Source organism: Nuphar pumila, chromosome 13 (assembly GCF_984573655.1).
Source record: "Nuphar pumila chromosome 13, dmNupPumi1.hap1.1, whole genome shotgun sequence".
Taxonomy (NCBI): Eukaryota; Viridiplantae; Streptophyta; class Magnoliopsida; order Nymphaeales; family Nymphaeaceae; genus Nuphar; species Nuphar pumila.
In genome coordinates, this window is record NC_143261.1 from 90637365 (window position 1) to 91192711 (window position 555347).

Here is a 555347-nt window from a genome sequence, read left to right on the forward strand (position 1 = left end):
AATATATCAACCAAATTCAAAATGAATTCAGACTACAATACAACTTTGCAAGTCTCAATGTTCTTGACATGCGAACGCATCTTGTTTCATGAGAAGATGCTTCTTTTATGCTCGGTTGATTCTCTTTTGTTCAGAAATGCTTGTAAAGTGCTAGTAATTTACATCGTGGCACCATAATCAATACACCAACTATGCAATAGAACATGGATTAAATTGTATTCATGAGAAATGAATGACATGTTACCTTTATTCTTGAGTCATTTATTATGCTTCATGCACTCTACCTTCTTATGTCTCTTCTTATAAAAGAAACACTTTATAGAAGAATTGTCACCCTTGAATTTGGCTTTAGCCTAAGAGTTGAAACTCTCCCTAGAGGTTTTCTTCTTGCTTTTCTTCTTGAAGGAGCCATTTTTGCCCCTAAGCTATATTTTTCTTGATGAGAAGTCATATGTGCACTCGGTACCTTCTCACCCTTCAATCTTGATTTCTCTTCAATACACTTGATCAAAAGGTCATTGAAGAACCACTCATCATTATGTGTGTTGTAAGAGATCTTTAAGGGTCTATATTCAGTAGGCAACGAGGTCAAAATCAGATGCATCAGAAAAGATTTTGAAATGGAGAACTTCATGCCATTCAACTGAGATCCATTATTTCTCATTTCCAAAATATATTGTCGGATGTAACTATCTTCAGAATATTTTACAGATACTAACTTCATATAAGGGTATTGGCCCTAGCCTTATTAGAACTGACAAATTGAACCTCAAAAACTCCTAGAAATTTCTTTACTATCTTATAGTGAGGAATGATGACTCGAATATTCTTAGTCACTCTAGATTGCAAAAGCAACAAGCTAAGTCTATTCGAGCGCTCTCACTTCTCAAAGGAAGCCTTCTGATCGGTTGTACTTTGTTCTGTGAGAGCAGCAGGTCCGTCAATTCTTAATGCTAAATCTAGGTCCATGTATCTCAGAGTGAATAACACTATTTTTTTCAATCCAAAAAAATAGATCAATCTAAGATGGGTATATTACTAGAGCCGTCAATAAACAATGAACCTATTACTGCAAGAAACAAAAGAAAAAACCCATATAAATGCTTATATAATAGTCATGTTGAAAAGGTAAAATTGAAACCCTTGATTATTCACCTTTTCTGAGATAAGCATAATAGGGTCACTATCGTTCTACCTTAGTGAAAACAATAATACTTAAAGTTGATTTGTCTCCTCAATTCACAAAGAATTGACTTTAATTGGTAAAACTAGTAAATCATGTCACCAGAATTAATTTAACAATGCACTTTTAGGTATAATCATGCCTCATGAGATGGTGAACACACCTACTATTATACCTTTTGTGAATTTAGAACACAATGACCTACCTTTATGTAGAATTATTGTTTCATAAAGTCATACACAACCATAAAACCAAATATCAACATTGTCCAAAGAACCCTCAATCAACACAACTTAGATCACTTTGTATAGCACCCCAAAATTTTAACCCTTAAATTTTAAAGATTTTTTTCTCTCTTTTTAAAATAGCAAAAATAATAATTTTCTTTGGGTTAAACATTTTGGACGGGTTACAATACAATCGATTATCATAACTGAATTAAAATGTGCACATTAATATTGAATTCAATTTCAATAATTTAAAATACATATCAAAGTATTTTGATAATAATAATTATTTTTCCAAAATTATCTCCAACAAAGGAAATGCCATCTAAGCATTCTGCATCGGCTCTACAATTGAACATCATAATTTATCTAAAACCCCATAAAATGGGTCAGACTCGTGAAAGTCTAGTAGAAAATAACATACTTGTAATAAATGCATGATATCAAAATGCATTCAAACACAACCTCATATATCAATCATATAACACATATCTTAGCAAACAATAGACATAAAATCATGCTAACAAGTCAATTTAATGTATATTTATTTATACTAAAATTTACAACAATACAATAAATTATGCACATGCATGAATATATACGAAATGCATGAACTTACCATTTCAGTGTTGTGAATCCTTCATGCATGAATAGCTTCTTATCTTTACTTATTATTTTTTTACTTAAATGATGCATATCATGTTTTATCTATATGCAATTCATAATCTTGTTTCACTTACCAATATTTTTTTGGGGTACAATACAGACTCTCCCAATATAAAGGTATGACTCAGGTTTGTATTTTCAAACAATTGTATCTTATTAACCTGTGTGATGCCCCAACTATGCATACTCTAGAGAGGGGATATAATTTTATAGAGAGAGAGTTCTTAACTCCTGCAATCCTGATATATCAGATTTTTCCCATGAGTCTTACCTACCATACCATGGATAAATCATAGTAGTTTCTCTAGTTATTGGTCCTCTGGATGGGAGACAAAAAAACCTTTCATGCTAAGCCAAATATCTCATAAAATCGTTAATATCGTGTTTACTCTCTCAATAAGCCTTAAGATAATTAATTTTATTTTTATTTCTTAGTTAACTCTCTTGTAATCGTGCCAATGCAAACATGTAACCACATTCAAGGTTCATATACAACAATATTCATGGCACTCTATGCATGCTTTTGATTAGTTTCTACCATAAAACCAATACAATAATGCAATTACTATACATTTACAAAGTCAAGGTAGGCTAACTATTGATATTTATGCATGTCCAATTCAATCAATAATGAAATGTATTCAGTTAATATGCATATCAGTCTAATATCTCATTTAAGCATCAACAATGTGCTGCACAAAATAAAATACAACACAACATCAATACATGTCATATTGTACAGTTCGGATCCCTGCTAACCTGGTTTGAGAAAACCTATCAAAAATCATAGGGGTCGAATTTAACTCTCAAAATTTTATTGGGAATGCTCCATTATCATATAAACATAGTTCAAGTAACTGAATTGCAAAATTTATTGTAATAAAATTAAGAAAATTTCAGGACTGAACTTTGTTTAGAAAAAATATCAGACAAATCCTGTTAATTGCAGAAATTTAACCCATTTTAAGGAATTTATCAAGATTTACAAAAAATTGTTTTGACAAAACCCTTTTTACAGAATCTTGTTATACATGCTACCTTTCACACAAATTTTTTATAATTTATTTTGATCAATTTTGATTAGGGTTTTAGAGCTTTCAAAATTTTTGGTCGGAATAGCCTTGCTGATAGGGCAGAAACCCTATGTACTTTTGCAATGGACGTTTTGACCTCAAAACAGAATCAATCAGGACGAAACAAGATTCTAAATTCAAGCCCTAGATGTGTAGAATACTTTACTTTATTTTCAATTATTGGCCTCTATTTCATAGAGATGTCAATTATTTTTTAAAACTAGTTGAAATAAAAAATGAGTACAAAATAACCAAGATTCAAACTCATGCAAGATCTATTAAACTAGAATAAAAATTATGCTGAAACTCATACAATCACAATTTTTTGATACTCTAAATACATTTATAACATCATACAACACATCTTTGATCATATTTATGCTAATCTTATTAAAACAATAACAAACATAATTCAAAAATTATAAAATTTTTACGAAATATCTCAAATATTATTTCATCTATGCAAGAATCATAAGAGACATAAAAATAACATGGAATCATGGATTATTTATGCAATAACATGCTATTTAATCATGTTATACATGTCATAATCTACCATATATGATCAAATTAACTTTCTTTATCATAAAACATCAAAATCCTAAAATGTTTTTGTCTAAACCATCTTCAAAATAATTTTTGCATATTTTTAACTAAGATCTATGCAAAAGACATATTTATAGCATCAAGATCAATGAGAAAACACTTAAAAACATGATTATACATTCATCATTCATGTTGAACAATCAAATAAAATACAAATTTATCTATTCACAGGATTTTTGCTTTTTAAAGTTTCGAAACTAGTTTTTTCCAAATCATTTTCTCAAAACCGATCTTCCAAAATACAGTTTTATGTTTTTTACTTTTTTCATATAGATCTAATAGCCATAGATGTTCTAAGTATAGATTACATAAAGATCCAAACCTTTAATAAAAAAATAGTATGTTAATACATCCCAAAATTGAACATCATAAAAGTAGAGATTCTCTATCAAAAACACACTTCTCGCAATGACACCGTCGCTTTTTCTTCCACTCGTCCCTCATTTTAGGTTGGATTAGACCTTCACCAAGGTGGTTTCAGGTGTCTAATGGAGGTTTGGACTACCTTAATGGTTTGAAGAAAGGAGATGTAAGGAAGAAGAAGGAAGATATTCACTTTAATAGGAAGAGAGAGAACTAACCTGGTTAATCTTCCTCATGAAGACCTCTATTTATAGATGGACTTAGGCAAAAGTCCCATATCTAATATAAAAAAATAATATCTATTAATTTTTTTATTAATAAAATAAATATAAATGATGGGTCCTAACTTATTAAATTTCAAAATTAACTAAGCTATATAAGAAAGGTAGGGTCTTCTTACCCTGACTTGGGCTCTAGTGACATAGTAACCTTTCAAGAGGCCTATAAACCCAAAGACTCAATAGAATTTAATGTTTCAATAGTCAATTCGATAACCCTCAAAATATAGATTATTGTGGTGGTCTTAGATTTAATCATATGCATACGGATCAGTAAAAAAATTTAGTCAATGTTGAAAAATATTAAATTTTGACCTACAATTAGGCATGAACTTCGGTTGATGATAAAACGCTCAAACCAATACCAATTTGGGTGTGTAGATAGTCAATTTTGATGCCCTCAAAATGAGAAACATCAAAGTCAACTCTAATTTAATAAGTGAGACACCAATCGTCTAAAATTTGTGTTGAAATAATAATGATATTGTTTAGAGTGTCTCACCCTATGTATCCAATCCAATGAGATTAGATACAAAAATCCTGAGTTATATTCCATCCAATTCATCCATAAATTGATCCAAATGTCATGGATTCTATCCAACCTAATTGGGTTAGATCCAAAATACATTCTGCTCAATTTTAAACAACCAAATTTTGAACCTTATCCAAGTTGGAAAACCCAAAATAGAGGCCAATCAATTTTAAAAAATATATTTTTTGAACCAACCTATAATAAAAAATCACCAAATCTGATTTTCTATGAGACCTACGGCTCGTAACAGTCCTAACTAGAGTCCTAGTTCAATTTAGACTCATGAATTTTGCCTGAAATTAACCTGATTTTAACCCAAATTTAACTTGAATTTTGCTTGAATTTAAAAGTTAAAACAAAATCCGCAAATGTTACACTTTGGTGATTGCATGAGTCAGTTAATCGAGATCTTTTACTGCATACATATTCATATTACCAAGCATGCCCTTGCAATCATGATAATGCTGCATATTCATGATAAACTATGTATAATAACATCAAAAACACAAATTCATGCTACATCTCATATGTATAAATAAAATTTTGATGAAACATATCACATATGTCATGAATTCAGTCATAATTCATACTTAAATATCATGGGTAACTAAAAGCAACACAAAATACATGTAATGACATGCAAGAGTCATGTAACCTTGATGAAAATACATATAAATATTGAGAAAAATGACAAAAACCCGGGGTCCTACTATTGGAACCAACCATAAAATATCCTGAATCGATCTAAAATAACCTCAAACCAGTCAAGAAACACCATGAATCGGTCTCAGAACTATCGAATTGGTTTGAAACAAGCACTAAAGCCTATAAACCCCTAAAACTGAATGAGAAAACCCCTGTTCTTTCTCAAATACAAAAAAACTCGGTCTTCTCTTGTAGGAACCAGTGCAAAACCTTTCAAAACTGATAAGAAAAGGCTCTAAATTAGTTCTGGAATCCATCAAATTGATCATTGAGCTGATTCTGCTTCTTAAATGGGTTATACAATGCATGGATCCTGTTTTAGACCAGATCTGAAATGGAACTGTACATGGGACAGATCCCCAAATCTAGACTTGATTTGGATCCAAACCCACTCTTAATGGATCCTGTGTCAGATCCCATGGATCCAAATCTAGTCCAGATCCAAACCTGGTACAACTGAATCCCTGGTCGGATCCTACGATTCAGACCCAGTCTAGATCCAAACCCGGTCCAATCTGATCCCGGGTCAGATCCAGATCCTGGGTTGGATACAACATGTTTGATTTCTAATCCAAACCCGGTCCAAACTTGGTTGCACTTATCAAGCTACCATGAATCTCCTTATATAGTGGGAGATGAGTGGGGTTACATGCATATTTAATATGAACCCTTCACATTCACGTAATAGCCACACACACACACACACACCACCACCACTCTAATGGCATCCCTTAGTATGCCTGTGTCAAACCGGGTCACATTCGGTTGGACCTGATCTAAAAGTTCAACAGGATATAGTTATAGTTATATATTGTTGAAAAGCAAATTGACTTGTCACTTTGTGGTGTAAGCAGGATTTATGAGAAAATTTACTTTTACCACTACTACTACTCCAACTCCACATCGAATAAGCTGGATTAATAGAAATTAAAGAATAATTAATGCATAAAATTCAAGAAAATATTAATAATTCAACCAACCACTCTAACTGATTAACCCTTGTAATAAGTATTGACAGGAAAACAGGAGAAACCATAAGTCTATTTTGGATCCGAGATGGATATATTACATTAAAAGATTCAATTTTAAATAGAACCCAAATAGAAAAACCTAACTAGAACTATGTTCAAATAAATCTTTTGGACTCCCGGTTGCATGCCGCTCCTCTCCTGCGTCACTGTCAAGTAGTGAGATTATTCTTGTTGGAGTTGCTGGAGTAAAACCTTAATTAATATAATTAATATAGAGATGGCAATACTGTTCACGTGTACAACTATGTAAGTAGTCTTAGTAACAGGTTTATCAAAAAGGGAAAAGGGTAGTGATGCCGTTGGTAATCGAGTCAAGTAATGAGCTTGAATATTGAAAAGTTAGTTACACCAACACTTCTGAATGGACTGAGCCTTTTAACGATGCGCTGTTAATGTAATGCCATATTTTGGGATTGGTAGGTCTGTTCCTGTGTCCAATACTCCAATATAGGAATATCCATTGCTAATGTTTCTATCTAGCTAGTTGTCTTTCTAATGATAAATGTTTGTTGTCAGGTACTCGTACATAGATTTCTTCCATTGCTTAATGTACTTCAACAAGAAATATGGCTTTCAATGTTTCTAGTTTGTCTGCTCTTTTGTGTTGTATATTTGCATGAGAATTAATGAGGCTGCATACTTGCTTAGACACCTTCATTATTTTGTCTGTTATTCAGATTTTGTTTTTCAAAATGCATTTGCTTCTTTTGTTCTGATGTATATCAGTTGTCTTCTTCTCATTATTCAGAAGGCTGTTCGCTATCAAACATTTGGCTGCATGTTTGATATGCTAATGTAAAAGCAATTAAGTGGTTAGATTCTTCTTTTGCACCATGTTCCTTTCTTGCTTTTTTATTTTAGATCGTCATCTGGGAGAGCTTAGTTTTGAAGTTCAGGTCAAACTTCATTCATCTTGTTGTTGATTGTGTACCTTGCGATGCCTTGTTGTCTTACCGTGTTTCTTATTTCTCAAAATGAAGCATTGCGTGTAAATAAATGTGAAAATACAGTGTGTTCGTTTGATGGGTTAAGCATATCAGGCCAACTTTCAGCAGGGGTTGGACACAAGGTAATATGCCATCAGACAGGGATGCAGTCTAGGTCCCTATGCATACGTCTGGGATTAATAAGCTTCATTACTTAAACATAATTATTGTGGAAAATTTCATAGGTTACATCCATATGTCCAGGAATAGAAAAAATATCTATGATATTCAGTCATGAATAATGTGCCTTTGCTCTGAAGCAGCACTAATGACATAATATTGCCGCATGGCATATGATAATATATAATGGTTATGATTGAATACAACTTTGACATGGAGCAATTATTTTTGCATGCAAGAGAGAGAGAGAGAACAAAACTAGTCTTGATAGCATGGAACATAACCTTACATAATGCATCTTAGCATCCTAAACTCATCTTCTGCACGCAGTTCCTAAACTGTTCTTAAATATGGTAGCTGGATGAGTATGAACATGTGAGAGTTCCTGCTTTGGAGTAGCAAACAAGAGGACACGACACGGCATCAGGAGTATCCTGCAAAGATTGGTGGGTTTGAATTGATTGATTTGGACCAAGAAACTCGATTTCATAACCAGGCAACCCTTTTTGCAGAAAACCAGGCAAAACTTTTCTGATAGGGTTACCACCAAACCAACAGATTCGTTCATTTTATGACAAGCACCAAAAAACGAAGGGCTAAACTCAAGGAGAAAAACACCCAACTCATTGCCTATTTACGAAAAGCCTTTCCACTTTTCAGTTACTGCATTCAACCACCTGCCTTTTCTTCATAGTTAATCCATATCAAATATATAGTTAAAAGTATAAAAATGGCTTTTTTCTTTATTCATAAAATAACCCATCGTGTTCTTTTTTGTTTTAAATATTATTCATTTTATTTGAGTAGACCATGGTGAACTGATTGATTTTTTTTAATTAACAAGGAACCATCAGATGAGCCAGCCCTCCTGCAAGGTAAACCTTGGGTGGGATCACCCACACCCAAGCCCTTACGGAGCCCACCAGTTAAAAGCACATGCCCATCCGGTGGGAGTTGGACCTGGGATGAAAGGGTCAGCAGCTTCTCCCCAAGCCCGCTGCTACTCAAAAGACCCAGGCGGGTGTGGTGAACTGATTGTTTTTAAGGTGTGGCTTTCCTACAAAGTATGAAAAACTTATATGGTTATTGCCTATGAGTCGTGGAAGGAATATGAACGCAGGTTTTAGAGTACAAGAGGGTGTTGTGTGTTCTCCCCGAAACACAAATTCATGTGTTCCAGTGTGTACGGAGGAATATCTTGGGACCCGCAAGAATTCATATGTCAATGTTGCCCATGATGATTTTATAATAAAATAACATATAAAAAAGGTAGATATGCTTTTGACAGAAATGTCCTCTTGTAAGATAGATATGCATTGGACAAAAATGTCCTCCCGCTCCTCGTTAATAGATTTGCATGTTTCGTCTTTGTTTTTAGCTTGTGTTACAACACATGGCTGCCTTTTCGTTTCTGATTCATAGTTTTTTCTCTTACAAAAGGGGGGGGGGTCCGGGGTTTCCCCTCGGTGCGGGTCCCAACAAATTTTTCTTGGACCCGACTTGTTTAGGTTTAGGGTTGTCGCCCTTGCCTTGTATAAATTCTTTCTTTTCTCTCTCTTGTAACTGTTGAAAAGAGCAATAAGATTTTTCTCTAGGCGGTCGTGATTTTTTTTACTCTCTCTAGTTTGAGGGGAGGTTTTTTCCACGTAAATCTGTGTCCCTCTTCTTTGTGGTTTGATTGTTCTTGTTTTTTCGTTTTCTTGCTTAAGCGTTTCCTAACACTGTCTTGTGTAAAAGTTAGATCAGAGAGTAGTGATTTACAATAGAAATCATATTAGAAAGTAACGATTTATAGTAGAAACCAGATCAGAGAGTAGCAATTTACAGTAGAAATCAAACCAGAGGGTAGCGATTTATAGTAGAAATCAGATAAGAGAATAACAATCTACAATAGAAATTAAATCAGAGAGTTGCGATTTATAGTAGAAATTAGATCAGAGAGTAGCGATTTATAATAGAAATCAAATCAGAAAGTAGCGATTTACAGTAGAAATTTGATTTCTACTGTAAATCGTTACTCTCTGATCTGATTTCTACTGTAAATCGCTACTCTCTGATTTGATTTTTATTGTAAATTGCTACTCTCTTATTTGATTTCTACTATAAATTGTTACTCTCTGATCTGATTTCTACTGTAAATCGCTACTCTCTGATTTGATTTTTATTGTAAATTGCTACTCTCTTATTTGATTTCTACTATAAATTGTTACTCTCTGATCTGATTTCTACTATAAATCGCTACTCTCTGATTTAATTTCTATTGTAAATCGCTACTCTCTTATTTGATTTTTACTATAAATCGCTACTCTCTTATATGATTTCTACTGTAAAACGTTAATCTCTGATTTGATTTATATTGTAAATCGTTTATCTCTTATCTAATTTCTATTGTAAATCGCTACTCTCTGATCTGATTTCTACTATAAATTGTTACTCTCTAATTTGATTTTTACTGTAAATTGCTACTCTCTTATTTGATTTTTACTGTAAATCTCTACTCTCTTATCTGATTTCTATTGTAAATCGCTACTATCTGATCTCATTTCTACTATAAATCGCTACTCTCTCGTCTGATTTCTACTATAAATCGTTACTCTTTGATTTGATTTCTACTGTAAATCGTTACTCTCTTATCTGATTTCTACTATAAATCGCTACTCTCTTATCTGATTTCTATTGTAAATCGCTACTCTCTGATCTGATTTCTACTGTAAATCGCTACTTTCTTATCTGATTTTTATTGTAAATCGACACTCTCTAATCTGATGTCTATTGTAAATCACTATTCTCTTATCTGATTTCTACTGTAAATCACTACTCTACTCAGTTCGACGCTGCCACCATTATCTTTGTTGTAAATTGCTTTTCTTTGTCTACTCAGTTTGACGTTTGCACCCTGGTATCATGATAAACAATAGACAGAATGATGATTCCTCTGATAGTTCAACTATTTCTCACAAACTAACGACGACAAAGGGTGCTCCGATGATAATAGACGACAGTGACGACAAAAGGTACTCCGGCAGCAACAGACAACGTTAAAGGGTACTCTGGCGACAACAAACGATGGCAAAGGGTGTGTCGTCAAAGGGAGCTCCTGTTATAGCAGATGGTGCATCGTCGAAGGGTGATCCAAAAAGTTTAGGGTGACATATTGTGAGGAGTTCCTATTTAAGCAGAGGAGTTTATTTCTTAGGGCGAAAACGATGATGATTTTAACCCTTTCTGGCGGGAGGACATTTTTGTCCTTTACTCGAAACATTGTTTTATGGCGCTAATGACGAAAAAGAATACTTAAGTCTTTGCAAACACACCGGACTCCTGCTAAGTGATGCAGACACACACGGGGAAATGAGCCCCACATGCTTACATACGTGGCGCTCATTTAGACCCGAGAACACGCACCTACGTGTTCCGAGGGGGACATATAACCTGCTTTGTGAGAGGACACATTTTTTTAAACATTTGATATATAATAATGTAGAGTAATGGGTACGTGCTAAATGAAACGTGTTAAATGAGTTTTTTTAAGGGTTTTTTTTGTTTTTTTTTTTAATTGTGACCGTACATATGTGATCTTGTACTTGATTTTATAGAGATCAACTCTTAAAGTGTTCTATTCTAGCATATAGGTGGGTTTTTATAACGTTCAAAAAATCAATGGTTTAAAATCTTTGTAAATTTTTTAGGCTCCAAAAATCTTCTTTTTTAGTCCAAAACACATGATCAAGGTGTGAATTCTTCGTAAATCGACCATGCCCAATACATTTATGGGGTTAAAACTACCCGAAAACATCAAAAGAGCATAAAAACCCATTTAGCACATGTCATTCAGCATATTTCATTTAGCAGATATCCGTTACTCATATATTTGTGATAGTTTAAAATATAAGAATTTATCTATTAATAAAATGGTGTCGTACATGTGTCATAGTGTAACGTGTCTCCCAATACACAGGAGCTCAAATAACTTTTCCCTTTGACAATCTTGGACAAATTTCTGTTTTTGGTAAATGGGTGAAAATTTTGGGCGGATTTTTGGTGATTTGTACTCAACAAAGAAGCAAAAACTTTTCTATGCATGCACTTGCTCATGTTTCACATGATGGTCACATGCCAGAGTACCAAGGGTCTTTTTTATAATAAACCATAGTTGGCAAACCTGGGGAGTCAAGTCGGGAATCAGGCTCCACATGCTTCTTTTGTGTTTTTTGTCATCCATTTTTTGTTTTAATGTGTAATGTTGATAAAGGAATATTTGTTATAAGAAATCATATGTTTTTAAATCATAAATATTAACAATTATGTATAGTTGAATACTCATATAACTTAGTCATTGATGCCATTTGCTAAATTTAGTGATTATACAGGAAGGATTATACAACACTAGAAAATGCATAGTCCTAACCTGTCCGAGTTACCAAGTTAATCGGCTGACTCACGAGTCAAGGTTGGGGCGATCCTAATCCGAGTCACAAGTTTCCTAACTATGTAATAAATCAAGAAACTTTTTTTTAAAAAAATACTAAGAAAACGTGGATGCAATCTCCCCAAACTTTTTATTTATTTAAAGTTTACCTGTTATTCATGGCAATATGCTTGAGCACTCAGTATCCCTTTAACTTTACTTTCTCTAAAGTGCTTCAGATAAAGCCTGAACAGGTGAACTTAGAGAGGAAGAAAGAAATCTAGGAAGCTTGTCACAAAGGCATACCAAGTGTTCTTCTAAACTGCTTTCCAATTTAATGTTGGAAACCAATCTATAACTTAAAAGACAGTAGTTAAATAGTTATGTAATTCATTCTGCTATCTCCCTCTTTGCTCTGCAAGCTCCCTTCCAGACACACAAGCTCATACAAACTCATATTGAACTACAAGCTCCAACAAAGAGATGTCACTAAGCAACAACGTGTTAGGAGCCATCAACTTTATTGCTATGCTGCTCTCGATCCCCATCATCGGCGCAGGAATATGGCTCGCAACGGAGAAGGATAATGCATGTGTGAAGATCCTTCAATGGCCTGTCATCATACTCGGAATACTGATATTGGTGGTAGCACTAGCTGGTTTCATTGGCGGGTTCTGGAGAATTCCTCAGCTTCTCTTGTTCTACCTAATTGCCATGGTTGTTCTTATAGTATTGCTTCTAGCCATGGTCATCTTTGCGTACTTGGTGACAGACAAGGGAATGGGCCACCCGGTTCCAGGTCGCGTTTACCTGGAATATCATCTAGATGACTATTCGGGTTGGCTCCGGCGAAGAGTCGAAGGTTCGTTCAAGTGGGAGCGGATCAAGTCTTGCTTGAGCTCCTCTACAATGTGTGCTGAGTTGAACCAGAGCTACCATTTTGCCCAAGACTTTTTCAATGCATACCTCAGCCCTTTAGAGGTAACAATGAGCATGCTTTCTTTTAGCTTCTGAATTTTGGTGTAGAGTGCTGGAAGGTCGGAAGGAGAAGTGTTATAAGCTTTGAATGGAAGCCCCGGTAAACGGCGGCAGCAACTCTAACTGTCCTAATGTAGCGAAATTCCCACGAATGGTGTGACATGCACATCTGAAAAGCATCACATTAACAACGACCAATCTTATAAATGAATTTAGTTGATCGAAAACAAGGACTCGCTGTCATCTGGCAGGGGCAACTTGTGAATATTAGAAAGTTGATGGGATATCATGAGTTCAAAACCCACTAGGGGCATCCTTTACTGCAAAATAGAAGTTCCATGTTTGGCAAGAACAATCTCAAGGGTTTTACCAACCAGAGGCCTGCCCATGTGTAATCGGTGATGGGAAAGGAGAAGGTGGGTTTTCCCTTGGCCAGTAAAAACGAAAATAAAAAATAAAATAATAATAATAATGGGGTAATTATTTGCTACAGCAAACTGTAATGCACAGAACACCATTTGTTCACATTTACCTTGATTTTTCTTTAATAGTCTAACCATATGGATGTGATTTACATGGTTTATTTAGTGGAAAGCATGTTTCAAATCATGTGATTGTGTCGTATAAGTAGGCTTTTAAAGGGCTTAAAAAATTAAGGGCTCGCAATGCACCAAAATTTCACGACTCAGGAAAAAGCCTGTTTCTACACTGACATGACACAATCTAATATGCAACTCCCTAACCCGGAAAAAAGAAAAAGCCACTCTGAATTCATGGGTTAGGATTGACTAGACAAAGCTTGCATCTATGATTTCTAACTAAATAGTATGGTACAATAGACAGTAGAAAATATATATCTGAACTAATGCTATATATGTTTTCTCTTTGTTTTTATCATGATTGTCCCTGCAGTCTGGATGTTGCAAGCCACCTACAGAGTGCGGCTATACGTTTGTAAACCCAACATATTGGATTAGCCCCATAAATAAAGCTGCAGACAAGGACTGCATGCAGTGGAGCAATGAGCAGACTCATCTCTGCTACAGTTGTGATTCTTGCAAGGCGGGCCTGCTTGCTAACCTGAGGAGAGAATGGAGGAGGGCAGACATCATCCTGGCTTGCACCTTCGTAGCCTTAATTGTTGTCTATTTGATGGGGTGTAATGCATTTCGAAATGCAAAGACAGAGGATCTATTCCGGAGGTATAAGCAAGGTCATGCATGACCATGGGCTAGTTTTTCTATGAATGGATTTTTTTCTTATCAATTCCATTGTGTAAATTGTCTTGCTGTTGCAGTGTTTTCTCATCAGGGAACAAAATTATGGGTGAGAAAAGAATGTGGAATTTTCCCGTGAATTGTGCCTAAATTTCTGTGAATGAAATAGCAGTGTTTCCATATAAAGGTTCTATCTATATACTATTTTATTGCTAATATGTTGCATGATTGCATTATAATACTGTTGATTGATGAATAAATTTAAACGTTTGGAGGATGGAACTTACCATGAATCCTTGAAATCGTCTTTTAAAATTGTAGGGATGTTGTTACAAGCTCTGACTATCCTTCGCCAGACGAGAAGGTAAAGACAAGGCGATTTTTTTCAATCTCCATATCTTGAATTGCACCGCGACAAATTCTAATATGCAAATCAAAAGATATAAATGTGTATAAGTACTTAATCAAAAGGAGAAATAAGATTGAAAGAAATAGATTAGGGATCTGAAAAATATCTTTTTCGGACTCAGAGGGTCCATTCTATTGTTCAAGCTCGCTCTTTTATCTGTTAGCACCTTCATGTAGACGGAAGTGTTCATAAATGGTGTATGGACAGTTTGTTGGTAGGTTTGACTAGACGTGTTCTCACAGGACCAACACGTAGGTATGAGATTTTCATATGCTCAAGGTATAGGGGTGAGTCCTTATTTATAGAATTCAGTACACTCATCCAGAAGAGTTTTTTTTATACAAAACTTATCCAAAAAAGAGTCATTCTTTCCTATGGAACATACCAAGTGTTTGGAATCGGATAGAGATAAGATATGGCTTATCCATTCATGTTCGGTACAATGAATGGCGAACTCTCTGTGTCGTCCCCTAGTAGACTACACTCCTTGTTCTGTCATCCATCAACAGACAGTGTTCTGTCGTCCAGTAATAGATGATGGTCCTATTTTGCCATCCAATGAGAGGGGTCCTGATTCTTGTACCTGCACACTTATCTTGAAGGGCATGTTAGCAATCAGGCATCATAAAATTTTGGTGTCTACTGATGCCCTTCTTTATCATTAATCGATATGATTTGGTTTTTGACAAAGAAATAGATACTCAAGGCTTAAAACAGTAGGTCATCGGAACTGAATTCAGTTTTTTCGAAAGAAGTCGAGTTAGTGTCCGAAGGAAGATTGGATTGTTGAGACCGTGATTGGTCTCATCGAACGAGGTCGGTGCCAGCATTTGAAGAGAGGAGTTGGACTATCAAAATCGTTATTGGTCTCATCGATCTAGGTCGGATCAGTTCAAGAACAACTGAATTGCCAAAACCATTTTGTGGTCTTGCCGAGCGAGGTCGTGTCAGTGAAGGAACAACTGGATTGCCAAGACCATGTGGTGGTTTTGTTGAGCGAGGTCGGTGCTAGTTCAGGGACAATTTTATTTATAGTAGAGAGAGAAAATGTTAAGCTTCAGTTACGGGTAGCACAAGAGGAATATGACTTTCTTTCATGTATTTTAAGCCCATTTTGATTTTTGGTGATTTTCTTTTGAGCGTTTATGGGAGCGAGCGCTAGGAGTCCCACACCTCTTGTAGGTTTATGAATAGAATAGAGTTGCTACAGTAAGGCCTTAGGACGGAGGTACTCTCCCTAAGATTATCAATTTTAGATGTAAAACTTCTTGCCCTAATGAGAGAAGTCATGCATACTCTGGTTAGGTAGCATCAAAGAAAAGACAAATCTTTCTGTGTACTTCTTAGACTCAGGATCTTTATGGATTGACTCTTTGATAAATACAATAAACTTTTATGATATACAGTGAGGCTCATGCATTTGTAATAGAGTGGGTAGCCTATGATAGCAATAAATGAATGAGTGATCATATAAGGTCAAAAGATTTTTGCTCATATTAGAACCTTTCTAACAAGTTGATTCCTATACTTTAGACTTTTTTTCTATTAGGTTAGTCTAAGATAGTGACACTCTGCTTCATTAGTATTTTTTTCTCTAATTCTACCTTGATTTTTAAGTAACTAGTTATAGAGACATGAAGTTATAGAGACATGAGATTAAGTCTCAAGGCATTCTTGTTTGGTCTAATGGTTTTCACTAAAGCTTGAACTCTAAAGGACTAGAGCTTAATAAAAATGTGTTTGAATGCATTTTCTATCCCTAGGTAAGTTCTTTAGAGTCTTTGTTTTTAACTTGAAGGGGCTTTATTCCTCACTTTTCTCATCATTTGATCTGAGGTCTCATAACTATGGGTCTTATAGCTTTCCGGTCTAAGAGGGATGCAACCATTTATCCAACATCTGCCTCAAAAGGTCGTATAACTGGAGTCTACTACATGTCATAGGTCTAGATATAAGTATTGGCTTTCTATTAGCTCTTATTTTTTTTGCATTCCAACCTCTGCCCCTGATGCAATTGTATGACCGAAACCTGCCACCATGCCATAGATCTAGAGGTGAGAATAGGTCTTTTTTTTCTCTCTTTTTTTTCTTTTGATATTTTTTCTTGAGATAAAAGAAAAGGCTCCTTAGGAGACCAACCTATGAAGATTATTAGCATTAAAGGTATTCAACACTCGACCTCTTTCCTTGAAGAGCTGGTTACCTAGGTGGGTTTCCATCGGATTGCATTCATGCATCGATAATAATTTTGTACCCCTATAATTCATCTTTATAGACTTATAAGCTAGAATTATTGGATTAAAGTCCCTTGGTATCATTGTGTTGATGCCTTATCTTTCTCCAAGACTTTGATGTCTTACGTGCTAGACTCTCATGTGTAAGGACCTACTTGAGAAAAGAACTATTTTGAAGAAAGTTGGATATGTTTTGAGAGAAATCCCTAACCTTTAATGATCTATCAATGCTATGCTTTGCATCATGATAAAGCTCTATCATATCTTTATGACTATGAGACTCAAGTTGAACTAAACTGCCAAGACCGTTGTGGGTCTTGCAAACGAGGTCATATCAGTTTAATGTCTTTATCATGACAATCTTCTTTCAAAAAAAAAGAATTCAAAAATCAAGAAAATCTCATCGTAAACAATTAATTAAGAATGAAAGCTTTTCCAAGGATATTGCCACCAAGTTCAATATATCTCCATATATTCACTTGTGACAATAGAATTTCTATACTATGTTGCAACTTTATCGAAGTTCTAGTGATTCTTGTGGTCATGGTAATACGGTTCCACCTTCCATATATTTTTTCCACTGATTTTCAAAGAATCAAAATGGCCATCTTCTGGTTCAATGAAAAAATCAACTAAATGCATGTTTGCAAGCAGTAAAATAGACTACCTCTTATAAAGTAGCTGAGATTTGTTTCCTCAAATTGAATAAATGCAAAAACTTTCACAGGTAAGTTTTCTCACTAGTGAAAATTACATGTCCTTTTGGGTTATTCTGCCAAGAAAAAAAATGACCCAACCCATTGACACCCCTAGTTTTTATGAAAAATAATCGTATTGTACGATAAAAATGACGTGTTTCAAACTATCTTATAATTTTTGAAATCTGTTCGATGTCCAAATTCATAAATTTTTTGTTTTAAAAGGACTTTTTACCCTTCGCACAAGTGAATTTTCTCCAGATATGCGAACTTCCTCCCAAATATCCAAATATGTGATTTTCCTCCCAAATATGTGAATTTTCTTCTAAATATGTGAATTTTCTCACACAATTGTGAATGTCCGCTTGCATGTGTTCTTTATGTGATTTTATTCAAAGAAGGCTTGTACATTTTGGGGACCTTCGCAACCATGAGTTACAAAGGTCTCCAAAATGTGTGCACCTTTTTTAACTAAATACTTTTATATTTGCGAATGTTCTAGCCTTCGCACACAAATGTCCTCACATATTTGCAAATGTCTTCCTACCTCTACTCCTTATGCAATTTTAGTGAAAAGAGTTCTTACATTTTTAGAACCTTTGCAACTCATGGTTGTGAATATCAGGACATGTCAAGCAAAGGGTCTTGTGCCTAGTATTTGGAAAGGTGTCACTAAAGGTAAAAAAAACTTTAGTGGTCGATGCTTTAAAAGCACAAAGTGATTCTCGTTTGGTATTTGCAAAAGTATCGTTAAAGGCTCTTCGCCTTTTAGCACATGTGAGTCCACTAGCATCTCATCATATAAGTATTAGGTAAGAGGGCATTCACAAATCACATACTTTCTAGTTGTGAATGTCCCCAAAATATGTGAACCTCTTTTTACTAAATACTCTCATATTTGTGAATGTCCTCACATGTACAAACCTTCGTAAAAAAAATAGCACAGGAAAGAGGACATTTACAAATACAGTATGTCATTTGCATATTTAAGAGGAAAATCACATATTTGGGAGAAAATTTACATATTTAGAAGAAAATTCACATATTTAGGGGAAAATTATATATTTGAATATTTGAAAGGAAGTTATGTGAAGGGTACAAAGGTCTTTTTATAACTGAAACTTTGTGAAATTGAATATCGTGCAGATTTCAAAACTTATAGCGCATTTCAAAAAATATGTTATTTTTAGCATACAATACGATCAATTTTTGTAGTTTTTATACCAACAAGCTTGTGAATGAGTGAGATGATTTCTCCTAATTATCCAAAAAATAAAAAAAAATGTGATTAATAGGTTTACAAAGGTGTCATAGGTGCTAATCTGTTCTCGTGGCTGCTAATACAACTTCCAAATGGGGCCAAGTCATGAGCTAGTGGAGCCTACTTAGACTATGGCCAATTAATAAACATGATGAACTAAGAAGCCAACATGGCATAAGGAGTTCATCATGATGTATCATATCATTTTGGAAATAAAAACTTATCAATTCCATTTTAAGTTGAAAGCCCATGAAGCACTGCTGGTTATGTTTGGTAATCCAATGTCACCCCCTTTAGCGACATTCTTTCAGGCCTGCCTATTATTGTTCATACACAAACTACTCAACAATTTGGCAATCCATGACTCCAATTCCTAGCAAAAACATGACCATAATGAGCTTATGCAGGGCTATGGATTGGTCATGATCCACCTGGACCCTCCTCTAGATCCAAGTAAGGTCGGGTTCAGGAGGACAAGGATTGTTCACACAAACCAGTTTTTTTTATATTTACATAGAGAAACCACCCCTAAGATCATAGACCTAGTTGTATTGTCCATGTATGTCGTACTTAAGATCGTTGTTTTGGCCGAGTAAAACTTTGTGGGCTTGCACAAGGAGTGATGCCCATGAGATTTGAACCTAGATCTAGCAACAGCCAAACAATGAGTATGATACTCATTATTAGGTCTTATTGAACAAATTTGGATCAAATACCATTTCATGATTTTCAACTCTAGTTTTGCAACATTTGACACCTATTGTTTGAGCTCTAGTACATTGGAGATGTGGAAAGTTTTATGAAGTTGAGCTAGATGCATGTTTTGCTATCAGATTTTCTACACTTGTGAAGCTCCTACCAAAGACATTGCTTAATGGTAATTTATTTCAAAATTAGCCTTCCTTTTAAAATGTTCAAGACTCCAAATTAAGTTAATAGCCATTTCTTCAAGTATTGATAATACCAAGAAGGTTTTTTGCAAAATAAAAATTTCTTTTGAGGTTACCATTTCCTTGCTTAAATGTTGTGTTTTAGTTTTATTTCTTCATGTACCACTATTTTTATATTTTTTATATTTCCACTTTTACTAGCGCACTAAATAAGTGCACCAGTAAAAGTTTTTACTGATGCTAAGACTACACTAGTAAATGTTTTCACTGGAGCAAGTCCAACACTAGTGAAGGACTTACACATGAGAAACAATCTTTTCACTAGCGTCGTATTTGCAGCCGTGAAAAAGTTTCACTAGCACTAAAAATGCGCCAACGAAAAGTTTTCACTAGCTTATATTGCACTAGTAAAAAGGTTTCACTGGATCTCACTTTGAGCAAGTAAAAACTTGTTTCTCTGGTGCAAAAGTTGCACCAGTGAAAGTGTTTTTCACTCATAAATGTAAATTGTGTCAGTAAAAGCTTTATCGGTGAGGCTTTTACAAGTGCAAATGTTTTGCTAGTAAATATGATTTTTTTTGTAGTGAGACAACTTGCCTAGTGGCCTAGCTCTCATCCCACTACACCAAACCCCTTTGGGGCCAAACAAATCAGCTCAAACATGTAAAATTTTCTAGTTTCCTTTCATAGTTGCTTTGAAATCAGGGTGGAGCATGGTTGGGCCCATGTCCTGTGTTGGTACGAGAGTGAGCTTTGGTTTCTGCTTGAGCTATGGGTTGCAAACTGGTCTGCATGCTCAGAGATCAGATGCAATGTGATTGCACAAAATACATGTGTAACACCTTGAGATTTTATCCTTTGAAAACACGTGAAAATTAAAACCTTTCTTTTATTATTACAATCATCAGTGAAAACCTTTTTAAACTTGGGTTCAAAACGTTAGGCATGTTACATTCCACACAATAACGATAAGACTCAATTTAATATATCTAAGGAAAAGAAAATGACTAGCTCTCGACGTTGCCTCATCATCTTACATTTACTCTATAGCTATATATCACACTTCACTTGAAAACCCATAAAAATGGTTACTCATGAAAGCCTGATAGGTTTACACCAGAACATATAGTGAGTGTTCAAAGACAATACATATATTTCATTAATGATAACATAATCTATTTAATCACATATCTAGGATATATATCAATCATGGTACACATAAGTGATATATTTCAATCAGGAATGCATTTATTTGTAAAGTAACTAAGTAGACGTGATGTGTCATACACTCACGTGTTTAACTAGTTTAATCATAATCTCATGCTAGAATCCATAGTTGAGAAGGACATGAAACCTCATGAACATATGGAGTATTTTATTTTGCATATTACATCTTATTAAAAATAGCATGCGTACCCACAAACATACATGCATAGAAAACAAGTATACATAAAACACCATTATTTTCAGTTAAATTAACAGTCTTTTCATGTAAATACGTAATTATCAATATAGATAAACAATAGTTCAATATCCTATGCAATAATATTACTTATGCATGATCATTCAATTCATACATGACTTACCAATGCATTTGAAACATTCGTCTTAGGCATGGGTAACTATACAACTCTTTTTACTTACATTTTATTTCTTATATGATGTATGTCATGCTTCACTATATATACAGTACACTTTTGTTCATTTTTCATAACTTTTCCTTGGGTACAATACAGACATATAGATTAGTGTCCGAACTTAGGGGGTACATTTAATCAATTGATGGCTTATTATCCTGGCTTTGAACATTTTTTTTTATCTCACGATGAGGGATAATCCAATCAAAAGAGACTCAAACACTCGCAACCTGATATACTAGAATTTACTTTCAACTGAAACAATCTCACTACCACCCTGCGGCATTAGTGGCAGCCATCCCCTATCTTCGTGGATGGAAAAACAACCTTTTGTACTTGACAATATCCCATGAAGCCCAGTGCACGACTTACCTTCTCATTATAAGCTACAAAAGAATTAACATACACATTCTTTGTCATTTGATTAACTTTTTTGACATACATACTTTAAACAATACTTAATCTTTTACAGACTCAATAGCCTCTACCGAGCACAAGCACGTATGATTTTCAATTAATTTTATCATAAGGTTCTCGGCTACCCAGTTGACCGTGCACAAGGTCAGGAACCACTCATTTAGGCTTGAACCATAACAATTTTAAAACATTCTTTTCGTCATAAATCTTATGCAGTACATACATACATCATTCAATATGCATTATATCATTCATTACGCATTGCAAAACTGCATCATTAAATATGCATTACATCTTTCATTATGCATCACATGCATGCATTATTCAACATGCAGTGCATCATTCATTATGCATCGCATACATGCATCACTTAATATACCTTATCTTAAGCAAACAACATTCATATGCATGATTTAATATGATGCATTAGCATATCATTAATATAAGCATAAACATCATGATGGCATACTTCGTAAATCTTGATTGTACTCATGCATTAAAAATCTGGTTTTTCATTCATGCACAGGCTTGACATATTTATAATTATGTAAGCATTAAAAAATAATCATATTCAGAAAGCCTGAGTCACATGTATATATTCATTCATAAAATTCTAAAATACATTTGTATTTACATGTTTTTAAAATCTAAAATACGTTCATAAAAACTTGAACATATACATATCTTTATTTGAACCATATTCGAAATACTCACATATAGATAATTTTGAAATTGTTTTAACACATGGACATTTTTGCTCATAAAAATTCAATGGTTGCTAAAATATATATTTTTCTTGTAAATTGTGTAGTACGAATAATTGTTATCACATATGGATAATTTTGAAACTTTTTGAACGCATGCACATTTTTGCTCGTAAAAATATAATGGTTGTGAAAATATACATTTTTCTCGTCAAGCGTGCAATATGAATAATTTTTGAAACCATATATATGTATATATATTCAACTATAAAAATATATAAATTCATGCATGTCAAATAGCCTAAAACTATGCATATACGTAAGTTATCATAAACTTATGTAAAAGCTCATAAAAACTATGTATGCATTAGAATTATATAAATACCAGAGTTAGTGTGGATTTACCTTACCTTATTTGAAGATTATAAAAACCCTAAAAATGATAAACTTTTTCAATAGTAAGCTCTCACACTTAAGATCTACCCCAATTTTGTGAATTTAAATAGAGCTTAATTAGAAGTCACTTTCAAATTTGTAAAAAAATGAGCTTTTTTACTCCAAAAAAATCGACACCAAGGAGGGAAAGGACACTTGAGAAAGTGAGATATGAAAAAAAGAGATAATAAAAGTCATTTTATAGGCAATAGAGGGAGTGGGTAGGTGAGGAAAAAACGGAGTAGGGAGTACGGAAGGGGCACCATTAAGGAAGTAGGGAGTAGGTAAGGGGCTAAGGTATAGGTAGGGCTTTAACGAGTGATATGAAAGGTGATGGAGGTGGGTATTTGAGCCTTGGGTTGGATCCAAATAAGATCTAACCATAATTTGTCCATTAAGGGGATGTGTTTTTGGGTTTAGATTTGGTGAGACCTATTTAAGTATCATTAAATCTAAATCTAATATATATATTAGATTCATTTGGGTACAAGTGGACCCAAACCCTATTCATTTTAAGTAAGATCCATTCAGATCTTTTAATGGATCCGTAAATTCATTTTACTTTAATGAGATCTATTTGGCTCTCAAATGGATCTAAAAACCCTATTTACTTAATAGGATCTAATTAGGTCTCCAAGTAGATCCAACATTCCCATTTTACTTAGTATGATCCATTTGGGTCTCCAAATAGATCCAAATCTGATTTTACTTAGTGAAATTCAATTGGGTATCTAAATAGATCCAAATCTCATTTACCTTGAATGAGATCCAAACAATTTTTACCTCGGTGAGATCCATTTGGGTCTTAAATAGATCCAAACCATTTTCACCTCGGTAAGATTCATTTGGGTCTTCAAATGGACTTGAAATCTTATTTACCTTTAAGAGATTCATTTGGGTTCTCTTATGGATCCAAATCCTTAGTGAGACATGGGTCTCAAACAGATCTGAAACTCTCCCATATCCAGTTCAACTCCCAATATGAGTCTAAACCTTACCCAAACTCATTTGGGTTTATCCAAATCATTCAAAGATCCATATACCATAGATCCAAAGTTATTAAAACCCATCTGAATCTATTTTGAGTTTGGATCTTCTTCTAGAGATCCAAACATAATTAGACCTCATCTAGATTGGGCCCACTAATTAGATCTAATACCAATAGTATGGGTTGATTCAATTTGGATCTCTCCCAAGATTCAAACTAAATAGTTTAGGTCTAGTAGATCTTGTGTGTCTCAATTAGATATTTTAAACCTAAGTCTGTGTCGGTTGTTTCTCTTAGATCTTCACTGAGATCCAAATCAAGATACTTTATTCAAAACTCTTGTAATTTTCCTTTTTATTTTATTCAAAAATCACAAAAAAATTTGTGAGTATCACAACATGTGCTACCCCATTTCATGCAATGATACTTGCCCGATTAACCCCGAGTCCACAAAATCGGGCAGTGTCATTCAGCAAGATGGAGCAGCACATGTTTTTTTGTGCAACCACATAGCACCTGATCCACCATCGTCCAATACCGGCTAGCTAGATCATGTTTGTTCTCTGTCTTATTTTTTATTTTTCGTCGAAAGAAAATTTTAACTAAAAAGTTTAAAAAAATATGGTAAATGCATATCATGAAAAAAGCAGTCCGAAACTTAAAATAGTACAAGTGAGTGGCCAACGTTGCTTCTTCGATGTTTGTCGTGGATCTGAATCCAAATGTTGAGGTTCAATTCAGAAATCTAAATCCAAAATAGATCCAATCAAGTAAATTTGAATCTGAATTCGAATTTCAAAGTGGTACTGTCAGATCTAATGAAATCGGTTGAAAACATGTACTTGCGATTGTACAGAAAGATTGGGATACGGATTTTACACAAAGTATTCATCCAAATCCGAAAAGAACCTGACCATATAAGCCTAAATCTGATCAGAATTTAAGATCCATATCCAAAATTGTAGCATGTTGGAGATCCGACTGAATCGAATCCATGTGCATCCGTAGCTTGAGTCAATGTGATCAGCATGTGGGACTCCTGGATGTTCCCAAGTCTGTTCTTATCACGCAGGGATTGAACCCACAAGGGGGGTGTTGCTGTCTTGAGTCGAACCTGCTAGTATAGAACATGGTCAAAGTCAAACTCGTCATGCTAAAGTAGTTCGCAGAATAATTGAGGAAGATGGTTCAGGTTAAGCTCACAGGTCAATCGGTCAAGATATTTTTTTTTTATGCTTTTTGTTGACTAAGCCAAGTTTGGATTGATGATTACAAGGATGACGGTTGGAATTTTGACAGCCATTGGCTAACCAGGGTTTATTGACGTTTGACTTTTTATTCATAGAATTGAAGTGCCCTCCTCCTCTATGCAATACAGATGTCCTGCAGTTGGGGATTCAATTGGATCTGGGTGGTGTCCGGGTTGACCCACTGTTGGATCTGATTTTTAATATGTGGTTCTTGTTTCAAATCTCAATCAGAGACATATAAATATATAAATATATATACATAGAGAAATGGGCACCATGCTAAATGAAATATGCTATTGGATTTTCGGTGTTTTTTTTTTAATTCTGACCATACAGATGTGATGCATATGCTTGTTTTTATAGGAATCAGTTCTTTAAGCATTTGATTCCGATGCATAGATAAGTTTTTATAAGGTTTTAAAATCAATGGCCTACAATTTTTATAAATTTTCAAGGCTCCAAATATCATTTTCATCCAAAATGCATATATATATTTATGTGTGTGTGTATATATAATATAAAATAGTGGAAATTTTTCAAAAAACGCAGCTAAGTTTTAAAAAGCACCTAAATTTTTGCACTGTTAATCAAAAACAGACTTTCATCTATTTAACTTAGGTTATCAGTAACTCAAGATGAGTTAAGAGAGTTAATTTACTAGCTAACCTTTCAAAGACTTCTTCCTTTTTATTTAGGTGCATTTTTTAAAATATGACATTTAGTGTAAAATGATAATTTCACATCATATTTAACACCAAACTTGATGGTAGTAAACTCGTGCCTTTTTAATTAACCATGATATTTTTTAGGTGTATTTTTAAAAAAATTCAAATTTTAATTATCTTTTTTTATTAATGCCCAAACCTTAAGTGCCTTTTTTAACATTTTCCTATAAAATTAGCTGCCCATTACCCAGCTGGCTAACAGCTAATGGACGTGCGTATGAAATTCAGTAAAATGGGCTTTTAGTAGTGCGCAAGCACTGCTAAAGGTCTCAGAACCTTTAGTGGCACTTTTCTCGTGCTGCCAAAGGAATCGAGCAGAGTTTGTCCCCGCTGCTAAGGACCCTTTTAAGGGTTGCGCACGCGTTGAGCATCCAGCTGCAGTTAGCCAGTTGGATGGTAGGCAGCTATACTCTCTCTCTCTCCAAACTTACGCATGAGGGCCACTGCCTGGTCCAATGGTCAGTGCTTGGGCTGTCAAAAGTGGTAATTGCACTTGTCAAGGCAAATGGTTGAGAGCTTTTTATCTTTCCACATTTAGTGACCCATCATGGACCAATAAGAATTATGAAGGGCCATAGAAATACCTCCAAGGATAGGAACCTCAAAACTCATGACCCAAACATTTTGAGTGTCATTAAAGGTAGATCCTCCTCGTCATAGTGACCAACTTGTGGTTTTACTTTTCAAAAGCTGAAGCATCACTGTGATTATCATCTTTTAGATGCCATTACTTGTTGTCCACTAGCATCTGATTGCTGCTGCTTACCAAACAAGTTTGATTGATCCCCATGCCTTTTTACAAAGAAGAGTGCCAAGAAAGATGATATTGGTCAAGCCTATTTAGTTTATATAAAATGAAAACAAACACAAGAAATAAGTGCATGGAATACTAAATAGTATGATTCATTTTCTATGGGATTCACTTACCCATGTGAAAATGAATCCTTCCTTCCAAACATGGCCTAAGAATGCTGAAAAGGAGGGAAAAAAAAATTGGGTTCATCAATCCGAATGGATCAAGTGCTGCAAGAACTTGTTTGAGCTGCGAGAACGTGACACAGTGCCGTGCACACAAAAAGGTATTGGGATAAAGATAGGAATGCAAAAGAATTAATTTGTTTCGGATCAAGGCTTTACTGAATCCAATTTAATTGGATCTGGCCTGACCACTCCTACCAGATGAGCGGAGCCCTTGTGAGCAGCATGTAACCTTTCTACTTCCTCATACCTGTACAGTTCTTTGTATTCAGTTGCACAAGCTTGGTAGGAAGTTATGAAGTTGATGGAAGAAATTAGGCAAATTGTTGCATGGACTTAATCTTAGTTAGGGCTGGTAAAGAAGCTGAGCAAACCTTGCCCAGCCTGTTCAAGCTCAGCTCGTTTACCACTTAAGTCAGCTCCAGCTCAGCTTGTGTTCCTAGGTAGACTAGCCGAACTCAAGTTAGCTGAGCCGAGCCATGAGATGGTTCGTTTAAAAAAAATTACATAAAATTAATGTTGTGAACAATGGGATTTGAACCTGAGACCTGTCTGTCAGATAAGGTTTCAAACGGGTCGGATTCAGGAAGCCAAATTTGCAAAATTTGGCTGTCCTGAATCCTAATTAACCGATCCGACTTCCCAATGTATTTTGGAATCCGAAATCCAATCTGTTTGCATCCCTACTGTCGCATGCCTTACTAACTAACCAGCTGTACAAAACCATTTTTTATGATAAAAAACTACAGTTAAATTCTATATTTTTTATTCATGCGAGCTTACATAAGCTGAACCAAGCCGAGCACCCATTGCTCAAGCTCGACTCCCTTTGTGTTAGCCAGCTGCTCATGGCTCAGCTCACCAGCTACATGAAGCAAACATGAACGAGTTCATTGTGAGCCCAACCACTAGCTGCTCGGCTTGTTTCCCAGCCCTAATCTTAGCCTACAAAAGTAGTGGATAGGTATTCTAAACATTATCACTTGGATTGGCTGAGTGGACCTTTGAAAAGAATAGGGTGTAGTATGATAAATAAGTATAAATAGTTCATAACCTTTTGTGTGCGTGTGTGTGCGCACACGCACGCTCAATTTTGGTTGATAAGGCGGGTTTGTGTTGAAGAATGGAGAATGGACCACTCAGATCTATTTCGACTAGGGGTGTCAACAGGTCAGGTTTGGTTCGGACTTAGGTAGAACAAGACTTAGAGTACCTGACCCGGGACTAATCGTACCCACCATAAGAGAAACCATACTCGAATCTGATAAGAACTATATGAATCAGACCCAGGCCATACCCAGTAAAACCATATTTTTTTATCATTTTTACATTGAAAAAATCTGGGTCTTAATCCGGGTCGGGTTTGGCTCTGGTATAAAATTTCACAAACTATACTCAGGTCCATGTACTAATTGGACCTTCGGATCTGGATCTGGATCTGGATCTGGATCTGGATCTGGGTCTTAATCAGGTCTTCTTATTTATCACCATACCAGGACCCTATAGGGTTTGGTTTCAGGCCGGGTCTGGGTAAACCCGACCAGTTGATACCCCTAATTTTGACCCAGTGCTTAGTTATCCATTCAAAACTACCAGAAACATATGCACCAGTCCACTAGTACCTATTTTGATCCAATTCCTGCTTACCTTTTCAAAATCAACTGCCAGAAATATATGCACCAATCCTTATCTACTTGATCCAATGCTTATTTATCTAGTCAAAGCTACCAGAAAAAATACCACCCAAAATCCGTTTGCTCTTCTCTCTTCAAAACACAAGCAACACTCTGTATGGTGCCATTTGGCATGTTTTGCATTCTCAAATATTAGGGCGTTATGGGGGTAATGGCAGCCATTAGCCATAGGTATGTACTTATAGACAGCCACTTGCCTCCATGCAAACCACGTAGAAATGAGTGATACGGGCCCAAAGTAGATTGGATTGATATAATGGGACCTCATGTCTCGCATGGCCAGTGGGGTTATTGTGAAGTCGTTGATATATATTAAGGCGCCGGATCAAACCTTGCTGGTGCACGGGTGCCTATGTAGCTTTCGAAAATAGGCTACATAAGGCAGGGTGGTTATAGGCCCCAACTGGGGCTTGCCTTGCTGGGGCGGGTCCATTAAGTGGCCCAGTTCTTAGCAAAGGAGTAGAGCATGCACGCACACATTTCATTCATATGATTGCAGGTGGGACCTCATGTCAATGGTCTACCTATATATAAGTGAATGCAACATGCATTTATTCAATTCTTTGTTAGGAAATATTGGCTACACTCGTGGGTAAGAAACCCCCTAGTTGGAATTCATACTGGAAAGTTGTTTTGACTAAATCTAGCCCGATGGATGTGTTCAGCACGGTCAAAATAGTAGGAATAGACTGTTGGATCATATTTTTTTAGCATAAAAATATAATTTTATGAGAATTAAAATTTTGGGATATTTTAGGCCGTTGATTTTTCAACTCTTCCAAATTCTTACATACCCGACAGAATAACATGATTCAAGCACTAATTCCTACTAACCCAAATTTGCAGATCGCATCTGGAAGGTCAGATGTGCAAAGGACATTAAAAAATAAAAAATATACAGTTTTTTACTAAGGGTTCCTTACCCACGAGTGTAGCCAATATTATCCCTTCGTTTGTGAGCCTTGACCGAGGTGCATTGTGGTTTCCCCAACACCCTCGGTTGCTTGGGAGCAGTGGCATTGTCAAAACACTGTCCGGGAGACAGAATTAGTTGAGTGGCTTGACTTGGCTCGCTATGACCCAGCTAATTGAACAGCCCAAGCAAACGTATTGAGCTCTTTCCTTTTTTTAAGTAAATTTTTTAGAAAAATAAATTTGGATATTTTTTAAATTCTGATTAATGAACTAAAAAACTAAATAAAAATTAAAAACTACTGTTATAATATCACGATATAAAACCTTTAAAAACACACACATACACGCGCATATAGCAAGTAATTATCATGTGTGGTTAGGGATGGCAGTGGAGCGGGGCGGGGCGGGGATATTGCGGGGAAAAGTGGTCGGGCGGAGTTGGGGCGGGGATCGAGGCGGGGCCCCGCTTTCCCCCGGTCCACTGCCATCCCTATGTGTGGTCAATTCAAACCTCAACCAGCCAAGGTTGATTAACCAAGAAGATAAAAATCAACTGGTTGTTTGGATGGACCTAGATGCTTCTATTCTTTCTTCTTTATCTCCCTTTTTATATTTTTCTATTATCTTTTTTTGTGGTTTATAGTGTTAGCAACCAATTGACATCATGGATTAGGCATTGGGGAGCACTAGATAAGGTGGGGCACGATTATTGCCTAATTAAATAAACCTCAGGTTGCATTTAGCTTTTCCTTTTTGCCATTCATTCGTTTGTTTAATATTTTCAAAGAAATTAGTGGCACATCTCAATTAGTTGATTAATGTGGATAGATTAAATAATAAGGATGTTGATGAAGATCGTCTTCCAGCACGATGACAAGTTAAATATATTAGGAGAATACAATTTTAATATGGATGTATAATGTTATGATGTAAAAACTGAAATTAGATTATCTTTTCTTTTTAATATAAACTGATTCAGGGCTGTCAACGGGTTGGGTACCGACCCATCACTGTGTATCTGATCCCACCCAAATAACAATTTGTCAAGTTCTGATTTTGCTGGGTCATGAAAATGAACTGAAATTAGATTATCTTTTCTTTTTAATATAAACTGATTCAGGGCTGTCAACGGGTTGGGTACCGACCCATCACTGTGTATCTGATCCCACCCAAATAACAATTTGTCAAGTTCTGATTTTGCTGGGTCATGAAAATGAACTGAAATTAGATTATCTTTTCTTTTTAATATAAACTGATTCAGGGCTGTCAACGGGTTGGGTACCGACCCATCACTGTGTATCTGATCCCACCCAAATAACAATTTGTCAAGTTCTGCTTTTGCTGGGTCATGAAAATGAAATGTCAAACACAGATCGATCTGTATAATTTCAGAGGTTTACTATTATTAAAATTACATGCAAAACACTTAGGTTGAGATGGTTACCCAGCAAAAAAAACTGGGTCGAGTCAGGTTGGGTGTTGGAAAAAGATGCAACACACTATCGATAGATCGCACTATATATTGATAGATCGAAAAATCAAAAAACAGGAAGAAGAGAAAGAAATCAATCACACAAAGAAAAAAGATTTTACGTGGTTCGGCAATAGTTGCATTCCTACGTCTATAGCCGCACTGAGATACTCTATTAGATTAAGATACGTACATACTCACAATTACAAAAGACTGATTGCCCTCTTTAAATACAATGAGTCTAGGGCAACCTAAAGGTAAATTTACAAAACTACCCTGAAAGAGATCACCGAAAATTACAAGGTAGAAATGAGGCTCCACACTCCTTCAACATTGGGTACCCCATAAAAACCATAACCCAAACCCAGCTCGCATATTGCTCAGGTTGAGTTCAGGCTGACCTGAATATTGTTTGGATTGGCACTTTTTATGCCCATACCTGAAAATTCAGGTTCAGGTCAAGGCGGGTACCCGCTACAAACCCAACCAAACAACCCTAGATCCAGGACCACTGCTACAAATCTTTGATCTTGAAATATCGGTTGCTTCTTGAACCCTATGAGTCACGTGAAACCAAGGACTTAGTCTCGAGATCAATTATCCTCTTGTGATAGTTTCACTTGGAATGACTAAACGTTATGGTGCCATATGAGGTGCATATTGACTTAGAAGAACCTATTCTTCTTTGCATCGTGTACTTTGGGCTGCTTTACAATATGCTTCAAAATATGACAACATTCGTGATGCCATTAATTACTGCCAATAATCAAATGTGATTTAGCACTGGATTATTTTAGCTTTCATAATCTATAAGCTACTATATATATCACATAAAACACTCCATTTTTTAGCAGTTTCTCACTAGGATTAGTATATAAGGGGACACGACACGGGTATAAGTTGAAGTATCATGTGCCCCCTAGACAAGCTGCTATGTAAATGTTAATACTCATTCGCTGATATTTGAAAAATATCTTGATCTCGTCGTGATATTTTTCAAAGTTTTATATTATATAAAAAATGGGGTATTTTTAAAATCTCTCTTATGTTAAAAAATATTGCATTTTTATCATGATATTAATGCAATAAATTTGGTTTTTGAGGGGTTTCTATACCATTCATATTTTTGCATTAGGTGCATATACATTCAGTTTTATATACACAAAGAAAGAGGTAGATTTTACAAAATATTGTCACATTTTCCCGAGTGCTAGATTTGTGATTATGTTAATATTATGAAAGCTCATCTAAACTAGTAGAAGTCCAAATACTATGATTTCATTTCATAATGTGGACGTAAAAGGACAAACCACAAGGTTGGCTCTGGTTGACTTAGATACACCACGTTTGTAACCTTCTACGCTTCAATGTCGATATTTTGACTACTTTAGTAACAAGAAAGCCAAAATAGGCGTCAAAAAAAATTTGAAAATGATAGAACTGTCTTTTGTAAAATAGCGCATTTTTTAAAATGCCTTGCAATTTGGCAAAATCCCTTTCATGTTTAAAATTTTGATTTCCAACTTTTTTTATAACGTTTGCCCTTTCACAAATATAACAACATATTTGCAAATCATTTTTGTGAATATCTCCAAAATGTATGAACCTCTTTTTAGTAAAAAATGTCGGGAATTGCGCTAATTTACAAAGATAGTATGGTCATCAAAACTGGTGTTCTTTAGCTTAAAATATGTAATTACTTAATTATCCAAGAGAAAGAATTAAAATTAACATACATGAATTTGAAACAAGGGTGGGAGCCCCCTACTATTGATACCGTGGTCCCACATCTTATCTGTAACTCTGCCAATGGTATCTCCACACGTAGATTCTAAACACGTCATCAGCAATTCCGATTGGAATATGCAAAGCATAGTGTGCTGAACTGTGCACAATGGTCACTAACGCAAAAGACTTTGCAATTGTACAAAACGGGACACCATATCAAAATCCTTTATTATTGAGCATCTCATACATACAACATATGTAGTAAAGCTTTTGAATGCTACAAACTGCCAAATTCGAAATCTCTAACAATATTTACATAACTAACAAAACCTACCTATATATATATATATATATTTTTTCTACAATCCTAACTTTATTAGTTTACACTTTACCCTTTACTTAGGTTGGGATTTACAAGCAAGACATTGGCCTCTAGCTTCCTTTTGTGAGGCTAAGCTTAGTGTGCTGGTGGGACAAACTATGTGAACATCATGTACCTACGCATAATTAATAATCTTTTCATCTTCGCTTTATTCAAAGAAGATGCTCCCCATTGGTGATCTATGAGGAATCCCCTTCCTCTTCTTGGAGGTCCTGTAGCTGACCATGGTTGGAGGTGAGAAGCTCAGTGAGCTCCTGTCACTACTCCCATTGCTGTTGTTGGTGTAAGACCCCTCCGACTCCGAGACCGTCTCAGCCTCCGATTTCGTGAGCCAGATCTTCGGTGTTCCGGCTATCTGTGGACATGGCCATGAGAAAAAACAAAGAAACAGATCAAAGTTAGAATAAGCCTTTGTTGGTATATGCAATTCACAATCATCAACTTCATTTTAGACACCAAAATCAAGAGGTTTGATTCTAAGCCAAGTTGTTACAGTTAAACAACTTAGTTAAGAAATATTTAAAACAAAAACATTAAAAAAAAAAAGATAATTAAAGTAAAAAGCGTATGTACCTTGCATCCGAGGGAGCAAAACCTGAAGCTGTGGAGGAGGCTCCTCTCGCAAACCTCGCAGGTGTTGGTGACGCCCTTACCGGGCCTCGGCTGGGGGCGCTCGTTCAGGAAGACCACCCGGGCGCTGTTTATGATGTACGTCTGGACCCCGGATATATCCAAAACCTTCTGGATCTCTGAGACCCGAATCACGTCATGGTAGGACGACCTCCTTATCTACATTGGGAAGCGAGTTGTCAGACTAGACGTAGGGTGGGGAGGGCTCGCAGGGGGAAAGGTGAGGTGGTGGATCTGGGCCGTCGGTGATTACCTGGATCGCACGGTGGTCCTTGTGGTAGGATAGGCAGAGGGAGCAGAGGGCGCCGTTCATGCAGTCGAGGCAGTACATGTTGCACTCGCTCCTGTGGGAGTCTGCGTGGAAACTGCACGGGACGAAGAAGTGGGTCTTGAGCAAGGGCTTCAGCCATGGGGGGCAACGCTGCTCGTCGTCCGGACCGCCCGCGCCCTGGGTCCGACCCATTCCCAGAAACAAGAAAGAAGAATCAGTACTCAGTAACAGAATTGCTCATTATAAGTTGCTAGAAGCAATGCACAAAGAATGTAAAAAAAAGTGTGAGCAGCTACTTTCTACCAAGTGACCATATTGTCCTACTACAACTCGATTATTGACACAAACTGCTGAATAAGGGTATCTTCGTCATTTTCATCTACGACTTTCACTCCTTTCCCAACGAGTGGTGGGAATCTCAAATCCCCGCGAGAGGTGCGCGGAGGCTGCTGAGTCTTTGCCTTCGGATGACGATCCTACCCATGGACATTTTCAAATTCTCAACTCAGCCCGTGGCATAGAAAGCAGCTGTTTCAGGGGTACTTTTGGTATTTAAGTGAGTCGAAGAACGCTACTCATCGCCGGAGAGGAAAGCATTCGGTGATCAAACGAGGAGTTAAAGAACACATTGACTGAGGGGTATTTCGGTCTTCTATCAAAATGCCAGGAGTTTCCAAGTAAATGAGAAGACATCACCTGCTTCACCATCGAAGCAGAAAGGTGGGAGGAAGGGAATCGCAGCTGCTAATGACACAAAGCCCCCTGAATACGCTCCAAATTCCCAGAAATAGAATCCTGACGGTATTCGAGGGCACACCCGTCATTTTCGGAATAAAGGGTGCGTTTACCGTCCTCTTGAAAGCATTCCCTGAGAACGCGCGGCACGCTATAAAACGCCCCACAACCACAACAAGAAGAAAGCCGGCCTCACAATGACCAAAAACCCCCCGAGAAAACCGCAATTGCCAACACGTTTTGTCTTGGTCACAACTGTGATTCCTCTGCCTGTGATTTTTGGTCACTGATTAAGAAGATTCAACTTTCACAGTTGAGATTTCAGAATCACAGGCTACACCTTTTCATGTTTGTGTAGCTTGCGATTCTTTTATGATTGTGATCAAGAATCACAGATAGCTGAGAAAGGTCAAGAATCTCGGGGCAAAGAAAACATGCCACGAGAAGAATGAAGAAGGAACCTTTTTGGGTATGGGGCAACTCACCATGATTCTTCTGTTCTTGGGTTTGAGCTCCATGAACGTCGACTCGTGATCGATCGCCATTTTGCGGAGAAGAGTTTTAAGGTAGAGAAAGAGAGGGGGAATTGAAAAGAAAGAGTTGTTTCTAGAATGGATTTATAGAGGTGGGGAGTGCCCAAAGCGACGCCCTCTCTCTCTCTCTCTCTCTCTCTCTCTCTCTCTCTCTCTCTCTCTCTTTAGAGAAGTGGGATGAGTTCGCTCGTTCTTACCCGAACGAGGCTAGCTCCGTGCCGACATCCGAACCCGAAGCTCGCAGATTATGTGGCTATGTAAACTCTTTCTCTAATCATGTGATTAGTTTTTCAATGGTGTCATTAACAAATTTAATCCCTCCTTGTCGTTTCTTATTCGGTGAGCTACCCAACAACTTAAAACCGAAGGGACAAAAAGGTATATATATATATATATATATATATATATATATATATATATATATATATAGAGAGAGAGAGAGAGAGAGAGAGAGAGAGAGAGAGCAACGTTGGGTTAGTGGACCGACATGGCCACGGCTGGGTCGGCCCGTGGGGCCTTGAGAGCAGAGAGGACCCCTTCATCGAGGTTTTCCTGGCTTCGGCAAGGAGGTTTCGTGTCATAAAAAAAAAAAAGAAATCATCAGATTTCTGTACTTAAAAAGCAATATCCGATGCAAAGTCGAGAAGTTCCCAAGAAATTTCTGCAATCTAATCTCTGTTTTAGACTTTGATGCTGAATTTGGATTGAGAAAACCACAGAATCTGAAAAAACTTTCAATAAAAATATAAAAAGACGACTCTAGGTCTTTCCAACTGCAACTTAATTATTAAGAAACGATAAGCATGTGCTACACGTTAAAAAACACACCCAACTGTGTTTCTTAAAAATGTTTAACATGGTTTAGGATATAAACTTTTTGAGAACTCTCTCTCTCTTTATATATATATATATATATAGTCACTAGAATATGAGAACCGGAAATATGAGAACTAATGTGTGAACTGCAATTTTCATGAATTTTTTATTTTCTTCTCTTGAATCTAACCGTAAGGATGTGATATACATGCTTTGTTTTATAAGATTTTTTTAAGGCTTTAAAATCAATGGCTCATATTCTCCATAAATATTCAAGCATTCAAAAATCATATTTTTTCATCAAAAATACACAATCCAATGGTTGGTTCCTAGCAAATTCATCATGCCAAGCACATCCACTTGGTTGGATTTGCCAAAAAAGTGTTGAAAATGCTCGTATTTTCAGTTCTCATATTTTGGTTCTCGTATTTCAGTTCTTATATATATATATATATATATATTGACTTCTCTAAAGATGGTTGATATCTTTCTCTAAGGCTAAAGAGCATGACGATATCTAGATCTTTCTAAGAATATCTTCGTATCTAAAACTGAAACCTTTTGTAATATAAACAAAAATATGAATAATGTAGAAACTCTGTAAAAAGTGTTTTATTGCATTCATAATACGATAAAAACACAATATTTTGGAAAATAAAAGAGATTTGGAAAATATGACATTCTTTCAATATAATATAACTTTGAAAGTATCATGACAAGTTCATAATGTTTTTTCTTTTTTTTTATAATTCTGACCATACAAATGTGTTCTACTGGAACCAATTAGTAAGGATTGTCCAAATCAAACATGTAAGATTTTTTAAGGGTTGAAAATCATCGATCTGCAACATTTAAATTTAAAATATTATAAAATATATTTTTTTTGTTGAAAAACACAACCCAATGGTCGATACATAACACATAGAAGAAGTGGAACACATCCATACATTTGAATCACCAAAAAAAAGTTGTCTAACATTGGTGCAACTGAGGGGTGCACACCTAGCCGTACACACAAACCACATATATATATATATATATATATATATATATATATATATATATATATATATATATATATATATATATATATATATATATATATATATATATTGCTGGTGCTGTTGGTTCTGCCATGTTAGGCCCCTTCAAAAATAGTAGTTTTTTTGCTGTTAGGCCACCTTCAAAAATCTTAGTTTTTGTGTTTTTTCTCATATCTAACACTATAGATGTGATCTATAGGTTTTGTTTAGTGAGAATCAGCTTTTGGATCACCAAAATTTGACTCTTGTCGGTTATCCAAAATCAATGGCAATGAAGGCATCAATTTTGTTTGGCTCATAAAAATATATTTTTTTGTTGAGAAAACATGTTCCAAGAGTTGATTCCTAATAAATCGTGCATGATAAACACATCTAACAGTTCAAATCTATCATAAAACACTTCAACCTCTGGGGCAGAACGGGAAAAACTAGAAAAGTGAGCCTAATATGTTCAGTTCTCATATATAAGTAATGTGTTCCTTAGGCCCTCTTTTTCATTAGATCTAGTTAGGCCCCTTCAAACATCATAGTTTTAAGTATTTTTTCTCGTGTCTAACACCGTACATGTAATCTATGGGTTTTATTTAGTGTGAACCAACTTTTGGATCATCGAAATCTTACTTATATACAAGTTTTTTCGATGATTCAAAATCAATCGCTAGGAAGGTATCAATTCTCTCGGCTCATAAAAACTTGTTTTTTTTATGATTCAAAATCAATGGCTATGAAGGTACCAATTTTTCTTAACTCATAAAAACATATTTTTTTTGTTGAAAAAACATGATCCAAGAGTCGATTCCCACTAAACCGGTCATGCTAAAAACATCTAACGGTTCAGATCTATTATAAAACACTTAAAACCTATAGGGGCAAAACGGGGCAGAACCAGAAATGGGGCCTAATATATATATATATATATATATATATATATATATATATATATATATATATATATATATATATATATATATATATATATATATATACAGTGGTGGAGCCACGTTGTGGGCGGTGGGCACCCAGAAATTTTTCAATAGATGGGCCAGATGTGGGTAATAGTAGGCACTTGTGCCTAAACCAAAGGGGGCAGACAACCCCCAACCTTTCGCCCCTCCTCCCTCCCACTAATACCCTAAACCTAAGCCTTTCTCCCTCTCTGCAGTGCAGGCCCTTGCCACACAACCTCTCTGGCCCTCCCTGTGAACCCACTATCCATCGCCCACACTCAAAGGGGGGCCCTATTGGGTACCCCACTCCCTCTCTTGCCCTCCTCGAGACCCACACCCACAGCTCTCCCCCCCTGGCACCCCACTCTCTCTCACCTTGCACCCATGTTCATGAGTTTACACAACCACATGGCCATAGCCTCTCTCTCTCTTGATTCCCTCCCCCAACCCCACCTCTCTCTCTCTCTCTCTCTCTCTCTCTCTCTCTCTCTATATATATATATATATATATATATATATATATATATATATATATATATATATATATATATATATATATATATATATATATCCTTTCAGTGTGGGCCCCGATCCTTTCGATGGTCTGACCCCACAACCACAAGCCCATACTGTCCTGAGGCACCAAGGCAGCCTCTGGTCATCGCGCACTCCACAGCCCCACACCGCACGCACACGACAATATCCTCTCTCTATTTCCTACTCACTTTAACTAATACTTTTTAATTAGTATTTTTTATTATAGTTTTTCCATTAACATATGAAATTATGGTTGTTGTTTGTTAGGATTAGGATTTAGGTTTTTTATTTACTTTTTTTAAATAGTTGCATTTCAATAACTAGGGTTTAAGGCTTTTTGTAATTTTTTTAATTATCATTTAAGTTTTTAATATGATGGATATTAATTAGTTAGTTCTGTATTTTTTAATCAACATTATATATGATTCACATGGTTGATTTTAGTTAGAAATTTTGGGGTTTTGTTATTTTTTGTTTTAATTAACTCATATGTGAAAATTATGAATGATGTTTTCTTGGATTAAGGTTTTCTTGGATTAAGGTTTTCATTTAGTATTTTTTTAAATAGCATGAATATTAATTAGGTTTTAGAGTTTTTTATTTTTTTGAATAGAATTTAGATTTTAATTTTATTTTTAAATAAGATGAATACTTAATTTAGGTATTTAATATTTTTTTAATTAAGATTCTATATGCTTGATTAACATAAATGCATAATGGATGATATAAGAATTAGGGTTTTGATTTTGTGTTTGTTTAAATGACACGAATTTTGGATTATGCTTTTAGAGTGTTATGCATTTTTTTAATTAGCATTAAAATATAAATAATGAATACTTGACTTTGGTTAGAACTTAGAATTTTAAGTTTTTTCCAATTCACATAGATGAGAACTTTAGTTTTTTTTTGTTTCAATTAGCATGTATTTTTTTTCAATTAAATAGGTTAGTAATTTGATTAGAGAAATAATTAAATAGGTTGGTTAGTGATTTTATTAGAAAAATAATTAAATAGGTTTCATTTAACTATGTTAATATACAAATGCACATTAATGTTTTTTATTAGAAAGTGAGTGTGTAATTAATGATAAAGATAAATTGGTGAAAGACTTAAAATAATTAATGTTTGATGTTCCTCTTCATTTTGAGTGTCTTGTACTTTTTTTAATTATTTATAAAAAATTTATAACATCTTTTATAGTTTTTTTTTTAAATAATTAATTAATTAGCTATTTATTTGTAAGATGTTTGTGTTCTTTTGTCACATCTTGTTGAATGCATTTCAAGGTCGAAACTTGAGCTTATTCACAATGCATTATTCATAAAAGGTACTTAATTTGATCTTTATATCAAACAAAATTAAATTGTGAAAATGTTATTATGATATTTTGTGGTTCTTAAATAATTGTTTTATGATTGAAAACATATTGTTTAGTTTCAAGGTTATAGTTTATTGTCATAGAAAATATTTTTTTTATTGTGCATTTGTGCCCACCTTAACTTAAATTTGTATATATATATATATATATATATATATATATATATATATATATATTTGTGAAAAGTGTTACAATACACAACCATTTGTGCAACATGCACAATTGATTTTAAGACAATATATGCCCTTAAAAATGACTTTTTTATAGTTTTTCCAATGAGGTTTTTTGTCATTTGCATAAATTATATTGTTTAATTTGAATACTCAATGACTAATCTACCCTTCCTTCAAAATCTCCTACTTTTTTTCTCGACCCACACTCCCTTCTCCACATGTTACCATTCTTTACTGGAAACAGGATGGCATGCAACTCTTTTCCGGTATTGACACCATCTATTACTGAAAACCCATCGAAACCCAACTCCTTAAATTGATAGATGTAGGTCGCCATTGAACAAGTTTACTTTTTTTGTGTTTTTTACTATAATAGAAGACCTCATTAAATCTTCCAAAGAAGGGTACAAAAGCATGGTGGCAAGGGCATCGCTAACGCATTGAGTTACCAAGGTAACAACAAATAAACAATATAATATAGAAAAGAAAGACAAGCGAGAAGAGAACAATAGCAAAAAGAACAACATAAAAGACCCCCTTGCATAAATTATAAAGAACATAAAAGACCTCCTTACAGTTGCAAAATAGAACATCAATGGTGTGTACAAGCTGAACTAAGTTGTGAACAACATGGACTGAAAACCAGTGCTAAGCTATAAGTTGAAACCATGTCAGACGACTTCATCTTTGCCATCTGTGCACCCGCACTAGTTGAGGCTTCGGTGACATTGGGATGCATGGACAAGGTGTTGTCAACGATCGTGGTGAGAGAGTCATCTATGATGTCTATGGTAGGTAGGACCGGGGCGTTGACATGCGATGGGCGCTCCTCCTGGAGTTCATCATCAAACAAGGGTGAGTCGTTGTTTTGGTAGTAGGGCTCTTGTTCGAAGAACTTGACATCACGGAAGAAAAAAAGTTGCTTGCTCAGAGGGTTATAGCACTTGTATCCCTTCTTTATGGAAGAGTATCTCAAGAATATGCACATAGTAGCCCTTCTCTTTAGCGTGTCCTTATGCCACTCTTGTAGGTGAATGAAGCACTTACACTTGAAAACTCGTAAGTATGACAATGACAGACTCTTTCCCCTAATCATTTCCATGGGGGTCATGTAGTTGATGGCTTGACTGAGTAGACGATTGGATACATAGCAGCAAAAGCTCTAGGAGACATTCATGTAAAATATGAAGGCCCTGGCTATATTCAAGAGAGTTCTATTTTTACGCTCGGCAATGTCATTTTGTTAGGGTGTGCTGATGCAACTGGTTTGGTGGGTAATGCCACAGCTAGTGAGTTGTTCGGTGAACTTGGTGTTGACGTACTCTGTCCCATTATCAAAACAAAAAAATTTGATTTTGGCATTGAATTAAGTTTCAACCATATTCTCAAATTCTCTATAAGTGTTAAAGACTCCATCATTGTGTTAGAGCAAATATACCTAGGTTGCATGTGAGCGATTATCAGTAAAGGTTATAAAGTATCTAAAATTGGAGTACGATTCAATGGGGGTTGGTCCCCACACATCTGAATAAATAAGAAAAAAGTTTTCATCATTTTTTGTTTTAGACAAAGAAAAGAGAATCCTGGTTTGTTTGGAATATTGACATGCATCACACAACTTTTGAGGTAATGGCATGTCAAGAAATATCCTTTTAAAGATAAGGTAAGAAGGGCGTCCGAGTCTAAAGTGCCACTTCCTATCCATGTTAGTCATCTTGCGAGCAATATGTGCTTGACTTTCCTCATCAAGGAAGTATAGCCCATTAGCTGTGTCCTCTACCAATCACCCTCCTTGTGTTTAGGTCCTGAAAAACCATATGCTTAGCAGAAAAAATTGCAATACAGTTATAACTTTTGGTTATCTTGCTAATGGACATGAAGCTAAAAGGTAAAGAGGGGATATATAGAGCGTTTAAGAGGCCTACGTCGTTAAGGAGAGAGACATCACCAATGTTCTGAGATCCGTTAGCGATCCTAATGGGGCCTTTGTTGGTTGATGGAAGATTTGTCAATAGATTGACCTTGCCCTTCATGTGGTCGATGGTGCCGGTGTCGATGACCTACCTGAAATTGATAAGTTTAGAACTTAGCACGGACATGTTACCTGTAGCATCTTTTTTCTTATCTTTGAGTATTGCCGCTAGGTTGGACTTGTTGATTTGTTGTAGGAATTGTGCGAGGTCATCGATGTGGTTCACACTTTTGAACTCTTGCGATTGGTGTGCAGCTTTTGCTGTCTGGGGCGTCCATGAAGGTCCCAACATTTGTTTTTACGTGACCACATTTTTTGCAGTGGCTGCAACAAGGTCTCACTCGGCCTCGTGGGTTTTTTTCTGTCCGCATTCGAGTATGGAGTTGGTTAAGCTTTCCCTAAAGTTGCTAGAAAAAACAAGTTTCTCATGAGTTTCAACAGGGGACTTGGATTCAACTTTCATGACTTTTTGACGTGTCTCCTCGCATTGGATTATGGAGCAAACTTCATTAAAGCGAGGTAACTCCTTGGACTTGAAGATCTGGCTTCTCATATTGTCGTAGTCTTGTCTGAGGCCGGCAAGGGTCTTGAACACCTTGTCTTTATAGACATACTTCTTGATGGCGTTTATATCATTAGTGATCAGTCGATATAGACTCATTTTATCCAACATAGCACGCAGAGAGCTAAGATATGAGTGGAACGACTTATCAGCTTTGGTTATGTAAGCAATATCTTATTGGAGTTGGTAAACTCTCGCAAGGTTATTCTGCTCGCCGTAGATGACTCTCAAGGAGTCCCGTATGTCTTTAGTGGTGTCAAAGAATAGAAATCCCTTGACTATATTAGGGTCCATGGAATTCAACAACCAGGACATGACGAGGTAGTTTTCTAACTCTCACTCATCGTATGTTGGATCTTTAGGTTTTGAAGGAACGATCTTACCATTGACAAAGCCAAGTTTGGACTTCCCGCTGATAAAAAGAGTGACAGCCTTCAACCATGCCAAGTAGTTGGATCCACGACACGATGGTGATCTTGATCCTGAGGTTTTGCTCTTGCACGACCATCTTCGACGTGATGTGTCTTGGAGAACTGTTGTACTCATCCTCTCTTTCTGCCATCAATAAGAATTAGAGAGAGAAGTCGAATACAAAGATGTGTGATGCGGTCATTCGAGTCTGCTCTGATACCATGATAAAATGAAGGAGAATCAGAAGAAGAGACTGTTCTAATGCGATGATATATTATATTAGTTTTTAAATATATTTTAGTTATTTTAATATGATTTAATTCATCTATTGTTAAATACAATCAATTTAATGTTAGATTAACCTATATATATATATACACACCCAACCAAAGCAAGGTTCAAAATATACAACCAACGGCTATTGGACGGCTTTTCTTTTCTAAATCTTGAGCATCTCATCAATCATAATTTTTTATATTTGCTTTTTATAATTCATTTAAAAAGAAATATGTTTTACGTGTAGACTTTAAGGCATGTTTTTCAAAATATAAAAAATCGATGACTATGCATTTAAAACTTTACAATACAAAAGTAAGGTGAATTGATTTTTAGTGTTTTAAAAAATACATCTAAACATTGAAAATCAATATCTTAAATATCTCTTTCGTTCACTAATCGGTTGTGGTTGTACCTTTTTCTTTTGATTGACAGAGATGGAGGGAGGTCATGTACATTGGCACACTTTGGTATGCAATGTGATTGTACAGCTGATAGAGATGGAGGCTGTCAGGATCTGCCGTTCTGTCAATAACCCTTAAGAAATGACTAAAAAAACAGTAAAAGAAAAAAGGTACCATCATTGAAAATAAGAGTGAATTTTTGCAAGAAAAACAGCTCCCACATCTGCGTGGAACTAAATGCCTATGAAGCATGAAAAAATGGTACGGGCACTCCTGCACTTTCGCAGAAGTTTCTCATTCTCCGTGTAATGCAAGTGCACCCTTTGATTGGTCATTTGCATGAAGGGTGCTAAGTTAAATTACACACCATGATGAGCTCTATGTTATCAACTCTGGTCGGTACCCAACCTATCAAGGTATACTTTAACCCACACAAATAACAAATTGCCGTTTGAGTTTGGATTTTATCGAATCTCAAACCCAGATCCACATTATTTTAATACAAATATTTTTTTATTAAAAGTACATATAAAATACTCGGGTCGAATCTGGTACCCAGCAAAAATTATAACCCAAACCTGACCTGCGTATTTCTCGGGTTAGGGTTCGGTCGGCTCTTTCCAATTACACACTCAAAATTTCGGGGTCGGGTCGGGTCAGGTCAGGTACCCGACCCATTGTCAGCCATTCTCATGTTTACGTCACAATAGAGGTAATCACATTAATGAAAGCAATATAATATAAAACTTAGGTTAAAAAAGTGAGGTTCGGTGTTGACTCCTCCGCCATTATGGATAGTCAATAAAGACGTTGACTGTATTCCCACACAACACGCTGGACCGTCCACAAGGAACCACGCGCGTGCTTTCCAATTTCCACGTCCTCGTCTTGTGAAAACCGCGTCCATGGCGGGGCCCAGCGTGAAAAGGTACAGTCTACGGAGCAGGTGGACTGGGCCCACCTGTTATTTGACCTCCACTTCACTGCTCAAGCTGACCTTATCTTGGTTGCCTTTCTCGCTTGTGGTTGGGACAAGATCCGGATCTTATTAGATCCTAATTCGATCCAGATCTTGGCCAGAAAGCTCGAATCTGAACTATATATCCAGAATAGTTGAGTTGAATGTTGATCCAAATTTTAAATGTTAAGATTCTACAAGAAGAGGTCAGAAATAAGGATTTGCCTGTGAAAAAAAAATGCAAGCCACCCGGATTTGATTTAGGATATGATCCAGAAAGAGTGTAATCATGTAAGTCCGAATGCAATTTGAATCTGTGCGGTTCTTATTTTAATACCCGTATGTTGATAAAAAATGGTAATTCCTTTTCACTAATGTTGATAAAAAATGTAAAATGCTTGTTTATAAGCTATTATTTATTTATTTATTTATTTTGGTTAACAATTCAAATATATTTATCAGCTGCATTTCTATGACTAGGGATGCAAATAGGTCGGATCTGGGATGAAGGTTTTGCAATTTGTGGCTGTTTGGGATTCAACCGGTTCCAGAATCTTCCAGATTTCCCCATGTATTTAACTGTTTGGGTCCGATCTGTTTGCATCCTTTACTATGACCAAAATACCGACTGCCCATCGAACAAAAGGCAAAAGTTTGATCTAAATTCTTGGAATCGAGTTCAGGTGCAATGTAATTGCACACTTAAAGTGTGCAATCACATTGTATCTGATCCTCCCTCAAATTTTTTGGCCATTGAGTGGGCTTGGGTCCCAAAGGATGGTAGGTCTCATCAAGCTCCAATTTGGATAAAGCCCAACATTTTTTTGCATTTAATGGTATCATGAATTTGGTTGGATCCAAGATACGGTCATTGGTTTTGGTTACTGCGTAGTCGGCTCAGGACATGGGGTTAGTTGGGGCAATGAAGTTGCCAACCCTCAACAATGATAGGCAATATTAAGATGTAGAAATCTTGAGGCCATTTTTTATGCAGCGGCTGCGCATGCTTAGCATGCAGCTCCACATCTCAACATTTCTGGAGATGGACGATGCACCCATCTAGAGAAATGCCAAGATGGATGGGTATCCCACGTTGTAAGCGGGGTCCTGTGCCAAGCTTGAAGGCCAGGTTCGAATCCCTCTGCCACATGGGGCTTAAGAGATATCAGGTAGGAATCTGCGTAACCCCAGCTTGCCTTATTAAAAAAAAATAAAAGGACCTACACTGAGGTTATGGCTCCTTTTTGGTTGCTTTGTGAAATTTCCAGTCAGAACGTAACCCCCACGTAACGTTGGCACATAATAATGGAACATGTGCATCCAATAATACAGCCCTACATCATGGTGGATTCGAGCCTGAATCTGGATTTTTTAAGTATCAAGTCTGGATCAAGTTCCAAATCTGAATATATCCGGTGAAGGAAAACTAAATCTCGCATCTGGATTTGGTTTTTCACTTTTGCCACTGATCCATGGAAAGCCGTCACGACCAAACATGTAGAGCAGTGGAGGTTGATTAAACATGTCTGGAAATTATGGCCTTAGCTGATCAATTTCAACAACGTTTCCACGGTTCAGGGCGTTAGGTAAAGGGGTGTGTTTGTTTCATTTTCTTCCTTATGAAAATGATGCCCACTTTCATAAGAAAAAAGTCGAATTTCTTAAGGGGGTGAAACTAGTATGTCCACGAGAAATATGTGATGAGACAAAATAACCAATGAAAAAAAAAAATATCTTCCCTCAAGTGAAGCCATTTCCCTTCTCGTATCCCTTTCAAGAAAAAGTGTGCTTCCCATGCTGTAACAAATGTCCATTATAAGAGTTTGATTAAGGCCCCTTTTTTCCAGGGTGGTGTTTTCGTATGAAAGGTATGTTTTTCAAAACAACAACACACTTCATCGAAATCAATCATTTCTTAAAAAAAAGAAAGTCCATGTTATGGCCACGGTTGTCGTTTATTTAACGAAAAAATACCATATTGTACCACAAAAATGATGTGTTTAATAAAAAAAAACCCACAAATTTGCTAAAATCCGTCTGATGACCAAAACCACAAATGCTGAGTGTTAAAATGACTATTTAATCTTCGCATGTGCAGACCTCTTGAGGATATGATTTTTTTTTCTACGACAAACTTTACTACTAATTTTTTACCCCAAAATTGAAAGGTTTCAGAGAAACATAAAAAAGAATAAAAAAAACTAGACAGAAATACATTTTCAACGACATCTGATTCACTGCAAAAAGATGAACGCACACTGAGATACAACTTCGATAGCATTCTCAAAAACTATGAACAATCATAGTTGCGCCAAGCTCGATTATTCTATGTTATTTTTCGACTATTTGTACTAAAAATCTGGAAAAACAATAAAAAAGACAAACAAATCGGTGCATTAGCTTTCTATCGCTATCGAGATTGCCTTGATCTGATGAACGCTTTGAGAGAAACTTTTTTTTTAAAAGATAGATTTTTTTGTTGTATTGCATCGTCTAACCAGAAGATAGATTCGCACGATATATGTGTCCCATGCTGCAGTGTTGAAGCTGCAGCCTGATCAGTGAGGGCAGCCTTGAGGTTTTCCCCATGTATTAAGCTAAAACAAAATGCATTAAGGTGTGTAACTTTGATTTTTGAAACATCTTGACGTTGGAAGTAGCATCCTTAGCCCCAAAATTCAGCAACATCCTCATGAATTACCCCTGAATCGTCGTTGGAGAAACTCACTTTTTTTGCACTTTTTTTTAGTTGATTTAGTGATGCAATTTCGGAACCGATATCGTGAAGAAAATCTAACAAACTAGGATTAACTAAAGAAAAATGAGAAATTAAAGGAAAATGTGAATAAATAATTATAACTTGCAAGAAAATTAACTGAAACATGGAATGACTTAAAAAAATGGAAATAAGCAGTTCTGAGTCTCAAACTCAACTCCCATAATCCCTAGATCTCATTATTTATAGGAGAACAATCTCAATCCTGATTGTCCTAACCTACTTATTTTAGATAAACTTTAATTAAGAAGATATCAATCTCAATAAGCTAATAAATTAAGATATGATTCAACTATTTAGATTTGTTAATTATCTATCTGAATAAGTTACTAAATTGAGATATGGATCAACTGTTCAGATTTGATATGTTCAAATAAAGAAATATCTAAATATACGTTGCTCATACTCTTGCATCATAATTTCCAGTTGTTGAAGGTTCGCCCTTGAGTCCAACACCGCTTTCACTTTTTTCAATTCTTTTCCAACTGTAGGGAACAATGAGCTATTGCAACTTCTGCCCAGATCCTTTAACACTGATGAGATCTTATCCAAAGAATATCCAAGCAAGTCCAGAATGAGGGTCCGATCGTCTGATAGTTGGTTCAGAATGGAAACAAATGGGTCTTCATGTGGGACATGGGACAAACTAAGAAGATCCAGCTTAAGATGATCTTTGATCCAATTAAAATCAATTGAACTCAATTATATCTTAATTGGATCCAATTAGATTTAGATTGGTCTTGGGTCAATCAGCAAAGATAAGGGTTGAACTTGGGTCATTTTAGTAGGGTTTAAAAAGGTATTTGAACTTAAATGGGTAGGTTTTGGAGTAGGTTGGGGCGGAACAGGATCCATCTAGGGCTCAATCAAGCTAGCAGCAGCAGCCGTCGGAGACAACAGGGAGTGTCATCAGTCGTTGGTGGCAGTTCAGTCACTAGATTCTGGTTGGTGAAAAATCGGCTTCCGGTACGGAAAACAGGAGGAGAAGAGGAAAGTGAAGATGGGAAAGAAAGGATATTGGGTGGAGGTTTTTTTTTTTCCATGTTCTGAATCTCTTCTTTCACATCGTGCAAGTCGCATTTCATGTTGCGCATATCGCTTTTACCAAACTGATTTCAATCTTAGAACCCAAGATTATGAAAAAAATCTAGCAATGTATGAATTAACTAATAAAAATAAAAACTTGAAGGAAAATACAAGAAATAACTATAAATTGCAAGAAAATTAACTGAAACAGGAAATAATTGAAATAAAAACAAAATAAGTAATTCTAAATTTCAAACTCAACTCCCCTAATTCATATAGTTCCCTATTATTTATAGGAAAACAATCTCAATCCAAATTGTTCTAACCTACTTATTTTAGATAAACTTTAATTAAGAAACATATTAATCCTAATAGGCTACTAAATTGAGATATGGATCAACTATTTATATGTGATATCTATTACAAAGGTCCAATTAAAGAAAAATCTAAAACGATTCCAAATGGACCTGGATGTATGGTGCTCATGCCCCTGCACAAGTTATATATATATATATATATACATATATATGTATATATATATATATACATATATATGTATATATATATATATATATATATGGGTGGTTATACCACTTTTTTATTTAGAAAATGAAAAAATTACATGTTTTCCGAAATGTCCCACAATTTCATAAATTCGATGTAAAGTGTAAGTCCAAATTGGCAAATGCCAGACTTTTTTAGAATATTTTTACCCTTCACACTAGTGAACCTCCTTAGGTTCACGTACTATCATGTGAATCTCTTTTAAATAACTGATCATCAAAGAGATCCGCAAATATGTGGTGACATTCGTGAGTTATCATGTGAATCTCTTTTAAGTAATTGATTGTCAATGTAAAGTCCACAATTTTTCTCAATTTTTTCAGAAATAATAAGAGATTATCTTAGTATTTTTATGAGTAATTCATCGACACTTAATTATCGATGAGATTTTTTGGATTTTTAGCGAGTTATTTAACAATTGTAAGTTTTAAAACATCTTTTGGATTTGGATCTCGATAGGGGATCCACAAAGACCGACCCACATGAAACTCAGTTAGAAATGTGTGATTCTGATGCCTAGGATCCACTGGACCTCCTAGTTAAATGAGTTTGGATCTAGAGAGTGATCTGAACTTGTAAAACACTGTAAGTAGAACTTGGATCCATTCACTGGACCCGATTCAAGTTTAGAATAATTTTGAGTTGGATCTCGAAAGAGATCCAAACTTCTCAAAACCTTAAGACTTAGGTTCGGATCCATTAGATGGATCTAATCTCAAAACAAGTTAGCTCCAAGAGTGATCCAAATTGTTAAACTAAATGGATCTAAAATTGGATCCAAATAGAGAAACTAACTTGAGAACAATTAAACAAAGGTATATATGTATACATATATATATATATATATATATAGATAAACATCAATTTGAATCCAAGATCCAAATAAAACCCAAAGTGGGTCTTATTTTAAACGAACATAAGGATTAGATCCATTCAGACCCAACCCAATAAAAAAAACATATTATAGTAATATTTTAAACTCATAGAATTGGAGTTGGATCCAAAATGAACCCAATCCAATCTCGATCCAAGTCCATATACCTTGGATTTGGACTTGAGAAGAAGGTTTGGATTGGATTTGGATTTAAAATCCAAATCTAAATCAAACAATATATATTATATAATGGATTGAGTTGGATCCAAATGGACCCAACCCAATCCAAAACATAATCCACTATATATAATGGGTAATGGATTGAGTTCGGTCTGAATGGACCCAACCCAGTCCAACAGCCCAACTTCCCACACTTTTAAACCACTTTAATACCCCACCACCACGAAGGGGGTTATAAACACCCCCCCCCCCTCCTCTATTCTTTTTAAAAACCGGCAACACTCACCTCTTTCTCTCAACCCTCACTTCTCTCTCTCACTCCCTCCCGCTGTCCCTACCCTCTACATCCGATGTCCCGACGGAGCCCCCAGCCACCACAGGTAACTTCTCTTTCTTTTTCTTCTTCTTTTTCGTTGCTTTCCTCGGCCTCCCTGGGAGGCGACGATAGCAATAGCTACTGTTGCTATCGCGGCTGGCCTCTCCCACCTCTGGTTTTCCATGGAAACCAGCAGCAGCATAGTTGTTGCTGCCATGGTATGGCCGAAAGGGCTGGTCAAAGGCCACCCGAGTCTGGGACTATCCACCGCCCTCCACCACCTCTCCCCCTACTCTCTGAGTCCAGTAGGGTTGTGGTTGTTCCTTGTCGGACACAAGCCGGAAGCTCCCTCCTAAGTCTCAGGTGGAGTGGGTTGGGCTTGACTCGATCTCGAGCACACCAACTCTCTGAGTCGGGGTGCCCCCTGATAATGCATTCATTCTTAATACATAAATCATGCATTTAAGTATCTTTTATTGGTTTACATTTCATGCTTATGATGTTTCAGGATTAAAGAAGCCATGGTTCAAATTTCGTGTGATTCAAAATTAAAACAAGAAAGTTATAACCGTTTTACGATTTTGGAGCAAATCCCAAGATAATACGGACCTTGATCTAGACCAAATCATGATTACTGGATCATGGATCCAATCCAAACATGATCAGCAAACATTCAGATCTCACTTCAATTCACAACTTTTCAAGAAACCCCTTTTCAAAAGGGTGCCACCTTGCTTTTATAAATATTAGTCAACTAGGTAGTCTTTAGAAATAGGATAGAATTAGTGAAGTTAATTTGAAATTATTATTAAAACCTAATTTAACTAGTATAAATATCCTACTTAGGGGGGCGTAAAAGGGGTCTTGAACCCCTTTCACGCCAGCCCCTTCTCTTCCTTCTTTTCCCCTCTTTTGCTTCATGCTCTCTCTCTCTCCTAATCTCTTCTTCTTCTTCTTCTTCTTCTTCTTCTTCTTCTCTTAGCAATGGAGATCTGCATGGAGATTCACTCAGAGGAGGGTTGCACATCTATCAAAGGTTGAAGACCATTCTTCTCTCAACCCAAGCATCAGATTTGCCAGATCTCTAATTTGGTAAGTCTTCTTTTCTCATTCTTCATTTTACGCATGGAAATATGTGTCCTCTTTTTATTTTCTTTTCTTTGCCTCAATTTAATATTCTGTAATTTTTGAATTTCTGTGATTCCTTTAGTTGTTGTAGAATTGAATTTAGAAAAAATTACATTAAAAGAGATCAACCGGCCATGGGATTGCCTCTTACGCAAATCGATGGGTTGATCGATCCTTTTGAATTAGAATAAGTGTTAATTTGTAAATTCCAGCATTATTCATGTTTTTCACTTTTTGTTTAGATCATATCCATTGATGGATCTATGTTTAATCTGAATTTTATTTTAGTTTTTGTTAGAAATACAAAAAGAAGATGTGGATCTATATTTAATTGGCTTAAATCCAATTATAGCATTTGATCAATTCATCTCATAAGCATAGATTTGCTTTTTATATTTTAATTTTTCTTTATTTGATTAGATTCTGTAATTAAATAATCTAGACAGTAGTTTTAGTTGTTGGAGTTTAGATCGATTCATTCTTTGATCTGATCAATTGAATCAAAGAGTAAAAATCGACAACTCTTAAATTTTGTTTCAATTTTAATTTCTATCTGATTTTTGTTTTATGTATAAATAGAGTTTTCGAAATCCAAATTAAGATCCATAAATTGGATTAGATTCTTGCTTGAATCTACTTCTCCTCTGCAAAAATTCAGCAAGATTAGACTATGTTTCATGGCCTGTTCTGGATTTTTCTGGCGACATATTCTGGCAACTTTGTTTTTCTGCTCTATTATTTGTAAATAAATTTATGCAAGCTTAATGAGGTTCACATAAAAAAACATGTGATTGTATATTTAAGTGAGAGTTGCACTAGCAGATGAGCAAAGTGATATATCACAAAACTCTATCTTTTTGCATATGTGAAGGGTAAAAAGGTCCTAACAAAGTTGGGTATTTGTGATTTTGGACATGGGGAGAATAATGAAAATTTTAGGGCATTTCGAGAAATGTGTCATTTTGCCTGTATAGTATAGTCATTTTTTAAAAAATTTAGGCATCTGAATTTTTAGGTGACAACTTACATGGCACCTGATTTTCTAAGCAACAACTTACATGCCGCCTGATTTTTTAGGTGGAAATTGCATGGCACCTGGTTTTTTTAGGCAATAATTACATGACCAACGTGTCAAATTTGTTAGGCGATAGAAGGGTAAAACCATCAAATAAAAAAATCAAGTGGCTTCGCTTCACATATTTCTCTAGTCTTAGTCAAAACAAATAACAAAAAATGTTTGTATTGTATGAGAAAATTACATATTTTTTGAAATGCTCCACAATTACATAAATTCTCCCCATGTTCAAATTCAAAAATGCTTTTTTTAAGACTTTTTATACTTCACACTAACGAACCTCTTGAGGTTTGAGCATTACCATGCGAATCTCCTTTAAGTAACTGATCGTGAAGGATATCCATAAATATGTGGTGACATTCACATATATATAAAAGGACATTCATGAGTTACCATGTGATGTTTAAATAATTGATTGTCAAGGAGGTCTGCAAATGTATGGGGACATTCGCATATATATAGTATGACATTTGCGAGGTACCATGCAAATCTCCTTTAAGTAACTGATCATCAATGAGGTCTGAAAATGTGTGGTGACATTTGCATATATATAGTATGTCATTCGTGAGCTATCATGTGAATCTCCTTTAAGTAACTGATCGTCAAACAGGTCCGTAGATGTGGGGACATTAGCATATATATAGTACGACATTCGCAAGCTATCATGTGAATTTCTTTTAAGTAACTGATTGTCAAGGAGATCTGCAAATATGTAGGGACATTATCATATATATAGTATGACATTCGCCAGCTACCATGCAAATCTCCATTAATTAATCATCAAGGTGGTACGCAAATGTGTGGTGACATTCACATATATATAATATAACATTCACAAGTTACCATGCAAATCTCCTTTAAGCAACTGATCGTCAAATTAACAACTTAAAGGTAATAGTGGGAGGATCCAAAGTTCCAAATAATGGGATAAGAGATTTTTGTGGATCTCCTTGATGATCAGTTACTTAAAGGAGATTCATATAGTAGCTTATGAATGTTGTTCTATATATATATATATATATATGCGAATATATATATATATATATGCGAATATCCCCACACATTTGCAACCTCCTTGACAATCAGTTACTTAAAAGAGATTCACATGATAGCACTTGAATCTATGGAGGTTCGCTAGTGCGAAGGGTAAAATGTCCTTAAAAAGTCAGGTATTTGCGAATTTGGATATAGGGCGAATTTATGAAATTATGGGGCATTTTGGAAAACATGTCATTTTTTTAACAAATAATGTTGCCAAAAGTGAGTACCATTTTCGTCATTGTCAGTTTATATTATAGGTATATGACATTACAACATTTATATTTTCTATTTATGCAAAGCAAGACTTGTGCTTATCTGCCACTAATTTCAGTGTCACAAGTATCACCAACATTTTGAAAATCTGGCGATATTTTTTGCCACATTTCATGCATTCTGAAAGTATTTAATGCTATTATTAAATGGAGATTTTTAAAATCTTGCTTGTTTATAGTGTACAACAAATTATCATGATTTTGATCTTTGTAGTTTGTTTATAATATTTTTAATCATTTTTATTACTTATATATATATATATATATTTATGAATGCTTGAGTTTTTCTCCACATTTTTCTCAAGAAAATTAATTTATTGCAAGATTTTTCCCATCCCAAGAAAATCCCACAATATGATTTTTTTTGTTATGGTTGGTATGGCTGTTAAAATACAAATCAAAACCATTTGACATTGGCAGATCAAAGAAGTATAAGTCTGAATTTAGGTTGGCTAAGCAACAAATTTGGTTGGGTCTAGTTAGATCTGGGTCAATTTTTTTTTAATGGTCAGATCCAGGATTCAATCAAGATAGGGCTGCAAATGGGTGGGATGTAGTCAAATATCCGATCCAATCAACTTTTGAGTTCAGATGCTTATAGATGGATTCAACTGTGGCTTTGGATCAGATTTCTAAATAGATTTTTTCTTTTTGGATTTGGATGGAATTTATATTGGTATTTTAGTTTGGAACTAGTTTGGAATCAGACCAAAGTTTGACCCTATTGCATGAGCTTGTCCTTTATCTTGTTTACCAGATCCAGTATTATCACATATATGTCATGTAAGACCCACGAATTTTCAGTCATTTTTCTTATGTCAATCTTACTTATGGTTCGTATCTCCAAGATCTAGAATAAATTGATAAGACCAATTGAACTTAGAATAACTGGTCAGAAATTAATTTTTAAAAAATATAGCCTTGTAAATAAATTTTGAAAAAATATAACCTTGTAAATAAATTTTTGGAAAAATATAGCCTTGCAAATGAATTTTAAAGAAATATAACCTTGTAAATGAATTTTAAAAAAATATAACCTTGTAAAAGAATTTTGGAAAAGTATAACCTTGTATATGAATTTTGGAAAAAATATAGCCTTGTATATGAATTTTGGAAAAATATAGCTTTGTATATGAATTTCGAAAAATATAACCTTGTAAATGAATTTTTGAAACTATAGTATTATAATTGAATTTTGGATAATACAAGACTCAATATGAAATTATCATAAAGTAAAAATATTCAAAATGAATAAAAAGGTACATAGTTAAAGTAAGTAGAAAAGACAACTAAATAATAATTGTAGTTGGAATCTAGCCAAATGAAATGATGAAAAGTTAAAGTAACTAAGAAATTAATTAGAAAATACAATTAGGTAGAAATTACCAATTTGAATCAAACCAAATGCAAGTATACTAGAGGGGGGGCATTTTTCCTCATGATTAGATTGGATTTTCTAAATCCAATAAAATCTTCAAATATTTCTTAAATCCATGTGAATCTCCAAGATATCTTTTAGAGGATAAAATATCTAGCTTAAATAGGTCTTCATAATAGGGTCAAGGGTTATGCTTAGGTGGAAATTGTTGAAAAAATAAGATGATCTAATTTCAACCCTTTATTCCTTGTAATTAATCTTAGCCATTCATTTAGAAAGTAATCATTACATTCCCCCTTTAAATACCCATCCCTTAGAGAGGTTCAAGCATCAAAGAGTTCTTCTCTTCCTTCTTTTTCTTGTTTTTCTCTCCTTTTTTATTTTTGGGGTTTCTTCTTTCTTTACTTGAGAGTAGTAAAGGGTGCCTCTTTTGGAACTCTTCTCTACTCCCTTAGTGCTTTGAAATATCCAAAGCAAGAAGAAGCTCAAGCCTAAGTCCCAAGTCAAGGTAAGTAAATTTAATATTTATGCATCTTGATAATATTCAATTTTTCTTCTATCTCATAATCTCTGTTCTCAACCATATAAACATGTGATTTCATAACACGTGGATATAGGAATTGAGCATATTGCTACTCTTTCTATCTTTATTCCTTCTCAAGTTACACGGTTTTCTTTATTATGTTCATATGAAAAGAAAATTAATTTTTTTCATAGTTCATTACCATGGAAAGGTTTAGTTGGCAATAAGAGGAATTTTGTTTTAAGATATGTGCATTCATGTATTTTAGAAGTATTCAAATCATACTACATCCAAATTGAAAGACTTTTTGGAAATCCATGTGACAAAGGACAAATTAGAATTTTGCTTTTTGAAAATTCATGTGAAAGGATATGTCTTGATCATACTTGCATTCTTGAATCTTATTCATGTGAATATGGAAAAGTGTATGCTCAAAAGTTTGCATGATGTGATTGGGAAAAAAATCAAATTTTGGAAAAATCGTGCAACTATGATAATTAGAATTATGATCAAAGTAAATTAAAGATAAAGTTAAAGGAATTCGGATAGTTGTGGTTCATCTAACCAAAGAAAATAGATTCTTTTGGAAATTTGTATTTCTCTAAATAAAAATTGAATTTTTGAATAACTATAGGTTTTTGAAGAAAATGGAAAATGAAAAATGAATTTAGATTTATTCAAATGGATTTTTAGATTTGGATTTACCCAAACGAATTTTGGATTTGGATCAACTCAAATGGATTTGGATTCACTCAAATGGATTTTTGGATTTGGATCAACCCAAGTGGATTTAGATCTTCTCAAATGGATTTTTAGATTTGAATTTACCCAAATGAATTTTGGATTTAGATCAACTCAAATGGATTTGATTTCACTCAAATGGATTTTTGAATTTGGATCAACTCAAATGGATTTAGATCTTCTTAAATAGATTTTTAGATTTGGATTTACTCAAGTGGATTTTGGATTTGAATCTACCCAAATAGATTAGGACCTTCTCAAATAGATTTGGATTTGGATTTACCAAAATGAATATTGGATTTGGATCAACTCAAATGGATTTGGATTCACTCAAATGGATTTTTGGATTTGGATCAACCCAAATGAATTTCGATCTTCTCAAATGGATTTTTAGATTTGGATTTACTCAAGTAGATTTTGGATTTTGAATCTACCCAAATAAATTTGGATCTTCTCAAATGGTTTGGATTTACCCAAATAAATTTTGGATTTGGATAAACTCAAATGGATTTGGATTCACTCAAATGGATTTTTGGATTTGGATAAACCCAAATGGATTTGGATATTCTCAAATAGATTTTTAGATTTGGATTTACTCAAGTGGATTTTGGATTTGAATCTACCCAAATATATTTGGATCTTTTCAACTGGATTTAGATCTGGATTTACCCAAACAAATTTGGATCTACCTAAATGAATTGGATCCTCTGAAATGGATTTTTGGATTCATTCAATGGAGTTGTGTAAATTGGATTTACTTAAATGAATTTTTTTTGGAATCCGTATTCACCAACCGGGCCTTGGGAAAATGCCAAAAATATTCTACCAAAGAAATTCTTTTCCAATATGAGTCACATGCAAATCTTTAGAAATGATTCGATACGAAACTCATGCACGTAAGGGTGTTATGCTCAAAGGAATGAGGCTACCAAGAAGTTTACATCCAATATTTGAAATTGACATGATTTTAACCATCATATAAGTCACAAATATTGTTGCCTTATAAAGGGGCTAGATAGGTCTATACTTATACCATAGCCAAACATTGAAAAGAGTTCACGTATGTAAGAAGCAATCAAAACTCTATGAACTCACGTCAAGGGCTAAGTAACAATACAACAAAATTGCATATGAAAAATACATACATGTGCTTGTAAATATGATTTATGTGCATTAACTTAGTCTAACAACTTATGCTTTAAGTACATTACATACTTGTCTATGCATAGGCCAAATATCATATGGATATATACAACACTCATGTGATAGTACGTGTATTGCCTATAAAATGAAAGGTTAGGCAAAAAAGATGCACATGACAAATGAAATGCATAAGTAGCATATGTTGTATATAGGCCAGTGATATTGATGTTCATACTTTCATACATGATGTCTTTATAAAATAAAATATTGTTGCACTCAACTTAGCATGCTAATTATTGATGCATTAAAGCATGATGAACATCTCATATGTGTTGGAATGAATTAAATTGCAAAAAGGCAATAAGTGCTTTATTGAGAGTTGGGTGGCTGCACCCCGTGAGACGAAGTCTCACTTTTTGTACTAACTCCCACATATTTAAATATGATATTTACGTCATCACTGGCAAGGTGCTTTTCGAAGGGGCACATGATTTGGGCTGGGCATAGACCTTGCCATGACATACTACCTTGCGAGGAGTATGGAGCTATTGAGCTTTGAAACATCATATGACGTGAGAGCATGATTACTAACATACCCATAATAAAGATGGAGCCGCCCAAGTCACTCATTCACAATTGGTTCACCAAGAGAGGGTGGATGGTACTACCTCGAGTGACAAATGTCGCATATAGAATTTTATAACTATATGTCATACTGACTTGAAAAACAAGGAGCAAGGCATCCTCAGACCTTCGTCACTCGAAGTTAGGGAGGTCCAAGTCACCAGACATAGGGTAGACCTTAAATGTTGCAGCGGTAGGGATTGCAATCTAAATTTACCCATGCATCAATCATCTCTCGGTCCTAAGAAGACTACAGCTTGGGTTAGGGATTCATGCAGTAGAAACTTGGCAAATTTACCCCTCGCATAATAAACATTATAGATTCTCTTGCTATCGCGATGACTACATTTGCGTACCTAAATGAATAAGACTATCAAAACTTAATACTAACACTGCTAACTTACTGACATAATTAGATGAAATTTATCTGAGATTATGTTGTTCTTATTGACATCTCATTATTGTGATTATGCTATTGATGTTATTCAGCTTACGAACATGTCATTTCATAATTCTAGCACATTAGTCACATTAATAATTGCATATTGGAGAATATGATAGATATTTTGATTTCTTATTATAATGCATGATGCTTAAGTTTGCTTACCTACTCACAAGAGTTTGACCCCGTTGATATAGAGCGCAAGTAATGAAGAATGATGCAGTGCAAGAGCTGGATGCGCGGTGTGACCCTGATCCAAACCTCCCTAAATATGTTTCGATCTTATAACCAACTATGACTTATCTCATTCTTACGTGATATTTTGATTAAACTTTTGATGATGTATAAACTTGAATAACTTGTTCTATTTACAATGTATGGAATGGTTTTAACTTCTTAAGATTATGCAACTCGGTTTCAAACATATTTTTCATTTCTGTAACCCGTCGAAATTGCCCGATTGTTGTGCTATTAAAAAAAAAATGAGAATAAAATTCTAAGTTTTTAAGTTAAAAATTTTGGAGCGTTACATGTCGGATACATATTCAACTATACCATATCAGTTTTGATTGAGATATATATTGATATTCAGATTTGGATCTAACAAGATTCAATTTGTATCCAATCTATTTGCAATCTTAAATCAGGTGTCACCTAGCCCATTTTTTTGTTCCACATGGAAACAGATAGTTTTTACCCATTTTTACTGGATCTAGGACCACATGGACTCATATCATAGCTTGATCAGAGACCCTACTGTGATCTCGAAATTGGATGCAGATCTATAACTGAACCTACTCTTCAAATTGGAGCCAATAACGAGTCAAGCTTGTCCCTAAACATGTCCAACTTGTTTTGATACCTAAATTTGATGCTAGTCTTTGAAAGCAGATATGGAGCAAAAGGGCAACCGTCGAGTCAACCCTTTTCAGCCCCCTGACCTGAGTGTGCAAATGGATCAGATTTATTTGGACCTCTGATCTAAACCACACATTATTCTACAGCATGGATCTTAAAATAAGATCTGAATATATATTCACATTAAATTCTCTATTGGATCTGTATCCAGCTGTGGATCAAATATGTTCATTTGCAATCCTTATATGTAAATACTTTTCTTCAATCTTTTCTTCAGATATAAAAATTAGGTTATTGATCCAACTCTAATACCTCGGATATTGTTTGGATCCAAATTTGTAAATCTGCATTCACCATGATCTATCCAAATCTTACCTGTTTGCAGTTTGCACCTCTACAACTATGTTACATGGGTAGAACACCGATCACATCATTTGAAATAAGATGGGTTCCATCGTGCATTCAATCCTGACCATCCAATCAATGACTAAATGGTTTGCTGGATGGCTATGATTGAATGTATGATGAAACCAATCCTATTTCAAATGATGGGATCCATTTACACATGGGCATGGGATGTGGGTTCAAGAGTCCAACAGGGCAAATTCAAAAAATGCGGATAAGGGGGTATGACTACAAATATAAATATAAATATAAATATAGGTTTAGATTGAATGAAGTTCCAAACCCATCTATTATATAAAATATAAGATATAGACTTGGGTTTAGATTACAACCTAATCCAAATCACTTGTTATATTTAATATAAAATATAGGTTTGGGTTGGGTTACAATCCAAACCCAATTCATATATATATATATATATATATATATAGAAAGAGAGAGTGAAAGAGAATCACTAGAATATGAGAACTGTGAATCATATTTTTTTTGGATTTTTTGTTCTTTTCTCTTGAATCTAACCATACATATGTGATTTGCATGCTTGGTTTTCATAAGAACTTAGAATTGTCCAATTTTGATGCATAAAAGAGATTTTTTAAGGGTTTAAAAACCAATGGCTCATAATCTTAAATATTTAAGCATTCAAAAATCACATTTTTTCATCAAAAATAGACGATCCAATAATTGATTCCCAGCAAATTCACCATGCCAAGCACATTCACATGGTTGGATTTGCACAAAAAATTGTTAGAAATGCCCATATTTCTAGTTCTCATATTTCAGTTCTTATATTCTAGTGATTCTCTATTATATATCACCAAATTCAAGTAAGCAGAATCAAATTCGGTCGGATACCGGATAAAATCCGATTAATTAACATCCCTACGAAGATCTAAGAGAACCGGAACCAATGCTGACGACCCAAACGCGCCCCCCCGTCCACGAAACGAGGCTCCCACGCTCAGGATCTAAGAAAACCCCGAATATTGGTGACAATCCAAACGCAATCTAAAGAAATTATGCGTCAAGGCAAACCCCGCGCCGCGGTTCAAAAGCTCGTCTCCTTCTCTTCTTTGCTCCTCCTGCCGGCGTCTCTCTCTCTCTCTCTCTCTCTCTGAAGGATGGTGAAGGGTAGGGATGTGCCGCCGGCTGCTTCAGCGAGGCTTCCGGAGGAAGCGTCGAAGCTCATCGGCCGCATCGTCGAGAAGGGCTTCTCCACCATCAGCAGCGACGCCGCCCGCTTCTCCCTCCCCGAACCCTCCCTCCTCCCCTTCCCCGTCGCCCGCCACCGATCCCACGGCGGCCCGGTACAATTCCATCTCCTTCTCTTCATTCCCCCATTTCTTCTTCCAATCGATTGTGTTTTCTCTCTCTTTTTGCCCTTTTCTTCCCTATCATGAGAACTAGAATTGCCATCTCGACTGCTTCGACGATCGTCAATGTGTTTATTTGCGGTGGAGTTAAGTTTAACTCCGCGAAATCGTTCTCAGTTTTAGGAATTAATCGTTCTCAGTTCAATGTCGTTTGAGGTGTTTAATTTCTTTCGCTTTTTGCGACGTTCTTTTCCGGGATTGATGTATGAATTCTGCGGAAAGAAATCTTTTGGTGATTCATTTGAGTGAGATTATATTCTTGTATGGTTGTAACTTTGCCTTTTCGATATTAGATGTATGAGTTAATGCCATTGAGTTTTACTTCCACTTGCTGTCATGTCAGTCATCAAACTCTGGTGTTTGTCTTTGCTTTCTCTTTGTACTATTGTGTACTTGGCTGCCTGGCCTCTGCAGTTGATGCCATCGTTCTGAAAACTATAAACCTTTCAAAAATATCTGAAAATCAGTTTTGTTACCTCTAACTGTCCTGATCAAAGACTTTTTGTTGTTTGAGTTCCAGTTGAAAATCTGCGCCTTTTTTAGCTGGTCCGAAATCCCCCCATTGATGAATGTTGGTTTTCTTGTGATTTAGCTTTACTTTGGTATTATCAGTGATTGGGCGAGTTTATTGGTGGTCTGAATCATTTTGGGTAGCATCATTGTTGGATCCACACATTTTAAGACACTAATTGGTTTGTTTGGAACCAGCCACTGAAAAATCCAATATCAACTTAATGGTCAAAAGTTTGCCTGGCTTATAAAATTTTCCATGCTTCAATTCTTTTGATTCATGGTGAAGTAATTTCATACTGGCTAGGAGTACTGCAGTTATATATGTGAAATTGGCAGCAAATAATTTGCATAATAAGACCCGAGAATTTCAAAATATGATTGTGATTGGTGTAGAACTTGGTTATCTAGTGGGCTACCTCAATGTGTGATAGTTTGAAAATAATGCCCATCTGACCAGGTTTGTCGAGCATCATCTGCCTGTAGGACCTCTGGTATGCTGGGGGTTTATGAGTCCTGTGTCATCGGTTTCAACTTTCAACCTTAAGAGTTGGGTGTTGTTGCTAATAGCTCATCCTTGTTTCAACTTTTGGAGATCAATGTTTGCTTTTCCTGTGCTCTTTCATATCTCAATTATTTAACACATATTTTAGGATCTTTAAAGTTCTCTTTTCTTTATGAATGAACCTTTTCCTTAATCTGTTATAGCTGTAACTTTCTTTCTAAAATTCATTATGTTATCAGCATAGGGCACCAGTAACTAGTGGAGAGGATGGTGCAGATAAAGAAGAGGAGGAATTTGATCCTGGAGCTGATTTTGCGCAGCCAATATACAGAAGGCCAAAGAAAGGTTTAGATTTTAGCAAGTGGAAACAACTGGTGCCACAAGAATGCTTGATGACACCAAAAGAAAAGAGCGATACTAGCTCTGTTATGGTGGAGTCTAAAGCATTAGAAGCAAAAGAAACGTCTGAAGTTATCAATGGGTCTAGAAGTTGCATGTCTGAGGCACCTTCTGACAAATTATCTAGTTATGAAAAAGCAACAAAAAAAATCAGCACTATTGATATGTTACTACCTGAAAGTGGAGATTCTCGGTCTTCAAGATTGGCAGCTGTGACATTGACTGATGACATGGCACAAAGCAATGATTCTTCTCTTCTCCAAAAAGCAAAACCAGAATGTTTTGAGGCATGGACACAGACTAATCAATCGGGGGAATTTGGATCTCTGAGTAATAGTCTTATGTCAAATATGAATGATATTGATGCTGAAAATAATGCCCGCCTACATGCAATGTCTTATGAGGAGATTGCTGAAGCACAAGCTGAAATAAAAGGGAGAATAAAACCTGAAATAGTTGAGATGCTGAAAAGGCGTGGAAATAAAAGGTTGGAAACACAAAAAAAGACCACATCAGACACAAGTTGTAGATCTGATCTTCATCAAAATCAGTTGTCTATGAAGTTGAGAAAGTTTTCACAGAACGAAACTGCGCAGGATCATGGATTAATGGATGTTGCATTATCCCCTAAAGCATCTCAATCTTTTGCTGGGGAGAATGGTGAAGGGAGAGCTACGTCTTCAACAAACATTCATAGTCACCCAGATAATGATCCCAGGAAACCGTCACATTCATCTGGTAGCAGTATGTGGGATGTTTGGTCTAGCAGGGTTGAGGCTGCAAGGAAACTTAGATTTACTTTCGATGGATCTGTTGTTATGGAAGGTACATTGAGATTTCTCAGTGTTAAACTGCATAAATACTTTTCGGATTCCTTTAGCAATGGAGCTTTGACAACATGTGCGTCTATGCATTTGTGCTTGTCTTTTATATACACCAGTGTTGTGAAAAGCGTTGAGGCGTAGCGAGGCGCTCCACCAAAATCTGAGGCGAGGCGTTAAGCGTAAGCCTCAATTTTTTTTAAACTTAAAAAAACTATAAAAAATATCTAAAATTATAAATAAATAAAAAAATATTTATTGATGAAGCAACAACCAACATGAAATAAAAAATCTCAAATAAATACTGAAAAAATATGAGATTAACATGTAAAAGTAACATTAATGCAACAACTTGATCTATGTAAGTATCTAAAAAATAAAACATGGGCATTCATTAAATAAAAAATTAACATTAACAACAAAATGCATCTTAGCATTAATAATACAATGTCATAATTAGAAAATGCATGTTAGCATTAACAATCAAATGTTAATATATTTTCAAAAACTATTCAAAATGAGAGTGTTAACATTCACAATTGCAATTAAAAGACCTAAAAAAACATATAAATGGCCGTAGCTCTATGATATGAATTAGGGTCTAAGCTCTTTTTGTGTCTCGTCATCATTAATATCTAAGTCTTCAATGTCATAATCTGAGAAATCCATATAAATAGGTTCTCCTTCATCTTCATTCTCTGACTCTTCATCATCTGCACTTTCTTCCTCCACATCCTCGGTCACTTCTTTTGCTTTTTTTTTTCCTGCAATAAAAAATATATTTATATTCATAGCAAGGTAAAAGGAATTTAGCTTTACCTCGATCTCTTGAAGACCTGTCTTGCCTAGAACCAGTTTGTGAATCATGAGATGAAATGACTTTTTCAATAGGCACATGCTCAATGGCATTTATGTCAAAGTTTGGATTCAACCATGAATCCTCCAACCAATTGGGATCACTAGGCAACACTGGATTTTCCTTCTCCACAATCCACTCATCGTCTGAGTCTATATGATCTAGACATATAGGGTCTTTGGTAGCCCTCTTTCTCATATTTCTCTCTCTTAATTTCATATTATACATTACAAAAACCAATGCATTCATCTTCTCTTGTTCAAGTCTATTCCTCCGTTTTGTATGCAACTATAATTTCAAATCATTGATAATCAATTATAAGATAATTACACTTATAAAAATATATTTCAAAAATAAAATACAAAGTCACAAACTAATGAGAAAGTACCCCAATTCTTCTCACAGCCCGATGCACTGCATGTCAAACTTAGAATTCGAATTGCAAAATTCATCAACTCAGGATTTTCATGCCCAAATGAACTCCACCAATCAGCTGCATTCAAATAAAACAATACAAAATTGATAAAAACATTAAGAATGTCATAATTAACAAAAACATAAAAAAACATTAACAAATAACAACATAATTGCAAACTTACCAGGACTTTTTAATTTTTTGTTGTAACAACTGCCTCTCTACCAAACAACCCCTTTGCCTTTTTAAATGCATCGATTTGTGTTGTAATTTTCAATCAAACATTTGCATCATAAACCAATTTTTCAACACAATCATAAAAGCCACACATAACTTCTCCATCCGGGTTGAAGTTGTCAGCATAATGAAAATGTGGATTTAAATAATAGGCAGTTGCGTGCAAAGGCTTATGGAGTTGCAAGTCCCATCGTCTATCAATGATATCCCAAATAAGTTTATATTTTCTTTCAACCTTATCAAGGTTTGAAGCAATTTCCTCCTTTGCTCTATCCATTGCCTCGTACAAAAATCCCATAGCAAGTTCATCTGCATCAACTAATCGCAACACTTTCATGAGAGACAGTGTAGCTTTAATTACATATGATATGGCAGCCCAAAACTTATGATTATTAAGAATAATATAAGAAATGTTCTTAGCATCAGATTACTTATAGTAATTAGATGATCTAAAATTTGAAGATAAGAACATCGAATACTATGAAGCGTGAGATATGTTGTGGTAAAACGAGTGACATGTTATGACAATAATTGCAAATTACATGTCCTACGAGTTTGGGATCTTTAGTGGGCTTTGGAACTTTAGCTCCATGATCCCATCCTATATTTTTTTCTATTGTTCAACTGCAAAAATGCATATAAAAAATATATATATTAACACAAAAAATTAGATTCATATTTAATAAGAATCAAAATATACAACTTGAAAACTAATTAAATATATTTTGTCATGGCAAAGAAGAAATTAGCCATTTTTGTCATATTTATTTTTCATCCACATTCTCTAGTGTTCGTGCGCAGGCACATGCATTCATATATTAATTCAGAATCACTACAATTATCTGTTGACCATACTGAGCCACCCACAGGGAAAAAAATGCACTTCCATACCAACCTTGGTGTTTAATTAGTTGTCACATGCTAGAAATTGACTGAGCATATACATTGATGACAAGAATCAGTGATGCCCCATATGATCAATAATGGTATATACTATTTTATTAGCATGGATTTGGTCTCTAAAGTTATAGATTGGTTTTGATGTGCTTAACATAGTTTATTTAGTCTTTTAATAGGCTTAATCATCATAGATAGGTTGTAAGACTGTAAGAAGATAAAGATGCAAATTTGACCCTACTCATCATGTCGTAGTCAACTTTACCACATGAAAAATAAGCACAGAATGCACATAATAAACATGATCCAAGGATTGGTTTTGGCCTTTGAGTTTGGATCTATAGAAAACACATAATGTACTGCTAGAATGAGTCAAATAATGTGCCGTTCTACATCTGGTTACATGCGTTCTAAATCAATAGACAGAGAAAAGAAAGCATAGTTCAATGGCACATATATAGAGCAACACATGTAGGTGCAAATGTTGGTTTGTTACCACTAATTAGCTAGCTAGCAACTAACGCTGTTGACCTGAGTCATGATGCAGGTGGGGAACCCAGAAACAGATTCATACTTCGACTCAAAGGGGCTGGTAGAATATGCATGGAGTCATGCCGTCATACCAGATAACATGTATCTCCTCATATCTCACGTCTGTGATTTCAAGTTTCTCAACAGGACAAATGAATGTGAAGCTGCGATCACACCCCTCTTCGAACTCTATAAAGAGATTGACATATACAATGTCTATGTACCAACATGTCTTATTAACCAAACAACATCATTATCATTGGTATGTACAAAGATGGGGAAAAACAAATACAGGGTTGAGAAAAAAACAAAAATGAAAAAAGAGAGAGGGGCGACTGTATCACGCTCGAGAGAGAGAATGTTGTATCACGTGAGAGAGGAGAGAAGAGATAAGAAGAAGAAGAGGAGAACGAGAGAGAAAAAAAACCGTACCTATTTCGGGTCTCCACCACGAGAGAGAATGCTGTGCCATGAGGGAGAGAATGCTGCTGTGAGGGAGAGAAGGCTGTGAGACAAAAAACAGAGATAGAGTGAGAAAAAAAGTAAAAGAAAAACATAAAAGGGTCGGTAGGGCTTTGTTTAAGCCCTAATTTTTGGTCGAATGGGGGTTTTGACCCTCATTTGACCAAATAAATCAAGGCGTGTGCGCCTCATTCTGAGGCGCGCCTAGCCTCGAGGCGTGCGCCTTAAGGCTTATGAGGCGCACGCCTCATAGGTTTTGCGCTTTACACATGCACCTCAAGGCATGAAGCCCCTCGCCTTGAGGCGAGGCACGCTTTTTGCGCCTTGAGCCACATTTTTAATAACACTGACATACACGTATAAATGCATTTATACATAAATACATGCATGCTTACACAAATATGTACATACATACATGCATCTGTGTATGTATGAGATAGGGAGAGTGTGTGTATGTGTGTGTGCACGCATGGTGTGATCCAAAGGTATCCCTTGGAGCCTATGTCACATTGGTATGGGTGCAGGTACAGGTTTGGGTGTGAGTATGTAGGATACAACACATGGTTGCCAGACTAGGAAGCGGATACGGGAAACGATACAGGAAGCGAGAAGCGAGAAGCGAGAAATGAGGAATAAAAAAATATAAGAATTGAATGGGAATAGAAATGGAACACAAATAAAAGCTAAAATAAAAGTGACTATTCTTAAATTTCATGATTTTTTAGTGTAAAAATTATTTTTTTAACAAAATCTAAAAATGATGACTGCCAATTTAGAGAAAGCACACGGAAATGAGTGAGAAGCGTGAGAGGAAACACATAAAAAACATGAAAAGTGATAGACATTGAAGGTTTGGATGTTCAACCACAAGAATAGAGAGAGAATGAGAGAGAGAACGTGTGCTGCTGAAAACCCTTAATAGGGATCTGCGCATTAGGCCTTTCATTAAGTATACCCTAATACAAATATTAGGGTACCAAAATACCCTTTACACAATAGGCTTAAGTACAAATGAACCATTAATAAACATGTGACATAATGAACTTGAGTTGGGTTTGGATCTCGTATCCAAACCCAGATATGAATGACGACTTATTTTCACCCTCCCTCAAGTTGTACATGGTTTTGAACAATGAATAACTTGCCTTTTAACTTCGAAAATTTGTCCTTGATGAGCCCTTTTGTAAACAAGTCAGCAAATTGATCAGTAGTCCAAACAAATTCAGGTTCAATTTCCTTCTCTTCAACCTTATGTCTTACAAAATGCTGATATATTTCAATATGCTTGGCACGATTGTGGTAGATGGGATTAAAGGACATGTTAATGGCACTTTGATTGTCCCATAAGAGAAGGCATTGAGATATCGATTCTCCTACTTCTGTCAACAGGTGTCTAATCCATGTTATTTCGGCTGTGGCAACTGCCATTGATCTATATTCAGCTTCTGTGCTCGACCTGGCAATGACCTTTTGTTTCCTACTATTCCAAGAGACTAGATTTAGACCAATGAAAACACAGTATCCTGAGACTGACCTGCGCTCATCTAGATCTCTTGCCCAGTCTGCATCTGTGAGCAAGAATTTCATACGCATGATGCCCATTCATACTCTTTCTATACAGAAGACCATCTCCGATAGTTCCCTTCAAATACCGAAGAATAAGTTTAACAACTTTCATATGCCCACCATGCGGTTCATGCATGAATTGAGATACCTGATTAACATAGTAGACAATATCAGGCTAAGTGAAAGTCAGATATTGAAGCATCCCTACTATCTTGCGATATCCTGTAGGGTCTTTGTACAATTCTCCATCTTGAGAGTTGAGTTTTTGATTGTAACGACCCCAACTCATACCTTTGAAAAAATACGGAATTTTTTTTTTCTAAGAGTTGCGGAAAACCTCGCAGAGACCTGGGGTCCTTACAGTTCCAATTTCAGTTGGATAACTACACACCACAAATAAACTTACATTTATCATCCATAACCAACCAACTAAACTCTTTTATTAATGAATCAATAAGAGTCTCATACTCAATGTCAAAAGTGAAATAACAACTTGCAGGAAATAAGAAGAACTTAGAAACAAAAGTAGAGCCACTCTGTTCGTAAATGAAGCAGTCTGAAGCAAATATGACCCTCGTATCCCCTCAGAAGCGAGTCGATTTCAATGATCACCTGCGTCTGGGAAAAACCAATAAATGTAGAGGGTCAGAAATCCGAAGAATTCTGCGTACAGGTTTCCCTAATGAATCAAATAAGAAAAAGAACATAAATAAGATCCATCTAATATTTTAGAAGGTTACAATTATAACCAAATCATAAGACAATTAACCATTCAGGCAGAATTAAACATTGAGCATGAGGGAACACGAAGTAAGTAACATGAATTATAATTTAATCAATAAGGCATTTAAAAGCAACAGAACATCATCATGCATCGATCAACATATAACAACCAAGGGAACAAGTAAACATGCATGATCTAATGCATAGCAGGAATGTGCATGATTTATGTGCAATGCATGAACCCCCCCTTTATTATCTTTCATTTAAGCTTCCCTCTTTCCATATGCATGTCCTACTAGATGCACACAACTTTAAGTTCCTCTTTTTAATTTACTATTGCCCGCGGATACACCAAACGGGTACAGTCCCCGAGGTCAAGTAGGGTTCCCGGGGTAGCTTAACACACAATTTGTATTTTATTACCGGGTTCCAAATTTAGCCCTCGATCGATATCAGGAAACAACACCATCCATCGGAACCTTGGAAAACAACATCCAAAGTCGGGGACACTATGGAAAACAGCATCCACTGGCGCCACTTTATTGGTATACCAAAACAACAACAACAGCTGTGTCAAAACACACCACCCTCAGGCAAAGTGGCGGACTCTCCCTAAAACCGTGGCCAGGAGAAGAACCTCAATATCGGGTTCAGGGGCAACAACAATGCACACGAAGTTTTTGTATCCTCACGGTTTCCCCCAAACCGCAACCTCCAAGATTCCCACAATAAAGAAGGAACATCAAGGAGAACATGAATTACACTGTTCTTTACTTTATCTTGTTATTAATTCATCTCTTTTACATTTGCCAATCAACATGCAAAAAATAATAACATAAGCTTGCAAAACAGCATGCTAAGCTCTTCACAGGACCGTAGTCCGTAGCAACAAAGAACAGTGCAGTAGAAGCCATAATATCACTTCTGATTTGTGCAATGCATCAAAATAACTAAAACAGAGAACAACTTGTTCTCGAGGCTCACCCAGCCCCTGATGATCCAATTGACCATCAATACATTCACAAGCAAAAATCATCAATCATATGCCCATATGCATTCATTCCACATGCCTTTTCATGCACGATCATGTATGTCAATATAGAAATGTGCATAAAAAAAACAATATCCTCATGCATGCGTATGAGTTCACATATTCATGTTAAATGTAATTCTTTTGCACAACCCGCACTTTAATCACACCTGTGAGCATTCTCGTAATAGTGCACGTGCCAAAGGCATCATTTAATATAGACATAAACATACAGATAGAAGGTTTACACCCAAAACTCTTCATTCATAACATGTATTGGAATTAACACTTGTGTTCATGACCGCAATCTGAAAGCTATCATGCATACCAAGGTAAAATTTCAGATTTGAACAATGTCACGTATGCATAATCATGTATGCTGTATAATCACAATGGATTGCATGTATATTTCAATGCAAGATCTCTTTACACGTACACATACCTGTCAATGGACTATGTTCTTTTTGGAATAACCCATGCATATTTCTAGCATGTGCATACATACTGTCCATACATACATATATATATATATATGTATATATATATATATATATATATATATATATATATATTTGTTAGAACCAGGATCATACAAGCCAAAAATCTTTAACTGGAAAAGATGCTATACACAAAGCATCAAAATATGCTAGTTGGATCAACAGGTTAACCCAGAGGTTTAGAAATCCAAACCTAAGTTGTCTGGCAATATCTCCAAAAACCAACGATTTCTGACTGATGTATTCCGCTACTAGCTATATGCAGAAGGTGAAGCATCAAGAAGTAATAAAAAAATGAAGAGGAAATCTTGACTACTTAAACTCTGATTTAGACAAATATCACTCTCAGGTTACACTAGTTGAGGACAACTTAGTCTACTTAGCAACACAGATGACACGGCCAATCATTTCCGGGGAGTTAAAAATCAAGAATTATAAATTTTGTTCTGTTGGCTTGGAACCAGATCCAGCAACAGATCATCATGAAGTACAGTAGTGAAGTACATATTTTCTACTGTGAATTAAAATTTTGAAGCCTTTTCACAATTTATATGCCTGTTGGAATATGAAAAAAAACGGTCCTATGCAGCAGAAACAACAAAAGTTAGAACTTGAGTTAGTTATCCATAAGTTAGAACTTGAGTTAGTTATCCATAAATTTTATTGTCTGGAAGGATTCATAGATCTTGGAATAATAAACACCGAAACAAACATTTCTAAAGTCTGAGAATTAAAATCATTAAGTGGGATCACCAGTACACAACCCCATGACTACCCATGGAAAACTGGAAATACTAAAATTGCCAACACTTGATGCATTTCAGATAAAACTTGAGTATTCTGAAACACCTATCCTCAATACACAAGTACACCAGTACTATGTATGGCTGAAACAAACTTGACACCAAAACTTAAAATGATATACAGTTCGTGCACATGATGCCTAGTTAAAACATGAGAAAATCCCATTCTTAACTTGCATTGAAATACACATAGTTAATGAAATCTGGGAATTTAGGAAACACCACATATATTTATATAAATAATAAAAAAAATCTTTATTTTATTTATTTTATTATTATTATTATTATTATTATTATTTTTTGAACAAGTGGCCCAGCCAAACTGGGTCTAGCACACAACCAGACCCACCCAGCCGACTCAGTCGGCTGGGTCAGGTACTTAGCCCAGCCGACTGACTGCCTGGGCCCTAACATGAAAATAAAAATTTATTAACTCTTTTTTTTTTTTTTATTAGAATCCACAACAACCTAAATTCCCCAAATTTGTCGATTTGGAAGTTACGAAAACCCAAAGCAAGCTTGAAAATAATACATATGTAAGAACACCGAAACCCTACCAAACTATTGCATGGGATACAAACCTATGTTCCCATTCTTAATTGAAATCAAAAGAGAACCCGTACCTCTTCCGACGTTCGGGGCTGCTATTGTGAGGAGGCGGTCTGATTGCTCTAGCTGCTCCTACCGCCGTGAAGGCACGATCAGGAATGCACGGAAGTCACCGGTTGTTAACAGGAGGGTTTGAGAGGGTGTCGTCGGCAGCTAGCCGAGAAAACACAGGGAAGAGGGAGAAAGACAGGGTTCCTACCTTTTTCGGTGGGAGGAGGAGGTGACTGCCGCGGGTGGAGGGTCGCCGACTCCGATAATGGTGATGGTGGCTGCCGCCGTAAAGGGTTCGAAAGGGATGGAGAAAAGATGGGAGAGACAGAGAGGAGGAGAACGAGAGGGGGAGAAAGGGGTTCAGGACCCCCTGTTTGTAGGAGGATGCCCGAAAAAAAAGGGAACTCTTCGGCGGCGGCTGCGCTTCGCCCCCCCCCCCCCCCTTTTCCATCGCTAAGGGTGTCTCGGCTGGGTTAGGGTTCATTCAGAACCCTAACACCCGATTTATCGGGCAAGCTACTACCGGCTTTTAAACTTTTTTTTTTTTTTTGTTACTTGCTTGCTACGTGAGGCGCGGCCCGGGTCCGAGATCGAGACCCGGGATCCTATCACTATCAGGGCCAATGGATCCTTTGCCGATTTGGGTCCGTGAATTGGATCCATGACTTACTCGAAATGTGGATCCACAGGTTGGATCTAAATGGATCCAACTGTGGATCCCTGCACTAACTTTTATATTTATAATTTCTTTATATATATATATATGTATATGATATTAACTATATATATGCCCCCTTATGTGTCCCGGATCCGAAATATGGATCCTAGACCCATTTGCACACTTCGCATTATTTTATAAAGGAAAAATACACGAAAAAATTTCGGTTATTACATCCCTACCCCCTTAAAAGAATTTCGTCCGCGAAATTAAAACGGCTACAAAAGTGTGGGTAGTACGGAAATCAAGTATATCACAAACCTAGAGGTCGGTAACCGAGAAGATACCTTCGATCAAAACAGTCCCATCCTTCTGCGTAGAGGTCGTAACAGCATAAACTCTCCCGTTGGTCTTTCGTTGGCCTTGTTGTTGCTGAGGTCTCTGCTGTTGCTGCAGTGGCTGCTGTTGTTGTCCTCCCTGAGCTGCTGGCGGGTTCGGACAGTAGGGAGCGATGTGCCCAGGCTGCTGGCACCGGTAGCAAACTCCCTTCAACATCGGACAAAAACCCTGAGGATGACTTTCATTACATCTGCGACACATTGATTGGGCTTTCCCCTGTTGCTGCCTCTGTTGAGGTTGTCCCTGATGCGCACCCTGCTGACGTCCCTCCTGGGTTCGCTGCCTCTTGCCTTCCTGCCCCTTCCCACTTGCTGGTGGGTTCTTTCTCGCACCACCAGCCGTACTACCCCCATTGCTACCCTTCTTCTGCGAGTCGCCCCTGAACCTCTCCCATTCCTCGTTCAGGATCGTCGCAGTCTCAATCGCATCCGCCAGTGTAGTGGGTCGGCCTCCCAAAACCCGTACCCGGAGTTCGTCCTTCAACCCACGCACATACTTCATCGCCCTCGTCTTCTCACTCTTGAACAGGTTCGGGCAGTACCTCTCGAGACTCCGAAATTTAGTGGTATAGTTCACCAAGCTCAAGTTCCCCTGGGTCAGGTCGAGGAACTTCTGTTGCATCTGCTCCTCAGCGTACGCGGGAAAATACGTGTCCAGGAACTCCTCCCGAAACACCTCCCATGGAATTACGTCCATATCGACGAACTTCACCTTTCGCAGGGTGTCCCACCACTTCTTGGCATCGCCCTTTAGACGGTATGTGCCAAAAGGTGTCTTCCTGTCCTCAGGGACAGGTAGGACATCAAACGCTCTTTCGATCTTCTCGACCCAGCTCTCGGCTGCCTCTGGGTCGGCCTTTCCTGAAAAGGTAGGCGGGTCCAATTTCAGAAACCTTTCGAAGGAAACGCCACCCGCGTTTGAAACAATATCGACAGGAGGGTCACGAGCCGCTGCCTGTGCGGCCGCCTGCGCAGCTGCCTGTGCCGCTTGCGCAGCCTGTGCCGCCTGTATGGTCTGAGCCGCTTGCATCGCCTGTGCTGTCTGTGTCGCCTGAGCCGTCATGGTCTCGGTCAGGGTATGAATGACCTCCATCATGAAATCTCTTTGCTCCTGCCAGATTGCGGGAGCAGCAGTAGAGGACGAAGCACCTCTGCGTGTGTACGACATCTACAACGCACAAATTTTTTTGTAAAATTTTTAGACCCTTATCGATCCTACCCCCTTAGGATTTGTCGCGTATATTTACCATAATTACAATAAATACACTTATACAAGCACATTACAAATTTCTTAATTCATAAAGAAAAAAAAAAAAAACTAAGAAATAAACCATAAACACACAAGAAGTTCACATACTTTTATAAAAGTATATCATAGCCTTACCAGTGAAGAAGACTGCTCTGGAGTACGAGGCACGACTTGCAGACGCTTCCGGATAGGGCTCACAAAAAAAAATTTAATACTCAAAAGATGATGAAATTGCAAGTTTTTGTGGTGACTCTGATACCAAACCTGTAACGACCCCAACTCATACATTTGAAAAAATACGGATTTTTTTTTAAGAGTTGCGGAAAACTTCCCAGAGACCTGGGGTCCTTACAGTTCCAATTTCAGTTGGATAACTACACACCATAAATAAACTTACATTTATCATCCATAACCAACCAACTAAACTCTTTTATTAATGAATCAATAAGAGTCTCATACTCAATGTTAAAAGTGAAATAACAATTTGCAGGAAATAAGAAGAACTTAGAAACAAAAGTAGAGCCACTCTGTTCGTAAATGAAGCAGTCTGAAGCAAATGTGACCCTCGTATCCCCTCAGATGCGAGTCGATTTCACTGATCACCTGCGTCTGGGAAAAACCAATAAAAGTAGAGGGTCAGAAATCTGAAGAATTCTGCGTACAGGTTTCCCTAATGAATCAAATAAGAAAAAGAACATAAATAAGATCCATGTAATATTTTAGAAGGTTTCAATTATAACTAAATCATAAGACAATTAACCATTCAGGCAGAATTAAACATTGAGCATGAGGGAACACGAAGTAAGTAACATGGATTATAATTTAATCAATTAGGCATTTAAAAGCAAGAGAACATCATCATGCATCGATCAACATATAACAACCAAGGGAACAAGTAAACATGCATGATCTAATGCATAGCAGGAATGTGCATGATTTATGTGCAATGCATGAACCCCCCCTTTATTATCTTTCATTTAAGCTTCCCTCTTTCCATATGCATGTCCTACTAGATGCACACAACTTTAAGTTCCTCTTTTTAATTTACTATTGCCCGCGGATACACCAAACGAGTACAGTTCCCGAGGTCAAGTAGGGTTCCCGGGGTAGCTTAACACACAATTTGTATTTTATTACCGGGTTTCAAACTTAGCCCTCGATCGATATTAGGAAACAGCACCATCCATCGGAACCTTGGAAAACAACATCCAAAGTCGGGGACACCATGGAAAACAGCATCCACTGACGCCACTTTATTGGTATACCAAAACGACAACAACAGCTGTGTCAAAACACACCACCCCCAGGCAAAGTGACGGACTCTCCCTAAAACCGTGGCCAGGAGAAGAACCTCAATATCGGGTTCAGGGGCAACAACAATGCACACAGAGTTTTTGTATCCTCACGGTTTCCCCCAAACCGCAACCTCCAAGATTCCCACAATAAAGAAGGGACATCAAGGAGAACATGAATTACACTGTTCTTTACTTTATCTTGTTATTAATTCATCTCTTTTACATTTGCCAATCAACATGCAAAAAATAATAACATAAGCTTGCAAAACAGCATGCCAAGCTCTTCACAGGACCGTAGTCCGTAGCAACAAAGAACAGTGCAGTAGAAGCCATAATATCACTTCTGATTTGTGCAATGCATCAAAATAACTAAAACAGAGAACAACTTGTTCTCGAGGCTCACCCATCTCCTTATGATCCAATTGACCATCAATACACTCACAAGCAAAAATCATCAATCATGTGCCCATATGCATTCATTCCACATGCCTTTTCATGCACGATCATGTATGTCAATATAGAAATGTGCATAAAAAAACAATATCCTTATGCATGCGTATGAGTTCACATATTCATGTTAAATGTAATTCTTTTGCACAACCCGCACTTTAATCACACCTGTGAGCATTCTCGTAATAGTGCACGTGCCAAAGGCATCATTTAATATAGACATAAACATACAGATAGAAGGTTTACACCCAAAACTCTTCATTCATAACATGTATTGGAATTAACACTTGTGTTCATGACCACAATCTGAAAGCTATTATGCATACCAAGGTAAAATTTCAGATTTGAACAATGTCACGTATGCATAATCATGTATGCTGTATAATCACAATGGATTGCATGTATATTTCAATGCAAGGTCTCTTTACACGTACACATACCTGTCAATGGACTATGTTCTTTTTGGAATAACCCATGCATATTTCTAGCATGTGCATACATACTGTCCATACATATATATATATATATATATATATATATATATATATATATATATATATATATATATATATATATATTTGTTAGAACCAGGATCATACAAGTCGAAAATCTTTAACTGGAAAAGATGCTATACACAAAGCATCAAAATATGCTAGTTGGATCAACAGGTTAACCCAGAGGTTTAGAATTCCAAACCTAAGTTGTCTGGCAATATCTCCAAAAACCAACGATTTCTGACTGATGTATTCCGCTACTAGCTATATGCAGAAGGTGAAGCATCAAGAAGTAATAAAAAAATGAAGAGGAAATCTTGACTACTTAAACTCTGATTTAGACAAATATCACTCTCAGGTTACACTAGTTGAGGACAACTTAGTCTACTTAGCAACACAGATGACACGGCCAATCATTTCCGGGGAGTTAAAAATCAAGAATTATAAATTTTGTTCTGTTGGCTTGGAACCAGATCCAGCAACAGATCATCATGAAGTACAGTAGTGAAGTACATATTTTCTACTGTGAATTAAAATTTTGAAGCCTTTTCACAATTTATATGCCTGTTGGAATATGAAAAAAAACGGTCCTAAGCAGCAGAAACAACAAAAGTTAGAACTTGAGTTAGTTATCCATAAATTTTATTGTCTGGAAGGATTCATAGATCTTGGAATAATAAACACCGAAACAAACATTTCTAAAGTTTGAGAATTAAAATCATTAAGTGGGATCACCAGGAACACATGCACAGTACACAACCCCATGACTACCCATGGAAAACTGGAAATACTAAAATTGCCAACACTTGATGCATTTCAGATAAAACTTGAGTATTCTGAAACACCTATCCTCAATACACAAGTACACCAGTACTATGTATGGCTGAAACAAACTTGACACCAAAACTTAAAATGATATACAGTTCGTGCACATGATGCCTAGTTAAAACATGAGAAAATCCCATTCTTAACTTGCATTGAAATACACATAGTTAATGAAATCTGGGAATTTAGGAAACACCACATATATTTATATAAATAATAAAAAAAATCTTTATTTTATTTATTTTATTATTATTATTATTATTATTATTTTTTGAACAAGTGGCCCAGCCAAACTGGGTCTAGCACACAACCAGACCCACCCAGCCGACCCAGTCGGCTGGGTCAGGTACTTAGCCCAGCCGACTGACTGCCTGGGCCCTAACATGAAAATAAAAATTTATTAACTCTTTTTTTTTATTTTATTAGAATCCACAACAACCTAAATTCCCCAAATTTGTCGATTTGGAAGTTACGAAAACCCAAAGCAAGCTTGAAAATAATACATATGTAAGAACACCGAAACCCTACCAAACTATTGCATGGGATACAAACCTATGTTCCCATTCTTAATTGAAATCAAAAGAGAACCCGTACCTCTTCCGACGTTCGGGGCTGCTATTGTGAGGAGGCGGTCTGATTGCTCTAGCTGCTCCTACCGCCGTGAAGGCACGATCAGGAATGCACGGAAGTCACCGGTTGTTAACAGGAGGGTTTGAGAGGGTGTCGTCGGCAGCTAGCCGAGAAAACACAGGGAAGAGGGAGAAAGACAGGGTTCCTACCTTTTTCGGTGGGAGGAGGAGGTGACTGCCGCGGGTGGAGGGTCGCCGACTCCGATAATGGTGATGGTGGCTGCCGCCGTGAAGGGTTCGAAAGGGATGGAGAAAAGATGGGAGAGACAGAGAGGAGGAGAACGAGAGGGGGAGAAAGGGGTTCGGGACCCCCTGTTTGTAGGAGGATGCCCGAAAAAAAGGGAACTCTCCGGTGGCGGCCACGCTTCGCGCCCCCCCCTTTTCCATCGCTAAGGGTGTCTCAGCTGGGTTAGGGTTCATTCAGAACCCTAACACCCGATTTATCGGGCAAGCTACTACCGACTTTTAAACTTTTTTTTTTTTGTTACTTGCTTGCTACGTGAGGCGCGGCCCGGGTCCGGGACCGAGACCTGGGATCCTATCACTATCAGGGCCAATGGATCCTTTGCCGATTTGGGTTCGTGAATTGGATCCATGACTTACTCGAAATGTGGATCCACAGGTTGGATCTAAATGGATCCAACTGTGGATCCCTGCACTAACTTTTATATTTATAATTTCTTTTTATATATATATATATATATATATATGTGATATTAACTATATATATATGCCCCCTTATGTGTCCTGGATCCGAAATACGGATCCTAGACCCATTTGCACACTTCGCATTATTTTATAAAGGAAAAATGCACGAAAAAATTTCGGTTATTACACTGATGGAGTACACTGGGTGTGCTTAGAGGTTTGCAATCTTTCATACCTGCTTTGCTGAGAAGATCAATGGTATACTTATGTTGGGTGAGGGTCATGCCTTCAGTAGTCTTGTCAACTTGAACTCTAAGAAAATACCTCAGTTTACCAAGATCCTTTATCTTAAATCTATGGTTCAGGAGCTCTTTGACCTGCTCAATATGTTTATTAGAATTATCTGTAACGATAATGTCATCTACATATATCAATAACAGGGTAACTATATCTGTGCATTTGAATATGAAAAGAGAATGATCAATAAGAGATCGACTAAAACCATATTTCTCTACTTCAAGAGAAAAACTGTCAAACCAAGATCGAGACGCCTGCTTCAAACCATATATAACTCTCTTTAACCTGCACACGTATTCTTTGGAGTTTTCTTATGCATATCCAGTGGGCTGTTCCATGTACACTTCCTCTTTCAGATTTCCATGCAGAAATACATTTTTGACATCCAGTTGACTAAGGGTCCATTGGTGCTCAATAGTCAATGATAATATAATTCTGATGGTGCCCATTTTCACAACCGGACTGAAGGTCTCATCATAGTCTTGTCCTTGCTCCTGTGTGAAACCCTTTGCAACCAATCTAGCCTTGTATCGTTCAATAGTATCATTCGGCTTGTACTTTATTTTATACACCCACTTTGACCCAACATTTTATTGAGAATGTAGTGTATGTATATACGCGTCTCGATCTGGACCCAAAATGTTTCTTTTGTATTATTTATGTAAAATGTAAAATATATATATATATATATATATATCATGTATAGTATATATGTATGAGGTCCATGACATTTATGCCCAACTTACTTTTTACCATTTTTTTATCTTATATGGTTGTCCCCAAAGATGATTGTGGAGCCTGATTTATTGTTTTTGCCCTTGCAGGAAGGGGGGTCCGGGGGCTCCCCCCGGCGCGGGTCCCGCTACGCGGTCAGCGGGCGGGGGTCCAGGGGGGGCCGCCCCTGGCGGGGGGTTATAGGGGGGAAGCGCCCCCCCCCCCCCCCCGGAAAGAATTTTTTTAAAATTTCGCAGCCCATTTCATAGGGCAATTTTTTTTTTTTAAAAAAAAATCCAAAAAAAAAATGGACAACAATGACCCTGGGTGCGGTCAACGCACCCAGGGTCGGGTTGACCGCACCCGGTGCCGCACCCGCACCCGGTGCCGCACCCGCACCCGCGTCGAGTCGCGTCGACGCAGGTGCGGCACCCTGCTAGCCGAATCCCTGTGACATAGGTTAGGAGCTTACCAACATCACCAATAACATGAGTGGCTGCACCGGAATCAACATACCAAGTGCCCTGATCATTCTGTTTTAAGTTTAATTCAGCTAAAGCAGACAATAACAACTCCTTCTCCACTGTTCTTCAAATTATCTGTCCTCTTTCTTGTCTCTGATTACTTTCCTCTATTTTGGGGTTAAACCAGCAATTAGCTTTGATATGCCCCCTTTTGTTGCATAGAAAACAAGTGGGTATCGTCCTTTGTATTTGCAGATTAGGAGGAATGTTGGGTGTAGGTAGTATGCCACGACTTCTTTGTCTATTTCTTCCTTGACCACCCTTCTCTCGAAAATCATACCTACCACGTCCTCGTCCATTAGCAACCCCTGTGGTGGCAAGCACGTCTTGTGCTCTAATGTGAACACGAGTCTTTTCAAAAAATCCCTTCAAAGTTATCTCATACTGAAAAAGCTTGGCGCGAAGATCTTCAAATATAGGTAAATCTGATAAACACAATAAGGAAGTAACTATCATATGATAATCGGGTCCCAACCCGCTCAAAGTTTGTTGCACCATATCCTTGTCACTAACTGCACAACCCACGATGGTTAATTGATTTATAATAGTCTTCATTTTGTTCAAGTATTCCATGATAGTCATGAAGTCCTTTTTCAACATTTGAAACTCCTTTAAAAACAGTACTCTGCCCTGAGCAACTTGAAAATATGTCTGAACCAGTCGGTATCATAACTGCATAGCCGAGCAGCCATCTGAGATTACCACAAGCACCTCTTGCGACAAAGTAGAAGTAATATAGGCCACTAACGCCTGATCTCGCTTCATCCAGGATACACACTTTGGATTTCTGACATATGTAATAGAAGAGTCTCCCTTACCATTCTTGTCTTCTTGTGATATGAACTCTGGAGAAATTGGGACAGAGCTATCCAGATGTCCAGAAAGATCTTGACTTCTTATGAACGAGATGATTTGTCTCTTCCAGGTTAGGAAATTGGAGTTGTTCAGTTTCTCATACACGAGTTGGCTGAGAAAGCTTGAGTAAATACCAGATTGACGAGGAAATGAATCCATATTCTAGAGAAGAGAAAAATCGAAATCGAAAAAGGATGAGAAACAAAGGAGAAAAATGACTTTAGAACAAAGTGGCAAGTAAAAATCTGTTGGGTTCAGAAGAGATTCAGAACAGAAATTAGATTTCAAAAAATTCTGCTGCCTTTTTTTTTTAATATTCCTGACGGTCTGCAGACCAGAGGCAATAAACCAGATTTTACTGTAAAATCTGTTCCAAACAAGATTCAACCAATATTGAGCACGTCACTTTGAAAATGACGTGTTTTCTGAATTATAATGAAAGAAAAGGTAAATCCAAGAAATTGATCAGCAAAGAGAATATCGATTAATCAAAGAGGAGAGGTGATCATGCCTAGATCAGAGTCTGATTTTGCATCTATTTTCGAGATCTGGAGAAAGGACTTTGACGTGATCCTTTTCAATTTTGGAATCACGCCTAGATCAAAATCTGATCTTACGTGATTATTCAAAATTTTGTTTGTGTGAGATCACGTTCAGATCAGAAAGACAATCAAGAAGAGAACAAAAAATCGAAGGGAAGAAAAAGAAAGCACGTTGATGAGAACAAATCCAAGATTTTGGTTTGAAAACACAGAATTGAAAGAAATGGTTGATAAAATCTATAAGAAGAAAGAACACAGGAAGAAGAGATGAGATTGGATAGGAATCTACCTTAGAAAGAGATAGTAAACTCGATTTGATAATCACAAGGAGATCACGACTTCAAGACTGGATTTCTACCTCTGATACCATGATAGAAATTGAAGGTTCAGATGTTCAACCACAAGAATAGAGAGAGAATGGGAGAGAGAACGTGTGCTGCTGAAAACCCTCAATAGGGATCTGCGCATTAGGCCTTTCATTAAGTATATGCTAATACAAATATTAGGGTACCAAAATACCCTTTACACAATAGGCTTAAATACAAATGAACCATTAATAAACATGTGACATAATGAACTTGAGTTGGGTCTGGATCTCAGATCCAAACCCAGATATGAATGACGACTTCTTTTCAGAAAGTAGAGTGAGAAAACATATAAGAAGAATAGATGAAGCGTGTGAAAAGCATAGGGGAAGTGTGGGAGAATTGAGATTCCCATCAAGTTTCAAAAGCTAGGAGTATTGCGCTTCCGAAGCGAGTTTCCTCCCACCTATCTAAGAAGCTTTCGTTTCTACAACATGCAAATTTCTAAAAGTATGGGTATGGGGGTACATATATGCATGCATGTATAAAGAAAATATTTCATATATGCATATGTATATGCACATATGTATGCATGCTGCGTGTGTGTGTGCTGTTAAAATATGTGTACTCGTACACATATATGTATGTTGAAATATAATCCTTAAATGTACATATATATATATATATATATAAAGATACGTATACATATATATGTATACGTATCTCTATTTATATATATATATAAATATATATATTTTCTCTTCCTAAAATACCCTCAAGGGTATTCTTGTAACTTGTCATTTTACGCATATTCCAATTGGAATATGCATTGTAATATTTCTTTTATTTTTTGTTTTTTTTATTTATGTTTTTCGTACCATATTGGGGGCCTCCCAATAGAGACGTTGGGGGCTCTCCAACGTCTCCTTTGGGAGCCCCCAAGGTGGTCCCTTTGAGAGTGTATAAATAGGGGCTCTCCCCTTTGTATTGCGTACTTGTGGGAGGAGCTCTTGCTCCATGTAATGGGTGTTACACCCTTATTTTCTTCAATGATATTAACTTATGCCTTATAGGCATTTTTGCCCCTTTGTGGGTTTATGTGTTAGCACATTATGTGCTTGTGTTCTTCCTTTAGTGGGTATATTCGCACTTCATGTGCATGTGTATTGGTTCATTATTGAACCTAATATATTCAAAGCCGCTTCTTTACATGGTATCAGAGCAAGGTTGGGATTGAGTTGTTCTTTGTTGCATTGGGAAGCGTGCTATTCAAGAAACTTTAAAGAAGAATGGTGAAGTTCTCGTTTCTCTCTTTTGCTTATTAAAATTATTTGGTATGCATTATATTTTTAAGTATTGTGCATTATGAAGAATTAGATATGTTTTTGCATATGTGTCTCTCTTTTGCTTCTTAAAAATATTTCGTATGCATTATATTTCTTTAAGTATTGTGCATTATAAAGAATTAGATATATTTTTGCATATGTGTTCTCCTTGTCATTATGAGTTTGGATTCTTAACATTCCATTGAACCTTTTATATTATTCTCTTTAGTATGTCTTTTCTTGAAAAATAAGTTTTTTTTTAGAAAGTTATGTTAGAAGTAAAATGTTTGTGAGTTATGTAGCATTACTCACATTCTCTCATCATAATTATTTCATATTAAAAGTATGTGTTTACCCTCTAAAATGTCCTATATGAGGTTTTGTTTTATAATAACATGTGTTTTTTTGAAAAATGATGTTTTATTTTCCTACCTAATGAGTTCTTTTTCATACGAGCAATGTTTGATTAAAAAGGCATTTTTATAATATCGGTTGAATTAAGTTTTAAATGATCTCATGAAATATGGTTATTCTCTTTACATTCTTCAATTCAATTTCAAGAATATGTTTTATTGTAAGATTTATGATCTTCATTAATGTTGCATACATTAGGAGTTGGTTATAATCTATTAAGTCATATAATATTATGAATTTTTGTTTATAGATTTATGCCATAATGCAATCCTAGTATTCTCTTTGGGGATTTTCTCCACTTTAATGAAGTTTTCCCTCTTCCTTTCGTATGTACCCTCATTTGAGAATTTTGTTGGATCTCTCTTTGAGAGGCTTTTTGATCCTTGTAAATCTTCTTATGAGTATGTACTCTTTAAGAAGACTTCATGATTGTTATAAGCTTCTTTTAATATTGGTTTTTTTTAGGAGACTTTTTAAATATTACCATTTTTTTTGAAAGCTTGAGAGTCTCAAGCATTTGCTTCTTTTATGAAATACATGCATTATTGCATGTTTGCTATTATTACGCTTTTTGCGTATTTTGTTCAAAGTGTTGTGAGAGTGTCTTCGTACACTTCTTTTATAAAATATTTATGCTTGTATGCGTATTGTCTATTCATAGACATTTTCACATGGTACTCTCTTTTCAATAAAGAGATATTTTTATTGCCTTCTTTAGGGCTTGTGTTTGTTTTTATCCCTTAGTGGACTTGTAAGATTGTTTCTTTTCTCATTATAAATGCTTCCGCAATATCTTGGTACATGTTGTCCTAAATTTGCACATTTAAGATTATTGTCATTCTACATCTTGGTATGCATATAATTGCAAATTATAAAGGCTTGATTTGTTTCTTGGATTATTCCAAATCCTTTCTCACACATGACATTGCTTAAATATTTCATGTTATGTTTATTAAGTCTTTTGATAATGATCATGATTGAACATAATTTCGTATATATGCAACATTATAAGGCATATTGTTGTGATTAACTATGTTGGACCTTTGAGTCGGCCCTCTTTGTAAAATCACATATTTGGAAAATGTTTTCCCTAAGAGTTCATTACCCTTTTATGGCATTTATCTTCTATCCATCACAAGTTATATGATGCATCAATCCTTTTTTTATGGCCTTATTGTTATATTAGAGATAATTGTTGAGGTGAGTTATGGGCACCTTGTGTTATGTCATTTTAGATTGTCCACTTGCCATATTATAGATGGTGGTTGAGGTGAGTTATGGGCACCTTGGGACTCTAGAATGATTTGGTATATGATCTCTAATTATGAGTGTGTCACTCGTTTGATTTTGGCCATTGATCTTATGGATGCTCTTATTTATATATATATATGTGATGGATATATGGTGTTTGAAACCTTAAATGTTTTAAGGTATATTAAAATCAAGGTTTTAAGGATTATTGCCCAACCTTTTATTGTTTATGAAACTTATGAGTGCATTTGCACATTTGTGATTTCGTGCTTTTGTGCACAAGTGTTCCATGTGTTCTTGGTGTGCGTATGTTCACACATTTATTCTCTAGAATATTGTTCTATCGGTTGTAGTATCTTTTTGAAGATACTTTTACATAGTTTATTCCAAAATGTTATTTTTATGGGTATTCTTTTTGAAGAATATTGTTCTATTGATTCAAGGTTTTATTTATATGTTTGTCATTACAAGTTTTATTGCCTCAAAAGTCTTCTCCTTTTATAACTCTTATCTAAGTGTCATCATATGTAGACAAGAATTTTATTACACCTTTGTGTGTTGGTAGCCCTTTGTTGGCTTTGTTCTCTTGGTCTAGTAGCTGAACACACTTGTCTTGAGTGTTACTATATGTAGACAAGGCACGTTGATTCACACCATGGTGTGTGATTTTAGTCCATGTTGGCATTTGTATCCTTGTTCTAGTCGCTGAGATGTATGCCCATGGTTGGCTTCTTTCACTCATTTCAAGTGCCATTTTATGTAGACAAGAGATGTATTGTGTTTTAGCCCATGGTTGGCTTGATACTCTTGTTCTAGTAGCTGAACATACTTGTTTTTGAGTGTCTTTTTGCGTAGACAAGAGATGCTTTTGGTCCATGTTGGCGTGTATTCTCTTGTTCTTATCGTTGATACACTCATTTCAAGTATTATTACATGTAGACAAGAGGTATTTTTCACACCTTTGTGTGTGTCATTTGGCCTTTAATGGCATTATATTTATATTCTTGATCTAGTAGCTTATACACTTGATTTATGGGTTTTGGAGGACTAATGAGGTAGTTGCTTGTAGTGGATGAACTATTGTTAAAAGTTATGAAATTTCATTCATATTTTGCTTTCTTTTAGATACAAGTGAATCACATCTTTGATATGCATATTGATATTTTGGCACTTAATCTATATATTAAGTGCTTATGGCTTTTTGGCCACTTTTTGATATGCAAAATGAGTTTTTTGTCATTTGAGTGAGATTTTCCTAAAAGTGTGAGGTTCTCTACTTAAATAACACTCATTATTTTGCCTCTTAAATGGATTTAAAATCTTTTTGAAATCTTGTGCTTCATACACTCTTTTTATGCTCTTGAAGCATTTCCCTCTTGAAATCGCTTTCAAAGGAATTGCTAAAATCAATAAACCTTGTCTTTCTATATGTTTGAAGCATGTTTCTTTTAAGTGTTGATTCATTTCATGATAGTATATGCATATGCTCATTATGGCCTTTTTTCAATAAAGTTTATATAACTTATGCCTCTTCGTAGGCTTCTTGTGATGTCCCTTAGTGGACCATTGTGTTATTCCCCATTATGGGGTTGTGTTTGTCCAATGTTGGACCTTATGAATGCATTATGCATTCTTGCAATTCGTTTCCGCTCACTCTTTAACATGATATATGATTTTGAAACTTTGGTTTTCTAAATTTTCTTTTCATGTTAAAGTAATTATCCTATCATGTGCTTCAATTTCTATGCATAAGTTATAATTTTGCACCTTGTTAGGAATGTTCCATTTGAGTAAAGTGCAAAGATATTTTTTACTTGTTCTTTGTTATTATTCCACAGGATCTTGGAGATAGGATAAAAAGTACCCTGGATGGATCGGGAAATGTGTTCACCATTAGAAGGCAATTGGAGGAAGGCATTTACAAGTTTCAATAGCATCCTTACCTAAGCCTCTTGGAGTCTTGCGACTTTTTTCAATCTTTTCGTTTCCCCGCAAAGATTGAGGGGGGGTGTTAAAATATGTGTACTCGTACACATATATGTATGTTAAAATATAATCCTTAAATGTATATATATTTATATATATATATATAAAAAGATACGTATACATATATATGTATACGTATCTCTATTTATATATATATAAATATATATATTTTCTCTTCCTAAAATACCTTCAAGGGTATTCTTGTAACTTGTCATTTTACGCATATTCCAATTGAAATATGCATTGTAATATTTCTTTTATTTTTTGTTTTTTTTTTATTTATGTTTTTCGTACCATATTGGGGACCTCCCAATAGAGACGTTGGGAGCCCCCAACGGTCACAAATGTGACCGTTGGGGGCTCTCCAACGTCTCCTTTGGGAGCCCCCAAGGTGGTCCCTTTGAGAGTGTATAAATAGGGGCTCTCCCCTTTGTATTGCGTACTTGTGGGAGGAGCTCTTGCTCCATGTAATGGGTGTTACACCCTTATTTTCTTCAATGATATTAACTTATGCCTTATAGGCATTTTTGCCCCTTTGTGGGTTTATGTGTTAGCACATTATGTGCTTGTGTTCTTCCTTTAGTGGGTATATTCGCACTTCATGTGCATGTGTATTGGTTCATTATTGAACCTAATATATTCAAAGCCGCTTCTTTACATGTGCGTGCACATGTCTATGTTTATATAAAAATATAAATATATACACACACACACACACACACACATATATATATATATAAACACAATACAAGAATAGTTGAAAACAACCATGATGAATGGATGAAGACAATAGGTAATCGGCCAGGTCTGGACTGGATCAGAACTGAATCTTGTCTGCTATGTACCCATGGAGTACCAGTATGAGTGTTGACACAGGTATGACACTCTTCTTGAAATATCCATGTTACATGCCCTGCAGCTATTTGGAATACTGGGTGTTTTTTGCTGTTTACTAAATGGAAGTTGACATTACTTCCATTGCACCCCCGTGCATGCTTTTGCTTCCATTGACTTTGATTCTTATAATTGCTTTCTTGTGTGTGTGAATGTTGCTCACTGTGTGAATCTGCACCACTTGGACAGTACACAATTTCCTAACATTCATGCAGGCCATTCATCAAAAAACAAATATTTTAAGAACTGTTTTTTGAGATCAAACTTGGAAACTAAATTACAACAAAAATGAATCCTTAATTACAAGGCCCTAGTTTGATCCTTTCCCCCCTTTCCATTTATTTCAAATTTTAGCAAGTAATTATTTCCTCTTATATACAATTGTACTTTGGATGTATTGATGCATATTCTTTTTGTTTTTCCAAAACACTGTGCGTTGAATGCAAGCATTGATTTTGTTCTATTATTTTCATTCCTTGTGATTTTAGAGATTGGGATGAAGTTGTGAAATTCATTAGTGATTTATTATATCAATTCTTAATTTAATGAAGATTATTAATTGTTTGACAGACTCAGGTCAATACAAGTTTGATAATGTAACTGAGCGTGACTTTTTGCGAACTGAGGGTGACCCTGGTGGTGCAGGATATACAATCAAAGAAGCAGTAGCTCTAGTTAGAAGCATGGTGAGTTGAATCACAAATGTTCTTCAATTGCATATCCCGTGGTGCGTTCTTAATGTTATTGATGCTTCTGGTTGTAAATGTACACAAATGACTAGCCCAGAAAAGGTTCCGGGTTCTTTAAAAATGAAGAATGTTATAGCTATCTATTTTTAGGATAAGTTATACGATACTCTTGATTTGGAAAGCTAGTTCTTCCTCTTTGAGCTGAAAATTCAGTTAGGATGGAAATGTCAACCTGCAATTTGTTTAGTGCAACTGCTTAACATTATCTCTTGATACATCTGTGGCATGCTAATAGAAATTTGATGATATTGGTTGCCCAAGTGCTCTATCTGATTGCATGCTTTATGACAAGAGTATTATACTTTCAGCTAAAGCAGCCACTTCTTTACATTATCTCTTTTTATATCTATTGCATGCTAATAGGGATCCGATGACATTGGTTGCCCAAGTGCTCTATCTGATTGCCTGCTTTATGACAAAAGTATTATACTGTTAGCTAAAGCAGCTACTGCTAACATGCATTGTTTCTTATTTTTTCAAGTTAGGGAGTTCACAAAAACAGCCTAGTATCTGCAATTCATGATTGTCAATGATACTTTTGATATAAATATACCACCGCCAAGGGGCTGTCTGGTTGCACCAGAAAATGGAAAAGGTTAAGAGATGCATGGGGCCCATGTTTTTCTCTGGTGCACAAGTATAGAGAACTTTTACCAGGTCAAATTTCTCTGAAATGCATGGACCTCATGCTGTATTTCGAGGTCTGTTGCACCTTAGGAGGTGTGACAGTTTTTCCTGGTAGAAAATTGTCCTAGCAAAAGGTTCCCCTGGACAAAATTTTGCATGGAGAAAATTGTCTGGGGAAATCAGATGACCCTAAATGATAATCGTTTCGGTGAAAGTGCTTTAGCTGCAGCTATGTAATATGGTTCTTTGGTTGAGTATTGAGAAACCTGATACACATGAATACAAGAAAATAAGAAACTTATCTGCCTGCATATTTTTGGCATGTTTTCTACTTAAGATTTTGTATGCTTCTGGCTATACATGCTTGTAATTTTTTTTCCCTTTTATCTTTTGTATAATACATGGAAGACATGTTCATGAAGAAATAAAAAATAATATTTTTTTCTTAGTCAGTCTTTCTTCATTGAAGGCTCTGTGACTTAAGGGATGGATCCAGAATTATACATCTTGTGCTAGATTGAAGATTCTTCCTAAATATCTCATAACCTGCATTTTGCAAAGTGTTACATCTAAATTTTTGAAAACTCCTTTTGAAGTAAGATCATAATTGTATACTTTGTGAAACAGGTGTACTGTGATTCCAGAGTTTGTTGTGTAAACTTCTTTGCTTGATGTAGGACTCTCAAACTTGTTTCTTCCACAACTCTTCTGCGCTGTAGTTGATGGGTTTCTTAGAAAGTGGCTTTCCTCATGTTCTGTTTATTTTCTTTAATTATTCTATTAGGCCCGCTTTACTATATGGTACGGAATGTTGGGCTGCCAAGAGACATCATATTAAAAAAATGAGTGTAGCTGAGATGCATATGCTTAGATGGATGTGTGGAAATACCATAAAAGATAAGATTCGGAACGAGGAGATACGTAAGAAGGTAGGCGTTGCACCCATTGAAAATAAGATGAGAGAGAATCGTTTACGGTGGTTTGGACATATTCGGCGAAGGCCTAATGATGCTCCAGTTAGAAGGATGGAGAAATGGGAAAATATATTATTTAAAAGAGGTCGGGGTAGGCCTAGGAAGACTTGGATGGAGATGATAGGAAAGGATATGCATGCTTTGAACCTCACCGAGGACATGGCATTGGATAGAAATGATTGGAGGAGAAGGATTCATGTGGAAGACCCAGAATGATTTTCTTTGTTGGTTCATATCGCCGACCCCAATTGTTTTGGGATGAAGGCGTAGTTGTTGTTGTATTCTTTTGTCTTGTTTTCTGAGTCTCTGAGCTGTGTTGCAGTTATATTTATTCCATAATTGATAGTCGGCAACTACATATAACGTGCTCAAACATTTAAAATTTAGAACCAAACCTTGGATGTTCCATTCATTTGCCATCCAAAATTGTTTCACTGTGAAGAATACAATTGATTCACATCTTCTTATCATTCTGAAAAGAAAAATGAACAGCTCTCATTGGTTAGTTGCTTGGAGTTTTTACCAAGCACCGAACTCATGCCAGAACTAGAGTTCTTGTTATTTCTAGTTGAAAAATATATCCATCTCTTTTGTGTTGGGTTTATGCCCAAATGTATCACACCTATCAAAGAAAAAAATATTTTGTTTCAGCGCGCTATGTTCAAATCGATCTCAGGATGATGAATATTGCTTCCAGTTGCAGTGCTTAATTGATTGTACAAATGTTACTATAGAAAATAAATGAAACTGGTGAGGAGCTACCATTTTCATGTACCATAGCTAACAGATGATCTGCTGTGTTGCATGAAAATTGAAACATTTTACTTGAACACATTGCCAGACATAGCTCCTATTTTCTGTTTCTGCTTCTAGCTCTTTTAACAGTGATAGTCGTCAATGATATACTAAATTATGTTTTTATTTTTGTACTTGCATTCAACATAGATTCCGGGACAGAGAGCTCTTGCGTTGCAACTTCTGGCTACTGTGTTTGACAAGGCTTTGTGCAACTTGCAACCACAAAAACAAATTGGTTGTGAACTTGGGATTACTCTTCATGGTAATGGCACAGTTGACTGGCAGGCTCTCTGGGCTTATGCCATTGGCCCAGACCCTGGACTCATCTTGACTTTGAGGATGGCTCTAGATGACAATCATGCATCTGTACTTGTGGCATGTGCAAAAGTTATCCACTATGTTCTGTCTTGCAATCTGAATGAGTACTACTTCAGTTTATCAGAGGTATAGCCTTCTAGCACCTTCTGTGGGCTATTCTTGTTAACTTTGGGACTTCTTGTAGTTTGTTACTAGTTTGAGATACATCTTCTTTATTTTATTATATATCAAAAGTTTAACAAGTTAGATGCAGCTTAAATATATTATTTAGACATAAAGTGCATTTCAATGACAGCTAGTGGGTGTTTCAAAGAGGAGCATGTATACTGCCCCTATTTTCAGGACTAAGGCAGAAATAGAATTGGGCTTCCTTAATGGTGGCTTTTGGAAATACAATGCAAAAACATCAAGTATCCTTCCCTTTAGAGATAAGTCTGTGGAAGATGAGAATGCTGAAAAACACACTATAAAGGATGACGTTGTTATAGTGGAGCAGGACATCGCAGCAGGTCTAGTTAGAATGGGAGTACTCCCAAGAATACGCTATATTTTGGAGGTACGCATGATGTTACTAGTTGGCTTCTCTTCTTTAATGTGTCTTGTGCCATATTTCTGTCATTCCTTGTTGATACTTGTTTCTTTGCATCACATCCTTTTTTAAACTACTGTTCAATGTTTTTTGGAAAGGCAAAGGAATTTAATTATTTTGATAATTGTTACATCTACAAACAACAAAAAGAAAAGAAAAGAAAAGAAAAGAAAAGAAAAGAAAAGACAATTTACCCTACTAGATTTTTGTGGCTTCCACCTTTTATACCTTTTTATCTGTAAAACTATTATAATTGAAAATCTCAGGAGCTATATGGTGTTTCATTGTGTTGGAGGTATTAAGACATGATCTATTGGGTCTGGATCCAAATCCAAATTTGTTTGACATCAACAGCATATGATGTCTTTTTGCTGTATTGTGTTCAGCTTGACCAATTGACCCTTTCTTGTATATTAGTCAGGGGTATTTTTGTCTTGTAAAATACCTATTGATTTAAAGGAACCCACGACCCTAACGAGGGTGTGGAAAACTGTTTTGTTGCAGCCCTTCTCTCCTTCTCTTCTCTATATGGTGTTTTCTGGTGCAGATCTTATATGGTATCAGAGCAGGGTTTCGATTCCTCCATCGAGGTGAGTTAAAAAAGTATTGACTTTCACCCATCTTTTTTTCTTCCACTATTTTTCCCTCATTTTCTTTCTTCTTCTAGATCCTTTCCTCACAGTCTTGATCCTACTTCTATTCTCCATCAACATTCTTTTCGAAAATAAGAAAAACATATAGATCGAATATATTGATCAAAGTTTTTCTTTCTTATTTTCATCTTGTTTGCTGATTAATTGTTTTGCCTACAACTGGTGAAAATTTGTGTCCTTTTCAATAAAAAAAACCCTAGATCGAATTTTGGGTTTTCTTTTTTTTCCTTATTCGGAATATTTGGTTTCTTTTCTTGATTGTTCCCTTCAAATATGATTTTATCTGATAGATTTTCTAATCACATATATCTTTTAAAATATCCCAATATTTATTGCAATAATTAATTTCTTATTATCGCATATCTTCAAATAATCATTTATTTATGATTATTAATTATTCTTGTCTTATTGCTCTATCCATCTGATATTTTCGTGAGTTGATCTGCAAAAAAAAAACGTAGACAGATTCTTTTATTGCAACTTTTATTTTCGGATCCCTTTTCATCCTCCTTTTACCTGCCATGGATTCTTCTTCTTCCTCTTCGGTTATTTCAACAAGCTTTCTTAACCAGTTAGTTTTCGAAAAATTAAATACCTCCAATTTTCTTACTTGAAAAGGCCGTATCTTTCCTTTTATTCAGAGCCAAGGCCTTTCTGGTCACTTGGATGGATCGATTTAGACCCCACCATAATTCATATTAAGAGAAAAAAAGGATGAAAAAAGGGCTGTTATTAAATCTTCACAGGTTCGGAACCCAGCATACGTTTCCTGGATGAAACGCGATCAGACGTTGGTGGCATATATCACGTCTACATTGTCAGAGGAAGTTTTGACAAGCATTCCAGATGATTGTTGATTACAAAAAAATTCTGCAATAAGGAAAGGAAGGGACTTACCCGGATTTGCAAAATCCTTTTTAGAAATGTGGGGACGCCGTATATGAGTCTCGACCGTCCTTTGCCCGAAGGAAAGGTAAAGTCCAGACAAGTTCTCCGATCTCCGTAGCCTGAATTGCATCATCAAGAAACTCAGATATGCAATGAAGATCATCAAACGTGTATGAGTATATGTTCTAAAACAATAAAAGATTGAAATGAAAGAACAAATTTAATTAAATGATCTCAAAAATTATCTTTTTCAGACTCGAGGGTCCGTTCATCTTTTAAGTTCTTTTTTGGTCCGGCAACGCCTCTGCGTAGGTTCGAGGATTCTTCAGTGGCTTCGACGACTCCTTCACGTAAGTATGGCAGCTTGAGAGGGTAGGAAAAGGCTTGAGTTCGTTCTCTCTAGGGCAAGTACTTGGACAGGAAAATTCCAGATGACCAGGCTGTAGGGGTAGGCCCCTATTTATAGGATTTCGAGTGGGATACAAATCATTGGATCTTCCGGATTCAGGTCTAATCCAACTAGATCCCAGTTTATCCCTTGGAGGGGATAAGACTTATTCAAAAGAATCCTTCCTTCCTGAAAAACGCACAGGAGGGGACAACCACACAGAGGGGCCATCCCGAAGGTGGGACGACCAGACTAGGGGCTGTCCCCAGACGGCCAGACCAGGGGCCGTCCTGAGATGGGACGGCCAAAGAGACGATCGTCCCCGGGTAGGAAACCAGACAAGGCTGGTGGAGGGCCGTCCCGGATAGGGACGACTAGGCAATGGTGTCGTCCCCAGCGTGGGACAACCATATGAAAAGCATCCCCAAGGAAAGATGACCAAATGCCCCTCTTTGTCATAGGGATGACAACACATGAATTGCTGTCCCAAGGCAGAGGTTCAAGGATTTGAGATTTTGGGAGAAATGAGTGTCTATAGATGCCTCTCTTTGTCATTAATCGATGTGATTCGATTTATGACAAAGAAGTAGACACATGCCCAAGTTTTGAAACAATTGGGTTGCTGGGACCGTGCTTAGTCCCGCCAAATGAGGTCAGTCTAGTTTTGAAAACCAGTGGGTTGTGGGGACCATTTGGGTCCCGCCGAACGAGGTCAGGCCAGTGTTTTGGAAGAAAAACTGGGTTCTGGAGACCGTGATTGGTCTCGCCGAACGAGCTCGGGCCAGTTTTGAAAACCACTGGGTTATGGAGAATGTTTGGGTCCCGCCGAACGAGGTTGAGCCAGTGTTTTGAAAAAAAAACTAGGTTGTGGAGATCGTGATTGGTCTCACCGAATGAGGTTGGGCCAGTTTTGAAAACCACTAGGTTATGGGGACTGCTTGGGTCCTGCCGAACGAGGTCAAGCTAGTGTTTTGGAAGAAAAACTAGGCTATGGAGATCGTGATTGGTCTTGCCTAACGAGGTCAGGACAGTTTTGAAAACCACTGGGCTTATGGGGATCGTTTGGATTCCATCGAACGAGGTCGGGCCAATGTTTTAGAAGAAAACTGGGTTGTAGAGACTGTGATTGGTCTCGCCGAATGACATCAGGCCAATTTTTGAAAACCACTGGGTTATGGGCACCACTTGGGTCCTGCCGAACGAGGTCGGGCCAGTGTTTTGGGGAGAGAGAAAAAACTGGGTTATGGAGACTGTGCTTGATCTCACTGAACGAGGTGGGGCCAATTTTGAAAACATGAAGAAGTGTCGAATAACAATGCTTGTTGGAAAAGATGATCTTTTGTTCCTGCAATGAATGACCAAAGGGTCTTTGCTGTCATTGCGATGGATGGCTCGGAGGGGAATGTCGTCCCCGAGTGGACGACAATATAGGAATGCTATCTCGAGGCTGGACAGCCAAGCGGGGTTGCCATCCTATGTTAGACGACAAAACATGGGATGCCGTCCCATGATGGACGACAAAACCCAGATTGTCGTCCGGTGCACAGTTTCTGACGTAGGATCCGTGCAGGAATTTGACTCCCAACCGAATTGAAACTCTTTCCTTATAAAAATGCTTTGTGCATCCATTTTTGCTCCCAATCTTTGGCTTCTCTACTTCTTGGTGACCTCGATTTGTGCCCTGTTTTTTGTGATAGATTCACATGCAGCGGTAATCACTCTAAAAAAGAACGTCTTCCCTGTCAACCCTCGCCAAGTTCACGCTCATCATTTTATCCGTCATGGGCGATTGGTAAGAGCTTTCTCCCTTTCTACTTACCTCTTGCTATGATTCATCCCATGTGCCTTTTTGTAGACTGACCGCAAATATGAAGAAGAGATTGCTGCCCCTTGTTGGTTCGATGAATGGTATACTGAATTTCGGACTGTTTATCATCAGTTTTGAAGACCTATGGCATCTATATCATGTTTGCCGATTACAGAGGATGTCGAACAATGGTTCTCTTCTCTTTGAAATCCTCGCACAAGTACCTTTTGGCTTCCCTTTGGAGAGATGACCATTACTCTTGATGAGATGATTCGTCTTCTGGGGCTAGTTCACTTTCCTACAATGCACCTTATAGATGGATTCATGATTAGCTAGGGCACTGTGGATACATGTAAGCTTTTATCTTCCCTGTTTGGTTACTCACACTGGGATCTAATTCACCCTTCCTGGGATATACAAAATCACCATCCCCACATTTTGCTTGAAGATCTGAAGTCTTTCGTCTAGCCTCACAGCCTTTCAGTCACCGGCTCTCCATAGCCCGAATTGCACCGTTGAGACACTCGAATATACAACAAAGATCAAAGTGTATAAATATCTATTATAAAATAATAAAAAACTGAAATGAAAGAACAAATTTAATTAAATGATCCGAAGGATTACCTTTTTCGGACTCAAGGGTCAGTTCAACTTTTAGGTTCCTTTTCGGTTTGATAGTGCTTCTGCATAGGTTCAAGGATTCTTCAGTGGCACCTTCACGTAAGTATGGCAACCTATGTCACAGGGATTCGCCTAGACAGGTGCTGCATCCGCGTCGACGCGACGCGGGTGCGGCACCCGGTGCGGTCAACCTGACCTTGGGTGCGGTCAACACACCTAGGGTCATTTTGGTCCATTTTTTGGATTAAAAAAAATCTGCTTTGGAAAATAAAAAAAAGAGACCCTTGCTTTAAATTCATTTAAAATGCATTGAACAACATTATTTTCAAGTGAATAAATTCTCATTAAACTCTCTCTCTCTCTCTCTCATTTAATAGTAATAAAACTTCCTCTCATCCACCAAAAACATAAAACGAGTTTCTCAACAAGGCAGCTTTGGAAAGTGTTGATAATAGAAAACGGTTTCCTAAAATCTATCTTGGAAATTAAAAGCTTTCATTGAGAATAGGAAAGGTCTCTTAAAGTCCAATGTGTAAATTAAACCCATATTTTGAAGTTTTAAATGATTTTATTTAGATTCTTGGAAATTAAAAGCTTTCATCGAGAATAGGAAAGGTCTCCTAAAGTCCAACGTGTAAATTAAACCCATATTTTGAAGTTTTAAATGATTTTATTTAGAAGTTTCAATTTTGGACCCCCCTTCTATATATATATATATATATATATATATTTTTTTCCGCACCCCCGCACCTAAGGTTTTTGAAAGTGCCGCATCCCCGCACCCGCACCCGCACCCATGTGACATAGATGGCAACTTGAGAGGATAGGGAAAGGCTTGGGTTCGTTCTCTCTAGGGCCAGTACTTGGACAGGGAAATTCTCGATCCTTAGACTATAGGGATGAGCCCCTACTTATAGAATTTGGAACGGGACACAGATCACTGAATTTTTTGGATTCAGATCTAACCCAAATGGACCCGAGTCTATCCCAAATGGGGATAGACCTCATCCAAAAGAGTCTTTCCTTCTTGAAAAATGCGCAGGAGGGGAAGAGGATTAGATAGGGATAAACCATTTGGCTTATCCCCGAAATCGGGTCATGGGACGACTAAACGGTTTCGTTGTCCCAAGGCAGGACAGCCAAACCGAGGGACGTCCCTAGCTGGAACAACGACACTACGGGGCCGTCCCATGGTGGCACAGCCAAACTTCTTGGCCGTCCCAAGGTGTCTCAAGGTGGGATAGGGTGAGACAAGGTGGGCAGTTGAGGATAGGTGGGTCGTCCCAAGGTGGGACGGCTTGACCTAGGGCCGTCCCATGGTGGGACGACCAGGATAGGGGGTGTCGTCCTAAAGTGCGACGGCCTGAACCGGGCTGACAAGGCCTGGAGTGGGCAGGATGACAAGTACAAGTGGGCAGTCCCAATGTTGGACGACTCAACCTAAGGCCGTCCAATGGTGGAATGCCCAGGACAGGGGGCTCCAACCATAGAGTCGTTGGAGCCCCCAACGGTCACAAATGTGACCGTTAGGGGCTCCCAACGACTCCATGGGAGCCCCCTTTTGGGCTCTTCTTTTGAGGCCCTTGGCCTTCCTTTTCCTTCCACTCCCTCTTGTATAAATAGGGGTGAACCCCTTGTATGTATGCATTCTTGAGAGCTCTCTCTCTTTTCAATAAGAGGCTTTTTATATTGTTGCCTTCTTAAAGGCTTGTGTTTGTATTGTCCCTTAGTGAACTTGTGATATTGTCTCTTTTATTCATTGTTGTAAGTGCTTATAAGCACTCTTTATATTTCCGCAATATCTCATTACAGATCTTGTTTTCTAGAGAGAGAGGGGGAGAGAGAGAAAAAAAGGGAAAGAAAGATATATAAAGGAAAGGAAGAAAAGAAAAGAAGAAGAAGATCAGGAAGGAGAGGAGGAAAATCTATCATTCTTATCGAACATCCGACGCTTTTTCGATCTTTTTCTACATCCGAACTAAGGTACGGGTTCCTCTCTAGATTCGTGCGGGGAGAAGTAGTTTTAAATTTGGTTCATGCGTAAGTTTAGATGGAAAGAGTTTTATTGAATTCAAAGAATATCTATATATATAAAGTAACAATTTCAAGTATATATATATTATTTTCTAAGATTTTTTATTTTCCTAAAGTACCAAATCCTGAAAATACCTATGTTTATGATAGATGTCGATTTTCTTGAATTGATGAGAGCATGGGTTAACAAGTTTCCTGTTATGCTTATGATTATATATATATATATATATATATATATATATATATATATATATATATATATATATATATATATATATATATATATATATATATATATATGGATCTATGATGGCTGATCACGTTTTACTATGTTAAAATTTGTTTTGTTTGTCATGCTGCCAGAATTATTTCTGGATTTCAGAATCAGCTGACCTTTGAGTGCAAATTTGATCAGATTTGCCAACTATTTTTTAGCACAAATCTGATCAGACTTGCAGTATGATCTTGGTGTGCAGATCTGATCAGATTTGCAGACTCTTTTTTAGCACAATTTAAGTGGAGTTCTTTCGTACTCTTCTTCTTTCTTCTCTTTAAGCCACAATGGAGAAAGAGCAAAAGATTGATCTCTCCTTCAAGTTGAATGATACCAATTACATAATGTGGGCATCCGTTGAGGAAAATAACCTCAAAGGCAATAAGCTTTGGGAATATGTGATGAGCTCTATTCCGGAACCTCAACTCAAACTCACCAAGATGAAGGAGGGCAAGAAAAACTTTAGAAGGAAATGCTCGCATAAAAGCTATTGATGACCATCAATCCAAGATAGAAGATTGGGAAAGTGAACATGCCAAAATTCTTGTATGGTTTATAAACAATGTTGAGCTCAAAATATGTGCCAACATAGCTAAATTTCCCAAAGCAAACGAGTCATGGTTTTTCATGAAAGGTATGTATATACAAAAAGATCTTGCAAGAGTTTTTTTTTCTAAAAAAACATATGTACCATCAAACAAGGGGACATGAGTGTCCGTGATTACTTTAACACTCTTAGTTTCTTATGGGATGAACTATCTGTTCTTGAACCCAAGTGGATTGCTAGTGAAGATGTTGAACTAAGAAGATAGCAAATTAAAAAAGAGTATTTTTTCCAATTCTTACATGGGCTTAGGCCCGAATATGAACAAGTTAGATCTTCTGTTCTTCATAGATTTAAGCCTCTTCCTTTGGAGGATGTTGTTGCCGAAATATGCCAAGAGGAGACTCGTCTTAGCATGATAAAAAGAGGAGATGAAGTGTTAGCCATGTCTAAGCCCGACAATCATGTAAAAACCTACAAGCTTCCACACTTTGGGAGGCAAAATAGCTATAACGGAGGCTACAAGAAGGTTATTTGTCATCATTGCCATGAACCGGGTCATATACGACCTAATTATCCCAAGTTATATGACACTCCTAAGAACAAAGTAGCTTCCGTTGAAGAAACCACACCAACAAAGGAAGAACCAATTAAAGGAAAAGATTCATTTTCTCTTGCTCAATTATTGGAGGTACTTCAAATGTTACTCAAATCTCCATCTACATCGAGTGCCGTAATAGCCTCATCTTCTCTTCCAGGTATGTCTTCTTGGATCCTTGATTCTGGGGCCCCCTTTCATATGACACCTCATGAGAATGGTTTATTCGACTTATGCACTAATTCAAAAACCTCTTATGTTTCAACTGCCGATGAAACATCTTTGCAAATTAAAAGTGTTGGAACTTTAAATTCCGCTAATTTTTTTTTTGCCAAACGTTTGTTCCTCAACTAAGTTTAAATCTTTTTTTTTCACAACTTTTCGATTATGGATATGAAATCTCCTCATTTAAGGGTTGCTCTGTGCAGGATCTATGGTCCGGGAAGCAAATTGGGCAAGACCATAAAAATGAAGATCTCTACTTCATGAACTATCTAAACCTTCATCTAAATTCTTTTTGTAATTATGTCCAAGATAAATATATTGAAACTTGGCATAAACAACTTGGACAACCAAGCTTCTCAAAGATGTATCTTCTTCCTTTTGAACAATGAAAAAAATTTAGTTTGCAAAGATTGTATCTTTGGAAAGATGAAATCCACTCCCTTTCCTAATAGAACCTTTGTCTCTAAAGGACCTTTTGAATTAGTGCATTCGGATGTTTGGGGACCTTCTTCCGTCATATCAAAAAGAAGATATTCATATTATGTTATCTTTATTAATGATTTCACTAGATATGTATGGATATACTTTCTTAATTTCAAATTCGATGTATTCTCTTTCTTTAAAAAATTCCATATGATTGTCAAAAATTAATTTCAAAGCAACATCTCTATTCTTATATCCAATACAGGTGGTGAATACTTATCAAATGAGTTTCAAAATTATCTAGAACTAAACAGGATTTGTCACAAAAAATCATGTCCTAGAACTCCCCAACAAAGTGGATTAACCGAAAGAAAACATAGATATTTTAGAAACCACTAGGACAATACTTATTTCTAAAGACATTCCAAAAAGTTTTTGGGCCGAGGCCGTTCTAACATCAACTTATTTGATAAATAGAATGACCTCATCATCCTTGCAAAACACATTTCCTTATGAAAAATTATTTGAAAGAACACTCGATTTCAAGCGGTTGCGGATCTTTGGTTGTGAGTGTTTTGTGCTTTTCCATGAAAGAGACAAATTGTCTCCAAAAACCATTGAATGTGTATTCATGGGTTATGGAGAGAACAAAAAAGGATATAAATGTTTTGATTCTAAGAGTAACAAATTATATGTTTCTAAAGATGTAATCTTTTTGGAAAATTAAAATGGTTTTGAGAAGACCAAGGAAAACAATGAAGTCAATTATACCTTTCTATTTGATCTCTTGCCACAACTTCAAGAAGGGTTGAATTCTTGTGATGATTCCTTGGATGACATAGGGGATAATCCCTTAAATGACAATGAAAGTGGTGATGATAATGTGCATGAAGAATCATTTATAAATGATGATATTTTTGATAAACCTATTCAAATTTATACTTGGTGTGAACATAGGAATCCTGTAAATGCTTTAGAAAAATATTCCCAAAATTCATTGTTAGAAGAAACCTCACTTAGGTGATCTAATCGTATCTCCAACCCACCAAGTAGGTTTGTATCTTATGACACATTAACACCAAAATATAGGTCATGTCTAATAGCATTACATTCCTATCATGAACCATCACATTATAATGAAGCAAAAAATCTTCCTCAATGGGATGAAGCTATGAATATAGAACTTAAAGCTCTTGAAAAAGCTAAAACATGGGAAATAACTTCATTACCCATAGGAAAGAAATCTACAGGATGTAGATGGGTTTTTAAGGTTAAAACCAAGAGTGATGAGTTTCTAGAACGATGTAAAGTTAGATTAGTGGACAAAGGATATTCTCAAGAATATGGTATTGATTATGAAGAAACATTTACTTTGGTAGCTAGAATGACTAGTGTTAGGACCCTCATAGCCATTGCATCTATTAAAAAATGGTTCATCTAGCAACTAGATATGAAAATTGCTTTTCTAAATGGTGAATTAAATGAAGAAGTTTACATGGATCCTCCACCGGAGTTTTGTATTAAAAAGGGTAAAATTCTTAAACTTAAAAAAACTTTATATGGTCTAAAACAAGCTCCTAAAGCTTGGCATGATAAATTTATTAATGTAATGACTCATTTGGGTTTTCATTCATGCTATATTGACATTGCTCTTTTTGTTAAAGGGGCAGGTTCTATGGTTGTTATTCTTCTACATTATGTAGATGGTATGATTATCACCGGAAGTGACAAATAAGAAATCAATGATATTAAAAATATTTTGAAAGAAAACTTTGATATGTCTGATTTAGGTTTCTTAAGATACTTCTTAGGTATTGAGGTTGCGTACTCTCCCAGAGGGTACATCCTTTCTCAAATGAAACTTGTTGCTGATATTTGTACAAAGTCTTGTATTACAGATGATAAGAAGATAGAAACCCCAGAAATAATTAATGCTAAATTTAGGCTGAAAGATGAGACTCTACTTGAAGATCCTACTCCTTACTGCCAACTTGTTGAGTCACTCACATACTTATCCATCACTCGGCCAGACATAGCTCATGCAATTCACTCTGTCAGTCAGTTTCAGCATGCTCCTACCACTGTGCACATGAGTGTTGTCTTGAGAATTGTCAGATATATCAAGAATACTATAACCAAGGGGGGTTTTCTATCCTCATCTTCTTCATTTGATTTACATGCCTATACTGATGCTGATCGGGGTATAAATCCCAATGATAGTCTCAACTACCGGTTTTTGTGTATTTTTAGGTGACTGTGATTTCATGGAGAAGCAAGCAGCAACATAAAGTATCATTATCCTCAACTAAAGTTGAATATCATGCAATGGCTACTACAACCATGGAGCTTGTGTGGCTTTAAAGTCTTCTTAGTGATATGGGAATAATCATTTCAACTTCTTCGAAGATGTGCTACGACAATAAGAATGCAATTTACATTGCAAGCAACCACACCTTCCATGAGCAAACTAAACATATTGAGATGGATTATCAGTATGTACGTGATGAATATTTGAGCGGAACTATTGCATTGCCGTATGTCACATAAGGGTACCAGTTGGCGGATTTCTTCACAAAAGCTCTTCCTGCTCCTCGATTTATTTTTCTCTTTAGCAAACATTTGGTTATTTCCACGTAAGTTTGAAGGGGAGTGTTAATATATATATATATATATATATACTCATGTATATATATATATATAATTTATTTTGTATTAGTTTGCCCGATAGGGTCATTTTCGACTTTTCACATGTACTTATAGTTGTTTTCTAGAAACAACTATATTTTTAGTTTTGTTTTCTATTTTTTTCTTAATGTATTTTTATTTTTTTTATTTCCTTTTTATTTGCTAATTGGGGCCCCATTCATAGAGTCGTTGGGCGAGGGGAGCTCCCAATGACCTCCCCTCTCTCTTTGTTGTATATAAATAGGGGTGTGTTCCCTTTATTTCTTTGATTGTATTCCAAGCTTTCTTCAATAATATTCTTATTTTTTTACTTGTTGGTATTGTCCTTTTGAGGCTTTTTATATTGTCCCATCGTGAACTTCTTGCTTATGCACTTTTGTGCCTTTTGTAATTGTCTACTATTGGACTTGATTGATGTTTTTGCATCTTATCCTTGTAATTCTGCATACTTCATTACACATATATGTGGATCTTGCATTGGATCCATACAATATATATATATATATATATATATATATATATATATATATATATATATATATATATATATATATATAGCCGTGTCCTCGTACCCTAATTTTTTGAAATTGCCATGTCGTACCTTCCTTAGTTGTCAAAGGCGCTAGGCGGAGCCTAGGCGGTGAGCCCCTAAAAAGACTAGGTGAGGCCTAGGATGTACTCCAAAAAAACAAAACAAAAAAAAAACATATAAAATATGTAAACAAACTACTAAAATTAATAACAAACATGTATACAACATAAAATCAATCAACAATGAGCAATAGACAACTAATAACATATTGTTGAACACTGTAAAGCAATTATATTACATAAAAACAGTAAAATAGATAACTCATACGCTTATAAATTATATATGAATTAAGTACACATATATGTATATATATAATTATATATATAATATAAACACATAATATTGTAAATTTATAATATATGTTTATGATATGTTAATATATATAATTATATACAATTACATGCAAAACATATATATGTGTGTGCAATTGCGCATTTGACCGAGAGACTACCACGGGTAGGCCTTGCCTAGGCGGCGCCTAGGCTCCGCCTTTGACAATTAAGCGAAGGGGTGAAAGGAGGAGGAAGAAAAAAAAAAGGTAAAAAAGAAAAACAAAAGAAAAAAATGAGAGAATAAAAAAAGAAAGCTTTTGGGGCGGGAGGAAGAAGAAAAAGAAAAAAGGAAAGAAAAGAGACAAAAAAAGTTTAAAAAAACATGACAATTATGTCCTTGCGGCTTAGGCATGGACAACCTAGGTAAAGACATGGCCCTACCGCCTAGACCCATAAGCTTAGGCTGTGGCCCTACACCTAGCCAGCCTAGGTGCAACTTTTGACAACTAAGGTACCTTTCGTATCCTTACCCGCACCCGTACCCGTACCCAGGTGACATAGGCTGCAAGGTGTTAAAATACATGTAATCAATATATATATATATATATATATATATATATATATATATATATTCAATACCCGATAGGGGTATTTTAGTCATTTCACATGTACCCATTAGGGGTACTTATTTTTCTCCTTTTTTATTGCTTATATTTATTTTTTTATTTTCCTCTTTTTTACCCACTTAAGGGGGCCCCACCATTGAGTCGTTGGGGCCCCCAACGGTCACATTTGTGACCGTTGGGGGCTCCCAACGACTCCATGGGAGCCCCCTTTGTGGCTCTTCTTTTGAGGCCATTTGGCCTCCCCCTTCTCTCATTTTATTTGTATAAATAGGGGTGAACCCCTTTGTATATTTTCACTCTTGACTCTTGAGAGCTCCCTCTCTTTCAATAAAGAGGCATTTATATTTTGTGTTGTGTTGTCCCTTGTGGACTTGGCTATTATCTCTTTTGTGTGTCCATTGGTGGACATTGTAAGTGCTTATAGCACTCTTTGTATTTCCGCATATCTCATTACATGGTATGAGAGCCTTGTGTATGCTCTTGATTTTTGATATAACTAGTTGACTAGTTATATTTCTTTTATTTTGTATCTCTCTTGGTGTATCTTCTTGAGAGGTTGAAATGGAAGGAGAACAAAAGATTGATCTCTCTTTCAAATTTAATGGTTCCAACTACATGATGTGGGCCGCCGCCATGGAGAACAACCTCAAGGGTAAAAAACTTTGGGGATACGTTATGGGCACCATTCCGGAACCGCAACTCCAACTCACCATGATGGATGGTGATCAAGAAAAAGCCCTTGAAGGAAATGCCCGCATAAAAGCTATTGAAGATCATCAATCTAAAGTGGAAGATTGGGAAAGCATGCATCCCAAGATTATTGCTTGGTTCATGAACAATGTGGAGCTCAAAATTTGCACCAACATTGTTAAATTTCGGATGACTAATGAAGCATGATTCTTTATGAAAGGTATCTATACTCAAAAAGACCTTGCTTGTCAATTTTTCCTCCAAGAAAAAATTCGGACTATTAAGCAAGGGGAAATGAGTGTAAGAGATTACTTTAGTACTCTTGGACCCTTATGGGATGAGCTATCTTTACTAGAACCAAAGTGGCTTTCTAGTATAGACGTGGAACTAAGAAGAGAATAAATGGAGAAAGAACACTTTTTTCAATTTTTGCATGGGCTTAGGCCCGAATATGAACAAGTTAGATCTTCCATTCTTCATAGATTTAAGCCTTTTCCTTTGGAAGATGCCATAGCCGAAATATGCCAAGAAGAAACTCGTCTTGGCATGATTAAGGGAGGAGATGAAGTTTTGGCCGTGTGTAAACCCGGCAATCATGTGAAAGCTTATAAGCCTTCACACTTTGGAAGGCAAAATAACTATAATGACAACTATAGAAAAGCCATTTGCCATCATTGCCAAGAACCGGGTCATATAAAACCTAATTGCCCTAAGCTAAATGAAGCACCAAAGAATAATGTTGCCTCCGTTGAAGAAATTACTCAAAAGGAGGAGGAAACTATCAAAGGGAAGGAGTCCTTCTCTCTTGCTCAACTATCGGAAGCACTTCAAATTTTACTCAAATCGCCATCAACCTCGGGTGCCGCCATAGCTTCTTCTTCTCCTCTAGGTATGTCTTCTTGGATTCTTGATTCTGGAGCTTCCTTTCATATGACCCCTCTTGAAAATGGGCTTTCTGATTTGTGTAATAACTCTAAAAACTCTTATATTTCAACTGTCGATGGTACATCTTTATAAGTAAAAAGTTTTGGAACGTTGAATTTTTTCAAAGATTTCTTTGTGCCAAACATAAGAGTGGTACCTCAACTTAATTTAAATCTTCTCTCTGTTTCTCAAATATGTGATCATGGATGTGAAATCTTCTTCTCAACTAAGTATTGCTTTATACAGGATCTCCGGTCCGGGAAGCAGATTGGGCAAGGCCATAGGAGGGGAGATCTGTGATCATCGCAAAAATTTTTCCTCTCTTGGTGTTTCTCTCTCTTCCTTCTCTTTTTCCTTTCTAACCTCTATTTCTTCTCCTTTTTGAAGGGAGAAAATAAAAGACAGAAAAGAAGAGAGAAGAGAAAAGAAAAGAAAGAAGAGAGAGATGAACTCTTTTGCGGAGGTCTCACTTGACCTTAATTTTGAAAAAGATTTTAAAAGATTACTCGCCTCCGTTTTTGAAATATTTGCGGGAAAATTGGGAGACGGGGCTCGCTCGTCGGTACGAGGTTCGACCGTTCCTGACGCCTTTACCAGGGGTAATCGAACCAATGATCGAATTTATGCCTTTTGCTTTGCTTTGATATTGTCTAATGATTTATTTTAAGTCTAAATGCATAAAGAGTCATGCTTGTGCAATGCAATGATGTATGCTCTTTTTGAAAAGAAAAATTTGGAAATCTGAGACTTTCCAGGTTAAAATGTGATGATGGAAATGAAGAAATGATTTCTGAATAGTTGAATTTAACTTAGAGCTTTGAGATAGATCAGGAAAGAGATTTGAAGTTCTAAGTCTTATGAAATAATCAGAGTTTGGAAAATAAATCTTTGAATTTGAAAAGAATGATTTTGAGCTGAGATAAAAAAAATAAATGAAGTTTCAAAGTCAGAAATGGACTTTGAATTTTGAATTTTGAACCTGGATTTAGAAGTAGATGATGAAATTTGGAATGGAATTGAATTCCTGATTTAAAGTTTGAAATCAGGATGAAATTTGGTTTTGAAAAATCCAAATGGAATTTAAAATATAGAAATGGATTTAAGAAGTCCAGATGAGATCTGAAAATGGAATTGGATTTGAAATCTGGAAATCAAGATAGATTTTGAATCCAAAGTCTGAATCCTAAATGGAATTGGATCCGAAGTCTGAGATCCAAAAATGGAGTTGAATTTTGAATCCTAAATGGAATTGGATCCGAAGTCTGGAAAAAAAAATGAAGGTGAATTCTGGATCTTAAATGGAATTGGATCCGAAGTCTGGGATCCAAAACGGAGATTGGATTTTGGAAATCTAAATCCAAAGGGGGATTTGGTTCTAATTTTGGAATTGGATTTTGAAAGTCCAAAATGGGACTTTTGAAGGTGGATCTGGGTTTTGAAAACCCAGATTGAATTTAAAATTTAGGAGGATTTGAATTTTTGAGATTCAGAATCAATCTCAAAACTTTGATTTTGAATTGAGAATCAAGATTCAATCTTTAGATAGAACTTTTGAAAGATAAAAGGATGAACTTGATTTAAAGCTTGAGTTTTGAAGTCAGAAGATAAATCAGGAATTTCAAAGTTTGAACTTTGAAATTTGATTTGAAATGCTAAATTGATTTTGAAATCTGATCCTGGAAATGAATTTGGAATTTCAAAGTTGATTTGATCTTTGAAATTTGACTAGAATTAGAATTTTGAATTTTGAATTTTGAATATACAAATGAATTTCAAAGTCAAATTGGACTTCGAATTTAGAAGATGAATCAGAAATTTCAAAAGTTAAATTGAACTTTGAATTTGAATTTTGAGATGTTGAATTGAATTTGAATTTGGTTTTGAACTGGAAATTAAAATTTTGAATATAGAAATGAATTTGAAATTCCAAAGTCAAATTGGACTTTGAATTTTAGAATCTGAAGATAGTATTTGAATTTACAAGAGTTGAAAATTGATTTGAGAGGTGAAGAAGATACTTGAAGGAAATCACTTGGATTTTGAAAAAAAGGAATTTTTGAAAACATGATGTAATTCTATCCTAAATGATGAATGAATTTAAAGAATTTAAAATTGGATTTAAAAGGCATATTTCATTCTTTAAATGAATCGAAATAAGATTGAAGATATAATACATTCCTGACTATGGTCATTGAATGTATTATACGGTAATCGTATTTAAATTCAAGTGAAGAATAAAACACATTTTTTTGTGCCTTTATAGAGTTTAAAATGAAATTAACTCTCAATATAACCTTACTATGGCCATTGATATATATCTTGAGTTAATTTTAAGCTAAACTCTAATAAAGGAAGAAAATATTTGAGAATATGATGATTTTTGAAAAGGGGTCCAGTGTGGATCCAATGTTATTCCATAAAAGATGAAAATCCTAAGTTTTGTTCACATCCTGACTATGGCCATTGATGCAAATCATCAACTTAGGATTTAATCACCTCTTATTAGAATGGTGCACGTGCCATTCGTGTCCCCATTCGTGAAATTTTGAAATAAAATAAAAAAATGACATGAAATAAGCAACTCTGAAAAAAAATATGCCTGCTCATTCATTCTATTCTATTGCAGGAAATGAAAATTTTCATTATGATCTAGCTATTACAGTTCTGAAATTGAAATTTATAATTTCTAGGCTAAGAAAAGAATTGATATTTTCTATACTGCAAAACGATAGAGTTAGCACGAAATAAAATACAAGGTGGGGGAAGAAACTATGGAATTGCATTGGATTTTCCAATGCATATGATGATGCATAGGGCCAAATGCATATGAACATGCATATGAGATTGGATCTGTCTAAATGGATATGAGAATGTATTCATGAAAGCCTTCCTATGGCTTGAAGATTTAAATGCATTTGTACATATACAATATATATAATGCTGGTACCTAAGGGTAACTTGAAGTGTAGGGATGAGTATGTATACAAGGAGGTAAAAAGTACGGTTAATGAAAGTGGATGCATTGGGAGTGATTGGAGGTAGTGGGTGTCGGCAAGAGCATATACCATGATTTTGGATAATTCTGTGACTTACCATGACATTGTGAAAATATGAGAAAAATCACAGCATTCTCATGAATGGCTGTGATTTAGCGAATGTGAACACAATGGTTCATAGAGAACCATTGTGAAGAGGTGAGAAAAATCACAGCCTTCTCACGAATGGCTGTGATTTAACATATGTGATCACAGTGGTTCATAGTGAACCACTGTGAAGATGTGAGAAAATAATAAGAAACAATACAGATGAGAAGTATAATGCCAAAAAGAGAGAGAGATTCATCCTCATATCGACTCCCATTGATTGAAAACTAGGGAGGTGGTACAAAGCAGCAATAAATATCCAAGCAACATACCTACAAAATAGTGTGTTCACAATTAAAAATTACTTGTACCTAATGCAAACAAAACCCCAACCTTCAATAAACATTAGGTTCCGTCAGCAAGCAGATGCAGCAATTGACCATGGGACTATGAAAAAAAAAAAAAAAAACAGTGCAGACTTGATACATACCAACGGCTGAAATTGGAATAGCTTGGCTTAACAGTTTTCCTGACAAATGGGGATTAAAAAAAAAAATTAAAAAAAAAAATCCAATTAAACATGCATATATTGACCACCATTTGATGATGTTGTCCAACTTCTGGATAAGCGTATGCATGTTATCTGAGGAGATAAAGAACAGACAGCCCACAAACACAGCAATCACCGCATGCTGTGAATGCTCATGTGGATAAGGATATTTATATCTCAAAATTGTTCGAACACGCTCCATTCTGAGGATATCCAAGAAGGGAGCCATTGGTTGCTTCGTGGAATCCATTTTCAATACTTGAATTAGCTCATATAACTTCAGCCCTGAAAGTATTTGTGAAGACAATATTCTTGAAACTTGAAAGGCAGATCATCCAGCATAAAGTAACTGTTCCAAATAGTGTGCTTGTTTCTGAATAAAGAATCTGATGTTATGCCGCAGACAACCAAGACTTCATGATAACAACAGGTGGATCTGCTGCAAGTTGATTTATTGCTGACTTCTTTCCGACTACCTGCAACAGAAATTTTCCACGTACCTTGCACGATGGGATCAAGTCCTACACCGTGAACTCACTTGATCCCTGAGACTAACACCTTGAAGCTTGGTGTTTTCCCAGATTGCAGCAGAACCTAATGAAGAACTACTTGGGTTTGACCAGAAACCTTTACCAGTAGTCGCCACAACCTGCCCATGAGATATTACAGCAGCCACAGGGGGAAATGAACCCCAAATGTCAACCCAACCCACAAATTTCATACATTTAAGAACACAAACCCCAAAGAAAGAATCATATCCCGTACTATCTTATGCTGGAGAATCTTTAACAGCTCCTAAAAACCATAAGAAAATAAATTCCCTGTAAATGCATATGTGCTTTATCTGGATGAAGAAGACACATATATTGATTTTATAGAAAGAACAGGGAAAACAGGAAAATGCAGGGATCTGGTTTGAGCTCATTGACTACAACAGACGCCATGCCACAAAACCCCAGACCGGATCTGGAGTAATTGGTGAGGTAAACTTGAAAACAGCTCACCTTCATACCAATCTTCTGATGACGATTTTATTAAGAGAGACCACACTCAAATACTAAGAGAAAGAAAGTTGTCAATAATAACAAAAGGAACAAAAGATGAGAGACACAAAGTCCAAACCAACAAATGTAAGATCAACCCTTAAGTAGTCATTTCACATATATCACAGAACTGTAAGAACCAGACTACCTTATTTTACTGTACGCCGAGTCCTTGCTATTCTCATGCCCTCATATCAACAGAGGATCATGAAAATGGAGTTCGAGCACCCTAGATGCTGAAGTCAAGACTGAAAACCTTAGTTAAGCTCCTTATAGACATATGCAGCACAATACAGATAATGAGAAGACAAAATCCAACCTCTCCTTTTATTTTCAGAACACAAACCTCTTAATACCAAAAATCAGTATGAGATGTGGAGAATGAGGCTAAACAGGAAATGATATAGATTAAAGATAAAAGAAAATCAGTGACAACCAATGAAAACAGTAGATCCATTGTTAAAAGAAGGATTGAAATGCAGAAAAAAAAGAGAGCAAACGATAAAGGAAAAGATTGTTCCCAGCAACTTAAATTCATCATTTCTCTTTCACAGTAGTTTGATAAACTATTCTCAGCAGTAGATCAATTTTCAGTGAATCGACCTCTGCATCTTGACTTCTTACCAAGCAAACCGATAAGCTTTACAATCCAGTATTGGCGTGCTGGTTCAGTACCATTGCTGATGGGATTCATGAGAGACACATTGATAACGAAACTGGAGTAAAATTTAAAAATGACGGCAAATCTAAGATATTGAAAATCTATATGTTATGACAAATGATGAACATAAAAACAAGAAAAGGGGACTTTCACAACCCTAACGCAGCGTTAAATCTACCATACCTAGGATCGATGGAGCAGAGAAGTATAGGCATGAATCACAAAATATCTCCAGGAATTACGATCAACATAAAACAGTAAGAAAAGGAAAAGTAAAGATAAAACAATAAAAAGAAAAATGAACAACAGGAAAGCAAACCGCAATGCAGACTAAGAATTGAATATAAAAGAAACGCAAGCTTATTGTTAAAAGGAAAATGTAAATTAGATACAAAAAGGGAAATGGAAATAAGGAAAGGAGATCGAATGTAGGAATTTAGGGGATTCCGTTAATTTTGCATATCTATGAACCAAACTTGCTATATGCAAGTTGATATCATAGAGGATGCGTTAATGGAGCAAAATAAGGAAAACCAAAGAAAATCGATATACAAAAAGAAGCAGAGAGAAGAAAGAGGGAATCTCACCGTGGTTCTGCAGAAATCTTCAATGGCGGAGCAGGGGGTCTTCTTCAACAACTTCTTTGCTGTTGTGGGACTTCAAAATCTGAAGAAGGAGAAGGCACCAGAGGAAGCCAGGAGAGAAGTGGAAACCTTTTACTATTGCAGGAGAAGAAGGGATGCCATGAGAGGGTGAAACGAGGTGAATCGAAGAGGAGGGGGTGAAGACGATGTTGGAGAAGGAAGAGAACGCAATGAGGAGGTGAGGAATGGATCAAGAGGAAGGAAGAAGGTGCGGGGGTGAGGGCGGATCAAAGAAGTTGAAAAAGGGGAAGAAGAAAAACCATCGTGAAAGAGGGGTGCGGGGGTGGAGACGATGGATGAAGGTTTCCCCATCGTGCCCCTTTTAAAGAGGGGGGAAGAAGATTCGGGAAGGGTAGATGCTGTTGGGGATCGACGATGGAAAAAGAAAGAGGTCGATCGGTGGGCGATGGAGGAGAGAGAGAGAGGGAGAGAGCCTCTGTAACCCCAAAATTTTTTTTCGTTAAAAGACTTTTATCAAAGGACGAATTTCCGTTTTTTTAAAGATTTTTCAAAAGGGCGGTCCTTTTTCAAAAGTTTTCTCAAAAAAATGGTTTTAGCTAAAAGATGTTTTAAAAAACTATTATTATTATTATTTTTTTTTTCTTTTCTCTGTATTTTCCATTTCTTTGGTAATTTTGAAATAAAACTATGAAACTAAGGAAAATAAGGGATTTAAAAACCATTTTATAATTTTTGAGAAATATTTATAAAAAAAGGGTTTTCTGAGATTTCAGATTTGGTTTTTAGCAATTTCTTCAGAAAATGGGTTTGGATCCAGGTTTTGAGGAAATATTCGAGTTTTGAACATCGAATTGAGAAATACAGAGCAGTGGATCCAAACGGTCACCAGAGGGACTGTCTGAGCCTTTCAGAAATTATTTTTGATATTTTTGTAAAATTGGTTTAAAAATTAGATAATAAGGCTTAGTTTTGGAATTTGGCAATGGATCCGGATCCAAAATTGAGTCAGATGGGTAAAGATGGAGCTTGTTCCAGAAAGTCCGAACAATAACTGAAATTTATATTTGAAATCGATTCAATTTTCTCAGAAAACGGGGTCAGGGGCAAAAATGGAATATTTACAAAATTTTGAAAAATTTGGGGTGTTCACAAGATCTCTATTACATGAGCTACTTGAAACTTCTCACTAATTCTTTTTGTAATCATGTCCAAGATAAAAATATTGAAACTTGGCATCAAAGACTTGGACATCAAGTTTATCAAAAATGTACTCCTTTCCTTTTGGAAAGAAATTTTGTAATGAGAAACATTTTGTTTGTAAGAATTGTATTTTTGAAAAAATGAAATCCACTCCTTTTCCAAATCGAACTTTTGTGTCCAAAAGACCTTTTGAGTTAGTCCATTCGGACGGTCGGGACCCTTCTTCGGTCATATCGAAAGGAGGATACTCCTATTATGTTACTTTCATTGATGACTACACTAGATATGTGTGGATCTATTTTCTCAATTTAAAATCCGAAGTCTTTGACTTCTTCAAGAAATTTCATATGATAGTCAAAAATCAATTTTCAAGTAATATCTCTATTCTTAGATCCGATTCGGGTGGAGAGTATCTATCAAATGAATTTCAAAATTATTTGGAAACAAATGAAATTTGTCATCAAAGATCATGTCCCAGGACTCCTCAACAAAATGGTCTAGCCGAAAGAAAGCATAGACACATTTTGGAAACCACTAGGACACTTTTTATTTTCAAAGAAATTCCAAAAGGTTTTTGAGCCGAAGTCGCTTTAACTTCAACTTACTTGATAAATATAATGATATCTTCATCCTTACAAAATACATCTCCATATGAAAAACTATTTGAAAGAACACCCGATTTCAATAGATTAAGAATTTTTGGGTGTAAATGTTTTGTCCTTATACATAAAAGAGACAAATTATCTCCTAAAGCTATTGAATGTGTTTTCTTAGGATATTGAGAAAATCAAAAGGGTTTTAGATGTTTCGACCTTAAAAATAACAAGCTCTATGTATCCAAAGATGTAACCTTTTTATAAAATGAAAATGGTTTTGAGAAAACTAAAGATATTGACGAAAGCGAATATGCTTTCTTATTTGATCTTCTCTCTCAAGAAGATGGGACTCCTCAAGAAGAGGAAATCTCTAATGATTTGTTGAATGATCTAGAGGATATTCCTCTTAACAATGTTGAAAATGAAAGTGATAGACCCATCCAAACCTATGTTAGGCGTGGTCAACAAGCTCCCATGAGTGCCTTAGAAAAATACTCTCAAGATTCCAACATAGAAGAAACCTCTTTAAGGAGATCCGGTCGAATCTCCAATCCTCCTAATAGGTTTGTTTCCTATGAGTCTCTAACCCCAAGGTATAGAGCGTGTCTAATTGCGTTACACTCTTTTCATGAACCTTCACATTATAATGAAGCCAAAAACATTCGCCAATGGGTTCAATCCATGAACTTAGAACTTAGTGCCCTTGTAAAGGCAAAAACTTGGGAAATAACTTCATTACCCACTGGAAAGAGATCTATTGGATGTATATGGGTCTTCAAAATTAAAACTAAAAGTGATGGATCATTAGAACGTTATAAAGTCCGGTTGGTAGCAAAATGATACGCTCAAGAATACGGTATAGACTATGAAGAAACCTTCACGCCCGTAGCTAGAATGACTAGTGTTAGGACTCTTATTGCGGTTGCGTGGCCTATTTATCAATTAGATGTTAAGAATGCATTCTTAAATGATGAATTAAATGAAGAAGTTTACATGGATCCTCCACCAGGAGTATGTATTGGTGAAAATAAGATTCTCAAACTTAAAAAGACATTATATGGTTTAAAGCAAGCTCCAAATGCTTGGCATGATAGATTTAGCAATGTAATGACAAGTTTGAATTTTCGTTCATGCTATACTGACACTGCTTTGTTTGTGAAAAGTGCAGGGTCTTCAGTAGTTATTCTACTACTTTATGTTGATGATATGATCATCACTGGAAGTGATGAGCAAAGAATCAATGATATTAAGAAAGTTTTAAAAGAAAATTTTGACGTTTGACCTTGGTTTCTTAAGATATTTTTTAGGAATTGAAGTAGCGTACTCTCCTCGAGGGTACATTCTCTCTTAGATGAAACTTGTTACTGACATTTGTTCCAAGTCTGGTATCTCCGATGATAAGAAGACAAAAACCCTTGAAGTTATTAATGCAAAGTTAAGGTTGGAAGATGGAACACTCCTCGAGGATCCTACTCCCTACCGCCAACTTGTTAGGTCTCCGACCTACTTATCCATCACTCGGCCAGACATAGCTCATGTCGTCCACTTAGTCAGTCAGTTTCAACATGCACCTACAACTGTGCACATGAGTGCAGTCTTAAGGATAGTCAAATACATCAAAAATACCATAACTAAGGGAGTTTTTCTTTCATCTTCTTCATCACTTGATTTAATTGCTTATACTGATGCTGATTGGGGAGGGAATCCCAATGATAGAGTCTCAACTACTGGTTTTTGTGTTTTCTTAGGTGACTATGATTTCTTGGAGATGCAAGAAGCAATACAAAGTATCATTATCCTCAACAGAAGCAGAATATCGTGCTATGGCCACTACAACCATGGTGTTTGTTAGGCTAAGAAGTCTCCTCAGTGATATGGGCATAGTCATCTCTACTCCTTCGAAGATGCGTTGTGACAACAAAAGCGCAATCTACATCGCAAGCAATCACACCTTCCATGAGCATACTAAACACATCGAGATGGATTGCCACTACGTTCGTGATGAATACCTAAGATGAACCATAGCACTGCCTTACGTTACTTCCGAGTACCAGTTGGCGGACTTCTTCACTAAAGCCCTTGCAGCTCCTCGTTTTATGTTCCTTCTCAGCAAGCTCTCGGTTATATCCCCGTAAAGCTTGAGGGAGGGTGTTAAAATATATGTAATCAATATATATATATATATATATATATATATTCAATACCTGATAGGGGTATTTTAGTCATTTCATATATACCCATTAGGGGTACTTGTTTTTCTCTTTTTTATTGCTTATATTTATTTTTTTATTTTCCTCTTTTTTACCCACTTAAGGGGGGCCCACCATTGAGTCGTTGGGGCCCCCAACGGTCACATTTGTGACCGTTGGAGGCTCCCAACGACTCCATGGGAGCCCCCTTTGTGGCTCTTCTTTTGAGGCCATTTGGCCTCCCCCTTCTCTCATTTTATTTGTATAAATAGGGGCGAACCCCTTTGTATATTTTCACTCTTGACTCTTGAGAGCTCCCTCTCTTTCAATAAAGAGGCATTTATATTTTGTGTTGTGTTGTCCCTTGTGGACTTGGCTATTATCTCTTTTGTGTGTCCATTGGTGGGCATTGTAAGTGCTTATAGCACTCTTTGTATTTCCGCATATCTCATTACACAAGGTTCAAAATGTTGAATTTGAAAATGCATCCAAGGGCAGCCCATAACATGAAAATGTTGAATCTGAAAATGATCACACTAACCACGAACAAATAATTAGAAGATCTGGAAGAATGTGACATCCTATTTTTAGATGGGTAAGTTATGAAAATTTCAGGATGGATCACCAAATCTTTTTAACTGCTATATCTCAACATGAAGAGCCTCGATCATACAATCAGGCCTTAAAATCCAACAAATGGATTGAGGCTATGAATGAAGAAATACAAGGTTTATATGAATGTCGAACATAAAATGTTATAAAAAGGCCTGGAGGAAAGAATGTAGTTGGATCAAACTGTGTATTTAAAATAAAATATAAACCAGATGTCAACATAGAGAGATATAAGGCAAGGCTGGTTGCAAAAGGTTTTACTCACGAACATGGGCTGGATTATGAAGAGTCATTCAGTCTAGTAGTGAAGATGAGAACTGTCAGAGTAGTTTTTTCTCTAGCAGTGAATCATGGTTGACATTTAAGTGAATTGAATGTTAAAAATGCATTTTTGCACGGAAACCTATGGAGTAGTTGCAAGGGTATAATGAGAAAGATCTAGCCAGCTATGTGTGTAGATTGAACAAAGCTATATGAGGGCTAAAACAGACTTCTCGATCATGGTTTGAGAGTTTTTCTTTTGAAATTCAATAACATGGTTTTCGCAGATCTCATTTAGATTATTCTTTGTTCATATGCAAAGGTGATAAATGAATTACAATATTACTCATTTATGTTGATATCATAGTAGTAGGAAATTCCAAAGATCATATTGATGCTGTCAAGAGTGTGCTAAATAATAGATCAAAATGAAAGACTTGGGAGATCTCAAATATTTTTTGGGCATTGATTTACTCAACTGGGCTAGAATGAAAGATTGCAAACCGATATTTACTCCAAGTGTCTTGTAGCAAAACTTGATGTGATGAAGGGAACATTTTTGGTGATCCTACAAGTTATAGTAGTATTGTGGGTATGATCCAATATCTCACTTTTACTCGTCCTAATATTGTTTATGCAGTCAATCAAGTTTCTCAGTTTATGCATTGTCCTCGTGTGAATCATGTTGAGGCTGTCAAAAGAATCCTTAGATATCTAAAAGACACTCTTGGTGATGAGCTTTGTTATCGGAAAAATGATAGTGATGAAGGTGTTTTAACAGTTATGGCCTATTAAGATGAAAGAAGGTCTGCTTTCGGGTATTGTGTCTTTATTGGGAAGAACCTGATTTCATGGAGCAGTAAAAAACAAAAGGCGGTGGCTCGGTCAAGTACTAAAGATGAATACAAGTAAATAGCGACAACATCATCTGAAATCTTTTTGATTAGATATCTATTATCTGATTTATATCCAGAGATGTTGAGTTCTATCTTGTTTTGTGATAATTAAAGTGCGATCAAGATATCTCTCAATCCTATTCAGCACGGTAGAATGAAGCATATAGAGATAGATCAACACTTTATTAAATGCAAAATTGAAAGTGAGGAGATTTTAGCTCAATTTATTGGACTCAGGATCAAGTTGCAAATTTGTTTACAAAAGGATTAAGTAAAGAAAGGTTTTGGTACTTGAAGAGCAAGTTGTTTATGGTTTTTACCATGCACAACTTGATGGAGGGTATTGAGACGTGATCTATTGGGTCTTGATCCAGATCCAAATCTGTTTGACGTCAACAACGTGATCTATTAAATCTGTTTGACGTCAACAGCATATGACGTCTTTTCATGTATTGCTGTATTGTGTTCAGCCTGACCATATTACCCCTCTTATTTGTATTGTTTTTTGTATACTAGTCAGCGGTATTTCTGTCTTGTTAACTATTGATTTAAAGGAACCCATGACCCTAATGAGGGTGTGGAAAACTATTTTGCTGCAACCCTTCTCTTCTTCCTCTCTTCTCTATATGCTGTTTTCTGGTGCAGATCTTATAGGAGGACCAGATCTGTGATTAGGGAGGACCTGGTATCATGCCTTCTATTTGCAGTAGGGGGATTTAAATTTATGATTTATTTCTTCTAGCGGTTAGTAATGGTAAGACTAGAATTGACTTGATAATTTAAAGGAAAATGATTGGAGAAAAAGGTCCCAGGATTTTCAGCTTCCATGCTTAAGGTTGTGGCAGATTTCTTTTCTTTAATGTCCATATTTTCTGTTTATTCCTGAGCACACGTGACAGCTCTCACTACATTGATGCGGTAATCTGCTGCAAGTGCTTCAGGTTCTTTGCTCGAGTAGAAAGTGTTATGGTTGTTAATGTCTATGGAATTTAATATTGGATCATGATAGCATGAGCTTCATTCTCTGTATAGCACAATGACTGGAGCCTGTCATATGACTTACAAGAAGTAGTCTGGGGTTTTTACATATATGGATATGGTACAATGTCACAAATCTTATTCTAGGGAAAATCTTGGTGAGGAAAATCCAGTGATAATTGGAAAAATGCCCTTTTTCCCTGGAAGTGGTTAAATATTGGATGTACAAAAATAAAAAGTTTAAAAAAATATATCTCTGAAAAAAACTATAAAAAAACCAATAAAATATAAAAAAGTATTTTTTGTGGCATTCATGTCACAATAAAGATGCAGTATTTCAAAATAGTCAATATTTTTGCCTATTTTGAAATTATTGTGTCTATTCAAGATGTATTGACTTCTGAAAATATCAAGATAAGTCGCAATATTTTTGAAAATATCACTGATATATGTTACATAGATATGCACTTCCAATTCTAAGTAATTGTCAAATTTTGCTAATTGCTGCTTATGTTTTCTCATATGGTTTCTATCATCGTTTTCCAGATGGATCACATTGTTGCTGTTGAAGAATCTCTTCTGTCTGTCCTTATTGCATTTGCACGACATTCCCCGGCATGTGCATGTGCCATCATGGAATGTCCTCGGCTCATGGATACTGTCATTAACCGTTTTGTTAAAAAGGATGCCTTATCGGTTACTTATTCCGAGTTAAAATCAGTACGTCTTCTAATGGTAAGTATGCCATATTAGTTCCACCTCATATATGTTCTTGCCCATTTATGCTGCTTCTGTGATCTTGAAAGTGAAACTTACTTATTTATTGTAATGGTACTTTCTTGTTGACTTTCCTTATGGTGTGACATGGATTACTACTAGGCTTCTGAACAAAACTATCATGCTCAGTAAATATGGTACTGTTAATAGAGCCAGTTAACTGTTTAGTCGCTCCTGAAGTTTTTGTTGGATTTCTTGTAAAGTGTGAAACATACTCATATTTCCATTGGAATAGAACTACAACCATGTACATTTTAAACCAAGCTATAGTATTCATCATACGCTCATGGCAACCTGCCTGCCATGAATATCCATTTAGTATTAAAGATTGAGCACCTTTTTTAATGATGAAGTCCACATTTATCAAAAGACATAAGCAGGGTTGTTGTGTAATCTGTCTTGTGCTGGAAATCAGGACCCTCCAGAAGCACATGTTGCTGATTCACTACATGAGCAATTCAGCCACCTGAACAGCTTAATCATTGAAAGCTTCAAAGGCTGTGCCATGTGCTTAATCTGTGAGGGAGATATTCCAACAGAAGTTTTGCTGCCATATGAACTCATCAATGCACAATAATTGAACCAACTGACCAAGTGCAAACAAAGGCTATTTTTGAACTTGAAATAGTCAAGCACATCAAACTTCTCACCAGCTATCTATGAAAGTAGGATCAATGATGGGCTCTCTTCTGTAGGCAAAAACATTACAGTTAATCACTCTTTCAACTGTCGTAGAATCTTTAACAAGTTATCCTTTTAAATTATTTAGCATACCCATGTTGAGATAACAAATAATTGCATTTTTGTATATGCTGTCTCTAAACCAAGAAAATAATAAAGGATCCCAAGGTTGAGGATCCTCTTTACTAGGATAAAGTTGTGTATATACCTTTTCATCCAAGTTACCATTCAAGAATTCATTCTTAAACCTTAAGGGTTTGTTTCCCTACCATGTAAACACATGAACAGCCATTCATTTTCGTGGGCCCCACTGCAGCAATGCGGACACTGCACTCGCTTTTTGTGACACTAAAATCTGTGAATATTTCGACCAATTTTTTTTGAAATGATATTTTAAATAATATCGAAAATCAATAGAAGAAAACTTGGTTTGTGAAAACCGAATCAAAAGAAAGCATTCGCAACATTGAATTGAACTCACGATTCAAAACCAACTATCTTTTCTTTATCATTCAAAAGAAAGTTCATCCATATAGAGTCCATTTACAAAATTTGATGAACTACAATTATGCATATACAAAATGTCAAAATTCAAAACACGTGGAAGTCCCAAAACACACAACAGTCCCAAGACTAAAAGGGTTCATGATCCAACTCCAAAGATACTCTATCCTCGTATCCATCGCCACCAAGTACACCTATCTGTGGGTACCTGAAAAAGGAGAAGTAAGCAGGGGTGAGACCTATGTCACATGGGTGCGGGTGCGGGGATGCGGCACTTTCAAAAACCTTAGGTGCGGCAAAATATATATATATATATTATAATTTTTAAGTTTTATCAATTAACAATATTAACACTAATGAAAAAAAATTAAGTTTTGCCTGTGTGCCCTCATAAACATCGCAGCACTGGCCCAAAGGCCGCACAACTGCGAAGCGTCATCCGTCGATTCCGACATTGAAAATATCAGTGCAGGAAGGAGAGTTGTTTCGACTCCCCACTTGAGCCAACACATACCGAACATCTGAAAGCCCACATAGCGGCAAGGGAACCAACAACGACAAAACACTGCAGTGTGGCCTGCCAAACCGCATGTCCAAGCCCTTTGGCAAGATGCACAAGGAACATTGCAGTTGAGCCCTTAGCACCGAGTAGGGACACGATTTTGTTGCGGCAATGGGAAATCAAACACAGAGACCCAAAAAAGCACAAGTCGTCCGCACAACCATGTGCACGATAGACATGTTGAGAAGCCGAGCACCCAAGCACCTCGTGGCAAATTAGCACTGCTCGCAACCACGACGACGTCGGGCCCCTCCCCGACATTCTAAGAGGGAGAGAGAGAAGACAGAGCGGAGAGGAGGTCCGACGGAGCGGTCGACGACGACGACGGCGTCGGGGTCGGCGGAGAGCAGAGGGAGTCGGAGAGGAGACGAAGGGAGGATTAGGGCAAATTTTTTTTCCCTAATCCTCCCCTCTGCAGCCCATTTCATCGGGCAGATTTTTTTTTTCTTTTTAAATCTAAAAATTGGACCAAAATGACCCTGGGTGCGTTGACCACACCCAAGGTCAGGTTGATCGCATCGGGTGCCGCACGAGCACCCGCGTCGCATCGCGTCATGTCGTGTCGATGCGGGTGCGACACTTGATCGGCCGAATCCCTATGACATAGGGTGAGACCAACCACTGTCTTAGTAAGTAACTTGACCTCTCGTCTCGCGATAGCGAACACGGCAAGGTCTATAAGTACACAAGACCAACCAAAGGTCGAAGGTACAACTGTAAGTGATACAAACATTCCTCTTTAGGAAAACTCAACACATAAACACATCCTTTAACTCTAGAAGAAAACACCAACAATAGGTCACACAGACCAAGACATGCACAATCCTAAATGCATGCATATATTTTAATTACTTTCTCCATTTAGGTTTTTCTTTTGCTTTCTAGACATTGCAAATGCAATTACTTGTTTCGATATTAATTACTTGCGTCCAAGGGGCACCACTGCCTGAGATGGTATAGGCTCACCGGTCTACATAGCGGTGTATTTTCAAACCTAAGTAATTTCAGTATTTTATTAACCCCAAGAACACACGGTTACACCGACACCAAAAATCCAAAACCCTTTGTTAAGGATTATTTTTCTTGAAAAAGTCGTAGTGCACTACCGCTAGCGTACGTAGCTTAACCTCCTTCATAAGGAGTCCTCGTCCCCTAAGCCACCATGGTTGGGGACTGGTCCACCCTCAGTGACCAAGACGGGGTACAAACTTGCCTTCGCTGAGAGCACTTTATCGACAACTTAGCATCCCACAGGGTTGGTGCTAACTCGCTAAACGAGCAAGTCCATTTATAGGTCACACCATCTTTCAGGGTGTAACCTTTAATCTCTGTGTAGCTTGTTTAAAATTTAATTCATATGTGTAGAAGGAAGATGTGATGCGCAGACACCTGGGTAGAGAGAGAGAGAGAGAGAGAGAGAGAGAGAGAGAGTCGGCTGCACAATAAGAAACTCGTTAATCTGTTATTAGGGCTACTCTCTATGTTAAATAGAGAGAGGCCAAAAAGAATAAATTACATCTAAGTCCATCATTAAATTAAAATTTCAAATAACCTCTAATCTAAGAAGACTTAAACTTAAAACCACCTAATCTCAACACTCCCCCTCAAGCTGGAGCATAGATATCAATCATGCTCAGCTTGTCACAACATTATGAGAAATTTGGTCTAGCAAGAGGCTTTGTAAACATATCTGCAACTTGGTCTTCCGACTTTAGATATTTGGTAGTGATATGACCAGCTTGAACCATATCTCTTACATAGTGGCAATCAACCTCAATGTGCTTTGTTCTCTCATGAAAGACAGGACTGTTCGCTATATATGTTGCAGCCTTGTTATCACACATCATGGTCATAGGAGAGGAAACCTTCACCTGAAGATCATGAAGAACAGTACGAACCCACATCAATTCAGCAGCTGTTTGGGCCATAGCCCGATATTCTGATTCTGCACTCGACCTAGAAACCACATTTTGTTTCTTACTTCTCCAAGAAATCAAGTTGTCTCCTAGAAACACACAGAATCCTGTGGTAGATTTTCTATCCACTACAGATCCTGCATAGTCAGCATCAGAATAGGCCACTATCTCCAGAGTTCCACCTTTCCTGAACAATAACCCCTTTCCAGGAGAAGATTTTAGATATCTGAGAATCATTATAGCTGCATTCCAGTGTACCTCAGTTGGTTTGTTCATAAACTGGCTAACATTGCTTACTGCTAAAGCAATATCCGGCCTGGTCACAGTTACATACAGTAGCTTCCCTACTAGGGAGCGATAGCTTTTGCTATCAACCGGTTTTGACCCTTCTTCAAACAACTGAACTTTATGGTCCATGGGAATATTTGCTGGTTTAGCTTCCAACATTCCCGTTTCCTTTAATAAGTCAAGAACATACTTCCGTTGAGACAAAACCATCCCTTCACGGCTCCGGGCAACTTCTATACCCAGAAAATATCTAAGTGAACCCAAGGTCTTTTGTAACAAAGTGTTTTTAAAGATGAGCCTTTGTGGCTTCAATAGCTTTCACATCATCTCCTGTAAGAATGATGTCATCCACATATACCACCATAACAACTATGCCAGAGTTAGTTTTCTTGATAAATAGTGTATGATCTGCCGCTGACCTATTAACGCCACAGCGTGACATCACTTCAAACAACTTTTGAAACCATGCACGAGGACTTTGTTTCAAGCTATAAATCGCCTTTCTCAATCTACATACCTTCTGACACTCCCCCTCAACCTCGAATCCTGGAGGTTGTTGCATGTAAACGGTCTCAGATAGATCCCCATATAGAAATGCATTTTTCACATCTAATTGATACAAGCTCCAACCATGCTGAACAGCTACTGAGAGAACAAGACGAATGGTACCCATCCGTGCAACAGGAGAAAAGGTTTCAAAGAAATCAATACCATATGTCTGAGTATACCCTTTTGCTACTAATCTGGCCTTGTACCTTTCAATAGAACCATCAGATTTGTACTTGATTGTATATACCCATTTACATCCAACAATGTCAGCATCTGCTGGGGAATCAACTAGATCCCATGTATGCTGAGATACTGAAGCATCCATTTCTTCTTGCATGGCCAGCTTCCAGCGGTTATCAAGCTCTGCCTGTTGATAGTTCAGAGGAATAGTTGTAGCAGATAAGGCTGAAATAAAAGTTTTCATCTGATTTCCAATTCTGGCATCGGAGACAAAATGAGATATGGGATATAAGGTACATTGTAGTGTCCCCTTGCGTAGAGCAATAGGCCTGTTATCATCATCATAAAGATCACTATTGTCAGTAGAACTTACCTCAGGGGAAGAAGAAGATGAAGGCACTTGCGGAGGTGGAGCTCTACGCACATATACCAATGGAGGATTATTAAATCTGGAAGAGGATGAAGTTTGGTTCGGTAATGAGGGCACAGATTCCAAAGGAAAAGGAGGTATAGGTAATGGAAAAGACTCAGCTGGATCAACCTGCAGCGGGGAACCGGTACTAGAATAATATGGAGTGGATTCCAAGAAAGATACATCCGCACTGACATACTCTCGGCGAGAAATAGGATCATAACATCGATATCCCTTTTGATTTTTGGGATAACCTATAAATATGCATTTTGTAGCTTGAGCAGCCAATTTATCACGGTCAGGGCCAAGTTTGTGTACAAAGCAAACACATCCAAATATTTTTGGTGAGAAAGAAAAGAGTGGGGCATTAGGTTTTAGGATATGTAATGGAATTTGATCACCCACAGAAGATGAAGGCATGCGGTTGATCAGATAACAAGCAGTGGTAATCGCATCACCCCAGTATAACGCAGGAACATTAGATTGAATCATAATGGTCCGGGCAACATCAAGCAGGTGCCGATGTTTTCGCTCAGCCACCCCATTTTGTTGAGATGAATAGGCACAGGAAGTTTGGGGTTGAATGCCATAATCTTGGTAAAATTGTAACAGACCTTTTGATTTAAACTCAAGAGCATTATCAGTGCGAACAATCTTGACAATAGATTCAAACTGAGTTTTTATTTCAAGAATTAAGGATTTGATAATACTTGGAACTTCGGATCGTTCTTTTATTAAAAACACCCATGACAACTTAGAGAAATCATCAACAATAACAAGATAGTATCGACACTGAGTCCTAGTAGGAATCTTACTAGGACCCCATACATCTGCATGAAGAAGTTCAAAAACTTTATTACTAGACTGACTCTGACTCGAAGGAAACGAACTTCGATGATGCTTGCCCAGCTGACATGCTTCACACTGAAATGATGTAGTGGAAGGAATTTGAGGAAAGACTGAACGAAGCTTTGACAATGAAGGATGACCAAGACGACGATGCCATTGAACAGGACTGAATGAGTGTTCCACTGCAGCATGAACATTACCCACTGGATGATGTAGGTAGTAGACTCCATTTTCTTCATAGCCTCCACCAATCTTCTTCCCCGTCAGCAAATCCTGAAATGACAATCCATCAAATCAAATATTACTCTACAATTTTGTTCTTTTGTAAGGCAACTAATAGAGAGTAAACTTTGAGGAAAGTTTGGAGCATGAAGAACATTTTTCAACTGTAAGGAGGAGGATATAGAAATATTTCCCTGACCAACAACCGGGGAGGAACTCCCATCGGCTAATGAGACTCCTCGATGAACAGTAATATCCTTTAGATCTGAAAAAACAAGTGAATTTCCACACAAGTGTCTGAATGCACCATAGTCAATAATCCATTTACTGTCAGTCAGATGAAGATGATTTCCTGTTGAGTAGGCAACACCAGCTACAGGAGGAGTGGAACTCAAAGGACGAAGAGCTATCAGCTCATCATATTCAGCACGACTGAGGGTGATACTACGGTCACTTGCAGAGATATTATCCTGTACATTTGTTGCCTCGATAGTAGTAACATTTGCTTTAGGAGCATATGACTTTGATGAAGAAGAGGTTGGCCGACCATGCTTATCCCAGCAACGATCTTCTAAATGTCCAGATTTTTCACAGAATGTATATTGAAGCTTTCCTCTTCCTCCCATACCACGTCCACGACCTCGTCCTCTGATATTCTGAATATTTCCCCACCCATAACCAGATGAGACAACAAGAGCAGATGACTGAGTCACAGGATGAGATTGTGGAAGAGAGATCGCAAGTCTACTCAGACGATTGTATGCATCAGCAAGAGTAGGTACATCTGATCCAATCAACATTTGGACTTTTGCAACAGAAAATTCTGAAGAGAGACCTGTAAGAAAGCGAGCAACCATAGTTTGTTCTTGATGATCCTTTTGCTTCGAGCAACAAAGAGGCCTGTGAGCATTAAGTCTTTCAAACGCAGCTTTGACAGAGGCGTAGTACTGGACCAAGGTCTGATCTCCCTGCTGCAAATTATATATCTCCTGTTCGACTTGCAGGATACGACTCACATTAGTCTCTTGTGAGTACGTATCTCGAAGATTGTCCCACATCAGTTTGGCTGTATTATAGTAAATTAATCCATCTGCAATATGGGGTTCGAAACTATTCATGATCCATGACATAACTATGTCATTATCTTCATCCCAAGTAACATTTTCCCAATTTTTCAGTGGGTTCGTCTTCCAACAAAATATGTTTTCGACGATGTCCAGATACCGACATCATAAAAGTTCTGGACCACCTGGCATAGTTGGTTTCATTCAACCTTACAGAAGAGCCGTACGAGAAGGGATTGGCAAAAGCCTTATACTCCCCAATATGTTCAATATTGGAATCACATTTCGAAGTTTCAGCCATACTGAAGATGTAATTCTATTTCAGCAAACAAAAAAATCAGATTACCTCACTTGAACAGCAAGTGTTATACTCACGCGTCAGGCAATATGACAACCAGTAAAGAACATCAGCCTACAAACAGGAAGAATTTTCCAACACAGCAGGGAATCACACCTGCTGTTTCCACGACAGAAAGAACAACAGCCCACAAACAGGGATATTTTCCAACACAGCAGGGAATCACGCCTGCTGTTTCCACGACAGAAAGATCACGCCTGCTGTTTCCACGACAGAGACACAACTAAAACTAACATGCTTCTTTCACAGCACGCATGTTAAAAAAAAACCACGACACAGCAGGGAATCACGACTGCTGAAATCCATATTCTGAAATAAAACAACCAACCAACACAGCAGGGAATCACGACCAACGATAATATGCAGACGCAGAAAAGAAATCACGACAACTGCTGCTCTCAAACAAATCACGACCAACGATAATATGCAGACGCAGAAAAGGAATCACGACAACTGCTGCTCCCAAACATATAAAGCTCGACAACCAATAAGAATATCAGTTCTTCAGGGCACGGTTAAACAAATCAGTCATATCTCGATCACACGCAACAACACATGAAATGAATCTCGATCACACGCAACAGCACAGGAAATGAGATTGCTGCTGCTCCCAAATAGCAGGAAATCACGGCAGGAAATCACGAAAAAAAAAATCACGGCAGGAGATCACGGCAAAAAAAATACTCCAAACTGAGGAGCTCAAGGGTTACGGCTCCACATCTGCTCCCTTAGATCTGATGACAGATCTGGGTCAAATCCCAGATCTGTTATCAGATCTTACACACAAAAGAACAGCAAACCTGATTTCAATATATTTTTTTTTCGTTGGTGAAGATCAATCCCTATTGATTATGCTCCCGAGATCAAAGGCTTTGATACCATGTAGAAGGAAGATGTGATGCGCAGACACCTGGGTAGAGAGAGAGAGAGAGAGAGAGAGAGAGAGAGAGAGAGAGAGAGAGAGAGAGAGTCGGCTGCACAATAAGAAACTCGTTAATCTGTTATTAGGGCTACTCTCTATGTTAAATAGAGAGAGGCCAAAAAGAATAAATTACATCTAAGTCCATCATTAAATTAAAATTTCAAATAACCTCTAATCTAAGAAGACTTAAACTTAAAACCACCTAATCTCAACAATATGCATTAATGTCAGTTTTCTAGGTACCCACACCAGTATTCTGGGCCTTTGCCCAACCAAACTACACATAATTTTATTATGCAATATGCATTCTTTTTGTGCAAATATCCTTGCACGTATGAGGTCATTCTTGTCCCCCAATACACATCATGTCATGCATACAACTATGTAGTGTCCACATTAGCACCACCACTTCATATTGCAACCCTTGCAAATACGAGCCAAACAAGACTATGCATGCTTAAACTACACAATGTCATGGGATTCCAAACTCATAGGTTTACACCTCAAAACATTGGAAACTCTACACTGCTTCTACAAGCTGCTCTTATTTTTCAAACGCAGTTGTAACCTTCCTTTGGAAAAATCTAGTAGCCTTTACAAAGTTGATAGTGCTGTCTTCTACTGATGAATGCACACTTGAACGGACATCAATTGACCAGGTGTTCTATCTGGTCTAGGATGCTGAAACAGAAAGTAGTAGAACTTTTATGGGGAATATAAGCTAGTTTCTTAGAAGAAATCATGCTATTCTTATTAGCATAATGTTTCATGTATACATCTCATGATATAGTCACCACAATAAGAAAAAATGAAAGTACAGATGAAAGCATAAAGACACAAAACATCAAAAGACAGACAATCCTCAACTTATACACATGGTGACACAAATACTTTCAGAGAAACTAGCTATTTGTATCTTTTCATTCTTTTTTTGCATCATAAGTTGATCCTTGTGAACAATCATTATCTCCCAAATTGTTCTAGTGACAAAAGAACCGGTAAATAAATCTTTGACATTTTTTGCCTTATCAAATTTTAGAGGATAAAATTTCTGATTGACATCTCATGAATAAAATGAAATAGCTTTATTGCCTTTGATTTGGTTTTGCATCAGATGGTTGAAGCACCTCACATAATGTAATATCACGTATTTTGGTACTAAGTCTGGGAGAAAAATCATTTGAGGCTCGATTTTTAGGCCGATGCCTTTGAGTATGAGCTTAACCTAGGTCTCATCGACAAGGTCGAGACGGGCCAATCGAAGCGTGAGAAAGAGTTTTAATTTCGACCTTTAAATTCAAGCAAAATTTGAGCGAAATTTGGGTTATTTTTAGGTGAAATTTGGAATCTTATATGCATGTAATATATCGTTGGATGTATCTCGGAATTCTGAGCGCAACGACATTTTGTTTTCCTGAATTCGAGTTCTGGTTTGTCCGAAAATCACGTTTTTCTGAAAATTGAGCAGTTTGTCAAAATGGATCCGGAGTTGCATCGGATTGGATCCAAGGCCTAGGATCCGAATTTTTATGGATTTAGGTTTTATTTAGGTCTTACTTAAATCTGGATTTGATCCAGGTCTTGCTCCAATTTTTATTTTGGGTATGAGTTTGGATCTTGGATCCGGATCCAAATCCATGCCCCACGTTGTTTCAACTTTAAATTGAATATAAAGCTTTATTTTGGGGTTAAATAAGGTTAGGGGACCTTCTGGGTTAATTTGGTTATTTTTGGGTACCTTTAGATAATTTTTAATTAATAATTAATTAATTAAATAATATTAATTTCGGATTTATATTTTAGGGTTGAGTGAGACTCCTTAAAAGAGGTCTTATACTTACTTAAAGAGAGTTTTAAAAGGGATTGGAAAGTTAAAAAAATAACAAATGTGGAAAAGTCAACATTTGGAAGGGTTTCAAAAAATTAGAAAACAAAGGGAGAGAGAGAGAGTTCCATCTTTTGGGAACTCTCTTAGAGAAGGCTGAAGAAAAAGGGGGGGGGGGTGTCACCCCCTCTCCCATTCATTATACACAAAAGAAAAAAAAAGGAGAGAAAGAAGGAAAAAGAGAAAGAAAGAGGGAAAGAGGAGAGAGAAAGAGAGAGAGAGAAAGGGAAGGAGAGAAAAGAGAGGAAGGAGGAAGAAGTTCTTCTTTGAAACTTTATTTTCTGTGTATAGTTATTTTTAGATTAAATCAGAATTTATTTCATGGTAGGAAAGGGTTCTTTTTGTATTTACATGCTAATGTAGTTGAGGTATGAAAAAGCATATGAAACCCATGGTGTAAGCATGCATAACTGGATTGAAAAAAAAATCTGTACATGCATCTATTTTTCTCTTGAAATCTGTATGGTAGGTACACGCATGTTGAGTCATCAATTTTTTTTTATATATATAAATATATAAATGTTTAGGGAGGGGTCTTGTAGTCGGGCCACTGTGCCAGCCGAGTTGGGACTGGTGACCTGGCAGTGCCTTGACAGGCCTGCCAGGTTCAGCTGAACCGGTTCAGATGGCTTGGCATGGCCTGTCAGGCCTGCTGTGCACGCAGGGGCCCAGCCGAGAGTGCTCGGCTGGGCAAACACCTCAAAAAAAAATTTTGTTAGCCTTTGGGGCTGTCACCCACGTCCTGGCAGCATATACACAGGCCCGGGTTGGGCCTGTGCATGGGCTGTCAGGCCCAGCTGACCTTGTCGGCTGGGCTGGCTCAGCCAACCCGTCTTGGCAGAGGCCTGCCTGGCCCAGTCCGGCCCTTGGGCAGGACTGGGACAGGGTTGGTCAGACCCGACCCAGTTGACTCAGGTCAGCTGTGCTTGCTGGGAACCCCAGCCAGTCGGCTGGGTGTGAACCCTGTAAAAAAAAATATGAAAATTTTTGTATGGTCTGGCCACATTTGGTCAGACCTGGACAGTATCCAAATTGGGTTGACAGGCTTGGTTTCCAGGTTTGTTCGGGCCACATGAGCCCAGCAGAGTGAATTCGGCTCGGTGAGTGTGTTTACAAAAAAAAAAAAAAACAGGGAGAGAACAACACAATATTGAGTACATGCACGTTGACATCCAGAATGTGTTATGAATGAAATTGGATACATGGTAAGGTCAGAAATTTTCATGTGCTTTCACTGATTTTGACGTGCTCATGTAAAGTGTTATTTCAAGCCTGGTTTTAGTGTACCTGTATACATGAAATTTATTTATGTGGGTGTGCGTGTGTGCATTAAGTGGATGTGTGCACTTGTCATAAAAATATGAATTTGCAAACACATGAATTATATAAAAGCATATGCAAAACCATCCACACTAATGTTATTGCACATGTACTTGAATAATGAACCCATGCACATGAACGTTATATTCCCTGCACATTGAACTGGTATATACGAATGTGCATTGAGAATGCATGTGATATAGTGCATGTATGTCTTATTGCTATGGTTGTTGCACGTGATGCATCGATGATCCAAGTGAATCATCGCAGGCTTGGAAAGCCTCGAGCACTAGGTGCTCCTTCTTTACTTACTCTTAAATGCATCGCAAAAATTATATTTATTTCTATTTCATTGTGTTTACACTATTCTATGCTTTTCCGCGGGCGATGGTCTCGTGATGGCTCTCGCAGGGGTAGATGCGAGCTTTTGACTTTGCTTTTGCATGCTGAATTGCAAAATTTAATAAGTGGCTTTTAATAAAAAGATAATGAATAAAAACAGTGTAATATACGTTCTGAGATCTCTCATCGAAAGAATGAGCATCTTAGAGATTCGGTTTTGAGGGACCACGAGGATACAAAAAACTCTGTGTGCTTTAATTATTACTCCTAGACCAGATATTGAGGTTCTTTCTCCTGACCACGGTTTTAGGGAGAGTCTGCCACTTTACCTGGGGGTGGTGTGTTATACACAGCTGTTGTTTTGATATACCAAGAAAGTGACACTATTGGATGTAGAGGTCCTTGGTGTCTCGACATTAGATGTGGAGGCTAATATTCCGAAGGTGATTCGATCGAGGGTTAAGTTTGGAACCCAATAATAAAATACAACTTGTGTGCTAAATTACCCTGAGAACCATACTTAACCTCGAGAAACTTTACCCGTTTGGTGTATCCGCGGGCAACGGTAATTAAAAAAAAGAACTTAAATTATGTGCATTTAATAGGGACATGCATATAAAAAGAGAAGTCTAATGAAAGATAGTAAAGTGTGCATGCATTGCACATAAATCATGCATTTTCCTGTTATGCATTAGATCATATGCATATTCACTTGTTCCCTTAACTAATAAATGTTGGTGGATGCATAATATTGTTCCCTAAAGCATATTAAATGGGTATATTGCTAAATTTGTGATTCCTGTTATTTAACAGTTGTTCCCTACTGTATGAATGCTTAATTAAATTATGAATTTGTCATAAATGCATACCTCCAAGTTATTGCATGGACTCTTATCTGTATTCTTTATGCTCATTTATTTCATTAGAGGGATTCGTACGCAGAATTGTTCGGATTTCTGACACCCTCTTTTTGTGGTTTTTCACAGCCGCAGGAGATCAGTGAAGCGACTAGCTTCTGGAAGAGCTACGGGTGTCACACTTTTACTAGACAGTTCACAAAGGGACAACGTGACTCAGTCTTTTCCTTTATTTACTTTTATGTCATTAAAATAACTCTGATATGTCTTTTGCAATTATTGTTAGATACTCTTTCTTTCATAAGTAATAAATAATGAGTTGTTATGGTATGAATGATAAATGTAGGAGTTTTTGTAGTGTGTTTGGTTATCCGATTGTGAGTGGAACTACGAAGGTCCTTGGATTCTGGGAAGATTTCCGCAATGGTTTTTTTTAAAAAAAAAATTCCACATTTTCAAGGGGTATGAGTTGGAGTCGTTACAGGTTTGGTATCAGAGCCACCACAAAATCTTATATTTTTATCATCTCTTTAACATTAAGTTTTTAAATTCTGGTAAGTGGGGCCTCGTACTTCAGAGCAGTCTCCTTCACTGGTAAGGCTATTTAATACTTTTATTTAAGTATTGAATCTCTTATGCTTATATGCATTCATGGTCAATTCTCTTTCTGTGTGTATTAAGAATTTTGATGTAATTGTATGAAAGACTTTGTTCGGGATCAACCCCAAGGGGGTAGGATCGATAAGGGTCTAAACTTTTGCGAAAAATATGTGCGTTGTAGATGTCATATGCACGCAAAGGTGCTTCATCTTCCACTGGTGCTCCCGCGAACTGGCAGGAGTAGAGGGATTTCATGATGGATGCCATCCACACCCTGACCGAGACCATGACGGCACAGGCGACGCAGACAGCACAGGCCATGCAGGCGGCACATGCTACGCAGGTGGCTACGCGTGACCCTCCTGTTGAGGTTCCGAACGCAGACGACGTTTCCTTCGAGAGGTTTCTGAAGTTGGACTCGTCGACTTTTGCGGGCAAGGCTGACCCAGAAGCAGCAGAGAACTGGGTCGAGGAGATTAAGCGAGCGTTTGACGTCCTACCTGTCCCTGAGGACAAGAAGACACCATTTGGCACATACCGTTTGAAGGACGATGCTAAGAAGTGGTGGGACACCCTGCGAAGGGTGAAGTTCGCCGACATGGACATGATTTCCTGGGAGGTATTCAGAGAGGAGTTTCTAGACGCATACTTTCCTTCTTACGCCGAGGAGCAGATGCAGCAGAGGTTCCTCGACTTAACTCAGGAGAACATGAGTCTGGTGGACTACACCACTAGATTTCGGAGTCTCGAAAGGTACTGCCCGAACCTCTTCAAGAATGAGAAGGCGAGGGCGATGAAGTATATACGCGGGCTGAAGGACGAACTGCGGACTCGTGTGCTGATGAGCCGGCCTACTACCCTGGCCGATGCGATAGAGTCTGCCACAGTCCTGACAGAGGACTGGGAGAGGTCCAAGACTACATTTCAGAAGGGAGGTGGCAATGGAGGAGGTTCTTCGGGCAGGACGAGGAAGAACCCACCTGCAGGCGGAAAGGTGCGGCAAGAAGTAGCAGACCCGTGATGGGCGACAACAGGGCACACAACAACAGCAGAGGCAGTAGGCAAAGGCCCAGCCGGTATGTCGCAAGTGTGGCAAGAACCATCCACTGGGTTTTTGCCCGATGTTCAAGGGGGTCTGCTATCAGTGCCAGCAACCAGGGCATATTGCTCCATTTTGTCCGAACAAGCCAGCGGCTCAGGGAGGACAGCAACAACAACCACCGCAGCAGCAACAACAAAGGCCTCAGCAGCAACAAGGACATCGCAGGACCAATGTGCGAGTCTACGCGGCTACAACAACTACTCAGGGCGATCAGACTGACCTGATCGAAGGTATCTTCTTAGTCGCCGATCACTTTTCACGTGTGAAGTTTGATTCGGGCGCGACCCATAGCTTCATTTCTGCTTCATTCGCAAAATTGCTCGATTTGGTTCCTTCTAGCCTTGAAAAGGCTCTGGATGTGATGTCACCCATGGGTGCATCCTCTTCCTGCGGAAAGTATTTTCCGGTAGTTAGCATTGTTATCTAAGGGCATGAGTTGTCTGCCGATTTGGTCATACTAGATATGACGTTCTACGATGTTATTCTGGGTATGGACTGGTTATCCAAACATAATGCTACCCTCCAGTGTCGGGGCAAGAAAGTTATCCTGGAGCGTCCCGATTTGTCCGTGTTGTCTTTCCATTCGACCGGAACGACAAGCGAGGTGAAGATTGTTTCTGCATTGAAGATCTCCAAGTACCACAAGCAGGGTTGTATGGTATTCTTGGCCAGTGTGTCCGCTCAGGACAGTCAAGCAACACCCTTGGAACAACGAGACGTTCGTGAGTTCTCGGATGTCTTTCTCGAAGACTTGCTTGATTTGCCACCACATAGAGAGATTGAGTTCTCGATCGAGCCAATGCCTGGTACGGTACCAGTTTCTCGAGCTTCGTATCGCATGGCACCTGTTGAGCTCGTGGACCTGAAGAAACAATTGCAGGAGCTTCTTGAAAAAGGTTCTATCAGGCCGAGTGTATCCCCTTGGGGTGCACCGGTACACTTTGTCAAGAAGGACGGTTCAATGCGACTCTGTATCGACTACCGTATGTTAAACCAAGTGACGGTGAAGAACAAGTACCCATTGCCTAGGATCGATGATTTGTTCGATCGGCTGAGGAAGGCAAAGGTGTTCTCGAAGATCGACCTTCGTTCTGGGTACCATCAATTGAGAATCAAGACGGAGGATATTCCGAAAACAACATTCAGGTCCAAATATGGGCATTATGAGTTTCTGGTGATGTCCTTTGTACTCACCAATGCCCCTGCAACGTTTATGGACCTGATGAATCGGGTTTTCAGTTTATGGCTGGATTCGTTTATCATCGTGTTCATCGATGACATTCTTATCTACTCGGAGAGTGTGGAAGAGCTCGAGAGCATCTACAGATCGTATTACAAACACTGAGAGAACATCAGCTCTATGCTAAGTTCTCAAAGTGTGAGTTCTGGATTGATCGGGTGATGTTTCTCGGCCATGTGATATCTGCGAGGGGCGTAGAAGTTGATCCAGCCAAGATAGAGGCCGTTTTGTCATGGGAGCATTCGAAGACGGTGACTGACATCAGGAGTTTCTTGGGATTGGCGGGCTACTTCCGTCGATTCATTCAAGACTTCTCGCGTATAGTTGCCCCCGATGACTCGATTGTTGCAGAAAGGAGTAAAGTTCGAGTGGTCACCTCGATGCGAGGACAATTTCCAGGAGTTGAAAAAAAGGTTGACCACGACACCCGTTTTGATGTTGCCTTCTGAGACGAGTGGTTTCGTTGTGTACAATGATGCTTCGGGGACTGACCTGGGCTATGTCCTTATGCAGCACGGAAAGGTCATAGCGTATGCTTCTCGACAGCTGAAGGTGCACGAGAAGAATTACCCCACGCATGACTTGGAATTGGTGACAGTGGTCTTCGCATTGAAAATTTGGCACCACTACCTTTATGGAGAACAATTTGAGGTCATGACCGATCACAAGAGCCTCAAGTACATATTCACTCAGCGAGATTTGAATCTGAGGCAGCGTAGGTGGTTGGAATTTCTGAATGACTGCGACTTCTCCATCACTTACCATCCTGGTAAGGCGAATGTGGTGGCAGATGCGCTTAGTAAAAATGCGTTGGTCACAATAGCTAGTATGATTGAACGCAATTGGGATCTGGTCGAGGAGTTCGTCAGATGACAACCTTTCGCTGACGACTCCGGACACATCCTTTGTACTAGGATGCAAGCACGACCAAAGATCATAGATCGGATCGAGGAACTTCAGTCAGCCGATCTGGATTTTGAGAAGTTATGCGAGAGTGCCCAAAAGCCAGAAGCACAGTTTCGCCGAGAGGAGGATGAAACCATCATGTTTGGAGACAGATGGTGGGTTTCGAAGGCGTTGCAGGAGGAGCTGATGAGTGAAGCTCACAGGTCTAGATATTTCGTTCACCCTGGTTCCACCAAGATGTTTAAAGATCTTCAGAGGACTTACTGGTGGAATGGGATGAAGCGGGACATCGCGGAGTTCGTGTCCCGGTGTCTCACCTGTCAACAGGTGAAGATTGAATACCAGAGACCTGGTGGACTTCTGCAGCCACTCGAGATTCCAGAGTAGAAGTGGGACGATATCTCGATGGATTTTATCGTAGGGTTGCCTAAGATCCGACGACAGCGAGATGTCATTTGGGTGATAGTGGATCATTTGACGAAGAATGCTTATTTTCTTTCGATCAGAATCAGTCAAAGCTTGGTGAGCTTGGCCGATCTCTATGTGGATGAGATTGTTAGACTTCACGGGGTGCCACGTTCGATAGTGTCAGATCGGGATCCACGTTTCACATCTCGATTCTGGCACCAACTTTAGAAGGCTTTAGGCACTACGTTGAAGTTTAGTACTGCGTTCCATCCACAGACGGACAGACAGTCGGAGCGTACGATCCAGATGCTCGAGGACATGTTGAGAGCATGTGCATTGAATTGGGCAGGTGATTGGGACAAGGCTTGCAGAGTTTTCGTACAACGACAGCTTTCATGCCAACATTGGCATGTCCCCGTATGAAGCTTTGTAAGACCGACCATGTAGATCCCCTGTGTGCTGGGATGAGGTTGGGGTGAAAGCAGTGGAGTCTCCATAAATCATCCAGCATTATGCGGACCAGGTGCGTTTAATCCGACAGAGATTGATTGCAGCGCAGAGCAGGCAAAAGAGTTATGCCGATCAACGGCGCAGGGAGCTCAGTTTTGAGGTTGGCGACCACGTGTTCATTCAGATCTCGCCTACTAAGAGTGTCTTCCGGTTTTGAAAGAAAGGGAAGCTGAGTCCTCGGTACGTCGAACCCTTTGAGATTCTTGGAAGAGTCGGGGAAACCGCCTATCGAGTAGCACTTCTTTAGTTTTCGCAGATCCACGATGTATTCTATGTCTCGATGTTGAGAAAGTATGTGCTTGATTCCTCACATGTGATTCACTATGAGGCGATCGAGGTACAACTTTACTTGACGACGGAGGAGAGACCAATTGAGATTGTGGATCGTCAGGAGAACACACTACGTAGTAGGACGATTCCGTTCGTAAAGGTGCGCTGACAACATCACGGGCTGGATGAGTGCACCTGGGAACCTGAGGCGGATATGCGTCAACACTACCCACACTTATTTGGTATGTTCTAATTTTGAGGACAAAATTCTTTTAAGGAGGTAGGGATGTAATATCGCGTATTTTGGTACTTAATCATTTTGTAATTTTATCGAAAATTTGGCAAAGTCTGCGAGAAAAATCGTTTAAGGCTCGATTTTTAGGCTGATGCCTTTGAGTCTGGGCTTAACTCAGGTCTCATTGACAAGGTCGAGGCGGGGCAATCGAAGCGTGAGAAAGAGTTTTAATTTCGACCTTTAAATTCAAGCAAAATTCGAGCGAAATTCGAGTTATTTTCAGGTAAAATTCAGAATCTTATTTGTGTGTAATATATCGTTGGATGCGTCTTGGAATTTTGAGCGCAACGATATTTTGTTTTCCTGAATTCGAGTTTTGGCTTGTCTGGAAATCGCGTTTTTTCTAAAAATTGAGCAGTTTGTCGAAATGGATCTGGAGTTGGATCGGATTGGATCCAAGGCCTAGGATCCAATTTTTTATGGATTTGGGTTCTATTTAGGTCCTACTTAAATCTGCATTTGATCCAAGTCTTGCTCCAATTTTTGTTTTGGGTATGGGTTTGGATCTTGGACCCGGATCCGGATTCAAATCCATGCCCTACGTTTTTTCAGCTTTAAATTGAATATAAAGCTTTATTTTGGGGTTAAATAAGGTTGGGGAGCCTTCTAGGTTAATTTGGTTATTTTTGGGTATCTTTAGATAATTTTTAATTAATTAATAATTAATAATTAATTTCGGATTTATATTTTAGGGTTGAGTGAGACTCCTTAAAAGAGTTCTTATACTTACTTAAAGAGAGTTTTAAAAGGGATTGGAAAGTTAAAAAAATAACAAATGTGGAAAAGTCAACATTTGGAAGGGTTTCAAAAAATTAGAAAACAAAGGGAGAGAGAGAGAGTTCCATCTTTTGGGAACTCTCTTAGAGAGGGCTGGAGAAAAAGGGGGGGGGGGGGGGGGGGGCGTCACCCCCTCTCCCATTCATTATACACAAAAGAAAAAAAAAGGAGAGAGAGAAGGAAAAAGAGAAAGAAAGAGGGAAAGAGGAGAGAGAAAGAGAGAGAAAGGGAAGGAGAGAAAAAAGAGGAAGAAGAAGAAGATCTTCTCCAGCCATCCAACCCTTGATCCACCATTATTTTTCTCTTTTCCTTTGATTCAAGCAAAGGTACGGGTCCCTTCTTTTGATATGAGTGAGAAATCGATTACCGATTCGATTCTCATGCTATACCTTGGTAGAAGAGTAGATCTATGTGATTACTCTGAAATACACGAAAGAGGATCCATGGATTCCTCTTCCATGGATGCGTTTTGATTCTTTAAACCCTTTTGAAACTTTATTTTCTGTGTATAGTTATTTTTAGATTAAATCAAAATTTATTTCATGGTAGGAAAGGGTTCTTTTTGTGTTTACATGCTAATGTAGTTGAGGCATGAAAAAGCATACGAAACCCATGGTGTGAGCATGCATGGATTGGAAAAAAATCTGTACGTGCATCTATTTTTCTCTTAAAATCTGTATGGTATAGGTACACGCATGTTGAGTCATCATTTTTTTTATATATATAAATATATAAATGTTTAGGGAGGGGTCATGCAGTCGGGCCACTGTGTCAGCCGAGTTGGGCCCGGCTGGCCAGGTCTGGCCTGACTTGGCAGTGCCTTGACAGGCCTGCAGGGTTCAGCTGAACCGGTTCAGCTGGCTTGGCATGGCCTGCCAGGCCTGCTGTGCACGCAGTGGCCCAGCCGAGAGGGCTCGGCTGGGCAAACACCTAAAAAAAAATTTTTGTTAGCCTTTGGGGCTGTCACCCACGTCCTGGCAGCACATACACACAGGCCCGGGCTGGGCCTGTGCATGGGTTGTCAGGCCCAGCCGACCAACCCAGCCGACAAGGTCGGCTGGGCTTGCTCAGCCAACCCGGCTTGGCAGAGGCCTGCCTGGCCCAGTACGGTCCTTGGGCAGGACTGGGACAGGTTTGGTAGAGTCGGTCAGACCCGTCCCAGTTGACTCAGGTCAGCTGGGCTTGCTGAGAACCCCACCCGACTGGGTCGGCTGGGTGTGAACCCTGTAAAAAAAAATATGAAAATTTTTGTATGGTCTGGCCACATTTGGTCAGACCTGAACAGTATCCAGATTGGGTTGACAGGCTTGGTTTCCAGGTTTGTTCGGGCCACATGAGCCCAACCGAGTGAATTCGGCTCGGTGAGTGTGTTTACAAAAAAACAAACAAACAGGGAGAGAACAACATAGTATTGAGTACATGCACGTTAACATCCGGAATGTATTATGAATGAAATTGGATACATGTTAAGGTCAGAATTTTTCATGTGCTTTAACTGATTTTGACGTGCTCATGTAAAGTGTTATTTCAAGCCTGGTTTTAGTGTACCTGTATATATGAAATTTATGTGGGTGTGCGTGTGTGCATTAAGTGGATGTGTGCACTTGTCATAAAAATATGAATTTGCAAACACATGAATTATATAAAAGCATATGCAAAACCGTCCACACTAATGTTACTGCACATGTACTTGAATAATGAACCCATGCACATAAACGTTATATTCCCTGCGCATTGAATATACGAATGTGCATTGAGAATGCGTGTGATATAGTGCATGTATGGCTTATTGCTATGGTCGTTGCACGTGATGCATCCATGATCCAAGTGAATCATCGCAGGCTTGGAAAGCCTCTAGCACTGGGTGCTCCTTCTTTACTTACTCTTAAATGCATCGCAAAAATCATATTTATTTCTATTTCATTGTGTTTACACTGTTCTATGCTTTTCCGCGGACGATGGTCCCGTGATGGCTCTCGCAGGGGTAGATGCGAGCTTTTGACTTTGCTTTTGCACGCTGAATTGCAAAATTTAATAAGTGACTTTTAATAAAAAGATAATGAATACGAACAATGTAATATACGTTCTGAGATCTCTCATTGAAAGAATGGTCATCTTAGAGATTCGATTTTGGGAGACCACGAGGATACAAAAAACTCCGTGTGCTTTAATTATTACCCTTGAACCCGATATTGAGGTTCTTTTTCCTGGCCTCGGTTTTAGGGAGAGTCTGCTACTTTACCTGGGGGTGGTGTGTTCGACACAACTGTTGTTTTGGTATACCAAGAAAGTGATACTATTGGATGTGAAGGTCCTTAGTGTCTCGACATTAGATGTGGAGGTCTAATGTTCCGAAAGTGATTCGGTTGAGGGCTAAGTTTGGAACCCAGTAATAAAATACAACTTGTGTGCTAAATTACTTTGGGAACCCTACTTAACCTCGAGAAACTTTACCCGTTTGGTGTATTCGCGGGCAACGTTAATTAAAAAAAAGAACTTAAATTGTGTGCATTTAATAGGGACATGCATATGAAAAGCGAACTCTAATGAAAGATAGTAAAGTGTTCACGCATTGCACATAAATCATGCATTTCCCTATTATGCATTAGATCATATGCATATTTACTTGTTCTCTTGACTGATAAATGTTGGTGGATGCATAATATTGTTCCCTAAAGCATGTTAAATGGGTATATTGCTAAATTTGTGATTCCTGTTATTTAACAGTTGTTCCCTACTGTATGAATGCTTAATTGAATTACGAATTTGTCATAAATGCATACCTCCAAGTTATTGCATTGACTCTTATCTGTATTATTTATGCTCATTTATTTCATTAGATGGATTCGTACGCAAAATTGTTCGGATTTCTGACACCCTCTTTTTGTGGTTTTTCATAGCCGTAGGAGATCAGTGAAGTGACTAGCTTCTAGAAGAGCTACGGGTGTCACACTTTTGCTAGACAGTTTACGTAGGGACAACGTGACTTAGTGTTTTCCTTTATTTACTTTTATGTTATTAAAATAACTCTGATATGTCTTTTGCAATTATTGTTAGATACTCTTTCTTTCATAAGTAATAAATAATGAGTATCTATGGTATGGATGATAAATGTAAGAGTTTTTGTGGTGTGTTTGGTTATCCGATTGTGAGTGAAACTGTAAACGCCCCGGGACTCTGGGAAGATTTCCGCAATGGTTTAAAAAAAAAAAAATCTGCATTTTCAAGGGGTATGAGTTGGGGTTGTTACACATAACATTATGAACAATATGATTAAGATGTAATTAGCATGTATGTAATCTATGTAGACGTGAATATAACACGGTAGGACATTATTTGATCCTTTGTGCAAATTGAAAATTTAACTAATTTAATTCTATCAAATCTTTTTTTCCCTTTTTGTTTGTTTTAAGAGGGAGAATCTTAAAATAGCATGCACTTTTTAATTCATCAGTATGTACTTCCTTTATGTATCATCTTATGTACATGATATTGGTTCATGAGATAATTTTTTATCGGCAGAACTTTACTGTGTTTCAAATTTTGTGTTGATCCTGGTAATTTCCGTACAAATTTCCTGTTAATCAAGTTGAAGTTTTTTCCCATTTATTGCTGTTGCTGTTTACAGGTACTGGTTGAATCCAGCAAGTCAAATTGTGAGCATTTTATTAGGAATGGTGTTTTTAGTAATGCTATGCGGCATCTGTATGCATCACCCAGTTCTCTAGAGCAGTGGTTGAAATTTGGTCATGAATCTGCTGTACTTATTTCTGCTATGCTGGTTGAACTGCTTCGATTGTGGAAGGTCTGTATTTGTCATGGATACTGCATATCTTATTTTGCAGATTTTTTCCCTGCAATGTGCTTATGGTTGAGCCCACCTGCCATCGACAAACTCATTGGAAGTAAGGTGTTCTGTGAGTTTACTTCTGTTGCAAGGGAGGCCTACATTGTCCTTGAAGCCCTATGTAGACGACTCCCATATCTTCACACAGAGCTGCAAGAAAAGCAAGGAAGAAACTGTAACAGTGAAAATGCGCTGACTTGGTCATGGGGTCATGTAATTCCAATGGTTGACTTTACATTAAAATGGATGTCCTTAAAGGATAATCCTTATTTCTCTTTCATTGTGGGTGTGAGACAATGCCAAGAAAGGATTGACCTTGTCATCCAAGATTCATTCAGAACCAATTTGATCTCAGTTCTTGCATCTATCTTACACATGCTTTGCAGTTTATTTGAGAGGATAAGACCAGAGGACTGCATTGGTCATTCTCATAGATATTCTATTCTCATGTCCAGGTTGTCAAAATTTGCTTCTAAGCTCGTCCACCAGATTGGTGAAAATGGGCTGCTCAATGTTTCCTACTTAGATGCAGATGTAGAAGTTTCTTCCACTAGTGGACATTCATTTCTGGAGAACATTTCCTACTGGAGAATTCATGGTGACTATGAGACTTCAATATCCAGTTCATGCTTCCTTGATGGATTAATCCAACTGGTAATTTTGTTCCGTAAATCCTCACAGTTGATTAAACAGGATGATTCCACTGCATCTAGTCCACAAACTTGTTTTCCTATGGAGGATAATCAAATGAAGGATGCTATTGCTAAAGTTTCTCAAAGTGGATTTGAAGATATACTTGTTATGTTTATGAACTTTATAGCCTCAGAATGGTATCATGTGCAGTCAATCGAGATGTTTTACAGAGGTGGTCCAGCTCCAGGTCTTGGATTTGGTTGGGGTTCTTATGGTGGTGGGTTTTGGTCAACAAAAGTTTTGCTATCTCAAATAGATGCAAAAGTGGTGGTCAACTTGCTTGAGTTACACCCTATCGGACTTGAGAACAAGGATGAACAGGAAGAAAATCTGTATGCTGGATCTGTAAAATATCTAGCTTCCATGTCCTATGCACAGCAGAAGGTGAATGCTGCACTTGGTCTGTGCCTAATTTTAGGTCCAGGAGATGCATATGTTATAGAGACAACCTTTAAGATATTGTTTAATGCTCCTGTCATGAAATATCTTAGTTCCTGTATTCGTCACTTTCTCCTTTGTAGTAACTTGTTCGAGCCATTTGGTTTTATATTCACTGAAGAGGATTGCCATTGCTTTAGTGAGGTTTTGGCTGCTCACTTCCCTAAGAGGTGGCTAAACAGGAAGAAAAAGTCTGTTAAAAATCAACTTGAATCAGAAAATCAGGGTAGATATAAAAAGTTCAATGTTTTGGATACAGTAAATGAGGAATTTGTAGAGACCAAAGAGAGAAAATATGAATGTCATGATTCATTGGTAATAGAATGGGCACACCAGAGACTACCGCTTCCCACACATTGGTTCCTCAGTCCATTATCAACCTTTGGTGGGAATCAATTGGTTTCCAAGTCAGCTGCAGCATCTAGTCAACTGGACTGTACATCTTATGATGGGGATATTCCTCTCGTTGTCAAAAGTGGACTTTTTTTCCTCCTAGGTCTAGAGGCTATGTCCTCTTTACAATCTAATGTTCAATGCTCACCGATTTTAAGCATACCATTGGTTTGGAAACTGCATTCTCTTTCTATGGTTTTTCCTGTTATAAATGATGTCATATTAGATGAACAGACACGATCTATTTTTGGAACATTACAAAAATTGTATGGGCAGAAGCTGGACCAAGAAAGGTCTAAAGGTGCCAATAACATCTCCAATGAAATTGATAATTCATCAGGTCATCCAGAAAAGTTTGATGATTATCAGGTGCCAAAAGAGAACAGCTTGGAAACTCTCAACTTCCAAAGGGATATTCATACCAATTACTCTAAGTTTGTTGAAACTCTTGTTGAGCAATTTGCTTCGGTATCCTATGGTGACATGGCTTATGGTCGTCAAATAACAATATATCTACACCGATCTGTTGATGTTCCAGTTAGACTTGCAACATGGAATGCATTATCTGATGCTCATGTGATGGAACTCTTGCCAACAATCGAGAACTGCATTTCCAAAGTTGAAGGATATCTTTATCCGGTGGAGGTAGTGATACTTTGAACTGATCATATCATATTTTAATTAGAATACTGTTAATATCTTTTAGATCTTTTATAGATATACACGCAAACTGAGACATCATAAAATCCATTGACGCTTTTGTGAGTTTGTCCTTCATTTGAAGAGCATGCATCATGATAGCGCTCATATTTTCATGGATTCACATATTGACATAGCATTACCCTTAAATGTAGCATTAACTGCACTTGGTTGAATGTTTTCCATGCTCTTTCTCTTTGAAGTATGATTCATGTTTGTTTTGCAGCCCTATCTTTTTGTTTGTTCAAGAGAATTGTGCACTGTAAGTAATAGCACGTGCTTACATAAAGGCTGAGGTGAACCTGTGGACATTGAGTTTCTTACTATTTGTTTGATGAGCATTGAGTTTTCTACCATTGCTCTGTCAAAGATGATGGTTGTGATAAATTCTTTATGATCTGATGGTTGGTAAATGCCTTTTCAATAACCCCTCTATTTTATCTCTCTCTTGGTTCATTAGAAGAAAGTTACTTCTTGTACTTCAGAAAGGGAAAATGACAACAATGCAAGGAATGTGTTTTTTTTGAAAACTGGGGAAAACCACTTTTTTTGACAACCGAGTAAAACCACTTCACTCACTCATAAAGCTCATTGGTGTAAAAACCCCAGGTTCTCCATGCCATCAAATACACCCAACTTCAGCCTTGCGGCAACAGGTGCACACTTGTAGGTTTCAAACTCATGATGTCCCGTTAGCTTGGTGACATTCATGAGTTGCCCCTACTGGATAAACATGTTGATATTGAGGATGGCATCCTTAATACATTTTGGGGGTTTGACTTTGTTGGCTTCCTCAGTTGTGCAGTGTTAAGGAAAAAACTTATGATGCTGCAACATGAACCATCACGGTTCCTGTGCACCAACACTTCGCTACCCATCCTATGTGTTAGCCATTTACCAGTCATTGATTTGTTACATCTATAATTTTATCAATCCACAAGCTTAATGCACTTCATATCCCACCACGGCAAGCTGGTCAGTAATGATCTTATTCTTGTTACAGTTCTACAGCATGTCACTGTTACTGGACTGTCATTTCATTCAAAAGTATTTGGTTGAACACTTGCACAAATGGCAGTGTACCTGGCATGGGTTTCTAACATGTGCATTGCTGGCTTGTTCAGGATAATGAAGAGCTTTTGGAGGCCTATGCCAAGTCATGGATTTCCGGGTGCCTGGACAGGGCAGCTGCTAGAGCATCTGTCTGTTTCACTATAGCAATGCACCACCTCTCGTCCTTGTTTTTCCTCAATACTAAGGTATCTTCAAGCCTGAGGAACAAATTGGTGAAGTCCCTTCTGCGTGACTATTCTCGCAAGCAAGATCGTGTGGTATGTATGTTGACTACTGTAGAACGATGTCCTCTTCTTTTTGGCATTTCAAAAGTTTCTCTGATTTTGCTGGTCCTTGGTCCAGGGGATGCTATTGAGATTGGTCAGATATGAGCATACATCATCCATAGACACAGGTGAGCTGGATAAGAGGTTCAAAATGCTAACAAAATCTTGTCAATCGGACTCATCTTTGCTGGCTTTGGTTGAAAAGCTCAAATTATCGTGTTGTCAACAGACTAGGCAAAGTTTTTGAAGTTCGATTTTGTGAATTATTGTAAATAAGATCTGTTCTTACAACTCACTGGAAGAAAAAGGTCTGTACTTACAAGGATGTTTGCGTAATGTTTATATGTCCTACGGCTTTGAGGTTTTGTCCTTGCAGCACAAGACATTAAGGGAAGCACATCCCACACCCATACTAAAGTTGAAATTTTGTATATGTAAGCAACTGTTGCATTTAACAATGAGACCTCTCTCTCTCACCCATCTGTGCATGCTTGTTTAATGCAAAAATCAACCATGTTCATAGATGCGTGGAATCACAATATTGACTAACTGGTCGTTTGTATCTTTTATATGCTTTGGAGATCATGCATATTATTTTACTGTTCACACACACGTGTTTGAAAGGAAACTGTGGAAAGTTAAAAACCTTTTGGATTGCACTTCAACTTGCAGACATCTAACCAACTGAAGATCTGTGCGGCACCAGTTGATTTGCATCCATGAAGCTAATATCTACCATTATGGAAAGTGAAAGGCCTTTTTAGTCTAAAACCGTTTGGTCTGCACCACAACTTTCTGCCAACGTTTAATCTATTGCAGTGCTCTGCAGCACCAGTTGATTTGCATGCATGCTGTTAATGTTTAGGGTTGTCAACGGATCAGTTTTGTATCCAGCACCCAATCCAGCATGATATGCTGAGCAGAATATTATTTGGGTTGGTGAACCCGACTTGAGTAATACATGAGATGGGAGTGCATTTGGTTTTTTGTCGGATATCCACTTGATCCAAGTATTTTGTATGTATGAGTATATATATGTTTTGGATACTCTTTGATATGGGATCGGGTTGTAGCTTCTATTTCATTTACCTGACAAGACCTGAACCCCGCTGCTTGTTATTTGAGTGGGTTTGGGCTCATCTTTGATGGGTTGGACACCTAGCCCACTGACAGCCCTGTGCCAATGTCATCCCATAGGTTTGCAATTGTATGTCTCTCCTTACTCTTCAGGTGCGGTTAAGCGGTAACCTTGCAGGAATCAAAATGATGCAAGCAAAGAGAGCATTGTTATTCTGGTAGGGGTCCGCTTAACCCCAGCTTGCCTTTAAAAAAAAAAGAGCATTGTTGTGAAAGGAAAAAGTATTTCTTTCTGCAGCACCGTTTAAAATGTATTTTGTGCGTGTGCATGCATCTTTAACATAGAACATGAGTCGGAATCCAAATCAGAAGCAACGTGTGCTGTGCACATGCATGTGTCAACGCACATGTCTTGAACATAGCACGAGTCCGAATCCAAATGAAAAGCTACTAGCTTCGGTATTTCCAGAGTTAGACTCAAGCATCTGAGCCTGGGATTATAACCTCAGATAATTCTAGAGTTCCATAATGTCGAATTATGCATTTTGAATGTACCATTGTCACGCATGTCAACCAGACTGGTTATAGATAAAACAGTTAAAATAACGCACTGAAAACACACATATACAGAAATCCATCGTAATTGTGTTCAAAAAATGTTATGGAAACTAGCCATGGCGAGCCTAGTCAAATAGGGACCCCTTTTACGACAAAAATGATGCATTTTCCAAAATGCTCCACAATTTTCATTATTCTCCCCATGTTTAAAATCACAAATATTCAGTTTTCAAAAGTCCTTTTTACCTTTCACACATGTGGGCTTCTTAAATATATGCGATTTTTTTCTCAAATATGTGACTATTTTGTGCTCTCTTTCCCATACCTATGTATTTCCAATTCATCATAAAAAACTTGTGTTTTTAAAGCTGAGACATCAGCGTATAACTTTTCTGTTTTGAGTCAGAACCAAAAACTCTTCTAGGGTTCCCGTTTATGAGTTTTAGAATTGCAATAGAGCATGCTCTGTAGATATGAACAACCAAACACTTTATCTTGCAGAAGATGTTTCAACCCAAAAAATAAAAGATTTAAAAAAAATAGAGAAAAAAATAAAAAAAACTAGACAAAAATATCTTTCCAACGACATCTAAATCGCTGAAAAATAACGAACGCGTGTTGAGATACATCCCTGACAACGTTCTGAAAAAAGAAGATGAACATGCAAAATTGTGCCTAGCCCAGTTATTCTATGTTATTTTTTGGCCACCTGCATCGAAAATCCAGAAAAACAATAAAAAAGGTAGACAGATCGATGCATTTGGTTTTCAATGCCACCACGATCGCTTTGATCTGATGAACGATTTGGGAGAAACGTTTTCTGAAAGATTGACTTTTCGATAGTATCACATCCTTTGACTATAAGGTAGATTCACACGATCTTTTTTTTGCAAATCTCACGAAGTCCACATAAAATATAGGCAAAAAACAATCAATATTTGCAAGGATGAGGAAGTCCGCATATATTTTATGCGAGGACGAGGAAGTCCGCATATATTTTATGCAGACTTCGTGTGGTCTTTCACATAAAATACATGCAGACCTTCTCATCCACATATAAAATATATGTGGACCTCCTCATCTACGTATAAAATATAACACATTTTTTACTATGTAGCTTCTAGCAAAATTTGTAGAAAGACTCCAATTGGCCCAAAGTGAGGACATGAAAAAATGAAATGAAACTGCAAAAGACCATTTTCCTTACCCTATATTTCTTTGTGAGTTAGAAAAGAGAAGTTTTTATTATTTTTATGCTGACTAATTCAAACTAACTGATAAACAACATTTATTTCACAACAAATGATTGTAACTAAAGGGCAAAAAGATGAGGCAACTTCGTGCTTTGAGAGAAACAACTCGTTGTATTAATTCTTTAATGCTGAATAGGTATTCGTTGGACAACTTCGCATACTTAAAAAACTTAAATTTTCACGTACATAATGACCTTAAACTTGATTTATATTGCAGGTCTTAATTTCTGTCAGCTGGGGCAATTACCACTGGGTTCTTTGGAAAATGACATGTAGGAGAAGGTGTTCAAGTTGTACAATTCCACGAGGTCCACAAACTTTGTAGATAAGAACGTCAAACAACTGGTACAATAACATTATTTATTTTTTCTCTTTATTGCATAAGTTTGTTAACTTGCTTTATGTTATGTGCTTATTGCAGGTTAATTTTTTTGCTGCGTGGTTTGGCTGTAACTATTATACCAATTGGACAACTGAGGTCATTGAGGGTATTCCTCAATAGAAAAACAGGTAATTTCTTTGCATATGACTGTTAACTTTTGTTGTGTATTTTGTACATGTACATGTTCTTCATTACTTAGTACATGACTGTCACAAGTTTGATTGTGATATATTTGTCTTCACGTACATGAAATACTTGACTCAAAACTGAGAATTAAACTTTACGCAATTATGTATTTATATGTCATGTTTTGTTCACTTCTTTGGAATGCAATTTATAATTAATTGTTTGTTAATACCTTTTTTTTAGAATACTATGACAGAGTTGCGCCAACGTATGATAAAATTCTATAGATACCAAAAGAAGAAGGCTTTAGAGACTGCCAAAGAGAAGGTTGAACTGCAGTAGAATGAAGGCGGTACGAACAATGAGGTGCCAACTAGCGAGGTCACGAAAGTTGAACTGTGAACATTTGCGATGAATTTATTTTGAATTATTAATGTAGAACTATAACGTTTCTGAATTCAATGTTGGAACACAATTTTAAATTCATAATTGATTTTGCATGAATTTGAATTTGATATGATCAGTAAATGATATGATTTGTATGAATGTAAATTTGTTAAATGTTTTATAAATTCACATTGATTTTCTAAAATAATTCTGTAATTTTTAATTGAGCAATTTTTTATTCTTTAAATGATATGTTCTTAACAGACTTTGATTAAAAAAAATAAGTTCGCAACAAATATATGCAAAAAAATGAAGTCTGCAACAAATATATGCGAAAATAGGAAGTCTGTAAACAAATATATGCGAAAACAGAAAGTCTGCAAACAAATATATGCGAAAACAAAAATTCCACAACAAATATATGCAAAAACACGAAGTCCGCAACAAATAATTTATGTGAAAATAGGAAGTCCACAAACAAATGTATGAAAATAAAACGAAGTCCGCAACAAATATTTATTGCGGACTATCATTTTTCGCATATATCTATTGTGGACTTCATTTTTTCATATATTTTGTTGCATGGACTTCATGCTTTCCCATATATTTGTTGCAGGCTTCCTATTTTCGTATATATTTGTTTGCGAACTTTCTGTTTTTGCATATATTTGTTACAAACTTTGTTTTTTTGCATATATTTGTTGTGGACTTTCTTTTTTCAAATATATTTGTTGTTGATTTCTTTTTTTTGCATATATTTATTGCAAACTTTTTTTTTCATAATCAAAACTAGCTCAGAACATATTATTTACAGAATCAAAATATGTTCAATTAAAAATTACAGAATTTATAAAATTAATTGTGAATTTACAAAACAGTTGACAAATTCACATTCATACAGAACATATCATTTACAGATCATATCAAACTGTGAATACATATAACAAATTCAAACTTGTAGTTCAAGTGTGAATTTATATTCACAATTCAAATTCATGAAACATCAAAACCCGCTCAATTAAAAATTTATAGAACATATATATCATGCAAAATCAAAATTTAAAAGCATATAATGAATTACAGAACAATGAAAAAATTTACAGAATATTTAATAAATTTATGCTTTACAACCCTAAAAACATACAACGAATTTCAATATTGCTTGTCTAAAAACATACAATTTACACTAAAAAAATACAAAACAATAAAAAATTCTACTGTCATTGTTGTTGTAGATGGCCTTATATGCACTCGTAGTTCCTCATTGACCTTATTTGCATTTTCGAGAAGGCTAACTTGAATCTATAGAATCTTCTTCAGCATGCAGATTTTGTCTCGTGCAATAACTAACTGAGGTTCCATTTTGGAATTAGTTTTTCTCTACTTCACAACATTCTCCTCCTCCTCCTCCTCCTCAATGACCCATTTTACAGAAAGACTAACTAGAACCTGACTAACTAAAACCTGCTAGGATACAATAACTAAGTCCTCGTCATTGGTGCCATGTACCATAGACGACAAGCTGATGTCTTTGCCGTCGTTGCGCTACTCTTTAATTTCGGAGAGGAATAAAGTGAGATAATATTTTATCTGATCCTTTATTTGCAGCGAAACAAATTTGGATATGGTGCAAAGGAGATAAGATTGCTGAACAAACCCAAACTTTTAGATGACCCGACTGGCCATTTGACACTCAACTTCATTTATATTATGCAACCAAAGGTTCATCATCGCGCTGTCTTTCGCCCCTTCAACCACTTCAACATTCTCCTCCTTCACTATCACGTCTTTATAAGGGCACCACTTTACCTACAAAAGCTCAAATAATTCATGATTAGTCATATACCGCATTATGTTCCAAAAAGTAGAAAAAATCATCAACAAAACTTATATTTGCCTTGCTTAGCTTGCGAAACAATTTTGTAAATTGGCCACGTCCCATGTGATGACCCATCAATCTTTCACTAATAATTTCTTCACTACGTGATCGACAAAATATTACAACACATGAAAATCCGCATAGACAATCACACATTGGAGACCTTGTAGTGGTTATACGCTCTTATATCCAAACCTGCAAGGTTTAGTACACGGTATCCTACAACAACAATTTTGAATAATATTTGAGTATAAATCATGTCCCATTGTACAATGAAGAAATAAATACCTCCAACACCACCACCATCCCTGCCATGTTTTTTCTTTCACTCCTCGTGCTACTCAAACTTGAATACAGGTGTGCAAGTGAGGCCTCTCTCCATGTGTATTGATCGACGCGATCCAGGTTTTGCAAAAACTACATGTATGATGCATTCATCGACTTTCCACCAGTATCAATAAATAAGCACACCCTAAAGAAGTAGAGCATGAATGCTTTTACTTCATTCTCTACCCTACTACCGGCCTTTCCTCCCAAACACAATACCTTTTCCTTGGCACCCCTCTTCTTGGGACAAAAATGTTCCCCAACCACGATAGTTTAATCATTTCTCCATCGAACACATCCTCATTCGCTCTGAAACGAAAATCACATAACAACTTGAAATCTCTCCATCGATGTCCACTCATTGGCTCTCTGTATTTCAATCTAGTGATTTGTGTCGTGAACATGATGGTCATCTCAAAATCTCCAAAATGAAATGTGTTGGTTTCTGAATTTCAGAACTGCACAACGACCTCTAAGAAGGAGCAACTGATGCTCCATGGTGTGATCTCGAATAATTGTCAAAAATGCATCTCATGCAGCAACTCCTTCACTTCTTCTGTTAGTCTTATGAACCACTAGTGTACTTGAAACCATAAGAACCAGTGTGTGTAGGATGATGAATCTTTTGAATCTTTTGGCTACAGATCCTACAATCATAATTATTTTTTTTGGAATAAGTCAAATAAATATTTTTCCGTACAACACGTTCATTTTCCATTTCTTTTAATGCTTTCCTTGCGAGAAAACTTGGGAAACACCCCCCCTAAGGGTTCAAACCTTAGACCCTTCAATCAATATGTGAAAGCTCTACTGATCCAGCCACCATGTTTGAGCCTTAGTAACACTTGACAAGGATTGCAATTCAAACACAATTTTAATGCATAAAAGGGCAGCATTAGAAAAACACTGAAGAATCTAATTAGTTCATATAAAGGGCCAACATATAGAAAAAGATTGAATGATCTAATTAGTTCACATAAAGGTAACAAAATGTATATTACAGGCAACTTGAAATTGGTGGATATTTTAACAAAAAAGGGATTGAAAATTACACCCATGGTGGGAACCCATTTCATTCTTTATTTCCAGGAAAAGCAATAATATGATCACCGCCATGGTACGACAAACAACAACTACGAAAAGTAGATTAGACTATTCTCCCATTCAAAGCCTGCATGAGAAACAAACAGAAATTGATGGAGCACTGCACATATTAAAAAAAAATATTGAAATTAAAGACAAACATATCAACGAAGAGATAATAGCACATATTCCATTATTTCAAAGAATATGCAAGTACAAAAATGTAGAGAAAAGTACATCTGCACATGAACTGAGACTTTTAAAAAATATAATAGAAAGGGGCAGTTACCGATGTTTTCCATTAAAGCTATTCCTATGCCCAGAAGAGTATGTTAAAATTATATTGTTAATGGCATTATGTCATTTTACTTTTTTTTGGTGTGGAAATGGTTTTAAGGTCATAAAGGGTAACATGAATTCAGTCGTGACATTTCAATCAACAATGAGAGTATTCCTCACTTATTTTTGGGAGACCAGAAAATCAAGACGCTGTCTTGCTTAGGGTGCACCCTCTAGAAAACATGATGCCCTTTATCTGACTGAAAAAATGATCCATGTACATGGGTAGATCAAAGGCACTCCTCCTTTTCCCATAGGCAAGAACAAACATAACCAACGACATCTAATCAATAAATAGGACTAGCTTTTTCAAGAGGCAGGATCAATGGAGAAGGATGACCTTGTCCTTACAAGTGGTTTCCCCTCTCAATGGAGGAAAACCCCTCAGTTTTTCTAGGCAGTGGAGTAAATATCCTGAAAAAAGAAGAAAGCCTTGGTTCTTTTTCTGCAAATGAGGAATGATGTAGATAAGGGCAAGCTCTTTGAAGGACTGAATATCTTGGGCTCCACAATCCTATAGCTTTTGCATTGCTGATATCACACACATGCACGTGCACACGCATATATATTTGAAATAAAAAGAACTTTTATCAAAACATATCAGGGCGAGGAGTCATGAAACATAAAAAGAATAGGCAAAGGTGCAAACTAGTTTCCAAACAAAACAATCAAAGTCAGTGACCAATCCTACTGGTTCCTGTCCAAGCAATGTTAAGTTTGCTTCATCTAATCTCATAGTCTAATGGAGCACTGCAGATTATAATGAATAGTTGCCTGATCAGTCACCTCCTGAAAAATTCTGTAATTCATTTATCCCAACCCAGCGATCACACTAGGTGAATCAATCATGGTTTGGCGTGCATTTACGGGTTTGAAGTGTCATGGTAGACCCGTCTCTGATAGTAGGCTGTGTGAAAGTATCTTCAAAAAGATACTATGATCAAGACACAATGTTCTTGATGGAAAACAAGTGCACAATCAGAACACTTAGAACACTTGTGCACAAAGGCACAACCCACAATATCTCACAAATGCATAAAAAAAATGGAAAGCTTTATTAGATCACACATAGGCTTTGACCCAAAGCCTTAAGAATTACAAGGGGAGAACCCCTATTTATAATCCACCAAAAAGGAGCCTTGGAGGGGCTCCACTCATAGACGTTGGAGCCCCCTCCAACGGTCACAAATGTGACCGTTGGAGGGGCCCAACATCTATTTAAGAGGTATCTTTTGGTAAAAAATAAAAAACAAAAAAGTAAAAATAAAAAGAAAGAAAAGAAAAAGAAAATTACAATCACATTCACGAAAATGAATGTAAAACCCGTAATTTTTAAGGATTATTAATAAATAAAGAACTCATTTTTTATCTCCAAATTAGAAATGTGTTTCTAGCTTTTGAATTTCATTTATTTATTTATTACATATTCATTTGTTCGTTGAAGCCAATCAGGGTATAATTTGCATTTATAGAACTATTTTGGGCTATAAATCACTATTTATATATATATATATATATATTATATTTAAATATATTTTTGATGGAGTTTGTAAATTATTGGAGTGTATTTGTGTGTTATTTGGCTCTTGGTAATAATTTATAGGGTAATTTGCTATTTTTGGCTAATCTTATTATAATTGGCATTTTTTAAGTTTTTGGCATTTGCGATCACACAAGAAGGGTTCATTGTATTGCTTGGGTAGCGGTATTTGCAGACTTCGAAACTCCTCGATCTTTTGAGTTTTGATTCATTGTTCTTCACATTATTAAGGTAAGATACCTTAACTGAACTTATAGAGAACATGTTTAGGCACTAATTGTGTAAGCATGATGTTACACTGAATATCTAAATGAATTGCAAATACAAGTTATGCTCACACACTTCACTTAGTTGTGGATATCTAAGACTCTTGTGATTGTAATTCGGAGATCATGCTTGTCATGATTGTAGTTAGCGGAATATGGAGTGTGTTTTTTGTAGGTACACCTGTGTGTGGGTTTGAATGCATGTGCACTTATGAATGTATAATATGTACGCAATGTGTGTCATCATACTTTGGTTTGCGCATACTATGTTGCTTTGTGTGTTTGTATGAATTTGATACATGGTGCACATATAACTACTATGGACATGTATAAGTCGTGTTTGATGCATATTGTGAATGTTATATATATTGTCTTGTCATATAATGGACTCATTTATTCTTATATAGAAGAAAGCATGCGAATGTTATAAATTGTTTTGAACTTGCATGTCTTGTTTGCTTAAGAAATATATGTGTATGATGTACGGTAGGATGGTCAATGAGATTTTGACCAACCCTTACACAATTATATCTAAGGTGATATATCGATTCATGTGGTGAAAAATGCATATGACTTTTATCGTGCGTGCAAATCTCGAACTACGTAAGAGTTATATATGTTGAGGTTTAGTTGCTTCGTATTATGAAATGCACATGTTCACGTATGCATGCATAGAACTCATGTTTTGTTTATGCATGCTTCGAGGTTCAATTTACGAAGTGCAATGTTTTTTATGGCGATGATATGATGCGTAGGATAAATGCTTATGTATGATATGATTTAAATGCCATGCGAAATGAAATTATGAATGCATGCGATAAATGTTTAAGTTCAATAGTGAACTTTGGTTCATGAAGGCTTATTGGTTAAATGTGTGATTTTATAATTTTAATGCCATATGAAGTGATGTATGGTGTGATGCTTTGATTGTATACATACTTATGCCCATGTTGATGGCTATCGACCCTAAGAGTGGTCAATTGTATTGATGCATGTATCATAATAATTTTCACTGGATATGGTACCCGTTGAGGAACTGTTCCCAAAGGATTCTCTGTGAGGGTGTGCATGACCAGATCAGGTAATCCGGCTAGAGCGGCAAGTCTCTGTGAGGAAGTGCATTGTCCAAGACCAGGCAGACCATCCATCTAGGACGGTAACTCCTTATGAGGTTGTACATTTCCCAGACCAAGTGATCCGGCATGGATTTTGTAAATCTTTATTATGAATAAATGAAATGTTATGATGAATTGTGATGATCTTCTGAGTTGATTGAGATAGCCAGTTATGAATCTATAGATTTGGCTTTTCTATTATAGCATGACTATATATTGAACTCAGATATGATAATCAGATCCTTATTGATTTTAGATCTTGATATGAGGTTATGATTGTGACGCTTATGTTAACGTATAGGTGAATGACACATCACGCCAACAAATGACTAGTTTTGACTTATTAGGTGAATGATACATCACGCCTAACATAGTTTCATTGCAAATGATTGTCTGAATAAATATATCACACCTATGTATCATGATTGATGTGTATCATGAATATCTAACTAAATTACTTATAAGGTATGTACGTGTGTTTCACGTTGAAATGGTCAAATGTGATTTGACTTATTGTTTATAAGAATTATAAATGCATATGAAAATGATGCAATGATCTGAATGTCTTAGATGCATATATATATATATATATATATATATATATATATATATATATATATATATATGCGATGACTTGAATGCATATAGATTATGTTTTATTACGTAAGTTAAGGTTGAATATAATATTAAGTGATGAAATATTTTTAAATGCTTTATGTTCGAATGCTTGAAATGAATGACTCATAGGACGTTGTTCCCTTGTCTATCACTTGACGATGGATGAATAATATATCTTTACCTTTAAATGCTTGATATGTTTTCTTTAAGTTTGAGTTTGGGTTGCTTTACCAGACTTTAGCGAGCCTGACCCCGTTTTATGAGTGACAGGTAATGCAGGTAAAGTATGATGAGTAGTTAGAGCGAAGGGTTGGTCGAGCTGCATCCTCGAGGGTCCACTCTTACCTCGTGATCTTGGTATTCATGATCTTTTCGTTTTAAGTACTTGATCATGTAGAGACTGAAGTATTGTTTTCATACTCTGATTTGAAATGAAATTAAAACTCTTCATATTTTAATCTTATATTGTACATAGTTTGAAATGTGTATATCCTGTACATTTTGATTTGATTGTTATCTTTAGCGTAACCGCGTCCAAAGTCTTAACCGTTTTTAAAAATCGTTTCCGCATTATAAGATCTGATTTACTTATATAAAAAAAAAATTGGTCTCAAAATTTCAATATTTGAACTATAATTAAGGTTAAATTTTTTGGGCGTTACAATGAATATGCATAAAAACAGAGGAAATGACTAAACAATGCCCATGACTAAAATAAGGAAAAATATATATTTTATATATATATAAGTGGATAGATACATATATATCATATATGTATATGTATCATCCTTTATATATATATATAAAATATATAAGATTACAAGATTTCGGTAATATAATTTAACACCCCCCTCAAACTTAGGGCAAGATGACCGAAAGTTTGCCAAGAAGAAAGTTGAAACGCGGAGCACACAGCGCTTTGGTCAAGAAGTCTGCCAACTGATATTCTGAAGTTACATATGGAAGATCAATGAACCCTTTCAGATATGCTTCACGAACATAATGACAGTTCATCTCAATGTGTTTGGTACGCTCATGAAATGTGTGATTTTTGGCAATATAAATTGCACTTTTGTTATCACAGCAAAGCTTGGTGGGCCCTTCTACATTAATCCCCATATCTTCTAATAGCTAATGAATCTACACAATTTTCATGGTAGTCGTTGCCATGGCTCGATATTTAGCTTCGGTAGAGGATAAAAACACTTTTTGGTACTTCTTACATCTCCATGAGATCAGCGAGTCTCCTAAAAACACACAAAAACCAGTGGTGGAGTGACGGTTATTTGGGTCACCTCCCCGATCAGAGTTAGTATAAGCAATTAATTTCAATTCAGAAGAATATGATAAGAATACTCATATTTAATGTACCTTTTATGTATCTGATGATCTGCAAAATGACACTCATGTGAACAGATGTTGGTGCATGCTGAAACTGGCTTGCAGTATGAACTGCATGAGAGATATCTGGTCTAGTAATACTTAGATACATCAATGATCCCACAAGTTGTCCCTAGGGAGTGAGATCTGTAAGGGGAATGCCATCATCAATCTTCATTTTGGCTCCTACTATAGCAGGAGTCTCACAAACTTTATTATCTGTAATACCTGACCTGTCAAGAATCTCAGAGGCAAGTTTAGTCTGAGATAAAAAATACCCTCTATGAGAGGGTGCCACTTCAATACTCCAAAAATAGGTTAGAAATCCCAAATCAGACATTTCAAATCTATCCTTTAAAATTGATTTTATACTTTTAACTCCTTTAGTATCACTTTCAGTTATTAGCATATCATCCACATACAAAAGCAAAATCGACTATCCCTGCATTGGTTTTTCTAACAAATAGAGCATTGTCAGTGAAACATGATGAAAAACCATTTTCTAACATTATAAAATTAAATCTATCATATCAAGCCTTGGGGGCTTGTTTTAAACCGTACAATGCTTTTCGAAAACGAAGCACTTTTCCTTTGGGAGTCTCCATTCCTGGTAGAGCATCCATATAAACTTCTTCATTTAGATCACCATTTAAAAAGACATTTTTAACATCCATTTGATAAATGTTCCATTTGTTGATTGCGGCCACAGTGACGAGGCATCTGACAGTGACCATTCGGGCCACAGGGGCAAATAATTCTTCATAGTTAATCCCATATTCTTGACTATATCCCTTTGCAACTAGCCGAGCTTTATATCTCTCAAGAGATCCGTCGCTCTTCATTTTTACCTTAAATATTTATCTACACCCTATCACTTTCTTTTCCTTGGGAAGATCTTAGAATTCCCTAAGTTTTTGCCCTGTTGAGAGTTGTAAGCTCACATTCCATCGCTTTTAACCATTCATCATTCTTTTGGCTTCTTCAAAATTTCTAGGTTCTACATAGGAGTGAATGACGTTAAGACAAGCTCTATGTTTAGGTGTAAAAGAATCATATGAGATGAACCTAGAAGGCACCTTTCTGTTTCTCTCAGTTCTTCGTAGGTTTTCTTCATTTGTTGAAGTGGAGCTACTAGGTTCACTGTATTTTTCAATCGCACTTCTAAAATTGTTTCTGTCTCTATGGGTATAGGTTATAGGACCTCTCGATGCTCTTTCATCACAGTTTTGGTAGGTAGATGGATGGAAAGAAATATTTTCCTCATCTTCATTATTATCATCATCATGAGTGAGTTCATCATCACTATCATCATCTTTCGATAACAGCTCAAAAAAAAAAGAATAATCCATATTTTCTTCATAAGATTCATTTTTCTCAAAACATTAACATTTTCCAGAAAACTCACATTTCTGGAAACATATGACTTATCATTCTTAACATCATAACATCGAAACCCCTTTTGGGTTTCATAATATCCAAGAAAAGCACATGCAATGGCTTTCGGTGAGAGCTTGTCGTTCTTGTCAGTAAGAACAAAGCATTTGCAACAAAAAATTCTCAACCGACTATTGTATACAACATTTCGAATGGCGAGATTTTGTTCAAATTTTTAGATGGTAAACGATTTATAAGATAAATAGATGTTAAAGCAGCTTCGGCCCAAAAACCTTTTGGGATGTTTTGAGAAATAAGAAGGGTTCGAGTTGTCTCTATTATATGTCTATGCTTTCTTTCGGCTAATCTATTTTGCTGAGTTTTTGGACAAGATCTTTGATAAAGAATACCATGACTTTCAAGATAAATTTTGAATTCACTTGAAAGATATTCTCCTTCAGTGTCTGTTCTAAAAATTTTTAAGTTTCCATTAAATTGATTTTTAATCATCATATGATAGCTTTTTAAAGTCGAAAAAACTTCGTATTTGTGCTTAAGAAAAAATATCCAATAATATCTTATGTAGTCATCAACAAAAATTATATAATACGCACAACCCCCTTTTGATAAAATTGGTGCCGGTCCCCATACATCCGAATGAACAATTTCAAAAGGTCTTGTTGTAAACATAGATCTTTGACAAAAATGTATCTTTTTCATTTTCCAAAGAATACAATCGTTACAAGTGAAATCACTTTTACATAGGTGTTTAACAAAAGGTAAGTAGAAAATTTTTATAACATTTGGATGTCCAAGTCTCTTGTGCCATACATTAATATCCTTTTGTTGGACAACATTACAAAAAGGATTCTTTGGAATTTGAAGGGAATCGACATAGTATAAATCTCCCTTCCTAGAGCCTTCCCCAATCAACCTCCCAGACCGACGATCCTGTATCCAACATTTGTTAGATGAAAATTTTATATCACACCTATGATCCGAGAGTTGAGAAATCGAAAGCAAGTTTAAGTTTAATTTTGGTATAAATCTAATTTTTGGGATAAAGAACCCTTGCTTTTCAAAATTTCCAATTCCTTTAACTTCAAGAGATGTTCCATCCGCGATTGAGACGAAGGATGGTAAGAGATTGTTTGAGTATTCAAAAAAAATACTAATACTTGGAGACATATGAAAAGAGGCACTCGAATCTAAAAGCCAAGAGGTCTTACCGGGAGGTGAAGAGGTTGACATGGCGACTTCGGAAATTGCCCCTTTGAGAAGAGGTTGAAGTGCATCCACAATTTGTTGTAATGAGAGAGCTCCATTTGAAGATGACGAGCACTCTTCCTTTTGAGGTTGGGATGCGGTAGCCATAGCTAGCAACTTCTCCCACTTTGGACAAATGAGCTTGATGTGCCCCGGTTCCTTACAAAAGTGACACACAAGCTTGCTATAATCTTTCTTTCCGCCTTGACCACTTGTACCTTGGCTTTGATTCTTGAAGCGGAGAGGTTTATAGGTTTTTAAGTTGTTCCTCGGTCATGATACGACATTAACACCTTCACTTTCTTCATGGTTGGAAGATGTTGCTAGAACGCTTGGGTTATTTTTGCTTATGCCCGTACGTGTCTCTTCCCCACTTAGTTTCGTAATTACATCTTCAAGAGAGGGAGAAGTGAAAGAGGAAAGAAGGGAGGATCGAATTTGCTGGAATTCGGGCCTAAGCCCATTCAAAAAGTTAAAAAAGCGATCATCTCCTAATTGTTTATGCCTAAATTCAATAGCATCGCCACTCCATTTGGGCTCAAGCATAGCAAGTTCATCCCAAATAGACGATAATTTCGCGAAATACTCTCTAATAGTCATTTCGTTTTGTTGAAGGGTCAAGGCCATTTTTTAAAGATAATACTTGTGGGACAACTCCCTTGAAGTGTACATCTTTTCAAGGTATTCTCACACTTGAGAGGCTTTCTTGAACTTGATGATGTTGGCATTAATTCTTGTTTCAACGGAAGAGAAAATCCATGATAGGATTTTGAAATTTCTCATCTCCCATTCTTCATGTTTCTTACTATAGTCTTCAAGAGCCTTGGCTCTTTCTTCTCCTTCAAGGATCTTTATTTCTCCATGTTCCATCAAAGTGATTTTGAGCCCCGGTTCCGAAATCGAGGTTTGGACATAGCCCCAAAGCCCTTTTCCTTTAATATGGGCCTCCATGTTTTCGGCCCATACGTGATAATTGGACCCATTGAGTTTAAAACCAAAAGAGAAATGAAAATCTTTTTCACCCATTAGAGAGGAGAAAAGAGAGGAAGAGATACATACCACAAAAGAATTTATGATCTTTCTTGGTAAAAGAGACTTCTAAAATATTGGATGAAGAGAAGAGTCCCCGCCAATCATCAAAATTTTGAGGGCACATTTTTCAAGGCACTCGAAAAAGGTGAGAAACCACACGATCTTCTTCCTTCAACCTTGCTCTGATATCATGTGAAAGTATCTTAAAAAAGATACTATGATCAAGACACGATGTTCTTGATGGAAAACAAGTGCACAAATGCACAATAAGAACACTTAGAACACTTGTGCACAAAGGCGCAACCCACAATATCTCACAAATGCACTAATGCATAAAAAGAATGGAAAGCTTTATTAGATCACACATAGGCTTTGACGCAAAGCCTTAAGAATTACAAGGGGAGAACCCCTATTTATAATCCACCAAAAAGGAGCCTTGGAGAGGCTCCACTCATAGACGTTGGAGCCCCTCCAACAGTCACAAATGTGACCGTTGGAGGGGCCCAACGTCTATTTAAGTGGGCCCCCCAAGGTATCTTTTGGTAAAAAATAAAAAACAAAAAAGTAAAAACAAAAAGAAAATTGCAATCACATTCACGAAAATAAATATGCGTAAAAATAGAGAAAATGACTAATCTACCCCTATGACTAAAATAAGAAAAAATATATATTTTATATATATAAGTGGATAGATACATATACATATATATCATATATGTATATGTATCATCCTTTATATATATAAAATATATAAGATTACAAGATTTCGGTAATATAATTTAACAGGCTGGTGGATGTGAAAAAAGTTAATGAAGCAGTATCCAGGAGCACCAAAGATGACATTTAAAGGAAAGATAATCTTGCTGAGATGGTTGCGACGTACACACCATGAGAAAAAGAAAAAACCAATTCAAGCTCTACGATCAGATGGAGACAAGGAGCTTCGAGCATCCCTCATGTATTTCTTTGGGTTTTGATTATTTGGAGATGCGACTGATGGTCACATCATTGCACCATATTTACAATTCCTTATTAACTTGAGTGTGCATGGGGCGTCGCTGCCCTTGCACACGTCTATGCATCACTTGCTGCAGTACATAAAGGTCTAAAGGATCTTTGCGGCATGATTTTGTTTATGGAGCGGTTTCCTTGAGAAGAATTGCAGCTTGAAAGCAATCAGAAGCTTCTGACCCTGATCCCCCCTCGCATTTTTGAAGCAGTCCCAGATTGAACCATGCCAAATGGTTTGACCTATCCAATCTCAGTGCCTCACATAAGAAGCTTCGAGCAGTCGCCGGAAGATTAACAAGGTTCACATAAAATTATGCACGAACTTCATGACATATGTGTGATGTTCTGAAGTTCAAGATTAACACAATGTTCACATATAAATTTTATGCGACTTTCACTGTTCACCGACTGTTCTATCTAAAAACAAAGTTTTGCTTTTTCTACTTTTAGGCGAAACTCGTATTGCCTAAAAGTAGAGTTATGTTGTTTTGTGATAGCAAAAAACAATGTCACATTTCACCGCCAAAAGGGTGTTATCGTCATCATGACTCTGAATCTTGACTTTCATTGTTTAGATCCCTAGACGAATCTCAATTACGCTCTTATTTGGACTTTCACAAGAAAGAAGTTTCACGAAAGTGTGGTGAGGGCGAAAGCTGTTTTTTTATGTTCCAGTGGAAGGGTAAAATCGTCAGACATAACCCCATCCCCATATTCATCAAAAAACGAGCAGGTGGGTATTTGGAGAATATTGCAATATCTTGCGGCTATGTTGTAAAATAGCGTTATTCTCAGGGGCAGTATGGTCATTTTCTGTACATAAATCCTAATAGACAACCTAAGAATGAAATATATTCTTACTAAAGGTGAGTACTTAAAAGGATAGCGTCAAGCTATATTGCCATATAGGTTGCAATTACATGTTTGGTGTTTTCTATGACAATAAAACTTTTAAGCATCAATGTTCTCCCTCGAACTTTTTTTTTTGAAAGAAGACATTGTACATTTCCCAAAAGTTGCAAAAAATATGAAGAATTGTGATTCTGATTCCCATTTGTTCCACCAATTTAAAGATATTCTAATCATTTTATTACAAAAGAGAATTTTTTACATTTACTGTATCTATAATCTTGAATATTAACACTGCTACTACTATCACTATCAAGAATGCAGTGGGAAATTCACAAGGCAGTCATCATGCTAATCTTTATCTATGAGGTGAGAACCAAGCCTTACAAGGATAAACCTAACCTTATCACGAATGCTTTAAAGTAATTTTTCATGATGTTGATTTGAGTTCACTCAACTACCAAAGTCAGTTAAGGACCACTAGATATGACCATTATAATTCATTCATATATCTCACTGTTAAAAAACCCAAAAATATCCATTATAGCTTAAGAATGCAGTAGATAGTTTGTCTTCAAAGGATATTAAACGATCTTTTATTATTTTCATCAACAAATGATGACATAAATACCTGATTCTGGAAGTCTCTCATTGTCAGTACTAGTATATCCCTTAATCTGCAAGAATACATCAAATAAGATTAGAAGATTCAGGCTGTTGTCAGGAAATCAAAGCCAACAAAATTTGAATTTCAAAATTTCAGATATTGAGATAAAAACCAATATCACACTGATCCTAATCTTTAAGAAGTAGAACAAATCAAGTTCACACAAATACAAATAGAAGACAACTTAAAAGAGCTCAATGTTGGAAGTCATTAATTTGTACAGGTGTACATGACTTGATATGGTAGCTGACTTCTGCGTGCCCTACCTTTTCATCAATTACTATGATTCTATCAAAACTCAAGCCCACAGAATAGAAAAGGACTAAAAACAAAAACCTTATGTTCTAAGTATTAAGCATTCCTAATTTTTCTTTCCCAAAAAAATAAACCCAACAAGGACCTATTTGAATCAATAAACATCGCTAACAAAAGTATAGCGCAATAAGAAGCATCAGAGTGATAAAATCAAAACTGAAAAACTGACGCACTGATTCAATCAAAGAATCAAATACGAAAAGAGAAAAGCCAAATTACATGAACAGAGGTTAGAATATTAGCCTTCTAATTATTGCTTTGGTTACCAATGTTGTCATACATTAAAGCATTTGTTATAAAAATCATATGCAGCCAAATTACCATATTATAGATTATCGTACCATACCATATGATAAAACAGAATATCGTACATGACAACAACTCATCATGAACAGCATGTTCCTTGAGATTTTTTTCCCATCAGTTTTTATTGGCTTTTTTGGCTTAAATGAGGTTGTTTTGACTGCACCCTCAGTCTCCACATGTAATACCCGTAAAATTCAAGTGGTTTTATACATATTGGGCCCAGGATCCGTTACCTAGATCCAAAAGAAATATAGGTATGGGTATTAAAAATCGCAATATTTAATAGATAAATAACTTAAATTATTTTAGAGAATAATAAGTATAAAAATGGATTATGTGGGGTTGGATCCGCGGTTGGACCCAAACAAATCCAACATTTTGGATCCACCATCCCCTTCTAACCCGGATCCACGCTCATTATGGATCCAGCACTAAAGAGCCAACTCGGATCCACGCTAACAGCGGGTCCAGTGTCGCGGGTCGCGGGGTTTGGACCCGGACCCGGCTGCGTTATATTAAACAGAATTCAAGAATCGTGCACAGGGCATGATTCTTGCAAATCGATTTTTTTTGCAGATGGGAGCGTAACCGCCGGGGGTCGCCTCTCGTTAAAAGGGGGAGAGGGTCTCACCCCTCTTCCTCCCACTACGTCTCTCTCTCTCTCTCTCTGTATCCCATCTCTCTTCTCTCTCTCTGACATTCTTGCGCACACCAGCGGGAGCACCATCGTCGGAGGGATTCCGACCACCTGCAGCCCTATCACCGGCCGTCTTCGATCGCCGGCCACCTCGTGTGTTTCCTTCCGCCGGAAAAGAGGTAGGGTTACTGTGCATTTTCTTGTTGGGAAGGTCATGGGTCTCGCATGCCGTGTGGGTCATCCAGAAACCCCAAATCAATTGACTTGGGGGGGTTTCGGCTTCTGCAAAAACCCGAGTGATGTATGATGCTGTGTTTTTCTGGTGGGTTATTGAATGTGCTCGGGTGTGTGCGTGGGCAGTCAAAAGGAAAATCCCCAAATTAAGGGTTTCTATCAACCCTAAACCGAAAACCCCAAATCTACGATTTGGGGGTTTTGGCTTGTTATTGTGAAAACTGCCTTGAGCAGTGTGTTTGGTGAAGGAAACGATGAGGGAGAGAGAGAGAGTGAGAGAGAGAGAGAGCGCTTCTTGAGAAATCGGCAGCCCCAAAACTTTCTTAGTTGCTGCAGCACTAATACATCATTAACTTAATAGGGTTACAATATTTTACAAGGACAAAACTGCCCTGTATTAGTAATTCATATTACATTAAACTACAAAACATGTATGTGCTGTATCGGATATGGATCCTTTACTGGATCCATATCCCCATATCTGTTTCATGTTCTAATACCCTCCCTCAAGTTGCGCATGGAAGTGAACCATGTGTAACTTGTTCTTCAGATACCAGAAACGATTACTTGTGAGGCCCTTTGTAAACATATCAGCGACTTGATCTTCTGAAGACACATAGATCAGTTCAATTTCTCTGTCTGCTATCTTTTGTCTGATGAAATGTTGATCAATCTCAATATGCTTAGTCCGACTGTGATGAACAAGATTGAACGCAATTTGTATAGCACTTTTGTTGTCACACATAAGAGTTGAACTTGAGATATTCTCTCCCATCTCTGTAAGTAAATGCCTAATCCAGGTCACTTCTGCTGTGGTGGCTGCCATGGATCTATACTCTGCCTCTGTGATGGATCTCGCCACTGCCTTCTGTTTTCTGCTACTCCATGAAACAAGATTTTCGCCAATAAAAACACAGTATCCTGAAACAGACCTCCTCTCATCTGGATCCCCCGCCCAGTCTACATCTGTATAGGCCAATATGTCATGTTTTGTTATTCCCCATGAAGAGTGTATATACGTGAGTCCATCACCGACCATGCCTTTTAAGTAACGAAGAATGCGTTTGACGGCATCCATATGACCAGTTTTCGGTTCATGCATGAACTGAGATACTTGATTTACAGAATAGACAATGTCTGGTCTAGTAAAAGTGAGGTATTGTAGCATGCCCACTAAACTGCGATACTTGCCTGCATCAGGATATAACTCACCATCACAAAGACTGAGTTTTTGATTGACAACACTAGGTGTGGGAAGAGGTTTGCAATCTGTCATTCCTGCTTTGGCCAGAAGGTCAAGAGTGTATTTGTGTTGAGTTAATAGCATTTTTTCATCCTGTCTGTCCACCTCTACACTAAGAAAATATCTCAATTCCCCAAGATCTTTCATTTTAAATCGCATACTTAGTAAAATTTTGATTCATTGAATATGATCTAGAGCATTACCCGTGATCACGATATCATCAACATATATAAGTAAGAAAACCATAGTGGTTCCGTCCTTGTATATGAATAGAGAATGATCTAGTTGGGAACGAAAGAAACCGTGGTTCTGAATTTCTAAAGAGAAGCTTTCAAACCATGACCTGAAGGCTTGCTTCAAACTGTAGAAGATGAACCGAACCCTAGAGAGAGAGAGAGAGAGAGAGACGACTGAACATGAAACAGAAAACTCGATTACATCATTAGGGCTTCTCTCTATATTAAATAGAGAGAGGCAAAACAGAAAAATTACATCTAAGTCCTTATGAAAATAATATTTCAGAAAACCTCTAATAAAGAACAACTTAACATAAAAACCACCTATTCTCAACACTCCCCCTCAAGCTGGAGCATAGATATCTATCATGCTCAGCTTGTCACAGCATCTGGAGAAATTTGGCCTAGCAAGAGGCTTTGTAAACATATCTGCAACTTGGTCTTCAGACTTTAGGTATTTTGTAGTGATATGACCAGCTTGAATCATATCTCTTACATAGTGGCAATCAACCTCAATGTGCTTTGTTCTCTCATGAAAGACAGGATTGTTTGCTATATATGTTGCCGCTTTGTTATCACACATCATGGTCATTGGAGAGGCAACCTTCACCTGGAGATCATTAAGAACAGTGCGAACCCATATCAATTCAGCAGCTGTTTGGGCCATAGCCCGATATTCTGATTCTGCACTCGACCTGGAAACCACATTTTGTTTCTTACTTCTCCATGAAATCAAGTTGTCTCCCAAAAACACACAGAATCCCGTGGTAGACTTTCTATCTACTACAGATCCAGCATAGTCAGCATCAGAATAGGCTACTATCTCCAGAGTTCCACCTTTCTTGAACAGTAACCCCTTTCCAGGAGAGGATTTTAGATATCTGAGAATCATTATGTCTGCATTCCAGTGTACCTCGGTTGGTTTGTCCATGAACTGGCTAACTTTGCTTACTGCTAAAGCAATATCTGGTCTGGTCACAGTTACATATAATAACTTCCCTACTAGGGAGCGATAGCGTTTGCTATCAACAGGTTTTGACCCTTCTTCAAACAACTGAACTTTATGGTCCATGGGAATATTTGCTGGTTTAGCTTCCAACATGCCTGTTTCCTTTAATAAGTCAAGAACATACTTCCGTTGAGACAAAACCATCCCTTCACGGCTTCTAGCAACTTCTATACCCAGAAAATACCTGAGTGAACCAAGGTCTTTTGTAACAAAGTGTTTGTGAAGATGAGCCTTTGTGGCTTCAATAGCTTTCACATCATCTCCTGTAAGAATGATGTCATCCACATATACTACCATAACAACTATGCCAGAGCTAGTTTTCTTTATAAAAAGTGTATGATCTGCTGCTGATCTATTAAAGCCAAAGCTTGACATCACTTCAAACAACTTTTGAAACCATGCACGAGGACTTTGTTTCAAGCCATAAATTGCCTTTCTCAATTTGCACACCTTATGACACTCCCCCTCAACCTCAAAACCTGGAGGTTGTTGCATGTAAACGGTCTCAGAGAGATCCCCATAAAGAAATGCATTTTTCACATCTAATTGACACAAGCTCCAGCCATGCTGAACAACTACTGAGAGAACAAGACGGATGGTACCCATCCGTGCAACAGGAGAAAAAGTTTCAAAGAAGTCAATTCCATATGTCTGGGTATACCCTTTCGCGACTAATCTGACCTTGTACCTTTCAATAGAACCATCAGATTTGTACTTTATTGTATATACCCATTTACAGCCAACAATGTCAGCATCTGCTGGGGAATCAACTAGATCCCAGGTATGCTGAGATACCAAAGCTGTCAGTTCTTCTTGCATAGCCATCTTCCAGCGATTATCAAGTGCTGCCTGCTGATAGTTCAGAGGAATGGTTTCAGCAGACAAGGCTGAAATAAAAGACTTCATCTGATGTCCAATTCTGGCATGGGAGACAAAATGAGATATGGGATATAAGGTGCATTGTCTTGTCCCTTTTCGTAGAGCAATAGGCCTGCTATCATCATCCTGAAGATCACTATTGTCAGTAGAACTTACCTCAGGAGAAGAAGAAGATGAAGGCTCTTGCGGAAGTGGAGCTCTACGCACATATACCAATGGAGGATTATTAAATCTGGAAGAGGATGAAGTTTGGTTCGGTAAGGAGGGCACAAATTCCAAAGGAAAAGGAGGTATAGGTAATGGAAAAGACTCAGCTGGATCAACCTGCAGCGGAGAACCGGAACTAGAGTAATATGGAGAGGATTCCAGGAAAGATACATCCGCACTGACATACTCTCGGCGAGAAATAGGATCATAACATCGATAGCCCTTTTGATTTTTTTGGATAACCGATAAATATGCATTTTGTAGCTTGAGCGGCTAATTTATCACGGTCAGAGCCAAGTTTGTGGACAAAACAAACACATCCAAATATTTTTGGTGAGAAAGAAAAAAGTGGAGCATTAGGTTTTAGGATATGTAACGGAATTTGATCACCCACAGAAGACGAAGGCATGCGGTTGATCAGATAGCAAGCAGTGGTAATCGCATCACCCCAGTATAACGCAGGAACATTGGATTGAATCATAATGGTCCTGGCAACATCAAGGAGGTGCCGATGTTTTCGCTCAGCCACCCCATTTTGTTGAGATGAATAGGCACAGGAAGTTTGGGGTTGGATGCCATGATCTTGGTAAAATTGTAACAGACCTTTTGATTTAAACTCGAGAGCATTATCAGTGCGAACAATCTTGACAATAGATTCAAACTGAGTTTTTATTTCAAGAATTAGGGATTTGATAAGACTTGGAACTTCAGATCGTTCTTTTATTAAAAATACCCATGATAACTTAGAGAAATCATCAACAATAACAAGATAATACCGACACTGAGTCCTAGTAGGAATCTTACTAGGACCCCATACATCTGCATGAAGTTCAAAAACTTTATTACTAGACTGACTCTGACTCGAAGGGAACGAACTTCGATGATGCTTGCCCAACTGACATGCTTCACACTGAAATGATGTGGTGGAAGGAATCTGAGGAAAGACCGACCAAAGCTTTGACAATGAAGGATGACCAAGACGACGATGCCACTGAACAGGACTGAATGAATGTTCCACTGCAGCATGAACAGAACCCATTGGACGATGTAGGTAGTAAATTCCATTTTCTTCATAGCCTCCACCAATCTTCTTCCCCGTCAGCAAATCCTGAAAATGACAACCCATTGGATCAAATATTACTCTACAATTTTGTTCTTTTATAAGGCAACTAACAGAAAGTAAACTTTGAGGAAAGTTTGGAGCATGAAGAGCATTTTTCAACTGTAATAAGGAGGATATAGAAATATTTCCCTGACCAACAACTGGGGAGGAGCTCCCATCGGCTAACGAGACTCCAAGTTGAGCCTTAATGACCTTTAGATCCGAAAAAACACGTGAATTTCCACACAAATGTCTGGATGCACCAGAGTCAATAACCCACTTACTATCATTCGGATGGAGATGATTGCTGGTTGAATAGGCAATACCAGCTACAGGAGTGGTGGAACTCAAAGGTCGAAGAGCAATCAACTCATCATATTCCGCACGACTAAGGGTGATACTACTTTCATTTGCAGTGATATTCTGTTGTGCATTTGTTGCCTCAATAGTAGTAACATGTGCTTTAGGGTTATATGACTTTGATGCAGACGAGATTGGCCGACCATGCTTATCCCAGCAACGATCTTCTAAATGTCCAGATTTTCCACAGAATGTACATTGAAGCTTTCCTCTGCCTCCCATACCACGTCCTCGTCCTCTGATATTCTGAATATTTCCACGGCCATAACTAGATGGGGCAACAAGAGCAGATGTCTGAGTCACAGGTTGAGATTGTGGCAGAGAGATCGCAAGTCTACTCAGACGATTGTAAGCGTCAGCAAGAGTGGGAACATCTGAGCCAGTCAACATTTGAACTTTTGCAACAGAAAAATCTGAAGAAAGACCTGTAAGAAAACGAGCAACCATGGTTTGTTCTTGATGATCCTTTTGCTTCGAGCAACAAAGAGGCCTGTGAGCATTAAGTCTTTCAAACGCAGCTTTGACAGAGGCATAGTACTGGGCCAAGGTCTAATCTCCCTGTTGCAAGTTATATATTTCCTGTTCGACTTGTAGGATACGACTCACATTCGTTTCTTGTGAGTATGTATCACGAAGATTGTCCCACATTAGTTTGGCTGTATTATAGTAGATCAATCCATCTGCAATATGGGGTTCGACACTATTCATGATCCATGACATAACTATGTCATTATCTTCATCCCAAGTAACATATTTTCCCAATTTCTCAATGGGTTCGCCTTCCAACAAAATATGTTTTCGACGATGTCCAGATACCGACATCATAAAAGTTCTGGACCACCTGGCATAGTTGGTTTCATTCAACCTAACAGAAGAGCCATACGAGAAGGGGTTGGCAAAAGCCTTATACTCCCCAATATGTTCCATTTTGGAATCACCTTTCGACGTTTCAACCATACTAAAAAAAACTCACTTGAACAGCAAGTGTTCAAGAAGAATTTTCAACTCAGCAGGAAACCACACCTGCTGTTCCACAAAATAAAATTCAATCCAGCAGGAAATCACACCTGCTATTTTCCATGACAGAAGAGTAACTTAAGCTACCGTGCTTCCTTAAAAAAACTCGACACAACAGGGAGTCACTGAAAACCACATTCTGAAATAAACCAACCCATAAAAAAAACAACTAAAGTTCAGTTGCTGTCGATACCACAGAAATCCCGAACATTGCTGCACCCAAACACATCACGACAAATGATAGAATGCAGTCGCAAAACAAAATATTCACTAAACCTGCTGTTCTCCAACATATAAGGCATGACATCCAGTAAGTATCACACGCAATTAGCTTCTGATCACACGCAATCAGCACTTGCAAGAACTCAACAATCACGACCACACACAAAAAAAAATTTTTTGCTGCTCCCAAACAGCAGGAACACACCTCGACAAGAACTCAGCACTCACGACAACACAAAAAAATTTCTGTTACTTCCAACCATCAGGAATACCCTTCGACAACTCACGAACCAAAAACAAAACACGTCATAGCAGCAACAAGACTCGGCACCACCAGGTTGCAGCAGGAAATCCAGATGAGGAGAACCGATTTAGATTTTCTCCTAAGATTTGAACCGCAATCAAACTCCCAACCACGTAGGTAGTCACGAGAGAAAAAAAAAAGGACGAGGAGCTACGACACCCACAGCAGGCATCCACGACCAGCAGCATGCCCAGAAAAAAAATTTTAAATCGCTGACCTGATTAGAAACATTACTCAGCGTGATCGAAGTTTGATCACGATCATGAAAGCCTCCATGATCGACTGTGTTCTGGAAAAACTCGATCAGGCTCCCACGTCACGGTCGATATCTCGATCACGCTCCCACGTCACAGTTGATCACGTTCCCACGATCGGCTCAGCTCTGATACCATGTAGAAGATGAACCGAACCCTAGAGAGAGAGAGAGAGAGAGAGAGAGAGAGAGAGAGAGAGAGAGAGAGAGAGAGAGAGAGAGAGAGAGAGAGACGACTGAACATGAAACAGAAAACTCGATTACATCATTAGGGCTTCTCTCTATATTAAATAGAGAGAGGCAAAACAGAAAAATTACATCTAAGTCCTTATGAAAATAATATTTCAGAAAACCTCTAATAAAGAACAACTTAACCTAAAAACCACCTATTCTCAACACAAACCATACAGTGCTCTAGTTAATTTGCATACATATTCTTTTGGGTTCCCTTCTGCATAACCTTGAGGTTGCTCCATGTAGACCTCTTCCTTTAAATCCCCATGAAGGAATGCATTTTTAACATCGAGCTTACTAAGGGTCCATCCATGTTCAATTGCGAGACCAAGAACAATACGAATAGTTCCCATTTTCACCACTGGGCTGAATGTCTCATCATAATCCTGGCCATATTCTTGAGTGAAACCTTTGGCAACAAGGCGTGCCTTGTATCGTTGTAAACTCTTGAAGGATAGATACAAACCATCGATCATCACATTTCGGTTCCTCGGAACTAATGAAGGGCAAAATGGTCATTTTCCAAGATTAAATCTTGCAGAAAAGCCCTAAATTCCATTCTCGAGTCTCAAAACTTCTTTATTTAAACTCAGAGACATCTTCAAACTACAAGTTTTCAAAATCTCATGCTTAACCAGAAGTCAGAATTTTCAAATTCAAATTCAGAGTGACAATTTTGTAAAACATGTCTTTGCATAGCATTGCATGAGCATTTCATATCATTTCACGGCACATCATGTCATTTTGAGATCCAGAACTCCTGATTTTCAAAATTGTCAATCCAGATTTGATTTTTAAACTTTTCAAAATTGATTTCAAAACCCTGGGTTTTAAAATTTGCCAATCTTTCCCATTTTACCCCCAGGACTTGGAATTACAAAAGTTTTCTCAAGAAAACAATCTGGATGGTTTCGATATTTCAAAATTTCGCCAGTTGAAAAGAGGGGGACACAATTTCAAATTCATAAGACTTTATTTCAAACTTTTACAAAAAGGCTCCGAATTTCCCTACCTCTTTCAAAATCTTGCCCTGAGAAACCAATTTTCCAAGTTTTGAAATCAAACCACAATCCACTTCGTGCTTTCTAAACTAGCCTATTATTGTGAAAATTCCAAAATATCTCATTTGGCTCTTATTTCAAATAAAAGACGTGGAACCCGCCTCGAGGTGGTGTCACACTCAAACTCTCAAAATCTTCCCTCAGAAGAACCACGGCATCTCAGTACTCGTCGGCCTCAGAAGAAGAGATGGGCTCCCCCCGGTCCGAGAGGAGTCAAGAGCAGCAACAAGAAGATGATGGCATAGACCCTCAAATGTATGCCATGTTCCAAAAGATGATGAACAAAATGATGAATGAGCAGCCCGGGACCAGCTCAGAGAAAAGTTCCATGGTCACAGGAATAGAAAAGCTTCCAAAAAGCAAGTTCAGCTGGAAGAAATCTCAGACAGAACAAACTCAACTGAAAACACAGATGAAGAATATGAAGTGCCTCCGGTATTTCAGAAGCGGGGCCAAGAACAAAGAAAAGGCCGCAAACCAAAAAGTCAGGACGCAGAAAAATCCCTACAAGCACAATTCAAAGAAATGGCCCGAGTTGTCAAGGATCTGCAAGCCCGCGACAAGGGCAAGAAAGTCTTCACCAGTAAGGACTTCTATGACGGCCTAGAAGGGGATGATGATCTGGAGAATCTTCCCCGTAAATTCATCAAGTTCGACGGTTCTGGCGACCCAAAAGCTCATCTCGCCACATTCTTTGCAGAATGCTCTAGGTTCAAAAGGGACAACAGAGCACTGTTCTTATGCTTCCCCCGCAGCTTGGAAGGAGTTGCAGCTAAGTGGTATGCTGAGCATATCAACCCCATCGAGCTCAAGGAGTTCGATAAAGTTGTAAATCTGTTTATTGAACGCTTCTTGTTCAACACAGAGGCACTTCCTACATTGAGCCATCTCTGCAATTTGAGGCAGAATGAGAATGAAAAGGCGCGGGACTTTATTCACAGATGGAGGTCAGCCTGCAATAAAATGAGAGATCCTATCTCGGAAAGGCACGCCCTGTCCTTAATCCTCAACAACTTTTCGCAGCCGTTAAGAGGATTGATCTCCACGGCACCATCCAGGACCTTCATTGAGTTGACTGAACGAGCCGAATGGCTCGAACTAAGTGTGGACAATGGAGTCTACGAAGGCTTCACTTTTTCCAAGAACAACTCCCAAGGTGAGCAGAAGAAGAAAGCTCACTTCACCTATTCTGCCAACAACAACAACAACAACAACAACAACAGTCAGAATCACCACAAGGGGCAGAAGAAAGACTACTGCTACGGCGCAGGCAGTTCAAGCAACAAAGACCAGAAAGGAAGCCTGCTCCCCAATACAGCAAGCCTCCTCAGCAGGATCAAGGGCCAAAACTGCGCGAGAAAGCTAAGCATGAAGGAAGGAGTTACGACAGAAAGTTTACTCCTCTCGACCAAACACTCGAGGATGTGCTCGAGTATATGCTGTCAAAAGAGATGGTTAAGTTGCCCAGATTGGCCGATCCCCCTGTGCCCATGGGGAAATGGAAAGATCAGTTCTGTAAGTTCCACAGGACAGTGGGACACAACACTGAGAACTGCTTTGTTCTCAAAAACATCGTGCAAGATCTCATTGAGAAAAATCTCTTAGTGGAAGGAGAAGAAGAAGAGAAAATGGATATTCTCAAGCAACCCTTTCCTCCACACACCACAGCAGTAGCGTCTGCACAGCCATTTCTACCGCACGAACACATCAAGCCGTGTTCTGCACAAGATCTCCAAGTTCAGCACCAGGTTTCGGTGCTACGGCAAGCAGCACCAGCCACCAAGAAGGTGGATCTAATTGCAGCTTTTGGCAAACTAAAAGTTGCAGCAGAGCCAGCCGAAGTATTTCCTGCAGCAGCCAGTAAAATTCCGAGGCTCCCAGAGCATTTTCTCAAATCCCGCCCAAAAAGGGGAGAAACTTCGACTCAGAAGCCTCTGACCGCTCTATCTAATGTTTCCATCTTTGACTTGGCTAAGAATTCCCGCAAGCACCAACGAGTACTGGATGACTTGCTCAGAAAGATCAAAGTTAAGCCCAGTACCACTCCTGAAGACATGGCACAGATTGTGAACTCCGCCATGACCAATGCACCAATCACCTTCTCGGATGAGGACCTTCCAAAGCCTCATTCATTTCATAATAATGCCTTGTACATTGTCGTTCGAGTTAGAGGAATGACAGTACCACATGTGTTGGTCGATGGAGGCAGCAGCCTCAATATTTGTCCCAAGATGACAGCAAAGGCATTAGGGATCAAGGACGAAGAATACATTCCAGATCCCATCACTATCTATGGGTTTGACAACCATGGTCAAACGGCCAAGGGCAAGATATTTCTGGAGGTGTTCATCAACTACTCGGTGCACTCCGTCCTCTTTCACGTGGTTAATGTGCCACCAACCTACAATCTGCTGCTCGGAAGGACATGGATTCATAATGCAAATGCAGTGCCTTCCACCCTCCATCAATGCGTGAAATGGTCAAAAGGTGGAATGAAAACCACAGTGCTGGGAGAAGACCCAGAAGAAAGGCTCCCGCAGCCCATGATTCCTCGACCATCATTCACTGCGGATATTCCCAGCATCAGGGAAAGTGAAGAGATTAATCTCGGAGAAAATCGGGAAATACTCCAGGCATCCTCAGAACTATCTCTGCATACTGTAGCCATGACCCGATGGAAAGGTCCTCAATTCTTCAAGGTTGGAGGCCGAATCAACTACAGCGCTATTAAGGATCACCCGTTGTTTCCGCAATTCATGAAGGCAAAAAAGGGATTTGATTTGCTCTTGAAGCACGGTTATCGACCCTTCAAGGGACTGGGTAAAAATGAAGATGGCCGCATCGAGCCATTGATCCAGAAACATCGTCCCCACAGAGCAGGACTAGGGTTTTCCGGCGGAAGCTCGTCGAAGAAGACTGTTTTTGTCAAAGGGGCACAATGAAGATCATTTGTTATTGTCTTTCTATTCTTTTCCAAATAAATGTCTCATTTTATCAATGTCTTTGATCAATTCAAAATCAATAAAATTCCAAGTTTCTTTGTCTATCCGGATGCCATCTGTCTCCTTTCCGTCTATCTTTTCATTTTATAATTTTAATGCCATTTTATGCATAGTTCTCTTCAAATGATTGCTTGTCTTACGATGGGCAATTTTATCTGAACCAAATTTCTTATCCAAAATTTCAGAATGACTCTCCTGACAATCAAGAAGCTCGTTCTCAATCCCAAGGCCTTTCAGAAGTCAGCAGCAATTCACAGAGTCAAAGCAAGCACCGAAGATGGTAAGAGTGCAAAGCAGTCAGATGATTGGGCAGAATATGATCAGTCTCTTCAGGAATTACCGGAGTTCGCCGCAGTTCAGAAGCAGGACGAACCATCTCCTCTAGTACAAGATCCGACTGAAGATGTCAATATCGGTTCAGAGGAAGATCCCAAAATTCTCCAGATCGGAACCAGTTTGAGTCCGGAAGAAAAGAAAAGGCTTACAGATTTTCTCAAGCAACATGAGGAAGTGTTCGCGTGGACATATGAAGACATGCCAGGCTTAGACCCGAAACTAGTCGAGCACCGTCTTGTTCTGAAGCCAGATGCTAAGCCAGTCAAGCAGAAGCTGAGAAAAATGGATCCTAGGATAGAGCAACAGGTCAAAGAAGGACTTGAAGATCTGCTCAAAGCAGGATTTATTCGAGCTATTGACTACCCAGATTGGTTAGCCAATATCGTCGTTGTCCCAAAGAAAAGTGGCAAAGTAAGAATTTGCATAGACTTCAGAGACCTTAATAAGGCAACTCCGAAGGATGACTATCCACTTCCAAGCATCGATCTTCTAGTCGACAGCACGGCAGGACACGCCATGTTCTCTTTCATGGATGGATATTCCGGCTACAATCAGATTAAGTTAGCCGCCCGCGACCAATCGAAAACTTCCTTCACTACGCCTTGGGGCACTTTCTGCTACACGGTTATGCCTTTTGGGCTCAAGAATGCTGGAGCAACATATCAACGGGCAATGGTCGTTATCTTTCACGATCAGATGCACAAAATCATGGATGCGTATGTTGATGATATCCTCGTGAAATCTAAAGAGGAAGAAGATCACCTCGAAGCTCTTGATCAAGTCTTTAAGCGACTCATTCTTTACAAGTTAAGACTTAACCCTCAAAAGTGTGTCTTTGGAGTCGAATCAGGCAAACTGTTGGGTTTTCTGGTCAGTAAAAAGGGAATTGAAGTCGACCCAGCCAAAGCAAAGGCTATCATTGATATGCCACCCCCAAAAAATCTCAAAGAATTGCGTAGCCTTCAAGGGCGTATGCAATCAATCCGGCGATTTATTTCCAACTTGGCAATGAGATGCGAACCTTTCAATCACTTGCTCAGAAAAGGAGTTAAGTTCGAATGGGGACCGGAGTGTTAGCAATCGTTTGAGCGAATCAAGAAATATCTTCTCAACCCTCCCATCTTGAAGCCGCCAGAATTAGGAAAACCTCTTCTGTTATACATCTCAGTAAATCAAGTCGCATGCGGCGGATTCTTGGCGCAGTACAAAGAAGGCAGCCTGATAGAGCACGCCATTTATTATGTGAGTAAGACTTTCATAGATTATGAAAAGAGATACTCTCAAATAGAGAAGACCTGCCTAGCTCTGGTGTGGATGTGTCAGAAGCTAAGACACTACCTGTTGGCATCAGAAGTCAAAATTCTGTCCAAACTCAATCCTCTAAAATACATCTTGGAGCAACCTTTCCTCAGCGGACGAGTCGCAAAATGACAAGTCTTACTGATGCAGTATGACTTAGAATATGTCTCGCAGCAATCAATCAAAGGCCAAGCGATTGCAGATCAATTGGCAGATTTTCCTTTGGCAGAAGAGGTGAAAGCCGAAGATGACTTCCCTGATGAGCAAATTTGCAATATCCAGCAATCTCCAATCTGGAATTTATTTTTCGATGGTTCCAAGAATATGGCCGGAATAGGCATTGGAATCTTATTAATCACTCCTGAGAAAGAGATGATTCCATTTTCTCTCAAGTTAGATTTTCAATGTACCCACAATATGGCTGAATATGAAGCCTTGATTCAAGGTCTAAAGATTCTACTAGACTTCAATGTCAAGAGAGTGCATGCTTACGGTGACTCATTACTCGTCGTCAATCAAGTTCGAGCCGAATGGCAAGTCAAAGATCAAAAGCTATTTCCTTACCAGAAGATCGTTTCAGCTCTTGTCAACAATTTTGAAGAATTTCAGCTATTCCATATCAAGAGAGATTTTAATCAAGTGGCCGACAGCCTAGCCAGTTTAGGCTCCATTATGGCATTCAAGAATGGAGAATCCTGTCGCTCCTTTGAAATTGGCAGACTTGACCAACCTGCTTTCCTTCCAGCGGAACAGGTAAACCAGGCTGAGCAAAGAAAGAAGCCTTGGTATTACAACATCAAAATTTTCATAGAAACTGGTGAATTTCCTCCAGAACTTTCAAAGAAAGAGCAGCGAGCAATCCAGCGTATGTCTACTCGATACTTCATTCTGGCAAATGTCCTCTATCGTCGTGGTTTCAGTTCAGAGTATTCCAGATGCTTAGACGAAGACGAAGCCAAAGAAGTAGTGCGAGAAGCACACGAAGGCATTTGTGGTGGCCACGTCGGCTACCAAACCCTTGTTAAGCAGATCATCAGAGCAGGTTACTATTGGAAGACTATGCAGCAAGACTGTTATCATTATGTGAAGAAGTGTGTGCAATGCCAGACACACGCACCTTCTATTCATGCACCGGCAACTTATTTACAGTCTGTTGTCTCTCCATGGCCGTTCTCCATGTGGGCCTTCGATGTCGTAGGTCCCATCACTCCCTCTGCTTCAAACGGCCACAAATACTTCCTTGCCGCAACGGAATATTTCACCAAATGGGTAGAAGCTATCACTCTTCGCACAGTAGAAGGCCGACACGTGGTCTCTTTCATTCACAAGAGCATCCTTTGCCGTTTCGGCATCCCGCATGACATCGTGTTAGATAATGGCAGTCACTTCAAGAATGAAAAGATGAAGACATTCTGCTCAAAATTCAAGATCTATCATCATTTTTCCGCTCCATACTATCCTCAAGGGAATGGTCAGGCAGAGGCCACCAACAAAATTTTAATTCGCATCTTGGAGCGAACCGTGGAAACAGGCCGTGACTGGCATGAGAAGATCCACGATGCACTATGGGCCTATCGGACCACCATTCGTACACCAACGAATGCTACTCCATCAGAATTGGTCTATGGAACAAAAATAGTATTGCCGCTACATGTTCAGAAGCCCGCCTTGAAATTTGCTTCACTTCTACAATTACCTCTTGATCAATACCAGCAGCAGCGACTAATACAGCTAGACTTGCTCGACGAGAGAAGGCTAAAAGCAGCAGAACATGCTCAATCCTATCGCCAGAGAGTAGCCAGGCAGTATGCAAAGTCTGTCATCGAAAGAAGATTCAAAGTCAATGATTTAGTACTTCGATCCACAGCTTATCTCAAGCATCATCCCGGCGGAAAATGGTCGCCAAATTGGGAAGGCCCATATGTCGTCAAAGAAGCATTACCCCGCAACTCATATCGGCTCATCAACGCCGATGGGGTAGAATTGCCGGATCCCATTAATGCTCGACACTTGAAAAAGTTCTATACTTGAAACTTCTATTCTTCCTTTGTAATCTTCCTATTTTCTTTGAATAATGATCAAACTTTCTTTCCCAGTTATACTGGGGCATTTTTAAAATTTTGTTCTGTATGCAGGCAGGATAAACAAATTCCTCATTTTACACACTTGTGCATGCATGTGCATCAATTCATATTCATTTGCATTTCAACTGCATTAACAACAATCCGGTCAGTATTGGGATTTCAACAAAACAGTCCCATTACAATTCCTAATGATTCAAAATTGAAAGACAATCACCAATACTGAACCGAAACCCAGCGATCGAACTGGTATTATTTCAAAATCCAGTGTTCAAACTGGTACATTTTCAAAATCCAACCTTTTAAGTCAGTCTTGAAAAACCGAGTTCCGACTCGGGTTTTTATTCAAATTATCCTCTTTTGTCGATCCGAGTTCCGACTCGAGATCTCTTTATTTATTCGAGCTCAGATTCGAGCTCTTCATTCTCATTTGTTGATCCGGGTTCCGACTCGAGATCTCTTTATTCATTCGAGCTCTGATTCGAGCTCTTCATTTTCTTTTGTTGATCCGGGTTCCGACTCGAGATCTCTTTATTTACTCGAGCCCTGACTCGAGCTCTTCATTTTCTATTGTCGATCCGAGTTCCGACTCGAGATCTCTTTATTTATTCGAGCTCTTCATTCTCATTTGTTGATCCGGGTTCCGACTCGAGATCTCTTTATTCATTCGAGCTCTGATTCGAGCTCTTCATTTTCTTTTGTTGATCCGGGTTCCGACTCGAGATCTCTTTATTTACTCGAGCCCTAACTCGAGCTCTTCATTTTCTATTGTTGATCCAAGTTCCGACTCGAAATCTCTCTATCTTATCCGAGCTCTGATTCAAGCTCTTCATTTTCTTTTGTTGATCCGGGTTCCGACTCGAGATCTCTTTATTTTATCCGAGCTCTGATTCAAGCTCTTCATTTTCTTTTGTTGATCCGGGTTCCGACTCGAGATCTCTCTACTTTATTCGAGCTCTGATTCGAGCTCTTCATTTTCCTTTGTTAATCCGGGTTCCGACTCGTGATCTCTTTATTTACTCGAGCCCTGACTCGAGCTCTTCATTTTATTTTTTTTTTTGTTGATCCGGGTTCCGACTCGAGATCTCTTTATTTACTCGAGCTCTTCATTTTCTTCTGTTGATCCGGGTTCCGACTCGTGATCTTTGTATTTTATTCACGCTCTGACTCGAACTCATCATTCTCCTGTGTTGATCCAAGTCATTTCGATCCTCAGGGTCTGTCAATTGCTCAAATTTGATATTTTACCCACCAATCTCCAATTTGAATCTTTGGATCATACAATTCTCCAATTCCGACCTCTGGGTCACCCAACTTCCAATTTCAATTCTAATTCTCAATGCTCAATTCCAAATTCTCAATGTTGACCTCCAGGTCATTTAATTCTCAATTTCGACCTTCGGGTCACTCAATTCTCAATTTCGACCTTCGGGTCACTCAATTCTCAATTTCGACTTTCGGGTCACACAATTTCGACCTTTCGGTCAACCAATTCTCAATTTTGGCCATTAGGTCATCCTATTTTTGACCTCCGGGTCATTCAAATTTCCAACAATCAATTATCCAATTTCCAATTTCGACCTTTGGGTAAATCAATTTCAATATCCAATTTCAATCATTTTCTCTTACGAGAGACCCCTTTTTAGGGAGAGTTCGAGGGAGCTCGTTCTTTTCGCACGCTATCCAATTCGTTCACTTAGCCCCTTTTCAGGGAGAGTTTGAAGGGACTCGCGTCTTTGTGAACCGTTTGCAAAACAATTTCCAATTTCACACAAGGAACCCTTTTTAAGGGAGAGGCTCGACGGAGACTCGCTTTTCTTGTGACCCCCCAATTTCATACTAGGCCATTTTCGTCATGGAGGACCCTCTTTTTTAGGGAGAGTGTGATGGACTCGTTCCTTTCATGACCCAATTTTCAGACCTCACCATTATCGGCCCCCTTTCATAAGAGAAGCCTAATATTAGGGAGCTTTGACGAAAGCTTAATTTCTCTTCGAAAGTTCGTTTTGCAAACACCTCCTCTTCAGGAAAGAGAGGAGTATTTCCCATTTCCCATTCAGGTAAGGGCTAAGCCTGAGTCTCTCTTTTGGGGAAAAAGAGAGGAGAATTTTCGTCACGGATGCGTTGAGCCGGACCTCAGATGCTCTCTTTCACCAAGGATTTCAAGAGAATTTTGTCAATTTGTCAATCAAAAGTATTTGTTGATTTCAGAATCTTTATTGCACAAATCTTTACCTCAGTTTACCTTCAGCATTACTTCCAAAAGAGTGAAGCTTTTGCGAAAAGAGATTCAAAATTCAAATTCTTTCCATTGGCCAACCAAAAGGACGAAGGATAAATCCTCGATACGGCCAGAAAGGAAAATTCGATGTTATTGCAAAACCATAAATGATCGATATTGATCGCAGTCAATGACACATCTTTAAAGACTATTCTTGTAAAGACGAGGCAGTGGAAATATCCTGAGCGCTAGAAAAGAGAGCATTTACCCAAGCCTTGTCCCCTCAAAATCACCTAAGCTGCAATTAAATATCCGCAAAAGAGATCCCTCAATTGTCGCCAAGATGAAGGCGAATTAAGCGAGTAGACCCCTGGGGGCCAAAGAAGATTTGAAACATCTCCAAGATGACGGAGTTTGTGACGGATCCTTCCAGGAAAAGTCCAAAGCACTGTCGAGATGAAGGCAGATGCGATGAACCTCCCGACAATCCCTAAAAGATATTTAATTTCAGCTATCATCCAAAGATCTCTAACCCATGAGCCAATATCGTCAAAGAAGGATCGAAACATCTCCAAGTTGAAGGAGTTTGTGACGTACCCTTCCCAAAAGAGAGCAAGAGAGGAAAAGAGAGAGAGAAAAAGTCAGAACATCTCCAAAATGAAGGAGAATGTAGCAAAAACCCAAGAGAGCCAAAAGAGTGCAGAAAGACTATCATGAGAGAAGCTCCCAGGATATCAAACTGCCAAATCTATCAAGAATCCTCTTTAAACTTGTGAAATTCTATTATCAATACTCTTTCATCAATTGTTTTCATAATATCAAATTCTCTTCTCTGTCCATATCAAGGAAATTGATGACTTCCTCGAAGAAGGTCAATTGTAAACGATTTGGATTTCAAATCTTGATTCTACGAAGTGAAGCTTGTTTGGAGGTAATGCTTCAGGTAGAAAAGAAAGAATATTTTGCAACAATGCGTATCATTTTCAAATACTTTGCATCAATAACAAAATTCTAACATTTTGACAACATTTTTCAGCTATCCTGACGTGAAGTGAGAGCTTGATGTTCGTTTTCGACACATCCTGACACCAATTTTAAATCCCTCTTAAGGACTTGGTTCCTTCCCTTCTTTGAGAGCGAGCTCTCAGATTTGCACACTTCCCTGTGTCCCCACTGTCCAACCATAGACAGTCCCATTTCGGTTCGAGGTCGAACCACCAATCATTTTCTCGCAAAAGGCAATTTCAAAAGCTATTTAGTCTCAGCAATGAGACGCCCAAGATCAACCCCTTTTCAAGCTTTAGGGACCCCATTTTCCTTCCTTTTGCAAAACCTCTGTCGGATTTATTGTGCAAAATCCGAAGGCTCCATCATGGTCTCTTCTTTCGAGGACTCCATCCATTTTCCGCCCAATCAGGATAAGGGTATAAACCTGAGCCTCCTTTGATGAGGTATTCCATTTTCCACCCGATCAGGATAAGGGTACAAACCTGAGCCTCATTTAAAGAGGTATTTCATTTTCCGCCCAATCAGGATAAGGGTATAAACCTGAGCCTCCTTTGATGAGGTATTCCATTTTCCACCCGATCAGGATAAGGGTACAAACCTGAGCCTCATTCAAAGAGGTATTTCATTTTCCGCCCGATCAGGATAAGGGTATAAACCTGAGCCTCATTCAAAGAGGTATTTCATTTTCCGCCCGATCAGGATAAGGGTATAAACCTGAGCCTCATTCAAAGAGGTATTTCATTTTCCGCCCGATCAGGATAAGGGTATAAACCTGAGCCTCATTCAAAGAGGTATTTCATTTTCCGCCCGATCAGGATAAGGGTATAAACCTGAGCCTCAATCAAAGAGGTATTTCATTTTCCGCCCGATCAGGATAAGGGTATAAACCTGAGCCTCATTCAAAGAGGTATTTCATTTTCCGCCCGATCAGGATAAGGGTATAAACCTGAGCCTCATTCAAAGAGGTATTTCATTTTTCGCCCGATCAGGATAAGGGTATAAACCTGAGCCTCAATCAAAGAAGTATTTCATTCTCCACCCGATCAGGTTAAGGGTACAAACCTGAGCCTCAATCAATGAGGTATTCCATTTTCCGCCCGATCAGGATAAGGGTACAAACCTGAGCCTCATTCAATGAGGTATTCCATTTTCCGCCCGATCAGGATAAGGGTATAAACCTGAGCCTCAATCAAAGAGGTATTTCATCTTCCACCCGATCAGGTTAAGGGTACAAACCTGAGTCTCATTCCCCAATCAGGTCAAGGGTTAAAACCTGAGCTTCGTTCCATACGAGGTATTTCTGTCCCATCCAGGTTAAGGGCAAAAACCTGAACTTTACTCTCATAGAGTGAATCTTTTCTCTTCATTCTCCATTTCATATCTATCATCTTCATCGGGCTAACTTCCTCATACCCAGTCAGATCCTTCTAACTGGGGCATTTTTTTATATAGCCCAAATTTGGTGTGTTTTCTTTGCCACTAAGCTCGACCATAAGCCGGCTTAGTAGCAAAGAGGGGCATCTGTAAACACCCCAAATTTTCACTCACCTTCCTGATATATCCATCGATCATCACATTTCGGTTCCTCGGAACTAATGAAGGGCAAAATGGTCATTTTCCAAGATTAAATCTTGCAGAAAAGCCCTAAATTCCATTCTCGAGTCTCAAAACTTCTTTATTTAAACTCAGAGACATCTTCAAACTGCAAGTTTTCAAAATCTCATGCTTAACCAGAAGTCAGAATTTTCAAATTCAAATTCAGAGTGGCAATTTTGTAAAACATGTCTTTGCATAGCATTGCATGAGCATTTCATATCATTTCACGGCACAGCATGTCATTTTGAGATCCAGAACTCCTGATTTTCAAAATTGTCAATCCAGATTTGATTTTTAAACTTTTCAAAATTGATTTCAAAACCCTGGGTTTTAAAATTTGCCAATCTTTCCCATTTTACCTCCAGGACTTGGAATTACAAAAGTTTTCTCAAGAAAACAATCTGGATGGTTTCGATATTTCAAAATTTCGCCAGTTGAAAAGAGGGGGACACAATTTCAAATTCATAAGACTTTATTTCAAACTTTTACAAAAAGGCTCCGAATTTCCCTACCTCTTTCAAAATCTTGCACTGAGAAACCAATTTTCCAAGTTTTGAAATCAAACCACAATCCACTTCGTGCTTTCTAAACTAGCCTATTATTGTGAAAATTCCAAAATATCTCATTTGGCTCTTATTTCAAATAAAGGACGTGGAACCCGCCTCGAGGCGGTGTCACACTCAAACTCTCAAAATCTTCCCTTATTTCCAAAATAGTACCCATTCGAAAGTGGCACCGATTTATAAAACCATGTTTTTAACTCAGTAAAATAATTAGTGGGCCCACATAGGTGGCGCCCCACTAAGACTCTTTGCCAAAAGAAAGAATTTTTTTTTTTAGTTGAGGTGGCACCACCAAAACAAAATCCGTCTTTTACTCATTTTTTTTTTATTATTTATTACTTTTCAGCCCCAAAAAGGAGCCACCGTGAAACCCTACCAAACTTTTCATTTTACCTAAGTTTTTTAAAAAAAAAAAATTTCCTGGAGAAAAGGAGCCGCCCCCCTCTCAAATGGCGACATTTTGAAAGTTTTCAAAAATTAGTTTTTTTTTAAGTTTATCAAAACCTTTCACAACGGATTTCAAAGGGCCCCGATCTTTTGGCTAGAGGGGCGGATGATCTTTTTAAAAAGGGGACTAAGGCCACCCGAAAAGGAGGAGGAGACCTTTTGATTTTGTTTCAGCGCCCCTTTTCATCGAGTTCCCTCTCGATCAGCAGGAGGCTAACCCCAAGGGCGCTTTCCTCTTTCCCTAGCAGGCCTCTCTGAATCCCTCTGCATCTTCCCCTTTTCAGTATCTTTTTCAGCAAAGGTTCAAAGAGCCCTCCATTCTCCTGCGTTGGGATAGTCGGCTCCTTCTATCAGCCAACAAGAGGAAGGCTCAAGAAGTAACTAAGGGGCGTGTGGTCCTCCTTCCCCTTTTCTTTTGAAATCTGATTCCCCTCTGAAGGAAACGCCAACAGCAGCCACTTCTTGGCCAAGGTAAAGACTTCTCTTTTCACTTTACCCTAAACCTACAGGAAGCCGATATTTGTTTCAGGCCGTGTGTGTGGTAAATCCATCTTAAAAGGCTGATGTGGTTTACATTGTGGTTTAGTCAATATGCCAAGAGATGACAATGCCTCTCAATGGCATTTTAAGTCTGTTGAAGAGCCTGGTTTTAACGACCCCTTTGAGTAAGCATACTTTGATGGAATTATCATCTTCTGCATCATGCTTATTTGATTCATTTTGGATTTCAACTTACAGCTTTCAGACCTATGCTTGCCCTATCATTTTTAATATATCATCGACTTTACCAGAGCATCCAAAATCTGTTATATAAAGGGTAAAGGTTTCCACATTTTTTTTTGGCTTCTGGATCGTGAATGAAACTTAGTCAAGTCCTCTGTTCAGACATGACCCCTCTTATCATAAGTCTTTTATCTTGCTATCTTCACCATTTTCTTACATTTCATTTTCTTTTTTTTTTGCAGTAACGGTTATCAGATTTTTTGTATTTCACTGGTCTCTGCATAAAAAAAAACAAAAAAAAGGTTTTAAGAAAAGTGATCGCATACCCTTATCTGAATCGATTGTCCTTGAGGACATATCGTACATTAATAGGTGCCCTTAACCAAGGCACCACAGGTGAAGTCATTTTGCCAAGATTTTTTTTTCTCTATGCTTCTCTACATTCTTTTTCTTCCTTTTCAATCCCTTGATCATGGGTATTGAGATTCCTGCTAGGATTTGCCTACCTCTTAACGTATTTCGTTCGTCTCCTGCTGACATTTTATTTCCAACATATATATGTATTGCAGTATATGTTTGATTTCGGTAACTGTTATTAATATTTGCCTATGGTGACTGTTTACATCTGCCTACGATTGCTATTTGTCCTTTGCCCTGGGATGATTCCACTGTGGCAAAATTTTGACCCTTAAGCATCACCTATGTCTTGACTGTCTATATTTCCTATTGAGAATCTATCATTTGTCAGTCATCACTCTCTTAATAAGAAGCTTTGGAATCGCTGTAAGACCACCCAGACTTGTTGTAAAAGCATCTGAAGACACTATGTGAAGCCCAGGTGCAAGCATACCCCTTTTGCAGGAACCAAGTTGTCGTGGGAAACTGGTTGATAAAGCTGTCACGTGACCTTAATTATATTGCAAAGCATGCCATTCTTTGGTCACCCAATTCAGAAATTAAATCTGGAGTATCGATCTTAGCATTGATCGGTCAGCTGTACCTGTTACACTCATCTCAATATCGTTAAAAGTTGTTTTGCTGTAAAATGGATCAGTTGCGTGTGAGGATGACCATCATTTTGCGCTGTTATGATATCTAAACATTGGGTCTCTAAACCAGTGAACAGGTTTAAACTGTTGGATCGGTCGTCCAACTCAGGCGTCAAGCCAAAACCAGTAACATTTACATCTCCTATTGGCTGCCATCCCCCATTATTACTGTTTATATTTTATTCCAGCATATATCTTGATCTATCCCCCTGTATATATATGCAGCACTGCCTGTAGTTTTTTTTTTACCCGTAATGTTGATTGTTTGTTTGAAGTTCCGGTAATCTAGATGCTTTGATTCCTGTTTAGCAGAACATAGGCGAATCAAGTAAGTACGGCTGTAAATAACATCATTTTGGTAATTGATCCTTATTTACCCTTCGTTGATAACAGGGCACATTCATGTATAGTATATTTATCTTAACCATTAGCCCCTTTGTCTACTGTGTTGGTAACCATATAAAGTTGTTTTTTTTTTTTTGCCATCACCATCTCTGTTTTCTTCATAATATAATAACCCTTTGTACATTTGTGTTAAGTCTCATGGAGTTATAGAGTTAATACATCCATGCCATCCTTCTATGAATAAGTTTAATATCCCCTCATAAAATATAAGCATTGGCATTCAGCTGATTTCGTTTCCCCTTAGTTTGAATAAGCATAGTACATAGGCTATACTTATGAAAATTTTAGCTAACTTAAACATTGTAAGGCATATAGTCATTTTCATATGCATTTCATTCATGCTCTAGATATTATATTAATATACATATTTCCACTATAGTTCATGTATAATCATCTAAAGGCGGAATTTTTCAATTTCTTGAATGTATATTTTATTTTATTTTATTTTTTCCCTTTTCTTTTGTGCTAATTCACTTTTGCAGGAAAAACCTGGAGAATGCTGACTATTTTAATTCTATACTTCTTTTATTCATTTTGCTTTATGTCAGACATGTAATAATAAGAAATTTGGAATAATATTTACTTTACTGCTTAGATTAGGCTGCATCTCATATAGTTTGATTTCAGCAATATCCTGATTCTATGAATCATGCATTTTATTTTAAAAGGCACTATGGATGTACACGAATGGCACGTGCACCCACTCTTAGGGGGTTGATGAACTCGGTGGAATTCATATTTACTGCCCTAGTCGGAATATGGACGAGACCCAGATCCATCATCTCTCTACCAGTCACACTAAGCCTACACTCTTAGGCTATCTTAAAAATGCACATCATATTTCCAATTTTGCAAAGTATTGTGCATTAAATCAATTAAGCTCTGAACATATTCATGGCCACAGTCAGAATATGTAAAGGATTTATTTTGACTTAATACACATTTTTTTCAATGAAATCTCTCAGAAAATCTTCTCAAAGTGCATTCATTCACCCATATCATTTACATCATGAAATCATTGGTTTTCTCATGATTTTCTTGAGAAAATTTCATTCTCAAATCGATTTCTCAAGAAATTTTGAAGATTTTTCCAAAACCAGTTTTCCCAGAGCAAGTTTCTCACAGTTTTCCATGGAAATCAGTTTCTCAAGAAACCTCTAAAATTTCCGAAGTGGGATTTCCAAAATCAAAATTTTCCCTTGATTTTCCCTGGAAATGTTATTTCCTTAAGCATTTCAAAAGGAATTTCTCATCTTTCTCAAGAATCAAAGCTGATTTTCAGATATTTCAAAACAAGATTCTCAGGAATTCAATTTCCTAAGTTTTGAATTTCCTTCTCTAAAGAATTTTCTATAAATTTTCTATCATTTCCTTAAGAAAATTCTCAAAGTCCGAGTTTTCCCGACAAATACTTTCCTTTTCAAACGTTCATCTTTTCTCAAAATCTCTTTCCATTCTCATTTCTTCAAGATTTTCCAAATCTTTATACACTTTCCCGAGATTTCAAATCTTCTTCGTCTGAGTTTTCTTGAGAAATTGATTTCCATCTTTTTCCTGAGAAATGCTTTTCAACTCCAAATGTTTTCCAAGCATACATCATACTTTTCCAAATTGCATTTTACAACATCTCATAGCACGTGCCTGAATTCTCTGTGCATTTAGGATATGACACAATTTCGATAATTTTAACTAAGTCAAGCACAATTTTGGTCCTTGGTTCGATTACCCCTGTTAAAGGCGGCAGGAACGGTCGAACCTCGTACCGACAGGTCGAGCCCCATCCCATGGATTTTTCCGCAATTTTCAAAACGGAGGCGAGTATTTCAAAACATTTTCCAAAATCCGGTCAAGTTTGAATCGCGAAAGCATTTTCCTCTCTCTTCCGCAAGGAAGGGAAGACGGGAAAAATTTTGCGACGATAACAATCGTTCAATGCTACCATCCAGTTTATATTTAATCTTATATACCCATTTTGAGCCAACAACATTCTTATCTGGAGGACGACCAACTATCTCCCATGTTTGACACTCATGAAGTGCCTCGATCTCCTCATTCATTGCTTCAATCCATTTATTAGATTGAATAGCTTGACAAAACCCAAGTGGTCCGTCGTGTTTTTCAATCTTGGATAGAAAGATCTGAAAATCCATAGAAAAGTTGTCATAACTTACCCATTTTTCAATAGGATGCCTTATCCTGCTTGATCTTCTAGGTGCTTCTCTGTCATTGGCCAACGCCATATGTTCTCCAGCAGGTATATCTATCTGCTCTTTGGATCTCCGGGTATAGACGTTTCCTTTGTATCTTAAACATTCTGTTTTTGATGCCTTATCTAAAGTCGTCTCATCATGTATGCTTTCAGGGGCCAGAGTAGTATGTTCTGCAGCGTGTGAAATGAGCTCAGCATTGAGCCATGGATCATACCAATTAGCAGCTGCATCAATATGATCACGATCGTGATCAACTTTATTTCCCAGAAAACTATTTTCATCAAAAACAACATTTCTGGAGATTCTGATCTTCTTGTTGGCAGGATCATAGCATCTGTAACCCTTGTGTTCATCTGCATAGCCTACAAATTGGCATATAAAGGCTTTGTCCTGAAATTTAGTTCTCATGGATTTATCGATATGTACATAACATGTGCATCCAAAAACTCGTAATTCATCATAATCAGGATGTACGCCAAAGAGAACATAATAGGGAGATTGATTTTCTAGAATAGGCATAGGAAGGCGATTTATCACATGAGTGGCAGTATGAAAAGCTTCTGTCCAAAGTCCAATAGGCAAGTTACAACCATGCATTATACTCATTGCACTTTCCACAATGTGTTTGTGTTTGCGTTCAGCAATTCCATTTTGTTGTGGAGTGTACGGGCAAGAAATTCTACGATGTATCCCATTATCTTGGAGAAAATCTAAAAATTCTTTGAAGGAATACTCACCACCTCCATCACATTGGAGAGTTCGAATATTTAGAGAAAATTGGGTTTTAACATAGGCATAAAAATGACGAAAAATAAGGAAAACCTCTGATTTGTGCTTCATAAAGAATATCCAGGTAAAACGAGAGAAACTGTCAATAAATGATACATAATATTTACTTCCAGAAGAAGAAGGATTGGGAGCTGGGCCCCAAACATCATAACATATTATCTCAAAAGGCATGGAAGCTCTTTTGTTTATTTGATGAAAAGGAAGTACATGACTTTTGCAGACCTGACAACTGGGACATACTTTGTCTTTTAACAAAGGTGAAACAGACTCTGAAAGAAAACCATTGGACACTAATTTTTCAATAAAGACTTGACTGCAATGACCAAGACGAGAATGCCAAAGATCTGGCTTATTACATTTGGATATACTTAGAATGGTTTTGGAGACATGATCAGACTTGGACTTCAAGACACTGGCGGCTGGATCTTCATTGAAGATATACATGTTGCCACGTCGCTCTCCTTTAGCGAACATCTCCTTCGTTTGAAGATCCTTAACAAAGACAGAAGTAGGAGTAAATTCCACGGATGAATTGGTAGAGTCAATAAGCTTAGAAACAGAGACAATGTTTTTCTTAATGTTTGGAGCATGAACAACATCAGATAAAGGAATGGACAAAGACTCGGACAAAGGGATGAGGACGTTGCCTATGTTTAAAATAGGGTGGTGAGTCCCATCTCCAGTTACAATATTAGATTTGCCAATATAGGGAGTCAAAGTAGAAAACTTACCTGCATTGCCAGTGACATGAGCTGCTGCCCCAGAGTCTACATACCATATTCCATCATCGTTCTGTTTCAGATTCAAGTTGGCCATAGTAGATAAGAGAAGATCCTTAGCATCATCACTGACCCGAAAAGTACCTGAAGTTCCTGATGTAGCAAAATTTCTATTGTTTTGTGTTCTATTACGATTTTGTGGGTTGAACCAGCAGTTGGCTTTGATGTGACCTCGTTTGTTACAATGGTAGCATGTGGGAACATTATTTGAAAAGCTAGCAGTGGAATTTGGAGTAGGTAGCAATCCACGTCCTCCCTGGAGTTGGGCTCCCCTGCCTCTACCACGCCCTCCTCGTGCAGGATCAACAAACGTCCCTGTGACAAGAATCTCATAGATGATTGCCCTGCTGAAGCATCAGATATGCTTTTCAAAGACATCTCGTACTGGAAGAGTTTAGCACGTAATTCCTCAAAACTGGGCAACGAAGGCAAGCATAATAAAGAGGTGACAAGTACATGATACTCTGATCCCAGGGCATTCAGTGTTTGTTGCACCTTTTCTTTATCTAACACTAGATATCCAACAATGGCTAATTGATCTATGATGCTTTTGACTTGATTTAAAAATTCAATAATAGTCATTGCTCCCTTCTTTAAAAGCTGAAATTCACGCTTGAGAAACAACACCTTAGCCTCTGATATCTGAGAGTAGGTTTGAGCTAAAGTTTCCCACAATACTTTAGATGTGCAATCATCAGGGATAGAAACCAAAACTTCTTGCGACAGTGTGGAAGTGATGTACGCGACAAGAGCCTGATCACGTTTCATCCAAGCAATAAATACAGGATTGCGAATGGTGCTTGACATTCCTCCATCCTCTTTTGCTTCGGTTGTGACAAATTCCGGAGGCATTGGAGTGGAGCCATCCAAGTGACCTGAAAGATCTTGACAGCGAATAAAAGGGGTAATTTGCCTTTTCCAAGTCAAATAGTTATTTGTATTCAGTTTTTCCGAAACTAGCTGCCCCAGGAAATTGGAAGAAAGACCCGAATTGCCTGAAGTATCCATTTATAGGCTTGTGACAGACAGAGAAATGTGGCTGAAAATAAGGAATAAAGTGACACAACTTATGACATAAACCTGGACTGCTATCATAAAATGATGCAGCTTATGATCTATGACAGAAATTGGTACCAAAGGAAACGAACTCAGCCTTTTGTGTAAACTGTGAATAAATGAAGAAGAAGAAGACGTGACCAGCAGTTGCTGTGTGGATTAAGAAAAGGAGATGAAATCACGAGGAATAAGAAGAACTAGGGGAGGAAAAATCTGTTGTGCATGAAACAGGGTGTAATAAAAAAAAAAAAACGAGAGAAGATCTGAATTTATTTCAGATCAGTTGTAACACACGATATAGATAACTAATCATTGCTGGAAAAGAAAAGATGCAAAGGACAAATCATGTAGCCGACGATGACAGAAAAGGAATAGGGGAATAGGAAGACAACCTGATTCACGTGGACTGATTCACGTCGCTGAGGAAGAGAACTTGGCTTTTCAGATTTTGTATTTCTGGAAAGAATATGTAACGGCAAAAGAGACCTTGACAAACTAATCAGGTTAGGGTATGAAAACGATGCTATTTATGAAGTCAGATCTGAAAACAAGAGAGAAGATGAAGACACATATCTGAAATCGAAAACAGATCTGAAAGATAGGATAAAGATGTAAACAGAAAACTGACAAAATCTGTCTTGAGAAAGAAACGATGATAGGAATGAAACCCACGAAGAGATACGATAGAAGGAGTTGGAATAAAGGGTAGAATCACGTTAACCTGGAGTTTGAAGGTGAGCAAAATCATGCTAACCTGGAATGTGAGGACCGATCTCTCGAGACACGTTCTGGGATCAACTTCACGCCCTTGAACAGAGGTCAAACGAAGCCCTGCTCTGATACCATGTGAAAACTGCCTTGAGCAGTGTGTTTGGTGAAGGAAACGATGAGGGAGAGAGAGAGTGAGAGAGAGAGAGAGCTCTTCTTGAGAAATCGGCAGCCCCAAAACTTTCTTAGTTGCTACAACACTAATACATCATTAACTTAATAGGGTTACAATATTTTACAAGGACAAAACTGCCCTGTATTAGTAATTCATATTACATTAAACTACAAAACATGTATGTGCTGTATCGGATATGGATCCTTTACTGGATCCATATCCCCATATCTGTTTCATGTTCTAATAGTTATTAGGAAGGGAGTTATGGATTTCGGATCGCCGATAGTAGGGATTTGTAAATTGCCGTAAAACCCCAAATAAATAAATAAAAAAATTGTTGGTTGAAGGGTTTTCACTGTGAATCAATGCTGTTTTGTTTTTCTTCAGCATTAGCATAAGTCCCTGAAACCGAGGTACGGTCATGTGAATTTTCGATTGGTATGCGTTTCGGTAGTTGCACATGGGTTGGTTTGAGTATGCACTACATGGCTCTACAATCCCAGACAACTATCACGTAATAGCCTTAGTTCCGACTTTGCCCTTCGATTTCCTATCAAAACTTTATGGAGTTGTGTGTTGTCCAGTAGGATAGTTTCTCTCTATGGGATCTGATATTGTGGTTTAGGAAGTTTGGAAAATTTTGTAGCATGTTCAATGTTCTGGCATGTACATTTGGCATTGAATAATATGTTGAAATCCCTGCTATTTGTGTATTTTGTTTTTGATAACAACCTGCGATAAGTGAAACACTAGAAGCTCTGTGAGTATTTGGCATTGGCAAATACATTGAAATTCCCTGACATTAGTCATTTTGTTTTAGTATGTTTCCTAAATAAAATCAGCCTATGTGTGTTTCGAAAGTGGTAATTTTTCTATAGAAGAAAATTCAGGATTTGTGGGTTCATGTTAATAAACTCTCTGTATGTAAATAATAAGACTGAAGCTATTGGCTGGGTATATGTAGTAGAATTCCTTTGTGTCAGGTCCCCTGAATAAAACCCTGTGTTGCTTATTGCATTGTCTGAAAGAGTCTAGATGGAAGTCGTGGTAGAACTTTACATATCATCATGGACGTAGCTGTGTTAGGTCCCAATGACCGAGTAACTATGCACAGTAGATCCATCGACAGAAACAAATTTCTGTTTTAAGATTAATAACCAATATTAGATATCAGTGTTGAGGACATTAGTAGAAGCTTATGCCTGCAACAAGGATACTGACAAAGATTGTTATGTTGAATTTTGTTCAGCAAGAGAAATTCAGTTCTATGTGTTACCACAGGCTGTGGTCCCGTGAAGAGCTTGACATGCTTTTTTACAAATTTATGAAATTGATATTATTGTCTTATTGCACTGTTCTCTTGTTACCACGGGTGGTAGACCGTGAAGAGCTGCGCATGCTGATTTGCGAGCTTATGGTTGCATGTTGATTTGCAAGCCTATGTTATTAATTTTGCATGTTGATTTGCAAATGTAATTTTAATGCTTTATATTGCACTGTTCTATGTGGTTCCACGGGCGGGAGTCCTGTGATGGTTCTCGCAGGGGTAGATGCGAGCTTTTGCCTTGTTTTTGCATGCTGAATTGTAGAACTCAATAATTGGCTCTTAATAAAAAGATAATGAATAAGAACAGTGTAATATACGTTCTGGGATATTCCATCTGTAGAATGAAGATCTTAGAGATCCGGTCTTGGGGAGACTCTGAGGATACAAAAACTATGTGTGCTTAAATTTGGTCCCCTGAACCCGATATTGAGGTTCCTTCTCCTGGCCACGGTTTTACGGAGAGTCCGCCACTTTACCTGGGGGTGGTGTGTTTGACATAGCTATTGTTTTGGTACCAAGGAAGTGGCACTTGTGGGCGTGGGGTGTCCTTGGTGTCCCCGACATTAGATGTAGAGGTCTAATGTTCCGATGAATGGTGTTGTTTCCTGAAATCGATCGAGGGTTAAGTTTAAAACCAGTAATAAAATACAAATTGTGTGTTAAGCTACCCTGAAAACCTAACTTGACCTCAGAGATTGTACCCGTTTGGTGTATCCACGGGCAACGGTAATTAAAAAGAGGAACTTAAATTGCATGCATTTAATTGGGACATGCATATGGAAAGGATAACTTTAATGGAAGATAATAAGGTGGAAGACCCAGAATGATTTTCTTTTTTGGTTCATATCGCCGACCCCAATTGTTTTGGGATGAAGGCGTAGTTGTTGTGAATAAGGTGGTCATGCATTGTATATAAATCATGCATAATCCTGCTATGCATTAGAACATGCATATTTTACCTGTTTCCTTTAATTGTTACATGTTAGTGGATGCATGCTGTTTAGACTTCTGATGCATGTTAAATGTCTTGCTTACTTAAATGATAATCTCTGTTGTTGGTTAATATTCTTTCATGCTTAATAAACGTTTCATGTTGCATGAATGCTAAATTGAATTATGAAATCGTCATAATTGCTTTCCTCTAAATTATTGTATGAAATCGTATTTGTATTCTTTTATCTCACTTGTTTAATTAGAAGTACCTGTGCTCAGGATTTCGATTCTGACACCCTACTTCTATGGTTTTTTGCAGACAGGTGATCAGTGAAGTCGACTCGCTTCTCAGGAGATACGAGGGCCACACTTGTTTCAGACTGCTTCACTTACGGACAGAATGACTCTACTTTTGTTCCTTTCAGTTCTTTTTATTTCCTACAGTTGTTACTTCACTTTCGACTTGAGTATAAGACTACTATGGATTCATTAATAAAGAGTTTGGTTTGTTGGGTTATGGATGATAAATGTAAGTTCGTTTGTGGTGTGTGGTTATCCAGCTGAAATTGGAACTGTAAGGACCCCGGGTCTTTGGGAAGTTTTCCGCAATGGTTTAAAGAAAAAAAAATTCCAATAATTCTGCACTTTTCAAGGGGTATGAGTTGGGGTCGTTACACCACATCTAGAACATGCTTTAGGTGTTTGTTCTCCCAATGTAGCTTGATTTCTTCCTCATTTTGGATTTTATGTATTTTTTTCCGCAATTTGACCCTTGGAAGACTGCTTTTGCAAGATCATTAAGTGTCTGCTTTAACTTCACCCTTGAGAGCTTGATTTCTGCAAGACATTCAAACACTTCTCTTAATTCAACCAGAGGAACGTTAGATTTATGTGAAAAGAGGTTGGATCTACAATTTTGGAAGATGTCAAAATAGTAAGAGGTCAACATCTACATTTCCAATGGGTTTTTGCCAAAAAACTATGTCAAATGCAACATTATAAAATAATGACCTTTTTTTACATTATGACTCACAAGCGCTCTTTTTCTTTGAATCAATGGTGAAATAGGCTAAGGGAGATGCTTCCTTATTCTTATGGGCACATCAAAACTAAGAAAAAGGATCATTTGGATGTGAGGAAATCGAGCTTGATTTTTCAAATGCCATACTGATTTTCATGCTTGAATGACTTTGCATTTGTATTACATAACATGAGATTTAGGTGGAGGTTAATCTCATTTAATAAAATGTTACTTTTATGTGTACATATATTATTTGTGGGAAAACACAAAAAGAACAAAAGAGACACCAAAGGAGTTGCTATGACCCTACTAGCTTAGACAATGCAGATGTATTGGATGAATGGGTGCAAGAATTTGGAATAATTAATAACAGTGTTGTTAAAAGTGCGCCTCGTCTTGAGGCGAGGCCCTCTGCGCCTCAAGGCCCCAACCTAAGGCGTGAAGAAGAAGAAGAAGAAGAAGATCGATGGCTTACTCATCGAGGAGGGCGAAGGAATAGATATCAAGCGCTAGTATTTCATGACTCCGACGATCCTCAGGGGCATCTTTGGAAACACTGAAGCCAGAAGAAGGGCGCTTTTCGACCAACAGAACGATGGCGGGGAAGGAGCAAGTGAGCGATATAAGCTAAATTTCCCTTCTAAAATGATGATTACCAAAATATCCCTAATATTGGACCATTTGACGTTATGAAATAACGCATTCTTACATCCTTTGACTATAAATTATGTTGACGTTCAATGTTTACCCTTTGTTTCTTATATTTCTTAATCATCTTTGCACTACACGCTGTAAGCGAACCTAACGAATTGGATTCGGGCCGGATCCAGGATCCTGGTTACAAAGTTTGGGTCATCTAGGGACGTAAACGGGCCAGGTCTTGACCTAGCAATTCCAATCCTTACCCAATAGTATTAAGGTATGGACCTACTAAAGTGAGTCAGATTAGATAATCGGGTTGGTCCCAAAGCATACAAGACGTAGATGATGTAATATCGTGCTTTTTCACACAGCCAAATTATGATTTTTCAAAATTTTGGCTAAGTCTAAGAGAAAAATCGATTGGACCCCGTTATTTAGACAGATGTTTTTGAGTCTGAGCCTGACTCAGGTCTCATTTACAAGGTCGAGACGAGCCAATCGAAGCGTAAGAAAGAGTTTTAAATTCGACCTTTAAATTCAAGTGAAATTTAAGTTATTTTTGGGTAGAGTTCGGAATTTGATAGTAGTGTAATATGTCGTTCGATTTGTCTCGAAATGCCGAGTGCAACGATATGTTACTTTGCTGAATTTGAGTTCCAGTTGGCTCAAAAATCATGTTTTTTCTGAAAAAGGAGCACTTTGTCGATTTGGATCCGGATTTGGATCGGATTCGAATCCAATGCTTATGATCCGAATTACTATGGATTTACATCTTATTTAAGACCTAATTTAATCTAGAATTTAATCCAGATCTTGATCCATTTTCGTTTTTGGTATGGGTTTGGATTTTGGATTCGGACCCAGATCTAAATCCAATGCCCAACATTTTTACAAGCTTTAAATTTCAGTTAGGGGCTTTAAATTGGAGTTAATTAAGTATAAAAAGTCTTCCTAGTCAATTTGACTATTTTTGGAAGCTTTTAAACAATTATAATTAATAAATACAAAAAAATAATTATTTATTTAATTAATTTTTATTAATTCCGAGTTTGTAATTAGGGCTGAGTAGGACCTCTTAAAAGAGTCCCCCTACTTACCTAAAAAGGCTTAAGAAGTATTAAGAAATACTTTTAAAAGAATTGGAAAGTTTTGAAAAAAAGTCAACATGGAAATTTTTAAAATTTTGGAAACTTGAGAGAGAGAGTTTCACGTATTGGAAACTCGCCTTCTCCAGCCCATTTAGAGAGGGCTGGAGAAGGGAGGGGGGAGGTGTCACCTCTTTCTCACTCTATTTAAGAAAAAGAAGAAAGAAAGAGGGAGAGAGAGAGAGAGAGCCTTCTTCTTCAACAACCCCCTTTTCCACCATCATCTTTCATTTTTCTCCAGATTTTACGAAGGTATGGGTCTTCTCTTTTGATTTCAAGTGAGAAATCGAATGCCGGTTTGATTTTATGCCATATCTAAGATGGAATTTCGTAGGAAAGTGTTTATGTGTCTGAGTTTTAAAAAAAAAAAAAATATACAGATCATCCTCCATGGCTGGTTTCTTGTTTTCTTTCATCTTGTTCATGAGAAAAAAAAAATTCTGTACTTGTTATATCAGACTTTTTTTTATGTAGGAGTGGTTCTTTTGGAACCCTCTTAGGTGAATATCGATGTCCACGAGTGGATCTTGATATGGGCTGGTTTGATGCATGAGAATATAGGTTGCAAACATATTGTATGCATGTATTTCTTAGAAAAAAAAATTGTGCATAATGTTTTGTTTATTGAGAAAGCTGATTATGCATGCATTCTTGAATGAGAAATCTTGATTAAGCTTATTGCTCATGTTATATTACTGAACAAACATAGGTTTTAATTTGTTTTCATAAGCATATCTGCATGTGAGCATGCTTAAACTGTTAGAAATGGTATCCCACCTTCAAACACAAGAGGAAGAGAAGTAGAGAGGGAGAGAGATGTCGGTGGCTGCAGAAAACCCAAAATTGGGGTCTGCGGTTTTCTTCATTAGATATATATAATACACGTACACTTTAATTAGGGTACAAAAACACCCTTTACACAAAGTATGGAATTTACAACATGCCATTAATGAGCATGTGTTTAAATACAACTAAAACAGATTGGGTCTGGAGTCGTGACATCTTTTCATAAACACGTATATTTGTGCCATGAATACGTAAATGCATGGCTGTGCAATTCTGAAGATATTTCATTATATGTCTTCCATTTACCTGAAGATACTTGGTTCATGCACAATCTTATATATATATACATATAAAATAATTTATTTTTTTATGAGGTTCGGGGTGCCGACAGCCAGCCGAGGGGCATTCGGCTGACTGCCAGGCCCTGGCAGCACCTACACAAGCCCAGCCTGGGCCTGTGCAGGTTCTGCCAGACCCAGCCGAGTGACATCGGCTGGGCTGGTTGGCCAGCCTGGGCTGGCAGGGTCCTGCCAGACCCATCCCAGCCAAGAAGCTAGGCTGACGCAAGCCTGGCAGCCCCCTGCCAGGCTCAGCTGGGCCTCATCAAGCCAGACCCAGCCGACCAGGGACGGCTGGGCTTGATCTGGAGCCCAGCCGACTGGGTCGGCTGGGTGTTAAGGCTTTCTTTAAAAAAAAAAATTAAATATAGTTTTTTTAAAAGCCGAGTTAGTGGGTGGTATGGGCAGACCGGCCCAGACCTGGACAGCAACTAAACATGTGCTGGCAGGCCTGTTTCCCAGGCCTGACGGGCCTTGTAGGCCCAGCCGAGTAAGCAGCCGGGTGCCTTTCAAAAAAAAAAAAATGTATAGGTAATACTGGGTGCTATACTATGTTTTTTTTTAAAAAGAAAAGGAAAAAGAAGTATCCAGATCATGTACAGTTGGTGCTCACGGGTAAGTAATGTCAATTGTTCAACATTGTTGGCACATTGAATGCATTGATATTATTTCAAATAGAAACAGTGCATTGACAGGTACATATGCACTTGATAAAAAAAAAAAGAATATACACTGTTGTTCACTTCAATGAGAAACTGTTCATGTGCATTAATGTGTATATGTTCATTTCAAAAAAAAAAGGGAAGAGAAAGCAGAAGAAAGAGTAAATATATATATGTTCATATATATATATATATATGCTTTGAGATGTATCTAAAATCTTTCAAACGGAACTAAGTGTATGCAATTTGAGTTTAACACATGCCAAAAATGGGAATGCCTTATTTACATGTTCTAGCTTGACACGACATGTTTTAGTATTATGTTACTTCCATATTGTTATCAATACATGTGCAAACCTAGAGCGAATGGGTTCGGCTTCATCATAAGATTTTCAGATTTTGTTGTAAGCATGCATTTTGATTCTCATTTAGATTGTTAATGTGATTTTTTTACTTGCTTTGATGGGATATGACCTAAGTAAAAAGTTAATATGAAGTGTGTTTTCAATGCTTGAGTATACATGAAATTTTCAAGGGTTTTCAGGTATACGGTTGCATGAATGTTCACAGGTAGAAGTATGCATTGACATGAATATGGTGCATTTAGTGAACGCGTGCACTTGTCATAAGTATATGAATTGCATAAAAGCATATGCATAAATGCCACACTTAATACACTTGCACATGAATGGCAAATACATGCATATGGATGTTATATCCCATGCACATTTTTAATTGGTTAAATTGGTATATATGAATGTGCATTTGAAAAACATGTGACCTTATTATATATGTGGCATGTGGTTATGGTTTTTGCATATGATGTATCGATGATCAAAATGAATCATCGTGGGCCAGGTGGGCCTCGAGCTGTGGTTTGCTCTTTTATTTATTTTAAATGCATTGCTAAAATCATACTAAAATTTTGCACTGTATTGCACTGTTCTGCATTTTTCATGGGCTGGAGCCCCGTGATGAAACTCGCATTTAGAAATGCGAATTTATGATGGCTCTCGGCAGGGTAGATGTGAGTTGTTGCCTTTGTTTGCATGCTGAATTGCAAATTAAAGAAATGCGATAATAATAATCTAATAAAAAATAAAAGAACAATGTAATGTACTTTCTAAGATGTCTCGTCAGGAGTACGGGACTCTTAGAGATTCGGTTTTGGGAGACCACGAGGATACAGAAACTCCGTGTGCTTTATTTGATTACCCCTGAACCTGATATTGGGGTTCCTTCTTCTGGCCACAGTTTTAGAGAGAGTCTGCCACTTTACCTGGGGGTAATGTGTAGACACAGCTGTTGTTTTGGTATACCAAGAAAAGTGACACTTGTGGATGGGTGGTCTCTGGTGTCCCCGACATTAGATGGGTCGTTTAATGTTCCGAAGGCTGTTTCGGTCGAGGGCTAAGTTTGGAACCCAGTAATAAAATACAAATTGTGTGCTAAGCTATCCTGGGAACCTAAGTTGACCTCGAGGCTTTTACCTGTTTGGTGTATCTGCGGGCAACAGTAATTAAAAAGAGTAACTTAAATTGTATGCATTTAATAAGAACATGCATATGAAAAGAAAATCCTAATAAGAGGTAATAATTTAATTGTTCTCTTAACTGTTAAGTGTTGGTGAATGCTTAATGTTGTTCCCTAATGCATGTTAGATGATTGTATTGCTTCAATTGTGATCTCTGTTACTTATTAAATGTTCTCTCATGCTTAATAATTGTCTATAATGCATGAATGCTTAATCAAATTACGAATTTGTTATAATTGCATACCTCTAAAATATTGCATGAATTCTTATTTGTGTTCTTTATGCTCATTTAATTCATTAGAGAGATTCGTACGCAGAATTTCTTAGATTTTTGACACCCTATTTCTGTGGTTTTTCGTAGCCGCAGAGGATCAGTGAAGTGACTCGCTTCTGGGTGAGCTACGAGTGATGCACGTTTGCTAGAACGCTTCACATATGGACAACGTGACTCTGCTTTTCTTTACTTTTCCTTTACATTCAATTGTTTATGCACTCTTAATTTCCTTATGCAATTGTCTTGAGACTATTATTAATTATTCAATAAGAGTTTGGTTTGGTTTGGTTTCGTATGGATGATAAATGTAAGATCCCTTGTAGTTGATTGAGTTATCCAATGGTAAGTGAAACTGTAGAGGATTCGGGTCTCTGAGAATGTTTCTGTAATGATTTAAAAAAAAATTGCCACTTTTTCATGGGTACGAGTCGAAGTCGTTACAAGTTTGGTAACAGAACCACCACAAAATCTTACACTTTTATCATCTTTTTAGCATTAAGTTTTTTTAAATTTTGGTAAGTTAGCCCTGTCCTGAAGCGTCAGCAAGTCGTGCCTCGTGCTCCAGATCAGTCTCCTTCACTGGTAAAGCTATTTAACACTTTTATTTGAAACATATGAATTCCTTATAATTGATTGCATTTATGGTTCAATTCCCTTGTTGGTGTGAATTTAAAAGTTTTAGTGTGACTATATGAATGTATTTGTCTGAGATCAATCCTAAAGGGGTAGGATCGATCAGGGTATAACTTTGCAAAATTTTCATATTTTAAATGTATACCCACACCTATTTGGTACGTTCTAATTTCGCGGATGAAATTCTTTTAAGGGGGTAGGGATGTAATATCGTGTTTTTTCACACTTAGCCAAATTATGATTTTTCAAAAATTTGGCCAAGTTTGAGAAAAAAATCGATTGGACCCCATTATTTAGACTAATGTTTTTGAGTCTGAGCTTGACTCAGGTCTCATTTTCAAGATCGAGACGAGTCAATCGATGCGTAAGAAAGAGTTTTAAATTTGACCTTTAAATTCAAGCGAAATTCAGGTTATTTTTGGGTAGAGTTCGGAATTTGTTAGTAGTGTAATATGTCGTTGGATTCGTCTCAAAATACCGAGTGCAATGATATGTTACTTTGCTAAATTCAAGTTCCAGTTGGCAAGAAAATCACGTTTTTCTGAAAAAGGAGCAGTTTGTCGGTTTGGATCTGGATTTGGATCGGATTCGAATCCAATGCTTATGATTCGAATTACTATGGATTTGGATCTTATTTAAGACCTACTTTAATCTGGAATTTAATTCAGATCTTGATCCATTTTCGTTTTGGATATGGGTTTGGATTTTGGATTCGGATCCAGATCCAAATCCAATGCCCAACGTTTTTACAAGTTTTAAATTTCAGTTAGGGGCTTTAAATTGGAGATAATTAAGTATAAAAAATATTCCTAGTCAATTTGACTATTTTTTAAAGCTTTTAAACAATTAATAATTAATAAATACAAAAAATTATTTATTTATTTAATTAATTTTTATTAATTCCGAGTTTGTAATTAGGGATGAGTAGGACCTCTGAAAAGAGTCCTCCTACTTACCTAACAAGGCTTAAGAAGTATTAAGAAAGACTTTTAAAAGAATTGAAAAGTTTTGAAAAAAAAAGTCAACATGAAATTTTAAATTTTTTGTAAACTTGAGAGAGTTTCACGTATTTGAAACTCTCCTTCTCCAGCCCATTTAGAGAGGGCGGGAGAAGGGGGGGGAGGTGTCACCTCTCTCTCACTCTATTTAAGAAAAAGAAGAAAGAAAGAGGGAAAGAGAAGAGAGAGAGAGGGAAAGAGAGGGAAAGAGAGGAAGGAGGAAGAAAAAGAGGGGGAGCCTTCTCCAACAACCCCTTTTCCACCATCATCTTTCATTTTTCTCCAGATTTCACGAAGGTACGAGTCTTCTCTTTTGATTTCAAGTGAGAAATCAAATGCCGGTTTGATTTTATGCCATATCTAAGCTGGAATTTTGTAGAAAAGCGTTTATATGCCTGAGTTTTTAAAAAAAATATATATACAAATCATCCTCCATGGCTGATTTCTTGTTTTCTTTCATCTTGTTCATGAGAAAAAAAAAATTCTGTACTTTGTTATAGCAGATTTTTGTTTTATGTAGGAGTGGTTATTTTGGAACCCTCTTGGGTGCATATCGATGTCCAAGAGTGGATCTTGATATGGGTTGGTTTGATGCATGAGCATATAGGTTGCAAACATATTGTATGCATGTATTTCTTAGAAAAAAAATTGTGCATAATGTTTTGTTTATTGAGAAAGCTGATTATGCATGCATTCTTGAATGAGAAATCTTGATTAAGCTTATTGCTTATATTACTGAACATGCATATCTGAAGACATTTCATTATATATGGGTTGGTTTTAATTTGTTTTCGTAAGCATATCTGCATGTGAGCATGCTAAAACATGTATATTTGTGCCATGAATCCGTAAATCCATGGCTGTGCAATTCTGAAGACATTTCATTATATGTCTTCTATTTACCTGACGATACTTAGTTCATGCATAATTTATTTATTTTTATGACGTTCGGGCTGTCGACAGCCAGCCGAGGGGCATTCACCTGACTGCCAGGCCCTGACAGCACCTACACAGGCCCGGCCTGGGCCTGTGCAGGTTCTGCCACTCGACTGGGCTGGTTGGCCAGCCTGGGTTGGCAGGGTCCTGCCAGACCCAGCCCAGCCAAGAAGCTGGGCTGAGGCAAGCCTGGCAGCCCCCTATCTGGACCCCAGCCGACTGCGTCCGCTGGGTGTTAAGGCTTTCTTTAAAAAAAAAAAATTAAAGATAGTTTTTTTAAAAGCTGAGTTAGTGGGTGGTATGGGCAGACCGGCCCAGACCTGGACAGCAACTAAACATGTGCTGGCAGGCCTGTTTCCCAGGCCTTGTAGGCCCAGCCGAGTAAGCAGCCGGGTGCCTTTCAAAAAAAAAAATGTATAGGTAATACTGGGTGCTATACTATGTTTTTTTTTAAAAAGAAAAGGAAAAAGAAGTATCCAGATCATGTACAGTTAGTGCTCACGGGTAAGTAATGTCAATTGTTCAACATTGTTGGCACATTGAATGCATTGATATTATTTCTAATAGAAACAGTGCATTGACAGGTACATATGCACTTGATAAAAAAAAAAAGAATATACACTGATGTTCACTTCAATGAGAAACAATTCATGTGCATTAATGTGTATATATTCATTAAAAAAAAAAAAAAAGGAAGAGAAAGCAGAAGAAGAAAGAGTAAATATATATATGTTCATACATATATATTGTTAAATTGTAATTCAAAAGACAATGTATTTTCTATATATATATATAAAAGAAGATATATATATATATATATATATATATATATATATATATATATATATATATATATATATATATATATATATATATATGTAATATTTCTGTACACGGTCAATGGCTGACTGTGTACAGTGTACAACAGTCAGCCACTGACTGTTGTACACAGTTTAAAAGATAGACGTTGGGCTGATTCCCAACGTCTCTATTAAGAGCAGTTGGGAATAGCCCAACTACTCTTTAAGTATGCTTATAAATAAGGGCTATGTGAGCCCATTGAAGTAATGTGTTACAGTAAGCAGTTGTCTCCTTAAGCTTATGAATACTGTGCATTTATTGCACTTCTTTTGTGGTGTAAAGCTTATAAACACTGTGCATTTATTTTGTGTCTTTGAGGAAGTATCAAGTTATTTGAAAACTTGATTGTTTGCAAGGATTCCTTACATGGTATCAGAGCAAGGTTGGAGAAAGAAAAATCGTGTGGATTCTCACTTTTCGGGTGCCTCGAAAAGCATGCCCTTAATTTTTTGGTGATTGGAGTGGATCCTCTTGTTCATCCAATATTTTAGAAGACTCTTCTATCAACAAAGGTCTAGAAATCCTTTGTGGTACGTATTCTTTTTCATCATCTCTCATCTCTAATGGGTGAAAAAGACTCATTTTTCTCTCGGCTTCAAACTCAATGGGTTCAACTATCACGTTTGGGTCGGAAACATGGAGGCTCATTGTAATAACCGTATTTTTTGTTATTTGTTTGAATTTTTTTTAATATAATGCTTAAATTATTTTGATTTGGGCCTGGGATCCAAGTTTCGGATCTAGGACCCATAAAGGGGTCGTTATATATATATTTATATATATTATATCGTATAAATTTAAATGTATATATAAATGCAATAACTTTAACTAATTCAATTATTTAATTAAGAATTATTTAAAATAATACGTAAATGGGCCTAGGATTCACATTCTGGATCCAAGATCCAGATATGATCTCTATGCATATAGGTATAATACCTTATATATATACTTCACAACAACAACAACTACGCCTTCATCCCAAAACAATTGGGGTCGGCGATATGAACCACCAAAGAAAATCATTGTGTCTTCCACATGAATCCTTCTCCTCCAATCATTTCTATCCAATGCCATGTCCTCGGTGAGGTTCAAAGCATTCATATCCTTTCCTATCATCTCCATCCAAGTCTTCCTAGGCCTACCCCGACCTCTTTTAACTAATATATTTTCCCATTTCTCCATCCTTCTAACTGGAGCATCGTTAGGCCTTCGCCGAATATGTCCAAACCACCGTAAACGATTCTCTCTCATCTTATTTTCAATGGGTGCAACGCCTACCTTCTTACGTATCTCCTCGTTCTGAATCTTATCTTTTATTGTATTTCCACACATCCATCTAAGCATACGCATCTCAGCTACATTCATTTTTTGAATATGATGTCTCTTGGCAGCCCAACATTCCGTACCATATAGTAAAGCGGGCCTAATAGTCGTCCTATAAAACTTTCCCTTCAACCGCAATGGCATTCTACGATCGCACAGCACTTCAGTTGCACTTTCCCATTTCATCTACCCAACCTTTATCCTATGATTTACATCTCCATCAATTTCTCCATACTTTTGAATGATAGATCCCAAATATTTGAAACAGTCATCCACCGTTATTTCTTGCTCACCAAGCTTCACTACACTCCCATCACTACTTCGTTGCGTACTAAACCGACATTCCATATATTTTGTCTTACTCTTACTCAACTTAAAACGTCTTGCTTCCAATGTCTGTCTCCATAATTCTAACTTAGCATTAACCCCAGCTCTAGACTCATCAATCAAAACAATATCATCAGCAAACAACATACACCACGACACATTTTCTTGAATTGATCTCGTAAGCTCATCCATCACTATAGCAAATAGGAAAGGGCTTAAAGCAGATCCTTGATGTAACCCAACCGTTATAGGAAAATTGGTTGTCACCCCTCCACAAGTGCGGACATTGGTTACTACTCCTTCATACATATCTTAAATTATACTAATGTACTTGAGAGAAACACCTTTCTTCATCATTGTCCACGAGAGAATGTCCCTAGGTACTCTATCGTATGCCTTCTCCAAATCAATAAAAACTATATGCAAATCTTTGTTCCTCTCTCTATTCCTCTCAATAAGTTGTCTTAAGAATATATATATATATATATATATATATATATATTACGTAAGTATATCATGGGATTCACGATTGGATCCAACTCGTGGATCCATATCGCGTGGGTGGTGCGGGTCCAAAACCGTGGCTAGACCCGGACCGCGCCCCGTATGCTTATAAAAAAAACAACTCGTAAGTAAAAAAGGGTAGATAAAGTGAGGAAGTAACCTCGTTAACGTGAGGGAAGCCAAGGGGAGGGGTGCGCGGCTGCCGGGAGGAGGGTGGAAATCCCCTTCCTTTTCGGGGGTCGCCCCTCTTCAAATTGGGGCCGAACCCTTTTTCTCCCTCACCCTCGTTCTCTCTTCCCCTCTGCCTCTCATCTCTCTCTCGTTCTCTCTTTCCCTCTCTGTTCCCCCAAATCTCTCCCAGTCTTTTTCTCTCTCTCGCGTGACGTGAAGGGGAAGCGGTGGTGGTTCAGCAAGGCTTCAAAAATCAGGGGAAAAACTCAATCGAGGTAGGTCTTACTGCTATTTCTTGTTTGGGTATTGAAGGTGTTCGAGCATGTTGAGGTGGGTTGCAGGGAAGCCCTAACTCGAACAACATGGGGAGGGTTCGATTTCTACTATGCAAATGCTTATGGTTGTTGTAAAATGTTCAGTGGGTCGAGTGTGGGGTGTCGGTGCCGGAAATCCCAAGTCCTTGGACTCGGGATTCACGGTGAACCCCCAAACCGAAAACCCCAAATCGTTGATTTGGGGGTTTAGGTATGCTATTGAGAAGCTGGGGTTGAGAGGGTTGTCAGATACCCCAAATCTATCGATTTGGGGATTCCAACTGTCATGGAGTATAAAAAAAAATGGAAGCGTCTTCTGTAAAATCTATACAAGGCCGGTTTGGTTGCCTCGGCAACCACTCCAGTTCATGGTGGAGTTGGTCCAATGGCGATTGCCATGCTTTGGTCTCACACACTAGATTCAACAAAAAGGATCCCCAAATTTCTAATAATGAGATATCGTTGGTTGTGAGGCTGGATCTCATAGGTAGAATGATTTGATACTGATGCAGTAAGGTTTCTCGGGTTGAGGATATGTTCATCGGGGATGATGGGTTGACCATTTGGGTTGTGATATTTTTTCTGCTTTTTATGATTGTCATCTGCAACTGCAATCCATGTAAGCATGATAGTTAGCATATGCTGCCAAACAGTTGAGCAATTTTTGCCTTGCATCTATCCCCTTAATTGTATATTGTCATCGCAGTTTGGAATTTATATCTAGTCGATGTATACTAATATGGGCAACCCAATTTAGAATTTACAACCGTAATATTGGTAATGATGCTTGCTTTAAGAATGCCATGTTTCTTAACATCATTGAAATTGTATGACTTTGAATTCTCGATTAGAGGTCGTGTTTGTACGTACTTGTCTTCTTTTCCCCTCTTCGGTAGAACCACAAACGGGGGCTTCGCTTGTTGGTAGGAGCAGTTAGTGCATGTCACCATATGTTGAGACATTGCAAGTTTGAACCCCAACTTCGTCAATGCTTGCGGGGTGTTAATAATCACGTTTATTTGTTTGGAAGTTCTCGCGACGGATCTCACTCGTGCCCCACGTCCCAAGCGTCGGTTCTGAGGTACAGGTTCTTTCTTTTGAATCATGTGAGAAATCGAATACCGATTCGATTTCCATGCAATATTTAGTGCAAATCCATGGTTAAAGAGTGATTCTATGTGTTCACTCTAGATTACCTGGGTGAGGATCCATAAATCGACATGTCATGCACATGGTTAAATCGACATATATAAATATGCATTTGGAAGCATGATTGCAAGTTATTATGGTTTTTGCGTATGATGCATCAATGGTCTAAATGAATCATCACAGGCCTGGAGAGCCTTGAGCTTTGGTTGCTCTTTCTTTAATTGTTTAAATGCATCATAAAAATCATATTTATATTATGGTTTTAATTGTGTTGTTCTATTTTTGCCATGAGTGGTAGACCGTGAAGAGTTGCGCATGCTGATTTGCGAGCTTATAGTTGCATATTGATTTGTAAACTTATGTTATTAATTTTGCATGTTGATTTGCAAATGTAAACGAGATGAATTAATAACAAGATAAAAAGAAAGTAAAGAACAATGTAATTTATGTTTTCTTGATGTCCCTTCTTTAGTGTGAGAATCTTGGAGGTTGCGGTTTGGGAAAACCGTGAGGATACAAAAACTCCGTGTGCGTTGTTGTTGTCCCTGAACCCGATATTGAGGTTCTTCTCCTGGCCACAGTTTTAGGAAGAGTCCGTCACTTTGCCTGGGGGTAGTGTGTTTGATTGTTGTTTTGGTATACCAAGAAAGTGGCGCCAGTGGATGTTGTTTTCCATGGTGTCCCCGACATTGGATGTTGTTTTCCAATGTTCCGATGGATGGTGTTGTTTCCATATATCGGTCGAGGGCTAAGTTTGGAACCCAGTATAAAATACAAATTGTGTGTTAAGCTACCTTGGGAACCTAACTTGACCTCGGGGATTTTACTCGTTTAGTGTATCCGCGGGCAATAGTAATTAAAAAGAGGAACTTAAATTGTATGTATTTAATAGGGCATGCTGTGAAAATATCTCAAAAGAGATAATGTGCATAGAAAGCGCAACCACCACAAAGAAAAATGTGCACAAAGGCACAAGAACACTTAGAACAAGATGTACTCAAGGTACAAAAGGAGAACACAAATGCAAAAATATAAAGGATTTTATTGAACATCGGAGAACAATGCTCCAAGCATTGAATAACATTTAAGAAGGTGGATCACCCTTATTTATAAGAAGAGAGAACCTTGAAGGGGCTCCCATTAGACGTTGGAGCCCCTCCAACAGTTAGAAATCTAACCGTTGGAGGGGTCCAACGTCTAGGGCACAAGAACACTTAGAATAAGATGTACTCAAGGTACAAAAGGAGAACACAAATGCAAAAATATAAAGGATTTTATTGAACATTGGAGAACAATGCTCCAAGCATTGAATAACATTTAAGAAGGTGGATCACCCTTATTTATAAGAAGAGAGAACCTTGAAGGGGCTCCCATTAGACGTTGGAGCCCCTCCAACAGTTAGAAATCTAACCGTTGGAGGGGTCCAACGTCTAGTTTGGACCCCTTCCAAGTTGACTTAGTCAACAAAGAGAAAAAGGGAAAAGAAAAAGGAAAAAGAAAGTTACAAGCATATGCACTAGTGTGGATATGCGTAAAAGGAAAAAAAGACAGAAATACCCCTGGGGGGTTTACATGATGAAAAAATAATAATATATATATATATATATATATATATATATATATATATATATATATATATATGTGTGTGTGTGTGTGTGTGTGTGTGTGTATGTGTGTGTGTGTGTGAACACTAACACAAGATACAATTTAACACCCTCCCTCAAACTTAGGGCGTAATGATCGAGAGTTTGCCAAGAAGAAAGTTGAATCTTGGTGAGCAAAGCGCTTTGGTGAAGAAGTCTGCCAACTGATATTCTGAGGTGACGTAGGGAAGATCTATAACTTTTTGCAAATATGCATCTCTGACGTAGTGGCAGTCCATTTCAATATGCTTTGTCCGTTCATGAAACGTGTGATTTTCAGCAATGTAGATTGCACTCTTATTATCACAACATAACTTTGTGGGTCCTTGGACTTGAATCCCCATGTCTTGTAGCAGTTGATGAATCCACACAATTTTCATGGTTGTTGAGGCCATAGCTCGATATTCTGCTTCTGTGGATGATAGAGACACCTTCTGTAGTTTTTTGCATCTCTATGAGATCAGGGATTCACCTAAAAATATCCAAAAACTTTTAGTGGAGTGACGATTATTTGGGTCACCTCCCCAATCAGAGTCAGTATATGCAATTAAATTTAACTCAGAAGATGAGGAAAGAAAAACTCCCTTATTTAAAGTTCTCCTTATGTATCTGAGAATGCGTAGAACGACGCCCATATGGACGGATGTAGGAGCATGCTGAAATTGGCTTGCAGTGTGCACAGCGTGTGAGATGCCTGGCCTTGTGACGCTAAGGTACATTAGGGGCCCCACAAGTTGCCAGTAGGGAGTGGGATCCTCCAAAAGTATCCCATCATCGATCTTCATTTTTTATCCCACCATTTCAGGGGTCTCACAGATTTTATCATCAGTAATACTTGATCTGTCAAGAATCTCACATGCAAGTTTAGTTTGAGACAAAAACAACCTCTATGAGAGTAGGCTACCTCGATACCAAGAAAGTATGTCAGATATCCTAAGTCTGACATTTCAAACCTTTCTTTAAAGTGTTTTTAATACTTTTGATGCCCTTTATGTCACTACCTATTATCAACATATCATCAACATACAACAGTAAAACCACAGTACCTGCATCAAACTTTTTGACAAAAAGAGCAGTGTCAGTGTAGCAAGATGTAAAACCATCTTGAACCATTACTTCATTAAATCGATCATACCAAGCCTTAGGAGCTTGTTTTAAACCATAGAACGCTTTTTGCAAGCGAAAAACTTTTCCCTTTGGCACGACCATGCCCGGAGGAGCATTCATGTAAACTTCTTCATTAAGGTCCCCATTTAAAAAAGCATTTTTAACGTCCATTTGGTAAATGTTTCATTTTTTAATAGATGCAATGGTGATCAAACATCTTACAATGACCATTCGTGCAACAGGAGCAAAGGTTTCTTCGTAATCAATGCCATATTCTTAACTATATCCTTTTGCGACAAGGCGGGCTTTATATCTTTCAAGACTGCCATCACTCTTGGTTTTGACTTTAAAAACCCATCTACATCCTATTGTTTTCTTTCCTTTTGGAAGATATTGAAAGACCCAAGTTTTGGCTTTGTTGAGGGCTCTAAGTTCGTTGTCCATGGCATCCCTCCACTCTATCATTTCCTTGGCTTCTTCAAAATTTCTAGGTTCTTGATATGAGTGAATGGCACTAAGGCATGCCCTATGTTTTGGAGAAAAAGACTCATAGGATATAAATCTAGAGGGATTTTTCCTAGATCTTTCAGTTCTTCGAGAATGGTTGGAGGGTTCATTAGGGTCACTATATTTTTTTATCGCACTTTTAAAAGTACTTTTATCTCTACGTGAATAGGTAATTGGTTCAACAATCACTTCTTCATGTTGGATAGGTTGAGGAATACTTTCACTTGTATTCTCATTCTCATTTAATTCATCATCGCCAAAAAAAGTCATCATTTCTAGATAATAATTCAAACAAGAAAGAGTAATCAGCATTATCTTCATGAGCTTTGTGTTCTTCAAAACCACTCATGTTTTCTAAAAAGGTTACATTTCTTGAGACATATAGTTTATCATTTTTAATATCATAACACCTAAAACCTTTTTGTGTTTCGGAGTATCCTAAAAACGCACAAGGAATAGCTTTAGGAGATAGTTTATCATTTTTGTCGGTGAGGATAAAACATTTACAAAAAAAATTCTTAATCTATTGTAATCAGGTTCTTTTTTATACACAGTTTCATATGGAGATATTTGATTCAAATTTTTGGATGAAAGTCGGTTTATGAGGTAAACCGATGCAAGAGTTGCTTCGGCCCAAAATCTTTTTGGAATTTTTTGAGAAATTAGCAAAGTCCTTGTAGTTTCTATTATGTGTCTATGCTTTCGTTCGGCTAACCTATTTTGTTGAGGTGTTTTCGGGCAAGACCTTTGATGAACAATCCCATTATTTTCAATATAACTTTTGAAATCATTTGAGAGATATTCTCCTCCGGAATCGATTCTAAAAATTTGTAATTTACTATTGAATTGATTTTGTATTATCATATAAAAGACCTTAAAAGTAGAGACAACCTCATGTTTATGTTTGAGGAAGTATATCCAACTATATCTTGAGAAATTCATCAACATAAATGACATAATACGAAAACCCTCCCTTAGACACTATGGGTGTCGGTCCCCAAACATCCGAATGCACAATTTCAAAAGGCCTAGTTGAAAACATAGTTCTTTGTCCGAAAGGTAAGCTTCTCATTTTACCAAGAATACAATCATCACAATTGAAGTTGTCTTTACATAAAGTTTTAGCAAAATGCAAATAAGAAAGCTTGACAATATTTGGATGCCCAAGGCGTTTGTGCCAAACATTTATATCTTTATGTTGGGCAACATTACAAAAAGAGGGTTTTGGAATTTGAAGAAATTCCATAAGATAAAGATCTCCCTTCCTAGAGCCTTCCCCGATCAACTTCCCGGACCGACGATCCTGTATCCAACATTTATTTGATGAGAATTTGATATCACACCCATGATCCGAAAGTTGAGAGACGGAAAGTAAATTTAAATTTAGTTCTGAGATAAATTTAACTTTAGGAATAAAAAAACCTTGCCTTTCAAAATCACCAATTCTTTTTATTTCAAGAGAAGCCCCATCCGCGGTAGAGACAAAAGAAGGTGACAAATTTTTTGAGTATTTAGAAAGTGCAAAAACATTTGGAGTTATATGAAAGGATGCACCCGAGTCTAAGAGCCAAAGAGTCTTACCGGGAGGAGAGAAGGTGGTCATGGCGGCTCTGGAAACGAATCCCTTGAGGAGAGGTTGAAGAGCTTTCACGATTTGATTTAGAGACAAAGTAGCATTGTTGGAGGTTGATGGTCCTTCCTCCTTGGTTGGTTGGAAAGTTGTAGACATAGCCACAATCTTTTTCCATTTAGGGCATACCGGTTTAATGTGACCCGGTTCTTTGCAAAAGTGGCAAATGATTTTACTATAATCTCTTTTTCCATAATGCCCACCATTTTCTCTTCTTCCTTGATTTTTGTTGAAATGAGGGGGTTTATAAGTTTTAACATTATTCCCCGGTCTTGAGACGACATAAGCACTCTCATCCTAATCTTTAGAGGGAACGGCCAACACACTTAGATTGGTTTTATTCATCCCCAATCTAGTTTCTTCTCTACTTAGTTTGGTAAGCACATCTTCCAACAGAGGAGAAGAGAAAGAAGACGATGGAGGATCTAGTTTGTTCGAACTCGGGTCTAAGCCCATTTAAGAAGTTGAAGAAATGATCCTCTTCTAATTGTTTGGCCCTCAATTGAATAGCCTCTCCACTCCATTTAGGTTCTTGGAGAGCAAGTTCATCCCAAATAGTGGATAGCTCGGCAAAATATTCTCTAACGGACATTTCTCCTTATTGAAGGGTTAAAGCCTTCTTTTGGAGATAGTATTTATGGGACAAGTCTCTTGAAGTATACATTCTTTCAAGATACTCCCATACTTGAAAGGCCTTTTTGAACTTCAAAATATTGGCATTTATTTTTGTTTCAACAGAAGAAAAGAACTATGAAAGAATTTTGTAGTTCTTCATCTCCCATTCTTCATGTTTTTTGTTGTATTCTTCAAAGGATTTTTCTCTCTCTTCACCATCAAGAACTTTAATTTCACCCTTCTCCATAATGGTGATCTTAGGTTCGGGTTCGGGAATGGTTCCTTTGACGTATCCCCAAAGACCTTTTCCCTTAATGTGGGCCTCCATATTCCCGGCTCAAACATGGTAGTTGGAGCCATTTAATTTAAACCCTAGTGAAAAATGAGACTCTTTTTCACCCATTAGAGAGGGAAGAGTGAAGAAAGAATATGTACCACTCAGGGTCTTTCAAATCTTTCTTGACGTAAAAAACTTCCAAAATATTGAAGGAAGAGAAGCCCCCACGCCTTTCACCAAGACACCAAAGGCACACTTTTCGAGGCACTTGCAAATGTGAGGAATAACACAATCTTCAAGCTTTAACCTCGCTCTGATACCATGTGAAAATATCTCAAAAGAGATAATGTGCATAGAAAGCACAACCACCATAAAGAGAAATGTGCACAAAGGCACAAAAACACTTAGAACAAGATGTACTCAAGGTACAAAAAGAGAACACAAATGCAAAAATATAAAGGATTTTATTGAACAATGGAGAACAATGCTCCAAGCATTGAATAACATGTAAGAAGGGGGATCACACCTATTTATAAGAAGAGAGAATCTTGGAGGGGCTCCCATTAGACGTTGGAGCCCCTCCAACAGTTAGAAATCTAACCGTTGGAGGGGTCCAACGTCTAGTTTGGACCCCCTCCAAGTTGACTTAGTCAACAAAGAAAAAAGAAAAAAAGAATAGAAAAAGAAAGAAAAGAAAAAAAGGAAAAAGAAAAAGGAAAAAGAAAGTTAAAGCATATGCACTAGTGTGGATATCTATGTCACACAGACTCGGCTCCAAGGTCGACGCACCCGCGTCGACACGCACCGACACGGGTGCAGCTCGGACTCTGTCAACCCGACCCTGGGTGCGGTCAACGCACCCAGGGTCATTTTGGTCCATTTTTTGGAATATTTTTTTTAAAAAAAAAAATTCTGGGCTACAAAATCTAAAAAAAAAAATTTCTTGGGGGGTGGGGGGGGCGCTGCCCCCCTAAACCCCCCCGCTAGGGGCGCCCCTCCTGGACCCCCGCCCGCTGACTGGGACCCGCGCCGGGGGGAACCCCCCCTCCTGTAAGGAAAAAAACCCTGAATCAGGCTTCACAACTCATCACCTGTCCCCTAATGGGCACAACTTTGACCGAGTCTTATATATATAGCCGAGTCCCCGTGTCCAAAATTTTTGAAATTGCGCCGCACCCGTGTCGCACCCGCACCCGCACCCGCACCCATGTGACATAGGTGGATATGCGTAAAAGGAAGAAAAGACAGAAATACCCTTGAGGGGTTTACATTATGGAAAAATAATATATATATATATATATATATATATATATATATAACAATAGATACATAAACATATATGTGAACACAAACACAAGATACAATTTAACACATGCATATGCAAAAAGAAAACTTTAATGAAAGATAATGAAATGTTCATGCATTGCACATAAATCATGCATATTCTTGCTATGCATTAGAACATGCATATGTTATCTGTTTCCTTAATTGTTACATGTTGGTAGATGCATGATGTTTAATCTCTAATGTCTCACTTATTTAAATTGTGATCTCTGCTATTGCTTAAATGATTCTTCATGCTTAGAAATTGTTCCCTGTTACATGAATGCTTAAATCGAATTATGTACTTGTTATCATTGCATTTCTCTAAATTATTGCATGAAGTTTTATCTGTATTCTTTAGCTCACTTGTTTCATTAGAAGTACCTGTGCTCAAGATTTCGGTTCTGACACCCTACTTCTATGGTTTTTTGCAGCCGCAGATGATCAGTGAAGTCGATTAATTTCTGAGAGTATACGAGGGTCACACTTGCTTCAGACTGCTTCACCTATGGACAGAGCGACTCTACTTTTGTTTCTTTTAGTTCTTTTTACTTTCTGCAGTTGTTACTCTACTTTTGACTTGAGTATGAGACTGTTATTGATTCATTAATAAAGAGTTTGGTTGTTTGGTTATGGATGATAAATGTAAGTTCGTTTGTGGTGTGTGGTTATCCAGCTGAAATTGGAACTGTAAAGACCCTCGGTCTCTGGAAAGATTTCTGCAACTCTTTAAAAAAAAAATCTGCATTTTCAAGGGGTATGAGTTGGGGTCGTTACAGGTTTGGTATCAGAGCCACCACAAAGACTTACACTTTTATCATCTTTTAGTGTTAAATTTTTAATTTTTGGTATGTGAGCCCTGTCCAGAAGCGCCAGCAAGTCATGCCTCGTACTCCAGAGCAGTCTCTTTCACTGGTAAGGCTATTTAATACTTTTATTTAAAGCATATGAACTCTTTATGATTGATTGCATTCATAGTTTAAACTTTCATTTGGTGTGAATTTAAAAGTCTTAGTGAGATTGTATGAATGATTATTGTTCGTGATCAACCCCAAGGGGGTAGGATCGGTAAGGGTATAATTTGTGAAAAATATGTGCGTTGTAGATGTCGTATTCACGCAGAGGTGTTTTGTCTTCCACTGCTGCTTCCGCAAACTGGTAGGAGCAGAGGGACTTTATGATGGAAGCCATCCATACTCTAACCGAGACCATGATGGCACAGGCAACGCAGATGGCCCAGGCTATGCAGGCGGCACAGGCGGCGCAGGCAACTGCCCGTGACCCTCCTGTCGACGTTGTTTCAAACGCGGGCGGTGTTTCCTTCGAAAAGTTCTTGAAGTTAGACCCGCCAACTTTTGCAGGCAAGGCCGACCAAGAGGCAGCTGCGAGCTGGGTCAAGGAGATTAAGAGAGCGTTTGATGTCCTACCTGTCCCTGAGGACAGTAAGACACCTTTTGGCACGTATCGTCTGAAGGGTGATGCCAAAAAGTTGTGGGACACCCTGCGAAGGGTGAAGTTCGCCGATATAGACGTGATTCCCTGGGAGATGTTTCGGGAGGAGTTCCTGGACACGTATTTTCCCTCTTACGCCGAGGAGCAGATGCAACAGAAGCTCCTCGACCTGACCCAAGGGAACATGAGCCTGGTGGACTACACCACTAGATTTTGGAGCCTCGAGAGGTACTGCCCGAACCTATTCAAGAATGAGAAGGCGAGGGCGATGAAGTATGTGCGTGGGCTGAAGGACGGGCTCTGGGTACGGGTATTGGGAGGCCGACCCACTACACTGGCGGATGCGATTGAGACTGCGATGGTCCTGAACAAGGAATGGGAGAGGTTCAGGGGCGGCTCGCAGAAGAAGGGTAATAATGGGGGTGGTTCGGCTGGTGGTGCGAGGAAGAACCCACCCGCAGGTGGGAAGGAGCAGGGTGTTAGTTTGGATCATGGATCCGACCCGCACCACATTCCAAGGATCCACCTCGGGATGCGTGGGCGGTGGCATGTTTGTAATTTAATTTTATTACTTGTGTAATGTTATACCCTGTACAACACTTATAAATAACATAAGAAAAGGGAAAACCCTATTGCCGCCGACTCCTCTCTTCTCTCTCCACCCCATCTTCAACCCTTGTAGGTTGATATTTCTCACATGGTATCAAAGCACAGGCGCGGAAATCAATCATCTAGAAGGCCTCTAAGGACCAGCACGTGTTGCTAAAGGACGTAGGTTTACTTCTGTCTCTTTTCCTTTAATCAGATTTACTTCTTTCTTCTTTTTCTTAATCCTTTTCACATCACTCCAGTTTCTCTCTCGATTCTTTTTATTTTCAGTATTTTTTCTGGTACGCACGTCTTAACATTCTGTTTTCAGTCTGCTGAATCTTTGCTTTTCTCCCCAAAACATTTCTGTTCAATATTCTTTTGATTCGCACGTCACTATTCTTCTGTGTAACGTGTGTGCTGATATCATTTTCTGTGCAACGTGTGTGCTGATATTATTTTCAGCACACAGCATTACTATTTTCCTTTCAATGCACTATTAGTACAGTCGGCATTCAGTATTTTTCTGGTTCACACACCTCTATTCTTCTGTGTAACGTGTGTGCTGATATTATTTTCAGCACACAGCATTGCTGTTTTTCCCTCAATACACTGTTAGTACAGTTGGCATCTCATTCTTCATATAATCCATGGATTCCAAATTGAACCCTAGTTTCCTTACTCACCTCATGACCCACAAGTTATCCCATGATAACTACTTACTTTGGAAACGTCAGATTGTGCCCTTTATTCGCAGTCATGGTCTTTATGGGCATCTAGATGGGCGATCACCCGCCCCAACTACACATATCATGCAAGAAATAACAGGTGAAGATGGGACGGTGAGTCAACTTCGAATCACCAATCCTGCTTATGACATATGGGTACAACGGGATCAGACATTAGTTGTTTACATAACTTCCACACTTTCTGATCGTGTTTTACAAACTATTTCTGATGATCAATCTGCTGCCGAGTTGTGGAATGGACTAGCTCATTCTTTTTCTCAGGTTTCCGAATCTCGGGCTTTGCAACTCAAGTGGCAATTCCAATCCATGCGAAAAGGAAACAAATCCATTACAGAGTTCATGGGGGATGTCAGAGTGATTACAGATCAGTTAGCTGCAATTGGAAGGCAAGAGGCAGCGAACCCAGGAAGGACGTCAGCAGGGACAACAGCAGGGGAAGGCCCAATTAAGATGTCGCAGGTATAACAAAAGTCATCCTCAGGGCTTTTGTTCGATGTTTAAGGGGGTTTGCTACCGGTGCCAGCAGCCTAGGCACATCGCTCCCTACTGTCTGAACCAGCCAACAACTCAAGGAGGACAGCAGTAGCAGCAGCCACCGCAGCAGCAACAACAACCACAAGGCTAGCAAAGAACCAATGGCAGAGTCTATGCTGCTATGACGTCTACGCAGGAGGATGGGACTGATTAGATCGAAGGTATCTTCTTAGTTGCCGATTATTAGACTCGTGTGATATTTGAATTCAATGCTACCACACTTATTCGGTAGGTTCTAATTTCGAGGACGAAATTTTTTTAAGGGGGTAGGGATGTAATAACCGTATTTTTTGTTATTTGTTTGAATTTTTTTTATTATAATGCGTAAATTATTTTGATTTGGGCCTGTGTAACGCCCCAAATTTCAAACTTGCGAGCCTTTTCAGAAAAACAGGCAAGAGACTAGAAATATCTCTTTCCTTCAGAGTTTGTTTATGAAATCAGCGGAAGATTTTTCTTTTGATAAATCATAAGGCAAGTTGAACACTCTGGGCACGTTAGCTAAAAGAACCAAAATTCACAAGATTCGGATATCCTAAGGGAAATCCGATACAAACCCAAGCGTCCAGGACGCGAGCTAAGAGCAGGAAGAAGAAGTCTTGAAGTCATCTTGCAATCGCGCTATCGCCCGTAGTGTACCTAATCATCACCTGTACCCATAGAATGGGTTAGTTTCGCGAAAAACTAGTAGGTGCACAAGAGAGACTAACAGGAAACTGAATTAAGTACATTTAATTCAGTAGGCTACGCAGTTTAAAGCAGATATGCAGTTAAACAGGTAAGCAATGCAAGCAGGTGAATAGTGCAAACACGTAAGTAGTACAAGCGAATAAGTAGTGCAAGCGAGTAAGGCGTGCAAGCGCGTAAGCAGTGCAAATGCGTAAGTAGTGCAAACAGTAAACAGTTCAAAGCAAGTAAGCAGTGCAAAGCAAGTAAGCAGTGCAACTGACAAACGCAGCATACGACTCAATTGATCGTAGGCTGTGAACCACCCCGCAACTAGCTTGTTCTCGTTCCTAGAACGAGGTCACAGCCTCTAATCACCATCAGGACATCGTTTGTCGCTCACTACTTCTAACGAACGCGTTGTCCTGAACAACCTTAATCTATTCTCATCTCTCAAAACCTTACGCGGCCAACTGCCACCTGTTATGACTCACTAAGGCGTCATACTTTCTCAGAAAAGCTCACCCTTCCGTAGAAGGTCCAAAACATAATCACTAACTCAAATCGCTAACGATCTGATTCTCACACCTGAGTCAAGCATGTAATCATGCTAAAACAGAAAGCCGAAACTATGAATTCATAGTTGGCTATCACAAACAATCTCAGAAGATCGTCACAGCTCACCATAACTTTTTATGGTAAGCAAAAACACAAGATCCACGTCGGATCGTTCGGTCCAAGAGATATACGACCGGACAAGGAATTACCGCCCTAGAGGGTATACCTGATCTTGGACCCTACACTTCCTCACAGGAGTTCACCGTCTTTGCAGCTACCCGTTCGTGGACAGTGTACATCCTTACAAAGATCTCCCACTCTAGCCGGATCACCCGATCTGGGAAATGTATAACCTCACAGCGAAACCTTTGGAAAATCGGTTCCCAACAAATGCCATATCCAATGAAAATCATTGTGATACATGCATCAACACGAATGACCGCTCTCAGGGTCGATAGCCACTAATACAAACGACAAGATCAACGCCGGATCACCTGGTCTGGGAAATGTATAACCTCACAAGGAATTCCGCCCTAGATGGTATACCTGGTCTTGGACCATACACTTCCTCACAGGAGTTCACCGTCTTTGCGGCTACCCGTTCGTGGACAGTGTACATCCTCACAGAGAATCTACCACTCTAGCTGGGTACCTGGTCTTGATCATACACGCCCTCGCAGATAATCCTTTGGAGATCAGGTGCTCGACAGACACCCTACTCGGTGATACACGCATCTATACAATCGACTGCTCCGAACAGTTGACTGTTCTCGAGGTCAATAGCCACAATATGGGCACAAGCATGTATATCAGCAATAAGCATCGTATCACTCCACGCAGAAGCATATAATCCTACGCATCGTATGATTGCCACAAGGAATATTGCAATCCTCAAATAGGCCCTCAAAGCATGTGTAAATGACACATGAGAACGCGCAAATATGGCAATTCAGTTGATTCTATGGGCGAAGGGTAACTAACTCTACCCGTCAGCCAAACAAAACAACTGAATAAGACAAGCACTCATAACAATGCTCGTAAAACATATAATTACCATAAAATGGCTCAGTCCATCAACAAGTAATTAAATTAATCGTAAGGCATAAACCATTGCATCACAAGCCATTCATAAGCAATCATACGGCAGCAGTTATATCACAATATGTAAGCAGCTTATAAGACAAGCGGCCACATCAATCCTAGTTGCCACCAGTTCGTAGATTACGAGCTGTATGCAATCACATCAATCATAAGAGATGCAAGCCAACAAGTGCTACGCTACAATAAGCACCAAACAGTTCGACCAAGGGATAAAGCAAGTCACATGCTAATATGTAGCAACTGGTATAATGCTATTATTATAAGCATTTAACTAGTATGAGAAACTCCTTATTACTCCACAAAGAACTGCGTAAGTAGTTTAACCAACTAGAATAACGCCTTGACAGGCGTGCACAGCTCAACAAGTAGCATACTGAACTATCGAGCAAGCAAGCGAATTAGTAGTGCAAGCGAAGCAGTAGTGCAGGCGAATCAGTAGTGCAAGCGAATCCGTAGTGCAAGCGAAGCAGTTGTGCAAGCGAATCTCACGACCCCACGACCGATGTGAACAGACCTTATGTTTCGATAATTACGAACCTGCGGGTACGCGCAGGCAAAACGTAGAACCAACTGAAACTAGTTCGGGCATCTGTTATTCTATGTATTTTCAATAACCCGAATAGCTAGTTGAGTTCGCTCCAAAGGGACGGCTTTAGCCGAGAGAGGATTCCCCAAAGGAGGCTGTGCCACGGACGCATCCAACTTCTGCAGAAGTGTTCAGCTAACTAATGTAGCCCCTTTCCCCTAACTCCAATGACTGGGGAGGCCGGATCGTTGCCCGTAGGGTGGTTGTTAACAACCTGTCCATTGGAGTTTGTACCGCTCTGTCCTCTCCCTTGACAGACACAAAGAAGCGAATAGGTACGTTAGGGGTTGCTTAACTAACGACCCATTCTATGCTGTGGTATTTAAACCACTCGAGCATCTTGCCTGTGAAGGCGAATGTGAGGCCATTTATGTGATTACAACATTTTGCATTTAGCGTTGTTCGAGGTCGCACGACCGTCTCATCCGATCATCGCAGTACTATACGTGTCGTGCACGACTACAAGTACTCTAGGATGAAGGGGGTATAGCTCCTCAATAGAAGCCTCAACAGGAGTGTTTCACAAAGATGTAAAGTTTATCAACTTTACTTTATCTTTTGAAACAGCAGTATCTTGTGCCAACATGATGCATGTGATTATCTCGAATCACATCCGCTTTCGGGGTATCTACATGTCTCGCATGACTCGATACCGGCCTCGATAGACGGGATACGGGTTTCTCAACAGAACACCCGCTAAGAAGTTCGCTCGAACCCCCAATTCGGGATCACCCGAGATATGCCAAAAAGGCGAGCAGAACCAGCCAGTCACATCCTTCCAAATGCTTCGATTTGGAGCAGTCTTTGATGCTTTTGCGCAGCTCCCTAAAATCTCAAGTCGACTCTGCAGGACTGCGCACACGAAGAGCCAGGACCCTTATGAGGTATCCCTTTCCTTAGACGAAGGTGTATCGCCAGCTCCCGACTGAACTCTTGTTCCAAGAGAGAGTGATAGATGTCTCTTGCATCCTCCACGAGGATGCTTCAAACACGTATGCAATGAGCGAATACCTGAGCGTCATCTGCAATAGCAAGGCTGTAACAACACATATGCAAAAGCAAGAGCCTAGCGCAAAGCGCGACGGCAAAGTAAAGACCGTAAGCAGGAGTGCATCGCAGAACCTTTGCGCGATGCGCGACGGCAAAGTAAATACCGTAAGCAGGAGTGCATCGCAGAACCTTTGCGCGATGCGCGACGGCAAAGTAAAGGACAAGGATCGCGAAACCGCGTCCTTGAGTTAAATGCGTACTCGTATAAATATATATGATATATATATGCATATATATTTATTTAATTGTCCTTTTTAGTTAATTGAACTCAATTCAATTGTCCAAGTCTTCTGTGCAATCTTCCCCTACCTTAAGGGGTGACGGTCCTCGTATGCCAGCTACGTAGGTAAGCACGAGCTGAAGCCATGAAGAGCGAGCAGAATCCACCGTTCAACCTGTGATGCTAAAAAGGTTAGCATGCCAAAATACAAATGAGAAGTGGGTCTGGTAAGACCTGCAGCAGTACCAGACCCCGATACGAGGTTAGGCAGGGAGCTCAACTCCCTGCAGAATGCAGAAGAGCAACAAAGGCAACAAGATCAAGGCAGAGGGGCGAAACCCCCTACCGGAAAACAAACAAGGTGCAGGGGGCAACGGTCCCCGCCAACCTTGAAGAAATGCGAGGCAGGGTCCAACGACCCCTTACTGCCGAAGAACAGATGCAGGGGACAGGGGACGTCGCCCCTGTCGACAAAGGACAGGCAGGGCTCCAGCCCCTGCCGACCTCCCAGAAACGACAGGCAGGGGCTTTAGCCCCTGCCGATCCAAAAGTGTCAGGCGACAGGGTCAATGCCCCTGTCGTCCTGTCAAAAGACGTTAGGTAGGGGCCACAGCCCCTACCGGCCAACGATAACAAAGAGAGAGTGAGGGGCAGGGGCTGGAAACCCCTGCCAGTCGATCAACAACAGGCGGCAGGGGGAGCATCACCCCCTGCCAACCAGTCGGACACAGGCGACAGGAGGCGTCGCCCCTGCCAGCCTGCCGACTGAAAAGAAGGAGAGAAGAGGACGATGGTGCAGGGAGGGGGCTCGACCCCTCCCCTGACCAAAAGAGGCAGCAGGGAGGGCTCAACCCTCCCCTGCCGTCAAAGGTAGCAGGGAGGGTTCGACCCTCCCCTGCTGTCATGAGGCGCAGGGAGCAGGGAGGAGGGGCTCGACCCCTCCCCTGCCGTAACAGAAGCAGGGAGGGGTCGCGCCCCTCCCCTGCCGAACAGAGGGAACAAAGAGGAGGGGGCGAGCCCCTCCTCTGCCGTTACAGGAGGCAGGGAGGAGGGCTCGACCCCTCCCCTGCCGTAACAGAAGCAGGACAGAGAGGAGGGGGGCGAGCCCCTCCTCTGTCGTACAGAGAGGAGGGGGCGAGCCCCTCCTCTGCCGTGACAGGCCAATCGGCAGGGGCTTTTGCCCCTGTCGGTCGATGAAGGGAGAGGAAAAGAAAAAAAAGGGGAAAAATGAGGGGAGACAAAGAAGCGTACCGGGGGGCTGCCGACATCGGCGACGGCGTCGACGGAGGGAATGAAGGTAGTCGACGGCGGCAGCAACGGAGGGGGGTATCCGGCGAGAAGAGGGAGCTCCTACGTCGGGGGCTCCTCTGGGGAGGCTGCCGGAAGGTGCTTGTCGGAAGGGGGGCGTCGGCGGCGATGCTCAGCAACGCAGAGAGGGAGTCGATCGGGGGAGACAGACCGAGAGACGAGAGGGGGGGGAAGGAGGTTTCCAGAACCTCCTCCCTCAGTCGCTGCGTGCTTTTAAAAGCACGCAGCCGACTGATTTGCCCGGGTCGGATCCGGATCCAAACTTTTTTTTTTTGTCTCGTTATTACAGCCTGGGTTCCAAGTTTCGGATCCAGGACCCATAAAGGGGTCTTTATATATATTTATATAATTTATATCGTATAAATTTATATGTATATATAAATGCAATAACTTTAACTAATTCAATTATTTAATTGAGAATTATTTAAAATAATACGTAAATGGGCCTGGGATCCACATTCCGGATCCAAGATCCAGATATGATCTCTATGTAGATAGGTTTAATACCTTATATATATACTTAAGAACAAAAAATGAAACATATATATATATATATATATATATATATATATATATATATATATATATTACGTAAGTATATCATGGGATCCACGATTGGATCCATTCGAATCCAACTTGTGGTGTAACGCCCCAAAATTTCGACTTGTGATTTCGAAAACATTATCGAAAAAACCTTTCAAAGATTTAAAGTTTAATTTTAAAAACGACAGCGGAAGACATTTAGAAAGGAACACAAGTCAACAATCCTGGGTACGTTAGCTGAAAAACCATCTTTCACATGTACTACAAAAGGAATTTAAGAAATAAGGCAATAGATTAAAAATCTGCAGTTTATTACAAAATGAGCATTTTATTCCAAAGTTCAATAAATCTAAGAAAACTCCAAAAAGACCCAGAGCCAAGCCGCCAGCAGAAAGAAGATAAATCTTGATCCATGTTGCACCACGCCATCGACCGCCAGTGAAGTCTTACTCCTCACCTGCCCATGAAATGGGTCAGTTTCATAACAAACCAATAGGTGCACGAACAGATAAGTAGAATGAAAATAAAACAGGACATTCATGAGATAAGCAGTTATGATATTGAAGCAATCAATACAATTGTAATCTATTCTAACAAGTGTAATATGTGCAAAGATTTGTTAGTTGAAGCATTTCCAGCAGTGCAAGTCTCAATCATCTACAACTATTCATGAAGGTATTCTTTAAGTTCTGATATTAACTGGTCTGTGGGTACGCACAGACGCGTAACGTAGAAACAGCCGAGACCGATCCGGGGGTTTATTATTTAGGTGTTTTCATTAACCCGGATGGCTGACTGAGTCCGCTCCTAAGGGGACGGTCAGTGACCAAGAGAGTAAATCCCCAAAGGCATTCGTGGCCCATGGATGCATCCAACTTCTGCAGAAGTGCCTGAGAGTTACCACCTAGGATAATTTATGGTAATCCCAATTCCCCTAACTCCGATGACTGGGGAAGCCGAGTCTTTTGCCCATGGGGTGGTTGTTAACAACCTGTCCATCGGAGTTTTTGTACCATCCATCCTCTCCCTTGATGAACCGTGAAGATCGAATGGGTACGACGGGGGTTTCTTAACCGCCGCCCCATCCTACATGCTCTGGTCTATTAGACCCACTCGAGCATCTTGCCTGTGAAGGCGAATGGTCACCATTTATGTGATCTCAGCATTGTGCTAATTGCACGCATCGAGGTTGCTACAACCTCATCCTCCAACCATCGTAACCCACATAGGACATACTTGTCCAAAAGTACGGTTGTACCTCCCTAGAGGTACGACTACGATGAGAGGGCAACATATAATGTTTTATGATTCCTTTGGTTCCTACATGACATGTTTTGCTTTTCTGAGCACTTGGCCTGTGGAGGCCGATATTATCACATCAAAATCAATAAAGTGTAGATTTCACACGTTAATATACTCCATGATCTTACATAAAATTCATACCGTACCTGCCTTAAGGTTTGATTACAATAGCAAATTGCAGTGGTTTTGAGTCTATTCACAAAGTCTACATTAAGTATGCAGTTTCAAAGGAATAAGCATGCAGAATAGACAATTATGAGTTAAGTAATCCTATACGTAAACAGGCATACCAATTGAACTACTTGATTCTTTCTAGAATGAGTCTACCCAACGAATTTACATTATGCAATTTCAAAAGAATCACAAAAAGTAAAACTTCGACCAACCAATACTTCTTCAGATACGCAAGTATGCAAAATAACTATTCTATCTCAGGAGTCTTATTTTATTTTGTTCATACATACTATTCGTGCGACTTTCCCCTACCTCGGGATGTCGTGCAGCTGCGTGCGTCTACGCGTGTAGATGATACGAGGCTCGGGCCGCGGAGCCAGAGCGGGGGTCCGATGCGAGGTCTGCAACAGTGCTACGCTAATTATTATGCAGAAAAAAATAGAAAAACAAGCCTGCCTATAGGAAAAGAGAGAGGCAGCAGGGGTGTGTGACCCTGCTGGCCGAAAACAGACCAGCGACAGGGGACAAGCCCCTGCTTGCCGACAATAGCAGGGCGACAGGGGATGAGCCCCTGTCGAAAAAATAGCGTGGCGGCAGGGGGGCAACCCCTGCCGACAGCCACCAAGTGGCAGGGGCTGAGCCCCTGCCAACAGCATGAAGTGGCAGGGGCCGAGCCCCTGCCGACAACACAAAGTGGCAGGGGCTGAGCCCCTGCCGACAGCAATGAGATGGCAGGGGGCCAGCCCCTGTCGAAAGCACAGGACGGCAGGGGCTGAGCCCCTGCCGACAGCACAAAGTGGCAGGGGCTGAGCCCCTGCCGACAGCAAGAGATGGCAGGGGGCCAGCCCCTGCCGAAAGCACAGGACGGCAGGGGCCAACCCCTGCCGACAGCAAGAAGTGGCAGGGGCTGAGCCCCTGCCGACAGCACTGGACGGCAAGGGCCAGTCCCTGCCGAAGGCCACAAGGTGGCAGCAAAAAAGAAAAGGGGGTGTCGCAGGGACCTCAGGTCCCCTGCCGGCACTCCGGCGAACCCCAGCGAGAGAAGGGGACGACAGGAGCCGCGTAGGCCACCTGTCGGGGCCCCGATGGCAAAGGGAGGCGGTGGGAGGCCGCGGCAGTGGCTGTGAGCCGCCTGTCGGCCTCCCGGCGAGGTGACAGGGAGGGGGGTGAGGAAGAAAAAAGGGAGGAGAAGAGAAGAGGGAGAAGAAGAGGGCGGCGTACCTGGGAGTGGTGGCCGGCGTCGACGGCGGGGCGCAGCGAGGGAGGAGACCGGCGCGGAGGGGGGAGCGAGGGCTGCGAGAGGGAGGCGTGACTCCCCTCGCCCTCCAACCTCTCTCTTAAAGGCACAGGGGGGCAATCGAAAGGGGAAACCCCTGGTGAGTTTCCCAAACCTGCCCGCACGCGAAGGGGGAGAAGGGGGGTTTGCGGCGCCCGAAAGCTCGGGTGAGCTCGGGTTATGTAAAACCCTAATAAAAAAAAAGGGGCCCGGGTCGGGTCCGGACCCGACCCGGCCCGAGTCCAATTTTTTTTTTAATTAAATGGGGTTTTACATGTGGATCCATATCGCATGGGTGGTGTGGGTCCAAAACCGCGGCTGGACCCGGGTCTCGGACCCGGACCGCGCCCCGCATGCTTATAAAAAAAACAACTCGTAAGTAAAAAAGGGCAGGGCCTGCCCCATAAAGTGAGGAAGCAACCTCGTTGTTAGGGAAGCCAAGGGGAGGGGTGTGTGGCCGCTGGGAGGAGGGTGGAAATCCCCTTCCTTTTCGGGGGTCACCCCTCTTTAAATAGGGGTCAAACCCTTTTTCTCCCTCACCCTCATTCTCTCTTCCCCTTTGCCTCTCATCTCTCTCTCTCGTTCTCTCTTTCCCTCTCTGTTTCCCCAAATCTCTCCCAGTCTTTTTCTCACTCTTGCGTGACGTGAAGGGGAAGCGGTGGTGGTTCGGCAAGGCTTCGAAAATCAGGGGAAAAACTCAATCGAGGTAGGTCTTACTGATATTTCTTTCTTGTTTGGGTATTGAAGGTGTTCGAGCATGTTGAGGTGGGTTGCAGGGAAGCCCTAACTCGAACAACATGGGGAGGGTTCGATTTCTACTATGCAAATGCTTATGGTTATTGTAAAATGTTCAGTGGGTCGAGTGTGGAGTGTCGGTACCGGAAATCCCAAGTCCTTGGACTCGGGATTCACGGTGAACCCCCAAACCGAAAACCCCAAATCGTTGATTTGGGGGTTTCGATATGCTGTTGAGAAGCTGGGGTTGAGAGGGTTGTCGGACACCCCAAATCTATCGATTTGGGGATTCCAGCTGCCAGGGAGTATAAAAAAAATGGAAGCATCTTCTGTAAAATCTGTACAAGGCCGGTTTGGTTGCCTCGGCAACCACTCCAGTTCCCAGTGGAGTTGGTCCAATGGAGATTGCCATGCTTTGGTCTCACACACTAGATTCAACAAAAAGGATCCCCAAATTTCTAATAATGAGATATCGTTGGTTGTGAGGCTGGATCTCATAGGTAAAATGATTTGATACTGATACAGTAAGGTTTCTCTTAATCCAAAATATTATGCAAATAAGTGGCGGGCTGGTGGTATTGGTTGTGTCCCTCCAAATTTAGACCCAGAGCTATCAAGACATAGAAATATGTGTATGACAAGACTTTTTCCAAAAACATATCTTCTACATCAAGTCACACAAGAGTTTGGAAAATTTTCATCTTCGAGATTATATAGACCAACATTATTCGCGAGAGAAAAGTATAATATAGATCCTATCACATGGTGGTCAACATTTGGATCAGAAACACCTCTTCTTCAACGTCTTGCATTAAGATTGCTATCGCAGCCTGCTAGTTCATCTTGTTGTGAAAGAAATTGGAGCACATATTCTCAAATCCACAACATGAAGAGAAACAAACTCACCAGCAAGCGTGCAGAGGATTTAGTATATGTTCATTCAAATTTTCGATTACTTTCGCGAACCAATGATGAATACAGGTACTAATTTGCTCTCTTATTTATTTGATTATTTCTTAGTTTTTCATTTAAATATACTTGTATTGTATTTAACATTTTCAAATTGGGTTTGTAACGCAGACAAGGAACTTCCAAATTTTGGGATGTAAAGCCAAAAGAGTGTGACTTCGAGGGAGAGCATGATTTCAATATAACAAACATGGATTTAGCTGAGCCCAGTATTCCTTCTAATGATGCATTTGATGAAGAAGAAGAAAATTATTAAGATCCATTACTTCATCAGGATATACTTTGGTAAGTAATTTAGTTCTTTTTTGCTTTACTTATTTGATTGATATTTAGGTTGATTTACGTAATTGCTTTACTTATTTGATTGATATTTAGGTTGATATATTGCATGCATGATGAATGATATTATGACAATGTTAATTGTTAAATGTTAACTATTGAAACTTCAAAATTATATATATATATATATATACATTTTTGCGCTGCCGCACCCCTGCACCCAAGGTTTTTGAAAGTGCCGCACCCGCACCCGCACCCATGTGACAGTCTGCGGGATGATTTATATACTCTTTATGAAAAGAGTTGCAGAATTCAGAAGTCAACAATACAGTGACTAATATTATAAGAAATTGGAACCAATATCTGGAAGATACAAGAAGTCACTAGCTCTATGACATTTTTCCCTAGCTTAAGAAAATAAAAGAAAGTGAGCACATAAACAAGAAAGTCAGCACAAAATCTCTAATGTCCTTTTTAAAATTATATACAGGTAGCTTGTTAATGACTAACTTTTCTGACAAAATTTGTAGAAGTCAATTACCGGAGATCATTATTGGTGGTCAAATGGTACCATTCACCATTGGAACTTCTCAGAATACATTGCTTTCGGTTCCAAAAAGGAATTTCAATCTGCAAAGATTCAAAGGACATTTCATAGATACAGGCAAAACAGAACAATGATCGCGAAAATTACATAATATTTACATGACTGCATAATTTTAATGGAGTATCAAATGACAACTTATTATATAAAATTAGTAGTATAATACTAAAATATTTTATGAAAATTGAGAAAGCTCATTTTTTCAGAATGCAACTTACCGATGATTCAGATGAATAGTCCCCATCAATTACATACTTAAGATTATTACACTTAAGTTTAAAGCCAAATCTATCAAGCACCAATATAGCTTGATCCAAAACCTCAGATGACTCCTGTTAAAACAGCCATTTATCAATCAAGCCAAAAAAATTATGTCAGTAATAGGAATAGTAACATAACTTTTGGTAAAAAAGAGAGTATAATAATATGGGGGCCGGGAGCGATCTATCAGGCTACGACAAAATGACAATTTTTGATGATCAAGCCTTTATTTTAGGTAATTCCAATTATTCAAAAACTAAATAGAAATCTTTGAAATGTTTGTGCATTACTTTGCTTTATTAAGTCACAGGCACCTACTCAGATATGTAAACTGATGAAAATTGGACAGGTAGACAACTGACTTTGAAAGATTATTCACCAAACACCAAAAACCTGACACTCTTTTGCACAACGGAGCCCAAACCGCACAAGGTAAGCTTTTATGGAATGGAGCGCTTGTATGTTGGGAACTGGCTTAGACTTTAATCCTTTTTGGCATTTAAAAAAGGAAAAGTTAAGGTTCTGTTATCAGATAGGATTTTCTTTTCTAAAATGGCAAACTATCAGATGGACTATTGGAAGTTCTTGACATGTGAAAAGTTGTTAATGTTTGTATTTTAGTTCTGATGATTTTAATTCTTATGGGGATATTTTAGTAATTGTGACATATACATCTCATAAATATAAATAGTATTCTATGCTTGTTTCTGGATATAGCCAACACCAACTTTGATGTTAATCACTCAATCTGACCTTGAACTTATTCTTTACAGGATAAATTGATACATGTCAAACAGTTCTGGCCACATAAACATAAGAGTTAAACATTAAACCCAATTTTAAAATGTTAGTTGACCAGCATATGTCTTCCTGCAATTTTTTTTGCCTTTTGGTGCACATTTATGCATGAAAAGCAATTGCATTTAGAGACAACATTTTCAATAAGCTCATGACTGTCCAAATAGCTATTTCAATAATAGTGATAATCAGTAGGCACTTAATGACAAACAGCAAACATAGACTATAAGAAAAAAAAAAGCAGCAGGAAGAGCATTTAAATAGCCCTACCAACAATAGAACATCGAATTCAGCTTTCCCCACAGAGAGATGAGTTTTGATCACATGCTCTACATCTAGATCTGTGGTGCAATGAATATTAATCAATGAATCAACAGCAAACATGTATAACAAACCATTTTGACATGAATTTATATCATGAAGGTGAAATCATAAACTTTCACTGATCATCATTCTAGATCAATTACTGGAGCATTCAAATAAGCCAAAAGAATTATTTAAATAAGAAGTGACTGCCGTTTTCAAGTCTAAGTTTGGGGTTCTACTAGTGACTGAAGATCTAATGCTGAACTTTTCATATTTCTGGGAGATGCACTCTTGGCGTAGCAAGAGGAAAAATTTGCTCGCCCATTTCAAAAATTAAGCATCAAAGAATGGTTCAAACTGCTTAAGCGATAACATGATTTTATTTTCTTGTGGTTGACCTGGGATCACTATTTCATGACCTACTCAATCTATTATGATAATGAGTGGGATAGATATTGCTTAAAATAACAATTACATGATATCACTGTATATTAAGTTGAGTAGCCAATATATAAGGTAAAATTCTAGGAGAACACCATTGCCCCAGTATGCCTGAATAGTGTAATACCTGCAAATTTTCTGGGATTTTTTAATAAAATAAAAGGAGAAATTCCGAGGGTTTTGAATAAATTATCATGATCTGGATCTCAGCGAAGATCCAAGATAAACAACTCACACAAACTTAGGATCGAAATATCCAATTGGAACACACAAGTTCCACTGGACCTAAACTATTCGGTTTGGATCTTGGGGGAGATCCAAATTGAATCAACCCATATGACTGGGATTGGATCCAGTTGGTGGACCCAATCCGGATTAGGTCTAATTATGTTTGGGCCTAGGAGAAGATCCTAACTCAAAACAGATCCAAATGGGTTTTTAGAACTTTGGATCTGCGGTATACAGACCTCCATATAATTCAGGTCAACCCAAATGAGTTTAGGTCGGGCCTAGACCCATATTGGGGTTTAAACTGGATATAGAAGAGTTTTGGATCCATACGAGACCCAAATGGGTCTCACCAAGGATTTAGATCAACTGGAGACCTAAGTGGATCTCCTTAAGGTAAATAAGATTTCGGATCCATTTGAAGATCCAATTGGACCTCACTGAAGTAAAAATGATTTTGGATCCATTTGAAACCCAAATGGATCCTACTAAAGCTAAATAAAGATTTGGATCTATTTGGAACTCAAATGAATCTCAATAAAATATAAAAATAATTTGGGTCCATTCGGGACACAAATGAATCATATTGAATATAATACAATACACATATTATATTAAATATTTATATATATATATATATTAATAGTAATAGGTTGGATTTGATTAGACCCAAATGGGTCTCACCAAATTCAAAGACCCAAAACTCCAACCCGAACCATTCACCCAGGGTGGGGTTGGACCCGTTTTGAACAGTGACATGGATTGGGTTGGGGCCAATCCATGTAGGGTTTGGATCCAAACCAATTTCCCCCTTTAATGACCTTCATCATGACTCCACCTACCCCCCATCTCCTCAAGCTGCACCCTCCTCTCATTTGCTACACTCCCCTCGCCGACCCCGACCCCCATCAATGAACCTCCATTTCTACCACCTCCACCGTGCACCGTCCCCAATCACCCTTTTGCCTCCCTCTCCGCGGTTTACACCGAACCCCACCTGAGCGAGGTCGGGCCTCACTCGAGACCGACCCTTCTCTATGCTCCTCTGTTGCCCGAAGGTGGTCGGGACACCACCACCACCAGGCGAGAGGCAAGGTGCTCCCTCTCTCACCTGCTCCCTTTGTTCAGAGGTTGGCCGGAGGTCATCCGACCTGTCTCTTCCCTTTCAGATGGTGGTCGGAGGATCACCGTAAAGGGGTAGACACCCCCCTGCTTCTGTGCGGTGAAACATAAAAAAAAGAAAAAGAAAAGAAAGAAAAAGAACAGAAAAAAAAGGAGGGGCGGCCCGCGAACCGTCGCCGCCACCGGATCGGGTGGGCTTCGCAGTTGCTACTACTTCAGGCACTGTGCACCACCTCGGGTGTAACGCCCCAAAAATTTCGAACTTGTAAACCTTTTTTAAAACGGTTAGAAGACTAGAGAATCATTTTTTTTTTCAGAGTTTATTTATAAATTCAGCGGAAACGTGTCTTTAAAAGAAAAGAGGGCAAGTCAACAATCTTGGGTACGTTAGCTAAAAAGCGCACAAATGACAAAGGCATAGCTTGCAAATATCTAGATGAAATCATTCATATTATAAATAGTTTCAAGTTGTACAAAATTTGGATTTCCTTAAGAAATCCGTAACAAAAACCCAAAACGATCAGGACAAGAGTTGCGAGTGGTAACAGTGGATCCTGAAGACATCTCGCAATCGCGCCATCGCCTGCTAAGCATCTAATCATCACCTGTTGTAACGCCCCGAAATTTTAACCCAAAATTTTAAGACTTTTTTTTTTTTTCAATGTCACAGCGGAAACAAGAAATACTATAGGGTTAAGTATTTCGGAACATTACAGTGGAGATAAAACCCAAAACATTTGTTTCATTTCAATATCAATGAAAATTAACATTAGAGTTTTAAAAACATAAGAGGAACCCAAACTATCCCTGGAACAATAAATCCAAAATTCTCGATCTGATGCCTCATCCCGCAGCCGCTCATAAACCCTATTCTTTACCTGAAAAATAATAAATTGATTGGAATTAGACTACCACGTCTAAGTAGGAAAACTGTAATTTTTCTTACAGGTATATCATGTGTCTAGTATGTGATGTGGTTGTCGTGTGTGAATTTTCAGCCTATTAATAATCGCACAAAAAAGACTATGTAACAGCAGTAACAGACATATATCTAAGTAGGCAAACAGATTATGCAGCAGTTATATTTAAGCAATTAAAGCATTTTATGCAAAGACAACAATTAAGCAAGTAAGGCATTAAGCATATTTTGCAACAACAATATCAGTCATGCATAACATTCATGCAACAACCACAATATGAATTTGATTATCTCATACTACACATTTCAGGATTTCGTTTCATCACAATCTCAGAACATGCTGAAAGAATATAAAAATATCTCCCTAGTAACTCCACTCACTGTGATACCTAAAATGTTTTAATTGATGTTTATCTTTTCTTATCCCGTGGGTACACACGGGCCAAGGCAACCATCACAGAAGAGAACGTTCGGGGGTATATTATTCAAAGTTGTTTTTATTAACCCGAACATTCTAACTGAGACTGAAAAATCCTAAGGGAGCGACCAGTGACCGAGAGAACCTCCCAAAGGCCAAAACCAAAACGGGATGCATCCCTAACTTCTGCAGAAGAACAAAGAGCTATCGCCTAAGACATATTGGTAGTCCGGGTCCCCCCCAACTCCGAGGACTGGGGACCAACGAGTCACTTTAGCTCGAAACAGTTAAACACATGTCCCCGGAGTTTTGTACCACCTACCCTCTCCAAGGTAAGCCCGAATCTGAGTGGGTTAATCTTTTCATTTAGTTATTTTTCCCGAAGTATGGGGCATTTCCCCAACTTCCTTCTACTATCATAGCAGTAGAATTCCCAACCTTAGTCATTTTACCAAGGTGTATAAAACAGTCCCAACCCTTTGTCATATTGATTGCATAAACCCACTCAAAGTGCTCCGGTGCCTTTAAACCAGTCAAGCACACAAGCCCCGGTGCCTTTAAACCAGTCGAGCAACAAAATTATATTTTCATTTTCATGTGGATTCACATCATAACTTCGATGGTCTATGCATGGCCCTCAACACACTGGCTTGACATTCATATGTCCACAACAAACCGACCCATAGGTTCGGTTACCAGATCGTCATTCATCATCATTATTATTATTATTCATTCTTCAATAGCAAATTGCCACAACGTACCATTAGGTTTTGACTTGTGACATCCCAACACAGGGTGGCATGTATTAAAAGCTCCGCCAAACAAGCAAAGACACTGTTGGTGTCCTTTATTGAGCATGCAGTGTAATCCTAGAGATTTGGTAATACAACTAGATACTTTTCTCCACACATTCCTATTTGAACATTCCACAAGATATACAACTTAGTTGGCATTTGATACTTTCAGCAAGTATGTAGTGTTAGGCAATAGTACTTCAGAACAATATACAACTTAACATGCATAAGAACATTGGAGAATAAACATCTTCATGGCCATTTGAACCTTCTAGATGATATACACTTAATGGCATTTTGCATATTTTAAGAAATATGCATTTGAACATACTAAATTATGCAGCTTAGTATATAAAATTGAATATCATTTTACCATGCAGCTAAATATGCATTTGAGCATTAGTTTAATATACAGCTTCATGTAACAGTGAATAACAACCTAATATGCAGTTAAGTTTGCATTGAATATCAACTTGATATGCAGCTTTGTACGAAATTGAACATACACTTACTATGCAGTTACATAGGCATTGAGTATCTAACTAATATGCAGCTTCATATGGAACCGAGCATCCACCTATAGGCATCTAAATAGGAATTTGCATATCAACTGAATATGCAGGTAAATGTTAACTTAAATATCAACTTAACATGAATCCAACTAGATTCTCATGTATACCTGCTTCCAAGATTTCTCCCACAACATATTACCAGGTATGTATATTCAGAAATAGCAAATGTTTCAATCCATTTCCAAACAATTTTAACGATCCATAAAATAAGCATGTTGATTCCTAATCCTATCACATGATGTTGTGAACCTATAGATTTCATTTAACAGAGATCACTGATATCACATACAGGGCTAGTCAAACTAAATTTTTCAGAATCCTATGATGAAACAACAAAATAGATTAACATTGATCCTCCTTTGAGATCCAATAATAGTATAGCTAGTATGACCATTTTACAGGAATCAACAATTAAAAGAAGTCTACATTTTCAGAGCCACACTTAGCACACATATATCAAAGAACTTATTGTTGCTTAATTTCACAAAAAAGGCAACAAAATTCTGAGCTATCATGACATTTAAATAGAAATATTGCACCACTATGGTTCATCTGAATTGCAGCAAATTATACATCGAACTAATTAGCAACGAATAACCACAATATGTCCCACTGGTAATCATTCCAAAGTAAATTCCCTTTTATTAGCAGAATTCAGTATGCAAAGGTATATATAAATATATATATATATATATATATATATATATATATATATATATATATATATATATATCTATTTTTGAATATCGCAGACAAGCTATGCCAATGACTAATCCGTTTTTTTTTTCCACAGCATAAAGTATAATATGATAACCAATGATTTTTTTCTGTCAGGAGCAGTCTGTATAAGTTACTATGTATAGAACGGTGCCAGTTCAACCCCTAATATTAATAACAACACTCACCCCTACCCTATCAGAACTGAGACAATACCATGACCGAATTTCCCTATTAAGCATACATATTAGTAAATGGTAGAGCTAACACTGCATCCAAAGCTAGAGCATGAAAAGGTTGAATCTACAAGGCATATAGTGACAAGAACTGTTTCTGTTAGAGAGACTGATACAAAAAAATTAACCCACCAGACCTACATAAATACAAATGAAGATACAGGTCAGATTCCCTTCTCTTGTCGGCCCGGATTAAGTTCCCTATATTTTTTTTTCTATCCTTTTGATCTTTTTTCCAAAGACTTAGTGCACCTGAGTATTACTGTTATATGGTCATGCTCACAGGTAACAACATTTAAACAGAAAAATGATATCAAACGAACAATGCAGTTATACCCAATCAAATTCAAAAAACTGGGGTTTCAACACCGATTACCACAGACCAAAACACATGATTAATCTAAACCTAGCATTGATTTAATACACGGTGTCATCTATCATATTATTGACTTACACATAAAATCTCAACATGGAAGGCATTAGCTCGATTGAACCCCTCTTTCTGGTATCCGAAATCCCCACTCAATCGATTTGGGATTTTCGGCACCATAAACCCGAAATCCTCTTTTTCCCGTTAGGGATTTTTGGCCACCCACACAGCATGCTCGAACCATGACATACCAAACAAGGAACACAACAGCAAATCCTACCTTGTTTGAAGATTTCCCCTCTTGTTCTGCCGTGAATCTGGGTGCAGCCGAACTCCTGTTCACCGACAAGTGTGAGAATGGAAGGGAACGAGAGGAGAGTCGTCGTCGGGTGGTGCTGTCGAAGAAAGGGAAAACGAAGGTGGTGGCGATGTCACCAGAGCTCGCAAAGGGGAAAAGTTGCAGGGAGGTTGTAGAGGACAGTGGCTCGGGTTGTTGGGAGGTCGCTGTGACGACATCGACGACGAGAGGGAGGCGACACTGCCATCGACCAACATCGCACCAGCGCCGGCTCAGTCGCACGCTGGGAGTGCAGAGCCGAGAGAGAGGCGAGAGAGGAAGAGAAATGTGGGAGGGGAGTAAATAGAGCAGGTGGCCCCGAAACGGAAGGAGGTAGTTACCTCCTCCTCCCCGGCGGCTGCGCACACCCCTTCCCCTTTCACGCTATCGCCCTGCGTTAGGGTTCACTCAGAACCCTACGCAGCTTATCGGGCAGCCCAGTATCAGGTTAAAAATTTTTATACACTTACCTTGCGTACGCGGGCGCGGCTCTGGATCCGAGACCCGGGATCCAACCGAGTGTTGGATCCGCGTCTGTAAAACCCGCAAAAAAAAAAAAAAAAAAAAATTTATCGGACCCGGGCCGGGTCGGGTCCAGACCCGACCCGGGCCCGTCATCTTTAGGGTTTCATAACCCGACGCAGGAGAGGTTTTGTTTAAAACAAAACCCCCCTGTGCGCCGCACCCCCCACTGCGCATTCGACCCGATAAGGGAAACCCATCGGGGTTTCCGCTTTTGTCGCCCCTCCCCGAGCTCTTTAAGAGCGTTGCGGGAGGGGAGGATCGATGCCCCACCCCCCCTTCTCGTTCCCTGCAGGCAACAACCTCGCCGGCAACCCCGATCGACGCCCCCTCCTTCCCTGTGCACGCCGCCGACCGCCAGCCACCCCGCCTCCTCTCCTTCCAGGTACGCCACTCCACCTTCTCCTTCTCCCCCTCCCATCTCCCTCTTTGTCACCTCGCCAGGACGCCGGCAGGCGGCGCACGACCCCTGCCGCGCCCACCCACCTCCCTCCTTGCCCTTTGGAGACCCGACAGGGGGCCTACAGGGCCCCTGTCGTCCCCTTCGCTCTTTTGGGGTGCGCCGGAGTGCCGGCAGCGGCCAATGGCCCCTGCGACACCCCCTCGCCCCGATCTCTCACCTCTCTCTCTCTGTCATCTCGCCGGAAGGCACGACAAGAGGCCGGTGGCCCCTGCCGTGCCCTCCTCTTCACCTCCCTCTTTTTCCCCCTTCTTAGGGGTTCGCAGGGAGGCCAGCAGGCTGCGCACGACCCTTGCCGCGCCCTGCGTACCCTTCGGAGGCCGACAGGGGGCCTACGGGGCCCCTGTCTACTCCTTCTCTTCCCTGTGAGAGATCGGGCGACCGACAGGAGGTCGGTCGTCCCCCTGTCTCCCGGCCCTCTTCTTTTAAAACTCAGCAGGGGCCGATGGCCCCTGCCTTTTCTTTTCAAGCCCGACAGGGGCCTTTGGCCCCTGTCACCCTCCCCTCTGCCATGATCTGCGAAGGGGTCAGCAGGAGGCTGATGGCTCCTGCCGCCCCGATCCCTCTCTCGTCGGCAGGGGCTAGCCCCTGCCCCTTCGGTGCTGACAGCAGGGGCTGCCTCCCCTGCTGTTTTGCTGCCATCGGCAGGGGCTCGACCCCTGCCGATTCGCCATCGTCGGCAGGGGCTCAACCCCTGTCGATTCGCTGCCGTCGGCAGGGGCGCGACCCCTGCCGCTTCGTTGCTATCGGCAGGGGCTGCCCCCGCTTTCGATTCGCTGTCGTTGGCAGGGGCTTTTCCCCCTGCCGCTTCGCTGCTGTCGGCAGGGGCTCGCCCCCTGCCGCCTTAGTGCCATCGGCAAGGGCTCGTCCCCTGTCGCCTAATTCTACCCTTGCCCCGTTGCACCATTAATTATATTAACATAATTGAATATTTTTCACTCTTGCATATTTACACAACAGGTCCCGATCGTGCTCCGCGGCTCAACCCTCGTATTATCCTCACGCATAGGCGTACGCAGCTGCACGACATCCCAAGGTAGGGTAAAGTCGCACAAAGGGCAATTGATGAACGTATTTAAGTTGAAATGATTAAGATGCCATGCTAGATATGCTTAGAGTTATATTGCTTCTGCATTTCGTATTATCATGTTTGTATGCTCATGGGTCGAGGTACAATTTCATTCTTCGATCATTATTTTGCATAGTTGCTTATGAGTTTGAGGTGTGGTTTCGTACTTCGTGCCATACCTATGCTCTCATTTGCTTGCATATATTTTTGCCTGCACGTTTTCTTTGAGTGAGGTACGACTTCGTGTCTCATGTATTACTTATGACCGTATGTGTTTGCCTATCTAAGTGGTCAATGTATGGTTTTGGTACCTCGTGTATTACTTATGTGCTTTTCCCTCGATGTGCGGCATCGCAAGTCGAGAGTTGTTTGTTGACATGTTATAACCTGCACATGCTCACACTCATGGTAAATATGTACTTACATAAATGTAGTCTTGTGCCTATCCTGTTATCACTTGTTTTCAAAACACTAGAAGTTGCACTTGTGCACTATAGTTCTTTTAAAGAGGATTTCCTTCTGCAAACCCAGGGCTCTTCAAAATACACAGCTTTTGCAAAGTTAAGTTTTAAGTCCTGTCGGATTTCGAAGTCACATATAGGCCCTCCCAGGTCCACACACTTGGGAGAAATATTTTATAACCCCGATTCGAGTTGCGACCCAATTCGAATAACCCCGATCAGGGGCATGAGCCTATGGATGAGTGGGGTTCTGTTGAAGGACTCATTCTTTATTTGTCAATCTAGTGTCACATGTCGATACTAAGCTAAATTCTGGATGCGAGTTTGATAGTGTTGTGCCTTGCGTGAATGACTTAATGTGGCATTATGGCTTTTAAGGATGAATCGTGTCAAATGAGCACTCATTTATTCTTTGGATCGTTATGAAGTTGTGTGTTGGGTATTCCTTTTGAGAAGCCCACAGACCTCCCTGGTTCAGTATAGCGTACTTTTAGACATGCACAACATGTTGAGTACTTTGTTGATCGGACGAGAGATCCGAGATGACCTTACATCATGAAATATGAAATTGAATGATTGTATTGTGTACTTTTACAAAGCAGATGTGTTGGGGATTTCATATGAGAAATCCATTCCCCTCTCATCGTGATTGTACTTTTGAACATGTACGTTGTGTATTACGATGAGTAGGATGAGGGGTCCATGTTTACCTCGAACGTGCAATGGCGCGGATAACACACATAATGGTGATGGTTTCGCCTTCACAGGCAAGATGCTCGAGTGGGTCGAAAGACCAGAGCATGTAGAACGGGGCGGCGGTTAAGAAACCCCCGTCGTGCTCGTTCGACATGGTTCGTCAAGAGAGAGGACGGATGGTACAAAACTCCGATGGACAGGTCCTTTAATGGCAGTTACGGGCAAAAGACTCGGATTCCCGAGTCATCGAAGTTAGGGGAAATGGGCTACAAATGGTAGCTTACAGTTGGATGCATCCACAGACCACCTATGCCTTTGGGGATTTACTCTCTTGGTCACTGGCCATCCCCTTAGGAGCGGACTCAGTCAGCCATCCGGGTTATCTAAAACACATAGCATAATAAACCCCTGGACTGGTCTCGATTGTTTCTATGTTTCGTGCCTTGCGCGTACCCGCCTGGCCAGTTAATATCGAAACATAATTTAAATCTGATCACACAATTTGTTGAGTTATGCCCATATGAAAGTTATAGTGTGTAACAAGTTCAATACTTATGGAATTGTGTGTGTGGTTGATGAAATATTGTATTGTACTAGTTAACTTTCTTGTGCAGTGTTTTGCTTGTAATAGTTAGCCTACTTGTGCCAGTAAAATGCTGGTAATAATTTTAGCATTGTGCTCATGATAGTTGCTCTGTGAATCTGTTGAAATTAAATTGCTATTTAATTGCCTGCGTACTTGACATATTAAATTATTCTGCTTAATTATGTTCTATATTGTCTTGTCTGTGCACCTACCAGTTTTTAGTGAAACTGACCCATTTTATGGGCAGGTAATGGATAGGTAATACAGTCTGCGATGGCACGATGGCGTGATGAGGTCAAGATAGAGCTCTTTCCCTGACGTTTCGCTCCTGAGGACATGTTGGTAAATTTGTGATAAAGTGTGTTCAAAAATTTCTCTTTTATTAAACCGTGAGTTAATAAAACTGTTTTAGTAAGCTTCTTCTTGGTTTCAACAAACGAATTCTCAATTATTGAAACTCCATTTCTAAACCATTTGATTTCAATGGTTGTGCGGGATTTGATAAACGAAAGTTTACGCTGTAATGCCCTCAAGGTCCATTGACTTGTGGTTTTAAAAATATCTTTTTCCGCTGAAGTATTATTTAAACTCTGATTATTGTATGATTTCAAAGCTTTCTAAACTATTCTAAAAGTTACAAGTCCTGGATTTTTGGGGCGTTACAGCGTCCCTCTTGCGATGTGGATCCGTAAGTTGGATCCATATGGATCCAACCGTAAATTTATTAAAATTATTTACATATATTTAATATGTGTTTACTATTGTATTACTATTATTATTTATCTATTTATTTCTAATATATGTATATGATATTATATATATGGACCCTAATTGATATGGGTCCCGGATCCGAATCGTGGATTCCGACAATTTATTATAGATCCAACATTAAAATTTTAATTGGATCCATACTAGATTTAAATCTCAGAGATCCAGGATCCAAATGTCGTAATGTGGATCCACCCATCACATATGCTATTACGGACCCCTCTAAAGTGTTATAGGTACAAAAATAGAAATTTTCTCATTAATCATCCGAATTACTTCAAGGATCCAAATAGGTTATCAAAGATCCAATTACGAGTAAATAATTAAAACAATAAAATATTCTTGTATCACCTTAATGACTTAAAATCTAAATTTATTTATCTGATAAAAATCATGGGGTATTACACCTGTACCCGTAAAATGTGTTGGTTTCGTGAAAAACTAGTAGGTACGCAAGTAGACAGAAACGTTTGAAAGAAACATAAACAATTAATTATCCATGATGAGTAACTAAGCAGTTATTGAATTAACATGAGCAGTTTACTAGCATAGGTGAAAGCCTAACTAGCACATGCTACACATTATATCAAAGCATTTAACAATGAATTGAAAATCACTGAGCATTAAGCAAAACAACAATTCTATGCTTATTAGGTAAGAGTGTACAACTTACTTTATGTTTCATCATTAACTGGCCTGCGGGTACGCGCAGACGCGATTCGTAGAAACAACTGAGACTAGTTCGGGCGTCTGTTATTCTATGTATTTTGAATAACCCGAAAAGCTAGTTGAGTCTGCTCCTAAAGGGATGGCCGTTAGCCGAGAGAGGATTCCCCAAAGGCATTCGTGGCTACGGATGCATCCTACTTCTGCAGAAGTCCAAAAGATCTACCACCTAGGATAATGTCTGGTAGTCTCATCTCCTAACTCCGATGACTGGGGACACCGAGTCTTTGCTCGTAAAATGATTGTTAACAACCTGTCCATCGAAGTGTGTGTACCAATCCGTCCTCTCCCTTGTCAGACAATAAGAAATGAATGGGTGTGTCAGGGGTTACTTAACCAACGACCCATTCTACATGCTCTGGTCTTTTGACCCAATCGAGCATCTTACCTGTAAAAGCGAAAATCAATCAATCTGTAATGTGGTTTACCAATGTGCTCATAGCACTGGTCGAGGTCGTATGACCGTCTCAAACATCCATCGTATTACTCGCATGACATGCATGTCTATAAGCACGTTACGAGGAAGGGTTCTAGGTCCTCAATAGGAGACTCAACAATATAATTTGCAAAGATATAATGTCATCATTCTAAACTTTTGAAATGACCAAAATCATGTGCCAACTTATGGCATGCGATTTTCTCGAATCTCGCATTCGTTATCGTAGTGTCAACATGCAACGTAAATTTTGACACTGATAACGATGAACAGTGAATGCGGATCTCACATGAGAAAATTACGCTCAAAAGCTTACTTGAGTCCCGGATTTTGGGAAAATCTCAAGCTGCGTCAAAAAGTACTAAACAAAGTAGAAAAATTACTCCTTCCGAATACTTTGATTCGGGAAAACCAGCTGTGATGGCGCAATACCCAAAGCCTCCAGCATTATTGGTAAAACTGTTCAATCAATGAATCAGGGTTTTTACAAAGGACCCCTTCCATCATCGAGGTTGCAAAGTTTAAACCTTGTTATTCCTCGGTCGCAGGCGCGAGAGAGGTGCAAGCCTACGTACGTTCCCTGAGTTTGAAACTATGAAACTCCGTACGAAGAAATGCTACAGGATAGTGTCTGCGATAGCAAGGTGAAAACAACAACAGTAATGCAAGAACACAAGAGCCTGGGCGCAAAGCGCGACGGCAAATTTAAAGACAGAAAGCAGGAAATGCGAAAGCAAAAGCCTGGGCGCAAAGCGCGACGACAGACAGAGAACAAGTAATGCGAAAGCAAAGGACAAGGATCGCGAAACCGCGTCCTTGAGCTAAAAGACATAAAGTAGTAAATGCAGAAACAAAAGCCTGGGCGCAAAGCGCGACAGCAAATTTAAAGACAGAAAGCAGAAAAATGCGTAAGGACAAGGATCGCGAAACTGCGTCCTTGCGCTAAGAGCATACTTATATACTTATACGTATGTAAATATATATTTTAATTCTTTCGGACTTTAATTATTTATGCTTAGTTTAATTATTTAAGTCATTGTGCAATTTTCCCTACCTCGGGGTGTTGCGAGAAAGAGGTCGTCTACGAGCGTAGGTGATCGTTGGTTCGGTTCGCGGGGCGCGAACGGGCTCCATTGCGTAAACTGTAACAATATGACTTTTTAGAAGGCAAATAAACGAGCAAAGGTAGAGAGGAGACTCAGCTTCTTCGCAATACAAGACAGAGATCAATGGTCCCTGCCGTCTTGAAACAGAACGGGGTAGGGTGCAATGACCCATGCCGTCAAAGGAAACAGGTGCAGGGGCCATCGGCCCCTACCGGGTTTATAAAAAGAGAGGCAGGGGCCGGCCCCTACCGGGTTTATAAAAAGAGAGGCAGGGGCCTTTGGCCCCTGCCAGACAAATAAGAGAGGGGTAGGGGCCATCGGCCCCTGTTGGGTTTCCAAAAAGAGAGGTAGGAGCCGAAGGCTCCTGCTGGTTTTAAAAGAAGGGCAGGGGTCGATGGCCCTTGCCGGAAAAATGAGCAGAGAGAGGGGGCGCAGGGGCCAAAGGCCCCCTGCGGCATTTGAAAGAGGAGGCAGAGGCCAATGGCCCCTGTCGGTCATTGAGAAAAAGGGCAGGGGTCATCGGCCCCTACTGGATTTAAAAGAGGAGGGGGGCAGGGGCCAAGGGCCCCTGTCGACCTCAACAGTTATCGGGGCAGGGGCTAGGGGTCCCTGTCGATGCTTTGGAAAAACAAGCAGGGGTCCTTTGGCCCTTGCCTGCAACTGACGGAAAAGGAGGCAGCGAGAGGGAGGGGACTCACTTGAGGCTGCCGGAGAAGAGGGAGGTCGCCGGGGAGGTGGGAGGTTGCCGGACGGTGGTTGCCGAGATAGGAGCTCGCCGGTGGGGCTCGCTGGAGAGGAGAGCGAGGGAAACGAGGGAGAGATGCAGAGAGAGAGAGAGAGAGAGAGAGAGAGAGAGAGAGAGAGAGAGAGAGAGTCGGGGATCGGGGGGGAGAGGCTCGTAAGCCCTCCCCTCTCCCCTCTCGCCCTTTTATAAGGGGAGGCGCACACAGGGGCCGCCCCCTGTGTCGCCGGCAATCCCCCCCCCCCCCCCCTGAAAGCCTCTTTCGAGGGGCTGGGCACGGGTTGGATCCGGGTTGGGTCTGGACCCGACCCGGGTTCGATTTTTTTTTTAACTAGATTTTTAACTAGGTTGCACCTCCAGATCCGTTACCATCACTCGTCACGACTTCTTCCACCGCTTCAGATGTTGAACATGCATTACGGTACGACATCCGCATGGACATGCATTTTCATGCTAGAGACATAAAAACCAAGGTAATTGCATATCCTCACTCATGTTGGCATCTGACGACTAACACATCTTTCATCGCGAACTTCGGTGGGAAAGTCCCCACAGGTAATTTCAGGATTTTACATTCATCGTGGAGCTTCACACATTTCGAGGTAGAATACATTTACACGAACTGGTATTTGTGTGATTCTAATACATGATTTAAATTAAGTAACTAGATGCTTGCATGTGTTGTTTTATAAATAATATATATATATGTTCACATGCGTGGTTTTACAAATATAGGTATATATTTGCATGTGTTAAGGTTTAGGTGCCTCATATTGTGAAATATGTATGTTTGGAATTAAATATGCACGTTCGGAATTATATATGCATGTTATGAAATCTAATTGATTCGACGTATCGAATACACATGTTTTGGATTTTCGTGTGCATGCTTCGCGGTTCAATTTACAAATGTATGAATATCATGAAATGCGATGTTATGATATACTGCTAGATGATGTGATACCTACTGTGATGCACGTTGAATGATGCATGTATGAAATAATTGAATTACATCACGATAAAAATGAGATATGTGACATTTTCTTTTGATATGAGATCGACTGATTGATCGAGCCCAGACAAGTAGCTCATGACCTTGTGTATGGTCATATGAATTGATATGCGTTGGTGCCCTAAAATGATTCAAATCTTGTGTCTGGTTAATTGAATGTATACATGTTTATACCCGAATTGGTGACCATTGACCTTGTAGGTGGTTAACTGTGTTTATGCATGTATGGCAATAAAACCATTGAGGAATTGTTCCAAAGGAAATCTCGGTGAGGGTGTGCATAACCAAGATCGGGTGATCCGGCTAGTGCGGTAAATCTTTGTGAGAAAGTGCATTGTCCAAAATCAGGAAACCCGTTGGGACGGTAAATTCCTGTGAAGAAGTGCATTGTCCAATACCAAGAAATCCGATTAGGGCGAAAGTTCTATGTGAGGTTGTACATTTCAAGACCAGGTGATCCAGAGTGCAACTTGTTTTCAAGATACGGTGAATCTATGAGGATGAATGCTGAAAGTAAATTATGATATACCAGATTAAAGATGTATGCTTGTGATTACTCATACTGATTATGATAGATTGTTTAGTATGATGTACTGCATGTATCATTGATGTTTCATGTCCTTATCAAATATGAATTCTAGCATGAGATTATGATTGAATAGGTTAAACATGTTAGGAAATGACACATCATGCCTACTTAGTTACTTTGCAAATGAATGCATTATGTTTACTTTTGAAATATATCACGTATATGTACCATGATTGATGTATATCATGAATATATGATTAGATGGATTATGTTATCATTAATGTGCTATATGTATTAGCTTTGTACACTCACTATGTGTTCTGATGTAGACCTACCATGCTTTCATGAGTCTGACCCTTTTTTATGTGATTTTAGGTGATGTGTGATGTATAACTATGGAGTGAATGTAGGATGCTGCGGCGACGTCGAGAGCCAGTCATTTTCCTTTCTCGGGAGTTGAATTTGGATATATTAAATTCAGTCTTATCGTTATTATGCGGAATGTAACCTGCTTGAGGTTTTGAACCCAAGTCTAAAAAGGTGTCCGCTGGCGATTTTAATACGAAAAGAAATTTTTTAAATTTTCATGTATTTTATGAGTTAAAAATCTCGGGGCGTTACATATAGGCCAACAAATTCTTTGTCAAGTCTCATTATACACAATGCCCGTGTACTCTTCCCTAAAACGTGGATCACTAATGTATTCAAAACCCAACTCAGCCAAACTTTGTTCTCCTAGGTGACTTAGGAATTGACTAGAACCTACATTATGCTTGCCTAGTCACCAATAACTAGGCAAGGATTTGTTGACCTAGGAAAGTGACTAAGCAAGGCTTAAGCTCTACTCCAAGTATTTTTATGGCATGCCATGACAACTAAGAATTATATTTAGTGTCATTTTGTGCATTTATCGAAATAAAAGAAGGTAGGATAGGTATAAGGCTAACATAAACCCCACTAGACCTCATAAACAACAAATGAGGTGTTTCCCCCCATATGTCACACTTTTATCAGCAGTGATTTAAAAAAGAACCACATATATGATCATATTAGTAAGAGAAACTTTATATGTTCTCCATGTTACATCATTTCACATTCTCTGTCCTTAATTATCCAAACCAGGGTCTATGCAGTAAGCAACTAGTAAGGATTTTGCAGATAGATATGGAACCTTCTTTTGAACTTTATGTGTTGCTTGTTAAAATAATATATATATATATATATATTATATAAATATGTCTGTAATATCTCTTTTAAGACAGGGATATTTTGGTCTTTTCCCTTGTCATAAAATCTGTCCACTAGGGACAACCTTTTTTATTTTTTAGTCTTTATTTTTCTTACTAGATCAATTCAAGAAAATGTGCCTGATGATATTGTTTTGATTGATGAGTCTAGAGCTGGGGTTAATGCTAAATTAGAATTACGGAGACAGACATTGGAAGCAAGAGGTTTTAAGTTGAGTAAGAGTAAGACAGAATATATGGAATGTCGGTTTAGTAAGCAACGAAGTAGTGATGGGAGTGTAGTGAAGCTTGGTAAGCTGTTTCAAATATTTGGGATCTATCATTCAAAAGTATAGAGAAATTGATGGAGATGTAAATCATAGGATAAAGGTTGGGTGGATGAAATGGAAAAGTGCAACTGAAGTGTTGTGTGATCGTAGAATGCCATTGCGGTTGAAGGGAAAGTTTTATAGGACGACAATTAGGCCCGCTTTACTATATGGTACGAAATGTTGGGCTGCCAAGAGACATCATATTCAAAAAATGAGTGTAGGTGAGATGCGTATGCTTAGAGGGATGTGTGGAAATACAATAAAAGATAAGATTTGAAACGAGGAGATGTGTAAGAAGGTAGGCATTGCATCCATTGAAAATAAGATGAGAGAGAATCATTTACGGTGGTTTGGACATATTCGGCGAAGGCCTAATGATGCTCTAGTTAGAAGGATGGAGAAATGGGAAAATATATTAGTTAAAAGAGGTCGGGGTAGGCCTAAGAAGATTTGGATGGAGATGATAGGAAAGGATATGAATGCTTTGAACCTCACCGAGGACATGGCATTGAATAGAAATGATTGGAGGAGAAGGATTCATGTGGAAGGCCCAGAATGATTTTCTTTTTTGGTTCATATCGCCGACCCTAATTGTTTTGGGATGAAGGCGTAGTTGTTGTTGTAGTACTCTTTATTTTTCTTCTTTTTGTCTTTGACCAAAAGACTAGGGGCGCTTTGGTCATTGGACCAAAGAGTCATTGGGGGCTGCCCAACGGTCATATTTATGACTGTTGGGAGCTCCCAACGACTCATTGGAGCTCCCAATGGCCTCCCCTTTAAGTGTGGTTATGTGTATACATAGGGGTAGAACCCTACCTGTTCTTTCAATGCTTGTGTTAAGCATTTGATCAATAAAGGCTGATATTTTTTACATTCTTGTATATTTCATTATTATCTTATTGGCTTTTGTATTGTCCCATAGTGGATTTGTGCATGTGCACTTGTATGATTATGATCTTGTAAGCCCTTAGTGGCTAGTGTTTCGTGCTTCCGCATATTTCATTACATGGTATCCGAGCCATAGTGCTCTTGAACTTGTGAAAAGTTGCCATCAAGTGGTTGTGTGTGTGACAAAGCTTCCTAAGGAATCGTGCTCTCCTCTCATTTCCACTATCTTCTTCTTTCTCACATAATGGAGACCAAAATTGACCTCTCCTTCAAGCTCAATGAAAAAGACTACATGATGCGGGCATCCGCCATGAAAAACAATATCAAAGGAACGAAGTTTTGGGGGTATGCGATGGGCACTATCTCCGAACCCTAACTCAAGTTCACAAAACTAGAAGGGGGTCAAGAGAAGGCTTTAGAGAGAGATGATCGTGTCAAGGCCATTGAGGATGATCATAAGGAAGTAGAAGATTGGGATAGCAACCATGCAAAAATTCTTGCATGGTTTATGAACAATGTCGAGCTTAAGGTATGTGCAAACATTGCTAAGTTTTGAAATGCCAATGAAGCTTGGTTTTTTATGAAGGGTATGTATACGCAAGAAGATCTTGCAAGAACATATTTTTTGCAAGAAAAAGTTAAATGACTAAGCAAGGGGACTTAAGTATCCAAGATTTTTATAGTGCTTTAAATCCCTTATGAGATGAACTAGCACTTTTGGAGACTAAGTGGGTTGCCATTGAAGATATGAAACTTAGGCAAAAACAAATGGAACAAGAGAGATTTTTTTCAATTCTTGTATGGGCTTCATCCCGAATTTGAGCAAGTTAGATCCTCTCTCCCACATAGATCTACCCCTCTTCCTCTTAAAAATGCTATTACAAAAATTGTCCAAGAAGAAACTCATCTTGGTTTGAGTAAAAGTGGTGATGAAGTGTTGGCAGTATCTAAGCCCGACAACAATATTAAGACCTATAAGTTTCCACACTTTGAGAGGCAAAACAACTATAGTAATAATAATAACTATAGTGGTGGAAGAAAAATGATTATTTGTCATCATCATAATGAGTCTAATCACATTAAACCCGCTTGTTCTAAGTTGAATGGAACTTTCAAGTATAAGGTTTCTTCCGTTGAAAAATCTACTGTCAAGAAAGAAGAAGGCAAAAGTAGAGGCGATCTTAAAGATACACTTGGCCAAATATCCATGACACTTCAACAAATCCTTAAAGCAACTTCATCTACATTGGGTGCCCGCCATTGCCTCCTCATCTTCACCCGGTATGTATTCTTGGATTCTAGATTTGGGAGCATCTTTTCATATGACCTTTCATGAGAATGCCTTATCCAATATATGCACCAACTCAAACTTGTTTTGTGTTTCTAGTGCTGATGGGACCATTTTGAAAATTGAAAGTATAGAAACTTTGGATTCTAAAAATTTTCAAAAAAAATTTGTTCCAAAGGTTAGAGTTGCTCCTAAATTAAATTTAAACCTTTTTTCGGTCTCTTGAATTACCGACCATGGGTGTGAAATATCTTTTTCATCTAAAGATTGTTTTGTTCAGGATATCTAGTCCAAGAAGCGGATTGGGCAAAGCCATAGGAAGGGAGATCTTTACTTTATGGACTCATCGTCTCTCTCTTTAAAATCTTTTTGTAACCATGTCCAAGATAAGGGAATTGAAACTTGGCATAATAGACTTGGGCATCTGAGTTATTCTAAATTATACATTTTTCCTTCTGGAGAAAAATTTTGTAATGAAAAATATATAACTTGCAAAGATTCTATCCTTGAAAAAATGAAATCTATTTTGTTTCTAAATAGAACCGTTGTTTCCAGAAGACCTTCTGAATTGGTACACTCGGATGTATGGGGCCCTTCTCCGGTCACATCTAAAGGTGGTTACTCATATTACGTTACTTTTATTGATGACTTAAATAGATATGTATGAGTTTACTTTCTTAATTTTAAGTCGAAAGTCTTTTCTTTCTTTAAAGAATATCACATGAAAGTTAGAAATCAATTTCAAAGCAATATATCTACTCTTATATCGGATTCGGGTAGGGAATACCTATCCAATGAATTTTAAAACTATTTAAAGCAAAATGAGATTTGCCATAAAAAATCTTTCCCTAAGACCGTTCAACAAAATGAACTAACGAAAAGAAAACATAGGCGTATAATAGAAACTGCTAGAACTCTACTTATTTCAAAAAATATTTTCAAAAGTTTTTACGCTGAAGTCGTTTTAACCTCCACTTATTTGATAAATAGAATGTCATCAACCATCTTAAAAAATGTTTTCCCTTATGAAAAAATTCTCAAAATGACACCTGATTTCAATCGCCTACGAGTTTTTGGTTTTAAATGTTTTGTCGTTTTACACAAAAGAGATAAGTTATCCCCAAAAGCAATTGAATGTATATTCATTAGATATGGTGAAAATAAAAAAGAACATAGATGCTTTGATTCCAAAAATAATAAACTTAATGTTTCTAAAGATGTGATATTCTTAGAAGATGAAAATGGTTTTGAAGAGAATGGTAAGAAAGAGGAAATAGACTATATGTTTTTATAGGATCTCTCTCAAAGAGAAGATTTACATACTAATGATGATTCTTTGAATCATCATGAAATTATACATGATATTGGGACATCATCGAGTAGCGATGACACCATTAATAGTTCTCCTAAAAATATTAAAGTTTATACCCAGTGTGAGCAAAATAATCCTACTAATGCCTTAGAAAAATTTTCTCAATATAGTGAACCTATAGAAGAAACTTCACTTAGAAGATCTAGCAATGAGCCTTCACATTATAATGAAGCTAAAAATGTTCCTCATTGGATTGAAGTTATAAACATAAAACTAGATGCTCTTAGGAAAGCAAAAACTTGAGAAGTAGTTAAGTTACCTTTAAACAAGAAAACCATTGGATGTAGATGAGTCTTTAAGGTCAAAATCAAGAGTGATGAAACTCTAGAAAGATATAAAGCTAGGTTAGTAGCTAAAGGATACTCCTAAAAGTATGGAATTGACTATGAAGAAACAATTGTACCCGTAGATAGAAGGACTAGTGTTAGAACTCTGATAGTCGTTGCCTCAACTAAAAAATGACTTATATATCAAATAGATGTTAAAAATGTCTTTCTTGATGGAGAACTAAATGAATAAGTTTATATGAATCCTCCATCAGGATTTGATATTGAAAAAAGAAAATCTCTTAAACTTTTAAAGGTTGCCAGTCAATTTCAACATGCTCCAACAACTGTGCACATGAGTGTTGTACTAAAGATCGTTACATATATAAAAAACACCATAACTAAAGGCTCTTTTTATCCTCATCCTCGTCTTTAGATTTACTTGCTTATACTGATGCTGATTGAAGAGGAAATCATAATGATAGAATCTTAACTATTGATTTTTGTATTTTTTTAAGAGATTCATTGATTGCCTGGAGATGCAAGAAGCAACAGAATGTCTCATTATCTTCTCTGAATCTGAATACAAAACTATGACAACGACAACTATGGAACTTGTATGGTTAAGAAATCGAAGAAATATGGGTGTCGACATCTCTAAACCTTTGAAGATGTGTTGCGATAATAAAAGTGTAATTTACATTGACAGCAACCATACCTTCCATGAGCGCACTAAGTACATTAAGATGGACTGTCATTATGTTTGTCATGAATTCTTGAAATAAATTATTGAGTTGCCTTTTGTCACTTAAGAATTCTAGCTTGCAGACTTCTTTACTAAAGCTCTTGCTGATCTACAATTTTTTTTTATACTCAACAAACTTTCGATGTTAAGATCGTAAGTTTGAGGGGGGTGTTAAAATAATATATATATATATATATATATATATTTTCTCTCTTTTGAGTTAGGGGTATTTTGGTCTTTTTCCTTGTAATAAAATTTGTCCACTAAGGACAACCTTTTTTATTTTTTATTATTTATTTTTATTTTTTATTATTTATATAGATAAGATTCGGAACGAGGAGATACGTAAGAAGGTAGGCGTTGCACCCATTGAAGATAAGATGAGAGAGAATCGTTTACGGTGGTTTGGACATATTCGGCGAAGGCCTAATGAGGCTCCAGTTAGAAGGATGGAGAAATGGGAAAATATACTAGTTAAAAGAGGTCGGGGTAGGCCTAGGAAGACATGGATGGAGGTGATAGGAAAGGATATGAATGCTTTGAACCTCACCGAGGACATGGCATTGGATAGAAATGATTGGAGGAGAAGGATTCATGTGGAAGACCCAGAATGATTTTCTTTTTTGGTTCATATCGCCGACCCCAATTGTTTTGGGATGAAGGCGTAGTTGTTGTTGTTGTCTTTGACCAAAAGAGTAGGGGCTCTTTGGTCATTGGACCAAAGAGTCATTGGGGCAGCCCAACAGTCATATTTATGACCATTGGGAGCGCCCAACGGCTCTTTGGAGCTCCAAATGACCTCCCCTTTAAGTGTGGTTATGTGTATAAATAGGGGTAGAACCCCACTTGTTCTTTCAATGCTTGTGTTAAGCATTTGACCAATAAAGGCTGATACTTTTTAGTTTTTACATTCTTGTGTATTTCATTATTGCCTTATTGGATTTTGTATTGTCCCATAGTGGACTTGTGCATGTGCACTTGTATGATTGTGATCTTGTAAGCCCTTAGTGGCTAGTGTTTCGTGCTTTCACATATTTCATTACATTGCTCACCGCACAGACCTCATGCCTGAAGACAGTGAGAACAAATGGAACAAATGAAACAGATATAAAGAATCAACTTCAGATACAATTCAAGATGACAGATCTGGATTTCATTCAATACTTGGGCACAGAGATTCCTTACTCACCTCAAGGTCACTTCCTATTGCAGATGAAGTTTGCTATTGATATTGTTTCTAGATCTGGCATGTCTGATGACAAGCATATAGATATACCAAAGGTCTTGAATGCAAAAATGAAAAATGCATATGGAGTTTTATTAGAAGATTCCACACTTTATTGTCAATTGCTTCGAGCCTTTACATATTTGACCATCACTCATCCTGATATTGTGCATGCCATTCATGTGGTTAGTCAATATCAATAAGCGCCAACCTCCATTCATACGAGTGGGGTACTTTGCATTTTGTGGATTTCATTTCCTTCCCCAATAGTTTATTTCTTACTTAACAAACTCTCGGTTATACAACTGTGTGAGAGGGATGTAAAAATGTAAATAAGTTATGCACATAAATCTAAGTTTGCCTCTTATGTAAGTCCTCGAGAATATTCTAATCATTTTCATTCTTTTGCACTTTGTATTTATGAGTTTTGTTCAGGGATAGTTTTGTCCTTCATTCTTTATAACCATTGTAAACTCCAGTACAAGAGAGTGTAAACCCAACAATAGAAGACCACTCAACATTTTTCACTGTTCATTCTTCTGAACCCTAGTTATGATAGTTGAACACATGCAGAATCAGATTGAGTTAACATAGCTTGCACCTATGATTTTCCAACTTGATAGTACATAGAGTTGACTGCTCTCTCTCTCTCTCTCTCTCTCTCTCTCTCTCTCTCTATATATATATATATATATATATATATGCTACTAATGAAGGTAAGGAACTAATGAGCTAGAAATCATAGGTGAAAGTTGTATCGACTCAATCTAACCACATAGATGTGTCCAGCATGTTTTTTTTGCTAAGCATCAAGCCTTGGATTGTGCTTTTTTCTGATGTAAAAACATGATCTTTTTAGTTATGAAAATTTGGCAAATTGTGGGTTGTTTATTTCTGAACCCCTTTAAAAGCTTAATTACTTGTCATAATCACACGACTCACAATAACTCACCTACTAAACAAACCATGTAGATTACATCCATAACATGTGATCTACAAAAAAATGGAAATTAAAAAAAAGAGTTTATAGTCATTAGTTCCTTACCTTCATTAGTATATATATACATAAATAAATGCATGCATACATACACTGCCACCAAAGGTATATACAGATTGTTTGTGAATATCATGAGCGAATAGATCTATCTGTTTTGATACCGATAAATACTGTAGCATATGGAATAACGTGACAACCAACATATCTTTTTTGAACTATTGCAAGACGATATATTAGCATGCAGCATATTTAGGTACATGTGAAAACAAAAGCAATCCATCAATAAGCTAGATAAATCTGCCATTACATATATTACAGTGAGATTGTCTAAAAACTCATTACTTCAGATTCCTAATGGAGTTTTTGCACGAGAACTGTGGAACATTCTGCAGAAACAGTTGTACAGTTTTGCAAACCAAAAAACTACTTCATGTGGACTTGATGTGTGAGATTTTAATCAGGTCAAGGCAATAGCAAATCAACTGGCAACCATTTAAATACATAAAATGCCAGATATTTTTTTATAAAATTAATGCTTCACATGAGCTGGACAAATTTTTCCACTAAACGGGACAACAAATAACATTTCAACTTACCAAGGGCTATTTTCTGCTTATTGTTAGCAAATGCCATGACCATCGCCCCCTAGAAAAATATTGTGAGGAGTTTCAGTTTAGTGCCAAAAGAAAAATGTCAACATGAGAGACGCATCAGCATTAATTGCGTAAAGTCCACAACCACAAGTGTTACAAAAGACTATGCAGAAATAGATAAAGAAGCATATAAACAAAAATGAAAAAAATTCTAAGTTATCAAGCTTGATAATTCTAAAAGCTATCTTGTGCACTAGTAAAGTAAGAATTCATTGGCTTTTTGCCCTTCTAAATAGAATATTTCATTAGATAAAGAAATCATAAGATATCATCCAACCGAAGATAAACCGAGACAAACACTAACAATTTGTGAAATGAACATATCTATCATAGTGTTTGCAATAATGTGTAAATAGGCTGGTTAGGGACATTGCCATATTTTTTCAGCTTAAGTAATAGTTGCATCTTTTGCCAGCCCCTTCTACATATATCATTAAACTGAATGTACAGGGTCATTTTAGTCATGGAATCTATCCACTAGAGGGGTTGACAATGATAAAACACCTTGCGACCCTAAATGATTGATGAATGAACTTCTTTTGTTACTCATTATGTCTCTTCTCTTCTCATACGTATATGATCGACACTAAAAGCACATCAAGGTCCCAGACTACAAGCGCCAAACCAAAGTCATTCCCAAGTCATGAAATACAGGCATAAAAACAGATCCCTGCAAGATAAGAAAGATAAGTAGCCCACTCAATTGAAATTCCCCATCATAAACCCTAATTGAGGACATTTTAGTAGATGTCATCAAGAATCTTTATGTAATGGGTAGTTGTCGTCTACATGTGTTCTAAAGAGTGGCCATGTGCTGACAGGCAGTCTGTTTATGACGTGTGTGTCAAGAAAGGAAGCTTCCTCACTTTATTATTTATGTTGCAGCAGAAAGAGTGATCTGTACTGAATTGTACAATGTGCACAAGAAAATAATTCTAATCTCTCCAAACGAGCCTCGCTATATTTACCAGAGTTAGGATTTGGATAAGAACAAGATCTTGAAAGGCTGCAAAACTGAATTGCCTGTGTTAAACCTCAGCTTGCAGCTCATGAATCTCAAATTGTCGAAAGGGGCACAAAAAATCCCGAGAGCACAAAGACTGCCACAGACATTTTTGGGTAATATTGGAGATGGAGCTTTCATCACAAACCTCATCCAAGAAAACAAGTGTTAAGTGTTTTCTGCAGAGTAAATGTCATTGTCACCATTGTCAACTCACTTTGGTAGGTACTAGCTTCCATTTTAAGGATACACATGCTTGCAATAGTGGAATACCAGACCTGTGTAATCTGATAACAGATGAAAGTTACAAGTTACAACCATCACTGGGGACTTGTCAATCACAATCCATTTCTTAGGAGCCTCATTATTTGAATTTCTTGCTGCATCCTCCAGGCCAGTGGCTGGCATACCCAAGGGTCAGAGTTGAACTATCCATGGCATGGTAAGCTGGTTGCTTCAAACATCAGTTATATGATTTATGCATCACAAGGAAATGGGTACAATATTTGAAGAAGAGAAGCCTTTCACCTCTTTAGATATGTGTTGTTTCCTTGATCATCAAGTAAAATCAAGAGTCAGGAACCTTAAAGTGATTGAGTTAATATTTTGCTACTGAGGTTAAATTTGTATGTTAAATAAGAGACCATTGGTTCATCACTGCTGTCTTGTCTTTTTTATTCATCCATTCACATCACAAGATCCATTTCCTGCTAGCTTTTGTTTCCCAATAAATTGACTTAAAAGTGTCCATTTTATCAGTCATATTTGCACAAGAAAGATCACAAGAGGGTCCTTTTCAACAAGGCATCTCAGCGATTGTATATGAGAATAAAATTATCCCAAGAGGGATTTCAGAAATAATCAAGTGTAAACAAGGGAGTCAAAAAGGGACTAGACAATAAACCTGATGACCATTGCCATCAACAGGTATGCAATTAACTGCAATAATCCTGCCCACATCATCAGCTGTCACTAAATATTCAGGATAAGTTGCCTCTGCATCAAAATGTACAAGAAAATTAACAGAAAGAAAATTATCCTTTTGGTTTCAATTCCAGAGTATGACAATCACAACTAGAGACATATTTAAGCATTTACCCATCTAAAAGGTAGTCCTTACTCACCTTCCACATCAATGCATTTGCCATCTTCAATATACACCCACTGAACCAAAGAGAAATGAAAAACACTGAACATAATATTTAAGGAATAGTAATCTATTTAATCATGTTCAATGTTTCAATCTTTAGAAAGTTGTAGATAACATGCTCAATTACACACACATACATGTGGAGAAAGTGAGAGATGAAAAACACAGCACAATATTCAAGGGAAAGTAGTAATCTACCTATCATGTTCAACGTTTCAATGTTACAAAAGTGATACATAACATGCTTGGTTACACATGTAATGAAATAGAAAGAGAGAGGTGCACACACACAAATCCATTATGGGATGGTGCACAAAAGCCACTAAGGGCTAGAACTGTTAAGAGTTATGTAAAACACTATATTACCTTTTGGGTACTGCCCTTTGTTAAGCATTCTTTTGTATATAACATTTGTATTAGGGGTACTTTCATCCATGTTAGGTTTTCTTTTCTTTTTTTTTCCTTGTATTGTAAATAAAAGGGTAGGCCCCTAAGATTATGTATCTCCTTTTTTTGTGTTAACGTGAATGAAGCTATCCTTGGTATCAGAGCCTCATTAGCAGCAAGGAGAGGATCGCTGGTGCTGTTAGAGAGGAGGAGCATTGGTTCTGCAGAAGACTCGACCCAAAGGCTGAAGGATGAGATTTAGGGGCTGATGTCAGCATCACACCAAACGCCTGGTCTGTGGTGGCTGAGGTTGAAAAATCTGACCTGTGCATCACCTAGTGGATGATTTTAGGAGTTGTTTGAAACAAATCTCACGTTATTTGGGTAAGTTTTGTATTTTTATGAGATTTCTAAGAATTTCTGGATTTTGGGGTTCATATCTGGACAGATTTGAGAATCTGTTGATTTTGTCCAGATTTTGAGTTTGTAAAGAGTGAGATTGGTATAGTCTGGGTCGTTTTTGTATAAGAGTCTGAAAACAAATTTGGTGTGATTTGGTTATGGATTTTGGGAGTTTCAACATTTTTTTCAAGTGAAGAATAGGGGACTGTAGACATGTATTGGGCTTGGCTGATGTGTTTGGCTTAGTTGCTGATGTGTTTTGGCCTAGTTTATTTGTTGCTGCACTTTTGTTTGGTTGTTGCTTCAAACTTGTGGCTGTCTTAGTGATTGTGAGTTGTGTGGTTGCTGTGTATAATTTTTGCTTCTTGTAGTTGGGGGTTGGTGAAGTATGGAGAAAGAAGGCATATAGATTGTCCCCATAAAACTTGATGGGACAAACTATGCGTATTGGGCAAACTTTATGACTGCAGTAATAGTAGAAAAAGGGCTTGGAGGATACCTGAATGGCACTAAGGTGAGATCCAAGTCCACTGATGTTAATTTTGGCAAAGCCATGGAGGAATGGATTGTGAATAATGCGATGGCCAAGGCTTGGATACTAGGTTTAGTATTATAGAGGATAGCTATGAACCTTTCTAAATTTCAAGAAGCTAAAGAAGCTTCGGTATATCTCAAACAAGTTTACAAGCAAGAGAATTGGACTAGACAATATCAGCTCACTCAAGAATTGAGGGGTATGCGTTAAGAAAACAAGTCGATTGAAGAATTTTATTCAGATATGCAAAGAAATTGTGATGCACTTACACTCATGGAGTGTCAAACAAAATGTGAGAAGTGTGAGACGTGCATCTCATGTCAAACTTGTTTGGGGCTTCTTTATTATCACAAGGAAACATATAGGGTTATTGAGTTTCTTATGCACTTAGACCAGAGTTTGGAGTGAGGAGTGTCATACTGCATCATTCACTCTTACCCTCTGTTATTAATGTTGTAGCAGAATCGATTGCAAAAGAGAATAAGATAAGGTCTCTTGGAACCTATTCATCCAGTGAAAGTATTATGGCAGTCCCTCGACAATTGGGTAGCAGATTTGATGGTAGAGGTGGTGGACGAGCTGGAAGAAGAGGTGACTTGAGCTCTGTTCAATGTCACTACTATAAGAACTTTGAGCACATGAAAAACTATTGCCTGACTCTCAGAAAAAAGAATGGTGACATTTATGTAGCATCTTTTGATGGTGAGGGCACTAAGCTCAAGGATGATCACACTGGTATTGGTGCTCAGTCTGTTAGTTTGTCAGTTGAAAGAGCCTTAAAACCCTTAGGTGGTGGTCAACTTCAATTGTTGGAAAAGATGCAACAACAGATATAACAACAAATCCAACAATTGCAACTCCTTGCTCAATCAGTTATAGTCTATCATTCTGCTATTCCTGCTTCATCCTCTAATACTGCCTTTTTAGGTATCTCAGGTTGCTCCTCAAAATGGTTACTAGACTCGGGGACTTCTTGTCATAAGACAGCCCATGAGCTTATCTTAACCAATTGTCAGCCTGCAGTGGCATTTTTTGTACTGCAGATGGTTCTTCTATGTTTGTTTTTAAAGTTGGTTCTATTATTTTTTACTCTTATCCTGGTAGTAAGATTAATATCTCTCAAGTTTATTATGTCCCATTTCTTGACATGAACCTTATCTCTATTGGTCAAATTACCAAACCTAATTGTATATGGTGCAGGATCAGTGGTCAGGGAAGAAGATTGGGATTGACCATAGAAGAGGAGACTTGTACTACTTGGACTGGCTTAATACGTTAGAGCATAAGAGATCTAGGTTCGGATTGAGAAATTCAGTCATAGATGAGTCAGTTTTGTGAGCCTCATTTAGTTGTGTGCAATCATGTTCGAGATTGTGAGAGTTGTAGGTTGGCAAAGGGTCATGCCTTGGAATTTAGGTCTAGTGATAGGGGGTCAGAAAGTCCTTTTGACCTTGTACACTCGAATTATGGGCTCTCTTGTCGGTCTTGTCAAAAGGGGGATCATCCTATTTTGTTACTTTCATATATGATTGCACAAGGTTTACTTGGTTATATTTTATGAAAAATAGAAGTTAACTTTTTGAGATATTTAAGAGCTTTTGTGTTATGATTGATGTTGAGAATAGGTGGTTTTTGGTTAAGTTCTCATATATTAGAGGTTTTCTGAAATATTATTTTCATAAGGACTTAGATGTAATTTTTCTGTTTTGCCTCTCTCTATTTAATATAGAGAGAAGCCCTAATCTCATTTAACGAGTTCTATTGTGCAGCCGTCTCTCTCTCTCTCTCTCTCTCTCTCTCTCTCTCTCTCTCTCTCTCTCTCTCTCTCTCTCTCTACACTCACAGGTGGCTGTACAACCCCATCTCATTCCACATGGTATCAGAGCCTTCGATCGTGGGAGCGTGATTTTCATTGATACCAATTTTCATCAACAGAGAAATCGTGATTTTCATCAACAGGGACTGATTTTTTTTTTCATCAACGAGGAGCAACAACCCTACGACTTTTTAAAAATCAGGTTTGGTGGGGTTGACTGGGGAAGATCTGATCACAGATCTGGGATGTTACCCAGATCTGTCGTCAGATCTAAGGAGAAGATCCACTGCGACCGAGTGTTGCCGAGACTGGTTTCTACTATGACGTGATATTTTTTTTTGTTCTGAGTTCTTGTCGAGGTGTGTGCCTGCTGTTTGGGAGCAGCAGAAATTATTTTTTCTGTGTTGCCGTGATTGCTGAGTTATTTTTCTGTGTTGCTGTGATTGCTGAGTTCTCGCCTATGCTGATTACGTGTTATCAGAAGTCTGTCGTGAATGCAACTTCCTTTTCTGTGCTGATTACTTGTGATACTTACTGGATGTCGTGCATTATATGTTGGAGAACAGCAAGTATAGTGAATACTTTGGTTTGCAACTGTAGTCTCTCATTTATCGTGATGTGTTTGGGCCTTTCAATGTTCGTGATTTCTGCACTCTCCCATGATTTCTGTGCTATCAACGTCAACTGAAATTTAGTTGTTTCAGTGGATTGGTTTATTTCAGAATGTAGGTGGTCCAGAACTTTTATGATGTCGATATCTGGACATCGTTGAAAACATATTTTGTTGGAAGGCGAACCCACTGAGAAATTGGGCAAATATGTCACTTGGGGTGAAGATAATGACATAGTTATGTCATGGATCATGAATAGTGTCGAACCCCATATTGCCGATGGATTGATCTACTATAATACAGCCAAACTAATGTGGGACAATCTTCGTGATACATACTCACAAGAAACGAATGTGAGTCGTATCCTGCAAGTTGAACAAGAAATATATAACTTGCAACAGGGAGATCAGACCTTGGCCCAGTACTATGCCTCTGTCAAAGCTGCGTTTGAAAGACTTAATGCTCACAGGCCTCTTTGTTGCTCGAAGCAAAAGGATCATCAAGAACAAACCATGGTTGCTCGTTTTCTTACAGGTCTTTCTTCAGATTTCTCTGTTGCAAAAGTTCAAATGCTGACTGGTTCAGATGTTCCCACTCTTGCTGATGCTTACAATCGTCTGAGTAGACTTGCGATCTCTCTGCCACAATCTCAGCCTGTGACTCAGTCATCTGCTCTTGTTGTCCCATCTAGTTATGGGCGTGGAAATATTCAAAATATCAGAGGACGAGGACGTGGACGTGGTATGGGAGGCAGAGGAAAGCTTCAATGTACATTCTGTGGAAAATCTGGACATTTAGAAGATCGTTGTTGGGATAAGCATGGTCGGCCAATCTCTTCTTCATCAAAGTCATATAACCCTAAAGCAAATGTTACAACTATTGAGGCAACAAATGCACCAGAGACTATCACTGCAAATGAAAGTAGTATCACCCTTAGTCGTGCGGAATATGATGAGTTGATTGCTCTTCGACCTTTGAGTTCCCCCACTCCTATAGCTGGGGTTGCTTTTTCAACCGGAAATCATCTCCATCCGAATGATAGTAAGTGGGTTATTGACTCTGGTGCATCCAGACATTTGTGTGGAAATTCACGTGTTTTCTCAGATCTAAAGGTCATTAAGGCTCAACTTGGAGTCTCATTAGCCGATGGGAGCTCCCCCCCGGTTGTTGGTCAGGGAAATATTTCTATATCCACCTCATTACAGTTGAAAAATGCTCTTCATGCTCCAAACTTTCCTCAAAGTTTACTTTCTGTTAGTTGCCTTATAAAAGAACAAAACTGTAGAGTAATATTTGATCCAATGGGTTGTCATTTTCAGGATTTGCTGACGGGGAAGAAGATTGGTGGAGGCTATGAAGAAAATGGACTTTACTACCTACATCATCCAATGGGTTCTGTTCATGCTACAGTGGAACATTCATTCAGTCCTGTTCAGTGGCATCGTCGTCTTGGTCATCCTTCACTGTCAAAGCTTCGGTCGGTCTTTCCTCAGATTCCTTCCACCACATCATTTCAGTGTGAAGCATGTCAATTGGGCAAGCATCATCGAAGCTCGTTCCCTTCGAGTCAGAGTCAGTCTAGTAATAAAGTTTTTGAACTTCTTCATGCAGATGTATGGGGTCCTAGTAAGATTCCTACTAGGACTCAGTGTCGTTATTATCTTGTTATTGTTGATGATTTCTCTAAGTTATCATGGGTATTTTTAATAAAAGAACGATCTGAAGTTCCAAGTCTTATCAAATCCCTAATTCTTGAAATAAAAACTCAGTTTGAATCTATTGTCAAGATTGTTCGCACTGATAATGCTCTCGAGTTTAAATCAAAAGGTCTGTTACAATTTTACCAAGATCATGGCATCCAACCACAAACTTCCTGTGCCTATTCATCTCAACAAAATGGGGTGGCTGAGCGAAAACATCGGCACCTCCTTGATGTTGCCAGGACCATTATGATTCAATCAAATGTTCCTGTCTTATACTGGGGTGATGCGATTACCACTGCTTGCTATCTGATCAACCGCATGCCTTCGTCTTCTGTGGGTGATCAAATTCCATTACATATCCTAAAACCTGATGCCCCACTTTTTTCTTTCTCACCAAAAATATTTGGATGTGTTTGTTTTGTACACAAACTTGGCCCTGACCGTGATAAATTAGCCGCTCAAGCTACAAAATGCATATTTATCGGTTATCCAAAAAATCAAAAGGGCTATCGATGTTATGATCCTATTTCTCGCCGAGAGTATGTCAGTGCGGATGTATCTTTCTTGGAATCTTCTCCATATTACTCTAGTTCCGGTTCCCCGCTGCAGGTTGATCCAGCTGAATCTTTTCCATTACCTATCCCTCCTTTTCTTTTGGAATCTGTGCCCTCCTTACCGAACCAAACTTTATCCTCTTCCAGATTTAATAATCCGCCATTGGTATATGTGCGTAGAGCTCCATGTCCGCAAGAGCCTTCATCTTCTTCTTCTCCTGAGGTAAGTTCTACTGACAATAATGATCTTCAGGATGATGATAGCAGGCCTATTGCTCTACGAAAGGGGACAAGACAATGCACCTTATATCCCATATCTCATTATGTCTCCCATGCCAGAATTGGACATCAAATGAAGTCGTTTATTTCAGCCTTGTCTGCTGAAACCATTCCTCTGAACTATCACCAGGCAGCACTCGATAATCGCTGGAAGCTGGCTATGCAAGAAGAAATGACAGCTTTGGTCTCTCAGCATACCTGGGATCTGTTAAAACATATGTAATAATACCATAATACCCGATAGGGGTATTATTGTCATTTCACAAAGTACCCCATAGGGGTACTTATTTTGTTTCTCTTATTTTACTGTTTTTTATTTTTCTTTTTATTTTTTAATATGTATTTTTTGGATACCGAAAAGGGGCCCCACAATGGAGTCGTTGGGGCTCCCAACGGTCACATATGTGACCGTTGGGGGCTCCCAACGACTCTATTGGGAGCCCCTTTGGTCTCCCTTTCTTATAAATAGGGGGAACCCCCCATGTATGTGGTATTGCTCTTGAGAGCTCCTCTTCAATAATAGTGATATTATTTTTCATGTGTGTAGCCTTTTTATAAGGCCCTTTGTATATCCCTTAGTGGATTTCCTCTCTTGTGCTTGTTGCACTTGTCCGTGTGGGACATAGTGAATGCTTTAGCATTCTTGGTTTCTTCCGCTTATTTCATTACATGGTATCAGAGCCATAAGATCTACTAAAGGTAAAATCTTGTCTCTGTCTACTTCCTTTCTTTCTCACATCTTCATTGTGTAGCAATGGAAGTCAAGATCGATCTATCATTCAAACTCAATGGAAAAAATTACATGATGTGGGCATCCGCAATGGAGAATAATCTCAAAGGCAAGAAGCTTTGGGGTTATGTAATGGGAACCGTTCCGGAACCCCAACTTAAGCTCACAAAGATGGAAGGAGATCAAGAGAAAGCACTTGAAGGCGATGCTCGTCTCAAGGCCATTGAAGATTATAATCATCAAATGGAAGATTGGGAGAGCAACCATGCAAAAATCCTAGCATGGTTTATGAATAATGTCGAACTTAAGGTATGTGCAAATATTGCAAAATTCCGCCGGGCAAATGAAGCTTGGTTTTTTATGAAGGGTATGTTTACCCAAAAGGATCTTGCAAGAGCTTATTTCTTGCAAGAAAAAGTAAGAACCACAAAACAAGGTGACATGAGCATACAAGATTACTATAGTGCTCTAAATCCTTTGTGGGATGAATTGGCTCTTTTAGAGCCTAAATGGGTATCTATGGAGGATGTGGTTCTAAGACAAAAACAAATGGAACAAGATAGATTGTTTCAATTTTTATTTGGGCTTCGTCCCGAATTTGAACAAGTGAGATCCTCACTTCTCCATAGATCCACGTTTCCTCCCTTAGAAGAGGCTATTGCCGAGATTACTCAAGAAGAGACTAGGCATAGCATGGGTAAAAGCATAGAGGAAGTTCTTGCCGTATCTAAACTCGGCATTCATGTTAAAACATACAAACCACCTCATTTTGGTAAGCAAGGGAGTGGTGGAAGAAAAATGATTATATGTCACCATTGTTATGAGCCGGGACATATTAAACCCGTTTGCCCAAAGCTAAATGGGGCATTCAAGCCAAAGGTGGCTTCCGTTGAAGAATCCACCACCAAAGAAGATGACGGCAAGAACGGGGATCTCAAAGATACTCTTGGACAAATCTCCTTGGCTCTTCAACAAATTCTAAAGGTCACCTCTTCCACCTCCGGTGCCGCCATTGCCTCATCATCACCTCCCGGTACGTACTCTTGGATTTTAGATTCCGGAGCCTCTTTTCACATGACTCCTCATGAAAATGCATTAACCAATGTGCACGCCAATTCAAAATTATCTTGTGTCTCTACGGCCGATGCTCGCCTCGTTCTTCCTTGGCATCAGGCAGGGGCTTCGCCCCCTGCCTGTTCGTATTTCATTAGGAGGGGCCGAGCCCCTACCTCTGTGCATGTTCGTCAGGCAGGGGTGAAGCCCCCTGCCTCTCTTTTTCTTCGTCAGGCAGGGGCGCAGCCCTCCCTGCCCTCGCTCTTTGAGAGCAGGGGTACAACCCCCTGCTTCCTCGTACTTTGCCGAAAGCAGGTCAACAGGGGCCCACTGCTCCTGCATCTGCTTCATTCGCGTTAGGTCAGTGGCAATGACTCCGACCTTCTGTTTTGCTGTTAGCGTGCTAAGATTTGTCGCATATTTGCAGCTACAACGGATCCCACTCGCGCTCCGCGACCCGAGCCGTCAGTCGTGTACATCCGCAGACGCCAGCAAGCTCGTAACTCTCCGAGGTAGGGGAAGATTGCACGGAAGACTTGGATAATTGAATTAAGTTCAATTAAACTAAAAATGACCATTAAATAAATATATATATATATATACAAATATATATATATTTATACGAGTATGCACTTAACTCATGGACGCAGTTTCGCGATCCTTGCCCTTTACCTTATGTCAGTCTTTACTTGCCATCACGCATCGCGTCGAGGTTTAGCGTCGCACTTCTGCTTACCGCGCTTACCTTGCCGTCGCACTCTGCGCCTAGGCTCTTGCTTTTGCATATGTGTTGGTATTGCCTTACTATTGCAGATGACGTGCAGATTCTTGCCCTTTGCGTATGCCTTAAGGGCATCCTCGTGGAGGATGCAAGGGGCATTTACCACTTTCTCTCTTACGACGAGAGTTGAGTTGGGAGCTAGCGTTACATCCTCGTCTAAGGAGAAGGATACCTTGCAAGGATCCTGACTCCTTGAGTATGCAGTCCTGCAGACGAGTTGGGGTTCTGTTGAGAAACCTGTATCCCGTCTATCGAGGCCGGTATCGAGTCATGCAAGGCATGTAGATACCCCGATAGCGGATGAGGTTCTAGAAAATCGCATGCATAATGTTGGCACAAGGTACTGCTGTTTCAAAGGATAAAGTAAAGTTGATAAACTTTACATCTTTGTGAGACACTCCTGTTGAGGCTTCTATCGAGGAGCTATACCCCCTTCATCCTAGAGTACTTGTAGTCGTGCACGACACGTCTAGTACTGCGATAATCGGATGAGACGGTCGTGCGACCTCGAACAGTGCTAAATGCATAATGCTGTAATCACATAAATGGCCTCACATTCGCCTTCACAGGCAAGATGCTCGAGTGGTTTAAAGACCACAGCATAGAATGGGTCGTTAGTTAAGCAACCCCTAACGTACCTATTCGCTTCTATGTGTCTGTCAAGGGAGAGGACAGAGCGGTACAAACTCCAATAGACAGGTTGTTAACAACCACCTTACGGGCAACGATTCGGCCTCCCCAGTCATTGGAGTTAGGGGAAAGGGGCTACAATAGTTAGCTCAACACTTCTGCAAAAGTTGGATGCATCCGTGGCACTGCCTCCTTTGGAGAATCCTCTCTCGGCTAAAGCCGTCCCTTTGGAGCGAACTCAACTAGTTATTCGGGTTATTGAAAATACATAGAATAACAGACGCCCGAACTAGTCTCAGTTGTTTCTATGTTTTGCCTGCGCGTACCCGCAAGTTAGTAATTATCGAAACATAAGGTCTGTTCACACTGGTCGTTGGGTCGTGAGACTCGCTTGCACTACTGACTCGCTTGCACTACTGATTCGCTTGCACTACTTATTCGCTTGCACTACTGACTCGCTTGCACTACTGACTCGCTTGCACTACTTATTCGCTTGCACTACTTATTCGCTTGCACTACTTATTCGCTTGCACTACTGACTCGCTTGCACTACTTATTCGCTTGCACTACTGACTTGCTTGCACTACTTATTCGCTTGCACTACTTATGCGCTTGCACTATTTTACCTTGTGCATTGCTTGCCTGTTTGACTGCATATTTGCTTTAAACTGCGTAACCTGCTGAATTAAATGTACATAATTCAGTTTCCTGCAGTCTCTCTTTTGCACCTACTAGTTTTTCGCGAAACTAACCCATTCTATGGGTACAGGTGATGATTAGGTACACCACAGGCGATGGCGCGATGGCAAAATGGCTCCAAGACGTTCTTCTTCCTGCTCTTAGCTCGCGTCCTGTTGTTTGGGGTTTTGTGACGGATTTTCCTTGGGATATCCGAATTTTGTATTATTTGGAGAACTTCTTAAATGAAAGTGGCTTTTACAAGTGTTTGCAAGTAGCATGGGTTGTGCGTTTTGGTTCTTTTAGCTAACGCGCCCAAAGTTGTCAGCTTGCCTTTCTGAAATTAACAAAAGTATAATCTTCCGCTGATTTCGTAAACCATCTCTGAGATGAAGAGATTCCTTTTTAGTCTCTTGTCTGTTTTTTTTTTTGTCTGAAAGGTTTGTAAGTTTGAAATTTTGGGGCGTTACAAAAGTTGTCAGTCGAGGAAGCGGGAGCAGAAAGCGAGGCACTTTCAAAATTTTAGGAAGCGGGAAGCGTAAGACGACTTAGAAGTGAACCAGGAATCGTTTCGAAAGCGACCTAGGAAGCCAGGGGAAAGCGAAAAAAGATAAAATAAAATAAAAATTAAAAAAAAATTAAAAAAAAAGGATGAAGCGGGCTTCCCAATTTTTTTTTAGCTTCCCAGCACGTTTCAAAAGCTTGACGTTTCGCGCTTCCGAAACGCGCTTCGGGGAAGCGCGCTTGTAAAACCCATTGTAAAAAATATCGAACCGGGGTCGGGTCTGGACCCTACCCGGATCCATACCCGAGCCAGCCCTAGCCCGTCGAACGGGCTTTCAGGGGCTGGCAAGGAGCGGCATACAGGGGGCCGCCCACCCCCTGCGCCCTCTACAAAAGGAGCGAGAGAGGGGGAGGAGAGGCGTTCGAGCCTCTCCCCCGACTCTCTCTCGTCTCTCTCCCCTCTGTCTCTGCTCTCCCTCCCCGACTCCATCTCTCTCTCTCTCGTCGCTGAACCGACGCCGGCGAGCCCTCTCCGTCGAGGCAGCCCGGCGACCTCCCACCTCCCCAGGCGACCTCTCTCCCTCTGGCAGCACAGGTAATCCCCTTCTCCTCCCATTTCCCCCCTTCTCCTCCTCTTTTCCGTCAGGCAAGGGGCTCCGCCCCCTTGCCTTCATCTCCTTTAGCAGGCAGGGGGCTCCGCCCCCTGCCCTTTTTACTGTTTCGGCAGGGGCATGGCCCCTGCCCTTCTCTTTCGAGTAGGGGCCGATGGCCCCTGCCCTTCCCTTAAGAAAGGAAGCAGGAGCCTTCGGCTCCTGCCTCGTTTCTTGGAAACACAGGAGGGGCCGATGGCCCCTACCCCTCTCTAGACCGACAGGGGCCTCTGGCCCCTATCCCGTGTTTTGTCGAGCAAAGCTCGGCAGGGGCCATTTGGCCCCTGCCTCCTCTTTTGGAAAGCCGCAGGGGGCCTTTGGCCCCTGCGCTCCCTCTCTCTGCTCATTTTTCCGGCAGGGGCCGATGGCCCCTGCCCTTTCTCTTTCTGGTAGGGGCCGATGGCCCCTGCCCTTAAAAACTAAGCAGGAGCCTTCAGCTCCTGCCTCCCTTTTCGAAAACCCGGCAGGGGCCGATGGCCCCTGCCCTTCTTTAAATATCCGGCAGGGGCCGATGGCCCCTGCACCTGTTTCCTACTGCGGCATGGGTCATTGGACCCTACCCCGTTCTGTTTCAAGTTTGCAGGGACCGTTGATCCCTGCCTTGTTTTGCAGAGAAGCGGAGAACCCAGTCCTTTGTTGTTGTTTTCCTTATTCACTTAAATGCATGCTAATAACGTACCTTTGCAGCTTGTGCAACGGAGCCTGTTCGCGCCCCGCGAACCGAACCGGCGATTACCTACGCTCGTAGACGACCTCTTTCTCGCAATACCCCGAGGTAGGGGAAATTGCACAAGGACTTAAATAACTGAAGCTAGCTTAAATAATTAAAGGCCGAAAGAACAAAAATATATATTTATATACGTATAAGTATATAAGTATGCTTTTAGCTCAAGGACGCGGTTTCGCGATCCTTGTCCTTTATTTACGCACTTTCCTGCTTTTTGTCTTTAATTTGCCGCCGTGCTTTGCGCCCAGGCTTTTATTTACGCATTTTCCTGCTTTCTGTCTTTAATTTGCCGTTGCGCTTTGCGCCCAGGCTATTACTTTTGTATTTCCTGCTTTCTGTCTTTAGCTCAAGGACGCGGTTTCGTGATCCTTGTTCTTTGCTTTCGCATTACTTGTTCTATGTTTGCCGTCGCGCTTTGCGCCCAGGCTTTTGCTTTCACATTTGCTGCTTTCTGTCTTAAGAACTTGCAACCTCGATGGATGAAAGGAGTCCTTTTATATCGAACATACGGTTTTGCAAACAAATGTTGGTTTTGAAGCATCACAGCGGGTCATCCTAAATCAAGCATTCAGAAGTAGTAGTCCCTCTACTCTAGTTCGCTTTTCTGACATAGCTCGAGATTACCCAACATCCGGGACTCTAGCAAGCTTGTGAGCGTAATTTTCTCATGCGAAATCCGCATTTACCGTTTATCGTTATCAGTGTCAAAATTTGTGTTGCATATTGACACTACGATAATGAATGTGAGATTCGAGAAAATCACATGCCATAAGATGGCACATGGTATTGGTCATTTCAAAAGTTTAGAATGATGACATTATATCTTTGCAAATCATGTTGTTGAGGCTCCTATTGAGGACCTAGAACCCTTCCTCGTAACGTGCTCATAGTCATGCATGGCATGCGAGTAATACGACGGATGTTGAGACGGTCATTCGACCTCGACCAGTGCTACGAGCACATTGGTAAACCACATTACAGATTGATTGATTATCGCCTTCACAGGTAAGATGCTCGACTGGGTCAAAAGACCAGAGCATGTAGAATGGGTCGTTGGTTAAGTAACCCCTGACACACCCATTCGTTTTCTAGTTGTCTGTAAAGGGAGAGGATGGATTGGTACACACACTTCGATGGACAGGTTGTTAACAACCATTCTACGAGCAAAGACTCGGTGTCCCCAGTCATCGGAGTTAGGGGATGAGACTACCAGATATTATCCTAGGTGGTAGATCTTTTGGACTTCTGCAGAAGTAGGATGCATCCGTAGCCACGAACGCCTTTGGGGAATCCTCTCTCGGCTAACGGCCGTCCACTTAGGAACGGACTCAACTAGCTATTCGGGTTATTCAAAATACATAGAATAATAGACGCCCGAACTAGTCTCAGTTGTTTCTACGAGTCGCGTCTGCGCGTACCCGCAGTCCAGTTAATGATGGAACATAAAGTAACTTGTGCACTCCACTTGATGAATCATAGAATTGTGTTTTATGCTCAGTGTTTTCAATTCATTATTAAATGTTTTGTTACATCGTGCAGCATGTGCTAGTTAGACTTTTACTTATAAACTGCTCATGTTAGTTCAGTAACTATTTAGTTACTCATCACACATAGTTAATTATTTGTGCTTCTTTCAGACTTTTCTGGCTACTTGTGTACCTACTAGTTTTTCACGAAACTAACCCATTTTATGGGTACAGGTGATGATTAGGTGCTTAGCAGGCGATGGCGCGATTGCGAGATGTGTTCAGGATCCACTGTTACCACTCGCAGCTCTTGTCCTGATCGTTTTGGGTTTTTGTTACAGATTTCTTAAGGAAATCCAAATTTTTAGCAAGCGATGGCGCGATTGCGAGATGTCTTCAGGATCCACTGTTACCACTCGCAGCTTTTGTCCTGATCGTTTTGGGTTTTTGTTACGGATTTCTTAAGGAAATCCAAATTTTGTACAACTTAAAAAAACTATTTATAATACGAATGTTTTCATCTAGATATTTGCAAGTTATGCCTTTGTCTTTTTGCTCTTTTAGCTAACGTGCTCAAGATTGTCAACTTGCCCTCTTTTCTTTTAAAGAAATGCTTCCGCTGATTTTATAAATAACCTCTGAAATAAAAAGGATTTTCTAGCCTTTTAAACCATTTTCAAAAGGTTTACAAGTTCGAAATTTTGGGGCGTTACAACTTTTGGTATCAGAGCCGAAGGTTATACAGTGATTCTTGAACATCTGGCATCCGCATCGCGCTGTAAGTAATCTCTTTTTATGTTTTTACTATTAAATTTTAGCATACCTTACATGGGTAATTGGGATCTCTTAAAGAATATGAATCCTTCGGACGGTGCGGAGTACGTACCCGGCAGAGGCGCACGACGGATGCGTTGCCGTTCAAGAAGGGGAAGGAACCCTACGACTTTTTGTCACGACTGTGAAGGGTCCCGAGCTAAGTTTTTGACAAGAAGGCCGAACCCCCCTACTTTTGCGGATCCTTGGGGCTTTACACTACCAAATGCTTACCGTGCACCACTTGCCGCTACTTGGGCATCAGTGCACCGTCAGGATAGGGGTCACGTCCTATGGCACGTTTATGCTAACCATCCCGATGAGCCAGTGCCTCTCGAAATGCGGGTTCCCTTAAATGGTCACATACCAAGACACGTTTTGCTTAACCATCGTACCACTTTGGAATCATCAAAAGCGGAATCTTCCTGGCGGGCCCGGATGGAATGTGTTTTCTGTGGCGAAGACGGGCACACAATGACTAATTGCCAATTTAGAAAAGCATACGACAAGAGGGTGTCGGCAGCCCAAGATTTGGAAGACAGCTTCCTCAATCCAGGGTGCCCAAGGCAATCGTTCGCCCGCTTATAGACCCTCGCCCAACTCGCCAATATACTCACCTGCCTCCTACTCATCTCAATACTCAGCCGATTCTCTGAAATACACTCCGGCCTCGCCACCTTATGCGCCAAATGCTTCACCGCATTACACCCTCACGACCCCTCCTTACGGTCAAGGAGTCCCAAATGAAGAATTGCATCGTTTTTCCCCTCCGCGAGGGATCAGGCATACGGGTATTGCAAGAGAGTACTTGAAGAAGTACTCTCGTCGACCCTAAAGGATATAGGACTCGTTTTATTATCGGCTTGTCCTTTTGTTTAACAAATAACTTTTGTACCAGAGTTTGTGTACTCTGTTGCTTTTTGTAAAGTGTCTTTTTGTACCAGCACTGCTGGGTTTTTGTAACTTTGACACTTAGAAATACTACGATATTTTGGGTTCTTCACTATGTTTCTTTGAATCCTAACTTACGTATCATTTTATATTAAGAATGGTGCAAGGTACGAACGAAGGTTCGTCTGATGATTGGTCAGATCAACGAGGATTTGTCATGGATTCTCTCGGTGATTTGGCAGATGCAATTCGAGGCCAAATGCGCGCTCCTGCACCCTCCTCCGAGCCAAGCCATCATACGACGGTCTCATATGAGAAATTTCTGAAACTTGATCCGCCCATTTTCGTTGGCAAAACCGATCCAGACTTTGCAGAAAACTGGATTAAAGAGGTGGAACGAGTTTTCCGAGTGCTGAATGTCCCAGACGACAAGAAGACTTTGTTTGGAACCTTCCGATTGAAGGATGACGCCCGCAATTGGTGGGACACGACCCAAGATATTCTGTTCCCAGATTCATCCGTGATTCCTTGGGAAGCCTTCAAAAAGGCGTTTTTGGAAAATTACTTTCCTCCTCATGCACGAGAGAAAAAGAAGGTCGAATTTTTGGAACTCTGCCAGGGAACCTCCAAATTGAAGGACTATATCGCCAATTTTCAAAGGCTGGAGCGTTACTGTCCCGGCCTGTTCGACGGTGAATGCGAACGGGCCGACAAGTTCGTTCGAGGATTGAGGGAAGGACTCCGACCTAGGGTCCTCACCAGCATGCCCTCAACCTTCTCCGCGGCAGTTGCGGCTGCCACCCTCCTGAGCGAAGACTGGGAGCGCTCTAAGAGCACCCAGGCCAAGAAGTCACGTGTCGCAGGTGGAGAGCAAAAGAAGACCCCTTCCGGCGGCCAAGCCAAGCGGCCGCCCTTTTTTGTAAAAAGGGGAGGAGGAAGGAGGCAGGCTCCTCCTCACAAGCGTCAGCGCCCTCAGGGTAACCCTCCAGTTAGGCAGAAGCTAGTGATGCTTGCCCCCTGTGCTCGCGACCCCATCCTGGACAGGCATGCCCTCGTGAAACCGGTGGATGCTTATATTGTGGCAAGATGGGCCACTACATCAGTGAATGCCGCAAGAAGGCGATTGATGATCTCAGGCGAAACAACGGAGCACCTCTGTTTCCTCGACCACCGCAGCAACCGCAACAACCACAACAGCCGCAATCCAGCGGTCAGAAGAAGACGCCAGGACGCGTCTACACCGCCACGGTCGAGCAGTTGACCAAGGGCGAGCTCGTGCAAGGTACCATTCTGGTTGCTAACCAAGCAGCTTTCGTACTCTTTGACTGTGGTGCCACTCATTCCTTTATTTCCGTAAAGTTTGCCGAACACTTGCACTTACCTATTAGTCCTTTGAACAATGTTCTCGACGTGTATAATCCAATTGGGAAGAACACAGTTTGTGCGACCTACGTACCAGCTTTGGACGTAGTCTTAGCCGATCGGCACTTGCCCGCTCGTGCTATCCTGCTTGAGATGACAGAATTCGACGTCATCCTAGGCATGGATTGGTTGCACAAGTACCATGCCAAAATCTTTTGTCGGGATAGTAGAATTGTCTTGTCTCCACCAGGGATGCCTAAGGTAGAATTCAAGATCGTGAGACCGGTTCGAGCTAGCAAGATAGTTTCTTCGCTAAAAGCGCAAAACTACCTAAGAAGGGGATGCACTGCCTTTTTAGTCAGTGTCGTCCAGTCTGAGTCATTACAAGTTTCGATCAGAGATTTGGAGGTTGTTCGTGATTTTCCAGACGTCTTCCCAGAGGAGTTGCCAGGACTTCCCCCGCCTCGTGAAGTGGAATTCAACATCGAGTTGCTACCAGGTACCGCGCCGATTTCTAAAGCACCATACCGAATGGCCCCAGCTGAGCTCGAGGAGCTCAAGAAGCAATTGCAGGAGTTTATGGATTTGGGTTTCATTCGCCCCAGTGTCTCGCCCTGGGGAGCTCCTGTCCTATTCGTTAAAAAGAAGGATGGATCGTTGCGATTGTGCATTGATTATCGAATACTCAATCAGGCCACAATAAAGAATAAGTATCTGTTGCCTCGCATCGAGGATCTTTTCGATCAGCTAAGGAGGGCTAGGGTATTCTCTAAAATCGACCTTAGATCTGGGTACCATCAACTCAGAATTAAGGGAGATGATATCTCCAAAACAGCTTTTCGAACCAGGTATGGGCATTACGAGTTTACTGTCATGCCTTTCGGACTCACCAACGCTCCTGCAGCCTTCATGGACCTCATGAACCGTGTGTTCAAACCCTTTTTGGACACTTTCGTAATCGTGTTCGTCGATGACATCCTGGTGTACTCGGAGACCTGGGATCAACATCGCGAACACCTGATCATAATCTTGGAGACCCTGCGGAAGGAGTGTTTGTTCGCTAAGTTCTCCAAAAGCGAGTTTTGGCTCAAGAAAGTTATGTTTTTGGGTCATGTTATATCTGAAAAAGGCGTATCCGTAGATCCTGCCAAGGTGGAGCCCATACTAAATTGGCAACAACCGAGGAATGTTCGTGACATCAGGAGTTTCCTTGGATTAGCTGGATATTATCGAAAATTTATCCAAGACTTTTCCAAAATCTCTCTACCTATGACAAAACTGCTAAAGAAGGAGGCTAAGTTCGTGTGGGACGATACGTGCGAAAACAGTTTTCATATGCTGAAGGAGTGACTTACTACCGCTCCTATCTTGGCCTTGCCTTCAGGACAAGGCGGCTTCGTGATCTATATGGACGCTTCAGGAACAGGCTTGGGATGTGTCTTGATGCAAAATAGGAAAGTAATCGCCTACGCCTCGCGCCAACTCAAAATCCATGAGAAGAATTACCCGACCCATGATTTAGAGTTAGCAGCCGTGGTCTTCGCTTTGAAGATATGGCGACACTATTTATACGGGGAACAGTTCGAGGCTTTTACGGATCACAAGAGCCTTAAGTACTTATTCTCGCAGAAAGAGCTGAACATGAGGCAACGACGTTGGTTAGAATTCTTAAAAGATTACGATTTCACCCTTTCCTACCATCCAGGGAAGGCAAACGTCGTGGCTGACGCTCTCAGCCGCAAGGCTTCCGGTGTTTCTTTCAATCTATTATACGCTGATTGGAAGCTTTTTAAGGATCTGGTTTCTTGGAAACCATTTGCGGTCACGCAGCATTCTATCAGACTTTCCAATCTAGTGGCCCAACCTGAGCTTTTAGCAAAGATTTTTGCTGCGCAAAGGATTGATGCGCAATACGTAAAGCTAAAGGCTCAAGCACAGCAGCCTGATACCCCCTTTTGTCTGAAGGAAGAAGGAAGTTTATGGCGTAAGAATCGCCTCTGGGTCCCAAATGATCCTGTTTTGAGAGACGAGATTCTCGCGGAAGCTCACAAGTCCAGATACACGATCCACCCAGGAGGCACGAAAATGTTCAAAGACCTGCAGCGAGGTTATTGGTGGAGCGGAATGAAGCGAGACGTGGCCGAGTATATCGCCAAGTGTTTGACTTGTCAACAGATTAAGATCGAGCATCAACGACCTAGCGGAGTAATGCAGCAGATTGAAATCCCACAATGGAAATGGAAAGACATCACTATGGACTTTATCGTCGGTTTGCCGAAGACTCGGAGAAAACATGATGCGATTTGGGTAATCGTCGATCGACTTACCAAATCGGCACATTTCCTTCCAATTCGCCTCAGTCAGTCACTCGACAGTCTGGCGGACCTCTATGTTCGGGAGATTGTAAGATTGTACGGTGTTCCAGTGTCCATCATCTCCGATCGCGACCCTAGGTTCACCTCAAGATTTTGGGGACAATTGCAGTCAGCTTTGGGTACAAAATTGAAGTTTAGCACCGCTTTCCACCCTCAGACCGATGGGCAGTCTGAACGCACGATTCAGACTTTGGAAGACATGCTACGTGCATGCATGTTGGATTGGAAAGGAGAATGGGATTCTCAAACCAGTCTGACAGAATTCGCGTACAACAACAGTTATCACGCTAGCATCGGGATGGCCCCTTACGAGGCCTTGTACGGGAAGCCCTGCCGATCACCTCTCTACTGGAACGAGGTCGGCGAGCGAAGATTGGATTCTCCGGTAGTGTTACAACACTACACTCAGCAAGTGCAGTTGATTTGGGAGCGATTCCGTACTGCCCAGAGCCGACAGAAAAGTTATGCGGATCGTCGTCATCGAGAGCTCACATTCTCGACGGGAGATATGGTTTTTGTTAAGGTATCTCCCACAAAAAGCGTTTTCCGGTTCGGGAAAAAGGGGAAGCTAAGTCTCAGATTCGTCGGACCATTAGAGATCCTAGATCGAATTGGTGAAGCAGCTTACCGTGTGGCTTTACCTCCTCAATACGCTCAGATCCATAATGTCTTTCACATATCCATGTTGAGGAAATATGTGCACGACCCGTCACACATCATCCATTATGATGATGTAGACATTCAGAAGGATTTATCTTTCGAGGAAAGACCAATCGAAATCGTGGATCGTCGAGATCAAGTGCTTAGGTCAAAGACGATATCCCTTGTCAAGGTGCGTTGGCAGCACCATGGGATAGAAGAATGTACTTGGGAGCCAGATTCTGATATTAGGGAGAAATACCCTGACTTGTACTTGGAGCGATAATTTCAATCTAATTTCGAGGACAAAATTATTTTAAGGAGGGTAGGATGTAAAACCCATTGTAAAATATATATATATATATATCGGACCCGGCTCCTGCCTCGTTTCTTGGAAACACAGCAGGGGCCGATGGCCCCTGCCCCTCTCTAGACCGACAGGGGCCTCTGGCCCTTGTCCCGTGTTTTGTCGAGCAAAGCACGGCAGGGGCCATTTGGCCCCTGCCTCCTCTTTTGGAAAGCCGCAGGGGGCCTTTGGCCCCTGCGCTCCCTCTCTCTGCTCATTTTTCCGGCAGGGGCCGATGGCCCCTGCCCTTCTTTAAATATCCGGCAGGGGCCGATGGCCCCTGCACCTGTTTCCTTTTGCGGCATGGGTCATTGGACCCTACCCCGTTCTGTTTCAAGTTTGCAGGGACCGTTGATCCCTGCCTTGTTTTGCAGAGAAGCGGAGACCCCAGTCCTTTGTTGTCGTTTTCCTTATTCACTTAAATGCATGCTAATAACGTACCTTTGCAGCTTGCGCAACAGAGCCCGTTCGCGCCCCGCGAACCGAACCGGCGATTACCTACGCTCGTAGACGACCTCTTTCTCGCAATACCCCGAGGTAGGGGAAATTGCACAAGGACTTAAATAACTGAAGCTAGCTTAAATAATTAAAGGCCGAAAGAACAAAAATATATATTTATATACGTATAAGTATATAAGTATGCTTTTAGCTCAAGGACGCGGTTTCGCGATCCTTGTCCTTTATTTACGCACTTTCCTGCTTTCTGTCTTTAATTTGCCGTCGTGCTTTGCGCCCAGGCTTTTATTTACGCATTTTCCTGCTTTCTGTCTTTAATTTGCCGCCGCGCTTTGCGCCCAGGCTATTACTTTCGTATTTCCTGCTTTCTGTCTTTAGCTCAAGGACGCGGTTTCGCGATCCTTGTCCTTTGCTTTCGCATTACTTGTTCTATGTTTGCCGTCGCGCTTTGCGCCCAGGCTTTTGCTTTCACATTTGCTGCTTTCTGTCTTAAGAACTTGCAACCTCGATGGATGAAAGGAGTCCTTTTATATCGAACATACGGTTTTGCAAACAAATGTTGGTTTTGAAGCATCACAGCGGGTCATCCTAAATCAAGCATTCAGAAGGAGTAGTTCCTCTACTCTAGTTCGCTTTTCTGACATAGCTCGAGATTACCCAACATCCGGGACTCTAGCAAGCTTGTGAGCGTAATTTTCTCATGCGAAATCCGCATTTACCGTTTATCATTATCAGTGTCAAAATTTGTGTTGCATATTGACACTACGATAATGAATGTGAGATTCAAGAAAATCACATGCCATAAGATGGCACATGGTATTGGTTATTTCAAAAGTTTAGAATGATGACATTATATCTTTGCAAATCATGTTGTTGAGGCTCCTATTGAGGACCTAGAACCCTTCCTCGTAACGTGCTCATAGTCATGCATGGCATGCGAGTAATACGACGGATGTTGAGACGGTCATTCGACCTCGACCAGTGCTACGAGCACATTGGTAAACCACATTACAGATTGATTGATTATCGCCTTCACAGGTAAGATGCTCGACTGGGTCAAAAGACCAGAGCATGTAGAATGGGTCGTTGGTTAAGTAACCCCTGACACACCCATTCGTTTTCTAGTTGTCTGTAAAGGGAGAGGATGGATTGGTACATACACTTCGATGGACAGGTTGTTAACAATCATTCTACGAGCAAAGACTCGGTGTCTCCAGTCATCGGAGTTAGGGGATGAGACTACCAGATATTATCCTAGGTGGTAGATCTTTTGGACTTCTGCAGAAGTAGGATGCATCCGTAGCCACGAACGCCTTTGGGGAATCCTCTCTCGGCTAACGGCCGTCCCCTTAGGAACGGACTCAACTAGCTATTCGGGTTATTCAAAATACATAGAATAATAGACGCCCGAACTAGTCTCAGTTGTTTCTACGAGTCGCGTCTGCGCGTACCCGCAGTCCAGTTAATGATGGAACATAAAGTAGCTTGTGCACTCCACTTGATGAATCATAGAATTGTGTTTTATGCTCAGTGTTTTCAATTCATTATTAAATGTTTTGTTACATCGTGCAGCATGTGCTAGTTAGACTTTTACTTATAAACTGCTCATGTTAGTTCAGTAACTATTTAGTTACTCATCACACATAGTTAATTATTTGTGCTTCTTTCAGACTTTTCTGTCTACTTGTGCACCTACTAGTTTTTCACGAAACTAACCCATTTTATGGGTACAGGTGATGATTAGGTGCTTAGCAGGTGATGGTGCGATTGCGAGATATCTTCAGGATCCACTGTTACCACTCGCAACTCTTGTCCTGATCGTTTTGGGTTTTTGTTACGGATTTCTTAAGGAAATCCAAATTTTGTACAACTTAAAAAAACTATTTATAATACGAATGTTTTCATTTAGATATTTGCAAGTTATGCCTTTGTCTTTTTGCTCTTTTAGCTAACGTGCCCAAGATTGTCAACTTGCCCTCTTTTCTTTTAAAGAAATGCTTCCGCTGATTTTATAAATAACCTCTGAAATAAAAAGGATTTTCTAGCCTTTTAAACCATTTTCAAAAGGTTTACAAGTTCGAAATTTTGGGCGTTACAGCGCTTCCCAACTCCCTATGGTGCTTCTGATAACTCTGGGCTGCAGTATGACAGTGGAACATGTGGTTGTTGGGTGTCAAGAATGCCTTCTTGAATGGAGATCTAGAAGAGGAGGCGTATATGAAACTGCCACAAGGATATTCATACCCAAAGGGTAGAGTTTGCAGACTACACAAAGCGCTATATAGACTCAAACAAGCACCACGGCCATGGTTTGAGAAGTTTAGTTCAGCAGTGAAATCTCTTGGATTTGAGCAAAGCTACCATGACCCTGCTTTGTTTGTGTCTTCTTCTATACTGGGAAAATGCATATTACTTCTCTATGTAGATGATATGATTCTCACAAGAGATGACTTGGATAGAGTTGAGGAGACCAAAAAAAAGTTGGCTAGCTTGTTTGAGATGAAAGATCTAGAGTGTTTGAAATATTTTCTTGGTCTGGAGATAGCAAACTCTAAAAGGAGATTATACTTGTCCCAACATAAGTATGCAATAGATTTGGTGGTAAAGGCAAGGTTGGCAGATGATTTAAAAGGAGTCAATTCTCCTATGGAAGCAAATCCGAAGATGAGAGCCTCAAATGATGTAGAGCTAGAGAATCATGTAGTATACAGACAATTGGTTGGAAGCCTCATATACTTTTCTATATCCAGGCCGAATATTACCTATGCAATTCATATAGTCAGTCAATTTATGTATGCACCCAGGACAGTTCATTTATTTGCAGTACCCAGAATTATCGGATATGTGAGAAACACTATGCACTATGGTAGGTTCTTTTCATCATCATTTGCCTCAGAGCTGAGAGTATTTTGTGTGATGCTGATTTTGGAGGCTTTACTCAAGATTGTCTCTCTACTATAGGTTTCTGTATTTTTCTTGGAAGCTCCCTGATCTCATGGAAAAGCAAGAAGCAACAGAGGTTTGCCTTGTCCACAGAGGAAGCAAAATATAGAGTTATGGTGCAAGTCACTACTGAGATTATTTAGATACGATGGCTATTGGGTGAGTTGGGAGTGTCCATTATTGACAAAACTTTCTTATATTGCGACAATATGAATTTTACTCATATTGCAAAGAATCCAGAGTTTCATAAGCGAACCAAGCACACTGAAATAGATTGTCATTATACAAAGAATGCCTATGAAGATGGAGTTATTACTCTAGAACATGTAAGCTCAAAGAATCAGATAGTAGATGTTTTTACTAAGTCTTGTTCCTTCACATTTCAGCTTATTCCTTTCCAAACTCAATGATTTCATTGCATCATCCCAAGTTTGAAGGGGAGTGTTAAGAGTTATGTAAAAAACTATATTACCTTTTGTGTACTGCCCTTTGTTTAGCATTCTTTTGTATATAACATTTGTATTAAGGTTACTTTCGTCCATGTTAGGTTTTCTTTTTTTGCCTTGTATTGTACATAAAAGGGTAGACCCCTAAGATTATGTATCTCCTTTTTTGTGTTAACGTGAATGAAGCTCTCCTTCTACCATTACTTCTTTGAAGCTAATAAGAACAAACACTCAAGAGCTCACAAGCCACTAATGGGAATAACTCAGACATAAAAAATACAATTTTATTATATTAACAAATGCTCAAGAGAAGCATTAGAAAAAAGGGGACAAGATGTCCCTTATATAGGCTAAAGAGAGGGACTCAAGGGGGGCCACTATAGCTGTTGGGGCGCCCCAACAACTACATGGCCTAAAGACCATAATGGCCTTACATAAAAAAGGAAAGACAAAAAATAAAAATAAAAATAAATATCAAATCTACCCTTAATGGACAGGACCTATTACACATGCAGACTGCCCCTAATGGGCAGGACCTGTTACACATACAGAATTACAAAAATACCCCTAGAGGGTATTACTTCTTAAAAGAGAAGAAACATACACATACAGAATTACAAAAATACCCCTAGAGGGTATTACTTCTTAAAAGAGAAGAAACATACACACACACAATGTGTGTGTGTGTGTGTACGTGAAGAGATACACATATATATTTAACAACACACACACACACACGCATGCAAGATGGGGGTGTGGGAGAAGAAGAAGCTCACTGATTGATCCAGAAAAGCTGCAACCATGCAGCCTTCACTTACCTGGAACATGCACACGGTTGTCCCATTGACTGGAAATCCACAGGCTAGAATTGTGCAACCCAGTCTAGCATCACCATAGATCTGGAGATCCTCTATGCCATGCAAGAGATGCTCTTTCCAAAGACAAAAAGTATAAAGGAAAGGTGAATATACACTTGATGATACAACTTTTATAACACATTTAATTTACTACCTTCCGGAACAGGAAAACCAGGTTCATCATTGACATTGGGGAAGTTCAAATGCATATCCGGCATTCCTGTTTCATGTGACAGTTTTCCTGCCAAATTTTGCACTCTGCTAAAAGCAAAGTCCCCAGTTCTCCCGTCTGATGAATTGACAGTATTAGGATGTTCAATGCCTCTGTCATGGTAGGAAATTCACTAAGCAATAAATTCAACAGCAGAAAATCAAGTAGCTCTAACCATTCAACTGTCAAAAGGACCAGCATTACATATTCCATGCATATTGAAGACTTATAAATTCCAAGATAGGCAGATTATTCAAGAATAATAACACCAAGCCAACCAAACATTCAAACAAGTATGGGATAATATAGCAGTAGACCATAACTCAGTAAACTGAAGAACACTGACATGTATGAGATAATAAAGGAACAGCGTATTCATTTATATCCTTCCCCAGTCAGCAACCTTTCTCTATCATAAACTACTTATGAATGGGATGAGGACTGTAAATGTATCAAAAGACAAGCTTCCTTCATAGGCATTGGTATAGAATTCACATACTAACTTAATCCTAGAAGACGATATGCCCATCAAGTTTCCATTGATGGTCGGATGTTGCATGCCAGAACCCTGAAACAATGTTCCTTCTTTCCCATCCATCATAGGAATATATTTGGGCATATTTGGAGCAGCAGACGCTGAAGGATAATCACTTGGATGGAGTTGATAAGGATACAAACTGAAAGATGTTGATGCCTACAAGAAAAAAATTGCACTCTTAATTCATTAGAAATTAAATTAAAACATAACCTAAAATTAAGTTTGAAAAGAAAAAGGAAGTGAAAGCTGTACCACTGGAAAATGAGAATCATGATTGCTCAATGCTGCTGATGGTTGAATATCTAATTTTTGGGATATTTTCTCAGCATGATTTGCAATTTGAGTTTCTAGAGTATCTCTACCAGCCTGTTGTGCAGTGAAAATCAGTTTCTAGTAAACAAAATAACAGTCATGAGCATTCCACTCATAGTTTTCATAAAAATAACATTAATTTTTTTTTGGATAAGCAAAAATAACATTAATTGTGTAGCTTAATATGTACCAAAGACTGATATTCCTGATGTTTGAAATTATGTCAATCAACTGATGCAGCATAACTTCTGAACACCACCTTATTTCTTGAGGAAAGAACGTACTTAGCTGTTCACTGGGTAAAACATGTGTGTGCATAAATACACACATATTATATATCTTCTACCATGACCAGTATTACATTGTTTAAGCTATCTTTAGCAGGCACAGTAGCAAAACTAGGATCTTGGAAAATCTATGGAATATTTAATGAGATCATAAGCTTCCACATCTTTTCAGGTTTAACAGGATGATCAAAATAACCTTTGAGTGAGTTACATTGACACCACTTCCATTTGAATTGATCCTCGTAGATCTTGTTTGCAGTATTTAGGCTTGTTTCATTTCATCAGACCAATTCTTTTAGGTACTTACTTTTTTAAGGATGTCTGTGGCTGCTGAGTTCTTTCCACCAAAAACTCATCTGTGAATTGATACACTAGACTGCTATTTGCTGCCAATTCCCATTATAAATGTTTTGGAGAATCTCTTGTATAGCAAGTTTTGCTTTGATTATTGAACATTCATATCCTGTTTTCTTTTGGAGTTTTATTTCCCTTCCTGTGGGATATGGATCCATCTGGTTGATACTTCACTTATTTTCTTCCCTTGCATTATTTTTCTTAGTTAGACAATCAGAGTTTCCTCAGTATTTTATTTGGCTTGATCTTCCTTCTCTTGATTAACACTTATTTCCTCTCATGAAAGATTCCTTTATTCACATCACTCTAACATCTCCATGCCCTCTGCCTTCTCATTCTCTGAATTTTATCATTTTCTAATGTGCAAGTGTGCATTTGGTTGTTCAATCGATACATCATTGTTCCTGCCTACTACAGCACCGCCATCCCCCCCCCCCCCCCCAAAAAAAAAAAAGGGAAAAAAAGAAAAAGCTTCATTTTATCAATGTTGAAAAATGAGGGTGATATAACAGAATGACAGATTCCTAACCAAGGGATCTTGTGTTCAATTAGCCCTTGCCTTCTAAAAATACAAAAGAAAGATGAAAACCAGATAAGTCGTTTTACCAACTGTCTTCAAAGTGATAAGATATTCAAGCCCTCAAGATCTTTAGGAATATGGTATGCAAAGGAAACAGCGCGCGCGCGCGAGAGAGAGAGAGAGAGAGAGAGAGGTTAAGTTCAATAACTATGAAAATTCATAACTTGGGACAAGTCAAAGATAAAGTCATCAAATTTCATGGATTATGAGCTTTCTAAATGATTTTCTGGTTGAACAGGTAACAGTCAGGAGACTACATGGCTAACTTCTATTGGAAAATTTAGAAGAAAATCCAATAACCTATGTCTAAGAGATGGACAAATGGACCTTTTTTTTGTCCTGGAAAATGTAGAAGAAAATCCAATAGACCTATGTCTAAGAGATGGATGAATGGGCCCTTTTTTTCCTATTAAAAAAAAAACAAGGATTGACGAATGGAACTTTGTGATGCTTGAATTGTTGCTGCTAAGTCTGTCAAAGCTTTCTAGATTCAAGTTTCTTATATCTTTGCATCCCAGCTTTTAACAAAGTGAAAATAGGTATCCATTGATTTGACCTGATTTAATTGTGAAAGAAGTAGTTGGAAATTTTGGTGCCTCGTGCCTCGAATGACTCATTTCTGGCCTCCTAATGAGGGTAAAGACACTAGCCAAAACATTCTAGCTGCAAATGGCATAAACACATCATGGTCCTTTCTGACTCCTTATGAAACGTCAAGAAATGTGATTAATGTAAGGAACCTGGTCTACAATGTTCAACAGTTGAATAAGAATTTCTTCCCTTGTCATGCTCAACAAAACCAATGTATTAGATATATATTTCTATAGATGGATGATAATGGACCATATTCTTCAATAGTTCATTTCAACAGAAAGTCAACAAAAGGAAGTAGCGGAATAAGTGTCTGACTATGAACTCATCATGGAACTCCAAGAGCTTTCTTGGTCATTAAATAAGATCCTCGTGAAATTCAGACAGAAGCATCCCCATAGTTATCTTGATAGAACCCGACTCCCAGAGGATCGGTTCTATCGGTTCGGGCCTAGCGAAGCGCGAATCCAAGCTTGTGAACGAACAGGGCATTGCGGGTTTGGAAAACGAGGTGGATGGTGATAGCATGACTAAAAGGGAGAAATATGTTCCCGACTGGTCGGCGATGAGTGGGGATGGATGAACGTATGAGGGAGCAGAATCTTTCCCCCAGGTAGCAATCACACACATGAACCATTAACGAAATTTAGAGGTATAACTCAATAAATTTCATTGAAGAAAAATTAAACTATACAGGCCTATTTATAGAATACAGAAGGAGAAGAAGATAAGCTACAAATAATCTATGCAAGAAGACTCCCAACCAGTGTTGTTAAAAGCGTTGAGGCGTAGCGAGGCGCTCCACCAAAATCCGAGGCGAGGCGTAAGCCTCGAGGCGCAAAGCGTAAGCCTCAAAAAAAAAAATTTTTAACTTAAAAAAAACTATAAAAATGATCTAAAATTATAAATAAATAAGAAATGCTTTATTGATGAAGCGCCAACCAACACAAAATAAAAAAACTCAAATAAATACGAAAAAAATATGAGATTAACATGTAAAAGTAGCATTAATGCAACAACTTGATCTATATAAGTATCTAATTGCATAAATATGAGCATTCATTCAATAAAAAACTAACATTAACAACAAAATGCATATTAGCACTAACAACATCATGTCATAATTAAAAAATGCATGTTAACATTAACAACCAAATGTTAATGTATTTGTCCAGAATTCTTCAAAATGAGAGTGTTAACATTCACAATTACAACTGAAAGTCAAAAAACATATAAATGGCAAATAATCTCTCAAGAAAAAAAGAAAAAAGAAGAAGATGGGAACAGTAAAACAAAGCAAAAAGCTAAGCAGATGAAAAATCGACTTAACTTCAAATCCCCTAAGGCCCTAATATTATCTGTCACCTGGAAGTTCAGAGACATCCAATTCATAACAAGAAGTATGGCATAAGTATATTGCTTGTCATACAATAATCAAAGAAACAAACTTCTAAATTTTTAGCTACAAACTGAAAATTCATATCATGAAGAGAGAATTCAGACTTATATTAATTCACAGACAAAAACATACACAGATTCTTTTTTTCTTTAACATCCAAAAAGCCGATGGCATCGGCCTGCTCGTGGTTTCATCATTCTGAGGGCCTTCATGGCATCAGCCTGCTCGTGGCCAGGCTATAACAACACACTTTCAATCCCTCTTTTCCTCCATTTAGTGAAGCAAGCATAGTGTTTTGCATGGCACCCATAACCGCATTTAGGTTACAGTCATCCATATCGCCATTCCTGTCATTAGGACCTCACTGATGCAAGTTGTTTTCATCAAATTGGACCCTGTGTATGTGATCTACATCATCCATTTAGTGAAGATCGGCATTTGAATAGACAGAATCCGACTTATGTGCAAGACTTTTTGCTGATTCAAAAATCAATAACCATTAATAAAAACATGGTTTTTTTGTTAAAGAACACTGTCAAAATAAATTGAAAATCATGTTTTTTTTTTGTTAAAGAACACTATCAAAAGATTGATTTCTATTAAATCAACCGTGCTGAACCCATCGATAGGGCCAGATTGATCAAAATAACTTAGTACCAATGAGATCCCAGAGGGAGTTATGACCACAGAGGATGATATAGGGATGAGTGGAGCCGGGTTCCCCATAAACGTAGGTTACACGGTTTCACAAAGAACAAATGACAAAAGAAGAAGCTGGGGAAAAACACACAGATCTTACCTGTCACCGGAATGCGCAGAGGTCGCCGGAATGGACGGCGGTGGCGGTGAGTCGTTGGCTGATGGCGAGTGGTGGCCGGCGGCGAGTGGTGGCCGACGGGTCGCCGATGGCTTCTCGGCAGAGGAAAGAAGAAGGTGGAAGAGTGGTGGCCGGCGGCGAGTGGTGGCCGGCGGCGAGTGGTGGCCGGCGGGTCGCCGATGGCTTCTCAGCAGAGGAAAGAAGAAGGTGGAAGAGTGGTGGTCGGCGGCGAGCGGTGGCCGGCGGCGAGTGGTGGCCGGCGGCGAGCGGTGGCCGGCGGCGAGCGGTGGCCGGCGGCGAGCAGTGGCGGGGGACGAGAGGGGACGGAGTGGAGAGAGAAGGGGTGAGGGCTTTCCCTCGCCCCGAAGCGTCTGTCTTTTTTAAAGACAGGTTCTCGATCTTTCGAGAATACGGGCCCGGATCCGGGTCGATCTCGGGTCCGGGCCATCCGATTTCTTAATGCGCGCCTCAGTTTGAGGCGCGCCTCGCCTCAAGGCGCATGAGGCGTACGCCTTGAGGCTGTTGCGCTTTTTAAGTGCGCCTCAAGGCGAAAAGGGCCTCGCCTCGAGGCGAGGCGCGCTTTTTGCGCCTTGAGGCGCATTTTTAACAACACTGCTCCCAACCTAGATGGGATTCTGGGGGCATCCCACCATAGTCCCAGCCTGGGTAGGAGTCCAAGCTGGGCTGGACTTAGATAACTTCCCCAGATCCCAGCCTGGGTAGGATTCTAGGTGGGGCTGGACTCTGATAAATCCAGCAGATTCTAATAAATCTCGTAGAGTCCCACTTGAAGTTAGACTCAAGTTGGGCGGCTCCTCCGGTGGATCCTCTGGCAAAACAGTTCTAATTGGGGCGCATTCCCTAGGTCAGACTTAGAGCAGAAAAAGGTCCTTAACAATCCATCCCTCCCAAACATGCCTTATCTTAAAGGCAGGAACTCGTGGTAACATTTATGTAATCAACCTCTTCTTCTGGATCAAACACCTAGGTAGGATATTCTCTTTTCGCCATAAGCTAGTCATCTAAGTGACAACTCAGATGGTGCCCAAATAATTGATTGTCAACTATACCAAATGTCGCCTTAAACACATAACGTGCATCGAATTGTTATAACCTTACCAGCGACTTGTTGTAGTGATGACCCGCAGTTATGGTAGGGGCGACAATATGCAAGGTCATATCAACACTCATTTTGCCTACAACTGAATTGAGCTCTTGTTACGCTTTGGTGTACCCGTAGTGGGCATTGGGGTGTTGTGCTTCAGACATGCCTTCTTCTATCCCTTCATTCGGATTCCCATCGGACGTGGTCGTCCTTGCAATGGTTGACGCATAGTCACTCTCAACAACTATAGGAACCGGAGTGTCCAGTTTTGAGTATTTTGCGTTTTGTGCACAATACAAGACAAATTTGAGGTTGCGGCTTGCGTAGTCGGCTAGAAAATTTAATTGTGAATCCAATGCAACAAACCGTGCCGTAAAATTCTTCATGAATTGACGTGAATCACGATTCTATTGTGCTGGACTGGGTACCTCGCTACGGTACCGTGGGAGGGCTGATTGCGATGCACATCAACCCACATCATGAGTGAGGGAGCTCATGATCGAAGTCGGGTACCCCCTTAGTTGTCATAAGAGCTCATCAACCTTTCGTCCACCTCCTTGAAGCATTTGTCATACTCCTTTATGTAATTAATGGGTTGCAGTATTTTGGCATCCCTGCTCTGAAGTTCTGGCACCATTCCTGATGATCCTTGGTAACTACGGTTGTGAACCTCTAGTTGGGACTGCATTACATTGTGATTCACGTATGCCGAAGAGCCAAATCGTAGAATCAATGCACGTGTGAACCCTTCCCAAGTTGGTACACCAAGGCTTTGTTTGAACCAGTGGTACCAGCACACTGCATCTTCTTCTAGATGGATGAAGGCGATAGAGACTTTTCTATTTCTAGGGTCTGCATCTGTGATCATGCAAAATTTTTCCTCTCGGTCCCCTTTTCCTTCTCTTTGCCTTTCTAACCTCTATTCCCTTTTTGAAGGGGAATAAAAGATAGAAAAAGAAAAAAAGAAGAGAGAGGAACTCTTTTGCAAGGTATCATTTGACCAAAGAAATGTTTTGAAAATCACTCGCCTCTGTTTTGAAAATTTGCGGGAAAAATGGAGAGACGGGATTCGCTCGTCGGTACGAGATTCGACCGTTCCTGACGCCTTTACCAGGAGTAATCGAACCAAGGATCGAATTTATGCTCTTTGCTTTGCTAGAATATCATCTAAGAATTTATTCTAAGTCTAAAAATGCACAAAGAATCATGCTTATGCAATGCAAATGCAGAAATGTATGCTTTTAAGAAAATAATTTAGAAATTTCGAGATTTTCCAAGTGATTCTGAAATAAATATGATAATAGAGTGAAGAAATAATTCGAAGATTTGAAATTGGTCTGAAAAGTTAGATTTTGAATCTAACTTGGATTTTGAAATGGATCTGAAAGAAGAGACTTAAAATTCCAAGTCTTGGAGTGATCAGATTTTGGAAAGATAAGTCTTCAGATGAAGAGAAAAGGGGACTTTAGAATTGAAATTTTTGAAATAAGAATGGATTTTCAAAGTCGTGATGGACTTTGAATCTGGATCGATTTTCAAGAATCGATTTTGAATTCAAGACCTAAAACAAGAGTTGAATTTGAATTCAGATTTGAGAAATAAATTCAAAACTGGTTTTTGGAAATGAGAATTGAAAATGGAACTGGATTGTAAATCTAGAATGGAATTTTGATCTGAAAATCTGGAATGGATTTTGATTTGAAATCTGGCATCCACGGTGGAACTGAATCCGGAATCTGGAATCCTAAATGGAGTTTGGATCCGAAATCTGGAATCCAAAAATGAAGTTGAATCTGAAATCTAGAATCCTAAATGGAATTGGATCCGAAGTCTGGAATCCAAAATGGAGTTGAATCCGAAATCTGGAATCCTAAATGGAATTAGATCCAAAATCTGGAATCCAAAATGGAGTTGAATCCGAAATCTGGAATCCAAGATGGAATTTGAATCCGAAGTCTGAATCCTAAATGGAATTGGATCCAAAGTCTGAGATCCAAGATGGAATTGGATTTTGAAAATCCAAATAGGACTCGTTGATGGATCTGGATTTTGGAAATCCAGATTTTGAATTTAAAACTTAGGAAAAATCGGATTTTGAGATTCATAATCAATCTCAAGATTTTGATTTTGAATTGAGAATCAAGATTCAATGAAAAATAAAGGATAAACTTGATTTAAAGTTTGAGTTTTGAAATCAGAAGATGAATTAGGAATTGAATTTTGAAAATTGGATCCAAAATGCTTAAATTGAATTTGAATTTGAATCCTGAAAATGAAAATGAATTTAAACTTTCAAAGTCGAATTGAACTTTGAAATTGGATTTAGAATACAGGAATGAATTTGAAATCTCAAAGTCAAATTGGACTTTGAAATTGAAATTTGAATCTTTGAAATAAGATCGAAGGATGAATTTGATTTGAGAAATGAAGAAGATACTTAAAATCACTTGGATTTTGATAAAGGATTTTGAAAATATGATGTAATTCTATCCTAGATGATGAAATGAATTAAAGAATTTGAAGTTATATTTTAAAAAAGAATATTGCATTCTTTAAATGAATTAAAATAAGATTGAAGATATAATACATCCCTGACTATGGTCGTTGAATGTATTATATAGTAATCATATTTAAATTCAAGTGAAGAATAAAATACATTTTGGTGCCTTTACAGAGTTTAAAATGAAATTAACTCTCAATATATCCTGACTATGGCCATTGCTATATATTTTGAGTTAATTTTAAGTTAAACTCTGATAAAGAAAGAAAAAAATATTTAGAAAAATATGATGATTTTTTAAAGAGATCCAGTGTGGATCCAATGTTATTCTATAAAAGATGAAAATCATAAGTTTTGTTCACATCCTGAGTATGGCCATTGATGCAAATCGTCAACTTAGGATTTAATCACCTCTTATAAAACGGTGCACGTGTCATTCGTATGCCCATTTGTGAATTTTTTTGCAATAAAAGAGGAAAATGATATGAAAACAAGCATTTCTAGAAATATGCATACTCATACATTCTAATATGATACTGGAAATTTAAAATTTTCATTAATATCTAATTATTATAATTCTGAACTGAATTTGAAATTAAAATCCTTAAAGAAAGCATCATTTCCCATGTATTTCCTGTAAAGAAATGAGTTAGCCACAAAGCAAAATATCCAACATGAAGAGAAATGTTAAATTGAAACTAAAATGGATATACTGATGAAAGGAGGCATATATGAGATGCTACTCAAATGAGAGAATGAGTTAAAAATGTATATGAGATGTATTGGGTTAATGAGAAAAATATTTGTTGTAAAGCATAATATGATGGCTAAATGATATCATGACATATACATAGAGAATGATGATTGAATCGGGTATATAAAGGTGCTAATAAAAATACCTTGTCGGATCAAAAGATAGGTTGAATGATATGACTACTTTGCAACCAAGGGAATCCATATTGCTAAGCAAAATCCTGTGATCCTTGATCGGCCCTAAGTGTTGAAATCCAAGGAACCAAATAAACAAACTGAAACTAATGGGGTAACCACCCCAACTGATGCCATGTAGGTTGCAACAGGGGAGGATGCGGCAGGTGGTATGCCAAAATTTTATTCCGGCAAACATACTCAATTGCCGTGGAGGTGTTTGAAACTCACTGGAACTGGATGAGTGATGATGGACAGCAGGTGAATGCTGAAATGAAGAAATGTAGTAGGTGATGGACTGAATGAGTGCAGGTGAATGTCGCAATGAAGCAACAGGAAGGTGTGAATGAAAAGGCAGCAGACAGCATGTAGGCTATGTAGTTGGTGTTCAAGAATAGAAGAGATGCACCGAACCCTAGGAAGAGAGAGAAAGAGAGAGAGAGAGAGAGAGGGACGGCTGCACAAAATAGAACTCGTTAACTCTTCTTAGGGCTTCTCTCTATTGTTAAATAGAGAGAGGCTAAAAAGAATAATTACATCTAAGCCCAATATAAAAACAGAATTTCAGATAGCCTCTAATATAAAAGGATTTAACTTAAAACCACTTATATTCAACACTCCCCCTCAAGCTGGAGCATAGATATCAATCATGCTCAGCTTGTCACAACATTTTGAGAAATTTGGTCTAGCAAGAGGTTTTGTAAACATATCTGCAACTTGGTCTTCCGACTTTAGATATTTGGTAGTGATATGACCAGCTTGAACCATATCTCTTACATAGTGGCAATCAACCTCAATGTGCTTTGTTCTCTCATGAAATACAGGATTGTTCGCTATATATGTTGCAGCTTTGTTATCGCACATCATGGTCATGGGAGAAGAAACCTTCACCTGAAGATCATGAAGAACAGTACAAACCCACATCAATTCTGCAGTTGTTTGGGCCATAGCCCTATATTCTGATTCAGCACTCGACCTAGAAACCACATTTTGTTTCTTACTTCTCCAAGAAATCAAGTTGTCTCCCAGCAACACACAGAATCCTGTGGTCGATTTTCTATCCACTACAGATCCTGCATAGTCAGTATCAGAATAGGCCACTATCTTCAGAGTTTCACCTTTCCTGAACAATAACCCCTTTCCAGGAGAAGATTTTAGATATCTGAGAATCATAATAGCTGCATTCCAGTGTACCTCAGTTGGTTTGTCCATAAATTGGCTAACTTTGCTTACTGCTAAAGCAATATCCGGCCTGGTCACAGTTACATACAGTAGCTTCCCTACTAGGGAGCGATAGCTTTTGCTATCAACCGGTTTTGACCCATCTTCAAACAACTGAACTTTATGGTCCATGGGAATATTTGCCGGTTTAGCTCCCAACATTCCTGTTTCCTTTAATAAGTCAAGAACATACTTCCGTTGAGACAAAACCATCCCTTCACGGCTCCTGGCAACTTCTATACCCAGAAAATACCTGAGTGAACCAAGGTCTTTTGTAACAAAGTGTTTTTGAAGATGAGCCTTTGTGGCTTCAATAGCTTTCACATCATCTCCTGTAAGAATGATGTCATCCACATATACCACCATAACAACTATGCCAGAACTAGTTTTCTTTATAAATAGTGTATGATCTGCTGCTGACCTATTAAAGCCAAAGCGTGACATTACTTCAAACAACTTTTGAAACCATGCACGAGGACTTTGTTTCAAGCCATAAATCGCCTTTCTCAATCTACACACCTTCTGACAGTCCCCCTCAACCTCAAATCCTGGAGGTTGTTGCATGTAAACGGTTTCAGATAGATCCCCATATAGAAATGCATTTTTCACATCTAATTGGTACAAGCTCCAACCATGTTGAACAGCTACTGAGAGAACAAGACGAATGGTACCCATCTGTGCAACAGGAGAAAAGGTTTCAAAGAAATCAATACCATATGTCTGAGTATACCCTTTTGCTACTAATCTGGCCTTGTACCTTTCAATAGAGCCATCAGATTTGTACTTTATTGTATATACCCATTTACATCCAACAATGTCAGCATCTGCTGGGGAATCAACTAGATCCCATGTATGCCGAGATACTAAAGCATCCATTTCTTCTTGCATAGCCAGCTTCCAGCGATGATCAAGCTCTGCCTGTTGATAGTTCAGAGGAATAGTTTCAGCAGATAAGGCTGAAATAAAAGACTTCATCTGATTTCCAATTCTGGCATCAGAGACAAAATGAGATATGGGATATAAGGTACATTGTCGTGTCCCCTTTCGTAGAGCAATAGGCTTGTTATCATCATCATGAAGATCACTATTGTCAGTAGAACTTACCTCAGGGGAAGAAGAAGATGGAGGCACTTGTGGAGGTGGAGCTCTACGCACATATACCAATGGAGGATTATGAAATCTGGAAGAGGATGAAGTTTGGTTCAGTAATGAGGGCACGAATTTCAAAGGAAAAGGGGGTATAGGTAATGAAAAAGACTCAGCTGGATCATCCTGCAGCGGAAAACTGGTACTAGAGTAATATGGAGTGGATTCCAAGAAAGATACATCCGCACTGACATACTCTCGGCGAGAAATAGGATCATAACATCGATATCCCTTTTGGTTTTTGGGATAACCTATAAATATGCATTTTGTAGCTTGAGCAACTAATTTATCACGGTCAGGGCCAAATTTGTGTACAAAACAAACACATCCAAATATTTTGGGCGAGAAGGAGAAGAGTGGGGTATTGGGTTTTAGGATATGTAATGGAATTAGATCACCCACAGAAGACGAAGGCATGCGGTTGATCAGATAACAAGCAGTGGTAATCGCATCACCCCAGTATAACGCAGGAACATTGGATTGAATCATAATGGTCCTGGCAACATCAAGCAGGTGCCGATGTTTTCGCTCAGTCACCCCATTTTGTTGAGATGAATAGGCACAGGAAGTTTGGGGTTGGATGCCATTATCTTGGTAAAATTGTAACAGACTTTTTTATTTAAACTCGAGAGCATTATCAGTGCGAACAATCTTGACAATAGATTCAAACTGAGTTTTTATTTCAAGAATTAAGGATTTGATAATACTTGGAACTTCAGATCGTTCCTTTATTAAAAACACCTATGACAACTTAGAGAAATCATCAACAATAACAAGATAGTAACGACACTGAGTCCTAGTAGGAATCTTACTAGGACCCCATACATCTGCATGAAGAAGTTCAAAAACTTTATTACTAGACTGACTCTGACTTGAAGGGAACGAACTTCGATGATGCTTTCCCAACTGACATGCTTCACACTGAAATGATGTGGTGGAAGGAATTTGAGGAAAGACCGAACGAAGCTTTGACAATGAAGGATGACCAAGACGACGATGCCACTGAACCGGACTGAATGAGTGTTCCACTGCAGCATGAACATTACCCATTGGATGATGTAGGTAGTAAACTTCATTTTCTTCATAGCCTCCACCAATCTTCTTCCCTGTCAGCAAATCCTGAAAATGACAACCCATCGGATCAAATATTACTCTACAGTTTTGTTCTCTTATAAGGCAACTAACAGAGAGTAAAATTTGAGGAAAGTTTGGAGCATGAAGAATATTTTTCAACTGTAATGAGGAGGATATAGAAATATTTCCCTGACCAACAACCGGGGAGGAACTCCCATCGGCTAATGAGACTCCTCGATGAGCATTAATATCCTTTATATCTGAAAAAACACTTGAATTCCCACATAAATGTCTGGATGCACCAGAGTCAATAATCCACTTACTGTCAGTCGGATGAAGATGATTTCCGGTGGAATAGGCAACACCAGCTACAGGAGGGGTGGAACTCAAAGGACGAAGAGCTATCAGCTCATCATATTCAGCACGACTGAGAGTTGTGAAGAAGCGGCTTTGAATATATTAGGTTCAATAATGAACTAATACACATGCACATGAAGTGCTAATATACCCACTAAAGGGAAAACACAAGCACATAATGTGCTAACACATAAACCCACAAAGGGGCAAAAATGCCTATAAGGCATAAGTTAATAGCATTGAAGAAAATAAGGGTGTAACACTCATTACATGGAGCAAAAGCTCCTCAAACTAGTAAAGAATACAAAGGGGAAAGCCCCTATTTATACACTCTCAAAGGGACCACCTTGGGGGCTCCCAAAGGAGACGTTGGAGAGCCCCCAATATGGTATAAAAAACAAAAATAAAAAAACAAAAAACAAAAAATAAAAGAAATATTACAATGCATATTCCAATTGGAATATTCGTAAAATGACAAATTACAGGAATACCCTTGAGGGTATTTTAGGAAGAGAAAATATATATATTTATATATATATAAATAGAGATACGTATACATATATATGTATACGTATATATATATATATATATAAATATATATATATGTACATTTAAGGATTATATTTGAACATACATATATGCGTACGAGTACACATATTTTAACAAGAGTGATACTACTGTCACTTGCGGAGATATTTTCCTGTACCTTTGTTGCCTCGTGAGTAGTAACATTTGCTTTAGGAGCATATAACTTTGATGAAGAAGAGGTTGGCCGGCCATGCTTATCCCAGCAACGATCTTCTAAATGTCCAGATTTTCCACAGAATGTACATTGAAGCTTTCCTCTGCCTCCAATACCTCGTCCACGACCTCGTCCTCTGATATTCTGAAGATTTTCACGCCCATAACCAGATGAGACAACTAGAGCAGATGACTGAGTCACAGGCTGAGATTGTGGAAGAGAAACCGCAAGTCTACTCAGACGATTGTATGCATCAGCAAGAGTAGGAACATCTGATCCAGTCAGCATTTGGACTTTTGCAACAGAGAATTCTGAAGATAAGCCTGTAAGAAACCGAGCAACCATAGTTTGTTCTTGATGATCCTTCTGCTTCGAACAACAGAGAGGCCTGTGAGCATTGAGCCTTTCAAACGCAGCTTTTACTGATGCATAGTACTGGGCCAAGGTCTGATCTCCCTACTGTAAATTATATATCTCCTGTTCGACTTGCAGGATACGACTCACATTAGTCTCTTGTGAATACGTATCACGAGGATCGTCCCACATCTGTTTGGATGTATTATAGTAAATTAAACCATCTGCAATATGGGTTTCGACACTATTCATGATCCATGACATAACAATGTCATTATTTTCATCCCAAGTAACGTATTTTCCCACCTTTTCATTGGGTTCATTTTCCAACAAAATATGTTTTTTACGATGTCCAGACACCGACATCATAAACGTTCTGGACCACCTGGCATAGTTAGTTTCATTCAACCTTACAGAAGAGCCGTACGAAAAGGGATTGGCAAAAGCCTTATACTCTCCAATATGTTCAATTTTGGAATCACATTTCGAAGTTTCACCCATACTGAATATTTAATTCTATTTCAGCCAAAACAAATCAGATTTACCCACTTTAATAGAAGGTTTTATAAACCCAGCAGCCACAACAGAGATAAAATCTTGACAAGCTTCAAGCAGCACATACGATAGCGTATGTGACGATCACGCATCAGCCAGAACCGACGACCAGCATCTATACTCAACACAGAATCCCTCGACAATAATAAAAAAAAAATTCACATAAGCATGATATTTTCCAACACAGCAGATATTTTCCAACACAGCAAAGAAACAAGCTTGCTGTTTCCACGACAGAGCTTCTGCTGAAACTAATCACGACAGCATGAGGAAAAAATTTCAAGACAGCATGTCTGATACCAAAACTAATATGCGTCTTTCACAGCAAAAAAAAACATCACGACAGCATGAAAATACACCCAGCAGGAATCACGGTATCACGACAGATGCTGAAATCAAGACAGATGCTGAAATCACGACAGCAGTTGCTGAAACCATATTGGTTTATGTTGGAAATCACGACAGCTAAAAACAGGAAGCTCATTAAAAAAATCACGACAGGGACACGATAAACAAATCACAGCAGCAGCACATCTCTATCCCAAATAGCGTAAACAAATCACAGCCGCAGCACATCTCGATCACAAATAGCCACACGGAAAGAAATCTGTTACCAGCTGCCACACCCAGAAATCACGGCAGATGGAACTCAAGAGAAAGGGGGTACGACTGCCGAAGACACACTCCCACGATGCTCCTTAGATCTAATAACAGATCTATCATCAGATCTCACGAAAAAAAATTAATACACACCTGGTTCCAATATAATTTTTGTTGGTGTAGATCGATTGCAGATTGATCACGATCTATCACGTTCCTGAGATCGTTGGCTCTGATACCATGTTCAAGAATAGAAGAGATGCACCGAACCCTAGGAAGAGAGAGAAAGAGAGAGAGAGAGAGAGAGAGAGAGAGAGAGAGGGACGGCTGCACAAAATAGAACTCGTTAACTCTTCTTAGGGCTTCTCTCTATTGTTAAATAGAGAGAGGCTAAAAGGAATAATTACATCTAAGCCCAATATAAAAACAGAATTTCAGATAGCCTCTAATATAAAAGGATTTAACTTAAAACCACCTATATTCAACAGTTGGGATGCTCTGAAAGATGGAGGTGTATGATGGATAAGATATACGGTAGGATGACAAAGAATGTATAGGTGGTGAGAGAAGTATTGAAGGGGGTGTAGGGAGCTGCTATGAAAGTGATAACATACTACGAACAGGTATGTGAAGATAGCGGAACATGTCTCTGCACATCCATAAGGCATATATCAATTCATCATATCAAATGCCCAGTTCCACGTCTAACCTGAACAGGCGATTTCAAGCAAGCAAAAAGCAAGATTTCATGCTTAAACTAGATCTTGGTTCTCGAATGAGATGAGGCATGGCTGAAGGCAAGGGGACTTGCATAGACAAGTCGATCCTAACAAGGTTGAGTTTTAGCAGAAAAGGGAGCAGGTGGAAGGGAGGCACTGTGAGCTACAGTGGCTGCTATGCTCACTTGTGCACATGACAGTGGGGATGGAGATGTACTGGTAATGGTGTTATGAAAGGTAAGTAATAGCAGTGAAAGCAATGGGGGAAACAGGTAAACTGGCTGTCAATGAGGGTATGTGGCAGTCCACAGGTGATGATAATGTGTTGGAAGTAAAGAGTAATAGGAAGGTGCTGCTGTGTGAAAACAGGTAATGAGACTTTGTTGTGCAACAAGGCATGGGAGTTGTTGATTATACTGTTAAGGGAAGAAGGTGTAGATGGATGTTGGGAACCCCAACTAATACGCAGAGGTTAGTGAAAACCTCACACAATATCTAAACTTTAAACCACAGACAAAATAAATAAATGGCTCACACCTAATTACAGTGGGGATGGAGATGTACTGGTAATGGTGTGCTGTAGGTAGAGAGGTGAATCAGTATGCCATAAACAATGTGAACAAGAGTGTGATAAAAAGGTGTAATGGAGGTGACTAAGCAAGAAATGGATCAACCCGTAACCTGGACATATATAATGAAATATAGTGAATTAAGTGTGGCTAAATTTATCAAATGCTAGTGAAGATGTGATAGGCTGAGACAGAAATTCAATCCTAATTCAGCAGAGACAGTAGATCAAAAAAAAAATAAAATAGTTTCGCATTTTGAAGGCTTCCAAACTGCCCTGTTGCAATATCACCCTGTATCGATTTTAACAACACAAGTTGCAGAAACTTGTTAAAATATAGCTTGCGTATGGATCTGGATCCAGATCCATACGCATGGTATGTTAATGAAACATATGCTGTTTTTCTCTCATTAATGGCATCCTTGTAATATCTCTGATATTACAAGGATAGTTGTATATTTGCTGCATATATAAAATGGTTAGGGCTTGGAGGTCGAGCATTGTGAGCCGCCCCAGCCATTGTGCTCTCTCTCTCTCTCTCTCTCTCTCTCTCTCTCGCCCTGTTTCCTGTAGACGCTGTACCAGATATAAAATCTGATATGGTATCAGAGCCCGCCCCAGCCATTGTGTTCTCTCTCTCTCTCTCTCTCTCTCTCTCTCTCTCTCTCTCTCTCTCTCGCCCTGTTTCCTGTAGACGCTGTACCAGATATAAAATCTGATATGGTATCAGAGCACAGGCCATCCTGTGCGTGAAGAATCTCTGAAACAGCAGCAGCGTGTTCCTCCTTTCGCAGATCGTGAACTGCGTGTTCCTCCTTCAGCGTGTTCATCGAGATGGGGTCAGCGTGAACAGCAGCTCTGCGTGAACATCCTGTGCGTGAAGAAGTTCTGAAACAGCAGATCTCCCCTTCTGAAAGTTGGTACTTTCAGCGTACCAGATATAAAATCTCTGAAACAGCAGCAGCGTGTTCCTCCTAACAGCAGATCTCCCCTTCTGAAAGTTGGTACTTTCAGCGTACCAGATATAAAATCTCTGAAACAGCAGCAGCGTGTTCCTCCTTTCGCAGATCGTGAACTGCGTGTTCCTCCTTTCAGCGTGTTCCTCCTTCAGCGTGCTCATCGACTGTGTTCATCCCAAGTTCTCTCTTTTCTGTTACTCTATCATCTGTGTTGGTTCCCAATTTTTTTAACACATCACCGACTGCTGTTTCCCTTTTTATTTCAAACCAGTTTTGATTCCACAAGTTTCCTTTCCTTTCCTTCATTGTTGTTTTAGTGTTCTTTGTGCAGCATTTTTTAGTCGTACAAGTATCTGCCTTATTACAGTTTTACTGATTGATTAAGTGATCTCAAATCTGTTTATTTCTTTTCATTCATCTTGTTTGCTTATTCATTATTCTACTGATATGGATTACTCTTCGTCTTCATCATCCGGTCCCTCTGCCAATTTCTTGAGTCAGCTTGTTACAGAAAAACTTACTCATTCTAATTTTTTGACGTGGAAAAGGCAAATCCTTCCTTTTATACGGAGTCAGGATCTCGATGAACATTTGGATGGTTTAGTTCCTATACCACCACGGCTTATTTTGCAGGAAACCAAGGATGAGAAAGGTGACACAATTACCATTTCCATTAAGAATCCAGAGTATACAGTTTGGAGGAAGCGGGATCAGTCTTTGGTTGCTTATATTACGTCAACACTCTCTCAAGAAGTGTTGGTTACTCTTTCAGATGATTGCACTGCGGCGGATCTGTGGAGTAAGCTGTCACAGACTTACTCTCAGATATCAGAATCTCGAGTTATGTTCTTAAAAAATGAATTTCAAAGTTTGAAGAAAGGCTCCATGACAGTCATGGAATACATAGGCCCCTTGAAGAGTATTACTGATCAAGTGGCTGTTGTTGGAAGTGCTATTGCAGATAAAGATAAAGTTCAGCAACTCCTCAATGGATTGGGTCCTGACTTTGACATGTTTACCACAGCTTTATCATGCCTTCCTCACTTGCCCACTTTTGACGACCTCCAAGCGAAACTTCTCCAGCATGAGATGATTATGAAGCAAAGGGCAGAAGGAAATGAATCAGCTCGTCCTCATTCAGTTTTGGCCATGGACACTTCTGTAGGTTTTGGACGATGGAATGGAGGGCATCAAGGAGGCAGAGGCCGCGGACGCTTTGGGCAGGGAGGACGTGGTATCTTGCCTACACCTAATATTTCAGGGGGTTTTAACACAGGGAATCAGAGGAGAGTGCCCACTTGTTTCTTATGTAACAAAAGAGGACATGTGAAAGCTGATTGTTGGTTCAATCTACAGAATAGAGGAAAAATAAACAAAATTGAAAATAAATCCGCTACTGCTGTGGACACAAAAGGGCCATCCACAGATGTGCAACAACTTTTGTTATCAGCATTGTCACAGATGACGATCAAGCAAAATGAACAAGGCGAATGGTATGTTGATTCAGGTGCCACCACACATGTTACGGGTAATGCGGGTAAGTTATCTCACTTATTGCCTTATTTTGAAAAAGGTAGTATAGTTACGGGAGATGGAACTTATCACTCCATTAGTCATACTGGCAATGCACATATCCCTATGTCAAAGTCCTCACTTCACTTGTCCAATGTCCTTCTTGCTCCTAATATTAAAAAGAACATTGTTTCTGTAGCTAAACTTGTTGACGATATGAATTCTTCCGTCGAATTTACTCCCTCTTCTGTTTATGTTAAGGATCTACGAACGAAGGAGACGTTCGCTAAGGGGGAGCGACAAGGAAACATGTACGTCTTCAAGGAGATTCCTTCAGTGTCTTCGTCTTCAGTCCCAGTCCTCCAGTTGAAGTCGTCCAAGCATTCTTCAGTGTCTTCGCCTTCAGAGTCTTTGTTTTTTCCTTCATTGGCAGTTTTTAATTCATCTCATTGTAATAAGCCAGATATTTGGCATAGTCGTTTGGGACATTGTAATCGAGGTTTCGTTGAAAACCTTGTATCTGATGGTCTCCTTCCAGAGTCTAGTTTATGTTCATTTTCTGATAATAATAATAAATGTTCCTCATGCGAACTCTGCAAAAGTCATGTTCTTCCTTTTCATATTATAAATAAAAGAGCTTCAAAGCCATTTGAGATTATTTGTTCTGATGTTTGGGGACCCGCACCTATTCCTTCTCTTTCTGGCAGTCGTTACTATGTTATCCTTATTGATTCCTATTCCCGTTATACTTGGATATATTTCTCAAAACACAAGCATGAAGTTTTTCAAATATTTCGGGAATTCCATTCGATGGTCAAAACAAAGTTTGCTTGTGATATTGTGCATTTACAATGTGATGGTGGAGGAGAGTATTCATCGAACGAGTTTATTGCCTTTCTTCGGGATAAAGGAATAAGTCGACAGGTTTCTTGCCCTCATACTCCTCAACAAAATGAGGTTGCAGAGAGGAAACACAGGCATATTGTTGAGAGCGCGATGAGCATGTTACATGAAAGCAATGTGCCCGTTAGTCTCTGGACAGAAGTTTTTCACACATCTGTTCATATCATAAATCGTCTTCCTATGGCACTTTTGGATCGGAAATCTCCCTATCATACTTTATTCGGGCAACATCCCTCTTACGATGAGCTGCGTGTTTTTGGTTGTGTATGTTATGTACATATTGATTCATCTCTGCGAAATAAGTTTCAGGACAAGGCTGTCAAGTGCAGATTTGTTGGGTATGCAGATGAATACAAAGGTTATCGATGCTATGATCCTACTACAAAACGTATTAGGACCTCCAGAAATGTTGTTTTTGACGAACGAAATTTTCAGGTCAATGACTCTGCAGCGTTGTCATCTCGAGAATTAGAAGTATATGATCCATGGATGAGCGCAAATCTTTTTGCTAATGCAGGAGAAACATGTCAGACAAATTGTCCTTCCTTCGGCTTGAGTAGGGAGTTGAATGACTCACAAATACATGTTGAATCATCTCCAGTTGAGCCACCCCCAGTAGAACGCTTCTCTGGGCAGATATACACTAGACGGGACAAAAATACAGAACCGAGGAATGTGGAAAGCATCGCCAATGATCCGGCTCAAAGGCCGTCACGCATTAAGCATCCTATTCAACGATGGGTGAGTTATGAGACCTCCCTTGATTTCTAGTTGTTTATGTCTCAGCTCACAAAACAGGCTGAACCCACTTGTTTTAATCAAGCTCTTCAATCCCGTCATTAGACTGAAGCTATGAATGAAGAAATGGAAGCTCTTCATGAATGCCAGACTTGGGAAATAGTCCCTCGGCCAGAAGGAAAGAATGTAGTTGGCTCAAAATGGGTTTATAAAACAAAGTATAAGCCTGAAGGAAGCATTGACAGATATAAGGCACGACTTGTTGCTCGAGGATTCACACAACAATATGGTGAAGACTACGATGAAACTTTTAGTCCGGTAGTCAAAATGGGTACTATTCGTGTCATCATATCCCTAGCAGTCGATCGAGGTTGGAGCCTTAGCCAGATGGATGTTAAAAATGCATTTTTGCATGGAACTTTAAAGGAAGAAGTGTATATGGAGCAACCTCCTGGTTATGCCGAGAAGGATCCTACTGCCTGGGTGTGCAAACTAAAAAAATCTCTGTATGGGTTGAATCAGGCGTCCCGTTCCTGGTTTGAAAGTTTCTCTATGCAAATTCAGAGTTATGGTTTTAGAAGATGCTCTCTGGATCACTCACTCTTTATTTGCCAAAAGGCAGACATTGTTATACTTCTTCTTATATATGTTGATGACATTGTGATCACTGGGAGTTCAGATAATCATGTGCAAGACGTGAAGCAGTTTTTAATGAAAACTTTCAAAATGAAAGATTTAGGGGAGTTGAGGTACTTTCTTGGTGTGGAAGTTGATAGACAACAAGACACATTGACACTCATGCAACAAAAATACACTCTTGACCTTCTGGAAAGAGCCGGGATGACGAATTGCAAACCAGTCAGTACTCCTAGTGTATTACATCAAAGGCTGAGCTCTGAAGATGGTCATCTTTGTGTCAACCCTACAATGTATAGAAGTCTCGTGGGAATGTTACAGTACTTGACCTTTACCAGACCTGATATAGTTTATGCTGTCAATCAGGTATCCCAGTTTATGCATGCTCCAACGGAGGGTCATATGGAAGTTGTGAAGCGCATTCTACGTTATTTAAAAGGAACTATAGGAGACGGACTTGTTTATCGCAAGAACGATAATTTGCATAGAGGACATGAACTCATCACTTATACAGACGCAGATTGGGCAGAGGATCCAGATGAGAGACGATCTGTCTCTGGATATTGTGTATATATTGGACACAATTTAGTGTCCTGGAGCAGCAGAAAACAAAAGGCAGTGGCACGATCGAGTACAGAGGCTGAATACAGATCGATGGCTGCAGGCACGGCAGAAGCCACATGGATTAGACACTTATTGAGTGATCTTGGGGAGACAATTATTCGATCTTTTCTTCTATGTGACAATCAAAGCGCAATAAACATTGCATGTAATCCTATCCAGCATAGCAGAACGAAGCACATTGAGATTGATCAACATTTCATACGGCAGAAAGTCGAGATGAAGGAGATAGAACTACGTCATGTTCGAACAGAAGATCAAGTGGCAGACTTGTTTACCAAGGGGTTAACAGGACGTCAATTTTGGCTATTGAAGAGCAAGTTGTACATGATCCAAAATCACGTACAACTTGAGGGAGGGTGTTAAAATATAGCTTGTGTATGGATTTGGATCCAGATCCATACGCATGGTATGTTAATGAAACACATGTTGTTTTTCTCTCATTAATGGCATCCTTGTAATATCTCTGATATTACAAGGATAGTTGTATATTTGCTGCATATATAAAATGGTTAGGGCTTGGAGGTCGAGCATTGTGAGCCGCCCCAGCCATTGTGTTCTCTCTCTCTCTCTCTCTCTCTCTCTCTCTCTCTCTCTCTCTCTCGCCCTGTTTCCTGTAGACGTTGTACCAGATATAAAATCTGATAAAACTATCTGCGAATAACCACACCCTGCAAAAAAAAAACATCCCATGTAATCAATAATGACTTTACCTGATAATGCTTTGTAACCCAGTTACATTCAGCAATCATATCTTCATATTATACCATTAGATGAAGATCATCATATCTCAAAGACAGCTGATGAAAACAGAATTCATTACTGACTGTGACTTATCTGAGGGAACAAATCAAGGAATGAAGATGGAGATTGAAATTACAAAATGTAACAAAACCTAATACTAAATATCAATACATCAATTTATAATCAAGACAAGAATCAAAAATACCAATACGAGACAGGAAACGATAAAAGGTAAAAAAAGTACAAGTACTGAACAATAAGATGCAGAAATGGGAGTGTGTTATTCTACAAATGGAATTATGAGCCAATATCAACAAGTGGATCAGATGATAAAATAATGATGCAGGACGATTTTGAGCAAAATATGTCCCAATCGGTTTATGCATATGGAATGAGAAAACGATGATGTAATACAAAATGAGGAAGATGATCAGAGGGGATTGCCATTTTATGGTAGACCTAAACACAAGAAAATCGCATCTATCGATATAGTCTGATCTCAAGTTTCCAGATATTGAATTCACCAATAAGGCAGATGCGTACTACCAAATAAATTTCCACTACTTGACATACCCCAGATCGACATCAGCTATCTTTATGTTTTTCAAGGCAAAGAGGGACAACAAAAGCCCACACATGAAACACGGCTACTGCTATTTCACCCCATCCCAGACTGGCCTCATACTAATCTTCCCAGGTTTGGACAGTTACCTCCAACGACCGATCTGTACCAAGATTTGGATAGAGCCGCCCTTCTTCAAGAATTACTCATTCATATCGATGTTATAATGCAAACGTGAATCAGGCGATCTCTCTGTATCAGCACAACCTCCTTGCTCCTCTTTCAAACTTGGAAAGGATGAGGTGATACATGTATAAAATGGGTATGAGAACATGGAGGGAATAAGGCTTTTAACACCCACAGGGAGTATCGACCGAAATGGTTATGAGCGATGTTTTTTTGCCACAATTAATTGCATTTAATATGGGTAAAAAAAAATGATGAATCGTATATCTAAGAAGATGCAGAATAACATATCATTAACAGGAATTAAGTTACATTCAACGACGATTCATTGCAAAAATGTAGGAACGGGATGAAAAGGGGATCAGAAACAAAACAAACTACAAACTGGACTTGTGATGTAAACGCAACAACAAGATATAAAAGAAAAAAAAAATGTGTTGGAATTCATATATTCCATCAATGTCGCCATATGTAGACCGAATCTGCTGTATGTAGATCAGTACTACAAGGAGGCTTACTTATTTAAAAGAAGAAGGACGATTCAGAGATTTGTAGAAACATAAGAGAAAGCAAGATAAATAAGAAATAAGAGAAAAGAAGCACGGAAGGGCTTACTTACCTTGGACTCAGAAGATATCGAGATCAAAAGGGGCCGGTTCCTCCACTCGTTACTGCTGGATGAAGCTTTGAAGGAGAAAGAAAAATCTGAAGAGGGATCGAGAGGAAGGGGAAGAAGACGATCGATCAGGGAGGGGTGAGAACGGATGGCTCAGGGCTTCCCCTGCGTGCCCCTTTTAAAGTGGAAGAGGAAGGCTCTGGAAGAAGGGGGTTCATGGGAGATTGACGGGTTGAGGAAGGTGGGTTAGGGATCGATGGTGATCCGTGAAGGAAGAGGCCAATGGGGGGGTTCCTCGATCGGGCGATGGCGATCGAGCGAGAGCGAGCGAGAGAGAGAGAGAGCCTTTCGTAACAGAAAGTTTTGTTAAAGGCCCTTTATCAAAGAATGAGTCTTCGTTTTTAAAGGTTTTCAAAAAGGCGGTCCTTTTTCAAAAGTTTTCTCAAAAAAGTGGTTTTAGCTAAAAGATGTTTTCAAAAGGAGGTTTAAGAGCTATTTTTTGTATTTTCTTTGCATTCTCTGGTTTTTTTGTATTTTTGACATAAAAACTTTAAAACTAGGGGAAAATAAGAGATTTAAAACTATTTTTTAGAATTTTGAGAAATATTTGCAAAAGAAGGGTTTTCTGAGAATTTGGGTCTGAATTTTGAAAATTTCTTCAGAAAACGGGTTCAGATTCAGAATTTTGAGAAAATATTCGAGTTTTGAATCTCGAATCGAGGAATATAGAACAGTGGATCCAAACAGATACCGGATGGACAGTTCGAGCCATTCAAAAACTATTTTTGATATTTTTGTAATTTTAGTTTGAAAATTGTATAACGAGACTCAGATTTGGATTTTAATGCTAGATCCAGATCCGAAATCGAGTCAGATATATAAAAATGGAGTTTATTCCAGAAAATCCGAAGAATAACTAAAATTTATATTGAAATTGACTCAATTTTCTCAGAAAATGGAGACCAGGGAAAAAAGAAAATATTTACAAGATTTTGAAAAATTTGGGGTGTTCACAGCATCACCCGAAAATAATGCTCTACCTGGAATATCCAGCTGGTTGGATCCTTGTCGGCGAAGGTGGAAAATTTGTTACGGTTGGCTTCATGACTCCAAGTCAAGTGTTGTTGGCCTGTAGGGCATATAGATGTCGGTCCGAAGTTCGGGTGGTGCAGGCTTGGTCAATTGATGGGAGGTCTCAGGTACATAAAATAGATTTTTTAAGGGTCTTAGAAGGTCAGAAATAAGTAAATTCTAGGACTGGCTAGGACGTTACAAGTTTAATCTAGGATTTGGGCTCTAACAAGTTCCAAAGATTTAACCGGATCTCAGCAATCCGGACGAATTTTTGGAATCTGTAAATTGGGTCTGAAAGCTAACATGTGTACGCTCCTACAATTAAAATTTTATGATTTTTGGCTATGGGACCTGGCCTAGGGAATTTTTGGTAGTAGTCGGTCGAAAACCGTTCAGGATCCAGGCACAATTCTGACAGGGTCTGGTAAAAATATGATATCTAATCTTAAGATCAGAAATTGATTTTCACGATCTATAAAGTGGGTTCAATCTAGGACAGGTACGACTAACTAGGATAATTTTTGGGGGATTTTTAAGGTTGTCTAACTAAAGAAACACAATTTTTTTAAATCGGACTGGGATGTAGATCTGTACTAATCCTTTCTAAGAACATACAAAAATTTGGCCTGACTTTCGAAAGTCGAATCGGGGTCACTAGATGTTGGATTCTAACGATTCAAACTTTAATTTAAAAGTTTGGGAATCGAAGAACTTGTACAGGAACCGAAACATGGCATGAAAACCGAGAAAGTTGTACAAACACGAAAATTGTTGCACGAAAACTAAGAAGAATGTGCAAACACCAAAATCACTGCACAAAAACCAAGAAGGATATACAAACACCGAGATCACTACACGAAAACCAAGAAGGGTGTAGTCTCTTGTTGTGTTGCTCAGTGTAGTCCGACTAATCGGTGTGGCTTCCCGGGAACGTCTGCTCTGATAACAAATGTGATAGAACCAAACTCTCAGAAGATCGGTTCAGGCCTAGCAGAGTGCAGATCCAAGCTCGTAAAAGAACAGGGCCTTGCAGGTTTAAAAATAAGGTGGATGGCGATAGCGCGGCTGGAAGGAAAAAATATGTTCCCAACTGGTCGTCGATGAGCGGAGATGGATGAAAGGGTGAGAGAGCAGAATCTTTCCCTTGAGTAGCAATCACACACGAACCGTGAACGAAATTTAGAGGTATAACTCAACAAATTTCATTGAAGAAAAACTAAACTATACAGGCTTATTTATAGAATACAAAAGGAGAAGAAGATAAGCTACAAATAAGCTATGCAGGAACACTACTCACACCCTAGATGGGATTATAGGGGGGCGTCCCACCATAGTCTCAGCCTAGGTAGGACTCCAGGCTGAGCTGGACTCTGATAACTTCCGCATATCCCAACCTAGGTAGGACTCCAGGTTGGGTTGGACTCTTATAAATTCAGCAGAGACTGATAAATCTCATAGAGTCCCACTTGGAGTTCGACTCAGGCTGGGTGGATCCTCTGGCGGAACGAATCCAACTGGGGTAGATTTTCTGGGTCAGACCTGGAGCAGAAAAGGTTCTGTAACATATCTAATAAATAGAATTCAGTTTCATCATTACATTAATCAACATTATTGTTTTTTCCCTCACTACTATGAATTTTCTGGTTAAAGATACCTCATTAGTCATCTAGGAAAAGGAAATGGAGGAAAGATTTACAAAAGATCAAAAGGAAAATAGTGTTTCTACTTAAAATAGATGTAAAGGCATGTTGATGAAAGAGGAATAAGAATAAGTGATTTGATATGGTCTCTTGTTATAATATATCTCCTTAAAGTATTCCTCAGGAGGTCAATGGTAATAATAGGATGAAGCAGAGAAGTTGTAATTGTATAAATGAGCTTTGAATAGAGTCCTATTTATCCAACCATCATGTAACTTGTACATAAGCAAAGCGATGACAGGCAGGCTTTTTTTTTTTTTAATGCAGAAAATATTATTAAAAAGGAACTAAAAAGCATACAACATAAGGTGACAAGCCATCCAATATCATTTAGTAAAGGACTTGACTGGCAGCTACTATCTACAGCATATCTCTACCAACTGATGAAATGACTGTCCATCCACTGAAAGTTTCTAACATTGGATTATCATCTCCATGGGATTTATTAGTGAGAAAAAGAGCTATCATCTTCATGGGATTTTAGTAGTAAGACAGAGAGCAATCTGAATACAAATTTATCATATCATTTATTTTCCTTGGTTGATCTTGTTACAATTTTTGTCTGGGAACTTTATTTTTAAGGGTGACTTCTCCATTGCATTTATTTCTGATTTGTGCTCCTAACCATATTTTATGTCCCCTTGCCTTCTTAGCTTGCAAATGCTATTCAACTTGTCACTTCTTATTAGTCATTTTACCAGGTTATAACTAACTCAGTTCTCATTGAATTGGTGTGGTAAATGCATCACTTTTAATTGTTCCATACTAATCAATTTCTTAAGAGAGTGACCAAATCACTAAAAACATCAGATTTATCACTTCACCATGGGGAAACCATAGAACGAAATTCCAACCTTTGGCAGTTTATGACACACTAGTAACACTTCGGATCTTTTATAGCACATCCAACCCAAACTACAACTACCATGTTAAGCTGCATCTAAGTAACTATGATTACAAGGATCAGTAACATATTTTGCCTTACCGAAGAGGTTTCCAGCTTCCCACGTAAATTTTGTAATATAACCTGCAAAAGGACAAATAATTTATGCTGGTTAAGCACAGGCCAGCAATCAAAATTAAACTCTTATGGATAGACAGCATGTAAGCAGACAGTGAGATCAATTTGGCAGCCACTAATCAAGCATATTAAACTATAGAAAGTAAATAGCCAACTCAAACACAAGGCATGAGAAAAGTTCCAGTCACTTTCAAATAAAAAACGTGGTAGTCAATGGTTTAGTTTACTACTCTTGATTAACAACTAATAAATCAGTAAATGAAAGAACTGTAAGATATTTAATTTTTGTTTTAATATTTTGAACATAAATCGTATATCAAGTTCTCCACTCAGATAAACACCTTAGCACAGAACAAGCAGGCATCCACATACGAAGACATCACCATGCACCTATGTCACCTGGGTATGGGTCGGAGGGTACGACACGGCAATTCCAAAAAATTTGGGTATGGGGACATGACTATATATATACAAAATAAATTCAAAAAATCAAATTCATAAATTAATTTAACATAATTTATCACATAAATATTTTATAGAACTGAGATTGTGTGTCCAGGTACCTGCCCCCATGTAGACACAGGTATGGAGGGTGAAATGGCATGTCCCGGTATCATAGCCATGCACAAAATCACAAATGCATGCATGCATATGTACACACACATGCAATGCCCCAAGATTACCGGTTGAAAAATTAACAGAGGAGAAATCTGCAATATCTCTACAACATGAAAAAATATGCCCTCTTCTTTAATTTTCCATAAGAAAATTCTTTCTAAAGAGACATTATATGTGTATTTGGATGTAAATTTAAGAATAAAAAATGAGAAGTCAAAAAAACAATAAATGAAAATTTTATTTTATATCATTAGATAAAAAGACTAGCAATTGAGTGCAGTTAAGAAATCTAGTCTATGATAAGCAGTTTAAGCCCCTTGGATGCATAAAGGTTATGTTCACTTTATGTACAAGGGTTTGAATGCCGTGATGCAATTGATGAATAATTGGATCCAGAGAAAAGAAATAGGCAGGAAGAGAAGACTTTTTCACTTTACCACTAGCCTATCACATAGGAAAAGAAAAAAAGTAAAGAGGAAGGAGAGAGAGAGAGAGAGACAATGTAGTAGTAGATATTGGCAAATATTAGGGAGAGAATCAAGCTAAAACAAGGAGTTTACATCTTATATTTGAAATGCATTCTAATGATAAATAAAGGAAGGGGAAACCTCATATACATGGTGATGCAGAGCATCCTGAAGATTCGAGCTTTGAAGACGAATTGGATCCAAATCCAATTCCCAAGAACCGATCCAGGATGCGATCCATGGCAGATCCAATCGAGCAAGACCATCCGGGTCCAATTAGATCTCCACATACCCAGATCCATTTTTAATATAGTGCTGCAATATCTGAGATATTTTGTATCTTTCTCAGAGATTGTAATTTTCTGTTTCGATTCCATTTTGTCATGTTACGGAATCGCATTAAATTTGTATTTTTTTATTTTTTTAGGTGTCAGATTCTACGGATTCGGATAGTTCTGGTGCCCTGTAAGATTCTTTTGTGGCACTAGAGGGTGTATGGGGAACACAGGTAGTTTTATTTTTTTCGTAATTGCATTTTTCTAATGCGTTTTGTGCAGGATCCAATTCGCCGCTTAATCTGGATCCGAATCTCGATCCATTTCAATGGAGCCCTAGTTGAGGCCATTTGGAGTGGACCATCTTGGCCTTCATTCAAATTTTCAGCCTTGACTAGTCCAAGTCAATATAGTTGTTGGACCTCTTAATGGTCCTTAGCCAAAAATAGCTTAGTCAAAATCGTGGGTTGTGCTATGTTTGGGAAGGCCATTTTCCTCTTTAATGTGGCTCTTCTCCAAGCTTATTAATCAAGGGAGGTCGACCAAGGGAAGGTGGCTTTTGTTCTAAAAATTTCAATTTTTTCTTGGTGGAGAAGAAATGTTTGAAGGGTGAAGATAGTCTCAGTATTTTGACTGTATCTCCCTAGATACCGATCCAAATTGCATGATCTTTAGCTTCTTGGAAAGCTAAGATCTTGTCCTACAAGTTTGTTGTTTATCATTTTGCTTGATTCGACTCGGTTAAGCTGCTAAAATCCCTGGTAAGTTTTCTGCTGACGACATCAAGCTCTTTGGTTGGTGGAAAAGCTCGAGTTTGTGATCTTTGAGAAGATCGACCTTGACGTGGCTGTGTAAGCATTTTGGTTTGTGATTGTTGGTCTTCAAAGAGGGTTTTTCAACCTATTGTTCGTGAATCCCCGTTTGATGTCGGCTGCTTCCCGGCGACATCCCATTGTTATCATCTTCTGGATAAAATCGTTGGTTCATTAGTTCTATTCCTTTGTTATTTTCTATGTTTCTTGTTGATTGTTGGATGCAATGTTGTGAAAAGCGTTGAGGCGTAGCGAGGTGCTCCACCAAAAACCGAGGCGAGGCGTAAGCCTCGAGGCGTAAAGCGTAAGCCTCAAATTTTTTTTAAAACTTAAAAAATATTATAAAAAAATATCTAAAAATACAAATAAATAAAGAAATGTTGTATTGATTAAATAACAATCAATAAAAAATAGAAAATCTCAAATAAGTACTAAAAAATATGAGATTAACATATAAAAGTAACTAAAAAACTGATTACATACTCGAAAATATATGAGATTAACCAAAAAATGTTAAAATATACTATTAAATTGATTACATAACTGGAAAATATATGAGATTAACCTACAAAAGTTAAAATATATGAGATTAACATATAAAAGTAACTAAAAAACTGATTACATAACTGGAAAATATATGAGATTAACCAATAAAAGTTAAAATATATTAAGAAACTGATGAGTTGTGGAGCCTGATTCATAGTTTTTAACCTTACAGAAGAGAGGTCCGGGGGTTCCCCCCGGTGCGGGTCCCACTACGCGGTCAGTGGGCGGGGGTCCAAAAATGGACCAAAATGACCTTGGGTGTGTTGACCGCACCCAGGGTCGGGTTGACCGCACCGGGTGCCGCACCCACGTCGTGTCGATGCGGGTGTGGCACCTGTCTGGCCGAATCCCTGTGACATAGTTGTTTGTTTTCTCTTTCAGAGAATTTGAACCCAAGATTCCTTGGTTAAGATGCCTAATTTTCAGCTAGAACTTTCAGGCTTTATATAGCATGGGCACTTCTACTAGGCCCCATACCTATGATGTACCCATGCCAGTAATAGGTGGTACTCCTGACACGGATCAATCGGGTTTTTTATGTAGGTCGACCCAATTTATCCATCTTATGATCTGATCGTTGTATGGTCTATGCTTGGCAATAGCAGTGTAACTATATACTTGTTGATATTTGTTAGTTAACTATATACGTTTGACATGCTTCAGAATTTTAGTTTGTAATTGATAATCTAACTTCATATCTAGAGCATTTTATAAAATATAAGATAATTGTGCATATATATATATATAGGAAACTACTGTCAAATAGAGTTCTTGAGCACATGCATTTAAACTTAAATGATAAGGCAGACATTGTCCATCTGATGAATGACAATATATCATGGCATAACTTCAACAAATGTCCTCTGCTGGTTGTAATAAAGAACTAGTGAAAAAAATATGCAGCTTGCAGTGAGGTGCGTACGCCTCACCTTGAGGAGCGCCTCGCCTTGAGGCATACGCCTCAAGGCGTATGAGGCGTGCGCCTCAAGGCTTTTGCGCCTTATGCCTGCGCCTCAAGGCACAAAGCCCCTCGCCTTGAGACGAGGCGCGATTTTTGCGCCTTGAGGCATGCTTTTAATAACATTGGTTGGATGTAAGTTTCAAGTAGATCATTTGTTGTAGTTGGTATGCAATTTTCTAGGTTTTTATGTCACTGAATGGTTCTATTGCTCACAAGAAATATTCAGTTTTATTGTTATTACATAAATCAGTTTCGTGTCAAAATCTGAATTCCTGAATCCCGAGTTGTCTCGAACGACTCAATATCGGCCTCGATACTGGTCGGTTTCTGTCATTCTTTAGCTTTCCGAAAAGCTAAGACGATTATCTAAAACTTTGTAGTTGACACCATTTCGTGAATCGGCCTTCTGTATCCAGAAAAGTGCTGACAAAATCTTGGTCTGACAGGAATCCACTGTCACCTGTTTGTTACAGAACATACTTGGAGGTGTTCGGTATTTTCTAATTATCTTGAGATTTCCTGCGTGAAAATTCATTTTGTTTGATTTTGTAGAAAGCTAGAACCTAGATCTAACACTTTCATGTTTTGAGTTTTAACGGAATCTTCGTTTAAGTGCCTCAAAATATTAATCTCTCTGCTTCTGTCAAAATTTGAAGTTTTAATTCATTTGATAATATCTCATAGCATTTCCAGAATTCAAAAATTCGTAGAGCCTTATAGAAAACTCAGAAAATTCTGAATCTTACCTTCGATTTCTTAGTTGGTAGTTTTCGCAAACTCCCTTGTCTGTAGGGTCGAAAACCCCTCCGAACAGACTGTCCTCGGAGTCCGGAAATCTGTCATAGGCTTGTTTGTCAGTCTCAATTTCGAGTCCGTGGAACGGACACCGCTAACCCGAATCCAGTGATTTCGGATTCGGTAAAAAGGCGTGCCAGTTGCGCACAACTTCCCTTTGGACTGCCTCTGTCGAAACAGAGTGCACGGGTCCCGAAAAACCTATTTCCCCGAGTCCTATTCAGTCTCATTTTCGTGAAAAGCTTCCATGCATGTCAAGATCCATTTAGATCTTGGATCGTGGATTGGTGTGTACCGAGTCCACATCGTGATATTGCATCACATGATCAATCATATATATATATATATATTGCAATTTTTTTTCTGCGATCTTGATCATGTTTGAGATTTTCTGCATGCATAAACCTGTTATTTTTTGCGTTCTTGATCATGAACATGCCTGTGATTTTCTCTATGTACGTCTGTGATTTTCTGCATGCACAAACCTATGATTTTCTATGTTTTTTATCATGAACATGCCTGTGATTTTCTATATGCATGTCTGTGATTTTCTACATGTATAAACCTATGATTTTTTGTGTTCTTGATCATATCTATGATTTTTCTGCATGCATAAACCTGTAATTTTCTGCATTATTGATCATGTCTGCATTTTCTGCATGCATAAATCTGATTTTTTGCGTTCTTGATCTTGTCTGTGATTTTTTGCATGCATAAACTTATTATTTTTTGTGTTCTTGATCAAGTACATGCCTGTGTTTTTCTATGTCTTTATGCCTGCGATTTGTTTCTGCATTCTTGAGCAAGGTTCGCAGTATATATATATATATATATATATATATATATATGTGTGTGTGTGTGTGTGTGTGTGTGTGTGTGTGACTGCAATCTTGATTATGTTGACAGTATACATTCATTGGTTATGGGGAGAACAAAAAAGGCTATAGATGTTTTGATTTTAAGAATAACAAACTTTATATTTCTAAGGATGTGTCCTTCTTAGAAAATGAAAATGGACTTGATAAAATTAAGGAAAAAGATAAAGTAGATTAAACTTTTTTATTTGATCTCTTACCAAGAGAAGTTAATTTTTCTTGTAAGATTCCTTTGAATGATAATGAAGGAAACTTAGTTGGTGATGATAATGAGCATTCTAATTATGAGAATGCTGAATCACTATTACGTAATGATGATGTCGTTGTAAAACATATACAAATATATATCTGGTGTGTAATATCATGTATTCTCACACTTAGTTAAATTTGAGTTTTTCGAAAATTTGACTAAGTATAGAAGAAAAAACGGGTAAACATCGATAATAGGCCCATGTTCCTTGAGTTTGGGATCGACCTAGGTCTCACCGACAAGGTCTAAACAAGCCAATTAAAAAGGTGCGAAAAAGTGTTATTTTCGACCTTTAAATTCAAGTGAATTTTGAGTGAAATTCTATTTAAATTAGGGCGAATTTCGGAAGAAAATTCAAAGTATATGTCGTTGGATGCGCCTCGAAATCCCAAGTCTAACAATATTTTACTTTTCCCAATCTGAGCTACGGTTGGCCCGAAAATCATTTTTTTTTAAAAAGGGACTGCCTAGATGGGCCGAATCCGGATTTGGATCAGACTGGATCCAATGCTTTTGATCTAAATTAACATGGATCTGGACTCTGTCCAAGACCCATATTAACTAGGATTTGATCCAGCCCAAGATCCAATTGGGGTTGGGATATATATTTGGATCTTTGATCCGGATCCAGATCCAAACCCATACCCAACGATAATATAGCTTTAAATTCATTTTTATATTCAAATTAAAGTTAAAAAGGCCCTCAGAGGGATAAGATACCCTCTGAAAGCTTCTGGATAATTATTTATTAATAAATAATTAATAATTAATTAAATTAATATTAAATATAAATTAATTCCAAATTTCAAAAGTTGCTTTATGGTAAGTCCCTAGAAGAATCTACTTTAAGCTTAAAACAAAGAGAGAAAAAGGCAAGTAAAAGTAAAAGAAGGTAAGTGGAAAAATGAAGTTTGAAAACTGTTAAATTATGTTGTTTTGATATATATATATATATATATATATATACATATACATATGTTGTAAACCGAAATACCCATCAAGGGTATTTCGGTACTTTCACTATAATAGGCGTCAGCCCAATAGGGGCTGACAACCCTTTTTATCCCCTTTTTATTTTCTTTCATTCTTTTTTATATTTTTTAAAGTTACTTTTTGGGTCATTGGGAGCAGCTCTAATATGACTGTTGGAGCTGCTCCCAACAGTCAGAATTCTGACCGTTGGAATTCTGACTGTTGGGAGTAGCCCAACAGTCACATTGGGCTGCCCCAACAACCCCCTCTTGTTCTATAAATTGGCCTTGAAGGCCTTGTAGTTTTGTATCACTCTCTTGAGAGATTATATGCAATATTAATTTTGCTAGACCCTTGTGTGGGTGGTTCGGTGATTCAATCAAGCATTCCACTTGATTGAAAGTGTGTCCTTACATGTTCTTGCATGTGTATCGGATTCAGTCCACTTCATTACAAAAACAAGTAGCAAAAAAGGAGGGGGAGTTGAGAGAAAGTAGGAAAAGTAACTTTATCCCCAGCCCCCAAATGAGAAACCCTAGAAGGGTGTCACCTCTAGGGCCTCTCATTATTTAAAGTAAAAAAAAAGAAGGGAGGGCGGGGCATGAACTAGTGTAATATCGTGTTTTTCTGAAAATTGAGCAGTTTATCGAAGTGGATCCGAAGCTGGATCGGATTGGATCCAATGCATATGATCTGAATTATTATGGATTTGGGTCTTATTTAAGACCTACTTAAATCTGGATTTAATCCAGTTCTTGATCCATTTTCGTTTTAGGCATGGGTTTGGATTTCTAGATCTGGATCCAAATCCAAGCCCCACAATTTTCCAGCTTTAAATTGAATATAAAGCTTTAAATTGAATATAAAGCTTTAATTTGGGGTTTAATAAGGTTAGAAAGCCTTCTGGGTTAATTTGGTAATTTTTGAAAGTTTTTAGATAATTTTAATTAATTAATATTTAATAAATAAATAATATTAATTCCAAATTTTTATTTTTGGGCTGAGTGGGACTCTCTAAAAGAGTCCCTCTTCTTACCTAAGAGAGGTTAAGAGAGAGTTTTAAAAGGATTGGAAGTTTTAAAAAGAAGTCAACTTTAAAGAGTTTTTTAAAAAAAAAAATGGAAACTCCAAAGTTTTGGAAACTCTCTCCAGCCCTTTTAGAAAGGGCCGGAGGAGAGAACGTCACCCCCTCCCACTCATTACAAAAGAGAGAGAGAGAGAGAGAGGAAAGAAGGAAAAGAGAAAGAAAGAGGGAAAGAGAGAGAAAGGGAAGGAGAGGAAAGAGAGGAAGAAGATGAAGAAGAGTCTTCTTCTCCCGCCCAACCCCTTTTCCACCATTGTTTTTCTCTATTCTTCGATTTTTTTCAAAGGTACGGGTTCTCTCTTTGAATTAAGTGCGAAATTGAACGCCGATTCGATTTTCATGCAATAATTAGTGTAAATCCATGATAAAGGGATGAATCTATATGTTCATCCTAGAATACATGGATAAGGATCCATGAATCCCTTTTTACATGGGTGTTATTATTTTTTTCACACTTTTTACAATATATATAAATTTCTGTATGTGTATTTTCTTTTGGTAAAAAGCAGAATTTACCTCATAATATGTACAGCTTGTTACAAGCATGCCTTAACATTCACGTGAATTAGTTTTTGGTTGTATATTTGCTTTTATTTTGATGTGAATCAGACATGATGGGGTTCACGTGGATATGATTGGTTGTATGTATGCCTTAACATTTTCCTGAATCAGGTTTTATCGTTTGTATAATGATACTCACATGATTTTGGAAACCCACAAGTTGGTAAAGGCTGTTTGATAAATCGTGAATGTATGGTTTTAGTTTGCATAAACTTGAGTAATGAAATTCTGTGTTCAGCAAAAAAAACTGGAATCGTGATCATGTTGAGAATTTGTAAGTCACTTAGGCATTGTGTTTTCTGTTAAATCATAAATACGCAAATTGTAACTTATTCATGAATCTGATTATATTTTAATTCATGAATCTGTAGAACTGTGTGTGGTGCGTATATTTTCACAGAGTAAAATTTGTTGGTATTTAAATATGACTATGCTGATGTATGCATTTCTTTTTGAGCCACGAATGTGGTATGTGCATGACTGTACAACTTTGAATGGGTTTACAACCTGTTTCGCCTATACAACTACATGTTGTTCATGCATAGTTTTAAAGAAAAAAATTCTGTTAAGTAAATGTTTTTTTTTTCAGTTTTGAGGTCTAGCCAGACCTGGCAGGGCCGGGTCGGGCCTGCCAGATACAGCTGGACTGCGTCCAGCAGGCCTGGCAGTGCCTACTGAACGTAGGGCTCAGGACCAGCAACAAGCGCAGCCGACAGAGTCGGCTGGGATGGCTCGGCTAGCCCGAGCTGACAGGGGGTCTGCCAGGCCCAGTCCGGCCCTTGGGCAGGACTGGGACAGGCCTGGTAGTCCCGACCCTGGGTTGACCAGACTCTACCCAGCCGACCAGTCAGCTGGGCCTGTTTGGAACCCCAACCGACTAGGTCGGCTAGGTGTAAACCCCTTCAAAAAAATATAAATATATAAATATATACGTGTGTGTGTGCAGGTGTTGGATCCTTGCATTACAAAAGAATTTTAGTATGTGTTGTGCATTGATGTTCATTTCAATAAGAAACAGCTTGTGGTGTGTGTTCTTTTAAAAAAGAAACAGTGCATTAGCAGTTATTATGCATTGATGGGTATATGTTTGTCTCAAAATGAAACAGTGTATTTACATATATGTTTGCATTTGATAAGTAGCACATGCATTTACCATGTTTATGCTGAATTTGATTTGAACATGCATTTGCTAAATATATGCAGAATTTACATGAACACATGCATTGATTTATTTAGATCATGTGATTGGTATGAATATGCATACTTGATAAGAATATGCATTTACATGAGCACATACATTCAAAGGAAATATGCATTGGCATGGATGCGTGTACGTAAATGAAAGAAGGCACTTGACATAGTTGCATATGAATTAAGTAAATACATGCTCATGGATATTTTTATTTTGTACGCATGATAAAGGTTTGCATATATGAATGTGCATTTGGAACATGTGATTTGTGTCATAAATGACATATTGCTTTGGTTTTTGCATATGGTACATCGATGATACAAGTGGATCATCGCAGGCCTAGAGAGCCTTGAGTACTAGATGCTTTTTTATTTACTTTTAAATACATCGCAAAAGTCACATTTATTTTTATTACACTATATTGCACTGTTCTATGTGTTTCACGGGCGGGAGTCTTGTGATGGCTCTCGTAAGGGTAGATGTGAGCTTTTGCCTTTGCTTTTGCATGCTGAATTGCAAAACTTAATAATTGGCTTTTAAATAAAAAGATAATAGAACAGTGTAATATACATTCTGAGATCTCCTATCGAAAGAATGAACATCTTAGAGATTCAGTTTTTAGGGACCACGAGGATACAAAAACTCCGTATGTACTAATGTTTACCTCTAAACCCGATATTGAGGTTCTTTCTTCTGGTCACGGTTTTAGGGAGAGTCCACCACTTTACCTCGAGGTGGTCTGTAGACACAACTGTTGTTGTTTTGGTATACCGAGAAAGTAGCACTATTGGATGTGGAGGTCCTTAGTGTTCCGACATTAGATACGTAGGTCTAATGTTCAGAAGGTGATTCGGTCCAGGGCTAAGTTTGGAACCCAATAATAAAATACAACTTGTGTGCTAAGTTACCCTGGGAACCCTACTTGACCTCGAGAAATTGTACTCGTTTGGTGTATCCGTGGGCAATAGTAATTAAAAAGAGGAACTTAAATTGCATGTATTTAATAGGGACATGCATATGAAAGGAAAACTATAATGAAAGATAATAATTTATTCATGCATTGCACTGAAATCATGCATATTCTTGCTATGCATTAGATCATGTATGTTTACTTGTTCCCTTAATTGTTAAATGCTGGTGAATGCATAATATTGTTCACTAATACATGTTACATGGTCGTATTGCTTAAATAGTGATATTTGTTATTGCTTAAATGTTTCTTTATGCTTAATAATTATTTTCTATTACAAGAGTGCTTAAGTGAATTATGAATTTGCCATAATTGCATACCTCTAAGTTATTGCATGAATCTTATCTATATTCTTTATGCTCATTTATTTCATTAGAGAGATTCGTACGCAGAATTCATCAGATTTCTTACACCCTTACTTTTGTGGTTTTCGCAGTCGGAGAGAATCAGTGAAGCGACTAGCTTATGGTAGAGCTACGAGTGTCACACTTTTGCTGGACAGTTCACAGAGGGATAACGTGACTCAGTTTTCCCTTATTTACTTTTATGTCATTTAAATAACTCTGATATGTTTATTGCAAATTATTGTTTAAACACTCTTTCTTTCATAAATAATAAATGATGAGTTGCTATGGTTTAGGGTGATAAATGTAAGATCTCTTGTGGTGTGTTTTGTCATCCAATTAAGAGTGAAACTGTAAAGACCCCGAGTCTCTGGGAATATTTTCGCAATTGATTTAAAAAAAAAAATATGCACTTTTTAAGGGGTATGAGTTGGGGTTGTTACAAGAGAGAAAAAGAGAGAGGGAGAGAAAGAAAGAAAGAAAAGAGAGAGAGAGAAGGGAAAAGAAGGTAAAGAGAGAAGGGAAAAGAGGAAAAGAAGGTACAGAGAAGGGAAGGAGGAAGAAGCCATTGTCCTCTCCGAAGCTCTTTCGATCCGCTTTTTCAATCGCCAAAAAAAAAAGGTATGGGTTCTTTCTCTTGATTCGAATGAGAAAAGAGAACATAGATTGGATTTCCATGCAAGTTTTAGTGGAAATCCATGAGAAAAGAGTAAATCTGGATATTTACTCTAAGATGCACGGTTTGGGATTTTCGGGTTCTCTTTTCCGGTAGTTATTTTGGGAAAATACCTATATCAAAATATATATATATATATATATATAAATATATATACATGTGCTGTAGATCCATAGATCTGGACAGATTTGCCATGTAATAAATATGTGCAGATTTGGTCCAGATTTAGTGCACTAAACTCTTGTGAAAAGAAAATATATGATCTGCAATGTTTTATAAATTCTCTTACCTGTTTTCGGTATATGATTGTTGTCCTGTTAAAACAGGAATTTTGTTTTGCATGAGTTCATGTTAGAACAGCATGTTTAGCTGCAGGTTCTATGGTAAATTAATTTTTGTACAGGGTTCATGTGAAACTGAATGTAAGACTCAGCATGTGCATGTATCCTTGGAAGTGAATCTATTCACACATGCAAATCTGAATGTAAAACTCTGCACGTGCACGTAGATTTGCAAGGGAATCGGTTTTCATATGCATATTTGTATATACAGGTATATTTGAATGGAAATGTACATATACATACAAACTTGATTTTAAACATACATATGCATGCATACATGAGTAATAAACCTGCATATGCATGCATACTCGAAAGTTTTTTTTTTGCTGTTTGCTGGGTTTTTTGACTGGTTCGGCAGGGGCAAGACTGGGCCCTGCCAAGCCAAACCAGTCAGTTGGGCTGATGCCGGCCTGGCAAACCCTGCCAGGCCAGCCACTCGGCTGGACCGAAATTTGGTATATTCCAGACCCAACCGACCCATAGGCTGGGCTGGTCTATTGTTAAATATATATATATATTGAAACAGAAATAAGAAACGAAATATTTCTGGGTCATTGTATGGGCTGGCAAGCAGCCCAAGAGGACCGCGTTCAGCCAGGTTCTGCCAGGCCCAGCAGGACCGAATCCGGCTGGCCAAGTCTGACTGGCCTGCTGGGCAGGTCATTTCAAAAAAAAAAAAGATGCCTTTCGTGGGCTGACTGGCAACCCAGCCGAGTCATATACTCGGCTGGCGGGCCTGCACAGGTCCGGCCTGTGCAGGGTGTTGGCGAGGATTTTAAAACCCCAGCCAACTGCTAGTCGGCTGGGTATATATATTTATGCTTTTGGGCGGGCTGGCAGCACAGCCGAACCAGGTTTGGTTGGCCTGCCAGGCCGTGGCTATCCTGTGTAGGCCCAGCCATTTGTCGGCCGGGCATGGTCTTAAAAAAAAAGAAAGGTTTAAAAAGAAAAACTTTTTTAACAAAAATCAGTTTCAGTCTGTTTATGTTCAGCCATTGAGCCCCCAGCCGAACCCCCATCGGCTGGGCTATGTTAGCCAGGTCAGCCCCAGCCGACTAGGTCGGCTGAGTCACTTGTTTACAAAAATTGTTTTAAAGAAAATAGCAATGAATACCATTATTTCTGGGGTCCATACTTTTGCCTTAATAACATGCAGGTTGTTACATAACCGAATCTTGTAGTCCAGGCTTATTGCTTATACATGTGAAGCTTGAATAGAATTCAGTCATGCCTACAAATTTTCCAGAATTGCTTTCCTGTATTAGACTAGTCTTATACATGCTAAAGAATGAAACTTTTCACATGCTTAGACTTGATATAACATGCTTGATCAAGATATTAATGCAAATTTACTTTCATGTGCACGTGCAAACCAGAAATTTATGTGTTTTGGCGCATGCATAATTGTTACGACACTAAAGCCGTACATGATACTTCAAGTAAAAGGTTTTGATGATGAACAAGTAAATCAACTGCATTTCAGCTAAGGCGATGAAGAAAGATGACAAGCATTGAAGAATTCGATGAAGAATCTTTGAAGACTAGTGTGCAAATGTTAAATTCATTAAAAGTCTTAGATTCTTGTAAGAGCCTTACTTAGACTCCATATTTCGGTTGCATTTCAAGTAAAAAATCTTTAGAAAAACTTTTCTAAAAGAACCCTTCATGAAAATCTTTTTAGAAAAATCTTTTCTTAAATTTTCGTGTTTATTAGTCGACCAATAGACTCACCAGTCGACTAACCCTTTCGCGCCATATTTTCTAAAAAGTCATTTTTGTCAAATTAGTCGACCGAAGATTTTATTAGTCGACCGGACAGAATGTCTGTTTTCTGGAAAATTTAGCAGCAGTCGACTAATGACTTTATCAGTCGACTGGACAGAACATGTGTTTTCTGAAAATTTAGCAGCAGTCGACTAATGCTTTTATCAGTCGACTGGACAGAATGTATGTTTTTCAGAAGATTTTAGCAGCAGTCGACTGAAAGGTTTTTCAGTCTACTGATGATATTATCAGTCGACTAATTTTATCTCTAGTCGACTAAGTTTCAAAACTTCAGATTTTCAAACGGCTCGATTAACAGATCAGTCGACCGACGATAACTGTCAGTCTACTAATAGCTAATTATTAGTCGACTAACTACTGTTCCAGTCGACTAATTTTGCCGTTTTCCCTGAAACTTTAAAAAGGTGTGTCTTTTCATATTTCAAACGTTTTGATCGTTCAAAATGGACTGTTTTGACACCCTTTCATACTCTTAACGTATGGAAACTTTCAACTATAAATATGAGTGCATTTTACACTCAAAAGTACTTGAATTCAATCAATTTGAATCAATTACTCTTTGCTTTTCACTCATATTCATTTTCTCACTCACGTGATATTTTTCACTTCAATTTTTCACTCAAATTCCTTTGAGATATAGTGAATTCGTGAGTAGAGTATTTCAACAACCTCAAAAGCCAATTGCATCTTATTTGCATTAAAAAGAAGGGCTCATAGGTTGTATTGTAAGTTGTTACTTATTTCAATTTTCTGTAAAAGGAAGGACTCATTGGTTTAAAGGAGTTTGCTTTCAGTAGGTGTGTTACTGAAAGTGGGACCGGATTTGGTCTGTATGATCTTGTAGTTACACAAGGTTGATAGTGGAAATCTCAAGCGGGTTTCGCTTGGGGACTAGATATAGGTCGGGAAAGACCGAACCAGGATAAATTATTGTGTTCTTTGTGTGTTTGCTTTGCAAATTGCAAAATCCGTCAAAATTCCGCAGACGTTATTTAAAAGCACTATTCACCCCCCCTCTAGTGCTCGTTGCCTCAATCCTACTGCACTTTCATTTGGTATCAGAGCAGGTTTGCTATTATTTTGATTTGACCATCATCTAGCATGGCAACTACAACATCTCAACACAAAGAAGGATGCTCCTCTGTTCGTCCTCCTCTCTTCAACGGAACAAACTATGGATACTGGAAAGTGAGAATGACAATATTCTTGCAATCCATGGATCTCGAAATTTGGAGAGTTGTTTCAGATAAGTACCAAATTCCATCAACTGATTTCAGCCGATGGACCGATGAAGAAAAAAAGACTGCTTCACTTAATGCCAAAGCTATGAATACATTGTATTGTGCCGTTGACAAGGTAGAGTTCAATCGCATCTCTCAATGCTCTACAGCAAATGAAATCTGGCATACTCTTCTCGTGACTCACGAAGGTACGTCAAAGGTAAAGGAATCTAAAATCGCTTCTTTAGTTCATAAATTTGAATTGTTCAAAATGAAGCAAAATGAATTTATATTGGACATGGTAACAAGAATGATTGATATCACTAACACTCTAAAATCCCTTGGAAAAGAATATTCTCAAGTGGATTTAGTCAGAAAAATTCTAAGGTGTTTAACTCTTGAATGGGAGAGAAAAACTACAGCTATTGAAGAGGAAAATGATCTAAACACACTCACTCTTGAAGATTTGGTTGGTAACTTAATGGCATATGAAGTTCAACTTCAAGACAGACAAGAAGAAGAACCCAAGAAGAAATCTCTTGCTTTTAAGGCTACTTCTGACTCTGAAAATTCAGAAGAAGATGAAGATGAAGATGAAGATATTGCCCTCATTACAAGGCAATTCAGAAGATTCATCAAAAAGGAAAGATTTCAAAGAAAGGTAAAGAAAGCGGATTCTTCCAATCCAAATGAAGTCAAGTGATTTAATTGCAAAAAGGCAGGACATATCAAGAAAGATTGTCCTCTTCTCAAAATCAAGCCCAAGGACCAATTCAAGAAGAAAAAGGCATTTCAAGCATGTTGGGATGATAGTGACTCCTCTTCCGATGAAGAATCAAATGAAGAAGTCGCCAACATGTGCTTTATAGCACAAGAAAATTCGGTAAGTCAATTTGACTATGATGATTTATTAGAAGCATTTAATGATTTATATGTTAAATTTACGAGTCTAAGTTCTAAAAACAAAGAGTTAAAAACTGAAAATTCAACTCTTGACTCTCAAAACAAAGTGTTACTTCAAGAGATAGAATATCTCAAGAAGGAAAACTCTTGTCAAGCATTTGAGATAAAAGAAATTGGAATTATAATCAATCTCTTACAAAAAGAAATAACTAGTCTAAAAGAAAAATCAAATGATCTTCTTTCTATAGTGACCAAATTCACAAATGGTCAAGAGAATCTAGAAAGACTTCTAGGTTCTCAAAGATGTTCGGTTAATAAAACCGGATTGGGATATAGCTTCTTTGATACTCAAAATAGACCAAACTATGTGGTGAAGAATCAAAGACAATATTCTCAACCATTTGTTCATAGAACTAAATTTTCTAGTTCTAATAGAAATGCATTTAATCATGGAACTTATAATGCTTATAAGTCTAGATATGATTACTCTAGAAATACTAAATCTTTTTATAGAAAGAATATTTATTATCAGAGAAAACCAAAATCCAAATGGATATGGGTTCCTAAGACTAACTCTCATGGACCCAAAAATAGAAAGGGGTCAAATGCTTTGTCTTCTAATTTTGTTATAGGTACACAAAATAAAGAGCAAATGGATATTGGACAGCGGTTGTTCCAAACATATGACTGGAAGGCCGGAGTTATTTTCAACCCTCCAAAGTAAGGATGGAGGAACCGTCACCTTTGGTGACAATAACAAGGGAAAAGTAATAGGTATTGGTAATATTGGTAATCCAAAATTTCCCTTGATAGAAAATGTTCTTTTAGTAGATGGTTTAATGCATAATTTATTATCAATTAGTCAATTATGTGATAAAGGTTTTCATGTTTCTTTTGAACATGATTTATGCTTAATTTCTGGTTTTCAATCTAAAAAGATCATTTTTAAAGGTAAAAGAAGGAACAATGTGTATGAACTATATCTAGATGAGTTACCCACTTTTAATGAAAAATGTCTTATTGTTTCAAATGAAATTCAATGGTTATGGCACAAGAGACTTGGACATGTTAACTTTAAAAATATTTCCAAGTTATCCAAGAATGATCTTGTTAGAGGCCTACCTAAAATACCATATAAGAAAGATCACTTATGTGATGCTTGCCAAAAGGGTAAACAAATCAAGAGTTCTTTTAAAGCAAAAGATATAGTTTCAACAAAACGTCCTCTTGAACTTTTACATTTAGATCTATTTGGACCATCTAGAATTCAAAGTTTGAATGGTAGCAAGTATGCTTTTGTTATAGTAGATGATTATTCTCGATTTACATGGGTGACTTTTCTAAAAAGCAAAAATGATGCTTTTTCTGAATTTTCCAAACTTTGTAGAAGAATTACAAATGAAAAATCTACATCTATTATTAAAATTCGTAGTGATCATGGTGGTGAATTTGAAAATGAATATTTTCTAAAGTATTGTGATTTACATGGTATATCTCACAACTTTGTTTTTCATAGAGCGGCTCCACAAAATGGAGTTGTTGAAAGAAAGAATAGAACTTTGCAAAGAATTTGCTAAAGCTATGCAGGAAGAGTTTGAAATGAGCTTGATGGGCGAATTAAACTACTTCCTTGGACTTCAAATAAAGCAAACTGAAGAAGGAATCTTCATCAACCAGGCTAAGTATACAAAAGAACTTCTCAAGAGGTTTGGGATGGACTCATCAAAATCAAGAAGAAATCCTATGAGTACAACTACTTCTCTTGATAAAGATGAAAATGGTAAAAATGTAGATACTAAGCTCTACAGAGGTATGATCGGATCTCTATTATACTTAACTGCTAGTCGACCTGATATAATGTTTAGTGTTTGTATGTGTGCAAGATTTCAAGCTAATCCAAAGGAATCTCATTTAACTGTTGTAAAACAAATTCTTCGTTATTTGAAAGATACTTCAGATTTTGGTTTGTTTTACCCAAAATCATCTTCCTTTGATTTAGTTTCATATAGTGATGCAGATTTTGCAGGAAGTAAATCTGATCGCAAGAGTACTAGCGGAACTTGTCATTTCTTAGGAAATTCCTTAGTCTCTTGGTTTAGTAAAAAGCAAAATTCAGTATCACTCTCAACAACTGAAGCAGAATATATAGTGGCTAGTTTAGCGTGTTCACAAGTACTATGGATGAAACAGACCTTAAAAGATTTTTGTTTGAATTACTCCACAACAACTATTTATTGTGATAACACTAGTGCTATAAATCTTTCGAAAAATCCTGTTCAGCACTCAAGAACTAAGCATATTGAAGTTAGACATCATTTCTTAAGAGATCATGTGTTAAAAGGAGACATTTCGTTAAATTTTATTTCCACTAATGAACAACATGCCGATATCTTCACTAAACCACTTAAAAATGAAGATTTTATGAGAATTAGGAGAGAACTAGGCATTTGCTCGTTTTTGGATTTATAAAATATTGATTTTTTGAATAAAATCTCAAAATCGCACCATATTAGTCGACCGATAAATTTCTAGTCGACTGATGCTTTAAAAATTTTTTAGAATAAGTCGCACCTTATTAGTCGACCGATAAAATTTTAGTCGACTAAAAAATTTTTTTAAAATTTTTAACTGAAGGGACCCGATACCCCTTGGATTTTTTCACCCGTTTTTTTTTAAAGGGCATCGCTTCATTTTCACGCACCCTTTCGTTTTTTTTAAGAACGAAACCCTTTGAAAAACGAAACCCTCTCTCTCTCTCCTCTCTCTCTTCCGAAAAACCCTCGGAGTGCCGTTCGGACCTCTCCTTGCCGGATTCTTCTGGCCGTGACAGGGAGTCGCCGGAATCCTCTTGCCGTGATAGGGTACCGCTTCAGCCAACGCCGCATGTGGTAGCCTCCTCTCACCTGCCGTTATCCACCGCGGACTCCTCCTCGTCTCTTCTCTCTTGCCTAAAATCTGTGGAGAATCGACATCCCTCTTCAATGGGTTTGTTTTGTTGCACGACGACGGATATCTTCTCCCGCCGGACGACATTTGGAAGCCGACATCATTCTCTGCAACTAATTTTTTTTTGAGGTGAATCTGTTTCAACCATGCCTCGTTCAAAGACTGCATCTGCAAAAGGTTCTCCTCCTCCTACACCTTCAGCAAGACATGGATTTTCTCTTAGATTACTTCGAAATCCTCTTTTATATGATACTTTTGGATCAATTTATGCACTTCCTATTTTACCAGGCCGAAATGTCCTCTTTCATCTGTTTTCTCGTTACAAAATTAGAGAATTATGTCCAGGAATTTCACATCTTTTTGATGCCTGTGCAGACACCCTTCATTATCCTTTTCTCATTCACTTGTTTTACATGAATTTACAAATTGATCATGAAACTGGAGTTCTTTTCTCTCTTGTTCGCGATGTTGAAATTGAGTTTGATTCTAAACTACTTGAACAAATCTTAGAAATTCCACCTTCAGACACTCTTTTCAATATTGTTGAACTTAATGATGAAAGAATTTTTGAACAAATTCTTCTCTCTGGTGCTCCTCATTGTCCTCCTTTCAAAAATACTAATCTTCAAACTCGTGCATGCATTGCTTGACAAATCCTTGCCCACAATGTTCTACCTAAAACTAGTTCTTTTGATTACTATTTCACAGATCTCTCTACGGCTCTTTATGTTTTATTTGGAAATATTTCTGTAAATTGGGCCCATGTGTATTTTACTAATTTGTGGAAACAAAAACCATTTCTTCCTTATGGATGTCTTCTAACTCGTATTTTCAGACATTTCAAAGTTCCCTTAACTAATGAAAAATATATTGAGCAAAAGGAGTTCTTTGATCAAACCATTTTTAAACGAATGAAAATTAAATATCTGCCTCCTTTAAACTTTGATCAAACTGAACCATCTGATCCTACTGAACCATCAATTTCTGAACCCTCACCATCTTCTGTGACACCTTCATCTCAAGCAAAACGAAAGAAATTTTCTACTAGTCAAGACAATGATGAAGTTTTGCAGCGACTGGAAGCTTTGGAGCTGCATCAACACACTTTTCGTGAAGATGTGACTCAACAACTTTCTTCTATTCAGAAAGATATTACTGCAATCAAGGACTTGCTCAATTCACTTTTTTGATCTTTGTTTTCTAAACTTTGATACTTTATGGGTTGTAATATTTTGAACTTGAAATTGCATTTTGCTTATACTATTTCTGCCCTTACTCTTTTTTTGATTATGACAAAGGGAGAGAAAAAGATAGAACTTGGTAGACACATGATGGAAATTCCAGGAGAAAAAGATAGACCTTGCATGAAAAGATAGACCTTGCATTATGACATGGAAATTACATTTATGAAAAAGTTTTAAAAATGCTTGAAGTAATGATGGAAATGCAAACCAATCAATATGTGATATATGTGCTTTGAATGTGCTAACTTTTAAATGTTTTGCAGCATATTGATAGGGGGAGTAAAATCTCCATCTATGCATCTAAATGCTTCATCTTTGATTAAGTTTGTCATCATCAAAAAGGGGGAGATTGTTACGACACTGAAGCCGTACATGATACTTCAAGTACAAGGTTTTGATGATGAAAAAGTAAATCAACTGCATTTCAGCTAAGGCGATGAAGAAAGATGACAAGCATTGAAGAATTCGATGAAGAATCTTTGAAGACTAGTGTGCAAATGTTAAATTCATTAAAAGTCTTAGATTCTTGTAAGAGCCTTACTTAGAGTGCATATTTCAGTTGCATTTCAAGTAAAAAATCTTTAGAAAAACTTTTCTAAAAGAACCCTTCATGAAAATCTTTTTAGAAAAATCTTTTCTTAAATTTTCGTGTTTATTAGTCGACCAATAGACTCACCAGTCGACTAACCCTTTCGCGCCATATTTTCTAAAAAGTCATTTTTGTCAAATTAGTCGACCGAAGATTTTATTAGTCGACCGGACAGAATGTCTGTTTTCTGGAAAATTTAGCAGCAGTCGACTAATGACTTTATCAGAAGACTGGACAGAACATGTGTTTTCTGAAAATTTAGCAGCAGTCGACTAATGCTTTTATCAGTCGATCGGACAGAATGTATGTTTTTCAGAAGATTTTAGCAGCAGTCGACTGAAAGGTTTTTCAGTCTACTGATGATATTATCAGTCGACTAATTTTATCTCTAGTCGACTAAGTTTCAAAACTTCAGATTTTCAAACGGCTCGATTAACAGATCAGTCGACCGACGATAACTGTCAGTCTACTAATAGCTAATTATTAGTCGACTAACTACTGTTCCAGTCGACTAATTTTGCCGTTTTTCCTGAAACTTTAAAAAGGCGTGTCTTTTCATTTTTCAAACGTTTTGATCGTTCAAAATGGACTGTTTTGACACCCTTTCATACTCTTAACGTATGGAAACTTTCAACTATAAATATGAGTGCATTTTACACTCAAAAGTACTTGAATTCAATCAATTTGAATCAATTACTCTTTGCTTTTCACTCATATTCATTTTCTCACTCACGTGATATTTTTCACTTCAGTTTTTCACTCAAATTCCTTTGAGATATAGTGAATTCGTGAGTAGAGTATTTCAACAACCTCAAAAGCCAATTGCATCTCATTTGCATTAAAAAGAAGGGCTCATAGGTTGTATTGTAAGTTGTTACTTATTTCAATTTTCTGTAAAAGGAAGGACTCCTTGGTTTAAAGGAGTTGTTTGCTTTCAGTAGGTGTGTTACTGAAAGTGGGACCAGATTTGGTCTGTATGATCTTGTAGTTACACAAGGTTGATAGTGGAAATCTCAAGCGGATTTTGCTTGGGGACTGGATGTAGGTCGGGAAAGACCGAACCAGGATAAATTATTGTGTTCTTTGTGTGTTTGCTTTGTAAATTGCAAAATCCGTCAAAATTCTGCAGACGTTATTTAAAAGCACTATTCACCCCCCCTCTAGTGCTCGTTGCCTCGATCCTACTGCACTTTCAATAATTGCATGAGTGTTCACATGTGTAGTTGAATTGATTTAGGAATGAAAGCATGTAATTGTCATGATTTTGTGAATACATGAATGTGAGTATTGTGGTTCGTACACTTCTTTAATTGGCATACATGAATGTGCATTGAAAAGCATGTAAAATAAATGCATAAGTGGTATGTTATTTATGATTTTTGCATATGAATGCATCGATGATCAAAAGTGAATCATCGTAGGCCGTGTAAGCCTTGAGCAGGTGTAGCACTTTGTTTTAATTATTTATATGCATCGCAAAAATCAAACTTGATATTATTACTCTAATTGCACTGTTCGATGTTGCCACGGGCTGTGGTCCCGTAATGAGTTTCGCATGTTGATTTGCGAAACGTAGGTTGTTGATTTTGCATGTTGATTTGCAAAATGAAGAAATTGAAATAATAAAAAGATAAAATAAGAGAATAGTGTAATTTACGCTTCCTAGATGTCCGTTCTTTAGTGTGAGAATCTTAAACTTGCGGTTTTGAGAGACCGTGAATATACTAAAACTCTGTGCGCATGTTGTACTCCTGAACCCAACTAGGTGGTTCACCTTCCGGCCACGGTTTTAGAAAGATTCTGCCACTTTGCCTGAGGGTGGTATGTAGACACAGTTGTTGTTATTGGTATACCAAGAAAGTGACATTTGTGGATGCTAATTTCCCTAATGTCCCGACATTAGATGCTATGTTCTCATGAATGGTGCTAAATCCTAAAGTCGGTCGAGGGCCAAGTAGGAAACCCAGTATTAAAATACCAATTTGTGTGTTAAGCTACAACTGGGGATCCAACTTGAACTCAGGAATTGTTTACCAGTTTTGAGTATCCGCGGGTTATGGTAATAAAAATAGAAACAAAAATGTGTGTATTAAATAGAAACATGCATACACAAAGAAAGCTCTGATAATAACTGAATAAGTTATTCATGCATGTACATTGAATATATGCATTTTACTGTCCTGCATTAGATCATGCAACTTTATTGCTTTCTGGAATGTGATATCTTGTTACATAATTCTTATTCTTAGAATGCATAAATGATCAGTTGAAGCATGAGATAGTTGTTACCTTTCCCCTAAAAATATTGTTGGAATCTCATTTATGTTCTTTCTACTTAATTGAATTTATAGAGGAATTCGTACGCAGGATCTCGTATTCTAACACCTTGTGTTTTTCACAGCCTCTGAGACTTAGTGATGAGACTTGCTACTTCGAGGAACTATGAGGACTACATGACTGCTAGACAGTATTCAGTTTGGACAGAAGGGATCTACTTTAGAGACTTGTTCACGTTAGTGTTATTGTTATTGTTATTATTATTCACGTTCATGTCTCTAGACATTTCATATTTTATTAAATAAAATTGGATTGCTTTCAGTGATGGTAGTGTAAGATCCCTTGTGATTGTGGATGTGGTTACTGTTGAGATTAAGATGTTTTATGTTTAAGTTTTCCTAGTCTAGAGGTTATTTGAATTTTTAGTTTAATGAGGGACTTATGTGTAATTTCTCTTGTTAGCCTTTCTCTATTTAACATAGAGATTAGCCCTAATCAGAATTAACGTGTTCTCTTATTTTTGCAGCCGACTCTCTCTCTCTCTCTCTCTCTCTCTCTCTCTCTCTCTCTCTCTCTCTCTCTCTCTCTCTCTACCTAGGTGTCTGCGCATCACATCTACCTTCTACATGGTATCAAAGCCCAGATCTCGGGAACGTGATCAATAGTGATTGATCTACACCAACGAAAAAAAAAAATATATTGAAATCAGGTTTGCTGTTTTTTTTCTGTGTAAGATCTGATAACAGATCTGGGATTTGACCAAGGTCATGACCCAGATCTGTCATCAGATCTAAGGGAGCAGATGTGGATGCGTGTCTTTGGTCTGGTTGTCGTAACCCTTGAGCTCCTCAGTTTTGGAGTTTTTTTTTGCCGTGATTTTTTTCCTGCCGTGATTTCCTGCTGTTTGGGAGCAGCAGCAATCTCATTTCCTGTGTTGTTGCGTGTGATCGAGCGTGATTTCCTGCCGTGATTTCCTGCTGTTTGGGAGCAGCAGCAATCTCATTTCCTGTGCTGTTGCGTGTGATCGAGATATGACTGATTTGTTTAACCGTGCCCTGAAGAACTGATATTCGTATTGGCTGTCGAGCTTTATATGTCTGGGAGCAGCAGCTGTCGTGATTTTTTTTCTACGTCTGCATATTATCGTTGGTCGTGATTTCCTGGATTTTAGTTGGTTGTTTTATTTCAGTTGGTTGTTTTATTTCAGAATATGGATTTCAGCAGTCGTGATTCCCTGTTGTGTCGTGGTTTTTTTTTTAACATGCGTGCTGTGAAAGAAGCATGTTAGTTTCAGTTGTCTTTCTGTCGTGGAAACAGCAGGCGTGATCTTTCTGCCGTGGAAACAGCAGGCGTGATTCCCTGCTGTATTGGAAAATATCCCTGTTTGTGGGTTGTTGTTCTTTCTGTCGTGGAAACAGCAGGCGTGATTCCCTGCTGTGTTGGAAAATATCCGTATTTGTGGGCTGTTGTTCTTTACTGGTTGTCATATTGCCAGACGCGTGATTATAACACTTGTTGTTCAAGTGAGGTAATCTGATTTTTTTTTGCTGAAATAAAATTACATCTTCAGTATTGCTGAAACTTCGAAATGTGATTCCAAAATTGAACATATTGGGGAGTATAAGGCTTTTGCCAATCCCTTCTCGTACGGCTCTTCTGTAAGGTTGAATGAAACTAACTATGTCAGGTGGTCCAGAACTTTTATGATGTCGGTATCTGGACATCGTAGAGAACATATTTTGTTGGAAGACGAACCCACTGACAAATTGGGAAAATATGTTACTTGGGATGAAGATAATGACATAATTATGTCATGGATGATGAATAGTGTCGAAACCCATATTGCAGATGGTTTAATTTACTATAATACAGCCAAACTGATGTGGGACAATCTTCGAGATACGTACTCACAAGAGACTAATGTGAGTCGTATCCTGCAAGTCGAACAGGAGATATATAATTTACAGCAGGGAGATCACACCTTGGCCCAGTACTATGCCTCTGTCAAAGCTGTGTTTGAAAGACTCAATGCTCACAGGCCTCTTTGTTGATCGAAGCAAAAGGATCATCAAGAACAAACTATGGTTGCTCGGTTTCTTACAGGTCTCTCTTCAGAATTTTTTGTTGCAAAAGTCCAAATGTTGACCGAATCAGATGTACCTACTCTTGCTGATGCATACAATCGTCTGAGTAGACTTGCGATCTCTCTTCCACAATCTCAGCCTGTGACTCAATCATCTTCTCTTGTTGTCTCATCTGGTTATGGGCGTGGAAATATTCAAAATATCAGAGGACGAGGTCGTGGACGAGGTATGAGAGGCAGAGGAAAGCTTCAATGTACATTCCGTGAAAAATCTGGACATTTAGAAGATCGTTGCTGGGATAAGCATGGTCGGCCAACCTCTCCTTCATCAAAGTCATATGCTCCTAAAGCAAATGTTACTACTCTCGAGGCAACAAATGTACAGGATAATATCTCTGCAAGTGACAGTAGTATCACCCTCAGTCGTGCTGAATATGATGAGCTGATAGCTCTTCGCCCTTTGAGTTCCACCCCTCCTGTAGCTGGCGTTGCCTACTCAACAGGAAATCATCTTCATCCGACTGACAGTAAGTGGATTATTGACTCTGGTGCATCCAGACACTTGTGTGAAAATTCGCTTGTTTTTTCAGATCTAAAGGATATTACTGTACATCGAGGAGTCTCATTAGCCGATGGAAGTTCCTCCCCGGTTGTTGGTCAGGGAAATATTTCTATATCCTCCTCCTTACAGTTGAAAAATGTTCTTCATGCTCCAAACTTTCCTCAAAGTTTACTCTCTGTTAGTTGCCTTACAAAAGAACAAAATTGTAGAGTAATATTTGATCCGATGGGTTGTCATTTTCAGGATTTGCTGACGGGGAAGAAGATTGGTGGAGGCTATGAAGAAAATGAAGTCTAATACCTACATCATCCAGTGGGTAATGTTCATGCTGCAGTGGAACACTCATCCAGTCCTGTTCAGTGGCATCGTCGTCTTGGTCATCCTTCATTGTCAAAGCTTCGTTCTGTCTTTCCTCAAATTCCTTCCACTACATCATTTCAGTGTGAAGCATGTCAGCTGAGCAAGCACTATCGAAGTTCGTTCCCTTCGAGTCAGAGTCAGTCTAGTCATAAAGTTTTTGAACTTCTTCATGCAGATGTACGGGGTCCTAGTAAGATTCCTACTAGGACTCAGTGTCGATATTATCTTGTTATTGTTGATGATTTCTCTAAGTTGTCATGGGTGTTTTTAATAAAAGAACGATATGAAGTTCCAAGTATTATCAAATCCTTAATTATTGAAATAAAAACTCAGTTTGAATCTATTGTCAAGATTGTTCGCACTGATAATGCTCTTGAGTTTAAATCAAAATTTCTGTTACAATTTTACCAAGATCATGGCATTCAACCCCAAACTTCCTGTGCCTATTCATCTCAACAAAATGGGGTGGCTGAGCGAAAACATCGGCACCTGCTTGATGTTGCCCAGACCATTATGATTCAATCCAATGTTTCTGCGTTATACTGGGGTGATGCGATTACCACTGCTTGTTATCTGATCAACCGCATGCCTTCATCTTCTGTGGGTGATCAAATTTCATTACATATCCTAAAACCTAATGCCCCACTCTTCTCTTTTTCACCAAAAATATTTGGATGTGTTTATTTTGTTCACAAACTTGGCCCTGACCGTGATAAATTATCTGCTCAAGCTACAAAATGCATATTCATAGGTTATCCCAAAAATCAAAAGGGATATCGATGTTATGATCCTATTTCTCGCCGAGACTATGTCAGTGCGGATGTATCTTTCTTGGAGTCCACTCCATATTTCTCTAGTACCAGTTCCCCGCTGCAGGTTGATCCAGCTGACTCTTTTCCATTACCTATACCTCCTTTTCCTTTGGAATCTGTGCCCTCATTACCAAACCACACTTCATCCCCTTCACGATTTAATAATCCTCCATTGGTATATGTGCGTAGAGCTCCACCTCCGCCAGTGCCTCCATCCTCTTCTTCTCCTGAGGTAAGTACTACTGACAATCGTGATCTTCATGATGATGATAACAGGCTTATCGCTCTACGAAAGGGGACACGACAAAGTACCTTATATCCCATATCTCATTTTGTCTCCGATGTCAGAATTGGAAATCAGATGAAAACTTTTATTTCAGCCTTATCTGCTGAAACGATTCCTCTGAACTATCAACAGGCAAAGCTAGATAACCGCTGGAAGCTGGCTATGCAAGAAGAAATGGATGCTTTAGTGTCACAGCATACATAGGATCTAGTTGATTCCCCAGTAGATGCTGACATTGTTGGATGCAAATGGGTATATATAATAAAGTACAAATCGGATGGTTCTATTGAAAGGTACAAGGCCAGATTAGTAGCAAAAGGATATACTCAGACATATGGTATTGATTTCTTTGAAACCTTTTCTCCTGTTGCACGGATGGGCACTATCCGTCTTGTTCTCTCAGTAGTTGTTTATCATGGTTGGTGCTTATGTCAATTAGATGTGAAAAATGCATTTCTATATGGGGATCTATCTGAGACAGTTTACATGCAACAACCTCCAGGATTCGAGGTTGAGGGGGAGTGTCACAAGGTGTGTAGATTGAGAAAAGCGATTTATGGCTTGAAACAAAGTCCGCGTGCATGGTTTCAAAAGCTGTTTGAAGTGATGTCACGCTTTGGCTTCAACAGGTCAACGACAGATCATACACTATTTATCAAGAAAACTAACTTAGGCATAGTTGTTATGGTGGTATATGTGGATGACATCATTCTTACAGGAGACGATGTAAAAGATATTGAAGCCACAAAGGCTCATCTTCAAAAACACTTTGTTACAAAAGACCTTAGTTCACTTAGATATTTTCTGGGTATAGAAGTTGCCAGGAGCCGTGAAGGGATGGTTTTGTCTCAACGGAAGTATGTTCTTGACTTATTAAAGGAAACGGGAATGTTGGGAGCTAAACCAGCAAATATTCCCATGGACCATAAAGTTCAGTTGTTTGAAGAAGGGTCAAAACCGGTTGATAGCAAAAGCTATCGCTCACTAGTAGGGAAGCTACTGTATGTAACTGTGACCAGGCCAGATATTGCTTTAGCAGTAAGCAAAGTTAGCCAGTTTATGGACAAACCAACTGAGGTACACTGGAATGCAGCTATAATGATTCTCAGGTATTTAAAATCTTCTCCTGGAAAAGGGTTATTGTTCAGGAAAGGTGGAACTCTGAAGATAGTGGCCTATTCTGATACTGACTATGCAGGATCTGTAGTAGATAGAAAATCTACCACAGGATTCTGTGTGTTTCTGGGAGACAACCTGATTTCTTGGAGAAGTAAGAAGCAAAATGTGGTCTCTAGATCGAGTGCAAAATCAGAATATAGGGCTATGGCCCAAACAGCTGTTGAATTGATGTGGGTTCATATTGTTCTTCATGATCTTCAGGTGAAGGTTTCCTCTCCTATGACCATGATGTGTGATAACAAGGTTGCCACATATATAGCGAACAATCATGTCTTTCATGAGAGAACAAAGCACATTGAGGTTGATTGCCACTATGTAAGAGATATGGTTCAAGCTGGTCATATCACTACCAAATATCTAAAGTCGGAGGACCAAGTTGCAGACATGTTTACAAAACCTCTTGCTAGACCAAATTTCTCAAAATGTTGTGACAAGATGAACATGATTGATATCTATGCTCCAGCTTGAGGGGGAGTGTTGAGATTAAGATGTTTTATGTTTAAGTTTTCCTAATCTAGAGGTTATTTGAATTTTTAGTTTAATGAGGGACTTATGTGTAATTTCTCTTGTTGGCCTTTCTCTATTTAACATAGAGATTAGCCCTAATCAGAATTAACGTGTTCTCTTATTTTTGCAGCCGACTCTCTCTCTCTCTCTCTCTCTCTCTCTCTCTCTCTCTCTCTCTCTCTCTCTCTCTCTCTCTCTCTACCTAGGTGTCTGTGCATCACATCTACCTTCTACAGTTACGACTGTAAGGCCCCGGGTCTCTAGGAATGTTTTCGCAATTGTTTTAAAAAAAAAAATTGCCACTTTTTAACTGGTAGGAGTTGGGGTCGTTACAGCTTTGGTATCAGAGCACACCACAAAATCTTACACTTTACCATCTTTTTTGTATTGAATTTTCCTTTTTGGTAAGTGAGCCCTATCTAAATTGTCAGCAAGTCAAACCTTGTGCTCCAGAGCGGTCGCCATCACTAGTAAGGTTATTTGGTACTGTTAAGAATGTTTAAAGTCTTGTGATGATATGCTAGTATAGCTGAATATAAATTCCTTTTTGGTGTATATTAGGAACGGTAATATGGTTATATTAATGTCATTATATTTGAGATCAATCCTAAAAGGGTAAGATCGATCAGGGTATGACCTTCAATAAAAAATTTCATGTTGTAGATGTATCAACGTACGAAAGCCTCGACTTCGGTCGTTGCCGCTCCCGCTGATTGGCAGGAGCAGAGGGACTTTATGATGAATGCCCTCCATACTTTGACCGAGAGCATGGCTACTCACGTGCAGGCGTAGGCGGCGCCAACACCTACTTGTGTCCATCCTACCGAGGTTGCACCAAACCTCGACCATGTCACATATGAGACATTCTTGAAGTTGGATCCACCAACTTTTTCGGGAAAAGCTGACGCAGAGGCCGTAGAGAGCTGGGTCGAGGAGACCGAGCGGGCATTCGACATCCTGCCTGTTCCCGAGAACATGAAGACCGCTTTTGGCACGTACCGTCTGAAGGGCTATGCCAAGAAGTGGTGGGACACTCTGCGAAGGGTGAAGTTCAACGAAGAGGAGGTGGTCCCCTGGGAGATTTTCAAGGAAGAATTTTTGGACACTTATTTTCCCTCCTATGCATGGGAGCAGATGCAGCAAAAGTTCCTCGAGCTGACACAGGGAAACATGAGTCTGATGGACTACACCACCAAGTTCAGGAGCTTGGAGCGTTATTGCCCAAGCTTGTTCGCTGACGACAAGGTGAGGGCGACTAAATATGTTCATGGACTGAAGGACGGACTTCAAGTCTATGTGAAGATGAGCCGACCCACTACACTCGGCAATGCTATAGAGTCTGCGACGATCCTGAACAAGAAATGGGAGAGGTACAAAGGTGGACCGCAGAAGGACGACAATGGGGGCAACACTACTGGAGGAGCAAGGAAGCACCCACCTGCGAGCAGCAAGGTGCAGGGCAGCAAGAAGCAGAAGACCCAGCAGGAGCACCAGCAGGGAGCCCAATAGGGTCGACCCCAGCAGAGACAGCAGTTGGAGAAGGCTCCATTCGTATGTCGAAGGTGCAACAAGAGTCATCTGCAAGGCTCTTGTCCACTATTCAAGGGAGTTTGCTACCAGTGCCAGCAACCCAGGCATATCGATGTTCACTGTCTAAACAAGCCAATAACTCAAGGAGGACAGTAACAACCACAACAGCAGCAGAAGCCTCAGCAACAGCAGGCACAACGAACGACGAATGGGAGAGTATATGCGGCTACAACTGCCACACGGGGTGATCAGACTGATCTAATTGAAGGTATCTTCTTAGTTGTTGATCATTATGCTCGTGTAATGTTTGATTCAGGTGCTACTCACAGTTTCATATCCACTTCGTTTGCAAGTTTGCTTAACTTAGTTTCGTCAAGTCTTGAGAAGACTCTTGATATGATGTCCCTCATGGGTACATCTTCTTCTTGCGGGAGGTACTTCCCTATAATCGGTGTGGTTATCAAGGGGCATGAGTTGTCTGGTGATCTGGTCATCCTAGATATGACTTTTTATGATGTCATTTTGGGTATGGACTGGTTGTCCAGACATAATGCCACCCACCAATGTCAAGGAAAGAAAGTTCGATTAGAGCGCCCCGATTTGTCCGCTTTGATGTTCCCAACGACTAAACCGATAGGTGAGGTGAAGATAGTTTCAGCACTTAAGATCTCATAAGTACCACAAGGAGGGGTGTATGGTGTTCTTGGCCGGTGTGTCTGCGAAGGACAATCAGGAGACACCCTTGGAACAGATTGATATTGTTCGAGAGTTTTCGAATGTTTTTTCCAAAGACTTTTCAGGTCTATTACCTCACAGACAAATTGAGTCCTCGATCGAGTTAGTGCCTAGCACGACACCAGTTTCTCGAGCACCATACCGCATGGCACTTGCAGATCTAGTAGAGCTAAAGAAGCAGTTGCAGGAGCTTCTTGACAAGGGCTTCATCAGACCAATTATATCCCCTTGGGGTGCACTAGTCCTCTTTGTCAAGAAGAAGGATGGTTCAACGCGGCTTTGTATTGATTACCGCATGTTGAACTAAGTCACAATGAAGAACAAGTACCCCTTGCTTAAGATCGATGACTTGTTCGATCAGCTGAGGAAGGCAAAGATATTCTCGAAGATTGACCTTCGTTCTGGGTACCATCAGTTGCGGATTAGGATGGAGGATATTACGAAGACCACATTCAGGTCCAGATATGGGCATTATGAATTCCTGATGATGTCTTTTGGACTCACCAATGCCCCTGCAGCATTTATAGACCTTATGAATTGGGTCTTCAGTTTGTGGCTGGACTCTTTCGTCATAGTATTCATTGATGACATCCTTATATACTTAGAGAGCGTGGAGGAGCACCGAGAGCATCTGTGGATCGTATTTCAGACACTAAGATAACATCACATTTATGTTAAGTTCTTGAAGTGCGAGTTCTGGCTCGATAAAGTGATGTTAATCGACCACGTGATCACTGTGAAGGGCGTTGAGGTCGATCCAGCCAAGGTGGAGGCCGTATTGTCATGGGACGCCGAAGAATGTAACGGATATAAGGAGCTTCTTGGGATTGGCGGGTTACTACCATCGATTCATCCAAGACTTCTCACGGATATTGCAGAAAGGGGTGAAGTTTGATTGGTCACCTCGGTGTGAGGAGAGCTTTCAGGAGTTGAAGAGGAGGTGGACTACAGCCCCGATTTTGGCATTGCCTTCTGAGACGAGTGGATTCGTAGTGTACAACGATGCTTCAGGAACCGGACTGGGTTGTGTTCTTATGCAGCACAGAAAGGTTATCGCGTACGTTTCTCGGCAGATGAAGGTGCACGAGAAGAATTACCCCACGCATGACTTAAAGTTAGCTGCAGTGGTCTTCGTCCTTAAGATCTGGCAACATTACCTATATAGAGAGCAGTTTGAGGTTCTCTCAGATCACAAGAGTCTCAAGTACATATTCACTCAACGTGATTTGAATTTGAGGCAGCGTAGGTGGTTAGAGTTCCTGAAGGACTACAACTTCTCTATTGCCTACCATCCTCGTAAGGCGAATGTGGTGGCAGATGCGCTTAGCAGGAAGGCGTCGGTCACAGCGGCCAGTTTAATAGGACGCAGTTGGAATCTGGTCGAGGAGTTTGTCAGATGACAGCCGTTTGCGGATGACTAAAGACGCATCCTTTGTGCGGGGACATCGGCGTGACCAGAGATCATAGATAGGATTGAGGAGCTCCAATCTACTGATCCAGATTTTGAGAAGTTATGCGTGAATACCAAGAAGCTAGAAGCACAATTTCGTCATGAGGAGGATGGGACCATCATGTTCGGAGACAGATGGTGAGTGCCGAAGGTACTACGGGAAGAGCTGATAACTGAAGCCCACAGGTCTCGATATTCGGTTCACCTTGATTTCACCAAAATGTTCAAGGATCTTCAGAGGACTTATTGGTGGAATGGGATAAAGTGAGACATCGCTGAGTTCGTATCCCGGTGTCTCACCTGTCAGCAGGTGAAGATCGAGCACCAGAAACCTGATGGACTTCTGCAGTCACTAGATATCCCAGAGTGGAAGTGGGATGATATCTCGATGGATTTCATCGTAGGATTACCAAGGACCCGTAGACAGCACGATCTCATCTGGGTGATAGTGGACAGACTGACGAAGAGTGCCGACTTTCTGCCTATCAGGATCAGACAAAGCTTGGAGGGTTTGGCAAAGCTTTGCGTGGATGAGATAGTCAGACTTCACGGGGTGCCACGATCGATAGTGTCAGATCGAGACCCTCGCTTCACGTCTCGATTTTGGCACCAGTTGCAAAAAACCCTTAGTACTACGTTGAAGTTCAGTATGGCATTTCATCCAGAGACTGATGGGCAGTCGAAACGTACGATTCAGACACTCGAGGATATGTTGAGATCGTGTGCTTTGGATTGGACAGGAGACTGGGACAGACATGTAAAACTTGTAGAGTTCTTATATAACAATAGTTACAATGCTAGTATCGGTATGACCCCGTACGAAGCTCTGTATGGCAGACCATGTCGATCCCCGGTGTGCTGGGATGAGGTTGGAGTAAGAGCGGTAGAGTCTCCAGAGGTTATCCAACACTACGCTGATCAGGTGCGTTTGATCCAGCAGAAGTTGGTTGCAGTGTAGAGCAGGCAGAAGAGCTATGCCGACCAGCGGCGTAGGGAGCTCAGCTTTGATGTTGGCGATTGTTGAGACTAAGATGTTTTTAGTAAATAAGTTTTTCTAAACTAGAGGTTATTTGAATCTTATTCTTTAATGAGGGACCTGGGTGTAATTTTGTTCTTTGGACTATCTCTATTTAATATAGAGATTAGCCCTAATTGAATAACAAGTTCTATTATTCTCCAGCTGTCTCTCTCTCTCTCTCTCTCTCTCTCTCTCTCTCTCTCTCTCTCTCTCTCTCTCTCTCTCTCTTCCTCTTTCTCTCTCTCTCTCTACCACGGTTCCTGTGCTGCGCTTCTCACCTTACCTTCAACATGGTATCAGAGCCATCGTCCTTGGGAGCGTGATCTCGTGCCCTGCGCCAAGTTCGAGTGATTACGGAAAAGGTGTGATCGATCTGTGTTTTGAAATAAGTAATACAGATCTGATAACAGATCTGAGATCTGACAAATGTCATGACTCAGATCTGTAATCAGATCTATTGGTTATGGTGGATATCTATATACATGTTGATAAGTACGAGTTCTGAGCAAAATTCGTGAAACTGATTTCTCTCTTGGCTGTCGTGATTTATATTGCTGGGAGTTGTGAAACTGAGTTTATTTTGGCTGTCGGGATTTATATTGCTGGGAGATGCTGTCGTGATTTATATTGCTGGGAGTTGTGAAACTGATTTTATTCTGGCTGTCGTGATTTATATTGCTGGGAGATGCTGTCGTGAATTCCTTTATCTATGTTGCTAAATACGCAGCTGTCGTGAATACCTTTATCTATGTTGATAAGTACAAGTGTTGTGCAGAAGTCGTGAAATTGATTTTTTTTGGCTGTCATGAGGTATATGGCTGGGAGCAGATGTCGTGAGTTAAAAGTTTTTTTTTATGTTATCGCTGGTTGTGCTCAGATTCTATTTAGCAAGCAGCTGGGTGCTGTGTAGTGATCTTTTTGATTCATCAGGCATTATGTATATGGCTGGGAGCAGATGTCGTGAGTTAAAAGGTTTTTTCTACTCATAGTATTGTTGGTCGTGCATCTAGTTGCTGTGTAGTGATTCTTTTTGACTCAGCAAGAAGCTGGGTGCTGGGTCATGATCCTTTTGACTCAGCTGACTTTTGGAAGCTGCATGTTAAATAAGTTTTTTTTTGGAATCAGCAGGCGTGATTCCCTGCTGTGCTGAAAAAAAAATTATTCTGTTTGTGGGAACCGTGTCTTTTGAAGTGGGACTCTGTGTTGGGCACTGTGGTATCACACTCTAAGTCGTGTGTTAGGTGCTGCTACTGGTTGTCGTAGTGGTGAATGTGTGATGGTAACACACTTTAAGTCGTGTTGGATGTGTGATCTTGATTTACAGCCTATAGTCATCCTTTGTTGAGGTGAAAGGTTTTGGTCAAGTTTCTTTAAAATTATATTTGAAGTTTGGATCTGAACAGTCGAAGGTCGTGTTTCTCAGATTTCATTGGTGAAGTCAAAACTTGATATAGTCAGGCTTGTTGTTGATTGTGGGTATGCGTGTGTGGTTGTGCCTGCATTTTGTGAATCAGGCCCATTAGTTTATATTATGGCTCAAGTGGTTAAATCAGATGCAGATTCCTCCAATGATTATGTAACTCTTAGCAGGGCTGAATATGACGAGCTCCTTGCTTTACGATCATCCAATTCGAAGTCTTCTATTGCGGAGGTTGTGTGCTCGGCAGGTGATGGCCTATCTGCTCAAGGTGGTAGGTGGGTCATTGATTCTGGAGCCTCTGGTCACTTGTGCGGAAACTCGAGCAATTTTTTGAGTTTAAAACCTGTGACAGGTCAAAAAGGGGTACGTCTTGCTGATGGTAGTTCTTCCCCAATTGTAGGGCAGGGAAACATGTCTATTACCCCTACTCTTCAATTGTCACATGTTCTTCATGCTCCTTCGTTTCCACAGAATTTATTATCAGTCAGTCGAATGACAAAAGAGTTGAATTGCAGAGTGATTTTTGATCCTATGGGATGCACCTTTCAGGACTTGCTGACGGGGAGAAGGATTGGTGGTGGCTATGAGGAAGGTGGTCTGTATTACCTTCACCAACCAGAGGTTTCGGCCCACTCTGCTGTTACATCATCCTCAAGTCCTCTACTGTGGCATCATCGTTTGGGTCATCTTCCAGTGACAAAACTTCGTCGTGTCATTCCTCATATACCTCCCTCAGTTTCTTTTCAGTGTGAAACATGTCAATTGGGAAAACATTGTCGAAGCTCTTTTCCCTCCAGTCAGAGTCCATCAAGTCAAGGATTGTTTAATCTTCTTCATGTAGATGTGTGGGGTCCGAGTAGGATTCCGAATAGGTCTCAATGTCGTTATTATCTAGTTATTGTTGATGACTTCTCGAGACTATCGTGGGTGTTCCTGTTAAAAGATCGGTCTCAAGGTCCTGTCATTCTTAAATCTTTAATTGCAGAGATAAAAACTCAATTTGACATATGTGTTAAAATTGTTCGCACTGATAATGCTCTTGAGTTCAAATCCAAAGACTTACTTCAATTCTACTCTGTTAATGGGATTCAACCTCAATTTACATGTCCCCATACCTCCCAGCAAAATGGGGTGGCTGAGAGGAAACATAGACAAATCCTTAATGTTGCTCGGTGCCTTATGATTCAATCCAATATGCCTGCTACATACTGGGGCGATGCGGTTTTGACAGCCGGGTTTCTTATAAATCGCATGTCGTCAAGTTCTGTAGAAGACCAGATCCCAATTCAAATTCTCCATCCAGAGTCTCCTCTCTTTCCTATCCCCCCTAAAGTTTTTGGATGTGTGTGTTTTGTGCATAAGCTGGGTCCTGATCGAGATAAACTTGCTGCACAGTCTATTAAATGTGTTTTCCTTGGGTATCCTAAGAACCAAAAAGGATATCGTTGCTATGACCCTATATCTCATAAAGAGTATGTCAGTGCGGACGTTACCTTCTTTGAGTCTATTCCTTATTTTTCGAGTACTACTCCAAGGTTACAAGAGAGTCAGGGTGATGTTTTTCCTCTGCCAATTCCCCCTTTTCCTTTAGAGTCGTTCACTCCAAAGCCTGTGGCTCCATCCTCTGGGGAGTCTCGATACAGAAACCCTCCTATAGTGTATACTCACAGGTTACCACCTACCTCCATGCCCTTATTATCTCCTTCTCCTGAGGCAAGTATCACTGAGCATACTGAAGTTTCTGCTATTGATGAGGATCTTCCTATTGCTCTGCGAAAAGGGAAAAGACAGTGCACCCTTCATCCCATTTCTCAGTTTGTTTCTGAAGTTAATCTTGGGGCTTCTATGAAGAGGTTTATCTCGGCTTTGTCTGCCTCCTCTGTTCCGCTTCATAACAGTCAAGCTCTATTCGACCCCAAATGGATGCAGGCTATGAAGGATGAGATGGATGCCCTATGTTCTAGGGGCACTTGGGATTTGGTGGATCCTCCAACTGATGCAGATATTGTTGGCTGCAAATGGGTATATACCATTAAATATAACTCGGATGGGTCAATTGAACGGTACAAAGCCCGGTTGGTTGCAAAAGGATATACTCAGACTTATGGTGTTGACTTTTTTGAAACTTTCTCCCCAGTTGCTCGTCTTGGCACTATTCGTCTTGTTCTTTCTGTTGCTGTGCACCATGGATGGCCCTTGTTTCAGTTGGATGTCAAGAATGTCTTTTTGTATGGGGATTTGCATGAAACTGTCTACATGCAACAACCCCCAGGCTTCGAGGTTCAGGGGGAGTGTAAAAAGGTGTGCAAGTTGAAGAAGGCTATTTATGGCCTGAAGCAGAGTCCAAGGGCATGGTTTCACAAATTATTTGAGGTAATGTCTAGTTTTGGCTTTGTCAGGTCAGCTTCAGATCACTCCTTGTTCATCAAGAAAACCAGTGCTGGAATTGTTGTTATGGTGGTATATGTCGATGACATCATATTAACAGGGAGCAGTGCCCAAGATATTTCTGCCACAAAAGATCATCTTCAGAAACACTTTGTTACTAAAGATCTTGGTCACCTTCGATATTTTCTGGGTATCGAAGTTGCAAGAAACAAAGAGGGCATAGTGTTGTCTCAAAGAAAGTATGTGTTGGACTTATTAAAAGAGACTGGAATGCTAGGAGCCAAGCCAGCTAATATTCCAATGGATCCCAAAACTCACATGTTCGATGAGAAGTCTGAGTATGTAGACAGTGCCAGCTTTAGATCCTTGGTGGGTAAGTTACTATATGTGACTGTTACTAGACCTGACATTTCATTAGCTGTGAGTAAAATCAGTCAGTTTATGGACAAACCTACAAAAGTTCACTGGGATGCAGCTATGATGGTTATTCGGTACTTAAAAGCATCTCCTGGTAAAGGTTGTTTAAACGAAATCCATCTTTGGACGTTGTTGCTTACACTGACGCGGATTATGCAGGATCTGTTGAAGATAGGAAGTCAACATCTGGATTTTGTGTGTTTGTGGAAGGAAATCCTGTTACCTGGAGGAGTAAGAAACAAACCGTTGTAGCCAGGTCGAGTGCTGAATCTGAATACCGAGCAATGGCCCAGACTGCAGCTGAGATTATGTGGATAAAATCAGTCTTGACCGAGCTTCAGGAGAAAGTATCCCTACCTATATTGATGATGTGTGACAATAGGGCTGCTACATATATTGCCAACAATCCAGTGTTTCATGAAAGGACTAAACATATTGAAGTTGACTGTCACTATGTTAGCGACTTGGTTCAGGCTGGGTATATCTGCACCGATCATGTATCTTCCGAAGATCAAGTAGCTGATGTTTTTACCAAAGCTCTGGCGAGACCAAATTTCTCAAAGTGTTGTGACAAGCTGAGCATGATTGATATCTATGCTCCAGCTTGAGGGGGAGTGTTGAGACTAAGATGTTTTTAGTAAATAAGTTTTTCTAAACTAGAGGTTATTTGAATCTTATTCTTTAATGAGGGACCTGGGTGTAATTTTGTTCTTTGGACTATCTCTATTTAATATAGAGATTATCCCTAATTGAATAACAAGTTCTATTATTCTCCAGCCGTCTCTCTCTCTCTCTCTCTCTCTCTCTCTCTCTCTCTCTCTCTCTCTCTCTCTCTCTCTACCACGGTTCCTGTGCTGCGCTTCTCACCTTACCTTCAACAGCGATCGCGTGTTCGTACGGATCTCACCTATGAAAAGTGTCTTCAGGTTTGGAAAGAAGGAAAAGTTGAGTCATCGGTATGTGGGACCCTTTGAGATCCTATAGCAGGTTGGGGAGACCGCATACCGAGTGGCACTTCCTCCAATTGTTCTTGTAGATCCACGTCTTTCATATCTCGATGTTAAGGAAGTACGTGCCTAACCCCTCGCATGTGATTTGCTAGGAGGCGATTAAGGTACGGCCTGACTTGACGACAGAGGAGAGGCCGGTGAAGATTGTGGACCACTAGGAGAGGACACTACACAGTAGGACAATCCCGTTCGTGAAAGTGCACTGGCAGCATCACGGACTCGACGAGTGTACCTGGGAGCCTGAGGCGGATATGCATCAACACTACCCACACTTAATCGGTACGTTCTAATTTCGTGGACGAAATTCTTTTAAGGGGAGTAGGGATGTAATATCATGTATTCTCACACTAGGTTAAATTTGAGTTTTTCGAAAATTTGACCAAGTATAGAAGAAAAATCGAGTAAACATCGATAATAGGCCTATGTTCTTTGAGTTTGGGATCGACCCAAGTCTCATCGACAAGGTCTAAATGAGCCAGTTAAAAAGGTGCGAAAAAGTGTTATTTTTTAACTTTAAATTCAAGTGAATTTCGAGCGAAATTCTGGTTAAATTCGGGCGAATTTCGAAAGCAAAATTCAAAGTATATGTCGTTGGATGCGCCTTGGAATCCCGAGTCCAACGATATTTTACTTTTCACAATCCGAGCTACGGTTGGCTCGAAAATCTTTTTTTTTCAAAAAGGGACCGCCTCGACGGGTCGGGTCCGAATTTGGATCGGACTGGATCCAATGCTTTTGATCTAAATTAACATGGATCTGGACTCTGTCCAAGACCCATATTAATTAGGATTTGATCCAGCCCATGATCCAATTGGGGTTGCGATATGGATTTGGATCTTTGATTCAGATCCAGATCCAAACCCATACCCAAGGATAATATAGCTTTAAATTCATTTTTATATTCAACTTAAAGTTAAATTAAAGTTAAAAAGGCCCCCAGAGGGATAAAATACCCTCTATAAGCTGCTAGATAATTATTTATTAATAAATAATTAAATTAATATTAAATATAAATTAATTCCGAATTTCAAAAGTTGCTTTACAGTAAGTCTCTATAAGAATCTACTTTAACCTTAAAACAAAGAGAGAAAAAGGCAAGTAAAAGTACGAGAAGGTAAGTGGAAAAAGGAAGTTTGAAAAAAAGTACCACAAAAGGAGGAAAAGTAACTTTATCCCCAGCCCCCAAACGAGAAACCCTAGAGGCGCATCACCTCTAGGGCCTCTCATTATTTAAAGTAAGGAAAAAAGAAGGGGAGGCGTGAACAAGAGAGAGAAAAATAGAGAGGGAGAAAGAAAGAAAAGAGAGAGAGAGAGAGAAGGGAAAAGAGAAGGGAAGGAGGAGGGAGAAGAAATCGTCCTCTCTGAAGCTTCGAAGCTCTTCCGATCCTCTTTTTCAATCGCCCAAAAAAAGGTACGGGTTATTTCTCTTGATTCGAATGAGAAAATAGAACATAAATTGGATTTCCATGCAAGTTTTAGTGAAAATCCATGGGAAAAGAGTAAATCTGGATATTTACTCTAATATGCACGGTTTGAGATTTTCGGGTTCTCTTTTCTGGTAGTTATTTTGGGAAAATACCTATATATATATATATATATACATGTGGCGTAGATCCATAGATCTGGACAGATATGCCATGTAATAAACATGTGCAGATTTGGTCCAGATTTAGTGCACTAAACTCTTGATGAAAAGAAAATATATGATCTGCAATGCTTTATAAATTTTCTTACCTGTTTTCGATATATGCTTGTTGTCATGTTAAAACAGGAATTTTGTTTTGCAAGAGTTCATGTTAGAACGGCATGTTTAGCTGCAGGTTCTATGGTAAATTAATTTTTATACAGGGTTCATGTGAAACTGAATATAAGACTCAGCATGTAAATGTATCCTTGCAAGTGAATATATTCACATGCAAATCTGAATGTAAAGCTCAGCACGTGCACGTAGATTTTCAAGGGAATCGGTTTACATATGCATATTGAATGGAAATGTGCATACGGATACAAACTTGATTTTAAACATACATATGCATGCATACCTGAGTAATAAACATGCACACGCATGCATACTTTTTTAACAAAAATCAGTTTCTGTCTGTTTATGTTTAGCCATTGAGGCCCCAAACGAACCCCCGTCGGCCGGGCTATGTTGGCCAGGTCAGCTCCTGACTGGGTCGGCTGAGTCACTTGTTTACAAAAATTGTTTTAAAGAAAATAGCAATGAATACCATTATTTCTGGGACTAATTGTCCATACTTCTGCCTTAATAACATGCAAGTTGTTACGTAACCAAATCTTGTAGTCCAGGCTTACTGCTTATACCTGTGAAGCTTGAATAGAATTCAGTCATGCCTACAAATTTTCCAGAATTGCTTTCTTGTATTTGACTAGTCTTATACATGCTAAAGAATGAAACTTTTCACATGCTTAGACTTGATATAACATGCTTGATCAAGATATTAATGCAAATTTACTTTCATGTGCACGTGCAAACCTGAAATTTATCTGTTTTGGCACATGCATAATTGCATGAGTATTCACATGTGTAGTTGAATTGATTGAGGAATGAAAGCATGTAATTGTCATGATTTTGTGAACACATGCATGTGAGTATTGTGGTTCGTACACTTCTTTAATTGGCATACATGAATGTACATTGAAAAGCATGTAAAATAAAAGCATAAGTGGCATGCTATTTATGAGGTGTGGCTCTTTGTTTTAATTATTTATATACATCGCAAAAATCAAACTTGATATTATTACTCTAATTGCACCTGTTCGATGTTGCCACGGGCTGTGGTCCCGTAATGAGTTTCGCATGTTGATTTGCGAAACGTAGGTTGTTGATTTTGCATGTTGATTTGCAAAATGAAGAAATTGAAATAATAAAAAGATAAAATAAAAGAACAATATAATTTACGCTTCCTAGATGTCCGTTCTTTAGTATGAGAATCTTAAACTTGCGGTTTTTGGAGACAGTGAATATACTAAAACTCTGTGCGTATGTTGTGCCCCTAAACCCAACTAGGTGGTTCACCTCCCGGCCACGGTTTTAGAAAGATTCCGCCACTTTGCCTGAGGGTGGTGTGTAGACACAGTTGTTGTTATTGGTATACCAAGAAAGTGGCATTTGTGGATACTGATTTCCCTAATGTCCCGACATTAGATGCTATGTTCTCATGAATGATGCTGAATACTGAAGTCGGTCGAGGGTCAAGTAGGAAACCCAATATTAAAATACCAATTTGTGTGTTAAGCTACAACTGGGGATCCAACTTGAACTCAAAAATTGTTTACCAGTTTTGAGTATCCGCGGGTTATGATAATAAAAATAGAAACAAAAATGTGTGCATTAAATAGGGACATGCATACACAAAGAAAACTCTGATAATAACTGAATAAGTTATTCATGCATGTACATTGACTCTATGCATCCTGCATTAGATCATGCAACTTTATTGCTTTCTGCAATGTGATATCTTTTGTTATATAATTCTTATTCTTAGAATGCATAAATGATCAGTTAAAGCATGAGATAGTTGTCACCTTTCCCCTAAAAGTATTGTTGAAATCTCATTTATGTTCTTTCTACTTAATTGAATTGATAGAGGAATTCGTATGCAGGATCTCGTATTCTAACACCTTACTTCTTGTGTTTTTCACAGCCTCTGAGACTTAGTGATGAGACTTGCTACTTCGGGGAGCTATAAGGACTACATCACTGCTAGACAGTATTCCGTTTGGACAGAGGGGCTCAAATTTAGAGACTTGTTCTCGTTATTGTTATTGTTATTATTATTCACGTTCATGTCTCTAGACATTTCATATTTTAATGAATAAAATTGGATTGCTTTCAGTAATGGTAGTGTAAGATCCCTTGTGATTGTGGATGTGGTTACGACTGTAAGGCCCCGGGTCTCTGAGAATGTTTCCGCAATTGTTTTCAAAAAAAAAAATTGTCACTTTTTAACGGGTAGGAGTTGGGGTCGTTACACGTCATGAGCAAAGAAATCCTCTATGTGATTTACAAAAATACACACATAACTCTATTACAGAATAAACCTCACTTAGAAGATTCGGTCATGTCTCTATCCCACTAAGTAGGTTTGTATCATACGACACTTTGACACCAAACTATAGAGCATGTTTAATAGTTTTACACTCCTATTATGAACCATTACATTATAATGAAGCCAAAACCCTTCTATATTAGGTTGAAGCCATGAATGTAGAATTAGATGCTCTTAAGAAAGTCAAGACTTGAAAAATAGTTACATTACCCTTACGAAAGAAAGTCATAGGTTGTAGATGGGTTTTAAGGTCAAAACCAAAAATGATGGGACCCTAGAAAGATATAAAGCTAGGTTAGTGGTCAAAGGATATTATCAGGAATACAAAATTGATTATAAGAAAATCTTTGCACCATTAGTTAGGATGATTAGTGTTAGGACTCTCATAGTAGGTGCATCTATCAAAAAATGACCCATATATCAACTAGATGTTAAAAATGTGTTTCTCAATGGAGAATTAAATGAAGAGGTTTATATGGATCCTCTGTCAGGATTTGATATTGATAAAGATAAAACTCTTAGACTTAAGGAGGCCTTGTATGGTCTTAAACAAACTCCTAAAGACTGATATGATAGGTTTAATGATGTTATGACTCATCTAGATTTTCATTCGTGTTATACTGATATTGCTTTTTTGTCAAAAATACAGGTTCTAAGGTTGTTATACTTCTACTGTAGATAGATGACATGATAATAACTAGAAGTGACAAGCAGTGAGTTAGCGATATTAAAAATGTTTTAAAAGAAAATTGATATGTCCAATTTGGAATTTTTCAAATATTTTTTAAGTATTAAAGTTGCTTTCTCTCCCAGAAGGTATATTCTTTCTCAAATGAAGCTTGTTGTTGATATTTATGCTAAGTCTGGCGTTTCATATAATAAGTAGAGACCCTTGAAATGATCAATACAAAATTAAGGCTTGAAGACGAGACTCTTCTCGAAGATCCCACAACACTTAATCGGGTCACTCACTTATATATCTATCACCAGACCGGATATAACCCATGTAGTTCACTCCGTCAGTCAGTTTCAGCATGCTCCAACTATTGTGCACATGAGTTTTATGTTAAAAATTATCAGATATATAAAGAACTCCATAATGTTTTAAAACAGTGAGTTAGTGATATTATAAATGTTTTAAAAAAAATATTTGATATATCCAATTGGGAATTTTTCAAATATTTTTTAGGTATTAAAGTTGTTTACTCTCCAAGAAGGTATATTCTTTCTCAAATGAAGCTTTTTGTTGATATTTGTGCTAAGTCTAGCGTTTCATATAATAAGAAAGTAGAGACCCTTGAAGTGATCAATGCAAAATTAAGGCTTGAAGACGGGACTCTTCTCGAAGATCTTACACCTTATCAGCAATTAATCAGGTCACTCACATATCTATCACCAAACCGGATACAGCCCATGTAGTTCACTCTGTCAGTCAGTTTCAGCATGCTCCAACTATTGTGCAAATGAGTTTTGTGTTAAAAATTATCAGATATATAAACTCCATAATGTTTTAAAATAGTGAGTTAGTGATATTAAAAATGTTTTAAAAAAAATTGATATGTCCAATTTGAAAATTTTCAAATATTTTTTAGGAATTAAAGTTGCTTACTCTCCCAGAAGGTATATTTTTTCTGAAATAAAGCTTGTTGTTGATATTTTTGCTAAGTATGGCATTTCATATAATAAGAAAGTAGAGACCCTTGAAGTGATCAATGCAAAATTAAGGCTTGAAGACGGGACTCTTCTCGAAGATCTCACACCTTATCAGCAATTAATCAGGTCACTCACTTACATATCTATCACCAGACCGGATATAGCCATGTAGTTCACTCCGTCAGTCAGTTTCATTATGCTCCAACTATTGTGCACATGAGTTGTGTTAAAAATTATCAGATATATAAAGAACTTCATAAGGGATTTTTCTTATCCTCGTCCTCTTAGATTTACTTGCTTGTACTGATGCGGTGATGTGGATTGAAGAGGTAATCCCAATGATAGAGTCTCAACTATGGGTTTTTGTGTTTTCATAAGAGATTCTCTAATTTCGTGGAGATGCACGAAACAGCAAAAAGTATCTTTGTCTTCAACTGAAGTTGAATATCGTGTGATAGCTACGACAATAATAGAGCTTGTGTGGCTGAGAAGTCTTCTCAAGTAATCATCTCAAAACCTTCGAAGATGTGTTGTGATAATAAGAGTGCAATTTACATTGCAAGCAATCACACTTTTCATGAGTGAACCAAACACATTGAGATGGATTGTCATTATGTACGTGATGAATATATAAGAGGAACTATCGAATTGTCGTATGTTACATCCGTAAGTTTAAGGGGGAGTATTAAAATATATATATTTATATATATATAATATATATTGGTATGTGCAGCCTTGTAATAGGCAATGCCCTTTGTTGAGAATAGGTGGTTTTACGTTTAAGCCTTCTTAGATTAGAGGTTATTTGAAATTTTAATTTAATAATGGACTTAGATGTAATTTATTCTTTTAGGCCTCTCTATTTAACATAGAGAGTAGCTGCCCTAATAGAGTTAACGAGTTTTCTTCTTGTGCAGCCGTCTCTTTCTCTCTCACTCTCTCTCTCTCCCTTCTCTCTCTCTCTCTCTCTCTCTCTCTCTCTACCTAGGGTTCGGTGTATCTCATCTATCCTCCAACATGGTATCAGAGCAGCCGATCGTGGGAGCGTGATCGATCGTGATCAATCTTCGATTGATCTACACCAACGAAAAAATTATATCTTCAAATCAGGTCAACTGTTCTTATTCTGTGTAAGATCTGATAACAGATCTGGGATTTGATGACCCAGATCTGTCATCAGATCTAAGGGAGCAAATGTTTTGTTCCTGCCGTGATTTTCTGTTGTTTGGGAGAATTCTTGCTGTGATTTCCTGGATTTCCTGCCGTGATTTTCTGCTGCCGAGTTTTCCTGTCGTGATTTCCTGTTGTTTGGGAGCCGCAACAATCTCATTTGTCGTGATCTCCTGCCGTGATGTCCTGCTGTTTGGGCACAGCAGCAATCTCATTTGTCGTGATATTTTTTTTTCGTGATTTCCTGCTCCAGCAATCTCATTTGTCGTGATATTTTTTTCGTGATTTCCTGCTGTTTGGGAGAAGCAGCAATCTCACCTGTTGTGTTGTTGCTTGTGATTGAAAAATGACTGATTTGTTTTAACCGTGCCCTGAAGAACTGATATTCTTGTTGGCTGTCGAGCTATATATGTCTGGGAGAAGCAGCTGTCGTGAATTATTTTCCGCGTCTGCATATTATTGCTGGTCGTGATTCACTGGATCTTTGTTGGTTGTTTCATTTCAGTTGGTAGTTTATTTCAGAATATGGAAACAGCAAGCGTGATTCCCTGCTGTGCTGAAAAAATTTAAAATTATCATTCATGTTTGTGGGCTGCTGTTCATTACTGTCGTGGAAACTGCAGGCTCGATGCCCTGCTGTGCTGAAAAAAAATTATTCTTGTTGTGGGCTGCTGTTCATTACTGTCGTGGTCTTTTTTTTTGTGTGTGAACAGCAGCTAGTTGTCGTATCAGTTGATGTGTGAGTGTCACACGCTATTCCCTGTGTTGCTTGAAGCCTGTCCAGATTTTTATCTCTGCTGAAATAGAATTATATTTTCAGTATGGCTGAAACTTCGAAATGTGATTCCAAAATGGAACATATTGGGGAGTATAAGGCATTTGCCAATCCCTTTTCGTACGGCTCTTCTGTAAGGTTCAATGAAACTAACTATGCCAGGTGGTCCAGAACTTTTATGATGTCGGTATCTGGACATCGTAGAAAACATATCTTGTTGGAAGACGAACCCACTGAAAAAGTGGGAAAATATGTTACTTGGGATGAAGATAATGACATAGTTATGTCGTGGATCATGAATAGTGTTGAACCACCTATTGCAGATGGTTTAATTTACTATAATACAGCCAAACAGATGTGGGACAATCTTCAAGATACGTACTCACAAGAGACTAATGTGAGTCGTATCCTGCAAGTTGAACAGGAGATATATAAGTTACAGTAGGGAGATCAGACCTTGGCCCAGTACTATGCCTCCGTCAAATCTGCGTTTGAAAGACTTAATGCTCACAGACCTCTCTGTTGTTCGAAACAAAAGGATCATCAAGAACAAACTATGGTTGCTCGGTTTCTTACAGGTCTCTCTTCAGAATTTTCTATTGCAAAAGTCCAAATGTTGACTGGTTCAGATGTACCTACTCTTGTTGATGCATACAATCGTCTGAGTAGACTTGCAATCTCTCTTCCACAATCTCAGCCTGTGACTCAGTCATCTGCTCTAGTTGTCTCATCTGGTTATGAGCGTGGAAATTTTCAGAATATCAGAGGACGAGGCCGTGGACGAGGTATGGGAGGCAGAGGAAAGCTTCAATGTACATTCTGTGGAAAATCTGGACATTTAGAAGATCGTTGCTGGGATAAGCATGGTCGACCAACCTCTTATTCATCAAAGTCATATGCTCCTAAAGCAAATGTTACTACTCTCGAGGCAACAAATGTACAGGATAATATCTCTGCAAGTGATAGTAGTATCACCCTCAGTCGTGCTGAATATGATGAGCTGATAGCTCTTCGTCCTTTGAGTTCCACCCCTCCTGTAGTTGGTGTTGCCTATTCAACCGGAAATCATCTTCATCTGACTGACAGTAAGTGGATTATTGATTCTGGTGTATCCAGGCATTTGTGTGGAAATTCACTTGTGTTTTCAGATCTAAAGGATATTACTGTTCATCGAGGAGTCTCATTAGCCGATGGGAGTTCCTCGCCGGTTGTTGGTCAGGGAAATATTTCTATATCCTCCTCCTTACAGTTGCAAAATGTGCTTCATGCTCCAAACTTTCCTCAAAGTTTAATCTCTGTTAGTTGCCTTACAAAAGAACAAAACTGTAGAGTAATATTTGATCCTATGGGTTGTTATTTTCAGGATTTGCTGATGGGGAAGAAGATTGGTGGAGGCTATGAAGAAAATGGAGTCTACTACCTACATCATCCAGTGGGTAATGTTCATGCTGCAGTGGGACACTCATTCAGTCCTATTCAGTGGCATCGTCGCCTTGGTCATCCTTCATTGTCAAAGCTTCGTTCGGTCTTTCTTCAAATTCCTTCCACTACATCACTTCAGTGTGAAGCATGTCAGTTGGGCAAGCATCATCGAAGTTCATTCCCTTCGAGTCAGAGTCAGTCTAGAAATAAAGTTTTTGAACTTCTTCGTGCAGATGTATGGGATCCTAGTAAGATTCCTACTAGGACTCAGTGTCGTTACTATCTTGTTATTGTTGATGATTTCTCTAAGTTGTCATGGGTGTTTTTAATAAAAGAACGATCTGAAGTTCCAAGTATTATCAAATCCTTAATTCTTGAAATAAAAACTCAGTTTGAATCTATTGTCAAGATTGTTCGCACTGATAATGCTCTTGAGTTTAAATCAAAAGGTCTGTTACAATTTTACCAAGATCATGGTATTCAACCCCAAACTTCCTGTGCCTATTCATCTCAACAAAATGGGGTGGCTGAGCGAAAACATCGGCACCTGCTTGATGTTGCCCGGACCATTATGATTCAATCTAATGTTCCTGCGTTATACTGGGGTGATGCGATTACCACTGCTTGCTATCTGATCAACCGCATGCCTTCGTCTTCTGTGGGTGATCAAATTCCATTACATATCCTAAAACCTAATGCCCCACTCTTTTCTTTCTCACCAAAAATATTTGGATGTGTTTGTTTTGTACACAAACTTGGCCCTGACCGTGATAAATTAGCTGCTCAAGCTACAAAATGCATATTTATAGGTTATCCTAAAAATCAAAAGGGATATCGATGTTATGATCCTATTGTTAAAATGTATCATTCAATCTTTGTAATCTTATATATATTTTATATATATAAAGGATGAGACATATACATATACATATATGGTATATATGCATATGTATCTTCCTAATTATATATATATAAAATATATATTTCTCTATTATTAGGCATAGGGGTAGTTTAGTCTTTTCTTTTCCCCTTTTTACGCATATTCCATTTGGAATGTGTTTGTAATTTTATTTTTCTTTTTCTTTTTTTATTTTTTTTATTTTTGTGGTTTGCGCCACCTAGGGAGGCTCCCCAAAGAGTCGTTGGGGAGCCCCCAACGGTCACAAATGTGACCGTTGGGGGCTCCCAACGACTCCTTTGGGAGCCCCCTATGTGGCTCCTCTCTTGTGTTATAAATAGGGGTCTCCCCCTTGTAATTTATTCACTCCTTGGAGGAGCTTTTGCTCCATTGTAATGGGATTTTCACCCTTCTTTTTCCTTCTTCAATAATATTCAACTTATGACTTTAAGTCATTTTCGACTTTTGTGGGTTTATGTGTTAGCACATTATGTGCTTGTGTTTCCCCTTTAGTGGGTATATCCGCACTTCATGTGCATGTGTATTGGTTCATTATTGAACCTAATATATTCAAAGTTGTTTCCTTACATGGTATCAGAGCAAGGTTGGGATCCAGTTGCTCTTTGTTGCATTGGGAAGCGTGCTATTCAAGAAATTTTAAAGAAGAATGGTGAAGTTCTCGTTTCTCTCTTTTGCTTCTTAAAATTATTTGGTATGCATTATATTTCTTTAAGTATTATGCATTATGAAGAATTAGATATGTTTTTGCATATGTGTTCTCCATGTCATTATGAGTTTGGATTTTTAACAATTCCATTGAACTTTTTATATTATTCTCTTTCGTATGTCTTTTCTTGAAAAATAAGTTTTTTAAAGAAAGTTATGTTAGAAGTAAAATGTTTGTGAGAGATGTAGCATTGCTCACATACTCTCATCATAATTATTTCATATTAAAGGTATGTGTTTACCCTCTAATATGTCCTATATGAGGTTTTTTCATAATAACATGTGTCCTTGAAAAATGATGTTTCATTTTCCTACCTAATGAGTTCTTTTTCATACGAGCAATGTTTGATTAAGAAGGCATTTTTATAATATCGGTTGAATTAAGTTTTAAAAATGATCTCATAAAAATATGGTTATTCTCTTTTCATTCTTCAATTCAATTTCAAGAATATGTTTTATTATAAGAGTTATGGTCTTCGTTAATGTTGCATACTTATTACATATGTTTTAAATATTTCATGTTGTGTTTATTTAAAACATATTCATGCCATTGGTTATAATCTATTAAGTCATAATATTATGAATTTTTTTTTTGTTTATAGATTTATGCCATAACGCAATCCTAGTATTCTCTTTGAGATTTTCTCCACTTTAATAAAGTTTTCCCTCTTCCTTTCGTATGTACCCTCATTTGAGAATTTTGTTTGTTGGATCTCTCTTTGAGAGGCCTTTTGATCCTTGTGAATCTTCTTATGAGTATATACTCTTTGAGAAGATTTCATGATTGTTATAAGCTTCTTTTTAATATTGGTTTTTTATGAGATTTTTTAAATATTACCATCTTTGTGAAAGCTTGAGAGTCTCAAGCATTTGCACCTTTTATAAAATACATGCATGTTTGCTATTATTATGCTTTTTGCGTATTTTGTTCAAATGTTGTGAGAGTGTCTTCGTACACTTCTTTTATAAAGTATTCGTGCTTGTATGCGTATTGTCTATTCATAGACATTTTTCACATGGTACTCTATTTTCAATAAAGAGATGATATATATTGCCTTCCTTAGGGCTTGTTTTGTCCCTTAGTGGACTTGTGAGATTGTTTCTTTTATCATTATAAGTGCTTCCGCAATATCTTGTTACATGTTGTCCTAAATTTGCTCATTTAAGATTATTGTCATTCTACATCTTGGTATGCATATAATTGCAATTTATAAAAACTTGATTTGATTCTTGGATTATTCCAAATCCGTCCTCACACATGACATTGCTTAAATATTTCATGTTGTGTTTATTAAGTCTTTTGATAATGATCATGATTGAACATAATTATTATAAGGCATATTGTTGTGATTAATTATGTTGGACCTTTGAATCGGCCCTCTTTGTAAAATCACATATTTGGAAAATGATTTCCCTAAGTGTTCATTGCCTTTTTATGACATTTATTTTTATCCATCACAAGTTATATGATGCATCAATCCTTTTTGTATGACCTTATTTTTATATTAGAGATGATTGTTGAGGTGAGTTAAGGGCACCTTGTGTTATGTCATTTTAGATTGTCCAATTACCATATTAAAGATGGTTGTTGAGGTGAGTTATGGGCACCTTGGGACTCTAGAATGATTTATTATATGATCTCTAATTATGAGTGTGTCACTCGTTTTCTTTTGGCCATTGATCTTATGGATGCTCTTATTTATATATAAATGTGATGGATATATGGTGTCTTGGAACCTTAAATGTTTTAAGGTATATTTAATTCAAGGGTGTTGGAGATTATTGCCCAACCTTTTATTGCTTATGAATCTTATGAGTGCATTTGCCCATTTGTGATTTCGTGTTTTGTGCTTTTGTGCACAAGTGTTCTTGGTGTGTGTATATTCTTACATTTATATCGTTCCATCGATTATAGTATCTTGTTAAAGATACTTTTACATGCTTTTGTGCACAAGTGTTCCAAGTGTTCTTGTTATGCGTATGTGCACATATTTATTTTCAAAACATTGTCCAAGGTTTTATTTATATGTTTGTCATTACAAGTTTTATTGCCTCAAAAGTCTTCTCCTCTTATACCTCTTATCTAAGTGTCATCATATGTAGACAAGACATTTTATTACACCATTGTGTGTTGGTAGCCCTTTGTTGGCTTTGTTCTCTTAGTCTAGTAGCTGAACACACTTGTCTTGAGTGTTATTATATGTAGACAAGGCACGTTGATTCACACCATGGTGTGTGATTTTAGTCCATGTTGGCATTTGTGTCCTTGTTCTAGTCGCTGAGATGTATGCCCATGGTTGGCTTCTTTCACTCATTTCAAGTGCCATTTTATGTAGACAAGAGATGTATTGTGTTTTAGCCCATGGTTGGCTTGATACTCTTGTTCTAGTAGCTGAACATACTTGGTCTTGAGTGTATTTTTACGTAGACAAGAGATGCTTTTGGTCCATGTTGGCGTGTATTCTCTTGTTCTTATCGTTAATGCACTCATTTCAAGTATTATTACATGTAGACAAGAAGTTCTTTTACACACCGTTGTGTGTGTCCTTGGCCTTTAATGGCATTATATTTATGTTCTTGATCTAGTAGCTTATACACTTGATTTGTGGGTTTTGGAGGACTAATGAGGTAGTTGCTTGTAATGGATGAATTATTGTTGAAATTTGTGAAATTTCATTCATATTTTGTCTTTTAAAGATACATGTGAATCATATCATTAATATGCATATTTTAAAATCAAATTGAATTTTTGGTCACCTTTTATATTTGATATGCAAAATGAGTTTTTGTAATTGCAATCATTTGAGTGAGATGTTCCTAAATGTGTAAGGTTCTCTACTCAAATAACTCATTATTTTGCCTCTTAAGTGGACTTAAAACCTTTTGAACTCTTACACTCTTTTGAGCATTTCCCTCTTGAAATCGCTTTCAAAGGACTTGCTAAAATCAATAACACTTGTCTTTCTATCTTATCGGCTCATATAATATTACTTGACTAAAGTATGATTGGAGCATGATCATTAATGACTCTTTTAGGTGTTGATTCATTTCATGATATTATATGCATATGCTCATTATGGCCTTTTGGCCCTCATTCAATAAATTATGTGCAACTTATGCCTTTTTGTAGGCTTCTTGTGGTGTCCCTTGTGGACTATTATGTTATTCCTCGTTATGAGATTATGTTTGTCGAATGTTGGACTTTATGAATGCATTATGCATTCTTGTAGTTTGTTTCCGCTCCCTCTTCAACATGGTATATGATTATGAAAAATTGGTTTTCTAAAGTCACTTTGCATACATAAGTAATTATCTTGTTCCATCAAATCCTGTGATGAATTATGCATAGAATATCTTTTTGCACCATTACTTTTTGATGAATTATATGATATGATTTTTTGGTTAATTCATCTTATTTGAAATATTTCACTTGATTAAAGTGCAAAGATATCTTTTACTTGGACCTCTTCTTGATTTGTTCCACAGGATCTTGAAGATGAGAGGAAAAGAAGTACCTTGGATAGATCATGAAAGGTGCTCATCGTTAAAGACTTTGGAGGAAGACATTTGCAAATTTCAATGGCATTCGGACTGAAGGCTCTTGAAGCCTTGAGATTCTTCCTCTTGCATTCTTCAATCTTTTCGTTCCCCCACGCAAAGTTTAAGGGGGGGTGTTAAAATGTATCATTCAATCTTTGTAATCTTATATATATTTTATATATATAAAGGATGATACATATACATATATGGTATATATGCATATGTATCTTCCTAATTATATATATAAAATATATATTTCTCTATTATTAGGCATAGGGGTAGTTTAGTCTTTTCTTTTCCCCTTTTTACGCATATTCCATTTGGAATGTGTTTGTAATTTTATTTTTATTTTTTATTTTTTTTATTTTTTTTTATTTTGTGGTTTGCGCCACCTAGGGAGGCTCCCCAAAGAGTCGTTGGGGAGCCCCAAACGGTCACAAATGTGACTGTTGGGGGCTCCCAACGACTCCTTTGGGAGCCCCCTATGTGGCTCCTCTCTTGTGTTATAAATAGGGGTCTCCCCCTTGTAATTTATTCACTCCTTGGAGGAGCTTTTGCTCCATTGTAATGGGGTTTTCACCCTTCTCTTTCCTTCTTCAATAATATTCAACTTATGACTTTAAGTCATTTTCTACTTTTGTGGGTTTATGTGTTAGCACATTATGTGCTTGTGTTTCCCCTTTAGTGGGTATATCCGCACTTCATGTGCATGTGTATTGGTTCATTATTGAACCTAATATATTCAAAGCCGTTTCCTTACACCTATTTCTCGCCGAGAGTATGTCAGTGCGGATGTATCTTTCTTGGAATCTACTCCATATTACTCCAGTACCGGTTCCCCGCTGCAGGTTGATCCAGCTGAGTCTTTTCCATTACCTATACCTCCTTTTCCTTTGGAATCTGTGCCCTCATTACCGAACCAAACTTCATCCTCTTCCAGATTTAATAATCCTCCATTGGTATATGTGCGTAGAGCTCCACCTCCGCAAGAGCCTTCATCTTCTTCTTCCCCTGAGGTAAGTTCTACTGACAATAGTGATCTTCATGATAATGATACACGACAATGTACCTTATATCCCATACCTCATTTTGTCTCCGATGCCAGAATTGGCAATCATATGAAAACTTTTATTTCACCTTATCTGCTGAAACTATTCCTCTGAACTATCAACAGGCAGAACTTGATAACCACTGGAAGCTGGCCATGCAAGAAGAAATGGATGCTTTAGTATCTCAGCATACATGGGATCTAGTTGATTCCCCAGCAGATGCTGACATTGTTGGATGTAAATGGGTATATACAATAAAGTACAAATCTGATGGTTCTATTGAAAGGTACAAGGCCAGATTAGTAGCAAAAGGATATACTCAGACATATGGTATTGGTTTCTTTGAAACTTTTTCTCCTGTTGCACGGATGGGTATCATTCGTCTTGTTCTCTCAGTAGCTGTTCAACATAGTTGGAGCTTATACCAATTAGATGTGAAAAATGCATTTCTATATGGGGATCTATCTGAGACCGTTTACATGCAACAACCTCCAGGATTCGAGGTTGAGGGGGAGTGTCAGAAGGTGTGTAGATTGAGAAAGGCGATTTATGGCTTGAAACAAAGTCCTCGTGCATGGTTTCAAAAGTTGTTTGAAGTGATGTCACGCTTTGGCTTTAATAGGTCAGCAGCAGATCATACACTATTTATCAAGAAAACTAATTCTGGCATAGTTGTTATGGTGGTATATGTGGATGACATCATTCTTACAGGAGATGATGTGAAAGCTATTGAAGCCACAAAGGCTCATCTTCAAAAACACTTTGTTACAAAAGACCTTAGTTCACTTAGATATTTTCTGGGTATAGAAGTTGCCAGGAGCCGTGAAGGGATGGTTTTGTCTCAACGGAAGTATGTTCTTGACTTATTAAAGGAAACGGGAATGTTGGGAGCTAAACCAGCAAATATTCCCATGGACCATAAAGTTCAGTTGTTTGAAGAAGGGTCAAAACCGGTTGATAGCAAAAGCTATCGCTCACTAGTAGGGAAGCTACTGTATGTAACTCTGACCAGGCCAGATATTGCTTTAGCAGTAAGCAAAGTTAGCCAGTTTATGGACAAACCAACTGAGGTACACTGGAATGCAGCTATTATGATTCTCAGATATCTAAAATCTTCTCCTGGAAAGGGGTTATTGTTCAGGAAAGGTGGAACTCTGAAGATAGCGGCCTATTCTGATGCTGACTATGCAGGATCTGTAGCGGATAGAAAATCTACCACAGGATTCTGTGTGTTGCTGGGAGACAACTTGATTTTTTGGAGAAGTAAGAAGCAAAATGTGGTCTCTAGATCGAGTGCAGAATCAGAATATAGGGCTATGGCCCAAACAGCTGCTGAATTGATGTGGGTTCGTACTGTTCTTCATGATCTTCAGGTGAAGGTTTCCTCTCCTATGACCATGATGTGTGATAACAAGGCTGCAACATATATAGCGAACAATCTTGTCTTTCATGAGAGAACAAAGCACATTGAGGTTGATTGCCACTATGTAAGAGATATGGTTCAAGCTGGTCATATCACCACCAAATATCTAAAGTCAGAAGACCAAGTTGCAGATATGTTTACAAAGCCTCTTGCTAGACCAAATTTCTTAAAATGTTGTGACAAGCTGAGCATGATTGATATCTATGCTCCAGCTTGAGGGGGAGTGTTGAGAATAGGTGGTTTTACGTTTAAGCCTTCTTAGATTAGAGGTTATTTGAAATTTTAATTTAATAATGGACTTAGATGTAATTTATTCTTTTAGGCCTCTCTCTATTTAACATAGAGAGTAGCTGCCCTAATAGAGTTAACGAGTTTTCTTCTTGTGCAGCCGTCTCTTTCTCTCTCACTCTCTCTCTCTCTCTCACTCTCTCTACCTAGGGTTCAGTGTATCTCATCTATCCTCCAACACCCTTAAAGGCATTTTAGTTTTTTTACATATTGTAATAGGGATTGTTCATTAGGAACAATTTTTCCTTTTTTATTTTTTTTAATTTTTAATATTTCATTGCTTTGAGCATGGGCTCTATGGTCAAAAAACCATAGAGACGTTGGGAGCATCCCAACGATAACCAATGTTTTTCTTAAGTATTTCTATTCATCAAAGATATTATTTTTACACGTGAGTTTATGTTTAGACACTTTGAAGTCTTGGTATGCACTTTATGCTTGTGTAATGCCTTAGTGCCTCTTGGATTGTCCTTTCTTGTATGTGCTTGTTGTAATGAAATGGTGGTCTTCAACAAATGCACGAATAACTCACAAACAAATGTCTATTGGAGACACTACAAGCATGACCCTTGAAAGGGTATAAAAGGAAGAACACTTGAAAAATAAATAATACTTTATTCATGAACAAAATGCTTAAGAAGCATAGTGATTTACATTGAAGGGGTTCACCCCTATATATACAAAAAAGTGGAAGAGAGAGGAGAGCTCATTTTGATCTCTCCAAAAGAGACGTTGGACTCTAGTCCAACGGCTCTTATTATAGCTGTTGGACTACAGTCCAACAGCTATTTGCACAGTCAAGTTCCAACAGGAACTTGACTGGATCAAATATCTAGTTTCTATTGAACTAGATGCTAAAAAAAATAAAGAAAAATAGAAAAAATATAATAATATTAAATAATATATATATATATATATATATTACAGTTTACATTTTAACACTCCCCCTCAAACTTACAGTACAATGAGCGAAAGTTTGTCTAAGAGGAAGTGAAATCTAGGAGCAGCGAGAGGCTTGGTGAAGAAGTCTGCTAATTGATATTCTGATGTAACATATGACAGATCAATGGTTCCATGTAAGTATTTCTCTCTGATATGGTGACAATCCATCTCAATGTGTTTAGTGCGCTCATGGAATGTCCGGTTGCTTGCAATGTAGATCGCACTTTTGTTGTCACAACACATCTTTGAAGCTTGCATTGCTTCAGCTCTCATATCCGCTAGCAATCGTCTGAGCCAAACAACCTCCATAGTGGTGGTTGCCATGGCTCTGTATTCAGCTTCAGTGGAGGAAAGAGAGACCTTCTTCTGCTTCTTGCACCTTCACGAAATTAAGGTTTCACCTAGGAACACACAAAAACCAGTAGTTGAGTGCCTATTATTGGGATCACCTCCCCAGTCAGCATCAGTATATGCAATTAAATTTAATGAAGATGAAGCCGGCAAGAAGAGTCCTCGTGAAAGAGAGGATTTTAAGTATCTAATAATACGCAAAATTGCTCTCATATGCACGGAGGTGGGAGCATGCTGAAACTGACTGGTTGTAAGAACCGCATGAGCTATATCTGGCCTAGTAATGAAAAGATAAGAAAGAGCTCCAATAAGCTGTCTGTAAGGAGTAGGATCATCAAAAAGTTCTCCATCATCAATTTTCATTTTAACATTGACAACTTCTGAAGTGTCCACTTTCTTATCATCTGTAATTCTAGACCTAGAAACAATTGTTAAAATAGAGCATGCACATGCGTATGGGTCTGGATCCAGATCCATATGCACAATGTTGTTAACGTGCGTGGGTTCAACGTGCGTGTGTTTTCATTAATGGCATTTGTGTAAATAGTCTCATTGTAATCTGTTTTATATATATGTTGATTAGGGCTCGGTGGCTGAGTGTTACACTAATCTTCAGCAGCCTCAGCGATTGCGCAGCTCTCTCTCCGTCTCTCCCTCTTCTCTATTTTCTATTCTCTTTTCTCTGTGCAGGATATCGATCTCTGCAGTACCTAACTCGACAATGGCTCCTCAACACATCTAATATGGTATCAGAGCACCGAGCGTGACTGGGCGTGATCAGACGTGCATCAGTGTTGTCGCTGGAACTGTTCCAGTTTTCTTCAGACCTATAACTCGGCTATAACTTGTTGGATCGTTGATTTCTGACTCGTACATTTGGGATCTTCCTTTCTTGGTTTTATTCTGCTCATTGGATCGTCTTTTCCTGCATCGAAAATTTGTTTGTTTGTTTTTTTTGAGTCGTTGCTCCCTGTATCATGAATTTGGTTTCTTCCTTGCGTCGTGGTCATTATTCCTTTCCTTTTATTTACTCTTGATCTTGTTCCTCGCAAACCTTGACAACAGGTTCGACTTCCTCACTACCAAGTCACCGACGATCTTGACCTTGAACAGGTAGTTCTCCTTCTCGTCTGCCACTATCCTTACGTGTCCCTTTGCCCCTTCATCCCTACTCGTCTTTCCTTTATTATTATTTTTGTTTTTCTGTCGTGAATCAGGCCGTGAATATGCCTTCTTCTTTCTTTATTTCATGTGTCGTAAATCCGGTCTCTTCCTTAAATATCTTGAATCTGCTTATTCTTTGTGTCATAAATCTTGTTTTGATTAATCGTTCTTAAATCTGTTTATTCGTTGTTCCATTGATATGGATTCCTACTCGACTTATTCTAGTCCCTTTGCTAATTTTTTAAATCAACTCGTTACAGAAAAACTTACCCATACTAATTTCTTGACATGGAAGAGACAAATACTTCCATTCATACGGAGTCAGGATCTCGATGAACATTTGGATGGTTCTGTTCCTGTGCCACCACGACTTATTTTGTAGGAAACCAAGAATGCGAAGGGTGACAGTTACCACATCTGTTAAAAATCCAGACTATACAGCCTGGAGAAAGCGGGATCAGTCCTTGGTTGCTTACACTACGTCAACACTCTCTCAAGAAGTGTTGGCTACTCTTTCAGATGATTGCACTGCGGCAGATCTATGGAGTAAGCTATCTCAGACATACTCTCAGATATCAGAAGCTTGTGTCATGTATTTAAAAAATGAGTTTCAAAATTTGAAGAAAGGCTCAATGACAATTATGGAATACATAGGCCGCATGAAGAGTATTATTGACCAATTGGCTATTATTGGAAGCGCTATTTCAGATAAAGACAAAGTACAACAACTTCTTAATGGATTGGGTTCTGATTTTGACATGTTTACTACAGCTTTGTCTTGTCTTCCCTGCTTGCCCAACTTTGATGATCTTCAGGCGAAACTTCTTCAGCATGAGATGATTATGAAACAACGGGCGGACGGAAATGAATCACCTCGTTCACACTCAGTTTTGGCTATGGACACTTCTGCAGGTTTTGGACGAGGGAATGGAGGAAATCAAGGAGGCCGAGGACAAGGACGTTTTGGGCAAGGAGGTCGTGGTATCTTGCCTACACCTAATATTTCGGGCGCTTTTAATGCGGGGAATCAGAGGAGAGTGCCCACTTGCTTCTTATGTAATAAAAGAGGACATGTGAAGGCTGATTGCTGGTTTAATCTGTAGAACAGAGGAAAAATAAACAAAATTGAAAATAAGTCAACCACCGCTGTGGACACGAAAGCGTCATCTGCAGATATGCAACAACTTTTACTATCCGCATTGTCACAGATGACGATCAAGCAAAATGAACAAGGAGAATGGTATGTTGACTCTGGTGCTGCTACACATGTCACGGGTAATGCGGGTAAGTTATCTCACTTATTGCCTTATCTTGAAAGAGGTAATATAGTTACGGGAGATGGAACTTCTCACTCCATTAGTCATACCGGCAGTGCACATATTCCTATGTCAAAGTCCTCACTTCACTTGTCCAATGTCCTCCTTGCTCCTAATATTAAAAAGAACATTGTCTCTGTGGCTAAACTTGTTGACGATATGAATTCTTCAGTCGAATTTACTCCCTCTTCTGTTTATGTTAAGGATCTACGAACGAAGGAGATGTTCGCTGAGGGGGAGTGACGAGGAAACATGTACGTCTTCAAGGAGATTCCCTCAGTTCCAGTTCTCCAATTGGAGTCGTCCAAGCATTCTTCAATCTCTTCGCCTTTAGAGTCTTTGTCCTTCAGTCCATTGAAAGTTTTTTATTCATCTTATTGTAATAAGTAAGATATCTGGCACAATCGCTTGGGACATTGTAGTCGAGGTTTCATTGAAAATCTTGTATCTGATGGTCTTCTTCCAAAGTCTAGTTTAAGTTCCTTTTTCGAGAATAAAAAATATTCATCTTGTGAACTCTGCAAAAGTCACGTTCTTCATTTTCATAATATTAATAAAAGAGCTTCAAAGCCGTTTGAGATTATTTGTTCTGATGTTTGGGGACCCGCCCCTATTCCTTCTCTCTCTGGCAGTCGTTACTATATTATATTTATTGATTCTTATTCCCGCTATACTTGGATATATTTCTTGAAACATAAGCATGAAGTTTTCTAAATATTTCTCGAATTCCATTCGATGGTCAAAACAAAGTTTTCCTGTGAAATTATGCACTTACAATTTGATGGTGGAGGAGAGTATTCATCGAACGAATTTATTACCTTTATTCGGGATAAAGGAATAAGTCGACAGGTTTCTTGCCCTCATACCCCTCAACAAAATGGGGTTGCGGAGAGGAAACACCGACATATTGTTGAAAGAGCGATCAGTATGTTACATGACAGCAAGGTGCCCATTAGTCTCTGGATAGAATCTTTTCACACATTTGTTCATGTCATAAATTGTTTTCCTATGGCTCTTCTGAATCAGAAATCTTCGTATTATACTTTATTTGGGCAACATCCCTCTTATGATGAAATCCATGTTTTTGGTTGTGTATGTTATGTGCATATTGATCCATCCTTGCGAAATAAGTTTCAGGACAAGGCCGCTAAGTGCAGATTTGTTGGGTATGCGGATGAATACAAAGGCTATCGATGCTATGACTCTAATACAAAACGTATTAGGACCTCCAGGAATGTTTTTGATGAGCATAATTTTCAAATCAATGACTCCGAACAGTTGCCATGTCGAGAAATAGAGGTATATGATCCATGGATGAGCGCGGACCTTTTTGCTAATACAGGAGAGACACGTCAGGCGACTTGTCCTTCCTTCGACTTGAGTAGGGAATTGGGTGACTCACAGCTGCATGTCGAGTCATCTTCAGTTGAGCCACCTCCAGTTGAACGCTTCTCTAGATAGATTTACACTAGAAGGGACAGAAATACAGGGTCGAGGGATGTGGAAGTCATCTCTAGTGATCCGACTCCAAGGCTGTCACGCATCCGACATCCTATTCAGCGATGGGTAAGTTATGAGACCTCTTTCCTTGATTTTCAGTTGTTTATGTCTCAACTCACAAAGCAGAATGAACCCACTTGTTTTAATCAAGCTTTTCAATGCCGTCATTGGATTGAGGCTATGAATGAAGAAATGAAAGCCCTTCATTAGTGCCAAACTTGGGAAATAGTACCTCGACCAGAAAGAAAGAATGTAGTTGGCTCAAAATGGGTTTATAAAACAAAATATAAGTCCGAAGGAAGTATTGACAGATATAAGGCACGGCTTGTTGCTCGCGGATTCACGCAACAATTTGGTGAAGATTACGATGAAACATTTAGTATGGTAGTCAAAATGGGCACAATTTGTGTCATCATATCCTTAGCAGTCGACCGAGAATGGAAGCTTAGCCAGATGGATGTTAAAAATGCATTCTTACATGGGGTTTTAAAGGAGGAAGTATATATGGAACAACCTCCTGGGTATGCCGAGAAAGATCCTACTGCCTGGGTGTGCAAGCCAAAGAAATCTCTATATGGGTTGAAACAGGCGTCTCGCTCTTGGTTTGAAAGTTTCTCCATGCAAATTCAAGGCTATGGTTTTAAAAGATGCCCTCTGGACCACTCACTCTTTATTCACCAGAAGTCGGACATCGTTACATTTCTTCTCATATATGTTGATGATATTATGATCACTGAGAGTTCAGACAATCATGTGCAAGAAGTGAAACGGTTTTTGATGAAAACTTCCAAGATGAAAGATTTAGGGGAATTAAGGTATTTCCTTGGTGTGGAGGTTGACAGACAAAATTACACATTGACACTCACGGAACAAAAGTACACTCTGGATCTTCTGGAAAGGACCGGGATGACGAATTGCAAACCAGTCACCACTCCGAGTGTATTACATCAAAGGTTGAGCTCTGAAGATGGTCAGCTTTGTGTCAACCCTACAACGTATAGAAGTCTTGTAGGGATGCTGCAGTATTTGACTTTTACCAGACCTGATATAGTTTATGCTGTCAATCAGATATCTCAGTTTATGCATGCTCCGACGGAAGGTCGTATAGAAGCCGTGAAGCGTATTCTACAATATTTAAAAGGAACTATAGGAGACGGACTTGTTTATCGCAAAAGCGATAACCCACATCAAGGACATGAACTCCTCACTTACACAGACGCAGATTGGGCAGGGGATCCAAATGAGAGACGACCCGTCTCTGGATATTGTGTATACATTGGACATAATTTAGTGTCCTGGAGCAGTAGAAAGCAAAAAGCAGTAGCACGATCGAGTACAGAAGCAGAATACAGGTCGATGGCTGCAGGCACGACAGAAGTTACATGGATTAGACACCTATTAAGTGATCTTGGGGAGACAATTATTCGATCATCTCTTCTATGCGACAATCAAAGCGCAATAAATATTGCATGTAACCGCATTCAGCATAGCAGAACGAAGCATATTGAAATTGGTCAACATTTTATACGGCAAAAAGTCGAGATGAAAGAGATAGAACTACGTCATCTTCGAACAGAAGATCAAGTGGCAGACTTGTTTACCAAGGGGTTAACAGGACATCAATTCTGGTTGTTGAAAAGCAAGTTGTACATGCTCCAAGACCATGTACAACTTGAGGGAGCGTGTTAAAATAGAGCATGCACATGCGTATGGGTCTGGATCCAGATCCATACGCACAATGCTGTTAACGTGTGTGGGTTTAACGTGCGTGTGTTTTCATTAATGGCATTTGTGTAAATAGTCTCATTGTAACCTGTTTTATATATATGTGTTGATTAGGGCTCGGTGGCTGAGTGTTACACTAATCTTCAGTAGCCCCAGCCATTGCGCAACTCTCTCTCCATCTCTCCCTATTCTCTATTTTCTATTCTCTTTTCTCTGTGCAGGATATCGATCTCTGCAGGATACCTAACTCGGCAATGGCTCCTCAGCACATCTAATAACAATATCAAGAGCAAATTTAGATTGAGATATCAAATACCCCCGAGGGGAATAAGCAATTTCAATGCCTAAAAAATATCTTAATAAACCTAAGTCAGTCATTTCAAAGTGAGTTTTAAGAAGAGATTTGATATTTGCAACTCCCTGTTTGTCGCCTCCGATGATAATCATATCATCCACATAGAGAAGAAGAATAATGATGCCTGCATCAGATTTCTTAACAAACAAAGCAGTGTCAGTTAAACAAGGTTGAAAACCAATATCAAGCATAACATGACTAAATCGGTCATACCAAGCTTTTGGAGCTTGTTTAAGACCATAAAAAGTTTTTTCTAGACGAAGAGTTTTACCCTTAGAGATACTAATACCAGGTGGGGCTTCCATGTATACCTCTTCAACGATATTCCCATTCAAAAAAGCATTTTTGACATCCAATTGAAAGGTAGGCCATGTTCTAATGGAGGTCATGTAACGCCCCAAAAATCCAGGACTTGTAACTTTTAGAATAGTTTAGAAAGCTTTGAAATCATACAATTATCAGAGTCTAAATAGTACTTCAGCGGAAAATGATATTTTTAAAACAACAAGTCGATGGACCTTGAGCGCATTACAGCGTAAACTTTGCTTTGTCAAATTCCGCACAACTATTGAAATCAAATGGTTTCGAAATGCATTTTCAATAATTGAGAATTTGTTTGTTGAAACCGAGAAGAAGTTTACTAAAACAGCTTTAGTAACTCAAGGTTTAATAAAAAAAGAGAAATTTTGGAATACACTTTATACCAAATTTACCAACATGTCCTCAGGAGCGAAACGTCAGGGAAAGAGCTCTATCTTGAACTCATCGCGCCATCGTGTCATCGCAGAGTGTATCACCTATACATCACCTGCCCATAAAATGGGTCAGTTTCACTAAAAACTGGTAGGTGCACATACAGGACAATATAGAACATAGTTAAGCAGAATAATTTAATATGTCAAGTAGACAGGCAATTAAATAGCAATTTGCTTTCAGCAGAGTCATGGAGCAAAATGAGCACAATGCTAAAACTATTACAAGCACTTTACTGGCACAAGTAGGCTAACTATTACAAGCAAAGAACGACATAAGAAATTCAACTAGCAAAATACAATGCTACATCAACCACACACACAATTCCATAAGTATTGAACTTGTTACACAATATAACTTTCATATGGGCATAACTCAACAAATTGTGTGATCGGATTTAGATTATGTTTCGATATTAACTGGCCAAGTGGGTACGCACAAGGCACGACTCTAGAAACAGCCTAGACTGATCCGGGGGTTTATTATGCTATGTATTTTATGATAACCCGGATAGCTGACTGAGTCCGCACCTAAGGGGACGGTCGGTGACCAAGAGAGAAATCCCCAAAGCAGCATAAACAATGGATGCATCCCAAACATGGAGAGCTACCACCTAGGATAATTATGGTAGTCCCTTTCCCCTAACTCCGATGACTGGGGAAGCCGAGTCTTTTGCTCGTAACTGCCATTAATGGCTTGTCCATCGAAGTTTTTGTACCTTCCCGTCCTCTCCTGACAGGAGTCAGCGGTTCGAATGAGTACATCAGGGGTAGTTAACTGAAGACCCATTCTACATACTCTGGTCTTTCGACCCAACTCGAGTATCTTGCCGATGAAGGCGGAAATCATCACTTATTTAGGTGATCTCAGCATTTTGTTATTTGCACTCATCAAGGTTGCCACAACCTACTCATCCAATCATCGCAACGTAAGAAGACGTACTTGTTAAAAAGTACGGACGTACTTGTCAAAAGTACGACTACGATAAAAGGGATATGGTTTCACCAAAGAAACCCCAACAGATATTATCTGCATAAGAAGTAACACAACACAAATTTGGCAAGATAAGTCTTGAATTCATTTCAACAATATTTTGCATATTTCATGATACAAGGTCGTCACGGATCTCTCGTCCGATCGACAAAATACTTAACATGACGTGCATGTCTAAAAGTACGAAACACTGAAAAAGGGAGGTGCGTAGGCTTCTCAAAAGGAACACCCAACACACAACTTCATAACGATCCAAAGAATATAAGAGTGCTCATTTGGCACGATTCATCCTTAAAAGCCACGATGCCACATTAAGTCATTAACACAAGGCACAACACTGTCAATCTTGCATCCAAAATTTATATTAATATCCACATGATTCGCATGACACGCGACACTAAGTTTAATAAATGAAGAATGGGTCCTTCAACAGAACCTCACTCGATCACAGGCTCCTGCCCCCAATCGGGGTTATTCAAATTGAGCCGCAACTTGAATCAAGGTTATAAAACATTTCTCCCAAGTGTGTGGACCTGGGAGGGCCCAAATGTGACTTCGCAATCCGGCAGGACTTAAAACTTAACTTTGCAAAAGCTGTGCAATTTGAAGAGCACTGGGTTTGTAGAAGAAAACCCTCTTTAAAAGAACTATAGCGCACAAGCGCAACTTCTAGTGTTTTGAAAACAACTGAAATCAGGTTAGGCACACGACTACCTTTATGTAAGTACATATTCACCATAAGTGTGAGCATATGCAGATTATAACATGACAACAAGCAACTCTCGATTTGCAATGCCGCACATCGAGCGAAAAGCACACAAGTAATACACGAGGTATCAAAACCATACCTTGACCACTTAGATAGGCAAACACGTAAGGTCATAAGTAATACACGAGACACGAAGTCGTACCTCACTCAAAGGAAACGTGCAGGCAAAAATGTATGCAAGCAAACAAGGGCATATGTATCTCAAGAAATACGAAACCACCCCTCAACTCATAAGCAACTATGCAAAATAATGATCGAAGAATGAAATTGTACATCGACCCATAAGAACGTACAGGCAAGTATATATGCACGCAATTAAGGGCACAAGTATTGCAAAAGTACGAAACCACCTTCAACCACATAAGCAAATACGCAAATTAATACTCAAAGAGTAAAATCATACCTCGACTCATAAATATGCAGACAAGAAGATATGCAATGCAAAAGCAATATAAATCTAAGCATATCTAGCATGGGCATCTTAATTCATTCAACTTAAATAGGTTCATTTATTGTCCTTTGTGCGACTTTACCCTACCTCGGGATGTCATGTAGCAGCGCGCGTCTACGCGTGAGGATAATACGAGGGTCGAGCCGCGGAGCACGATCGGGACCTGTTGCGTAAATATGCAAAAGTGTTAAATATTCAATTTCGCTAATATAATTAATGGTGCGACGAGGACATGGGTAGGTTTAGGCGACAGGAGCGAGCCACTGTCGAAAACAGCAAGGTGGCAGAGGAAGAGCCATTGCCAAATATAGCGAGGCGGCAGGGGGCGAGCCCCTGCCGACAGCAGCGAAGCGGCAGGGGGCTAGCCCCTGCCGACAACAACGAATCGGCAGGGGTCGCTCCCCTGCCAACAACACTGAAACGGCAGGGGGTCGCACCCCTGCCGACGACAGCGAATCGGCAGGGGGCTAGCCCCTGCCGACAGCAACGAATCGGCAGGGGTCGCTCCCCTGCCGACAACACTGAAACGGCAGGGGGTCGCACCCCTGCCGACGACAGCGAATCGGCAGGGGGCTAGCCCCTGCCGACAGAAACGAATCGGCAGGGGTCGCTCCCCTGCCGACAACACTGAAACGGCAGGGGGTCGCACCCCTGCCGACAACAGCGAATCGGCAGGGGGCTAGCCCCTGCCGACAGAAACGAATCGGCAGGGGTCGCTCCCCTGCCGACAACACTGAAACGGCAGGGGGGTCGCACCCCTGCAGACGACAGCGAATCGGCAGGGGCTAGCCCCTGCCGACAGAAACGAATCGGCAGGGGTCGCTCCCCTGCCGACAACACTGAAACGGCAGGGGGGTCGCACCCCTGCCGACGACAGCGAATCGGCAGGGGCCGAGCCCCTGCCGTCCGGCGAAAGGACGATGGCAGGGGGACAAACCCCTGCCGAAGAGAGAGAGAGAGAGAGAGAGAGAGAGAGAGAGAGATCGGGGCGAGGGGGTGTCGCAGGGGCCATTGGCCCCCTGCCGGCACACCGGCGAACCCCCAAAAGAGAGAAGGGGACGACAGGGGCCCTGTAGGCCCCCTGTCAGGTCTCCAATGGGCAAGGAGGGAGGTGGGAGGGCGCGACAGGGGCCGTGTGCCGCCTGCCGGCGTCCTGTCGAGGTGACAGAGAGGGAGATGGGAGGGGGAGGAGGAGAAGGTGGAGTGGCGTACCTGGGAAGCGGTGGTCGGCGTCGGCACGGGGCGCAGCAACGGCAGTGGTGGCGAGCGCGGAGAAGGAGGAGGCGGCACAGGGGGGAAAAAGGGTTGTGTGCCTTCCCCCGCCCCCCTGCAGTGCTTTTAAAAGCCTCAGGGGGGGGCAACGAATGGGGAAACCCCGATGGGTTTCCCTAAGTCTTCCGAAAACGAAGGTGGAAGGGGGGGGCGCTCGGGAAGAGGATTTGAAATCCTCTTCCTAAGTCGGGTTATTAAAACCCTAATGAAGAGGGGCCCGGGTCGGGTCCGGACCCGACCCGGCCCGGGTCAATTTTTTTTTTTTTTTTTTTTAAAGCGGGTTTTACAGGTCAAGGCTATTAAAGTTCTAACAGTGGTCATACATGCCACAGGAGCAAATGTTTCTTCATAATCGATGTCATACTCTTGAGCATATCCTTTTTTCACTAAACGGGCCTTATATCTTTCCATGGTCCCATCACTTTTGGTTTTGACTTTGTATACCCACCTACAGCCTATAGGTTTCTTACCTGGAGGGATATCTTGGATCGTCCAAGTGTTGGCCTTTTCCAGTGCATCCAATTCTATTTTCATGGCTTCTATCCATTCTATATGATTTTTGGCTTGAGAATAGGATGATGGTTCAACATATGATTGTATTAATATAATGGCCGCCCTATATGTGGGTGAAAAAGATTCGTAAGGCAAATTTTTTTGGAGGTCTAGAGATTCTAGACGTTCTTCTTGGTGGAACTTCGGAGTATTTTTGTAATGTACATGGAAGATTTTGCTCTCTACGTCTTGAATATTGTAGACTAACATCCCTATGGATTTGCTCTTCATTATCATCATTTTCAACAACAATAGGACTTTGATCATTGTCAAGGTCACATCCAACATCACATTAATTGGATTTTGAAGTTAGGATCAATTAAAAACGAGTATTCAGTGACATCCTTTGATTTTTCAAATTCAAAGAAGCTTTCTTTTTCCAAAAAGGATACATTTCTTGACACATATAATTTGTCATTTTGAAAATCGAAACACCTGTAGCCTAAGTCACACGGACTCGGCTAAGGAGGTGCCGCACCTGAGTCGACACGCCCCGACACGGGTGCGGACACGGGTGCGGGTTCGGACTCGGTCAATGCCGAGTCGGACTCGGTCAACGAGTCGAGGCCGAGTCCATCCACATTTTGGACTTGGTCAACTTTGACCGAGTCCAAAAATGTCCATTTGTCCCTAAAAAAATGATTTTTTTTATATTTTTTATTTAAAAAAAAATGCACAGTGCACAGTGTTGTGCACAATGGACTGTGTTGTGCACAGTAGCTGTGCACAGTCACAATGCTGCAGTCACAGACTGTGACTGTGCACAGTCACAGACTGTGTTGTGCACAGTCACAGACATAGTCACAGACTGTGTTGTGTCTGTGCACTTTTTAAAAAATATATATATATATATATATATAGCCGAGTCCCCGTGTCCAAAAATTTTTAAATTGTACCGCACCCGCACCCGCACCCGCACCCGCACCCGCACCCATGTGACATAGCCTGTAGCCTTTTTTATTATCAGCATATCCTAAAAAGGCACATGGGATTGCACGAGGAGAGAGTTTGTCATTTTTGTTGGTGAAAACAAAACATTTGCATCTAAAGACTCTTAATCTAGAATAATCTGGAGTTAAATTAACAAGGTTTTCTATTGGAGTTGTATTCTTTAATGAGGAAGATGGCATCCTATTGATGAAGTAGGTGGCAGTTAGGACCGCTTCAGCCCAAAAACTTTTTGGAACCTGATTTGCAATTAGCAAGGTCCTAATAGTTTCCATAATGTGCCGATGTTTGAGATCGGCTAGGCCATTCTGCTGTGGAGTGTGTGGACATGATCTTTGATGCGTAATACCATGTAAATTGAGATAGTCTTTGAATTCTTTGGACATAAACTCTCTCCCTAAATCAGTGCGAAAAACGAAAATATCTTTTTGAAACTTATTTTTAACCATTTTATGAAATATTTGGAAGTTAGCAAAGAGTTTTTAGACATATGAGGATGGCCAAGTCTTTTGTGCCATAAATCCAATTCTAATTTCTAAATATTATAACAAAATGCATTCTTGGCTAATTCCAAAAAGTCCATGTAATAGAGTCCTTCTCTATGGCCTTCCCCAATCAGCTTCCCTAATTGGCGATCTTGTACCCAACAACCATGAGAAGAGAATGAGATATTACATCCATAGTCAGATATTTGCGAGACAGATAAGAGATTCAAATTAAGTTTAGGGATATATCTAACTTCTGGAATAAATTTTTTTTTTTTTTTTGAAGATTTTCAAAACATCTTATTCCTTTTACTTCAAGAGATGTGCCATCGGCTGTAAAAACCTTTGACACACTTGAGTTATTTTTAAGACATTCGGATAGACTATTAACATTTGGGGTCATGTGAAAAGAAGCACCAGAATCTAAAAGCCAAGGAAAGTTACCTGGACCGGAGGAAGATGCAACTGCCGCTCCAGTTGAGGCTTCGGTTGAGGAGGATACCCCTTTGAGAAGAGGTTGAAGAATTTCCATCAGTTGAGCCATAGATACAGGTGTATCTTGATCTTTTGACTCGAATTCAACAGATGCAACTCTTTTTTCTTCTCTTCTTTTTAACTTTGGACATTGAGGCCTATAGTGCCCCGGTTCATGACAATGATGACAAATGACTTTTTTTTTATCAAAATCACTGTTTTGCCTTCCAAAATGAGGCGGCTTGTAAGTACGAGTATGATTCCCCAGTCTAGACACAGCTAAAACTGAGTCATCATCAACTTTTGGAGTACTTTTTCTAAGTCTATTTTCCTCCATAGTGAGCTCTTCTATAGTATCAACAATAGAAAGAATTTTTTCACGATATAAAAGGGTCGATTTGGTGGATTCAAACTCCGGCCTTAGACCATTCACAAATTGATAGAAATGTTCCATATCAAGTTGCTTTTGGCGAAGCTCGATATCTTCGACACAATGTCATTTGGGCTCAAGAAGAGTCAACTCTTCTCAAAGTTCAGACAACTCATTGTAATATTCTCGAATAGTTTTATCTTTTTGAGCCATTGTTCGAACTTTGTCTTGTAAATTGCACACATGTACAACATCTTTAAGAGAATACATGTTTTTGAGGTATTCCCAAGCCTTATCAGCATGCTCAAACTTAGCTAGACTAGAGAATTTTTTAATGTCTATGCTATTGATGAGCCATGACATAATTTTTTCATACCCTATCCTCCACTCTTTCTATTTCTTTTCATAAGTAGCTAACGCCTTACTCTTCTCTTCCTTCGTTAGAGGAACCTCTTTATCACCCTCTTTCTTGGTAAGAGATAGTTTAGGTTTCGAATCGGAGCCATCCACTATACCCCATAAACCTTTTCCCTAAAATGTAGTGCTTCATAATCGAAGCCCACATTATATAGTTAGTATCATTTAGCTTCATAGGAATGATGGTGATCTTATCATTGTCATCCATCTTTTACAAGGGTAAGAGAGAAATAGATAGGAGGAGAGAGAGAGGAAAAAAAAGAAAAGAAAAAGAGTAGACAAGGGAATAAGAGAGAGGATACAAAACCAAATTTTTTGTAGCACAAGTTCGCCTTTCTTCAAACAAATCTTCTTGAGCCAAGAACAAGGTGATGAAACGCCTTTTGTAAATGTGGCACGAAAATCGAGGCAGAAGCACTTCAAGATCTAAGGATTCCGTAGCTCTGATACCATGTAATGAAATGGTGATCTTCAACAAATGCATGAATAACTCACAAACAAGTGTCTATTGGAGACACTACAAGCATGACCCTTGAAAGGGTATAAAAGGAAGAACACTTGAAAAATAAATAATATTTTATTCATGAACAAAATGCTTAAGAAGCATAGTGATTTACATTGAAGGGGTTCACCCCTATATATACAAAAAAGTGGAAGAGAGAGGAGAGCTCATTTTGAGCTCTCCAAAAGAGATGTTGGACTCTAGTCCAACGGCTCTTATTATAGTTGTTGGACTACAGTCCAACAACTATTTGCAGAGTCAAGTTCCAACATGAACTTGACTAGATCAAATATCTAGTTTCTATTGAACTAGATGCTAAAAAAGAAAATAAAGAAAAATAAAAAAAGAAAATAATAAAAGAAAAAATATAATAATATTAAATAATATATATATTACAGTTTACATTTTAACACTTGTGTACTTTGTTTTGTAATTCCACATACTTCATTACAGAAAGTAATCTATTTTTTCCTAGGCGAGAAACTTTTCGTAAATTTACATGCCCATGTGATCCATTATTCATGGAAAAATGCCTGTAAATTTTTCACAAATAAAGAGATTTTCTTGTGGAAGTCTTCTCAACCCCTCTTTCTGAGAAAACATGCTACTTTGTAGGCAAGGAAGCTCTATGGTTTTGCAACATACCCTTAGTTTTTTTAAAGCCTATTTTATCCTTTTGAAAAGTGAAATTATCATAGTTCTCCAAAAATGCTTTATAAGGCATGGATTGATAGGAAACAAGTCATTAGGGGAGAAGAGCAAAGTCTCTCTCTCTCTCTCTCTCTCTCTCTCTCTCTCTCTCTCTCTCTCTCTCTCCTAGTCGCAACACTAGTAGTTTTCCTGTTCATGAGATCTTCTTAATCCCTTATGGTGATGCAACCAGCAAGGATAATGCCACAGCTTCCTCCACACATGGCCAACCTCCCCTTCCCTCCCACGCACACATAAAAAGCTCAGCTGAATAAGTGACCAATAAAGAGATTTGTCCAAAAAGACAAATGATCGCTCTCTATGTATACACAAATACATTCACACATACACATGCGCATCTGCACAGATGTGTGTGCTCATTCATCCTTTGTATTTTGATATCAAATAGGCCGGGCCCCAAATATTCTGTGTTCATATCGATGTCCTGAAAATCAAAATCGGGATATTTGCCTTTTAATGTAAACGATCTGTTTATTATATTATAAAACCAACACTGTTTTTCACTATATATTCAATCAGAACAAAAAATCACAAAACAAATGCAGTTTTCCACTCTTAGGTGCTTTCTTTATTAGTTTTTGATATTGACAATTTGACAATATCCTGCTGATTTTTAGTGGGATGACATGTAAGGCACTTATTAGCAATTACAAGATTCCCAAACTCATAGCACTCCATGAAGCAAACTGATCAGCCTATATTAACACAGTATAACAACTAAACTGCAGATATAATTAGTAGGAAAACAAAGGTATGAATCTCAATTCAGATAGAGGGGGACTGAAATACAGGATATACAATATCAATTGAATGCTCAATAATCAACATATAGCACAGAGAAGTTGGAAACAAAACTACCACTAAGTGTGCACTTGAATCATGAAGGAAGTGATGCACTCCCTAGAGTCACAGCTTGGCAGTGCATGAAAATGTAAACATGGGAGCCTATTTCCATGAAGAAAATTGAGTTTGGGTAAGGAGATTTCAAACTTTTATCCATGGAATGCCTTCCATGGTTTGGCATAAAATTTCTTTCCATGATGCAAGCACACCCTAACTATGGTGCATGTAAAACTAATATAGGTAACAGCAGCCATGTGATTGAAGAGACACTTAAACATATTATACCTGTATATTTCTCACAACAGTTGAAGCATTCACCACAACCGGTTGCAAATCATTATCAGCCAACAACCCAAGCACTGATGAAAGAAAAATAGACCTCTCCTGTTCTGCCACCTGAAATAAGATAACACAAAACTGAACTTAGATCTATGAAATGGCAAGAGAGTTGTTTGACAAAATTTGAATAAAGAAAATTAAGGTGCATGATTCATCTCTTTTCTAAAAAAATTTAATTCCAAATTCCCGATCAAGTGTATGACAGTATGTTTATTGATATCAAGTGATGCGAAAATTGGTCAGCTTTGTCTAATTTCACTGATATATCAATAAGAAATAAGTTTTCCAGCCTAATCTAGGAAACCTAGTTAATAGTTATTATGTCTTAGTACTTGATGAAGACAACTGTGACACTTTAGTATGTGTTACTGTTGCAGTATTGAGTACTGTGGTATTGCTGCAGTTTGTCAATGGCATTATTGGCCTACCATGTAGCATACTGCATGCAGTTAGATAAAGGTATTTAGTAAATCACTATACTGTAATGTAATATCATCTATGTGGCTAGAGGGGATCCAATTTGTTGCTGCACTATAGCATAATGTAATATCCTGGGTGGCTAGAAAGGATCCAATTTGTTGCAATAGTTACTCCTCCAGAGACGTTCTTCATTGTTATCAAGATATCAGAGTAGGGAAAATAATGATAGATCTAAACAGGTATTTCTTCTCTTTCTTCATGTTTACACAAACACTCGATCTGTGGAATCACTTTGCACAAAACTTATTCTCGAATACTTGAAGCACCTTTATAGAAGTTCCATTACATGAAGAGGGATTAAGTGTGGATTGATAAGTTCCTATGCAAGATCACAAATGTAGACAATCAGTCAGCAACAACTGCACCTTCAGTTTCAGTTTCAGATTCAGATGTAGTGTTAGTGGTTCTTAATGGATTGGGAAGTGAATTCAAAACTACCTGTTTTTTGGAGAACCACACCTCTTTTTGCTGTAATATGAAGTATGCTTGTTCCAATGACTAGCAAGTAGTCAAATAATGGACCATAGGAATTGGTGCGTTTACACATATTACAAGGTTCATGAGCAGACTTTTGTGGATTGCTTCCGTGATCCTGATCCAAACAATGCAGGTTATTAATGCCAACCAGCCCAAGAAACTAGTCTTCTACAACTCACTGTTGAGACTGGCACAGCAAACAATGCTGCTGATGCATTCTTTCACAAAGTTAAATATGCAAACTGCTGGTGATGGATCACGGTATGCAGATTGTGGAGTAGCCAATCACATTTTTGGTCATGTAGGTAAGTTCTCCAAGATAGTTCCATATTCTAGCAAGGACAATTTTTCATTGGACATCTTGAAGGCCTTGCCACATTGCAATGACTTCTATGTCGCCTTAGCTTACCCAACAACTCTTATGTCCCTCAGGCTAGGCTGCACACAACCTGAGTTTGAGCGAACCTTGGGTTGGCTCGGCTCGTAAAAAAACATTGGCTGTTCAAGCACGAGCTGAGTTTGAACAGCCTCTGTCCATGATTGGCTCAAGCCAAGCTCAAGCTAAAAATCCAGCTAGGATCGAGCTGAACATGTTTAATATATATATATATATATAGTGATAGGGTGCTCTAGGAACACTTACACCTGCCTAGTAGAAGCTATAATCTTTCATAATTCTTGAGTTTTTATATACATCACATGGATACAGATGTACGAACGGGACATGATGTAGATATGCTTGGTATGCCACGGCAGTTCTCAAAAATTACATGGAAACATGATTGCACACACACACACATAACTTGAAATTGAAATGAAACGTAATTGATTTTTGTTGATCAAACCCAACAGATATATTTACATGCATTTTTCAATAGAAAACAAGTTTTAGGTCATGTGATGTATGCAGGTTTTTTAAGATCTTCAAAAAATCAATGGCTCATAATATACCAAAATTTCATGATTTAGAACCTCTTATCTTTACATCCAAAAAACATGATCCGATGCATGATTCCTGTAAAAAAAACTATGTTGAATACATCTATGAGGTTGCTTGAGAAGATGCAGCCTACACCCATGGTTTCTACTAGGTGGCTGTAGATGCTCCTAGAGAACCCTATCGCATGTGTTAACGTATATTGTTGTATATGTATATATTAATGTATGTGTATTTATATATATACATATATATATATATGTGTGTGTGTGTGAGTGTTTTATGTATGTAATAGGAAATACCCATCAGGGGCATTTTGGTCATTTCCAGATTATAATAGAAACTGCCTAGTAGGGGCAGATTTGTAAATTTATTTTTATGTTTTTATTATTTTTATTTTCTGTAAAATGTAGCTGTTGGGACAGCCCAACTAGCCGTTGGACTAGCCCTCTTGACTCCTTTTTGAGTCTATATAACGGGATCTTTGGTAAATTTTAAGAAAAATTTAAACTTTACAATCAATCATTTTTCAGAGTTATGAAGTAGAGACAATGTTTGAAAAGAACAAGTTGACGAACCTTGGGTGGATTACAGGCAAACTTCCCCTTCAACAATTTAGGCTTATATCTTCATACATTTATTTGAAAACATGTAGATTCAAAACAAGGTTTTAGATAAACAAAGTTTATACAAAAGTCATCATACAAAATTACAAAACGTACTTAAGAGCGAATAACAGAGAAAGTGGATAATTGATATCATCGTGTCATTGCCTGCATCATCATCCTAATTGTCACCTGTATCCCATAAAATGAGTCAGACTCATGGAAGTCAGGTAGGTGCATCAATGTCAGACATAGAACAAAACTAACATATTCATTATTATATTTCACACTATTCGCTTTCAAGAGAAGCAAAGCGAACATCATAATCTTGTTTTGATAATTATGACCTACGGGTACTCACAGGACAATACGTAGAAACAATTGAGACCGTTCGGAGGTTTATTATTCCATGTATTTTGATATCCCAGACGACTAGCCGATTCTGCTCCAAAGGGTACAGTCTAATGACCGAGAGGAATTTCGTAGATGCTACTTATAATGGGGGATGCATTCGAACTTTTGCAGAAGTCAATGAGATCTACCACCTAGGATAATATTTGGTAGGCTAGTCCCCTAACTCCAATGACTGAGGACACCGAGCCATTGCCACTAGAGGAGCATAATTGTTAACAACTTGTCCATCAGAGTTTGTAACTTCTATCATCTTTCTTGACAGAACCAAAGGGTGAATGGATACGTCAAGTCTTATTTTATTTGACAACTCATTTAATATGCTCTAGTCTTTTAAACCAAATCAAGCAACTTGCCCGTGAAAGCGATCATCTCTGTTTATGTGATTTTTTTTAACATGGTGCATTGTCGCACTACGAGCTTATCATAAACCTCCAATCTATTCATTGTTGTATTAGTATATTGTGCATGTTTGATACAACTACAATGATAAGAAAGATATTGGTTTCTCAGAAAAAAAACCAAACACAACATTGAAAATCACGATATCCCGCGCTTTAGGTCGGGGAATATCCAAGTCATTCCGGATACAGAAAAGGACTTGACGTACGTACCACCGAAGACTACATAGTCGAAGCCTTCGTAGTCGAAGCATTTTCGTTATGTTGGTTTGAAGAGAAAACTCAGTTGCAAATTCCTTAGTCATGCCAATCTCAACTTAGTTTAAGGTTCAAACCAGGTTGGAAAGGTGTTTCGAGAAACACCCCAATGCTAGGGAATTGTTTGATAAGCACGGACATGACAACATTGATGAAAAAGTTGTATCATATACCCGACCCGGGTCCATATGGGTTCTAGTGTACATTATATTCTGGGTCTGGATATTATACCAGACCCGGATCCATTCTGTATACCAAAACATATAAATATATGTCTTTAGGTCACGATTTCATTGATTGAAATCCTGACAGCCGCAGCCCCTCTTCTTCTATTCTTCTCTCTTTCTCTCAATGCAGGTTCTATAGAGGATTCTTAACATGGCATCAAAGTCGAGATCTATCTAGGGGTTGAAGAGGCTTCCAAAAGGTGCGTCCGACCAGAGGTTTGAGGATTCCTTCATCTCTTGTCTTCTTCAATTTTGTTCCTTTTTCATCTCCCGTTTCTTCATTTCTTCTCTAGTTCTTTTCTGGTGGATTCACGTCTCACGTGAATCCCTAAATTCACCTGTGAGGAGTTCACGTAAATCCCGTGTCAAAAAAAAAGGGGGAAACCTCGTTTCACGTGAATCTTCTGTTTCACGTGAATCGCTAAAGTCGACCCACCTTCTTCTTCGTCTGGTATATTCAGATCTGGTGCACCAGATCTGTACCCTCTGCACATTCCCCTCTGCGCATCCCGTCTTCTTTCTCACTTGGACTGGAATATTCAGATCTGATTGTGAAGTTGCATCAGATCTGAAATATTAAGTTTTTTTTTGTTGTCCAGATTTGTTGTGTGACAACAGTTTTTCAATCTGATTCTTATTTCTTCAAGTGTCTCCCCTTGAAGTCTGTTTCTTCTCGCTGTCACAGCTGGTATTCACATTGCGTTTGTCTGAAAATAGAGTTAGTTTCAAATTCTGTTCAACGTGTGAGGAGTTCCATTGCATTAATCTCAAATCTTATAAAAAAAGGTGGAAGGGAAAACTTAGATGTGAAGATCTGGTCCCCTTTTAAATCTGACAGTCTCTGATCGCCAGTTTTTTAAGGTTACTCAGCTTCTCAAAAAAAAAAAGGGGGCGATCAACAAACTTCTCTAGCAGTAGACTGATCACTTCGTGAATACCCTTGTTAAATTTTCTTTCTTCATGGATTCTCATTCTTCTCAATCAAGTCTTTCTTCGAGTTTTCTCAATCAGCTTGTTTCTGAAAAGTTAACCACCTCAAACTTCTTGATTTGGAAAAGACAAATCATTCCTTTTATAAGGAGCCAAGGTCTCTTAGGTCACCTAGATGGAACCACTCCAGTCCCGCCAGAATTTGTTATGAGGGAAGAGAAAGATGATAAAGGGGCAAGTTCAATTGTGTATGTCAAAAATACAGAATACCTCCACTGGGAAAGGAAAGATCAATCAGTAGTTGCATACATCACTTCTACCTGGGTGATGGCTTGGCAGTCAGGCCGAGCCGTGCCCAACCGAGACAGGACCGAACTGGCTTGGTCCACCGACAAGGGGAAGGGGAGAGTGTCAGAATTCCTGCAGAAATCAAAGACGAGAGAGAGAGAGAGAGCTCTGATATTATTGGGAATCAGCAGCCTGTATCCTTAACACAGGCTGCGCTAATACTTCATTAGCCTTAATAGGGTTACAATAATTTACACATGGACAAAAGTGCCCCTGTATTAGTAACTCATATTACATTAAAATACAAAACCTGGGAATGGATATGGATCCTTTATTGAATGGATCTATATCCAGCCCATATTCTAATATATTCTAATACCCTCCCTCAAGTTGTGCATGGGAGTGAACCATGTGCAACTTGTTCTTCAGATACCAGAAACGTTGACTTGTAAGACCTTTTGTAAACATATCAGCAATTTGATCTTCTGAAGGCACATAAACTGGTTCAATCTCTTTGTCTGTTGTCTTTTGTCTGATGAAATGTTGATCAATCTCGATATGCTTAGTTCGACTGTGATGAATGTGATTGAATGCAATTTGTATAGCACTTTTATTATCACAAATAAGTGTCGAATTTGAGATATCCTCCCCCATCTCTGTAAGTAGATGCCTAATCCAGGTCACTTCTGCAGTGGTGGCTGCCATAGATCTATACTCTGCCTCTGTGCTAGACCTTGCCACAACCTTCTATTTTCTGCTACTCCATGAGACAAGATTTCTTCCAATGAAAACACAATATCCTAAAACAGACCTCCTCTCATCTGGATCCCCTGCCCAGTCTGCATCTGTATAGGCCAGTATGTTATGTTTTGGTGACTTCCATGAAGATTGAATATATGTAAATTCATCGCCTACCGTTCCTTTTAGATAGCGAAGGATGCGTTTGACAGCATCCATGTGACCAGTCTTTGGTTCATGCATGAATTGAGATACTTGATTAACAGAATATACAATGTCTGGTCTAGTAAAAGTAAGATATTGCAACATGCCCACTAAACTGCGATACTTGACTGCATCAGGATATAACTCACCATCACAAATACTGAGCTTTTGGTTGACAACACTGGGTGTAGGTAGAGGTTTACAATCTGTCATTCCTGCTTTAGCCAGAAGATCAAGAGTGTATTTGTGTTGAGTTAATGACATTTTGTTATCTTGTCTGTCCACCTCTACACCAAGAAAGTATCTCAGTTCCCCAAGGTCTTTCATTTTGAACTGCATACTCAATAAAACTTTAATTCGTTGAATGTGGTCTAGAGCATTACCAGTGATCACAATATCATCAACATATATGAGTAAGAAAACCAGGGTGGTATCATTCCTGTATATAAACAGAGAATGATCTAGTTGGGAACGAAAGAAACCATGCTTCTGAATCTCTAAGGAGAAGCTTTCGAACCATGACCTGAAAGCTTGCTTCAAACCATACAAGGCTCTGGTTAATTTGCATACATACTCTTTTGGGTCTCCCTCTGTATAACCTTGAGGTTGCCCGATGTAGACCTCTTCCTTTAAATTTCCATGAAGGAATGCATTTTTAACATCAAGCTCACTAAGGATCCAGCCATGTTCAATTGCCAAGCCAAGTATGATGCGAATAGTTCTCATTTTTACCACTGGGCTGAATGTCTCATCATAATCCAGACCATATTCTTGAGTGAAACCCTTGGCTACAAGACGTGCCTTGTACCATTCAATGCTACCATCCGGTTTATATTTAATTTTATATACCCATTTGGAACCAACAACATTCTTATCTGGAGGATGGCCAACTATCTCCCATGTTTGACACTCATGAAGTGCCTCGATCTCCTCATTCATCGCTTCAATCCATTTGTTGGATTGGACAGCTTGATGAAAACCAAGTGGTTCATCATGTTTTTCAATCTTGGATAGAAAAATTTGAAAGTCCATAGAAAAGTTGTCATAACTAACCCATTTTTCAATAGGATGTCTTATCCTGCCTGATCTTCTTGGTGCTTCTCTGTTATCAGGCAATGCAACGTGTTCTTCAGCAGGTACATTTGTTTGCTCTCTGGGTCTCCTGGTATACACATTACCTTTGTATCTCAGACATGCTGTTTGTGATGCATCATCTGAAGCCGTCTCACCATGTATGCCTTCAGGGGTCAAAATAGTATCTTCGGCAGCATGTGAAATAAGTTCAGCACTAAGCCATGGATCATACCAATTACCCGCTGCGTCACCATGTTCTCGATTGTGATTTGCTTTACTTTCCAGAAAACTATTTTCATCAAAAACAACATTTCTGGAAATTCTAATCTTCTTATTGGCAGGGTCATAGCACCTGTAACCCTTATGTTCATTTGCATAACCAACAAATTGGCATATGGAGGCTTTGTCCTGAAATTTAGTTCTCATGGATTTGTCAATGTGTACATAACATGTGCATCCAAAAACTCGTAACTCATCATAATCAGGATGTGCACCAAAGAGAACATAATAGGGAGACTGATTTTCAAGGATAGGCATAGGAAGACGATTTATCACGTGAGCGGCAGTGTGAAAAGCTTGTATCCAAAGACTAATGGGCAAGTTACAACCATGCATCATACTCATTGCACTTTCCACAATATGTCTATGTTTACGTTCAGCAATTTCATTTTGTTGTGGAGTGTACGGGCAAGAAACTCTACGATGTATCCCATTATCTTGGAGAAAATCTAAAAATTCTTTGGAGGAATACTCACCACCTCCATCACATTAGAGAATTTGAATGTTTTGGGAGAATTGAGTTTTAACATAGGCATGAAAGTGACGGAAGATGGGAAAAACCTCTGATTTATGTTTGATAAAGAATATCCAGGTAAAACGAGAGAAACTGTCAATAAAAGATACATAATATTTGCTTCCAGAAGAGGAAGGATTGGGGGTTGGGCCCCAAACATCAGAACATATTATTTCAAAGGGCATGGAGGCTCTTTTATTTATTTGATGAAAAGGAAGTACATGACTTTTGCAGACATGACAACTGGGACGCATTTTATCCTTCAATGAAGGTGAAACAGACTCTGAAAGAAAACCATTGGACAATAACTTTTCAATAAAGACTTGACTACAATGACCAAGACGAGAATGCCAGAGATCTGGCTTATTACATTTGGATATACTTAAGACGCTTTTAGAGACATGATCAGACTTGAGCTTCAGGACACTGGAGGTTGAATCTTCATTGAAGACATACATGTTTCCACGTCGCTCTCCTTTAGCGAACATCTCCTTCATTTGAAGATCCTTGACAAAGGCAGAAGTAGGAGTAAATTCACAGATGAATTGGTAGAGTCAACAAGCTTAGAAACAAAGATAATATTTTTCTTTATATTTGGCGCATGAACAACATCAGATAAAGGAATAGATGACTCAGATAAAGGAATGAGGACATTGCCTATGTTTGAAATAGGGTAGTGAGTCACATCTCCAGTTACAATATTAGATTTATCAAGATAAGGAGTCAAAGTAGAGAACTTACCTGCATTGCCAGTGACATGAGCTGCTGCCCCAGAGTCAACATACCATATTCCATCATCACTCTGTTTTAGATTCAAGTTGGCCATCGCAGATAAGATAAGATCCTTAGCATCATCACTGACTCGAAATGTACCTGCAGTTCCTGATGTAGCAGCATTTCTATTATTTTGTGTTCTATTTCGATTTTGTGGATTGAACCAGCAGTTAGCTTTGATGTGACCACATTTGTTACACTGGTAGCATGTGGGAACATTCTTTGAAAAACTGACATTGGAACTTGGTATAGGTAGTAACCCACGTCCACCCTGGATTGGAGTTCCCCTGCTTCTGCCACGTCCTCCTCGTGAACGATCAACTATTATCCCTGTGGCAAGAACCTCATGCGTAGATGATTGTCCTGCTGAAGCATCAGACATGCTTTTCAGAGTCATCTCGTAGTGAAAGAGTTTGGCACGTAATTCTTCAAAACTGAGTAGCGTAGGTAGGCACAATAAAGACGTCACAAGAACATGATATTCTGATCCCAGAGCATTCAGTGTCTGCTGCACCTTTTCTTTATCTGACACTGGATATCCAACCATGGCTAACTGATCTGTGATGCTTTTGACTTGATTTAAGAACTCAATGATGCTCATTGCCCCTTTTTTAACATCTGAAATTCGCGTTTGAGAAACAACACTTTGGCCTCCGATATCTGAGAGTAGGTCTGAGCTAAATCCTCCCACAAAACTTTGGATGTGCAATCATCAGGAATGGAAATCAGTACTTCTTGTGATAACGTGGAAGTGATGTATGCGACAAGGGCCTGATCGCGTTTCATCCAAGAAACAAATGCAGGATTGCGAACAATATTCGGCAATCCTCCATCCTCTTTGGCTTTGGTTGTGATGAATTCTGGGGGCATTGGAGTGGAGCCATCCAAGTAATCTGAAAGGTCTCGACTTCGAATAAAATGAGCAATTTGCCTTTTCCAAGTCAGATAGTTGTTTGTAGTTAGCTTTTCCGAAACTAGCTGCCCCAGGAAATTGGAAGAAAGACCCGAATTGGCTGAAGTATCCATTTGTGGGCTTGTTGACAACCCCTTTTTTTTTCGGAAATAACACTAGTGGCTGAAACTGGGCTATTTTATCATAAACTGACACAATTGACAGAAATCGGCACAATGTCACGACAAGAGAAATGGGAGCTCTATATATACCTTTTTTTTTTTTGAGTGTATGGAAAGTTTGACAGAAAATGAATGAAGAAACGAAAATGAATGAGGATATCACAGGCAGATTCCTGGTTGGAAAACCAGGGAACTCGACTTTACTGATATCAGAATATTAGATGTTAAATATGATGAATCAACAGGAAACTAAAGAATAGATTTTCACGACAGAAACTAGAAAGATAGATATTAGAAGATGATGAAGCAAAACAAATGGAAAACTGAAAACTCGACCAATAAATTTTCATGGTAGAAACTAGAAAAATAGAAATTAGAAGATGATGAAGCAAAACTGGTTGGAAAACAGGAAACTCGACCTGTTTAGACTGGGCTGTTGGGTTCGGCTGAAGAAGATGATCTGCTAAAGAAGATGAAGGGGACTCGGCCGAAGGATCTTTCTGTTGGGTTCGGCTGAAGAAGATGAAGGGCACTCGCTGAAGGATCTACTGTTGGGTTCGGCTGAAGAAGATGAAGGGGACTCGGCTGAAGGATCTCAGCCTCTGAATGAGAAAGACTCGGCTGACTGAAGAAGATGAAGGCGTGCTTTTCACATTTTGGCTGAAGAGATTTTTATGCCCAGACCTGTCGCTGCTTTGATACCATGTCAGAATTCCTGCAGAAATCAAAGACGAGAGAGAGAGAGAGCTCTGATATTGTTGGGAATCGGCAGCCTGTATCCTTCACACAGGCTGCGCTAATACTTCATTAGCCTTAATAGGGTTACAATAATTTACACATGGACAAAAGTGCCCCTGTATTAGTAACTCATATTACATTAAAATACAAAACCTGGGAATGGATATGGATCCTTTATTGAATGGATCCATATCCAGCCCATATTCTAATATATTCTAATAGAGAGGGGCAAAGCAAGGCCGAAGGCCCCTACCCCCCACTGGTGGCGTGGCCGAGAGGCGAAACCCGAGCCCGGCTGGGGTTCAAGAAGACCGGCCACCTCCGTCGGGGTGGCCGAAAAAAATCAAAACACTGGGAAGGGAGGGTGACGGCAGCGCAGGTGGCACCGTCGTGCCCTCCAGAAGCTCTGCCTCTGGCAGAGGCAAAGAGGAAGAAAAGGGGGCAACGGTAGGGGAGCCGCCCCACCAAAAATGGCAGCAACAGCCTAAGGTTGCTGCTAAAATCAAGAAATCACGGGAGAGGGGTGCTAGGCACCCTCTTGTTAGAAAGTGGCTTTGAATACATTAGGTTCAATAATGAACCCATACATATGCACATGAAGTGCGAATAAACCCATTAAAGGGAACAACACAAGCACATAATGTGCTAACACATAAACCCACACAAGGGGCAAAAATATGACATAAAGTCATAAGTTGAATATTATTGAAGAAGAGGAAGAAGAGGGTAAAAACCCCTTACAATGGAGCAAGTGCTCCTCCAAATCTTAAAGAATACAAAGGGGCAAGCCCCTATTTATAAGCATAAAAGGGACCACCTTGGGGGCTCCCAAGGGAGACGTTGGAGAGCCCCCAACGGTTACATTTGTGACCGTTGGGGGCTCCCAACGTCTCTATTGGGAGGCCCCCAATGTGGTACAAAATACGAAATTTAAGAAAATAAAAAACAGAAAATTAAGGAAAAATTACAATGCATATTCCAATTGGAATATGCGTAAAATGACAAATTACAAGAATACCCTTGAGGGTATTTTAGGAAGATAAAATATATATATTTATATATATATATAAATAGAGATACGTATACATATATATGTATACGCATCTTTATATATATATATATATATATGTACATTTAAGGATTATATGTGTACGAGTACACATATTTTAACACCCCCCCTCAATCTTTGCGGGGAAACGAAAAGATTGAACAACAAGGGTAAGACTCCAAGAGGCTTCGGCAAGGATGCAATTTGAAACTTGAAAATGCCTTCCTCCAATTGTCTTCAAACGATGAGCACCTTCCATGATCTATCCAAGGTACTTCTTTTCCTCTTATCTTCAAGATCCTGAGGAACAACAACAAAGAACAAGTAAAAAATATCTTTGCACTTTACTCAAATGGAACATTCCTAATAAGGTGCAAAAATTATAACTTTGAAGCACATTATAGAATAATTACTTTAGCATGAAAAGAAATTTTAGAAAACCAAAGTTTCAAAATCAAATATCATGTTAAAGAGAGAGCGGAAGCGAATTGCAAGAATGCATAATGCATTCATAAGGTCCAACATTGGACAAACACAACCCCATAATGGGGAATAACAAAATGGTCCACTAAGGGACACCACAATAAGCCTACGAAGAGGCATAAGCTACATATGCTTTATTGAATGAGGGCCTAAAAGGCCATAATGAGCATATGCATAAACAATCATAAAAATGAATTAACACTTAAAGAAAATCATTAATGAACATGCTTCAAACACACTTTAGTCAAAATGAACACGGATACAAATGTTTCAAAAGCATGATGAATATGATCTTCAATAAGAGGGGCTTTATAAAGATTAACATGCATAATAGAGTTTTTCACATCTTTTAGGGAGAAGATCTATGTCAAACAAATGTCATAAGTAAGAAGCATGATTTGACTAAGTATATTAAAACATTCACTCTAGATTCAAAAATGAATATCATTTTGATTTAAAAACATATCATAGATATGATTCACTTGTATCTAAAAACACAAGAAATTTTGCAATTTTCAAAAGTAGTTCATCCACTACAAGCAACTACCTGATTAGTCCTCCAAAACCCGTAAATCAAGTGTATAAGCTACTAGATCAAGAATATTATAATGCCATTAAAGGCCAAAAGACACACACTAAGGTGTGTAAAAATACCTCTTGTCTACATATAATAATACTTGAAATGAGTGCATCAACGACAAGAACAAGAGAATACACGCCAACATGGACAAAAATCATCTCTTGTCTACGTAAAAATACACTCAAGATCAAGTATGTTCAGCTACTAGAACAAGAGTATTAAGCCAACCATGGGCTAAAAACACAATACATCTCTTGTCTACATAAAATGGCACTTGAATTGAGTGAAAGAAGCCAACCATGGGCATATATCTCAGCGACTAGAACAAGGACACAAATGCCAACATGGACTAAAGATCACACACCATGGTGTGAACCAACGTGCCTTGTCTACATATGATAACACTCAAGACAAGTGTGTTTAGCTACTAGAACAAGAGAAACAAAACCAACAAAGGGCTACCAACACACAAAGGTGTAATAAAATTCTTGTCTACATATGATGACACTTAGATAAGAGTTTATAAAAGGAGAAGACTTTTGAGGCAATAAAACTTGTAATGACAAACATATATATAAATAAAAACCTTGAATCAATGGAACAATGTTCTTCAAAAACAATTCCCATAAGAACAACATTTTGAAATAAACTATGTAAAAATATCTTCAACAAGATACTACAACCGATAGAACAATATTCTTGAGAATAAATGTGTGAACATACGCACACCAAGAACACATGGAATACTTGTGCACAAAAAGCACGAAATCACAAATGTGCAAATTCACTCATAAGATTCATAAACAACAAAAGGTTGGGCAATAATCCCAAAAACCTTGATTTTAATATACCTTAAAACATTTAAGGTTTCAAACATCATATATCCATCACATTTATATATAAATAAGAGCATCCATAAAATCAATGGCCAAAAACAAACGAGTGACTCACTCATAATTAGAGATCATATAACAAATCATTTTAGAGTCCCAAGGTGCCCATAACTCACCTCAACAACCATCTTTAATATGGCAAGTGGACAATCTAAAATGATATAACACAAGGTGCCCATAACTCACCTCAAATATCTCTAATATAACAATAGGGCCATAAAAGAATTGATGCATCATATAACAACATATGATGGATAGAATAAGTGCCATTAAGAGTTAAAAGAATACCTTGGCAAATGACATAAAGAATTCATCTTGGGATAATCAAGATAATCAAGCTTTTAATCAAAGGAATCACAAGAACCGTAATGGTTCACAAAGAGAGCTTTTAACTCAATACTCAAAGAAAGAATATTCAATAGTTGTTGAAAATTTATAGATTTGGGATAAAAATCCCATACAACAAGTTTTAAATATCCTTTGATTGTGATGAGATATGCGGAAACGTACAAAGTGTTATAAGTACTTACCATGTTTTATAATGATTTAAACAAAGAGAGTCAATATCTAAATTCATTATATTTTCACAAAAAGAAATGTGCATAAAAGCTCCACAATGTAAGAAATGTCTACGAAGAGACAATACACATGAAAGCACAAAAAGCTTTACAAAAGATGTGCACGAAAGCACTCATACAATACTTGAACAAATACACACCAAGGTGTAAACAAACATGCACTAAGGCATGTATTTCATAGAAAAGAGGAAATGCATACAAGCACAAATATTTGAAAAACAAATGTATACAAAATACAAAAAATACACAAAAGGGAGCAAGTATGCACTTTATAAAAAGAGCAATCCTTGAGATTCTCAAACTTTAATTATGCAATTATATGCTTGACAAATGCAATTTAGGACAAAGAGGACCATATTATGGCCAACGTAGACATCTTTAGAGATATAAACAAGAGGTTTTGAAATCTTATGTGAAATATACAAACCAACAAGTTTGTAAAGTTGCATCAATAAAAATAATGAAATCTTTTATGCCAAGAGATGTAATAGATACACTATGCATTCTATATAGTGTGAGAAATTCGTTTAAAAGATCTTTTACAATGGTTCGAACAACCTATTTATCACAAACAATTTTTCAAAAATCCTTTAAATAAACCAAAATCATTAAAACATCTTTAGGAGTTCTCATAAATCATTAACAAGAACTACTAAGGATTCATATCAAGGATTTAGATGTGAGAGATTCTTATACAAGAATTATATCAAGATTTTCCAAAAAAATGCACTAAAATCCATAAACAAGAGAGGAACTCAAAACAAATTAGACTTTATATGAGAGTAAAGAGTTTTTAAACAAAGATCATTAATCAAGAAATCATATATAATTTTTAAAAGTTAATTTATAGGTCAATCATGAAATACTTATGTAAACATCATAAATCCTACATAATTGAAGACAAATTTAAAAAAAAAACATAAATTACTATTTATATGTGATAAGTAATCGATAAACATATAAACAAGAATTATATATTTGAATAGCAAACAAGTTTACTAAATTTAAAAGGAGATATTTTAAAATTTTTGAACATGCGAAATGTGAAAAGAAGTGATTCAACTATCATAACCACTACATATGCAAAAAATAGTTTCATAATGCATAATATGTTAAGAAAAGAGATACATACCGAAAACTTCAAAAAAAAAAGAAGAGGAACAATGAATACTTCACCATTTCTTGAGCACCACGCTTTCCGTTGCGCCAAGAGACAACCCCATCGAAACCGGGCTCTGATACCATGTTAGAAAGTGGCTTTGAATACATTAGGTTCAATAATGAACCCATACATATGCACATGAAGTGCGAATAAACCCATTAAAGGGAACAACACAAGCACATAATGTGCTAACACATAAACCCACACAAGGGGCAAAAATATGACATAAAGTCATAAGTTGAATATTATTGAAGAAGAGGAAGAAGAGGGTAAAAACCCCTTACAATGGAGCAAGTGCTCCTCCAAATCTTAAAGAATACAAAGGGGCAAGCCCCTATTTATAAGCATAAAAGGGACCACCTTGGGGGCTCCCAAGGGAGACGTTGGAGAGCCCCCAACGGTCACATTTGTGACCGTTGGGGGCTCCCAACGTCTCTATTGGGAGGCCCCCAATGTGGTACAAAATACGAAATTTAAGAAAATAAAAAACAGAAAATTAAGGAAAAATTACAATGCATATTCCAATTGGAATATGCGTAAAATGACAAATTACAAGAATACCCTTGAGGGTATTTTAGGAAGATAAAATATATATATTTATATATATATAAATAGAGATACGTATACATATATATATGTATACGTATCTTTATATATATATATATATAAATATATATATGTACATTTAAGGATTATATGTGTACGAGTACACATATTTTAACACCTCTCACCTGACAAGCCAGAGCCACCACCGCTGGTGACTCTGGTTTGCCGATGAGCTAGCAGTGAAGAAGAGAGGGCAGGAGGGCGATACCCTCCTGCTGGAAAAACAGAGGGACAAGAGGGGCAGGAAAATAGAGAAATGAAGGTTGCCAAAAAAAGAGAGAGAGAGCACTTACCGGTAGAGGTAGGTGGTGCTGCGACTGGGGGCATGGAGGTGCAGCAAGGGTTGGTTCCTTTGAGCCTGCCTTAGGAAGAAGAGGAGGAGGTTGGGGAGGCGGGGTATGGAGGTGGGGCGGCCCGCCTGGGTTGCCTCTAGCTGAGAGGGAGGGCGTGAGAGTTCAGATAGAGGGAGAGAGATACGAGGTGGGGCAAAAGAGGGTGTAGAGGGAGTGAGAGTCGGAGAGAGGGGGGGTCAAAAATAAAAGGAAACCCCTTGTAGGGGGTTTAAATAAGGGAGAAGAGAGGTGGGGATGTCGATACCTCCTGTCGACATCCCGGATTGGATCCGGTGGATCCGACCCAAAAGTAAGGAGGGGGCTATGGGAGTGGATTGGGTTGGGTCCATTTGGGCCTAACTCAATCCACATATAAAATATGTATATATTATATAAACTATTTATAGTGTTTTGGATTGGGTTGGATCCAACTCAATCTTTATTACTTATATCTATCTATCTATCTATCTATATATATATATATATAGAAAGAGTGTATGAGTGCGGGTTTGGATTTGGATCTTAAAGATCCAAATTCTCACAAAAAACCTTATTTTAAGGTAGATTGTATGGGATTAAGATTAGATTGGATTCAAATTTGGATTCCAAAGTTAGTCTTAATGCAATTAGGTTGTGTTATTTGTTGGGTTGGCTCCAAATGGACCCAAACCCCTAGTTATCTCCTCTTAGACCCATTTTGGGCCTCGATTGGATTCCCGTCGAGATCCAGATCTCGACGGGGTTGTCTAAGCGATGTAACCTTGCAAACATCCAAAAGTTCATCGATTTATTCATGGTCAATGAGTTTCTCATAAAAGTACCGGGAATAATCCTATATCATTTCTGAAAAACCCAAAAACTTTGCAGACTTTACATTGTGGCTGTGAGACTTATTGTGGATTTGTATTTGGCCCATAAGTGGCACCTTGTATCTTTCCTTTTTGTATTGTTGTAACCTTTTGAGGCACCCTCTTGTATTCATTTTTGTTTGATTAGAGCATGCACGCATGCATGCCCATAACATTTTAACTCGTACTATCCTAGATAGCCATAACTGTCCAAACAGATTATCATTCATTGAGTTAAGGCGAAAAAACAACACTCAATAAGCACGCCAACCATGAAGGATGTAAGAAGATAATATAGAGTCGCAAGAATTAACCATGAACAAGATATTATCAGTCTATCCAGGTATAACAGCATTTACTATTTTGGGAAGATTTTCCTATCTCATCATTGAATCATTACAATTTGATACTTGTGCATTTTGTTATGTGCCTTTAAGAAGGCTACACTCCTATAGAAAAATGCCTAGCCCTGTTGAGTCTTCCTTTTTTTAAAAAAATGCAAAATAGGATGGATAGATATAAAGAAAATGAAAGAAGCATGTAGATACAGAAGGTTGTTGAAGTTTATATACCAATAAATTTTGAATCAGTCTCATGTTTTCTTCGAGTTCGGTTTTCCTATAAGAAAGTGCACTTGAAGCAGCAGTTATTAGTTCATTCTGCTGTTGGTCCAATGCCTGTTGCTCAAAAGTCTTTGTAACATAAGTACCATCACAGAAAAAGATCCCACAAGGCCTTTACAACGTTTTTGCTTTCTTTAATTAAGAGAGAAGGATACTGACCATGCGCATACCAGCAAACCTTTTCTCTAAAACATGCTTTTCGTTTAATAACTGTAACTCCTGAAAAATCAAAGATAGATATGCCTTTTAGTCAATCTTAAAGAGGCCACTTAATAAAAATACAAATTTATAGATATTGTGGGCATCTCTAAACAGGAATTACCATCACAGTGACAACATTAGAAAATGGCATTCTATTAACTATGAATTTCTTGGGAGTTCTTCAAGATTTTCCTTTTTCTTGAGTTTTTATAGGGAAAACCCAAATGAGCTATTTCGTTCCCCATATCTTACTGACAAGTCAAATATCATAATAAAAGTCATAATATATTTGTTTTAACAAATAAAATCATGATATTATAATATTTCCAATACACCACCATGTTATCAGAGTTTTTAACTCCTATTAATATACCCTTTTTCTGGAACAGTTTTTTTAATATCACAATATTTGCCACTATAAGCACCATGCCTTAATAGAAGCATCTGCAAGTTTCCTCTGCAGCTGCACTAATTCCTGCTCCTGGGCTCTAAATCTGGAAAGCAATTTTTGCTCCTACAATCAGTAGACAGAATTCAATGTCAAAGCATCATAGGACAGGGAAAGGCCTCATATCAAATGACAACAGAATACACAAGCTATAAGAGACAAGTACTTGAGCCCTTTCAGTGCCCTTCTCATTGGTCTCGTGAAGGTGCATGAGGTGGTGGTTTGCGCTCAGGGATCTGTCAACAGGGGCAGATTCACTTTTTGATGCCTAAACAAGAAGAACAAATCAAACTATTATGAAAGATGAACAAGTAGATAGCATTAGTAAAATCACAAAGGGCTGCTTGCAGAAGTGCATGTAAAACTATACACGGAAGCCTCATGATTTAGTTTTCCTATTTAATCAGGACTTGATGGTAGACCTATTCAGTATCAGTATGTTTCAGTCAGTAAAGTGCATACCATCTGACAGCATCGACTAGTTCATGTGGATGTATTTTAATAAAAAGATAAAAGACGTAGTAACATATACCAAACACCATACAATGCTTACCCAGGAATAAAGAGATGCCATATATTTTATTTGTCACATTCAGCATTCAAACATGAGGAGTCATTGAAGCACTTCCCAACAAAAAGAAACAGGCTGGGATTGGGTGTTTTCAGTCCCTTAGGCAAAAGGTAGATATTATAACTGTCTAAATCAGACGTAAAGTAAAAAACCTCATATTTGTAATCATATTATGGACACACTTCAAGAATTTGAAGTAGAATACAGTATGCTTTCAACATTGAGACAACAGAAATTAGAAGTCTGTAGATATCACAAAAGTTGAGCTCTCCAACATCACCATTAGTGCCACAGAAATAACTAGGATGAACAGGAAAAAAGAGATGATAAGAATCTAGTTATCAACAGACCGAGACACAATCTCCAACGTCTTTGATGCTACGTGGGAGGGAGCTTCTCATGATTTCTTAAATGGTTTAGTCAACAAATTCCAATATTAAAGTATGAGAAGAGAAGGAAATATCTTACACATTAATAATTAATATGCCTTCCTGAAAGCAAAATACTAAAGAAACCTATGTCACATAGGTGAGGGTGCTGATGGGGCGATGCGCACTTTAAAAAAACTTGGGTGCGGGGGTGCAGGGAGAGTCTATATATAATTTTTAACAGTTTTAACATTTTTTGGTACTGCAGCAATCTAGAACAGAAAGGAGAACTGATGAAATATGTGCATTTAACTTATGAAACGAAATTCGATCTCCTCGAACCACAGCATCAATTTGTTCTTCACCATAACTTGCTTCTCTCTTATGCCTCAGCCCTTCATATGGAATGGGATCAGATCAGACCCAACAAAGTGGAACTATTGGATAATGGTAATGCATAAAATCCAGCACCCAACATTGCCAAACAAGAAAATTGTGTGCCTTAAGTTTGAAGTTCAGCCTAAGAAGATATTGATGATGCAATAACCATATATCAGCAACGAAAAATGGGTCTTCCGATTGCAAGCAGCACAAGGATCGCACTCGATCCGCAAGAAAACCTCACAAAATTCAGCAATTTGCGAATCGAAACAAAGAAAGATAAAATGACTCAAAAAATCGCCAAATTCGTCCTCCAATTCAGAAGAAAGAAAAAAGATTGTCACACTACATCATCAGGCACGCAATCAAAACCAAGATTGAGCACCATTGCACGAGGAACATCCAATAATCATACAGAAAAAAATGAATTGATTAGACTAAATATCAGCAAAAGAATCGCTTTAAAGCTATGAAACAAACGCAGAATCGCAGAAAAAACAAGATTACGAACAAATTTTCGTACCATATCTCGATAGAAGGAGGGAAGGGAGTGAGACGCAACAGAGAGAGAGAGAGAGAGAGAGAGGCGTTACGTTGTGGTAATAAGAGCGCAGGAGGGACGGCGAAGTGAGGGACACGGCGATCGCGGACGCGGTTTCGAGGAGACGGGGTGGGAAAACGATGCGGGAGACGGTGACTGAGAGTGTGCTTTCGGACGCACCAGTTGCTTGCGAAATTAACAAGTCGGCCCCGGGGTTTTGAATGGGTCACGCGAGGATGTGGGGCCCACCTTAAATGGGACCCTTTTTTTTCTTCCCTGTGGTCGGGAAGGCTCTTACGTTTTCTCGTCTGTTGAGGAATTGCAGCTGGGGCTGGTAAAACACACTGTCACAAAGAGTCGTCGACACGAGGACACGTGATGCAAGTTCGACACCTGAGTTTGAAAAAAAAAATCAGAAAATAGGATACGATGACACAGGAATTTGTAATTTTGAATCAATAAAATTTAATTTTTTTATAATTTAATAATAGTAATGCATGTTTTATTGAAAATATCAAAAAATATTAATATATTAATAATAATTTTTAAAATAACTTTTCACGTATCAATGTTCATGCCAGCATGTCCGCTCGTGTCACCAGGAACACACCCCCAAAATGGTGGAAGCGGATCAGGTCATGCTGAACATGAGCGTTTTTGCTCATGCTGACATCTTGGCCATCCGATTTGTATTTTAAAAAGCTCAAAAGTCAACAAAACCAAGATCCAGGGTACTGTGAGACAAGATCCAAAATCTAAAATCCATGGTGCTTGCAAAATTCTTTTTACTGCTTGAAAATGTCCCACTGACAATGCATGCATAAACTGACCGACATAATTAACTAAAAAAGATAGCTCGGGTTGACATACTAACATAGATGGGTTCGAGATGTTACATATGAAGCCAAACTTGCAAAGAAAAATTGTCAACCGATCAAAACAAGCTCAAGAAGCTTATTTGAGCCCGTATCATGCCTTTCTAAGTTTTCAAACATGATCAGAAAAATTGGGATCTCAAAATCGAGGGTTGTTGCATATAAACATTTTCAGATCTTTCCAATTCCTCTTGAGTCAGTTAGGTTCTTGTACCGGCCCACATCTCAAAACGAAAGACTGAACGAGTGAACCCAATCTCTACCATAGCCCCGCGAAATCTCTCAAACCATGCTGTGGGAGACTGTTTGAAACCGACTTTCCTGAGTTTGCTCCCCTTGTGTGTAGTCGCCAGCTTATCGAGTCCGTCGCCTAGCCTCACAAACACATCGTCTGCCACTTTAACTAATAGGAAAACAAAGGCGCACACAGAGAAGCCGCTAAGGGTGGAATGAGAGGTTTACAGCTGTTTCCTCCCGTACCACTGAACTGCAGCTTGCTTATACCTCTCTGACACCTCTCTCTTTAGGGCTCCATGCAAAAACAACATTTTTTACAACCAATTGCTCTATTTTTCACCCTTTAGCAGTGGCAAATGTCAAAACAGTTAGAATGCTGACGGGACTCACAATTAGAGAAAACTTTTCATAGAAATCTGTTTCTTCAATTTGATTAAAACCTCAAGCTGCTTTGAGTCTTTCCAAACTTCCAATCATATTTGAGTTTTGTTTAAAAAAACCATTTTGAACTAACCAAATTCATATTTGGCTCTTGCAGCACAAGATCCTAAGTATCAATAAAATCTAAAGCCTTCATTTCTTTGTTTATAGCTGCCTTGCATCTTGGTCTTTGGACGAGACACTTTCTAATTCCATTGGTATAGAGTTATATATGGATATATTGCATACTTGGGGTTAGGCTTGAAAGTTCGAACCATGCCTCGAGTTACCATAGGACGAGTATCAATCAAAGGAGCCATATTTTCCGCTTCAATTTGAGATTCCCCAATATTTGTTGTTTCACCATCATCTTGATGACCAGACTCAACTATATTTTTTTATAGATGGGAACCACCCACTAAATCAGAGACCTAGTTGTGCTGGCTAAGCCTTTCATACTTACTCACTTTCTTGATTACCATGCTCTTTATGGTGCAATCAGATGAGGAGAATTCAAATATGTAAGGAAATTCTGACGTCAATTGACTCACATAAATCAAATATTTCTTAAGACCAAGAACCACTAAAACATCTTTCAGGGATACTAGCATTGGTTTTGACTCTACTCTAGCATTTCCTATTATGAGAGAACCCACCACTATAGCATCATTTACCATTACAAGGTTTTAACTGCAATTTTGTTGAATCCAGTATGAGAATTGAATCTAATGTAAGATCGAGTTCTCCTGTGACCATAGGGTCTCACACATGAATTGAGTGGGTCACTTTTGTGAACTTAATTTGTGGGTTACGGGGAGTTATAACTCCATATTCCATAGTCAGTTACAGAATGTGGAGGGCCCATAACTTGGGGTTTGTTATGCTAGGAAAGTAATGGCTTTTCCATGAGAGGCTATAAGAGCCCAGCACCTTGCACAAGATTATAGTAAGAAAATACATGTGCGTTATCCCCCTTGATCCAGGCTGTTTACCGAAAACTCCTTTCATCATCTTTGTTGTTCCTCCTCCTCTGTGAACACCTCGATTCAGATCCTTCGGTAATATCAGAGCCAAGTTACGGGTGTAGGCGTCAAAGACTCTGCGTATATGAAAACTCAGCCAACAAGAAAAAAATACAAAAAAGGTAAGTATTATCCTGTTTTTTTTTTCAAAATCTGTCATCGGAATCCGGTGCATTCCGAAAAGGCAGACCAAACCTTCGAAGGTATTTGGCTGTCGTTATTGGCTTGCACGCAATATCTTGAATAGGTGGGGTGCGCACTGGCTAATAATTAGCCACCTACGCATAGTCTATGTGCTGCACATAGATGAGTCTGCAGGGTCACTATTTTGAGATTAAAACCCTCAAATAGGTTTAATGATGGAAAAAAAAAGAACCATGCCGACCGTCATGCCTGCTACGAAAGGTGGCTCCTTCTGTCGGTTGTGGACATCGTCGATCACAAGACCACCCCCTTCAGAAACTGCAAAGAAGAAATGATCGAAGAGGAAGGGTCATCGTCCCCTTCAATGACCATGTCGCGGTATGTGAAGGACGATTTTCAGCAAGTTGGGGTTCCCATGCCGTTACTCGCAAACTCGAAGCCGATGCTTGGGGGAGACTTCCGAATAGTAGCCAGCCTGAGGGTCCCAACGAGTGGTGCTCAGAGTGATTCGCGTCGGTGGTCAGTGGCGGCGACTGCAAAAACAAAAGAGGGAGCTGGTGGATGGTTGTGTGCCACCAAAAGCTCAGTTGGCTCCCAAGGTTGCTGTCAGAGGTGCTTTCAACCCAATGTGGCTCGTGGGTGACCGCCAATGACTCCATGGGCAACAGGAGGTGATCAGATGGTTGTTTGGCTTGGTTGCACCACCATGAGAGGGAGCAACTACTAGGAGGTCACCCGACAAACAACAGAGCTGCAGGTTGGAGGAGAACCCCATGCTGCTAGCGTCAGGGGCAACAGATCTTCTGGAGGAGATCTCATCAGCGGTTGCATCGAAAACCATGGTAGGCGACCGCAGAGGAAGCGGGGCAGCAGCTGCCCACTACCGCTTCCCTCTGGTAAAAGGGGGAATCGGGCCCCCTTTTACGGGTGAAATGTAAAAAAAAAGAGGGAGGAAAGAAAAAAAATGGAAGAAGAAGGGTCGAGAAGTTTTTTTTTTACTTTTAAAGTAAAATTATGCAAATGCCCTTCTCATTTTTTCAAAATTCCTTTCTAATGGTTTAATTAGTACCTATTTTATTTGGTAATTTTGGTAGTTTATTCAATTATCATATTACCCTTAATGTTTTGCAGAAATTCTTCTCTATTAAACTTAATTCAAAATTTTTCTGTCCTTTTTGGTAATTTCATTTTATTGAATAAGATTACCAAATTGTTCATGTTACTTTCTATTAATTACTTTTGTGCCCCTATAATTTTCGAACAGGGTCTCTATTTTTGAGAAACTTCAGAAACAGTCCTGTCCTCTGTTAAATAACCGAGACAGTGTTGCATGTTCTATTTTTTTATAACCAGGCTTTGATTTATTGTTTTATTCCAGAATAATCATCTAACTTTTCAAACTTGCAGGAAAGTTATTTTAATTTGCTAAAAACCTTACAGTGTTTATTTTTTGGCAATACCTGTTTTGGATCTAATTATGATTCAAATTGAGGGTAAGTTTAGATCTAGATTAGCTTGATGGTATCCAAAATTATTCATTGCTATAATTGATTTATATGTGTGGGTGTACCTTCAATGGTACCTCTTTGCATTTTTTTATTATATGGATCTAGTTTTTTATCCAGTTTTATGATGGATTCAGATAGTAGCATGCTAGGCACTTTTTTGATCTTAGGGAGGATAATCTTATGCTTTTGTGGTGTGGATGTTGTCTTAACCCTAATGGATCTGGTATGGATTTATATTGATCAAATTTTTATGATAGGTCAAGTTGTATTAGAATAGGACCCATTGGATCTGTTATTTGGGTCAATATTGGATCTGATTGGTATTGAATCAGATGTTTTGGACCTAGTAAGGTGACATAGACCTAGTTTGATCCAATAAAACGATATTGGGTATGGTTGAATATGCATGGATCTGGATAGTTCAAATTGATTGGGTATAGATCTAGTTGAATTAGTTTTAGATTTAAACAATGTTATTGGATCTTGTTGAACTTAAACAGATCTAGTGTTGGGTCCGGATGCCTAGATATGGGATATGGATCTAGTTTTGATCTAGTTTTATGATGGATCTGGATAAGTATAAATTACCGTATATGGGATATGGATCTAGAGTTGATCCATGATTTATGATTGGATTTGGATAAGTATAATGCCCAGATATGGGATATGAATCCAGATTTGATCCATATATATATATATATATATATATATATATATATATATATATATATATATATATATATATATTATCAGATATATTGTATGGATCTAGATTTGATACAAGCTTTATGTTGAATCTATATAGTATCAGGCCAGATATTTGGACCTAATAATGACATATATATTGTATGGGTTTTTGTTTGACCCGGATAGATCCAGAGAAGTAGAATGCTGGATGTGCAATATGAATCCATTTGCATTTGAAATATATGGTTTTGGATATGGATTTAGATTGTGGTTAAATCCTGTGTGATCAATGGTTTTATTTAAGCTTGTATGGAGATCCATTTTAAGATGGATCGTGTTGGACTTGATAGATAACATCTCAAGTCAGATTTGGATATGTTCTCCTACAAATCCAATGAATTTGAATATATATATATATATATATATATATATATATATATATATATATATATATATATATATATATGCATATGCAATCATGATAATGCATGTATATTCTTGACAAATTATGTATAATAACATAAAAAAATACAAATTCATTCTATATCTCATATGCTCAAATAAAATTTTGATGAAACACATCACATATGTCATGAATTTAATCATAGTTCATGCTTAAATATCATGGATAATACAAAGCAACATCAAATACATGTAAAAGTTATGCATCTATGATAAAATTACTCATAAAAACACGATTAAAATGACAAAAGCATACTGTTACAGGTAAAACCTGGGGTCCCACTGCTGAAACCAATTAAAAAGTACTTTGAATCGATCTGAAATAGGCTTGAACCGATCAAGAAAGACACTCAATTGGTCAAGAAAGACCCTAAACCGGTCCTAAACTTGCTGAACCAGTCCAAAACATACACTAACACTTATAAACCCCTAAAATCAAATGAGAAAACCCATGTTCTTTATCAACTATAAGAAGCTATGGTGGAAAACCTTTCGAAACTAGTCAGAAAAGGCTCTTAATCGGTCCCAAAACACTCCAAATTGGTCACTGTACCAGTTCTGCTTCTTAAAAAAGGGTAAACAATGCATGGATCCAATTTTAGACCTGACCCGGTTTGGATCCAAACCCAATCTAAATGGATCTCAAGTCGAATCACACGACTCAAACATTGTGGACCAGTGGAGGAGCCACTTATCAGATGCGGCCACTGTCGAATCACATGGCCGGTTCCAACACTAGGACCTCGAGTATTACCTATAACATGTCTTTGTCATTTTCATTATGCTTTTATTTGTAATTTTATCATGGATGTATGACTTTTTCATGCATTTGATGTTGTTTTATATTATTCATGATATTTAAGCATGAATTATGACTGAATTCGTGATATATGAGATATATTTTATCAAAATTTCATTTGTGCATATGAGATGTAACATGAATTTGTATTTTTGATGATTTAATACATAGTTTATCATGAATATGCATGCATTGCATGGGCATGCTTTGTAATACGAATATGCATGCGGTAAAAGATCTCGATCAACTCACTTTGGTAATCATCAAAGTGATCCAAGTTGTGTTGATTGAGGGTTCCTTGGACCGTGTTGAGATTGAAATTTGATATTATGATTGTGTGTGACTTTATGTAACAATGATTCTACCCAAAGGTAGGTCATTATGTTTCAAATTCACATAGGATGTAATAGTAGGTGTGTACACCAGCCCATGAAGTATGTTTGTACCCAAATGTACAGTGCCAAATTGTCTATGGTTACATGATCTACTAGTTTCACCAATTGAAGTCAATTCCTTGAGAATTAAGGAAGTGAAACAATTATGATTGTTATTGTTTTCACCAAAGTGAAATTATAATGACGCTATTGTGGTTGTCTTAGAAAAGATGAATAATAAAGGGTCTCATGTTTATCTTTTCGGTTTGAATCTTGTATAGAACAATTATCTCACTCATACAAAGAATAACACAATCGATTAGAAGGTTGTCTATGAGAAGTGAGAGCACTCAGAAGGCAGTCTATGATAATTGAGAGCACTCAAATAGTCTTAGCCTGTTGGTTTTGTAATCATGAGTGACTATGAATATTCGATGCACCATCTCTCACAGCATGACAGTGATTTTGTTTTTTGAAATTCTTTCAGGTGAAAATTATTGACTTAAAACAAAATTTCATCTCATGCCATTTGGATAAGAAACTCCACTATGAGTCTTGGCATTGTGGAATCCATTAAGAGGCCACTAAAGATCTTATGTGATAATAAAGTTGTCGTATCTTTTTTGAATAACAACATGAGCTTCACCTCATGTTGACACGTGGAGTTAAAATACTTTGTTGTTAAAGAAAATGACTAAGAATCATTTAGTATGTATTGATACAATTAGTACGAAGGAGATGACTGCAGATCCTCTTACTAAAGTGTTAGCACTAAAATTATATTCTCAACATGTAATGTGGATGAGTCTATTTGATTCCTTCTGATGTATGACAATACATTATGGTGTTATGTGATCATAGTTATGAAACTAAATTGATTTTTTATGATTTTTGTGCATTGTTGATTCTGTGTAGAATATCTCTCATTTGAAAAAAGAGAATAGCAGAACAACAATATTAAAAAGACCAATAGAATGAGTTAGAGACCAACCTATTCATAAATGTATTCTTAACATGCTAAACACTGAAAATGAATAATATGGTAGTACATGAAAATATAACATCTCATATAGAGGTGTTCACCTCCATGACTCGTATCATTCATTCTGGTGATACAGGATAGCATGTGAACCAATATGAAAATTAAATCAAGATAGTAGCATAAAACCTTGATGAAGTGTTTTTCCATGACAATGGGTCAAGTGGAAGAATGTTGGATTTTGGATCAAATTAAATCCAACCTAGATGTGACCCATATTGACATGGGCACATCAAGGGACATGATCCATATCTTAAAAAAAAAAAGAATATAGACTTCAATAAAAAATCTCACCATATCAGCGCTACTCCAGCATGTTACACAAATGGATCACGGAAGAGCCACTGGATGCGGCCATGAACAATCCAAACAATGCTTCGGTGGATGTGGGTGATCAGCGTTCTTCTCAACCAATCGACGCTCACAATGAGCCCAGACCAGAATGTCGAGAGGTGAGCAGGACCCTTGAATACAAATAGAGAAAACATATACGAATGTGGCACACATCATATCACTATCCGTCTCTTATTTATGGAGAGATTTGGTGGAGGTTCATAATGGACACTAGTGGAGGTCCCTTATGAGCATGAATGGACATTCATGAGACCTTATAATTGTCATGTAACCCCCAAGATCCACACCCATGGTTATCCAAATCAAATTTTGACCAATTACATATTTTACATGTAAATAACTGGTTTTTGTTCAATTTTTCCTGGATCCAGCGCTGCTGCATGTATTTCAGATTCAGGTTCAACCTTACCTCTTCGGATCTGATTCAAATCCAAATTTGGATCTACAATTTTGGATTTAGATGTGGCAAGATCCAGCCCAAGTCCAACCCGTTTGCACTCTTATGTTGGAGGACCAGCGTAGTGACAAACACCAATGTTTTTTAGGGGGTGAGGGAGATATCAATATTGTCAAAATCGGTTTCAGACCTGATCACTCATCATCATGGATTATAGGGCCCAACAGCAGATGCTGGTGATCAGGCACAGCAGCACACCAAAAGTGTGCAATCACATTGCACCTGATCTGCTCCCATGACCATTGGATTTTGAAGATGCATGCGTTATGTTCCTTCCAAACCGCTCACCATGTCCGCTGTCAATCGCCAGCATCTCAACACAAATGTCCATGGTTTGCACCGATCCACTTGTAACCGACATACCGAGTTTTTTTTTTTTAAAGAAAGTAATTCATTCAGCGACATACCGAGTTATGCAGCCATATTTTCATAAATGATACCTCGAATTTTAGTTAAATGCATTTCCAAAAAGGAAAAAAGAAAATGATTACAGGGTATAGCAAACAGGTTGGATTTGGGCTGCGCAGTGTTCGAGCCAGCATTGAGTCAATTTTTATCAAATCGAGTCTGGTTTCACATCCAGATCCAACTTGATCAGACGCTAAGTTACTGATCTATATCTGATCTGAACGTATATGGTGCCAGCTCACATGAGCAAATAACGTCCACTGTTGAGAAGTAAAACGGGCTGCATGAGATCTGAATTCGATTGATTTAAAGGGCAAGAAAAAATCCTGCCAGCTTATCCTCCCATTAGAATGATTTTATATGCGAGGGAAGTATGCGACACATGAAAAAGTGATAGGTGGGGGCACGTTTGTGCTGAAATGACGTTTTTTTAAAAGGCAAACTGGGGTTAGATAGACCCCTACCAGTTATACAACTATACCACTGGGTTTTGAACCTCAACCTCCTAATACAAGGTGACTCCCACAAGCTGCACCTACCAGACAAGGGGAGCCCCTTTGTACTAACATGACACTTTCCTGCTACCATGATAATTTGATATTTGTTTTACTCCTGGCCTAAAAGTGGGAGAAAGGGATGTCAACTCAACAGTTTTTCATAAAAATTGCGTGAAACAAACGGGGTCTTGATTCAAATTCAGATATGGATCATTTGTATTCGATGATATGGGTTGGATCTAGTAAATTGCATCTCTACTTTTAAGGATAAATCATGAACAACAAATAGATCATACTAACATATATTAGATCCTTTGAATTAGTTAAAGGTGGTGTAAAAGGCGCACCTAGCTGGGTGGGTCAACTTAAAGTGTTGAGCTAAAGGACACTGAGTTTGATATATAAAGTGCATGTCCTTTGCCAAGGCCAAAACAATGGAGACATCTACCTATTGAGCAAGAGGGTATCCACAGGTTTTTTTACATCCATGTTGTAAGATCTTTTTTTTTAAAGGCAAGCGGGGGCCCTACCAGTTATACAATGATACCATTGGGGATCAAACTTGCAACGTCCAGCACAAGGTGATGCATACTATCTGCTCCTACCAGACAAGAGGAGCCCCCTGTTGGTCCATGAGGAACGATTTTGCAAAGGGACACTTGAGATAGGGATGGCAGTGGACCGGGGTGGGGGGTTGGGAACAAGGTCTCCACTCCCACCCCATCTCAAAATTCTGCCTTCCATCCAGGCCTCCATCCTTGTTTGGGTTTTGGTTTTAACCTCCATCCCCGTTTCATGTCCTCCGTTCCCGGTTCAAATGGGGCGAGGCGGGGCAGCCCCGTTTCTCCTCGGTCCACTGCCATTCCTAAAGAATGAGAGTAAGGTTTACTAACGGGGATCGGGTGAGGCAGAGCGGAGCAAGGCAGGGCAGGGGGAAGTGTAAGTCCATCCCCGCCTTCGTCTCCACACGGGTTTTGATTTTAATCTCCATCCCTGTTTCATCTCCTCCATCTCCGGGTTCAAACGGGGTGAGGTGAGGCGGGGCGGGGGGCCGTTTCTCTCCGGTCCACTGCCGTCCCTAACTTGAGGGATGAAGATCTTTCCCAACACCATCTTGCACAGGTGGTTTCTTTAGTTATTAAAATAATCCAAATAAATGCATAAAAAATATTATATTAAAAAAATTAGAAAATTCCTGTGAAAGCATACTTTGCAAAGAAAAAGACCATAAATCGAGATGGGATCAGGTGATATTGAAAATCACCACTCCACCGTCCATCCCGATGGATCAAGGGCTGGATGCATAGTCCCCCATTCAAAAGAATTTTTGGGGATTCCGCATCGGGTTGAGATCAAGTGATATAGAAAAAATCTGTCGTGATTTTTTTCAATATCAAACACCATGAATGAAGTGCACCTTTGGGCCATACAGAGGGACTTTCTACAGGCATGTGTGGTGGTTGATCTCAACCCACTGGCATTTCCGAACAATCCATTGAAAATCACCATCAATCAATGGAGATTTTCAATTAATATCCTTTGATCCAAAGCCAAAAAAACTCGTGCCTTCTTACGTATTGTCAGTTAACTTATTATCTGAAATAATTACCTTGGCGAAACTTACATATTGTTTCCTAACTTATGAGAAATTACACTTAACAGCCTTTGCTTCTAAAGTCCTCTAAGAAGTGCATATCTTTTCAAGAAATTGCTCATATGATTAGGGGTGGCAATTTCTGACACGACCCGCCAACCCGCCTCTTAGGCGGGTTCGGGTTGGGCTTAAGCCAACCCGTTTAATAAACGGGTCGACCCGCATAACCGGTTTATTAAACAGGTCGGGTTCGGGTTGGGGGTATGCCAACCCGCCAACCCGGCTGACCCGTTTAATAAACGGGTTAGGCGGGTGGGTCAACCCGCCAACCCGTCTGCCAACCCGCCAACCCGACCCGTCAACCCGCCAACCCGCCAACCCGACCCGTCAACCCGCCAACCCGTCGACCCGCCAACCCGACCCGTCAACCCGACCCGCCAACCTGACCCGCCAACCTGAAAACCCGTTTACCCGACCCAACCCATTTATTAAATGGGTTAGCGGGTCGTGTCTGGTTACCCGTTTATTAAACGGGTCGGGTTCGTGTTTGCCACAGCCGACCCGTTTAATAAACGGGTCGTGTTCGGGTTGAGGTATGCTGACACGCCAACCTGCCAACCCGACCCGCCAACCCGACCCGATTGCCACCCCTACATATGATTGCCTACAGTCTGTCACCTGTTAAAGTTGCTTATTTGGTCTTAACCAGTGTTATCAAAAATGCGTCTTGAGGCGCAAAAGGTATGCCTCACCTTGAGGCGCAGTCCTATGTGCCTCAAGGCACAAGCTTGAGGCGCGATTTTTTATTTATTTATTTCTGAGACATGATCAACAAGATTTTTGTAAATTAATCTCATATATTTTTCAGTTATTTCAGTTATGTAATCGGTTTCTTAGTATATTACTATATTTTAACTTTTGTTGGTTAATCTCGTATATTTTTTAGTTATTTCAGTTATGTAATTAGTTTCTTAATATATTTAAACTTTTGTTAGTTAATCTCATATATTTTTTAGTTATGTAATCAGTTTTTTAGTTACTTTTATATGTTAATCTCATATTTTTTATAATAATCTCATATATTTTAACTTTTGTTGGTTAATCTCATATATTTTCCAGTTATGTAATCAGTTTCTTAGTATATTTTATCTTTTGTTGGTTAATCTCATATATTTTCCAGTTATGTAATCATTTTTTTAGTTACTTATATTTTAACTTTTGTAGGTTAATCTCATATATTTTCCAGTTATTTCAGTTATGTAATCAGTTTCTTAGTATATTTTAACTTTTTTGGTTAATCTCATATATTTTTCAGTTATGTAATCAGTTTTTAGTTACTTTTATATGTTAATTTCATATTTTTTAGTACTTATTTGAGATTTTCTATATAATCGACATTAGAATCCGTAACCTGAATCAGTGACTCATTAGAGGTCTGTTCTGATTCGACTCAAGAGTCAACTGGCTGGGTTTGCTAACTATGTTTGCCTATCTGAAAACCTTTAATAAAAGGCAAATTCTAGTCATTTGAGAGGAGACGACCTGGCCAACAATAAGAATATCATCGGCAGACTGCAACATAAAAAACAAAATTCAAACCGGAAAGATCGAGATTGTTGATGAAGTTGGAATTAATAGCCTTTTTGAATTAATGGATTAAGAGCTTCACCAATTATATTGAAGAGAAGGGGAGATAGCGGGTAGCCTTGCGGAGGCCACCCTCCATTTTGAAGTGCTGCACCTCTCACCTTAACCAACACTGCAATTTGAGCAGAAGAAATCATCTCCATAATCCATTGAATAAATGCATCATAAAGTTTGTTCTTTTAAGAGACAGCTTGAAAGTGCGAAACTACGTGCTTCTTTTATACGATTATGAGAAGCTCGCTTTCAAATAATGAAAAGATTGTGTTTTCTAATGTTGAAATTAAACTTGTTTGATGTTAAAATGTGGTTTTTATATTAAAAGATTAATATTTAAAATCACGTTTTATAGTAAAAACTACATATGTGAGATATTTTTAAATAAAATATATTCAAAGATATATTTAAGCTATAATGGCGTTTTTTATTCACTTCTTTTATTCTTATTGAAAGCGTTAATTATTTCATTCGTTATGTCATCTATTAGACATTTGCTTTAAGCATTACCAACCACATGTTGCTTCTCTCATTCATCTGTGGTGAACATGGTTTGTTCCAACGCTAGGGATGCACACGAGAAGGGTTGGAGCTGAGCTTGGGCTGGCTCTGCTCGGCTTGAGAAGAAAGTCTTGTTGTTCATGATCGGCTCAAGCTCATTGCTCGGCTTGGCTCAAGCTGAACACCTTCAATTTAAAAACGTTTTCAAAGTTTTTAAAATTTGCTTTAAAAGCTTCTTTCAAAGAGAGGAAAACAGTGAGATTTGGCCCCACACCATTTCCAAAGATGACCGACGACTTACCTATAGAAATAAGACCTCTCTTTGTAAACACTTTAAGAGCAAATTAAGCATACATATATCAATTTAATTTCTTTATATAACTATGTGAGCGGAGCTTAACCAGGCTTATTGAGCTTAGTTATTTGATCTGAACTGCTTATTCAAGCTGAGCTCATTTACCTGTACAAGCTTGAACCCTTGTTCAAGCTTGGCTCATTTATTGTTTTGAACAAGTTCAAGCCGAGCTTAAACGGATCGATTACAAGCTAGCTTGGCTCATTTTGCATCCCTAGCCAACCTTGCTAGAAAGGAATTAAGTTCGCGGATTCGATTCAAATGGAATCGTACCTAAACCGCTTCAATCCAAGGGGCGATTCAAAGGGTACAATAATGGACCGATTTTTGAGTGAATTTGTCGTATGAGCCGATACAGCTTAAATCGACTATTGAATTGGGAATATGTAATTATTTTAAATTTACTACAGCCTAAAACGCTTTGGCTTTGAAATTAATCATTTTAATTTCGAACAATTATTTCATTTCAAACCTATCTAGGAAATATCAAATTATTTTTAAATATGGTAACTTTATTTCGATATTTTTCAAATTGGCTTAAGTACCCCAACAATATCTTAACATTTTCAAAATATCATGATATTCACACTGGCATTAATTTTTAAAATTATATATCTATCTATATATATATATATATATATATATATATATGAGAAAATATCTTATATTTTATATTTTATTTTGCAGATTTTTTATTTGTGTAATTTAAATTTTCTATTTTTCACATTTTTTAAATTTAAAAGATCATTTTTAGAGCCATTCAAAATAATTTGAACCGATTCAGGCCCGTTTCTGAATTTTCTCAATCCTTTTGCAAACAAATTTGATTCAGAAACCCATTTTGGCAACATTTTCTGGTTCAAACACAAAATTTTGATAAGCTGTCTGCATGAGATGATGGGCGTTTCCATCGCTGTTTCCCCTTTGAAAGCTTATACAACGCGGCTGTCACATGGGAGCCTGCAGGAAGTGTGTTTCTTGCAAAACACTCTTTCATGGGAAAGTTGTTTTGGAAAATGACCGTACAACTAATTTGATGCGATTCTCTAAAAACCTTGTAATTTTTTATATTCTTTCAATGTTCAAAATTGTAAATATCCAAAATTGTTAGAATACTTTTACCCTTCACAACTGTGAATTTATGCATTTTTGCGATAAAATTATACCACCGGTCCAAAATGTCCAACACTCACTTAAATCCAAAACCATAGTTTTTTTTTATGTTAATTTAGATCTCACAAACTCACATAAATTTATTTGCAAAATCTCGATGAAACTAAAACTAGCAAAATCACAAATATCATATTCTTTCGCATATAATAAATATCTTTGCATAGAAATATTTGCAAAACATCGCTTGCAAATACTATACTTTCGCATATATCCTGAAATTACATAAATTTATGTGCGAAATACTTACCACTAATTTCGCAAATAGCTTACATTTTCGCATGTATTGCACACTCTCGCATGAAGTTAATTATTTGTGAATCTCCAAATATCGTACTTAAATATTTACAAAATTATGATGAATATGTAATCTTTCTTATTATTTGCAAATTTATTGTATCATATGAAAAACCGTTGTGATCCTGAACCGACTTATTTTTTGCATAATCTAAGGCTTTTTTTTTGTCTTTTCTCCCCAACCAGTGATCTACAACCTGCTTCCCTTTCGACTACTAATTTCGGCCACTATTTCCAACTCATTTGCATATATGATACTTGTTCACATATATGTTTCAAAATCTTGTGAAATATATTTGTGAAAATCCTACCGATCGATGAAAATCAAATAGTTTTGCAAAATTATTTCTTCATTAACAATTACAAAAATTAGACAGTGGATATGATTAACATAGAACTAAATATAGTTGGTTTGCATGAAATCAGATAACTTAAAGTTTAACAATTCAATTACAAAGTTTAACTTGATCCATTCAATTACAAAGTTTAACTTGATCCATTAAATTACAAATATAACTTTAACTTGATTTATTACAAGGGTACATAATTGTCCACAACTCAACTAGCTCGACAGACTCTTCAGGCACCTCTCTGGCCAATGTCTCCACCTTTTCATTATCTTTCCCATACTTAGAAGCCCTTTCCTTCATGTGTTTGCAGAACTTGATCATATGATTTATTATATTTGTGACATCTTGCTGAAAACCACTCTTTATTAATAAATAAATAACTATAATAAATATCTCAAACTAGCTGACATATAACACATAACTGCATGAAGTTCAATCTTTAGTTTTTGCATAAGTATTGCATATATTTTATGACAAATTACCATAGTCATACTTATAAAATAAGAAAATACCAAGTAAAAAAATAGGTACATGTACAAAATGAGTAAACAAAAAAATTCAAACTACTCATTCTTTTATTGAAGAATATCCTTCATCTTTTGCATCGTCCAATTTTTGTAGCAGTCGAACTTAAATTGCACTAACAAAATAAACCTACAACACATATGCATAAAAAAGAGAACAAACATACAAAAAAAAAAGAGAAACAAACATACACAAAGAAGCACATTATTGAGTAAGTAATACTATCATACTATTGTTTCAGGTTTTTATCTACTAAATATGTGTTTGGCATAAAGTTGTACAACCTAAAGTTTTTTTTCTTCATGTCCATTTTTCAAAGAACTTAATAGTCATTGTCCCACTTGAAAGAAATCAAGAGTTGCAAAATAAATCTAGTGTAACCAAATTGGGCACATGAAAAATTATTTATTAGTATGCAAAGTTGTGTAAAAATATGCCTTGTCAGCATCAAAAAATGATACGGCATGTCGCCGCTCTCCAACCAGTCAGTTGCCCCACCTTGTTGCCATTTAGTTGCAACAATTTGCTGTGAACATATATATAAGGTTTACGAGTTAGTTTTTTTAATTGATAGTAAAATAATATAAACATTATTTTTATAACGCTCACAGAGAAATACGGTAAGGTAAAGGGCCTTCGGCAAGTTATCTCTTTCCTTGTCTTCATTGTGAGCCACTTGGATTCTTTAAAGGAATCATGTTAGATGCTACATAGTAAATCCAATGTGGTAACAAAAGAACAAACAAAATTACGTGCAAACGTAAAAAAAAAATAATATACAAAATTAACACTTACATCACTTGCCAAGAGAGTTTCTTTGTCAAACTCATACTCTTCCGACTCTGGGGTGTTCTTTTCCATAACTTTTTTTTTCTCATTAACATGTTCGTAACAACAAAATAAATTGTATATGATTAATATTAAATATACACATATTATTCGGGATATTTCTTATACCTTATGTACGACCGCTAGTTCCTTGCTCTTCGAAACTTGAGGCTCTTTAAATCCCGTTTTTATAAGAACGTGTACAATCATGCATCTCGAACTAGTTAGATATGCACATAAAGAAGCAACTAATTAAAAAATATTGAATACACATAAATAAGTAATTAATTAAAAAATACTGGATATACATATAAAGGAGCAATTAATTAAAAAATACTGAATATGTATAAAAAAAGTTTAATTAAAAAACACTAAATATGCACATAAAGAAGTAATTCATTAAACAACACTGAATATATATATATATATATACATACTATTATTCGTGGTGCCACCTGTTGTGGGTAACCTCACCACATACACTGCACTTATATGGCACAACATCTCTGTGTTATGTTCTTTTTCTATTAACCTTAGGTCACCCTGCTTTACGAACTATTTTTGGTGGATAGATAACTATAAGAGTAGGTGGAGCGATGTGTGAGACATTATCTGCCATCGAGAAGAATGAATATTGATTATATCCAACTCGATACGATTCAACTTTGAACCACTTATCACAGTAATCCTCTGGTAGGTTAGCCTAATACAAAATGCATGTGATCACATGTTCACAAGGAATCTCACTAACATGTCACTCTTCATAAAAGCATAAGTGCCTCTAAAAATCAACACTATAACCGTGAGATCATTCACACATTTTGTATCATTGTCGGAGGTAATGTACTACTTTCACAGGTATTTATTGTGTATTTTTCTTCAGTTCCTCTAGCTTTTTTTTGACCTTTGGTACTACAATGCCTGTCATATGTTGCCCCACAAACTTTTTTTTTTTCAAAAAGTTTTATCAGCATGCGACAAAGCTTTTCAATAAGTAGAATTAGGGGCTTATCATGTATGACAAAACTTCATGAATTAATACTCTCTACTATATTAGATGTTACACAATCATATCTTTTTTGCTTGAAAGTGACACTTAACCCAATGTTTCAGATCTACATTAGTGACAATATAATTGAATGCACCTGTACTTTGTTCATTAACTTTGTCAAGAAAATAATTATATTATTGTTTCGTGGTTTCTCGAGCTACACTCAACCAAAGTACACTGAGTGGTGAACTAAATTTATTCAAAAAGTTTAGCGTTAAATGCTTTAAGTAAAATCCAATAAGACATGTAGGCCATGTGTCAGGGACAACATAATTTAAAACTGGATGCCTATCTGCGATAACTATCAATACTACCATCTCTCTAAACTCATCAAAGTGTATGAATTCGTACTTTAATGCCTCTAAAAGCCATGACCATGAATCTTTGAACCCCTTATCAATAACTACAAATGTTACCGAAAACATCTCACTATAAGGATCAATACTATGGGCCGACAATAATATAGCTGCATATATTCTTTTTAGGAATATACTATCTACCATAAGAGCTGGAGGGCATAATTTCAAAAACTCATTGATGCTTGGCCAAAATGATAAGAACTTGTACTTAAATCGATCTTTCAGATCAATCTTAATATACCCTAGTGATCCTTAGTTAGCATTCATCAGATGATCCAAATAGGCAGAAAGCATCTTGAAGGACTGTATGAATGAACCATATAATGCAAGCTTAGTTAGTTTTTATCTACGTCATGCTTGTTTGTAAGTAACCTTTGCACCTTTCTCATGATTGATGTCATTCATGATTTTTCTTAAAGTTATCTTCGGGTTATCGTGCATGCGTTTGTGAATAACACTTGAAATAATCTTTCTACACTATAAGGTTGCCCAGTGATTCACCACATGTATGCTCATTATCATACCTCTTCATTTGAAAGAAACTTGTTCTGCCTATCTTCGTGCATTTGATCTTTCAAGGACAATCAGTCGTCATATAAGCATTATTCCTCCTGCATACGACAATGACTCTATTATTATAACTTTTTAGGAATTTTGTTTTATAGTTATTCATTATCACATAATCTTTTAAAAACCCGCGGCAGTGCCGAAGAGCATTAAACCTTTTGCCCAAAGCAATTTCTCGATCATTTGAGTGTGTTGATAGCTATTGTAAATGTTCATAATCATTAAGCCTTTCATTACACAATTGTTCATACAAATCAGATATCTTCGCTTCAATGATTTTCAATTGCCCTTCATTGTATGAGAACTCATTGAATGAGAACCAAAGGTTATATTACTACAATGAAGATCACTGACATTGATTTGCCCATGTGGTTCCACATCCTTTGCAGTGATCCATTGATCACGTACAACATCAATATTGTCCACTATTTAGGACAGTTAGATAATCGACAAATGACTCAAATCAATAGATGGTGTCTGAGATAGATGCATATTTTTCACGAGATTCACATCATTCCATTGATCAACTACTCCTTCAATAACTTTGCATACTTACAAGTAAACATCATCATTAAATAACATTGATTCTACATCATCATCTTTCTCAACATATATCCACATTTCTTGGTTGTTTGGAGAATAACTATACCAGAGGGTCAAAGCCGTATATATGGTTTTATGAGACATGAAAGCTGCAAATTTCTTAAAGGTAATATTTTTGAAGACCATTATAGATTTTCAATTAGTATAATCCGACTCATAGTAGTATACTTTAGCCCTTTCAGACGCCAACATTAACTGCCTATAACAACTATGATAGTATACTTTAGCCCTTTTAATGCTTGTGCACAATAAACCCTAGTACCATTACACCAATACAAGAACTACAAATATTAACTAAATGACAAAAAAAAACAATTACAAATCATCTACAACAAAGTATATTTCTATAAAAAAACCCCTAAAAGAAAGTCGATCACAAAGATAATACCGCAACCTTTTAGAAAATATGCATGGGGATACACAGGCATATATTGCATAGAATTCACCTTTCAAAATTGTATATGAGAAAATCAATCACAAGGATGATACTGTGACCTCATCGAAATGCAAGAATCACTATAAGGGTTCTACAGAGAAGTTCTTTGTAGACACAAATAAAAAGAAAAAACCTTAGAACAAAAACGAGTATATATGATTCAACAAAATCACAACTATTAAGAAAAATTACATATAATAAAAATTTTGCAAATATGCAAGTAACATATTTGTGATTTTGTTGGTTCTCTTTAAGTGGAGTTTCACACATAAATTTATGTGATTTCAAGATATATGCGAAAGTATGTTATTTGTGAGAGTTATTTCGCAAATAATTTTTATGCAAAAATATTTATTACATGCGAAAGAGTATGATATTTACACTTTTGGTGGTTTCAGTTTCATCGAGATTTAGCAAATAAATTTATACGAGTTTGTCAGGTCTAAATTTGCATAAAAAAACCTATGATTCTGGATTTAAGTGGGTGTTGGACATATTCGATGTGCGGTATAATTTTATTGCAAAAATAAATACATTCGTAGTTACAAAGGGTAAAAGTGTCCTAACAATGTCGAGTATTTGCGATTTTGAACATTGAGAGAATATAAAAAATCATAGAGTTTTTAGAGAATCACATCAAATTAGCCTTAATGTATGGTCATTTTCCGAAGTTCTTTTTCATGAAGGGGGGAAGGGAGGCGTGCGGCCACATCTTTCTATGAAATCATGATTTTTTTTTTAAACACCAGGGCCACCCCCTATTCTCATGGGGCATTCGTTGGAGTACCCATGAGAAAGTAGCCCATTTTTATATAAAAAATGGACATCTTTTCACGTTTTGGAGTGAAACAAACACCCAACGACATCAAAACGTGGCTTGGGGATTTTTCTTTTTACATGTCGAGTTCTATGGAGAGAAAGTTTGTAACGTAGAATTTATATATATACACACACACGATTGGGTATAATGATGGATGCCCAATCGACAAAGCGTCAGATGTATTGTGCACATTTGATTGTTTTTTTTAGTGTTATGGTGACCTTTAGCGGGTCTGGGCAGAAGATGATGAATTAGTGGCAGTTGCGACTGTTGCTATTTTGTTAAAAGATGCAAAAAAAAAATGTATTTCGCTGAACCGCATGAGATAAAAACTTTGGGAGGGGCTTGAGCCCTTCCTGGCTGCCCTTGCTCTCTCTCTCTCTCTCTCTCTCTCTCTCTCTCTCTCTCTCTCTCTCTCTCTGTATATATAATAAATATTAGCTAATATAGAAGGTTATATAAGTAGTGTTTATATTTGTTATAATCAATTGTACATCTAGTTTGAATCTCATGATGTGAGTTGTTTTGAGACAATCTAACCTTATAAATGTGTTCAACATGCTTGATTTAGTAAAAATGGATTCTTGAATAATATTTTTTTGATAAAAACATGTTTTTATGAGTAAAAAAAAAAAACTTTCATCGCTGCTTATTTTTAGATTGCCCAAAAAAAAACTGTATATAGGTCAGATTCTGGCGATCCAAAAGCCACTTTCCACTAATTAATGTGTTAGATGAGAGAAAAAAAAGGAAGTTTCGTCCCCATTTGTTAGATTGATTGCACTTACAGTCTAGTATGGCACTTACAATCTACATTTTGGACATTCCATTGGTTGGACAGCCCCTCATATATATATATATATATATATATATATATATATATATATAGAGAGAGAGAGAGAGAGAGAGAGAGAGAGAGAGAGAGAGATTTGCGTTGTAAGAACGCGTGGACCATACTTACCAAGTTGCATACATCATGCGCTATGCACCCCAACCTTTGCGCATCCAATGTGTCCATCTAAAACCAACGGTCCAGATTGGGGTAGAAACACACTTATTGCATAACTCCCGGTCGATTGGGCCAAACAAACACCTGAACTCGCTTGGGGGCAATCTAGTCATTTGGAAAAAAAAGATGTCCACGAAGCCCCCTCGCCCGAACGTGGGGGGTTGATATCCGCTCCGGGCGGGCTAACCAGTTGACCTTATCATATCGTTGATCGGGCAAGCTCAACCTGTGACCTCAGCTACTTGCGCGAGCATCCCTCTTCGCCACCCAAACTTAACCATGGTTACGAAATCACCATAATTCTCAAGAAAATCACTAAATTAAGAACCTTGCCGATAGTCAAAAGATTACCACAATTCATTAGATGATCAAACACTACAACAAACCAAACCCAACGGATTGTGCTTAAGCCCATTTCAAAATGGCAGTATAGTAATTTCATCGGAGCACAGGTTCGTTTGCAACTTTGCAGTTATTCTTAACCCACGTGAAGGGAACCAAAAGAGCATCGTCTAACAGCCTTCTCTTAACCATGGTTAACTCCTCCAAACGCTCCGTCGTCCATAAGATCCCCCTCAGTCCCAGCATCAAAACGAGCTCTTAGAATACCAAATCAGCAGAGAACCAAAAAAAAAAAAGGAGAGAAAAAAATTCCGACCGGTTTCAGGGTTGCCGGAAAAACCAGAGGGGCCGTTTTCCGACGCCGGAGGAGATGGAGTCTTTCGAGGAGAGGTGCCGGAGGCACCCGTACCAGACCCTGACCGGCGTCTGCCCCTACTGCCTGAGCAACCGCCTCCGCCTCCTCTGCCCTGACTGCGCCTCCTCCCGCCCCTGCAAATGCTCCCTCTCCTCCGCCGCCTCCTCCGATAATCACTCCACCTGCTCCTCCTCTTCCTCCTTCGATCCCCTGAAGCATTCCACTCCCGGCGACGGAATCGGCTCCGTCGGCCGGATTTCCCATCTCATCGACTCCGAGCCCCCCTTCCGCCGCTGCAGATCGTCCCGCGTCTCCGGGATCCCGTTCGTTCGATCCAGGTCGCGCGCGAGCCAACCTTACCCGGACGACCCGACCCCGAACCCGCCGGAGACACGGAGGAAGTGGTCGCTCTGGTCGTTCCTGGTACCGGAGAAGCATAAGAAGGAGAAAAAACCCCCGCCAGAGAAGACGAGCGCGACAGCAACGAAATTGCCGAGATCCAGATCGGTCGGCGTCTCCTACTATCCGGTTTCCGGTCACTTCTTCAAGAATCCGGTGGCTGCCTCCCCGACCGGAGCCGTCGGAGAAGGAGGAGGAGCAGCTAAGAGTCGGGGTTGGTCCTTCTCTACCCCTATTAGCGTTTTCCGGCAGACGAGGCCGGCGAACGGCCGGTCCCCTATGTGTAGGGGTTGAAATTTTCTCCTTTATATAAATATTTATTTTTCTTTTTGAAAATATATTTTTTACGAATTTCACTGTACATTTTGCTGTCTTATTAAAATTTCCCCCTTTTTTTGTAATTTTTGTAATGATGTATATTTGAGTATTGATTTTGTTCTTTACTTCTCGTTAATTTGTGAAAGAATTGAAGTTTTTTTTTCTTCTATTTTTTTATATTAAATAGTTTTTTTTAATCATGGGTTTGCTTTTATCGTGTATGCCACTCTTGGTGCAATGATGAAGAGATGTACTGTTTTCTTACTGCAAATGATTTAGTTTTTCTTCTTCTATTTTCCTTGCTTCTAGCTGCTTCGGCTGCAGCTTGTGTGGTTGCTTGGGCGTGAATAAAAAAAGGTGAAGGTGAACGAGGCCAGAAAGTTCGTGTTATTTGTCTCGTTGATAAGACAAGAAAATAATGTTGTTTATATATATTCTTTAAAAAAAAGAAAATATTTTCTGGTAAGAAAGGTAAAGAACTAATGAGCAGGAAATTATTATTGAAAGATATATCGACTCAATCTAACCGACTCAATCTAACCATAGATGTGTTAGACATGGTTTTTTTGCAAAGGATTTCAGATGTAAAAATGTGATCTTTTTAGTTATGAAATTTTGGCACATTGTGGGCGGTGGATTTTTAGATCTCTTAAAAAACCTAATTACCTGTCATTATCATACGATTCAAAACAAGTTTTCTGCTAAACAAACATTTGATCTAAAAAAAATTTAAAATATTTGAAGAAAACAATGATTTCTACTCATTAGTTCCTTACCTAAAAAGATTCAAGCTTTAAATAGGCAAAAGAAAAACAAAAAAGGTCAGCTGTTAATGCAAGAAAAATAATATTAATACCTTTTTAAGTACTAAGAAATAATAGTAATGATATGATAGACTTAGTGTTATTATTTCTTATTATATATGGTTAATGAACCGTTGGATTTCATTGAACAGTTGTACTAATGCAGAAGGAAGGACGTTCATTGCATTTATTATCACGAAGCAATTGAATCCCTTCGTTTGATTGGTAACGATAATCAGGGTGATGAGATGAGAACGTGCAAACTGAAATATGCCAACCAAATATACAAATTAGGGTTTTTAGAAGTTTTTTTTATTTTTTAATTTTAAAAATCTGATGATACAGATGTGATCTTCATACTTGATTTTATAAGGATTGGCCCTTGTACCGTTCGATTTTGGCGTATTGTTAGGGTTTTATAATGTTTAAAAATCAACAGCCCAAATTTTCACAGACTTTTAAAGTCCTGTTGTTCATTGGAAAAACATGATTCAGGTGTCAATTCCTAATAAATGTGATGCAGAACACTCCTGTGGGGTTGGTTTTGGGATAAAACTGCCGAAAACAGATCCTCCTTGGAAAACTAGGAGCTGGGATAGGTGTTAATGCTTTGGCAAAAAACTTGGTCAAACTACCTTGTGGTAGTCGTTTGGAAACTGGTTGCTGGAACGGGTGTTTATGCATTTGTGATGGAAAGTGAGATCCCCTCACCTTTGTATTTGTCCATTGGCTGCCAAATCCAGGATTTGGCAGTTCTCACTTCCTCAATTTGCACTTCCTATGCCAGCTACTGGTTTTCAAAACCCAGCTTGCATATTCCGGTTTGCATTTTCTCATCACCCACCATAATAAATGCCAAAAAGCATGACAATCCAGAATGCATGTCTTTATTTTAAATTAGCACAACTCAACCATTACATGAAAAAGATCCAATAGTTCATACCATGGAGCTGGTGCACCCGATGCACTATATCAATAACACCCAGTCTTTTTTCGTACAATCAATAATATTTTTTTTTTCAATATGTATGCTATCTATAGAACCCGATTTTGGGGCATAGTGGTTTGGTTTAGATCAAAGTAATCCTTCTTAAAACTCATTGGTGTAATGTGACGTGCACTTAAATTAGAGTGTTTGGAGGTTGTATAGTACTGAGTTATTTGAACATGACCTGAAGAGATTGGTTGGGTTTGGGTGGTTCATTTTGTTGGATTTGAGATGCGGTTGCAAGTAGGCTGGTCAAGTTAGGCCAGTGCCTTTCACAGTGCGCATTTGATACGCGGATAACATATCTGCGCCTTTTTTTGTTCGGTGGATAAATTGTCAACAGACTTTTTCTCCCCATTTTTGGGGACATTTACTTTCCCCAAAGCCCAAAGCGGCCAGTGAAATTTTTACCGCAGGGCGCAAGCCGAAAATGCGTAAAAAACATCAATGCAAGTTTTTCTTTTTTTGATAGGCAAACTGGGGTTAGGCAGACCCCTATCAGATATCTCTTAAGCCCCATGTAGAAGAGGGATTCTAACCTGGGCCTTCAGCTTCGCACAGGGCCCCGCTTACCACATGGGATATACCACCTCCGTAAAGCAAGTTTTTTTTTACCATGCCATGAAACGCACCCATAATGTAAAATACCGAGCTCAGGCTTAACACAACGATCTACTTCTCATAGTCACAAATATCGCCAATTTTGCGAAAATAACACGATAAAAGTGTGGTATTTTAAAAATGCGATATTATACCAAGGAAAAAACAGATATTTCAAAATATCATCTGTTTTAAAAATATCATATTTTTTAATCCGATATTAACATGATAAAAACACTTGTTTCTTAGTTTTTTTATAATAGTTGATGTTGTATTAATTGGTACGTGATTTTGTTTTTTTATATTAGTTATATTTTTATTTTTAGTTAACTATACTTGATATATATATATATATATATATATATATTGTACTTGTATTTAAATAGGCGATATATATGGTAATGATCGATAGTGTGCTACTTGAGTACCTACTCCCACCTAATAGAAGCTTTAGGTTTTCAAATTTCTTAAACTTTTATTGTTGATCAGACCCTATAATATGATCTATAAACATTATTTAGTAGAAAAAAAAGTTTTGGATCATGTAATTATATCATAGGTGTATGTTTTTTAAGAACTTTAAAAATCAACGGCTCTCTATGTATAAAAATTTTAGGACTTACAAAATCCTATTTTTATGTCAAAAAGCATGGCGCAAAGCATGATTGAAAAAATTCCATAAATCTCATGTTTTTTAAGCAAAATCTTGGCAATAAAAAAATAAATTTAAAAATATAAAAATATTTTTTATAAGAAAATATTAATAAAAATTATTTAAAAATAAAAAAACACAATTTTTTCATGATAAATAGCCATTTAAAACATAAATATCACTTTTAAATCACGGTATTTATGTTTTTTTCATAAATCTTGCGATATTTTGAAAATCTCATGAGAAATTGCCGTTTTAAACTTTCAGGCAATTTCTCACGACATTATCGCGAGATTTTTCATAAATCTCGCGATATTTGTCACTGTGCATCCTTTTTCAATTGGAAAAGGTGGTGTTGGATTCAATTAGTCAATTATTCATCAACTCCTCCCAAAGAATAAGTTCGAAGTAGTTAATTCATTCACTGTTTTATACCTCTCAATAGCCAACTATGAAGCCAATTGTTACACGTAAAGCAATGCTGTAAAAATTTGGGTTTGTTGCCACGTCATTTTGAAGCTGATCTGGGTCAAATACAACGTCACTACGTATGACCATGAGTCCAATTCATTAAATCAGTCCAAATAAAACTGATATTCTAGGTATCAACATATCTAATATTCATGAAATAAGTATAAGATATAACACTACAAGAAAAATGCTAATTAGCGACGGAAAGTTGCGACGGATTTTTTCTATCGCAAATTTGCAACGGATCAGCTAGCGAAAACTATTTGTCGCTAACATTTGAAATATTTGCAAAATTAGCGACGGAAATATTTTCGTCGTTAAATCCGTCGCTAATTAACGACAGATTAGCGATAAATTTTTTTCGTCGCCAAAACACTACAAAAAAATGCTAATTAGCGACAGAATTAGCGAGGGAATTTTTCCGTCCATAATCCGTCGCTAATTAGCGACAAATTAGGGACGGAAAATTCTCTCGCTAATTCCGTCGCTAACTTTCGATTTAAATCGTCCCGTCTGAGGCGCGAAATTTTCCCTCCCTCCCGTTCGAAAATTTTCCTCCCTCTGTTTTTCACACCCCCCGTTCGATTTAAACCATCCCCACCTTCCTCTGACGACGCACAGCGACCTCTCGCACCACGGAGGTCGACCTTCTCAGGCACCTCTCGCACCACGCGCAGCTTCTGCAGCCGCTTTGCAGCGATCCCTCTGTCCCCGTCTCGTCGTCCAGCCCGACGACACCTCCATCCTCCATTCTCAAGCACCTCTCGGTGGAGACTGCTTGGGCACCAACGACACCTCCATCCTCCGCGTCGTCGTCCAGCCCGACGCCTCCTGCAAGTTCTCCCCCGTCAACCCTAGCTACGCCGCCTGCCTTGACCGCTCCTCCCGGCGGTGCCCCTCGGCAGTCTCCACCGCCCGTCCCGCCTCTCCCTCGCCGGATCCCGTCTCCACTACGACCCCTTCTCCCGCTGTGACTGGCTCGCTGCGGAAGAGCGTCCCGAAGCCGAAACGCGTCGGTTCTGTGCAAAAAAAATTGCTCCCTACCGGAGAACGCGCCGGCATCGATTTTTTTTTTTAAATTTTTTTTAAATTTAACGATGGATTAGCGACGGATATTATCCATCGCTAATTTAAAATAATGAAGGACTCGCGATAGATCCTATTCGTCGCTAATCCGTCGCAAATTAGCGACAGGAATTAGCGGTGGATAAGTTCTGGCACTACTTAGCGTCAAAAAATTCGCGATGAAAGTTATCCGACGTTAATCCGTCGCTAAACTGTTTAGCGACGGATTTAGGTTGTCGCTAATCCACATGTTTCTTGTAGTGTAAATAGGAATATATGAGACTTAAAATATTACAAAAACTATTCTTTTCGCTTTAATATCATGATAAAAATGGTACGTTTTCAGAATAGGAGATATTTTGTTGGCGATATGTGTGACAAAGGTTTGAATAGATTCAGATGGAGAGATTATGTGAATTAGTTTTACTATCTAATTAATATATGCACACCAAGTAATATTTTCTCGTGCCATCTTAATATAAGAAAGTGTTGTCTACCACGTAGTCTTAATTAACGCAACATATATCATAAAATGTATTTGTTCATTTAGAAGATTTGCTTATCAAGATGCACTTCTCTAAAAAGTTTAGTTATAAGTAACATGTATTTGGCAGCATAATCATTTATTTGCATGTTATTACTAGAGCACATGCAGACAAATAGCATTTCTTTGTTATTACGTGTACAGTTATAGTGTTATGAAACGTGCCCTTGTGCTTTTAGGAGGAGAATGTGTTAAAATTTACAATTGAAAACCTAATATTTGTTTTTTTAAGAGAAATTAAACTTAATATTTGTTAAGATTTATAAGAATGATGCCAACAAAAATAACCGATAAATCGGTTGGTAGAAATTAAAATATACGGATGCCTAACATTAATGAACTCTGATCATTATATACAGGGACGGACCCAGAAACTTTTATTGGACGGGGGGGGGGGGGGAGGCATAAAAATTTTCAGGTATGTTGGGAGCAGCCAAGTAAGGACTCCAATGGAAGTTTTAAATTCTTGGGGGTGGGTGTGTGGGTGGGTGGGGTGTGGGGTGGGGGAGGCCTATAAAAATTTTCAGGTATGTTGGGAGCAGCCAAGTAAGGGCTCCAATGAAAGTTTTAAATTCTTGGTGGTGGTTGATGTGTGTGTGTGTGTGTTGGGGGGGGGGGGGGGGGGCACATGAAAAGATTATTATCTTGCACGCACATATATATGTTCTATAACTACATCTGGTAAATGAAACCAACAATCTGATTAAGGCTTGGCTCGTTTAATAATGATCTACGCTCGGGCTTGGGCATTCTAACCGATCGAGTCGAGCTCAAGCTTGGCTTATCCCCAACCGAGACGAGCAGAACACGAGCTGACTCATGTAAAAAGTTAAAATGTGTTTTAAAGAGTGTGAATAATGAAATTTGAACTCTGAACTCTGAACAACTAGGTGGAAAGCTACATTCTCTAACCAATTATATATATATATATATATATATATATATATATATATATATATATATATATATATATATATATATATATATATATATATATATATATATACGAGCTCAAGAGCTGAGCCAAACACCCTGTGTTTGTGATTGACTCATTTAAGCCAAACAAGCTGCTCGTGGTTCTGTCACTAGTTACACAAACAGATTCATAGACAAGTTTGTGCCAAGCGAAACCAAGCCGACTCTACCAGCCCTGGATCCCTCAATGCACAGTGATTTCTTTCAACTACCAACATGGGCTATAATTAGAAAAAGTTCAATGGGGACACTGCTTGGTTGTGACACTAGTAAGGAATGACATTCAATTGCATCAAATAATTAGAATGTTTGAAGCAGTGTGGTTAGAGACGTGACGTATTCAATAATTGTGAATCGCAAGAGAGTGCACATGCCCCTCTTTTCTCTACAAACTTAGGTTCGTTGCATCAAATATAAAATGCTGTCATGGAAGAACTTTACTACTTTAAAGCTAACATTCATACGAATAAAAAACTCATATGGACAAACTTTGGCACGTTGCATGACTATCTTTCTCACGTCTCATCACCATCATATGTGCTTAGTTATTGGTATTTTATGTTGTATACATATAAAAATTGCTAAAGTCACCAATTGAACGTGAAAAGCCTGGTGCATAAAGGTAGGGATGGCAGTGGACCGGGGGAAAGCGGGCCCCGCCCCGCCTCGCCCCGTTTGGACCGGGGATGAAGGGTATGAAACGGGGATGGAGGGGGGGACAAAGGTTAAAATCCATCTCCGTCCGGGGGTGGAGGCGGGGATGGACATGCACTTTTCCCTGCCCCGCCTCATCCCCGCCCCGACCACTTTTCCCCGCAATATCCCTGCCCCGCCCCGCCTCATCCCCGTTTGAACCGGGGATGGAGGACATGAAACGGGGATGAAGGCGGGGATGGAGGATAAAATCCATTCCCCGCTGGGGATGGAGGCGGGGGTGGAGGATAAAATCTTGAGGCGGGGCGGGGGTGGAGACCTTGTCCCCGGCCCCGCCCCGCCCCACTACCATCCCTACATAAAGGTGATGTTTCAATCATAGATATTTATCATCGTTTAATTGCACATAAATATGGGCTATATGTTTTCAGTGATGGTACGCAATCTGCAACAATACGATGGTCCATGCTGGCGCAGGATGTAAAACTCTGAGGGCTTACCCCTCGACCCTAAGAAGTCGCAAAGCTTCAGCTTACCCAGAAGGTGATGCCTATGAGATTTGAACCTAGACTGCCCATCAAACTGTCTAGGGCCCATCCCAGTAGGCCAAACCCCTTGGGTCTATGATGGTCTCTATTTTTCTTAACGTTAGATATTACAACATCAAGCAGAGAAAGTAAGCTATCTACTATGTCAGAGTGACACGCTACCTCGGGTCCCTGTTTAAGGGAAAACGGACTTTACAAAGACACGTGTTGACAAGGTGTCAACGGGTCAGGTTTACCCGGACCAAACCCTACAGGGTCCGGGTATGATGACAAATAAGAAGACCCAATTAAGACCCGAGTCCAGATCAGAAGGACCGATTAATACATCGACCCGGATATAATTTGTGAAATTTTATACCAGACACAGGCCCGACTCGAGTTTCGATTAAGACCCGCAATTTTTCAATGTAAAAATTATAAAAAATATTATTTTACTAGGTACGATTCGGGTCTGGTTCATGTAGTTTTTATCGGATCCGAGTATGTTTTTTCTTATAATAGACCCGATTAGACCTGAATCTGAACCTGATACCATACCCAAAAATCTGATACAAGTTTGGTTTCACCTAGGTCTGAACCAAACCGGACCCATTGACACCCTTTCAAACATCGGACACATCTAGCCAAACTCATCCTCGGCAGATCGAGTTTAATCAGGAGAAAAATCCGCATACCCCGGCACCAAAACTCTTTGCCAATATCACATTAAAAGTACCAATGGGGTCTCCGGTTGTCTGGTAGGAGCAGCTAGTGCACGTCACCTTGTGTTGGGACGTTGCAGGTTCAAAGGTTCAAACCCCAAGGTATAGTTGTATAACCGGTAGGGTCTGCCTAACCCCAGCTGGACTTTAAAAAAAAAATTATCACATTAAAAGTTATAAATAATTAAAACAAGAAATGTTTGTCTTATTACACTCTTCAAATTGGTGGTGTGTTGATATTTTAATTGTATAACAATATTATGTCAAACCTATACTATTTGTAAATATATACAAATTGAAAACAAAAACCATTATGTATAATCTTTGATAGCAAAATACAAACTAACGAAATTCAAAGCAAATATATAATGCACTTAATTTTAAAAAATAGTTAATTTTAAGTTTATTGTTAAACCTATTAGATTCAGTATTTTTGAATGTAAATACTATTAATTTTAAACACATTTATTAACTTATTAATTAATATTTAAAATGCACATAAAATACTATTAATTTTATATTTATATTCATGTGTATCTTGCACATTTATCTTCAAATTATCTTTTGCAAAATTATATTTTGTGACTATAATAAAATATATATTTTTTTATATTATAGCTACAAGAATACTCTCTATCTCTATCTCTATCTCTATCTCACGCACCCAATAGAAGAGCGATTCATCGTTATTCATGAGTCATGACCGAGACTTAGCGACGTGTTGACGATTTATTATTTTTCTTTGAAAATCGGTGTCGTCAAATCACCTCTCTATCTCTCTCTCATTACAATTCATCGGCTAAATCGCTGATGAATCATCGATCACGGCTACACTAGACACATGAATACTATTTTAATATTTTTGTTACATTTCAATAGTTTTAATCATATTTCAATAAAAATAGTTTTATATATTAAATATCAAAAATAGTTTCGATTAAAAAATTAAAATATTGGTGCCCTTGTGTTCTATTTTGAAAACATCATTAATCCATGTCACGTGCTGGGTGGCACCTAGGGGTGGCAATCGTGTCAGGTTGGCGGGTCGACCCGACCGGTTGGCGGGTCAGCATACCTCAACCCGAACCCGACCCGTTTATTAAACGGGTCGGCTGTGGCAAACACGAACCCGGCCCGTTTAATAAACGGGTAACCCGACATGACCCGCCAACCCATTTAATAAATGGGTTGGGTCGGGTAAACGGGTTCTCAGGTTTGCGGGTCAGGTTGGCGGGTCGGGTTGGCGGGTTGGTGGGTTGACCCACCCGCCTAACCCGTTTATTAAACGGGTCAGGCGGGTTGGCATACCCCTAACACGAACCCGACCCGTTTAATAAACGGGTTAGGCGGGTCGACCCGTTTATTAAACGGGTTCGTTTATTCCAAACCTGAACCCGCCTAAGAGGAGGGTTGGCGGGTCGTGTCAGGTTTTGCCACCCCTAGTGGCACCATATCTTTGTGACACGGGCCATATAGAGTACATACAGTTGCTAACCTGGCAGCATTAAACTCCATAGGCTTACCCTGATTGGATAATTGAGAAAAAATCACCCCACGGACTGTTAAAATGGTTATTAACAATGAGGGAAGAAGAAGAGAGAGAATATTCAATTCTCATTGATGTGTGTATAACAATTCTTGTACATAGTTTTATAAAAGTTGGGATTCCCATGATTTAGGGATTACAAACAGAATACAAAAAAAGACTAAAAGGAAAATCTACAAAACAGATATCTATACAAGGTAATTTGCAATTTTAAATCATCCATGAGGATCACCAATATGGATAGAAATGGACAACTCCATTTGGCTTTATCTAGATGAGGTCGTCAGCCTCGATGATCATAACTTTTGAAAGTTGCCTTTTCCCTTGACCTTATCTCCTACATGCTCTTCCTCAAGTTGGAGTGTGGGGATGGATAATAACCAACTTGCTCTTGAGATAAATGAACTAATCACGCCCTGACGGTTTTGTGAACAGATTTGCACATTGAAGTGAAGTAGAAACAAACTGCGTCTTGATTATGCTGCTTTGGATCTTTTCTCTTATGACGAGTAGTCGATTTCTATATATTTAGTATGCTCATGAAAAACTGAATTTGCTGCAATATGCAATGCTGCTTGATTCCTAAGCCTGTCAATAAATATCTTAACCAAGTCAACTCACAGCTAGCAAGGGCCATGGATCTATACTTTGCTTCAGCTGATAACCTAGACACCGTAGTCTACTTCTTGGTTTTTCAAGATATGAGACTTGTTCTCAACATAGTGCAATATCTTGAAGTAGACTTTTGAGTTTTCGAACATGATGCACAATTTGAATTACAAGATATTGATAACTGAAGCTTGTTGTTCGCTGATAGTAGAATGCCTTGACCAGGCGTTGATTTGAGATAACGCAATAGGCGAAGTGTGACATCTAGGTGTGGCATTCTTGGTGCATGCATAAACTGGCTCAGTATATTCACACAATAAACTATGTTTGGTCGAGTTATGGTGAGGTATATCAATCTCCCCACTAGTGACGATAATAAGTTGGGTCATTTAATAACTCGCCATCTTCATAGTTGAGCTTTAAATGTTGTTTCATGGGAAACTCTGATGGTTTGACTCCCAAGTAACCATGGTCCCCAAGTATATCTAAGGTGTATTTATGTTGTGATATGAATATGCCCTTGCTTGACCTTTCTACCTCAATCTCCAAAAAAATATTTGAGTATTCCTAGATCTTTAATGCGAAAAGTATTATTAAGAAGTATCCTTAATTGGTCAATTTGTACAGTATCATCACAAGCGACGATAATGTCATCTACACATACAAGGGCAAATGTTCATCCATATTTGGTGATACACGAGAATAGAGAGTAATCAACTTTGGACTATGTAAACCCAATTATTTTAAGGAAGCTAGAGAACTTTGCAAAACAGTTGCGAGAAGATTGCTTAAGGCCATAAATAGATTTGTTAAGCCAACAAACTCGTTGCTCCCCTGTCAGTCAAACCTGAAAGGTAAGGACATGTAAATTTTCTCATCAAGGTCGTCATATAAAAACACATTCTTGACATCAAACTGGTGGAGCACCCAGATTTTAATGGCAGCCCTTGCTAAGGGGCAACGAACTGTGACAAACTTGGCCACTAGAGTGAATGTCTCATGGTAATCTAATCCTTTAATTTGGGTGTATCCCTTAGCAACAAGACGTGCCTTGTAGCTCTTGATGAAACCGTCCGATTTATACTTGACTTTATAAACCCATTTGCAGCCAATAGGGTGTTTTCTTGGAGGAAGTTGAGTGATCGTCCAAGTGTGATTGTCTTCTAGAGCTCAAATTTTGACTGCATTAATCCCTTGCCAATATGTGCATTTCATGGCTTGGGTAAAGGTTTGTGGTCCTAGATTTTTGGTAACAGCTATAAGAAAAACACGATGAGTGGTAGAAAAGTTTTCATAGGTGAGGTAACGTGAGAGAGGGTATCTTGTACATTTTTGGGTGACACTTTGAGCGTCTGATGTGGGTAAGCAAACTACATGTAATAACCTTAAAATTTTGCTAATTATTTGAATTTATACGTAATTTGTTGAGTTTGGGGTTGGAATCCATGTTTCGAATCCAGGACCCATATCAATTAGGGTCCATATATATATAATATCATATACATATATTAGAAAAAGCAATAATAATAATAATAATAATATAATAATAAACACATTAAATATATATAAATAGTTTTAATGAATGGATCCATAGTTGGATCCATATGGATCCAACATGCGGATCCACACCGCAAGAGAACCTGCGAATCCACACCGCAAGAGAACCGTGGATCCACCTCGCGGTTGGATCCCGGGTCTCGGACCCGGACCCAAGTTGCGCCTCGTAAACTGTTAAGTAAAAAAAAATCATTGTGCTAGCCCGGTAAAATGTGTGTTAAAGTTCTGAATGAACCCTAACGCATGTCGATAGTGAAAGAGAGGGGGGGGGGTACCCTCCTAAAAAAACACCTCCCACACCCCTCTTCCTCCCGATCTCTCTCTTTCCCTTCCCTATTTTCCCAAATTTCTCCTGTTTTCTCTCTCTCGAGCGACATGAAGGTGGGGGTGGTGGTGGTTCGACAAAGCTTAAAAAAAAAAGGGTACAAGCTCAATAGAGGTAGGTTTTACTGTTTTTGTTCTTTAAGGTGTATTGTTGGTCGAACGTGGTGTGGGTTGTCGGATCCATAAAAAAAGGGGGGGGGGATTTTTAGGGTTACCAAAACCCCAGATCGACAGATTTGGGGATTTCGGGCCGGTAACCGAGGGAGACTTAGCATGACAGTCTCACCCGATTCCTGTTCAAGTTTTTCTTAGATTGATTGGACTGCCGGGCATTTGGGTGTGAGGTCTGGGGACCGAACCCCAGCCTGTAATTGGATAAGAGTATTTAGCATTTTATCATTCAAAAAAAAGAATTTCAGGTTATGCATAAATGATTCAGTGTGTAGGGAATTTCAATTTTTGTATCTGTATATTCAGTCTATCTAATTAACTTTTGTTAGGTGTATAAGTAAATTGTATGTTTTTGTGAATTGCATATGATAAATCATTGTGCTATAATGTGGGTAGCTTTATAGGCTTGGTGATGTCCATTCTATCTGGTTTATTTCTATTAGCTGTGTGTGAAAGTCTTGTGTTTTTGTATGATTCACATATGATAGATTAATGTGTAGGCAGCTGTAGATATTTTGTTAACTGCGTATTAAATGTAGGTGTATGCGTAAATCATGTGTATTCACTTGATTTACTTATGATAAACCAAGGTACAGACCATGCTCGAGTTCTACATATGTCTTCTGATTTTTGTTCTTCACCGAATTAATCGATGTTGAGGATGCTTAATCTGTTATCTTTTGTTTCAAAATTCATTTGAAAGGTGTTTGTGTGGCAGACCATCGCCATGGATTAAGCCTGCCTAGGTGTTGCAATGTTTAAATATTTTGATTGTTGTTGATCATATCCCTAGTAATTAATGTTAATTAATCACAGTTGGATCTTTTATTTCAATCGTATTAGGTGTTCATAGTAGCTGGGTTTATTGAAACAATATGGTTTGCTCTCACAGTAGCCGAGTGAAACCACCACAGTTTGATGATAATCACATACACTCAATTCGGTTGTAACAACAATATCTCACCACTATTTCAATTTGATGTATTTTCACCGCAGTTGATGAGAGACATAACAGTTCGACTAGTGAGTTCTTCATAATAGTCAACCCTAAAATACACTAGAATCTACATAGACCACTGTAGTTAAAAAGGGAAACTTATGTTTATGAAACATAAGAAAACTAAAATACATGCACACATAAGTAATGTTAGAACCCAACTGAATATATATATATATATATATATATATATATATATATATATATATATATATATATATATATATATATATATATATATTGTGGCACCCTAAATGGGTAAATTATGGAGTTATTCATTGTTTGGGAAACCTCGCCTAATGGGCAATATGGGGTGGGTACCTGATGCGGGTATTTGGTCTATTAAGCTTGCATGCAATATCTATTACACTGGTGAAGAACTTAAATTTAAAGTTTTGTGGGCCTAACTGGTTTAAAGGTACTAGGGCATTCATGCTTGACGATTTAAAGGTACCAGAGCACTCTGAGTAGGTTTGAACAATCAAATAGGATTTTTTTTTGGTTTGTATACCTTTGAAAGGTAAGAAAGGTTGGGGATCTACTACTCCAGTAGTAAGAAATCAATTTTGGAAGAATACTTCAATATTTCAAGAAAATAAATAAATAAAAAGATCAACCCACTCAGTCTTTGGGCTTACCTTGGAGAGGGTAAGTGGTACACAACTTCGGGGACAAGTGTTTCTTGCTTCAAGCGACAATGACTCGTTGGTCTCTAATTCTCGGAGTTAGGGTACCCAGTCTACAAATGTGTTCTAGGTGGTAGCTCTACGTTCTTCTGCAAAAGTTAGAGATGCATCATATTGTTTGGGCACCTGGGAGGTTCTCTCGGTTATTTGACCGCTTCCTTAAGATTTGAGTTTCAGTTAGAACGTTCAGGTTAATAAAACACCAATGCATAATAAACCCTCAAATGTTCTCTTTTGTTATGGTTGCCTTGGCTCGCGTGTACTCGCGGGATAATTAAAGAAAAATACTAAATAAGAACATCTTAAGAATCTCATTTGAGTAGGGAGTTGACAAGTTTGCGATTTAATACATAACAATTACTTTTAACCTGTAGGTATTTAAATTAGCATGCAATAAAATCTATATGTATGTGGGATGTTTAAATTCTGCTATTGATTATACCTGTTAGTTAGCTTCTTATAAACTATTGTTGTTGTAGCATATATCTTTATCTTTTCTTTTGTTGATGCTAAAACTCATGCACAACACACACATCACATACTTGACACATGATATACCTGCAAGAAAAATTACAGTATTTTCTATTTAGACTGGTTGTAGTCTAATTTCAATTATTCTACTAATTTTTAGGTAAATAATAGAATATTATAAGCGGCTGCAGGTTGGGGCATCGATCGAGATATTGATTTATTGTGTTCCACGGACATCTCAGATTAAATTTCAATTTATTAGTATTCATGTTATTTGGAACTCTGATGTCATTATTTATTTAGAATAAAATAAATGTTGTTGATTGATCACTCTTGTAATGTTCCTGAATGCTTAACCTAATAATGATAATTATTTCTGTTGTTGTGAAAAAAGTTTTTTTTTTCTAAAATTGGGTTAAAATTTTGGAGCATTATACTACAGCATAACACTTTTAATTTTTGAGATAAGTGGGTTGATATCACTCTCAAGTGGAACTTCTGAGTGGTATAGAATCTAGGGGTTCAGGTTGAGCTAATTTAGACAGATTTCGGTTGATGTGGATTCCAATAAAGGATTCAGTTGGATAGCATTAGCAGTATTGACATCGACTACTTGATCTGAAGGAGGATAATCGATTATGGATTCAGGTATGGCAATGGGTAGGACGGTAACTCCATCATTACTTAGTGCACACGTGGTAGATTGGAAAGGATAGATATGTTCATGAAAAATCACATCTTGGCTAGTGAAAATGATATTTGATTCATACTCATACAAACTATATGCAGCTTGCACAAAAGGATATCCATTGAATACACATTTTTTTGCTTTGCTATCAAACTTATAAAAATAATTTATATTGTAAGCATAACATAAACACCCAAAAACTTTAAGGTGTTTATAGTTAGATCTCTTGTGAAAAATAAGCTCTTATGAGGTTTTCTAGGCTAAAGCCTTATTGGGCACACGATTAATGTGATAGGTTGCGGTCAATATGCATTCTCCCTAAAACTTATTTAGCAAATTTGCTTGGACGCATAGGGAACAAGCCATATTAAGGAGGTCGCAGTGTTTACATTCAACAACCCTATTTTGTTGGGGTGTTGAGAAACAACTATGTTGGTGAATTATTCCTTGGCTACAAAGATATGCTTGCATATCATTAGAAAAAAACTCACTCCCATTATCACTTCTGACTTTTTTGGATTTGGGTTTTAACCATAACAAAAAAATGTTTAATCAGTGAAAAGTATCGAACTTGTACCACATCAAATAAACCCATGTAGAACGAGTATAATCATCCAGGATGGTTAGAAAGTAGCGTGCACCTGATAATGATGGGGTTTGATATCCTCCACACAAATCAATGTGTATGAGTTGAAAAGGTGATGTGGAGCTAATAGTACTATATGAAAAAAAAAGGCGAGTTTGTTTGGCTAGCGGGCAAACAGAACATACACCATCAAATTTACTAAAAATTATTTTATTGAAATCAATAAGAGTTTGAATGCGAGAATGAAAAATATGTCTAAGACGATAATGCCAAAGATGCCAGGGTTGAAGGTAGAAAGCGCGACTTCACCCTTGGTCTCAAGCATGTATAGGCCATTTGGCAGTTTACCCAATCCAATCATCCGCTTCGAGTGATGGTCCTGAAAAATACAATATTCATTAGTGAAGATGATGTCATATTGAAAATCACGTGTGACTTTGCTAATATAAATCAAATTGTATTTGAAGCTGGGAACACATAGGACGTTGGTTAAACAGATCTATGGGTTTAAATTGACACTACCTATGTGAGTCACATGTGCAGATAGTCCGGTGGCAATCCTACGGGTGGGCATTTAATGAACTATTTAGAATCAATAAGGTTTATATTAGAGGCTATATGGTCAGTGGTGCCTGTGTCAACTACCCAATAAGAAGAGAGAGAAAAAGTCAAGGCTTTACCTACTGAGTTGACCTAAGCTTTCAGTTTACCTTGAAATATGAGAGCCATGAGTTGCTTGTATTGTTCAGGCATGATTTGAGTTATGGCAGCTTCTCCGGTGGTTGCTGAATTTGTCTTTGGATTTTCATTTGCATTGTTAACCATGTTAGGATAGCGATGCAACCAGTAGCAACAGGCTTTGATGTGGCGTAATTTTTTGCAATGATCGCATTTGGGCCTTGGGCGATTCTGATGGGGCCTCATTTGAATTTATCTTGAGTACACATTTTGAGGCATATTCTTGCCATTTTCGGATTCAATAGTTGCAACCAACATATTATGTTCAAATGGTGGAGAAAGGACACACATTTCTCTTTGTCTTTCTTCTTGAATAACTAGTACATACACCTTTAGGACTGATAAAGTTGAATCCATAAAAAGAATTTCAATTCGAATGGGGTTATAACTATCATTAAGGCCCATTAAAAACTTCATTAATTTGTCTCGTTGTTGTATCTCTTGGATATAAAATATATGAGGCCAATTAATCCCACATCCCTTTAAGCTTAGTAAAGTAGACAACAACTGATGATTGCAGTTGCTTGTGATTGAGAATATCAAATTGGATTTGACAAATGCATGGCACATTGGATTGGAAAAAACAATCATAGAGTTCTATCCTGACATCAAACACAATGTTCGAATATATGACACTAGAGGATAGATCTTTGTAGATTGAATTTAAGATCCGCGAAAGAACCATGTTATTGCATATTTGCCAAGCTGTAAATGAAGCGAAAGCACTATTGGGCTTTGGGATCGAACCATCAATAAAACCAAGCTTGTTCTTGGCACTCAAAGCCATGCACATCGCTCGTTTTCAGGTTGGATAATTTTTGCTGATTAAGAGTTGTGATACTAATACGGTACCTGGATTATCCGAGTGGTACATGAAGAATAGATTAATGATCGAATCTGCTAATGCATCTCCCTCACTGCTATTCATCTTCGAATTTTTTTAAGCCATTGGAATGTACAGTTTGGCGTCGACCAGAGCACTTTTTTGCATAAATTTCGAGTGTCTTTTGCATAAATTTCAAGTGATGTGTTGATGTTGATGTTGAAATCAGTCATCAAATTCACAAATGGCGATTTAAGCAACTTGTTCATAAAAGAAAGAAACTTTGTTGAAGTTGTTCGGCTGAATCATGATTGATCTTACGCAACACAATGGTAAGAATGACTTCTGCTCTGATACCATGTTAAAATGGTTATCAACAATGGCGAGGAAGAGAATGAATATTCAATTCTCATTGATGTGTGTATAATAAAATGATTTTATACAAGTGGAGATTCTCATGATTTTAGGAATTATAAATAGAATACAAAAAGACTGAAAGGAAAATCTACAAAACAGATATTTATACAAGGTAATTTGCAAATTGAAATCATCTAGTGAGGATCACGAATCTGGATAGAAATGGGCAACTCCATTTGGCTTTATCATGATGAGGTCGTTAGCCTCGTTGGCGAGGATCACAACTTTTGGAAGTTGCCTCTTCCCTTGACCTTATCTCTAACACTAACTGAGTTCATTAGCATAAAACCCTAGGTTCTCTTTGCTCACTGGGGATTTCATCTAGTTTGGGCCTCATAGCAAAGGACACACACCCATGGGTTTCGAACTTGTGATGTCCCATCAACTACGCAGCTTCTTCACGAGATTTAAAAAGTTAAAAAGTATCACCTTTGGAATTCTTATACGTAACTTTTCCATCTGAACTTGCCGTGAACATGTAGGATAAGATCTAAACCTTAGGCCTATACCAACCAAATGCTCTCTAGAAAAGGTGGGACATAGGGGTAAAAAAGACTCCTTAGCTTACTCGGATCCTGGGCTGTCCATGGGAGGATATGGGCCAGGCCCAGATCCGACTTTGAGGTGCTGGCACTGGTTGTGCGTTTAGATCTGATTGGACCTAGCTGACGCAGGATCAGATATGTACGAGGTCGAAATGATAAGGAGCAGACCTGCTAAACCTTCATTTTTGAATCATTTTATCTGTAAAATTTTCAGATGTTAATCCAGAGTCGGGTTTATAAACTTTTTAAACCAGGCCGGGTTTATATACTACTGATCTTGTGGATCTTAGCTGATTAATTTGCTAACCAGACCTATTTTAGTAGGTCAAGACCCTATCAGGTTGATTACCTGTTAGGTATGACCTAACCCATTGACAGTCCCATGCTAAGATGTTCCATGGAATGTTTGGCTTAATCTGTCCATGACATGACACACGAACTACCATACATCCCCCCAAGGTCAGAAGTACTAGTCATTATCTTTGAAAACCTTCATAAAATGAAAAAATAGGCTTCTCAGGGGGCAGCTCATGAAAGTAGGCAGTTTGCAGATGTGGTGGAAGGCCTCTGAAAGACTTTAAAACTCCAATAGTGGTCTTTCCAGCGGAGAATATAAGCACCCGTCTTAATGTAAAAGTCTGTAACCATGAGCTAAAGAATAGTAGTTGATGTAAAAAAAAAAAGATATAGATGCTGCCACAGAGAGCGCCAAGCAAGTGATGGCACGTACCTTCTGATCGTCTCTTTTATGATCATTTTCATTGGTAGAGCTACTGTGAGCGGTCTAAACCAATGTTGTCAGTATCTGTATCGGCCCTAAATCATTTGGCCATCAATTCAGCTCTACCGGCCGATACCTATACTCAAGTGAATCATTTTGTATCGGCCAAAAAATAATGAAAAAATATTACGTGTCAATCGTAACATGACACGTTAAAATTATTTAAAAATCATCTTTTAGTATTTTTATATTTATTAAAAAATAACCAATTCAGGCGTGAAACATCAATTTTCTTCAGATATGATACGTATTGGCCGATAGGCACAGATACTGACAACATTGCTAAAGCCTCACTAGCAAGGTGAACAGCCCGTGTAAGTTCACCTAGAAGCTCGAAGAGCTTTCTCTGCCAGAGAGGAGAGAGTGGCGAGGCTGCCAAGTTCGAAAGCCAAGAGTGTGCGTTCTCTGTCACGAGGCGAAGCTGGGTGTATTTCTTGGTGGGTAATGAGGACTGGAGGGTTTATGTCCAATGAACTTGATGAGCAAAGTAGTTTTTACTAGTTTAAAAGAATAAAAAAAGCTTCCAAATTAGGGCAATTTTACATGGTGCCCGCTTTTATGTTTTCATGTTTTTGTTATTCCAATGAAATCTTGCATGAGAAATACAAGGATATGGACCTTAGTTGCTAAGCCAAAATCTTTTGAAAAAATTAGCCAAGGCTGAACTTTGGATGTGTTTGGCTATTGATATTACATTGCCTCTCCATCTGCCTCTCTAGAATAAGGATCAGGTGAACAGCAATGTAAAATGTAATTGCACCAGAAAAAATCTCTCTCTCTCTCTCTTGCGATTACTTTTTTATGCAACTGGACGGTTCATTTTTGTCCTCTAAATTTTAGTTTAATAAATTGGTAAATAATAGAATCGTATATAGATACAAATAATTCTGGTATTCCAGCAATGCATGTGACGTCCTTGCCCAAGATTACATTAAAGTTGGTCCCATGCTTTTAGTTCAATCCCTATCTCTACTGTGCCTGAAATCTCCTTATTCACTTGAATTGTCATTCGAGCCTCCTCTGGAGCAACAAAATCATTTTGGGTACGACCCAGAGAGAAAGCGTGAAAGCTTCAGCAAGAAGAGTCTTTTGATGAATAAAAAAGAATCCTCCAACTTTTAGGTACCTCTACATTCACGAAGGACAATGAGATCACGGCACATGGATTTGTCACAAATGATTTATTTGCCCGTTGTTGATATGTGGGCCATCAGATGTGAACCATTACTTCTCGAGTCACACTTCGTGGGACATATATGATCCATCCTTTCAACATTGCGCAGGGCCCGTACAATGTTATGCATTTTGGGTGTGTTTAATTGTTTGTTCAAGATTGGACAGAACAGTGGAACAGAACATACCGGATACATGTTCTGTCAACAACTCTTCTTTGTATAGTGTTTGTTTCGATTCAAATAGGAAGTCATATTTTTATTTGAAAATAATAAACTACAAAAAAATAAAACAAAAATAAACCTTAAACTAAAAGAAAATAAATCATAAACCCTAAGCTACAAGAAAAATAAACCATAAATAAATCTTAAAATCAAAGAAACTATAAATAAACCATAAAATTAAATATCAAAAATCCTAATTCAAACCCTAATCAAATAACATCGAAGAAAAAAGTCCTAATCAAATTAAACATGAAAAACCTTAATTAAATTTTTTTTATTCAAAGCCTTAATCAAAGAAATTTCTACTTTTTTTATATTTAATTTAAACCATAATTCAAAAAGCCCTAATTTGAAACCATGAATTAAAAAGCCCTAATTCAAACCCTAATGAGCGAGAGAGAGCACATGATGATGACGGCGTGTCGCCACCCGGCTGTCTCCACACACACATATATATAGAGAGAGAGAAGGGGGTGGTCTTACTTTTTTTGTTAGGTCTGGTTAGAACCTTTAAAAATCATATTTTCAAGTATTTTTTTGCTTGGTTTGAACCATTAGATATGTTTATAAGTGCTTATTTACTAAGAAACAAGCTTTCTTCAAAATTGATTCTATGTAAAAATGTAAATATTTTATCATCAAATTTTAGTATAATATCAACCATTGATTTTTTACCTCTTTAACATACACATCTAAGCATAAAGATCTGAATCAAATACATGTTCTCTATTGAGTAAATAATGATACACATCTAACTGCAGATGAAACAAAAAAAACTTAAAAGTACCACTTTTTGGAGGCTTCAAAGGGGACTTAACGAAAAAGGGAAGGACCATCCCCATTCTTTTATATATATAAGAAATTGAAGGGTCCTAACAGGACCTAGCAGTACCATTTTTGGATATGTTTGCTACCCTTGCGGGTAAGGAAATTTTTAGCAATTTTGTTTTCATTTGTTTTGCAAATTTGCCCCTCCACCACCCAGATGTGATCCACATATTAAGTTTAGTAGAATTTGACCTTAATTTAGATCATGTTTTTGATTTTACAAGGGTTTAAAAATTGCCCTACAATGTACATACTTTTTTAACCTTAAAAATAAATATATTTTTATGTCAAAAATTATAATCCAAAGGTTGATTCTTACTATTTTGACAAAACTAGTTTATGTTATGAGTTCCAACTAGAAGGTTCCTTAACCAAGAGGCCAACAAATGCTTCACCATATATATATATATATATATATATATATATATATATATATATATATATATATATGCATGCTAGGAAACAATACTTGGATCGTGTTTTTAAAAAAAAAAACATGATTTTTTAGCCTTGAATATTTATGATTTTTATAAAAATTCTACACCGTCAATTTTCAAACCTTATAAAAACATACTTGTGTGTCAGAATCGAATGATGCAAAAAGTCCATTCTTATAAATCAAACATGAAGAACACATCTGTATGGTAAAATTCGAGAAAAACATGAAAAATCCTTCAAAAGTCCCATAGGCAGCGAGATAGGCACGAATCTGTGTAGGCAGCTAATCTAATCTGTCACTCTTTCTCTTCATATATATATATGTGTGTGTGTGTGCAAGATATTTTGGCCCACCTAATTTCATCGGATTCTTACAGCTGTTTACAGAATGCTCACCATATGCTAGGCTCCTAACATAAAATTAAAGGCTAGAATATGTGGGTTATTGCAGTTTTAATATACCAAGATCAATTGCAATCCTAAAACTAAAGTTCCTAGTTTGAAGAGGGTGCTCATTAATTTATTATGGTAGCCAATCAATTGAACAGCCTCCATCCTTTAATCACAAGCGTTGACGTCTCAATTGAACAAGATGGTCTACCTGGTTCCCCTCGTTGGCCGACCCAAGATGGCCCCATCGTAAGCAGTTAGTGTGAGCACTCTTTTAGTTTCTTTCCACAAAGTCAAGAAACAATAACAAATTCCTTTGTGCCTTGGCCACTAAACACATAAAAGTTCTGCAATTAATATTATGCATCACAATCTTATAATGTTTTGGCCCAACCATTCACATTCTTCTTTGCTTTGCACATGGGTGGGCTCCACATACTGCCGACCTCAGTGTTGCATGTTCCCTTCGTGTTTAGGGCATCACACCTGATCTTGACCCATCATAGTAAGATGCTAGCACAGCCTTGAAAAGGACATACCATGGCACTCCATGAACCCTTTTGAGCTCATGATGGCAACACAGTCAACCCCACTCAACTAAAGCTGGTTCACTATTGGGTCTGTTTGGAAAGTGGAAATCAGCGAGAAATGATGAATAGTAATCGGAGAAATGTCTGGTGGGGCTGGTAAATACGCTGAAGGAGCCGATCGAGCTTGAAGTGTTTAAGCTTGGCTTCTTATGGCGATCCAAACCCAGTTCGAGTTTGGCTCCAATCATTGCCACCCTAGGCCTTTACATGCATAACCATTTTCATTTCAAGTCCAATCCATATCGATACAAGGCTATAGACCACGTCTCATAATGGTGGATTTTTTTTTCTTGTACCTCCATAGATTTTTCTGCTATCTTATTGGTAGCATGTGAAAAACAAAAATTGGTTCTAAGTTTCTAACCATTGTGACGGAGATATCACTTTACGTTCAGAGAATGATGTAATCATGGTAAAAATCAACATATTTTTTTGGAAGATCACCAAAACATCGTGATCTTATCAGTGTTATCGAGATATTACGTATATATGTTTTTGTAATTTTTTTTCATGTTTTTATATTTTTTCTTAAAATTTAAACTTATACATGCCAATAATTTCCTAATGATTTCTAAAATAAATCATCATGAGTTTTTCCCTAGCAGAGAAAACTGTAAGTTGTAACTAGTACCAACGGGGGCTCCCCTTGTCTGGCAGGAGCAGTTTTGCAAGTTCGAGCCCCATGGTGTGGTTGTATAACTGGTAGGGGTTTGCCTAACCCCAGCTTTCTGTCGAAAAAAAAAGATAAAAAAAAGATAAAAACCTGGGTATGCTTCAAAACCAGGTTTTTTGTCCAACCTGGTCTGCCAAAAACATATATGGTAAGCTGTTTGTATGATCAAAAACATGAAAAGATGTCCAAAACTTGGTTTTAAAAACCTGAAAAGATGAGTTTTTGGTCACCAAAAACTAAAAAGAAAAAAGAAAAAAACTGAGCTGATCATTTTCTGGCCACCCATCGGCCGGAAAATGGCCGGGCTAATGCTGCCCATGAAGAGTGGCATCATCTCGGTCATTTTCCGACCGGTGCATGGCCAGAATGTTAAAAAAAAAGGAAAAAATTAAAAAAAGGTTGGCCAGCCATTTTCCGACTATTCACCGGCCAGAAAATGGACGGGATGGTGTTTCCCTTCCCGGTTCGCACCATCCCAGCCATTTTCCGGCCAATGGGTGGCTGGAAAATGGTCTGGATATAACCAAACGTGAAAAAGGGGAGAAAAAAGAAAAAATGTGTCCAGCCGTTTTCCGGCCTGTGGGTGGCTGGAAAATGGCCGGCCATTACCAAGATTGAAGGAAAAGGGAAGGCCGGAATCCGGATGAAATGTGGTTGGATTCATGGAGCACACATGGTGGTGGTGGTGGTGGTGAGTGTTGGAAACACCCTCTCCCCGATAAACCTAGTTAGAAAAACGGTTGGGTGGTGGGCGTTTTGCAATTGCGCCAAACCAGGTTGGTCCAAAACGTGGTTTGGTGGCACCCAAACAGTCACCAAAACCAGGTTTTGGGGTCTGTAGGCGGTTCGGATTCAGGTCGGATCTAGGCATTACCAAATCTGACCTAATCGGGTTTTGCCTAATCGAATGAAAAAACAAAAACTAAAACTGGATCCGTCTAGCTTAAAACCTGGTACTTAAACTTATTAGGGTCGGGTTTTTAGACGGATTCAGGTTTTAATATGATTCGAGCATGAAAGCATAACTTAATATCAAACCTGAATCCGATTATTAATCGGATCCAAATTTAGCTACCAAACCCACATATTAGACTCAGATTCGGATCTGGAGTCAGGTTGCACCCAACCCATTGACATCCCTAGTGTCATCCAAGCAGTACCTATGATTTTGCCACATTGCTTTCAACTTCGCTAAATTAATGTCATTGCATTGTTTTAACTAGACCCAAGGATAAACCACTAGGGCTCTGCCCATTTGATAGGGGCGACTTGTTTTAACTAGACCCAAGGTGTACCTTTTTGCAAGGTGGAAGATGAGTGTAATCCATGGTAGGTAGGAACCTCATGGGTTTTAGCAGTCGAGGTTTAGCAACATGCAGTCAACGATTTTTTTTTTTGGAGGGGTGTTGGGGTTCTTTAATTTGACCTAGCGTAAAAAATACCTAAACATTTATTGTAATATAAGGATGTTTTTTATCGTGCCACGAAAATCAAACATTGGACATGGCAGATGTGTGGAACGCACACAGCCGCGTTCATGGAACGGTGCCCTGAGAATCAGACAATGAAAACACTAAAAAAAATCATGCAGGAGGTAATACCCCTTAACACCCTCATTTTCTCCTCTGCCCTAAACCCCTCCCCTCCCCTCTCTCTCTGTAAGCCCCCTCGATGCTACGAGCCTCCTTCCAGCGTCCTCTCTGAGCCTTCCTCCGAGGTCTCTCTCTGGCTCAGGTCATAAAAGGGCATCAAAGAGGCTTTTTCTAGTCGAAGAAGGGCCCACCCTTCGCTGAAAGCCTCTCTTTCTCGGAAGCAGATCAGGTCATGCGGAACATGAGCTTTTTTGCTCATGCCGACATCGTGGCCGTCTGTTTGCATTTTGGATGAATGCCACGTGGTTTTGTTGAATTTTGAGCTTTTTAAAATGCAAATCGGATGGCCACGATGTCGGCATGAGCAAAAAAGCTCATGTTCAGCATGACCTGATCTGCTTCCCTCTTTCTCTCAGGCTGAGAAGTGATATCGTTATCGTGACATGAGAGGATTCTTATCTCTACACGCTTTGATGAGTCCTTCAGCAAGAGTTGTTATTTTCTGGATTTTGTTTCCACAAAATGTGGAGCCTGCACAAAATGCAGAGCCAGCATAGGCAACATTATCGTGGTTTCTATCTGGGCTGTTTCCTATTTCATTAGCTTGAGATGACGTCTATCTCCAGCAATTGCTATTGTTGATTTTTGCTTAACAAAAAATACGTGGTGAATAAAAGTACGCGAGAGAGTGACCGTTATTCCCGTGGATGTAGGCTATCACAGGCGAACCACGTTAACCTTTGTTCTTCATGTGTGTGTGTGTTTGCATTTCATAACATGATATCAGAGCAAAGTTCATCATTGTGATTATTGAGCATCAGATCTTATGGTGGAAGATGCAAGGATTACTTCAGCTAATACTGGTCATGGGCCAACTTCTTCCAATAGTGCCCATGCTAAGGTTAGTTGCCATGACCAAAGTCATTTTCTTAAAATCACAAACAATTTGTTCTTCGGGACCGACTATCTGAGTTGGGCTAAAGCCATTAAGTTGTTTCTCAGTGGTAGGTCCAAATTAGGCTACATCAATAAAAAAAACTCAAAGCCTGAACTCTCATATCTTGCCTATGATAAATGAGAATCTGAGAATAATATAGTAATGAGCTGGATGCTAAATTCTATAGAACTAGCCATTGCTAGAAGTTTTTTGTTTATAAACACCACACAAGAAATCTAGGATGCGGTTAAAAAAATCTATGGTAAACAATTCAATCTTGCTAGAGTTTATGAACTACAACTAAAGATTGCTAAATACACTCGTGATGACAAGCCATTTAGTGTGTACATAGGTACACTTAGAGGAATATGGGATGGATTAAGTCAATATCGCCGCCTGACTGACGACATTCTTGAAAACAAGAAACATTTTGAGGAAGATAAGGTGTTTAAAGTTCTTGCAGGTCTTGGCCCTGACTATGAAAATATGCAAAGCCAGATTTTGATGACAACGCCCATGTCGTCCTACAACTTTATGTGCGCCATGATTCAACGTGAAGAAACTTGACGAAAAGTCATGAATCTGACCCTTAAACATAAAGAAGAGCCGACAAAACAAATGGCTTGTCAAGTCAGTTTCAAGAAAATCCAATCCCCAACTGAGGTTCCAAACAACTTTATTCAAGATCGTCTCAAACCAAGGGTGAAACTCAAGTGCACTTATTATAAAAAAACCAGCCACTCCAAAAATCGGTGTTGTGATCTTTTTGGATGCCCTAACCGTGACAAGGAGACTAGCATAAAGAAAGACTCAGCAAACTTTGTCACCAAAGACGACTTGACACATTTTTTCCAACACATGACTAAGACAAACTTAGCATCTACTACTCCCATCAGTGATACCCCTGCCGATCAACAAGGTAAAACCCATGCCTTACTTTCATGTGTTTCAAACAACGAATGGATTATTAATTCTGGAGCCTCAGACCACATGACAAACCTTAATGATGGCTTGACCAGTTTGAGTAAACCGGTATATATTGCCGATGGATCAATCATGGTGGTCACAGGCACCAAGAGTGTTAAGCTCATCAATCGAGATATTATTTCTAAAGCTCTCATTGTTCCTAAACTTGCTGCTAATCTCATATCTATGTGTAAGATCACAAAAACTCATGGTTGGGCTATTTTTTCTTTAAAGGATGTGGTTTTTCAGGACAGAAGAATAAAGATGGTGTTTGGTAGAGGTATCGAACATGATGGATTATACATCTTCAACTAACTGATGAGAGCATTGTTGAGTTGTGCTCAATCAAGTAACTTGTATAGCCTTTGGCACTCTCGTCTTGGACATGCTTATGCTTTGCGAGTTCACTAAAGCTACTTAGCTTTCGTTTTAAAATTAGTCTGATAGAAGTAACACATTGTTTGAATTAGTTCATTCTGACATGCGGGGTCCTGTCCTTGTCGACTCTGTGTTTGGTTTTAAATATTATGTTACGTTCATTAAAGATAAAACTCATGTTACTTGGGTGTATTTTCTGAAGCATAAAAATGAAGTAGCCAAAGTTTTTAAAACTTTTTATAGTCTGGTTCTTAATCAATATGACCGCAAGCTCAAGCGGTTGAGGTCTGATAATGGAGGAGAGTATATTAAAGAGGTTTTAGTGAATTTTTTGCTCAACAAGGCATATTGCCACAAACTACATGTGCTGTGACTTCTCAACAAAATGGGGTCGCCGAAAGGAAAAATCATCACCTCCTTAATGTTGTCTGGTCTGTTATGTTTCATATGAACATACCTCAACCATATTGGGCTGATGGTGTAGCGACAACCTGTTACATCATAAACTGGGTTGCAAACTCTAGTTTGGAAAATGAAATTCCTATGAAAAGCTTGAATAATCAAAAAAATTTCATCAATCATTTGAAAGTGTTTGGGTGTAAGTATTTTGTTCATCTTGAAGATAAGTTTCGAACCAAACTTGAGAAAAGAGCCATTAAGTGTATTTTTGTAGGATACTCGTCCTCTAAGAAGGGTTTCAAATGTTTCAATCCGATCACAAGAAAACTTTATATATCAAAGGATGTGAATTTTTTTGAAAATGAACACTATTTTCAGTATCCAAATGAGGGGGAGAACCTACCAGATATGCCAAGTCTCAACCCGAGTCCCATCTTACCGATTTCTGAGGACCATATTGATTTCATTCTCAACGGTTCAAGGCCTAATGAACTGAGTGATTCTCCTAACCAAGAAATCAGTCCTACTCCAGATCCAATTGTCTCTCTTACCAAACCAAATCCAGAGCCTATATTTGTGTCCAACCCAGTTCAAAAAATCGGTAATCCCAGAAGATCATCTCGACCCACTAGGCCTCTAGTTAGACTTAGTGACTACTACTCCTTTAGTGCCACCAAAGCACCTGCTGTCCATTCTATCGAAAACCTGTTTGACCAATCTAAACTATCCATTCCTTATCAGTCATACCTATCCAAGACCTATTCCCATCATGAACCATCGAGTTTTGAAGAAGCTCTTGAAGATCTTCAATGGAAATTGGCGATGAATAATGAGTTGAAAGCCTTATTAAAAAACTCTACTTGGACTCTTGCAGAACTTCCTCAAGGAAAGAAAATGATGGGATGTCGGTGGATATATAAAATTAAATATAATAGTAACGTCTCCGTGAAAAGGCATAAAGCAAGACTTGTGGCGAAGGGGTATACACTGAAAGAAGGCATTGACTTCACTTAAACCTTTGCACCTGTTGCAAAGATAAGCTCTATTTGTCTCCTTCTGTCAGTTGCTGCTAATAAGCAGTGGGGCATCTTCCAATTAGATGTGAAAATACATTTCTTTATGGTGAGTTAGAAGAAGAGGTATATATGGATCCTCCGCCTGGATATAAATGTGATCGTGGAAAAGTCTGCAAACTCTAAAAATTCATCTATGGTCTCAAACAATCTCCTCAGGCCTGGTTTTTCAAACTTAGTTAAGTTCTTATTAAAATCAGATTTAATCGTAGTACTGCTGACTATACAATGTTTGTGCATCTGTCTACTCAGGTCATGGTGATTCTTTTAGTCTATGTTGATGACATAATCTTGACAGAAGACAATAAAGTTATGATACAAAAACAAAAGTGATCTTACATGCCAAATTCGAAATCAAAGACCTTGACAGACTAAGGTACTTTTTTGGCATTGAAGTTGCTCATTCTAACAAAGCTTAGATCTTCTAAAAGATACTGGAGTGATTGGGGCAAAGGCAGCAGATACTCCTCTTGAAGCCAACTGCAAACTAAGAAAAAATGATGGAGAAGTTGTCACTAACATAGAGAGTTTTCAAAGACTTGTGGGAAAATTAATATATCTGACTATTACACATCCTGATATCGCATATATGGTAAGTGTAATAAGTCAGTTCATGCATCAACCACTATCGACTTATGTTAAAGCTACTCACAGAATTCTTCAATATCTTAAAGGCACCCCAGGCAAGGGGGTTCTTATGAAAAAGAATGAAAATCTTGATATTGTGGGATTTACCTACGTAGATTGGACATGAGACCCTATATGATAGAAGATCTATTACTAGGTTCTGCTCATTTGTTGGTGGCAACCTGGTTACCTGAAAGAGCAATAAACATTCTGTTGTTGTTAGGTCCAGTGCCGAAGCTGAGTACCGTGCCATGGCCGCATGCACATGTGAGCTTATTTGAATTAAGGCTCTAATTATCGATATGGGTATAAAAATTTTCCAACTGATGAAACTTAAGTGTCACAACATGGCTGCTATATACATTGGAGCTAATCCAGTATTTCATGAAAGAACCAAACACATTGAAGTCGACTGTCATTTTTTGAGAGAGAAGAGTTTACACGTCATATGTAAGAAGCCAAGAGCAGTTAGCTGATATTTTTACCAAGTCTCTTAAGTCGTGAAAAGCATCACAAGCTAAGTTGCAAGTTGGGACAGATTGACATTTGCGCACCAACTTGAGGAGGAGAATGTTATCGTTATCGTGAGATGAGAGGATTCTTATCTCTACACGATTTGAGGAGTCCTTCAGCAAGAGCTGTTATTTTCTGGATTCTGTTTTCACAAAATGTGGAGCCTGCACAAAATGTGGAGCCAGCATAGACAACATTATCGTGGTTTCTATCTGGGTTGCTTTTTGTTTCATTAGGTTGAGATGATGTCTATCTTCAACAATTGCTATTGTTGATTTTTGCTGGTTTTCTATATATCGTGTATTCATGTAACCAAAAATGCATGGTGAATAAAAGTCTGAGAGAGAGTGACCGTTATTCCTATGGATGTAGGCTATCACAACCGAACACGTTAACCTTTGTTCTTCATGTGTATGTGTGTTTGCATTTCATAACAATAAGAACCGCTATTGACCCTCCTCTCTCTCTCTCTAACTCCGGCCAAAAAGAGGAGTCAGAGAGTCCTTTTCAAGCCAGAGAAAGGCCTCTCTAAGATACACACTCAGGCTGCAAATACAAGACATAAGGAAAATAACTTTAGTGTACAGTCGAAACAAACACTTGACGGAGGGGAGGACTGAATACAATTGTTACAAAATAGACAAAACATGTTTTCTGTCTATTTTGTTCTATTGTTCCGTTTAATCTTGGACAAGCCATCAAACACACCCTAAGTTTACATGTACTTGCGTTTCTTTTCCTCTGACATGATAATATAATTTTAGATGGGAATGCATTACAATTACCTACATAACTAAGATCATTCTTTTTAGTTACCGTGGATAATATAAAATTGACGCCACAACTAAGTTTACATTTTTTTTATTTTGGTTGGCGAGCTGGGGTTAGGCAGATCCCTACCAGAAGTCTTTACAATAACATTTCACTTCAATTTGTAACAGGGAACCACTCCTATGGATCCAGTCACTAGCAAAGCAAGAGGCGCTTTGGGGATTTACCAAGGGGGGCTCTACTTGTCTGGTAGGAGCAGCTAATACACCTCACCTTGTGTTGGGACTTTGCAGGTTCAAAACCCAATGGTATAGTTGTATAACTGGTAGGGATCTGCCTAACCCCAGCTTACCTTTAAAAAAAAAAGAGGCTCATTGGATATCATGGGGATGAGGGGACTCGTAGAGTTTTAGGTCGATAGGGTGTCAGTCAACCATATATGTGGTAGGCTAGACCAGCGTGGCCAGGTCTCCGACCCTGGGTGCAGTTTCTCTGTGTAAATAAAAATAAAAAATAAAAAGAGTGTTGAGTGGACGTGTACACAGACTAAAATCAACACAGCATTATGATTCTGGATTTGTGCAACGTTACATGCATTTGAAGAATTTGCACAATAGATGGACATTTTTTCAGAAATTTTGCCAAGACTCTATTGCACACTCCACCTTATGTCTCTGTTTGGAAGCTTCGAATTGGAGCTCGGTTGCAGTCTCCCCAATATATATCCTCTGCTGTTCAGGCAGCACATTGATGTTTGCTCAACACCCTCTATTGTTTGGGAGCAATTGGTGTTTCCAAAAGCCACGTTAGAGATAGAGTTGACAACTCTAAAATCAAAGTTCAACAACAATTTTTTGGCTCAACTTGCCGTACTTACGGTCTCTGTCCATGTCAGCCTAAAACTCCAAGGGCTTACCTCTCGATCCCAGGGAGTATATTTTTTGCAACTCTATCTTCAACACCACATTTTTGCAACGCATGAAAATGGTGTTTCCATCCCAATGCAACACCCCCTGCCATCCCCGATTAGCCAACCAGCCCCCATCTTGGAAAATATCCATGCTCCCTAACACACTCTTCCATCCCCATGATGTTCCAGGCCATTTCTTTTTAACCCAAATAGAACCCATCCTCTGATATTTAATCACTACCAATCGAGACCATGGGTTTGTAGATTTCATAGCAACCATTCATGACATCTTAGAAAGCATGGCCAATTTCATATCATGAACATGTTTGATCACCAGCCCATCTTCTCGTTGAGGAAGGCATATATTATCCCAAGCAAGTAGATGTTGGTGGTGAGCTTCACCCAGCCACATATTACGTGTAAAGTTGCACCAATATCTCTCAGGATCTCCTTTTCCTGTACCTGCATTAGAAAAGCACCCTTGTTTTTTGTAGTTTATACTCATGACAGTAAGACTATCTGGCTTGATTTGAGATGTTATCACAGTCAGCCAGACGCTACTCAGATTTTATTCCATATTATGGTGTATATTTATAATAATAAAATTGCTAAATGGCATATTATAGCATATGTTCGATGATTTATTAAAGCATAAGAAGTTTTTTGCATGTGTGCGCATAAAATAAACAAGGATTGCCAAGAAGGTTAGTTAGGGAGATGCATGGTTAAAATAGAAAATATTTTGATACTCTAACACAATAAATTTATATTCCATGGATTTATTGCACAAAAAGATGGTGGATTTAATGAAGATCATGACTTGTGACCTGACTCATGATCTATTCTTGACAAGTGAGTTTTGTGTTCAACCCAATGGCTGAGCTAACACAGACACAAGCATACATACATGTATGAGTACTTTGTTGAATTTGTTTCATTTAAAGGAAATTTCAAAATAAAAGGAGAAATCCAAAATGAAAATATTGAGATAGTATCATGATCAGGACTAGCAAAAACCGACCCAATCTGTGAGCCAATGATTTACTTGGCCCAATTCCAAGTTGGTATATTGTTGGGTGTGGGTTTAAAATGTTTACCCATTTGAGTTTCGATTTGGTTTAAGTGGTCCTCATGCAAAACCGAGTTGAACCTGACCTAACCCAAAACATTATACATAATTATTATGATATATTTTGTTATATAGGAAGATGCTAAATAAAACATAAAATAAGAGTAAAATGTACAAGTTCTCTGAGAAATAAGAGAGTTCCTTATTCCTTCATCCATCTAAATATAAAATTCTGATAAATGATCGCTTGTAAAATAACTTGGCATTGCCTACAACCTAATGAATGGGCTCAAGCTAGATCAAACACGAGTTCTGACATGTGCCACCCAGACCCATCTAGATCAGGGTGGGTCTTGGTCTTTTAAACCCATTAGTGTGATCAATACAGCCCAATCTGACCTGATCAATTTCAGTGCAACCGAAATCTATCCTGAATTCAATAGGAATTGAATGATTTCCAGTCCTTACCATGATATTGTCATGATAATCCTGAGTTCATTATTTGAAAGTTTCTTATAATAAAAAAAAGATTAATCTAGTTTTTTTTTTAAATCTAAGAATTTCTGGAATGTGATCATGGGAAGGGCATACTATTTGAGTGCTGACCAGATGGCTAATTTGGCTAGTACTTTTCATGTTAGTCTTTTTCAGATAAACTATGTGGATGACGTGCTTTGTCTTCTTTTTTTCCTCCATAATTGGAAGGTTAAGAAATTGGTAAGTGAGAAGAATATATATGCATTAAGTAAAAAGTAAAGTAAGACAATTGAAAAATGAAGAACCTACTCAAGAACATGGCGAAGTGGGAAGTTGAAAATGATCCGCTACGAAAATTTTCTGTAAAGGGCACTTTGGTAACTATGATTGAGAGGTGAAAAGATCAGGTGCAACATGATTGCACAGAAATTTGTGCATTAAGCACCTGATCACTCTCTTGGGGACAGGGCCTGTCAGGTGTGGGGCCCAAGACCTGATAGGAGGAGCGATCAGGTGCTTAATGCACAATTTTTGTGCAATCATATTGCACTCGATTGGTTGCTCAAGCGGAATAGGTGAGCGGGCGCCCACAAGAAAACAAATTGGGGGTGTTTATTGCACTGCCAAAGTATGCGCGTGACATTTTATAGTCCTTTGTCATAATTGTCTACGTACTATCGGAGTGCACCCGCAGTTGGCCCCGAGCCACTGGATGAAGTCTTTTGGGCACTCACGTGCCATATGTGGACTACACACGTATTGGTTTGCCACTTCTTGTTGGCTGTCTGTTTTTATATGTTTTTTATGGACTCTAGTCTCACCGGAGTTGATCGTTCTTCGATTTACTCTACGTTTTGGGGTTTGGAATAAGTTCCATTGTCAAGGATCGGGCCACTTTACTTCATATTTCATGCTTATTAATCGATATATGGTATTACTATATTGCAAGATTTCCTTAATTGTTTGGACTTTTTACATTCATGGGTTTAACTGCGTCTATTGAGTTTTTGAAATTAAAAATGGACTTTGGTTTTGTTCTTTCATGAAAACTTTCTTGGATTCTCAAATCATTTGCCAATGTACCATATTGGAATAGAATAAATTCTGTTTTCGTGTTCATGGTTGGAAAGCCGACTGTGAAGACATTATGTCAAAGGCTATGAAAGTGTTGTCATATTTTCAATCAAGAACTGACAAAATTCATTGAGACAATCGATAATTTGAGAAAAATTGTTTGAACCAGCTGTTTGTCTAGAACTGAGTTTGTTTAGGACAATTCGTACGAGAGAGAGAGAGAGAGAGATGGTGACTAAAATTGGCCTTGGCCAGATTTAAGTGAGACCTATCCTTTGAACCCATATTGGGCCTAGGTAAGTCTAGGTCAGGTGTATGTCGGTTCAGCTGGATTCGAGTCAGTGCGGTGCAAATTGGTCTAGCATGTTAGGTTACGTCAAGACTCAGGTGGGCATGGTTACATCCAAGCCATATCCATCCCTCAAAGGCCAAGACTACACAACAGTTAATTGCAAGATTTAGGCGGGTCAACTCTGTGCAGTCAAACTCATAGGCACTTGATCTAACGATCGAGATTCTTTTGCAATCTAATAAGACCGGACAAACAGGTGTTTTTTTTTTAACCAGATCTGAAAATTGAGCTTCACATTTTTTTTTACTTGAAGAAACCACCCCAGGCGCAGAGACCTAGCCGTGCTGGCTCAGCCTGCTGTACAAATGGTCTCTGTCCATGTCAGCGTAAAACTCTGAGGACTTACCCTTCGACCCCAGGGAGTCGCCAAGCTTCGGCTTACTCAAGGGAGTGACGCCCACGGGATTTGAACCTAGACTGCCCATCAAACGGTCTAGGCCCCATCCCACTACATCAAACCCCTTGGATCGAAAATTGGGCTTCACTTGAGGCAATGTAAATAAAATAAAAGACTCATGAAAATCTCAGTTCACTTTCTAGTTCACATATTTTCAGTTTACTCTAATGGTGCGTGTATGTGATCTTATTTTGCGATCGATATCTAAGAATAAAGTGTCGGATTTGATCAAAGGTCCAATTAGACTCAAACCATTTGCACCCGTAGCTGTAGATGAAGAAACTGTTGAAGTTTAGTGTTGATTGGGTCTTTGACCAGTTTATTTTTGTTTTAGTTTGAATCCTAATTGGGTTGAATAATTTTGGTATTTATGTTTCTTAATGGTAGTTGAGTCATTATAAGAGTTGAGAGTAGAAAACAGTCCATTGTTATATAGGAGGCTTATACAGCTATATAAGTCTCTTCTCTCATTGGAGGACATATCCCTTATTGACTTCAACCTTGATTATAAATAAAAACCTATACATAGGGTACCAATATTAATGCAATGAGTGTGATTACGGTAGTTAATGAAAATTGAATTTTTGATTAAAGTTTATCCCTCTTTTCCTTCTCTTCTTTTCTCTCAAGTCCTTCATATTTTGCATATTTGCATTGGAGGCTTTAAAGTATGAGCTCACCCCAAAAATAAACAACTTCGATCACCATAGATACACAACCATCTGACAAATCTGAATCACATTGTTTTTCTTTTGCAAGATAAATTCAAGGGTTGCTGGTTTAAATGGAAAAAATTCCAATTTTTCAAATCATTTACAGAAAGATTATTGGTTTCAATAGAAGAATGAAAAAAAAAAATCAAAGAAAAATGGTTCTCTAGGTTATCTTCTTTTTTTTAATGTTGAATAAATGCTTAACGTGAACTTTGGAGTCCAATGAGATAGCTGGACAGTCGGATCACACTATCATAACCAAGGAATTTCGGGTTTGAATCCCATAAGGACATCTCCCAAATACTGTAGGTAAACCAGCCGAACTAACTGAACATGAGGTGTTCAAGTTCAGCTCTTTTTTGTGCTGAGTTGAGCTGGCACATTTCTAGAAAAAGTACACTGTTTCAAAGCTGAATGAAATAGGAGTTGAACCATTGATCGGTTGACACAAGTTCAAGCTTACTTGTTTACATAAAAGATACAATGTTTGAATGTTGGAAGCAATAGGATTTGAACTCCCAACCTATTACTTGAAAGCTAAACACTTTGACTATTCATTTTGTATTACATTAGGTGATATAAAATATATCTAAGACATATTTGCTACTGCTAAAAGCGTGTACCAGAACACCTGTAATAATTCATATTTAGCTTAGCTTGTAGAGTCCATTTTACGAGTTTGAATGAGCTCTTAACAAGCAACTCATCTCATTTCCCAGCCCTATCCTCGGCTTGTTATATATATATATATATATATATATATATATATATATATATATATATATATATATATATCATTGGATGAAATTAAATAGGACGCGATCACTGGCGCACACAGTTAAAAAATGACCTTTAGCTGTGATTAAAGACTACCACTAAAAGGCTTTTTTGCTTATCCCTATCCGATTTTTTTGGGTTTGACATTGCACTCACCTCTAATAGGTTGAAGGCCGTGGCTCACCAAATGTTTTTGAACTCTCAGTTCGCCTTTATCCACAACAAAAGGATTCACCATTCATTCATCTTGGCCTCTGAAGTCATTCATTCCTTACATCTTAATGGTCAGCCCTATTTTTCTCTTAAATTGGATTTTCATAAAGCTTTTGATTTTGTGCATTGACCCTTCTTATTTCAAATGTTATTTAATTTTGGCATTGGTCATCGTTTTTCTGAGTGGCTGAGAGAATTGGTCTCTAATGCTCAGACCATGATTAAGATTAACGGCATTAGAGGTGGTCAGATCAAGTTGGAGTGTGGATTAAGGCAAGGTTACCCTCTCTCATTTTTGTTGTTCAATGTCATTGTTGAGGGTCTCATGGTGTTGCTCAAACGCGTTGCGGAGAAGCGCCTGATAGATCCTTTAGATGTTTCAAATTTCTCAGACCATATTCTTATTTATGTTGATGATATGATTATTTTTGGGCGAGCAAACGTGCAACGGATGCTTAGATTCAAGCTTATTCTCCAGTTCTTTCTTTTTCTTTCTGGGCTTTCCCTAAATGATAGCAAATGCTCTCTTACTATGTTCAATGCTGAGTCTTCTATGCTTGCAGCGGGTCAGCAGATTTTTAATTGCGCAATCTCTGAGTTGTCAATGATGTATTTGGGCTTACCGTTACAAGTGAAACGCCTCTCTTTTGCTGCTTGGACTCCAACTATTCAAAAAGTAAAAACAAGCTTTTTCGTGACAGGCGTCTTATCTCTCCATCGCTGGCCATCTGACTTTAATCAGACATATTCTTTCTTCTATTCCTGAATTCTTCATGTTAATGTTCGTGATGCCTGTGGGTGTGAAGAAGCAGATTTGTCGTTTAATGGCGGATTTTCTTTGGTTTGGGTGTCAACTTCAGAGTAAGCGCCATTTGGTTGGTTGGCGAACGGTGGTGTTACCTAGGCATATGACTGGCTTAGGTGTTTTTTCTCCAAGACAGAGGAGTATTACTCTTGTGGCCAAGCAATGTTGGATGGCCCATCAACCAAGTTCTCCATGTGTTCATTTGCTTCATGCTAAATATGGTGCTCCAGATTTATCTTTCTTTCGTCATGGAACCCGAGGGTTGGCGTTCTCGCACTTGCGAAGCATGTGGCTGAGAGCCTTATCGTTCTTCAGAGATCAAATTGGGGATGCGGGAAATTACGATCAGTGGTTGCAATGGGCGATTGCGCCAAATGGTGCATTCCACACGCACAAAGTGTATAGATCGTTGCTCCCCCCGGGGGCTGATTGGTTACCTGAGTGTGTGTTATGGGCTAAGGGCCCTTCCCCAAGATCTCAGGTCTTGGCTTGGTTAATTTTTCATGATAGGGTTCAGACTCACAGTTATTTAAAGAAGTTGGGCTTTCAGTTACCTAACTGGTGTGTGCTTTGTCAAGCTGTTGAAGAAACTACTTCTCATTTATTCTGGTTCTGCCCAATCTTTGTGGCCCTATTTAATAGGACGTAGAGATCTCCGAACGTAATTGTCAAAGATGAGTCTTTTGCGCTTGATCTGCTCATGGGCCCTATTGAAATTAGGCGATGCAAGCGGTGGAGACTGATCTGGAAGACGTGATTGCTTACTACTTAGAGGTTTGTTTGAATGGCACGCAATGATGCTACTTTTCATCAAATTCTGGTTGTCCTTAATAATCTTGTCCATAAAATCCTGGTTGATGTATATGCGATTCTACGTATGCATCTTAGAGACCTCTCCTTCCCTCTGAACAACGTTCACTCATCGGTGGTTTCTTCTAATCCAGTGGATCCTGGTTGAGCTTGGCTTTGTTGTATGTTGCTATCTGTCTGTAGTTTCTTTTTCTTTAGCTTTTTATTTCTCTATATTTTAGTTTTGTTTTCTATGTTATTCGGTTCATGGGTTTAACATTTTGTTGATCTTCGTGAGTGGTAATGTTGATCTTCTTTATGCTCTCTCTCTCTCTCTCTCTCTCTCTCTCTCTCTCTCTCTCTCTCTCTCTCTCTATATATATATATATATATATATATATATATATATATATATATATATTGATGATTAAAGAATAGGCAAAACAATCATATACCTGAAAGTTCAACTAAGTTTTTTCAAGCTAGATAAGTATAGCCCAAAGAGAGGTTGGTGTAGTGGGTGGGGCCTTGCTGCTAGATGGGCAGTCAAGGTTTGATTCTTACGAGCGTCGCTCCTCTAACCAAGTCAATGAGTAGCATAGGCCCCGGGGGTGGGGGTCCTAGCCTTGGAGTTTTACGTTATTGGTACGATGACCGTAGGTATAGCAGGCTGAGCTAGCACGACCAGGTCTTCGTGTAGAGTCTGGTTTCTTCGGGTTATAAAATAAAAAAAAGCTAGATGAAGTATGAAGCTGGGAGATGGAAAATTAGACTTAAGTAGAGTTGGCCGGATTTGGACTTGAGGAGTACCATTTGGAGGTTTACGGTTGGTCAATGAACTGTTATCAAGTGGGTGCTACAAGTTGACCACAACTCAATGGCTAATTGGAAGTGGGCTGAGCATGCAGCATGTCAAGGCATGCCTGTTCAATTAGGTCCAATCCCTATATATCCAATTCCATACCCAAATAAGTTACTTTTCCTTGCACCAATATCAGAAACCTGGTTATGGGGATTTTTTTGTAAGGAAAATCTTGTTTTTTTTTTGGAGAAAAAAATGCATATGTAACATCTAAAAAATCGAAAATGTAGAAGCGCATAAACATAAAAAAAAAAATAAGAAATAAAAAATGTCTTAATAATGTGATAATATTGTCATAACAGAGTGTTATTTTAAAAAATACTACAAATTTATTGAGATTCTTATTTTTTGAATGTATCATAATAAAAACATGATAATTTCAAAATATTCGTATTTGTGATTATGCCTTGGATTGGACCTTACATACCGCAGAGGTGGATTGTTTCTTTGAGAAAGATTAATTTTTTAAGATAGATACGAGTTTCCTTTTTTTATCCCTTCTGAATTCCCCTTTCTTTTCTTTTTTTTGTTGCATTTGCAAAAACATCCCCTTTGCACATATGCCGCAGCTTGATTTTTCATGTTCTATTCTGCATTACTCCCACCTAATTGAAGCTTTAGATTTTCAAATTTCTTAAACTTTTTTTGTTGATCAGACCCTATAGATATGATCTATAAGCAAATATTTAGTAAACAAAAAAGTTTTGGATGGTGATTATGGCACTCGTTTGCTAATAAAATACAGTCTTGAATGACATGCTCCATTTGCATTGGAATTTAGTATTCAGGATTATGGTTGCAGTGTGGGCTTCGGAAAACCAACAGTAGAACATATTACATGAATCAGGATCCCTTTTCCACCATTTTGTAGCCCAGAATCTAATAAAAAACTCATTTTTATGGAATTGCAACTTTTATCATTAATTTAATCCAACCCCACCAAACAATAATTGGGTAATCCAACCCCACTCATACAAGCAAAATGCTTACTCATTGCCACCATAAGAAATCATAAGAGCGAATAAATCATCAAAATATTGCAACTAGATGACATACATGTGATAATTAAATAACTAATGATCCACAATGTCAAAGTCCAATATATCTAGATTTGCCCTCAATTGGCCGGTGCCGGTCGACCCGATGGCCCGAACATCTAAAACACAGTTTTTAGACAGCCAGACTGGTGCCTATATTGTTTGGACTGCTCCGTGATCAAATTTGGTCATATATCTGATCCGGATGTGATTTTTTTTTCTTGGATAACAATCTTAAAATAAGATTTAAATGTGCAATCGAAATAGAATTGGACCTACGTGGTTGTACCTTTAGGATTCAGATTTGTATCTGGATCAATAATTTTTTTCGTCTGATATGTATTAAGATCAAGACAAGATCCAAGCCGTTGATAATTTTTACATGTAAAACTCTTCTTTCCAACCGTTTTTTCACCTGATCCAGCATTATCATATAAAATTTGGATCCATATTCAACTCTACCTCATCAGGCATTGTTCACATCAGGATTCAGATATGGACCCATTGCCTAAATTCAGATCCGGATACAAGTTTATACAGACCGGATCTGGTTCCAGGTTGATTACTACATCTGGAAACTTCTCTTTCTTTGTACGTGTGGCAGCCGCCACATCGACTTGACTTTTAGAATTGATAGGGTGTTACCACATTCTCAAGTTTAGATGGTTTAGAATTAGGGGTGCAAACGGGTGGGATTCAGGCCGGATCCTGCCAGAAGCAAATCCGAATCCGAAATGCAAGCAGTAGATTCTAATCTGGATCTGAATCTGAATCAGATTTCATGAGGTAAGGGTGAATCCAAATCTGAAATACAAGTGGTAATATTAGATCTGGAAAAAAATAGAAGAAAAACAAGCATTTACAATTAAAAATTGCACTGGGGTAAATTTTGATTTGGATCTGACTTAAAATACCAAACCAAATCTGACCCGAACCTGTAAGTAATCCCACTGAACAGATCCCAATCCAATCTGAATTCACATTCAGATCTTACTTAAAGATATCGGATAAAACTGCCATGTTTCAAAAATATCGGCTACATTTGAAACCAAAATCAATATGCTACATTTGTGAATTGTGAACCAGGGCTCCTTTTCCCACCATTTTGCTAATAATTTTGTTTTTTATTTTTGCATATTCAGCAGACATGCAACTTTTGTCATTGCTGATTATAGACCAACACACTCAGCCTCCAACGCCTGTTAAAAAGCATATAAGGCCCAATTGCTTACCCAGAATCATCTACGACAGCAAGTGGCTCACATTTATTGATCAAAAAGATGTCTTGGCTGTTCTACACAGCTCTGTTCGAGCAATCAAACGTGCTCTCAGAGGGTGTTTGATTGCGCGTACTACAAGACACTGGGCACGCGCAGGACGCATGTGCAGCCAAACACTGGACGCGCGAAACTTCTGTTCCACGGCGTCAAAACATTCCAAACACGGTTTTAAACTGTAACGACCCCACTCCTTCTCCAACCCTCGCCCACCTACGGGTGAGACCTTCAGGCATCTCTCTCTCTCTCTCTCTCTCTCTCTCTCTCTCTCTCTCTCTCTCTCTCTCTCTCTCTCTCTTTCGGCTCAAAATTTTTTTTGTTCTTTCGTCTCTCTCTCTCTCTCTCTCTCTTCATTCCTCTTTTTCTTTCTTCTTCTTCTCTCACACACACACACTATGACTGGCGGATTTGAAACAATTTTAGGGTTAAAAATTGGGGCTTTGAATGATTTGTGTTTTTCTTGCATTTTAGGGTTTGATTGTTGTGAATAACATGCATTTTGGGTTGAACTAGGGTTAAATTTAGGGATAAAATTAGAGTTTGATTGTTTTGAATGAAATATAACTGATTTTAGGGTTTCAAATCTAAGGTTTTTGCATGATTCTTTTTTTTTATGCATTATTCTATAGTTTATTGTTTCTTTGATTTTATGGTTTATTTTTCTTGCAGTTTAGGATTTTATGGTTTATTTATGGTTTTTGCATTTGTATATCAAAAATATAATCTTTTAATTTTTCTCAAATTACCAAAAATTTAAATATTTTTTGGTATTCAAATCTATATCTGAGGCCAAAATCTATTTTTTTACCAACTTTAATAATTAGAACCCATATGATAGGCATTGAAGTATTTTCATATCAAAAAATATCAATTCCTATTTTTTCTCAAATTACCCAAATTTTATTTTATTTTTGGTATTTAAATCTAATTCGATATCCATATTCAGAGTAAAAATCTAATCCAAAAATGTTCAAAAAATTGAAATGGTGGGGTAAATCAGGTTGTACTATCAGAAATAAAGCTATCCGACCAATTTTTCATGTGTTCAAACTATCCACAGTGAAAATCAAATGCTGGACACAATGAACATTTGTCCTTGTCCAGTTGAAGAAAATGTTGGACAAGTACATTTGTTCATGTTCTAGACATAACATGTCTTCTGTTTGTTCTGTCCGATTATTTTGTCCAATCTTGGACAAGCAACCAAACCTGTCCTCAATGTCGACTACATCATGGGTTTGCTCAAATGGATCGGATTGGGCTGACTCGATGGTGCTGAGAATCCAATCTGACATCCCCTCGATAGGGTCCATTGCTCCCGCATTGAGGTTGGTTGGGTGGCCAGACCAGGCTTAGGTCCCCAATCTTTTTCGCTAACAAGGTTTGACCAGAAAGCATCCCGTAGATGGTCAAGCATTCAAAGACAAAAAGAGGGAGTTCTTTTGAGTCCCGAAGCAAATTGGATTTGGATCCTATGAGGCTATCATGATATCAAAGTTTCAAACCTGAACCCGAATCCCATAATCTCATATACAAATATATCTGATTTGGTAAGAATATGAGTAACACCAAATCGGGACCCAACAAGAACAACTGAGGTCTCGACAATAACACCTCGAGATATTTAACTCTCAATCAAAATACATAGAAATTAAAAAATTTATGATTGCCAGCGGAAACCCTTTTAACTTGGTTTCAAAACCTTAGGCAGGTTACATTCCACTAAAAAATGATTATACTAAATTTAAATGCGGATTAACATTACTCAGTAAAACAGAATATTATACCGCTAAAACAAAAGTAATGTATATCCAATTCAGTGCTCAGGAAAGGAAAATGATTGGCTCATCGACGCCATGACAACATCTAGCATCCATTCTGCAGTGCAACTCTGATATTAACTATATTCCCCATGAAACGGGGTTAGACTCGTGAAAGCCTGGTAAGTTTATGTCAATTTCAGGTAATTTAAAATATTAAAATATATTTTTAGTAACTCATATCACAGGTCATTTAGCAAATTAATTTGACCAATTCAGATATCCCATTCAGCAGATTTGCATAAAGTAATTCTATAGAAAAATACATGCTTCAGAAAACAATCATGTAAAAAAATAAAATTACATTTATATGTTGTATTAATAAGGCATATTTTCATATTAATCTGTGTGAGAAAAAAAAGTCTTTGTTTCTATATCCATTCTCCCTGCGGGTACTTGCAAAGCAACTCAACGTTGTATCAACCGAGACCATTCGAGCATTTATTATGTCATATATTTTCAATTATTCTGAATGACTAGCTGAACAAATCTCAAGGAGAACAATTTGTAACCGAAAAAGAATTCTCCAAAGGCCACTCTCACCCATATGCATGCATCTAAGACCACTGTAGTAGTTGAGGTCTATCACCTAGGACATGTCGATAGCCTCGGCCTCATAACCCGAGTGACTGAAGACCTTGAGATGCTCTTGCTCCCACAAACAATTTGTATGTCACTATTGGTTGTATCATCTATTCTTTCCAATATAAACCTAATTTTGAATGAGCTTGAAGGGTTATTGTTAATTATAGGAGCTAGTGTTTTCTAAGCCTTATACTTGTATGCAATTCCAGGGCTAAATAGCTCAAATACCCATTTAGGGTAACAACTACAGACATATATACCCAACCCATTCAATATTGTTATGCATATATGAGCACTTCGCCTGTGAAGGCGAAAAACAACTTTAAGTATGTGTATAAGCATTGATCATTTAACAACCGGTGCTCTTTTTTTACCTCATGGATTTGAGTAACCCAAATTTGTATAAAAGAAAAACTCAAGTACAATTATACTTTTCAACAATAATAACATACTATATACACAATAACATGTCACAATGACACTAAAAGTTGCTCGAACCTTGGTCCTGGCCATAACATTTCATTAAAGCAATGCTAACATAAATCAATGCCTACGATATACATATAAACATACATATGTCCAGAAAATGTTTAATATTATAAATTATAAACTTTTGGCATAATAACTTACTTTGATCTTTATATAGGGTGATAAAAATACAATTGTCTGTAAACTCGAGAACCAAAATAGAGCGGAATAACAAATATGCTATGAGAGCAGAAATTTGGACAGTGCTTCCATAGTACTTTGTCAAAACTGTCTTTGGATGTAGCGATTTTGGCAGTACTTCTGCTATACATTATCAAAAGGCTCTAATGGTGAGCGAAGATTTTGGCAACTTAATAGAGTAACGTGAGTTAAACAAGAGAACACACAACTAGGTGTGGGTTGCGTTGGTCCACCTCACGTGAGGTTGTACACAGACACTGAGGTGTGTATGCATGTATGCAACATGTAGAGAGGCTCACTAGCAAAGGAGGAAAGTCGAGAAGGCCATCGGTGCCAAGGTGAACTATGAAAGGTGCTTGAGCGACGCCTTTAGATTAATGGATTCTGCAGCAAAGGAGGGTGGTCGGGAAGGCCTCTAGTTCCTAGAGCGAATCATGAAAAACACTTTAACAAAGGTGAGGGTGTTAAGAAAAGTGTGCAGTGGTAAGGAGTTTCATAACAAAAGAGGGTGGCCCATTAAGACCTCAAGTGTTACGGGTGTCCATGTAAATAAGCCTCGATAGAGGTGTGTGCGTGTAAAAGTGCACTCTAAGTGGTGCATGGCAGTAGGGTTTTCACGTCATAGGGGGTAGTCATTTAAGGCCACCGGTGTCGTGGTTGCACCATGTGAAGCATCTCAAATACACTTCGAGAATTTGCCTACGCAAGGGACGTGTGTGTACATGGCCAAGTAGTAGAAGAGTTCAGATTTTCTTACTATGGTTTAAATTGAACAACACTCCTGCTGGTAAAATTCCAAAAGTCAGATTTGTTTGAGCAGGACTCCCCCCCAAAACAAACTGAGACCGTCAAGCTATAGAGGTAAGGGGCGTGGGGGCTTCTAGCAGAGTAGACCGGATAATCGTCGGAGCATAGATTAGAACTCTAGAGAGAGGGACTAGGTTTTAGAGAGATAAAGAGGGATGCAAAGAGAGAAAGAGGAATTAGGTTAGAGAGAGAAAGGGGAAGGGGCCTTTTTTAGAGAGAGTAAGGAGGGAGGAGGCTATTTATAGCCTCCCAGGTAGGGCCCACACCCCCTAGTGTCGAGGTGAGGAGAGGGTGTCTCACCCTCTCCCTAGCTGGGTATCGCAACCAATGGAGAAGGAGGGGGTGACTCGCCCCTCAGGTGGGGCCCACACCTCCTTTAGGTGGCGCTTAAAAATGTGGGGCCCACTAGTTTGATTAATTTCATATTTATTCCCTTCTTTTATTTCCAAATTTCTTAAAAACCCTATCCTTTTTACCATTTTAACCATGATCAATTTCATAAATAACCAATTTAATTAATATTTTAATAACCTTAGTAAATTTATTATTTTACCCTTTTATGGTTTGGGTATTTATCTGAATATGCACCTAAGGTGATAAATTACTATTTTACCCCTAACAATTTAATTATTTTCTTGAAAAATACCCTTTGGATATGAAATTATCATTTTCCCTTAAATAAATTTAATATTCCTCTGAAAATACCCCATAGATTATGAAATTACTATTTTGTCCTTAGACAATTTAAATATTTATGAGCATATCCCTGAAATATGAATCCAAATAAATATCCATATTAGTTTAAAAATATCTCTTTGAATAATATCCATATCTGTTAAAAATTTGGATATGAATCCATATCAAAATATCATTTAGACTAAGCTTCTGGACTTCATATCATGTCCTTCCAGGATTCATAAAGCTTGAATGATAAATTTTAAATATTACATCGACAATCATTGGCTCCCCGATCATTTTTGAAGACATCAAGTAAGAAATCTTCTCTGCTTTCAAGAAAAATCTATACAGGCATACCTAGCTGAGCCAAGCTCGACTAGAATTGAGAAGAAATTTTGGCTGTTCAAGCTTGAACACCTTTTGCCCAAGATCGTCTCAAGCTGAACTCGAGCAAGCTCAGCTCAGCTTGAGATAAATACCTTTAAGTTTTTAAAAGTTATGTCAAAAACCAACAACCTATCCATTAAGGTAGGACCTTTCCTTATAATCATATTATCAACAAAATAATACATATATAAAGTTTAATTTATTTATATACCTATATGAGCCAAGCTTAATCAGGCTTACCGAGCTTATCTAAGTTGGCCTCGCTATTCAAGCTCGGCTCATTTATTTTTATGAATGAGTTCAAGCTGAGCCCGAGATAGCTGGGCTCGTTGTTTTGGCTGAGTGTCTCGGGTGACAAAAACGGACACACTGACTCGGACACCGACATGTATGACATTATTTTAATATTTTAGAATAATATTTTATTGTATTTTAATTTTATTTCACTAAAAAATCATTTTAATGTTAAATTATTCAAAAGATATCTTTTATTGATTAAAAGATAAAAACAACCGTGTCCTCGTGTCTCATTTTAATTTTTTTCTAGCTTTGGAGTCGAATCCGAGTCCGCATCCTCGAGTTGGAACGCAAAAAAGAAAAAAAAAAGAGCAACTATAAATGAAGTGTTTTTTTTATTTAATAAAGGTTTTCAGCCTTGCTCTCTGCACCGATGACGTGTCATACCGAACCTAAATTTTGTCTTTTTACGCAAAAGAAGACCTCAGCACCACGGGCAGCCTGCCCCGCTGCCCCGTTCTCCATGGGCAGTCTGCCCGCCAAACCCCATCCATATAACGACCACAACCCCTCCATTTATATACAGCCCCTCCCTCAATCAAACCAAACACCAACAAGACCAAGAAGAAGAGAAAAAAAAAAGAAGAAAGGAGAAAGGAAATCGGAATCCCGATTCCCTTCGCCCCTTCCGATCGCATACTACAACAGAAAGAAGAAGAGGAGAAGGAGGAAGAAAGGAAGGAATGGGGGTTCCGATCGCACCGCTGGGAGATCGCCGGCTGATCTTCACGTACGGAACGCTGAAGCGAGGGTTCTCGAACCACCGGCTGGTGCAGGAGCTCATCCGGCGAGGGGAGGCCGAGTTCGTGGGGTCCTACCGCACCGCTGAGAGGTACCCTCTGGTGTGCGGGCCCTACCAGGTCCCCTTCATGCTGGACCTCCGCGGCAAGGGCGATCGCGTCCGCGGCGAGGTCTATGCCATCTCGGCGGCCGGAATCCGGCACATGGACGAGCTCGAGGGCACCTCCAAGGGGCATTACGTCCGCCTGCCGGTGGTTATCCGGCCGGAGGAGGAGGAGGAGGAGGGCGGGGAGGAGGTTAAGGCGGAGGCGTACTTCGCGCACAGCAGCTACGGCGAGCGGCTGTGGCAGAGGAAGGGGATGAAGGGGCTGAACGTCTACTCGGCGGAGGAGACGCAGGGCTACGTCCGGAGGGCCGACCGCCCGCAGAGCCTCACCTTCCTCCAGCAGATCGACTTGTTCATCTCGGCGGGGCGCGCCTGATCAGCGATCTCGTTCGTCCCTAGGTCCTGTTTTCCGTTTTTCACAAAATCATGTTATCGCGATCTTGTTCATCTCTAGGTCCTGTTTGTCTGTGGCCTTTCTTTTCCCCCTTTTCTTGCCGAATGAACTCATCGAGATTTCGGTTGCGCTCTATTTCTTTCTCGTTCAGAACTCCTTTTTCCTTATCCTTCCTAGTTTCTTGGCCGGCAGTGAGCATATCGGGTTTTGTTGGTTGAACCGAGTCGAACTCGTATCGGAACCGGTGTGTGATAACTCATAGCGACAAATATTGCGATGTTTTTTGGAAATATAAGAAAAAATACTTTTCTTTGTGCACGTTAAAAGCGTCCATAAAAGATCGCGATTTTATGTTATGGTATCTGATGAGACCCGCCGAGTCAAACTACGTCTCTTCGAGCCGTGGGCTCCTAAAGAGCTTGTTCGAGCTCGTGAAATAAGCCCCGCAAACCGAACACTAACAACCAATGTTTGGCTCAGCTCGGCTCGCATGTACTCTTAATAATAAATATATTTCACATCATAGACTGTAGATGGTTGAAGTATTCTGCTTGCAAACAACAAGTTCAGAGTTCAAATCTTATTGTTTACAAGTTTGAAACAATTATTTTTGTAAAACAGCCCGTTTAAGTTTAGCTCAGGGTCTCGTTTAGCTTGGGCTCTTCATGACCTCAAGCTTGGCTTGCTCCACACAAGAAACAAGCCAAGCTTGAACACCCTCTGTTCGGTTCATTAGGCTCGCTTAACAACCCTATGAGCGTGCGTGTGTGTAGATCGCTGACATCTTGACTATCGAGTGTTTGATGACTTCACCACTGCTAATGTTAAAAGAGACCCAACAACCTCACAATTTAAGTACCATGATTCACAAATAATGATGTCAATATTATAGCTATTATTATTAAGTAAACAACCTGAGCATGTTAAATCTCGCAATCAAAAAAGTTGTAAGCATTTCCCACATAATAACATCATATTCCCACTCGTATATGGCAAATGAAACACTTTAACACAGTGATGAACTAAAGATGACCCTTTTCTCCATGAAAATTCTGGATCAGATTTGCTCTCATTGAATGAAATTCGTATCACTGCTGCTTCGTCGACCATGAGGCAGTGTATGCTCACATGGTTCAAATGGCACTGAACTGCACAAGGATTGGAAGATACTGAAACAAGAGTTTGAGCACCAATTAAACCAGGGCGGCTTAAACAACATGAGTTAGGCGATGACCAAGCCCTTGATGTTGGTTTACAACAAGAAACAACAAGAAACAGCATAACAGAATCCGACGACACAATGCCATCAGAACGCGAATCAACCGCACACAATAATAAAGAAAAACTACTAGCTGGAAATCCTCACGACCAAAGGCGCGTTAACTTGGCCCTTTGCAAGATTCTCATGAGAATTGAAGTCACGAGCACGACCCTGTGACTCTGACTCACAAAATGTGAGAGAATGAATCACATTTTCTTGCATTAGTAATGGTGTGAGAAAATGGGCTTGTAAGAATCACTGTCACAGACCCAAACCACCCTGCCTTATGTAGCCCACCTGTGAAAGCTATGGACACACCTGCGCGCCCCAGTGGGGCTCGATCCAGCATCTTCATCTCAATGCCCTCACACCCACCCCAATGGCCATATGAGAGACCACCATGGTGGTAAATATCAATAGATTTTTCAATCTACACCAACCAGACAAACACACATTCAGATGTTATTACATGCTAGTCATGTCAATTCAGATTCGTTTTAGGTGCCAATCCAGATTTGCTAGAAACTTGTCATTAGTAAATGAATTCGTACCGAGGATCTAGATATATTCCTGTTGCAAATACAATCTTAAACTCCAGATAATCACACAGCAGAATAAAAAGAAAAAAACACGCTCTAAAATGGATTTTTCTTCTAAAGGAATAACATATTTCATCTTTCATTCCCACTCACACTCTACTATTGCCAAAGGAATATATCACTGAAATTGATCAGACCCCACAACCATATCCTGGTAACAAAGGTTTGAAGCTCAAAGACATTAAAATCAAGACGAGGATCCGATGGATGTGTTATTTTGGTAATCCTTCAAAAGACAACCATATTTATGGCTAGAAAATACTTATGATGAAGTTTAAGATCATGCAAGAGAAAGGATCCACATCTCGATGTGGCTTGAGTCAAGCTACATCTGTAAAATATGGAACCCTGAGACCCCTCAGTTATGAAACAGGATCCTAACCATCCAGCTATCGCAGTCAACCCCTGATACAAGTTAGATTTGACAGAACTTGATAATATAATGATTAGAATATGAAAAAGCTCTTTTTTCTGATTCCAGACCCAACAGTACAATTTGTGTGTTAGGTCAAACAGGGTTAGGGCATCAACCATTGTCACCCCAACACAGTTATGAAACAGGATCCTAACCATCCAGCTATCGCAGTCAACCCCTGATACAAGTTAGATTTGACAGAACTTGATAATATAATGATTAGAATATGAAAAAGCCCTTTTTCTGACCAGACCCAACAGTACAATTTGTGTGTTAGGTCAAACAGGGTTAGGGCATCAACCATTGTCACCCCAACACAGTTATGAAACAGGATCCTAACCATCCAGCTATCGCAGTCAACCCCTGATACAAGTTAGATTTGATAGAACTTGATAATATAATGATTAGAATATGAAAAAGCCCTTTTTCTGACGAGACCCAACAGTACAATTTGTGTGTTATGTCAAACAGGGTTAGGGCATCAAATCAACCATTGTCACCCCAACAAGGTATAATAAAAGGGAGTTAAAAGATCATTCCTGGTATCATGATTCTAAACATAAGTATTTTCTAAACCAGAAGAGAGAAAGGGTACCCTAAAATCAATGGCATGGCTTAAGGGTAAACTTTCAAATAGCAATAGAGTGCTGGGAATAGACTTAAAGTTTTAATGGGGATCAGGTAAGGCAGCATGTGAAATAGTGGTACTGGATATTCAATAAAAAATACAACTCACCGATAAGAATAAGTGACTTCTTATCAAAGAGAAACAAGTGACAAGTTAGCAGCACAATAAGGCATCCTTTAGAGTTGATGAAATAAATCATGTACCAGTTTGACCATCTTAAACTTCATCATAACCACTACTTACAAATCACACATGCTTTACATGGATCTGTAATATCTCTATCAGGATTTTTTTTCAGTTTATTACACGTAAAAAACATGTCCAGGATCGGAGACCTGGTTGCACTGGTCATAGCATACTGCACCGACGGTCGTCATCTCAACAGCATAAAACTTCATGCACACACACACCCTTCCCCCTCCCAGGGTGCTGGTCTTCACCTTGGGGAAGGAGGCGGCCACCTATGTCACATGGACACTCCATTTTTGCATGTGTATCGTGTCCTCGTATATACTAGTCATATTTGGAAACTTCGTAAAAATGGCTGCATCTCCTATCCATCTGACACAGGTACCCACATGGGGGCTCGAACGTAGGATAAGGGGAAGCTGCCTATCCACAAGCCTCAGGGCATGTGGGCAACCCCTTGGGGTTTGCCTATGAGGAATTGCTTACATTGTATGAGAGACATATGTTTCAACCAATTAAACGACCCTACCTATGATTTATATTCTACAAAACATGCAGAGCTATCCATAGCAAATGTATCAAACTTCTGAAGCCGTCAAAGGACAGATTTCTACAACAATATAAACAAAGAGAAATGCTGTCAAGCAGGAGGGGAAAGGAACTGCATACCTGACTCATTAATCAACAAACTCTCCCTTTTCTCTCAGCTGTTGTGCCCTGAAAAAGTTAGATACATTGCATGTGAACCATAATATACAAGAACAGGCACCCTTTTCCAGGTAGATATTTGTTACCCTCTATTAAATGCACCAGAAACTATACACTAGAAAAATCATTTGAAATATTGAGCAAATACCATATTGAAGCATCACCAATACCAAGGCCATTGCAAGTTAGTATCATTCCCTTAAATCGACTGAGGTACTCCTGCAACAGAACATCCTTGGAATTAGCTACCAAGAGTGAAAGTCGTTGGATACTTGAGAAATAATAAAAAGATAAACTGCCAATTTCAAATGTCAAGATCAGGTAAGCCTCATACTCGTAGCGTGTATCTTTCAATGTCATAGTTCCCAGTGAGGTCATAATTTAAGCGTTTAGCTGGATCACTTAAAACTGCAAAACAGATCAAGGAAAATTGAGCTAATAACACAGGTAAATAGTAACACATCTTGCATGTAGTGGAACCCCACTTGGTTGGCCCGAGTGCACCATAGCTTGTGCAGCTCAATCCTTCTCTTGCTCCGCATAGGACTTGGATACCAACACAAGGCTGTATTTCCTTAGGACCTCCCTAGAACGAGCCTCATTCCTAGGAGATCTAGGAACAACCGGAAAAAGGTCCAGGTTTACAAAAATGACCTATACAAACTCCAAACACAAATACAAGGCCAAAATGCAAGGTGCAGCTAGCCAAAATGCTAGAATACAAGCTTACTTCCTCAGGAATGCAATGTAATGAAGTGCCAAATGAAAGGAGCAACGTCTCCAAGCGAAAGCACGGAAGCACGCACATACACAAGATGCCACTAAAGGGCAAAATAAACCACAAAAGTGGTCAAGCACAAAAAGAAGATAAAAAAATATATCTCACTTCATAGAATGCTTCAAGAGAAGCTTGACAAATACATGGGGCTGTGCCCCTTATTTATACACAGCAAGGGACCCAAGGAGGGGCTCCCATAGTGTCGTTGGAGCCCCTCCAACGGTCATATTTATGACCGTTGGAGGGGTCCAACGACTCTATGTGGACCCCTCTCAAGTGAATAAAAAACAAAAAAGAAAAAAAGCAAAAAAATGAAAAAGAATAAAGGAAAAAGAAAAAGAGAAAAGCATATCAATGATATGCGTGTACAGGGTGAAATGACAGAAATACCCTTATCGGGTTTTACAAAATAAATATATATATATATTTATATATATAGATAGACACATAGACATATATATATCATATATATGTGTATGTGTCGTAATCTATGTATATAGATATATATATATAAATATACATCATATTTTAACACCCCCCCTCAAACACATGGTGAGATCACCGAGAGTTTGCTAAGGAGGAAGTAGAAGCGAGGCGAAGGCAAAGCTTTGGTGAAGAAGTCCGCCAACTGATATTCGGTAGGAACATATGGAAGTTGAATGGTGCCTCGTAAAAACTCATCTCGAACATAATGACAGTCCATCTCAATATGCTTCGTTCGTTCGTGAAAAGTGTGATTGCTAGCGATATAAATGGAGCTCTTGTTGTCACAGCATAGCTTTGAAGGAGTTGAGAATGAGACACCCATATCTTTAAGTAAGCTTCTTAACCATATAATCTCAGTTATGGTAGTGGCCATCGCACGATATTCGGCTTCAGTAGATGAGAGAGAAACTTTACGCTGCTTTTTACACCTCCAGGAGATAAGTGACTCCCCAAGAAACACACAATAACCTGTGGTAGAGATACGATCATCGGGGTTACCCCCCCAATCAGAGTCAGTATACGCAAGTAAAGTAAGAGGTGAAGAAGAGGATAAAAATACTCCCTTAGTTATGGAATCTTTTAGATATCTGATAATCCTCATTACTGCTGCCATGTGAGTGGTGGTAGGAGCAGTCTGAAATTGGCTTGCACTATGAACTGCATGGGAAATGTCAGGCCTGGTAATAGATAAATATGTTAAGGATCCAATCAATTGACGATAAGGCGTGGGATCTGCTAAAGGAGTGCCATCATTGGCTGTCATCTTGGCATTGATCACTTCTGGAGTCTCCACCCTTTTGTCATCTGTTAGCCCAGACCTAGCAATAATATCAGAGGCAAGCTTCATCTGAAATAGGACATACCCCTTGGGGGAGTATGCAACTTCAATTCCTAAGAAATACCTCAAAAAACCCAGATCAGACATATCAAAATTTTTCTTAAGAATATTTTTAATAAGATCAATACCTTTCTTATCATTACCTGTGATAATCATATCATCAACATATAATAACAAAATGGTTATGTATTCATTAGAGGATTTAACAAACAAAGCAGTATCAGTGTAACATGAGGAGAAACCATTATCAAGAACTACTTTGCTAAAAAGATCATACCAAGCTTTTGGCGCTTGTTTTAACCCATAAAGAGCTTTGTTCAATTTTAGAATATTGCCTTTCCCAATTTCAAGACCCGGCGGAGGATCCATAAGAACTTCTTCACATAAATTTCCATTTAAGAAAGCATTTTTAACATCAAGTTGATATATAGGCCATTGTTTGATGGATGCTAAAGCAATTAAGGTTCGTACACTAGTTATTCTGGCCACGGGAGCAAAGGTTTCTTCATAGTCAATCCCATATTCTTGGGCATAGCCTTTTGCTACCAAACGAGCTTTGTATCTTTCAAGAGACCCATCACATTTAGTTTTGACTTTATATACCCATCTACACCCAATTGCCTTCTTCCCTAAAGGTTGAGGAATAATGCTCCAGGTTTGGGCCTTGTTAAGAGCCTCTAATTCGATTTTCATGGCTTCAATCCAATGTGGGTGATCTTTAGCTTCCTTGAAAGAGGTAGGTTCGTGATACGAATGTATTAACATAAGACAGGCCCTATAATTCGGAGAAAAAGATTCATAGGACACAAACTTTTGTGGTGGCCTACTGGTACGAGAAGATCTCCTAGGTAGATTGTTGTCAGTAGATTCTTCTAAAGAGAAGTCTTGAGAGTATCTGTCAATAGCAGGTTGATGTTCATTTCCTATCCGCCGGGTATAGACATTTATATCATTAAGGTTTTCATTTTGGGAGGTATTATCATGTTGTTGTATATCATTATAATGTGAAATTCCATCACAACTAGTATCACAAGAAATAGCCTCAGGAGACTCAATTCTAAGAGCTAAGTCAAATAAAAAAGAATAATCGATGTCTTCCTTAGATGTGTGGATATCGAAACCATTTTGTTCTTCAATAAAGTTTACATTTCTCGACACATATAATTTATTGTTTCGAATATCATAACATCTATAGCCTTTTTGATTCTCACCATAGCCAATGAACACACATTCAATAGCTTTAGGTGACAACTTATCTTGTCCTAGACTAAGTACAAAACATTTGCATCCAAAGATTCTTAGTCTATTAAAATCGGGAGTAATTTTAAATAATTTTTCAAAGGGCGAAACATTTTTCAAAGAGGAAGAGGGCATACGATTCACAAGATATGTTGCGGTAAGAAGAGCTTCGGCCCAAAAGTTTTTAGGAACACATTTAGACACAAGAAGAGTTCTTGTGGTTTCAATTAAATGCCTATGTTTCCTTTCCGCAAGACCATTTTGTTGCGGAGTTTTAGGACAAGATCGTTGGTGCAAAATTCCATTTGTTTTAAAATAATTTTGGAAGTCTTTAGACATGTATTCTCCTCCGGAGTCGGATCTAAAAATGGCTATATTGTGTTGGAATTGGTTTTGAACAAGAGCGTGAAATTCTTTAAAATTAGTGAAGACATCGGATTTATTCTTGATAATATAAACCCATGTGTATCTAGTAAAATCATCAATAAAAGAAACATAGTAAGAAAAGCCTCCTTTGGACATAACGGGTGCCGGTCCCCATACATCGGAATGCACAAGTTCAAAAGGCCTTTTTGACACAAAATTGCTATGAGAATATGGAAGAGAGTGAATTTTCCCAAGAATACAATCATTGCATGTAAATGTATTTGTATTACAAAATTTTTCCAAAAATGGAAAAAGGTACAATTTGGAAATACTAGGGTGCCCAAGTCTCCTATGCCAAGTCTCAATATCTTTAGATTGAACATGATTACAAAATGATTTGGATGGCAAAGACAAAAAATCCATATAGTAAAGGTCCCCTCTTCTATGGCCTTGCCCAATCCGCTTCCCGGACCGGAGATCCTGCACATAGCAATGGGTTGGTGAAAAAGAGACATTACATTCAAAATCGGTAATTTGAGAGACGGAGAAAAGATTTAGATTAAGTTTTGGGATGATTCGGATTTTGGGAACAAAAAATTCTTTGTTTTGGTCATAAATTTTCTCAAGGTTTCCAATACCCTCAACATTTAAAGAAGTTCCATCGGCGGTGGATACATATGATTTAAATTTATTGAGACTTGGTTTTGACAAAAGTGATGCATTTGGAGTCATATGGAAAGAGGCACCCGAATCAAGAATCCAAGAAGACATACCTGGGAATGAAGAAATGGCGGCACCGGAAGTGGAAGGTGAGGATGATGATGTAGAGGCGTTCATCTTCATAAATTGTTGGAGAGTTTCGGTTAGATGAGCGATGGAATCCTTTATGTCACCATCCTTCTTTGAATCTTCATTGATGATTGGAGGAGTTTCTCCCACGGAAGCTACCTTCTTCTTGAATTTAGGGCAATCGGGACGAATATGGCCCGGTTCATTACAATTATGACAAATGATTTTCCTTCCTCCACCATTATTCTTCCAAAAATGTGGTGGTTTATATGATCTTACATTGTTGCCGGGTCTAGACACGGCATGTACTTCATCAACATCCCTTTTCAAGGCCAAACGGGTTTCTTCTTGACATAAATCGGCCAAAATATCGCTTAGAGGAGTAGAGGCTCTATGAAGTAGAGATCCTCTAAGTTGTTCAAATTCGGGATAAAGCCCATGAATAAATTGAAAGAACCTCTCTTTTTCCATTTGCTCTTGTCTCATAGCAATAGCACTTCCTTCCCATTGTGGTTCGAGAAGGACAAGTTCATCCCATAAATAGGATAGGGCACTATAGTAGTCCCTAATGCTCATATCACCTTGCTTGGTAGCTCTTACCTTTTCTTGAAGAAAAAAATGCCTAGCAAGGTCCCTTTGAGTGTACATACCTTTCATGAAAAACCATGCTTCATTAGCCTTCTTGAATTTTGCAAGATTTGCACAAATCTTCAATTCGACGTTATTCATGAACCATGCTAAGATTTTAGCATGTTCACTTTCCCAATCTTCCATTTTAGAAGAGTAATCAAGAATAGCCTTTTCTTTTTCTTCTTCATTCAAGGCTTTTTCTTCACCTCCTTCAAATTTAGTTAACTTTAGTTGTGGTTCCGGAATAGTTCCACAAACATAACCCCAAAGCCTTTTACCTTTGAGATTATTCTCCATAGCGGCCGCCCACATGCGATAATTGGTCCCATCCAATTTGAATGAGAGATCGATTTTTGCATCTTTGTTGGCCATTAGAAGAAAATTTTATAAGACAAGAGAGAGGAGAGGTATTACTTGTCAATGGAGGATCCAATGAGGCCTTCTTAGCCAAGGCTCTGATACCATGTAATGAAGTGCCAAATGAAAGGAGCAACGTCTCCAAGCGAAAGCACGGAAGCACGCACATACACAAGATGCCACTAAAGGGCAAAATAAACCACAAAAGTGGTCAAGCACAAAAAGAAGATAAAAAAATATATCTCACTTCATAGAATGCTTCAAGAGAAGCTTGACAAATACATGGGGCTGTGCCCCTTATTTATACACAGCAAGGGACCCAAGGAGGGGCTCCCATAGTGTCGTTGGAGCCCCTCCAACGGTCATATTTATGACCGTTGGAGGGGGTCCAACGACTCTATGTGGACCCCTCTCAAGTGAATAAAAAACAAAAAAGAAAAAAAGCAAAAAAAGGAAAAAGAATAAAGGAAAAAGAAAAAGAGAAAAGCATATCAATGATATGCGTGTACAGGGTGAAATGACAGAAATACCCTTATCGGGTTTTACAAAATAAATATATATATATATTTATATATAGATAGATAGACACATAGACATATATATATCATATATATGTGTATGTGTCGTAATCTATGTATATAGATATATATATATAAATATACATCATATTTTAACATGCAACCCCGGCTATGGTCCTCAATTACAAACACAAACCACCCCTCTACAAGCTCCTCTCCACCAGCTTTCCAACCCTCCACCCCCCCCCCCCCCCAAGAAGCACCGAGAAACTCCTCAAGATGAGAGAGTTATGGGCCTTGCAGCCCTCCAAAGATGGCATCCCGAGCCTATCGCAGGCAGGGGGAGGTTCTTCAGCACCTGTGGTGCTTTGGCTGCTGCTGCAGCAGCAGCTGCGGTAACCTGTTGTGGTTGTTGTGACTGTTGTGGCAGCTGCTACGATTGTGGTAGCTGTTTCTACAGCTGTGGTGCCTCCGTGCGCTGTGGTGACTAGGTGTTGTGTGCACTAGGTTGCTGAGTGTGTTCGTAGCAGCGCACAGGCATGGCTGTGGCTTGCAGGTTGCAGTTGTGTGCAGCACGAAGGAGTCACTACCGGTACAAACCGCCCAACGGGGTACTCAACCCTGGTGAAATCCTCTGGTGGTGTGGGGTCCAATAAACTCACAAGAATCCTTGTGCCTGAAAAACTGAAGAGAGCGCGGAAGGATAGTGGACAGAGTCACCGGAAAAGGAAGAAGAGGCGGATCGGTAGCTGCACAGGCATGGCAGGGACTGTTGCTGTTATGCGCAAGCCAAGAAGGAGGTCGTCGGCACTAGCCTCACCGAAGAGGATTCCTCCAGTGGTCTCTTGACCAATCGACATGCAACCCCAGGTGTGCCAGCAAAAATGAGATGAGCACCCACGGAATCTCTGACATTCGGCAGGAAAACACCAATGGAGGTGGAGGCTATGTGTGTGTGTGCAGGCTGCGGTGGGCGTGTGCATGGGAATTCGACCGAAATCGAAGTGTGGCCAATCTCCCAACCAAGGCCACTAATGATGCAATCTCGATGAGAGTATCTCAGAAATGTAATCGGCATCACCAGAAGTTGCCGGAGTTAGCCGAAAAGTCTGATATAGCCACCACCGGCCAAATCTATGAAACCGATGAGAATTATGGCTAGATCGGCATGATCTAACCATGAATTCCTCATAGATCGCAACAAATACCAAGGAAAAGAGGGATCAAGTATTAGATCTCCGGTCTACGCAATGATCTAAGTGAATTATGCTCAAATTCACAAGGATCGAGAACAAAAAAACCACCTCAGTATGGTAGAGTTCCCGCCGATCGACATTTGCCAAAAAACCAATTGATCGGCCGGTCCTAGCTGAGATCTGATGCTCCTCAGCTGCAGAAAGGTGTTGGTCGTCCAAAATGATCCCCGAAATTGTACAATTTGCTGCTGGGAAATAGTGAAGAGCTCAGCCAATGGTGAAACCGAGTGAGCATCAAATGAGAAGGCCCAATCGGCCAAGGCCGCCGGCCAATTGGTCGTCTGATGGTCTAGATCTAACCTTTAAGGAGTGAATTAGATGATCAACTATGAAATTGAGGAGGAGATCACCTAATTCTAAGATCTACAATTAAGATATATGTGAAAGAAGGGAGAGAAGAAGAAGAGAAGGAAGAAGAGAGAGAGAGAGAGAGAGAGAGAGAGAGAGAGAGAGAGAGAGAGAGAGCAATTTCCAATTGCCAAGATGATCCTCAAAGTGGCACCAAGTGTGCTTTTATAGGCACAACTTGTGCCTACAAGCAAGTGGATCCCCAAAATCCAAAAAGCCAAACCCGTGGACCCCATACACCCGCCAAAATGAAAAGTCAAAAAGTACAATGGAAAATCGGCTAAGTACTAAACCAAGATCCTCACCGAGCTCACATTCCTCGTGGGCTGAACTCAAGGTGAGTGAGGCCTACTAGTGGGGCCGTAACACATGCAACTAGAGAACATTTATGAATCCTCAAAATGATAATTTCATCTATGAATTCCCAGCAAGCATTTGACTTTACACATAAATGACACATCACATGCAAACCTCAATTAAACTTAACAGTTTTACCTTTATAAGCTTCATTTATCTCTTGGAATTTTGCTGTGGCATCTTTGTCACCTTTATGCTTATCAGGGTGCCACTTCTGAGAACAGAGAACCCAAAATATGAACTCAACCAGATGCAAGTGAAAAGATCAGAATAATATCAAAGCATGACATCAACTGAGACAGAATAGGTACATAATATATAACATACTAAAGCAAGCCTTCGGTAACTTAATCTGATTTTCTCATCAGTTGCATCATACTCAACTTCCAGAATCTTGTAATAATCCTGAATAAACACAAATAGCAAAGTTTTAGAATAAAAGTAAGACCGTTATGTTATCAGATATTGTAATTATGAATAATGCTTCCAATTGCAATTTACACGCATATAAAGAGCAGGAAAAGATGCTCTCAAGTCTTACAGCTTGTCAAGTTGGGGCCAAGTTCTGAAGTACCCAAATCAATATATGACATTGTGGCAAAAATTTTGAAATAAAAATTACATCAGTTTGAATTCAGAAATTTTTTATCCAGCTGAATTTGGTACAACTTGAACCAAATTGGATTCACGTCCCGCACCATGGGCATGCGTGTTACTGCAAGAAAACAATGCTGGGTGAAACATGTGGTAAAGTTAAGCACATTGAATGCATCATGCATGATTTTATGAAACCAAAGTGCTTATGCTTTATAAATATAATGGATTCAAATCCAACTATAGGTTCAGAGATTTAGAAACACAACCAGTATCCAAATCGGAATTTAAAACTGGCAAACTTGATGTTCGTCTTGGATTAAGATTAACATGATCCAAGCTAAACATGACCAATCAAGAGTCCTTGATACACTGTTCATCATGAAAAATGGCATCCAAATCAAGTAATTTACTAACTTTTCTCTAAATGGCATTTTCCAACATTTTCCATATATTATTGTTAGCTTTCCCACAAACTTTCAGAAATGAAGTAGCTACATGGTTATTGCACTTAGCATCTAAACATTACAGATACTTCAAGCAATCTATTATAAATTGATAATTCAAGAACTTATGATAGTCTGCACTCTGCAGTTACTGTATAATTGCCACCTTCAAATCCAAACCTTCACTTAAGGTACATCATAAGATTTACGTTTATATTCGTGCAAAAAATTGTTCCTTCCTAGTATCCCCTTTAACATACATGACTCATTGATGACAACATGCATCAATTAGGATGGAAGAAACTAAAAACTGAACCTAATATCCAAGCTGGAGTTGAAAATAAATAATATATAACATTTTAATAGCCCATGCTGAGTCCATTATCTTCCATCACAAACCATGGGACAGTAGAATAGACAATTAAGAACTATCCTATTACCTCTTTATAGGGCTTATTTGCCTCAAAACTAAAGATGATTTGAGTCTGAATACTGATTGCATTCAAATGTGGACAATCTCCATTTTACTTTGACAAAAGGACATGCAATCTTGCAACAAGGAGATCTATATGCAGTCACATCTAGACTTTATTTTATACCACACTTTGCCAACGCTTCCAAAAGGCATCATATGGTCTCAATAAGACAAGATTAACATCGTTTAAGAAATCTTATATAATTAATAAAGTGGATTTGTTCACATACTATCAAAATCCAGCTAAAACTATACCGGCTTAATCTCCAAGCCATACTAGATCAGTGTTAATGCCACGGGATACAGGCACCTGTATGCAGTATGATTATACAATATCATGGTCACAAATACCGGGCTTGGCTATATCTCGGCAAGGCAATTTCTCGCTATAATATAGGTTTAGTTGATAAATCTCGGGAAAAACTCTGTACTTAAAAAAAATACAAAAATGTTTGAAATAAGAAAAATAACATGTTTAGATAATAAAATACACAAAATAAAAGAAATAAATAAAAAAAATATAAAAGAAAGAAGAAAAATGTAGTTAAGATATATAAAAGAAGGAAAAAAGTAAAAGGTAACTCATGATATCGTGATATTATCGCAATAAAATTGAGATATATATAATTTTTTTATATTTTAAAAAATATCATGATATTTTGACTTTAATATCATTTTATGAATTTACAGCCATAGTATAGCTATATTTTCAAAATATCACCTATATCTGTGACTATGTACAGTACAACTACGGGTGGTACAAAAAGCATAATACTATCAAAGGATGGGGGATACAACATATGCGTGTCTGTATTTTAATGTGTATAACACCTATTACTAGCAGTATTAGCATAGGTATCCTGGCCAATTTTGAAATACTCAAGTTTGGCATGTCTGTATACATTCATGATATGAGCCTTATAGATGATCTGTGAGCCATCATTCTATCATGTACTTTACATATATTGCTTGAAGTAGATAGCTCAAGGCATGTGATTTCTACCTTCTAGCCAAATGGGTATTACTATAGCTTTAACACAAAAAGATTTAGAAGATTGAACTAACCTTACAGATTCTATTGCAGCAGTACACTGACCAAGCTTAATGTGAATATCTGTAAACATATGTGCACCTCCAAATACAATGTCTACCATCAGCTTAAAATCATAGGGTATTGTTATAGTAGGAGATCTAACATCACTTACAACTACGACATTGATATAGCTAACGAGAGAGAGTTGTTGCATCAACTTCTGTACATTTAGCAGCCAGGATGCCTTATTCTTAGATAGCTCAAAATTAATTGCTCTGATTGAATTCTTCTCTTGAGTTGAGAGTTGAGACCCAGACATCATAAGTTCGGGCTTTTCAACTGCTTCTTTCTGTTTCCTAGCAGACTGACTCGTCTCATGGAAAATCCAAAACAAAACTGTCTTCATATATCCAAGAGGCATGATATAGATGCATGACTGGTGCAAGCCAGCTAAGTGATCTGATTACCAAGATGGTTTCAAATTCTTTCTGACCTATCATATGATCATAGAAACAATGAGGCTGAATGAGTTTGATGAATCACTGAAGCAAATTCAGACCAATCACCAATTTGTTTAGCAAGATTATCTCCACAGACATGTTTCTCTTACAATCATTGCCATATAGCTCTTTTAAACAAAGTTGCACACAGTTGTTAGCAATCATGTATTTGTTGACAAGTTGTGTTGGTTGAAGAAAACATTAAAACAGGTACGCTCAAGAGCAAGCAATGCATAGAGATATGCCGGCAGTTTGGCAGGCATCAGAGGTTATTTAATCTCCCAACAGCGGTATGTCATGAAACAATTACACATAGGGTTGCAATTCTACTTCATTAAATGACCATACTACCCTCAGTCTTGCCAATTAAGAACTCGAAATGTGCCCATCTTGTTCGCCTGTCTATTAACCATCTCAAAATCAACCAATTCACAATGCTGAAAACAGGAGTGACTCCTTCGACCTAGTGTGATGATCATACATCTCTAACGCATATATAATTCACAAAGTGATGGTAGAAGACAGACAGACCAAATCAGCAATTAGTGAAAGATACAAAAAAGAAGTCATACGCAACAATTATAGAAATACCATCAAAATCCACTACTCCATGGTCAATTCGAACGAAGCATGGAAATCCAACATCCAATTTCTCCTTACCCTTCACTGTTTGTTCACAATTCCAAATCGAAACAACCCCAAAATTGCATTCTTGAAACACCCACAAAAACCATAGACGCAATTTATCCAGAAATCGTCAAGAGTGCTAAACCCCAATCACATGTAAGATCCCAACATCCCATATATGCAAAGAAAGACGACCACCCAATTTTCATGCCGCAGAGAAAGGGGAAAAGAGAGAGAGAGAGAGAGAGAGAGAGAGTCACCTTCTGGCGCTCATCTGCATCTCCCATCTCCTACACTGCGGAGGAGGAAGGGCCTCTCTATCACAAAACTCATGGGTGCATCCTTCATTGATAGAGGCTTCTAGCAGAGGCTCGAGGACTCCAGAGATAAGGGATTCATAGGAGTTGAAAGGCAAGAAAACGGTTGTTGTTGGTCTCTGAGAAGAAACAACACTAGTGGGTTTTCATTCATGTGTCTTGTATGGTGAGAGGAGGAAAAAGAGGAGATTCTGAGATGAAGAATGTTGGGAAAAATGAGAAAGTTGGGTTCTGCGGGAAATCGAGGCAGAGCTCCCCTGTTTTGTTTATCCACAAGCCACATGTTCTCGTGGGAAATACCTGGGGCCGTTCGGGGCCCTCAATAGCTTCATCCTTAGATGCTATCGAATGAATGAGTTTGAAGATAAAATCCCCTTTCCCACGTTCGCACTTTGCAGGATACGAAAAAACTCGCAAGGGAAATTTGTCAGCGTCAGTTTCGGGACTGAATCGAAAACGATTCAGAGTCGAACCGAATTTGATGATTGAAGCTACGGACACACCCGTCCACAAGCGGGTTCAGTGCTCCCGGAACCACCCCGCTGGCCCCATGGTCAATTTTTAACCATCAGATCCGTATTTAGATTCAGATAGAATACTTTATACGAAATCTGAATCCGATTATTAACCAGATGTTGTTTCCTATAAAGGATCTGACTAAATGAGCCTGCATTTGTACATATAGTGACACATATCGATGATATATTGAAAATATTGTGAAAAAATGCGATAAATTATCTTACCCTTTTAAACTTTAAAATCTCATGTTATTTTCAAATTATCGTGATGTTTTTTAACAAGACCTTAAACTCATATCATTTTCTAAACTTTTTATTTGGCTCCATATTTATTAATTTATTTTTAGCCAAAATTTTCTCAAAGAACTCACGATAAATAAAAAATTTCAAAATCACAAAAAAAATATTGGGGATAACTTGTCATTTTAAACTTTTGTCACTATGTTTGTACATCCAGCCAAAATCTCAAGTAGGGGTGGGCATGGGGAAGGCCCAGCCCGGTTAGGCATATTTAGAGCTTGACCCATCGAGTTTTAAGTGTGGCCTAACCAGGAGATAGCCTGGTTCTTAATGGGCTCGGGTTTGAAGAGCAACCCATGAATCGGCCCATTGGTACAATAGGCCAATGTTTAGCGGGTCAGTCCAGCCCAACCCAAACTCATTTTTAGGTTTTTTTGGATTTAAAACCCAAAGAAACTGCACCTGACACGAAGATCTGATCGTGCTGGCTTAGCCTGTCATACCTATGGTCATCGTGCTGGCAGCATAAAACTCCAAGGCTAGGACCCCTACCACTGAGGCCTACGCTGTGTATTGGCTTGCACAGAGGGCGACGCCCATGGGAATCGAACCTTGACTACCGGTCTGGCAGCCAAGGCCCCCACCTCACTACGCCAACCCCCCTTGGGGCAACTCATTTGAAGGTTATTTTCGAATGTCAGCAACCCTAATTTTTTAATAAACCAATAGTCCCATGCACCAACCAATTATTTTTTTATTTCTCACCAAATTAATGCAACTAATTAGGTAAATAGTAATAATCAACAACTTCCTATGTAGCCAACTAATTATGTTTCTAGTTTTCATGAAATTAATGTAACTAATTAGGTAATGATAATAGTTATCAAGTTTCTATTCAGCCAACTAATTTCTTTATTTTTTATATTACTAAGAAATTAATTAGGTAGCTTAGGCCCATCGGGTCGGCCCGGTAGTTTGTGGGCTTGGCCCAAGTATATAATGGGCCGGGTTTCCACCTGGTATTTAATGGGTCAGGGCCTAAAATATTGACCCAAACTCAACTCATGGTGGGTTGGGCCGGCTTAGCCTATTGGGCTGCCAAGCCCATTGTCCACGAAAAGCATTTCTTTAACTAGGTCGGTCAATGGTCTATGTTACCCAATACCAAACCCTTATTAAGGTCCAGATCTACTAAGGTAGGTCTGATTACCTAGTCAGGTCCAAATGACATACAAAATCTGGGTAGTAGCTGGTTTCGAGTCCAAATAAAGAATTTTAACATGCTTGTTATTTCAAACCCGAACTCCATATCTCATTCTAGTCCTACCTATAAAGATTTATCAAGGTCTAAAGATCGATAACAAGGATGAAGACCATACACATGATTCCACTCAAAAACATGCACACACCAACCATTGTTGTTGCCAGTATCACACGACAGGGAAGAGGGGCGGGAGAAACAGACGGTGACCCTCTATTCCTGTCAGCCACCACGAATGGGAGAAAGGGCGGCAGACATAGGGTAGGGGACCGACTCGGTCTGAGCACGCCCTGGTCAAGCTAAGGACAGAGACAGAGAGATGAAACTCTGTATCTCAACCTAAATGAAAGACCGATTCGGTCCAGGCATGATCAGACCGAGTTGGGATGAACAAGGAGCGAGACAAAGAACTTTAGCTCTCGGTCTCGGCTAGTGAGCAGACCGCATGGGTCTGGGTGAAGTATCACCCAGACCGAGTCAGGTCAACAGGGAGCGAGACAAAGAGTTAAAAGCTCTCTATCTCGGGTCGTGATTAAGACCAACTCGGTCTGGGATCGACCAAACTTAGTCATGTCATGTTGGAGGCGAGATGGAGAGACATTGGCTCTCTGTCTCGGCCGGTAATCATACCAACTTGGTGTGGGATCGCCCAGACCGAGTTGGGTCGAGAGAGGGGGTGAGACAGAGAGCTTATGGATCGCTATCTTAGTCCACTCATAGACTGACTGGGTTTGGGTAAAACCAAACTGAATAAGGTTAAGATAAGGATGAGACAAAGAAAGCTAACATTATCTATCTCGGTTTATGTGAGTTAGGATTAGGCCAACTCGATCTGGTGGGAAATCAGTTTGGCCATATGAAGAAACGAGATAGAGGGATTTTTCTCCCAGCCTGCTTTATATATATATATATATATATATATATATATATATATATATATATATATATATATATATATATATATATATATATATATATATATATTACATTGATTGATGGGGATATATATTATGAAGAAAAACTAAGACCGTCTCCAACTGGATTTGGATTTTGATCCAGTTGGATCAAACCCAGAACAGATCAGGTTTGGATATAGTAGGATCAAACCAGATTGGATCAAGTTGAGATCCATTTTTAGGTTTTGATCTAGTGGGACCAAACCTGAATGGATCAGAGTTCGGATCCAAACTCAACTGACTTGAGTATTGGTTCCACTTTGTACCAAACCCCGGATAAATTGGGTTTAGATCTGTCATACTGAATCTGGATACAGTATGAGAATCAGAGACTAGATCTCTGTCTAGTTTTCACATTAGAATAGATTTGGATTTGGATTCGAGTTGAAAATTTAGAACTGAACCAGAAAGGTCCAGTTTGAATTAAACCTAGACCAAGCTAAGTCTGGGTTAGGTTTAATGTGAAGAAATGACTGAACCTAGCTTAGGATGGGTCTATGTTAGGTTCAGTCGGGGGATTGAGCCCAAATCAGGCTAGGTCTGGGCCAGGTTTGGGTCAAGTTTGGATTCAAACCCAACTGATTTGAGTATTGGTTCCACTTTGTACCAAACCCAAGATAAATTGGGTTAGGATCTGGATACAGTATGAGAATCAAAGTTTGGATCTCTATCCAGTCTTCATATTAGAATAGATTTGGATCTGGATCTGAGTTAGAAATTTGAAACTAAATCAAGAAGGTCCAGTTTGAATCAAAGCTAGACCAAGCTAAGTTTGGGTTAAATTTAATGTGAAGAAAGGATTGAACCTAGCTCAGGATGGGTCTGGTTTAGGTTCAGTAGGGAGACTGAGCCTCTGAGTTAGATTCAATGAATTTAGAATTTGTCAAAAATAGGAATAGAGTATGAGAGGGTGGGGTTGGGATTTAAACTCCCAACCTCTCATGTGTAGGAAACCACACCTTACCAATAGGCAAGCTTGAGTTAGTTGGTGAAAGACTGCAAACAAAATACATATATACTTGTTTTGGGTTGGATATTTAAGGTTTGGATTCATGTCAGATTTGATTCATAATTTAGAAATTAGATTAGGAGGGTCATTTGAATTTCTCAAGAATCTTGTTACCCGGATTTCGATCCGTTTGAAAGATGAAAAGACTGCTTTGTCCTTGTTATGCCTAATCAATAAATCAGGCATAACTCTTCACTCCGATATCGGATTCGAGTGATTTTTAGACCCCTAAACTTCTCTCATTGAAAAGGGTCCATTGGCATAGGAAAATATGGTAAACTTTGAGAGTTTGAGATTAGTGTTTGGCAAAGAGGTTTAAGGGTATTTTCATAATTTTATACAAGTAGAAACTTTAATGATATTTTAGTAATTATTGGAATTTATACTCATTTTATATCAGGGTTTGCAGAAAGACTAAAGTTGTTCCTTAGTTTGAGATTTAGGTGATTTAGGTAAGTGAACATTTGCAAATAACTCCCTAGATAAATAAGATACAGTCTTGTTCGTAAATGCATCTTATTAAGTGATTTCATGTGCTTTATAAGTATGTAGATTGTTTCATATATATGAATAGATCATCTAAATTGCATGCTTAGGAATCTATGTTCTTGGTGTTTTCAATAAAATGTATAAGTATTATGGTATTGTGGTACATATTACATGTTTATTTTCACTATATAATCATGTTATGTGCATGTTATCAGATGATATGGCTCACATCATGAATGTGCTTGTTGTGGAAATAAGAATAATGTTTTAACACATATAATATGTTGTAAAAAATAGAATGATAAGCTTTGAGAATGAAAAGTAGAGTTTCAGGGTTATAATAATATAATTTATTATGAGAATGTCACATTTATACCTTGGGAGGGGTATTGTAAGTGTCGTAATATGATGAATTGATATTGTACCTATGTGATGAATCGTTATCCCTAAAATTAAGGCATGTATTTATTATTACATGTTGAACATTAGTTAATGAACATATATTTGATATTGTATAATGCACTAACATTATAAAATGAAAAGAAGTGAGCATTGCACTTAGGGTAACGACACAGAGAATGATAAAGAACTCTACTAGAAAGGACATGACTTAGGGCTTTGTTTGATGTGTGTACCTTATTTGTACTCAAAAATTTTAAGGAATTCCTAGGTATCCCTTCGAGGTTAAAAATATTATATATTAGACAAATGTAGGATATAGCATGAACCACAAACTTGGGGACAAATATAGCCTCTTAGACACTTTGGGGGCAGATATAGCCTCTCAGACAACTTGGGGGCAGGTATAGCCTCTCAGACTCTTCGGCTAGCTATCGACACACATTTTTTTGGCTCTTCAGCTTACAATCGGTAAGCAAAACTATAGTGATTGTGAGTTCATAGTCTAGATCGGTTGGACTATGTTGTTATGAGTGGTTCATATATCTGACCAACAACATAGACTCTAGAGTTGCTTATATAGGTTGCTATACCCCAAGAGGCTATTTCTAGAATAGTACGTGTATGCTTAGTTAGAGAACTAAACTAAAAATTATAAGCTTAGAGCTAATTACAGTTGTAATAGTCGTATCTTATTTATATATGAGAATTTACTGAGTTTTAGACTCACCCCGCTTGATTACAACTGTAGGTTTAGGAGTAGCTAAGGATAGGAGGACGTGACTCATGGACAAACTATTGATGGACTTTAAAGTACTTGAAATACTTTTTCTTTTATTTTTGCACTTTTATTTTGGGACATGTAATCTGAATATTTTACTTTCGTTAAACCTGGATCTTTAGTATTAATGATGGATGAATGAACCTTGTTATATAAAAAAAATCTAACGTGATTTTTGAGGTTTTTTTGATAATTTTTCTTTGGGTCCACGAACCCGAGCTCGAGAAGCCATGGTTCGGGCCGTTACAGTTATGAATTTTTTTAACCTAAAAATTGCAGATCTTAATCAAGACTCGGGTTAGGCTAGGGGTAAGCAACAGGTCGGGGTAGCTCATCGGGCCAAGCCAGTCCAGCCAACCATGAGCTGGTTTGGGTCAGCATATTAAGCCCTGACCCAATAGCTACCATGTTGAATCCAACCCGTTGTATAAGTGGGCTTGTCTAGAGTCGGCCCATGGGCTACCGTTTCACACTGTTGAGAGGGTGGCTCGACCCATGGGCTACCATTAGCAAGGCTTGAAGTGGCACTCTCCTCCTGAAAAGGGGACTGACTCTTAGACTTTCACAAATTCTGGGAAAACTATGGTGCTTAGTGTGGAGATGGTGGCTATTTTCATGGTGGTACATCTAGAAAGAGCAGAACTGGTAGGAGCACTTAGTGCACATCACCTTGTGGTGGGACGTTGCAGGTTCAAAACCCAATGGTATTAGTTGTATAACAGGTAAGGGTCTGCCTAACCTCAGTTTGCCTTTCAAAAAAAAAATCTGGAAAGAGCAGAACTCTAGAAGAATCTACACATATTGTCTTTCGATGCTCTCGATCCTTTGCTGCTTCCAAATGGCCGGACGACGACTTGGCTTGGTTGCAGGTTACTTTCTCAGGTCCTACTTGGGTTTAATTTGGCTATGGTTGATGTCTTATCATCCATTTTTTCTTAATGAAACTTCATGTTATTTACAAAAAAAAGATTTAGTAACATGAAAGACTGCATATTGAGTTGATCACTATTGCCATTTATTGGGAGGGTGTTATGTGTTCTCCCCCAAAGACAAATTCACGTGTTCCTGTGTGTACGGAGGAATATCTTGGGACCCATGATAATTCATATGCCAATGTTACCCACGATGACTTTATAATAAAATAACATATATAAAAAAGGTAGATATAAGTTTGACAAAAATGTCCTCTCGTAGCTATTTACGAAAATACACGTTCAGACTCATCTAAATGAACCTAAAGCGCGCTCTCTTTCTTCTTCGTTTGAACTTTTCATCGTCATCTTCTTCTTCTTCCTTCTCCGTAAAACACTGTAAAATCCCCTCTCTCTCTAGAGAAGAAATTAAGGGCGGCAAAGAGTCGACGATCCAATGGTGATCGTCGTCCTCTTTCTGCTAGCAGTGTCTGAAATGCTGCCCTCATCCAGTGGGCAACCAACTGCGGTGGCCCCTCTGCTGCCTTTGAGGGACACCTACAACGAAATCTTCCTCCAGTACGGCTTTCAGGTGAGTGAACTGACGCATCTACCCCTACGTCGGCAATACTTCCGATCATAGCTATGCCATCCAGGCCACCCTGACGCTGCTCAACACGGGCGTTCGCACCCTCAAGTCCTGGCAGGCATTCGTCGGGTTCTGGCACTGCGAGGTCCTCATCTCGACCTCCGGCATCATGCTCTCCGACAGGACCCACCTCCCTGCCAACGTCAGGAATGTCACGTTCCTCTCTGGCTTCCCCGTCATGGACCACTAAATTGAGTAGCGATTTACGAAAATCGGGTAGCGAAAAAAAAATGGCAAATCGCTACGTGATTTTCGTAAATCGCTACTCTATATAGCGATTTACAAAAATCACGTAGCGAAAAAAAAATGGCAAATCGCTAAATCGAGTAGCAATTTACGAAAATTGCGTAGCAAAAAAAAATGGCAAATCGCTATGCGATTTTTGTAAATCGCTACTCGATATAGCGATTTACGAAAATCGCATAGAAAAAAAAAGTCAAATTGCTAAATCGAGTAGCGATTTAAGAAAATCGCGTAGCAAAAAAAACAAAAAAAAATGGCAAATCGCTATGCAATTTTCGTCAATCGCTATATCGAGTAGCAATTTACGATAATCGCGTAGCGAAAAAAAATGGCAAATCACTTAATCGAGTAGCAATTTACGAAAATTGCATAGCAAAAAAAAAAGAAAGGAAAATCGCTAAATTGAGTAGCGATTTACAAAAATCACGTAAAAAAAAAACCGCAAATCGCTACACAATGTTCGTAAATCGCTAAATCGCGTTGCAAAAAAAAAAACAAATCGCTACCCGGTTTTCGTAAATCATGTAGCAAAAAAAAAAGAAATTTTGTCCTTTTCTAGAATCGTCGTTTCATGACACTAATAGCAAAAAAGGGTATTACGAAAACCATGAGCAAGAAACAATCGAAGGAAATAATAAACAAGAACGATCAAACAAAACACAACAAAGACACACAAATTTACGTGGAAAAACCTCCCCTCAAATCCCAGAGGGAGTAAAAAACCACAACCGCCCAGAGGGAAAACTTTATTGCTCTTTTTCGACAGTTACAAGAGGGAAAGAAAAGAAAAAATTTATACAAGGCAAGGGCGATCCTATTTTACGTTTTGAAGAGCTCTTTATGAACCAAACATGAGCCGAACCACGAGCTGCTTGGCTTGTTTTCCAGCCCTAGTCATGAGTTACCTTTCAAACCCAAGCCTATTGAGAACCGGTCAAAACCTGGCCCATTAGTAAATGGACCAGGCCGTTTGCAGGATGGGTCATGCACAAAACCCAATATGTCAAGCTCCAAACAGGCTTGGGCTGGGACAGGCCAGCCCAATGCCCACCCCTAGGTAAGACCAGGCTCTATAAAATTGCATAAACCATACTTGGCTATGTATGCAAATCAGACCTCACAGATCCAACCCAGATGGTTAATCAGACGGTCTTCCTTCTTACCAAAGCTTGTCCCTACTGGATGCTGTATGAGTTATCAATGGGTCATACCCGACCCATTGACACCATATACCTAAGGCAGGTTCGGTTGGACATAAACTGGATCTGGTACCAGAGCCTCAATGTCGGATCCAAATGAGGGCACATCGGGTCTGTCACACGCCTGACCTGATGATAACACTATATGGAACCCTTCATTGTTTTATAATGCAAAGAGCCAGGTCATTGACTCCAGACCCAGTGATATGACTCGGGTAAGGTTGATCCGGAGTCAAGCTGCATCAAGGTGGATCCAATATTAGAAGAAGAAATTAGGTTTAACTGGAAATGATCAACTCCCTCTACGTTTCATTTTATGAAGTGTTGGCATGGGGTTGACAAATCAAGTGTAAGAATCAGGAGAATTTGCAATTCTGATACAGATCAAAATCAGGGTAGGGAGCTCATTAGACTTGGATTTAGTAGGGGATCTCCCACTATGGGGTGCATTTGGATGATGCCCAAAACCCAGTTAAAAGTCAGGTTTTGAGTGTTAACCTGATTTAAACCCAAAAACCGAGTTTGGTGACCCGTTTGGGTAACACACAAACTCAGTTTTGTTAAAACCAGGTTTTTTACAAAATTGGGCTTTCACCTAGTTTTGCAAGGTATCTTTGTAAACTAAAATCAACATCATTCGTGATGAAAGTTAGCCATGATGGGGTGATATCCGAATTAGGCAATACAGCTACTTGTTAAGAGATATGATACTGAGGAAAAAGTGCACAAAACCTTTGCAATACAAATGTTTGCATCACACTTGAACACTCATGCTAAATGCCTGAGCTTAATGTTGCAATACAAATCAACATCACATTTTCATTTTTAGAAGTTTCCAATAAGTAACTATGACTAGGTATGTTGCTAATATGTTAGACTTCTGCATGCCTTCTTTAAACATCCAAGTGCTGACCAAGTAACCTTCACCAAGAACTGGGTCAGTTAATCCCTGCGAGATGAAACTCCTGGTTGAGGACACGGCCACCACCCCCAACCGTGTTAATCTTTCTTGGAAATGCTTAATTGATCCTTTCTCAACACACTTATGAAAGTTAACCATAGTTCTGGCCAGTGCCAGCAAATGTCAGCAGTACAAATGGTTTAGTGAAACTGGAGCACTAATCAAATGGATTGTGAAGACCAGAGGGGTAGCGTGCATTGGTTGAAACGGGCTTCGGCTGTTAGACGGGCAGTCCGGGGTTCGATTCCTGCAGGCGTTACTCCCCTTGCATAAGTCGAAGTCGGTGGCGCCCTGGGGTCAAGGGGTGCGCCCCGGGTTCACAATTACACCCCTAGGGTGGGGTTTTCCCGTTCCTATATGGAAAAAAAAAATCAAATGGATTTTGGGGTTTGGTGCAGCCAGCACATTTGTGTTAAAGTTCAAAGTCCAAATTAACAATTATGTTTACCATAAAGTGGAAACACATTTATCAAATTATTGTGAGTTGGAGAGCATATCTTCACCTATAAGGTAGTGTGATCATCATGCAGATCTTGACGAGGATATAGAAAGAAAAAAAAAATGCACTACGAAGTAGGACCCACATGCCAAAATTGAAACATCTCTGTTGGCGTGGCTTCCCATTGGAAGCGGTAATATTGTTAAAGATGTCATATCCTAATCAGGCTTTGTAGTGGACGTTATATTCTTGACGTAGTTAGTTGACGAACATTTGATTAAAAAAGTGAAAGTGAACCTCCACCAAACGCCTTGCGGCGTCACGGTTACTTTATAAAACTACAGACTAGGGTCAAGGCTTATTAAATAGTAACTTGCTTGGTTTACTTGTTTAGGAAAAATGCGAGAAAAGTGTAGGCAATATGCGTGAAACATTTAACTACTCTCTCTCTCGCGCGCTCGCTAGATTATATATATATATATATATATATATATATATATATATATATATATATATATAGAGAGAGAGAGAGAGAGAGAGAGAGAGAGAGAGAGAGAACCATGGCACACAAAATCTGCCACTTTCAAGGACTATCGAATGCACACAAATTGGATCACTCATATGTAGACACCTCAAATTTTGACTGTTATTTCATACAACCAAGGCCCCAAGTTTTCGACTCATTTCAAAGTAAGACTAACTTCAATATCATTTTTAGCCTTCAAAACAGTTTTCTCAAGGTTTTTATCCAAAAGATGAATTAAACTAAATGATTTTAGCATTCAAACAAAAATCTGATAACGGAATCCAAAGTTATGGTTAAGACAAGTTGACAGCACCTAACGACACAAAGTGTAAAATCCACAAATTTCTCAAAAGATTCAAAATGAATAAAAGAAGAATTTTTGTGAGTTATTTTGTTAAATATCATTTTCAGACAAATTATCGATCAATTAAATTGCCAAATTCATTATTGGTAATAATTTAGCATTTATTCAAGTTATTAGATGTTTAATCGAAGAATTTACAAGGTTTTTTATTTTCATATGATTCAAATCAACCCAAATGGGTTTGGGTAGGGTTTAGACTCATATTAGAGTTTAAACCAGACATAAAAGAGATTTCACTAAGTAAAATCATATCAGAGTTTAAATCAGGGTTTAGACTCAAATAGATCTCACTAAGTAAAAGGTGAGTCTTGGATCCATTTGGAGACCAAAATGGATCTCACTAAAAAAAATAAGATATTGGATCCACTTGGATACTCAATTGGATCTCATTAGAAAATAATATTTTTGGATCCATTTGGAAGACCCAAAATGGATTCCACAAAAATAAATATATATAATAATATTTTGGATCCACATAAGACCCAAATGAATTTAATTATATATATATATATATATATAATATTAGAGATTGGATTTGGATTTAATGAGAACCAAGTGGGTCTTACCAAATTCAAATTCAAATCCAAATGATCATCACCTCTAGCCCTCACATCCCCATTAAAGCCCTCTCATCAAGCCCCCTTACCTACTCCTGACTACCTATAGCCTCCTACCTACTCTCATTTTTTTCTCACATACCCACTCCCTCACTCTCCTATAAATACCCTCTTCACCTCTCTCTCTCTCTCTCTCTCTCTCTCTCTCTCTCTCTCTCTCTCTCTCTCTCTCTCTCTCTCATGATGGTTCACGATGGCCACCCTTCCTTAGAGCAGAAGTCACTAGCACCCACTCCACCTCTCATTTTTTCTTGACACACTCTCTTCATGCACTACGAGGTAGGTTTATGATAACTTAACATAAATGCGTAGTTTTAAGTTTCTTGAAATACATATTTTCGTATTTATGTAGTTAAAAAATATATATGTAGGTATATATGGTTTCAGAAATTGTTCGTGTTGCATGTTTTTCAAGAAAAATTTATATTTATGAAACCACTAAATTTTTTGAGCAAAAATATGTATGTGTGCAAAAAGTTTTAAAATTATCCATAAGTGAATATTTCAAATATGCTTTCAATAAAGACACATATATGTTCAAGCTTTATGAGCATATTCATGTTTTTTGAATTTTTGCAAACATGCACCTACGATTGTATTTTAGAATTTATGATACATGTTAGCATGATGTTTATGCTTATGAATGATGAAATGATATTGAATGACATATGTATGTATTGCATAATGTCTATTATGACTCGAGCTCAGATGAGTGGCTCTCAACCTTGTGCATGGTCAACTGAATCAATATGTGATAGCACTCCAAATGGGTGGCCAAAAACCTTATGATAAGGTTAATTGAAAGCATATATGCTTATGCTAGTAGAGGTTATTGAAGCTTTAAAAGATTAATTATTGTTTAAAGCATGTATGTCAAGAGAGTTAATCAAAAGATAAAGAATGTGTATAATAATTCTCTTGTAGCTTACAATAAGAGAGTAAGTGGTACATAAGACTTCATGGTATATTGTTAACGGAAGGTTACTTTCCCAGCTACGAAGATATGGGATAGCTACAACCAAATGTATCGTCCCTCACCCTGAGACCAAAGACGATGTGCAAGGCAAGGGTATATATGTATCGTACCTGCAGAGAATTATGAAAGAGAAATAAAAGTGTATCATACATATAGTGAAGCATGACATGCATTATCTAAGAAAGAAAATATAAATAAAAATAATTATAAGTTATTCATGCCTACGATGATTGCTTCACTTGCATTGGTAAGTCATGCATAAATTGAATAATCATGCATGGGTAAGACTATTACATATGATATTGAACTGTGATTTATCTACACTGATAATTGCTTATTTACATAAAAAAATTGTTATTTCATGTATACCTATTTCTATGCAAGTATGTTCTGTTATTGTATTTCTATTGAGAGTTGTTTTGACCCCCTACTAAAACCATTTTAGGTACTGAGTAGCTGAGACAAAGCGGTTGCAGAAAGTTGAGGCGGTGTCATAGAGCCAGTCATTTTCCTTTTTCGAGAACTTAGTTTTTGGACAAGCTTTACTAGTTGTTTTGGAAAACATTACTATTATTCCATATTTTTTAAACTACTTTGTCTATGGAATAAAATCATTTTGGTAAATGTTAAATGCTTAAATTCAATATTATTGTGATTGGTCGTTCTGTAACCTGCTTGAGGTTTTGACCAAAAGTTAAAAAAGTTTCACTGATACTTCAAAAAGAAAAGTTTTAAATTTTTTTCATTTTTGGGGTTTTTAAATCTTGGGGTGTTACAACATTGGTATCAAAGTGGGAAGAAAATACTGGTTCATGACATACCCAACAAACTAACATCGCTCTGTAAGTAATTTTTATTTGTTTAATTGATTAAAATTATGATGTTTATCACTGTAAGTTTGAAAGTTTGTAAGTATGAACCTAGATGTTGAGATAGGGACATCACATGTATTTATGCGAACTTATAAATTCTCTACTGTACTAGATGGTCAAACGATAACCCCAAGGTCGGACTGCTTAGAGAGCCTTCCTACTAAAAGTTCTCAGTACTCTAACTGAGACTTGCCAGAACCTTGCTAATAACATGGATAATGACAATGGTAATGGTAATGATAATGGACAAAAGAACGAAGAAAGTAACCAAAATGACAATCATGAAGTCAACTTCAAGTGCTTCATGGTTTTGCATCCCCCATCCTTCTCGGGGAAAGAGAACCTCGATGTAGCAGATGCATGAATCTGAGCAATTAGGGAGATATTCCAGGTACTACGGGTGCTTAAGGAGCAGAAAGTAACCTTCCATGCATACCAGCCGGAGGAAGATGCAAAAAGTTAGTGGCAAATGGTTTGTCAGATCCGTTACACACTTGAACAACTTCAAGCCCTGACGTGGGCCCAATTTTTGGAGGTGTTCCTCGACACTTATTTTCCCCGGCATGTGAAAGACCAGAAGAAGCAAGAATTCCTAGAACTGGAACTCAAGCAAGATAGTCGTACCAAAAGTATGTGCACAAAGTTCATGATGGGTTGAGGTTGAGAGTTCTCGATAGTAGACCTCAAAACCTAAATCAAACCATCGAAATGGCTATGCTATTACAGGCATACTGAGATTCTTCTAGGAAGTCCCAGCTGACTAAAACTGGAGGCAATGGGAAGAAGCCTCAAATCTTTGTTGCAGGGCAGAACAGAGGGCCACTAGTCAAAAGGACATGATTTTAGTAGGGTGGCAACTTTCGACAACAGCCATAGAATGATGCTTTCCCAAAGTGTAAGAGGCACCACAAGGGCCAGTGCTACTTTGACATCGGCGCATATCTACATCGTAGAGGAATGAGACACTTCATCAAGGACTATCCCAAGATGATGACACAAAATGGGCAACATGTGGCACCAAAAAGCTAAAAGTAGTCCCAACAACGACAACAACCCCAGCGGCAATAGTCACAAGGACATAAGCGAGATACAGAATGAGTCTACACGACTTAGCAAAGAAATTGATAGAAAATGATGTGATAGAAGGTATCATCCTTATTGCGAACTTTGAGGCTAAGGTGTTATTTGATAATGGTGCCAAACACTCTTTTGTGTATACGTATTTTGCTAGCATGATAGATATAATACATGTTGCATTGGGATGTGTATTAGAGATTGTCACACCGTCGAGCGATAAAACTATCGCCCTAAACTATTTGCCCAAAATAAAAGTTCATTATGGGGCAGTGCAATTACCACTATTTTTGTACTCTTTTGTGATATATTAAATAAAAAAATATTTCTTAGTTAAAATTTTATAAAACATGTTTATAGTGATTTTTTTTCAAAATTGTGTTCAATTCCAAGGAATACAAGAGGGTTATGGGCAAAATCATAATTTTAAAGGCCTATTTTATAACTTTTAAATACATGTTCCATTAGTATCAAAAAATTGAAAAAGATGGTCTTTGTTTCATGAAAAGCAGAGTTGAAACATATTCAAAACTTGCTTGGAAAATTTTAAGAGTAAAATGAGTATTTTAGAAAAGTTTCAAGGTCATAATGGTCTAGTTCAATGATGACTGACTTAGAGACATACAAGTCATTACATTTGACCTAAGGATATGTTGGTAAATCTTTATTTTTGTTAGAAAGTAACTAAACTAAATAGACTTAGTTACATTAACTAGAATAGGTTTTAGTTAGTGTAACTAAGCAAACTAAGCAAACTTAAAAATGGTTTGTATCTGAACTGGGTCATATAAGAATCAGTCCAGACTCAAAACCCATTATGCATAAGCCTCACACATATTACCTCTTTCACCAAGTGTTGACTTCATTCAACACTTGTGTACCTACTTGCCACCTCACTCTCCTACTCCCCCTCTATAAATACTTCACAGCCCCCTTCTCACCCTCATTCAACTCATACGAGAGCTTATTCTCTCCTTCTTAAAACATTTCATTCCCTCACACACTCTCCTTATTTTCCTCTTGTTTTGGTGATTCTATAGCTTCACCACCACACACCATCAAGTTGCATACCTCAATTCAATTCCACCATCACCTGAACACACTCTATGATGTAGGTTCTTATACCAAATGCTTGTAATTCTGATGCTAAAAATATATTATGTTATGCATGTATTGGTATTAATACATTTATTTCCCGATTCATGCATGTTATCCTTAGAAAAATTTGAATCATAGCCTCAAGGGTCGACTCTTAGCTTGAAGGGTCGACTCCTGCAAGTTAAATGCAGGTCAGGGAGTCTCAAGAGTCAACCCCCAATCTTTTGAATCTACTTCTGAGTTTAAGTCTTTAGTTCTGCGCCTCGAGTGTCGACACCTAGATTTAGAGAGTCAACACCTGTGAGTTTTAAATACTTTCTTTTGTGTCTCAAGTGTCAACACCCAGTTTTGAGAGTTGACACCTCTCTGATTCTATGGCTCAAGTTTCATACCCAGCTTGGGAGAGTCAATACCTCTGTACCTCAAGTGTCAACACCCAATTTTGAGAGTCAACATTTCTCTGATATTGTACCTCATATATCGACACCCAGTTTGGAGAGTCGACACCTCTCTGAGTGAATATAGTATAATCATTTTAATTGTCAACACCTAGGTGTCATGTTATCCTCTTTTGAATACACTATAATCATTTTGAGTGAAATGTAACCCGCCCGAGGTTTCGAACATGAATTAAAAGATGCTTTCACTAACGATTTAAAATGATAAAGAAAAGTTTTAATTTTTATGTAATATGAAAAAGGGTTAAAATCTTGAAGTGTTATAGATAGAACCTATTTGCCAACCTAATTGTGTTAGACATGATTGAGTATGATGTAATTCTGAAAATGAATTGGCTATACGAGCACTATGCTTGTGTGGATTGTCACAAGAGATAAATCCCTTTTATTCATCCCAATCAGCTAAAGAAAAAAAAGATGGTCTCTACATTGAAGGCTTAGCAATGTGTTAAGAAGGGATGTGAGGCCTTTTTGGTGAACGTTTCTGTGGTGGAACCTAACACGACCCCTATGGAGGACTTGAACGTTGTAAGAGAATCCACCGACGTATTTTTTGATGATCTTTTGGAACTATCTCCGATGCAAGAAATTGATTTCTAGATAGTTAGTGTCTTGTACGACCCCAATCTCTAAAGCTTTATATCGAATGGTACCTACAGAGCTGGAAGAATTGAAAAAACAACTACAAAAACTCATGGATAAAGGATTTATCCAACCTAGCGTATCACCATGGGGAGCCCCTATGCTCTTTGTCAAAAAGAATGATGGATCAATGCAGTTGTGCAACGATTATCATATGTTGAATCAGGTGATTATAAAAAATAAGTACCTTCTTCCATGTATAGATGACTTATTTGATCATCTTCAAGATGCAAAAGTCTTATTCAAGATAGTCCTCAGATCTGTTTACCATCAATTGAGGATTTCTGAATCCGATGTGCAAAAATTAGCATTTAGAACACGTTATGGCCATTATGAGTTTTTGGTGATGCTTTTCGGGATAACCAATGCACCTGCAACATTTATGGATCTTATGAACAAGATATTTTGGCCCTTTCTAGATCTTTTTGTGATTATTTTATTGATGGCATCTTGATTTATTCAAAAAGCAAGAAAGATCGCAAAAATTATCTATGAATTATTTTGGAGACACTTAGAAAGCATAAATTATATGTAAAATTCTCTAAGTGTAAGTTTTGGTTAGAGTAGGTCATGTGTTTGAGATGTGATCTCAAAAGATGAAGTATTTGTGAACTCCCCCAAGGTAATTATCTAACTAATAATCGAATCTCTTAATTTAATTTTTGAATTGGGTTTTCGTAAATAGATTTTGGATATCTTGATAGGTAGAATCAGTTTTGGATTGGAAACAACCTAAGAATATCACGGACATTCACAATTTCCTAGGACTTGCCGGTTATTACCAAAGGTTCATTCAGAATTTCTTCAAGATAGCAACTCCTATGACAAAATTGTTTCACAAGAGAATTAAGTTCGTATAAACACAACAATGCGAAGAAAGTTTTCAAGAGTTAAAGAAGAGACTTACCTTAGTCCTGTATGTACACTTCCCTCGGGCCAAGGGGGATTTGTTGTATATGGCAATGCTTGGGGAATGGGTTTAGGTTGTGTTCTAATATAACATAGGAAAGTGATTGCATACGCTTCTCGCCAGTTGAAGGTGCACGAGCGTAATTACCCCACTCATGATTTAGAGTTAACTGTAGTAGTGTTTGCTCTTAAGATATAGTGACACTGCCTTTATAGAGAGCAGTTTGAGGTATTCTTTGACTACAAGAGTCTCAAGTATATTTTCTCTTAAAAGGAGTTAAATATGAAACAAAGAAGGTGGTTAGAGCTTCTCAAAGATTATGATTTTACTATCTCTTACCACCCGAGGAAAGCTAATGTTGTCGCAAATGCCTTGAGCATAAAGGCAGAAAGTTTATCTTATGCCATGAGTAATGAGTGAAAGCTTCTCGAAGATCTCATTGCATGAAAATCTTTTAGTTCCAATTCCAGCAGGATGGGACATATATCATGGATTAGATCATAGCTCAATAGAAAGATCATCCAAACTTCTCTAAGATGCTAACAACTTGCCAACAAGATGAATCGGCTTTGCACTTAAAAGAAAATGAAAGTCTATCGTATGGCCAAAGATTATGGGTACCTAAGGATCCACAATTAAGGAAGGATTTGATTGATGATACTCATAGGTCCAAGTTCACCATCTACCCTAGCAGTACTAAGATGTATAAAGACTTACAGTGCAAGTGTTGGTGGAATGAGATAAAATGTGAGATCGTTGAATACATTTCAAGGTGTTTGATTTGTCAATAGGTCAAAATTGAACATTAGAGACCCGATGGTACGATGCAAGCTATAGAGATACCACAGTGAAAATTGGAAGGCATTACCATGGACTTTGTGGTAGGCCTGCCCAAGACTAGGCATCAGTGTAATGTTATTTGAGTTATTGTGGACCGCCTGACAAAGTCGACACACTTTTTGTCAATTCATACAAATCAGATTCTAGAGACTCTTGCAGATTTGCATATAGATGCGATCATTATACTTTACAGAGTCCCATTATTAATCATCTCAGACAAAGATCAGAGGTTTACTTCTAAATTCTGATGATAATTGCAGAAAGCTTTGGAAACAAAGCTCAAGTTTAGTTTAGCCATTCACCCTCAAATAGACAGACAGTCTGAAAGGATGATTCAGACTTTGGAGATCATGTTATGTGCATGTTCACTAGAATAAAAGAGTGACTGGAGCAAACATCTGAAGTTGGCATAGTTTGCCTAAAACAATAGTTAGCATTCGAGTATCGGTATGGCTCCATACGAGACCTTATACGGGCGACCCTGCAATCCTTAGTTTATTGGAGTAAAGTTGGTTATTAGATGGTAGAATCACCAATTATGCTCCAGCACTATACCAATCAGGTACAACTAATTTGAAAGAGACTCTTACAACTCAGAGTCGTCAAAAGAATTATGATAATCAAAGACATCGAGAACTTGCCTTTGTTATAAGTGATCATGTGTTTGTTAAGGCCTCATCGACAAAAGGTTTATTTTGTTTTGGAAAGAAGGGCAAGCTCAGTCTGAGATATGTTAGGTGCTTTGAAGTTCTCGAGAAGATTGAAGAAGCATCATATAAAATAGCACTTTCTCCCTAGTTTTTGAGCATTCATAATGTATTTCTTGTTTCTATGCTAAGAAAATATATGTCAGACCTGACTCATGTCATCCAGTATGAGGATCTTGAAATCCAGAAAGACCTTGCGATCACAAAAATGCCTATGGAGATTCTAGATCGAAGAGAGCAAGTCTTGTGAAAGAAGACTATTTTCTTGGTGAAAGTATGGTGGCAGAGGAATGCACTTGGGAACCGGAGGAAGAAATGAAAGCGAAACATCTCGAATTATTTAGTACGTAACTATAATTGAATTTCACGAACAAAAATTCTTTAAGGATGCATGGTGGGATGTAAAATCTATAAATTTTTTAAAAGTTTTAAAATAAATAAAAGAAGAATTTTTGTAAGTTATTTAGTTAAATACCATTTTTCTAACAAATTATCGATCAATTAAATTAGCAAATTCAGTATCGATAATAGTTCAGCATTTATTCAAGTTATTAGATTTTAATCACAGAATTTGTAAAGTTTTTACAAGGTATTTGGATCTTTGTATGATTCAGATAAACCTAAATGGGTTTGGGTAGGGTTTAGACCCATATCGAGGTTTAAACTAGACATAGAAGATATTTGGATCTATTTGAGATCCAAATGGATCCCCTCTAATGTAAAAAGTATTTTGGATCCATTTAGAGACCCAATTGGATCTCACTAAGCAAAGTGAGTTTGGAATCCATTTAGAGACCCAAATGGATCCCACTAAGAAAATAGGATATTGGATCCACTTGGATATCCAATTGAATCCCATTAAGAAAATATAATTTTTGGATCTATTTGGAAGATCCAAATGGATCCTGCAAAAATAAATAAATATAATAAGATTTTAGATCCACATAAGAGCCAAATGCATTTAATTATATATATATATAATTAGATATTGGATTTTGATTTAATGAGACCCAAGTGGGTCTTACCAAATTCAAATCCAAATGCCCATCACCTCTACCCCTCACATCTCCATTAAAGCCCTCTCATCACCTACTTCATATAGCCCCCTACCTACTTCCTACTACCTATAGCCTCCTATCTACTCTCCTTTTTTCTTCACCTACCACTCCTCTCCCCTATAAATACCCTCCTTCACCCTTTACTCTCACTCACTTATCCTCTCCTCCTCCCATGTATTCTCTCTCTCTCTTATGGTAATTTACGGTGACCACCCTCCCTTTGGGTGAGTAGAAGTCACCAGCACCACCACCAACATGCCAAGTTGGCACCCACTCTACCTCTCATTTTTTTTTACACACACACTGTCTCTCTCTTCACGCACTATAAGGCAGGTTTACGATAACTTAATATATATGCATGGTTTTAGGTTTCTTAAAATACATGAATTTTTGTATTTATGTAGTTAAATATATATATATATATATATGGTTTTGAAAATTGTTCGTGTTGCATGTTTTTTGACAAAAGTGTGGATTTATGAAACCATCAGATTTTTTGAGCAAAAATACATATGTATGCAAAAAAACACATATACCAGCCATGAAAGGTTGCTTTCCCAGCCACGGAGATAGGGGATAGCTACCACCAAGGTTGCGGGGTGGTAGTGAATAAGGCTTCAGCTGAAAGTAAATTATGATATATCAGGTTGCGGGTGATGGAGTTTCTCTCTCCACTGTATTGTCCTTCACCCTGAGACCGAAGAAGATGTGCAAGGCCAGGATAATAAAATACAAGTTGATTGAATATACCCCTCGACCAAGCCTCTAATATGTATATCTGTATCGTACCCATAGAGAGTTATAAAAGAGAAACAAAAGTGTATTGTGCATATAATGAAGCATGACATGCACCATCTAAGAAAGAAAATGTAAATGAAAGGAATTATAAGTTATTCATGCCTACGATGATTGCTTCGCTTGCATTGGTAAGTCATGCATAAATTGAATAACCATGCATGGGTAAGACTATTGCATATGATATTGAACTGTTATTTATATCTACATGAAAAGAATGCTATTTCATATATACCGATTTCTATGTAAGTATATTTTGTTACTGTATTCCTGCTGAAGGATGTTCTGACCCCCTAATAAAACCATTTTAGGTACTGAGTAGCTGAGATAGAGCAATTGCGGGAAGCTAAGGCGGCGTCACAGAGCCAGTCATTTTCCTTTATCTGTTGAACAAACTTTATTAGTTGTTAACATTGCTATTATTCCAAATTTTGTATATTACTTTGTCTATGAAATGGAATCATTTTGGTAAATATTAACTGCCTTAAATTTGATATTATTGTGATTGATCGTTCTGTAATCCGCTCGAGGTTTTGACCAAAAGTTAAGAAAGTTATCGTTGATACTTTGAAAAGAAAAGTTTTTATTTTGTTTGCATTTTTTGGGTTTTCAAATCTTGAGGCATTACATCGAGTGTCGTTGGTAGATAGCCATGAATTGTCATTAATAGTTGACCTGAATCGTGGTGTATCGTCAGTACCTTAGTAATAGGGGTGGGCAATGGGCCTGGCAACCTAATGGGCCAAGCTGACCTGACACACCATGGATCAAGGTTTTAGGACCGGTCCCGTTAGCTACAGGATTGAAACCTGACCCGTTATATATGTGGGTCAGGTTCGGGTTGGCCCGTAGGCTATCGAGTCAGCCCACAGGCTACTGACCTGGCCCGATGGGCCTGAGTTATTTATTAATTTTTAATAATATAAAAATTAAAAAATACTTAATTACATAGTAACTTAGTAACTATTATTATTTACCTAATCAATTGCATTAATTTTATAAAAACTAGAAAGATAATTAGTTGAGTAATGAGAGCTTGTTGATTATTTATTATTTACCGAATTAGTTGCATTAATTAGTTGGATTTAGGCCGGGCCGGGCCCAGACCGCTTCACATTGGCCCATTGGGCCAATGGGAGTCTGTTAAGTACCAAGCCAAAGCTCGGCCCGTTAATAAATGGCTCAGTCCATCTCCAGGCTGGGCCACACTTAAAGCCCAGTGGGCCATCTGAGATCTAAAAGTGCCTTACCCTACAGAAATACCTACTCATCTAGACCTAGCACCGTAGCCCAACTAAGCACATTTAGCCTAGCCTAGGACTCATATCCCCTATCTCACCCACTTTTTAGAACTTGCACCTAGCCAGAGTGTTGCCCGCGTTTTGTATTGCTCATCATAGTCATAGAAAAGTGCTACCTAAGTCTGAGGTGAGATTCAACTTTCCTTTGTGTTTATTTTAGTTATTTCATTCATTTATAATTGTGAATCTTTATTTAACTTGCATATATTGTTTGTGTTTTACAGAACCTTAGTGGTAGCTCACACCGTCAAGCTTGTTTTTTTTATAGGACTTGCGTATGAGGTACAATCATTTGCAAGCTAAAGCTCACATTGAAAATTTTGAGCTTCTATTGCAGTTGATTCTGTGAATAATATGTACGAGGTACATATTATTCAATGCAATCATGTAGAAGATTGCCAAACATTGTTATATTTTTATTTGTATTCAATATTTTTGTCTTTTATGGTCATACAGTTATATATTTTTAATGCATGTATCAAAGATAACCGTGATAAATTGTTTGTCATGTTTGTTGAGTATATTCGACATATATTGATGACATTTTTTGTGAAGAGAAGCAAGTGTAAGAATGAAATGAGATGCATTATTATACCAAGTATGATGCAGAAGTTAAAGGATTTGAAAAACAATGCTAGAGAATTATGTGTAAATGTTATACATACATTAGATAAACACTTTGAAGCATGTGTAGGTCCTCGCAAGTATGGAGTCAACCTTGAAAGATACAAGTGTATGTTTTTAGAGTAAAAGTATATTGGGATGTCATGTATTCATGTGATTACTTGCATATTTAGCTTGCATGAATGACATAAAAATTACTACGATGAGTGTTTCACACTTAAGTACATGAAGACATACAACAATTTTTCTTTTATGAAAATGCTAAATAACATTCCTTTTAAGGCTCCACTTGATCAACTTTTGGTCATAATGCGGCCTATTCTGACACGTCCAATAGGGCAACCAAATACCAAAATAAGAGAAACAAACATACCATACAAGATTTCATACAAGTGTGATACATGCCGATTATGACCACAACAAGTGGACATGTCGTAAAAGACAACAGGTATAGAAAAAGAGGTAAATATAAAACAAAAAACTATTTAGTCTATAGTGTGGTTTTGTAGTTGTATCCATGCTTTATTTGTGATTGTAGTTTTTGTTTTGTATAGTTATGTTGATCATTTTTGTTTATACTTATGTATTAACTGCTATGAGTAGGAAGTGAGTATTATAAATAGGCAAGAAAAGGTTGATGCCTAAAAAAAGGGTAAGGCAAAGATTGATGCTAAGAAAGAAAGAGGGATGTGTGCGCGAAGGGCAAGGGAAAAGAGTGACCCCATGGAGGTAAAAATCTTATAAATGTATAGACATATTGTGTTTGATGCTTGCATACAATGTGTCATATAACATTGTTGAAATTGATGATATTGTTCAAGTTTGATTGAAACACATTCTTATGTTATATTTGCAGCAAATGTTGTATTATGGCAGCCCTGGTGCACTTGATGCGATAAGTGAGAAGAATATCAGTGGTCCAATTCTTAATTTTGATAAGGTTCGTATGTTGTTGCAGTATTCAGAGATGTACTCCTAAACTTATAAATTCATGTTATGGTGTTACTCATGCTGCATTATTCTATAACTTTTAGGTCACTCTTCTGTGTTGTTGGCATAATGAGTATCATTAGTTTCTCTATGTGATATGTTCAAAGCAACAAGAGGTCAGCTTTTACAATTCACTATGATGTCTATCATGTGTGGAGACGAATGTTCACAAATTGGTATCATGCACTGTGATGAATTGTTAAAAAAATTATTTTGTGTCCATTATTATATTGCATATGTTCATTCTTTTTTAACCATGTAGTTGAAGTTTATGTCGTGGGCATTTAGATTGAACAAGAAAGTGTGGAACTTTAGAATCGTTAGAGCAATCCCAAAGTAGATGAATGGGTAAGTAATAACAAGATACGAGTGCTCTTGTGCATGTGTGAATTATTAATATGTAAGGAACATGATATGGTGTATGTATAACTATGGTGTACATGTTTTTTTTTGTCGCAGAACTGCTCAATAATGATCACCTCCAGTTTCATGAGGTACTTCAAATTAATGTTTATTGATCCTTCATACCATGAAAATTAGATTAGTTAAATTGTAAACTAAACTTTTGTCTTTAAAAGTATTGAATAGTCCTCTTTTTTAAAGGGCATATAAAAAATTTGTTAAATTTTATCGAGAAACTCTAATCAAGAGATAAAGAAAGAAATTGAAGTTTAAAAAGCCGCAAAAGATGAAGAAACAAAAGGACCAAAAAGCAAATGAGTACCATGAAAGGGATTACACAATAACATGAAAGCCATTTTTTGGTTGTATTATGTAATATTGATAGTGTTGGGCTTTATCCAATTTAAACTCTCTAAACACTTAAACTCATGATATGGACAATTTGATTTGGTTCATACAATATTATCTATTATCATCTATTAAACTCTTAAACATGATTATACATTGTCTATTATATATTGTTGTTATTGGTCAGATGTATTGGAACTGAATTCTTGTGTTTCACTTTGGCCTTCTTAAAGAAAAAGTAAGTTTCACTATTAGGCCTTTCTTAAATAAAAGCAAATCTCAGTTTCATTAGTTGTGGTTGAAATGGATTTTCAAAATGAGTTTCACTATTGATTTGCTAATGTGAAACTTAGTTTCATCAGTTTGTACGAATGTCATGTTTCGTTATTCAATTGGCTAATGCAAATCTTAATTCTTTTATTTTTGGAATGAAGTTGCAAAAATGAGTTTCACTATTGATTTTCTAATGTTAAGTTCAGTTTCTTCAGTTTGTATGAATGTCAGAGTTTTGCTTTTCAATTGGCTAACATGAATCTCGATTCTTTTAATTATGTGGTTGGAATGAAATTGCAAAATGAGTTTCACTATTGATTTTCTATTGTGAAGTTTATTTTCTTCAATTTATATGAATATTAGAGATTCACTTTTGATTTTCTAACTAGAATCTCAGTTCCATCAGATTTTTGTAGTTGAAATGGATTTAAAAAAATGAATTTTGCTATTAACTCACTAACGTGAAACTCAGTTCCATCAGTTTGTACGAATGTTAGAGTTTTGCTTTTCAATTGGTTAACTGAAATCTCAATTCCTTTAATTCTATAGTTGGAATGAAATTGCAAAATGAATTTCGCTATTAATTTGCCAATGTGAAGTTCAGTTCCTTCAGTTTATATGAATGTCAGATATTCACTTTTGATTTGTTAACGTAAATCTCCCTCAATTTATATGGTTGGAATGGATTTGCAAAATGAGATTAAGTTTATATTTGCTAAAGCAAAGCTCAATTCCATCGGTTTATATGAATGTTAGAGTTTTGCTTTTTGGCTAACGCAAATCTCAATTCCTTTAGTTTCTATAGTTAGAATGGAATTGCAAAATGGTTTCAATGAAATGAAAATTCACTGTTGATTATAAAAAGTGAATCTCATTGTACCGCTTTAAGCGAAACCTTGTTTTGCTGGTTCTTTTAAGCGGAAGCTAACTATTTTTTTGAAACTCATAATGGTGTATTGTGTATGTAAAACACATGTTACTCACAAAACACAAAAGGCTGTTTACACTGGCTAAGAGGCACTCCAAAAAGGTACTGATCAAAAGCCTTCCAGTGAAGTGACACTAGTGGTTTTATTGTGTATAGGATTTTTGATGAAGTGCTATAGGAAGATCTGGTGAAACAACAAGACTTTTCTGCACAGGTATTCTCTTTCCACTTTCTATTCATGTGTTTTTTCATGGATAATGGATTTTCTCCACAATGGTTTCATGTGAATGGAGTTTCTCCCTTACTGTTTGGGTGATTTTTTATGTCAAGTGGTATTTTGCAGTTAAATCAGGGAGTTCTTGAGTTATTATCATTATCAATATGGGGTTTAGCAAATAGGGTTTAGGTTTTAAAATGAGTGGTTGTTTTTTTGTGTTCTTTTCTATTTGTTATCTTCCTCTTTTATATATCATAGTGATGATGTTGTATTTTGCTTGTTGTGGTTTCATGGCAAAACTTAGTTTTGCTTTTTACATGGGTTCGACAATAGGGTTCAGTTTGAAAATTATTAGTTCTTTTTTGTGTTCTTTTTTATTTACTATTTTCCTCCTTTCCGTGTCAATTTTGAAAATGAAGGTTTGTTGTTTGTTGTAGTTTCGTGTATCAAGATAGAGTTTCACCTTTATCATGGGCTTCACTAATAAGGTTTGAGTTTGCAAATTATTGGTTGTTCTTTTTTTGTGCTTTTTATATTTTACTGTTTTCCTCCTTTTTGAATCAATTTTGAGAATGATGTATTGTTGCTTGTGTTTTTTGTACCAAAAAAAAGTTTCGTTTTTATCATGGGTTTCACTAATAGGATTCAAGTTTGTAAATTATTAGTTGTTTTTAAGTGTTCCTTTTTATTTATTGTATTCCTATTTATCCTCTAGACATTGAAACTATTTATACTACAACTGGTGTTGCTTTGAACCCACTAACTCTAAGTGCTCTCCTTGCCAATGAGGATTGGCTACAATATTTGACACCTATAACAAAGCATGTCGATAAAGGAAAGTCGATTACTGCATAAGGCAAAACCATGGATGTTAAGTAGCCTCTCATGGCACATGCACATGTGATAACAAAGGACATTGACATAGAAGAGGAGAGCCAACATCAACAACATCATTAGGAGCAAACAACAACAACAACAACAACAACAAAGCCCAGGCAATCAAAGAGAATATATGGATAGGTGCAGGATGAATGGGTGTCACATGAAAGTGGTGGTCCACCAGACACCCGAGGGGGGATGAATCACCAGCAGTGCGTACAAGAGAGGAGGATATGGGAGAAGAGTGTCTTCGCATACAATGGAGAAAGATATTGAGAATGCCATGACACCTGTCCCAAACCACCTAGGTTGAAATGCATTCAACGAAATAAAAGAATGGTAAATGTATCAAAACCTATTGCATGTTATTGAGTAGTTAATCATATAATTAGCCAATTATTGATGTCAAACATTGTTATTTTTATAGCCATTGTGGTTCTTTCGAATACATTGGAGTTGGCATTCGATTCATGAGTGGTACATATCACTCGTTGAGTTTTAGAAGGCACTAGTAAATGCGATACGTTTCAGAAATTTTTGGAGGTTAGAGATCCAAGCATATCAAAGTCGATGCAATGGTCTATAGATGGAATGTGAACACAAATGCATTTAAGTTTTAAAATTTTGAGATGACCATGATTTTGGAGGATATGATGCACATTACATAGTTGAAGTATTATGGTAGACCTATCTCTGGTAGTAGACTGGTGAATGTAAAGAAGTTGGTGAAGCAATATTTGGGAGCACCAGTCTACTTCCAGTAAAAAATCTGCTGCCTATAAGCAATATTTGGGAGCACCAAAGATGACCTATCTCTGGTACATAGAAGCCTATAAGCAGCAGATTTTTGAAATCATTTTTCATGATAGTTATAATGACAATAATGCATGAATGCAACCTAGCACTTTAAGTTTTGAAATGCTTTTGTGTATTATCTATGTTAAGTTTATATATTTGTGTTTTTTAAGTATGTTACATTCATATGATATTTCTCAAATTTTAAAGTGCAGCAGATTTGTAAGTTTTGAAAAAAATACAAAAAATTGAAATCAATGATGAAGAAGGTAAAAGCTCAATTGAGGCAATTGGGTGACAGTGAGCACTTAGATGATGCCTCATAAGACTCTGAAGATTCAGACACATCTTACTCCATTATCAAGAAAATTTATATAAACATTTCAATAATTATGTGCTTGTTATGTATGTGTGTACATTTCCATATCTGTTACAGGTACTTTTTAGTTTTTTACACAGAACTAAGTTTTGCTATTCAGTTCTTCCTATACATGTCATAGGTACATTTTAATTGTCTATACATAGTTTCATGTAGCTTTTAGTTTTTTTTATAAAGAACTAAGCTTCGCTATTCTTTAAGCGAGTTCTATAGTTTTCAGATGTGTCTATACATGTTGCATGTTTTTTTTTCACAAAACAGAGTTTTGCAATTTGTTGCACAGTTCTGCAGGTTACAGTTCTGTCTAAAAGTAGGATTTCACTTTTCTACTTTTAGGCAAAACTTGTATCGTCGTTTTGTGATAGCAAAAACCAGTCATATTTCATTGTTGGAATGGTGTTATCGTCATCATGCTCTGATTTTTGTTGTTTAGATCTCTAGGTGAATCTCAATTAAGCTCTTATTTAGACTTTCACAAGAAATGAGTTTAGTAAAAGTGTGGTGAAGGCAAAAGTCTATTTTATTTTATGTTTGAGTGAAAAGGTAAAAATCGTCATAAATATCCTCATGTTTAGCGAAAATTGAGCAGGTGGATATTCGGGGAATATTGCAATATCTTGCAGCTATGCTGTGAAATAGTGTTATTCTTGGGGTAGTATAATTATTTTCTAAAAAATAAAAAATTCATGAAAATCTCTATTCATACTCCATTTCACATATTTTCAGTTAACATATTCTGGTGGCACTATGCTATGGTGCTCATAAAGCACCTACTTCCACATACTAAAAAATCATAGTTGTAGGTTGTCCAGACATTATGGATGTACTCAACATAATTTATTTGATAAGAATCATGCTTTGGATCATGTTTTTTGTACATAAAAATAAGTTTTTTTAAATCATAAAATTTTGATACATTGTGAGCCATTGATTTTTAAAGGTCTTAAAAAAACATATAATCATATGATCCAAAACTTGTTTTCTACTAAATAATACTTATAGGTCATATCCATAGGGTCAGATCAACAGAAAAAGTTCAAGAGATTTGAAAATCTAATGCTTCTGTTAAGTGGGAGTCGGTGCTCCCAAAGCACCCTATCATTACTAATATATACTTCGTAGTGGGATCGTGGCCACCGAGTAAAGATGCCTGACAACCTTCTAAGTTCCCAAGCATGCATCGATCGTTGTGTATACGTCCAGATCATGCATAATGAAATCTATATTGTGCAATTTTCTTTAAAAAAAATCCACACTATGCAATTAATTTAGGAGAAATTCTTCTAGATTATCTTTATTGACTAAAAGAGGATATTATCAATGTACTTTGCTAAACCCGTGCAGGATGAAGCAGTCTGTCAACCTTGCTAATCTTTTTTTTTTTTTTTTGAAAGGCAAGCTGGGCTTAGGCGGACGAGATTCGATGATTGGCCTTCAGCTTGACAAAGGACTCCACTTACCACAAGCGATACCACCTCGGTGGTATGTCAACCTTGCTAATCTTACACAAAGAATCCTGCCGTGTTTCTAGAATATATGAGCAATCTCTCTCTCTCTCTCTCTCTCTCTCTCTCTCTCTCTCTCTCTATATATATATATATATATATATATATATATATATATATATATATATATAAACAATTCTGCATTAAAGTGCCATATGAATCGTCATAAAAACAAAAGAATGCATTCCTTTTATTAAGTTTTTACATGACAATAGTCAATAAGGTGGATCCGTGGCGCAATGGTAGCGCGTCTGACTCCAGATCAGAAGGTTGCGTGTTCGATTCACGTCGGGTTCAAAATCCACATCCTTTTCAAAAAAAGTATTTCTGTTTTTGTTTCTACGCTTAATTCTTCCTACACACTTGAAATTTCCACCTTCGTTTTCAGAAAAACCACAATAGGTCATGGTGATTGGTCCACACAACTTGTGCCGACCATTTCTATCTTACTGCCGATTTTAAACAGTAGGTAAAAAGCAATATGAAACCTCTCTCTCTCTCATAAACCAAACGACGGAACCTTCCGCTTTTTACAACTAAAGTTAATCATTCTTTAATAGTTAAAAAGAACAAAAGCGCATCTCAAAATGTCGAATAATGCAAACAATGGGCTTACTACTTCAAGCAGCAAGCAGGGCCAGCTTTTTTAATATGAATGTTTCTAGTAAATAGAGAACAGCCAATTAATACGATTTGGTAATTGATTAGAACTACGCTATATAATTTGTCAATGAATTCCACATGCAATCAAATTACAACCAAGTTTTTGTTTTCTTTCTGCATGATATATCACCAAATAATAGCCGAAAATTTTGGAGTATGCTCGCAAAATTCTCAAGTGTTCACCAATTGAATAAGTTGAACTAACAATGCTAGCTAAAAATGTACTCACTTCTCTTCTTCATGTTATTTTAGTGGTTCCAACCAAGACACAAGAATACGCTAGAATCACGAATGGTTGCACAAATTCTAAGTGTCCTCATCATGTCACATCGATGGTGCTTTTCCTTTTAGCTTTTCATAGAAGGCATATAGGAGCTTCTCTCAATCGCTTCACCCAGTTCTCTTTTTGTTGTGTGAAAAGGGCTTGTGTCTTTGGGACATTCTTCACCTCCATACTCTGTTGAGGAACTTGGACCCCACATTAGATCAGATAAAAAATTAACTTTGAATGTACACTAGTATCATGCACTACAGCATAAGCGCAATACTTGTGCTTTGGATGATATGTAGGCCCCCCCAAAAAATGCGGCTCTAAACTTTGCGACCGTCCATGTGGCTCTCAACTCAACCACTCCTCATGATCCAAGACGCGTCTCCAAATGCTATAAATACCCCTTGTTGCCTTCCCATTTGTCTCACATCCTAGTGAGTGAGTTAGTCGCAATTTCTTCACAATGACTACCCATAGAGTGAAGTGTGTTTGCCTACTTCTTCTGCTTGCCATAGGCACATGTGCTGCCTCTAGGGCTCTCTTGACCCTAGGGGAAGCAACTGTCTATGGTCATGGTGGTGCTGGTGGATATGGAGATGGCCCTGGTTATGCTGTAGGAGGAGACCATGGAGTTGGTTATGGTAGCGGTGGCGGTGGTGGTAGTGGTGGTGGATATGGTGTTGGAGGAGATCATGGAGTAGGGTATGGCAGTGGTGGAGGTGGTGGTAGTGGGTATGGTGCTGGAGGGGATCATGGAGTAGGGTATGGTAGCGGTGGAGGTGGTGGTAGTGGGTATGGTGTTGGAGGGGATCACGGAGTAGGGTATGGTAGTGGTGGAGGTGGTGGTAGTGGGTATGGTGTTGGTGGGGATCACGGAGTAGGGTATGGTAGTGGTGGTGGTGGTGGTAGTGGTAGTGGTTATGGTGCTGGAGGAGATCATGGAGTTGGTTATGGAAGTGGTGGTGGCAGTGGTGGTGGTGTTGGATATGGTGCTGGAGGAGAGCATGGTGGTGGCTATGGAAGTGGTGGTGGTGGTGGTAGTGGTGCTGGTTATGGTGCTGGTGGTGCACATGGTGGTGGTTACGGCAGTGGAGGAGGGTCAGGAGGTGGTGAAGGCTATGGTGCTGGAGGAGAGCATGGAGGTGGCTATGGAAGTGGAGGAGGCTCAGGAGGTGGTGTTGGCTATGGTGCTGGTGGGGCTGGTGGGTATGGCGCTGGTGGTGGCAGTGGTGGTGGGTATGGTGCTGGAAGTGGTGGTGGGCATGGTGCTGGAGGTGGTCATGGCAGTGGTGGAGGATTTGGGGGTGATGGTGTCTACCATCCTTAGGAAGGGTCAGCTTCATCTGTGCCTAATTAATAAGCTTGACTGGCTGGTTTTAAATAATCAAAGTGCTTGCGTTGTAAGTTTTTTAGGTGTAATACTGTGTGTTTCTTAAATAAGATTGTGTTGGGAGTCTTATTTATCACAGTACCATGTTGTAATGAGAGCCTTAGCGCTCCTTCATGTAATCAATGTTACGTTTCCCCATGAAAAGTATTTGAAGTTCTGTATATCTGATATCATGGTGTGGATTCTCTTTTATTACATTTTTTGAGTGGACGCCATGTTTTGCTCTATTTCGATATCATGTTTTGTTTCTTTTTGAAAAGCATCACGTCAGCAAAATAAATGAAACAATGCATCACATTTCAATATCATGCTTTCGATGCATATAATTATGCACCGTTTTCTTAGAGAAAGTTAAAAGAAATATTCTGGTCTTTTTACTGTCAAATAAGATCCAAAGAAATTAATCATCAATTGCTTTTGTTCTTTTGTTGTATTATGGGTCCACACCATGTTTTTTTTTCCCTTTTTTATTAATTAAAGTTTCCTAATTATATGTTTTTTCTCTTAAACTGGTTTCTCTTTGAGTAATAATTTGGTCCTGTATGCCATGAACATACAAACATCTACTATATATATATATATATATATATATATATATATATATATATATATATATATATATATATATATATATAGAGAGAGAGAGAGAGAGAGAGAGAGAGAGAGAGAGAGTTCATATACAGAACTGAACATATTAGGCCTCATTTCTCATTCTGCCCCATAGGTTTTAAGTGTTTTATGATAGATCTGAACTGGTAGATGTATTTAACATGCTCAATTTAGTGATAATCAACTCTTGAATCATGTTTTTTTTATAAAAAAAGCATATTTTTTTGAGCTGAAAAAAATAGGTACCTTCATAACCATTGATTTTGGATCACCGGCAAAACTTATCAAATTTCAGTGATCAAAAAGTTGGTTCCCACTAAACAAAGCCTATAGATCACATCCACGGTGTTTGACGTGAAAAAAAAAATACTTAAAACTATGATTTTTGAAGGGGCCTAATGAGACCTAACGAGAAAGGGGCATAAGGAACACATTATATATATATATATATATATATATATATATATATATATATATATATATATAAACCTGTTAAGTTTAACATTAGATGAATTCAACTTTATGAAAATAACTAAAATACGCTAAAAATAGTATTTTTGAAAATACAAGGTTATTATTAGAGGTCAAAGAGGTAACTTTGATAGCTTCATAAAGTTATTTTTTTGAAAAAACTTATAATGCTAAAAAAGTAACCTGTCATTATAAAAAATATCATTATTTTAAGTATATTTTTAGTCATTTTTTTATGGTTGAATCCATCTAATATTAAACCTAATTGGTTTAATGATAGATTAACTTATATACATATTGGCAAGATGAGGTTAGGAAACATAAACTATATGAAAGATCGATATAGCAAAGTTTACAAGATTATTGGTAGTTCTTGGCTATTTGGTATCTAATAGTGTATTGGATGAAGTCGACGAAGTGTTTGGGGCTCAACACCTAACCATTGGCTGCCACATACCCGCCTGACCCCTTCTTTAAAGGTAGGCTCCACTCTTCCCCCTCCCTTCAAAAAGACTTGAGCACTGGATCACCCCTCAAAATAGGATGTATACTCTTATTAAGTCATGATATCCAACCACTAACTCTATAAACCGAGCTACCTATTGGTGTGACCCATTACTGTGCATGCATGTAAGTAGTATCATATAGAGGTCAGATAAGGCAATATGTCAAAACTATAGTTTGCAAGCACGAGAATCAATGCAGAAAGCGAAAGTGAGAAAGTGTGTTAAAAGTAGTATGAAGCATGAAGTGGGATTTGTTTTGAAAACAATTGTGGAAGCATGTTGATGTACGGGCAGAACGGGTCTAGACTCACCTGGGAAACCTTGATTGAGATACATTTTACTCAAATTCGTTGGAGGAAGGTAAATCCAATTTTTGAGTGGACAAGTTGTAGATTCATGATCTAACCCAGATGAGAGCACTCTTTGGATGTCTATACAAAGTAAGAGAGGACAATGGATGCACACCTACTACTTGTCACCCTAGCCTACATCTCTTAGTGTTCAAGATTGCAATCCAATCGGATCGAAGCAACAATTTTGCATAGAGATCTGATTAAGGTTTCATTTACAAATAGATGAGACTAGAGAGAGATTTTTTTTTTATTGAACCTATTTTGAACTTTCTTCATTGCTTATTTCCTTGCTAATTTTCTTATTATTTTCCTAAAATTTTTTCATTGAATTTTTAGTGCAATTTCTGAATCCCTTATTTTGAGTAGTTTAATTTATCATAGTGGTAGATTTACATGTAAATCCTTTCGGGTTTACATCAATTTAGTATCAGAGCCAAATTTCTAATCATGTTTACGATGCCAAAAAGTAAACACAAAGAAAACATGAAAGAGATCAAGGTTGAATGCAAAGATGCATCGATGGAGTTGTCGATGGACATGACATCTTTGACTACTTTACCTTCTTGTGGAGAATGATGATAGAAGCTTGAAATGGGCATCCCACATCTTTTAAACAAATTTGGAAAGAGTTTTGCAAAATCAAGGTGAGTGATTTTTTTAGCCATAATTTTTTTGTTAACATCACGTGATCATAAAAAAAAAACCATAAAGGAAATAAGGGAGAAACAAGCGGGAAGCGAGAGAAGTGAAATAAATAAATAATAATATGAAAAACACAAAAAACAAAAGAAAAGAAAGGGAGAAACCCAGAGGGGGGGGGGGGGGGGGGGGGGGAGGGAAGATGACCGCCCGCGAACTATGCATCCGTTAAACCATCCTGATCTTCAAATCTTATATGGCAATGATGTAGATGGCACTAATTTTTTGCAGTGGCATAGACGTAGATGACACTAATTTTTAGCACAATACCATGTATGGCAACAAACTAAAAGATATGGCAAACATTGTCAATTTACCTACAAAATATCACAAACATGGCCAATTTACTTTTTCTCTTTACAGTTTTTCCCTTTGTCATGCCGCTCGATTTTTCAAGCGATAACTTATATGGCACTTGAATTTTCAGGCAATAACTTTTTTTTAGAGGGAATTTTCGGGCAATAACTTAAATGGTGCCGATTTTTTTTGGCGACAACTTACATGATGCCTGCTTTTTTCAAGCTACAACTTAGAAAGCGGGTGACTAATTTCAGTCGATAAAAGGGAAAATTTATAAGAAAAAATCAATTGGCCAAATTTTCTGTATTTTTTAATTTGTCACCAGTCTCGACATTGTGCTCAGAAGCTAATGCCATCTATGTCTTTGTCAGTATTTTTAAATGTTGTAAAAGATGTAATGTGTCGGAAGGAAGAAATTTCATAATTCAATGTGACCACAATACTTTTATTACTTTTTCTTGAATCTATTCCTTATGGACCCCAAAGCCTTATGTTGCATTTAGACACTTTGTTTATGGCATTTATTAATTTACTAAAAAATAATTATGCACTTGTTCACATGAAGGACAAGTTACTTGCGTGATGATTTTGTAGTTGTAATATATATATATATATATCAATGGGTAGGTGCCCGATGCTTTTTGTGCCTACAGAGCTTAGATAGGGTTCTGCATGATCGATTTGCTAAAAAATCACACTTGAATCATGTTTTTTTTAGAAAAAAATGAATTTTTAAGCATTGAATAATTTTAAAATCGTCAACCATTGATTTTTGAATCTTATAAAAACCTAACTTGGTGTTGGAATTGGACGATCCAAAAGTCGATTCCCACAAAATCAATCATGCAGATCACATCTGTATGGTCAGATTTTAGAAAAAATAGAAACAATCTTTCTAAAACTCAATAGGCATGCCGTAGGCACAAAAAAGCGTGTGGCACCTGCCCATCACTCATATATATATATATATATATATATATATCATCACATTTCACATCAGCCTAAAAAATCCTTTCCCTTGGTGGGATCCTTGGAGTAGTTATTCTCATTACAACCAAATGGCAAACTAGTGACGGCTAAAGCCATCGCGGAAGAATAGCCGAACCGTCGTTGTTATCCAAACTCTCTATCTGTGTGTGCGCACGCACACATATTTGAGTTATGAGAAACAACACAATGAAAGGTTTTTTAATATTTTTCTCGTTTCTTTCTTAAATTCGGATTATACAGATGTGATTTACACACTTGATTTCATAGGGAGAGGCTCTTGGGTCATCCAATTTTTGTATGTGTATAGGGTTTGAAAATTCAACTTCCTGCAATCTTTATAAATTTTTAAAACTCGAAGTATTTTTTTTATTGAAAAAAATGATTCAGATATCAATTTCTATAACATGCCAAATACATCTAAATGGTCCTAAGATAACATTATGCTTTGTCAAAACATTTGTATGTGTCCAAAATTGTTGAAAAACTCATTAGCTTTATATAAGGTTAAAGCTCGCTGCATTTATATGTACAAGCAACTTAGAAAACTCCATTTATTTTATTTTTTATTGTTTTTGGTCCAAACAACCCCATAGATGTAATCTACATGCTGCTTTTAGTGGGAAATAGCTTTTGAACAGCTAGAGTCCTACCTGTGTTTATGTCGACACCCAATTTTTCACTACGCCACAATGTTATTTTTTTCTAAATATGCTATCAGATTCCGAGGTGAAGATTTCAGAAGAAATGTTATAATTTTAAGAAAATCTAAAAAAAAATTATCCTTTTTTCATGGGATGGCAAGGAGACTTGTTGTCCATCCATGGGACGGCAAGACCCTTGTCATCTTTTCCCCCGGACGTCAAAGACCTTCGCCACCCGGCCTGGGATGGCAAAGCCCTTTTCCATCCGGCTCTAGGATGACAATAAGCTTTGCCATCCACACTGTGACAACATAACACTATGTCGTCTATGCCTTGGGATGGCGGAAATCTTGGCCGTCTGGTCCTAAGACAATATTATGCTTTGTCGTCCGATCGCAGGACGATAATCCTCTTTGTTGTTTGTTTCACTTAGGATAAGGATAAGTCTCAAAAGAGGCGTATCCCCATCAGACTCAAACTCTTCTTGTGAGATTTCAAGCAGGACTCTTCATGGATGAACCTTATCCCCCATTAAAATAAGCACAAATCCATTTGGGTTGAATTCAAATTCAAAAACCCTTTATTCATATCTCATCCATGATTTTTATAAAATAGGTCACGACCCCTAGAGCTTGAAAAATCAAAAAATTCTTTGTCTAAGTGTTGTCCCTAGAGAGAATGCCTAGCCTTGCCCTCACTCTGCCACTCTCCCGATCACTAAATTGCCATACTGTACGTGGAGGTTTCTAAGCCAGAAAAAGTTTATCAGTTAAAGCCCTAAAGGATTAACGGTCTGTTTTAGTTTGTTAAAAAAAGGTGATTTTCCAAATTGATTCGATAGTTTGTTCTGTTTTAGCTTTTTTATGTTCCTTTCTTGCGTAAATACTTATACACGTGTGATTTTGTTGCATATCTCGTATTGCGGGGAGTTGAAATCCTCAATCTGAATCTTCTCGTTAGTGAGCTTTGAATTGCGGAGGTCGAACCAACTTCTGCTTTACCTTATCATGGAAATTGATGGATAAAGCATGAAATGAGCATCCCACGTATTTCAAATGAATTTGGAAAGGGTTTTATGAAGTCAAAGTGAGTGCATATTTATTTTACCACAAAATTTTTGTTACCAGCTTTTTGCGATCACGGTGGGATGACATGTTTTTTTTATTTTTTGTAATTAGATGAACATTGACAGGAGATTTTGGGTTCTAACGAACCTAGTACCTCTGTTATTCAAGTGATTTTGAATCTGAATGGAAAATTCCCCTTTATTTTGATAGTTTAGAGACCAAAGCATTTATCATGCTTATATAACATCTCTTTATGACTGTAGATGATGTTTAGATACTGTCCATGAGTTGATACATGATTAAAAATTGATATTCCACATTTATACTTGAGTTTTCTTGTTTTTCTCATGATTTATATTGTGTTTTCTTATGCTATCTTGATTTTTTTTTACCGATCTATCGTGGTAAAATAAATATAACTCTCAAATCAGATCACCAATGGCCAAACCCTTTTATGGAGACCTTCCAGACATCTGGGAAGGGTCTCAAAAAAAAAATGGGCCATATTGGTGGTACAAAAGTGAAGGTTATAGCTGCTGCAATCTAAGATTAAAATTATGTCCTGTGTGTAGAGTGATTCTTGATAGTCAATTTTACAGAAAATCTAATAAATCAATGGTTTCGGGTTTATTACTGATTTTTGGATATATTATACACATCATATGAATAGATTTGAAAAAATATATTTTATTTTTTATAAATCTTGAAGACACACAATTCATGTAAAATTCAAGATTCTATAGAAAATCTAAATCTGAAATTATCACATACATGGTCCGGTCTAGAAAATCTAAAACATTCATATGATAGAGTTTTTTAGCAAAATGAGATGATTTTAAAAGCTAACAAGCATACCTTTCACCAAAAAAATTAGGAGGATGAAATCTTCTCGGATTGGGTTTGGTGACTGCTTCTTTGGGAAGCAAGATTCTGGCAGGTTCTGTTAGAACAGAAAAATTGTCGTGGGTCTGTGAATTTCTATGAGCAAAGAAATCATTTTTTTAAGATCTGTCACTTAAATTTGAAAGTTAATAGTCTCTGATATTACTATGAATTTTTATGGAGATATATTTTTCCATTTTGATAGTATATAAGACCCGTGAACAACATGTAAATTCTGATATTATATAGTTCTTGATTTTAGATAATATCTTGACTTATAAATTTATTTTTCTAAAATCATGTACTTGATTATAATATGAGATGTTAAATATGTATATATTGATGTGGGATTTGCCATAAATATGTTGTATGTATGCATATGAATTATTTATGCATGATGGCATATAAGACTGCCTGTTAAACATGAGAATTAAGCATGATAATTAGGCCAAGTGGTATACATAATCATGCATGTGTTATTCTATGAAGTTTATAGTTCATGATAAATTAAAATGAGTCTCATGCATTATGGAGTGTGGTATGTGGCATGTGTTATGTTGTAAGTCATGTGAGGTATGCATATATGGGGCTTAAATGCGAGTCAGGTTCGGTGGAACCAATGGGGTGCTTGTGAGTACCTAGTTTGGCTGTGTTAAACACTCTCATTTATACACACATACTTTAACTGGACTCTTGGGTGCTCCTTACTAGAGAGCATGCACTTTGAGTTGGGTTCAAATGAGCTATGTGAGAATACCTCAGTGACTCTTGGGTGTGGGTTCTTGTCTTGTAATGTTGTGGTTTGAGTTGCCCATAGTGGAGCTTGGGGTAATTGAACCTGCTGCAGAGTGCACCTAATGTGTAGTTAAACATATTGTAAATAACACATAATAGCTCATTTGTTCTAGTGACCTACTTTAGATATGGTAAAAGGTATACTCGTCGACTGACACATTTTGAGGGCATTAACACCTCTTGGGCTTCAGTCGTCGGTGTAGGGGGCTGGGTTGTCAATTTATCCTAGGTAGACAGTCAGGCTCTGCAAAGTAAGAATTGATTCTCTGGACCACTATTAAGTTTCTATCTCGGTTAAAAACCGCTTCAGTGGATGTTTGGCCTGACTCTTTCAATCGATGGGTTAATTAAAATACATAGCATAGTAAACCTCAATCTGATTGTTGAGTTAGGATTAGGTCCTGAGTGTGTACCCTTCAAGAAAGAAAAGAAAAATAATGCATTAGATTATGTTCACTAGTAGTTAAATGATTAATTGAATGTTGGCATAATTTTTTATACATGTCATTTATAATTTTTTAGTTCATACATATGTTGGCATACATGGATCTGTTTGATTATTATCTTGATTACTAATGATATTATGCGGGTACATCACTTGATGGTAAGAATAAATTATTGTGTAATCTTACATGATTAAATTATTATTGTTGTGATCTTTAACTGTGTTGAGTTATATGCTATGACATGCTATGATTTGTTTACATTGAAAAAAATGTAGGCTTTGTGTATTTACATTCTTTTTATGCTTGTGTATAAGGTGTTTTTCTACTGGAGTTATGGCTAATGCTCCTATATTTTAATATTTCAGGTAACAAATAAGCTAGAGGGCAATGATAAGTAGCTGGGGGTGGTGTCAAGAGAGTCACATTCCTTTAGGTTGTTGGATGAACTAAAATTATTTTAGTCACTTTATAAATTTTCTTTAGTCCCGTAAACTATGATATTTGGAAGACTAGTATTTGATTTATTGCAATTTAATTGATGATTTGATTCTATTTTTCTAGTCTTTCAAGTGTGTGTTGGTAACTGTAACCCGCCCAAGATTTGAACCAAATCTAAAAAGAGTTTCCGTTGTGTTCTTAAAAATCGTGTAAAAGAATTAAAAAAAAATCCTAAAATTATTTGTTTCAAAAATTGGGGCATTATAGTTCCAGGCACCAACTCTATAGCAAAGTCCATTTTCTGCATAGGGGTAATTTGGGTAGTTCTTCAGAAAAAATATCTACAAACTCCTTCACGACCTCTAAATCCTTTAACAAGGTCGGTTTGGGCTCGATAAATATAACACTAGCAAAAAAGACCTCACAACCACACCCAACTAGACATTGAGCCTTTATTGCTGAAAGCAACTTCACCATCTTCATCGGTTTACCCGCGCCCCGCCTCATCCTCGTTTGAACCAAGGATGGAGGACATGAAACGGGGATGAAGGCGAGAGTGGAGGTTAAAATCCATCCCTGTCGGGGATGGAGGTTCTAATCTTGAGGCGGGGCGGGGGTGGAGACCTTGTCCCCCGCCCCGCCCCACTGCCATCCGTAAATACCTCTATCTCAGACAAGTAATTACAAGTGATGGTCATATCGCTCGAAGGTGTAACTATCTCTAAAGTATAACCCAAAGTAACAGAAGATAGATTCAACATAGAAGCAAAATGTGTGTCAATAAAAGAATGTGTTACTCCTGTATCGAACAACACTCTAGCACTATAGTTGTCAATAAGGATGGTACCTTCAATGACGTCTGCATCATGCTCCAACTCATCTACAGTAGTAGCTTAGACATGAGTAGTAACCTTTTTTCTGCCCTTGATACTAGCATTGCTGCTTCTTGATTCTCACCATTGGGCTTCTTTTGGGGGCACTCCCTAGTGAAGTGATCCATCTACCCGCACTGTAGGCATGCACCCATGTCAAAAAGACACGGTTTTCCCTTATGGTAACAACGACACTTGTGTTACGATGCTCTTTGATTTTGATGTTGTTGTAAAACCTAGAAATTTTAAGGATTTTTTCAGAGAAATGAAAATGTGAAATTTTGCAAAATAATATGACTTTATCAAATTCAATGAAATTCCACTGAATCTAGATCGGTCCACACGAATCCAATAAAGAAAGCACGGATTTGGAATCAGATTCAGACTCCAGGGAGATCTAAAGATCTAACCTGATTTGCGAGAGAATTTCGAGAAATTCGAATGATTCAAGACTCCAATACGAGATTCAAAATACATTAAATAGAAGTTAATGGGACGTTAGGAAGAATCGAGAAAGCCCACATGGAAATAAGAAAATCCGCCGAAAAGGGAAACATCAAGCGTAATCTTATATAAATTAATTCTGCCAAAACAAGCAACGAAAGAGAGTGTGGTGTAGCGGGGAGGCTTGTTACCTCCTGGGGTTTGACACAAGTTCAAAACCCACCGTGTGCACACGAGTATTATGAAGGAAAACCCTTTTTCTTTTTTACATAAAAATCAAAAATAGACCCAGACAGGTTTAAACAAAATAAAATTTCCACTATTTGCAATGAAATGCAACATGGCGTAGTGGTGGGGCTCATTGCTCCTGTGGGAATGGACATCAGTTTGAAACCCCTTCTGCACTTGATTTTTTGCATGAATTACTAGCATTTTTACCTTTTTGAAACAAAAATATAAACGTGGGGCCAAAGCATCCCTACTTTCTAGCCCTCTCTCTAGGAAAAAGTGAGGGGAGTTTTGCTACTCCTCTCACTTTTCTAATTTTTTAGGGGAATCCCACCACAAGTGGTGAAGGGGTACCACAAAAATGAAAAAAAAAAATAGTTAAAAGAAGAAATGTTCAAAAGAGGGGAGGGGCATCAAGGGAAGTGAGATAAAATCACACAAAAAAATCATGGATGATGGGGGACAGTTGCTTGGGTTTCAAAAAGTTTTGAAAACGTACTTTGAGGGAGATAAAGTAGGGGGGGGCTTGAGAAAAATTGTGAACTCACATTTGGTTCCACTGTTTTTTTATCTCTCTCTCTCTCTCTCTATTCTCAAAACCCCCCATTATTGACGTGGGAAGTTCTTCTTCCTCGCTTTATGTGGAACACCAACCAAAGAAGAAAACATCATCTTTACCTGCTCGATCCTCCAAACAAGGTAAGGAGTATTTTATTCGGTATGTGAGTGTTTGATGCCCTGTAACACAAATACGCTGCAGTGCCATCGACTTTAGTGTGGACGGCACTGTCGACACTTGTTAGTGATCGGCGTCATAAGGCATGCTCAGGCTTGTTCTGAACCTCCATTCGCCTAAACGAAGATACATGGAGGTTCAGCAAACAACCCTCGCCATGATTGACGCAGGGGTCATGTGTTGCTGCTACAAGTATGCACGCGATCTTGTGCTAAGTTGCATATAAAAAAAAAATGTGACCATGAGACAGTGATCTATTGCCACCGGATTTTTTTTCAAGTGTATGCATTATTGCTATGTATTCAGAAGTTCGGTTAGTTGATCTGAAAAAAAATACATATATTACATGCATGACCATGATATAGTCAAAATAAAAATTTTGTAATATTGTTTTGGACTTCATGCACATTCATTTACTTTCAGTTATTTTGATAAACTGGGCATAAGACTGTTGATTTATACATGAAAGTCATGGTGAATTATTCTTTTACATTGTGCATGCACGGATAGATTTGCATGCGTTAATATTGTAAGTTCTAATTTTTTTTCTATTTGTGTATTGTTGTTAGCCTGCCAACTGCATATACAGTTTCACTCATTTCATTAATCTCTTTGGAAGACCTAGGAGGATTGAACCTAAATCAAGATTTACGGGTTCAGATTGGACTGAACCCCTAATCGATAGTTGTTCTTGGTATTAGATGTATATCATGCATTAGGTTAGTTGCATAATAAGCATTTTCATATGGGAATCATTTCACACTTAATTGCTATTCCTTTTTCTTATTGGAAAAAAAAAATATTGTTAAATGTTACATCTAGATCGTGATGGAGGATTCTTTTACACTTTGTATGCACAGATGAGTATACATGTGTGAATATTGTAAGTTCTGGAATTTTTGATCCATGTATCGTCGATAGCTGGCCTGATTTCGGTTATCTCACAACCTCGGGTTGATCAATCGGGTTGCGTGCTACAGGTTTTGGATCGGCGGCAGCAGTGTCGCAGGCCACTGTTGGTGATGATCGATCGACCCGTATGGGTCTACCGTGACATGCTGAGTTGAATGGTGGAGCTGCACCACTAACATTGGTGCAACAGGGTCGAAAAAAAACCTATTCGGGTGCTAGCTGGGCCCTGCACACATAGGTGTGGCAGGCGGGCTCCTCACCTAGCGCTAGCGATGGATAGTGCCTTTCGTTGATGGCGCTACCTGGAGGTGGCAGTCACGAGGACATGGCACGAAAGGGCTCAGGGTAGCTCGACTTGGTGTGATAAGTCTTTTAATAAAAACACACATGAAGAATATATATATATATATATATATATATATATATATATATATATATATATATATATATATATATATATATATATATATATCAAGCAAACCATGACATGTGGATGGCATAGCTCATGAGTACGTATGCGTACCCCCTAGCTCAAAAAAATAATGGTTCAAATATGGGCTTTGGGTCGAGCCAAATTCTTATATATATATATATATATATATATATATATATATATATATATATATATATATATATATGGTCGGTGCTTATGAGACACCTCAAATGGTAAAATGCATACAATGTGTTCAAACCCAGTTGCGGGTTCGGGATTTTGGAAATCCCTCATGGTGCGATGAGTCACACAAGAAAATAAATGAAAAACTAAATGTATGCATAAATATCAAGAAGTGCGAGACTCTGAGTATACCTGAAAGACAATATATGTTACTGAATTCTTTGAGCTCTGGGTATACCTGAAAGACGGTGTATGTTATCGGACCCGTATTCTATCTTGGAGAGGGTATATGGTACAAGCTCCGTGGGACAATTGTGTTTTTGTGAGAGCTAGGCGTCTCACCCGGTCCCCAGTCCTCAGAGTTAGGGGGCAAGACTACCAATGCATCCTAGGTGGTAGATCCAAGTCTTATGTAGAAGTTACATGGTGCATCTTAATTCTAGTTCTAGCCACTGAGGAGTACTCTCTCGGTCACGGACTGTCCCCTTTGGATATATGTACGGCTAGTCATACGGGTTATAAAATAATAGACCCCCGTATGGTTTCGGTCTGATACGATATTGAATGCCTATGCGTACCCACAGTGTAAGTGAAAGATAAACATAAAAGTTTTACATTTTTTTCGTATTAGTTTCAGAGTACAGTTTTTAATCCTTGTCTTAGATCTTAGAAATTATAGAAACAAACAATGCCTGTAAGAATGAACATGTATCTGATACTCTTTCATTATTTTTTAGTAAAGTAGAAAGTATGCCTATCTCAGTAAAAATTTTTTTAGCAAGTTATATTGCATGAAATTGTACAATTGTAATAGCTGCAAATGTTGCACATATTTGTACACAAGAGACTGAGCACAACATATAGATATAATGCTTCTTATGCAGACAGAAGAGTCTGACCTTTTCTGCATTAAAATTTTTCAGGTAGCGAATAAGTGGAGCGATCGCGGGTGTCGCAACGGAAGTAGCCATGGAATCTCATCTTTCAGTGTTCATGCTTTGACTATGATTAGTTAGATTTATGTTTCAGTTATGAGATGCAATTATTGACATTAATACTTTATTTAATGAATGGAATGTTTTGTAGTACTCTTTGTTTTACCCTGTAATTCGCCTGACTATTGGACTGGTCACTTTTGCTATTTCAAAAAAAAAAATTTATCCAAAATTTTCTGTCCAATTCGTTGGGGTGTTACAGTTGCTGCTTGCCTTTCTTGGCAGGTGATGTAAACCTCTTTTCGCCGAACCGCTTCTTCTAGCCACCCTGGGGTAGCCTAGATGACTTCCCTTGGGACTTTTGTCCCTCTACCCAATCATCATCCAAAAGAGTGGTCACCTCAATAGCCTTGTCTTGTGATCCCGGCCCACATGTGTAGACCTTGATCCTCAAGCTCGGCTTTAATCCACGGACAAACTTTATGGCTCGATCCTGGTCCTCCGTGTACAGAATGGGGTAAAATCACTCTAAATTGTGGAACCTCGTGATATACTTAGTCAAAGTACAAGTATGTTTCAGGTCAAGAAACTCTTGCATCTTCTTATCCCTTGCATGTATAGGGAAGTATGTAGCATTGAACACCTCTTGAAACTATGTCCATATCACTGGTCTGTCCTGGAATTAGACCGTATAAGTAGTCTCCCACCACTTTCTCGCATGCTCTCTAAGACGATATGTCTCAAAGTCAACCTTTCAGTCTTTTGGGACCTCGAGAACACAAAAGATATGCTCGATCTTCTTGATCCAATTCTCGGCCACCTCGGGGTCCATATTCTTCGAGAAAGTAGCTGGGGTCATGTTCATAAACTTTTTATATGACATGTCGTCGCCCCAAGTGACCTGCTTGTCCTGAGCCACCTGCTGCAGGTTGACTCCCATGTCCTGCATGGCTTCAACCTGTTGTCCCACAACCCTGGCGAGGTTGTTGAGGGTATTCATGATGTCATTACATTTGTTTTGCTAGGCCATCTAAACAAAACAAGAATGAACTAGGGTGTGTCTCTAACCAAAACCCATCATGAAATGTTCTTTGTCATGTTTCTAGGTTCTCGATTACACACAGTGTTTTTCTAAACCTTTACTCAAAATAATTCAAAAATTATTACTACAAGGCTGAAACATACTTACAACGATGTCGGATAGTCGGACGTGTCAGAAATCATCAAGTTCTTTCCAAGGCTTTAATATCAAAGTTGTAACACCCTAAAATTTTATCAAAATTTTTGAAGATTTTTTTTTATTTGCCAACGTGGCAGAATAGTAGATTTGAAAGTGATTCAAAATTTGGGTGGGTTACAATAACACATCAACACATACACAACTAGATTTAAAAAATTTAATTAAAGAAATTAATTCAAACCAATACTCAATTAAATTCAGAGTTTATATATCTCAACAAAAATCCAAATTAATATAAAAATATCCAAAATGAAGTTGGATCCTCTGAGAAAGGGAATGATGACGATGTGTTTGATGCTGTCAAGCAACCCACCATCACACTAGCTCATGTATTATCTGAAAAATATTAAAGTAGGCAGCATTAATCCACAGCCCTAGTAAGATATACAAATATACATAAACATAGATATAACCTGAATACAAGAGACAAGCATTGGTACATCTTCAAACAAGTGACTAAAACATGCAATACAACATATCAATCTGACCCCAATTCAAAAATTCACAACCAACAATGCTTATAATCAATATTCATGACGATTATCATACTATGCATAATTTCAAAAGTAAACAAACAATTCATAATCAACCCTACAATTATGTATAGACGGTAGTAATATCAGTGATTCAATACTTAATATTTTGTTTCTCTTTTCTTGCCCTAAAGGGTACACACTCAAGGTTCCTAACTCCGATTCAACCAATCCAATGGGGGTGTCTGTGATGCCATGTAATTTGTTAGCCTTATTGATTAGAAAAATTTGTCAACTCCCTTGAAGTTTTCTACTAGAGCGGTCCGTGATCGAGAGAATCTCTCTGTGGTCCATACGGAATTGATTCTTACTCTATAGAGATTCAAGATATACCACCTAAGCCACACGGTAGTCTAGCCCCTAAAATAGATGACTGGATACCAATGAAGACACCTAGCTCTTCAAAGCAACAAATGGTCGACCAGTCGAGTGTACCACCACCCTCTCTAAGGTGGTTTTGTGTTTGAATGGATCTTTAGGTGTTATTTATTATTAAGCTCATATCTTAATTTCAAGTGCTCTCGGCACACGGGCTCCCTAGCCCAGATCTACTCAAAGATGCTTTCATAACATAAGGTCATTTCTTAACCCATTCAAACATCTCACAGTACAAACTCCATCTCTAGGTAACTGTGAGTATGTTCTTCTTGAGGTAATTATGTGAGTATGTGCATGTCTTTTTAAGTCTTATCTTTTTTTAGTGTTCAACAAGCACTTGTGGTTCCCATCTAACTCAGGCTCACTAACGAGTCATGTTTATGCTCATATCACATATTTATTGTTATCATACATACACCAATTTACATGCTCACATGCTTACATAAAGGTTGTATGCATAATTTCATTCATGACTATGGTCATTTAACAAAATCGCATGTGCATTCCATTTGCTCTTAGAATCATGACTCATAATGCATAATGCACATTCTCATACATGATATATGACTTCCTAACATATATGATTTAACATGAAGAACATTCAATTAACATGTATAAAATATCACAAATCATGTCTTAACCACCACTCATCAAGCTTAGCAATGTAGAAAAACAATTAGGCATTAATACATGTTATTTAGGAAATTTGAATCCTTGTTTACTTAATTTTAAAAAAATTACAAAAAATCACAAAAAATAGTTATGGCCTCAAAACTTTAACTAAAGTTGTCCTAACATGTTAGGAACAAACCCCCAAAATTTCAGCCCCAAACTCATTCCTTATAAATCCATGAAAATTTTGTAACAGTCCTTTGTCCTAAAAAATTATAGGACAGATTCTGTAATTGGTAGAAATTTTTTCTGACTTGAAGAATTTCTTGGGATTTATTGTGAACTCTTTTGACAAAATCTTTTTTACATAGTCTCCTTTTATATATTGGCTTATACTTTAATTTTCACAATTTGTTTTGAGTCAGTTTGACTATACTTATATAAATTTTAAAATAACAGATCAAAACAATGTTGTAACTAAGATAGAAAGATTATACTTTGTTGCAACAGTCATTTCGCCTGCAATACTAACTCAAACAAGATCAAATAAGATTATAAAATCAATACTTAGATATTTAGAATATCTTAGTATTTTTATTTTTATTTATTAGATTCATATTTTGAGAGATATAGATTTTTTTCCAAAACTGGTCGGGTAAAAAACAGGAACAACATTACAGTGAATTGCAATATTCATGATTCATCCAATAACTAAGATCAAGAAAGCCATAAATACATTATTAAATATAAATTTAGATGTTTAAACACATTGACAATGCATCACATCAATTATTAAAGCTTCTTTATGTAAACAAAAATTAAAATAACAACATTCATCATTCTGAAATCACGGTTCTTTCATGTATTCATTCCAAAAGCATAGACTTAACCAACAAATAATTTAGAATTCAATCAAAGCATGATCATCAAACTTTTATAGAAGTAATAACATGTTGATTGACATTACTAACATAAACTAAACTCACTAACATGCTAATTAGAATCTAATCTAACCAAAAACACAAAACCCCATATCAATTTTGCCTAATCCTCTCTATAAAATAATTTTATATGATTGAACATAGATCTAGGCATATACAAATTCCAGAATTTAAAATTCATACTTGCATCATTCTAATCTAATAGCCAAACATAAATATGCTGAAATTAATCAGGATCTACCAAAAAAATAGAACCTAAGTCTCCCCAAACCAATTTTTGTTTAGAGACTTCAAAAAATCTTGTTTTGTATATCGGTTTTTCTCAAAGACCCTATGGTGACATGGATTCACCAAAAATGGTTTTTCAAAAGTGAAAATCCTCTTTTTAAAGATGTTTCAAGGTCTGATCCACATTGGCTCATATATATAAATAAATTATATGCACAACTCATGTGTTTGGATCAACCCACGTCTACGTGATTGAAGCACCTACCTCGAACGTAGTTTTGAACCGGTGAAACCTTTCATCTTCTGATTTCAAATGCAAAAGCAAGACCTCCAAAACACAACCAGCTTCAAGGTACAACCTCTAATGGCTGCCAGACCAACCTCCACACAAGAGGAAGAAGAGGAGAAAGATGAGAGAGAAAATAATGGAAAGAGAGAGAGAGAGAGAGAAGGTGTGACGCCCCCTATGAGCTTCCCCCTTCTTATGGGGTTTGGGTCTTACTAAAGCAAGGTCTTGGGCTTGCCTTAGCAGCCCAATTAGAGCTGAAAAGAGGGTTGGTCGACCCCCTCCTTCTTTGCCTTTTTTTTTCTTTTCAAAATTTCGTCACAAGTTGGATTTTTTTCAAAATTTTCCTTTTTACTATTTATATCTCTTTCTTCTTCCTTTCTTCATTCTTCTTTGTTTTACATTTTTTTTATTTATTCCAATTAGGTAGGGACTTCTCATGTAGGTCCCCCTACTTGACTTCCTTGTTTTTGGTAAGTTTTGAAATCCGTTTTCTTTTTTTTTTTGAGATTTCAAAAGGATTTTAAAGTTTTAAAAAGTAATATCTAGCCAAGGAGGTGTGGGCCCACCTAGGGGGCATCTCACCCTCTTGGATTAGCTTACCTAATTAATTAAGTTTTATTTAATTTATTAAATTTTCTAATTTCTAATTTGGATTTTTGATCTATTTTAAATCTTGTAATTCATACCTAATCTAAATCCAAATAGTTTCAAACCTAATTTGGATCTAACTCCACATACTAAATCCAAATTCATTTGTAATTAAATCCAAATCTAAATTCAAAACCAAATTCTATTTAAATTATAATTTGCATGGATTTAACCTTGAGTTAAATTTTGAATTTCATTTTAACTTTAATTAAAATACTAATTTCTTTGAGATTAAATTTTCAAACTAATAACACAATTAATTCAAATCCCAATACATACTTGAATGAGTAAAAATCGTTAAATTAGACATAAAAATCATCCTTATTTATCAAAATAATTGTCTAAAAATTATGGGTATAAAAGTGCAAGGCCCCATCTACAGACTCTATCGTCTGCAAAAAGCCTTATTTTGCAGACTTTGTCATCCCATAAGCATTGTTATCTAGGAGCTTGGTCATCCAGTGACTTTCTCATCCCTGGGCATTGTCATCCAAATGCTTTGTTTGTTGGCATCCATCAGTCTTTGGCATCCACTATAAAACAGTAAAAATCTTACTGTTGTTACCTCTATACGATCGTCTATTTTACTTTTTTGGTAGATTCTATTCTGTTTTAATGTTTTAGTTTTTTTAAAATATAGGTAAGTTGCATTAAGTGATGCATATATATTAGGTTTAGGTTTTATCGCATTCTTAGAGATGCTTGTTGGAGAAAATTCATATAACTTAGAAATTAAGAAAATATCACCTCCAGCAAGTTTGAGTTTTGATTAAGACCTTATTTGATTTATTGTGTGCCTTTCATGTTTTTATCACCTCTTCTTTTAAGATTGAAGCCTCTCTTTTATTTGGGTTTTCAAAAATCTCTTATCTTGTCATTTAGATCTTCAAATCTCCCATCAATACCCGATGGTGGTACCTTAAAGTCGGATAAAATAAATACATCACTACCGTTAAGTTGTTAGCTTAAGTATATTGGTAGTGAACTTAAAAGGAAACCCTGATCCGTAGAACCTGAAGAGACCTCACAAATCTATGAAGAGATTTTTGAAGGAGAACTACGATACCCGTTTGTTTGTGAAAATCTCGTGTTGCTTGTTTGGGCATGTATTTGAATCATTGCTTGGGGTATCATGAATACCTGATATTAAACCCAGAAAGCTAAGTCCCTATCAATTCTTGAGGAGCAACCTCTGAAAAATCTCATCTATGTGATGCCAACCCACATAATGTTTAACATCATCTTTGATAAGGATCCTGAAGAAAGGACTTGCACCAATGCCCCTAATGAGCCTAATAATGATCGAATAGAAGGAAAAGCTTTGGCGATCTTAGAATCCAGCTCACATCAGTATTCACATTGTTTTTGTAAGGATCCTCCCACAGAGTACAAGATAGACAGTTCAAGCACAAGTGAGTCTATAAGGAGTTGTCCCTAGGACCCCACGTGTCAAATCTCCACCAAAAGAGAGAGAGAGAGAGAGAGAGAGAGAGAGAGAGAGAGAGAGAGAGAGAGAGAGAGAGAGAGAGAGAGAGAGAGATGTATTGACACAAATAAGGCAGAATGTGAGAGAAATAAAGAATAAAACAAAGGAAATTCAGAGGAAAAGAGTATGAGTGGACTCAAACAACAGAGATAGAAAGAAAAGCCAGCTAGGCTCAAGAACAAGAGTATAATCAGTGGGGTGAATCTCAAATGACTGACTGGAAGAGAAAAGTTCATAGACCTCGGTTGGCTCATCTGGTCCAAACTACATCATCAGAGTCAGACAGAAAAGTAAAGTCTTTAGAAGACATGGTTTGGAACCTCAATACTAGAATGAAATATATGGATGTGGATAAAAGGAAATACTCTATAGAGGACTTTCTACTTGAGGGATGTGATGATGATGATCAAGAGATATTCCCTTAAAATTTTTGAAATTCAGTAGAAAGGGAGACCCAATAACTCACATGACCCTATTTATGAGGAGTGTGGTCAAATATCGCAATAACAATAGGAGGTTGATCAATTAATTTCTTAATAGTTTAGAGGGAGAGCCATTTAAATAGTTTGCTACCCTAAACATCTAAAATGTCAAAGAATTCAAGCAAATTATCAACCTTTTCATGGATCGATTCTACTTTAATCTCAAAGCTCTTTCCACTATAAGTTAGTTATATGACTTAAAATAGAAGGATGCGGATGCCTATGAGTTTATTAATAGATGACGGTTGATGACCGACATAATGAATGAGTCAATCGTATACTCTCATGCCCTAATCATAATTATGAACAACTTCTCCTAACCTTTGAGGAGCCTAATTAGCATGGTTTAGATTGAAACCTTTGTCAAACTCATCAAGAAGGCTACTGCTTTTGAGGTTAGCATTAAAATATGAGTGTATAATGGGTTTCTAAAGCACAACAAAGACAAAAATATCTACAAGAAGTTAAACTCCTTAAAATGTCAAGTCAATACAGTTTGAACCTCGAAACAAACCTTTTAGAATAATGACAATCGAGTCCAGAAGGCGGGCAACCGAGAACCACCTAAAAGAAATAGAACTCAAATAGGAAGATCATATCAAAAGGCTGAAAATAACCTTGCATAAGCCGAAGATAACGTTGCCCAAAAAATGACTTTTTCCATTTTGACAATGGTAGACTCTTAACTAGAGTTAATACAACGGCTCTTAACAGAAGGGTGATTTTGTCCAAACGGTTTAAAAGGTTGGGGCCTTTTTTAATATTAGGTACGAGGGAAGGATGGATCTAAGGTTAGCCTAGAAGGCAGGCGGGGATGGATTTGGAAAAAAAACCTTGTGTAAACTGTGGGGCCCGCCAAAAAGCGCTGATGCGCAAAGTCATATCTCACACTTCTCATGAAAAATTAAAAAAAGCAGTCTATTTTCTTCATCGACAAACATGTGGAGAAATTCGGCAGAGATTCACCCATCCTTTTTTTTTTATTTTGGTATAAAATTATATAAAATCTCGCCAATATATATATATATATATATATATATATATCAGTCATGCGCCATCCAACACTGTGATTCCACTCGCATTACTCATTTTTAGAATTTATAGTGTGCAATAAGTTGGCCACGAAGAACACAGCTCTTTTTTTGAAAGAAAAGCTGGGGTTAGGCAGACCCCACCAGTTGTCATTCAAAGTATGGGTTTGAACCTGCAACGTCCCACCACAAGGAGATGTGCACTGACTGCTCCTATCAACCACGCAGAGCCTCCCCCCCCCCCCCCCCCCTAGGTAGAACACAGCTTTTAATATAAAGTTTATCTAAAGAATTAAAATATGGCAATAAGGAGATCTTGAGCTTTTTGTTTCAGGCATATGTTGGTGCTAAGGTTGGTGCAGCATGAGGCCATTGGAAAAGAAAAAAATGGTTGATATATTGAAGATAGACCTTCCTTGGTGTTGTGTGAGAACCACTACCATGTTTTTTTGTAGTTAACTTATGGCTGATAAGCGAGCGCCCAAACCAAATGGAGGGTGTTAAAGTTTGGCTCATTTTTTGTGGCAAGCTGATGAAGATGAACGAGCGAAGCAGTAGGAGCTCCTTTAAGAAAGCACAATTTTTTTAAATTGAAAATAATAAAAATTGGACTCTGGACCTATTCAGCCAAGTTCAAACTGGCTTATTTTTAAAATAAATATATTATTTTAAAGTTGTAAACAAGAGAATTCTAACTCTAAACCTATAGCTTGCAAACCAAACACCTCTATATATAAATATGTACTGCTAGTCAGCAAGCTTATATGAGCAAAGACAAGCTGAACACTCATTGCTCCTGTTTATCTTGCCCAGCCTATTTCATGAGTTTAAATGAGTTCCTTATGAGAAAACAAAACTTGAACCATGAGCAGCTTGTCTCATTTCCCAGCCTTAAACGGTGGTCCTTGTGGATTTAGTTCTCTACAGCCAATGGCCTAAATGTACTAGAGTTTTGCCCACATGTAGGGGTGTCAACAGGTCTGGTTTGGTTCGGTGAAACCATACCTGACCCCGATTTTTGGTTATGGTATTGGGTCTGGACCCGAGTTTAATCGGATTCACCATAAGAGAAACCATACCTGAACTTGATAAACATGAACCATTCCCCGGCCATATTCGGTAAAAATAATATTTTTTATCATCTTTACATTGAAAAATTAGAGTCTTAATCAGAACTCGAGTCGGGCCCGAGACTGGTATAAAATTTCACAAACTATACCCGGATCCATGTATTAATCAGACCTTCGAGTCTGGACCTGGGTCTTAATAGGATCTTGTTATTTATAACCATACCCGGACCCTATAGGGTTTAGTATGGGTCGGGTCCAGGTAAACCTGACCCGTTGCTACCCACATGGTTAGTTGGATCCACCACTTTATGAAAATAAAGGGTTTTTGGGATCAAATGATATAGAAAATCTCCATTAAATGCTGATTTTCACTGTTGTTTTGCACTGGATGCCAAATCCCCCAAAATTCTTTTGAGTGGGGGATTTGGCATCCGACCCTTCATCCACCAGGATGGACAGGGGGTATTGATCATCAATGGTGATTTTCAGTATAACCTGATCCGCAGGTCAAAGTACCATAGGTAGGGGTGGCAAAATCTGACCCGACCCGCCAACCCGCTTCTTAGGGTTTGTGTCGTAAACGGGTTGACCCGCCTAACCCATTTATTAAACGGGCCATGTTCGTGTTAGGGGTATGCCAACCCGTTTGACCCGTTTAATAAACGGGTTAGGCCAGCGAGTCAACCTGTTTACATGAACTCGCAACCCGCAACCCGCAACCCGTTTACACGAACCCGTCAACCCGCAACCCGCAACTCGCAACCCACAACCCGTGTAACCGTGTTATCGTGTCTATGTTATCGGGTCAACCCGTTTAATAAACGGGTCGCCGTGTCGTGTAATCGTGTCGTGTCGACCTGACCTGTTTATTAAACAAGTTAACCGTGTCGGGTTACCCGTTTAATAAATGGGTCGTGTTCGTGTTTGCTACATCCAACCCGTTTAATAAACGGGTCGTGTTCGTGTTGAAGTATTCTGACCCGCCAACCTGCCGACCTGACCTGATTGCCACCCCAAACCATAGGAGATGTAGTTCATCTGAAGATGGACGGTTATCTGAAATACCACAAATGGGATGCCTAACGCTTAGATAGGCTTCACCTGTTCTTCGGCAGTATTTAAAATGGACGGCGTAAAATAAGCTGTCCTATGATAAGTTTTTTTATGATGTTCATTGTGGAAATGAACAGATCATGTGCAATCTTTTAGTATGTAATATTTTTTATCATTTTTACATTGAAAAATTGCAGGTATCAATAGGAACTTGGGTCGGGCCTAGGCCTGGTATAAAATTTCACAAACTATATCCGGATCCATGTATTAATCGAACCTTCAGGTCGGAACCCGAGTCTTAATCGGGTCTTCTTATTTATCACCATACATGGACCCTATAGGTCTATAGGGTTTGGTCCGGGTAAACCCGACCAGTTGACACCCCTAGTCTGGATCATATCTGATACAGGTCTGCATGGTAAGAGCCTGGTCCATTTGAATCAAGCGGCCAGTGGGTCAAGCATCACCCCAACCCAGCCAAATATCACTAGTTGATCTGGTTCGGGTCATGTTGGTCAAGAAAAAGGAACTCATACCAACCCATATAATTTTAGGGTTCGATAAGATATCCGACAAACATTGTAGCTCAAACCCAAACCCACACATTAATCACTTGGGTTCAGTTCAGGCCAACCCAAATAATAATTGGTTCATCACTTTTTAGGCATACCCTCATGTTTGGATTCAGGCCAAGTCTTGATCCATTGATAGCCCCACACTTGATCAGGTAAAACTAAGAGCTGCAAATGGTTTTGATATGGCAGGATCAAATGGAACAAAATCCAAATTCAAATGTTAAGCATCAAATCACTTTGAGATTTGGATCTAAACACGATCCAACGAAACATGGTTGACTCTGAATCCAAATTCCAATATTGTAATGCAAATGGATTGCATTTCATCGAAATCCAAATCCAAATTCAACTGAAAATTGTGATCTGATTCCAATCACCAAAAGGGACGGATTGGATTAACCCGTCCGTTCACATCACACATTCATATCTTGCTTTAAAAACCACATTCGAGAATAAAATTTCATATTTCAGATCATTGGTCCAACCTAACCCGATCCACTAGAAAATTTGGTCTTCTACAATTAATATTTTTATGCTTAAAATTCCCAGATCCCAATCCCATCTAGAGTCCAGCTGGGTCTGGTTTGCAGACTTCAAAAGGTGAGGACCAGACCTGAGTCCATTCACCACTAGTAGGAATCACGATCCATTGATTCTGGCCTCAACAACTAGTCAACATTCAGAGGGATGTTAACGGGTCAGATGCAACCCAAACCTGAATCCGATTAGTGGGATTCGGCAGCCAAATCTAATCGGATTGGGACTTGGTATTAATTTTTCATTGAAATCGAAATCCAAATCGGATTAAGTGTAAATATGGTGTTTTACACTAGTTGGATTCAGATTCGGTTTTATCTTTTTTCATTTGACTTTGAATCCAAATCCGGATCCAATAAGGTCAGATCTGATTAGGTTGGATTGGGTAATGCCTAGATCACACCCGAAACCGAACCATTGACATGTCTTCAGTAGATGTAAACCCAAATACTATCGGGTTGGACGAGGTTTGATCGGGAAAGACCCGACCAGTTTAGATCCCTAATTTGTCCTCTTTTGGTTTTTGGAAAATGGAGGGAAAAGGCTTTCCCTCCAAACACAAAAGCTAAAAAAACTAATATTTAAAAAGAGAGGGAAACTCCCTCCCTCCAAAAAACCCGCCCTCTCTCTCTCTCTCTCTCTCTCTCTCTCTCTCTCTCATCAATTTCCGTCGTCAATGGCGGAAGATTCACAGCTGATGGAGGCCCAGGTGGACTCTGCCATGGCTTCTTCTCCTTTCTCCTTTTGCGATGATAGCGTTGTTGTTGTTGCTTCTTCTCCTGTGGTGAGCTTCTTTCTTCCCTCCCTTTGAATTGGGTCGATTTAACTTGGATGGTTTTGTTCCTTAACTCCTCCTCTTTCTCTCTCTCACCCCGTGTTCTTGTTTTTACTGCTAGGGAGCAGGTTTGATGAATCTTGGCAACACCTGCTTTCTGAACGCCGTGCTGCAGTGCATCACCCACACCGTCCCCCTCGTCAAGTCCCTCCGATCCTCCGATCACAGATCCCGATGTAAGATACCTTTTTTTCTTTTTCAATCGGATTGATGTAGGATTTCTTGTTGAAAAATCCGAATTCTTTTTTTTGCTTTCTCTTTGAAAATCTGAAAATTTCCTTTTTTCTCTTTTGGTGACGTAACAATGCGTTTCAAGCAATTCGTGTTGCCGTTTTCAGAATTTTGGTCCATTTAAGCTTATTTTTTATGCGAATTAAGGAGATTTTTAAAGGCGTGATTTTGCATATGTTTTTTGTCGTGTTTTGATTTGTAACCAATTTCTTGACTTTTTTCTTAAATTTTGGTTGCAGAAAATTGATTGTCTTGTGATTTGCTTGTACTTGTGGTGTTACAGGCAAAAAAGAGGAATTTTGTGTTCTTTGTGCTGTATATGATCATGTTGAGCGGGCTCTATCATCTTCTGGGGGGATCGTTTTCCCGAGATATCTGGTGGAGAACCTCTGTGGTAGGAAGCATTTTTCTTAGTGTCTCTGTTTGAAGGGTGCTTGATTTTGTTGCAATTTGAGAAATTTTGTGGCTTTGGAGTCTTATGTAGGTGTTGATTGCTGTTTTTATTCAACGGATTATATTTTTTTATTATCATCCTCCCCCCCTCTCTTTTATGAGCTTGATGATTTAGAGTAACTATGGTTCTGTTGATTCTGACTCGTTTCGTTTCATACTTATGGTCTTCTGTTTTTAAACTATTATGTGTGGATCCTTTTATCAAACTATTTCTTGGGTCTTTTAGTTTGAAACCGCAGTATGTGACTCGTGAAGTTTTTTCTTTAGATATCATCTTACTATTTTCACAATTATTATTGTTGTTATTATTTGTGACTAGTAACTGACATTCTTTTTTTCTGTATGGACAAAAGAAATTTTGGTCACCTATCACCTGATGATTTTCATTACCAAATATGTAGTCTCAAAGTGTAATACTTGTGTTTATTCATTTCATCCTATTAGTTTGTACTAATTTGTTTCAATGGCTCAATGTTTAACAAGATTCATGAATACTATCAATCTGTGCTTTGAATACCATAATTTTGTTTGCTATGAACTTGAAAGTTAATGAAACATGCTTGGCCTATCAATCTAAAACTTCTTCCATTCATTTTTTAGATGTATCTTCAGCATTCAATAGATATGAACAAGGAGATGCACATGAATTTCTGCACTGGTTGCTTGACGGCCTTCACATGTCCTCCCTGTATCCTACGGCCGCAGATAATACAGCATTGTTGCAAGATGAAGATAGCTTTGTCAAACAGATCTTTGGAGGCTGCCTCCGAAGCCAGGTTAGATCAACAAATCAGCATTGAATAATGGAAAGGCTTGGCTTGATTAATGATTGCTTCTTTTACATCTATGAGGGATATTATGGTTCATATTGTTGAAAGTGGCATCTTGTTGGGTGGCCTTTGATGCATTGATATGGTTTTCTCTTGTGTAGTTTATGCACTATTGCCTCATACACCTGATTCTCTGAGTCTTTACTGTTCTTGATCGTTTTTCTCAGATTAGGTGCTGCAACTGTGGTCACTGCTCGGATACTTTTGAGCCTCTGTTAGATATAAGTTTAGAGATTGCTGATGCTGGTTCTCTCAATGATGCTCTGTCATCATTCACAAAGGTTGAACTGATAGATGACCTTGATCTAAAATTCACCTGTGATAGTTGTAAGCAGGAAGTAGCTGTAGAGAAGCAGCTTACTTTGGATCGTGTACCTAATGTTGTTGCGTTCCATCTCAAACGCTTCAGAAACAATGGATCTGAAGTTGAAAAGATTGGAAAATTCGTGGAATATCCTTTGGAGCTTGACTTACAGCCCTTTCTTAGCAGCCAAGATGATGGAAATGTAAGTCTTTTTCTAGTTCTAACTTTGTCTTCAGTCCAATTTTGTTGGTGTTGTAGTGTGTGCTTGTTTTTATTGGCAGTCAGATAGCAAAGTTTTGTAGTTTTGGTTACTCAACACAGATCTGCTTGATCAAAATTTTGCGGCTTTTTTTGAAAGTTGAAACTTTATCCTAGGTTTTGCATTCAGTTAAATAGTTGTGTTTGTTCAAGCATTCAACCCTGTTAGTTTCCTTGTGCTAACTTTCATAAGTCATGAGCTTAACTTTTTTCTGCCCCCTTTGTGATAGGATAATCACAAGTATGATCTGTATGCAATTGTTGTACATACTGGAGGCACTTCATGCTATGGGCATTATTTCAGTTTCTTCTGTTCCTCTCCAGATTCTTGGCATCGGCTAGATGATTCACTGGTATGTCCACTCGACATCATCTTACATGAGAGCGTTTATAAGGCTTCATTCTATCTCAGCTAGTCGGTGTCGATTGCTTTTAATGTTGCTTCACAAACATGTTTCTTGATTGTTGGAAAACCCATCTGTCTGATATCCATGAAGAGTTCATTCTGATATCATGTTTAACATTTCAAAATTTGAATAAATTGTGAGTATCAAAATCCACCAACTAAACTGCATCTAAAAATGGAATCACAGAAGACTTGAATCATTTGGTTCAACACTCTTTTAATCAATTGACTGAAAATTGTTAAGAAATCACAAAGTATACTGACATAATACCAGCACTCAATACTTTTCTTCAAATTGCTTTCTCAATGATTTCCATTCAGCATGGGAGGGGGCAGCTTTGCACATAAAAGGTTCTATAATAGGATCTTCATTTTAAATATAGTTGTTACTCCATTTAGAAATTTAATCTTAAGCGAGGTATCAGGTTTAGAATCATAACCTTGAGGTGTGGAGGTGCAGAACCATGAATGAGTGAAGGTGAGTTTGGGGGTGTGAACACAGGTCAGAGAAAAAAAACAGATGCTTCTGCTGAAAAGAGAGGTAGTGGTGGTGGATTCAGATGACAACAGAAAAGTATACAAGGAACTATAATGTTGTTTATTCTTTCAATTCATGACTCTACAGGGGAAACTGAACAGTACTGAATACTCCAGATTATAAGAAGATTTGCTATTGAGGAATTGCATACAAGTTTTCAATTGCTATACATTTCCCTTCGTTTTGTTAATCAACTACTTGTTACAGGTAGACAGAGCCAGTAAAACCTCAGCTCTCACTCAAGAGGCATATATTTTGTTCTACAAGCGGCAAGACTCGCCATGGTTTTCCAGCACAATAGAAGTGCAAATGGAAATGCAGAAGAAACAATCTGATATGAACAACTCCACTACATCTCCTCAGTCAGTACTGGATGACACTGATGCAGTCTGCCTGCCGCTTTCAAACTGTTCGACAAGTGGTTCTGGTAGTGAGGTTGACGAGACCCCAGAAGCCGTGGATGTGTGTCCAACTCCCATGCCAGCTTTTAAGTCCAACCATCTCGATGATGAGCCTGGTAAATGAGACTCCAACCATATGCTTAATTGCTTTTGATGCTTTTGCTTCTGTTATAGAGAACTAACTCTATCTTGTAAATTGCACACAAAAGAAACCTTCGAGATAATACGGCCAGGATCTGATCTTGAGGTTGAGAATCTCAACCCTCCAAAGAAGCCTGCCATCAAAACTCCACCATCCATCAGAACCCCACCATCTCTAGAGGAGCAACGTAAAACAGAGAGCGTGAAGAGACTGATTAACAGAATGCCAAGCTTGCGGAGATCAAGTTTAATGGCCTGCATGAGCCCTGCAAATGGATCTCTCAGTGACTGCTCTCAGGACAGAAAATTAAAGAGAGCCAGGCTATCAAAACCAACTTCACTTCCAGTGCCATCTCCCAGTAGACCATCAAGGAATGAGAGTGTGGGATCCAGCAACAGCAGCAGCTTCGTCTCTTATGAGAGTATCAGTCCACAGGCTTTACAGCGTGCCTGTGCTGCTGGTGCCTCGCACTTGGATATTGATTTCGAATGCTAGAGTATTGGTATCATGTCATTTTATTATTCTCTGTTCAGAGAACTATGCTCAATTCTGTTGTATAAAAATGCATCTCAGGAGAATAAATCCAGGCATTGTGACTCAATGTGCATCACACACACAGAGATCCTTGCTAGCAATATGTCACTCCTTGTATCAATATAGCTCGTCTTTTACTAAGTGATAAATATTGGCTACTATTGAAGGTAAGAAACTAATTAATAAAAGTCACTGTTTTCTTCAAAAATTTCTATTTTTTTGTAGATCAAATGTTAAATGTTATGGATGTGATCTGCATAGTTTGTTTAGTAGGAAACTTGTTTTGAGTCGTGTTTTATGACAAGCAATTAGGTTTTTAAAGGGGTTAAAAAATCAACAGCCTATAATGTGCCAAAATTTCATGACTAAAAAGCACATTTTTACATCAGAAAAGCACAATCCAAGGCTTGATAGTTAGCAAACAAGTCATGCTGAACATATTTGTGGTTAGGTTCAGTAAATACCAATTGCTTGCACCTATGATTTCTAGTTCATTAGGTCCTTACCTTCATTAGTAGCAAATAATTTTCCTTTATTCGATCTGTAAATCGATTGAACTCCACATATTAGTCATTCTACTGGTGCATGCATTGCCAGTAAGCTTGATGTTGCTCCAACTGGGATGTTGCCGCACCTTTTTTTGGCCTACAGTGATGGCACACTGAGCTTTTAGCATGCTTTTGAAAGGCTATAGTTGGGCACTTGAGGCTTTGGTGGCTTGTGTTTTTTTAACTCTGCCACGTAGTGAGGTTTAAGCTTCTTAAAATTATGGTTTAGGGATGTAATCTTGTTAAAGTAAAAACGTACAGTATGGCTTTTCAAAAAAAAATGTAACAGTATGTATATTAAAAAATTGAGAAATGAACGAGGAAGCAAGAGTAGAAATGAGTAACAATAAATGAATGTGCTTGCATTATATGCTGTGTCGCTGCATGGTGGGCACACAACGACCTGCTTGACATCAACTCATCTTGGCATTTATAGAGATGGGTGTGGTGTCCATCTCAAGAAATGTTGAGATGGATGGTCATCAGCAGGGGAGTTGCATGCCAAGCAAGCAGCGTTGCTGCATAAAAAATGACCTCATAACAGGTCAAGACTTCACGTAGAAGTTTTAAAATTAAATAGATACAAGCAACTTAATCTTTTACTAGTATTTGAATTTTCAAAATAACAAGAAATGCAAGTCCAACATTGTTTGTTAGAATTTTTAATATTGTTAAACTTTTAAGCCTCAAAACAAATTGTCTTTCGCCTCAATGCACCTCAACCCTTGTGCCTAGTTTGTATTTTTTTTTTTAAATGCCTTATTAATCTTAATGCTTTTGAACCCAAGGGGTTGCCCACATGGCTTCAAGCTTATGGATAGGGAATATCCCTGTACCCCAAGTTCAAATCCCCGTGTGGTCATCCTGTTCTGCAAAGCAAAGCGGAGGCTCCATTGGAAAAGCAACTGTTGGCCAGGTCTCTAAAGCCGCGTGCAGTTTCTCCGTGTAATAAACTAAAAAAAAGATTCTTAACGCTTTAAAAAAAAACTTAAGCTTCTAGTAGCTCTCTATAAAGCTTACTTTGTTTACCGATGCATAGGGTGCCAATTAGGGGTGTAAACGGGCCTGGTTTACCCAGACTCAACCTGAACCAAACCCTATAGGGTCCAGGGATGGTGATAAATAAGAAGACCCGGTTCTGATTAATACATGAACCCAGGTATAGTTAGTGAAATTTTATACCCGACCCGAGTTCCAATTATGACCCATAAATTTTCAATGTAAAAATGATAAAAAATATGGTTTTACCGGGTATGGTCCAGGTTTGATTCATGTACTTATCAGATCCAGGTATTCTTACAGTGGACCTGATTAGACCAGGGTCCGGACAGGATACCATACCCAAAAATCTGGTCCAAGTCTGGTTCCATGCAGGTAAACAGTATGCCTCATTCACTGATTACTGCATCCTGATCCATGCCATTAAAGATACAGTTAAAGCAAAAGATCCAACGGGTACTCCAAGCTGCATTTTCCACAATCTTCTGGCATCTTAGCAGGGACATGAATGG

General features: G+C 38.3%; 7 protein-coding genes and 1 non-coding gene across 12 annotated transcripts; 5 read left to right on the top strand and 3 right to left on the bottom strand.

The window, feature by feature from the left end:
* The first annotated feature begins 12661 nt into the window (after positions 1–12661).
* LOC149819133 (protein TORNADO 2-like) lies at positions 12662–14380 on the top strand. The gene is made up of 2 exons (XM_089986348.1): positions 12662–13159; positions 14069–14380. Exons 1-2 carry the CDS (start codon positions 12662–12664, stop codon positions 14378–14380), a joined length of 810 nt encoding a protein of 269 aa, XP_089842474.1.
* Positions 14381–33002: 18622 nt separating this feature from the next.
* On the bottom strand, positions 33003–35441 carry LOC149819134 (protein RGF1 INDUCIBLE TRANSCRIPTION FACTOR 1-like). The gene is made up of 4 exons (XM_089985250.1): positions 35311–35441; positions 34073–34267; positions 33763–33978; positions 33003–33544 (listed from the first exon to the last, which is right to left on the bottom strand). Exons 1-4 carry the CDS (start codon positions 35368–35370, stop codon positions 33338–33340), a joined length of 678 nt encoding a protein of 225 aa, XP_089841376.1. The 5' UTR covers positions 35371–35441; the 3' UTR covers positions 33003–33337.
* Positions 35442–61229: 25788 nt separating this feature from the next.
* LOC149819135 (transcriptional elongation regulator MINIYO-like) lies at positions 61230–146697 on the top strand. Of its 3 annotated transcripts, none has more exons than XM_089984128.1 (9): positions 61230–61508; positions 62829–63813; positions 88750–88865; positions 91475–91771; positions 91941–92201; positions 119699–119887; positions 142577–144964; positions 146143–146349; positions 146435–146697. In XM_089984128.1, exons 1-9 carry the CDS (start codon positions 61323–61325, stop codon positions 146603–146605), a joined length of 4800 nt encoding a protein of 1599 aa, XP_089840254.1. In that variant the 5' UTR covers positions 61230–61322; the 3' UTR covers positions 146606–146697. The 3 variants fall into 3 exon arrangements, with proteins under 3 accessions (XP_089840254.1, XP_089840256.1, XP_089840255.1); XM_089984130.1 differs by having other exon boundaries at positions 91959–92201; XM_089984129.1 differs by having other exon boundaries at positions 88756–88865.
* Positions 146698–153291: 6594 nt separating this feature from the next.
* LOC149819136 (uncharacterized) lies at positions 153292–406239 on the bottom strand. The gene is made up of 19 exons (XM_089984131.1): positions 406104–406239; positions 404357–404458; positions 404173–404256; positions 403701–403760; positions 403491–403595; positions 385926–386036; positions 313235–313276; positions 286043–286156; positions 285756–285946; positions 285196–285365; positions 285003–285115; positions 260382–260421; positions 260162–260253; positions 258198–258246; positions 233960–234030; positions 232849–232962; positions 232568–232656; positions 164852–164897; positions 153292–153518 (listed from the first exon to the last, which is right to left on the bottom strand). Exons 2-19 carry the CDS (start codon positions 404399–404401, stop codon positions 153495–153497), a joined length of 1560 nt encoding a protein of 519 aa, XP_089840257.1. The 5' UTR covers positions 404402–404458; positions 406104–406239; the 3' UTR covers positions 153292–153494.
* Positions 406240–428057: 21818 nt separating this feature from the next.
* Positions 428058–428979, top strand: LOC149819137 (uncharacterized). Its single transcript, XM_089985667.1, has one exon. It carries the CDS (start codon positions 428153–428155, stop codon positions 428828–428830), a length of 678 nt encoding a protein of 225 aa, XP_089841793.1. The 5' UTR covers positions 428058–428152; the 3' UTR covers positions 428831–428979.
* Positions 428980–476044: 47065 nt separating this feature from the next.
* On the top strand, positions 476045–476584 carry LOC149819138 (putative gamma-glutamylcyclotransferase At3g02910). Its single transcript, XM_089986349.1, has one exon. The coding sequence runs from the start codon at positions 476045–476047 to the stop codon at positions 476582–476584; it is 540 nt and encodes a 179-aa protein (XP_089842475.1).
* An 893-nt stretch (positions 476585–477477) lies between these two features.
* On the bottom strand, positions 477478–492603 carry LOC149819139 (uncharacterized). 3 transcript variants are annotated; one of them, XM_089984275.1, is made up of 7 exons: positions 492300–492603; positions 488692–488769; positions 488503–488578; positions 480737–480810; positions 480551–480621; positions 480364–480411; positions 477478–477750 (listed from the first exon to the last, which is right to left on the bottom strand). In XM_089984275.1, exons 1-6 carry the CDS (start codon positions 492324–492326, stop codon positions 480372–480374), a joined length of 366 nt encoding a protein of 121 aa, XP_089840401.1. In that variant the 5' UTR covers positions 492327–492603; the 3' UTR covers positions 477478–477750; positions 480364–480371. The 3 variants fall into 3 exon arrangements, with proteins under 3 accessions (XP_089840401.1, XP_089840403.1, XP_089840402.1); XM_089984277.1 differs by having other exon boundaries at positions 477478–477771; XM_089984276.1 differs by having other exon boundaries at positions 477478–478293.
* A 29611-nt stretch (positions 492604–522214) lies between these two features.
* Positions 522215–522286, top strand: TRNAW-CCA (transfer RNA tryptophan (anticodon CCA)). Its single transcript has one exon. It is a non-coding gene; the product is annotated as a tRNA-Trp (tRNA).
* Positions 522287–555347: the final 33061 nt, after the last annotated feature.

Excerpts from the sequence above, each read along its gene's own strand:
- LOC149819136 (XM_089984131.1), bottom strand. The coding sequence starts at position 404,401 with ATGCACCTTCACGAGACCAATGAGAAGGGCACTGAAAGGGCTCAA. Across the intron at positions 404,257-404,356 it reads AGGGCACTGAAAGGGCTCAA|GAGCAAAAATTGCTTTCCAG; the intron begins GTACTTGTCTCT and ends TACTGATTGTAG. Across the intron at positions 285,116-285,195 it reads TGGTTTTCCTGTTCCGGAAG|AGCATCTCTTGCATGGCATA; the intron begins GTAGTAAATTAA and ends GTCTTTGGAAAG.
- LOC149819138 (XM_089986349.1), top strand. The coding sequence starts at position 476,045 with ATGGGGGTTCCGATCGCACCGCTGGGAGATCGCCGGCTGATCTTCACG.
- LOC149819134 (XM_089985250.1), bottom strand. The coding sequence starts at position 35,370 with ATGGCGATCGATCACGAGTCGACGTTCATGGAGCTCAAACCCAAGAAC. Across the intron at positions 34,268-35,310 it reads CCAAGAACAGAAGAATCATG|GGCGCGGGCGGTCCGGACGA; the intron begins GTGAGTTGCCCC and ends GGTCGGACCCAG. Across the intron at positions 33,545-33,762 it reads TTTGCTCCCTCGGATGCAAG|ATAGCCGGAACACCGAAGAT; the intron begins GTACATACGCTT and ends CCATGTCCACAG.
- LOC149819139 (XM_089984275.1), bottom strand. The coding sequence starts at position 492,326 with ATGGGAGATGCAGATGAGCGCCAGAAG. Across the intron at positions 488,770-492,299 it reads ATGCAGATGAGCGCCAGAAG|GATTATTACAAGATTCTGGA; the intron begins GTGACTCTCTCT and ends GTGTTTATTCAG. Across the intron at positions 480,622-480,736 it reads TTGAAAGATACACGCTACGA|GAGTACCTCAGTCGATTTAA; the intron begins GTATGAGGCTTA and ends GTTCTGTTGCAG.
- LOC149819137 (XM_089985667.1), top strand. The coding sequence starts at position 428,153 with ATGGAGTCTTTCGAGGAGAGGTGCCGGAGGCACCCGTACCAGACCCTG.
- LOC149819135 (XM_089984128.1), top strand. The coding sequence starts at position 61,323 with ATGGTGAAGGGTAGGGATGTGCCGCCGGCTGCTTCAGCGAGGCTTCCG. Across the intron at positions 88,866-91,474 it reads TAGCTCTAGTTAGAAGCATG|ATTCCGGGACAGAGAGCTCT; the intron begins GTGAGTTGAATC and ends CATTCAACATAG. Across the intron at positions 91,772-91,940 it reads ACTACTTCAGTTTATCAGAG|CTAGTGGGTGTTTCAAAGAG; the intron begins GTATAGCCTTCT and ends TTTCAATGACAG.
- LOC149819133 (XM_089986348.1), top strand. The coding sequence starts at position 12,662 with ATGTCACTAAGCAACAACGTGTTAGGAGCCATCAACTTTATTGCTATG. Across the intron at positions 13,160-14,068 it reads CATACCTCAGCCCTTTAGAG|TCTGGATGTTGCAAGCCACC; the intron begins GTAACAATGAGC and ends TTGTCCCTGCAG.